This window comes from Pseudorca crassidens, chromosome 12, assembly GCF_039906515.1.
Source record: "Pseudorca crassidens isolate mPseCra1 chromosome 12, mPseCra1.hap1, whole genome shotgun sequence".
NCBI classification, from domain to species: Eukaryota; Metazoa; Chordata; class Mammalia; order Artiodactyla; family Delphinidae; genus Pseudorca; species Pseudorca crassidens.
In genome coordinates this window covers 79970687-80547402 of record NC_090307.1, presented here as the reverse complement: position 1 = coordinate 80547402, position 576716 = coordinate 79970687, and the positions used below count along the sequence as shown (strand labels likewise).

Sequence of the window (576716 nt, the reverse complement as noted above, 5' to 3'; positions counted from 1 at the left end):
AGGCAGCAGAAGAACCTCAACCTGCCAGGTACCTCCATGCTTGGGAAGCTACAGGGGGGAGCTCTGGGTTCGTGCCAGAGCCATTTCCGGACTAGTCCATGCGTAAAGGCAATGAGCTGGGAGCATATGGATTGAGTCTTACCATATGCAGGGCAGTTGCTACATATTACCTTATTTGATCTTTAGAGTAGCCATAACGTAAGTACAATCAGCTCCATTTTACAGATGAGGAAACAGAGGCTCAGAGAGGTAAAGGGATTCTTAGAGACTCAGTCTTTTGGGAAGCAGCAACCCAGGGTCTCCACCTAAGTCTGAGTCACAGGGGGAGCCATTGGCTCTGGAGCTGGCCGTTGTCTTATGAGCTAAATCAGTTGAAACTGGCAACAGGGCTGCATTCTGAGTCCTACCCCAGACATCAGGACAGGGCTCTGAATGAGCGGGCTGGCGTCCGATATTCCGTATCCAGCTCTCTCATGTCCCTGACCTGTGACCTCTGACTTCAGTTTTCTCATCTCTGAAAGGATATAGGTGGACGAGAGGACCCAGAGGGTCTTCCAGCTCACAAACTCCAGGGCACTCGGCTGCTGACCTGAGACTATGTGCTGGGCTGTGAGATGGTGGAGAGGCCGTCATGTGATGATTTGGCTTCTCGGACTTAAGAAAGGGCTCTCTCTCTGCTCCTAGGCAGGCCAGACCTAAGAGTCTTCCTACCCCTTCCGGGGCCCGGCCCAGCCCACTTGCCGTTCTAGGGCCCCAAGGACATTTCCAGTTCAGCCATATTGGCAGCATCATAGCTGACGTCAAGACAGAGGCTGGCGGGATGAGGTCTGGCTTGGCCAGTTGGGAGCAAAGTCTAGGTCTGTGTTGTTCAACATGGTACCCACTAGTCATGCATGGCTGTTTAAATTTAAACTAATTAGGGCTTCCCTGGTGGCGCAGTGGTGAAGAATCCACCTGCCAATGCAGGGGACACGGGTTCGAGCCCTGGTCCGGGGAGATCTCACATGCCGCGGAGCAACTAAGCCTGTGCACCACAACTACTGAGCCTGTGCTCTAGAGCCCGTGAGCCACAACTACTGAGCCTGCGTGCCACAACTACTGAAGCCTGTGCGCCTAGAGCCTGTGCTCCGCAACAAGAGAAGCCACCGCAATGAGAAGCCCGCGCACTGCAACGAAGAGAAGTCCCCGCTCACCAAAGACCGCACGCAGCAACGAAGACCCAGTGCAGCCAAAAATAAATAAATAAAATAAGTAAATTAAAAAAAAATTAAATGAATTAAAATTAAATATAATTAAAATTTTAATTCCTCAGTCACACTAGCCACGTTTCAATGCTTGCAAGCCACATGTGGTTAGTGGCTGCCATACTGGACAGCACAGGTATAGAGCATTTCCCACCATTGCAGAAAGTTCCACCAGACAGTGCTGGGCTAGGGGCTGATTTCCTCCTGAGCCAGCGAGCTTCACGCAGGGGGAAAATATCCCAGGTCTGTAGCCACAAGTCACACCTGCAAGCCTAACCAGCCGTGAGAGAATATCTGGGAAACGAACGAAGACCCAACCCCACATCTGGACAACGCCCAGATACAACCACCCACTGAGGACAAGCTGATCAAGTCACCTGCCCACACTGCTTTGATCTGGGCTGTGTCCAAAGGGATAGAGTGTGTTTTAAAACTTGCATCATGGAAATTTTTTGGTTAAGTCCAAGCCCGAGGCAGCCTCATACCTGTGGTGTGAGGGCCACTCACCTGGCAGCCAGCAAGGACCATAACGGGAGTCAGTAAGTGCCCCCGAGTCAACAAGGCAACAATTGCCCAGCATTTCCGTAGACTGAGGGTTCCCACCAGCACCCCGAGCCATTGCCACTTCTCTGGAAGGAGGGGAATGGGAAAAAGGCCCTTTGACACCCATGACCCCCCAATTTCTGGAGGGAGGGGCTGGGTCCTTTCCTAGAGCTGTACTACCTGCCACCCAAGACACACACTTAGGGCTATTTTCCCAGTAACTGTTTGCTACTTGTTTATGGGTGAGGGTAGCAGGGGCGGGAAAGAACCTCTTAAGGGAGAACCACGCCTCAAAGCACCACAGCTCTTTTCATCTCCAGAAGACTGCCGGCATCTTTAAACAAGAGACCTGACTCACCAGGGGTGGTCACTGTTCCATCTGCTCCTTTGTCTCTTCCGTCAGAGCCCCAGGGAGGGGCCTTGGCCAAGTTGCAGTGCTCGCCTGCCAGTGGATCTGCATCCGCTCCATGGCAGGTCCCAACACTGTCCTGACCCTCTTTGGGGAATGGGCTAAGGGGTCCTTTGGGGGAAGGCGCTTTAGAACAGCAGTTAAGAGTGTGGGTTCTGGAGCCAGGCTGCTTGGGTTCAAATCCCAGCTCCGTCACTTAACAACTGTGTGATGCTGAACAAACTGCTTGCCGCTCTGTGCCTCTGTTCCCTCGCCTGTACAACGGGGATAATGATAGTACCTACTCTGTAGAATCCTCGAAGGGCTAAGCGTTACCATATATGTACAGAGCTTAGCAGAGCACCTGTCTTGTCAAAGAGCTCAACAAAGGTGAGCTATTTTCGTTATTATTAGATAAACACAGGAATAGCAAATTACCGTGGCTACCAGTGGTAAGTAATCCGGGCCTAACTAGAATTGTGGAAATAAAGATGAAATCCCCACGTACCATGGTATTGGGAGTAAGAATCAAATTAAACTTTGGGGTTAGGTAATTTAGCATTGACTGTCGAAGTTTCAAAGGTACATTCCTTGGACCAGCAAAATCACTTTTAAGAATTTATATACAGAAATGTTTGCAAAGGGCATGGGGATCTGTATGTAAGGATTTCATGGCAACAGTAAAAAATTTGGACTCAACCCAAATGCCCATCAGGAGGGGAGTGTTTGAATACGCTAATATATCTATATAACCAAATACTCAGCCACCCTTAAAAAGAATGGAGTAGCTCTTTGTAAATATCCTGACATGGAAAGATATCCACAATATCTTTTAAGTGGAAAATAAGTGATGTGCAAAGCAACGGGTATAATAACATCCTATTTATTGTAACATGGTTTTATATATTTGTATATGTATGTTTAAATGTGTGTGTGTATATGTATGTTTGTATATGTACACAGATGTCTGCAAGACTTCATGGCAGGTGTTCTAAGAAAAGGAATTTTCTTTTATGCACTTCTGTAATGTATATAAGAGCAAGGAATATGCACCCGTTTTATAATTGAATAATAACAATAAAATGCAATGTCGACAGGGAAAACAAAATAGGACCCTCCAGAAGGGCCGCCAGACCTTCCTTCTGTCTTAGGCAGTTTTCGCAAAATTCCCCCAGGGTGACAGGCATCTGTTCTGTTCATACGAGGCCCTGGTCACCTGTTATACTCTAGACTGTGAGCCTCTGTTGATGGGAAAAGGAGCTTTGGCCCTGGTTGCCTGCCAGATGTTGAGTTTTCTGAAGACTATTCAAGCTAATGCCTAGGCATAAAAATGTCCCTGGCATTGATTGATCTAGAATATTCTTTCTCTAAAACAGGCTGTGCGGTTAATGGTCATTTGGCTCATTTGCTAACCTCAGGGCACCCACGGGCTTGGTGGGATTTGCGATTGTGCTCTGCTGGTCGGCTGGACCTCCTTGTTTTCCGCCACTCCCTTAAGAAGCCTGGTGCTATGTTGGACATGGCACAGTGTAGGATGGAGTCAAGAGGGCTACATTTGGATCCCAGATTTGCCCCTTCCCACCTCTGTGGCCTTGAGTATGGCACTGGCCCCGTTTAGATCTCAGTTTCTCATCTGTAAAGTGGGTCTAACTTGCAGGCTTGTGTGACATTTGATGTGGGAAGGTACATGAAGGGGCTTTGTGAGGGACTATCGTGTGGGTTTTAGAGGCTGGAGTGTTCAAATGCCTTCCTTCTTGGGCGTAATCTAGTGCCATGTTTAGTGTCTGTCTCCTGCCTCAGAACATCAGCTCCATGAGACTAGGAAACTAGTCTGCTTCATCCACCCCTCTGCGCCCAAAGCCCATCACAGTGCCCACTGCTCAAGGCACTGATTAGATGTTTGCTGAATGAGTGAGTGAACGAGTGACTTGAGGCACTGCCCAGAGCTGCAAGTTGTTTTTTTTTTTTTTTCCTTTAAACTGTCTTCTGGCCCTCAGACTGCATTCATCCATTCCGATATCCTTAACGGGTATTTATTAAGCATCTACTACATACCAGGTACTGTACAAGGCACCACGTATGGGGCAAGGCACAAACCAGAAATGCCCTGTAAAAGTTTGCCGTTGCTGCTGTAGCAAATCACCACGAGCTTAGAGGCTTAAAGCAGCAGAAATTTAGTATCTTATGGTTATGGAGGTCAGAAGTCCAAAATCAGTTTCACTGGGCTCAAAATCAAGGAGTTTGCGGAGCTGGTTTCTTTTGGAGGTTCTAGGAAGGAATCCATTTCCTTGCCTTTTCCCGGCTTCTAGAGGCTGCCTGCATTCCTTTGCTCATGGCCTCGCATCACTGCAGCCTCTGCCTCTGTTATCACATCTCCTGTGATTCTCTCTGACTTGGATCCTCCTGCCTCCCTCTCGTAAGGACCCTTGTGATTATGTTTAGGGTTCACTCAGAGAATCCAGGATAATCTCCTCATCTCAAGATCCTTAACTTCTTCACATCTGCAAAGTCCCTTTTGCCATGTAAGGTAACATATTCACGGGTTCCAGTGGCTAGGATATGGCCATCTTAGGGATGGGGGTGGGGGAGAGGGCATCATTCTGCCTGTCACAGTCTCTGTTCTCATGGAGTTTATAGCTTAGTGGGAGAGACAGGTGTTAGCCGAGCAAACATCCACATGAAAATAGGATTATAAGTTGTGATAAGTGCTGTGAAGGGAAAGAACAGTGCTATGAGCAAATTCAAGAAGAGAACAAGTTTAGGTTGAAAGGTCAGAGGCAGCTGAGTTCTGAAGACTGGCCAGAGAGGGCTGGTGGGGAGTTGTCCAGGCAAAGAGAGGGGAACACATGCAAAGCCCCTGCCACGGGAAAGAGCTGGGAAAAAAATGTCCCGGTGGCTGGAGTGCCATAAACAAGGCACCAAGCAAGACTCAGAGCTGCAGGGCTGAGCCTGGCAGGGCCTTGTAGGGCTTGGCAGGAATGTAGATTTTATTTAAGACACAAGGAGAGGCCGTTGCAAGGTTTAGGCAGGGGATATTTTGATCTTTCTTCTTTCCTTCTAGAGCCTTCCTTTCAGATGACCACTCAGGCTGCTCTCTGGGGAGCCCATAGGGAGGGAATGGGGGCTTCAGAGTGGAAGAGCCTTCAAAGTGGCCTGCTTGTCTCTCTGACCTCTGGTCATCTGCAGCCTCCCAGTTCCTGGGTCCTCTTTGATGCCAGAGAGCCAGGAGCCACTCGGGTTCATCTGCTGCCCCTCGGACCTGCTTCTCGCTGGTGTCCGTCATCAGCAAGAAGAACAGGCAGGACTCACAGCGCCCTTTCCCTCCTCCTCTGGCCAAGACTCTCTCCCTTTCGGCCGTCAGGACCGAGCTGTCATCAGGCACTTGAAGGGGTCCAGGCAGAGGTTGGCTCTGAGCGTGGAGGCCTTTGCCAGGTGTCGCATTGCCTGACACCTGTCCCGTCTCAGAGTGGTGCCTTCTCTCCATCACCAGCCCCGCCTCCTTAAAAGAACACTTAACTGCCAGCTAACCTCTTCTGCAGACACTGAATCCTCGGTCCCAGTTGGGGAGGGAAGAGATCAACTAAGTCTCTTGACAATCCCAGGTAGTTTTTCTTCTTTTAATTTTAGCCCCTTGTTGACTAACAAAGTGTCTGCCTGCAATGAAAAAACCTAAGTAATCTAATGGAAGAAAGATCCCTGACATCATGGAGGTTGGATTTCTTTTAAAGCTTTGTTCTGTAACCTTGAATGAGTTGCTTCCCAGCCCAGGCACTTCATCTTCCAGAATCAAAAATGCATCCATGGGCTTCCCTGGTGGCACAGTGGTTGAGAGTCCACCTGCCGATGCAGGGGACACGGGTTCGTGTCCCGGTCCGGGAGGATCCCACATGCCACAGAGCGGCTGGGCCCATGAGCCATGGCCGCTGAGCCTGCGCGTCCGGAGCCTGTGCTCCGCAACGGGAGAGGCCACAGCAGTGAGAGGCCCGCGTACCGAAAAAAAAAAAAAAAAGCATCCATTTCAATTCCAGCTAGCTGAGGTATTTGGGAATTGCTGTGCTAAAAGAGAGTTGAGTAATTGAACAAACGTGAGCAGCTTACCCACGGGGTGCAAGGCACCAAACCAGGTGCTTGGCATCCTGAGATGCCAGGACTTGCTGTCCATCCCAGGGGGAATTTATAAATCAACTGCACCCTCAGGGGCAGCTAATGACTTCGCCCTTTGAAACCATCTGACTGTCTATGAATTATAAAGCATTCTCATCTGTTAGTTAAGAGAGCTTAGAAAGAGATGGGCTTATGCATCGCAGCTGATCCTGATTCTGCACGTTCTATGCCCTCTTATCTCATGTCATGATGAGCTCAGCCCTATGAAGGAGAGATTTTTATTATCCCCATTTTACACATCTGGAAACTGAGACTTGGAGAGAGTTGCTGAAGCTTTTATAAGCATTCAAGGAAGAACAAGAATTCAGCCCGACAGGATCAGCTTCCAGACTCCAGGCTTGGAACCACTACTAATTCTTGGTGAGCCAGCTTGTCGCTGAATGAGTAGAACTGTTTCCGGAAGTATATTCACCAACTCAGACTCATATCTGATCCCATCCCTGCTCACTGCCTTTACTTGAGGATATAAAACTCTGTGTGACCTGTCCCCCACCCCTGACACCGCTTGTACTCCCTGGTCCAGGCCCTCCACCCTACTGGAATAGTGATAACATTGGAAACCTTGGGGATGTCCAGAACAACTGGCCTCCAGTGAACAGACTGGAAGTAAACTGAATTGTAAGAGAACGAGCAGTGAATTTGAGGAAGTTTCTTTTATATGATTTTTCCCTAAATATGGAAATTAATTAATGCCTGTGGTAGGCAGAATAATGGTCCCCCAGAGAGGACCACGCTCTAATCCTGGGTTCTGTGAATATGTTACTTTATACGGATAAAAAGACCTTTGCAGCTGTTACTAAATTAAGGATCTTGAGGTGGAAAGATTACCCTGGATTATCTGGGTGGACTCGAAATGCAATCACGAGGATCCTTATGAGAGCGAGATGAGAAGGTCAAAGACAGTAGAAGGCGATGTCGGGACGGAAGCAGAGATGGGGGTGATGGGACTGTGATCCAAGAAATACAGGCAGGCTCTACAGCTGGAAAAGGCAAGGAGTGATTCTCCTTTGGAGCCTCCAGAAAGAATCAGTCCTGCCAACACCTTCATTTAGCCCCTTACAACTGTTTTTAGACTTCTGACCTCCAGAACTCGAAGAGGATAAGGTTGTACTGTTTTAAGCCATCCAGTTTATGGTAAGTTATTACAGCAGCCATAAGAAAACTAATGCAATGCTCAATGCAGCAAATTGGAAAAACACAAGAAACACATAAAGGACTTTTTCCAGTTTTATTGAGACACAGTTGACATATAACATTGTATAAGTTTAAGGATATAATGATTTGATATATGTATCTGTTGCAAAATAACATCCATCACCTCACATAGTTATCAATTGTTTTTCCTTGTGATGAGAACTTTTAAGATCTACTCTCTTAGCATCCTTCAAATAGACGATACAGTATTGTTAATTACAGTCGCCATGCTGTACATCACATCCCCAGGACTTATTTGTCTTATAACTAGACGTTTGTATCTTTTGACCACCTTCACCCAATTCTCCTATCCCCATTCCCCACTTCTGGCAATCACAGATCTGATCTCTGTTTCCATGAGTTTGTTTTTTTATAGATTCTACATGTAAGTGAGATCATACTGTTTGTCTTTCTCTCTCTGACTTATTTCACTTAGCATAATACCCTCTAGGTCCACCCATGTTGTCACAAATGACAAGATTTCATTCTTTATTATGGCTGAATAGTTTTCAATTGTGTGTATATGTGTGTGTGTGTGTGTGTGTGTGTGTGTGTGTGTGTATTCTTTATCCATTTGTCTGTTGATGGGGACTTAGGTTGTTTCCATGTCTTTGGGATAGTGATGTCTTTTCCTTCGGATATATACCCAGAAGTGGAATCACTGAATCATATGGTAGTTCTAATTTTAATATTTTTAGGAACCCCCATACTGTTTTCTATAGTGGCTCTACCAATTTACATTCCCATCAACAATGCACAAGGGTTTCCTTTCCTTTACATCTTTACCAACACTTGTTATTTCTTGTCTTTTTGATAATAGACATCCCAACAGTTGTGAGGTGATACCTTATTGTGATCATAAAAGATTTTTTTTAAGCCACTGTCATCGCTCTGCCAGAAGGGGAAGATTACTGTGTTAGATTATGGCTTTAGAGACTTTTCTCTCTGTATATGTGTGTCCTCACACATTTAACAGAGATGCTCAGGATGGCTGTCTGAGTTGGGGTGCTCTGTTTTCAGGGAGTGTCAGTGGGAGGGTTGGCTTGGATGTTTCTGGCTTCTTTACACATGTTTTCAGTCCCTTGGAATTTGGGGTGTCTGCAGAAGTCTGGAAACCTCAGGGGCGGGCAGAGAACCACAGGTGGCCGCAGGAGCCCCATTTGTTACCTGAAGGGCCCACCCAGGGCAGCGCTCACTGTGATGTTTTCTTTCTTTCGCAAGCGTCCCACTACTACAAATACAGGCAGCAGTTCATTTTCCCAGGTGAGTTTCATGTGAGCTCAGTTCCTCCCGAGCAAGCTCTCTGAGGCGTGGCAGCTGCTGGAGGGGATGGAGGCGAATGTTGCCGGGGTGAAGGAGCCCCGAGAGGATGGGGTGGAATCCCCAGACCACAGGCTGGCGACTGGCTATGGAGGTGGAGGAGGAAGGGTGCGGGGTCCAAGGGCACAATGGCACCGACGAGGTCCCAGAGCACAGTAGGAAGGCCTGAGTGGGTGGTCTGCAGTGCAAGGATGGGCAAGGGTGAGGAGGGGTCTAGAACCACGTGGCAGGGGAGAGATGGTCAAAGGGGCTTGAATCGGGCACTGGGAGACATGAAACCAAGTAGCCTCATCACCCCAAAGGGGACTCAGGAGTGAGGAGGTTCCAGTGGGTGCTTCAGGCCAGAGGCTTAGGGCCTCCGGCAGCCCCCAGGTGACAGTGGGGAACTTCGTTCAGGATGTCATCTAGACCACTCGTGCACCTAGGCAGGTAAATCCAAGTGGCCAGGGAAGGGAGAGAGGGGATTGTGCAGCCCCAGGGACTCATGGTCTGGTGAGAAGTTCTCAGCTGCCGGCATCTCCTGGGAATCAGGCTTTTGGGGGTGGTTGTGGACCCCGAGTTTGGTTTCTTACTGTCTAATCTTTGACTCTCAGATGTGGTGCCGGTGCCAGAGACGCCGACCCGGGCGCCCCAGGTCATCCTGCATCCGGTGACCTCGAATCCAATGTAAGTGGAACAGAGACCTTTTCCCCTGCCCTGGCCCTTCAGTTTGCTCAGGGTCATGTCTTCTTTCCTCCTTCTCCTGGAAATGATGGGGTGGGAGGTGGGGGAGAAGTATGAGAGGGCCATAGAGACAAGGGAATAACTCAAGCTAAGAGAGAGAGTGTGTGACAGCCCAGGCCAAGAGAGGGACAGTACCCATCCCCTTGAGTCACTTCTGCCTTGTGTCCCTGGCCCTGCCGATCAAGTGTGATTTCCAGGGGCCAGACCACTTCCTTCAGACCCCCAGACCCTCCTATGATCAGAAAGACCACTTCCCCCAGGCAATAGCTGGAGCTTAATGAAAAGGCAATTATTCTACATCATTATCCCCCTTTTAAAAAGGATAATTTAGGTTTATACCAGGGATCAGCAACTTGCAGCCTATGGGACAAATCCAACTTTCAGCATATTTTTATAAATAAAGTTTTATTGGAACACAGCCATGCCCATTTGTTCACAATGTGCTGTCTATGGAGGCTTTCAGACTACAACAGCAGAGATGAGTAGTTGCAACAGACACCATATGGCCTGCAAAGTGTAAAATATCTACTACCTGGCCCTTTGCAGAACAAGTTTGCTGATCCCTGGTTTATAACATTATAAAAATAAAATAAGCTAATTTTGCGAAATTTGGACTATTCTATAAAAAAAAAAGGAAAAGTAATCACTTATAATTGCACCACTCTTAGAAGTGTGCTCTATTCATATTTTACATACTTGTGATCCACAGTATATGCAATTTCCATCCTGCTCTGTTTATCCCTTAATGCTATAACATCACATTTTTTCATATTATTCTGGGCTCTTCATACACATTGATTTTAATGAATGTAAAATATCATATCGATGCAGAATAATTTCCTTAACCATTTCCCTACCGCTGGATCTTACATCTTCCTATACCTCACTGTTGTAAACAACTCTGCAACAAACATCTTTGTGTGTGGTGTCTTTAGCATCCTTAAGATACAGACCCTCTTTCCAGGTGGTCTAGTGAAATCACCTTCCTTAACTTCTTTGGTTGTGACCCAAGTCTGGGGCATGCTAGGGACCTAATTCTGATTTGACTTCTTTCCCAACTCACATTTTTGCCTACTTGGTTTTCCTTCTGACTACCCTAGCTGCTCCATCCTTTCTGACCCATGTTATAGCCTTTATTAAAGACCCAAATGGTACATTTCTGAAATCAAAGGAGGAGCAACTTGTCTAGGGATATTGTGCTGACATCTAGCTCCAGATCATTTCTCTGCTGCACATGAACCAATTCCACAATTCGTGCAAGATGAACTCCAGGCTATTAACTGAGAGTCAGGGAGTGCCAGTGAAAAACGGAGTCCATAAGTGCCTGCGATCTGCTTAAATGTGCGTGGAGTGATGGGAACTGACTCTTTGCAGAAGGGAAATCATTAAGTAGCCCCGGCTGCTGTAATCACGCCTTGATGCAAGCAGAGGCGAGCAGTCCATTTTGTTGGGCATGAGGAAGGACTCCAGCTGCCTTGTTCCACCCAAATCCCCCCCAGTGCGTCAGGTTTCCAGCATGTCAGCTGTTGTGATGTGGTTTCCGCCTTCCCAAGCTGTACTGTAAATTATTGGCTAATAGGATGGCAAACGCTACTTCTTTCTCCTTCTTTGAGTTCTTACAGTCTTCCAGACTCCCCCTCACCACTCCTCCTCCAGCAAGCGGACTGACTCTGTCTGCAGGGTCAGCAGCTTTCTGGGTGAGGTCTGAGGGTCAAGATAGGGGAGGTCCCCCTCAAATGAGGAGGTGGGTCGGGGGAACCTGCTAAGCTTCCACTGCGGAAGTAGGAAGGGGGTGTGGTGGCCATTGTGATCCCTTCCTCCCACCAGTTCCAGCTCACTCCGTAAACACATCCTCTGCTCTAAAAACCCACTCCCCCAAAATCCTTTAACACATATGGTGCCCCACATCTCCATCACATACCATGTGCTCCAACACGCCCACACATCCCCGATACATCACCAGTTACACCGTCAAGAATGGCACGCCCCCTCCCCCAGCATCCCCAGTATGTACACCCAACTCACACGCACACAGAACAACCCCTGCACAGAGCACATTCCATAATAGCCACGCAGTCCTCAGTGGACACTTAACACTCACATTGTGCCCCCAGCACCTATATCCAGCTTGTTCCCGTACTCAGAACACAACTGCAGCTCACAAGCTCATGAATATGCATGAATCACACACACACACACACACACACACACACACGCCTGTGTCTTCCACGCCAGTACGGTCTGGCTTCCTCCTCCCCATTCTCACCCTGCACGTGTCTTCTGAACGTGATTGGCAAGGTGCAACTCAAAACATGGCTAACCGTCAAATATATCCAGTAATCCTCTCTCCTGGGAATGTCCACACCCTCCATTTATTCAATACATACCTAACTTTCAACCCTTGTTACCTGTAGCCTTTCTGCACAACAGCAGTAATATAAATATTCCTTAAAGTCAGGAAGCCGTGTCAGTTTCAACTCTGTATCCCTCTAAAGGTCTGGCACTGTTCCTGGCACATAATTCTAACCAAATGAATGAATGAATAAATGAGCAAAAAACCAAATGAACACTGGGATCCTTCCAAAAGATTCAGAGCTGTAGAGATCTGATTCATTCTCTCCTAGGAAACACCTAGAGCTCTAAGGAGCCTGCCATCCATGGCATTTAGGCCAGTTTATAAGGAAACTGCTAGATTAGTGGAAACCAACAAAGAAAAATGAGCCCTGAGCAGGCCAGAAAATCTATTTAAGACAATGTCCTTGCACACCACTCCTTGGTGGCAAGGTTTTGGATTATTCTAGACACAAGCATTGAAGTGAACTTGCAGAAAAAAGCTTGGTGGTGAGGACTTCTCATTTTAAGACATTTCTTACATGGATCAGGTCAATGCATGGACCCATCTTTTCACCTGAGGGTCACGTTTATTTTTCTTTCTCTAAAGCTTGGAAGGAAATCCATTACTTCAAATTGAAGTGGAGCCAACCTCAGAGGTGAGAACCGGAGAGCAATGAAGCAACTTTTTCCAGGGGCTACCCACTTGGCAAAGCCGACTGATGTCTTTGATGACGCAGAGGGCTTGGGGCGGGCTGGGGGTGCAGTGGCCCTGTTTGATGGCTGTTCTAACTCCGGGACGACTAACGAGCGGGTGGCCCCTCCCGACACTGAGCCTAATGGGCCGTTCTATGGTGTGCATCACGGAAAAGCTAGTTGTGCAGAAGTTGGCAAGTGACTTGCGTTCTTAGTTGAAAATTCAGCTCAGGGCTGGGTGAGTACCAAGGGGGATGTGCCCCGCTGCTTTCTGAAGAACATGTGGTAGGAGGAGACAGGAGCCTCAGGGACACTGGCTTGGCGGGGTGTTGAGAATGTTCTGGGGCTTCTTCCCACCTGCCAGAGCCCCTGGAGGAATAAATGAAGTCTTCGGGTGAGAACCAGAGCCCTGACTCCTCGGCTCTGCTGGTCTGTCCTGAACTGAAGGGAGTGGAGTCAGGGTTTCCAGAGAAAATCCTGTCCTCTTCTGGAACCATTGTGGTAGTTGGAAAATGGCCGTGGAAGAAGGTGTATTTCCTGGGTCATTTCTCCCAGTGTGCCGTTGGAGACAGCTTGCTCGGATTTGGGGTCAGAAAGACCTGTACCCAGCCAAGGGGCCGCCTTCTCCGGCTGCCTTGTCAGACTCCAAGCCCCTGAAAATCCCCCCGGCTCAGGCACCTGCTGCCCCCCATTCCAGCCAAAGAACCCAAGGGGCAGGACCCTGCAGCCCCAGGTGCCCCCAGACACCAGGCTGCGAAGGTAGGTCCCTGGGCCTTGAGTGTCTAACTGTTGCAGTGGTCATGTCTAAGTGTGCCTGAGTCATGTGGGTGTGCAGGGTAAAAATGAAAAGTCCTGGCCCTGGCCTTATGACATTCTGGTTCAGAAAATCTGGGCGGGGCCTAGGAATCTGCATTTTATAAGCCATCCCAGTGGATGTTTCCTACAGGCGGTCAGGTCTGTGCAAAGAACTCAACAGATCTTCACCTTATTGAAAACCTCACACCACCCCCAGGGGCAGATGTCATTAACCCCACTTTATGATGAGGAAAAGAAGGCCCAGAGAAGTGAAGTGACTTGCCCAAGGTCACACAGCAGCCAGATTCCAGCTCATTTGGTCTGAGTGTTAGGCTCATTCTGTCAACCTCTCCCTCTTGTATCTCAGCTGCACAGGAACCCCCAGCCTCTGGCCTGTGCTGAGTAGCTCTGACATCTCTCAGTTTCTGCCTCCTCAATTCCAAATTCCCTGGGGAAGCGAAGGCCCTCCATGTCGAGGGTTGTCATGTTATATGTAGGTGTATGGTGTACCCATATTTCAGCCTGTCATTTTTCTTACTCCCACATAAATAATCAGGCAAGTCAAAACATCATGGTCGAGTAGGAGGGCGTCAGATATTAGGATCTGAGAGGCTTGAATCTTAATCCTAGCCCAGCCTGGCTGCCTGACCAGAGCTAGGCACTTCCCACAGGGACCAACCATCCCCGTTTGCCAGTTTTCCAAGTGTGAGACTTTCAGTGCCGAAACGGGCAATGTCATGGGAAACCGGAATACGTGGTCCTGCTAGCATTTCCCCTCTCTGAGCCTCAGTTTCCCTGTAGCACAAGAGGGATGGATTGCCAGGATCTCCCTTTCAGCTCCTTCATTGCATTGCAGTACAGTGATAGGCAGGAGGTACCTGGGCAAATAGAGAGACACGTGTGCACCAGCCGAAAACACACAGTGGGGCACAATGGGACCTGGCGGGCAGGTGGGGCAGTGGAGGGAACTGACCCCTCTCCCCCTCTGGCCGCAGAACGAGGAGGGTCACGACGAGGCCGAGGAGTCGGAGGATGACTTTGAGGAGATGAACCTGTCCCTGCTCTCGGCCCGGAGCTTCCCGCGCAAGGCCAGCCAGACCAGCATCTTCCTTCAGGAGTGGGACATCCCCTTTGAGCAGCTGGAGATCGGCGAGCTCATCGGGAAGGGCCGCTTCGGGCAGGTGTACCACGGCCGCTGGCACGGGGAGGTGGCCATCCGGCTGATCGACACTGAGAGGGATAATGAAGACCAGCTCAAGGCCTTCAAGCGGGAGGTGATGGCCTACAGGCAGACACGGCACGAGAACGTGGTGCTCTTCATGGGCGCCTGCATGAGCCCGCCCCGCCTGGCCATCATCACCAGGTCAGTCCCACCCGGGCTCCCCGCCCGTACGCTCGTTCCCAAAGCCCTGCTTCCGGCAGCGTTGAGAAATGCGGGTTCTGGTGAATTCAACATTCTGGTAAATAGAGAGTCTCTGGCTTTACCAAATCACAACTTACGTGGTTTGAAGATTTGAGAGTCCAGAAAATACGATTAATGCTAGAACTCTGGCAGAGTGGTGCCCTGGAGCGGGCAACACATGGGGAGTCAGAAAGGCGGATTCTAAACCCGCCTGTGCTCCATATTTGTGAAACAGCGTCTCTGAGACTCACTTTCTCCAAATGTAAATTGAACGGATTAGGCTAAATCAGGGGTCAGCAAACTTTCTCTCTAAAGGACCCAACAGTATTTTTGGCTTTGCGGGCCATACAGTTTCTCTAGTGACTGCTCAGCTCTGCCACTGTAGTGTGAAAGCAGCCTGAGACAAGATGTTAATGGATGTACGTGGCTGTGTGCCAATCAAACATTATTAACACAACCAGGCGATGGGCTGGGTTTGGCCTGCAGACCCTAGTTTGTTGACCCCTGGACTGACATTCTGATGACTTGCTCTGGCTTTCATTAAAATAGCAGAGCACTTTTGTCGAACTCTACCATGGTTGTTCTAAATATCCAGGATCCATGGTCTATAGCTGCACAAAAGGGGTAGTTAACAGAGAACTGACATTAAGAAAATGTCACATGATAGGAACTTTCTTGGACTTGCTCTCTCTAACCTGTAGGCATTGAAAAAAAATAGCTTTGGTTTCAGTTGAACAGTTGTGGAACAATCCTTTGGTGTGTTTTTAAACTCTGGCCTTTGCTCCTCTGTTGCATTAGGACTGGCCACAGCAGCAGTGTTCTTGGTGTGTCCTGTGATGCCAAGTGTCCATGAGGAGCCTTCTCATTCTTATTCTCAACCCAAGCAATAAAATCCCAAATACACAAGCCTCACACTTGGGCAGGTGCCATAGTGGGAGCTGTGGGCTCAGAGAAGAGCTGCTGTGTCTTTGATCTGCTCCCTTGTGATCCATACAAAGCCTTTTTGAGTCCATTTGTAAGACCTGGGTGATCGGTAGAAGGTGTGTTATTGTCCGTCACCATTGATTATGCAGTTGGTGGGTTGACTGGAACCCACGTGTCAAATGGTAAGTGCTTGCAAAGGACTAGAGATCTAAGGATGGCCCTTCAACCCTCCTTAAACCAGGGTAGAAATTGACGGTTCTCAACTCTACACAGGACCAGAAGTGGCTCTCAAATAATCAGCCCAGATCATATTCAAGGGCTGAGCTGTCCTGATTAGGTGAGTGTATCAGTAAGCTTTTGCTGAGTAACAAATACCCCAAAGTCACAGTTTCTTTCTAGTCTGCAAACAGTTCTGGGCTGAGCCAGGCTCAGTAGCTGGGCTCTTAGATGTATCTGTGGTCCGCTGGCTGTTCAGACTGAGGGATGGTCAGTCTCAGACACATTCACTCATGTGTCTGCTGTTGGCAGACTGTCAGCTGGGGTGCCTCGGCTCTTCTCCACACAGCCTCTCATCCCCGCAACAGGCCAGCCTGGGCTCATTCCCATGGGTAGTCTCAGGGTTCCAAATGCAGCAAGACAACAAGAGGTCAAGCCCTGTTGGACAAGTGCCTTTCACATCTCTGTCTGCGTTGCATTGGCCAAGTCACGTGGCCAACCTCCATCCAAGGCATGGAGAACAGAGTCTGCCTTTGGATGGGAGCATTTGCAATGCCATGTTGCAAGAACGTGGATGCAGGGAGAGAGACAGTCTGCAGCCATTCTTACCACCTACCACTGCATGTAAGACCCTTAGCTCCCTCTTCTTTCCCCTTTCTAGTATGTATCATCTATATTAGCAGGCTGTCAACGGTCCTTTACTTGAGGTGCACAAGTCTGGTTGGAAGGTGGTCTTTCCCCCACCACTGGCCTTCTGCCCACTGTTCCCACCAGTCTGTTAACCCAGCTTTCTCTCTGGTCAGCCCCTCACCTTCTGACCTGCTGACCCCTCTTTTTCAAATCCCCAAATTAGAAATTTGAAATCCATCATCTCTTCTCCTTTGCCTAGACCCTCTAAGGACCTCCCGGCCTCTGACTTTTTCAGGGGTATCAGTGGAACCCAGTTACCCAAGCCTCCCTCCCCTCTTTCCCAAGGGCTGGCTAATTGGAAATGGATGGATTCAGTCAGCAGCCATCCTTGAAAAAAGAGTGGTCATTATGAAAATGTGTTGCTCCCCCTGCAAGCCAGCTGCGTTGGCAGCCCCTCTTCTATTACATACAAAATTCTGAGTCCCCCTCCCCAAGCACCGTAACTGCCTGCAGATTTCACAAATAGCGCAGCCTTTTCCTGGCACCATGATAAAGACTCTGCAGCTTTGGGACATATAATTGGTCTCTGGAGTGTTTTGGTATTTTGTTTGAAGAAGCCAGATGAGCCCCAAAGAAGTGACATTTATTGCATATTATTGTGTCGTTATATATTTATCTTAGAGAGCGGCTGAGTGCCCTCCTCTCTCCCGTTCAGCAACGTCCACTTGTTGGCCACCCAGGTTTCTTATCTGAACATTCAGTTTGAAACCAAATATTTGAGTAATTTGATTAATCACTCGCATTCGTGCAGTTGGTTGGCAGAGGTTGATGGTTGGATGATAGCCAACCAACTGGAACAGTTTCTGGACCCTGGATTTATTTTACAGGGAACATAAGACCAGATAATTACCTGGCATATTCTGGATAAATTCACAATGGCATGTTCTAGCCAATTACCTAGTAATTATCGTTGAAGTTAACAAGTATTTCTAAGATTAGCTTCCTTGTAATGCGATGTGTATGGCTCTTGGGGAATGAGTAATAACCAACTAGTTACCCAATTGCTAGATCCACAAATGCAATTAGCAGCAGTATTGCTAAATCGTTTCACGATTGGGTCATTATGAGATGATTGCAAAGCTATCGACAGTCGGCACAATTGCTCATTTTTTAAAACTCCAGATGGAATTTGAATGCCAATAAAGATAGAGTTGAATGAAAGCATCTCTTATCCTTCTACCTTGCTGCAGCGTTTCTTTTTTTTTTTTTCTTTTTAACATATTTATTGGAGTATAATTGCTTTACAATGGTGTGTTAGTTTCTGCTTTACAACAAAGTGAATCGGTTATACATATACATATGTTCCCATATCTCTTCCCTCTTGCGTCTCCCTCCGCCCCACCCTCCCTGTCCCACCCCTTTACGTGGTCACAAACCACCTAGCTGATCTCCCTGTGCCATGCGGCTGCTTCCCACTAGCTATCCACTCTACGTTTGGTAGTGTATATATGTCCATGCCACTCTCTCACTTCGTCACAGCTTACCCTTCCCCCTCCCCATATCCTCAAGTCCATGCTCTAGTACATCTGTGTCTTTATTCCCGTCCTACCCCTAGGCTCTTCATGACATTTTCTTTTTCTTAGATTCCATATATATGTGTTAGCATACGGTATTTGTTTTTCTCCTTCTGACTTACTTCACTCTGTATGACAGACTCCAGGTCCATCCACCTCACTACAAATAACTCAATTTCGTTTCTTTTTATGGCTGAGTAATATTCCATTGTATATATGTGCCACATCTTCTTTATCCATTCATCTGTTGATGGACACTTAGGTTGCTTCCATGTCCTGGCTATTGTAAATAGAGCTGCAATGAACATTTTGGTACATGACTCTTTTTGAATTATGGTTTTCTCAGGGTATATGCCCAGTAGTGGGATTGCTGGGTTGTATGGTAGTTCTATTTGTAGTATTTAAGAAACCTCCACACTGTTCTCCACAGTGGCTGTATCAATTTACATTCCCACCAACAGTGCAAGAGTGTTCCCTTTTCTCCAAACCCTCTCCAGCATTTATTGTTTGTAGATTTTTTGATGATGGCCATTCTGACCAGTGTGAGATGATATCTCATTGCAGTTTTGATTTGCATTTCTCTAATGATTAATGATGTTGAGCATTCTTTCATGTGTTTGTTGGCAATCTGTATATCTTCTTTGGAGAAATGTCTGTTTAGGTCTTCTGCCCATTTTTGGATTGGGTTGTTTGTTTTTTTGTTATTGAGCTGCATGAGCTGCTTGTAAATTTTGGAGATTAATCCTTTGTCAGTTGCTTCATTTGCAAATATTTTCTCCCATTCTGAGGGTTGTCTTTTCATCTTGTTTATGGTTTCCTTTGCTGTGCATAAGCTTTGAAGTTTCATTAGGTCCCATTTGTTTAGTTTTGTTTTTATTTCCATTTCACTAGGAGATGGGGCAAAAAGGATCTTCCTGTGATTTATGTCACAGAGTGTTTTGTCTATGTTTTCCTCTAAGAGTTTTATAGTGTCTGGCCTTACATTTAGGTCTTTAATCCATTTTCAGCTTATTTTTGTGTATGGTGTTAGGGAGTGTTCTAATTTCATACTTTTATATATACCTGTCCAGTTTTCCCAGCACCACTTATTGAAGAGGCTGTCTTTTCTCCAGTGTATGTTCTTGCCTCCTTAGTCAAAGATAAGGTGACCATATGTGCGTGGGTTTATCTCTGGGCTTTCTATCCTGTTCCATTGATCTATCTTTCTGTTTTTGTGCCAGTACCGTACTGTCTTGATTACTGTAGCTTTGTAGTATAGTCTGAAGTCAGGGAGCCTGATTCCTCCAGCTCCATTTTTTGTTCTCAAGATTGCTTTGGCTATTCAGGGTCTTTTGTGTTTCCATACAAATTGTGAAAATTTTTGTTCTAGTTATGTAAAAAATGCCAGTGGTAGTTTGATAGGGATTGCATTGAATCTATAGATTGCTTTGGGTAGTAGAGTCATTTTCACAATGTTGATTCTTCCAATCCAACAACATGGTATATCTCTCCATCTATTTGTATCATCTTTAATTTCTTTCATCAGTGTCTTATAATTTTCTGCATACAGGTCTTTTGTCTCCTTAGGTAGGTTTATTCCTAGATATTTTATTCTTTTTGTTGCAATGGTAAATGGGAGTGTTTTCTTGATTTCACTTTCAGATTTTTCATCATTAGTGTATAGGAATGCCAGAGATTTCTGTGCATTAATTTTGTATCCTGCTACTTTACCAAATTCATTGATTAGCTCTAGTAGTTTTCTGGTAGCATCTTTAGGATTCTCTATGTATAGTATCATGTCATCTGCAAACAGTGACAGCTTTACTTCTTCTTTTGCGATTTGGATTCCTTTTATTTCTTTTTCTTCTCTGATTGCTGTAGCTAGAACTTGCAAAACTATGTTGAATAATAGTGGTGAGAGTGGGCAACCTTGTCTTTTTCCTGATCTTAGTGGAAATGCTTTCAGTTTTTCACCATTGAGGACGATGTTGGCTGTGGGTTTGTCATATATGGTCTTTATTATGTTCAGGAAAGTTCCCTCTATGCCTACCTTCTGCAGGGTTTTTATCATAAATGGGTGTTGAATTTTGTCGAAAGCTTTCTCTGCATCTATTGAGATGATCATATGGTTTTTCTCCTTCAATTTGTTAATATGGTGTATCACGTTGATTGATTTGCGTATGTTGAAGAATCCTTGCATTCCTGGAATAAACCCCACTTGATCATGGTGTATGATCCTTTTAATGTGCTGTTGGATTCTGTTTGCTAGTATTTTGTTGAGGATTTTTGCATCTGTGTTCATCAGTGATATTGGCCTGTAGTTTTCTTTCTTTGTGACATCTTTGTCTGGTTTTGGTATCAGGGTGATGGTGGCCTCGTAGAACGAGTTTGGGAGTGTTCCTCCCTCTGCTATATTTTGGAAGAGTTTGAGAAGGATAGGTGTTAGCTCTTCTCTAAATGTTTGATAGAATTCGCCTGTGAAGCCATCTTGTCCTGGGCTTTTGTTTGTTGGAAGATTTTTAATCACATTTTCAATTTCAGTGCTTGTGATTGGTCTGTTCATATTTTCTATTTCTTCCTGGTTCAGTCTCGGCAGGTTGTGCATTTCTAAGAATTTGTCCATTTCTTCCAGGTTGTCCATTTTATTGGCATACAGTTGCTTGTAGTAATCTCTCATGATCTTTTGTATTTCTGCAGTGTCAGTTGTTACTTCTCCTTTTTCATTTCTAATTCTATTGATTTGAGTCTTCTCCCTTTTTTTTCTTGATGAGTCTGGCTGATGGTTTATCAATTTTGTTTATTTTCTCAAAGAACCAGCTTTTAGTTTTATTGCTCTTTGCTATCGTTTCCTTCATTTCTTTTTCATTTATTTCTGGTCTGATCTTTATGATTTCTTTCCTTCTGCTAAATTTGGGTTTTTTTTGTTCTTCTTTCTCTAACTGCTTTAGGTGCAAGGTTAGGTTGTTTGTTTGAAATGTTTCCTGTTTCTTAAGGTAGGATTATATTGCTATAAACTTCCCTCTTAGAACTGCTTTTGCTGCATCCCATAGGTTTTGGGTCGTCGTGTCTCCATTGTCATTTGTTTCTAGGTATTTTTTGATTTTTTCTTTGATTTCTTCAGTGATCACTTCGTTATTAAGTAGTGTATTGTTTAGCCTCCATGTGTTTGTATTTTTTACAGATCTTTTCCTGTAATTGATATCTTGTCTCATAGCATTGTGGTTGGAAAAGATACTTGATACGATTTCAATTTTCTTAAATTTACCAAGGCTTGATTTGTGACCCAAGATATGATCTATCCTGGAGAATATTCCATGAGCACTTGAGAAAAATGTGTATTCTGTTGTTTTTGGATGGAATGTCCTATAAATATCAATTAAGTCCATCTTGTTTAATGTGTCATTTAAAGCTTGTGTTTCCGTATTTATTTTCATTTTGGATGATCTGTCCATTGGTGAAAGTGGGTGTTAAAGTCCCCTACTATGATTGTGTTACTGTCGATTTCCCCTTTTATGGCTGTTAGTATTTGCCTTATGTACTGAGGTTCTCCTATGTTGGGTGCATAAATATTTACAATTGTTATATCTTCTTCTTGGATTTATCCCTTGATCATTATGTAGTGTCCTTCTTTGTCTCTTCTAATAGTCTTTATTCTAAAGTCTATTTTGTCTGATATGAAAATTGCTACTCCAAGCCGATTTCCATTTGCATGGAATATCTTTTTCCATCCCCTCACTTTCAGTCTGTATGTGTCCCTAGGTCTGAAGTGGGTCTCTTGTAGACAGCATATATACGGGTCTTGTTTTTGTATCCATTCAGCCAGTCTGTGTCTTTTGGTGGGAGCATTTAATCCATTTACATTTAAGGTAGTTATCAATATGTATGTTCCTATTACCATTTTCTTAATTGTTTTGGGTTTGTTATTGTAGGTCTTTTCCTTCTCTTGTGTTTCTTGCCTAGAGAAGTTCCTTTAGCATTTGTTGTAAAGCTGGTTTGGTGGTGCTGCACTCTCTCAGCTTTTGCTTGTCTGTAAAGGTTTTAATTTCTCCATCAAATCTGAATGAGATCCTTGCTGGGTAGAGTAATCTTGGTTGTAGGTTTTTCTCGGTCATCACTTTAAATATGTCCTGCCACTCCCTTCTGGCTTGCAGAGTTTCTGCTGAAAGATCAGCTGTTAACCTTATGGGGAGTCCCTTGTGTGTTATTTGTTGTTTTTCCCTTGCTACTTTTTGTATGTTTTCTTTGTATTTAATTTTTGATAGTTTGATTAATATGTGTCTTGGCATGTTTCTCCTTGGATTTATCCTGTATGGGACTCTGTGCTTCCTGGACTTGATTAACTATTTTCTTTCCCATATTAGGGAAGTTTTCAACTATAATCTCTTCAAATATTTTCTCAGTCCCTTTCTTTTTCTCTTCTTCTTCTGGGACCCCTATAATTCGAATGTTGGTGCGTTTAATGTTGTCCCAGAGGTCTCTGAGACTGTCCTCAGTTCTTTTCATTCTTTCTTCTTTATTCTGCTCTGCAGTAGTTATTTCCACTATTTTATCTTCCAGATCACTTATCCATTCTTCTGCCTCAGTTATTCTGCTATTGATCCCTTCTAGAGTATTTTTAATGTCATTTATTGTGTTGCTCATTGTTGCTTGTTTCCTCTTTAGTTCTTCTAGGTCCTTGTTAAATGTTTCTTGCATTTTCTCTATTCTATTTCCAAGATTTGGGATTATCTTTACTATCATTATTCTGAATTCTTTTTCAGGTAGACTGCCTATTTCCTCTTTATTTGTTAGGTCTGGTGGGTTTTTACCTTGCTCCTTCATCTGCTGTGTGTTTTTCTGTCTTTTCATTTTGCTTATCTTACTGTGTTTGGGGTCTCCTTTTTGCAGGCTGCAGGTTCGTAGTTCCCATTGTTTTTGGTGTCTGTCCCCAGTGGCTAAGGTTGGTTCAGTGGGTTGTGTAGCCTTCCTGGTGGAGGGGACTAGTGCCTGTGTTCTGGTGGATGAGGCTGGATCTTGTCTTTCTGGTGGGCAGGTCCACGTCTGGTGGTGTGTTTTGGGGTGTCTGTGGACTTATTATGATTTTGGGCAGCCTCTCTGCTAATGGGTGGGGTTGTGTTCCTGTCTTGCTAGTTGTTTGGCATAGGATGTCCAGCACTGTAGCTTGCTGGTCGTTGAGTGAAGCTGGGTGCTGGTGTTGAGATGGAGATCTCTGGGAGATTTTTGCCGTTTGATATTACGTGGAGCTGGGAGGTCTCTTGTAGACCAGTGTCCTGAAGTTGGCTCTCCCACCTCAGAGGCACAGCACTAACTCCTGGCTGCAGCACCAAGAGCCTTTCTTCCACACGGCAAATTTCAGGCACCCTTCTTCAGTATGTTTTATAGGCATGTTCAGGAAACACAGCAGTGACTAACACAGATGAGTATAGCCTCTCTCGAGCTTTCGCGCCACCCTAGTCTCGGAGTTCCCGCCCCTGCTCCTCAGGCCGCGTCCCCGTGCGAGGCGGGGCTGTGTGGTGACGCTGCTGCAGCGTTTCTTAGACCACGGTTTCCCCATCTGTAAAATGAGCAGGTAAAAGCAGGTGTTTGTTGCAGGGTCCTTCTTTGGTTCTCTGAGACTGGGCTGTTTCAGAAGCAGACTGGGACTGCTCTGGAGCTGCACTTCCCAAAATACGGTCCACCAGGACTTGCTGCATCAGAGCCAACAAAGGGAGGTGGGTCGCTAAAATGCAGGCTCCTGGGTGCTACCTCTATTAGTTTCCTAGGGCTGTCATGACAAATTGCCACAAACTTGATGGCTTAAAACGCCACACATTCATTCTCTTACGGGTCTGCAGGTCCGAATCCTGGAGTGGGTCTCGCTAGGCTAATATCAAGGCAAGCCTGCTTTCTTTTCTGGAGGCTACAGAGGAGAATCTGTGTCCTTGCCTTTCCCAGCCTTTGGAGCTGCCTTCCTTGCATTTCTTGGCTTGTGGCCCCTTCCTCCATCTTCAAAGCCAGCAGCATGGCGTCTTCCGGCATCACGGATCACATCTCCCTCTTATAAGGACTCTTGTGATTACATGTAGGATCCACCCAGATAACCCAAGATAATCTCCCATTTCAAGATGCTTGACTTAATCACACATGCCAAGTCCCTTTTGCCATATAAAGTAACTGTCACCGTTTCTAGCGATTAGTAGCTGGATAGCGTTGGCAGCCATTTTTCAGTCTGCCACATACCCTCAGTCTGGTGCATCCGATCTATTTGTAGGTGAAGCCTTTTCAACCAAGCTCCCCGGCCCATTCTAATTTGACTAATATTTGGGAACCCTGCCTTAGAGAGTGCTGCCAGGAAGTACTGCTATGTGCCCAGCATTGGTGTCAGATGTGTCCGGCTCGTGCAAAGGGAAATGGAAGCGGGGAAAATTTCCAAGGAAAACAGACCAGACAGAATTACGTAGTATTGGGATCTCGGTGGGAGGTAATTCGTTATTTATCTGGTGACAGGGGTAGGGGTCAACCTACCTTAGCTTGGGGCCATGGAGACAAAGACAAAGCAAATCCCTGAAATTGACCTCTCCGAGAGGGCTTCACTGGGGGATACTGATCCCACTGAACCCATCCCTGCTGTGTTACAGATGTCAACACTGAGACCAGGAGAGGAAAAGTGGAGCCAGGACAGGAGCACAGGTCTCCATCGTCAATACACCTCATCCTCTGACTTGAAAACCCCATCCTTCTCCAATGCTTGTTCATCCATCCATCCATCCCACAGATATTTAGTAAACACTTATTATGCACCAGTCATTTTGCTGAATGTTAGGGGACGATGGTGAGCAAGACAGACGCGGACCCGGTTCACAGAGTGCTGCCATTTTTAGTAGGAGAGACAGACTAGTACTAAAGTGGTAATGAGATAATTCAAGCAGGTCCCAGTCTGTTGAGGGAAACAAACTGGAGAGATGTGCTACAGAGGGACTTGGGTGTCGGGGTTATTTTGCGGGGGTGTGTGGGGGGTCCAGGCAGCCTCTCTGAAGAAGTGGTGTTTGGGCAGGGACCTGGATGCTAGGAGCCAGCTGTGCAGACGCAGGGGCAGGGCATACCCAGCAGAGGGAACAGCAAATGCAAAGGTCCTGGGGTAGGAATAAGCAGGGAGTGTTTGGGGACCAGAAGGAAGACTGTGGTGGCAAAGCATGGTGGCTGAGGGCAAAAGGGTAGAAGATGAGGGTAAAGAAGCTGGCAGGAGCCAGACTGTGGAGGGGAGGGGGCTCTCCAGCCTGGTTGGGGAGCGGGGGGGCTTTAAAACAACCGACAGCTACCCCAGTCTCTCAACCTCGACACTGTGACATTTGGGGCTGGATGATTCATTTATGGGGTCTGTCCCGTGTGCTCTGGGATGTTTAGCAGCGTCCCTGCCTCCTTCCCACTAAATGCCGGTAGTACCAAGTCCCCAGCTGTGATAACCCAGATGTCTTCAAACACTGCCAACGTCCTCTGGGGCAAAGTCGCCCCAGTGAGAACTATTGCCCTGGGGTCTCTAATTTAATTAGCCTGGATGGGGCTGGGACCTCAGTACAAAACCTCCCCAGGTGACTCTATCGGCAGTCAGGAGACGCTCTGAGACCCTCTGTCATAGGACCTAAAAGCTTGGTCTGGATTTTATGCTCCACGCAGCAAGCAGGGACAACATCTGGTGTCTTTGAGGGCAAAAACTGGGAAACTTCCAAAATGAAGGGTGACAGCCCAAGGGAAGTATTTTGGCAGCTGCAGAGGCAACAACAGTTCAACGAAATGTCAGTTTATCTCCCCTAACTTCCCAACATGATCAGAGAGCTGATGGCTTCACCTGCCGCCAGCATGCTCTCCTCCAGCCCATCCCACTGCCCTTGGCCAGCCCAGGAAAGGCTGTGTTATGGAGACCGCCCTATCGTGGTTGCTGTTTTAACAGCGTACGACGGTCTGCACCAGTGTAGAGGAAGCCGAGGGAGGGAGAAACTGCCTCATTCTGCCCAGAAAGGTTTATCACAATGTCTTGTTGTCCTCCTCAGCTTCTGCACCAGCCCTCCCTCAGGACAGGAGGACATGGAGAGCTGTGGGCCAGGCAGAGACAGTGGTTCTGTCACCTGCTTCCTTTTCTTGCAACTGAAGGAGGCACAACTGATCTTCATTGTTGAAACCATTTCGCTGATTGAGGGGCATTTATTTAATGTTAATAAATGCAGAACCCCCAAAATAAACCCCCAAAAGCAACAGATTCCACCAGCCTTCAGCACGGCACAGTGATGGTCTCCCGTTATCACTGTGCCCATTTTACAGGTGGGAAGACTGAGGTCTGAGGTTGGCGAGGTCAAGGGAGCCCTTGCCCAGGTCATAGAACAAATAATTGGCAGAACTTGGATTTGAGCAAATGTACATCTGAATATTAGTCTAGCATGTTCCTTCTTTGCCACCGGGTTGAGGGGGATGGGCTCAGCTCATAAGCAATAACCGGTCGGGGGAGTTTGCCACCTTTGATCATATCCAAATCAGCTGGTGAACTTGGTAACAATACAAGGCCATGCCCCGTCTCACTCCAACGAGCCAAGGCCTCTGACTTTTTTATTAAGTTCCAGAGGATTGGGTACACCACAGTTTGAGAACCACTTTCTTATTAAACTGAGTTTCATTTTTTTGGAGCTTTGATTTTCTGTCTATGTACTTCTGAAATGCCCTGTAATTTCCCATGGAGCCAACACACACACCTCTTCCGTGTACACCCTAAATGACACCCCAGCTCTCTCCTTTCTCTCTCCCATTCTTGTCCTCTCTCCCACACCCCTTCTCTCATTCGTACAAACACATGCTGTGTTATTCTCTTTCCCTGTAAAAGACTCATTTCATTAATATTAGCAACTCACAAAGGTCGGATAGCCCAGAAGTCCCCACCCCCCAAATAATTTTCTAGAATTCCCCAAATTGTTTAAATCTGTGCTTCATAGTGTGCCCCACCCCCACCCCCAACCAGCATCACCTGGCAACTTGTTAGAAATGCAAATTCTTATCCCCTCCCTGCCAATCAGAGGCTTGGGGGTGGGCCCAAGCCCCTCCAGGAGACTCTGATGCATGCTGGAGCTCAGACTCCTGCTTTAAAGAAACCTGTTCCTGCTTCCTGTGCCGGGCGAGCGGACTTTTCTACTGCCTAGAGTTTCCTGCATACTTCAAAACCTCCTTGCCCCCTCACCCAGCGATTCTGCCAGGAGGCACTGAGAGGTGAGCAGCTGAGTTCAAGGTGAGAGAGGGCCTAGAATGTCCCAGTGTGAGAACCAGCAGGGGCCTTAGAGCCGTCTCTTAGCTTCAGTTCACGAATGTACCTTCCACGGTCATTTACTGGACCTGAGAGCCAGGCTGGGGGCTGGATGCTCAGAACATAGTTCCTACATTTTACACAAGGACTTCATGTGCCAGTAGAAGAGACAGATAATAACAAGTTAAACAGATCATTAAGATAATTAAAGCATTTTGTTAAGTGCTATGAAGGCCAGAAACAGTGGGAGGGCTGGGGTCAGAGCCACAGGCTTGCGACTTTGAAGAGGCGCTCGGAAGAGCTGTCCAGGGTGGGGGGGTGACATTTGAGCTGAGACCTAAGGACGAGGAGGAGATGGCTGTGCAGAGAGGCAGAGAAAGCAGTCTGAGCAGCAGTACAGCAGGCGCAAAGCCCCTGAGGTTGTTACAGAACCAAATTTGGGTTTGCTCACCTACGCACAGTAAGGCCAACCTACTGACACCAGGTTGTGGTGAAGGAAGGTGCAGCATTCACTGCAGGGTGTCCAGGAAGGAGTACAGGCTGAACTCCCTAATGGCCCTCAGGGAAGTGTTTTTAAAGACAGAGTGAGGGAGGAGGGTGTGGCGTATGTGATCAGCTCGTGGACATTCTTCTGATTGGTTGGTGGTGGAGTAATCGGGAGTCAACATCATCAATCTTCTGGTTCCAGCCGGTGTGGTCTGGGGTCTACATGCTTGTGGGCAGCACGTAGTTAACTTCTTCCACCTGGTGGGGGATTCAGTATCTGCAAAACAGCTCAGAGGATGTGGCTCAGAATATTATCTACAGCCCTTGAAGAGGAACTAAAGGTCCTTGACTTTGCTTAATGGCTAAACTATTATTGTTTTGTCTTGCTTGACTGTTTTCCTTTGTTTCTGCATTTTCTCACTTCTCTAATTAAATTTGTTCTTTGAAACCCAGGGAAGGCCTGGGAGGCTAAAATTTTTCTATAAACTAGAGGCAAGGGGAGGACATGGCGGGGGGTGTCTATCCCGGGAAGGCCCCATAGGGTTCTGCTCAGTTACAATCCCCCCTTTTCTTCGATACTCCTCAATCTTGAGGGGGAACAGGGGCGGGACGAGAAGAGGAATAAAGTTTTGGGTACAGAGGTGACTCATAAACTCGGCAGTGGAACCCGGTTTTAGGTGGACTGGGTTTCACGGTGGGAATCAGATGGGCACGTCTGAGGACCCCAAGGAAACAAGTGCGAGTAATGGCAGGGTTGGGGGAGGGAAGGAGCTGCGGGGCCTCAGAAGTGCAGCTAAAGCCTTGCCGTTTATCCTAATGCCGGGGAAGCTAGTGACAGACTTTAAACAGGAGCTGCTCCCACCGCTCTGGAAGTCTCCTGGTGGCCTGGCCGCTGCCTCCTTTGACACTCAGCTGCTTGTATCAAATGTGTTGAAACCCATTTGGTCGAGAGCCATGAGGCCATCGACCAAGCCCAGCTTTGAAGGACACAGGCCGGGGTGTCCCGGCCGTCAGCGTGATGTTTCTACCGTGTGAAGCTTCAGGAAAGATACTGAATGATTCGTCTGCATTTGGGGACACAGTGAACTTCGTTAAGATCCTTTTGCAGGGACAGGAGTAGGAGGAAGTGTTACATAAACGTCTGGTCTCGATGGAGGGGTTTGGGCTGTGCACCCCAGGAAAGAGAAGGAAGGAAGGACAGCGTTTCCCCACTGCTGACGGGAAGATTTTATTTCTCACTTAGTGCATGTCATCAGTCCCCTTGCTGGGTGCCCAGAGTCCATGCGCAATTCTGCAGTCATGTCATCTTGACTGTATTGCCCACATGCACACGTCCCCATCTCCCAGGGGTGAGGTAGTACTGAAATCCCACAGGGCCTCATTTGCACAGCATTTTAAATCCAGTAAGTATCGAGAGCTATGTAATAGGTTATTTATTTCCAACTCCAAATCAGTTCCTGTTTTTCATGTTTTCAAATATAATAGTGCCAAGCTGCTATGTTTGACAAATGGAGGACGCTGCCTTCTGCTAAGATGGTAACTCAGTGCCTGAATGAGATCTCGACTTACGTTTTCTGTAACTCTGTACTTGTGGGCTTTCTGATTTTTTTTTCTTCAGGCCAGTTTGACTGTCCTAAATATATCATACAAGAGTTGGGAGGCCTGAGCACATGAAGATTCCTCCCCCCGCCCCCGTCATCTAGTGGAATTGGCTTCCTTTTATGTTCAAAAAGCTGAATTGCTTTCCCTTTTTATAAAGCACAGCTGAAAAGGTTTTTTTTGTCTGTGGCTGTCTTCAATTGTGCTGGAATTTAAAATGCCCCGGCACTTTTGTGAAGGAAGCCTATAAGTGTACTAAATCATCATTATTGTTATTAGCATCATTTCATGTATATTGCACATGCCTGTTGGTAAATGATCATGTGACCAGCAGAGGACTTGCATGGGTGAAGATTATGCCACTGGCCACCACTTTCCTCGAATCTCAAAGATTCTACGCTGGCATGTGTGACATCTGTCATCCCTTGACTTTTGCATCTTATTACACAAGTGATAACTCGTTTGTTGTTGAAAATACAGATCAGCAAAAAGAAGAAGGTGAAATTCACCCAGAATGTCTCCAGCCAGAGAGAATCACATTAACATTTTGCTCTGTATCCTTCCAGGCAGTTTTCTGAGTATATATGCCAACTCACAGTCTGTATTTGTCAGGGTAATAGTAGCTGCTGTAACAAATAAGCCTTGAAACATTAAGTGGCTTAACACAAGAGAAGTGTATTTCTTGCTCATGTAATAGTTCAAGGTGGGTGTTTCTGGATGGCACGTGGCTGTTCTCCGTGTGTAGAGGGATTCACACCCAATCCCATCTTTTGGAGTTGTCCCCAGGGCTCAGAATCCTCTGCTTCTAGTTGGGCGAAGAGGAAGAACATGAAGGGTCATATGGGAGGTTTCCATGAGCCAAGCTGAGAAGTGGTGCACATCATTCCACTCGTGTGCCATAGGCTGTCCCAGCCCCTTGGCCACACCTGACTGCAAGGGAGGCTGAGAAATGACTCACTGTATCCCTGGGAAGAAAACGACGTGGCTTTTGATGAAGAGCCAGCAGTTCTGTGACAAGCACACATTTATGGGTAGATCTCCTTCTCCCATTGAAGGTAGACTCCTCCACCAACCCTGTTCGTGGCCGGCTATTTTCACTATATAACTTCTGCATGGATAATACCTGTTTGGGTTTGAGTCTGTTATTGCCAATGTCGTTACTCCTGTTTGCCTCAGTTTTCTCATCTGTAAAATGGGGATAACAATGATCTCTTTTGCAAGGTAGGGATAAGAATTGGAGATCTTGTATGAAAAGGCTGTAGCTTAATGCCTCCTGTAACTGGAGGTGCTTGATACCTTGTATCTTCCGGTCACTGTGGTAATAATGATGACATTCTAACAGTGATGATGCCAGCAATAATGAAAATGATAGCAGCAATTAGGAGAAGTAGTATATTTTCAGGTGCCAAAGCCTTGGTGCTACAAAGAGAAGATGTTTTATGTTTATTATATCAGATGATATGAATTGATTGCTGTGGTTTGACCTCTTTGGTTGGTGACCTAGCTCTGCTCCAGGCTTGTGCCTTGGCCACGTGGCTTAACCTCTGTAAGCTTTGAGCTGCCCAGGAGATATCAAGTTGGGACTGAATATACTGGTCTAAAGCTCAGATGAAAGGTCGGGGCTGGAAATAAACGCGTGTGAGTCATCTGTGTAGAAGTGGTGATTGAAGCTCTGGGCTTCAGTGGACGCTGAGGTCATCCTCCTCTCTCCCCTAGGTGACCCTGGAGGGTCATCCAAAGGCAGAGCCTGGAGCATCTCCAGCACTGGGTGGCCTGGTCAGGAAGGGCCGCCCTGCACAAGAGACTGAGAAGAAGCAGGCAGGGCAGTAGAAGCAACCAGAAGCACCTGGAGTCAGGAAGCCAATCCAAAGAGGCTCCCGCCGCCCAGCTTCCCTGCCGCCGGTCCCTCCTAACGACATCACTGTGTTTTATTTTCCATAGGGCACTTCTCACCACAAGATAATATTTTGTTCCTCAGTTTCTTTACTGCTTGCCTCCTTTCCCTACATCCCCTCCCCCACACCTTAGAACAGAAGCCCCAGGAACGCAGGACCTCAGCTGTTTGACACACCTCTGTGTCCCCAGCCCCTAAAATATTAGGTCCTCCTTAAATACGTTTTGAATGAATGAATAACAGATTCCAAAACTACGTTCGCACGCGTTATCACAGCCTGCTTCTCTAGGCAAGTATGGTAGCAAACAATGGATGGTACCATTTACTTAGAATCACTGAGGAATGAGTGGGACTTAAGTAAAATATAGTACAAACCAGTCATGGGGTGGCTGTAGGGTGTGGGAGAGTTAGTGGTGATGACAAGAAAAAAGATGCCAATAAGGTGATGTAGATGATAAAAATACAATAAAGAGGCTGAATGGTTTGGGGATATTTGCTTCCAACGCTCATCACGTATAATGTCCTGGCCCTTATGTTGGGAATGAAAAGAGGTGGGCATGGCCTCTGCAGCCGTGCCACTTACAGGCAGACAAGTAACTGGGTGATTCTCAAAGGGTCCTAATGGCTGCCGTAGGATCACAGGGGGCTGGCTGTGGGGCCCCAGAGTGGCCCCCTTATCCAACCAATTGGCCAGATGGACAAGAAGGTATTGGCATTCCCAGTAGAGGGGCCGGCACATGCAAAGGGCTGGAGGTTAGGGGCCAGCAAGGCCAGGGGGATGGCGGCGCGATGGGACGCAAGAGGCAGGAACTGGCATGTAGGATCCATATGGGGAATAACAAGAGACAGGAAGCTGGAGATGGTCTTAAAGGACCTCGAGAGCCAAGCTAAGGACTCGGAACTCTTCTCCTAAAGGCAGGAGGAAGCCACCCAGAGTTGTAACCAGAGGAGTGACAATGTCCGGTTTGCAATTTAGAAAGACCGCTTTGGGGCTATCGCTTTTCTTAGGAGAGCTTGTCTCAGGATTGTTGACGTGCTTCCCCGATTTAAGAAGGGTGTGGACAGTCGGTGTTGATCCTAATCTGACGTCAGTGGGAACCAGCGCAGGTTTTAATGCCCTAGGTCCTAAAAGATCCTCGGCTCGACTCCCTAAGGGGAAAGCAACTGTGCGCTGGCAGCCCTCTGGAGATGAAGGCATCTTCAACAGCTTTATTTACCCCAGTTAAAAATAGCTGCAGTCCCATGTTTTGAAGGCAAATGTGGGCAACAGCAGCTCCCGAAACCAGAGGGATGGTTTCTTCTGCACTTCTGGCAGGCGGTGGTTAAACAAAGATTCAGGAGCACAGGGGCAGCTTCACGGAGGGAGCTGAAATTGTAATTAAAAGCTGGTTCCCTGCAATCTGATCGACCTGCGTGCGCATTCTGGTTTTTCTGTCTTCTAGATCATTTAAACAACCCTCTGAAGTAGGCACCACGCAACTCTGCCATTTATAGACAAGGAAACGGAGAGGAAGCACAGTGCCTAAGGTTATAAAGCTAGGAAGAGGCAGGGTTTAAACCCAAGACTGTGTGTTTCAGACCAAAGTCCGGATTAAACCGTCTTCTTGTCCTCTTTCCCTTAGACATACCTAAGTCTGTCTCCCTTCTCCATGCCTCGTGGGCCTCTTAGAACCCTCCACTGCTGCGTCCTCTCCCCCGCGGAGGGCAACAGTTGCCCCACGTCCTAGTCAGATTCATTGTCCAAGCCACCAAACTTGCTGGCCTTGTGACTTGTTGAGTTGGCCCTGGTATTTGTCCCTTTCCCTCCCTCCCTGTGTGGCAGACTCCAAGGTGGCCAGCCAGAACGGGCAGAGAGTGAGAGATGTCAGATCAGTGGGTTTTCACCACTCTGGGAACTCGCCGGCCCTGGGGTAGGGTTTGATGGTTACCTGGCTAGAGTTGCTTGGGCACTGCTCAACTTCTGCTTTGTCCCTGCCTGATCGTGTTTAAGATAATTAAGCCCATACATCAAATAATAAATAGATATTGACTCTTTGTCATGGAGTATATCAGAATTGATTGACCACTGGGAGTACTGCTTTCCTCAATCGATGGGGAGCTGGGGGGATAAATAAATCTTGATAATGACTGGCAAGAGGAAGATGGATAGGTATATTAATATATGCACTGGGAGCATATATCTTCAAATGTGAAATAAGAGTTTGTTTTGGCAGAAGGGAAGAACAGGAGAGGCAGACAGAGACTGACCATATCCCTAGACCCAAGCAGGGTACCAGGCACTCGCTGATTTTTTTGGTGAACTGCAGAAATCCAAGGAGAGATTTGCCTTAAAGAGAAACTATATTTAGTGTTTACTATTTCTCGTCTCTGGATGTCCAAGCACCCAGAGATCCCCTCTGCCCAGGGGCTGTGTTGTTCTGTTCGTGTTTGGCCTTCCAGTGTCAACTGGAAGGAAAGAGGAGGGAAGGACTGGAAATGGTGGTGGGGTGGGGAGGGCAGGAGAGGGGATACCGGGCTGCATAGTTGCTGACAACATACACTGAGAAAGAGATTGCAGAACCACATCAGGTTCGCGGAGCAAAATCAAGAGTTGGGTTGAGTTTGAGGGGCCACTGAATCTTTCAAGAGGCGATGTTAAGTAAACTTTTAGATAAATCGTTGTTCAGAGATGAGTTCTAGCCTAGAGATATAAAACTGGGAGCCATCTGTGCTGTGAGACAGTAAGAGCCGTGGGCCTGGGGAGCTGGCCCGAGGCAGTGCTCATCAAAGTTGACTGCATATTAGAATCCCCTGGAGGGCTCATGCAGACACAGATTGTTGGGCTCTACCCTCAGCTTCGGATCCAATAGCTCTTGGATGGGGGCCTAAGAAATTGCATTTTTAACATGTTCCCAGGTGACGCCAATGCTGCAGGTGTGGGAACCTCACTTTGAGAACCAGCGGCCCTGGGGGAAAAAAACCAAAGTGAGAACAGAGGGTTCCTGCAAAGACTGCTAAGTAAGGGCCAGAGAGAGAAAAACCAGGAGAGTGTGTTATCATGGAAACCTGGGGCAGATGGTGTTTTAACAAGAGGTCCTTTCAGCAGGTGTTGAAAGGACACACAAGATGCAGCTGGAGACGTGGCCCTCAGAATTCTTGCAGCCTGAAGAGTTTGTTGGCTTGTGGATTTATACCTGCTTGCAGACTTCCCTGTTCACCTGCTCAGTGACCTGTGACACCCCCAGCTGTGATCCTAGGTGCCTGTCATGTGCCTTCCAGGTTAGGACTAGGATTCAGGTTGGAATGGAGCTCTTCACCTTCCAAACCAGAAGGATGATGGGACTGTTTCAGTGATGCTGGTGACAGAGATTGGAGGGGTCTGAGGCACAGCTGGAAGATCCATTCCCAGGAACAGCCCAGCAGGAAAGAGCTGAAATTCATCAGAATGGCTGTGTGGAGTCGCTGAGGCCGGAAATGAATCTACTCGGGGGAGACGTTCTCTCTGGGCGCTGCACTGTATTGTTTTCAAAACGTATCAGTGATGCTCAGCCACCACCATCCTTTTAAAAATAAGGGAAATTGGTTGCTTGGTTGAATCATTGTTGTGAAAAGGCACTGTGAATATTTATTAAGGGGAACATTTATTGAACATCTACTACACGCTGGGTACTGTGCTAAGAACTTTACAGACATTGCTTCATGTAATTGTTGTCCCCGTTTTACAGATGAGGGACTTGGATGAAGTGGGACTGGGACTTGGATGAAGTGACTTGTGTGAGGCTGAGTCAGGATCTAACTTGACCTTTCTGAGCCCAGAGTCTTAGCCTTAACTCCACCAGGCTGTCCTGTCCTGTGTCATCTTAGACTGAATTAATTCTTTGTTTGAATATTTTTTTACTTACTTATTTTTCTTCCAGTTTTATTGAGATATAATTGACATGCAGCACTGTATAAATTTAAAGTGTACTGCATGATGATTTGACTTACATCATGAGATGAGTACTGCAAGTTTAGTGAACATCCATCATCTCATATAGATACAAAATTAAGGAAATAGAAAAAAAAATGTTTTTCCTTGTGATGAGAACTCTTAGGATTTTCTCTCTTAACAACTTTCATATGTAACCTACAGCAGTGTTCTTTCTGGCCGTCCTCCAAGGCCCTCCAGCTCAGTGTCATAGTCTGGCCACTTCTCTCACCCTTGGGAACAGAGTCAAATTTATGGGAATTTCTCCCCGTGTAGAAATTTTAAACTGAAAAGGAAAGTTCTTGCATGTCAGAGTCAAGCTTCTGTGGATCTTCGAGTGCCTGGCCTTCTAGATCATCAGAAAATACCAAGTTGATGGTCACCAAAGGAGCCTGTGGAGAAATGTTTAGTTTACCAGTTGTCCGGATCTGAGTGATTAGATTTTGGTGCAGATCTACCAGCACAGGTTTTTCTTTTGTATTTGTCATGATTTAGCCTTTCTGAGCCTCAAGTTTCTGCATCTGTACGATGGAGATAATAATAGTCTCCACCTCATGGGTTTATTGTGAGGACTAAGTGAGCTCATACATGTAAGACACTGAGAACAGAACCTGGCACACACTGAGTGCTATGTAAGTGTTAGCATTTGTTGTTATTGTTGCAGTTTTTATTACTACTAGCCCTACACCATGGGTACCCAATGGAGGTGAACAGAAATACAACCCATGTCCTGTGCTGCAATACAAAGAACCTCAGATCTGAAGTTAGGAGTTCTGGGTGAATGTTCTAACCTGATTACTTGCTGACTGTGTGACTTTGGACAAATCATATCACCTCTCTGAGCCTCAGTGTTCTCATCTGTAAATCGGGGATAACATATTTCCCTGGGTGGCTAGGAGGAGCATATGAAATGCCGGAACTGAAAACTCTTCATAAAGTGACCAGGACTAGAGAATTGTGGGATAATTTAAAATCACATAATAAGAACAATAGTAACAGTTTATGAAGCACTGACTGTATGTCTGGCAGTGTTCTAAGCACTTCGACTTTTCCCAACTACCACATAAGGTTGATACTTTTGTAAGTGTGGAGCTGGGACTTGAACTTAGGTCTGCTACTGTCAAAGCAAGCACACACAAGTACTTTCTTGGCAAAGAGGACTTTCTAGTTGAATTAGCAGGCAGCAGTGACCCGAGTTTAAAGTTGGGATGGCAACTGAAGGGACCTGCAATCAGTACCCCCTTCTTGGGGCTTATGCCCTCTGGTCTCTGGGGAAGTGACCGTCCTCAGGCTGTGACTGACGAACGAGAGGCAGAGCTCCCCTCTCCTGAGCCCCCTTGTCACCTTCTCTCTTTGATGAAAACAGAGTCTTGTGGCTGAGAAGCTGCTCTTGCCTTTAATCAAAAGGTTTGTCTCTGAGTCCTCTTCAAAAGAGGATTCCGTTTCTTCCAGGTGTTCAAAAGACCCAGAGGAGCACCAAGCAGGGAACAGATCAAGTACTTTCAAAGGCAGGGAAGGAGTCGCAACAGTCTTGAGCATTTTCCCAGCTGAGGCCAGTCCCTCCAACGCAGTTATTAGCACAGCCCGTTGGGATTTGAGGGACATATCAAGGATTCTCAGCGGACTTGTTTGGAAGCGTTTGTAGACCATTGAGAACTGTCGTAGCATCTCAGTCACTGGAATCTGATCTCTCTCTGAGCAACAAGAGCTGCCTGTGACAGTTTCTCAAAATTGGAGGTGCCACACTGCAGCCCAGTGGATTATTATTCTGTCTTGTTAATAAACCACTGTTTCTCTGGCTCAGCTGGCCTTGCGGCCCTTCCTTCTGCAGGACCTCTGGCCCCTCTGGCCTCCCTGCTCTCCTTCTTCCTCTCCTGCTTTCAGCCTTGATGCCGGCACACCCCTGGGGCTGATCTTACCACCCAGATATGGAGTATAGAGATGAAAAACTGGGGCCCAGGACAATGGGCCTCCCGTCAGGTGCCGACTGTGGCAAGGGAAGAGCTCAGAAGGAGGAAGGGGCCAAGAATTCAGGAAGTCCTTCTGCTGTCACCTTAGACAGGCCTTTAACCTTTCAGTTTCCTTGTTGGTGAAATGATTATAACATTACCTGTTTCATCCTCAGTTGGGTCATTTACAACCTTGTCTGGACCTGGTTGGCCTAAGCTGAACACTTAGAAGTGAATGACCCTCATCTGTGTATCCATCTTCTCATCAATTTATCCATTCACCTTATACCCTCTCCCCCTTCATAGACCTATCCACCCACCCTTCCACCCATCCCACATCTACCCACCTGCCTTTCCCATACATTCATCCATACAACATCTGCCTTCTGAACTACCCACCCATCCATCCATCCATCCATCCATCCTCCCACCTATCCATTCAGGCACGCAGCTACCTACTCTTCTAATGATCTAGCCATCAAGCCATTCAGCAGATAGTTGCGGAGAGCTGTTCTCTTAGGCACTGCCATTTACTGGGAATGAGTAAATTCTTCAGGGATGTGATGGGGTCAGTGTGTCGTAATTAAAGCCAATCCTCGAAGCAGCTCAAGATGGCAGGGTCTAGCGGGGAGGCTGTGGTCAGCATCATTCTGGTGTCACTGGGCCGGGGCCAACAACAAATGAGCCTACAGAAGCATCCACGGACGGGAATTTCAGTAGCTGCACATCTGTGGAAAGGAACTGTAGGCCGTATTCCCAGATATGAAGAGAGAACAGACGCCCAAATGAAAAACCAGGCAGCAGGGCTAAAAGACGGAGAATCACCTTTGCCTCCATGTTTCCTTCCCTTCGGTTCAGATTTTTGTGGAACTCTATGCTGAGAAGCGTGGAAACTGAGACCCTGGTGATAAATGGAGGAGGAGAGGTGGTCAGAGGGTGATCTTGGGTGGTGGGAGAGGGGGAGGAAGGCGTCCATTTAGGAGGCTCTGAGGTAGCTTAGCACGTTTTCCGAAGGTTGGTGGTAGGGAGGGGCCTGCGGGGCTGATTGCTGCCTGTGTTACACCCCATTAACTCCCAACTCATGATAATTTATCAGTGGCAGGCTGGAGTTTACTTATTCATTATTTATTGAGAAAGTGTTTGCTAAGCAAATCAGCAGTTCAGACAAGATCACAGGGAGGTAGGTTTAACCCACTCAAGAAATCCAGCCAGAGCACATTCATTGTCTGAAGGCAGATGGAGGTGCTGGTGACAGATGGACATCCACTGGCCTTCATGGTTCCTGCCTCGCAACCTCAGAAATCTTCACTTGCTCTCAGAATGGTCTCTCTCTAAGGAACACATCTCACCCCCTCTCCTGCCCCATCCAGTCCAAATTGGACAGTCAGCTCTATGTTGCCATTTTAGTATCACAGTAAAACCCTTCGGTCAACCCTAGTAAGAATACATTTGGAGTCAAGTGTGCAAACGAGGTCAAGTGTCCAAACCCCTTATCTTTTGTGAGATGAACGGCCATGGCTTTCTTTAGATGTCTTGAAGATCTGGTCCTTTTGTTTGATGAGGCATGTCCCTGGAACCTTTTAGGTTCTGTTAAAGCAAAAAGAGGATCCTCACACCTTTTCTTCTCCAGAGAATCTAGACCTGCATTCCAGTCCGGGCTCCCTCACTTAGTGCCCCAGCAAGATCAGGAAGTCACTTCCCCTCCCTGAGACTCAGTTTCCTCTGCTGTAAAATGGGGGTGATGAGAGCTCACAGGGTTATGTGGAGGGGTGAAGGTGGTGAAGCCTGTTGCAGGCTTAGAACAGCGCCCATGAGGACTACTGGGGAACAGTAGTGATTATTTCAGCACGCACCGTGAGCCAGGCACAGCAGTAAGCCCTTTAGAAGTATTATGAAGTATTAGAAGAAATGAATTTTCAGAAAAGGGTTGTAGGCTCGCTAAGTCCAGCTTACAGATGAAAAAACTGAGGCTCAGAAAGATAAAGCAATGAGCAGTGGTGGAGCCAGGATTCACGCCTGAGCATTTCCTTGACTCTCCGGAGGACGGTTTTATCACCCTTATCTTGCAGGTAAGGAAACTGAGGCCCAGGAAGGTTAAATAATATGTCTGGGTTACTCAACTAGGAAGCACCTGAGACTGTGTGTTACTCTGAAGCCCATGAGCTCTCTCTTGGGTCTCTGTCAGCCTCCACCCTCGGAGTAGAAGATCCAGGGTCTGCTTCTCTCCTGGAAAAGCCCCCAGATTGGATTCCCTCCTCCCACCTCCTGTGTGTGGTTTTTGAAGCTGCACTAGGAAGTGACAGTCAGGCTTGTGGGCAACACAGGGCTGTTCTGATACCAAGAGGATGGTATTTCTGCATCTCTGAAGTGAACAGACCCTCATGTGCACACAGCAAAAAAGAATAAAATCACAAACTGAAACTGACAACTCATGAAAAAAAGTATATCAATGTTTGCTAAGTGGGAAAAGAGGCAATATTGGCTAGGGAGAGAAATGTCATTTTCAGGCTGCCAAAAAGAGTGTTAACATATAACATGGAAAGCCAATAAAATCTATGGTCTAGTTCTTCTGAGCCCCCTGGTTGAAATAATATGTGAAATTTCATCTGAGAGCCTTGCATGTAGCTCCTAATCTTGACAGAGATGACGTTCTGTTGGCCCAATGTGATGGCGTGCGTTGTCAACGCTGAAGGTTCCTTCCCAGTAGTAGATGCTCAAAACCTGTGTTCCCAATCAAAATGTTCAAAAATGGCTTTAATAATTCATGTATCTGTTCACCCACTCGTCCATCCATTCATCCAGCCATCCAACACATGAGAAACTCAGCGATCCTTATACCAGATAGGAAGGGTTGAAACAGATGTGCAAAGGGTGTGATGAGAACTCAAGGAGAGGGGAGGTGAGGTGCTTCCTGAAGAATAAGACATTTGGAAGAAATAGGCAAAGGCAAAGGCAAGAAGGTAGGAGAAACAAGATGCCACATTTGGAAAAGTACCAGTAGTTCAGTTGGCTTGGTACTGGGGGTGTACAGTGGGCACCAAAGTGTGACGTCTCTTGACCTTCAAGGATGAGTAATCATAATAATGGGAGCGGATAGTGATTGAGTTCTACTGAGTGCCAGGCACTGTGCCAAGTGTGTTACTTCATTATTGACTGCTCAGGCCACCCGGAGAAGTGAATGATTATTCATCTCCATTTTACAGAGTAGGCTCTGTCTTGGTCTGTTCAGGCTGCTGTAGCAAAATACCACAGACTAGGTGGCTTATAAACATCAGACATTAACTTTTCACAGTTCTGAAGGCTGAAAAGTCCAAGACCAAGGCTCTGGCAGATTCAGTGTCTGATGAGTGCCCACTTCTGGGTTCATGGATGGCTATCTTATCACTGTAACCTCACATGATGGAGGAGGCGAGGGAGTTGTGGTTCTCTTTTTATTAAGGGCACTGATTCTTTTCATGAGGGCTCCACCCTCATGACCTAATCACTTTCCAAAGGCTCCACTTCCAAATACTATCACATTGGGGGTTAGGTTTCAACATATGAAACCTAACACATTGGGGAGCGGGGACACAAACTTTGTCCATTATTCTGTCCAAGAAGTTTTGTTACTTGTCCAGGGTTCCCTGGGTGTGAACCACAGAAGCACACCTCAGTTTGAGCAGGAGGCTGGGGTGATCTGATGGGAAAAGACAAAGACATGAAAACAATGGTCTGGGTTCTGGTCTTGGGTGGAGGGAGTAGCATCCCCACGTGCTGGCTCCAGGGTTTGGGCTAAACGCTGAAACTCCGTTTCCTTGGTATAAAATAGGGCCAACTATACCCATTCAGGCAGTGTGCATGAAATGACGTAGCACAGAGGACAGTATAGGGACTGACGTGCGGTCAAGATTCTGGTCCTAAGCTAGATAGAGTGAATGGTCTGGCTGGTCCTAACTTCTCTTATATATGTCCTGGCCTCAGGCCTGGGCACCACCTCCCACAAACCTCCCCAGAGCAAACCAAAGCACATGAACCTTGGAGTTCGAGGTTGCTGGGCCTGCGCTTGTCAAGATCTCTGCATCTTTGCCCTCAATGCTTTGTAGATAGAAACTAGAGCGCCTCTGGGATTTAAGGAGGCCTTGGAGGGCACGATTGCCTGGGTGAACATTGGGAAGGATTCTCTTGGTGCCCTGGGGTTAAGAGCTTAAGGGGTGAAAAGAACCCCAGATGAACTGGAGTGATGATTCTCGCCCATCTCCAAGAAATTGGCACATACTTACATTTTGTTCCTGTACCTTCTAAATTGATTTGGGGGAATGACAGGACTTTCAATTGAAACAGATTACCAGGGTAAGGCTTGGGGACTAATGGAAATATTCGTAATAGGATTACATGGCGTTTTCATCTTTCCCATGAAGATGCGACAGTGTCACGTGACAAGCTTTTGGGGCATTTTCTGTTTTTAAATGATTGAGAGCTTAGGTCACATCCCTTGGCTGACTTGCTTTCTGTCTGTGGGAAGCAGGAGAAAGCCATTAACAAAAACGTGAAATTGAATCTCACTGAACTTAGGTTCCCACTTGCCTTTGCTTCTTTTTTTTTTTAACATCTTTATTGGAGTATAATTGCTTTACCATGGCGTGTTAGCTTCTGCTTTATAACAAAGTGAATCAGCTATACATATACATATACATATATCCCCATATCCCTCCCTCTTGCGTCTCCCTCCCACCCTCCCTATCCCACCCCTCTAGATGGTCACAAAGCATTGAGCTGATCTCCCTGTGCTATACGGCTGCTTCCCACTAGCTATCTATTTTACATTTGGTAGTGTATATATGTCCATGCCACTCTCTCACTTCCTCCCAGCTTACCCTTCCCCCCTCCTCGTGTCCTCAAGTCCATTCTCTACGTCTGCGTCTTTATTCCTGTCCTGCCCCTAGGTTCTTCAGAACCTTTTTTTTTTTTTAGATTCCATATATGTGTGTTAGCATACGGTATTTGTTTTTCTCTTTCTGATTTACTTCACTCTGTATGACACTCTTAGGTCCATCCACCTCACTACAAATAACTCAATTTCGTTTCTTTTTATGGCTGAGTAATATTCCATTGTATATATATGTTCCACATCTTCTTTATCCATCCGTCGATGGACACTTAGGTTGCTTCCATGTCCTGGCTATTGTAAATAGTGCTGCAATGAACATTTTGGTACATGACTCTTTTTGAATTATGGTTTTCTCAGGGTAGATGCCCAGTAGTGGGATTGCTGGGTGGTATGGTACTTCTGTTTTTAGTTTTTGAAGGAACCTCTATACTGTCCTCCATAGTGGCTGTATCAATTTACATTCCCACCAACAGTGCAAGAGGGTTTCCTTTTCTCCACACCCTCTCCAGCATTTATTGTTTCTAGATTTTTTGATGACGGCCATTCTGACTGGTGTGAGGTGACACCTCATTGTAGTTTGGATTTGCATTTCTCTAATGATTAGTGATGTTGAGAATCCTTTCATGTGTTTTTTGGCAATCTGTATAACTTCTTTGGAGAAATGTCTGTTTAGGTCTTCTGCCCATCTTTGGATTGGGTTGTTTGTTTGTTTGATATTGAGCTGCATGAGCTGCTTGTAAATTTTGGAGATTAATCCTTTGTCAGTTGCTTCATTTGCAAATATTTTCTCCCATTCTGAGGGTTGTGTTTTCATCTTGTTTATTACTTCTTTAAAACCACCATGCTTCCCAGTTACATACAAATGGAGGTGTCTGTGGGCCATTTGGAAAAGAACCACGATGCTTCAGCACGGAGGAAAATGCAGCTCCCATCGCGGAGACTGGTTTCCCTGGTGATGGTTGCTGTAGAAGCGTGGCCCCAGCCAGAGTATCTTATTTTTATTTTACTAGTTTGTCTATTTCCATTTTCTTAGACCCTCACTCACTTCATCACTATGTGATTCAATGCTGTTTGGGGCTGGTGGTACCCATCCTACCTGCTGGGACACCCCCACACCTGCAGACCTTCCCCTTCTGCCAATTACCTATTAACCAGGTACTATAGTCAGGATAGGATAGACTTGTGCTGCAGTGACAAACAACCCTGAGATCTCTTTGGCTTACTCAAGGTTTCTCGCTCATTGAGTTTACTATAGTTTGGGCGCAGTGCTCCAGGGGAGCTGTCTTCCGTGAAGTTACTCAGGGATCCAGGAAACTCCAGTCTTGTGGCTCTACCCTATCATCATAGGGCCTCCACAGTCACCGTGGCACAAGGCTGCAGATTCGGCGATGGGCTTCTCACTACCCCAACCAGGAAGTGCTAGGGGTCACTTTCCATTGGTCAGAACCAGTCCCGTGGTACTGCATAACCACAAAGAGACCGGGAAGTGTGGTCTCCAGGGGAGCGTCTGGGAGGGAGCAATAGGAAACAGAATTTGGTGAACACAGGACATTGTCTCTTCCATGCAAGAGTTTTCTAATTTAATCCCCCTAGACCTGTAAGGTAGATTTTGCCTCGTCCGCCGGCATTTATCTTCAGCAGCTGGCCCAGAGGCTCATAATGTAAGAGTTCCAGGCCTGGGTCTAGAGCCCAGTTCTGCCCAACTCCAAATTCTCAGCTCCTAACTGCTGGGCACTACTACTTGCCCGATGAGTTCTCTCCTTTCCACTCTCTGTATCTGTTTCTACTTCTAAACGGAATGATTCCTCCCAGCACACTCCCCTGTCTCTGGATTCTTCTCTGTTCCTCTTGGGGTAATGAAATGGTAGTTCAAGTTCATTTCCCTCCCAGCGTTCATCCCAGGAATCCTGCCCATCCAGCCTGCCTTAACCCCCCTGGTGTTCTAGATTTATCTGTTGATACAAAGCTTCAAGTGCAAAAGACACAGTGTTCCTTGCTGTCAGCCTGGCAGAGGCATGGATTCTATAAAGTTGGAGAAATTCCTTCCCTTGTGAAATTTCTTCCCAGGCTGAGAAATCAGATTTTTTTCCCGTTTACCAGACCAAGGTTCCTCTATAAATGCAGTGGGATGAAGTGAGTGGGAATTTTTGTGAACTTCCAGCTTTTGCTTTTTTAAACAACTTTATATATAAATCACAAAATTCACTCATCCACACAGTTCGATGGTTTTTAGTATATTTACAAAATTGTGCAACTATCACCAGATCTAATTTTTTATTGAAGTATAGTTGATTTACAGTATTTTATTAGTTTCAGGTGTACAACATAGTGATTCAATATTTTATAGATTATATTCCATTCAAAGTTATTATATGTTTTGAGAACATCTTATCACCTCAGAAAGAAACCCTGTACCCATTAACAGTCACTGCCGACTCCCAGCCCCATCTACCCGCAGCCCCTGGCAAGCTGAGCCTCCAGTTTTCAGACAAACAATGTTTTCACTGGACCATTTCAGAGACTGGGAGAAATGAAAACACAGAGTGCTTTTTAAGGGGTGAGGGAGGCTGTGGCCAGTTCTGGAGTTGGCATGACACTACCTGCATTACTTTCCACAGAAAACATACCCATAGGTAGACACAGCTGTGCCTATAAATGCAAAGACAGCCACGCGCACACACACACGGATGCACATACATAAATATACGCACATAATACTACATTCTTGCACACGTACACACATGAATTCACCCACGTGTGTACACCCGTGTTCATGTGCATGTAAACATGCGTACAGGCAGAGGTCCTTGCCGTAGAAACAATGCACACATACATATCAGTGTGCACAGATGTGTCCTTTGCTACACTGATCCTCTGGTCGCAGCAGATCGGGTAACATCCGCCTCGTGGCCTGGTCCAAGCCAGTGGTCCGCAAGGAAGGCATTCTAAAGCAATTTGGGATTTACCTCACTGGGGTGAGCATCCGTCCAGCTAATTTCATGCCCAGGGGCTGCCTGGGAAGGCCTCTGGTAGGGTGCGGTGTGGGGATTCAGGCAGGGAATGGCAGAGAGGAAGAGGCAGGAGACTTAGAAACGTGTAAATTGTATGACATGAACTTGGCAAGTGCTTCCGGGTTGGGGTGATGACGTGTCGGGCTTGGGGCCGCCCACGATGGAGCGTCCTTCCCGTCGGGGGTGGCGGCTGGCGGTGCATCCTGTCTCCACCGTTGTGGAACTCAGGCTTGCAGACAAGCTCCTGGCCTGCGTTTGCGCTGGTCCCACATCTCTGGCCTTCTCCCACATCACCCCAACCGAATTCGCAGCAGAGAGCTGTGCCCCTGCATCTGTGGCACTGCCTCACCCACCAGGCTCCGCGTCCCCACGCCTGGCCGGGAGTGTCGGCTCCATGCCCGTATGGATGGATGAATGGTTGAATGAATGAATGAACGAATAAGGGAGTGAATGAATGGAAAACCCACTTGACCTTGACCACGCCCAGTTCTCAGTGCAGAGAAGAATGGCTCAAATTGGTCAAACTCCTAGTTCTAGCAGCCCAATTTGTGTTGAGCCACCCCAGTTTCTTAGAACAAAGGCCAACAAACATTTTCCATAGTGGGCCAGACAGGAAATATGTTCAGCCATGTTCTTTGGTCTCTGTCACGCATACTCAGCTCTTCCGTCGTGGCACGAAAGCGTCCACAGACAGTATGGAAACAGGGTGTGGCAGTGTGCCTACGAAACACTAGTTCACAGAAATTTGAATTTCTTATAATTTTCCCAAGGTCACAAAGGTATCATTCTTCTTATGAACTTTTTAAACTTTTATGTAAAGGTGTTTCAGACTGGCTGTGGGTTTGTCATATATGGCCTTTATTATGTTGAGGTAGGTTCCCTCTATGCCCACGTTCTGAAGAGTTTTTATCATAAATGGATGCTGGATTTTATCAAAAGCTTTTATTGAGATGATCATATGGTTTTTATTCTTCAGTCCGTTAATGTGTATCACACTGATTGATTTGTGGATATTGAAGAATCCTTGCATCCCTGGGGATAAACCCCACTTGATCGTGGCGTGTGATCCTTTCAATGTTTTGTTGCATTTGGTTTGCTAGTATTTTGTTGAGGATTTTTGCGTCTGTGTCCATTGGTGATATTGACCTGTAATTTTCTTTTTTTGTGGTATCTTTGTCTGGTTTTGGTATCAGGGTGTCGGTGACCTCATATACTGAGTTCGGAAGTGTTCCTTTCTATGCAGTTTTTTGGAATAGTTTCAGAAGGATAGGTGTTAACTCTTTAAATGTTTGGTAAAATTCACCTGTGAAGCCATCTTGTCCTGGGCTTTTGTTTGTTGGGAGTTTTTTAATCAGAGATTCAATTTCAGTACTTGGAATTGGTCTATTCGTATTTTCTATTTCTTCCTGGTTCAGTCTTGAGAGACTGTACCTTTCTAAGAACTTGTCCGTTTCTTCTAGGTTGTCCATGTTATTGGCATATAGTTGCTTGTAGTAGTCTCTTATGATCCTTTGTATTTCTGTGCTGTCCATTGTAACTTCTTTTTCATTTCTAATTTTATGGATTTGGGCCCTCTCCCTTTCTTGATGAGTCTGACTAAAGCTTTATCAGTTTTGTTTATCTTTTCAAAGAACCAGCTTTTAGTTTCATTGTCTTTTCTATTGCTTTCTTCGTCTCTGAGTTTTCTGCTCTGATCTTTGATTTCTTCTAACTTTTTTAGCTCATGGGCTCTACAGAAATAGGCAATGGCCTGGATTTGGCCCTCGGGCCGTAGTTTGCAGCCCCTGTTTTAGGAGCTTGGCTCTAGTAGGCCTGCATGTCTACACTCTGTGAAATTCCCTGCAACCCTGACCTACAGCAGTGCAGACAGCGGGCTAGTTGGGTGTGCCCTGCGGTGGCCCAGCGCCAGAGGCCTTCTCGAAGAAGGGGGAGGCACTGGAAAGGCCAGGAGCTTTGGGCAAACGGGACCCAGATTCTGCCTCCACGTTCTGGCCAGAAGGACCCTGGGCCAGGCATTCATTCCCTTGGGCTTTTGCTTCCTTGTTGGAAAAATGGGAAGATGAAAAGCCAGCCCCAGCCCCTGGGACTCTCGTGAGGATGAGATGAACTGCAGGCTTGTCTCGGGAGCTTGAAAACGCTGGTTTCCTCGTCCTTCAGCCTCTGTTCTTTCCATTTCCCAAAGGGGCCAAGTAGCTTAGGGGGTGAGAACAAGATGCAGGTGTCCAATAGACTGAGGGTAGAATGCCAGTTCTGCTTCATGGAGCTGAGCTGCATGAGCTTAGCAAACGACCTCACCTGCCTGAGTCTCAGTTTTCCCATCTGCGAAATAGGACCAGTACCTCCCGAAAAAGGTTGAGGTCAAGAGTACGACTAAATAAGATCATTTGTGTAAAACCTTTAGCAGAATGCTCGTGGGAAGGCTCAGTGAATGGTATTTCGTATTCTTAGGAGGCAGTGTGGCTCTGTGGCTGCAAACCCACGGTTTAGTCTCAGACAGGTCTGGGTTTGAGCCAGGCTGTGCCAGTTGAAGCATGACCTTGGGAAATTCCATCCCCCTTTGTGCGTTTTGGTTTCCCCATCTCTTCCATGAAGGAAGAGGATCCAATGATTTCTAACACTAGTCCACAACTTGAATTCTAGAAACTTCTGTACATGTTTTCTTACACCATGGCCTGGTAGGTTCCAGGCTCAGGTACATTCCCAGTATCCCCTAGGAAGGTACACTTCTCCCCTCCCTCTCCCCCCTCCTCCTCCTTCCCCTCTTCCCCTCCCCCTTCTGTAATAGGTGGAAAGGACACAGCTGTTTTGTGGGGTTACACCCACCATTCTACCCTCTGTCCTTTCTCCTTTGCCAGCCCCACAGTCATTTTAAAATATCAAATAGTCAAATCCATCTTCTTCGTTCAGGATTGAATTTTTTCAAGGTGAGAGAGTTCCATTGGGACTTTCGGGTAAGGGCCAGTCCCTGGCTTTGTGCCCTGACCAGGCTCTAAACCCTGTGCAGAAGACAGAGGAGGAAAAAACTGCTTCCCTCCCTGAGAGTGACAGCCAGAGGGTCTTCCAAGCGAGACGGGGCTACTGGGAGGAGGAATTCGGTTCCGACTCTGCTTTCTCATTTTAGTTTGTCACCCTTTCAATATTTTCCAAACTGTCTATAGAGTGAACATGTGTCTGGTTTCATTTCCGTCTGACTCAAAGGTGCTTTTTTCCTTCTTTCTCATTTTACAAAAGTAATACGTGTTTGTTGGAGAAAAATTAGGAAAGAGAGATAAGCAGTGAGAAAAAAGTTTTTTGTAAAGCTTCTAATCCCATGACCCGGGACTGGCCCTGCTAACACCCTGGAGTCTATCCTCTCCGTGGATTTTAATGCATATAAATTAGGTGGTGTATGTATATGCTTCAAAAACAGTAATTCAGTTGACTGTTTAGCTTAAAAAAAAAATGTGCTCTGGTCAGGGGGCAACAAGAACTGATGTGTTTTGATATCCAGACCCAGAGGGAAGGACCCGGGTCGGTCTGGTCTTTCTGTGCCACAGGGAACCTTGTACAGGAAACCTTGTGCAGGGAAAGGCTGGAAGCATCATTGCTAACTGGACCTGGTTTGGCGTATGGTCTGTTTCATGTGCTGAGCCAGTAGGGAAAGACCTGCCTCGGCACTGAGCGCAGCCCTTCCAGCTCCTGCGGACGATGGGAAGAAGGAAGGTGGTGGCAGTCACTCATTCCTTTGTTCATCCATTCACCCGTTCTAGAAGCATTCCCTGAGCACCTCCCCTGGGCCTGGCCCATGTGTACTGCCCGCTGGGCTTGCACAGGTGCATCCACGAGTTCTCCAGACCCCCTCCGATGGTCTAGCCCTCTGCAGCCTGCCTTGCCTGTCTGTGGGTAGCAGCTGGGAGTTCCCAAACAGAAGCAGCAAAGGGGCAATGAGGCCAAACGAGAGCTGGCCCTGAATTGAAAGGGTGGAAGGAGAGGCCTAGAGTTGGGAAGGGAGGGAGGCGGGTGAGCTCAGTGGATAAACAAGGGTTTCCAAGGTCAGGCCCTCTGAACTGGGTCTGGCCAGTTCCTGCTTTGCTAAACCATCCTTTCCCAAGGGATCTTATGAAATCCTGGAAAGGTGATTTGAGACCTGGACTCAAGTCCTGACCCTGTCACCTACTGGCTGTGGGGACCTGGGTAGGTTACTTAACCTTCCTGCATGTGCATTTTTTCATTTGTAGCATAGAGCCTCCCCTCCTGGGAAGGCTGGTGTGAAAAGGTCTCAGTTCAGCGTCTTGTGGAGAGAGCGCCATCAACTCCAGGCAGTGCTAAGTAGCAGGTATGAAACCTGCACGTAGAGATCACACACATACTCACACGTATAAACAACCCCTCTGCCCGAATCACCCCACCTCAGAGTTCACAAAGCACTATGAGTTCCAAAGATTTCAGGTAACTTGCCCGAGACTGCACAGCCAGGAAGGGATAGCATTTTAGCTCCGGTGATTCTGATTCTGAAGTGTATGCTCCTGTCCAGGCTGACTCATTGCCTTGGTTTCCTCATCTGTACAATGGGAATAACCAGACCCACTTATTCAATGTGATGATGCTTGGGAACCTCTTGGCTCTGTCTTAGTCCCCTGGGAGGCCTCTGGGAGATGGGCATCACCTTAAACAAGGCGATGCCTGCCCTTCTTGGAGAGATTAGATAAGGGGCGTTTGGTTAGATGTTGCCAGAAATCAGTCCAGAGTCTTTGCCGTGAAACAACAGGAAGTGTTGGGAAGGGAGTCCCTCCTGTCCCCTCCTGAGATGCCAACCCTGACTACCTGTTCATGGAGGACCCACCTCCATCCTCTCACTGTGTGCCCAATCCCATGTGCATTTCTCCATGGCCCTCGTTATAAACTGCAGTTATTCTGTTTGCTTACAGTCTGTCTGCCCCACGAGAATGTCAGCTCCATCGCCAAGGAAATGACCCTTTTGTCTTGTCCCTGCACATATCTGACCTGTAGTCCCTGTTAATACATAATTGGCAGGAGGGGAGGTTTGCAGGCCTGGAGATTAATGAGTCTGGATTTCCCAGAAGGTGGGACAGGTACCACTGGCCCCAAATAACATCAAATCACAGAGTGGGGGGCATGATTTTCCTCTTCAATTCTCTCTCCATCCTTCTGGTGAGATGAGAAACTCTTCATTCAGTGCTAGTATTTAACACCTTCCTCACCCTTACTTGCTAAACTTTTTTTTTTTTTAAACAAAAAGAGGAGGCCTTAAGCTCTGACCATTTGTCAGACCATGATGCCAAGCAAGGATTTAATATTGTTTTTTAGTGGGTTTGTTTTCGTTGTATGTATTTTAACATTTATGTGGGGCTAGAAATTCTGGCTTTCCTTCTGGTAATGATAGAAGGTAACAATAAAAGTTTCTTTCTAAAATACACTTCTTTTTCAGAGGCAGTGCATCTAAAGAAAACTGTTAGCAAGTGGTAAATAATGAGTTGGCGGATCTGGCAAAACTCTCAAGGTAGTTTTGGAATGGTTGCAGTGTGAGGGATTCTGAGCGAGACGCACAGTCTGACCCTTAGGAGACGCTGAGAAGAGATGCTGTAGAGTTTGGGAGGAGCATGTCCTGGAATGCCTCTGGACAAGGTCAAGGACAAGGTCAAGAAGAGCGGGTCTTGGATGGTGGCTGGACCACAGAGCGTGATGAGAGGCAGAGGAAGCAGCCAGTTCTTGCAGTGAGCTGGAGCCCACACCTCCCTGGCGGGCTGCCTGTGCCCTTGAAACGCTCCTTCTCTTATAAAGCACAGACCAGGGAGGGCAGAATGTCCCAGTCAGGGCCAGGGGTACCCCCTAAAATGCGCAGAACCCCCATCTCAGTCCTTGAAGGTCCCAGAGCATTCAATGCTTGGCCTCTCTGGATTTAGCAAAATCAGAAGAATCCAGTGAGATCGAGACTGTAAGCTTCCTTTTCCCTCCTTCTCCAAGCGTTGCAGGGATGCATTTGGAAAAAACAAAAAACAAAAAAACCTGAAGCCCTTCTGTCAAGTGCTGCTAGCTCCTGCTTTGCATATTCTGATGCCTGGAGGGCCACCTTTCTTGTCTGGCTGGGACACGAGCCTTCCCTGGCCAACGCCATATTTAATGGAACTCTATAACTCTTCATTTCCTGGACGTACGGCAGGTTAAGCAGGTGGCAAACAGCTGGCATTTCTCACTTGCTTTCTGGCAGTTCCCATTTTTATAGGAAGCTAACCTGGCATTTTTTTTTATTATAAAGCCCCAGAGTCCCAAGGTTTCATATCCTCGGTGTTAGATTCACAAAGGGCTTGGAAGTTAGAGATTGCCTGCGTCTGGAACTGGAGGGAGCAGCAACTTGTCACTTGGCATGTGATTTATGTGCTCCAGGGAGGGGCAAAGAGTGGAAGGGAATTAAGTGGGTTTCGAGTTTTGTGGGGTTGGGGATGCTGAGAAGTGAGTGAGGAGGAGAAGCTGCCAAGGGGTTGTAAATCCCTTCTGACAGAACCGAGTATTTTTAAAATAACAGCTGACTTTGAAGCCGGCTGCCTCGGGACCTAAAATCAGGCAGAGCTGAGACTGTTTCCACCCACCTGTTTCTTTGATTCGGCGGATCAGCACTTGGGGAGGGCAGCCACTGGGAGATGCTCTCTAGAGCCCAGCCATATGGCCTTGGCTGTGCAATCAAGCATGCTGCATTGGTTCTGCCCCAGGGCCTTTGCACTGGCTGATCCCTTAGCCTGGAACGCTTTTTCCCCAGGTTTTCACACAGCTGGCTTCCTTCTTCCTTTTCTCGCAGCACGGCTACCTCTCTGGAGCAACTTTCCCCGAGCCTCCTAACTGAAGAGGCCCCCAGCCCCACCACACTTTGTCCGATAAATCTGTTTATTGTCTTCATAGCACTTGTGCCTCTCTGAACATCTCATCGATTTGCTTACCTGCTTGCTTATCACCTGACTTCTCCTCTGGCCGATCAGCCCCACGTGAAGATGGGCCTGTCTTGCATTCTGTATCTCCTACACCTGGAACACCACCAGGCCTGCGTGGCACTCACTAAAGGGACAGTGATTGTGAACTTCATGATCCCTGGGTCTCAGTAAAATAAGATCGGCTTGAACGACAGTTCTCCAAGTGGGGTCCCCAGACTACCCACATCAGCATTGCCTGGGAACTTACTAGAAAAGCACTTTCTCAGGGCTCACCCCAGACTCCCAGAATCGGAATCTCCTGGGGTGGGAACAGCCATCTTTGTTTTAACGAGCCCTTCCAGGGGATTCTGATGCACACTCAAGTTTGTCAACCATTGCTCCAGTGCTTAAATGCCTAAGAGGTCCAGACAGATGGTGTCAATGCAGGAAGTAGAGCAGGTGTGGCAGAGGAGACCCTACATGCCCTGTCTAGGGACATTGAAATGTAAGACCAAGCCTGCCCGAAAGCCCAACACCCCATCCTTCTCAAATAGGCCAATTGTTACCCTTAGAACTCCCGAAAAAGCACACGAACAAATAAGCCAAGAATGGTGGAAACACAGGCCCCTGAGAAATTGTTTTTCTTTGGTTGGATGTGATACATGATGGTCTGATGGGACTGTCACTCCCTGGAATCCTGGAAGAGGAGGCCTGGCCGTGGGAAGCAGCTGTAGCATTGCATCCATTCGTTCCTTCAGAAGCTTGTGTGTGTTGGGAGTACAGCAGCAACCAGATAGGTTAGGCCCTGCCTTCGCGGTGTGTACCGTCTGGAGGGAGAGACAGCCTCTAAGCAAAGACTCCAGCTGACACGTGTACAATGACAGCCATGACAAGGGCTGCAAGGATGGAGTGCACAGTGCCACGGGGTCTGACGGGAATAGGGACCTAGCTGGGGAGGCTTTTGAGGACAGATGGGGAGAGCGTTGCTGGCTGAGGAGACGACCCGAGCAAAGGCCCTGAGGTAGGCTGGTGTGGCTGGAGCTCTGTGAGTGAAGGGGTGGAGCTGTCTGCAGGGCCCAGACTGTGCAGGGCCTTTGGGCGCTGGAGGAGTTGGGCCTCTATCCAGAGGGCACTGGGGAGTGACTTGGTCACCTTTGCGTTTTGAAGCCACCGCTCGGAGTGCTGGCTGGAGAATGGATTGGGGAAGCCAGAGCAGCCATGAGGGGCAGTGTGGTCATCCAGGCAGGAGAACATTATTATCAGAAATAGTATTAGAATATTACTAGAAATAATAAAATTAGAATATTATTAACCATGATATGATCCATGTTCAAGGAGCACCTGTTCTGGCCAGGTGCTGGGCCAAGCACTGTACTTCTGTGACCCCATTTCACCCTCATGCCCCACTCTGCGACAGTACTTAATGCCCCGCTTTAGTTCCTGACTGCTGCAGTAACAGATTACCACACTCAGTGGCTTGGAACAACAAAAATCTATCTTTCAGCTCTGGAGGTCCAAAGTCCAAAATGGGTCTCACAGGGTTAAAATCAAGGCCTCGAAGAGCTGCCTTCCATTCCTGGGGCTCTAGGGGAGAATCCGCCCCTTGCCTCTTCCAGCTTCCACAGGCTGCCTGCCTTCCTTGGCCCGCAGCCCCTTCCTCTGTCTGCACAGCCAGCAAAGACCGGGTGGTTCTTTCTCACATAACATCCCTCAGCTGCCTCTTCCGTACCCAGATCTCCCTCTGCCTCTCTTCTGCCTCTCGATTCACTCGCCACCTTCCTGTGGCTCTCGCCTCCCTTTTATAAGGTTCCTTGTGATGCCGTGTTGGGCCCACCCTGGTCATCCAGGGTAATCCCTCCACCTCTAGAACCTTAATCTAATCACAGCTGCAGAGTCCCTTTTGCCATGTAAATGTTTACTGTTTCTGTGGATTGGGGTGTGGATATCTTGGGGGGACCGTTATGGAGTTGACCACACCCACAGTTACAGATATGGACACAGAGGAGGCACAGTTAGTCCCCAGGGCCGTGTGGGCTCTCAGGGGGCAGAGCTGGGCTGAGAGCCGGTCTGTCGGTCTTCAGAGGGCGTGGCCCCCAGCTCCCGTTCCATTCACGCTGGCCTGGGTCCCCGGCCTTGATGCTGAGGAGTTTGCGGGAGAGAAAGGAAGCGACCGCCACGGCATCGAGGTTTCTTTCCCAGCCGCTGTTTTGGGAGAATGAGCCAGTTTGGACAGAGGCCCCTGGAGAGAAACCTCTAGATGGTTTTATCTCATTGTTTCTGACAAGCCTCTTTTAGGCTGGTTTACATCAAACGTCTTTCATTTGCCTTGCCATCTGGGCCATAGGTTTGCTGTGTCACCTGAGATATGGGGTCAAAAACAGCATCATTTGAGGTGCCTGGGGCCACGGTCGGAAGAGATGTTGACCTGCAGATAAGGTGGAAAATCCCCAGTTTTGCTCCTCTTCTTGGAAAAACATGATCTTTGTTGCAGAGGGCGATACTGTGTGTACACTAGTGCTTGGGCCTACTGCCCCAGAAGCTAGAGAGGTGCTAAATGTATCCTTAAACCCCTGAAACACCTTCTCTTGACGTCCAGACTGACTCTGCTACTGAGGCCTGCGGACCTCGTTAATCTTCATTGCCATAGGTGATGTTAGTAGTGATGTTGTAGCTACCATTCACTGGGGGCCTGTGATGTGCTGGAGTCTGAGAAAATTGTTAAGAAACAAAAGATGGGGGTTAAGAGCCTGAACTCTAGAGCCAGCCTGCCTGGGTTCACATCAGCTCTACTTAACCTCTCTGAGCCTCAGTTCCCTCATCTGTAGGAATGGGACTGATCCTGAACTTGATTAAATCAAAGATGCCGTCCATTAGAATATGCGCCGTTTCTTTTATGTACTACAAAGAAAGAAGGGCCGAGCCCGTGAAACTGTGACCTGTCATCGAATGCAAAACACATTCTGATTTCAGAGATGTTAGTTACAATGTGAGGAAATGCACATTGGAATCAATGAAATACCTCGAGAGCACCCACCTCCTGCGGCTCTTGTGCTTAGGCTGGTGTCAGGCACATAGAAAGGGCTCAGTCCACGTGAGCTGGTATTGTTTCTGTTGTCCCCATTTTACAGATGAGGAAGCTGAGGTTGAAGTCACTTCCCGAGGTCACCCGACAAGCAGTAAATGGTAGAGTTGGGATTTGGGCTCCCTCGGCTGTGTGTCTCTTTCATGGCCCCCAAATCATGTCCAATAACAGGGTACCCACACCATGGATGAGATGAGAGATCAGGAACAGGCTGGCACCATGGCCGTGTGCCCGTGAGCAGGTCCTCCACCCCTCTGGGTCTCCACATTCTCACCTGTAGGAGGTGGGTGATAACGTGGACCCTGCAGGGATGCTGGGAAGGATGCCTGGATGTGAGAAAGGTCCCACATGTGCTCAGTCAACCTTCATCCTCTCCTCGCTTCCCTTCCCCACCACCCAGGCACAAGCAGCTTTTAGGGCACTGGCGTTAGCCACAGAAATCCCGAGCTCGGAGCAGTTGCCGTGGATAGTTGGACTGACTTGCCTGGACAATTGGAGCCTTGGGCACCCTGGACACCTGCCTAATGCCTGCTCCTGCTTAGAGCTCAGCCCTCACCTTCAACTCAGCCTCCGATAAACACCTGAGCCGGCACAGCCAGGCCTGGAGCCCCTCATTCCACTGTGGATGCTGCCCCTCGGGGCTGTGTGAAGCGTTTAGAAATAGTTACCTGGGGTGTCAATATTGGCTTCGATTTGAAAGCTTAACGCTGTTGGATTAATTGTTCATCCTTTCCTCGCTGATTTTTTTTTTTAAGTAAATTGTTCTTGGAAGGATAACGTACCTGCCAAAGTGTTCAGATCCTAAGAGCACAGCCTGATTAATTTCCACTAAATGCACATCCATATAACCAACGCCCAAATCAAAACGCAGAGCATCACCTGCCCCAGCTCCCCCACCCCCTCTCCATCCTCCCCACCCACCAGGGTCGCTGCTGTGCTGACTTCTAACACATGGGCCAGTTTTGTCTGCTTTTGCACTTTATATAAATGGAGTCATTGAGTGTGTGTGTGGCTTCTTTTGCTCAACATTAGGTTTAGAACTTCATGTCTTTTGCGGTTAGCAGTAATTTGCTTATTAACAGTCCAGTATGAATATATTTTGTTATACGGATATATCATAATTTATCCATTTTTCTGTCTGTGAACATTTGGGTAGGTTCCAGTTTGGGGCTATTATGAATGGGTTGCTATTAACATTCTAGAATATTCTAGTACATTCTGGTACATGTCTATAGGTGAACATGAGTGTGCATGCCTTCTGGATACATACTTAGGAGATGAATTGCTGGTTATGGCTTATTTGTATATTTCACTTAAGTAAAAGTGCCAAGCTGTGGTCGTACCAGTTGATATCTTACCAGCCAGTGTGCGTGCGTGCGTGCGTGCGTGTGTGTGTGTGTGTGTGTGTGTGCAGGGGCTCCAGATGCCATAAGGTAGTGAGAGAAGCAAAGACTTTGCAGCTGCGGCTGGAAAGGAGGATGTGAGCAGGGAAAGGAGACAGGGATGGACGTTTGGAGGCTGCAATTTCTATGCAGTTACACTGAGAGTCTGGGAGGCTTGGAGCCTGTTGGCTTGGCCGTCTGCAGTGGGGACATATTTCTTCTGGGCTCTGGCCTGTCATGAGTGTAGGTGGCTATTCAGAACAGAGTCTCCAGGGGAGGGAATCCACCCACCGTCTCCGCCATCCTAATACTTAAACATCACTGTGGTCTAATTGGCTGTGCAGCCCACTGCCCCCCTCCACCTCACCTCCAGCAGTAGCAAACCCAGTGCCTGAGACAACAAGGCGGGGACGGCCCTGAGTCACCATGGCTGCCCCTCGCCGACGTACTGGGCAACCCTGGACAGGCGGGCGAATCAGGCTCCCTGTGAGTCAGCTACCCTGGGAATCTCACCTCAAGCAGGTGAAGAAACGAATCTCAGTTGAAGATCATGGATGATTATAAGTGGCATGGTGGGTAAGTGGATACGTGGATAGGTGATAGACGGACAGAAGGATGTGATGTGTGTATAAGTACGTAACTAATTAATAACTTGCACACAAGTGTGTGTATGTTCACCATTGTATTGATCAGTCACCACCTCTCACAATAGCCAGAGTTTCACGAATACTTGCTGTGTTGGGCATGGAGAGTTGCCTGCACCTTGACACGCCTGATTCCGTGTGATTCTCCTAAGAAACCTTGTAAAGCAAAAACTGTCGGCCTCGTTTTACAGATAATGAAACTGAGGCTCAGAGAGGTTAGCTCTCCTGCCCAGGGTCACACAGCCACTGACTGACAAACCACGGTTCTAAGACAGTCTGACTCTGGGCCCCTGTTCTAACCAGTGTGCTCCACTCCCCACCTGCTCCTTCTCTCATTCGGTCCTCATACTAACTCTGTGGGTGGGTATCATTAGTTCCCTTTGATAGATGAGGAATCGGAGGCCCAGAGAGGTTAAGTAACCCATCCAGGGACACAACGACACATGGTAAGTAAAGAGCAGAGCTGGGATTCAAACAGATCCCTCTGCTACCTGAGTTCTGGCTATAACCACACAATTTCAGCTAATTCAAGCCCACAGCAGAGCTCGGTAACTACTAAACGAATGAATACAAAGCCAAGAATATTTTAGCAATCAAGTCACAGATTAAAAGAAAAATTCATGCCATCATTTAGACATAGATGGAAAATGAACTTTCCTAATGTCATTCCTTCTTCTTTCAGCCAATATTGGATGTGATGAACGAGACGTGATGCTAGGGGCTGGGGAATGCTATGGTGAATCTAGAACTCATTCATTCACTCGTTGATTCATTCACTCATTCATTTGCGGACTGTTTATCGAGTTCCTGGTCTGTGTGCGCCAGGATTCAGGCTCATTGCAGAGGAAAAGGATGGGTAAACACACTGGCAATTAAATGAGGTGTTACCGTCACTGTATAACATCCTTTTTCATCTTGTCATTCATCTTGAACCACTGGTGCTCGAAATGAGCTCAGTGAGGCTGAAAATAGTTTGAAAACCCTCTATCCAGACAGGCGTCTGCTTTGGGGGAGTGTTACTGGTGTTTACACACCCCTGTCTAAAGGCTTGAATACATTATTCACTGATGGTACTTAGCACACATCAGCGACCGCTTCGCTGGTCTTTCATCACTTTCCCCACACACCAGTGGATCCTGGCAAGTGAGAGCAGCTGGGCCGAGGGGCCGGCAGAGTGCCGTCTGAGTGCTGTCTGAGGACCCCAGAAGTTATCAGTTTACAAGCAGATTTTTGCCTGTGAGAGCCTGTGTTAGACGGTACGTGGCAAAGCCTGCTTCTGGGCTAGGCTAGACTCTGCACGTATCCTTGGATGCTGGGGATAGCTGATAAAGATGTTAAAGAACACCAAAGGAGTTGCTCCCAGAACCAGAACTGAGGTCCAGTGCAAGGCTGTGGTGGCTTAGTATCTCACAGGCATAATAGTGGCACGTAAACACACACCCACTCTCTATGTGTCACTTTTGTGTGTGTGTGCCGCGTGGCTTGCGGGATCCTTTTCCCCCAACCAGGGATCGAACGCGGGTCCCGGCAGTGAAAGCACCGAGTCCTAAGCACTGGACCGCTAGGGAATTCCCTCTATGTGTCACTTTTAATAACCGTTGTGTGTGGCGCTTATCGCAACAACTGCCCACAATTAATTGTGTCCTTCTGCTTTCCAGCCTCTGTAAGGGCCGGACACTCTATTCTGTGGTCAGGGATGCCAAGATCGTCTTGGATGTCAACAAAACGAGGCAGATTGCCCAAGAAATTGTGAAGGTACCGTAGGGTCTGGGGCCTCCTCCCTGAACCTCAGAAAGACCCCTCCTGAGACTCATGGTCTGGCTTCAGATCAACAGTCTGGGCTTAAAAGCGATTAAACTTGACCTGCACGATACCAGGCCAGATACAAGCATGAGGGATGGTCTACTAATGTTTGGTTTCCATCTGGTGCCCCATCATCATGATAATTGGGTGTGTGCAGAGACCCGGGGCGGGGGGAGGGACTCTTCTCATTGATAAACTCCCTTACCCCTTGAAGCCTTGAATTCCCATGAATGTAAGCCATCTCTCTCCACAGCTGCTGGGGAGGCATCAAATTGGTGTTGTTTGGGATTAAAACAAACAGGAACATCCTGTGTTTTCTGGCGGGTGCCTCATTAGTCCATGGTCTTCAGGTTTTTATTTCCCATCGGAAGTGTCAGGACTGAGCTGCAAAAAGAAATAAAAATGTGACTGCTCATTAAGGCAAAAAGAGAAATCTAGACGTTTCACCCTTAAGCTTGACCTCTCACAGCCCCTTCTCCATGTTCTTGATTATCGCCTTGTGATATGTCTCTTGAGGCGCACAGTGAAATTCTGCAGTTGTGTGGGTTAAGTAGATCTAAGGAGCAAGTCTCCTGCAGATAAGTTATTTTGCAGAATGGAAGTGGAGAACATGGCCGATGGGATTCCTTACTCTGGGGGCCTCTTTTCAGGTTTGTCCCCGCCCCTCTCCCTCTGGGGAGACCTTCCTTCGTTTCTTCTTCAGGAAGCAGAAGAGCTTAGATGGAGATGGTTTTGCTATGATGTGAGGGGGGTGGCAGATTTCTGTCTTGGGGACCCTGCCTGTTCCCACTCGCCATGCCTTCTCCACCCCACCTGCAAACCTTGGCATTTGGGTCCCAGATCTGCAGCTGTTCAGTGCGGTTTCAGTGGAAGGGCAGGGCGTGTGAATCGTGACCCCGAGCCAGGCTGGCCGTGAGCGCGTGGGTGTCCTCTGGCAGCTCCCTGTACCCTTGTTTCTTGCAGGGCATGGGCTACCTCCACGCCAAGGGAATCCTGCACAAGGACCTCAAGTCCAAGAACGTCTTCTACGACAACGGCAAAGTGGTGATCACAGACTTTGGGCTCTTCAGCATTTCCGGGGTGCTGCAGGCTGGCAGGTGAGAGGTGGTAGGAGGTCCCAGAGGGGTTCTTGACAGATGACGGTCAGGGGATGAGAAGTCGCCCAGATGGCTTCAGTGACCTAGACGTGATGCTGGACCTGAGGTCGCTTAGCTGCGCGGCTAGGCTGCTGAGCCCATGATGCAGTGCGGATGCCCGGGTCACACTCTGAGTCCCATGGGGCCTGTCTTGGAAATGGCGCCTTTGAATGGGCACAAAGCATGCTTCAATCCTGCAACGCCCTTGCCCTTGAGTTTCACTGGAAGACACTCTCCTTACTCCAAGCACGCACATGGAAGCTGGGCTCCCCCAAGCACCGTTGCTCAAAGTGTTCTTATGAATCCCGTTGGTTTAGCACAGCAGGAGTGTAGTTAAGAGCAAGGGATTGAAAGTCAGACCCACCCGGGGCCCAACTTGACTCTGCCACTTACGAACTGTGCCTTCACTTTCCTGCAAGAAAAATGGTGGGTGTGATGATTTCTGCCTCAGAGGGTCATTACGAGGGTAGAATAAGACAACACACAGCAAGCATCCAGCACAAGGCCTGGAGCACATCAAGCACTACAAAGAATACTGGGTTGGCCAAAAAGTTCGTTCGGGCTTTTCTGTACCATCTTATGGGCAAACCCGAACGAACTTTCTGGCCAAGCCAGTGGCTTCTGTGGAGTTGTTGTAATTAGCATTAATTTGCTTATACCTCCTCAGTATCACCCAGGAGGGTCATTAACTATTGTTAAGTAATAAACTCTCAGCCACCACTCACCCTGGAGCAAGCTACCTTGAGTTGACCATGTGAAAAGCAGCCTGATCCCAATTCAGAAGGTCTGCCCTTTGTGACTTTTAACTTGGAGTGTGTGACACACACACACACACACACACACACACACACACACACACACACACACACACACTTTAAACCCAGCATGTTCTCTCTAATCGTGCCTCTTTCAACAAATGGTACGTCTCTCCAGAAAGGCAGCACCCCCCAAGCCCTGGTTTCTCTCATTGTACTTCCATTTCAGCTGCTTTGGAGAATCCCTGATCCCTTTGAGGTACACCCAGGAGCCCCCCAACAAAGTGAATTTTGTTCATGCTCTGTAATACCTTGAATCTCAGTCAGACCCTCTGAAATGCGGTGGAGCCTGATCTAGCTGTTCCTGTGTGTTGTAGTAACAAACAGAAGCTTAAGGGTTTTTTTTAGAGTTTACTCCACCCAAAGAGATTCATCTCCAAAACTACATCTAGTCCCTAAGATAAGAAAGTAAGTAGACAGGAAATTAACAAACGGATCAGTGGATAGATGGAGAGAGTCATCAAGTCAGAACCCAAGAAGCCAAGAACCCACTTAGGTTCCAGTTTACTGGTTGGGGAATCGCTCCCTCCCTGTTTCCATTGCCCCAGGCCAACGACAGAGGAAGCAGTTGTTGACATCACTATGAGCCCAAGTACTTGTGTCAAGACAAGAGGTTTAGCAGGCGTTGTCTTCAACCTAGCTCAAGGCTCTTAAGAAAAAAAAAAATCAGATTCCTCCCTCCTGGTGGCAGGTCCACACGCTTTCTCCTTGTCAGTGGCTTCTCCCCCAAAAACCAGAGGGCCTCTGATCTTTTCCCTTTATTTATTTATTAAAATTTATTTATTTATTTATTTTTGGCTGCGTTGGGTCTTTGTTGCTGCATGCAGGCTTTCTCTAGTTGTGGCGAGTGGGGTTTACTCTGTTGCAGTGCACAGGCTTTTCATTGTGGTGGCTTCTCTTGTTGTGGAGCACAGGCTCTAGGAGTGTGGGCTTCAGTAGTTGTGGCACGCGGGCTCAGTAGTTGTGGCATGCGGGTTCAGTAGTTGTGGCTTGCGGGCTTAGCTGCTCCGCGGCATGTGGGATCTTCCCGGACCAGGGCTTGAACCCGTGTCCCCTGCATTGGCAGGCGGATTCTTAACCACTGCGCCACCAGGGAAATTCCTGATTTTTTCCCTTTAGATTCACGGTTTTCTGAAGCCACAGGGAGACGAGAAAGCAAAGGGAAAAGGAATGACCTTCAGCTCATTCATGAAGGCCCAGTGTCAACCAGGAAGGGAGTGCAAGTCAAGGGCAAGGTGGCTTCTGGCCTTGTCGCCCAGACGGCACACTGCCCCCGCCCCCACCGTGCCCCAGCCTGGCTGTCAACGCAAACCCAGTTGGTGTTGCAAGAGGCCAGGGAGCCCTCAGCAATCTCTCCCAACCAGAGATCCACAGCGTCTGGCTACCCAGGAGTAGCCATTGGTGGCTTCCTGTGCTTTTTTCCCTGTTGGAGGGAAAATAGGGCTTAGTTCAGAACTTTGCTCCCAAATGGTGTGCTATAGAATTCGTGTGGAATTGTGGTTAGGAGTTTAGTCGCTGGAGTTTTAAAGACTTGCAATCAAACGGATGTTAGTTCTTTCCCTTGTTACCTTCATGGCTTTGGGAGGGTCACTTAAGCTCTTTGAGGCTATTTGCTGACCCATAGAACAGGGGTGATATCCACCTGATTGTGGGCACATAAGAATTAAGTTGGGTGGACAGCCTGACATACAGGAGGTACTCAGCAGGAGTTACTTGCCTTCCTACCCTTCCCTCAGTTAGACCTTGGGGCATTGACAGTGCTGGGTGCCCAGAAAGGGGAGCTCAGCCGAGCCTGGGGCAGGGGTGGGGGTAGCAGTAAAGTGAGCACGTCCTGAACATCCATACAGATGCCAGAGCTTCCCCTGAGCCCGTCCCCGGCATTGCCTTGCCTACAGCTGTTCTACCATCGTCCAGAAAAGGTGTCATTTGAGATGCCAGTGGTATCATGACAGTTGCCCACAGGCTGTTATTGATCATAATAATAACCATAATGAAGATGATTTGGGTTGGTCACCGATGGGTCCATCACCATGGGAACAGGACACCCCAGGGTGTCTGTGCCAGGCCTGGCTTCCAGCCCCCTCTAGGCACATGCTCACGTCCGCCCCAGGATGATGGTTAGCGAGTGGCCAGCACCCTCCTTCCTGGCCCAGCCCTACAATTCCAAACCTCCACTGCCCCAGTGAGTCAGGAGGAGGCGGAAGGGGCTGTTGGATGAGATGGGAACAGGGACGTTTGCCCTTTTGGCAACAGCGTTCCACTCCACCCCACCCCTCAGGGCCTGGTCATGCCAGTGGGGTAGCATGATATGTCCCCACTACACTGATGTTCTTGGGGTTTCTAGAACACCCCAAAGAGGGCCTGCCTTGGGCCTTTGTCCTAACTTCTCTCCTGCCTGGAATACTCTTCTCCTTGTTTGTATGGCTGGATCCTTTATGTCATGAAAATCTTAGGAATACTCTTCTCCTTGCTCGCATGGCTGGATCCTTTATGTCATGACCTTCTGCCTGGCATACGCTTCTCCTTGTTTGCATGGCTGGATCCTTTAGGTCATGATCTCCTGCCTGGAATACGCTTCTCCTTGCTCGCGTGGCTGGATCCTTTATGTCATGAAAATCTGAAAATCTTAGCTCACATTTTACCTAAAGTCAGCTCCCTCTTATCTTTGACACATTCTCCTATTTTAATCTTTCCTATTTAGATAATTCATTTGTCATCACTTTCCCCTACCAAAGTACAAGCTCCAGGAGGGCAGGGACTTTGTCAGTCTTGTTCACTGCTGTGGTCCCAGTGCAGAGAACAGAGCCTAGGCAGAGCGGGTGCTCATAAATACAGTCGGTCCTCATTATTCGCGGATTCCATATCTGCAAATTCACCTACTCGCTAAAATTTATTTGTAACCCCCAAATCAATACTCACAGCACATTCACAGTCATTCGTGGCCATGTACAGGGTGGTGAAAAACTTGAGTCAACTGATGCACATGTTCCCAGCTGAGGTCCAAGGAGAGGACGCTGTGCAGTTTTGTTTCAGCTCTCATCAGCGATGACCAGAGGATGGAGAAGGGATGGTGCAGTGCGGGGCAAGGAGCTCCAGCTCTGGGGCCAGTTGGATGGGTTTTGCAATTCTGCCCCCTGGTAGTGGGGCAGCCTCAGGGCAAATCACGTAATACTTCTGAGCCTCGTTTTCTCTTGTGTAAAATAAAATAGACTAGGATGAATTGTTTTCAGGATTTAAGATTATAATCTTTTTGAGATGTGTGCATGCGTGTGTATATATACATTTCCTCCAGGAGCAAAAACTCAGTTTTCACTAATTCAGTGTTTGCTGAGACTTTATAGAACATAAGCGCCACGAATAACAAGAATCGGCTGTATTTGTTAAATGAAGATGGAGAAGGGGGCGCCTCAGAGGCGAAGGGACACGATGACTGTTTGGGTGTTGGGTGTCTCTCTCCAGATCAGCCTTTCCTGCACCTCCCACTGAGTCTTGGCCTCAAGTACAAGGTCAGGCAGTGCTTGATGGGGGGCTAGGGATGGGGGAGGAACACAAGAAAGCCAGCAGAGATGGTCCAGGGACTTGGGGTCCGTGATGGAGGACTGGTCCTCCCTGGGCTGTGAAACGGGGCTCACTCTGTGCTTTGCTTCTCCAGGCGTGATGACAAGCTGCGTATCCAGAGCGGCTGGCTGTGCCACTTGGCCCCGGAGATCATCCGCCAGCTGTCTCCCGACACAGAGGAAGACAAGCTCCCCTTCTCCAAACACTCGGACGTCTTTGCGCTTGGGTAGGTGGCCCACTCTGGCTTTTGAGAGCCCCAGCCTGGGCAGAGGGGCACTTCCCAAAACATTCCCTTAGTGCTTCTGGAAGGGACAGGGCATCTGTCTGCGGAGGAAGAGGTGGCTGGATTTCTGGGTGAGTTAGGGGGGATCTGAGTGGGCTGTAGTAGAGAGACCCTAGCAAACCTTCGTGCCTGGTTTCTAACTGGTTGTGTGACCATGGCAAGTTACCTCATTCATTCATTCATTCGTGCAATAGCTATTTACTGGGTGCCTGTTCTTAACAAATTGTCAAAAACTTAGTGGCTTAAAACGACCTTTATTATCTCAAGTTTCTGTGGCCAGGAATTTGGGCTTGGTTCTGAACTGGCTCAGGATCTTGCATTAGGCTGCAGTCAAGATGTTGGCCAGGGCTGCGGTCTCATCTGAAGGTTTGACAGGCTGAGGATCCATTTCCAAGGTGGCCTGCTCACATGGCTGTTGGCAGGAGGCCTCAGTTCCTCACCACACAGACCTTTCCAAAGGCTGCTTGAGGGACCTCACAACACGGCGGCAAGAAGCTGCATTGCCTTTATGACCTAGTCGCAGGAATTGTACATCGTCACTTCTACCGTATTCTGTTTGTTAGAAGCAAGTCAGCAAATCACAGGGAGGGGAATTAAGCTCTACTTTTTACAGGAAGGAATATCAAACAATTTGTGGACATTTTAAAACCACCATAGGTCCCTATTCTCTCTTGTCTGGTGGAAGACAGACAAGGAAACAGGTTTTTTTACAAAATTCTGTGATAAGTGCTATGCTGGGGATAAACACAGGACTGTGGGAAGAAAGGAGGAACTAAATCCAACCTGGGAGATCAGAGAGAGCTTCCTGGAGGAGGTGACTCCTGAGCCTGTGTTAAAGATTGAGTGTAAGTAGTCCAGGTGAGGGTAAGGTGAAGTGTTCCAGATAGAAGGAGCATATGAAAAGCAACAAGGGTGAAAAAGAACAAATTGCCCACAATGGAGGAATATGTGGGGAGCAGGAGTGGAGGGAAGAAGATGAAGCTGATGGATGGAGAATCAGGAAAAAATGAGCCTGGGGTGGTGAGATGAGGGACTAGAGAGGAAAGAAGGCATTCTGCAGGGACCTAGAGGCTGAGTTAAGGAGTTTTCATCTTCAGGGCAGTAGGGAGCCACTGATGGTTCTTGAGCAGGAGAGTGACTTTTAAAAGTGTATTGAGCACATAATCACACTCTGAGCTTTAGAACAATCACTACTGTGTTGAAAACGGAAAGGAGAAGGACAAGATTGGGGCCAGTTGACCAACCCAGGGGGGAGATGCTGAGATTCTCTGCTGAATCAGTGCCAGTGGGTGTGAAAGCTGGGATTGGACGTAAGAAGCAGCATTTTGCGGGTGGAAGTGATAGGGCTTGATTGTTGGTTTAAATGTGGGTGATGCCAGATATCTGCCTGAAGCAACTTGGCAGACAGTAGTGTCATTCACCAAAGTAGAGACCCTGGAGGTGGGGCAGGGTTGGGCCACGCCAGAAAGGCAGAGACAGCAGATTTGGACACAGTGAGTGTGAGCCGCCTTGGAGACAGCCGAGGGGAGCAACCAGAAGGCGGCTGAAGCCACACATTTTAAGTTTGGGAAAGAAGAGTTCAGGACTTGGCGGCCAAGAGAGTGACTGCAGCCGTGGGAGGGGATGAGGTGTCTTTGAAAGTACAGAGGAGGGAGAGAGGGTCCAGGGCACAGCCCTGAGATGCAGATCCGGACGCTCTGAGAAGGTGCAGCAGGAAGGCTTCCGCGCGCCTGTCCCTCAGATGGCCATGCTAATCCTCACCTTACCTCGACCGACCGCGAGGGCGGTTACATGGACTGGCAGAGATAAGCTGGGAAAGCTGTTTGGGAAAGTTGGAGGCTTGCAGATGTGTGCAGTTAGATTTAGCGCCACCAAGAGATGTTACAGAGAATATCTTCCCCGGAAAAGCACCCCTGCTGCGTGCTCTCTATAAATCGGGGTGGGGGCAGTGTTTGCGGCCACATCAGGATCCTCGCCATCTGTCACTTGGGCCCCTTAAGAGGCTGTCACTTGCCCTGATTAGTTTATGCCCAAATCTTTATCTAGTTAGATATTGTTATCTGAAACCAAATTGCAATAATTAAGTTGGTATATTTTACTATCAGTTTAGCAAAAGAAAAAAAGAATGTAATTAACAAAATGTACCAAAGTAAGTAATTGGTTTTCCACTGGAGTTTTAATCTTTAGCAATTTTTTTCCCCTTCAAGCGCGTTTCTCTTGAAAGTTAGGTTTGAAAGGAAGTTTTAATGAGGCTTTTATTCCTGACACTGCTGAGTTCCGAGGGGCCTGGTGCTCCCGGTTTCCTGCCAATTAGCTGCATCTTGTTGCCTGGGAACATCATGCTGGGGCACGACTTTGAACAAAAATGGGCCTTAAAAGTGTATTGAGCACCGTGTTAAGTCTGTGATGGGTGCTGCCTCATGGCATCTTCAGAAGCACACTTTGAAGCAGGTACCATTGTTCCCAATTGACAGATGAGGAAACTGAGGTTCCGAGTGGCTTAGTGACTTGCCTTATGGTAATTAGCAGTGGAGCTGGGAGTCAAACTTGGGACATCCTGACCCCAGGGTTGGAGCTTTAAACCGCAGAGCCCCCAGGCTTGAGAGTCATTTCACTACTCAAAGCCCTACTTCCCTCAGCCATAAATCAAAGATAATAAAGCCCATTGAGATGTTCTAAGGATTGAATGAGAAAACACCTGTAAGGCACACAGCACAAGGCCAAGCTCCTGATAGGCTCCCTTCCCCCCTTCACATGAGTGGTGCCTACACTCTGTGTGTGCCTCCTTCACTAGGCCCCAACCATCAACTAGAGGGTTGCCCTCCCAAATAGTTCACTGCCCCAATTACAAAGGACCCTCAAATGGGATGGAGTGTAGGTTTCTCAGTATAGCATAATGGCCAGTGGTGTAATTCTGTAGTCAGATGGCTTCAACTCTGGCTATACCTCTTATTTTGCTGTATGACCCTGGGTAAGGTATGTAACCTTTGTGAGCCTCAGTTTCCCCAGCTGTAAAATGGAGCTGATAATAGCACTTCTTGTTTAAAATGTGGGTTTAATTATTATTCGGGTTTGATGAGGCCAATAGATCAGGAAACAACTACCACTGGATAGTTTGTTATTCACAGTCCCCAGAAGGAGAGGGCACATCATACGACGCAGGGCCACACGGGGAAACACCAGGGTCAGTCAGGAGGCAGAGGGAGCAGGAAGAAAATGTGGGCAAGAGCCGTTATTGTGGTTTTCTCGGGAAGGAAGGGGCGAGGCAGGGTAAGCAGGCTTAGCATTGGCTAGCTTAACTAATTTCAGTGGGCTCTGGGGTATGGGGGCTGTCCTGAGTAGGGAAGGGGAATATTGGCCCTGAGCCTGATAGAGGAGATGGAGGGATGGTGGAGGACTTTGGATTGTTTAGTTTGCATATGAAAAGCACACTTACAGGTCAGTCCTTTACTATCTCTAGGAATTGGCTAGCCCTGGGAGGGGCAGTCCCGCCAGGGTCAGCAAGGCCCCAGATAGCAGAACATCAGAGTAAAAGCCATGCTAATACACCTCCCCCATAATCATAGTAAATACAAAAGGCTAAGATTAGTGTCTAGCGCAGAGTGAAAACTCAATAAGTGTTATTGTTTATGATGAAAAGAACTAGAATCATCCCGCACGTAACTTGAGAACTTCCTGACCACCTAACTCAACATCCCAACACCTGAGCATCACCACCCCTCCTCGCCCCAGAGGGATGAGAAGATGCTGAGAGGCGGAACCCTAGAAATAGCTGGTTTGATACAGTCCTCTATCAGTAAAAAGGGTAACTGAGTGCTTCGTGTTCTTTAAAGCAAATTTACATAAATTATCTTAGGTTAGAAGAAAGATCATTTCTTAGGATGGTTTCAGTTAGTCCCTGAGTTGGGAAGTCTTCTCAGTGAGTTGAGACCTATCCCCACCGTACAGCTCAGTGACACCCCAGCATCCTCTGAACACCCTGACACATGCACCATAGTCCTCACTGCCGCCCACACCTCCCAGCATCACTTAGGCACTGCCCAGCCCATCTCCCCATCCGTCCCCACGTGCCGCTTACTGCAGCAGGCAGTCGTTTCTTCCATCATTACAACGTCGTGATTTATGAAACAGACGATAACATAGTCGATCTCTCTAGAATAATTCCGGCATCGAGTTGTTCTGGCATTCAGCCTCCCAGATAAACATTCTTCCACTGCAATTTTATCATCATTCTCATTTGGCAAGTAGGGAAACCTGCATTCAGAAGGGAAGCAACCTACCCAGTGACATATTACTAGCATAGAATAGAATCAGGACTTGAACCCAAGGCAGTCTGACCCTCAGATTGTTTTTTTTTTTTCTTTCCACTATTTCAAAGGAAGTTTCCTTCTTAGAACACACAAATATAATAGAAAAAAATTCTGTCCTTTCTATCACTGAGAGGGAGCCCTTGTTAACGTTTTGCTGTGTTGCTCTTATTCTCCTGTCCATACATATATAGTGGTATTTAAAAAGCATAACATACCTTATATACAGTTTTGTGTCCTGCTTTTTTCACTTAAAATTATATTTTGAGCATTTTTTATGTCAGCAAAATTTCTTTGAAATGTTATAATAATAATAATAAATATCTTAGTTTATGGATTTACCATAATACATGTAACCAGTTATTTTTTTAATCTTTATTGGAGTCTAATTGCTTTACAATGTGATGTTAGTTTCTGCCGTACAACAAAGTGAATCAGCTTTATGTGTACATATATCCCCATATCCCCTCCCGCTTGAGCCTTCCTCCCAACTCTCCCTATCCCACCCCCCTAGGTGGTCACAAAGCACCGAGCTGATCTCCCTGTGCTGTGCAGCAGCTTCCCATTGCTGTTTTACATTTGGTAGTGTGTATATGTCGATACTGCTCTCTCACTGCGTCCCAGCCTGCCCCTCCCCCCATGACCTCAAGTCCGTTCTCTACATCAGCGTCTTTATTCCTGCCCTCCACTAGGTTCATCAGTACAATTTTTCTAGATTCCATATATATGTGTTAGCATACGGTATTTGTTTTTCTCTTTCTGACTTACTTCACTCTGTATGACAGACTCTAGGTCCATCCACCTCACTACAAGTAACTCACTTTCATTCCTTTTTATGGCTGAGTAATATTTCATTGTGTAGATGTGCCACATCTTCTTTATCCATTCATCTGTCGATGGACACTTAGGTTGCTTCCATGTCCTGGCTATTGTAAATAGTGCTGCAGTGAACATTGTGGTACATGTATCTTTTTGAATTACGGTTTTCTCAGGGTATATGCCCAGTAGGAGGATTGCTGGGTCGTATGGTAGTTCTATTTTTAGTTTTTTAAGGAACCTCCATACTGTTCTCCATAGTGGCTGTATCAATTTGCATTCCCACCAACAGTGCAGGAGGATTCCCTTTTCTCCACACTCTCTCCAGCAGTTATTGTTTGTAGATTTTTTGATGATGGCCATTCTGACTGGTGTGAGATGATACCTCATTGTAGTTTTGATTTGCATTTCTCTAATGATTAGTGATGTTGAGCATTCTTTCATGTGTTTGTTGGCAGTCTGTATGTCTTCTTTGGAGAAATGTCTATTTAGGTCTTCTGCCCATTTTAGGATTGGGTTGTTTGTTTTTTAGTTATTGAGCTGCGTGAGCTGCTTGTATATTTTGGAGATTAATCCTTTGTCAGCTGCTTCATTTGCAAATATTTTCTCCCATTCTGAGGGTTGCCTTTTTGTCTTGTTTATGGTTTCCTTTGTTGTACAAAAGCTTTTAAGTTTCATTAGGTCCCATTTGTTAATTTTTGTTTTTATTTCCATTTCTCTAGCAGGTGGGTCAAAAAGGATCTTGCTGTGATTTATGTCAGAGTGTTCTGCCTATGTTTTCCTCTAAGAGTTTGTTAGTGTCTGGCCTTACATTTAGGTCTTTAATCCATTTTGAGTTTTTTTTGTGTATGGTGTTAGGGAGTGTCAATTCTTGTTATTGAACAATTGTGTTATTGCTACTTTTTTCAGTGTTCTATATAATGGTGTACAGAAGATCCTTGTCATTGAGTTTTTGTCTGTATCCCTTATATTCCCCTTACAATAGTTTCCTAAAATTACAGGCATGGGGTCAGAGATCCTAGCCGCATTATATTAGACTGTTCAGGTTCTAGCTTTTGATTCATTTTAATTCAGGCACCAGAGAAGATATCCTGGGATAAGCATGACTTCTAAGACATTGACAAAGCTTTATGTACATCTTAGGTAGCAGAACACCAGCCCTGTGAGGCAGAAACTAGGGGGCCAGAGTGGTTAGCCAGCAGGCTGACTGGGTGGGCGCGTGTTGGTAAGGGGACACGGAGTTGCGAGGGACGTATCACACCCTTTAACAATGTCTGCCAACAGGACAATCTGGTATGAACTCCATGCCAGAGAGTGGCCTTTCAAGACCCAACCAGCAGAGGCAATAATCTGGCAAATGGGCACAGGCATGAAACCCAACCTCAGCCAGATTGGCATGGGAAAAGAAATCTCGGTAAGTCCCGGGATAGTGCCAGGTCTGGGGGATGAGGGGAGAAGCAGACACAATTCTGGGCCTTCTTTTTCCTGCATGTTAATAAGGTTGCAGACGCTTTCCTGGAGGGTGACAGAAAGCCTGCGCACAGACTCGTCAGGTGATCATGTGGAGCTTAGAAGGCAAAGCTTTTGAACTGTGCCTGCAATTCAGGTTCCTACTATCAGGGCACAGTAACACTTGGCCAGGTTTTTCCCAGCAAGGGATTGCTGAGCCTAGTAGAACCAGTGAATCCCTCTTTTTCTGTTATTTTTTAAAGACATACATTAAGATACCACTGGTAGGGGCTTCCCTGGTGGCGCAGTGGTTGAGAGTCCACCTGCCGATGTAGGGGACACAGGTTCGTGCCCCAGTCCGGGAGGATCCCACATGCCGCAGAGCAGCTGGGCCTGTGAGCCATGGCCACTGAGCCTGCGTGTCCGGAGCCTGTGCTCCGCAACGGGAGAGGCCACAACAGTGAGAGGCTCGCATATCGGAAAAAAAAAAAAAAAAAAGATATCACTGGTATTAATGATTCTAATTTTATTTGGATCTCCATAAAATTTTTAAGGCATTATCCAACTCAGAACAAGACATGTGGAAACAGAGAAGCCTGAGTATAAATTAGTAATCATCCTCTAAAACACATCAGGAAGAATCCTGTTTTGATCAGAAGCTAGATGTGTCAGGGAAGGCATAATTATCCGGTATGTTTTTAAGGATTACCTGTCTCTAGATTTCCTTTCTCAAGTGAGGCAATTACTAAGAGTAATTTTCCTGTCTGTGACTTTAAGGGCGCTTATAATATTAGGATGTGGATAGAAGCTTCAGGATTCCCTTTTCTCCCTCCTTTTTGAGAAAAATGCCAAGAAACTCCTTGGGGAGCATTATTGATTTCAATGTATCCCAGACCTTCTCTAATAGGATTTACCTAGTTTGCTATATAGGCTCAGAAAGTGGATGAGTAAAAGGATGTTGCAATGGATGAGTGATGCATGGCTGGATGGTAGATGAAGGATAAATACATGGACTGAGATGAATAGATAGATGGATGGGTGGGTGGATAGATGCATGGGTGGGTGGATGGATGGATGGGTGATGGAGGAATCTGGCAGTGCAACAAATGGGTAGACAAACAGACAAATCCAATGAGATGTCAAGGAGTAATCAAGAAGGTACTAGTTACGTTAAATCACCATCTTGGTTTCTTTTAGGACATTCTTCTCTTCTGCTGGGCCTTTGAACAAGAAGAGAGACCTACCTTTACCAAGCTTATGGACATGCTGGAGAGACTGCCAAAGCGAAACCGCCGCCTGTCTCACCCTGGACATTTCTGGAAGTCTGCAGAGTAAGTGTTCCCCCTTAGCATCTCTCCCCACTGCCCTGTCCTCTGGCCTTTGTCACCTTTTTGCTCCCCTCCCCAGCTCCTCTGCCAACCGTCTCCTTTCCGTGTACCCACCTCCCTCCCCAGCGTACTACCCTTCCCCACCGTGTTTCTGTTCAGGGGAATCTCCTCTGCAATTTGGGTCCTAGAGGCTGCCGTACAGGGCCTGGATCCCCGCGGTTACCATGGCTGCCTCATTGCCTGTTTCCTCCTGATGAAGGTTGATGCCCCAGTAAGTCTGAGCATCACACAATGAGGTGGTACCCTGAACCCACCAAGCCCTACCTGTCAGCTATTCATCAAAGTAGAAAAGTCCTGGGGTGTACCTATTTCACGGACTATAGACGGGCAAGGTGTCTGTGTCCTATTCCTGTACCCACGGCAGACATGACTAATCTATCACAGTGCATCTGCCATCACTCAGTGGTACTCATCAGCAGTTATTTAGAATCAGTGCATGGATGCCTTTCCTGGCCATTCCAGATTTATCCAGCCTCCTTCTTTTACACATGGAGAAACCGTGGCCCAGAGACATTCAGCAACTCACCCACATCTGCATGGGGTGTTGGTGACAAAGCTGGGGACACAGGTCAGGTCCCAACTCCCTAGTCTAGAGTTTGCTCTCCCCACAACATCAGCCCCTCTAGACTCCTCACTCACACTCATCGGCTTTGAGATGGTCACTCTGCTGCTGTCGTCCTTTCAGAAACCACCTGGGTCGGCAGTGGATTGGGGGAGGGCTTGGCTACGGTAGGCCCAGGATCTGGGTCCTGTCTAGGGCTTTGTAATTTGCACAGGGGACCAACCAAGAGGTCTCAGCTGCAGCTGGCACATTCCCAGGAGGAGAGCCGCTAACTCAAAACTCGCCTCTGGGATCTTGGGTTTGCCCCTCCATGGCTCCATCAGAGGACCTGGCATTTCTAGAATCCCAGTGTGGCTTAACACGTGGTGAGCTGGAGGCAAGGCTGGGGCAAGCCTGTGTTCCAGAGCGGTGCATCTCAAAATTTAATATGCATTCATATCACCTAGGGACTTTGTTAAAATGCGGATTCTCATTCTGTGCGTCTGGGGTGGGGCCCAAGATCTTGCATTTCCAAGGTGACACCGAAACTGCTGGTCCATGGACCACCCTTTGGGCCTGTGTTGTCCCCAAACAGCCACATACCACATGGGGCTATTGAACACTTGAAGGGGGTGGGTCTAGATTGAGATGTGCTTTGAGTATAAAATCTACACTAAATTTCAGACTCAGGAGAAAGGAAATAATGGTTAATCCCTCCTCTCCCTAACCCCTAATCTTCCATCCACGTTCTGTCTGTATGAATTTACCTGTTCTACATGCTCCCTGTAAGTGGCCGCGTACAATATTTATCCTTTTGTGTTTGGCTTCTCTTACTCAGCATGTTTTCAAGCTTCATCCACGGTGTAGCATATGTTATTAGACCATCGTTCCTTTTTACGGCTGAGTGATATTCCGTTGTAAGTCTATACCACGTTTTGTTTGTTCATTAATCTGTTGACGGAGGCTTGGTTTGTTTGCACCTTTTGGCTATTGTGAATAGTGTTGCTGTGAACATTGGTGTATAAGTGTCTGTTCAAGTCCCCGCTTGCAGTTTTTTTCCTCGCCACGACCACCAGCACGACCTCCATCATCTGGGCACCACTCATTAGACACGTGTGTGATAGGTGCTGTGTCAAGCATTCTGTCTGCATTATCTCACTGAACCCTCAGGGCCTCCCTAAGAGGTAGTCTGGTACCCCCAGAGGAGGCACAGAGAGGTTAAGTGCCTATTTACAGCTAGTAAGGAGCAGAGCAAATATTGGAACCCAGATGGGTCTGGACCCTAAATCCATGATCTTGACCCCTCCATTCTGCTGCCTTCTAGGCAAAGACTGCCTGTCTTTCTAGAACCATCCTGGGAGAGTGGGCATAAGTTCTGCCCCTGACAGCCCAGACCCTGGCTCAACGGTAGTCAGCAAAGCCTCCACCCACAGCTGGAGTCTATGGTGTGGGTCTTTTCTCACCTCCGCTTCCTTTATCTCCATCCCTTACTGAGCATTCTCAGCAACTCCACATGGCACACGGGCTGGTGTTCTGGTTCCACGTGGCCTCAACCCAGCTCACAGCTGGGTGACCATCCTAGTCCAGAAGCTACATGCTCCAGTGAGAAGAGCCTGCTGCCTCCTGGCTGTACACCCTTGGGCAAAACACCTAACCTCTCTGAGCCTCATCTGTAAAAACGGTGCAATGTGCCTTTCTTGCAGGCTATCCTCAGGTTTAAACGAGATCAGGTATGTGAGTTGCTTGGCACAGAGCCCAGCGCATAGTAGCCTTTTCTTGTGGAGGGCGGGAAGAGCTCATCTCAGACCACCTGACCTCCGAGAGGGCGCTAATTCACAAAAGATGGCGTTGTCGTACCCATGTGACCTCTTGCCACTCTCTCCCTTCTCTCCGTGCTCCAGGCTGTGACCACTGGACAAAGGGACAGCGCTCAGCTGCCTCAGCTCCCAAGCCACCTCTCCTCCCCTGCTCTGCCCTCTGCCAGCTCAGGAGGCCAGAGGCTCACCATCAGAGGGTACCGACCCCGGCCGGCCTGGGAGCGCTGCACGACTGAGCCCGGCAGCTTCCCCGCACCCCAGACCCACGCCTTCGCTCGGGCAGGGGTAGGGACCCCGAGCCAGGACTTCATGGGACCAGCCAGGGAGATGCGGAGTTGATCAGTGAGGCCCAGGGAACAGTGTAGACGAGAGAACTTTGGGCTGCATGTGGAGCCCCTGGGCCGTGGAGGCTAGGGCAGGGGTCCCACGCGGGCAGGCTCACAGGACCGGTCTGTGTGTGCGTGTGTGTCTACGTGCGCGACACCGTCCGCTCTCGATTGCCCTTCGTGACGGGAGTCAGGCTGCCCCAGGTCCGGGGCTGAGCGCCCATCAGCTGTTTCGGTGTCTGTGTCGTGGGTTCCAGCTGTGCTCTCTGGAAAGACGGGACGGGAATGCAGAGCTGAGCGCGCGCTTAGTGGAGGCTACGGGGCCAAGATCTGGGCGGGAAGCTCAGCTGTTCCTGTGCAAACATCTGTTCTCGGAGGCCCCCCCACCCCAAGCCTGTCAAGGTTTGGGCACCTCTGCGTATCGCTCCGAAGTGCATGTCTTCTGCGCTCTGGGTCTCTCTGGGCTACGCTTCCCCGTTTCCGCTGCCCTCTCCGTTCTGTGACAGCCTCGTCCCCTTTCTTGCTCGCTGCCCCCCACTTCCATTTGGAAAGCACAGTGGCTCCCTGGCCAAGATGACTTCAGGGGGCTCCTTCCAGCTCACCTTCATCCATGACGGCCCCCTGAAGTCTGAGCCTTGGGAACTGGGGTTCTGGGAGGGGGAGGTTCTAGGACATTCTTTTTCCCTCCCTCTGCCCTGGCACTTACACCAGCAAGTTTATCCACCACCATGATGGAGGTGGGTCGTTGGGTTCGGTGTGTGTGTTGGGTTACAGGGCGTGTGCACGGCATCTTGTTTGCAAATGACCCCTCCCGCGCTCCTGCTGCTTCACCCTTAAAAAGTCCAGCTGGGGAGGCGAGGAGGGCAGCTCTTCGTCGGGGTTCTGCATTTTCAGCTCCAGCTGGTACTGAACCGCAGAGAGGCTCCCCGTTTGACGCCTCTGCACGCTCAGCGCCCCTGCCTTCCATCCCTCACCTTCACTCCCCACCTGGCCCAGCTGCTCTTGCTGTAACCACACCAGGGTCCAGTGTTCTGCGCGGAGGTCGCTGGGAGCAGGTCAGGTGCAGAATGACGGGGAGGGCCTCCGTCTTACGTTCCTTACCTGACAAGGGAATGTCTTACGTTCCCCAAACCCTGGACCCCATTCACCTGACCAGGCATCCGAGGGAAATCTGCCCCCCAGCAGGGCGCTAGCAGGACAGCTGGGCATTAGGCAGGAGGCCCAGGCTCTGCCCACAGTCTCGCCGTACTTCTTGGGCACTGCCCAGCCTTGCTTCTGGTTGCCACCTTATCTAGATGTCTCCCTCAAAGAGAGGGGACCTCCGACTTCAAAAACCCACCTGGGCTCAGACTCAACGTCCAACCAGGGATATGGGGATCTTCCCCACTTTGGTTCACGCTCTGGGGGGCCAAGCCTGCTTCCAAACTGGGAAAAATGATGAGACCGGTCATGCTTCCCGAGACCCTGGCTGAGGGAAACCCCAGAAGGCCTTCCTGGTTACTTTCCCAATGCTCCCACCTGCCTGGGACCAGAGGCTCCAGGCCCCCATGTGGGCCATTCCTAAACATTCCTCTTCTGGGGCATCTGTCACTGTGGCCCTCAGCCCATCATTTGCGTGTCTGGAGGCGTTGACACGTGTTTGCACAAGGCCCAGCTGCTTTGCTATCGCTGCGGGCAGCTCTTGTCAGCGGCCGCCGCGCTGTTAAGGCAGGTCACCCAGCGGACCCGCCCCAGGCCTGAGCCGGGGCCTCCTGAGGGTCTCACATCTCTTTAGCCCTATCAGACTTCTTGGGTCCGTGGACCCCAGTCTTTATCATGGACCTCTGTGTGTGCGGGGGGGGGGGGGGGGGGGCGGGAAATAAGCAAGGGGATGAGCAGACAAGGTCAGCTCCCGGAAGCTGCAGCCCACTCCCTCTTGCCTCCGTTGTTTCCAGAATCAACTAACAGGGCCACCCAGAGCCTTTGGCAGGGCCCAGCAGCATCTCCACAGGCTGATTTTTCCATTTGTTCACAAGCACCAGCTTGAGGTTAGGGGCGGAGCCTGAGGGACCCAGGGAGAAACCCCAGCTTCCCCTGCGCCTTTGGAGCTTCTCGGCCTGCAGAACAGGGTCCCACGTCACCTGCTCTCGCCTTGCCGCCTCCCTCTTTTCCCAGGTCTTTACTTTGTTCCCTCCTTCCTCAGTCTCCGCTGTAGCCAGTCCAGCCCACCCCGCACCGCCCTCCAGCTGCACCACCCTGAATTGTTAAGAAGCCAGCTTTTATTTGCAGACATTTTGATCCAGAAGGAACCAAGCCACCGCTTTCCCTGCTGACCTCAGTCCTTATGCACTGAAGCACTGAGAGGAGGTCATGTTCATTCATCTTTTGCAAGGGGAAAAAAAAGGTGGTGTGTATATTTACACCATAGTTGCCAGCCCACCATTGGCTCATTCTGTAGAATCCACAGCACAGACTGTGTGCACACGTCCAAAATCACAGCTGTGTGCAGGTGCCCGGCACCCAGCAGCGAGTTGCCTCTGTCTCCGCCCTGCTTTCAGCAAACCCTTAGGTACACAGGCTTCCCAGATGGACCAGTCCACAGGGTAGAGATTCACTAGGGAGCCTTGACCTGGCCTTCTTTCAAAGGCATGTGGATTTGCACACTGAATTCCCACCAGCTCTTCCTGGTCACAGGTCTTTCTTAAAATGGGGCATCCCCTTGCAGGGGGACCTTATGTGGGAACATCTCCACACGTCACCATCCCCAGAGTGAACTGGAAATCGAAGTCTCCACTTAATTGTTTCAGCATCGTTTTCCCTTTGCTGGTCAAAAAGAAAAACCTTGTCTTGCCATGGAGTCCTCCTTTATTTCTGCCTTGGATTCTGTGTCATTAGAAGCCCTGGATTGATCTCTGGAGACTAGACTCCTGTATCTGGGAAACCCTGGTCTGCCGCCTTTCCACCTTCCAACCCATGTGCACACACCCCGTCCCACTCGTCACCGCCCACAGTTCTTGTCCTCGCCTGTGACTGATCGTCTAAGGAACAGGAAGCAAGTGATACACACTGAGGCCCGATCACTATGTTTAAAAATCTCAACTTAGGGTTGGCACGTTATGCCCCGTGGGCTACATCCAGCCCACCAAGTGGTTTTTACAGTGTTTAATTGGGGAAAAAAACAGAAGAGCTCATGATACGTGAAAACTCTACGAAATTCAAATATCAATGTCAATAAACAAATGTTGGTTCACAGCCACACCCACTCATTTACATACGGGCCTTGGTTTCATTTGTGCTGCAACAGAGTTGGCTACTTGTAACGGAGACAGGGTGACCCTTCAAGCTGAGAATATTTACAGTCTTGCCCTCTACTGAAGACTTTTGCCAACCTCTGATCTAGGCGACTGTCAGAAGGAAGAAAAAACCAGTTTGCACATGGTTCCCAGAGGAGGAACAGGAACCCAGGGGGAGGGAGTTACAGGGGCCAAGAACGAGTTCCAGCAGGGGAAGAACTTTCTAACGGCTTGCCTTGGAAGGTAGAAAGCTCCCCGTCCTGGGAGAGGCGTGAGCCGACATTGAGACCCCTTGGTGTGCAGGACCTGGAGGGAATTCGGGCCTCAGAGGTTGAAAGAGTCTAATCTGCTCAGGCTGCCGTAAAGAAACACCACAGTCTCGGGGCGGCGGGTGGTGGGGCGCAGGGGGGCTTCAACAACAGAAATGAATTGACTCCCAGTTCTAGAGACTGGGAGTCCAAGATCGAGGTGTCAGGGTTGGTTTCTTCTGAGGCCTCTCTCCTTGGCTTGCAGACAGTCAGCCTCTCACTGTGTCTTCACGTGGCCTTTCCTCTGGGTGCACACATGCCCGGTGTGTCTCTTATAAGGACACCAGTGATATCGAATTAGGGTCCTGCCCTTATGACCTAATTTGACCTTAATTACCTCTTTAAGGGCCCATCTCCAAATACAGCCACACCGGAGGTTAGGGCTTCAACGTATGCATGGCGGGGGTCTGGGGTCTGGGGAGGTGCACAGTTCAGTCCATAACAAGGACCCTTGGGATTTCACAGACTTATTTTAGGGGCTTTTGAGGCAAAACTCCCATCCCTGGCTGGCTAGTTCTCAGCCTTGAGTCCCTAAACTTGCCCTCCCTGTCGTCATCCCTTGCCAGCCTTCTTTTGGCCCAGCAATCCCCTGAGGGCTGGTCTGGCTTCAGATATGCCACCCATGCCCTCAAGCCCCCTCCCCCTCTGCACTAGTCGGCTAGGGCTGCTGTAGCAAAGCACCACAAGCAAGAGGAATGGACGCTCTCACGCTTCTGAAGCCCAGAAGTCTAGAATCAGGGTGTGGGCAGGACCAAGTTCCCCCTGGCACCCGTGAGGGAGTCTTTTCTGGCCGCCCGCTGCTTTACTTCCAGAAGTTTCTGGCAATCTCAGGCATTCCTTGGCTTGCGGACGCATCTCTCCAGTCTCTGCCTCTGTCGTCACACAGCCTTCTCCTTCTGTTGTCTGTCTTCTCACGGCCATCTTCTCATTAGGACACCGAGTCATATTGGGTTAGGGGCCCATCCTACTCAAGTTCAACTTTATCTTAACCAGTGCATCTGTAGTGACCCTATTTCCAGATAAGGTGGCATTCTGAGGTACTGTGGGTTAGGATTTGAATGTACCTTTGTTTTGGTGGGAGCAGGGAGCTCAGTCCAACCCTTGACATCCTCTAAGGAGCTTTCTCTTGTGCCTTGGCTGGTCACCTTGGTTCCTCCGTGGCAGATCCCCTGGGAGATAGATTCCCCAGACCCCTGGGCTACGAGGGTCAGCCCATTGCTGCCGCTCTTGTCAAACGTGCGCCCTGACCCACGCCTCCGTCCCTGGGGTCCAGTAGTCCCAGATTTCATCTCCATGGATGAGGGTGGCGGTCCATTGAATGAATGAATGAATGCGCTTCAGCCCAGGGTCTGAAAGGGCTGGTGACACGATGCTTGCCTTTATTTATATTCTCACTCAGCGGCAAAGGAACAGACCTCGGTGAGTCGTGCTTTTCCTGTGTCCTCTTTCGGCTTTGCCTGTGAAGTGAGGAAGGTTTTGAGCAGGCTCAGGACGATGCTCTCCCTGGCCCCCAGCCCCACCTTACGCCCCCCAGCCCAGCCCCCACCTGTAGGTAGTAGTCCTGACCTCGGAGAGGGCTGAGATGCAGCCTATGTCAGCCTGGACCCGGGAATGTGGGAACCCCGTGTCTGGAAGGCTCTTCCTGACTCTCCCGAGGGCATGCCTCGGCGGCCTCATTCCTCTCCTGTCACTGACCACCCTCTCAAGAGCATACTGTCCACGCCCATCCTGTTAACCAGCTGGGGCAGAAGGTTGGTGGGAGACCTTCAGTCTCCCCGACTTCCTCAGTTTACCTACGCGCCAGCACCGAGCGTAGCGCCTGGCACGTAGTAGGCACTCAATAGATGTTTGCAGAATGCCGGGGTGGAGGGTTGCTGGGTCAGAGTGAGGCCCTGGCACAGGGGTCAGACATCCTTCCCTGCAGCCAGGGGCTCCACTGGCAGGGCTGGGCAGTAATGGGATTCCCACAACCGGGTCCTGTGTTGTGGCTCCCATGTCACTCCAAATGAATTTGCCAGATTCAACGGTCATGACTCACAAAGAGGCCCATTGGGACAGGTGTCCCAGGGTACCTAGGCCCTGGGAGGCGGAGTAATGATGCATCTCTAACAGCCACTCTTCAATGAGCACTTACTATGTGCCAGGCCAACTGAATCCCCATGACTGGACGGTCCTGGGAAGTAGGTACCATTATCCGCATTTCACAGGTGAAGAAACTGTGGGAAGGAGCCGTAAACCAGCCTGTGAAGTGGTAGGGCCAACATTTTAAATGTGATTCTTTGGGCTTGTTCGTTCCCAGGAACCCACCTCCATCTTGAGTGGTATATGCCCAGCTGCCCATCGGGATGTTACAGTCCACACCTGTGCTGTTATCTGTAGCTCATAACCAGGAGAGAGGGAAGATGCAGGGGAGGGTGGGGACCCTCGTGGGAGTTTGCACGGAAGCTCCCACTTACGGTCCCAGACTGACAGGCTGCCAGGAGCTGCCCGTTTCCAGGAAATGGGCATCTGGGTTGGTAAAGCCACTCCTGGGTTCCTCCAGCACCCCTGCACCGAGCAGCCTGTACCGTCCGCTGAGCCCTCTCCCTCTCCTGTACTTAACATTTAACTGTGGGCCTCTGTCCCAGGAGGCTCACCAGTGGGTCCTCCTCCCTCTCAGCGGTCACACTGACCGCTGGGATCCTACTGCCCCTTTTCCTAACACCAAGAATATGAAGGATTTCTCGTCTTGGGGTGAGATGGCTGCTGTCCCTCTATTGAGGACCAAACTAGAGGAAATGGGCTTTGCCTGGAGCCTGCCTGATCCAGGTTGACCCCGGATCAACACAGTTTACCAGTTGTGTTGCATAGACCTTTAGTTCCATAGCAGACTAGATGGACGTTGCATTATTGGAAGGGTTCTGGGACAAATAAGCATCGGAAATGCTTAGGCAGAACAAGGTTGAACTTAATTCTCGATTGCAGGACTTACCAGAGCTTTTAAGACACTACCACGTAGTTAAACCTGTCAAAGGCCACCAGCAGGCTGCTCTCTTCCTAAGCTTCCCCAGGCTGGTTTCTGAATCCCCAACAAGATGAACCTCTGTGAATTCAACTCAACATCTTACACTGTATTCTGAGAGCAGGTGCCAGCCCACAGAAGAGAACAGCTGACCCCCAGCATTTACCCACCACCTGCTAGGAGCCAGGACAGGTAGATCGACCCCATCCAGCCCCACCTCCCCTGGAGGCTGGCATGTGAGCAATGAACCTAGAAGCAGAACAAGATGCATTAGGCAGAGAGATGTGGCTGGGGGGTGACCACAGGCTGCTCCTGAGCCCCAGAAAACTTGAACCTTGCCCCTGCCACCTCACATTCCCTACCCAGGCCTGCTGAAGGAAGACCCCGTTCTGTGCAGGAGGACAGTGTGGTTCCATGCACAAGGACACCACAAAGGAAAATTCTGGCTGATCGTGTCTTCCAATGGAGGGGTCAAATGTGCTGTGGGTCAGTGGCTTCCCCAACATACCATGGTTCAGAGACTAACAGAGGACATCATACCCTCATAGGGGCCAGCTAGGTCTTGACCTGAATTTTTATCTTCAGCCAGGTCATTGCAGTGAAGATCTAGAATGATCTATATTTAAAAGATCTAGAAGGATGACCTAGTCCAAGGAGTACAAATATGTGACATTTCTGCTACCACCGCCCCTCCTCTGCTCTTGGCAGACATTGCTAATCAATCACAGCATGCCTTGCCACTTCACGTGGATGCGAGTAGCCAGCCTGATCTCATGCCTCTCCTTTCACAGGAGAAAGAACTCAGGCCCAGAGAAAAGAAGGTAAACTCTTCCAAGCTAGGTCCCTTCTTAGAGGCAGAGGTAGATTTAGAACTAAGGCCTCAGAAACTTCCAGAAGCCTAATCGTTTGACGTCTTGTCTGTAACTGGTAGATGGTGTCGAAGGGCCCCACAGAGCTTTGTTATCAGTCAGGCAACTTGGAAAATTCCGAAAGAAAGATTCTGTCTGTAACACCTTGCGTATGATCCTGTGTGGTAATGTGTTTGCGTGGAGAGAAATCATTTATCCTCCAGGGAACAGCTTCCCCTCAAGGCCTGACTGCCACCCCCAGCCTCGTAGCAGGGGCTGGAAGGCCCGGGGACCTTAAGGAAATACAGTGTGTACGTGAGTGGGAGGGATGTTTCTTCACTTGAGGCAGTTTGTAAAAGTTTCTGTGGTTCAATCTGGACATCTCTGAAGATACGGAATGTTGCCTATAGAGGGGTGGAAAGGAAACCTGACTCCAGTTGTTTTTTGGTTTCTTCCCTGTGTGGAAGGCTCAAAATCGAGTTTTCACCCAGATAAAATTCCCTGGGGTCCTAGTGGACCACCAGCTCTACTCCTGAGCTCTTGAAAGGCTTTTAATAACCAGCTTGGTGGCTGAGAGTACTTTCCATCTGCTACCTCTTCCTTTCCTTCCTCCCTTTATCTTCCACCACCACCGACTCCTACCAGATAACATCTCCCCTGGACCGTGAACAGAGGAGAAAGTTACACAATAGTAGAGATGAAAAATAACCGCCACGTATTTAGCTTAAATTAGCTCAGAAGAACGGCTCCCTCCCTCCACTGACTGGGCGGCCATTGTTTATGCCAACATGCTATTTGCATCCTGCCTTCTTAGATTTGAAAGTCTAATGATTAAAAACAAATCTTAGTTTTTCTTTTCCACCACTTAAGAAAAAAAAGACCAGCTTGGCTAGTTCTTCTAGTTTAAAATTACCCTGACCTCCAGCACTTAGAGTGAGAATTTTGGAAAGACTGGTGCCAGGATAGCAGGGAAAAAAACACAGGCGGACAGGAGGAGGCAGAGAAGCCTGTTCTGAAGTGGTGAGCAATGGGCTGGTCGAGGTGGGAGATGAGCTTTTGACGGATGCCGACGGCTGGGTCAGTTCAGAGTTCTGTGGGGTTATTTCTTCATCCGCCATGTATTCGGTGGGTTATTTATTGAGCATGTACTACATTTGTAGACCCTGGGCATTCAGTGATGAGGGAAACAAAGTCTCCCCGTTCTGAAGCTTAGAGTCCAGTGGAGCAGATAGACAAGAATCTGGCCAACAACAATCTATAAATTACCACTCACAGAGCCCCCGAATGGGGGACCAGTAACATGAGATGTGGGGAGGGGAGACTACTGTGGAGGGAGCAGCTGGCAAAGGTCTTTCCTAGGAGGTGAGATTTCAGATGAGATCTCAAGGACGAGAAGGAGGAAGAGATGAAGTTCTAGGTCAGGGTCTCCCGGCCTCAGCACTGTTGATATTTGGGACCAGATCCTTTGTGTTGAGGGCAGCGCTTCCTGTGCACTGTTGCATGTAGAGCAGCACCCCTGGCCTCCATCCACTAGATGCTGGTAGCACCCCCCTTTCCTGCCACCCCTGAGTTGTGACAACCAAAGATGTCTCGGACATTGCAAATGTCCCCTGGGGGGTAGAATCACCCCCCCGCCCCCCGCCATGTGAAAACACCATTCTAGGCTGGGGCATGGCAGGAGGCCGGAGGGGATGGACAGGGTGGACAGTGGATGAACTGGGCTTGGGGCTGGGTAATAGGAGCATCTCAAAGGTCTCCTAAGGGCAGCGGGAAAGCACTGGGAGCTTTTAAGGGGTACAGTGTCACCATCTGCTTCTCGCTCGTTTGAGCCAAGGCATGAGGTCTTGAGTACACTGTCACCAGCCACATCACTAGGACCCACATCCAGCCTCCTGCCATCTGCAACCTTTCATGAAAGAAAAAAGGAAATCAGACAGAGGTAAACAGGAAGACTCAAGGTGGGGCCTCCTTCAGTAACTGTGGCACAGAAGTGGGTTTTAAAGCAATATTTAGCATCTTCAATGGTTGGAAGGCTGCCTAGGCGAGGAGGAAGTTGACTTGCCTGTCACCATCTGCATGGACAAGGCAAGGTCTACAATCCCAGCTCATGGGCTAGGAAGTGAGCCACAGGTCACCCACCCGGTGCCTAGCTCTCCCTGCCACATCCTCCCCCATTCCTTCTGCGGTCGCCCGCTCCATCCTCTTACTGAAGTAAAGCCTCTTATTGAACAGAAATCTTACCACTTGCATCAGGCAACCCCAGAGCTGCTCTCAGGGGCTACTCAGGGAAGTCCCCTCTGTCTTCCCCAGGAAGGAGAGTCTCCAGATATCCGGGGGCCTCTCCACCCTCCTTCCAATCCCTAGTTAAGTGTGGAGAAGAGAGTTATGAGAGCTGTCTCTTGTGGGGACGAAGCAATAAAACGGACGGTGTGGACAAGAGGTGGCTGTTCAGTCCCATCCCGCGTGGCTGATTTGGGGATGGAGGCAGGCAGTGGGTGTGGACGAGCTCTGTAGGTCCCGCTGCTTCACCCCTACAATCAGATCCTGGGGGTTCCGGCAGTCCCAGGATGGGGGGAATGAGGAAGTCCGGCATCGCAAAGGACTGGGGCTGGGAAAGTTGTTTTGGGAATTGGGGACACTCAGTCCAGCACCTTCCAAGAAGGACGCTGAGTCGACTGGGGTGCCGTTCCCTGGTGGGTCAACCTCTCCCCCCACCCCGAGCCCTGCCCGGGTTGGGGCAGTGGCAGCTTAAGTGCGTCCCGGACAATGAATGCAACGCATTGGTCCTCCAAGATTGTAGCCATTTTCTCTGTTTATTTTCTATCTGTGTTGCTACTACTACTAATAATAAAATGGGTGAATGTAAACTCGTGTAAGTTCACGTAACTGCTGTGTAGCTATAGTGTAGACATCAGGCTGCCCTAATGTACTTGTCCTGCCACGCCAAGGACCTCCCACCCCCGCCCACCTGCCACGGAGTGCCGCCTCAGCGCCCCTGCAAATCCCAGCAGCCAGCTGGGTGCTGGCCCGGCTGGGCCATTAAGGGAGGGGGCGTGGCTAGCATGGGAGCCCTTGGCCAGGCCTGAGCACAGCTGTGAGATGCCTGAATGCTTTTCTCGGTTCCTCCCTACTCTTTCTCATCAGACTTTCCTCCACCGAGGCCCTGGTGCCCCCCCACCCCAGGGAATACCATAGATTGTTGTTTCCCTTCCTCCATGCACACATCCTGGCCTTGCCGTCCAGAGTATAAAGCCCCAGGCCTTGGAGCACAGAGGTTGGATGCCTGAATGGTGTCAGGCATAGTGTCACCCAAGCTTCTCTGACTCCCCTTCCCTAGCTGTCATCCAGTTGGTAGGCTTTATCCCACCATGGGCTCCCCAAATCCCCATGGGCTCCCATATCCCATGGGCATCGCTTCCACATCATGGTCCCCTAGAACCACTGTAGCTCCTACCTTGTGGCCCTTTGGTGGATCTAAAATGCCTCCCACTGGGCAGCTGAAGTAGTCGAAGAAAGTCTCCCCCATATTTTAAAAGCTCATGTCCCCCCTAGAGTCTGTCATACAGAGTGAAGGAAGTCAGAAAGAGAGAAACAAATACCGTATGCTAACGCATATATATGGAATCTAATAAAAAAAAAAAAAAGGTTCTAATGAACCTAGGGGCAGGACAGGAATAAAGAGGTAGCCGTAGAGAATGGACTTGAGGACACGAGTGAGTGGGGAGGGGGAAGCTGGGGCAAGTGAGGGCAGCATCGACATATATACACTACAGAATGTAAACCAGATAGCTGGTGGGAAGCAGCCACAGAGCAGAGGGAGGTGAGCTCCGTGCTTTGTTTTTTGTTGTTTTTTTTAACATCTTTATTGGGGTATAATTGCTTTACAATGGTGTGTTAGTTTCTGCTTTATAACAAAGTGAGTCAGTTATACATATACATATATCCCCATATCTCTTCCCTCTTACATCTCCCTCCCACCCTCCCTATCCCACCCCTCTAGGTGGTCACAAAGCACCGAGCTGATCTCCCTGTGCTATGCGGCTGCTTCCCACTAGCTGTCTACCTTACGTTTGGTAGTGTATATATGTCCATGCCTCTCTCTCGCTTTGTCAAAGCTCACCCTTCCCCCTTCCCGTGTCCTCAAGTCCATTCTCCAGTAGGTCTGTGTCTTTATTCCCATCTTACCCCTAGGTTCTTCATGACATTTTTTTTTCTTAAATTCCATAAATATGTGTTAGCATACGGTATTTGTCTTTCTCTTTCTGACTTACTTCACTCTGTATGACAGATTCTAGGTCTATCCACCTCATTACAAATAGCTCAATTTCGTTTCTTTTTATGGCTGAGTAATATTCCATTGTATATATGTGCCACATCTTCTTTATTCATTCGAGCTCGGTGCTTTGTGTCCACCTAGAGGGGTGGGGTAGGGAGGGTGGGAGGGAGACGCAAGAGGGAAGGGATATGGGGACACGTGTATGCCTATGGCTGATTCGCTTTGTTGTGCAACAGAAACTAACACAGCATTGTGAAGCAATTACACTCCAATAAAGATCTATTAAAAAAAAAAAAAAGCTCATGTCCCCAACCACACCTGCTACACCCCCAGCAGAGCTCAGGCAACATGTATCCCTTCATTCCCCAAGACTTCAGCTCATATACTCATCCAATAAATATTTAGTCAGTTCTTCCTGTGCTTCTGGGAAAAAATGAGGAAGAAAAGTGCCCCCTACCTTCAGGGGGCCTGAGTCCAGTGGATGAGATAGAGAAGTTCTGACAGGTGTCCTGAAGCCCCAGAGGACCACCCATCCCCGACAAGTGCCCTCAGGAGAAGTTTCTCAGAGGAGGGGACTCCAGAACCTTGTCTTGAGATTTGAGTCAAATGGGAGTGAGTGGTAGGGAACAGTGTGCCAAGTGGAAGGAATAGCCCATGTGCAGGCTCAGAGGCAAGGTGATGATATATTGAAAGCCTGCCCCTGGGCACTAGCTCTGCCCTCCCTTGATTTCCCCCAACCCTGATGCGAGACCCTGGGAAATTCCACCCCCAAACAGAAGGTGCCCTGGCTCAGATGTGGAGACCTTGACTTCTCCCCCAACATCATGCCTGGTCCAGCTTATTGGCCTTGTCCTGGGAAAGAAGATGTCTCAGGTGGGTTTGTGCTTGCTGGATCAGGCCAGTACTTAGGCTGCCTCGGACTCTGTCTGCATCTCTCTCTCTCTCTCTCGGGCTCTGTTGCTTCCTGCCTCCACACACTGTCTCTGTTTCTTAGTGCCCTTGCATTGGGTAGGACTCATGGATATCTCTTCTATAGATGGGTTGGCCATCAGCCCTTCTCTTTAAGGCATTTTCCTCCCTGTCTTTGCTTCTGCTTCACTCTCCCTCTACCTCCTCTTGCGACCTGTGTCTCTGCTCTCTGAGGCCCACATGTCTGTCTTGCCACACCAGAAAACCTCCCTCGGCTGTCTCACCATGGCCTCTTTTCTGGAGAGTTTATGTCCCCCTGTTCATAGGCCACTGGACTGTTGAGGTCAAGGACATGCATGAACATGGAAATTTATTGATGGAAAGACCCTGCTCTAAGGGTCTCCAACTAAACATGACAGGTGTGACGGGCAAAATACTGGTTTGTTACCAAGTGGCTTAAGAAGATGTAGAGGTCATAGTGGGCCATGGGCCAAGTCTGCAATGCAGCCTAAAGTGTGGAGAAAATGTATCAACCCTCTTGGTGGGATGGTGTGTGCCATTGTCGCTATAAATATGTGTCAGGGCTTGAAGGATGGGAAACTTAGTATCTTTGCCGACCATAGGACTCCCAGGTGTGTGCGTGTGTGTGTGCGTGTGTGTGTGTGTGTGTGTGTTGCTGTACGTTAGCAGGGCTTGTTCACCTGCTTCATTGTGACTCAACGTGTATTTCATAAGCCACACTCGATCGTGAATAATGACCTCAACATCAATTTCTCAGTGCCAGCGGTTCCCCCAAGCATTCCTTGGATTTTCTTAGCTTCGTGCAGCCCACGAGCGCTTAGTATATCCGTAACCTTCAAGGGTATTGGAGAGTGTACATGAAGTAAGGAATGTCAGTAGCATCACACAATACCTGGCACACTGTAGGTGCTCAGTAAATGTGGTTTCTCTTCTCCATGACCCAACTGTGGCTTTCCCAGGAATTCCACCTCCAGGGGGTTGTTCCTGAAAAGATGAAGGACTGGAATAGAGAGATGGTAGGTGTTACCCATTTTCTTAGATGTTGGTGCCCTGGTGGACATGGGGAGGGATGCCCACATCTCATAAGGGCACACCCCCCCCACCGCTGCTGTGGGGGTTAGCATCCATAGGGCAGAGGCTCAACCTTAGGGAGCTGGAGAGCCTCCGGCAATACCAGCACCCTCCAAGGCCCCAAGACAGAAGCCAAGGGTGTGCACTGGGGCCAGATGAGTCTGGTCACACCAGGTGAGTGCCCTTGCCCATGGCTGGGCCAGGCTGAGAACATCCCACTTGGGCGGTCAAGTCCCACCCTCAGCCTTTCATGTCCATCTCCCTGGGCTTTGATCTTGCACTGGGGTCCACTCCACGCACTTACCGCATGATTCATCTGGTTGACTACTCTCAAAGTTACTGACCTTAGGAAAATTCTCAATTGTAAAAAAAGCTTTCTCTATGTAAATTATGCTGTTACTTTTTCTATACCCAAAGTATATATACCTATAAATATTATACATATATATATATATATATATTATATATATATATAAAGTCTAACTCTTGTACAGACTGACATGGACCGATGGCCCATATTTCTTCATGTTTGTTCTGACTGTCGCAGAATGAGTTCATGTACGAAGTTGGCTTCATGTTTTCCTTTTGGGGCCGCTTCTTTCCTTTCCTTGATCTCTCTGTCTTTTTCTGTCTTAGTCTCTGTCTGTCTGTCTCTCATTGCCAATGTCTCATTGCTGGGAAAGAACAGTCGATTCAGATGCCATCCAAGAAAGGAAGGCCAGCTGGATGGCGGGTCCACTGTGTATATTTGTACAGAATCATTTATAAAGTTTTCTACACTTCTCAAAAAGGTATTTCTAACTTGCGCTTTTGGACAGGTTGTGAGCCTCTGAGCCGGCAAGCCTATTGTTTCCTGTGTTTAGTGCAATGTTTAGTGAGAATCCAATGTCTGAATTATTTATGCCAATAAAGAATTTGAGAATCACTGCATCACACTGCCGCCAAAACAGGTCTGAATTCTGTTGTTGTCTGTTGTATAGAAGGAATCTTGAGATGCGACATCAGCCAGTGTCTCAGTCAGCTATTGACACAGTAATGCTGCATAACAAATTTTCCCCCAAACTCCATGGCTGACAACAACTAGCATTTATTCTCATGCTCCTGGGTCTGCAGGCCTACGCTGGCTTAAATAAGGGTCCTTTTTAGGCTTCAGGTCAAGATCAAGTCTGCTCCACCTGTCTCCCTGTTTCAGGGCGCAGGCTGAAGAAGAAGCTCCCTGGGGCATGCTCTTCCTATGGCAGGTCACCAGAACAGAAGAGCTAAGACAAGCTGCTTGAACACTTTCAAGGCATCTTCTCAAACCACATCCACTAACATTCCAGTGGCCAAAGCAAGTCACGTGACCCAGCCTTTCAGTAGGAAGAGGCTGTAAACTCTACCCAGAGTGGGAGGGGGGAGGAAAGTGAATGTTTGCTGAACAGGAGTGCAAACTATCATAACCTGGTCGAGTATTCTTCCATCTTGCCAGACATCGGTGTTTTCTCCCTAGGGATGAAGATGGTGGGAATGCACAAGTGCATACACAGGTATGCACACACTGTATACACACACACACAAATATGACTCTACACGTTGAGCACCTGCTCTGTGTCTGGCCCAGAAAGTATTAAGCATTGTCATTAATCCCCACAACCACCCAATTCCATGTGACAGAGGAAGCTGCTGCAGAGGGTTGGAGTAACCGGCCCAACCCAAGGTGAAAGGCCAAAGCCCACACTCTCTTGGGCGCATACACAGCGTGAGGGGCTCCTCAGTCACGTGGATTACCAACGCCCACTTTACAAAGTGCTCTTATGAAATAAGATCACGTCTCGTCAGGAAAACCAGCCAACGAGGCAGGGACGCTTCAACTCATTCAAAGCAGGAGGGACTGAGAGCTGGGGAAACAAACTACAGGGTAACTCCGACTCAGATTCCCAGCTCCCTCCCTGGAGACCGTTTTGCAGAAAGATAGAAGAGCTGGCCCTCTCTGTCCCAGTAAGTTCTTCCTAGCACACACTCCAGGAGCAAGGCACGTTGATGGACCTGGAGTCAAATTCTAGCTCTACCACACGCAAGCTGTGTGGCCTTGGGCAAGTCGCCTAGCTTCCCTGAGCCTTCACTTCCATATCTGTAGAATAGGCATAATTACTGTACCTCTAGCACTGAGCTCCCAGTGTCATGAGGCTTATGTGGATTAACGTGGAGCAGTGCCCGCCTCTAGTAAATGCGCTATGGATGTTAGTTGCTAGTGTTAGTATTTGTTACTAGTACAGCTGTGGTGTGGGGCCAGCCTTAGTGAGTAAAGAACAAGCTGCACTCTGAGTTTCTGCACCCCAGAGTTGCCCCATCTCTGCGGGGAGGCGACTCAGGCCCCAGCCCACCGCCATCGTCTGTCTCAGAGAATATCACCTGGATATAATGCTCTAAATTTGCTGACCTACCTTCACGAGCATGATTTCTTCCCTCTTATCACGATCCAATGTGGTGGGTGGTCCAAGCTGCCCCATTTTACAGAGGGGGAAACTAAGGTTCTGAGAAGCGAAAGTCTCCCATAGCGTCTGAATTTCAGTCCTGGACTGTGTTACTTAGACCAGCTATGTGACCTGGCTAGACAGTGATGTCAACGGTCAGAGCCTCAAATTCTTTAACTGTGAAACTGGGATACTAATTGCTCTCACTTCCGAGAGCTGTGATCAGGATTAAAAGCAAGTAAAATACTTAACACATTTCCTGACATAAACAACCAATAAACGTTAGATATTTCAAGCCCAGATCTGCCATTTAGCCCTGGGATAGTGTTGACGTGGGAAGAAAGTGTGAGACAGACCAGAAACTTCCATCCCCACCTCTTCTATTTCAAGCAGAAGAGAAGGGGACAGAGTTTTCCCTGGGGACTGGAACTAACTGACTGTCCCGGTTCTGGCTTGTGGTACTCTGTGGCCGCAGGGCCACCATCAATCAGGCAGAGCAGGTGTTGAGCTGAGTAAGGGAGGCCTTGCAAGTCAACGGAACTGAACAGCTCATTAACCTCCGTGCACAGGCTGCAGGGAAAGTGGCTGGGAGTGAGAAACAACCACAGAGGAGGTCACCCAGCTGCCGCAGTGGCAGGGACAAGGTCTCTCAATCCCTTCTGACCCCTGGGGTCCTCCTCACCTTTGCCCAAACTGAGACCCTTATCTCCCATCTCCCATCAGCCTGTTCCTAGGCACAGTGCCTCTAACAAGCTAAACGAGGGTAAATGCATTCTTAGACACGTAACAGTGGCTTCAGCCAGTGCCCAGAGTTTTCCTGAAATGTGCTCATGGCAGGCTATTGAGTGTGGTCAAAAAGCAAAGGAGCACTGCATGAAACTAAGTTAGGTGTTGTTTCTTTGCTGCAGGACTTGTCATAGCCTTTAATATGCTCATGTACCTCATAAACTCTCCCAGAGTGGGCTGGAGTGTGTAGGTTTCCCAACTTATTTGGCCCCAGAACCCTTTGTTCACTGTTTCTTAGAGGATTCATATTCCACGGGATGCTTTGAGAAACATTGCTCTCAGCCATGGGAAAAATTTGAAATATATTCTTGGACCCCTTACAGACCATGTAGTTTCCGAATCCATGTTTCCCAGACCATCAGATGAAAAGGAAAAAAAAAATTAGGGAAACTGATATATCGTCTTGGCTTTTTATTTTGTTTTGTGCAAAAACAAAGCAAAATCCAAATAAGATCTCTCCAACTTCAGCTGTTAGCCTTGACTGACTGGCGCAGAAGTACCAAACCAAGCAGCCCTTGCCTTGAAGGAAGATGACCTCCAAGGCGTACCTTACACTCCAGAGTCCCCCGCAGGATCAGGCTGAGGCTGGAACCTAGCCTGAAATGGCTCCTTGCCTGCCTTTTCCCCAACCCACCCCCTTACCCATCACATCTTTAATAAGTGAGTTGCGTGTGGCTCCTTCGGGTCTGCTTCTGGGAGAACCCAAACTAAGAGAGTCACCTGTGCCATTGTCTGAGCCTCAGTTTCCTCAGGCATCATATAGGGATGATAATCGCATCCAGGGAGATGATATGTGGAATGATTTGGCACGGAGGCTAGCTCGTAATTCAAGAAAGGCTGATACTTGCCATTGTTGTTAGGTTATTACTGGAACCTCTGTGTCTTCGGGGTTTGCAGCAGCTCTCTCTAGCCCATGAACCCAAGAGATCATTCTCTACAAGAAAGACTGGCTGTTGAGCAGTGGCCCACCTGTGATGTCCTCACCTGGAAGCTGCAGACCCAGCACCTCCCCCCACCCCACCCCCTGTCAGGAGGTACTCCCAGAACACGGGCTGGAGAGTGAAGCTCTGGCATGAGGTCCCCTCTAGCACTGGGCTCCTTCCCCTCAGACTTTTCATCCAGAAAGAACGAAGCTTCAATGCCTCTAACCAGACCTCTGAGGATTTCAATTTTTTGATTGCTTCCTCTTTTTTTTTTAATATCCGACTCCACACCAGCAGCCGTCATGACTATGGGGCAAGGCTTCCGGGGGAGAGGGTAGGGAGCAGGTCTGTGATTTTCTTGTTCAGCGCAGTCTGGATTCCGTGTTCTATGTGACATTTTCCAATCTCAATGAGATTTTTTTTTTTAAAGGAAAATCAGATCCCACTTAAAGAATAATGGCTAGAAGTTCTTCAAGAAACAAGAAATTGCTAATACCACCTTGACACGGAGGCAGATGTGAAACATAGCTAAGTGATGTCCCCTAGACATTGAACTGGGGGAAGAGGTGAATTGGCCAGCATCACTCACTGAGGCCAGATTTGCAATTGTTTTATTACATATTAAATTCAGTCCTCTTAAGGCTGATTTAGTTTTCACTTGCAACATTGCTGCTTTCTCTATCTTGAAGTAAAAATTCAGATCAAAGGATTTAATGTTACTTTCATTACAGCAGGGGATCTGCAACCTCCAGCCCCCAAACCCCATCTGACCAGCCACCTAGTTTTGCACAGCCCACAAGAATGATTCTTATATTTTTAAATGGCTGAAAAAATCAGAAGATTCTGTGACATGAAAATTACATGGAATTCAAATTTCAGTGTCCATAAATAATGTTTTATTGGAACACAGACACACACTGTATGGTCTGTGAGGCTAAAAATATTTACTATCTGGTCCTTTACAGAAATTGTTTGCTGACTTCTGCATTACAGAATTGTCAGCACTCTCTAGGGAAGGAGGAGACAGGTCTGTTTGGAGTAGGACAGTGAGAGGACATCCAGCCACATTGGATTGGGTTTGGGAAGAAGGTTCTTTGCCAAAGGTAAGGGTCCCTCTCTTTTCTGGCTGCCCACCCCTCTCTTCTCCATTTGGATGTATATATCCCAGCAGTCCTTTCTGCTCCATGACTGTATGATTTGGCCCTGCCCACCCATAGCTGATTGGTTTAGGGATAGACACCTGACCTAGACTTGGCCAATCAGATGTCCTTCCCTGGGAATTTAGAATTCTGAACTGGGGCTTGCAGGGAGGAATTGAATAGTATTAGGAGCTAATACTACTACTTATGTGACTCAAAGAAGGTTCAAGAATTTCTACTGCTGACATCCCCAGAGCAGACTTGGTTTTTGCATTTCCTCAGACTCCTTGGTTTCTCCAGGTGCTGTGTATTCTAATCAGTTCTTCCCCCTTCCTCCTCTTCTCCCCAAAGCTCAGTTAGAATTTTTTTTTTTTTTGTTACTTGCAAACCAAACAAACCTGAAGACCTGTTCTCTAGCCCAGATCTCTGCTCATCATTTACGTGATACAATGTCAGGTCTTAATGTTATTTCTTCTTGCAGAGGGGCATTACAAAACATCCAGAGACATGAGGATGAAGACAGTGACCTTCTAAGTAAATTAGAAAGATCTGAGTGAGAAAAGATGATAGGCTTTATTTTTAAATGTAAAAACATTGTATAAACCAATTTCAGAATCAATTTCATTAACAATGTTCTTAACACTAAAATTTTATTAGATAAGTTGTTGAACCTATTGGTGGCCAAGTTTTTTCATCATCACCAAATGGCAGTATGGCATGACCTTATAAAACTAATGTCAAGATTGATGTAAGATTACTGAGAAGCTATGGAAACATAAAGGGAGTTGCACGAGGGAACAGTATCGAGGGAACAGTGGAGAAAAGAGCAAGGGCTTCACAGTCAGCCAGACTTGCGTTGGAATCCTAGCTCTGTTGCTGTGTGATCTTGGGCAGGTTGCTCAACCTCTCTGAGCCTCAGTTTCACCATTCATATAATGGAGACAATACTAGTCTCTGTGCCATAGAGTTATTGTGAGGATTAAAAGATATAATACAGGTTAAGCCATTTAACACTGGGCCAGGCACATAGTTAGCCCTCAATAACTGATAGCTACTATTACCAGTTTTATGATAGATCACCCAGAGAAAGGTCAATGCTATTTCAAGGTAGCAGGCACCCTTCATCCCCATTTCTCACAGTTTAGACAATCCTGTGGGCTCCACCTCCCCCTGCCCCCAACTCAAGTCTGTGGTCTGCCTGGTTCTATCTACCCTTCACTTTCCTTTTCATCTTCCCATCAAAGGTTGACTTTCAAGATGAAAGGCTTTTGCTGGAATGAGTTTGCAGCCTTCCAGCACCTCTGAAAGAGCAGGCTCCTTCTGAGGGTTGAGACTTTCAGGGCCCTCCTCATCCCAGTAAATTGTATCAAGATATTTGCACTTCAAATGGCCCCACCCTAATCCCCTCAGAGGCTTCTTTCCTGAGCCTTGGGGCAGTTTCCTCACACCCACATCAGTACCCTGAATACTCTAGAGGGACCTCCACACACTATCTTTACAGCCCCTCCAGCCTGGTAAATTAGGCACCAGACGGTGTAGGCCTTGCCCCTGGCCGGGAGCTTAGACTTCATGCCCGCAATAACGCTGGGAAGCTGTGCTATCTGATACCGTAGCCGCTAGCCACGTGTGGTTATTTAAATTTAAATTGAGTTAAAATTAAAATTTGAAAATCAATTCCGACATCGGACCTGCCACATTTCACGTGCTTGATAGCCACGTGTGGGTAGCGGTTACCACCTTAGTGCCCACATGGCCATCATGGCAGAAAGTTCCACTGAGCAGTGCTGCACCAGGTGAAACTGTCATCACCCCCACTTTCCAGACAGATGACAAAACTGAGGCTCAGAGTCATGCAGCTGTGTAGTTAAGCCAGGATTTACGCCAGGCCTCTGACTCCAAGCCACCAGACCGCACCACTTCTCCTACCAGTGCCTGGCACTGGGGCTGGGCTCCAAGGACAAAAGACGGATGAACTTGGAGGACAGAGAGATGAGTAATGAAAAACAGTACCATGTGGCAGCCCACAGGATCTGTGGGCCCAGGGATGCCTTACCCACTGAGCTGAGAATATCCATCTCCTGTCTTCATTCCCTCCATCAGCAAAGCTTCCCAGAATGGCGTTGCCCAATACAGAAGCCACAGGCTACGTTTAGTTATTTGAGCCCTTGAAATGGGATGAGTCTGAATGGAGATGTGTGTAAAATACACACTGAATTTCTAAGATGTTCCAACAAACACCGAGAAAGAGTGTAAACTACCTGCTTAATAATTTTGTATCATGATTACATCTTGACATGATCCTTTTCGACTAGACTGAGTTAAACAAAATAATTACTGTAATTAATTTCACCTGTTTCTTTTCACCTTTTTAACGTGGCTATTAGAAAACTTATAATTAGTTCTGTGGCTCTCAGCGTATTTCTCCCAGCTGTTGCTGCTCTCGAAGGCCTACTGGGTGTCAGTCCCTGCGCTCTGCAAATGGCCGCAGGGTGGAACCAGAAGAGAATTCAGCTCCAGGCTGACAGCAGATGCCTGTGGGAGCCCAGACGAGGAACATGCTGCTCTGAGACTGGTCTCCGCAGCCAGTGCCCAAGCTCTGAGTGTCCGCCAGCCCTGCCTTCTGCACAGGGACGCTGAAAACCTGCACACCCAGGGCTGCGTGCGCAGACCTGGGGCCGTAAGCAAGCAACTAACCTTTTCTGTTTCCTCATGTGTAAAATGAAAATAATTACCCCTGCCTCCTGGAGTTATTTTAGAGATGAAGTAAATTAATGAATGCAAAGTGCATGTCCCATAGCAGCTGCTTAATATATGACTGCGGTTAGCAGCTAGGGGTTAGTTCCCTAGTTGTTGTTCCCCCAGGGCATTTGGCGATGTCTGGAAACATTTGGGGTATCACATCTAGAGGGGGGAGGTTGCTATTGGTGTTTAATGGGTAGAGTCCAGACATGTTGCTAAACCTCCAACCGTGCACAGGAGAGCCGTCACCCCCACCCCAGAGAATTACCCAATAGCGGTGAGGTTGAGAAACCCTGGTATATAGCAATGGCTGTCATTGCTATTAATAGAAACACCTGTGAAAATTACCTAATTAAAGGTACAGTCACGAGATGGTAGACTCCATGAAGGCAGGGATATTTTGGTCATCGTTTTATCTCCAGTACCTAGAGCAGTGCCTGGCACATAGTAGGTGCTCAGGAAATAGTTGTTGAATGAAGAATGAATGAAATGGCAGGGCTCCTCATCGTCAAAGGCTCAAATGCTCAAAGTAAGAAAGGGCATTGTAGATGATCATTGCGATCTGTACTTTTATTAATATAAGAAACGTTTGCTGAGCACCTACTGTGTGCCATGCTCTGTGCTTGGGTACTGGGAGTTTAATGGTATGGATGGAACAGAGGAGGTGGAGCTCAGTCTTATGGGCAAGTTGGACAAATGAACAGGTCATTCTGGCACCGAGTGGTAAGTGCTGGGGCAGGGGTGAGCCCCAGGGCTGGGGAGCTCAGAGGAAGCACCTGCCTAGGGTGGAAGAGGGACTCAGAAAAAGCTTCCAAGAGAAGGTGATGTCCAACATTAGGCCTGGAGGAGGAGGAAAAATCAACTAGCTTTTTTAGAACACTCTCCCCATTTGTGGAGTCCCCTTTACAGCATCCTGCTGGAATCCTTTGACTGACGGGGAGCTCATTCCCTCACAAGGCAGCCCACTCTGTGATTTCTCACTGCTTCTTACTAGAATATTCTCACCACCAGGGGCTAGGGTGCAGTCACCTGACCTCAGAGCCCTTCCTTTGTCATCTTGAGGCCCCAGTCTGTACCCCAGGCACCTGTCCCATGTCTGGCTCAGGAGGGCCCCATGGCTGACAGCCCAGCCAGCTGCCTGCTTTCTTCCCAGCCTGACAAGCCAGGCTGGCTGAGTCACGGGCTCAGCTTCTCCCAACCCATGTGGGATCTGGGCCTGGGCCAAGGGGATCAGCTCCCTGCCAGAGTGCCCATAAGTCAGACCAAAATGAGCCCATGAGCCTCACTGAGGATTAGACCTAACATTCTGGAATGGCATGCTCCACCTTGGAGCTCCCTGAGGGGCAGACCCAGAAGACAGGCATGTTATTCTACCAGTGAAGAAACCGAGGCACACAGTGGTCGGGGGCGGTGAACCTGTCCTGCCTGAGAATGGTATTATAATAATTATTATTGCTATGGATTGTCATGGTTAATTATTAGAAATTGTCAGGTCCATGTGGACAGGGACCCGTGTGCACCGTTCACTGCTATATGCTCAGTGCCTGTAACAGTACGTGGCACATAGTAGGTGCTCAATTTCTTTTGTTAAATAAGTGCGTGGACAATAATAACTACTTCTATTTTTGGAGGACGTTCTACAAGGAATTACATATATATTTGTTTTTTAATTTACTGTCTGTGTCCATCACCAGGACACAGACTGACTCTATTTTGTCCACCATTATGTGCCCAGCACGATGACACACACATAGTAGTTGCTCAATAAATGTTATTGAGTAAAGAGGCAGGTGCTGGGCGTTTTCTCATTTAATGTCACTCAGCCCAGGCAGGGAGGCGGTGCTCTTTAGCACATCTTCGAGATGAGAAATTGAGCCCTGGAGCAGGGAAGGGACCTCTGAAGGTCACCCAGTTGGTGAGGAAGAGCCAGGGTTTGAACCCACATCTGTGAGTTGGCAGAGACTGTGTGTGCTCTTAACTGCTAGGTCCTGCTGCCCCTGGCAGTGAGGGGAGAGGGCAGGGGTGGGGGCCTCTGAAGGGGTACTGAGGGGTACTGAGGCAGAATAAGGACCACTTCAGCACTCCCCAATCCTGCCTTGTGTGTCCCAGTCACAAAGCCCTTTCAACATGGCGTCTCATTCGGTGTTCACTGCAGCTTCAGCAAAGCCCAGAGAGGAAGAGTAACTTGCTCAAGGTCACACAGCAAGTTCAGCACAGGTCTTCTGAGTCTATGTCCAATGTTCTTTCCCCTAAACCCCAGATATGGCTCAAACTCAGAGCCCTAATATAAGCAGGGACGCACGCGGTATAGGAGAGAAAGCTTATGTTTCAGCATAAACACAGACTTTGTTTTTCCAGGCAGCCTGGCCCAATACGACTGGTGGCAAATCCAAATTGCACACTTTGCTGTATGACCTTGACATCTGGCTGCCTGTCTCTGAGCCTCAATTTCCCTGTCTAAGAAATGATGCCTTACTTTGCAGGGAGTGGTTAAAATCCCTGACGTGGTGTCTCTCCTGCTGTGTGATCTTAGGAAAGAAACTTAGCTTCTCTGAGCCTCGGTTTTTTCGCCTACTAGGTGGAGTTAATACATATCCATCTCTCAGGGCCCGAGAGAGTTCACAGGGTACCGCGAGGGCACTGTGCAGGGCCTGGCACGTACAAAGTGTTCAATAAAAATGTTTCGGGGGGTGGGGGTCCTTTGGGAGCACAGTGGGTGACCCTCCTCAGGATCCTGCGGACCCAGCCTGGCCACTGCAGACCCAGCACACACACTCCTGGCTGCCCCCGGCCAGCTGGGGGGAAACCTGAGCCACCCTCCTCCTGGAAAGACGCTGTCACTGCTGCTGCCGCCTCTGAAATGAAAGAGAGGTCAGAGCCTAGGGGAGCGGGGCTGGGTGTGCAATGGAGGCGGCCGGCCCGAGAGGAGGGGAGGGGTGGCCGGCGGCTGCCTGACCGCCCCGGTCTCTCCAGGGGAGGCCTGAACCGGCCGGGCCTGGGTGCAGCCCCCCTGCCCTGGCTTCAGCCTCCCAGCCTGCCCCTGGGGAGGGGCCACCTGGTGTCAATTAAGGCCCAGCCACGCGGCTTGCACCACGCCAGGCGGCTGATTAGTGCCGCTGGCCTCTCCAGATGGGGAGCCCGGCCTGAGAGGGGCGCCTGCCACCACGCCAGGGGGAGGCCTCGCCAGAGCTGGTGAGTACCCGGGCGGGGGCTCTGCTCCCCGGGCAGGCGGGCCTGGGGAGCCCGGCGTGGCCGTGGTGGGGAGGGGGCTCGCCGCGGGCCTTGCTCTCTCGCCTCGGTCTGACCTGCCGGGTAGCCCAGGGGACCAAATGCCGGCCTGGTGTCCTTCCTCCCGGGTCATGCAGCTGCAGGGGCCACCCCCGGGCTAAGGCTGAAGGGGACCTGACAGGTGAACGAAGGGCCAGGTGGCCCAGACGGAGACTTTAGGGTCCCAGCGCTCTGCTCGTCACCCCGGAAAAACTGGCTCTCTGTGCCGGCCTGTCTGGGCACCTAAGGCCACCTTCCACCTAACTGCCCGCTCGTGCTCCCGGGAGGCCCCGTTTGCTTGGCGGGCACGAGACCCCTGCAGGAAGCCAGCATGGGGAGCCTGCTGCAGCCAGTGCCGGAGCTCGGGGGGAGCCTCTGGCTTCGGAGTGCCACATGGCCTGGAGCACGGCTGGCGGCAAGCAGGGCCCCGGTCTAGGACCCGTGGATGCCCGTCCAGCGTGCAGGCCGCGCTGCTCTGCAGGGTCTGAGCCACCCCCTGGTTCCCAGTGGGGAGTCAGTCCCAGTAGCGGCAAAGGAGGGGGCAGCTGCCTACCCATGGCACAGACTGGGGGTCAGAGAGAGGCACAGCTCTAGTACCTACAAGCAACGTGGTGACGTGTGACTTGTCTCTGAGCCCACGCTATGAACTGTGGGCCCCAGTTCCTGGCTAAGAGGTGTTCTGTTATCCATGAAAGGGGTCCCTTGTGACAGATGGCGTTATCTCTGGGTGGGACCACTGAGTGGTCTGTGGCAGCCGCGGCTTGGGGCGGAGGCAATGTGTGTTTGAGACAGGATGGCGGGCCCTGGAGGGATAGAGGATGCTGCGTGTGTGTCCACGTGCTTGTGCCACGTGGGGTGCATTTAGGAGACGGGCAGGATCACCTGTGTGAATCACTGGAGCCTGTCTGGACACGGGCTCCAGCACGTAGGCTTGGGAGGAAGGATGAGTTGTGGGCAGAGAGCCCTGTGGTCAGCGGGGCACGGTCACATGTCCCCATCTGTGTCTGCGTGTGTGGTCGTATTGATGTTGCGGCTGTGTAGACGGGGGCTCTTTGGCAGTGTCCCTGGGTCGTTGCAGTCTCTTTTGCCAGCGCAGTCCGTCTTGGGGGAGGTTGGGGATGTTTCCTGAGGGCAGCACCCACGAGCTCCCTGGCGAGCCAGCTAGATGGTCTCCCCTATTGTGCACCCCGGGGAGCTGAACCTGCTGTTTCTCAGACCCCATTCCCACCAAGCTGAGGCCAAGCCAGGCTGGAACGTTGTCTGTGGGTCCGGGGTGAGTGGGGAAGGGGGTGGGGCAACCACAGCCGAAGCTCAGTTGCTTTCTGGGAAATACTGGATCTAGTTCATTTCCTCCATAAATATTTATCACGGGCCTCCTCCAGGCTAGAACCTGAGCTCAGCACCGGGACTGTGAGAGTGACCCTAGAATTCATTCATTCACTCAGATATATTGATTGATAGACACCTATACTAGGTGCTGAAATTTCATGGTAGGTTTCAAATCCATTCCTTCCTTTATTCCTTCACGCATCCCGCACTATTTATGCAGCATCCACTATGTACCCAGCGCCGTGTTAGCGGCTGCAGTTACAGCGGCAAATCTGGGAAATGAGAAATCATCGTCTCTTCCAACTTTCCTTGCTGTCTGTACACAGTGAGCCTGGATGTGGCAGAAAGCCAGATGCCTAGGAAGCAGAAGAACACTGGGGTCCTCCTCTGGTCCCTTTGCAGCAAGGCGTAAGGGCCCCATTTAGCCACGCAGCTGCCGCTTGGAACGTCCCCAGTGTCTACCTGGAATTAGTGACTTTCACTGGAGCCCAGTCACGACAATGACGTGCCCTCTTAGGTCTCTGGGAAATAGCCACACCAGGACAGGATGAGCCTTACACACATCCATGGTTTAGCTTCCTTTTCCAAAGGAAATGGTGATAATGCTGACGATTAATTACCAAGTGTGCCTAAGGCACTTGCTCAAGTCATTAATAAATACTAGAAGGTGCCACTTATTTGCCGTGAGCCAGGCACAGGGCTTAGCATAGACATGATTCATCTTTTGGAATTCCTGCCCCAGTCTGATGGTAGCCCTGTCACGTCCCCATTTTACAGCCACAGAAACTGAGGGTACGAGGGGCTTCATAACCTGCCCAAGGCCTTTCTTTTCTTTTCTTTTCTTTTTTTCTGGCTGCGCCATGCAGCTTCCAGGATCTTAGTTCCCCGACCGGGGATTGAACCCAGGCCCACCAGTGAAAGCGCCGGGTCCTAACTCCTGGACCGCCAGGGAATTCCCTGCACAAGGCCTTTCCGACACCAAAGCCTGAGCTTTCAACCTCTCGGCTAGAGCCCTTAAGGAGTTCCCGTCTAGATGGGGACGTGAGTAGAACGTCTACAAACAAAACTTGAGTGGGTCCGCGTGAGAGAGGATGTGCCCCACTCAAGGGGGCGGGGCAGTTAGAAAATGCCAGACAGCAAAGGGCTTCCTCGTCTTTGTAACCACAGAGCGCTTTTGTCCAAACAAAACCTCATGGAAGTAGCGCAGAGCAGAGCTGTCCCGGGTGAATCAAGGGTGGGGGTCTGACCCAGCACGGCGCAGGCTCCCCTCTGCTCCCCTGCCCTTGAGGGGGGGCCCGTGGTCCCTCAGTGAAACCCTGAGGTGTGCGGGTGGCTGGCAAAGCACTTTGGTATGAGGTAGAAGCCAGCCAGTGTGACCATGGCCCGTGAGGATACCTGGCAGGTGAGGGCTGAGGTGACCTTGAAGGTGGCAAAACCAGACGTCTGGGCAGAGAGAAGATGAGGCAGTCATTCATGATTCATTCATTGATTCACTCACTCAGCAAATACTAAGCTCCTACTCTGGGCCAGGCACTGGTCAAGGTACAAGGATTCGAGTGGGGATGATGATAGATCTCGCTTCTTCCCTTGGCCGAGAGCTGATTCTCTGCACGGCCTGACCGAGGAGGCCCACGGGATCAGCGCAGAGCCTTGGCATGGAGGGCAGGAGAAATGGCTCGTTCCTTCAGTAGCACGGGAAGCTCCCACTGTCCGCCTGGCCTTGGTCTTGGCACTGGGGTTACAACGATTAACAGGTGGAGGGAGTGCTTTCTAGAAAGGGAGAGGGAGGGGCTTAACGAGCCTGGGGGCTCCGCTGACCCCGTGGGAGCCTCTTTATCATGAGTTGCACCGCGAAGTGGATCCCACCTTGAGGTAAGGGGGTGAGCCTTTGGGACCCCCGTGTCAGCCAGTCACTGGTCCCCAGCTGGGGCGAGGGGTGTCGTCATTTCCCCAACAAGCCAGCTTCCCTACGGAAGGCAGTTCTCCGGGAATAAAGGTCAGCAGCTGGGGAGTGCGTGCGATGCCGGACAAAGGACACCCGGACAAGGCCCCAGAATTGCCCCCGACGCTGCCCCTGAGTAGCTCCTGGTCCAGGGGGCGAGGCAGGCAGTGGACAGACGAGGGCAGTCGGGAGGGTGCCTTGCCCCAGTGGAGAAGCGCAGAGGGGTTGGGGAGCCCAGGAGGGGGCGCCAGACCCAGTGCGGGAAGTCAGGGGAAGGTGCCGTCGATCTTGAGGCCTGGGTTCAAATCCTAGCCCTGCCACTTGCCAGGTGTTGGCCTTGGGCCAGTTCCTTCCCTCCTAGAGCCTCTGCTTGGTCAGCTCTAGGCTGTAGGTGCTCCTTGGGGCCCCCTTCTGGAATGGTTGGTAGGATTTCTACGTGATTCGAGTAGCCCCGTCCCTGGCACACGGCAAGTGCTGGGAACTGCACATGGCAGAGTTGGTAGATGGAAGCAGGGTCGGCTTATAGAGCGCCGTGTGCCTGCGGAATCTGGGGCCTTTCCTGCAAACTCCAGAGGGACAAGGGAGCCCCGGGGGGTGAGCCCGAAATGGCTGCCAGTGGCAGGTCCTGGGTGTCATCAGTACTTTGGGTCTGTCATGCGGAGGCAAAGATGGGGTGTGTGTGGACTGGGCAAAGCAGAGTCAGCTCAGGAGGGAGCAGGGCCCTGGAACGGACCGAGAGGGGCCAGGCCCCCCATACTCTCCCCACGCCTCACTCCCAAAGCCCAGGTCTGAGCAGACCCTCTCTTTCCCCAAGTACCATACCTTCATCCATCCGTCCACCCATCCATCCATCCATATAGTTAACAAATATTTCTTGAACTCCAACTACATGCCAGGGTCTGAAGATGCGTTTGTGAGTAAGAAAGGATCCCTAGTTCGTGGTTGGGGGTCATCAAATGCCAAGGACAGAGGACAAAAAGAGGGACGTGGCCGAGGAGTTGAGAAGATGAAAGTTTTGAGCAGTTTCTGGGTGTCGTAGGCCAGAGGCCTGGTGGCGGGGCTGTGAGGCGTGAGCTCAGCAGGGGAGAGGATGGAGGATCTGCTCTACTTTTGATCTGAGTGGGCTCGGCCTGCAGGGCTTGAAGCGGGGTTTCGGTTCCCGGCCAGAGACTGAGGTCGGGCAGTTGTAATGAGAGCACTGATTCCTGGCCACTGGACCAGTGGCCAGTGACAAGGCCCTGGCCCTTTGGCTTTGCAGAAAAGAATTCCCACAGAGCCAGAAAGTAGTGAAACAAAGTGTTTATTAGGAGGAAAAAGAATATGTGGGGATAGACACAGGGGCAGACTCAGAGAGAGTCGCACCCTCCTGGTAGTTTGAATCACTTTTATGGGGCATTTCTTCCGGGTTTCCTTTGGCCAGTCATCTTGCTTTGCCTGGTTCTGAGTCCGTATTTGGTATATCTCAGGTATATCTCTGTACGCGTGCACATCTCTTAGCCAAGATGGATTCTGGAGAAGAGGCCTATGGGTAGGTTGACATGACTTACTATGAGGTGACGGCCCCTCCCTTTTGACCTCTGAGGAGCCTTTCTGCTCACGTGTAGTTGGGAAGGTCTCCTTGGCCTCGAGGAGAAACATGTGTTCTCTTATCTGGGCGGGTCTCCGCTCCTCCCCCTGTTCATCTGGGAGTATCTGTCCGCAGGGGACGAGCTCCAGCTGTGTCGCCTGGGGCCCATCGAGCTCCTGCCTCACTTTCAACCAGACCTCGGCGGGAAGGGGCGGTGGCGTGGAGGCCAGGAATGACTGTCTGACTGAAGAGCACATGCGTGCGTGAGGACGTGCGTACGTACGTGCGTGCGTGAGCGCGTGCGTGCGGACTGCGTGCGTGGCTGTGTATGGAGGATCGCGGGAAGCGGTGGGTGGACACGTGGATGTGAGGGTGTGTATCGGGGTGTCGGGGGCGGCATTTGTGAGGGTGTGGGGTGTATATACATGAGAGGGTTGTGTGGGTCTGTGTGTGTGTGTGAGGGGTTGTGAGAAGCTACGTGCAAGAATGGGGGGCATGACTGTGAGGGCGTGTGTGTGAGGGTATGTATGAGGGTTTGTGAGTGTGAGAGGATGTGTTTTGGAAGTGTGTGTACATGAGGGCGTGTGCATGAGCATGTGTGTGTGTGAGGGTGTGTGTGTGAGGAGTTGAGGGGAGATACACGTGTGAGGGTGTGTGTACTGAATGGTGTGTATATGGGCGTGTGAGGGTGTGTAATGAAGTATATGTGGCCGTGTGAGAACCAATGTGTGAGAGGGTACGGGGGTGTGGAGGTGTGCGTGTGTATCTGTGAGTGTGTGTGCATCTGTCCCTGTGCACAGGTGTGTCTGGGTCTGTACCTACGAGTGTGTATCTGTGTATTTTCATCACATTCTGGATTCGGAGAGCTAGAGAGAGTCTGGAAGCCCCTTCAGTCCACACCCACCCCCGACCCCAATAACAAGCCCACATTACATGTGCACAGCACTCTAGAGCTCACACTTTCCCATTCATCCATTGTTCCCTGGGATGCCCCCCTCCAGCAGCAGCCCTGGGAAGATGGCTCCATCCCATTTGACAGATGTGGCAACTGAGGCCCTGGGCCCGGAGGGAGATGGGGGCAGTGCCTTTAAGTCCTAGGACTTGGTGTCTGGCCAGATCCCGGCTCAGACTCCTCCGCCCTGTATCTCTTCCAGCTCAAGCGCTTACCCTCGTAACAAGATGCCTATTCAAAGCCCACACACATCCATTAGACTATTTCTCTTCTCCTTTGATTCTATTACTTTCTTTTTTTATCCTATTTCTCCCCTGGTTCCACTTCCCTTCCACTTCATTAGCAATGAATGAGCCTGTAACGTTAACACATCCCTCACCCCCTCTGCCAAATACCTTTGACAAAATCACTCTGCAATTAAGAGGAAACTTCTTATTAAAAAAAATGTTTAAATCAAAGTGGAGCTCATTATTCAAGAAAATTCCGCTAGGGAAAAAGATGGGTTTGCAAACGCTCACCAGGATTCCCCCGGAACAATGCCTTATATAGAGACATTCGCTGCTTGGAAAGAAAAACAAACGATCTCAAATAAAGACCAAATATTTTGAAAGACTCAAACCCCAAAGCAGAGAAAACAGATTCAGTCTTCAGGAAGCCGATCGTGCAATTGGCCAGCAATTCCCACAGATTCAGGAAACAAAATGCATTCTTCTGCCCACTGGATCCTGCATATTAGCTAATGACCCCAAAGGACCTTCCTACTCAGCATCGGGGACTCGGGGCCCTCCAGATGCACACAGGAAGATAGAAGAAGAGGTGACGCTATTATATTCTGAGGAACTGAGGGTCAGTGCTAAGCTCCAGACCCCCACACCACAGTGTGGTCTGAGCTCAGTGCAGCCCAGCCTTGGGCATCCCCGCTCCGGGCAGCCAACGCTCCGTCCCCACCAGGTTCCTCTTCCAAGGGGCCTGTGACCTGACCCTCCAGCCTCCTGACTGGGACCTCAGCTGCCAGCAAGGCAGCCCCAGGGAGCCTGTGTGAGCTGAACCCAGCTGAGGGCGGGAGCTGGGAGTGAAATCCCTCCGGACGGTGCCTGCATTAGCCTTGGGGAGGGGACAGACGGTCAAGACAGTGAAGGTACTCTCCTTCTCCGTCTCTCTCTGTCTCTCCCTCCCTCACCGGCTTTCTGAGCATCCCTCTGGCTCTGCCATGTCACCGCCACCCTAGCGATCATAACAGTAGCCTTTCACTGTCACTGCCATCTTCCACATCCCTGCCCTCGCCAACCTCCCACCTGATCTGTGCGGTGAGCAAGCCTGGAATGATCCTTTGTCCTTGTTTGTATGTTGAGAGCCAGACGCTCAGAGAGGTTAGGTAGCTTGTCCAAGGTCATGCAGAGCTGGACCTTCCTCCCAAGACTGTGTTCTCCCGTCCAGAACGTTCTTTCCCACGGCATCATGGAGGCTCCCATGTCTCCTTCCCAGGTGTTTCTCCACTCCAGTTGACACCTTTACCTCGATTTCCCTTGTATTCTCTTGACCAGGTTGTAAGATACAGACAGGAATGTCGGGAGAGGATGTTTTTATACGACTGGATGTCTCTTCCATCAGCCCCATGAGGTAGCAATGATGCTGGTATTCGTAGCGGTTACCATCTGTCAGGTACTGATCAGTGTTTTACATGCTGGTTTCAGCCATTGGCACACCCCACCCTTACCTGCCATGGCTGGAAACTGGCACAGACTAGTGGAAGAATATTAAATCGACCTATTTGGCTGGAGTGAAAGGCCTGTCCATGAGGACTGGCACGGTACAGGGCCACGCTAGGCATTTGGGATAGTAATTCCAAGTGAGCAACAAGTTTTGAGCAGTGGGTGTAGCCTGTGAAATGATGGCATATAATAAAAAAGAATGAAATAATGTCATTTACAGCAACATGGATGGACCTAGAGATTATTATACTAAGTGAAGTTAAGTCACACAGAGAAAGACAAATATCCTATGATTTCACTTATATGTGGAATCTAAAAAATGGATACAAATGAACTTATTAACTAAAGAGAAACAGACTCACAGACATAGAAAACAAGCTTATGGTTCTCAAAGTAGAAAGTGAGGGGGAGGAATAAATCAGGAGTTTGGAATTAACAGATACACATTACTATATATAGAAGAGATAAACAACAAGGACCTGCGGTATAGTACAGGGAACTATGTTCAGTATCTCATAATAACTTACAATGGAAAAGAATCTGAAAAAGAGTATGTGTGTGTGTATAAATATAACCAACCAGGGTTCTTGGCCTCCTTAGTCAGTAGAAATTGATCAGAGGCCAGACAAGAAATTCAGGCAAGGCTTTACTGGGGCCCCTGCTGCAGCAGAGGGCAGCGAGAACAGACGACAGGTTCCCTAGCCCGGTCAGCTCCCTAATGTGGGGCAAGCTTGTTCCTTATATGGGGTGAGGGTAGAGGGTGTCCAGGGGTCGGGACGGAGGGCTGGCTTAGGTGTTTTGCCCACCCCTTAGGTGGTGCTGTGTGCAGGGGGCATGCTCAGCCCCTGCTTTTGCTCCCGACCCCCTGCTTTTGCTCCCGACCCCCTGCTTTTGCTCCAGGCTCTTCAAAAGTGACAGTTGGGTTTTTTGGTCTCTTTGTATCTTTTGTCCAGAATTTGTCCCAACTGCGCATGCACACAGTTATTTTTAGTCCCGTATAGTTTCCTTGTCTGTTTGTTGCTGGAGGAGAGATGTGTCCAGGTGCAAGCACTGCAGCAGAGGGGCCCAGGTCCCAGCCTGTCTGGGACCACTGGCTGAACCACTTCGCTGCACACCTGAAACTAGCACATCATTGTAAGTCAACTAGACTTCAGTAAAAATAAATAAATACACAGAAGTAGAGAACAAACGTATGGACACCAAGGGGGGAAAGCGGCGGGGGGGGGGGGGGGTGGGATGAACTGGGAGATTGGGATGGACATGTATACATGATGTGTATAAAATGGATGACTAATAAGAACCTGCTGTATAAAAAAATAAATAAAATTAAAATGTAAAAATAATAAATAAATGGAAAGGGAAAACTGAAAATAAAAGATGGCATATAGATCAGTGTCTCTCAAACGTGGAACACTTTTAAAGGGCACATGTTCTCACAAATGCGCCCTCTCAGTGTCGTCATAAAATACTTCTATTATGATGCTGCTTAACTGTGTACCAGCAGAAAAGCGGACATGACTTCTTCATGCTTATATCCCTGTAAAACCAAAACAAATCCACACGTTGAACACCGTCCGATTTTCAAAACAAATCAAATTCAAATTCAAACATGGACGTGATGGCTGGAGTGAAGTTCTGTTCGCAATGTGAGTAGATGACACATGGCCCAGAGGGTCCCCTGGGATCCCCCAGCCTCTGCCCCAACGGGCCCCATGAGGACTTGGTTTTCCCTCACGCTCTCCTCACACTGCTTTGAATCCTGTCTGTACAGCGTGGCGTTCCAGCCTTTGGTCTTCACCAGACATGGAAAGGATCATTTCTGTATCACACCCATGGCCTTTTCTTGCTATTGTGCAGTAATTAAAGCAGGACAGCTCAGCCCATTTCCGTCCTCACAGAACAGTCCCTGGACCACGTGGCAATTCTTAATGATAAGACAGTTATCAGCAAATCCAGGAAAGGCTGATGGTAATGTCCTCCAAATAAAAACACAACGATAACACTTCTAACACGATCAGAGTGTCTTATGAACCCCCAAGGAGACCTCAAGTTCAGGAACTCAAGTTCAGAGGCATCTAGCGGTGGCAGGGAATGTACATTCAAGTTAGGGGGTCCAACTAGGAGGTTATGGGGGCATTAAGATTTAATGCCGGGAGGGCTCCAAAGGCCAAAATGGGAAGGAAGGTCTGAGTGATGGGCTAAAGGAAGGTTAGGTAGGATTTGCGTTTTGATGGTGATGCCCAGAGAACTGGCACAGGGTTCCTGGAGCCTCCCAGATCTGTGGGGTGCCAGGAGGAAGGAATTGGCAGTAAGCTGGGCAAGGAAAAAGCCTCAGCTGGTTTTTCCCGAGCACACTGGGATCCTGGACTTGGCTTCACTTGTCCCATCCTCGACTTCTTGGTCGGTTAAACAAGACCTTCCACCATACATGGCAGTATAGACAAGTGAGTCAGGGGACAAGCTGATTAGAGTCTGAATTCTAGCTCTATGACTTACCAGCTGTGGAACCTCAGACTAGCCCCTGAGCACGTCTGCAACTGGGTTTCCTTGCTATAAAAGGGAAGTTGCATTAGTACCCTCCTACGTTTGTTGTCAAGGTCGGACGCAAGGACTGGAAGCTTGTATGCTCAGTAGTTTACAGCTTCTGCCACTGCTGTCGCTGTGATTGTACCACTGTGTGATGGGCGGCATCCCTTCATCAGCGCCCTCGATCTGCCTCTCCATCAACCCGGGTCCCAGGTCCCCTCACATGTACTGATATATCCTGCTCCCCACCTGTGAAGACTGTATCAAAAGCCTTCACACCCAGCTGCTCTCCTCCTTCCTCTAAAGAAGGTTTTCAACCTGTCTCATGCCACACATCCCTTGGCCATCTGGTGAAGCCCACAGACCTCTTTGCAGAAGAATGTTTTTCAATGCGTAAAAAATAACACCCAAGGGCTTCCCTGGTGGCACAGTGGTTGAGAATCTGCCTGGCAATGCAGGGGACACGGGTTCGAGCCCTGGTCTAGGAGGATCCCACATGCTGCGGAGCAGCTAGGCCCGTGAGCCACAGCTACTGAGCCTGCGCGTCTGGAGCCTGTGCTCCGCAACAAGAGAGGCCGTGATAGTGAGAGGCCCGCGCACGGCGATGAAGAGTGGCCCCCGCTCGCCGCAACTAGAGAAAGCCCTCGCACAGAAATGAAGACCCAACACAGCCAAAAATAAATTAATAAATTAATAAACTCCTACCCCCAACATCTTCTTTAAAAAAAAAAAAAAGAAAAACCCAAGTTTGCAAAGGAACCAATTATATCGAGACATAGTTACCAAAAATGTATTTCAAAAAACAAATATTATATGGGAATAGGTGTGTTTTTTTATTTATGCATTAACTAAAAGAGTAGCTGTGAGCCTAACACGCTGTGATTTTGAAGGAGTGAGGAGCATACTTAGTTCGAGATATTTGCAACGGTTGTAAGGTGGTATGAAAATACTTGTGATTTCTATCCGTGATAAAGTCACAGGTCCGATAATACCAGTATGGCCTTCTCTGTATTCGTAAGGAAGGCTAATGCTAAATTTCAGCTAGAGGTTAATAAAATAAAGATGTAATTGTTTTTCCCATCCAAGTTCACGGCCCCTCTGAATTGTATCCAGAGACCCTTTGCTCCAAAGCCAATGGTGTTAACTGCATGCAGCTTTTGCCACTAACTCTAGTAAGCTAAGATTTCTCTCTATTTGAATGTTCAGAATCTCTTATCTAAGAACATACACCTAGTTAAAAAATAATCACGTAAGAGAGAAAGCCTTACAGTGGGAAGCAGTTCCCCATCCCGCCCCTTCCTACTCTTAGCCTGCTTCCCAAGGACTCCTGCTCTTACATTTTCTAGCAGTTTCCTCTGTGGTTATCTCCAAATCTCTAAATACCATATGTATACTTGATATTTATTGATTTCCGGACCTTAGACCTTATCTGTTGACATTTCCTTCCCTGTCCTCCCAATATGTCTATCACTATTTTTAATTCCACATTGGTTACCTTGGCAACTTTAAGAAATGCCTTCCACTTTCATTTCTTATTCCATCAACCACAGGTGGGGTATCTTGACTCCACAACTATTTCAGATGAGGTGTTGATGTTCAACCTTCCTTTCTTCTCCCCCTTTTCTTGCCTGATCGATGCCTATCCCTGATTCTTTCTATGTACAAGTTCTATCTACCAATATAGTGATAAGCTTCTGGAAAGCAGGGACCTGGTTTGGTTTCTCGTGTATCCCAGCACAGTTTTTGGCACATAGCAGGTAGCAGTAAGTCTGTGTCCTGTGCTCTGGGAAAGGAGACGGCAAATTTCAGAAGGAAGAAGTCTTTTTCGTATCCTTCCCAAGTTTGGTGACTTGCTTCCCATGTGCCGTTCCTATTCAAAAAGGGAATCCATTTCCTGTGAGAGAGAACTTTATAAAGCCTCCCCCTTCACTCAAGCCTCTTTACATCCATCCAAGGCTTCCCAGTTTCTTGAGACAAAATCCAAACTCAACCCAAGGCCCTGGACTCTCGCCAACTGTCTCATTCCTCTCAGCTTCACATCCCATAGTCCATCCAGATAGAACCACTTACTGTTCCCCCAAGTTAGCACACTTCCTCCTGCCCTTGCCTTTGCACCTGCTGTTCATTCTGAATGGAAGGCCCATCTCCCCACAAAAGCCCCGCAAAGTATACCCTATCCATCCTTCCTGCCTCGACTTAGACATCACCTCTGCCAGGAAGTCTTGCTGGACCCTCCTAGGTCTTGTGTCCTCCCACAGACTCTTATTATACACACCCCACCATATCCCATATCATGCTGAACTGAGACCACCTATTTACTTGCTCGTCTCTCTCTCTAGAATGTAAATTCCTTGAAGGTAGAATCCATAGGTTATTCAGTGTTAGGTCACAACAATGTTTAACCCAGTGCCTGGAAGCTAGAAAGTGTTCGATAAATACATTTATGATGGGTGCATGGGTTGATAGATGTACTAATAGATGTACAAATGGATGGATGGATAGATGGATGAATGGACGAATAGATGGACAGATGAATGCTTGGATGGATGGATGGATGGATAACTGGAAGGATGGGATGGATACATAAATAGGTAAAAAGGTTCACGGTTGGCAGGATGGAAGGTAGATGACTGTTAAATCCCTGATAAAGGTGTGTATAATAAGAACTATCACAGGGAACAATCTTCATATTTCTTTCATCCTAAAACTCCATCATTGATGGAGACATCAAAACATGTGCCCTGAGATGACTTGATTGGTCCTATTGTACGTAGCCTTGAGGTTAAGTTCATGTCCCTACTTTCCCCAGCTCTCCCCAGTAACCCAGGGTGGATATTTCACTCAAAAATGTCTGTGAAACTTCCTGGAAACTGTACTTTTATGAAGTGCTTTTGGGGCTCTGAATTTTTGATATTAGCTATCAATGGTGGAAGCAGAACTTTCTTTGAATTTATTGTTCAGCACAAACATTTCCTGATGGTATATTGTGCTCCAGCAACTATGGTAGGTGCTAGGGATGCGGAGATAAACAATCATTGCCTCCCTGGAGCTTAAAATGTGGGGAAAGCAGTGGATGTAAACATGTACTCAGCTGATAAGAACACAATAACAGCAGCAGTCAATGTTGCTACCATTTATTGAGTTCATGCTCATAGGAGAATAGGTGGAGATGGAGAAAGGAAAGAGGGTGGCCCTGATAGGAGAAAGTACAAGAAAAATAGAATAGCCTGTCCTGGGAAGCAGGGACTATTAGCTTCATTGTGTGAATGTAGAAAGTGAGGCTCACGGGGATTGGCTGAGTCACTCCAGGTCACACAGCTGATAAGGGGCGGAGCCAGAGTTCTCCCTGCCTCCAGGTCCCAGGCTTCTAACAACTGCTTGGCCGGGTTCTGTAGCACACAGCGGAGCACCAGAGAAGGACCAAGAGTGGGCAAGCCAGGGGCCAGGGGCCAAGGCGGAGAGGGAAGTGAACTCTTTCTTCCTGGAGGGTACATGGAGTCTCCATGGACTTGAGGGCCATTGTCCTGTGGTCTCTGATGCCTCCATGCCTGGTGAGATCCGTGGGGTGGAGCTTGAGCTGAGGCTCTGGCCAAGGGCACTTCCTGGCTGGGGTACCTTGCTGGGTTTCCCCAAGGCAGCACAGTGCCAAGAGCAGGACACAGCTTAGGATCAGGGAGTCCTGCGCTGGAATCCCAGGCCGGTGCCAGCCGTGGGACAGGCGAGCGGCCGAGCCCAGTGCCTGGCTCCCAGATTGAGCTCCCTGAGCCTCTGTTTCCTCATCTGAAAAATGGGAGTGATGGTGCCTACTTTGCCCAGTTGTTGGTATTGGGATAACGTATGTCAGCCTGGCACACAGTAGGGCTCAGTAAGTGGTGGGTCACTTTTGCCGGCCCTTGGGCACAGACAACCTGCTCAGACCATTCTCAGACATGACCCCTTTGTGGACAGGATACCCCTTTGAAAATCTGATAACAGCTGGCACCTCTGAAGGAAAATACACATACACCCTGCACTGCGCATGCCATCTCAGGAGGCTCGTGCACGGCTGTGGGCCCAGAGTCAGACCTCCTGGTCTCAGGGCCAAGGGGTAAGCCCTGCAGTTGCTCCCATTAGCATTTTGGTGATCTCAGATTTTGGAAACCCAAAGAACCATAGATAATCCAGTTTGAGAGCCTCTCTGTGGACAAAGAAGAAAATTCTCTAAAGCATCTGTGAATTGACAAAATCAACCACCACCACCATCGTTTGGACATTTCCCATGTTCTGAGCATGGCATGAAGCCTTTTACATGCATGAGCACTTTTTTGACCAAACAAAGCAATCCCACATATAATAAGCCCCATTTTGCAGATGAAGGCGCTGAGGCACAGAAGTTGCCCAGGATCATTCAGTAAGTGGCAGAGCCAGGATTTGAACGTGGGTCCATTTACTTCTAACAGTCGAGCTCCTAACGTGAGAGGATTTTATTACACACGCCCTTAAATATAGTAAGATGGGGTCTTTGTTGGACCAGAGCTCATGAGGGTAGATCAGCGGCAGAGTGGATGCAGCGGGACGTCCCAGTAAGACCTTGGAGATGTCCGTCACCCTGACTGCAGTGTGCTCTGCTCCCAGCCTTGGGGCACACGGGGCGGGCTGCTTGCTGAGCCCATCCCTCCCGAAGCCCCCTGAAGTTTCCAGGGCAGGATGTGGGCTGCTCTTCTCACAGTGGCACAGAGCAGCAGGGCAGCTCCATTCATGACAGCACATGGGTGTTCTTTCCTGTCATCGGATGGTCAGTGTCATTCCTAGAATTCTGAGACTGTCTAATAAGAGGAGCAACCAGTAGGCCATGGAGTCATCGGAAGCTGGTTGCCCAGCGGCTTTGTCTCCTGGAAGGGATACGGTAGCGGGTTCTTCTCCCCCATGATTTTGATAGACAGGGAAGCACCAGGCTGGCAGCCTGATGGCGATGTCCTCCCCCACAGAGGGCCGCAAGACCCACTCAAGTGGGTAGCTTCAGTCCCGGGCCCCTCCCAGGGGCTTGGCCGCCATCCACAGGGGTTCCCCTGAATGACCAGCTCGTGCCAGTTAGAGCTCTTGCCAGCCGTCATCTCCCTCTGTCGGTCTCCACCCACGGAATGTGGGAGACACATCAAAGCAGAAAGGGGGGAAGAGGCAGCCTGGAAATGTTCCGAGTCCAAACGTTGCTCAGGCCCGGAAGTGCTGGGGGACACCAGGTGCATTATTGACATCTCTGGGCACCCACTTTTGAAATGTGAGGGGGCATGGCAGTCCACTCTGCAGTCGGACAGTGGGGTATTCACCATCTTGAGTAAGAGCCGTGTTAGTTTGCGAGGGCCGCCGTAACAAACGCCCACAGGCTGGATGGCTTCGACGATAGAAATGTATCATCTCACAGTCCTGGAGGCTACAGGTCCAAGACCAAGCTGTCTGCAGCGGGGACTCCTTCTGAGGGCTGCGGACGAGTATCTGTAGCGTGCCTCTCTTAGCTCTGGCTGCCTCAGGGCTCCTCGATGGGTAAGTGGCATTGCCCGGTCTTCACACTGTCTTCCCTCTGTGTCTGTCTGTCTCTTCATGTGGAGTTAGTCTTATAAGGACACCTGTCATATTGAATCCCCGCCCCTACTCCAGTGTAGGACCCCATCTTAACTAATTACATCTGCGACGACCCTATTTCCAAAGAAAGTCACATTCTGGGGTGCCGGGGGTTAGGACGTCAATCTATGAATTGGAGATGGTGGGTTTTGGGGAGCATAATTCAGTCATGACAAGAGGGGGCTTCATAGCAACTCAGGACTGCGTGAGAACGGCTTGGGATCTGCTGTCCCTTCGACGAGTAACCAACAGAGAGATGCACAGATGAGGCGAAAGAAGGGTGGCGGGAGGAGACGGGGGAGAGGTCGTGGTTATCACTGAAGGCACAGGACCTGAGGGTGGAGGGCACAGGCCTGACGCCAGAACCAGGTTGCAGGTCTTCCACTTGCCCCTCCCCCTCCCCCTCCTTCAAATAAGCGAAGCGTGAGGTACTTCGGCATTTGGAGGCTGATTCCTCTTTATGGAAGAAGACCAGGGACAAGGGACTTGAGTGCCGGGGGCCAGGTGGGCAAGGGGAAGCTGTTGGGAGTTTGGAAAAGAAATGGCGTTCGATGTATTTTGCCTTTTTAAATGAGGGGATTGAGACCACTTTTCCTGCTCCCACTTTAGCTTCCCTAGAGCTGCAGCTCTCACACTTCAGCACCCATCCGTCTACCCCGCCCAGGGACCGGGTTAAAAAGAAAAAGGAGATTCCTGGGTCCCACTTCCAGGGATTCTGTTCAGGACAGACTCTACGATTTGCAGGGCCCCATGCCAAATGAAATGCTGGGGCCCCTTGTTCAAAATTTAATAAGAATGCAAACTATTATATAGAGAATGGATAAACAAGGTCCTACTGTACGGCACAGGGAACTATATTCAATATCCTGTAATAAGCCATCACGGAAAAAGAATATATACATATGTAATTGAATCACCTTGCTGCACACCAGAAACTAGCATATGTAAATCAACTATGCTTCAATAAAAAGAAAATAAATCAACTATACTTCAATAAAAAGAAAATAAATCAACTATAATTCAATAAAAAGAAAGAAAAACTAAAAAAGAAAACATTTAATAAGAAATTCAAGGACAGCAGCAGCTCAGGGCCCCTCTGAGTGTGAGTTGGGGGAATACTCTAGAGGGAGTTGGGGGAAGGGGAACCCTTCCTAGGCTTGGCCCTCTGCCTCTCCCACCTCTGGAGAGGACTTTGCAGAGGCCAAAGGACACATGTTTGTGCCCTGGTCTCTAAGCCTCTCATGACAATTTGTGGGTGGCTTTGACCGAGGTTCACCCCAAAAGGATATCAGGAAGTTTGAGCTGGACTTTGCAGTTTTCCTGTGAAAGAAGACAAGTGCTGGCATTCCCCCCGAAGTCAGGTCAGCCAGCGTTCCCAGGTGGCACGTGGCATCCCCAGCACATTTTTAGAGGAACCAGACCAGAGAGCTCCAAGGAGAGAACTCCCTGGGGTTTCAAGAGAGGACATGCCTGAGATGGGGTCTGGCATTGCCCGTCCTCTCTCTGAGCCCGTGGTTGGTGTCAGATCTATCCCAGTGCCTGGCTCACTGAGGGGGATGGTTAATTACTTAACATTAGGGACATGAAAGAATAAAGAAAATGTAAAGACAGACAAGGGACAATTCCCTAGGGTCTTTACCTGCTAAAAGTCACCAGCAGCCCCCCAACTCAGGACCAAAAAAATGAAGAGGCATCAGATCTGGAGGAGGCTTTGGGCAGCGGTGCATCATCTGGCCAGTCTCCTCCCATACGGACTGCTGACCCTGGAAGTGTGCACACGCTGAGTGCTCCCCAGGTGGGAAGGCATGCACCCACACTCCACCCCCCAGCCCCCAGACCTGATCCCAGGAACTTCTCAGTACGTGGCTGCACCCACGGGGGCCAAGCTAGTTCTCCCTGACCTGGTTCTGGACCAAGAGAAGTTCTAGGTGAGAAACCAAATTATTGCAAGGTCCCAGCCGCAGTGCTCCGGGAGCCTGTAGTCCAGCTGGTGTTATTAGATTCTGTAGGGAGTAACTAGAGAACGAGACAGTGCCATAAAGCCCTGAGGGTTCAGGAGGGGGAAGGAAGGTTGGTGCGAGCTGGACCCATTATGAGGGATCCCGGAGAAGGTGGCGTTGGTCTTTTGGGCACCTGCCAGCACCCCACTACAGTAACCACATCAGCGGGATTCAGAATTGAGTTGGATCCTTTAAATTCTCTTTCCTATCCTCACCTCTTGCTGAGAGTTGAACAGTGTCCCCCCAAAAAAGATATGTCTGAGCCCTAACCCCATTACCCCTGACTGTGACCTCATTTGGAAATAGAGTCTTCGCAGATGCAATTAAGTTAAGGATTTCTTGATGAAAGCATCCTAGATTTAGAGTAGGCCCTGACTGGTATCCATTGACTAGTGTCGTTATAAGAGAAACGGGAAGGGAGAGATTTGAGACACAGAGAAGAAGAGGGTGTGAGAATGAAGACAGAGATTAGGGTGGTGCACTTATAAGACAAGGAGCACTAAAGATTGCCGGCAACCACCCAAAGCGTGAAGGGTGCCCACGACCCCTCATGTAATTGATTTGCAACTTCATAAGCATCTATAATATTTCAAAATTAAAATGTTTTTAAAAGAAAAACATTTAATTAAATGTGGTCATTTTAAAAAGACAAAGAGAAAGAGAGAGGCATGGAATTAATTCTCCTCTGGAAACTTCATAGGATGTGGGCCGGGCTGATCAAGGGTTTTGGGGCTTCTGGTCTCCAAAACTCCAGAGAGAATAAATGCTCCAGAGAGAATAAATGCTGCTGCCCTGAACCACCAAGTTTGTAGCAATTAGTTACGGCAGCCCCAAGAAACTCGTGCAGATGTAATGGACACAGGCCCGCCTGGCTGGACCCAGCACACAGTAACTTCTCAATAAACACGTGTTCATTTTAGGAAGTTGCTTTTCGTTACACTGACTTTTAAACAAGGTTATAAGGGCTCTTAAGATCAGAACAATCAGCATTCCTAGGAAATTTAGGACGTAAGAGCGCTTTTGAAAAGAGGAGTTTCGTTGCTAAATTTGAAAAGCACTCTGGAGCACTTTCCTTCCCAAACTGTGGTCAGCGGGACTGGTGAGAAATGTAGGATCTAATGGTTACAGGCAGAGCTCGTTTTATTGTGCTTCACAGATACTGTGTTTTTTTACAAATTGAAGGTTTGTGGCAACCCTGCGTCGAGCAAGTCTACCGGCGACATTTTTCGCTTTTGTGTCTCTGTGTCACATTTTGGTAATTCTCATATTTCAGTCTTTTCCATTATTATTCTATTTGTTATGGTGATCTGTGATCAGTGGTTTCTGTCACTACTATGACTTACTGAAGGCCCAGGTGATGGTTAGCACTGTTTTAGCCATAAGGGATTTTTTTAATTAAGGTACGTACATTGTTTTGATACATAATGCTATTGCCTACTTAATAGGCTACCATATAGTGTAAACGTAACTTTCATATGCGCTGGGAAACCAAAAAAAAATGTGTGTGACTCGCTTTATCTCAATACTCGCTTTATCGTGGAGGTCTGGAACCTGTATAGTAACAACACCATGTTATAAACTTCAAAGTTGCTAAAAGGCTAGATCTTAATTGTTTCTACCACAAAAAAGAAATGATAATTATGTCAAGTGATGAAGGTATTGGCTAATGCACCTGGTGGTAATCATATTATGACATATAAATATATCAAGTCAGTACATACACCGGAAACTCGCATGATGTTACACGAGTTTAAAAATAAATAAATAAGACATAAAAATAAATAAATAAGACAGAAATGCAAACCTTCAGACCCTTCCTCAGACTTGCTGAATGAGCACCTGCATTTTAGCAAGATCCCCAGGGCGCCTGGGGGTACCTGCGATTTTGAGACGCCTCCATCGGGAGCATCTTTGCCCCGCTCCTCTTTTTAAGAAAAAAATTTTTAATGGGATTTCTGACTTTTAACAATAAGCTGTTTGCTGTTTCCTGAGCCTCTGATTCTTCATCTATAACATGGGACCAGGACTGCTTATCCTGGAGGGATGTTCTGAAGGTCAAACGAGACAGGTCCAGGACCGGACGTGCTCTCTCCCGCCTGGCCCTCTCTCTGTCCCTCCTGTGGGCAAGAAGCTCTTTTCTCCCAGCATTTGGCAAATGGAACACTGGCTTTTTCTACTATTCCAGGGCCACTGCAGGGCAGTTCCTGAGGAAGGTCCTTCCAATCAGGCACAGAAGAAATCACTGTCTGAAGATGGGATAGGGTTCAGCCTCCCAGCAGGGACCACCTCGGCTGCCAGTCATGGCTTTCTTCCTCTTTCTCCTCCTTCTGCTCTGCTACGGGTCCACAAGAGCTGTCCCCAGGGTAGAGATTTGGGTGATGCCAACCCCAGGTCAGGGCTACAACTTGATAACAAGGGCCAGACCCTCCCTCCAATGAGAAAAACAGCAGCATCTGTGGGGCAGGGAGAGGCAATAACATGGTCGAGTCTGTGAACTGGGAAAAGGAGGAGGGAAGAGGGTTTTGCCCCACCATCACTGGGACCCTGAGAGTAAGGGCTTGGAGTAGCATTTCTAGGAGTTGGGGGGTTGGAGGGGGCTGAACTGAGCCACCCAAACTCACTCACCCAGTCACCACCCACCTGGCCCAGGAGTTTCATGTTTTACTCTCATTTACCAATCATTAATTGAATATGTACTAGGTGCCAGGACCCGTGACGATGATCATCTCAGCCCAGCTTTCAGACAGCTCCTAACTACAGCGGGATATTACAGTCTAATGTGATCGGGGCTGTGCTTGAGGCATGGGGGACACTGATGTCAGTCTAGGGGAGACCAGGAAAGGGCTTCTTAGAGGAAGAGTTCTCCAAGCTGGGATCTTGCAGGTTGAGTCAGCAGAGGGAGGGAGACGGCAGGAAGTGTGCTCCAGGCAGAGGGAGTGGCATGTGCAAAGACCCTGGGGTGAGGAAGAGGGAGGTCCAACCACAGAACAGAAGGCAGCAGGGTGTGGCTGGGGCGTGGAGGCTGGAGACAAAAAGCAAGTCTGGATCAAGGAGGGCCTAGCAGAGTCTTCAACAGTTTGGCCAATGCACAGGCAAGGAAGGGATCTGAACAAGAGGAAGAAAGCAAATATATTCCGATTTGTACCTCAGGAAGATCACGCTGGCTGGATGGGAATGAAGAGTGGGCAAGACGCCAGACTGGAGATGTTCACAGTAATCCTGGCAAGAGATGCTTGTGGTCTAAGGCTTGCTAATATGACTAAGGAGCTGAGGGCAAACATGGCCCCTGTTCCGCTCTGAACTCCCGAACTTGACCTAGTCTGTAACACCAGCAGAGGTCAGCACCCCAGTTTAAGTCCTGGCCATGGAGGAACTTGCTGTGTGGCCTTGGGCAACACACTTAAGCTCTCTGAGCCTTGGTTTTCCCAGCCATAAAATAAGGATAATTGCCTACCTCACAGGAATAATAGCAGCTTCTAATCATATGTATGGCCACGTGAGGATTAAATGAGAAAATACACATAAAGAACGGTGCCCAACAGAGTAAGGACCTAACACAGACTGGCTGTAATTGTTTCATTTATCAATTGCTAATTCTCCAGTGATCCAGCACCTGCTTCGTGCCAGGTTCTGGGGACGCTATCCCTACCCTCGTGTCACAAACTAGCTGGCGAGGCAGACAGTTACAGAAAAGCCAGAGAAGAGGCAGCCGTGCCTGGTGTCCCTTGCAGGCATGGGCAAGGGACACCAGGGGGATGTTTGGGGGAAGAGGAAAAAGCTATGGGTGTAGACAGGCAATGAGAACAGCCCTTGGGATCCCCAGTCCCAGCTGCCAGCACGAGAACACAGAGCAGAGTAACATGATCGGGGCTGGAAATCTCTCCTTGGCTTGAAGAGACCAAGGGAAGGGGTGTGTGTGTGTGTGTGTGTGTGTGTGTGTGTGTGTGTGTGTGTGTGTGTGTGTGTGTGTGTGTGTGTGTGTGTGTTTGTGTGTGTGTGTGTGTGTGTGTGTGTGTGTGTGTGTGTGTGTGTGTGTGTGTTGGGGGTGGGAGGAGGTTGCCTAAATAGCCCAGATCACAAGGCTCGAGGTTTGTGACGACCACAGGGTCACCGGGATCCACGCAGGAGGTGCCACCTGAGATGAGAAAGGCATCCCGGGCCTCGCCTGGCCCTGGGCCGTCGGGGAAAGGGCAAGAGCAAAAATAGCCCTGGACCATCAGAAGTTGCAGAGGCTGGGACAGCCTTCAGGAGGGCACCTGATAGGGTCTTTTAAACTGAGAGCTCCACTTGCCTCTGACCTTCTCACCTCTAGAGAAACTCTAGCCCAGGGCACATTGTTTATAACAGTAAAAAACTGGAAATAGACTAAAGAAATGTCAGAAGGAACGTGCATGAGTAAAATGCATTCTCTTTAATGGATACGGCGAATTAAAAAAAAGAACTAGTCTAGAAAAGAAAAGCATTCACATGACAAGACCTCAAGCACATCCTGCAGAGTGAGAGAAATTTATAGAACAAGGTACAAAAGGTGATAACATTCCCATATATTTAAATGTGTGTACATATACAAAATCACGTTATTATCGATATGTGTATATGTATGTATAAGTATAAAGCAAGTCTGGAAAAATACACGCGAAACTCACAACAAAGAATTCCTCTAGGAACAAGAACGTTGAGGTTATTTGATACCTAGAGTGGGTCATTTTTTTTAACACTACCCACCTCTACAGGGCAAAATTATTTTCTGTAATAATAAGCATTATCTTCAGGGCTTGTTCTTCCTTTCTTTATTTGTTTAATGATACAATTCATTTATTTATTTATTTTATTTTATTTTGGGCTGCATTGGGTCTTCGCTGCTGTGTGTGGGCTTTCTCTAGTTGCGGCGAGCGAGGGCTACTCTTCGTTGCGGTGCGCGGGCTTCTCATTGCGGTGGCTTCTCGTTACGGAGCACGGGCTCTAGGCGCATGGGTTTCAGTAGTTGTGGCATGTGGGCTCAGTAGTTGTGGCACGTGGGCTCAGTAGTTGTGGCACACGGGCTTAGTCGCTCTGCGGCATGTGGGATCTTCCCGGACCAGGGCTCAAACCTGTGTCCCCTGCATTCCCTGGTGGTGCAGGGAAGCCCTTGTTCTTTAGTTTTTAAACCAAAAATTTTTAAAGAATAAATTTCAATGTAAAAGATATATTCAAATTCAGTAAAATAAATCATGAATATACTAAAAATTTGTCTTTAACAAAAAACCCAAAATTTTACATCTAGAGATTTGTACTCCATTTCACTATTTTACATTTTAAACACAAATTAATTTCAAACACTACTCCACATGGAAGTAAAGAATGACAGAAGTGTCTATAATCACTCTTTATTCTGAATCTACTGTTTAAACATAGGAATGTATATTATCCCAGAGGCTGGAGACACAAATTGGGCCCAAAGTGACTTTGAACAATTCCAAACTGTTGTGAACGTTTGAACTTTCAAAACAGCCCTGTGTAGCTGAGTCTGCCTGTGTCAGGGGCCAGTGTATAATTGGGGGTTCTCTGAATTAGCTTCCATAGAATACTATGCTCATTAAAGGAATAAGTAATAAAAAATGGGCCAATCTGAAGCTTATTATTAAAACTTAAGAGTAATGCAGCAATGGTTTAGAACTTAGAAACACTTTCTCAAAGTTGGTATCTGGTCACCGACTTTGGTTAGAAGACACAGCGCATGGTAATAATAAAAAGCAGACCGACTTAGTTTTATTATATCATAAACTTTCCTACAGACAGCTCAGCTCGTTACTGCCTGCTTTCAAGCTGGGCCAGCCCCTCAGCCCCACCCTTGGTTCCCCATTGCCAGGGAGGGCTGGTAGGGACCAGGGTCAGGGATGGGGCTATCAAAGGGGACTTTAGCTCTACCTATAATATTCTAATTTTTCCAGCATAGTGGCTAAGAACATGAGCCCTGAAGTCAGACTGCTTGGGTTCGAATCTTGGCCCCAAGGTGTGTGACCCTGGGCAAGTTACTTAATCTCTCTGGTCTTGTTTTCCTCATCTGGAGGAAATAGGGAGCCAATAATGCCTACGTCATAGAGTGGCAGTGAGGATGTTACGAGATAATTTGTATAAAATTCTGGCATATGGTACGTGCTCAATAAATGTTGACCATGTTTGTGGAGGACAATGTGTTCGTATATTACCATGTAATTTTTTAAGTGTGTGCCTAAATGTACTCTTACAATAGGATCCAGCAATCACACTCCTTGATATCTACCGCAACGAGTTGAAATCTTAGGTCCACACAAAAACCCGCAAACAGATTTCATAGCAGCTTTATTCATAATTGCCAAAATTTGGAAGCAACCAAAACGCCTTTCAGTAGGTGAGCGGATAAACTGAGATCTATCCAGATTATGGAATATTATTCAGCACTAAGAAGCAATGAGCTATCAAGCCATGAAAAGACAAGGAGGAAACTGAAATGCATGTTGCTAAGGGAAAGAAGCCAATCTGCAAAGGCTGCATACTGTCTGATTCCAGTTGAATGACATTCTGGAAAAGATAAGAATGTAGAGACAGTAAAAAGGTCAGTGGTTTCCAGAGATTAGGGAGGAGGTGGGATGAATAGGTGGGGCACAGGGGATTTTGAGGGCCGTGGAACTGCTCTGTAGGGTACTGTCCTGGTGGATACACGCCATTATACGTTTGTCCAAACCCACAGAATGTCCAACAGCAAGAGTGAACCCTAACGTAAACCGTGGACTCTGGGTGATAATGACGTGTCAGTGTAGGTTCATCGATCTGACGAATATCGCACTCTGGTGGGGGAGACTGTGTGCTGGGGAACAGGGGGTGGCAGGAGGCATATGGGAACTCTGTACTTTCCGTTCAAAGTTAACCTAAAATCAAAGTTTAAAGCGCATGTCTAGAAGAAAGGCCACAATGCTGAAATGTTAACTAAGATTAATGCTGAGTACCATGCGGGATAGTTATTTTATTCTTTGTATTTTTAAAAAATTATTACACCCCCCCCACCTTCAGGCTGGAAGGCCCGGAGGGGGTCTCTCTGAGGCCTCAGGGGCTGAAACAGGGTCCAGCCCCTCAGCACACCCTTCCCCTTTGGGTCTGATGCTTCCAGGTCTGCTCAGAACAGCTCTGGCCTGGCCTATGAAAATTTGTGGCGTGACCCAAGTGGCAGTCTTTCTCTCTGAGTAGATTTTCTTTGTCTTGGGATGGACACAGGGAGAAGCCCAGCTGCTAGGAGTTTAGGAGGGTCTTAGGCCAGGTTGGCAGAGGGATAGGGAGAAACTTCAAGGTTTGGAAGGTCTCCAGATGGAGAGATAGGGATGGAGACTGGGCAGGAGCCTGCCTGGAGCACCGACACTGGTGCCTGTCCATCCTCCTCTCTGTCCCTCTGTCCATCCATCCATCCATTCATTTATTCATCCATCCACCTGCCTTTCTATCTGCCTGTCCGACAGTTCCTCCTCTCAAGCATCCATTTCATTCATTCATTTATTCCACAAATATTTATTGAGCACCGACTGTGTGCCCGGTACTGTGCTAGGCCTGGGACATCGCCATGAATGGGGCAGACACAGTCCCTGCCCTCCCGGGGCTGACATTCTAGTGGGGGACACGGCAATAGCAAGTAAACAAGCAGCCAAATATATAATCACTAGCTGGGTGAAGACTCCGGGGGTCTTGACGCTGCTGCCTGTCTGTCCATGTGGCTGGCCATCCGACTGCCAGGGCTCCCGCCTGGCCTTACACTTCTCCATCGGTCCTGCAAACAGCTTGGGGCTAGCCCCTTGGGGTCCTGCTTCACCAGAGGTTTCCTCCCAGAACTTTCCTTGACTGTTGCCTCAACTTGCCCAATCATGAGAATCGCTGGTGCACCTGTTAAAAATAGAGATTTCTAGAACCCTTCTGGAGATACCCTTGCGGGACCTGGAACCCTGTTTTGATGGCAGACGAGCCGGTGGGTGCTGCCCGGGTGAGTGAGCTGTGTCTCAGCTGCAGCCCCGCAGCCTCCTATGCAGCCCCAGCCTCATGGGAACAGCTGGGCCCCGGCGACGCACCTGGGCTGGTTCTCACAGCGCAGGGCTCTGAGGGGAGGGCTCCCTGAGGCCCGGGGTCAGAGCTGGTCAGCGCCAGGCTGCCAGGAGCCTGCGGAAGCCCGGTGTCTGGGACAGCAAGGACAGAGGTGCCCTCAGGACCCGCCGGCTCCGAGGAGAAGGAGGAAGAGGACAAGGTAGAAAGGAGACTTGGAGGGTCTCAGCGGCCTCAGCAGGTACAAAGCCCGGGCAGGGAGGAGCCTGGCTGGTCTGCCTGGTAGGGGAGCCCTTCTGCCAAGACCCCGCTCCGCCCCCAGTGAGGCTCCGCCCTGGTACCAGCCACCCTTACAGTCCTGGGCCGCGTCCAGGTTCGGTGAAGGAAGTGCCCATTGTGCGCACTGGAGGGGCCGGGGCAGGTTTGAATGGACAGAAAAGAATGAGCAAGGCGTTCCTGGTGGTGGCCACAGCGGGAGGCAGGAACAGGGCGTCTGAGAAGGATCCAGACCACCCTCATTTCCTGAGACTCCCAATGAGGAAATTTCCAAATCGAGATTCAAAACGTCACTGCTGTATTTTTAACGCTTGCAATGAATTTATGAAGCTACAGTTAATACCCACCCACAACAGGGCCATGCAGGTACACTGGTCAGAAGAAGAGGACAGGATTGGTTTTAAATATAAATTCATAGTAGCCCACAGCCTGGGGGGAGTGGTGGGGGAGAAGTTAAAAGTTATTCGCTGAATGTCATCTGCCTGAGATCCTATCGCTGAGTCTTGGTGACTGTATAAACAAGCATATTCAGAGGCCACGTCAGGTGACTGAGTTTGGGGCTCCTGCTCCCTACGGAAAAAAAACTGTGGGTGGGTCATTAGGGAGACATATGGGATTCTGGTGGGGAGACCTGGGTGATGTGGTTGGATGAGGCAGGGCACCATGGGAGGATGGAGGAGGCATCTCGACCAACTGGGGGAAGCCAGGGAGACTTCCTGGAGGAGGTGGCTCTAACCTGGGACCTGAAGGATGAGTAAGCGTGAGTGAGATGAAGAAGGGCAAGAAGTGGGTTACCAGGAGGAAAGAATAGCAGGAACTGGCCAGAGGCGGCTGGAGCCCTTGGTATGAGAACTGAGGATGGAGAGGTGAGTAGGCAGGGGCAGACAAGGAAGCCCTCTCAGGCATATTCAGGAATTGGAACTTTAATTCCTACAGTCAGTTTAGCAGACTTTCTTTACTTGTAGATATTGTCAGTGTGGTTTTTAAAATTTGCATATATCTATGTTCCTTGTAGACAAATCGGTAAGTACAGAAAAGCAAAATGAGCAGGAAGGTTTGTCATCAGGAGTGTGAAAGTACACAGGTGTTGGGATGGGCAACTTGTGGCTTTTTCCTCCCCCCCGCCCCCAAATAATGTTAAAAATCATGGCTGCCATTAATTGAGAGCATCAGGACTGTATATTTTATATATATATATATATATATATATTTTATATATATATATATATATATAAGTTATCTGTTATATAAGTTGTCTACTGCTATATAAATAAGTCACCACAAACTTAGTGGCTTAAAACAATACACAGCTATGATCTCTGTTTCTGTTGGTCAGGAATCTCAGCATAGCTTAGCTGGGTCCTCTGCTTCATGGTCTCTCACAAGACTGCAATTAGGGTGTTGACCAGGTCTGGGGTCTCATCTAAAGGCTCTACTCGGGAAGGATCTATTTCCAGGCTCCTGTGTTTGTTGACAGAAGTGAGTTCCTTGAGGGTTGGCGGACTGAGTGCCTCAATTCCTTGTCATGTGGGATTCTCCAGCTTGGCTGTTGGCTTCATCAAAGTGTGTACGCCGAGAAGGAAGTAGAGTCTGCTAGCAGGATGGAAGTCACACTCTTTTGAAAGCAAATCACAGAACTGGTGGCCCATCACATTTGCTGTATTCTATTAGTTGAAAGCACATCACAGGTCCTGCCCACACTTGAGGGGAATGGATTACACAAGGGTGTGGACACCAGGTGATGGAAACCATCGGAGGCCATCCTAGAGTCTGTCCACCACAAGTTCCCATAACGGTTCCAAGTGGTCTCTCTCCATATCCCCACTTTGCAAAAGAGGAAACTGAGACACAGAGAAGAAGGAGAGGAAGCTGCCAGGATGACTTCCCATGTACATCCAAATCTTATTCCTTATCAATAAGCTCTGAAAATTTATTTAACATCCACCAGTTCAGAGTCTACAATACACGAAGCACAATACTAGGCACTAGGATATATAGGAATAATTAAATCAAGGTGCCTGTGTTTTAGGAGCCTCCAGTGTACTGGAGGGCAAAGAAGGACATAAAAAAAGTTAATTTCACTTCAACTTAGTAGGTGATTAGTCAAAATATGCCCAAGAAGATGGTCTTATAGAGAAGGGAATAATTCATTGTATTGAGGGCAGGGAGGAGATCAAGGAAGGCTTCCTGGAAGGGGTGGCACTTGAGTGAAGTTCTGAGCCATTTTGTAACATTAAGAAGCTGTGGCTTCAGAAGCATGAGATGGTTTGTTCCGCCTGGGTAGGCACCAACATTCTTTCATTCATTGATTCCCTCCTTCATTCATGCAGCGTACATTTATCGAGCACCTGCTGTGTGCCAGGCCCTGGGTAGGTGCTCTTAGATGTCATATGCTGTCAAGTCCCTGCAGCAGCCTTGCTGAGCAAGAAGTACATAGAAAGTGCATACTGTGTGCAGAGGGTTGCACTGAGCAGAGAACATCCCCCACCTGCATGGAGCTTGCACAATTGAGGGTCGCACAGAGCAGGGTCCTACAGAGATCACCCCAACCAGAGGTGACATGGGGTATGTACCCAGTATTAAAATAATAATTGATGTTTGCAGAGTGCCCACCACTATCTTCTCAGCAACTCTTCGTCTCCATAACCCCCTTACTGCCTCCTCGTCCCATCTCCTCCAAATCTCTCACTCTGGACTGTTTCTGAGTGTTTGGGGGCTTCAGTTATTGAAGGAAGGATTCTGACTGGATTTGGAGTGCCAGCCTCCATCACAAGTCCCAGGCTTGCCCGGGGTTTTGGCTGCCCCAGTGTGGGTCCCTGACCGTGTCACATAGAAATGACCCCTTACCTTGGCTTTCTTGACGTGTGATTAGCCACTAGGCCAACCAGCCATACCTGAGGTAGAATACAGTCTCATCCATTCATTCATTCACTCCACACACCTTGGGTGCACGCCTACTATACTGGCAGGCACTATATTGCCCAAGAAATACAGTGTTTCTACCCTCCTGGCGTTGTGTATGGGGAAAACCAAGGGATAGAAATCAAGTAAAGGGCAGATTACAAGCATGGGAGTTATATTCTGTATTCAATGTGATGGGGACTGGCCCAACTCTGCCTCGTGTAAGTCTAGAGAAATTAACACTCGAGTTACCTTTCTTCGAATGAGTAGAAGATAAGCCTGAGGAGAAGGGGTGAGGGAGGGCATTCCAGGCAGGGGAACAGCATATGCAAAGGCACAGAGGTGCAAAATGGCAATGGCACATTCGGGGCAAGCTGGAAAGTTCATCATGTGTACGGTTTTGGTGAAAAGAGGCAGTAGAAGTAGGGAGTAGACAGAAGAGAGAGTAGATGGGGAAAAGAGAGATTTTTTTGTTCTTTCTTTTCTTTTTTTTTTTTTTAAGTTAGGATCCTATAAAGTAGGGCGTACCATCATGGCCTCACCATTTTCACAGCCCTTCTGTCCTCGTCCCTATAAGCCAGTTGTCACCCACGAGCAGCTCTCAGATGGACACGTCCTGTTGACACTGCAGTGTTAGATTTTATTGGGTTTGCTGTTGGAGCTCGGTTGCCAGATGTGACATTTAGGAGATTTAACATTAAAAAAAAAAGATTCCATATTTCCAGCTTCTGGTGAAAGATCAGATAATCTGACCACACTGGGGCTTCCACATCTCACCTGGAACAGTCAGCCGCAGCTGTAGGACAGTGATGGGTGCTCCAGGAGATGGGGCGATGGGTTTTCCAGTTCCATCTGCCCCTCTCTCTCAGCCCACGGCCTCATTTATATACACCCAGCCTGGCTCCAGGAAGCCTCGGTGACTGGGGTCCCTGCTTTGGGACCCTCCATCTCAGAGTTCCAACATAACCCACGAGTCACCCTATCTCCTGCCACCTGGAATGCTCGTCCAGCACCCCTTGGGTGCAACTGGGCATCAAAGGTGATCATCTAGAGGGTCCTAACCTCTCAGCCACCCCTTCTAGCCCCCGTACCTAGAGGGGCTGCTCTGGGCGGCTCTCCACGGGCAAGGCTGGCTGAGTAGGGTTCAAGGCAGTGCTACCTTGGCCAGGCAGAGGGAAGCAGGGAAAGGAGAATGCGGGAGTGGAGAGAAAAGGCTGGGACCCCCACCAAGCCCCAGCACCTCTTTTCTCCTCTTCTGAGGCACTTGTCTCTGATCCACTTACTCATCTGCATCTCTCCCTGTCTTCCCCAGAGTCTAGTACAACTCAGAATTTGGTGTCAGGAAGAGCTGACTTCAAATCCTGCTTCTGGCGCTTAACAGTGGCGTGACTTGGGCAGTCACTTCCCCTTAAGCGAGGACACTCATGGCACCCACATCGTGGGGTTCCTGCGGGGATGAGATGGGGTCAAGTGGCAGGCACAGTACCTGGCACTCTGCTCAGTAAAAGACAACTGTGTCCGCGCATTCTTCTTTCCTCCATCCAGTTCTTTCTCTGAGTGTCTGCAGCGGATGTGCTCCATGCCCCGTGCACATTTATTATTTCTTCACCGTGTTTGGGCCCAGCTACTCTCCATGTACATTCACTCCCAACAACCAGAACCCGCTTTGCCTGGGAGAGAATCTGAGGGCCCAGGGATTGACATCTTCCCGGGGGTGACACCTACCCAGCGATTGACAGGTGTGGCACCCTCACGTCCTAACGGGGGCAACTCTGGGGTATTATCTACACTGTCTGCAGCGCTTCCCTGCAGGACGGAGCCTCTGGGGACTTGACTGATAGCACATCCTCTCTTGGTCACCTTCCCTTCCTGGTCCTCCTTCCCTCTCTCCCCAGCATTCTCCATAGAGACATTTCCCCATAAATCACTGCCACCCAAATCCTCTTCTCAGGGTCTGCTTCTGGGGAACCCAACCAAAGATGGGATCTCTTTTCATCTCAGCCTCCCAGGTGCCCCTCCCTCCCATCCTGTTTCCATTTCTTCCTCACTCTCCCCATTGGTCCTCCCTGTTCTGCCTTCCACTCCTGGACGGCTCACTCAGCCACCTCCACCACCACCTTGGAAGCAGATGGCATCACCTGGGCAAGAGAGCTCCCTTCACAGTGATTTATGATCCTTGATTGGGCAGTTGTTATTTTTAGCTGTCTCCCTCCACCTTCTGCTGTCCTCCAGGATAGAGGAAGTTCAGCCCTGTTTCTTGGGCATCAGAGGGGGGCTATGTCAGTGGTTTTCAGCTGGAGACAATTTTGTCCCCAAGGGACATTTGGCAGTGTCGGGAGACATGTTGGGCTGTCACAACTGGCATCTAGTGGGTAGGGACCAGGGGTGTTGCTAAACATCCTACAACATGCAGGATAGCCCCCCTGCCCGCCACCGCAAAGAATGATCCCAAATGTCAGTAGTGCTGAGGTGGAGAAACCCTGGGCTTTGTGTTTCTCTACTGCTTTTAACTTTTTGTGAGTCTCAGGATATCACATCCTCCTCTTGTAAATACCAGGCAGCCAAGATGCTATGTTGCCTGCTGTCTGGAGCCTGCAATCAGAGAAAGGTCCAGAAGTGATAATAACTAACACATGTTGATGTGTACACTGTGCTAGGTCTGTAGCAAGCTGTTTATGTTATTAGCAATCCTATGAGGTTTTTAAAACTCCCCATTTTACAGGTGAAGAAAATGAGGCTTGGAGAGGGAGAGCAACTGCTGAGTATCCATCCCCTTTGAACCTGGGATTTTCTCCAAAGCCCACGCTCTTAAACACTATGCTAGATGCTGTTGACTAACTGGTGGCTCACAAAATGGTTCCTTCCCATGGGACACAGCTACATATGTTCATTGTGCAAGAGGCATCTGTGTTCCCATCGTTGGGAGTCCCCAAGAGGACAGATCATGAGACAGCATGGATGGAGGCCCTGGCCTCATGAGGGAGTAAGGTCCTATCTCCATGGGTGCTTAAGTCTGACAGATGTCGGGCCAGCGATGGCCCTTTGAAACTGTCTCTCCTTGTATCGGTCAGCTTTGGCTGTGTAACAGTCCACCCCCAAAGCAAACACCTGTTATTTTAAGTCACTATTGAAGTTCACAATTGTGCAAGCCAGCAGTTTGGATCTGTGGTCAGCTGCCAGGTTGGCTGGGGGCTGGCTGATCTAGAAGGCCTTTAGCTGGATGACTCATCTCTGTTACACCCGGTCACTCAACCTCTAGCAGACTAGTCTGAGCTTTTATACGTGGCAGTGGCAGGATTTTAAGTGAGAGGAGCTATGACAACTCTCGGAGCCTTTTCTGGGAACCGGGAAGTGTCAGTTCTGCTGCATTCTGTTGATCAAAGCAAGTTACAGGACCAGCCCAGACCCAAGGGGTGGGGAAGTAGATTCCACCCAAAGTATTATCACCGTGCAGTTTCTTCCATCGGCATTTTCCTCCCAGGCTGAGGTCACCTATTCATGTAGTCTTTATTGTTGGTGGTACCAGCACTTAACCTGGCTCCACAAAACTGTCAATTACTTAGCTATGTGGCCTTGTACAATTACTTAACTTCTCTGGGCCTCAGTTTCTTCATTTATATTATAGGACAAAGTATACTCTTCCTGCCTACCTCACAGGTTGTCATAAAGCTCAAACAAGATAGTGGAGGAAGAAGGGCTATTATTCTATTACCTGTCCTTGAAACAGAAGGAGGCCCGGCTGCTCACACCAGACACGTGCCTCTCCCCTCCCTGAGCCAAGTCCCCTGCAATTTATCAGTAGCCAAAGCCTGACAAGCTCCTGGTGGATTCCCCGTCAATCCTCCTGTCTCTTTTTCCAAGGAAAACCCAAGTGGTTTTGCCAGAAACACTCAGAATTTTTTTCACTCAAGTTCAACTCTTAAGCATTGACCAAGAGCCCCTTTTATGATTGCGTTGTTTGGTCTAAGAGCAAACGTGGAGATTCCTTGGCCTAAACTGCTCTCTGTTAACCCCTCTCACCAGAAAAGGCTCTCTATTATTCAAGAAATAGTCTGTGTGCTCTGAGACATCTCATAGACCTCAGGTTCTGAGATGGCAGAAAAGAACTGTGGCCTCCTGGATGAGGCCAGCTCTGTGGAAGAGTATCAGGCCTGCTCAGTTCATGGTTACCCTCCTGCCAGGGACCCCAGGGATCCGCCACCAAACACCCCACAAGCCTGGGGAAACTGAGACCAGTGGTTTGAAAAGAAGAGTGTGATTAGCCCAGCTGGGATAAAGGGCCTTTGGGTTGTTTGGGGCAGAGGAGAGAATGAACACCGTCATATAGTTATTAACCCAAGTTATTGAATGCTGATTTTGTGACATGTCCCCTGCTGAAGACTGGGGACCATTCCTGTCCCATTCACTGTTATAGCCCCATGCCTGGCGTTGAGCCCAGTCCAGGAGATGCGGGGATTTGTGGCATGATCTCATGTAATACCAAGCAGGTAACATTATTACCATCCCCATTTTGCAGATGAGAAGACTGGGGCCCTGGGCATGGAAAGAATTTGTCCAAGTCACACAGCTAGGAGGTCGCAGAGTCAAGACTCAGACCGATCCTATCTGGCTCTGAAGTGCACACACTCACAGCTACACAGCGGCCCCTTCAACTCTGCTGGCTCCAAAGAGTCTAGACCTGTGGACGGGATGCGGGAGGGGTACAAACAAAAACATGCAAAGCAGACAGATGACCCCGAAGTTTCTTCCTGTAGCGGCCCGGGCCCGGGCCCGAGCCACTGTTCTCTCCACCCTCCCCCAATCAAAAGCACCCTGCCCTTCTCTCCTGGTGCCAGCGTGGCACGTCGCCAAGAGGACCGATTTGGCCTTTTTGTACTGATTTAACACTTTTTACATCCTTACTTGTACCAGGCACTGTTCCATGCACTTCCCCTGCCTTAGTTAATTCCAGCCTCAACACTAGGAAGATTCTGCAACCCTCCAAAGTGATCAAAAAGCGAGTGGTGTCGCTGGGATTCAAAGCCAAGCAGATTTCATCATCATCATCATCAACAGTATCGCATTTACCATTTTGACTTCTCACCATATGCCAAGCAGAGGCTAAGCATTTTATGTGCACAGATCCTCACGTCCACTCTCTGAGGTAGGGTTCTTTATGATCTCCAGTGTGCAGAAGAAACTGAGTTACAGAGAAGTGAAGTCACTTCCCCCAGATCAGGACAGTAAATGGCAGAGCCAGGATTCACCCGGAGCTAAGACTGGAGGCCATGGTCTTACACGTTGGGCTTTAGCACTCCCGCTGTGGGCGTTGAACCTGTTGACTATGCACATTACATAACATTGAGGGAATAGATTAAAGAATGAGCGCATGAATAAAAGGGAGCACTTCCAGGCACACCCGCCCCCAGTGACCAGAGACGGCAGGGAAGGGGGTCTCCGTTAAGTCTTAGCTCTGGAGCAGCTGGTTGCAAAGGTGGAGAATGGGGCAGGACTGCTGGAGAAACCCTGGGAGATGTTCACTGCGAAAGCATCATCTTCTTACAAAGTCCCTGGGGAGGGGTCTCTGCTGACCAGTGTTCCTGAGGCGCTGACACCTCTCCTGGCTGGACAGGGAAGAGAAGGGGACTTTGGAGGAAGGCCATCATCCTCTGCCTGTGGAACGGTCACCACACGCTCTGTTAATGAGAACTTGGCAGTGACCCCTCAGTCCCTGCGAAGGGCAGGATTCCATTTCTACCGGTCGAGTTGCACAGAGCTTGGCAGAAGCCTCAGCCAGAGGAGCACGGCATGCCTTGTCCATCGGGCCTTACAGTCACTGCCCAGCCAGCGCCCTCTGGAAGGAGCACAGTTAGAACAACAAGGGACCAAATGGACATTTAAGGCGCCTCCTCTTTCCCCACAAAAAAGAATCCTGCTTTCTCCTGGGTGCAAGGGGAAGTAGGGTTTTAAAAACATTACTGAGTGGCTGGTGTGCCAAGCTCTGTGTGTGCTCCTGGACCCCAGTAGTCCATCCTATCCTTAAGGTGACCCTATGTTTATTCTCCCACATAGAGGGATTCTATTCAAATATGAGTCAGATGACATCACTCCCCTCCTCGAAGCCTTTCGGAGGCTCCCCAGTCCCTTAGAACGAGGTCTAAATCCTTCACCATGGTCCACAAGGCTTTTCCCCTACCCTGTTATTTCTGGGGTCTCTTTTCCTACTGCCCTCCCCTCTCGCTGACTCCACCCCAGCCATACCGCTATTTCTCCAGCACATCAAGCATGCTTATGCCTCAGGGCCTTTGCACTGGCTGTGCCCTCTGCCTGGAAACCTCTTTCCCAGGTATCCCCACATCCCATTCCTTCATCTTCATCAGGTCCTGATGAAGTGATACCTCATCAAAGAGGGCTTTACTGACCATCCTAGAATCCCCTGTCCCTTTCCATCTCCCTTCCCTGTTGTGGTTTTCTCCAAGGCATCGTTACGCCCCGACACAAGAGAATGTCACCTCCATGTGTATAGGGACCTGGTGTGTTCATTCTGTGTCCCTGGGACCTAGCACAGTGCCTGGTACTTGGTAGATGCTCAAAAAGCATTGGTTGGCTGAATGAATGACCCTTTAGATTAGAATGAATGACCCTGTTTTACAGGTGAAGAATCTGAGGTTCAGAAAGTTTAAGGGACTCACCTGAGGTTTCCTACCCCATAAGTAGACAACTCCAGATGAGGAAGAGAACATCGCTTTATGAACTGCATAACCTTCTGTTATCCAGTCTTCTGTTTTCAAACATTTTTATTGTTTCTTCTCTCTAATCAATAACGTGATGACCCTCCTTGTACATTCATCTTTTTTCCTATATCTATTTGCTTAAGATTTTATTTCTCCCCTTCTCTCCCCTGTTTCTGTTACCATATTCTGGGGGCTTAGAGTCAAATTATTATTATTATAAAATAGTTTTATTGAAAAGGTCTTGCTTTAGATAATTATTTTTCTATAAACCTTTCTAAAAAGCTTTATCTTTTTCTTTTCCTGGTTTTGTCACTAAGTGTCAGTGATTAAAAACCATGATCTCTAAAAAAAAAAACCCCAAAAAACATGATCTCTCCATTGGGGGATTATTTATTTTGATTTCTCATTTGGTCAACTGGGGCTTATATTTGAGTAGGCTTTTTTTATGGACATGTAAGTGGCAAACTTTCTAAGTCTTTGCACGTCTAGGAACGTATTTCTGGCATCTTAGCCCATGAAAGGAGATTTGAAGGGAGTAGAATTCTTGGGCCACAATCCATTAGCCAGGATTGGGTATATAGGGTGTGTGTGTGTGTGTGTGTGTGTGTGTGTGTGTGCGTGCAGAAGTATTTTATTGAGCTATCATAAACATACAGTAACATGCAGAAATTTTTAGTGTGTAGCTCAATAAAATTTTGACAAGAAATTCACCCATACAGCCCTCAACCAGATCAAGATATAAAATATTTCCATCAGCACAGAGTGTTCCCTTGGGCTCCTTTCCATCATTCTTCCACCCACCAGATAATATGTTCTGATAATGCCATAGCTTAGTTTGGTCTGCTCTTGAAGTTCGTATAAATGGAATCCTACTGTATGGACTCACGTCCGGCTTAGTTCACTCAACATAATGTGTTTGCGATTTATCCATATTGTCACGTGTATCATTAGTTCCTTTTTGTTTGTTTTCACCTGAGTGGTATTACATTGAATGAATGTACCATAGTTGGTTTATCCATTTTCCTCTAGATACACAGAGTGGTTTCCAGTTGGGACTATTATTGTCACACAGGTCTTTTTGTGAACATTGCGTTTACTTCCCTTGGGTGTGTATGTAGGAGGGGAATTGCTGGATCATGGAGATGGTGTTTAGCTTTGTAAGAACATATCAAACAATTTTCCAATGTGGTTGGACCATTTTTAATACTTGTTCCACATCCTGAACAGCACTTGAAATTGCCAAGCTTTTAAAAAATTGTTGTGTTGGGCTTTTCTGGTGGTGCAGTGGTTGAGAGTCCACCTGCCGATGCAGGGGACGCGGGTTCGTGCCCCGGTCCGGGAAGATCCCACGTGCCGCCAAGTGACTGGGCCCGTGAGCCATGGCCGCTGAGCCTGCGCATCCGGAGCCTGTGCTCCGCAACGGGAGAGGCCACAGCAGTGAGAGGCCCGCGTACCGCAAAAAAAAAAAAAAAAAAATTGTTATGTCGATGTTTTGCTTTGTTTTAACCACTATGCTGGGTGTGGAGAGAGATCTTGTGGTTTTAACCTGCATTTGTCTGATGACTAGCGGTGAGCACCTTTCCACGCGCTTATTGCGTTTCGATGCCTTCTTTTGCGAAATGCCTGTTCAACTCTGCGGTCCATTGACTTCTTTGACTTTTGGTTTTGATTGTCAGAAATCTGAGGCAACCTGATTTTTTTCCTTTACAAAGATCACCTGGGTTGTTGCTTAGAGTTTTTTTGGTTCATTTTGCTTCACTTTTTCTTAAATACTTGTAGATTTTTTTTCTTATCTCTGAAATGTCCTGACATTGATAACTGCTAGGTTTAGACTTAGCTGAAACTCAGTCCAGCCAATTATACACGGAAAGCTCAAGGCAGTTTTCCATTATTATTATTATTTTTTAAAGGATCCCAGAGGGATCCCCTTCTTTTTTATATAAATTTATTTATTTTATTTATTTATTTGTGGCTGTGTTGGGTCTTCGTTGCTGCATGCTGGCTTTCTTTAGTTGCACAGAGCAGGGGCTACTCTTCGTTGCGGTGCGCGGGCTTCGCATTGCGGTGGCTTCTCTTGTTGTGAAGCATGGGCTCTAGACACGCAGGCTTCAGTAGTTGCAGCACAGGGACTCAGTAGTTGTGGCTCGTGGGCTCTAGATCGCAGGCTCAGTAGTTGTGGGGCATGGGTTTAGTTGCTCTGTGGCATGTGGCATCTTCCCGGACCGGGGCACGAACCCGTGTCCCCTGAATCGGCAGGCAGACTCTCAACCACTGCGCCACCAGGGAAGCCCATTCCACTGCAGTTTTTCATTCGGCAATTATGTTTTCATCTCCTCACGGTCTTCCCTAATCTCAGATATGCCTCTTCTGTGAAAGCTTCCTCTCGTTTCTTAGGTGTAGCATCCGTTAGAACTGTATCAGGAACCTGAACTAGAAATTTGACAAAGTTTCTTCTGATTTATTTTAATCCCTGCCTCCCATGAGGACGCATCGTCCCATGCTCTTGGATGCACGATCTCATGTTTAATATTGTTCCTCTGCTGGTACAATGTAGGGTATTGAGTTGGGCTTTTCTAAGATTAGGCATCCTATTGGTCCTTTCAGGCCCAGTGGAAGTGAGAAGGAGAAAACAGAGGTTGTTACAGAGCAGCATTTCTGGTTTGGAATTCCAGGCACCTAGGAGAGCAGAGTAGAGATTTGCACCATGGCCAACTTCATCAGGAAGCTCAGCTTCGGGTCAAATAGTGTCTTGTCTCTGATAATTGTGGAATCAGGGGAATAGCAAAGGCAATGCCCTTAACTCTCCGCTAAGCCTGGCTTCGCTCAGTGACAGCCAGCCGCGGCAATGCTCTCAGATGACTAGCTCCCCCTTGGGGTTCCCCACAGCATGGCAGCCCATACTACACCCAGGCACCAGCTGGATATAAATGAACTGCTTGTTACTCCCCAACCCTGACAGGTATGCTCTGGGGTCTTTTCCCCAGACTTTCACACATGACCTTCCATGAATCTGTTCAGGTATTCCTCCAATCTAATCCCATCTCCACACTATTTTGCATAATTATCTGAAGTTTGGGGCAATGTGGATGCCAACCGTCCCTAGTTTCTAGATCCAATAAAGGCTTTTCCCTGGTTTTTCTATGCCATTGGTAATTTCAACAGATATCCCAGAGAGAAACACAGAGAGACTTGCCTGCCAAAGGCGTCCTCTGCCCGGAAGTCTTTTCACCATTCCCTGAAGCCATATGAAGCCAGCATCTAATTAAATAGCGATCAGTCAGACCTCACCTGTTAACACACTCCTTGTATTTCATTACACCATCCGAGAACCTTCTTATTAACTGTAAATTGCACACATAGCTAAGTGTGCTGTAGAGGTGTAGTCATGGCCCAGGGCCTGTTTTACTGCTGAAACCAAGGTACTTTCAGGTTTTGAGAAAAGGGAAGAGGAGTTACACAAAAACCCAAAGCCTTGGAAGGGTTTTTGTTTCTAAAGGGGGGGGGGGGTCTGGGGCCGGCCTCTACCTCAGAAATAGTTTCCTTCTTCCCTGAGCACCTCGAAGTGAATGCTGAGTCCCCCCCAGCTACGTGAGCAGCCCAGGCTTTAGCAAAAGCATAGATCACAAGACCAGCCAACACTGATCTCCTTCCAGGCTTTGACAAGTGTTCCCAGCAGCTCCATCAAGTACGTGCATCGAATGTCCCATCCTACAGATGAGGAAACTGAGGCTCAGAATGGTCCAGGGAGGGCCACACAGCTAGTGAGAGGCAGAGCTGGGATTTGAATCCATGTTTATCTCCTTTAATTCTCAGAGCAGACTGATGAGGTAGACATCATTATTTCTACTTGAAGTTAAAACAACTGAGGCCCCAGAGAGTAAAGCTGAGAGGCAGGTTCCCTTCCACCACACTCAGGTACAGTAGAGCCAGGACTCAGCCCAGGCAGGGGTCTAAGGACCTGCTGGGAGCCCAGGATGCAGGTGCGAGCTGATGGGAGACCTTGGGGACGTGACAGCCTGTAGGTGACGGTTGAAGCTTCTGGAGTGGGGAAGAGGCAGCTCAGGATGGAGAAAAGAAGAAGGACTGAGGGAAAACCCTGAGCAAAGAGACATGTGCAGGATGACAACAGAAGAGGCATCCACAGAGGGGATGGGACAGGGCAGTGGGTGAAAACCAAAGGAGGTTCTTCCAAAGGGTGGGGGTCCTCAAAGGCCAAACTTCCTCTGGCAGGGGCTCGACATAGAGTTGCTGGTCCCATATGGTGGGGACCCTATGGAGGTCCCATATGGAGGGGGCGTCAGAATTACCCACAGGGCTTATGAAACTCAGATCCTTGGGCCCCGCTCCCGAGTCTCTGAGTCAGTAGGTCTGGGGCAGGGGACGGGGGGCAGAGGGGGGCAGGAATTTGCATTTCTAACATGTTCCCACTTGACGTCCATTCACCTCGTCCACATTCCAGAGGGCCAGCTTTTGTAAGAGGAGGGAACATTAGCATGGATGGGGTTCAAGGTGCTCAGCCAGGTCCCTGAGCTTTTCTTCTTCTCTCCCCTCGCTCAGTCCTTTCTGCAAACTCCCCCGACCCTCTATTTATCCACAGCTCTCTTTCTGAATGGAAGTATGAGTACACCCAGTAAAGTGCACGCATCTTAAAGGCACACACTGGATGGATATTTACATGGATGTACACCTGTGTGTCCACACCTGGACCGAGATGCAGAACATTTCCAGTGCACCTAGCAGTCTTCCTCACGTGTCCCCATAATCAGTAACCCACACCTAGAGGTATTCTAGGGAGGAACGGGGTCCTTCCTCTTGAACTTCATGAGATGCAATCACACAGTATGCTCTCTTTGTGCCAGAGGCCCCTTCTCGATAGTTGACAGGTTTATTTTTTATTCCTCACTCACTCCAAACATTCAGTCCAGAAAGTGCAAGTGACTACATCCATGAATACTTCCCTGTGCCTCTTCCTCTGTGTAAGGCGCGTTTTCCTCGAGATCCTCCTACTTCTTTTCAGTTCTCAAAACAGCCCTGTAAGGAAGGTGTTTATATTCCTGCCATTTTATGAGGTTCAGAGAGGTTAAGACATTTGCCCCAAATCCCATAGCCTATAAGAAGCAGCCTCAGGTAGTTTGAATCCAGAGCCTGCCTTTAACCATGAGACCATCCTGCCTCCCTCCCAGTGGAGCCTTATGATCCAGCAGACATGCATGTCAGTGTTTGTTGATTGACTGAATGAAGTGATGAAGTGACCTTCCCACCCCCAAAGCAGCTGTTCTGCTGATCTTTGGAGTTGCTACATTAAAAAGCAGCCTAGGATCACTTCCCAGGGCTCAAAGTCAGGCTAGCTTTGCTCGCGGGGTGAACAGTGGATTCACATCCCCAGTGGTCTAGCCTCAGCCTGACTCAAAACTGAGCTGGCCAGTTTGGGAGGCTGAGCCCCGGGACCTGGAGGTTGGGCTCAGTGAGACATGCCCCCCCGGAGCCATCAAACGCCAAAGTCGACTGCACTGCCTCTCTTGAAGCATCCTGGCACCTTTCAGGGTCCCCAGCTGTGGTCCTTGTGTGGCATTTATACCAGCCAGAAGCACGACTGCTCTATTAAACCGCAGAAGGCAACCTCGAGACAGTTGAACAGCCGATAGCCTTTGCGCTAGCAAAAGAGATACAAAAAAGGTGTCACAAATGGATAGCTTTCTTCTTCCCTAATTTTTCAAAGTGGATAAAAAGAAAGAGAGAGAGGAAGAGGGGGGAAATGGGCCTAATTATAAATGAGTGGCGTGAAGTTAATGATGACTCATATTTTAAATTGGTATTTGACAAGAACAAGAAAGAACTGAAGCCAGAACAATTAGGAAGTAATGAAGAGCTTAAAAAACAGAGAGAAAAGCGGGTGAGGGAAGGACCCCTGAAGGCCATGCCTGGAAATGACTAAGTGTGTCTCAGGGCCAGACTGGGGGTGGGTGACCCATAGAGGAGCCACCGGAATGATTCTAAAGAGTTGGTACAGATGAGAGGGGCTCAGAAAGTCCAGCCAGACCACCAGCCTCAAATCTGCCCACTCCTTGTCATGTCCAGTTCCTCCACGCTGATCCAATCCCCTGACCTCTCTCCCTGGAGCCCAGGAATGACCACCTTGCTGGTGCCCTTCCTTCCCTTCTCTGCCTCTCTCCCAATCCATTCATCTCAGGAACCAGAGGAATCTGTCTAGAGAAAAGGTGACTGCCATTCCCTTGTTCCAGATCCTTCTGTAGCTTCTCAGTGCTTATCAGAGAAAATCTCAATGTCTCGCCTTGATCTCCAAGTTCTAATCTAAGTGGTGAGCTGATGTCTACCTGTCCAGCCTCATCTCAAGCCAGGTGGGCCCTCACCCTGTCCACATCAGGATTCTGGCATCCTCAAACATATCACATTTGTTCCAACCTCAGGGCCTTTGCACATACTCTCTCCTTTACTGGAAATACCCCACCTTCACATGAGGCGCAGAGGGACCCATTCAAGTTTAACTTCATGTCAGAATAAATGTTGCAGAATACCTAGCTGAAGGAAGTCTCCCCAGTCATTCTCTTTCACTACACCCTATGGCATTTCTTCATAGCCCTTATCATGGCTTGTAATGATAGCTTTTATTTGCTTGCTTTTATGTTGTCTAGCTCCTCCTCTGGACTATGAAGCCAGGGACTGTGGATGTTTTATTTACCAATGTATAACTCAGAATCGAACACAATGAACTACATGTAGTAAAAGAAATGAGAAAGCCATCTTATGCAATGATTCCAGTTCTGGCTTCAGGCACAGCTGGATCTAGGTGATCATTGTCATCAGGAATCTTTCTCTGTTTACCTAGATCTGCTCTCCTCTGTGCTGTCTTCATTCTCAGGTGAGGTCTCCTTGGGGCAGGCTTTAGCAACTCCAGTGGGAAAGGAGGCTCTCCTTTCAAATCGTTTCAGCCAGAGTTAAGTTACCATTTATTCATTGGACAAGTCTTTCTCTATTGAGTGAGCACTTAACTATGTTTCAGGCACTATTCTAAAAATCAAAGAGTCATCAGTAAACAAATGGAGTCCTTGTCCTCTTGGGGTTTACATTCTAGTGGGGGAGACAGACAATAAACAAGTCAGGATGATGAGCCCCTTCAACCAATGATAACCGGGAGGGGGTTGGAGAGTAACGGGCAGGAGGTGGACAGGTGAGAATTCAGCTGATGTGTGGGACCTCTGACTGCCCCAGCTGCAGGTGCCTGCTCCTCAACCAATCTCATGGCAATGAGAGCAAGGGGAGAATTGTCCCAAAGGAAAATAATGAGATATTTCCAGAAAGGGGTGGGATGGAGACAGTCAGGCAAACCCAGGAGGTGTCCTCCTCAGACCATGGAGGGAATAGACTCAGGGACTCAGGACCCAGGATTGCTGACCCTACACCAAGTCTCATGCTATGTACCCCTCTGTGCCAGGCACTGTGGAAAACACTCTAGGCACTGGTGGAGAGAGGTCATTTCTGGCCTTGTAGCTTCTCACCTCCAGGGTGGGACAGTGGTGTGTCGGGATCAAGCAAGGGACCCTGGAGCACCTGAGCGTGGCAATGTCTGACTCAAATCAGAGCAGACTCTAGGAGGTCCCCGAGAAGCTTTCACAAGCAGGAGAGAAAGATCTGGAGGTACTACAGATGCATGAGGCTCGGCCCCCATTCTCCACCCCATTTGAGCCACACCATGCCTGACACCACGAGCCCCTGACTGGTTGGGGGTCGGTGGTCCTCGTGGTCATTGGCTATTGCACTGCTTTCCTTCTCTGCAAAATGTTTCTCTGGCCTTAAGATCAGGTATGCCCATGAGAGTGCACTGTCTCATCTGTTTTGTGGGTCTCAGAAAGTGAGAGCTGAGAATTGCAATTTAGTGGGACTGGGGTAATATTTTCTCCAGAAAGGGTAACTTCCAGAAACACTTGTGTCTGGGGAGGAGGCCAAGCTTCGGGTTGGGTTTGTTTTCAACAATCTTGGAAGGGTTTTCAGGTTGCCTCCATGTTATTGGGAAGTCATCTGAGGCCCTGAGATTAGTGTCCAAGGGATTAGAAATGTTGCCTTGTCCTCAAGATGACTGTCTCAGGCAGGGGTAACACCTGGCTTTCATCTCAAATGCCATCTCAAAGGGGTCGGTAATGACTGCCTGGACCACCATGTTGAGCACAGATACAGGCTAGGCAGGAAAGTGTGCCATGATCCACTAGTAATGTCTGCCAGGGATATAGGAAGAGTGGGTTGTGCACACATGCCAGATATTTACCACACCTGATCAAATGGACAACATTGTGCTTCCTAGAGAAAAATGTCCCACTAGAAATAGAGGCAGGGTGATAACGGGCATTGTCCCAAGGTCACATGTCACAGTAAAGAGCAGAGTCTGAGGTCAGACCACTCCTGGTTCCACCACTTGTATACTGTGTGACCTCGGGCCAGTTATCTACCTCTCTGAACCTCAGTTTCCTCTTCTCATTATTATAGCAATAACATCACTCCTATCACATAGGAGTTTTTAAAGATAAAATTGGATCACATATGCAATATGATTCAATAATCCCTGTTTCCCTTGTTTCCATCCTCTCCTGCTGTGGCCATCCATACCAAGGAGGTGAGAAGTCAGAAAGGGGAGGCAGAAGACCTTCTGGCATAACCGGCTAAGGAATGTGCAGAGGGGCTAACCTGGAAATGAACTAAAATTGGAATAATTAAGGAGCAATGGGAAGTTTAAAAAACCAACCCCAAAGCTTCCACTAGAGGTACAAGCTTGTCTGGCTGGCCCACTGCTTCCTGGAGAGGCTGTTGGGAGTGGTGGTTTGAGCCCGACCACACGGGTTAAAGCCCAGCTCTTCCTCCTACTGATTGTGTGATATCACCTCTCGTGTCTCAGTTTTCTCATCTGTAGAATGGGAGTGCTGGGAGCCCCTTCCCCCAGGTTGAGATGTCAATTAGGTAAGACCTAAGGAAAGTACTGGCACAGTGCCTAGCACATAGTAAATACTATTCGAATTATTTTTATTATTATTGCCTAGCAAGTAGACAAGGTTCCTCTGGAGCCTGGAAGCCTTATCACTAGGCTTCTTTCTTTCTGTCACATCATGACCACATGATAATGGGGGATGTTGAAGCAATCACCCCAGAGGAGAATTCCTCCAGCTCCGCCCAGGAGATGCACCCTTCCTGCGGTCTGGGGCTGGAGGACGTCCAAGGCCACTGGGTGACCACGCCATGCGGAGGCTTCTGAATCCCATCCGGGCAGATGGTGTCCCCCGGGTCCTTCACTAATTATCCTACAGCAGAACCTTGCTGCTTCCCACTCTAATGCCCAGTAATCGGCCAAGAAACCTCGCAATCCACTATTTGCAAACAATTAGCCCAGTTCACGGCCTCTGCAGCATCAATTAATGTGGACGTGAACATAATTTATGGGGAAGCAGGGACGGACACAGGGGGTTGAGGTCACAGCAACCGTAAACCTCTGGCTCAGATGAGGTTCCCTAGGAAGGGGGCTGACAGTGGGGATCCTTCACCCTTCAATTTTACAGGTGTGGGCCACTCCCCACCGGAGGCCTCCAGGGACCCAGAGTCAGAGGTCTGTGGCCAGGGCCTCAGAGCTCAGGTCCTGGTCATCCAGGACTCAGACAGTCTACCTCGGCCATCCCCCTGCCTCCACGCAGGCTGCCCCGGCACCTCTTCAACCTGAGAGGAAGATGCTGCAAACCCACTGATCTCTCGGTCTCTTGGGAACAGTCTCAGCTTTGGGGAACCCTTGAGGAAGACAACACAGATGCCCTTCACTGACCCCACCTCAGGCTAAGGGCAGTGCTTGGAGGGAGAAGGGGCTCCCCAGGCCCATTTCTCCGAAGGCCCAACCCAAATATGTCGGGAAGCAAAGGCTCAGAGGTGAGGCCAAGTCTGGCTTTAGTCCCAGCTTGGCCACAGATTGGCTGTGTGACCATGTACACGTCTCTTAACCTCTCCAAGCCTCAGTTTTAACATCTGCAAAATGGGGATTTAAAAAATCAAGTGGGCAAATGGGTTCAAGCCCTGTACTTTGGTCACTGGAGGCTTCTGTTGGTAGCTGCTGGAGTAATAGTTAACAGAGAAATAGCAAATCCCTTAGAGGGCTTCAGAGCTTCCAGAACACCTCAAAACCACAGTCCCCACGGATCCCCCTGAAGGGTGGGGAAAGGCAGTAGCCCAGTCATCTCGAGACTCCACCGCGGGAGGATCCACTTCCCAGCAAGTCACTGGCTCTCTGCAGCACGGGTCTCGCTGCCTGTTGCCAGGAGACATCAGCTTCTCACCACGTGGGCCTCTCCACAGTCGACTCCCAGCTTTCTCCCCAGCTTTCCCCAGGGCGAGGGGTCCGAGAGACTGCCAGGGTTAAACACTTTGCAGGCATCATCTTACCTGACCCACACTAAGGCAAGCGCAGGAGAAGGCAAGAAGAGAGAAGCCTCCATCTCTATTGGAACCAAATCTCGGAAGTGACATCCATCACTTGAGCTGTATTCTCTTCGTTAGAAGAAATCACTAGGTCCCAGCCACACTCTTGGGGGGAGGGATACAGGGATGACTCCGGGAGGCAGGGGTCACTGGGGGCACAGTGGAGGCTGCCTACCCCGAAGGGACAGATAGCGTCATTACTGAGTGCCAGGCACTGGATTAAATGCTTTGTGGCCATCACCTATTCAGTCCCCACTATGGCCCCGTGGGCTAAGTGTTACCCGCCCCTCAGCAAGGGCTGAGCAGAACAAATGATCATCCAACAGAGAAAGACAAATTGACCCCTTAAAAGATGCTGGTAGGAAAGGAAAATACATCCTAAGAGGCAAAAAAAGAAGTCTGCCAAATACTGTTACCATCCCTACTTTATGGGTGAGGAAGTTGAGGCTCAGAGGAGTTAGGTAACTTGCCCAGAAATTGGGAGGAGCTACTGGAATTCGAACCATGTTTTTATCGTTGGCCTCTCACTCCACAAAGGTCAGGCCACTATCCTTTGGGATCCAGCCACAGACTGGCTGGGCCACCCTGAACATGGGAAGTTGAATATCTGATTAATGGGGTCAGGAAACTGGCCTACTGGCGGGTCAAGGGAACTTTGCAAATGAACTGTAATCCAGTAATGTTATTTCCTTGCCTGGGGCAGACTGAGTGTTCTGGGCCAGCAGAAGCAAACTCCTTAGCTCATCTGGCTTGGTGCATTGGAGACTTGAAAGCTACTGGAGAATTGTAGCCAGCCAGCACCACTTGCTCAGGTTAAAATTGGGAGAGCAGAGCTGATCCCACTGGAAAGAAACTGCCTTGAACTCCCAAAGGTGGCAAAGCACAGGAGCAGAACCCAGGAGGCCAAGAGAATGGTCTTATCCCTCCCTGACCCCAGCAAGCCAGCAGGCCAGCCTTCCAGAGCTCATACCCAGGAGGGATGGGGACTTGGGCCCCAGCCGGGCCTGGTTCCCTGTCCCAGCTCGGCCACCATCTGACTGTAGGGCCCTGAGCAAGCCACAGACACCTGTAAGCCCCAACTGCCAGGACTGGAAGCGATGGTGATCCAAACTCGCGGGACCACGGAGAGGATGAGAAGGCGTAAGACCTGCAAAACACCCCTCAGAGCGTGGGTGCCGAGCCCACACTGGCTCTTCTCGGCATGTGGGACGTGCCAGACAGAGGCATGTCATCGTTGTGCTTCTCTCCCTCGTGCTGGGCACAGACTTGGCTAATCAGTTAGACCAGCAAGGAAGAATGCAACTTCTGGACAGGGTGAGGGCTCGAAAGATGCAAATCCAGGAATTGGAAACATGCTCAATCATGGAGTCACTACGAAGTGGGTCATGGCGCTATTTCTAAAGAAAGCTTTGGTCCAAAGAGTTATTGATGGCAACTGGGTCTGTCTCGACACCTCAAAAGAACAGAGTGCCCCCGACACCTGGGAGGTAGCCAGGTACAAGGCAGATGGGGAGCAGTGCTTGTCACTCATTGCAGAGGGCTTCCTAAGACCCCACGGGGATGTGGATTGATCTGCGGTCTCTGCCGTATGCCAGCTCTACCCTGGACCCTTCTGCATGATCTGTGGCAATTCTCGACTTACTAGAAAACCGTGAAATGATGTACATGCTCTGTGATCTTGGGAGAGAGACCTAACCCCTCTGAGCTTCAGACAACAGGGTTCATATCAGAGCTGTCCTGAGGACTTGAAGGTGACACATGAATCGCAGTGCCTGGCGCCTGATATAAACCCTCCATCATTGGAGTCCCCACTGCTATTAAGGGATGTCCCTCTTTAGAATGACTCGTCTCAGGACCCAGGAGTCCCAAGGAGTGAAGCTGGTTGTATCTTCCCAGAAACGGATCAAGGGAGCAGAGTGCTGGCTGACAGCTCACAGGAGGGGAGGGGACCTGGCCTCTCTGAAGGCTTAGGGTGGGCCTGGGACAGGTGAGGGACACCGCCCCCTTGCCACTCACGAATGTCCCCCTTGGATGCAACCAGAAATCTTGGTGTTTTCCCTTCAGCTTGGCACAGGGGAAAAAGACCCCCTCCACCATAGCCCAGTGTCCACCAGGGTCCTAAGGAGTGGGGGGGGGGCACGCATGTGACAGAGAGATGCATGGCTTCAGTGCCCAGCAGGGCTCCTGGCACCCGAGGGACAGAAGCTGTGTGTGTGTGTGTGCGCGCGCGCGTGCGTGCACACATGGCGTGTGAGACACTATATCTTCGGTGGTCGGGTCTTCTAGAACCAGCAGTGAAGTCCACAGGGTTGCCGGAAGACACTTCCATCCACCGGGAGGGCTGCCTGCAGAGTTTGGGGGCTGCTGGCTGCAGATGGTCAGATATTAAATTCCACTCGGCCTCCCATCTGGTGGTGGCTCTGGCCGGCCGGGAGAATTCCCTGCGGGCCAGCTCTGCGCTCTGGTAAGCCACTCTGCCCCAAGCCGACCCTCCGGTGACCCTCAGACAGGGCTGTGCTCAGCTAATCAGAGGGGTCCCCCACCTCCAGCCAAGCATCCCCTCATCTCCTGCCAAGGTAGCCGCCTCTGATCTCCCCTCCAAGTCTGCTCCCCCAGAGCTGGGACTGAAAGAACACAGGATGGGGCATCACGTCTACCAGGGGTCACGTCCTGGCTCCTCTGGGCAGTTTCCAGGACCTGAGCCTCCATTGCCTCCTCTGTTTTTCCTGCGTCCCAGGGCCATTGTGCGGATGAAGTAGGAGATCACACAGGTAGAGCAGCGTCTCTTGACCTTGGCTGGCCCTGTTTATATATTGGTCTGGATAATTCTTCGTGGTGGGGGGTTGCCCTGCAGGGCAATAGGCACCGTCCTTGACCTCCACCCACTAGATGCCAGTGGCACCCGTCCCCTAGTTGTGACAACAAAAGTTGCCACGCGTTCCATGGAGGTCCGGCTTCCCCACCACCCCTGCCGAGAATCGCTGGTGTGGAGTGCTCTGCGCCATGCCTGACACGTGGTCAACACTTGACAGACAGAGGCTGCATCAGACCAGTAGCCGCTGTCTGAGCTCAGAGCCGTGGCAGCTCAGAACACGGCAGGATGCGCAGTAAGCACTCAGATGTTCACGGCGCTTGTGGTTGTCTGGCCAAAGGCCCTTCTGACGCCTTGGAAAGGAGGTTGTGAAAACTGTGGTTTGACAGTCACACACCACCCATGTACGGAGAACTATAGGCCAGCTTGCGACAGATACATATGTGGGCCCAGGTCTTTTTTTTCCTTCAATTTGTTTTATTGAAGTCTGGTTGATTTACAATGTTGTGCTAATTTCTGCCGTACAGCAAAGTGATTTGGTTATACAGATACATACATTCCTTTTCATATTCTTTTCCATTATGATTTATTATAGGATATTGAATATAGTTCCCTGTGCTGTACCGTAGGACCTTGTTGTGTATCCATTATATATATAATAGTTTGCATCTGTTAATCCCATACTCCCAATCCATCCCTCCCCTACCCCCCTTCCCCCTTGGCAACCACACGTCTGTTCTCTATGTCTGTGAGTCTGTTTCTGTTTCACAGATAAGTTCATTTGTGTCATATTTTAGATTCCAAATGTAAGTGATATCATATTGTATTTGCCTTTTTCTGACGTACTTCGCTTAGTATGATAATCTCTAGGTCCATCCACATTGCTGCAAATGGCATTATTTCATTCTTTTTTATGGCTGAGTAGTATTCCATTGTATACATGTATCACATCTTCTTTATCCATTCATCTGTTGATGGACATTTAGGTTGTTTCCATGTCTTGGCTGTCATAAGTAGTGCTGCTATGAACATGGGGTGCATGTATCTTTTTGAATTATAGTTTTGTCCAGATATATGCCCAGGAGTGGGACTGCAGGATCATATGGTAACTCTATTTTTAGTTTTCTGAGGAACCTCCATACTGGCTGCACCAATTTACATTCTGTGGGCCCAGTTCTTAAGTAGGTGAGAGAGAGGGACCAGGGGACAATGGGGGATTGTCCTGGTAACCCTAAAAGGTCGCTTCTCTTATGCGCCTGTTGTGTGGACAAGGAGACAGAGGCATCTCAGGAACTTGCCTGTGGGCACCAGCAACACGATGGAGGGATTTCCACGGGGTCCCGGAGGGGTTGTGTGCTGGGAGGGGTTACTGCTGCTCTTCCCAGAGCGCGGCCGCCCAGCCGGCAGGTCAAGAAACGGGCTGAGAGTTGAACTGGTTGTTGAGCCATGAGAAGGATTTCTTTTAAGGAAAGGAGGGGAGGGAGGGAGGTCCAGGCAGAGGGTACAGCCTGAACAGGCCTGCGGCTGGAAAAGTCTCAGCTTTCATTTTATAGGCTGTCTGACATTTGGGGGGAAGTTATGCAAAAAGAGAAACAGCAGCGCCCTCCCCCTGCCGGCCCCCGGGGTGCTGAGAGCTGCTGCTCTGCCCGAGACCAGCAGCGCCAGGTGCGTAGCGTAGCCCATCCTGCGCCTCCAGTAGCCACATCCCGTTCTTTCTCAACCTCATTATCCCGGAAGTGTTATGGTCCTGTCCAGGGGATGTCTGCTGTGCCAGGGTGACCAAAAGTCCCAGGCCAGGTCTTCTGGATAAGCAGAATAATTTCCATTTCTATTTAAAGCCGAATAATGATTTTTTAAAAAAAAACAACTGAGGTTTATCCAGCTCTTCCTACACCCCAGCCCAGCACTGAATACTTGACTGGCCTCACAGCACTGAATGCCCATCCTGAGCCCAAAAGTTAATACTTTTCTTCTCAAAAGAAAAGAGGGGGAAACTGAAGCGCAGAGAAGTTAAATGGCTTGGCCAAGGGCACCGAGCTGGGTCATAGTAGAGTCAAGATTCAATCCCAGGAAGTTGGACACCACAGTCAGGAAGTAACCACTGCACCACACAGCCTCATAGGAACAGCCTCTTACCCAGCACCCAGTGGCAATGCTGCTGACAAGTCTGACTTTGAGACCCTTGCAAAGTACTGGGGTGTGTAATGAACACAGACACACACAGACACACACACGCAGACACACAGACACACACACACACAGACACACACACACATACACACACACACACCTTTCTGGGTCTTTTGTCCCATAGGATGCTCCCCTGACACCAAAAGTGTCACACACTTTTGTGGGGTCTCTACCTGAGGACCCCCGAGAAGGGGGCAATGCTTACATTTGATCGTGACTTGCTCGTGGTGGTGGTTCCTGCTCTGTGGTTGATTAGAGCTGTGGGGACATGGGGTCCCTTCCACAGCCTCTCACTCCCTACCTTGTGGAGGACCATGAACTCTCTCTGTAATTCACAGGGCCCTGAGGGATGGGAGAAGACGGGAAAGGAGAGATGGTATTCATTCAAAAGTCTTTACTGCAATTCCGTTAGGTATCAGAGAGCCAGCCAGTGCTGAACATGACACGGAGACAGAGACAGGCAGGGAGCCAAGAGCAGTGTGCTCTGTGCCGGGTTGGACGTGAGCCCAGGGGACTCAGGAAACACAGACTGGGGGACTTGACCCAGTCTCAGGAGGTAGGAGAGGACTCCTGGGGGTGGGGAGGTCTCAGCTGAGATGTGAAGGAGAAGTAGGATTATAGCCAGGTAAAGAGGGGGGTGGGGGACTTCCCTGGTGGCGCAGTGGTTAAGAATCCACCTGCCCAAGCAGGGGACAAGGGTTCGATTCCTGGTCCAGGAAGATCCCACATGCCGCGGAGCAGCTGAGCCCATGCGCCACGACTGCTGAGCCTGCGCGCTAGAGCCCACGAGCCACAACTACTGAGCCTGTGTGCCACAACTACTGAAGCCCGCCTGCCTAGAGCCCGTGCTCCGCAACAAGAGGAGCCACCGCAATGAGAAGCCTGTGCACCGCAACAAAGAGTAGCCCCTGCTCGCCGCAACTAGAGAAAACCTGCGCACAGCAACGAAGACCCAACGTAGCCATAAATAAATTTATGAAAAAATAAAAGAGGGGGTGGGAAGGTATTCCAGGCATAAAGAAGCACTTGTGCAAAGGCCCTGGGGTGAGCGCATGCTAACAACTGTGAGTCTCTGTGTTCAACTGGAGGCTAGATCATGGGGTGGGGGAGGGGAGAGGCAGGGAAGGAGGAGTGGGCGGGGGCTGCATCGGGTGGGGGCCTGTAGCTCATTCTATTTCGAGGGCAATGGAAGGCCACTGATGGGCTTCTCTTGAGAAGCCAGAAGACCCAGTGATACTGGACTTGCATTCCACGTGGCAAGGATTGGCTGGAACCACGCTGTATCCAACCCTTTAGACAGGACCTGTTCTCTTCGATTCTCCAAGTCCCTATGTGACCCACTTCTTTGAGTCATTAACTGGCTGGTTCCTGCAGGTCCAGTCGGCCCTCCATGTCCGGTTCTGCATCTGTGGATTCAACCAACTGCCAATCCAGGCCCTTCATATCCACCTGTTCCTCATTTTTCCGTCTGTGGTTGGTGGAACCCACGGATGCACAGATACTCAGGGCTGACCGTACTACACCATTTTATATAAGGTTGAGCATCTGCTGATTCTGGTATCACTGGGGAGGTCCTGGAACCAATCCCCCATGGATGCTGAGGGGCGACTGTATTTGCTTTTGCTACCCTTGGGTTAGAGGCCATTGGGTGAAAATGTCAGCTTGCCAAGGGGTTTCTTCCAAGCTGCCTCCCCAGTCTGCCCAGAAGACCTTCCCTATGCAGCAGCCCCTCCCGAACCCCATGGAGAAAAAGACCTATAGCCCAGGGAGAGAGACAAGTGGCCTCAATCAGAGGGAGGTGAAGCCCAGCCTTGCTTTTTCACACTCTGTTTTCACATCCTAGCCCATTAGGTGAAGCTGCTTGAGGGAATAAAAAACAGATACAAGTGGTTTTTATTGCATCAAAGATGAGTGTTTTCCTCGACATGGCATGAAGGCAGTTTTAAGCATCATAAGAATTACCTTCATTCAGGCTTTGAATAGCTTGATTCTCAAGCTTCTCTGAGCTCAGAGAGATTCTTCAATGGGCATAGGAGAGCCAAGCAAGGAGTAGGTAGTTCTTCACCTTGCTGCTGTGGTGGGGAGTTGCGGGGGGGGGGGGGGGTCATTCATCACTTTTGGATGATTTGCGCTCACTGACTTCCAAGAGCTGAGTAGAAATGAAGAAGAAATGACTCACATTCTGATTCAGAGAACGTTTATTGAGGACCTACTATGTACTTCAAACACTGTCTACAAGACAGCAAATCCCAAACTATGTCACCAGCTCAGACCTCTTCTGAATTCTTGTATTTAACTTTCTACTTAACGTCTCCATTCAAATGTGTCCCAGACATTGCAAACATCCTGTTCTAAACTCAACTCTTCACTCCCACAAAAATAGGGAAGGAAGAAAGAAAAAAAGAACTCTCTCCATCTTCCCCAGCTCAGGAAACATCAACTTCATCTCCACAATTGTTCAAGCTAAAACACAACAGTTATTCTTGACCACCTCCTTGCTCATCCACAACAGCCAATCCACCAGCGAGTCCTGTTGGTTCTTTCTTGTAACTGCTGCCCCCAGTGCTTAGTTGAGGTAGTGCTAGCTGCTGTAACAGTTAGACCCTATAACCTCAGTGGCTCAGTAGAACAGAAATGTCTTCTTGGGTCAAATAAAGTCTAATTAGGGATCTAGAGGGTGATTCAGGGACCCAAGGGGCTCCCATCTTATGACTCCACCATGCCATAGGGCAGCGGTCCCCAACCTTTTTTGGGCACCAGGGACCAGTTTCATGGAAGACAATTTTTCCACAGACGGGGCAGGGAGGGGGGATGGTTCAGGCGGTAATGCGAGTGATGGGGAGCGACGGGGAGCAGCAGATGAAGCTTCACTCGCTCACCTGCCGCTCACGTCCTGCTGTGCAGCCCAGTCCCTAACAGGCCGTGTACCAGTACCGGCCGTGGCCTGGTCCTGCCATAGGGCTTTTGCTTCCAAACAATGGAAAGGAAAAGAGAAGGCAGGGAAGACACACCTGCTCTTAACTGCTTCTGCCCAGAAGTGACACCATCACTTCTGCTCTCACTTCATTGGTGAGAACAAGTCACATGACCTCATCCAGCCACAAAGGGCACTGGGAAGTGTAGTCTCTGGTGGGGCAGCTGCTTCCCAGCCACAGCGATACACTGTGGAAGTGGAGCTTTGGTGGACAGCAGGCCATCTCTGCCTCAGTTCATTTCTTCCACCTTCACTGCCACTTCCCCAGTCTGAGCCAGTGTCCCGTCTCACTTGGGCGACTGCAACAGTCCCTTTCTGGTTTCCTTGACTCCATTCCTGGCCCTTCTCTAGTCTGTTCTTCACACAACAGCCAGAGTGGTCCTTCAAACCATAAATCAGACCACCCATGTTCCTTCTCATGCTCAGAATGAAATACAAACCCGTCACTAAGGGATGCAAAGCTCTGATTAGCCTGGCCCCTGCCACCTCTTCCGCCATCGTCTGCTTCCCCCATCACTTGCAGCTCCTCCAATAACTACCTCCATCCCTGATGTGTCCTGTTGTCTTGGCTAACCTTTCAGCTGGTCTACCTCATCCTCCGAGACTCAACTTAAACACTAGCCGTTTCCTCAGAGAAGACTTTTCAATCCAATCAGGGCCCTTCGTAGGAGGGCTTTCACAGTGAATAACTGGATATCTATTTGTATGGTTCCTTGTTTATGTGCCTTTTCCCACATAGGCTGTGAGCTCCTGGAGGGTAAGAAACAGTATCTGTTCTCTTTACTGGTGTCCTGGCAACTGGTGAATGGCACAGTAGGGGCTCAATACATATTTGTTGAGTGAGTGAACGAATGAATGGATGAATAACATGATGTCATGGACTCCCCAGCACAACCCGATGCAGTAGGTTCTGTTATCATTCCCATTTTACAGATGAGAAGATGGGGCTCAGAGACAGGCAGTGGTTTTCCTCAAGATCACGCAGCAGGGGAGTGGTGAACCTACAGCTCTGAGCTCGTTCTAGCTGGGTCTCTTCTGAGCGCTCCCATTTTGGGGGCACTTTAGGAGATTCTCTTTGTCCTGTCCCAGGCCTTCCATCCCCATTGCTGTGCCCATGCTTTCCATTGGCTGAACCCCACTGGAAGCTGGATACAAGGGACTCGGCTAATTGGGTCAGCCTCCGAGGGGCAGGAGGGTCCAAGTGGGCCTGGGGAGACAATAGTCAGCTCACACCCCTTTCAGGCTGAAAGCTGAGAGGTGGTCCCATCCATCAGGGTTTCTTTGGTTTCAAGCACCATAAACTGACTCTGGCAAAACTCCCGCAAAACAAGGGATGTATTGGAGGGATGCAGAGTAGCTCCAAGATTTCAAGGAAAAGCTGAACTACTGAGCCTCACGGAGGAACCAGAGTTCCAAGACTGCGTGTAAAAGGGGGGGCTCCCCAGAGAAAACAGTGGTGCCGTTGCCAGAAGAAGGGATGCAAATGCCGGACCCACAAAAACAAGAGATGTCCTCACAAGACTCACTCCTACCAAAGGGAAATACGGCCTAGTCAGTGGAGAAGCTGATGCCTCACCAGACCTCAGAAGGATCATTCATTGGTGCTCAGTCACCATTTGCGGGTTGGAAGAATTAATGAACCCAGGAATGCTAGAGAATCTGGGCTTCATCCAGAGGGCACTGGAGACTTGGACGCGCGTCAAGCTCCAGAGGTGACGTGGTCAGATTTGCATTTTGGAAAGGTGAGTCTGATTTGGGTGGGAAGACTGAGTTGCAGGGGGCAGGAAGCCTCTTGGGGCTGATGGAGTGTCCCAGGTGAGGAAGATGGCAGCTCAGACTAGAGAGTGGTCGTAGAGAAGGGAAGATAGGGTTACGTCAGGCATTTTGGGGGCTGCGGGCACGGTCAGAACCTTTGAGACTCTATACACGTGACTGTTGGTCAAGCTGCTAAACGTAGCTCACAGCCCCCTCGGAGGGCCTGGGTTGGGGGCTGCAGCCCTGGGTATCAGTAGCAGCACATGCTGACAAACTCATCAGATGCTGTGGTCACGCCTAATCACTCGTCGCAGCTGTGGCCTCCCCAAGCTAACCCCGTGAACCAACACGAATAGCCCTCTACTTGCCGGGATGTTGGAGTCCAGTCACTGACCCCAGAGATCTTCCGTTCTGTTGGCCCAGGGAGATGGGCACAGGGATGACCTTGCCTCCTGAAAGAGGACATCACCCACAGTCACCCCGAAGGTTCCCTCCCCATCCACACAGCATTTCTGGAGAGTACCCGCCAGCCCAGAATTACACTGGCTCCAGAAGTGTGACCTCCATCCAGCTAAACCCCGAGCCACTCAAAATGAGGCAAGGGGTTAATTCCACCTTTGGCAAAATACAACCTCCCGGGGCTTCCTGAATGTGCCCCCACTTCCGGGGCTTTGCATATTTCTGGAAGGCTTTCCTCTCCCTCCTCCATGCCCACCTTTCCCGGACCCTCTCCAACCTTCTCCAGACCTCAACACAGAAATTATACCCAAAGGGATAGGAGTTCCTTTGCCCCAGGCTGGGTAGGCGTGCCTCCTTTGTGCTCCCACCATCCCCGCCCCTATTATCCCCCTTAACGTACTGCATTGTCATTGCGTGTCCTTGAGCAAGTGAAGTATTGATACTTACCCTTCTCTGAGCCTGCGTTTCCTCCCCCTGGAAAATGGGGTTATAATAGTAGCCGCCTCATAGGGTCATTGTGAGCCTTCAGTGGCTGTGGCCCATATAACGCCCTTAGCATGGTGCCCAGCACGGAGGAATCGGGCAGCCACCGCCTGCTTTGCCACGTCTTGGTTTTAGCCACTTCTTGGTCGTGAGACTTACTGCAGAATCTGCTCCAGACCTTGCTTTTCCAGTGCCGTGTGATTTCCCAAGACCTCAGAGACCCCCTCTTTGATTCGGGCCGCACCCCTGTTCGTATTGATCAAATATCAAGGCTGCCCTTCCTCTCAGGGGTGTTGATTGGCCCAAGTACTGTGTGCGTTGGGCACCTAACAGATTTCTGAACGAAGTCGTTGAAATCTTTCCTGTGGCATCGACTCAGACGGGGGTCAGCGGGGTTTGAAGTGCTTGGAAAAGTTTTCTGTGTTGAAGATGCTATTCTCATTGTGGTATTATTCATTGGCTGCAAAGCTAAAGATTTTACTTCCTGCGATCAACAACCGTTTCCTGAACACCAACGGTCTGCACATCCTCCAAGACACTCTCCCTGCCACATTATCTGAAAGTACCCCCTGCCCCAGACTCCTCTCTGCCCCATTGCCCTGCTGTCTTTGTCATTGTGTTTATTGCAGTTCGCTGTTATATTATTTATCTGTTTACTTGTGGATTTTTATATTACGTATGTCTTTACTTGTTTTTGGGTCAGCCTCCCCAACCAGAATGTCAGGACCCTTTTGCTCACTGCTGGCTGTGTCCGCACAGCCTAGAACATACCCTGAGCGCTCATTGAATATTTATTGGGTAAATGAACGCCAAGCACTGGGCTAGGCATTTTGCAGGGGGGAAGAAATGAACAAGAAGATGTGGATTCCGAGGAGTTCCCTGGTGGTTTACTGGTTGGGATTCCCCACTTTCACTGTCCTGGCCGAGGTTTAACCCCTGGTAGGGGAACTGAGATCCCACAAGCTACACGGAGTGGCCAAAAAAAAAAAAGGAATGCGTGGATTCTGGCCTCAAAATGCTTGTGCATTGGGTGATTAAGGAAAGACTTGAGAAAAATAATTGTGATTCTTGGATGTGTTCTAAGAAAGAGGCCTTAACATTCTGGAGGCTCACGCACTGACTGCAGTTAAAGCTTTACAGGCTTCCTTGTTTTCTGTCTGTTTCTCCAGTGGCCTGACCATATGTCCTGTGGTAACAGCAGGGACCCTGTCTGTCCAGTTAATCTAGGCACAGGATGGCATCCGGTGGCTGGCACATAGTAGTTTAGTCACTGTCTCAGTTTAGTTTGAGTTTGAGTTTCCTGGAAGTAGAAACTGAGGTGCTGGAATGCAAGGAATTTCTTCCGGAGGTAATCCCAGGAAACACCTAGAGGAGAGTGTGGGGCTGAGACAGGGAAGGGGAGGGGCCAGAAGAGGGTGCGATATCCAGCAAGTTGCAGCTGAAGCCTGTGGGGATGGCCTGGGAGCCAGTGTAGACCACGCATCTCAAAGTCACCCAACTCAGGGGTCAAGGGAGCTGGGGCCCTCCAGCTCCTGTCAGGCATTGGTTGAAGGTACTTCAAGGGGGAGATGTTAATTTCCTGATATTTCTTCTGCGAAAGAGCTGGAGGTGCTGCCAGCTGGAAGTTGGTTAGGCACGTATGGGCATGATGGGTGCCGGGGTGATACAGCTGCCACACTGCCAGAAGGTACTACGGTCAATATTTGTTGAATGAATGGCATTTGTAGTAGGACATTGGTTGAACGCCTACTACCCGCCAGGTGCCTTGTAGCTGTTTGTTAACGTGATTTTCAAAGCTTTTGGAAGGCAGGTAGTTACTGGGGCTCAGAGACATTAGGTAACTTTCCCAAGGTCACACAGCCAGCAAGAGGCAAAGCCAGGATTTGGCCCAGTCTTGCTTGGCTCCAGTGCCCACGCTCTCTCTCTTTTTCATAATGTCAGCTGGTGGGATACAACAATGACGTGGATTCTCTGGGCTAGAAAGTTTAGGAGGAGCCCAGATTTTCTCATTCACCCTCTTTGTCTCTCTGTCTTCTCTTTGGCTCCAAGGCTGGGTCAGCCCAACCCTGTCCCCAAGTCTAGTCAACACACCGCCTTGCCCTGAGGTCACTCCAACCCTCTAAGGCTTCACTTCAGCCAGAATTTCCCCTTAAGATTAATGGGCTTTGAAGTCCAACAAACCTAGGTTCAAATTCTGGAGCTGCCACTGCTTAGCTGTGTGTCCTTGAGCAAGTAATTCTACCTCTCTGTGACTCGGTTTCCCCAGAAAGTAGGCCAGTATTTGCAGAGTGACTGTGAAGATTAAGGAGGGTTAACATGGCCCATAGGAAGTGCTCTAGAAATGGTAACCATGGTGATCTTGAAGAAGTGATGCTTAGCTTATTTTTCAGTTGCTACCCCATCTTTCTAAGCCCCAAACTGCTGCCTCTCCCCACTTGCTTCTCAGTATCAGCGACCATCATGTTAATTACATAGACCCTGGAGCCAGTCTTCCTGGGTTCAAATCCTGGCTCTGCCACTTACCAAGTGGGTGAGATGTGTGGGTAGGTGATGGGTAGGAGGATGAAAACTTGTAAGGCTGTGCTTTTTTTTTTTTTTTTTTTTTTTTTTTCGGTACGCGGGCCTCTCACTGTTGCGGCCTCTCCTGTTGCGGAGCACAGGCTCAGCGGCCATGGCTCACAGGCCCAGCCGCTCTGCGGCATGTGGGATCTTCCCGGACCGGGGCACGAACCCGCGTCCCCTGCATCAGCAGGCGGGCTCTCAACCACTGCGCCACCAGGGAAGCCCAAGGCTGTGCTTTTTAAACTCTATTTCCAGAAGTCCTAAGTGCTTGGGGGCTCCCAGGAGGAGGACAGGCGGGCAGGGGTCTCGCCCTCACCCCATGATTCCTAAGTAGCTTCTCTTTCATCTATTTTATATCTTGGCTTCTGCATACAATTCCATTTGGAATTTTTGTTTTTAATATTGCTAAGTTTCAAAACAAGTTTGAAAATCATCAGTCTAGAGAAGTGATTCTCAAACTTAAAGGTGCATCAGAATCACTGGAGGCTTGTGGAAACCCAAGTTGCCAGACCACAGCCCCAGAGCTGCTGAGTCAGGAAGTCTGGGGTGGTTCCAGAAAACCTCCATTTCTAACTCCCAGGTGATGCTGATGCTGCTGGTCTGGGGACCAGACTTTGAGAACCACTGTAACAGAATCTATCCTGATTTCTCCATGCAATTAAATCTAGCTACTGAGCACCTGAGATGCGCCAGCCAACTGTAGGCATATTGGAGAACATCGAAACTAGATTCGGACATGGCCCATATCCCTCAAAGAGCTTCTGATCTCAAAACGGAGACGAGGGCTTCCCTGGTGGCACAGTGGTTGAGAGTCCGCCTGCCGATGCAGGGGACACGGGTTCGTGCCCCGGTCCGGGAAGATCCCACGTGCCGCGGAGCGGCTGGGCCCGTGAGCCATGGCCGCTGAGCCTGCACGTCCGGAGTCTGTGCTCCGCAATGGGAGAGGCCACAACAGTGAGAGGCCCGCATACCGCAAAACAAAACAAAACAAAACAAAAAACAGAGACAAGAACCCCACACAATTAATAATAATACCAAAGATAATAATAATTGTAAAAGGAGGAGGAGCTACCATTAATTGAGCATGTACTGTGTGCCAAAGACTGTGCTAAGTAAGGGCTTCACAAGCATGATCTCATTTAATCAGCACAAGCCTGTCAGGTAGGGACCATCATCATACCCAGTTTTAACAGCTAAGAGAGCAGAGGCTCCGAAAGGGTAATTAACCTGCCTCAGGTCACACAACCAGGAAGCAGCGAAACCCAAGACTGACTCTGAAGCTTTGAAATCACACCATAAACTTGCACACTCCTCGTTTCCCCACAATTAGAGAAGAGTATCAGACAGTTTGCTCGAGTGTCAGTTTGAATAAATCAAATGCCAAAACACATGACACTAATGAAACTCTGGGCTGTCAGGCTAGGGAGAAGGAAGTGGGTTCTCTCATTATGGCTTTAAAAGTCAGAGTGAGGCCAGCGGGATCCCTTTCTGGGGTTCGGGGAGGTATAGGCAGCGCAGTGCCAGCACGCCAGCAGGCTGGGTTGTCACCGCTCATGGCCTGGGAGCTTGTCTGATTTCCCCACTGGACTGAGTGTTCCAGGGGCCAGAAATCCTCCCTGGGGGTCTCAGTTGCCCCAGCCCCTGGCCCACCAAAACAGAGGGGGCAGGGAATGTCTATTAAATGGACCATAGAAGATGCCATGGAAAGCGTCCAGACCCATCGCTCACATTTCTTTTTCAAATGAAAGCTAAATAAGGAAGCTAGATACATAGATTAGAAACAGATCAACTGGGAATGGAAGGGGAGTCCACAGCACCCTCCCCCCTCCACCTGCACAACTGGCAGCCCCCAAGACACTGCTGCAGAACCCCAGGGGGGTCAGAGAACAGAGGAGGGAGCTCTGCGCCAGTCCAACCCCTTTAATTTTATGCAAGGGGAAACAGCGCCCCAGAGAGGGGAGGGGCCTTGCCCAAGGTCACACACACAGGGGATGAGGACAGAGTCAGATGAGAGGTCACACACCTTGACCCCAGTTTTGGTAGCTCTCTGGAATACCGAGCTGGAACTGTACCTGCTCCTCTCCCTACCACTTCCCCGTTACCCTCTCCCAGGGACTGCTCTCAGAATTTTCCTTGATTCTTAGAAATAAGCCCAGGTGTGTCATCTTTTCTGTGCATGTCTGCAGTATGGTGCGGAGGGGCAGAATTGTGAGAGAGGGCTGCTTCGGTGGGGGAGGGGCGTCACTGTTGCTGAGATGCTGTGTCATTGAACTCCGAGCATCTGCAGGCTGAGGACGAGGCCCCTACCCAGCTCACCGGAGCGGACGGACAGGCACAGGGTTGCCATCTTGGGACCAGAAGACTGCCTGCCTCAGCTTCCCCCAGGAGCTTGCTAAAAAATTACCACCACCCAAGACCTACAGATTCAAAAGCTGTGGAGGCAGAATCCAGGAAGCAGTAGTCCTCTTCTCAGGCGATTTTAATGTACCTGACAGCTTAAGGAGCTCTGCTTTTTTTGTTCTGATTAAGACCTCCCTTGCGCTGAAACACCTCCACTCAGGTGCTAAAGTTCATATTCTTGGTCAGAGTTCTCACGCTGCTGGCCATAGCAGTTTATTTTGGTGGAAGGTCGCTTTGAAAACATTTGTGTGTGAATGCCTTTAGTTGGGGCACTCACTCCAGTTAGCCCCAGGCCCCACTACTCCCTGCTGCCTGACCCAGCCCGCTTCATCGGTTCCCTGGTAGCATTGGCTTCTCCCTGCCATTGCTTCAAGATGCAGATATTTTAATTGGCCCCTTACACCCCAGGTGTGACAGGCCATCAGACACTCCAGGTTTAGAGGATTCTGAGATATGGTGCCTTGAGTTGGGATGGGGGAAGCACAGGTAGGAGGTCCTATATTGGCAGTGCAGGAGATATGAACAGCAAACTTAAGGTTCCTGCCTATTTTTCAGTTGGTGCCCTCAGGTGCTGGAGACGTCCACCCCTCTGCTCCCCCCACCCCCTAATGCCCCTACCCTCACATCCTTTTAGATGCCTCCTCTGTGGACAGACGCTGCAAGGTAGGGTGGCAACCAGAAGATACAAGCAGTCCCAGGGGTGGCCCAGCGCTCTCATCCCACTCAAGTCAGCCTCACCTACTCACGTATCAGGGACCCAGGCCCCAGGTCCCCAAAGCTGAGTAAACAGAAGCACGGACCTATCTGGCAGGTCTCCGGAAAACAGGAAAGCTACAGTGAAGGTTTAGCGCCATCTGTCGGCTTTTCGGGGAACTGCCGCTTTGCCAAATAGGCTGTGCAGGGCCAAGGCGCCAACAAACTTGCCCGCGGGGTTTCTCAGGCAAGAAGTTGCCTCCTTTTTGGCCACTAAACCGCCCTGAGAGACCATTTGGTTCTGTTGCTCTTAACCTTTTCCAGGTCTCAGCCTTCTTTAAATAGCTACCGAATACTACATATCCTCTACCCCAGAAAAATACACTTGCACTTGATTTTGCATTTAATTCCAGGGAGTTGGCTATCCTTGGGTTTAAGATCACCTTCTGAGACCCAGAGATGCCAGGAGGTTTGCCCAAGCTCACACTGCCCGTTAGTGGCAAAGCCAGGTCTGAGAGGTAGATGTTCCGGTTTCAAATCTAGTGCTTCTTCTGCTCAGGCTACCTCTTTAAGCCTTAAAGGGCTGCTCCTTATTTCTTCCCCGTCAGAATCCTGCAAATGTCTACGAGGTGTTTGACCACTCGGCAGCCATCCCGGGGGCTGTGACACCCCCCATGCCTCCCGGGGGTTCCAGGCTCTCAGATAATCCTGTCTCTGTGCCCTGGCCCTGCTGGCCTGCCATCTCCCAGACACCCCCCCTCCCCAGGGCCGCAATGGTGACTCCTGAACTGGGAGCCATGACAGGGATCTGATGGGCCTCTGACAGGCTGTTGCCCTTGGATGAATTGCCAAACCTCCCTGGACCTTGACCTTCCTATGTGTAAAACGCCAGGGCTGGGGACAGCCATCTCCAAGGGCCCTGCCACAGTGCTTGGCCTCTCTAACTTTTCAAGACTGACCCACGGGCTCAATCCTTCACAAGCACATCTGACTGACTTCCCCAGCCAAGAACCCAGGGGCAGGATCGAAAGCTGAATTCTTTTCCAGAATCAGGAGCCCTGGGTGGGTAGGGTGCGCTAGGGTGGAGAGGGGTGAGGGACTACTTGGGGGAAGGGGAGCCATGTGCAGTGGGAGCAGGGGGGACACAGAAGAGGCACCCCTGGGTCTTCCAGCACCCCTGTGAGCCTTCAACTCAGGATGGAACAGCAGACCAAGGGGCATTGCTTGGGGATGGAGCTGTGTGTGGGATGACAAGGGGTGGACAAGGGCATATGGCCAGGAGGGTTTAATGACATAATGCACAGTTCGGTGTACAGCTGATGGCTAATGAGGGAGTTAAGGTCATCACATAGCTGGACCCCAGTAAGCTCTTCATCCATTTATTCACCAAACATTTTTTGGGTTTGGGGCTGGAGCAGAGGTTCTCACACTTGAGTGTGAATCAGGACCACCTAGAGAGTTTGTGCAAAACACAGATCGCTGGGCCCCAGTCTGAGTGTCTGGCTCAGCAGGTCTGGGGCAGGACCCAAGAAGTGGCACATTGAATACATTCTCAGGGCGATGCTGAGGCCTCTGGTCCAGGGGACACGCTCTGAGAAACACTGGCTTCCAGTGACAAATGAGACAGACCCGCCATGCCTTTGTGGAGCTCTTAACAGTCCAGCTGAAACAGTAAATATTCCGAAGTGTGTTGTGTTATGAAGCGCAACAGGGTGTGTGGGCAGGGTGCTGTGGGAGCTCAGAGCAGGGGCACCTCCAAAGAGGGGATGTTTATGCTAAGACCTGAAGGCAACAGGGTGTGTGGGCGGGGCGCTGTGGGAGCTCAGAGCAGGGGCACCTCCAAAGAGGGGATGTTTACGCTAAGACCTGAAGGCAACAGGGTGTGTGGGCAGGGCGCTGTGGGAGCTCAGAGCAGGGGCACCTCCAAAGAGGGGCTGTTTACGCTAGGACCTGAAGGCTGAGTAGAACTGGCGGGGGAGTGCTGAGGTCTTGTTAAACACTTACTGAGTACGTGCCAGGACCCGTCTCCCATTTCTCATCTATTCCTCCCAGTCAATGGGAGGGAGGCAGTATTAACCCCATTTGACAGATGAGGAAGTTGAGGCTCAGACAGGCAAAGGACCAGCCCAAGTTAATGGCGAGAAAGTAGCCCCAGTCTGTCTGTTCAGAGGACACCTGTCAGCTGCCACACCCCCTCTTCAGCTTCTGCCCCGCACCCCATGCCCCCCTCCCCTGGGGGAGCCCCCACCTTGACACAGATGCAGGGCCCGGCCAGCCGCCTTCTGCCCACTCACCCTGCCCAAGCCCTTCAAGTGTTTTCACTGCTGGGTGAATTCAGCAGATGCCTTTCGATCGCAGCCTATTGAATTAGCCCCTCTCTGCAGCCAAAAGAAGATAATTATGTTTTCATTAGCCCTGGATAATGTATTACCCCCTCGGTGGCAGCACATCGGCCAACCTCCTCCTTCCCTCCCCTCCCCGTGCCTGCGCCAGAGCCCTCTGCTCCCCTGGGCCCACCTCTAAGCTGCTGGGTGGGGACTGGTTAGGGTCCAGGGTGGCAGAGAGCGGGGAGAGGGGACCGCCTCTCTTCAGCTGGGAGAAGCCTTTTACGCACCCGCCGTCCACACAGGGATGGAGGGTGTGGGCCCGAGAGAAGATCCAAGAATGATTGTTATCATGGTGACCGTTTATGGAGCGCTTATTCTGGGCTGACCCCTGGATGGGTCTCGGCTGGTTGAGCTCAACAGCACTTTGTGGGGGGGGGGGGCATTATCAACATCTCCCCTGAACACCAAGGAGGTCCTGGTGGAATCAGGTTAGAGGCAAAGCCCGAGCAGCCTTTAAGCTGGAGAGACTTCAGAGGGTACCACGCCCGAGGAGCTTTCGGGGGACCATCCCTCTGCATAGTCCGAGGGCCACCACACAGCTATGAGGCTCTGGTCTTTTAGCACCGGTTTTTGAAGCCCTCTGGCACAAGCGAGGAGGGCTCCCAAACCCCAGACACTCCCCTACCCTCCCTGAAAGACAGCAACAACATCTTCACTCTTTCTCCACAAGGCAAAAGGGGAGTCGGGAAGAGCCCCACTTTGGGGTCAGTAGGACCGAGTTCTAATAGCTGTTTTTACCACCAATTAACTGGAGCAAGTCACTTTGCCTCTCAGAGCCTCCACTTTCCCGTCTGTAAAATGGGAATAAGTAAAAGCAATCATCCCTTACAATTTCTGTGATGAGTCAGTGCGGTATACCTATAAAATCCTTGGCTCAAGACTGGCAAAATGAAAGGTACTCAATACAAGATAGCCGTTATCCTTTCCGCTGCGACAACTAGTATGGTTACTAGTCCCCTTAATGCTAACGAAAGAACCAGAGTAAGCGAAGGGGAGTCTCTATCTGTCTTTCCCTCTTCCTTTCCCCTCTCTTTCTGCCTCTCTCTTCCTCTTTATCTCTCTCTGCTGATGTCTCTCTCTCTCTCTCTCTCTCTCTGTCTCTCTCTCTCTCTGACACACACACACACACACACACACACACACACACACACACACACACACACACACACACACACACACACACACACACTGGACTCCGGTTGTAACTGGCTCCTTCCCTGGTCTCAGAAGCCCGTCTTCCCAAATCTCTGCCTCTGGAGAGCTGCATTACCGTGCTTTGCCCTCAATGGCGCCAGGACACCTGATGGCGAAGACAGAACTGGGGGAGTGGGGTTTCTGTCCCCCTCTCCCCAAACCCAGGCCAACTCTGCCTTCTGCGGGCACAGTCCAGCCTTGGCCCTGATCCCACCATCCTGTGGCTGCCCACCCCCTACGAGCCACCCTTCTCCCCATTAAGAGCTTTGGGATAGAAGGCACCCTGACCTGGGGCCGCCTCTGGCCCTGAGCCACACATGGGCAGGCACGCACAGGAGCTGTTTGGAGCAGGTGAACGGCCAGCCCAGTGAAAGAGCAGATTCTCTTCTTCTGGCTTCCTGATTTTCCCCAGTTGCCATGGTAATTGAGGGGAGCAGTGCTCTGAGTCTGACTCTGATACCACTGAAGCCCAGCGCTCAACTTTGAAATGTTTCAGGCAGGGGAAGCCGCGCCCAAGCTGGATGCTTCCCTGGGACGCCCCATCCAGCATGTATGTCCCTGTACTTGTTCTCATCATGGTTATTGTTACTTGGGGCTACTGTTTACTGAGCATTTACTATATGCCAGGCACTATGCCAAGAGCTTCACAGCATCACCTCATTGTTGGCATCTTCATAACGATCCCAGGCCCATTTCACTGCTGGGGAAACTGAGGCTCTGAACCTTGCACCGCGTGTCACAGTCAGGAGGTGGCAGAGCCCTGGGGCTGAGAGGGAATTTCTTGCGTCTTCCTTTCAGCGTGTTGAAGACAAACAGACCGCGGCACGCCCACTGCTCCAACAGCGGCTTCATTCTTTCCTCTCCCACCTCATCCCCCCACCCCTCTTCCTGCCCCCGAAGTCACACCCCCTTCTCCCAGTGCTTGGTGTGAAAGACAATTAGAAAAGCATTTATTAGTGACAGGAGGGGGGATTCCTCTTTGCCTCTTCTCTGCACTACTCAGCACCTGAGTGGGCTTGTTGCTGCACTCAGCAGGGCTGGGAGGGGGAAGATCAAGCCACCCAGAGCCAGGTGGGGGGTGTGTGTGTGTGTGTGTGTGTGTGTCTGTGTGTGTGTGTGTGTGTGTGTGTGTGTGTGTGTGAATTCTCCTCTCTTTCCTTGGTTTTCCCCCACTTCCCCAAGAGTGTGTGAGCAGCAGCAACAGTGAAATGCAAAATCCTTTGCAATCTGCCCAGGAAAAGACAGCTTTTGAGCCGGGTTTATATGGTTACCCATATGTTAGGGCCCCTAAGAAAGGAAGGAGATCTTGCTTCCCTGCGTCTTCCCCTCCTCCCAGCCCAGCCCTAGGCCTCTCTCACCTGCGGGTTTATCAGGCCACAGGTGAGCCTGTCCCCTCCATCCTTGCCCCTCTCCAGCTGCCAGGCCTAAGCGCTGCTCCAGGGAAGGACAGAACGAGGCAACATTCCCAGAACCGGCCGCCTCTCTCCCTGTCTGCCCACCCAAGAGCCGGGCTCAGATCTCAGGCTCATTGGGGCTTCCAGCGGCGCCGAGCGTGTCCCACTGTCCCATTAGGGAATGTTATCCCAGCACTGATGTAGAGGCAGAAATAACCACCCCTGCCTCCTGTGGGGCCCTCTCTGCCCAAAGGGAGCTGCCCCCTCCAGGCTCCCAGAAATTGTCACGGGGTGTGTGTGTGTGTGTGTGTGTGTGTGTGTGTGTGTGTGTGTGTGTGTGTGTGTGTGTTTCCTGATAGAAAAAAAATGGAAATTGGGTTACATAAAAGATGTGTGCTTTGGAGCTCAGAGCGGCTCTTTTAATGAGGGTTGCGACGTCTCCCTCCCCACACCCATAAACCAGCCGGGTTGGACGTCACTGCTAATTTGTTTCAGCGATGATAGGATAAAGGAGGGACATTAAGAAATAAATTCCCCCTCGCGACCCTCGCTGAGCTCACGGCTCTGCCCCTACATATTTATGCCGCGTTTCCGGCCGCTGGGCGAGGAGCTACTTAGCCCCGCGGCTCCTCGGGGCAGCCAGGCGGCAAGCGGCTGCCGGGCGGACGGGGTGAGCCAGGGGCGCGCGCAGGGCGCCCGGCACTGCGCCGGGGAAGCCCAGGGCCTCCGTCCCGAACTTGGGTTCGCTGGGGCGGAGGGAGGGGAGGGGACCTGGGAGGGGTGGGGCTCGGGGAGAGGGGGCGGGAAGGGATCAGAGAGGCACAAAGCGGAGGGGAAGGGGGAGGGATGCGCGCGTCTCCTACCCAGAGGTGAGTGGGTGCGACTGGCGCCTTCCAGCCGCGCGGGGCGGCCGACCGGGAGGATCTGGAACCGGGAGCGCGGTGGCTGCGGACGCCCGGGGAAAGGAGGAGGAGGCGGCGGGCGGGCGGGTGCGCAGCGCAAGAGGCAGCCTCGGCGCTGCCCGGCTCGGCAGCAGGTGAGTTCTCGGCCCAGGCGTCCCGCATGCCCTCGCTGGCCGCTAGGGATCCCCCCGTGCTCGCGGGGAGGCGCAGGCTTTGCGCGCGTCCCAACTTGGTCCCGGCGGCCTCGATCTCCTCCCAGCAGGCAGCCCCAGGCCGGGGGCTCCGCTCCCGGCCGTTGTCGCGCCCGCCGCGCTCCAACTTTGCAGGGACCAGTGTCCCTCTTCCGCCGCGCGCTCGGCTCGGAGCTGCGGTAATGGCGGCCCCTTTGGGCACCCCGCGCTACCCCCTGCGGGCAGCCGGAGGCTGGGGGACGCCAGTCCCGGGGGATCGTTGCACCTGCCCAACCTCAACTTTCAGCTTTCCTCCGTGCCCGGCTCTCCTGAGGCACTGCCACCGCGAGCCCGCGGTAATGGCGGACTCTGGCATCGCTCGCCACCCTCGGTGGGGGGCCCGAGGCCGGGAGGGCTCCGCTCCTGGGAAACGTTGCTGCTCGCGCCTGGTTTCCAACTTTGCTAGGGCTCTTACTGCGCTCCCGGTAATGGCGGGACCGCCTGCACCTCTTACTTATTGCGTCCGGGCGGGATTGGGGTGCAAGAGCGCTGGCTCCTAGAACCTAGGAAAGTTGTGCCTGCTGCTCGAAGGAGGCTCTAGAGCTCCCGGACGGGCAAGGGGCACACTCTGCTGGAATTCGGGGCCGGACAGTGCACCACGAGTGGTGGGTTTACCGCCAGGTAGCCAAGGGTCGGAACAGGGTCCCCGTGAGATCCAACTTCCAGAGCCATCCGAGGGGTCCTTGGGCCCGAGAGTCCGGACGGGGTTCTCCGAACTGTGCTCTAGAGACCTCGAGACCCTCGCCTCCATCCCCAGGGCACTGCGGCCGGAGGGCTCCCTCAGACTGCGCCGTCTCGGGAGGCACGCAGAAAGGAGAGGCGCGCGCCCCGAAGGCAGTAGAGCGAGGGAAGGCAGCTCTGGAGTGATACCACTGGGTTCTAATCCTAGATTTACCGTTTACTTGCTATGTGGTCTTAAGTTAGTCCCTTTACTTCTCTAAGCCTCAGTTCTCTTGTCTGTAAAATGGGGGAAACAATACCTTTCTAGTGTGACTGTCATGGGGACCTCAAAAAATCACAAATGTGAAAGTACTCCCATAGCCCAGCTCAAACCCCAACTTCGGGCCCCAGAAGAGCACACGACTGTGAGAGACAGCATCCCTGGGCAGAGATGCGTGTGGCGCTGGGAGGGCACCCAGGACGCATCATCTGGCCTCTGGTGATCCAGAACCTTGGAAGAGAGAAGGAAGCAGCTGCCCCTCAGGCTGGTCCCCCAGAGGAATGAGGGAAAACTTCCCTCTTTCTTCCACGTTTCTCTAATTGGTATTGGGGCAAACATGTTGTGTTCACAAAGGTGCAAGGGAGCATTGATTTTCCTCATTGTTGTTTTATTTTATTAACATCTTTATTGGAGTATAATTGCTTTACAATGGTGTGTTAGTTTCTGCTGTATAACAAAGTGAATCAGCTATACATATACGTATATCCCCATTTCTCCTCCCTCTTGCGTCTCCCTCCCACCCTCCCTATCCCACTCCTCTCCCATTGTTATTTTGAACTTAAGATAAAACAAGGAAGGGGCCTCTTGTGCCCCAGCCCGAAGCAGTCATGTCCATTCTCCTCTGCCCTCAGGATCTCAGATTTGAGAAGCCTTGGCATGTAACCAAAGGGAGTCGTTCTGTCCCACCATTTCCACCACCACCATCCCAGTCCTTTCCACCCCAATCCTTTCCACCAATCCAGTTTCTGGGAGCCCCCGAAAGAGTGCACAACTTCGTGCCACCTCCAAGGTGCTGTTACACACAAGGTGTCCTTGGAACACCCCCAGGAATACTTTCAAACCTCCCCAGGTCACCAGCACAGCAATCTGAATCCCATTTTGCAACTTTGGAAACTGAGGCAGGGCAAGCCAAGCGACCCACTCATAGCCACCTACCTGGTAAGTGGCGCAACTGGAGACCTCAGTCCCAGTTTTTAGTTTCTTAATGTGGAGGGTTTTGCCACATCTGGGCACGGAAGCAGTCTGTGCTCCTGCTTCAGCACCCACAGCCTCATTTCCTGCTACGTCTGCACGGCTGGAGGCCACGCCAACAGTCAGGGACATGACTGTGTCTCCAGAAATTGTGAGTTCCCCCAAAGGCCCAGCCATGTAGGGAAAGAGCAGGCAGCATCATGGTAGAGAGATCTGGTAAGGACCCCTGCTTGAAGCCAAGTTTAGCTCACTCCATTGGCTGTGTGACCCCTGGCTGATCACTTAACCTATCTGAGCTTCAGTTCCATTATCTGCGAAACAATAACTTCCACAAGGGGTTGTTTTGAAGATTTTGTGATAACGTATGTGAAAGGTGGTCTGGGAACAATACTTTTATGCCAAGATTGGTGATCATAGAAGAAAGAGAACCCAGAAGGGAAGTCTTCTGTGGTACCATTTGGGGCCGGTAGTGTGGACGTGGTTTCTAGATCAGCCTGCCGTTTGCTTGCTCTTCCTGCCTCTTTGTTTTCCCCAAATGGCCAAAGCCAGCCCTCCCTACCCACCCCCAGCCCCCGCAAAGGCTCTATCTTCCCTGGGGAAGGACCTCGCCAGAAAGGCTGAGAGGCTAGGGGTGGTATAGTTGGGTAGGCTGCTGTCTGAGGGTCTCTGCAGCTGAGCCACAGGGAGCTGTCCAAGGTACCAACTGGAGAGTTATCCAAAAACTTTCCCACCCACTGGTGGGGGTGTTAATTTCCTAGGATGCAGGAAGACTTGGGGGTCAGTTCATCTGCCTGTTGTGAACACACACAGGTCTGGCTGTGTTGCCTTCTTGGGTGTATGTTCTGGAATGTCTTATGACAAGACTCACTAGGTTGCCTGTCACTCAGGTTCTTCGGTCTGTGCATACCTTGGTGAGCCTTGGAATGTGGTTGAGAGGGGCAGGCAGCAATCATGACCATTAGAACTGGGGCTTTTTCCTGTGAGCAGTCAGAATACTCAGCAGTTGAATCTGGCGTTCCGAGAGCAATTTTCATCGGGTCAGTTTGCGTAAAGGGGCATGCTTCCCACCCCCGGTCAGTGTGGGTTTATGTAGTTAACAACACAAAAGCTGCAACCACCATCAACATGACCACTGCCCTCATTCTAATACAGGATAGCTTTGGGGTATATCTAATCTGGCAGATGCCAAACATCAGCCCAGTGGACCATCAACGTCAGAATCCACAAAGAACTGGTCAAAAGCAGAGACACCAGGTCCTACCCCAGGGCTAATGAATCAGTGTCCCCAGGGGAGACTTGAAGTTTCTGTATTTTTAACAAGACTTCTGCATGAGATTCTAATGCCCTCAGCTCTTGTCCAGTACCCTTAGTTTACAGCAGGAGAACCCAAAGCCCAGAAAAGGTACATGACTTGCAGAAAGTCACGCAGCACGGTATTGTCAATGCTAGGACAGAACCTCAGTGTCCTGGCTCTTTGCCCAGTGCCTGTTTATGATAACGCCACATTTAGTTCAGTGTAAAGAATCCCCATAGATTCTATACTGAAAGGAAATTTAATTCCATCTCTTTCCTGGTTGTTATCATAGGTTGGAGAAACTGTTCAGGAAAGACTGAGCGTGATTCCACCCACCTTCACCTTGCCGCACATTAAGACCCGAGTCCTCATCTAATGTTGGGCATTAGCCCCTTTGATTGATCCGTCTGTCCTTTCAGAGAGGAAATTCCTTTTTAAATTGACCTAATGGGTATAACTTTAGGAACCAGGTAATCACAGGGGCTAATAAACCCTGTCTACTTATCATTGATTTCACCAAAGCCATTGGTTTGGGCTCATTTCAGCAGCCAAGTCAGCCCCCTCCCAACCTTTGCAAGCCCTACGTATGTTTATGCTGCTCTCATGTCCATTCCTAGGGAAGTAGAATGATGAGCAGGACCCTGCAATGCTGGAAAATTGAATCCACGTGAGTCGATCAAACGAAAAGGATCTATCGACAGAAAATGCCCCTGAGTCCGCAATAAAAGTGTAGCTGACAGGGTTCAGCAGACATGGGTCTCGGCATAGTTGTATTTACCAATGAGCGGCCAAAGATGAGCAGCAGTTATGTGTGGCTCTGCAGCAGACGTCAGCGCATTTGTCAAAGGTGTGATGGTGAGTGTTAAATGGCAGACCCAGTGCCGGGCCCCCAGGGCAGGCGCTCGGATTAAAGTGTGAGCCCTGCTCTGAAAAGCCTGCAGCCTGGTCGGGTAGTGGGCGCCAAACAGACCCTATCCCAGGCTTGAAGTCTCGACAAGAGAGGTAGAGGCGAAATGTTGCTGCGGATGGGTGACTGGAGGTATCAGGGAAGACTTCACAGAGGAGGTGGCATCAGAACTGGTAGCCTTCTGATTTGTAGCACCCTCTCAGTGACAAGGTCTCCGATGCTGAACTGGGTCAAGTGCAGCCAGGTTGAAAGGCAGAGCACGCACTGGAAATCAAACGAGGATGTCCTCTGGGGAAGCATCTGACTCCAGGCTCGGGCACTTGTGGATTCTGTGACTCAGGGTGAGTGAGTGAACCTCTCTGAACCTCAGGCATGTCATCCAGTAAACGGAGATTATAACTGCTGCATGGGGTTGCTAGAAGGATTCAGTGAGATAGTGGAAATGTGATTCTGGAAAGGAGACAGACAGCATCAGGCCCGTGTCAGTGATCAGAACAAAGAAAAGAAATGCAAAAAAAGAGAGACCCGTTAGTTAGCCAGCTCATGTGGGCCATGCCCCTTCCCCTCACTCAGCCCTGATTTTCTATCTGTGAAATGAAGGAGCTGGCATTCAAGGGCAACTCCATTCGGAAATGTGCAGGTATGTTCTATCTCGCTGGTACAGGGTTTGCGTTTCAGTTTGGTTTGGTTTGGTTTGGTCGTTCTTCTTGTCTTTAGGTCACAGGCCCCCACCATTAAATACTGTTTGTCACTTGCCTACTTTGAGACATTTCAGTTTACAACCCCTGGACTCGCTTCCCTCCAAGGTTTTTTCCACCTTACATTCTATGCCTCGCCAGAGATAAACATTCGCCCCATTCTTGTCCATCAGCGGCATTCGTGATTTCTGCCGACAGTTCCTAAAGAAAAAAAAAAAAAAAAGTTGCTCTGTTAGGATTGAAAACAGATGCCCTTTGCAGGGGCAAAGTCTCCATTTCCAGCCTGGGCAATGTTTTCTTTCTCCTCACCTCTGGTTTGCATATTCCGTCACCTACCATCATTAGACCACCTCTTCTCAAATGGGATCCCCAGAAAACACAGACCTTCTTTTTGGTCATGCAAGATGCTTCTGGAGTCCTGGGCTAAAGGCACCTGAAAGAAATTCCATAGATTTTCAGGGGTTCCTAAAAAGTGCCTCAGCTTCTGCCAGGAACCTTTGCCCACCAGCATTAAATAACACTCAGGAATTTCTTATTTATTCAAAGCCTGACAGCTAAATTGCTACCGTGGGGATTAAAGAAGTGAGCCTTTCTGGGACCCGTTTGCAGGTTGACATGAGGAAGGGAGCTTGTGAACTCAAAAAGCTTGCCCAACTGCAGATACTATTGAGCAGACAGTGTTTCTCAGCTAAAGGATTTCTTGTCATGAACAAGGGTCAGGGCAGGGCTTCCCTGGTGGCGCAGTGGTTGAGAGTCCGCCTGCCGATGCAGGGGACACGGGTTCGTGTCCCGGTCCGGGAAGATCCCACATGCCGCGGAGCGGCTGGACCCGTGAGCCATGGCCGCTGAGCCTGCGCGTCCGGAGCCTGCGCTCCGCAACAGGAAAGGCCATAACAGTGAGAGGCCTGCGTACCGCAAACAAAAAAAGAGTCAGGGCAGCTGCTTCTTCATCTAACAAGAGCTCCTAGCTCTGGGCCAGAGCCCATAGGACAGGGTGGGGCAGAAAGAAGTGGAAGACACAGTCCTTACCCTCAAGCAGCTCCTGGCGTCCAAGAAAGGGATCAACTTGCCATGAGTAGAATGCAACGGGCAGGTGGTGTGAGCAACCCATCCTATTTGGTCATTGAAACAGCCATGTGGATCGCGTTGTGCTGTATTTCATTCCAGGAATTTTAAGCATAAAAATGTAACCAGGTAAATCAGAATATGGATAAAAGAATCGTACTCTGTAGCCACTGACCTATTTTGGGCAGGTTTTTCTCTTTGATTTTTTTGAAGCAGTCTCTTCGCTCTGGAATATTTGGTAAGGAAAATGAAAAACAATTATATTCATGTACCAAGATTCAGGTAATGAAAAGAGTCAATAACATCTCTGCGCTAGTTTATTAAGTTAAGTCTTAGTCGAAAAGACCTTCATTTGTCATTTCTCCCCGAATATCACGGTGGTCACTGAACTGAAATCCCTTGATTTCTCACAGTGTGTGCTCTTAAAGGATGAGACTGGTTGGATTTTGGGGTCTGATAGTTTTGTTTTTGTTGATTATTTTTAAACAAACATGCAGAACTCCTACGTGCACAAAAATGTTGTTTCTTTAACTGCTGTTTTCAATGCCCAGGGTTTCTTGGGGGTATCTTCTTTAAGACTTGCCTTCAGAGATTATATTTCTTTCTGAATCTCCCTACTGGTGCTATTTCATTGGACTTTTAAGAGTTCATTGGCTTTTCAGAAACAGCAAGAAGGCATTGGGAGCCATATTTTATGGTTAAAACTGGAGGTTACGTTGAATGAAATCACGTGGTGATTTTGTTCGGAGGAGGGCCCCTTTTAAGAACAATATTGTGTAATCAGACTGGATTTCTTGTCTGGTTCTAAACCGGTATCTAAGTCAAGCAGCCCTCTGCATTTCATCTTGGAAGTCTTATGACGGGAACCAGCCACAAAGCCAAAAATCTTCCCGTTCAAGAACCCCCTGACAGCCTGTTTCTGTGCAGTAGATTGAATTTTCTCTCCTGAGCGGTGGGGATTAGATTTACTACTTCAGTTGCCATTGTGCAAAACACAACCTTAGCTGAATAGTTGGTGAAATGTGCAAGAATCTTAGGTGTAATGATGGTGCTGTGAGTTTTGTTTAGGACATGCATGCTTAAGAATTTAGGGCTGAAGCATTATGATGTCTGCAAATTATTTTCAAATGGTTCAGTGCAAAGATGATAGATAGATAGATAGAGTCGTAGAGAGATGAGAGATAACAGAGGTAAATATATAGGTAGGTGGGTAGTTGGATAGATAGATAGGTAGATAGAGTCAAAGAGAGAGATTGTGGATGGATGGATGGATGGATGGATGGATGGATGGATGGATGGATGGAATGATGGATGGGTGGATGGATGGATGGATGGATGGAATGATGGATGGGTGGATGGGTACAACAGACAGGGCAGATATGGCGAATGCTAATAACTGTTGAATATAGTTGGAAGTTTATAGATGTGATTGCATTATTCTGTTAAATTTTCTGTATTTAAATATTTCAAAATAAAAAGTTGGGTGGCAAGGATAGCTTTAGTTAGACTTTCTTCTGTATTAAAATTTCCCACGTTTCTTAAGAGAATAATATTCAGCCTCCCCATCTCTATCCCCCCTCCCCCCACACACATATACACACATGCACACGTACACACCCACCCACACACTCATAAGCACCTCTTTTCCTGGAAGAAATAATCCAGCAGTTTAGCAGAATGTCACTGTTTTCCATGGCAGCCTTTCTTTACATTTTCCCCTCAGCATTTCAATTAGAGCTGTGAGTCACTGTGCTTTATGAAGGCTGGTGACAATGTCATTTACAGCTGTTTAGCATCCCAGTCGAGCCCTCTTCCACGGTGCTCATTACATCAGGGGCAGTGAGCAGTGAGCAGGTGACAGTTCCCTCTGTCAACAGCAGAGCAGGCTCCAGGCCTCTTGAGGAACTGAGAAATGAGCTTGAGGGTTTGTCCCTGGAATATCTTCCAAAGTTGCCTTTTCCACCACTGGCTTTGCAGCCGGGGCACACCTGAAGGTGTCTGAGCTCCGAAGGGTGACTCAGACCTGCAGCTTTGGCATCCTTCTTAGTGTCAGCAAACTTTCCTCCCAGGCACGGGGGTCTGACTTGCCATGACATCAGCTCTTGAACGTATCAGCTGCCTCTGGACGTGAGGGGATGCAAAGGAGGCAGGATGCTGGCCAAGCTGGATTCGAATCCAACCCCTAGCACTCGCCCTGTAACCTTGGGCAAGGTATTTAATCTCTCTCGAAATGTCCTTTTCCTCTTCTGTAAACAGGAGTATGACTCCACTTCACTGGGTTCTTGGAAACATTCAATGCTTGACTCATACTGGGTGCTCTGTACGTTTATTAGTAAGGATGAGGACGGCCAGTAGGGTAATTCACTTTAGACCTGCTATGCCCTTGACCGTAGCATCGCTTCTGATATTCCTCATCCCTAGAGCAGTGGGGATGAAGATTTATCAGACAGGGTAACAGGAAACAGAAGGTACCTGCAGCAGTGATACTTTATTCCAAGAGAATTTAATAAAGGAATTACTGAAGGACATGGTTTTAGGCCCCAAGAAGGGAGGGTGAAGTGTCCAGAAACTAGCAACAAGAGGAGTGAGGACCACCCCAGGCCTGATGAAGTGGGGGGAGGATACAGTGTTCCTGAAGCCCTTTGGACCGTGGGATGGGGTTGCAGACACTGCGGGGGCGAGGGGTGTCCCAGCAGCAGCTGTGCTCACACAGAACTGCAGACCTCTCTGGACCACAGCACTAAGACGGGAGGGAGCAGCCTCCCTCTCCTCCTTCTGTCCCATCTTGCCGGTGCCTCAAATTGGAGGCCTCCAATCGAAAGCCAGAGGGCAAGGAACCTATTGATACCCATAGGGGCCAGCCTCCTCCTGGAGCCCAGATAAGTTTGGAGAAGAATGGAGAATAGATCTGGGGACAAAGGATGGAGAACAAGCAGCACAGACAAGGCAAAGAGGAAGAGCTTGCTGATAATCGTCAATAAAACCCAGCTCAAGGGCTTCCCTGGTGGCGCAGTGGTTGAGAGTCCGCCTGCCGATGCAGTGGACGTGGGTTCGTGCCCTGGTCCGGGAAGATCCCACATGCTGCGGAGCGGCTGGGCCCGTGAGCCATGGCCGCCGAGCCTGCGCGTCCGGAGCCTGTGCTCCGCAACGGGAGAGGCCACAACAGTGAGAGGGCCGCGTACCGCAAAAGGAAAAAAAAAAAAAAAAGCTCAATTCATTAGCTCTGAACAGAAAGATGCTTCTCTGATCTGGGTTGTGCTGGAGTGTCTTCAGTTTTCTGTAGGATCCTTATGAAATCCTCAAAATGAATCAGGCATCTGCTTTCATTTCCAACATTGAAATATATCCCTAGGTACTTTGAGGAAATGGGACTGAGCATTAGAAAATCAAATGAACAGTGCCAGGGCACTGAGACTGAACCAGCAGATTGTAGGGTAGAGTCCTGGCTCAATAAAGCATCCGGTCTATCGAGGAGACTTGTTGAATAAGCTGCTGAAATAGGTTCAGTGTTCAGTCAACAAGTAACTGGTTTAGTGTCTGGTGAACTTTCATTCTGTGTTGTTCTGAGCGCATGTCTGGGGGCAGTGGGCGGCTGTGTCATATCAGCCAGATGTACATATTGTGAAAATAGGAGAAGTTTATGAATACCAAGCAAGGCATTCTAGTGGTGGTACCCCAGGGACCCTGAGATTTTTTTGCACCTTCAAGGACTGTAGTAGATTAAACACGGAGGAAGTTTCTTGGTGAAAGTAATGTGCTGTTGTTGAAAGAGTCCTGGGGTGAGAGCTGGGAGTGTCAGGTCGCTCCAGCAAAGATACTAACCCTGGCCAGCGTTCTTCACACATTTGTTGAGGACCAGGTACTATGTTAAGTGCTGGGGTCACATAAGCACAGATTTTCCAAAACGTGGTAGATACTCCACTGGTGGTACCCATGTATTTATTGAGGTAAAATTTATGTAACATAAAATTCGTCGTTTTAAAATATACAATTCAGTGGCAGTTAGTATGTTCACAATATTTTACAACCATCACCTCTATCTAGTTCCAAAACATTTCATCATCCCAATAGGAAACGCCGTACCCATTAAGAATTGAAAACAATTGTTCAAACAAAGCTTGAACACACATGTTCAAAGCAACGTTGTTCACAGTAGTCAAAAGGTGGAAACCACCCAAATGTCCATCAACGGATGAATGGATAAACAAAATGTGGTCCATGCATACAATGGAATATTATTCAACTGTAAAAAGGAATGAAGTACTGATACCTGCGACCACACAGATGAACCTTGAAAACATTGTGCTAAGTGAAAGAAGCTAGACAAAAAAGGCCACCTATTGTAGGCTTCCATTTATATGGAATGCCTGGAACAGGCAAATCCATAGAGACAGAAAGCAGATAGGGAGTTGCCAGGCACTGAAGAGAGGGGGCGAAAGAGAGAGACCGCTTCACTGGTACCCAGTTTTTTAAACGTTTTATTTGGAAGTAATTTTAGACTTATAGATAGAAAAATTGCAAAATAGTACAATGATTTTCTTTATTATCCCTTATCCAGCATCCCCTAATGTTATCATCATTCGTAGCCATAATGCAGTTATCGAGAGCAGGAAATTGACAATGGAATAAGAGTATTAACTAAACAACAGACGTTATTCGAATTTCACCACTTTTTCCACTAATGACCTTTTTCTGTTCCTGGGCCTTATCCAGGATTCCATGCCGCTTTTAGTGCGTTATTTCTCTTTAGTCTTCTCTGATCTGTGAGAGTTTGTGACTCTCTCCTTTCCTGTCATGCATTTGAGACTAGAAAAGATTACTGGTCAGTTACTTTCTAGAATGTCCCTAAATTGGAGTTTGTTCAGTGTTTTCTCATGATTGGAGCAGAGCGGTATCCATTTTTCAAATTTGCTCATTAAATATTGTCTTGGTAATAGAAAAATGTAGCTGGCACCTTCGTACCATGATTTCATGGGTGCTCTTCCTTTGGGTGAAGCCATGGTATGTACTTAAGGGAAAAATGAGTCAACTTTAAGGAAAAATAGTAAATAAATAATTGCACAGTATGAGACCGGGGTACGGCACAAAGATATGAAGGTGGCAAGACCAGTTGGCGGAACATGATATTATTTCATGGAACCGTCACGAGAGCCCTGCAAGTAGATGCTATTAATATTTGCCATTTTCCATATGAAGAAATAGAGGTGCAGAGATGCTAAATGTCATGCCCAAAGCCACAGTCAATCACTGGCAGAGTCAGGATTTGAACTCAGGACCTACAGTCTTAACCATGACGTTCCCCCATAAGCCTTTCTTCCCACCTCTGTGATGCCAGCTAAGGTGCTGTTCACGGTGACATCCTTCTCTTTTTCTCTGTGATTTTATTTCAGGGGAAAATTTGCAGAGCTCTGTCCAGTAAGGCTGCATCAGGTGGGGTAAGGCTGAAGCAGGTGGGAATGTGTCACTCAGTGCCGAGGAAGGGATGCCTTCTAGGGGCTTACCAGGTGTACTGGGACAACAGGAGATAAAGACCCAGCCAGCTCAGGTAACCGAGGTGGAGTCACTAAGGAAAACCTGTAGGATCTGGGACTGTGTATTCCCTCCAATTGGAGGAAGGAGGCTGGTTTCCACTCAGATCTTGTTGGAATGAGTAGGCACAGACTGGCTTGACATAAAAAGCTCCATTTAGAGAAAAAGGTGTCACTCCAGGAAGGGTTTTTGTAAAAATACCAGGTTAAGAGAAGAAGCAGATACGGAGTTAAGGATGACTGTTGTGTGAAGCTCAGTAGCTTTAACCCGGAGAAATGAAGACAGGGTAAGGGTCAGCCAGAGGGCAAATGCTGGGACAGATGCAGAGAGCTCTCAGGAAGGTGGGCATCCCATCAGACACCTGGACCAACTGGGAGCACCCGTGACAGGACCCAAATCACTGAGCACATCTGCCCCTTCATTGAGCAGGTTCTAAATGTGACCTTCCTTGTCTCTCTTTAAAACTCACTATCTAGCAGGGTCCCACAGGTATTTAGGGTCCCACAAATACCTACAGGGTCCTGGCAAGAAACAAATGAGTGAGGGGGCTGCATGGGGGCTGGGGGGAACTAGAGAGCTCATGCCCTATGGAAAGGGGGCATCACCTCTCACTCCAGCTCTTTGCTGACGTTGAGGAATGCAGACCATGTATGAATGCACCTTCCAATAACCTAAGAAAGCCAGAAATTTGTCTTTCGTGTGAAACTTACAGTCATCTGTATGCCTGTGGGCTGTTGTTTGTAAAATCTGACCAGAGCCTTTTTGAAGCAAGTGATATCCTGGCTCTGAAGTAGACAATCTTGTGCAGAACGGTTTATAGTTGGGTGGAAATTGAAATTTCATTTGAAATTGCCATTTTTGTAGGTCACAGAATGGTTCAATATCTGCAGTTGTGCATGGTCCAACCTGATATTACCGCACTCCCTGGACTGAAGTGTTCTGGTTGAAGCTTCATTCGACTGCAAAAATGTAACACAGGCATTTAGTGGCAAACCGGGCCAGTGTTTCACTCGGAGGTCTTCTTAAAAATGCAGGTTCTGATTTGTAGGTCTGGGGTGGGGACTGAGACTCTGCATTTCTAACCAGCTCTTAGGTGATGTCTGTGGTCCATGACCACACCTTACATAGCAAGCCATTAGACCATGACCGTCATTGGTGATTTTAGAAGCTCCACTGAGATCCCCCCTCTTCAGCTCTCCTTTTCCTAAATCCAAGTGCTGTTACCCAAATATGTGAAGCCTCATTTATTTCTTCTTTCATTTGTAGTGGGCTATTTATCACTTCTCTGCAATAGATAAGAAGTGAACCAATCCCAGCCCTGCCTTTCTTCCTGGCAACCACCAGCTGGAATGGCCCTCTAGATATGGCATGGGCTCTCCAGTTCCCCACCATCTCCACCAGTCCCTCTCACCTCCCGCCTGGGCTACTTCATTCAATAGCTCTAGACTTGGAGATTGAGACTTTGACATATTGAGCACCTACTGTGTGCCCAGCAGTTTGCTGTGCATTGAGGGTCCAACCGTAAACCAGGGAACTGTGATCTCTGTCTTCAAGGTGCGTACATTCTCATAGTTCATTAGAATAACCCTTTCTGAGAACAAAGTTGTTACTCGATAAAAGCTGGGTAAATGAAGGAGTTGTAGCAGGGGTCTCTAGTATGATAGTCTTAAGTTTTATTTTATTTTAAGAACTACATTATCACTTATGGCTGCCTTTAAGCAACACTAAATAAACTAGCTTTTTATCCTAATTATGAAATTGATCTATAATATTTACCTTGACAAGCAACTAGTATGGGGTCTGTGGACCCCTACAGGTCTCTGGGATATCTGAAAATCCTAGAATTATATGCACATTTTTTATGACAATTTGCCCCTAACCCCCACCTATCGGGGTATCCTCAGACCCCCCGTTATCAATCCTGAAGAGGTGAATAGTAATTGGGGACGGTTCACCAGGAGGGGACGGATGAGGAGAGAGTTGACTCCTTGGGCTTATTTTGAATAATCAAGAAACGGTATAGCCAGACAGAAAGGGCATGTACCAAGAAGGCTGCAGCTGACATCCTGAGATTAGCACTGCTGTTGAAAACAGGTCCCTGAGAAACTTTCCTAATTTCACAGGGAAGGCAAGGAAAATGAGCATGTAACCTGAGTTTGAGAAGAAATCATGCAACAGACCTGAATCCTAGCTCTGACTCTAAGAACTTTGGGCAAGTTCTTCCCCATCTATGAGCCTCAAACTCCTCATCTGTAAAATTAAGATTAATCCAGTAACTTCTACTCTTATTGCTTATTGGGTCAAGGAGTGCTTAGAAAATCGTATTAATGCTATGGGCCCCCTCCCCATATAAATTCACATATGCACTAATTGTGTGCACTAAAAGTTTTGCACACAATTCCAGGATTTTCAGGGATTCCTGAGCCCTGTAGGGGGCCCATAGACTCCATATTATGAATCATTGGAATGGAAAACTCCTAGAGTCCCTTTCAACTTCCAATTACTAAAGTTATAGCTGGTGATCAGGCCAGCTGAAATAAAAATACACAGTAGTACCTGGAAAGTGATAAAAGCAAAGACTTTGAGTTGTCGTTATTTGTAGGTGAAGTGATTGCTTAAAAACTCGGAAACTGAACATTCTTGTGGCTAAAATAGAGTTTAATATTTCTTTTAAAGCAAAGATTTTTGAGTTCCCACACACTTGGTTTGAATCCCTGCCATTGACACTAGCTGGATAAACTTCTATGACTTAATTAACATCTTTGAGCCTCAGTTTCAACACCTATAAAATGGGAATAATAATGTCATGTCCTTCATATGGTTGTTGCAAGAATGAACTTAAATAGTTCAATAAAGTTCTTACATATAAAAATGTTCATAATATTAGGTTGAACTCTAGGAAAGTGGAGAATTTGATCATTTACAAAACTGCTAATTCCATATATTTCAACCTAATTAATAAAAATTTAGTAAAAGATATTGCTTTGATAGCTGATCATTTATTCAGTAAATATTTTTTCTGTGTTTACTAGGTGCTAACATATTCTAAGAAGAGAGTCAATTACATCTTTCAATTCAAAGCACACCTATCTGCCTTAGAGTTAAGTGACCAGCAGATGTATACCAAGCTCATACCTCCTTTGGTGAATTGTTTTCCCTCCTGTCCTTGACCCTTGGCCCTATGTCCATGCTAATACAGGGTAACTGCAAATGCATGTAGCCAATCTGAGAGTCTTGATCTTTTACTTAAGTTTAAACCATTTACATTTATTGTTATTACTGATGTATCCAACATATGTGAGTTATTCCTGCTATTGTAAGTTTGTGTTTTCTACTTAATGTATTCTCCCTTTGCTGAAATTCATTTTTAATTGATTCAAGCCTGTGTGGATGCTGTGATCTATTTACAAGGAACTTTTGAGTTAAGGGAGCGGATATTATCACTCCTCCCTTAAAATAATCATTCTTACTTCTTCTTCCTTCCATGAGCACCTTTTGCCCTCCTCTTGACCCAGCTTCCCTGCACCAGAGGCACCCAAGGATGCCAGGCATGAGGAGAAACTTGGTTGAGTGTCCATTACCAGTGAGTTGCTATTTGGAGGATACTGTTCTTGATGTCCTCCTAAAAATAAAGACTCAACATTACCATTGCAGTTGACATTTACAGTTTACAAAGCACTCTTTCCAGCATCCGTCTTATTTAATCTTCACAAAAATCTTGGAAGCAGTTGTTATTACCTTTTCAATTTCACAAAATGAAATTGAGATTCAAAATATTAAAAATGGCCTGCCCCAGATCAAATACCCAGTAAATGGCACAGCTGGGGAAATGAGCCAAGTCAAGTCTATTTGCTGTAATCCCCCTTAATTCTCAGAATTAAGGAAGTAATGGCATCAGGAAATGTTGACTCTTGAAATATACTAAACTAAATTATTTATTACTACTCAAGAAGGACAATTCTATCAAGTGAGTTTCATTCATTCTTATCCTTTCTTTCATCCCATCATGTTCTATCTGCTTGTAGAAACCAGAGCTGGAAAGTCCTTCTGGACTTTTCCTTCTTTCTAACCCCAGACATCAGTCACCAAATTTTGTTGACGCAACCTCCTAAATCTCTCTTAAACCTACCCACTTTCCTCCTTCCTCCCTTTCACTACCCTAATTCTAACCACCATCATCTCTCATCTCTGGCCTGCAGCAGCCTCCTAACTGAGCTGCCAATAGCCAGCCTTGCTTTTCCATCCATTTTCCATCCAGCATCTTAATAAAATCTAAATCTAACCACAGAACTTCTTTTCTCAAATCCCTCCGGCATTTGCCATCGCTATAAGAATAAAGTCCAAAATCTTTAACTTGACTCTCAAGAGACTGTCATGATCTAGCTCCTGAAGATCTCTCCAGCTTTGAAAGATGTTGACTTTCTTCTCCAACCACAGTGGACTTTGCCCAGTGCCTCAAACCTGCTCCCTCCCACCTCTAGTGCCTTCTCTCCTCCACCTTTTGCACCCCTTCATCTGGCCAACTCTGTATCCTAACTCTTCTTCCAGGAAGCCTTCCTTGACCACCACCTCTCAGACTATGTTAAGTGTTCTGTCCATGCTCCCATTAGCACCCTGTATTTCCACTTTGTTCTACTCACTATACTTGTCACTAATATCTCTCTCTACTCCCTGCTTCACCCCTGGCTTGGGAGATCTGAGGGTAGGAATGCTGTCTGTATTGTCTATTCTTACTTCCCAGTGCCAAGCTCCTTGCCGACCCAGCTGGGAGCTATGTAAGGGTTAATGAATGAATAGGTGATGTGAATGAAAAAAAAAAAAGGAAAGAAGAGAGGAAGGGAAGGAGAGAAAAGGGGAAAGAAAAAGAAAGTAAAAGAGGGTAAGTTTTATCAGGGGTAGAATATATGTGCCATCTCCTTGTAATGACTCTTAAGAACTGTTTCAGAGACCGCTGGTAATATGTTTCCTTTTTATAGTAATGAGGCCACCCTCTTGGTCATGATTATGTTCACATATCTGGGCTGAGATACTTCATTTTCCTCGAGGTGTCATCTAAAAGTAATAGGAGCACCATGCACTTTACATGGATTATCCCATCAAATGTTTTCCCATTCACTTAGCCCCTGTAACTTATTGCTTCTGCTTGACAGATAAGGAGTCTGAGGCTAATAAATGGTAGAGGAGGGTCACAAACCCTTGTCTTTCCAGCTTCAATGCACATGCCTTCAGCCCCTACATGACACTTAAGGTGATGTGGTGTGTCTGTCAAGAGTGGGGGCAAAGGTACATCTGCGAGGATTTTTGTGCCACTGAGGGGGTCCGTGGATGGAAAGAACTTAAGAACCTTCACCCCAAACCCTGGAATTTTCTGTCTGTGGGATGGATATAGTGCTGTACAGCTAGCTGAACTAGTTCATAGAAATGAGCTTTGCAAAATGAAGATGAAATGAAGTTTTCATAATTCCCCAGATCTATTCCAACATAGGGATGACAGCCCTGTAGCTCTCTCCTGCTGATGGACTGGACCAATAATACCCCCACCCCACCCTAGTGGTATTGACTCATCACCAACTTGCAGTGTCTGAGTTTCTGGCTGCTTCTGTTGAGTACGTTCCAACACACCAAATTCTGTTCTTTCAGGATTCTGAGGAGGAGCCGGTGACAGGCTCCCATTCCACTGAAAAGCAGGACCGATCTGTGTCCACAGCTCTTACCTGGTCCTTCTGCACAAAGTACTTGAAGCAACATATGTCCATTGGGCACTACAGACGGCCAGTAGGTTAATGGCTGCTTGCGTTTTAATTATTAGTAACAGGAGTGGGGAGAGTACCATTTATTGAGCACTTACCATTGCATATGGTGCATAGTAAGAACTCAGGAAATACTAGTTATTATCTCATTCCATCCTCACACACACACCTGAGGAGATACTATTATCATTCCCACTTTATAGATGCAAAAACTATGACTCAGAGACGCTAAGTGACTTGACCACCATCACAAAGCCACACGGAGAAGCTAGGGTTCAAATCCAAGATAGTCTGACTTCAAAGACCTTGTTCTTTTTTTAAAGGTGATACAAAAACATAGTACAAAATAAATGAACAATATGAAAGAATATGTAATAAAAGTGAGCTTCCTCCTCCAACCCCACCCTTAGCCTCCCAGTCCCCTTTCCCAGAAGCAACTTCTGTTACCAATATCTTGGGTGTTTTTCCAAAGATATTCAGTGGATCTCCAAGCTTCCATGGAAGTATAAACGAATACATACAATGGGTATGCAAATATATTTATATATTGGTGTTCTCCACCTTGCTTTTTAGAATTAACAGTGTGTCTTGAAAGATCATTCCCCACTGGTCCTTTTAGATCTAATCCCCCCCGTTTAATGCCTGCACTGTATTCCATTGCACAGATGTACCATAGTTTATGTAGCAGTTCTCTATTAATGGATACTCAGATTTTCTTAATCTCTTGATATTCTGAACAACCTGCAAGGAAGAGGGGTGTGTGTGTGTGTGTGTGTGTGTGTGTGTGTGTGTGTGTGTGTGTGTAAGAATGTTTTTCCAGTTTCTCTGTAGGGGAAAGTCCTAAAAATTGAATTGCCAGGTCAAAGATCTGTGCAGGGCTTCCCTGGTGGCGCAGTGGTTGAGAGTCCGCCTGCTGATGCAGGGGACACGGGTTCGTGCCCCGGTCCGGGAAGATCCCACATGCCGTGGAGCGGCTGGACCCGTGAGCCATGGCCGCTGAGCCTGCGCGTCCGGAGCCTGTACTCCGCAGCGGGAGAGGCCACAACAGTGAGAGGCCCGCGTACCGGGGGCCTGTGCATTTTCAATTTTGATGTGGATATTGTCAAACTGCCATTCAAAGAGGCTGTACAAAGCAGCGATCGAGGAGAGTGGGGATTTCCCAAAGCCTCCTCTCAGGGTGTGCTTTCAAACGCTGAACAGTCCTTCATCCTCGCCCTCCTGACTCTGATGCTCCTTCCTGCCCCTGAGGTGTGGGCATTATTAGATCTGGGAAGATCACGGACAAACTGTAGCCATGAAACTGGGGGAATTATGTGGCTGGGGAGACCCCCTGGCAGCAGGGCGCCCGTGTCTCTGGGATCCCCAAGACACAGAGCGCCAACTTAACCCCCTGGCTTAGAGAGGTTGGCGGGTTTGTAGCTGTGATTTGCTGGAGTGGGAGAAAGCACGTCAGTTTGATTCCCAGGTGGCGCTCTCTCTGGGGAAAGACTGCAAATTAGCAGTTCCGGGGATGTAAGGAAGTTGGTTGTTTTGCTGTGTTTCGTTGTTTGGTTTTTTTTAAAGAGCACAGTTGGGTTACAGTTTTGGTCTTTTGTTTTTATTGGGGGTGGTGATATTTTGGTTTTTAAGACATGGAGGGCTTGGGATTTGTTTTTAAATGAGATTGGAGGGAGATGGGAAACAGGGTCGTGACTCCATTAGAGATTTTGTGGGTGTTCGAACTGAAAACAGCCGGGAGTTCTTCACAGGCTGGTTGTTGTTTTCTTTAATATTTAGTGGTAATACACATTAAAATGGTAATACCTGTGATTTTAAAATAATAATTTAAATGATATTCAAATAGGGAAAAAAGGTAGTGCAAAGTCTGTCTCCGTCCTACTACTGATGTCCAATATTCCTCCTAAGATGCAGCCAGTGCTACCCGTTCCTTCCAGAATATTCTCTACATTTACATGTGCAGAATGTATGCATTTGCACCTTTCTTTTTTCACCTAATGATATATCTTGGAGCTCATTTCCTACCTGTAAATAGAGATCTGCATCATTTTTTAAATGAAACATTCACTGTACAGATGGGTTAGATTTCAAACGACATTCGAACAGCAAGATGTTAGGTCCTGGACTATTAGCCTAGGTGATCCCCTACTATGACCTCTCTCTTCACATGGTTTGAGGTGGGTCTTCTCTCTCCCCCACTCCTACCCCCATCACACCTAAAATTCCCAGTGGTCAACCTCAAAAAGTGACGAGACGTTTGCTCACTGTCTGTGTCATTTTTCTGGCTTCTTTAGAAAGCAGGAGTATCTTCTGCCTGCCTAGGTTTTAGTAGATGCTCGAGGGGACCTGAGGGACAGTGGGGTGGCAGGGAGGAGCTCTGGTCCAGGAGCCACGACAGTCAGACTCGAGACCTCCATTGCCCAATGGCAGTGCAGTGTGAGCACGTGTGTGGTTTTTAACTGTATAGTAGTTGCATTTAAAAGCAGCAAAAGCAACAGGTGAAATTAATTTTCATAATTGTGCTTAATCCAGTATACCGAAAACATGATCCTTTCAACATGTAGTCAACATTGGAAATTATTGAGATATCTGACATTCTTTTTTTCCTCCTAGTCTTTGAGACCCCATGTAGATTTCACTCTTTTTAAAATTTATTTATTTATTTATTTATTTATTTTTGGCTGTGTTGGGTCTTCGTTGCTGCGTGTGGGCTTTCTCTAGTTGCGGCGAGCGGGGGCTACTCTTCGCTGCAGTGCGCGGGCTTCTCATTGTGGTGGCTTCTCTTGTTGTAGAGCACGGGCTCTAGGCTCACGGGCTTCAGTAGTTGTGGCACGCAGCCTCAGTAGTTGTGGCTCGCGGGCTCTAGAGCTCAGGCTCAGTAGTTGCGGCACATGGGCTTAGTTGCTCCGCGGCATGTGGGATCTTCCCGGACCAGGGTTCAAAGCCGTGTCCCCTGCATCGGCAGGTGGACTCTTAACCACTGCACCACCAGGGAAGTCGAGATTTCACTCTTACGTCACATCTCAAGGAACCAGTCACAATTCAGGGGCTCCATGGCCACATGTGGCTAGTGGCTGCCCTATTGGACAGACAGCTCTAGACACCCCCAGCTCTGGCTGATCCACGTTGAATGAGCACCCTCCCCCTCGCTTCTCCAGGCCTCTGCTTCCTTATTTTTGAGTAGGGGAGCTGGGCGATCTTTTGGATTTTTGTGGCTGCTCATCATCCTAACATGGGCCGACTTTCAGCGCTGAGAATGAAAAGCCACGGGCAAGCCAGGACAAGCGGTTCTCCCTATTGTAGCTCAGTGTCCACGTCTGTAAGACGGGGATGACTGAACGTGATGAGTCAGGGTGAGGATGACACCAGGGCAGCTGATGCGCGTGTCTTTGGGGGGAGGTGTCATCTTAGGGGATTGTCTTTAGGATTAGTATCAACCCTGGTGAGTGCCCAGCACCCACGTGCTTAGAGCCGGGGCTGCCCTCTAGTTTCCTCCTCTGAACCTCAGTCACCTTGTCCTTCTGTAAAGTGGGGATAAAAATGACACATGCTTTACAGAGTCGCTGTCAGGATGAAATAAGACACCCATGCAGAGGGCTCAGCGCTGTGCCTAGCACACGGTAAACTCTCCATCACTAGAAACTGCTGCTGTTACCATCCCTCCAGGTGCAGACACGGACCCAGGATGGGGAGTGCCACACCCAAGGTCACACAGCGAGACGGTAGTAGCAGATGCTGGTCTATTGTGGCTCCCTCCTCCCTGGCGGGCGTCCCCAAAAGTCAGCCGTGAATCTCTTCGCAGCAAGATAAATGAAATAAATACACCTGAAACCGCTGAACTACTCCAGTAAGCCTGGGTCCAAGTACTGTTTCCATGGTATGTGCTGTGGCGCGCACATGCATGTGATGTGTTTAAAATCACGGCTCCAAAGGTCTGAGCTAGGTTGGCGGGATACCCAGTACCCGTCTTCCTGTATCCAGTGCCTCATACCATGACTGGCGTGAGATTCCGCTGTGTGCTTTCAAGCATAGGGCCCCCTTCTACATGGCACATGACGTACATTTGGAGAGGCTGTGACGGAGGAGAACGTGCACTGAATTAACAACCAGGAAACCCGAATCACTACATATTATGTAACGATAACAGGAAGCCATTTCTTCTGAGCATTTGCTCTGTGAAGTTACTGAAAGCCTTGCACTTACTATTTTATTTAATCCTCCCAGTTACCCAGGGAGGGAGGAATTACTTGACCCATTTTACAGATAAGGAAGCAGAGTTTCCGAGAAAATAAAGAACTCCCCCAGAAACACACAGATAGAGCCAGAAAGGACCTTAAAAATCTTCCCTGTGGCAGAAGGGGGGACAACCACCCCGGGCGGCCCAGGATTGAGGCGGCTCCTGGATACTGGACATTTGCAAAGAAGGACAAGAGGCTCTCCTTCCAGCAGCATAGTGTATTCTTTGGGGATATCGAACCTGATCACGGTCAGCATGAGGATGAACACAGGGCAGCAGATGAAGGTGTGTTTGGGGTGGGGGAAGAGGGATAGTGTCGAGGGATTATTATTAAGATTAGGATTTTGCCCCTGGTGAAGGTTCAGAAGCCACTTGCTTAGGCAGAGAGCTTGTTCAGCCCCACCCTGTCTCTCAGCAGACGCTGAATATCACTGCCTCTCCTAAGCCCTGCCTCTCTTCAGTTCCTTCCAAAGATCAAGCTGTCTTTCTAGGGCCAAAGTCTGAGAAACAGCACTTCAGTTTCCCAAGCAGCAGCCAACAGCCTCCTCTGATTTAGAAAGTGGCTGAGAAAGAGAGAGGAAAAGCTGGGCGTGGCCAGGGAGGTTTGTGGGTTGCTTTATTTCTTTTTTCTTTTTTTTTTAAAATTAATTTATTTATTTTTGGCCACACTGGGTCTTTGTTGCTGCGCGCGGGCTTTCTCTAGTTGCGGTGAGCGGGGACTCCTCTTCGTTGCGGTGTGCGGGCTTCTCGTTGCGGTCGCTTCCCTTGTTGTGGAGCACGGGCTCTAAGTGCACACGGGCTCAGTTGTTGTGGTTCATGGGCCTAGTTGCTCCGCAGCGTGTGGGATCTTCCCGGACCAGAGCCGGAACCCGTGTCCCCTACGTTGGCAGGCAGATTCTTAACCACTGCGCCACCAGGGAAGTCCCTATGTCTTTTTTCTTAAGCCAAGTCCTGGCTCTGTCTTTTGGTAAATTCTGGCCAAGCCAGTGTGGGGAAGAAGAGAACTGGGGGGCCCCGCCTCCCCAAGAGCTCACCTTCAAGTCCCTTCTTGAATTAAAGAACGGAGCCCAAATGCCAAACTTGGACACTCAGGAGAGATCTGGAGGTTCCAGCTGTCTCTGCCTGCAACTAAACAATGAGCATCCTGGGTTTGGTACCCAGAAAAATGGGGCTCCGGGAGAGTTAAGGAAGCAACAGCCGGGGCGGGGGCTGGGGCCCAGGTAGGGAGGTGGACCAGTCCTCCCCAGTGAGGAATGACATAGCGGTTCTGGATGGTTTTCTCTGCAAACCAGAACCCCGGCGGCAAGATGCTGAAAGACACTCCGCCTGTCAACACATGGGCCGCACACGCTCACACACACAGCAGAGAAATGACACAGCACGAGGGCGATGCATGAATATACAAAGAGAGAAACACACACACACGGCGACACCAGATGGAGGAGGCAGCCGGGCTGGGTCTGGGTGTTCATGATCTGCTCACCCACAGAGAGGGGCTGGCGGAGTTGCATAACGCAAGCTGCAAAAGGGGCAGGTTGAACTTGCTAACCACCACCCGCCTTGAGGGCGATCCAGGAGGCAGTGCCTCCTTCTCAGGGTGGCATCTGCACCCACCCCCTACTCTCAGAGGCAGCAGGAGTTTATCAGCTGCCCCAGCCCTGGGGCGACCCCGGGAAGTCGCTAAAAGGAAAATAAGGGAGTGTCACTTTGTTATAGTAGCAGGTGGGGGCTCCCTCCTTGTGCGAAGGAGTTTTGAGGATGCTGGCAGCAAGGGCTGCCAGGGTAGAGAGGAGACTGGGGCTCGGGCTGGGGGACAGGAAATGAGATGGAGGGATTCTCTTCCACCCCTACCCCCCAACCCCACCCACAAACCACAGATCACCTGCCCCCCCCCGACATGTAAGACACGCTTCCACAGCTGCCCGCTGTGCACGTGCCACAGGTGCACACACCCCACCTGGGCCACAGCATCTCCAGCTGGCCTCCCTATGGGCCTTTGTTATCCCATTTACTTCTCTGAGCCTGGGGGAGCTAGTGGGAGTTGCAAAAATCACTAGATTATAAACTTTTTTAAACTAGAGTATCAACTTAAAAGCTCCTGCTCAAGAGTGGGGCAGATTTGAGTTCAAATCCTCCCTTCTCCATCATTCTCCACATGACCTTGGACAAGTCACTGAACCTGCCCACGTTTCAGTCTCATCGGTTGAAGGGTTACTGTGAAAATCAAAGGAGAAAAAAAATTAAGAATGTACGTGCTCAGCAAGTGCCCACTGTCTTTAGTCTTTGGGGCTTTTTCTTCTTCATTCCACAAATATTCGCTGAGCACCAGCTGTGTGTTTATCTAACAGTCCACGCTTCCTAATGTTTCTCCGTTAGGGTTTCAGACAGTCTGTGGTACACAAGTGCTCTCCGGAGTTTGGTGTGGACCCCGTCTTTGGTATTTATTATACCAATTTTGGCTTATCACGGTATGGAATGTGGCCACGTCTGTCCTTTTGAACCTGGATTGTCGATCATTACAAAAATGGTCATAAAATCCAGTTGACATCCCTCATCGGTGGTTGCATAGAAGGTGGCGTCATTCCCTGTCCCGTGGGTTTGTTGTGGGCGGGCTTTGGGAGCAGCCAGAATGGAGAGCCCAGTGATCTCTGTCGACCGAGCTCCTGACCTGAGGATGGAAAACGCTGCAAAACTCGGAGAGCCAAAGGCTGCATGACGGGTTGGAGTGGTGACTTCTTGCGGCGGGAAAGAGATAAGAGAGGTCTTCTGGTTCTTGCCATTTGATTTCTGGGGCTGACTGTCAGTGGTTTCCCCCAAGGAGCCCCTCGGTCTCATAGGGCTTCGATCCTGAGGTTGAAACCAGGCAATATGAAGCTACCTGCAAAGGTATGCCCCTCGAGGAAGAAGGATTTCATTTCTAGGTTGGCTTCAGAACTCCAGAGCATCTTATGGCTAGACTTCTCAGTTGGCTGCGTTTCCCATGTTAGTTTTGAAGGCGGTGTTGGACACTCCACATGCATCTCTCTCTTTTAATTCTTTTCTTCCCCTCCCTTTTTCCTCCTCTTGACCTCAGGAAGCCCCAGATTGGATCTGCGTCTGACGGGATGGCGATGCCCAGAGGATAGTGCCCGCTAGCATGCGTCACCTCTAGACACATCCACCAGACACGTTTGCTCCCCGGTCTGCCTGACCTGTTGCTTAGGGACATGTCCCGCTGCTTCCCCTGACGTCTGCCTGATCAACCATCGCTTCCTTGGAGAATAAGGAAGGAGGCAGACACAGGAAATCATGCCACCGACAGCCCAACGACAATGAGTGAGTGACGCTGAGTTGACGTCAAAGGCAGAGAAAACCAAGACCGAGAGCAGCTCGCTCTCCAGACTCGCCTTGGCCCCTGCAGCGCCGGCCCCCAGCTCCTCCTCTCGTCACAGCCAGAAGCCTGGCCGCTCCCGGCAACATAGTCTCGGCTTGACACATTTTGAGGTCTTCCGACCCTTGGACACTAGACACCATGGAGAATCACATGTTCAGCGTTAAGCAGATCCAACCCAATGTCATCTCTGTCCGCCTCTTCAAGCGCAAGGTGGGGGGCCTGGGGTTCCTGGTGAAGGAGAGGGTGAGCAAGCCACCTGTGATCATCTCCGACCTGATTCGAGGGGGTGCCGCGGAGCAGAGCGGCCTCATCCAGGCCGGGGACATCATTCTTGCCGTCAATGGCCAGCCCTTGGTGGACCTGAGCTATGACAGCGCCCTGGAGGTGCTCAGAGGTATCGCCTCCGAGACCCATGTGGTCCTCATTCTGAGGGGTCCCGAGGGCTTTACCACGCACCTGGAGACCACTTTCACTGGGGACGGGACCCCCAAGACCATCCGGGTGACACGGCCCCTGGGTCCGCCAACCACAGCCGTCGATCTGTCCCACCAGTCGTCAGCCAGCAAAGAGCAGACCCTGGCAGTGGACGGGGCCACGGGTCCTGACAATGGGCCGCAGCACGTGCCAGACCAGGGGCAGGAAGCTGGCTTGCTCTCCCACACCAATGGCCTGGCTCCCAGGCCCCCAAGCCAGGACCCTGCCAAGAAAAGTTCTGGGGAGAACAATAAACTGCTCAAAGAGATAGAGCCTGTGCTGAGTCTTCTCACCAGTGGGGGCAAAGGGGTCAATGGAGGGGGACCTGCCAAAGCGGAGACAAAGGACGCAGAAATCCAGGTGGACAGGTAAGCTCCACAGGTGCATGTGTGTGTGCGTGTGTTGTACGCGAGCAGGTACTGCGACTGTCTCACAGCCCAGAAGCTAACCTGAGTGTCTCAGTCTTCTGCACACGTACATCCACTCAACCACGCTTGCCTCTCGCCCTGAAAATTGCTGTTGCAGGAACGCAGTGGGCGTAATGTCTGGCACGTATCTCTTGCCGTGACACCCAGAGTTCATAATCCTGGTAGCTGAGGTCCTGTCTTCCAGCAACCCCACAAGGTGGGGATTTTTGCAATCCACATTTCACGAGTGGGGAGACAGAGGGTCAGAGAGGAGGGGCCTTTCCCGAGGTCACCCGGTGATGACAGGCACGTGTACACGGCAGGCTTGGGCGTGGGTGGATGCCGAGGCTCTGGGGAGAGAGAGGAAGCGCAGAGAGCTGAGAGCTGGGTAACCCTCAACCCAGACTAGCTCTCTCCTGGTAATGGCCGGTCCAGTGCAAGGAAGCTTTGAAAAGGAGGAAATGGAGGCAAAGTAGAGAATTGGCCCTGACGCCCCCCAAACGCTGGACTTGCTCAGGTTATATGGGAGCCAAGGCTAGCACTTGAAGAGCTGGGTACCAGCCCCTCTGTATTTGCCAGATTGCCATTTTCTGAGTCTCTGGGGAAGGAGAGCTGGCAACACAGTGGGTGATTCTAGCTCCTTCTCTGGCGAGGAGTCAGCAGCTGGACCAGGTGGTCGGGAACCAGTCAGGAGAGAGAGAAAAGTTTCTCTCCGCCTTCTTCCACTCCCATCTAAGGTCTAGCGCTGACCCTACAACCTGCGGTGTTACTAGGCGGACCCTTCTTACTTACAGAGGGAGGCTCAGGTCTGAGCCCCCCCCCCCGAGAAATCCAGGTCGAGATTTCTCAGCTCCCTCCTCAAGGACCCCCGAGTGTCCCAAGAGCATGTAGAGGTCACCAGGAAGTCCCTTGGGGGCCTGGATTAAAGCAGCTCCCCAAGCCCCTGAATGTATCCGTTTAACAAATGTTTGTTGAGGACCTACTGTGTGCCACACTGTTCTGGCACTGGGATAGAGCAATGAATAGACAAGTCCTCTGACCTTGAGAGTGAATGAAATTGACAAAACCCCTGACCTTTGGAAGCTTACAGTACAGTGGGGAAGATGAAGATGTAAACTACGTAGACCGTTCGTCATACGTGCTAAGTAGATAAATAGAGCGGGGAAGGGGTTAGGAAGTGTTGGGGAGGGTGACTTTTCAGATCGGAAGCTGGTGGGTCTCACTAGGAAGGCAACACGGGAGGACCCAGAGGAAGGGGGGGAGGGGAGGCTTGCAGCTTCATGGGGGAGGGGTGTTCCAGGCAGAGGGAGCGGCAGGTGCCAAGGTCCTGTGGTCAGGTGTGCCTGACACATTTGAGGAACTGCATGGGATCCAGTCCTCCTTCCTGGTGGGGTGGCCCCCAAACTACCCATTGGTGGGCGCCTCAGTCCGTGGAGCCCACCCCGGCCACCATTGCATCCTGGGGCTTTTCCAGCATCTGATACCAGGGCAAAAACTGAACCAGTGCCAGCGAGACCCCAAGTAGGAAGGTGGAGGCTCTGTCAGAAGGCTTGGGCAGAGGGGAGACAAAGGGCACCTGCTGCCCGCCCAGCCCCCGCCCTCCCAGCCGCCCCTTCTCACTCCTGTGAGTCCCCTGCACACACCCTGGAGCCTTTCCCACACCTTGGGTCCTGTCTCCACAAGAGACAGCGCGTCTTGGGCCCAAAACACAGGCCACGGTGTGGGCAGAGTTGGGCGCCCCCAGTGCCCTGCTGTCCATTTCCAGAGCTGGGGGCCAGGATCAGTCCTCAGGGTTCTCCTGGTGGCAGGGACCTGGTGCCTGATTCTCCCTCAACTAGGGAGGTCCCCCAGGCTAGAATCCAGCCCTCAGAGCAGCCACCTCCCAGGGGGCCCCACAGCAACACACCCAGTGGAGATGACGTGCTGAGCCTTGAGATAGCTTCTGGGCAGCCAGCAGGCCCCCCAGGTCTCGCTCCGTGGACTTAAATTCTAAGGCAGCTGTATGGCCCAGAAGCAATCACTGGCCTTGTTTTCCAGAAGGCATTGGAAGTGTCTGTCCTCAGAGGCTCCTGGGCACGGCCTTGCCCCCCTAATCCTATACATGCCCCCCATCCTCAGCACCACCTCTCCCAGGAGGGGCAGCAGGGCAGTGAATGGGGCCATCGCACCACGTGGGGCAGCTGAGCCCCTGTACCAATGTCCCATGTACTTGCTTCTGATTCTCAGCTGGGCACAGGGTGGGCGTGAGGTGTGAGCCTCAGAAACCCCGGGGGCTCTATTTCCATCCCACCCTGGCCCCGGGGGCCTGAATCGCCAGGTGTGATGTGGAGAAGTCCCTCCTGTCACTGGGAGCTGGGCCCTCCATCCAAGGAGCCAACGTGACCGCCTCTCCCAGCTGACAATCCGAAGACAGGACTGTCGGCTGCAAGAGGCCGGAGACAGGACACCAGACTGAGATGAGATCATCGAGTGTGACGAACTTTAATGGGAGCCCTCTTTGTAGCCAAGCCCCAAGGGGCTTCTCCAAACACCATCTCAGGGAAGCAGCCTTGTGTCCGCAAGAGTGAGGGAGGGACACAGCGGTCTGCTGCGGGGCCCTGCTCCCGCCAGACCTATGTTACCACCTCAGGAGGTTACATCTGAGCTCTCAGCTGCCCTCGTCCATTCAGGGTCCTGCATCCAGGGAGCCCACATCAGTCTCACGTGCAGTGTGATTGACCAAAAGTAGCCGAAAAAACTGCTTTGGGGGAGGTATGATTTGGGAGAAAGTGACCCAGGGCAAGCGTATGTCTCCACGAAACCCACTAAGACAAATGGTTCTAAGGTTGAGTAATACTGTGTAATAGCATGTGTTCCCCCAGTTCAATGGCTAGATGCGAAGCTCCCCCGCCTTTTTTCTAACAAATATTTTTAAATGTCCCCTTCACTAACCAGAAGCTCATTCATGGAGCATAATACCTACCCGCACTTTACATTTTGTAAATCGATATAACGCCCTAACTATAAAACAAAGGAGATAGAGCATCAAAGTCATTTATAATGAAAGAGCCTATAATTTAATATATCAGTGTACAGGCGTGGCTCCACCGGAGTGTCACATGTTTGCACCTAAAGATCGACTTGCTGCAAACACGACGGCGTCAAATGCAGATTGACACAGGTGTGTTGTGCTGGCAACTCAAATGCCACCTACAGCGTCACCTTGGTGATGTGATTTTCCAAAATGGTGAATGATTCCTGATAAAACGATGTCCTGTCTTTCTTTGATTTACCCAACAGTTGCGTGCATGGAAAGTTCAGTGTAATTTAAAGCCAAATTTATACAGAAGCCCAAATTGAGATCTTGGCTGAGAAATTGAAGCATGCTTTTCTATCTTAGTGGGTGTCCAAAGTTTGTGTGGCAGTCTGGATCCTTCTTCCTTGAGTGGGTTTGTCGCTGGTATTGCAGGAGGCCCCTCACCACCCCCCACCATGCCACCTCCCTCCCGCTGATCACCGTAACGACCACAAAAGCGCTCCCACAGGTTGCCACACTGTCTGCTCACGGCTGAAATGTGTCTCGTTACGAATCAGTGTCCCAGTCCTCCCAGGGGCCTCTCCCTCCAGGCTGCTTTTCGGGGTGGGGTCAGACTGGCATCCCAGATGTTAGATGGCAATGAGGCCAGCTGCCTGCCAGGCCCAGAGCCCCACATCCGGGTCACACTCAGTGTCCGCGGCATCTGGGTCCGAGCAGAGGCTGGGCCGTCACTGGTTCTCAGCAGCGACCTTGACTCTTCTGCCCTCTTGGCCTCATTTCCTTCCTCCGTCCTTCTTTCCTCTTGTCTGTGGACTGATTCCCCTGCTCTGTCTAATCCCTTTCCCTCACGGGGCACCCCTAATCCTGTTGTGTGGCGTGCTGGCCCTTATCTGTGGAGAGAAGTGATATTTACTTCAGACACAGTCTCATCCCTTCATCCCAGGGGGGAGGTGGCCCTGGCAGGCGGTGGCAGCAGGTGAGGGATGGTCAGGAAGGAGGGTGGTGATTTGGGGACCTTCTGTGCTTGGGAGCAGTCACTTTAAAATGCTGCATGTCAGAGGATATCCAGGTTGCTCAGCTTGCTGCCCTGAAGGAGGGTTCTAAAGAGGCCAAGGTCTCCGGTCCAGCGTCCATCTGGACTAGCTGGTCAGCCTCGCCCTGTGCTCTGATAACTTCTCATCCACTCACAGGGCCCTTGGTTACTTACAAGAGTACCTTCAGAATAGTCAACTCTTCCGAGCCTGCATGAATTCAGCTCCCTAAGTAGCACCTGTAGTTTTAGCCCCCGTTTATATAAGAAGGAACTAAAGCTCAGAGAGGTGAAGCAGCTTGCCCAGGGTAACACAGCACTGGCCACAGGGTTCTATCCAGGTTCTACCTAGACGTCTTACAGTGAGCGTCTACAGTTAAAGAGAAACCAGACAAGAGAATGTGGCTGGAGGAACGGAAGTCAATTTCAACCCTATAGAATCAGCTTAACTGGGGGAGGTGGCCTCCTTCTATGACAAGCCTGAGTTTTATCATCATCATGTTGGTCAGCCTCTGCTGAGCACTCCAGATGGGGCTGGCCCCAGGCTATGGTCTTTACATCAAGTAATTCACTTTCTCTGCATAGCACCCCGTTTTCCTGATAAGGAAACCAAGACTCAGAGAGGTGCAGTCACTTGTGCCAGGTCACACAGCCAGCCCATGGCAAAGCCAGAACTCGACCCTAAACCCATACTCTTGACCTCTACTAACTTTGTAGATTGCACTGTTGGCCACAGCGCGCTTGACCACTAGCCATCAAATTTCTGAGGACATCAGAATATTTTCTCAGTCTGAAGGGGAAACCGAGGCCCTGAGGTTGTCATCTACTAAAGACAGCCCCCCTGGAGCACTGATCTCAGACCGACCAGTGACAGCATTGATTCCAGGACTGTCTGCATTAGAGAATCTCCTCCTAGGCTGCACTTGACATGCCTCATGGCTTTGAATCACTCTGGTGGCATTTTTCAACTAAGGCATTGACTCTGGTAACTTTGTCATCACGCTGGATCTGGGTTCAACTTTTCATTCTCACCCTGAACATTCGAGTGTGAGTGGCTTCCCCAGTCCATCCTTTCCTGGGCGGGGGACCGAGGTCCTATTTATAGCAGTTATTGCTCTTGTTCTGTGCCCTCCTCCCATCTGTATCCCTGCCACCTGGCCCAGTGGGCACCCAGACCCTCATTCTGGGGCAGAGCTATGGAAACAAGCCCGCCCACCTCAAACTGCATGTAACCAGAGGGCTTCTCTCCATCTTTCAGTTGCTGGATATTTGTGGAGCATCTATTCTGCCTCAGATACTGTCCTAAGAGCTGGGGATCCACTGATGATCCATTATAGAGTCATATCATAGGCAAGAAATGAATAATAAACAAATAGACACATGCAATCATTTCAGATAGTGATACATGATGTGAAGGAAGTAATACATTGACTTCAGGAGAAGTGGCTTGGGGTTGGGTAGCACATTAGATCGGAAGGTCAGGGAAGCCTTCTCTGAAGGCATTTATACCGAGGCCAGAAGGTGTGAACCATGTGAAATCTAGGGAAGTGTGTTCCTGGCAGAGGGTACAGCAGGAGCAAAGGTCCTGAGGCAGGGATGAGGTTGATATGTTCAAGGAACTGAAAGGAGGAGGCCCGTGGGGCTCGAGTTCAGTCAATAGGAGGAGAGTGGGAGGCGGTGAGGTTGGACACCTGGGCAGGGGCCATCAACCATCCCACCACCGGCCACCCCATCCCATCCCCGTCCCTGTCACCCCCCACTCCTTGTATCAGCCATCGTTCCTGTGGCTACTGTAACAAATGACCACAAACCTGGTGCCTTAAAACAACACATCTTTATTCTCTTACATTCTGGGGGTCTTAAGTCTGGAGGCTCTAGAGGAGATGATGTTTCCTGGCCTTTCCCCGGTTCTAGAGCTGTATCCCTTGCATCCCTTGGCTTATGGCCCCTTCCACCATCTTCAAAGCCAGCAGCACACCTACCATTTTGCTCCATGGTCACATGGCCTTCCTCTTCTGTGGTCAAATCTCCCTCTGCTTCCTTCTTTTTTTTTTTTCTTTTCCTTGCGGTACACGGGCCTCTCACCACTGCGGTCTCTCCCACCACGGAGCACAGGCTCCGGACGCGCAGGCCCAGTGGCCATGGCCCACAGGCCCAGCCGCTCCGCGGCATGTGGGATCCTCCCAGACCGGGGCACGAACCCGTGTCCCCTGCATCGGCAGGCGGACTCTCAACCACTGCGCCACCAGGGAAGCCCTCTGCTTCCTTCTTATAAAGATAGTTGTAACAACTTTTAGGACCCAACCAGATAATCCAGGATAATCTTCCTATTTTCAAGATCCTTAATTTAAGCACAGCTGCAAAGATGCTTTGTCCGTGCGAGGTAACATATGGGTTCCAGGGACTAGAACTGGATATCTTTGGAGGCTGTTATTCAGCCTCCCGTGTTCATCCACCAAGCCCCCTCCCCAAGCAGTGCTGTGGCCAGGCCCTGGACTGGCCGATAGCTGTCCCAGCCACCATCACCGTCAAGTCTCACTGGACTGGGTTCAGTGGCCTTGCTCCTAGATCCACCCGCCGCCACTCCCCCCACCCCGCCCCCTTTGCCACTCACCAGCTACATATTTTAGGAAAACCCCTTGACCTCTCTGGGCCTAACTTAGTTCCTCCATCAGTAAAAATGGTACATGCACAAGACGAGCCCTCAGATTCCTTCCAGAACAACCGTTCAGGTTGTTCCTGAAGGTCAACGGTAGCCATGCTTATTGCAGGCCGAGTACCCGACCGGTCCACCTCCTGTACAGCCATACCCGGAAGGTTTACTGCTGCCTTCGACCTCTCTGGAATACCACTCCAAGAGGAGGAACTGCGACATCCCTTTAGGTCAGAGGTCACATACTGGGGGTTGAAGGTCAGGAGTAGATCTCCCATGAGTTTTATCTGGCCTGCAGAGTTTACTGAAAAAGTGAATTTGTGGCAAAATAGATAAATCAAGAGATTTTACATTAAAACCGATTTCGAGCCTCTCAAAAAATAGATCAGAAGAGCTGTTAGCAAGAAGTCCACATCCTGGCGAGCCAATCAGCCATGGGAGCTGGGATCCAAACTCAGCCCCAACCCCCCAGCCTGGAGCCTATAGACACAAGCTGGAGAATCGTGCCCCGCTTTTTTTTTTTTTTTAATAAATTTATTTATTTATTAATTTTGGCTGCGTTGGGTTTTCGTTGCTGTGTGCGGGCTTTCTCTAGTTGCAGCGAGCAGGGGCTACTCTTCATTGCGGTGGCTTCTCTTGCTGCAGAGCACGGGCTCTAGGTGCGCGGGCTTCAGTAGTTGTGGCACGTGGGCTCAGTAGTTGTGGCTCGCGGGCTCTAGAACGCAGGCTCAGTAGTTGTGGCGCTCGGGTTTAGTTGCTCCGCGGCATGTGGGATCTTCCCTGACCAGGGTTCGAACCCGTGTCCCCTGCATTGGCAGGCGGATTCTTAACCACTGCGCCACTGGGGAAGTCCCTGCCCAGCTTTGGTGACGTTAGGAATGAGAGTCATGGTTGTTCCTGAGCTCAGAGGCCCTCGCCTCACTTCTCAGCTACAGCACTTGCCATGGAATTCCCGCTCTGAAGAGCATACCTTTCTCTTTATCAAGAACTTCCCCCCCACCACCCCAGGGCTTCCCTGGTAGCGCAGTGGTTAAGAATCTGCCTGCCAAGGCAGGGGACACGGGTTTGAGCCCTGGTCCGGGAGGATCCCACATGCTGCAGAGCAGCTAAGCCCGTGGGCCACAACTACTGAGCCTACATGCCTATAGCCCGTGCTCCTCAACAAGAGAAGCCACCACAATGAGAAGCCCCCGCTCGCCGCAACTAAGGAAAGCCTGCACGCACCAACAGATACCCAACGCAGCCAAAAATAAAATAATTAAAAAAAAAAAAAAAAGAACTTCTCCCAACTCCAGCCGGATGAAATCTAGCAGGAAAGCTGCAGAGCGACCCCACGCGCTCCCACCGCCCCCAAGTCTTCCAGCTTCAGCTCAGCTCCCATCATCCGCAACCAGGTAGAGGCGGAAGCCAAAGGCCGCTGGAGTGTGGAGGGCGAGAAGGGGGCTGCGGGAGAGCGTGGTGTCTGCCGAGAGATGCAGGCAGGGCTTCCTGCCAGGGCCAGCTGCTCCTTGGCGGCCTCCTCGCCTGCCTGGGCCGGAGCAGGCCGGCCCCACCTCCAGGCTGCACCCCGCACACAGGCCGGGCCCACCTGCTTCCCATCCTGGGTCCTCGGGGCGGGTTAGCGGTCAGCGCTGGGCCGACCAGCATACGTGCAAACTCCCTGTGGAGTCAGGCCCAGGACCCCCATGCCCCCTGCGTGAGAGATCAGGGGAGCCTCGGTTGGAAGGATCTGGCAAAGGTCCTTGGAAGGTTTAGAGATGCTAGACCAACTCTTGGCTTGAGTATGATGATCCAGGTAGTCAAGTGGAAGAAAAGGGCTTTAGCTTAGTCCTTGCCAAAAAGCACAAAAAATACTCACCAGGTAGGAGGGGGGGCATTCTACCTGATCTTAGGGGGGGAGGGTGAGGGGGGGAAGAGAGGAGCTGGGGGGAGGGTGACATTTCTAACCAGGAGGGGACCTTGCTGCTCACTACAAGAGTCTAGCTCAGAGCTCTCCAAGAAAAAAGGGTCTTCAAGGGTATCCCTGGCCGATGTGGGGTCACATCGATGCAGATTTCAGGCTTCCCACTATTCCAGACTCTCCAGGGAGTGGGCTCAGGGGAATTTTAACAAGCCCTTCAATGGATTCTGATGCCCCCTGAAGCTTGAGAACCACCAAACATGACCACGTGATGGCTCTGGCCCCGCTGGTCTACCAGAATGCCAAGTCCACTGCAGGGTGGCCTTGCCAGGGGGATAAGGACGCTGAGAGTACGTGGCAGCCACTTAGTGAAGGCAGGTTCCTCAGTCCCATCTGGAAACAAGGGACAACTAGTAAATAAATCCTCATAGACCCTTGGGTGGGCGTGGAGCAAGGAACTGGGAAGCATGGGATTGGGGTCCTCGCCTGCAGCTAAGCTGTGCTTCTCAACAGGGAGGAGTAAATTTCTCCCCCTGCCCACGGGGACATTGGGCAATGTCTAGACATTTTTGGTTGTCACAACTGGTGGTGGGGTGATGGGGGATGTTACTGGCATCTAGTGGGGAGAGACCAGGGGTGCTGCTAAACGTCCTACAATGCACAGGACAGCCCTCACCACAAAGAATGATCTGACCCCCAATATCAAGAGCTCCGGGCTGAGAAACCCTGATCTAAATCAAGACCCCTCAGGCAGCTGGGCAGGACAGAGCCTCGAGAGTACTGGCAAAGGAGAGTCACCACCCAGGCTTCTCAGAAGTCAAGCCCGGCCCCACCCACTTCCATCTGTGGGCTCCCAGGGTGTTGACTTAAATGAAGCAATGATACATTGGAGTGACCAAAATTGCATTTAGCTGATAAATACATTCACCACCTCCGCCTCATTTTGGGGGGGGATATTTGCTATCTAGATTTGAGGTTCTTCACGAGTGTGAGGTCCAATCAAATGGCTCCCCTTCCCCATAAGCCCTGTTCACAGCGAGTCTCAGCTGGGAGGACAGCGAGACGGAGACATTTGATTTCGAAGCTTCCTCCACTTCTCACTGGTGGTGTGATCTCTACAAGTTAATCTCTCTGGGCTTCAACTGCTTTAGCTGTAAATAAAGATAAATTTAGTTCATGTTTGGTTAGTGCTGACTATGTACTAGGCATTTTACAAGCATGACCTTGTGTAACCCCCAGGAGAGGTGGCATGTGAAACGGCCCTTGAAGGACGAATAGGAGTTGGCTCTCAGCAGAGGGAAATGAAAGGGCATCCTGGGGAGGGCAAGGATAAATGTAGGCGTGGACATAGTGTGCTCGTTGGGAAGAGAGGAGAGTGGAGATCAGGGCTAAGAGTGATGGGAGGTGTGAGTCTAGAAAGGAAGCAGAGAATTCCCAAATTTCTGGGCTCTGTGAACAAGACATGATATGCAATAGCTCAATGGAATATTACTCAGCCATAAAAAAGAATGAAATAGTGCCATTTGCAGCAGCATGGACGGACCTAGAGATTATCATACTAAGTGAAGTTAAATCAGAGAAAGACACATATCATATGATATCACTTATATGTGGAATCTAAAAAAATGATACAAATGAACTTATCTACAAACCAGAAATAGACTCACAGACATAGAAAAAAAACTTATGGCTACCAAAGGACAGTGGGAGAGGGGAGATAAATTAAGAGTTTGGGATTAACATATACACACTACTGTATATAAAATAGGTAAAAACCAAGGTCCTGCTATATAGCACAGGCAACTATACTCAATATCTTGTAACAACCTATAATGGAAAGGAATCCGAAAAAGAATATATGTATGTATAACTGAATCCCTTTGCTGTACACTTGAAACTAACACAACATTGTAAATTAACTATACTTCAGTTAAAAAAAAAGAAATGTCTGAGTACAGACCTGCCTGGGCCCCCATAAGCCCCCGGGGAAGACGCCCCTTTCTCAGGTGGAAGCCTTATATCCCTTCAGTCTTTAGAGACATTAAGCCTTCGGCCAGCACTGCCCAATGCTATGCCGCTAGCTATAAAGTGAAATAAAATTAAAAATGCAACTCCTCAGTGACAGTAGGCTCATTTCAAGTATTCAGTTGCCTCATGTGGGCCGAGGCTAAAATACCGACAACACAGGCAGACACGGAATGTTTCCATTGACTCAGGAAGTTCTCCTAGACCATGCTGGCTTAGAGGAATCTTGACTGTTTTATAAAGAACTAGCATTTTCTTTTCTCTGTTTTCTGTCTGATCAGCCTGTAAGCAAATGAGTAGTCAAAGCAATAGCAGAGGCCACAGGCTAGGCGCCATAAGCTTTACCTCATTTAACCATTGCAGTAACCCCGTGAACTGGGTATTATTACTAACCCTACTTTGGAGATGAGTATACTGAGAATTAGAAAGGTTAAGTATCGAAAATATCCAAATTCACACAGCTTATGACCAGCAAAGCTAAGAGCTGAACCCAGCTCTACCCAATCCACAGCCCATGTCTTAACCAGTAGGCTGAACGGCCCTTACGAACCCAGCAAGCGGATACCTCCCAGGCTGAGCAAATTCATGGCCATAAACCCCATATTCCCCTCAGACCTGGTTATCACGGACAGACTTGGGGTGGGGGTGGGAGCTGAGAATGTACCTAAATCTACTTCTGATTTCGTCCCGGGTGCAGGAAACAAAATGCCTCCATGTCAGACGCTAATGGGTGTTCCCTATGGTCCCATATTAAAGATATTCTTCCCCTGCTCATCCCAGGACTGTCAAATAAGTTTGTGTTGACAGAACACTTGAAATGCGTTATTTCAACAGAGGTGTTAAAGGCTTTTAAAAAAAAAAAAAAGGTTGATAAAAGGAATTCTCCCTGCAGATTCACACAAGACAAGCCATGCGAGCGGTTTCAGAGTTGTCCAGGTAATTTTAACCCTGTAATTTTTGCAGACTGACCTCATTCAGTGAGAGATGTTGGATTCCTTGCTCTTTAGCCCCTGGCTTAGCATAAGCATCCTGACTCCTTTTTCCTGTCTCTGTTTAAAAAAAACAAAAGAAGGATCTGAGTCGAGCATCAGTTAGACCTAGTTTCAAATCCCAGCTCTGCTGTGTGCTTACTGCTGGACCCTGGGAAATTTACATAACCTCTCTGAGCTCAGTTTTTGCATCTGTAAAATAGGGCTTTTAGTATCTGTTGAGATTAAGTGAAATAACGTCTGTGCTGGCACCTGGTACATTACGGACACTCAAACGGTACTAACCTCCTCTCTTCTCTGCTGAATCCCCACTTATGGTCACGTGATATCCTAGGATCAGGAGTTTTAGAGCTGAGAGGGACTGGAGTGACATTTAGAGCAGCCATCTCAGCAGACAATTCCTCTGTTTATCACCATGTAGGTAAACCATTGACTTGGGAAATGTCTGTAATCAAGAACCACTCCTGGTGTGTTTTGGTGACATTTTAAAGAGGGTAAAACAGAACGTTCCCTCTGACGATTGCAGACCTCTCCAAGCAAGGTGAGCAGAAGTGGCTTTGACGTGGGCCACCAGAATGCTGTGAAACAAAGCAAGGAGGGGGTTCTGGTTAGCCCCCCGCTCCTTGTGAGCAGCCAGAGGGGCCACTTACGGCCTTGTACTCAGAGCTTGGGCCCTGGCTTCTGACTCATCCCAAGTGACTGTCAGCACCAGATTGGGGTTTGGAGGAGATTTTGGAGCTAGGACCAGGAGTCCCCAAAGCTGGGAACATGGAACAGAAGGCTGGATACGGCCAGCCTCGACACCTGGGACCCAAACTGAGCTGGACCACAGAGCAAGCCACATCACCCAAAGTTGCGGAACAGACAGATCCCATAGAGTGAAACTGGACGGGAGGGTTAAAAAGAGGCAGATCGTTAGGAAGCCGGAGGGCGGTGCTCAGAGGACAGGAGAACAGAGATGAGGCAGGACTGATTGGGAGGTCTGGGTTTTGATGCAAAGTCGGTCCCATTTCAGCCATGACTTCTCTCCATCTCTGAGGATGTTCAGCCTGTGGAATCTAGCCAAGATAGCCTCTTCTTGAACCTATCAGAGTTCAAGGGCAGAGAGCCAGGAAAGCTTCGTTGTTAAGAAGTCAACCTCCAGAGTCAGGAACAAGCCTGGGTTTGAATCCCAACTCCGTCATCCCTAGCTGTGAGGGTTAAGGCTAGTGATTTAGACTCTCTGAGCCTCAGTTTCCTCATCTGATAATGATTGTAAGGAAGATGATGGTGGTGATGAAGATGATGATGATGGTGATGATGTAAGGGGAGGATGATGATGAAGAAGATTCTGATCTGATGAAGGTGATGATGAGGAGAAGGGTGGGAATGATTTGGGCAATAGCGTTGGTGATAATGAGGCAAATGATACTGGTGCTGATGGGCATGGGGATGGTTGCTATGGTGACCATGGGGGTTATGCTGATAAGGAGAAGTTGGATGGTGATGATTACGATGGTGCAGATCATGACAATCATAAAGCTGATGGTGGATGGTGACGGGGGTGGGAACGATGATGAGAAGTGATGGTATCAGTAAGAGCCTCCACTTCAGAATAAATGTGGAGAGTCGGCTGGATACCGTGACCTCGAGGGACTTAGCTTCTGTCTCACTTCTGCCATCTTTAAAATAGTCATTAACATTCATACCTACCTCCTACGGTTGTCCCAAGGACTAAACTCACTAAGACGTATGAAAAGTGCTTGACACATAGTAAGTACTTAATAAACGCTGTCGTTATTAATAGTAGTATTATTTCTGTTGCTATGTTCCCCTTATTTTCAGAATCATTCCTGTTGATCCTGGGCTGCTATCACTAGTCTTGTGATCAGTGCTCTAGACGGCGCTTGTATGACTCATCACCTTGGCCCGCAGGACTGGTTTCCAACCCTATCCCTCTTGCTTCCTGTGTCTTCTATCATTAAGTTTCGGGGATGTTAAGCTGTCCAGGGGTTCTGCATAGGATTCTGCTAGGAGCAGGGCCCCCTGTGTTCCTAGAGGAGGAAATGAGGGAAGAGGGAGGGAAGAATAAAATCTATGTCGTGGTCATTCTAAAATGATGTCCACAAAATGGGTGTGTGCCAGCCATCAGTGTCAAGCTGGATGAGCTCACCTTCATGCTTGATCCTACGAAGGGGCAGGCTGCAGGTCCAAAGCTCCCCGTCTCCGTGTAGAGTCAGATGGGTGAGCCCTGAAGGTTCTGCACTGACTCAGGACTTTCAGAGCAGGGTGGCCAGCCCGTCACTCCAGACGTCGAGTCTTCCTCACGTCCCCTGCCTTGCCTTTCAGGGATCTGGATGGCAAATCACACAGATCGCTGCCCCTCGGTGTGGAGAACGACCGAGTCTTCAATGACCTATGGGGGAAGGGCAACATGCCAGTCGTCCTCAACAACCCGTATTCAGAGAAGGAGCAGGTAAGTGGTGGTGCCAGCCTGGCACCCACACTCCATGGCTCCCTGAATCCTCTTGGGGAGACAAATCCCAAACCACGTGGGGGAGGAAACCAGCCAGTGTAGCTGGAGAGCTGGGGTGGGAGCTGAGGCCAGGAGTGCATATCCCGGGCTATGGATTTTGGCTTGAGTATGGTTGAGTTTACTTTGCGACCTTGCTAGTTTTCAAATTTTCCTTCTGTTTCTACCAGGAAAGACATTCACATGGTTTTAAATTTAAAAGATATAAAAGATACATGGTAAAACCTTTTGCTCTCTCCCGTCATCCCAGCCACACAGTTTCCCTCCCCAGAGGCGAGCAGTATTCATAAATCATCATTTTAGGGGTCCTTTTAGCAATATTTTATGCATAGACAAACAAATACACAAACATTATTTTCACGTTTTTTTTAACATCTTTATTGGAGTATAATTGCTTTACATTGTTGTGTTAGTTGCTGCTGTATAACAAAGTGAATCAGCTATATGTATACATATATCCCCGTATCCCCTCCCTTTTGTGTCTCCCTCCCACCCTCCCTATCCCACCCCTCTAGGTGGTCACAGAGCACTGAGCTGATCTCCCTGTGCTATGCGGCTGCTTCCCACTAGCTATCTATTTTACATTTGGTAGTGTATATATATCCATGCCACTCTCTCACTTTGTCCCAGCTTACCCTTCCCCCTCCCCATATCCTCAAGTCCATTCTCTAGTAGGTCTGTGTCTTTATTCCTGTCTTACCCTTAGGTTCTTCATGACATTTTTTTTCTTAGATTCCATAAATACGTGTTAGCATACTGTATTTGTCTTTCTCTTTCTGACTTACTTCACTCTGTATGACAGACTCTAGGTCCATCCACCTCACTACAAATAACTGAATTTCGTTTCTTTTTATGGCTGAGTAATATTCCATTGTATATATGTGCCACATCTTCTTTATCCATTCGTCTGTCAATGGACAATTAGGTTGCTTCCATGTCCTGCCTATTGTAAGTAGAGCTGCAATGAACATTTTGGTACATGACTCATTTTGAATTATGGTTTTCTCAGGGTATATGCCCAGTAGTGGGATTGCTGTGTCATGGTAGTGCTATTTTTAGTTTTTTAAGGAACCTCCATACTGTTCTCCATGGTGGCTGTATCAATTTACATTCCCACCAACAGTGCAAGAGGGTTCCCTTTTCTCCATCTAATTGCTTTAGGGGTAAGCTTAGGTTGTTTATTTGAGATTTTTCTTGTTTCTTGAGGTAGGATTGTGTTGCTATAAACTTCCCTCTTAGAACTGCTTTTGCTGCATCCATAGGTTTTGGGTCCTCGTGTCTCCATTGTCATTTGTTTCTAGGTATTTTTTGATTTCCTCTTTGATTTCTTCAGTGACCTCTTGGTTATTTAGTAGCATATTGTTTAGCCTCCATGTGTTTGCATTTTTTACAGTTTTTTTCCTGTAATTGATATCTAGTCTCATAGCGTTGTGGTCAGAAAAGATACTTGATATGATTTCAATTTTCCTAAATTTACCAAGGCTTGATTTGTGACCCAAGATATGATCTATTCTGGAGAATGTTCCATGAGCACTTGAGAAGAAAGTGTAATCTGTTGTTTTTGGATGAACTGTCCTATAAATATCAATTAAGTCCATCTTCTTTAATGTATCATTTAAAGCTTGTGTTTCCTTATTTATTTTCATTTTAGTTGATTAGTCCAGCTTTGGTGAAAATGGGGTGTTAAAGTCCCCTACTATGATTGTGTTACTGTCGATTTCCCCTTTTATGGCTGTTAGTATTTGCCTTATGTACTGAGGTGCTCCTATGTTGGGTGCATAAATATTTACAATTGTCATATCTTCTTCTTGAATTGATCCCTTGATCATTATGTAGTGTCCTTCTCTGTCTCTTGTAATAGTCTTTATTTTAAAGTCTATTTTGTGTGATATGAGAATTGCTACTCTAGCTTTCTTTTGATTTCCATTTGCATGGAATATCTTTTTCCATCCCCTCACTTTCAGTCTGTATGTGTCCCTAGGTCTTAAGTGGGTCTCTTGTAGACAGAATATATACGGGAGGTCTTGTTTTTGTATCCATTAAGCCAGTCTATGTCTTTTGGTGGGAGCATTTAATCCATTTACATTTAAGGTAGTTATCGATATGTATGTTCCTATTACCATTTTCTTAATTGTTTTGGGTTTGTTATTGTACGTCTTTTCCTTCTCTTGTGTTTCCTGCCTAGAGAAGTTCCTTTAGCATTTGTTGTAAAGCTGGTTTGGTGATGCTGAATTCTTTTAGCTTTTGCTTGTCTGTAAAGATTTTAATTTCTCTGTCGAATCTGAATGAGATCCTTGCTGGGGAGAGTAATCTTGGTTGTAGGTTTTTCCCTTTTATCACTTTAAATATGTCCTGCCACTCCCTTCTGGCTTGCAGAGTTTCTGCTGAAAGATCAGCTGTTAACCTTATGGGGATTCCCTTGTATGTTATTTGTTGCTTTCCCCTTGCTGCCTTTTTTTTTTTTTTTTTTTTGCAGTACGCGGGCCTCTCACTGTTGTGGCCTCTCCCGTTGCGGAGCACAGGCTCTGGACGCGCAGGCTCAGCGTCCATGGCTCACAGGCCTAGCCGCTCCGCTGCATGTGGGATCTTCCCAGACCGGGGCACGAACCCGTGTCCTCTGCATCAGCAGATGGACTCTCAACCACTGCGCTACCAGGGAAACCCTCCCCTTGCTGCTTTTAATATTTTTTCTTTGTATTTAATTTTTGATAATTTGATTAATATGTGTCTTGGCGTGTTTCTCCTTGGTTTTATCCTGTATGGGACTCTCTGCACTTCCTGGACTTGATTGACTATTTCCTTTCCCATATTAGGGAAGTTTTCCACTATAATCTCTTCGAATATTTTCTCAGTCCCTTTCTTTTTCTCTTCTTCTTCTGGGACCCCTATAATTTGAATGTTGGTACATTTAATGTTGTCCCAGAGGTCTCTGAGACTGTCCTCAATTCTTTTCATTCTTTCTTCTTTATTCTGCTCTGTGGTAGTTATTTCCACTATTTTATCTTCCAGATCACTTATCTGTTCTTCTGCCTCAGTTATTCTGCTATTGATCCCTTCTAGAGAATTTTTAATTTCATTTATTGTGTTGTTCATCATCGTTCGTTTGCTCTTTAGTTCTTCTAGGTCCTTCTTAAACGTTTCTTGTATTTTCTCCATTCTGTTTCCAAGATTTTGGATCATCTTTACTGTCGTTACTCTGAATTCTTTTTCAGGTAGACTGCCTATTTCCTCTTCATTTGTTTAGTCTGGTGGGTTTTTATCTTGCTCCTTCATCTGCTGGGTATTTCTCTGTCTTCTCATTTTGCTTAACTTACTGTGTTTGGGGTCTCCTTTTCACAGGCTGCAGGTTTATAGTTCCCGTTGTTTTTGGTGTCTGCCCCCTGTGGGTAAGGTTGGTTCAGTGGGTTGTGTAGGCTTCCTGGTGGAGGGGACTGGTGCCTGTGCTCTGGTGGATGAGGCTGGATCTTGTCTTTCTGGTGGGCAGGACCACGTCTGGTGGTGTGTTTTGGGGTGTCTGTGACCTTAGTATGATTTTAGGCAGCCTCTCTGCTAATGGGTGGGGCTGTGTTCCTGTCTTGCTAGTTGTTTGGCATGGGGCGTCGAGCACTGGAGCTTGCTGGTCATTGAGTGGAGCTGGGTCTTAGCATTGAGACAGAGATCTCTGGGAGAGCTCTTGTTGATTGATATTACACGGGGCCAGGTAGTCTCTGGTGGTCCAATGTCCTGAACTCGGCTCTACTACCTCAGAGGCTCAGGCTTGACGCCTGGCCGGAGCACCAAGACCCTGTCAGCCACACGGTTGGAGTGCCTTCAGAGTTGGAGAAGCTGGCCGGCAGTGGCTCTCCTCTGTGCTGCACATTAGAATCACCTGCTTCTTCCTTGTTTTGCCCCAGAGGCAGTGTTCCACAGAGACATACAGTAGCCTTGAAAATAGTCCCAGCGCTGAGATGGCGTTTTTTTTCCTTTGTGCTTAGTCGGGTTTCACTTGCTCACAGGGGGCCACGTGCAGAGGCCTCACACCCATCTCTTCCGACCGGAGTTCCTAGTGCGGAATGGCTTCCGCCAGCACCTCAGCTCAGGCGGGCCGTGTGCGGAAGTGGGTCGGATGACACTGCAATCCAAGATGGCAGCCCAGGGCCATGTGCAGAGAGCTATTTTCACATGTTTTTACACAAATGAGAGCACATCATACAGGCAGACCTTGTTTCATTGCTTTTTTTGTTTGTTTGTTTTTACAAATTGAAGGTTTGTGGCAACCGTGCACTGAGCAAATCTATTGGTGCCATGTTTCCAGTAGCATTATTTTTAATTTAAATTATGTACATTTTTTAAGACACAAGGTTATTGCACACTTAGTTGGCTACGGTATAGTAGTATAGTACATATAGCATTTGTATGCACTGGGAAACCAAAACTTTAGTGTCACGTACTTTATTGTGGTATTTGCTGTATTATTATTGGTCTGGAAATGAACCCACAATATCTCCAACATATGACTGTATTGTTTTGTGCCTTGTCCTTTCACTTATCACCGTATCTTAGAGATTAGTCCTCATTAGTAGGTAAAGAGTCCTGGTTCTTTTTTCATGGCTGCATAATATTCCATTATATTGCTCTGCCATGTTTATTGAGCCAGTCCTCCAAAGTGGATACGTGGTCTATTGCCAATATTTTGCCGTGACATTGCTATAATGCATGACATTGTGCAAATACCTCATTCACAGATGGGTGGGCTTATCAAAAGAATAAATTCCTACTAGCAGAATTGTTGACTCAAAGGTCATATACATTTGTGACTTGGGCAGATATGGCCAAACTGCTCACCACAGGGGTTGCACCATTCCCACCTGCTAAGCAGGTGAATAACTGTTTCCCCACAGCCTCGCCAGCTTGGTGTGTTATTAAGCTCTTCAGTCTCTGCCAATTTTCTGAGAAATGTTTCAACAGCTGAGTCAATATGGTGAGAGTGGCTAGATCTGGCTAGAGATTAGCAGAGCCTTTTTCTCACCTAACAGACCAGACCAGAGCAACCCTGGCATGTGAATTTCCCACCCCTCCACTGTACCGGAGCAAAGTATGGGTGGAATGGCCACTCAGCAGGTCATCCTCTTCCTTCCCTCCACCTGTCCCAAGCCCTGGATGGCACAGGCCAGGTTGCCAAGCTCTTTCATTCATGATTAAATGAATGTTTAATCTATGGACAGCAACTTTCACCACTAGCCCGCATAAGCAATGACTCATAGCCTCTCTAAGTAGCTTCACAGGGGAGGATGAGACATTCCAGAGCCTCAGTGGGAATTGCTTTCTTTAGCTGCTGATGGTTGGGAAGATAAAGACATCAGGGATTCCACAGTAGGTCAGATCCATGATGCCACCGGCCAAGCACGCCCCCGCTTGCAGGGACACCTGGGAATGTTTGGTGGACAAGCACAACTGTAGCCTTCTCTTATGCTGTCCTCAAAAATCCAGGCCATACTGTGAGTGTAAGGACTATTATTATCCATTAATGATTAAATGAACAAATAGAGCTTAAATTTTCTTTACATTTTCTTTCTTAACTGAAAGGAAAGGGTGTTGCCATAATGCAAACCCTCCCAAGACAAAGGACAGAAAGAGGTAGCCTCAGGCCAGATCCAGGCTGTGGACATGATTTGTTAAGTCTGTACTATATTGTCCTAATTGACAATTTATGTTTGTACTTTGAGTTTATTGCCAGTGTTTCAAATTTTCATGTAATTATCACATTTACAACTTATCTTACAAATGTGGACAGTCTAGCTACATTGACCCTATATTCTTACGGGGCAATAATCTGCCTGGACTGAGTAACAGCTGTTCCCACTACACAGGGTGTGTGCTCTCCAGTTGGTCACAATTCCCACCACTCTCTATTGTGCCCCTCTCATTACTGCCAACTGTTCATTGTCATTTATCATAACATTAGTGCTGTTGGTTTTCTTATAATAGGATGAAAGTTAAATCTTTTCATATCCATGTCTTTATTATAAGTGGCAGGTAGAGATTGACCAAGAGGTTCACACATTTCAGGAAAGATGCGAAAGATTTCATGTTTGTGAGAATGAAGAATGTTCTTATGTGTTTAATATGCAACCATGTGTTCTGTCTTGAGATTACCCAGCTGGCTTTACAGATTTGCCTTACCTACCTGCCCCCTCTATGTATCAGAGTTTGGGATTGCTGGTCTGCAGTAACCCCTGAGATCTGGGGTAGAGGGAAGAAGCAGAGGAGGCCTTGACCCCACCAGAAAGACCCTTAAAGTCCTGCTGAAATTTGAGTGATAGCACGATTATGGCTATTTCAGAGGGTCCATATTGGTTAGACAGTGACAGCTTGAAAAACATAAACTTGAACTTCAAGCCAGAGGAGTAGGGTTCAATACTGGGGACAGGACAGGGAGATTAATAGGACCAGAGAGGGACTTCCCTGGTGGTGCAGTGGTTGGGAGTCTGCCTGCCAATGCAGGGGACACGGGTTCGAGCCCTGGTCTGGGAAGATCCCACATGCCGCGGAGCAACTAGGCCCGTGAGCCACAACTACTGAGCCTGCGCGTCTGGAGCCTGTGCTCCCAACAAGAGAGTCCGCGATAGTGAGAGGCCCGTGCACCGTGATGAAGAGTGGCCCCCGCTTGCCGCAACTAGAGAAAGCCCTTACACAGAAACGAAGACCCAACACGGCCAAAAATAAATTAATTAATTAATTTTTTTAAAAAAAAGGACCAGAAACCTTCTTTGCAAGGCATCATGATGAAATGATCAGTATCTTAGTCTATTTGGGCTGCTATAACAGAATACCATAGACTGGGTGGTTATAAACAACAGAAATTTATTTCCCACAGTTTTGGAGGCTGAGAAATCCAAGATCAAGGCACTGGCAGATTCAACGTCTAGTGCAGGCCTGCTTCTTGGTTGATAGACAGCCATCTATGGCTGTGTCCTCACGTGGCGGAAGGGGCAAGGGACCTCTCTGGGGTTTCTTTCATAAGGGCACTAATTCCATTCATGAGGGCTCCACCCTCATGACCTCATCACCTCCCAAAGGCCCCGCCTCCAAAAACATTACACAGAGGTTGGGTTTCAACAGATGAATTTGCAGGGGACATGAACATTCAGTCTATAGGAATCAGGGGGAGGTGCTGAGAACCTGCCTTAAGGCCTCCTCTAAAATGGAAGTTCCATTTCCTTGGAGGAGAAAGGGTGCTGGAGAAAGGGGAAAAGACAGTCTTCCTGAGGTTAAGACAGCCAAACAGTTTTAGACATGGGAGCTCCTGGAAGCATGACATACAGACCAGCAGTGCTTGGATTTACACTCACTCCTTTATCATTATCAAGTCCTCACTGTAGTCCGTGACCCAAAAAAGGTTCAAAATCACTGGCCTGTGAGATTATCCAGGCTCTGCTGTCTAAGACTCAATTTTCCAAATGCCTCTCAGAAATAGAGCTGAAAAGAGCTGGAGACCCAAGCGCTCAGTTATATTGGAGTCCCAGTGCTAAAGAAACAGCCCAGCTACCTCCTGCTAGACACCCTCACAGCCACAGTGCTCAGAAATGTTTCCCAGGCTGAGCAAATTAACAGAAAACCCAATGTGTTTCTTTCTGACCTGAAAGACCAGCTCCTATGCTTAGCCTCTTCTCTACCTGCTCAAAGCCACTTTACCTGGAGATCCTGGAATCAGCTTCCTTCCTCCCAGTTGTAACCCACATTTGCTGCCTTTTTAGGCAACGGTAGAGGGGGTAGCGTTGTTAATAACAAAGAGAGACCCAGCCACTACCTGCCTTCCTGAGTCACAAAGAGACAGGAGCTGGTGGAGAAGCAGCTGGTCTGCCTTTTCCCCAAGGACTGGGCAAAAGGCAACAGAGCCCAGGTGACGCAGGGCAGATGCAGGCTAGACATGAGAAAGAACTTCCTGACTCAGTCGACTGTTAGGTCCCTGAAGGAGTAGTGTGGTCTGTCCTATCCTCTTTGATACTCTTGTTTGTCCAGACTCAAGGAAAATCGAGCCATAGAGGCAACTTCTCTTAAATTAGCCTCAGAAGGCTGAGATGTTAATCTTTACTTAGTGGTTATTTCTCTTGCTAATAGTTTGGGTCAGCAATAGGTAGAGCCAGTGAGACTCAAGTCCCTGGTCACTAGAACACAGTGTGTGAATGACTCTGTGATGCTTATCTTTAACATCCCCTTGCAAATTGTATCTGGCCTGGGCTGGTGGATGGAATGAATCGGTTCACCCATCACACAAAAAATTGTCACCCAATATCTGCCGCCTGCGCAGCTCGGGGTGGAAGCAAAGGTGAGCAAGCATCGCCCTCCCTGCCCTTGAGACCTTCATGGGTGAATGTGGGGAGACAGACACATGGACAGTGCAATTAATCCTAAAATAGAGAGGGACACAAGACACTGTGGGAACATAAATACCTCAGGTGGTATCAGGAAAGGTTTACTGGAAGAGGTGACATTTGATCTGGGTTTTGATGACCATGTAGGAGTTTGCCTAGAAGAAAGGGGGGAAAAGCATTACAGTTTTAAAAGGAACAGCGATGGCTGATAAACTATGTTTCTTTTTCTTGCTAAGGATTATTATTTGATTGCTGAGGTTGTCTTTGATGCTAATACCACCTGAGACACATATTGAGTTTTGACACTTTCTAAAAGCCCCTTACATAATAACCCTCCTAAGTGGAAATGCTACCCTAGATTAAGGACATGAGAAAGTGCTGTTTGTTCATTCCCCCGCAAAACCTTAGGATTTGAAACAAGCCCTTCTCTGCTTCCCTTCTTATTAAGCATCTATTTTTCTTGCCTGTCTGATTTGCTTTCCTAAGGGGTAGGGGTAGAACCGTGCCCTGCTTGGGAGCAGAACGTCTATTTTCAGATACTAATTAAGCATCCATCCAATCCTTAGAGGGTGCAACGGGGGGCCTGGGCCTGGGGGAAGTGGCATTTCCATTTGGGTTTCTTCCTTCTTATTCAGCCCGCTGCCCCTCTCTCCAGCCTCTTACTGACAAAGGCAACAAGGTAGTCAGAGAGATGATTCTTATTTTGAAATCTCCCTCCCCACCCCATCCCCACCACCTCCTCAAGAACCTGGCATTTCCTTACCCCTGGGGACATAGGGCTTGCTAGCTTTCAAAATGTCAGAATCTGCTGAGAAGCTTTTCCCTATTTCCAGGTAAGTGTCAGCATCACCCCAGCCTCTCTGCACAGCTCCAAATTATAAGGCAAAAGGGGAGTGCTTATGGGCTCTCAATCTTCAGAGGTGTCCAGGGCCCCTCTGGGAGTAAACACCCCAACCGGCCAGCTGCTGCTGGCTTTGCTGATGACCAAAAGGGGCCAGCCAGACCCAGCCAGGCTGTGTCTGGATGAAGGCAAACCAGCACAGTCCTCTGCCTCTCAGCGACAGCCCAGCGTGCTGCAGGGAAATCTAAGTCAGCCCTGACTCACTGCATGTAATGATGTCGGGATAAAAATAACAATAACGCTGATAACAATACTACCCTGCAGGGGGTGTGGTCATTCTAGTCCCTGGACTCAAGAGCTCAGCCATGGGGTCAGCCTAGGTTTGGCTTCCTCCTCCTGGTGACCGTGGTCAGACAACTGATTAGCATCTGCGCTGAGGCTCATAGTGGCTTATGGGCTCGTGGAGTAGTGGGGAGGAAGAAATGAGATACTGTATGAAATGATAGCATCTGCTGTCACGATAAAAGCTAACATTTGTTGAGCAGAGGCAGGCACTGTGCCAAGCACTTTAGATCCACAGCCTCATTTCATCCCCAGCCCAACCGAATGGAGTACTGTTATCGTTCCCATTTTACAGATGAATAAACTGAGGCCCAAAGGGTTGAATAGCTTGAAGAAGGTCACTTGACTAGTAAGTGGGCAAGATGGGACTTGAACCCAGGCCATGGAGCCCTAGAGCCACTCTTAACTCTACAAGGCCTGGCACAGAATAAATGCTCCAAAAAAGTTCATTAGTGTCATTATTATTGTTGTTGTTGTGATTTGGCTAATTATTATATTGCTGATCTAGGCATCATATTGCTAATTTAGGTAAAGAGGTATTGCTAATGATTATATTGCTAATGTGAGGCAGATAGGGCAAGAAGCCCTGTCCCCATTTTGCAGATGACACCCTTGTGGCCCAGAAAGGGAATGCGACCACCCACTGAGTCTTGGTGACAAAGCCACGTCTCTTTCCCTTTACAACGACATCGTCATCCCTGTCAGTCGTTCAAATCAATGATGTGTATGGCATTTACCTCCTGGGGCCAAGCTCTAGGAATACACAGAGCAGGGAGCAGTAAGACCTAGATGGAAAAAAAGGAAACTTCGAGGGCCTGGATTCCAGGCCCAGCTCTGCGGCCTATCAGTTGTTAATTTGGGGATAGTCAGTTTACTTCTCAGAGCCTCCATTTCCTCATCTGAAAAATGGGTTACCATGAGGAGTCCATGCACTAGTGGATATGCAGTGGCCTAGCTTGGGTGAGGCACAGAACAGGCATTTACTGAATGTCACTTGAAATGAAATTGAAATGATCACGGCCCTTGAGTTCAGAGCCTAGAAGTCATCTTTTCCTCAAGTATTTGCCTCAACCCCCAGAAACAACCGGTCTAAAGACAAGCTCCAGACACAGACACACACACAGCAGTGATAAGTTATCACACTGTGATAGTTGCGGTTTCGTAGACTCATGAGCAGATGTTCCCCGCAGAGCCCACTTGGCTGGCTCTAGCAGATTCCACTGGCTGCATTCAGGGTACCTTCCTGGGGGGGCCTGTCTCTAAGCACTTGAGAAACCTCTTACGTTTTGAGATTAGTTTCTCTCTGTGGGAAAGTGCCCCCAAATCCCTAATATAAGTTGCAGTTGAACCCATTTCTGCCCCCAACTCTATCGGGCCAGGTACCCTTTGCCCTGATATGGCTCACGACCAAAGTGAGCCACTCAGGTTGGATTTTCCCCAAAGCATTTTCAATACCCCCGTCCCACTTCCTCGAGTTACCAGGGGTTCCTGGATTGCCCTCAAACAGGGCGCAAAGGGTGCTCTCCGGGAATTTATATTGAACAGAGTCCCTCGGAGTTCCCAGTGGCAGCGGAATCCAAATCTTGCTGATGTTTCACATCCCTCCACCCAGACCATCACCTGCTCAGTGACCTCCAGGGTCTTCCTAGGTCACTTAGTCAAGGGACCAGCTTTCTATGACCTGCTGCCGTAGGTGGTCTGAGTCAGGGTGGAACCAGGAAGTGGGGCCTATATTGATGGGTGTTCGGGTTCAGCCCTGCTGGAATTTCCACATTTTTTTAAAAAATAAATTTATTTATTTATTTTTGGCTGCGTTGGGTCTTCGCTGCTGCACGCAGGCTTTCCCTAGTTGCGGCAAGCGGGGGCTACTCTTCATTGCAGTGCGTGGGTTTCTCCTTGCAGTGGCTTCTCTTGTTGCGGAGCACGGGCTCTAGGCACGCGGGCTTCAGTAGTTGTGACTTGAAAGCTCTAGAGCGCAGGCTCAGTAGTTGTGGCGCCCGGGCTTACTTGCTCCACAGCATGCGGGATCTTCCTGGACCAGGGCTCAAACCCGTGTCCCCTGCGTTGGCAGGTGGATTCCCAACCACTGCGCCACCAGGGAAGCCCTGCACGTATTTTGTTAACTGTTTGTTTTAATAGTGAATATATTCAATGCAAGCTGTTTGAGTGTTGTCCGTGTAGGACAATGACATTCTAGCTCAGGAAATCAGTGACTCCAATCTGTATGCTCATTTATGGCATCAAACCGTATTCAGATTCTTTCCCCAGATAGGCCGAGTTGGGTCAGAGTCATTTTTTCCTCCTCTGTTTACAAATGGATATGAGCTGCCAAAGCCACCTTCACATGGAGATTCTCGGAGGTCCACAGGGCCCCACCCCACTTCTATTTTCTGAGGGTCCCAAGATGTTTAAGAGGTAAAAAGTCCAAAACATGATCACCAAGCTTGTTGTGCATTTTAAATATTTACATTTAGCAAGTTAATGCTTTTAATAAACACACACAGTACAATGCAATATAATAGGGATGGGCCACAAGATAATGACAGGGTTTCTCAAAATTAATTCATAGTGTACATTCTGGTCTGGCAATGGGACCAAGTTTAAAGTTGTCTAATATTCTGATCATCTTGTGAGATCATTGTGGCTACAAGCATCACCTCATTTGGAGAAAGCAACAACAAGCTAACTTCAAAACCCCTTGGGACTTCCCTGGCGGTCCGATGGTTAGGACTCCGTGATTCCACTGCAGGAGGTGCGGGTTCAAGCCCTGGTCGGGGAACTAAGATCCCACATGCAGCCCTGCAGGGTCAAAAAAAAAACAAACAAAACCTCACCTCCAGAGGCCCTTGTCTGTGAACCCAAACTGTGATGAGTCTGACTCCCAAGCACCCCCTTCTGTAATCATCCTCCACAGACTATAGAACACGGACCATTGAATCAGGGGGAAAGAGAGAGAGTGGGGAAAGAATAAGCCATTTCAAGCTTCTGTGGAGTTATTATAAAGAATGAATCACTTTAGAAATCATGCTTTGAATACACTACAGGGAAATTATACTCCAAGGTACTTAACGCTGTTGGTTAAGTTTTATAAGTAGCAATTTTTTAATTGCACGGGTGGGTGCGTACTTGCTGGTTTGCGGGCCCGTGGTTCTAGAAACTGAGCTGCCACAGCTCCCAACCGGGTTATACCTGCTGCTCTGAGGGGTGGTACCCACAGATTGGAACAGTGCCGCCTGGGGCTGCAGCTAAGGGGCTGCAGCATGGTGTGTGGTATCCAGGCCCTGGTTTGGATGGCCCGCTGCCCGGCTCAGCCCCAGCGTGCTGCCCTCATTTTACAGCAAGCCAAGCAGGGCAAGTCGCTGAAGGCCTATGAGGGAGGAGCTGGCGCTGACACCAACAGTGAAAGAATGAGAACTTACTTGCTTTGTACAGGTTTGGGCCTCAGCTCCTAGATTCGTTTCCCAGAGCTGTTTTCAGGAGGAAGCACCAGAAACTGGGTGGCTTAAACAACAGGAATTTATTAGCTCAGAATCTGGAAACCAAAAGTCTGAGATCAAGGTGGCTACGGGGTTAGTTCCTTCTGAGGGCTGTGAGGGAAGGAGCTGCTCCAGGCCTCTGTCCTTGGCTTGTAGATGACGGTCTTCGTGTTCACATGGCATTCTCCCTGTATACGTGTCTGCCTCCTAATTTCCCCTTTTTGTAAGGTCACCAGTCATATTGGATTAAGGCCACCTTAATGACCTCATTTTAACTTAATTTCCTCTTTAAAGACTCCAAATAAGGTCACATTTTGAGGTCCTGGGGTTAGGGCATCAAGGTATGAATTGGGAGAACACAGTTTAACTCCTAACAGTTCCTAATATGTCCCAGTTTCACTGTGAGCCTCCTAGCCGTGACAGCCCACAATCGGAGGAGGGCAGGGTGCCTGGCCTCTGTTTCTAGATCTGCCAGATTCTGATGTCTAGCATCTATCTTCCTGCCTCTAAATCCTCCCTCCACGTTCCCCCCACTTCCACTCCTTACTTCCCGACGTCTGCTAAAAGGCTCGCATCCTCCCACTTACCTAGACCAGAAGCCTCCAAGTCATTGTTGACTTTGTTCTTTTCCCTCCCATCCTCTCATGCTACAAGGCTCTTGTCCGGCTTCTGGCACCCCAGCTCCCATCTCCTGCCTTCCTGTCATCTGCTCCTGCAGCTGTATTTTCCACCCTCCAGGCCCCTCCCCTGCACTGGTGCAGCAGCCCCCTCCTGGGTCTCTGAGCCTTCACTCTCTGCCTCCTGTAGTCCCAGCAGTCACATACTTCCTAAAATTCAGCTTCGATAATGCCACCCCCTCCATAAGGCAGCTTCTCCACTGTCTGCTAAATCAAGGCCAAAGTCTTTGGCTTAGCATTTAAGGAACTCCACAGTTTTGAACTGCATTTATTTATTTATTTAAACATCTTTATTGGAGAATAATTGCTTTACAATTTGAAATGCATTTAGACCTTATATTAAATAGCTCAAGCTGCCAAAACAACAGCCACAGATTCAGCCGCGTAAACAACAGAAAGTTGTTTCTCACAGTTCTGGAGGGTGGTGCCAGCATGGTCGCATTTGGTGAGGGCTCTCTTCCTGGCTTGCAGACGGCCACCTTACACAGCCTGTGCACACAGGGAAAGAGAGAGCGCGCGATCTCTCTTCCTCTTCTTATGAGACCACTAATCCTATCAGATTGGGGTCCTGCCCTTATAACCTCATTTAACCTTAAGTACCTTCTAAAAGCCCTATCTCCAAATATGTCACACTGGGAATTAGAGTTTCAACATATGAATTCGAGAGGATACAATTCGGTCCATAGCAGACCTCAAATGAACATGTTGTTGAACACGTAGTGTGTGCTGGGCACCGGTCTAGAGACTGGCAAAAGAGCAAAGTGGATGGTGAGTAGGCAAAAAACTGTATCTATATCTAAACATCTATAAAGATATATGTAAATCTATATAAGATAAAGAGATATAACTACATACATTCATGTGCAAATACATACACACTCATAAACTACAGGCAGTGATAAGTGCTATGAATAAAAATAAAGCATGATAAAGGGGCAGAGAGTAACAAGGATGAGATGCTGTTTTAGAGAATGATCAGGAGTGATCTCTGACTCAGCAATGTTTAAGTGGATGGAGACATAAGTAAGATAGGTTAGCTTTCAGCCACTGGAATTTAATCCTTCAAATCAGGAGTCTGCAAACTTTTTCTGTAAAGGAGAGGATAGGACATATTTTTGGCTTTGTGGGCCATCCCATCTTAGTCTCCATCACAACTTCCCCACTCTGCCCTTGTATTGCAAAAGCAACCATAGACAATATGGAAACAAACAAGGTTGGCTGTGTGCCAATAAAACTTTATTCAGACACTGAAATTCAAAGTTCATGTAACTTTCACCTGTCATGGGGCATTATCCTTCTTTTGACTTTTTTATTCAACAAGTTTAAAGTGGGAAAACCATCCTTAGTCCATGGGCTGTACCAAATTAGATGGTAGACCAAATTTGGCCCATGGGGCCACAGTTTGCAAACCCCTGCTTCAGAGCATGCAGCTAGAAGATGCTTCTCCCAAGAGAATGGGGATCACTGTAGGGCCTAGAACACAAGTCCCTGGCACATAGTACGTATTCAGTGTGTATTTGTTGAAAGAGAGAAAGTAGGGAGGGAAGGAAAGGGGCAAGGAATGAGGGTGCCGGGGCTCCTACAAGCTGAATTCCTGGCTCAGGGCCCCATGCTGACATGACCTCACCTGCTATCTCCTCTTGGGTTGCGAGATCATTTCCTTCCATTTCCTCAGGGCCTCTCTGCAGGCTCCCCAAGCAAAGAGGTGTTGACAAAGCCTTTGGAATGCCCAGGAGCTCAGAGCCTCCTTTGCAAATTTAGGAATAGGCATGGAGGGGCCCTCCCATAGAACCCACTGAAATCGAGTCAGTGTCTCCCGCGATCTGAAAAGCTTCCATTGTCTACCCCAGACACAAATCCAGAAACAAACACACAGCCGCAGCCCAAAGTCCACTTGTGCCCCATCCCCAGCGTAACAACCCACAAGGGCCACTAATCTGAATTTTTAGCTTAGGTCCCCACTCAGAAAAGTCATTTGCATCCCCCATGCAGACCCCTGACTGCTATATTAATCTCCCCATTTGTCCCCTCCTGCGTCATCTAATACTACTGCTGGCTAATTAAAACATCAAAGCCCAAGTACAGCAGCCCTGCCAGAGGCCTCCTAATGCCTGGTTTCAAGTGGGCAGTTCACACAGCCTGGGGTGCGGGATGGCACACCTCGCGCCTGAGCCCCCCGTTACTTGTCTCGTAATGACCACCCCTCACACATCTGGACCCTCAGCACGTGGCCTCTTTTACTGCCTGTTATCTCACTCCCTCCACCCTGCCAATGATGGCTGCCTGCCCACCGGCCACACCCCACCCCTCTCTTCCTCCCTCCTTGTCAGGCTCCCCACCCTCCTGCCCTCCTGTCACCTCCACGGGTCCTGGGCCCGACCCCACCACCAACACCATGTCTGTTATCCCCACTGTGGGATTCCAGCTGCCCCTCAACCTCCAGGGTGTTAAGAGAGAGAGTTTCTAAACGGGCTAAGTGACGCCCTTGCCTAGGGAGGACGGCTGGGGTGCCTCCCACGCGGGAAAGGTAGGATTTTATTTTCTCAAGGTTGCAGGTCATCGGCACAATCAGAGGAATTTGTCACCACAAAGGCCTGCCCAGAGGTGCCCTCCATCACCTGGACATCTGCTGGAAGACGCAGGAGTGGAAATAGAATCCGAAGTAAAGAAGTTTAGGTTGTCTGGACGGGCCTTCCAAGGAAGTGGAGTTTGGGCGTGGCTTCACGTGGGGACATGAGTAAAATAGCTTAAGAGTTTAGCAGGATAGAAGGGCAAGTAGGGAATCTGCCTGTTCCGTGTTAGGGAGTTCATCGACATCATTCTCCTGCTCCCGGGGTGGCACTACAGCAGTAACGCTTATAGCAGTAGTCGTTGTAACAGGACTACGAGTTTTACTAGTAGCAGAACAATGATACCAATAGTGATGAGGAATGGCTACCATATAGGAGGCTGTTGCAATCACCCCAGTGAAAGATGATGGAGGCTTGGACAGGGTGCTGGCCAGTAGATGGAGAGAAAGGGGACCAAATGGATTCTAGAGTTACTTAGAAGGCTAAAATGGATGGGAGTCGGGGATGGATGGGGGGGTGGGAGATAAAGAGGATGATGTCCAGGAAGCTCCTCCCTGTGGCATATGCACAGGTGGTGGATGGGTGGTGGTGCCCAACACTGAGATGGGAGCCACTGGGGATGACTGGGTCTGGCCAGAGCAGGGAGGTGTGGAAGATCCTGAGTCACAGTACCTTCCCGTTGTTCTCTGCCATGGCTCCCTGCACTGTTCTGGCATGATCTCTAACAGTGACATGCTGTCACCTGCCTCCTGTTCCCCAAACTCCAACATGGCAGCATGGACGTTTTAGCACAGAGCTCCTCTTCCTTGGCCGGAAAGGTGGCCATGCCTCTCACCTCTCTGCCAGCAAGACTGTGCTCCCACTTCTTTGTCTGGTGAACACCTACTTATCCTTTGGGTCTTGACTTAGAAGTCAAATACTCTGGGTCAGGCGCCTCTTCTGTGTGCTTCCGCAGCCCCCTACCCGCTGCCAACGTCCCGTGTTATGACACCCAGTTCAGTCAGTTATAGTGGTTCATTAAATCCCCATCCCCATTGGACTGTGAACTCCGTGAGGGCACAGATCCCATCTGTATGTTTGTCACTGTAGCCCTGGCCCTTACTGACTTGCCTGGCACATAGGAGATATTCAATAAACACGTGTTGAATGAATGAATGAGTGAGTTGTGCGTGATCGTCAAGAGGCAGGATAGTCGAACAGTTCAGGGCATGGTTTCAAAGGCCAGACTGCCAGGCTTTGACTCCTGGCTCCAGCTTACTAGCTCTGTGGTCTTAGACAACTTAGTTAACCTCTCTGTGCCTCAGTTTCCTCATCTGTAAAATGGGGATGATGTTGCTTGGAACATAGCAAGTGCACATTGAATGCTGGTTTTCAGTAGTTGTCCTTCAGAGTTCCCTGTGATTTCTGTCCTAGGCTTAACCTGATTTAATCCTAATTCACAGCTCCCTGCCAGCCTGAGCACCTCCAGGCTGATGAGCCGTGGACCCTGCCTCCTTTCTGACTTCATCTCCTTGTACTCATCCTCACTCATCCACTCCAGCCACACTGGCCTCCTTGCTGGTCCTTTGAACTGAGCAAACTCATCCCTACCTCAGGGTCTTTGCACTTGCCTCTTTCCCCTCCACTTTGTCACCATTACCTCCCTCTATATTATATTCTTATCACCACCTGAAATTGTATCATCCACATATTAGTTTACTTATTATTTACCTCTGCTTCTCCCAAAACGATGCTCCAGAAGGACAAGGATCCTGACTGCCTTGTTCACCTCAGTGTCCCCAATGCCTAACGGTGTCTAGCACATAGAAGGGGCTCAGTAAATACAATTTGAATGTGTGAATGCCCTGCCTCAAGGTCACTGCCCACTGCTCTACTCTTTGGCCTGAGTGACGCAACATTGTCTCATCTTCTCCCCTCCGTTGCTCGGCCATTGCACCAGGGTGTGCCTGCTGCCTGTCCCTTAGAGCTGCTGATGCTTGTCTGATGCACGAGCACACCTCTGCCCAGGCAGGTAGACAACCACTCAGAAACCCAAGACAGAATATGATCCTTATCGATGAAGTTCATAATGAATGGGCCAACATTTGTCAGCCCAGGCTTATCCCCGCTCACCTACTGGACAGTTTGCTTACAGAGGTGAAGATAAATGGAGCACTGAAGACATTCAAGATGGAGAGAACAGGGGCTTCCCTGGTGGCGCAGTGGTTGGGAGTCCGCCTGCCGATGCAGGGGACACGGGTTCGTGCCCCGGTCCGGGAGGATCCCACATGCCGCGGAGCGGCTGGGTCCGTGAGCCATGGCCGCTGAGCCTGCGCGTCCGGAGCCTGTGCTCTGCGACGGGAGAGGCCGCAGCGGTGAGAGGCCCGCGTACCGCAAAAAAAAAAAAAAAAAAAGATGGAGAGAACAGTAAGTGCAAAGGCCTGAGGCAGGGACATGTTTGGCCTTTTTGAAAAGCAGAAATCTGAAATCGGGGGAAAGTATTCTATGCTTCAAACCTTTCTCACATAAACTTTTTGTTTTCCCAGTACTTGCCCGGAATGGTGAGTTCAGGCTATGGCAGGAAGGCCCAGATATCCAAGTAACTTGACCCAGCCTCAGGTTTGATTCCTCCGCCCTGAGGGCTGTCATCATTTGAAGACACTGACAGTGTTCTTTCAGTCACTTATTCATTCCACAAACTTTCATTAAGTCCCTGCTAATGTGCCAGACCCCGTGCTAGACTCCAGAGAGACCACCTTTGAGTTCCTGACCCCTCTCCCCAGAACAGAACCTGAACCATTCTTCCACGGTGCCTCCTTCAGCACAGGTAGAGGGACCAAGTTCCCAGCTACCTTGTACGTGTCCATCCCAGAGAGTCACGGACAGTTGGTGACTGGCGACAGATTCCAGGAAGAGCATCACCTCTCCCCATCCCAATGGAAACAATCTTCCAGTGCCCTCAAATGCATAATATCTCATCTTTATTCTCTCCTCCAGCCCCCCGCCTCGGGAAAACAGTCTCCCATAAAGAATGGCAGCCCCTCCAAGTGCCCTCGTTTCCTCAAGGTCAAGAACTGGGAGACCGATGTGGTTCTCTCTGACACCCTCCACCTTAAGAGCACGTTGGTGAGTACCCCAGCAAGGGGGAGACCAGGGTTTCTCAACCCCAGTGATATCCACACATGGGACTGGGTAATTCTTATCGTGGGGACCAACCTGTGCATTATAAGATGTTGAGCATCACCCCTGACCTGTGCCAGCCAGATGCCAGTACCCCCCACACCAAGTTGTGACAACCAAATATGTCTTCAGACATTACCAGATGTCCCCTGGGTGGGAAATTCACCCCCATTTGAGAACCACTGGTGGATACTTACTTGTGCAAATGCTTTTTATTTGTGTCCCCTTGTACTCAAAAGGGGAGTTGCTGGTTCTAAGTACATTCTTTTTCTCTCACACAGTCCGACCACTGATGGAGTTTTGGACAAACCCTTGTTGGTTTTCAGTCTGTCCTCTAAATTTTATATATTTTTCAGTCAATCAACCAATCTGTTGTTTTACATTGTTCTGGAAAATGGGCCTCTTGGAGGAATGTTGTATCAGTTAGCTATCGGAGCGTAACAAACTTCCCCCAAAATTAGTGACCTAAAACAACCACCACTTATTATTTTCCAAAAGCCTACAGATGGGCTGTGTGGTTCTGCTGATCTCATGCTTCTGCGATCATCTGAGGGGTCAGCTCTCGGCAGGCTGGTCTAGGATGGCCCTGGCTGGGATAACTCAGCTCTGCTCCATGCGGCCTCTCATCTTCCAGCAAGCTAGCTTGGTCTCCTTCACATGCTGGTTGCAGTGTCCTGAGAGAATGAGCAGAAATGTGTAAGATCTCTTGAGGTCGAGACTCAGAATGGGCACAGTGTCACTTCTGCCATATTCTATTGGCCCAAACAAGCCCAGATTCAAAAGGAGATTCAAAAGGAGATTGATTCAAAAGGAGAGGGAAGAGATTCAAAAGGAGAGGGAAGAGGCTTTACCTCTTGATGAGAATTGCTGTAAAGTCACATAGCAAAGGCTGTGAATACAGGGAGGGGAAGAATTAGGGCTATGTTCTGCAATCAACATCCCACAGACATATTCTAACAAGTTACTATAATCACTGTACTAGCTCCTTCTTGATCAACATGGGATCAAAACATATTGGGGGATTCAGCACCAATGGTTCTGCTTCCCAGGGAATGACAGTCACAAAGCCCCTCTCCCCCCAGTTAAGTAGAGCAAACACATTCAGGACCTTAAAGTGATGCTTGCCCTTTCCTTACCTGGGCTGATAACCAGGTCCAACAGTGATTAGAAGCTGGTATGTGAGAAATCCGCGTTGGGAATTAAAGCCGGGGAAGCCCCACCATGAATGTCAGATCCAGGTCCACAACACTACACGTGCCACAGTTGGGTGAAATGAAGCAATAGCCCAAATCTCTTCTCCTTCCAGGGAACGGGATGCACTGAGCACATCTGTATGGGGTCCATCATGCTTCCTTCTCAGCAAATACGAAGGCCTGAAGACGTCCGCACAAAAGAACAGCTCTTCCCTCTTGCCAAAGAGTTTATTGATCAGTACTTCTCATCAATTAAAAGGCAAGTTCATGTCTACACTGGGAAGACCGGGTACTGGGTACAAAGACTTCAGGTCCAAATGTGCAGACAGTTGAACCAAGACCTGAGCATAAGGCCTCTGCCTGCCATGCACAGAGGTCAAAAACTGGTGGCCCAAGGGCCAGATCTGGCCCCTAGAAGTGTTTTTGTTTAGCCTGCAAATTGTTGCTTAAATTTGAAACTTTTCAAGCAATTCCACGCCTAGGTATATTCCCTAAAGAAACTCTCACACTTGTTCACAAGAAGGCCTGCCTAAGAATGTTCACTGAAACATTGTTAGAATAGGAAAAAAAATTAAAGAGCCAACTGGAAACAATCTCAACTCCATTGATAGGAGAATGTGTAAGTAAACTGTGGCATTTTCTGTAATGGAATACTATACAGCTGTAAACATGAACAGGTTAAAACTCTGCGTGTTCATGGAAATGAAGCTCCTAAATAACTTTGAGCAAAGGAAGAAGAGGACAGGCTGTAGAAGGATACGTTCAGGACAGCCCCATTTACATAAACTTTCTAAACATGCAGAAAAATACTATACGTGGTTGAGGGGATAGATACACAAGTGGCAAAAATATAAACAAAAGCATGAGAATGCTAAATGCCACATTCAAAACAGCAGGCACTCCTGGAAAGAAAGTGGGCTACGGTGCAGAGTAGTCCCCAAGGAACTATAATATATTTTCTTATTTATTTATCATCTCTTAGGCTTGGGACATGGGTATCCATTACCCATTACCCATTATTCTCTATACCTTTTTGTAAGCCTGAACCTTTTCATAAGAACTTTTTAACTTTCTAAAATTCAGTTTATTGCCACCATTTAAAAATTAGAAGAGTTGCCTTTAAAAATCAGATTTCCAGTTTCTCTTGAAAGAAGATCTGGCAGTACCAGGCCCCCATTCCTATCAGGCAACAGCAGGCTAGAGCAGAGTTGGGGCTGCCCCCTTTGGACCAGGCGTAGGCTCACCTGTTTGCTGCAGTCCCCATCCAGCCAGTTCAGTCCTATGTACACTGCCGGGCCTTTGTAGGCATTTGAGTTTGCCAGTCTCTGCTTTATGTTGAAACTGTTGTGTCCAGATATCAGTCCAGACTCTGTGGCTTCTGGCCTCCTGTAATAGCTCACTCCTTCCACCAACCTCTAATTTAGTAGAGAGGGTGATGCTCCCATGTCTCTTTTCTCTTCCCTCAGATTCGGCTCCAAAGCTCATATGGAGAGGCTGGAAGAGGTGAGCAAAGAGATCGAAACCACCAGCACCTACCAGCTCAAGGACACAGAGCTCATCTACGGGGCCAAGCACGCCTGGAGGAATGCCTCCCGCTGCGTCGGCCGGATCCAGTGGTCCAAGCTGCAGGTGAGCAGTCAGGCTCAGATACTAGGAAGAGCCCTTTGGTGGGGTTGCCGGGGGAGGAATGAGCTTTGAAAAGGGTCAGCTCCTAGCCAGGGCACTTGGTGGCTGTGGTGAACTCTCAGATGGTGATCATGGGGTCCCAAATTCTCAGATCATGACTGTATCTGGCTTATATCTTATTTAGCCCAAACAATCTTTTTGAAAAATTGAATCTGATGTCTCTAGGTAGGGCTTATACTCTCCAGTTTACTGCAGACCCCACTTGCCCCTTTTGTCTCCTCTCTTTCCTTATTTCCATTATCTGCCTACTCCCTAAAAGCATTAGATTCTGCGTCCCCTGGTGTGATTTCTTTTCCTCTAGGGAATAGTTTCATTTTGGAAGTAGATTAGTTATCAGTCTTGGGGTGGGGGGCGTGGGGGTGGGGTGTCTGGTTTTTTTGTGGTTGTTTTATTTATTTTTTATTTTTTATATATTTTTTGTGGTACGCGGGCCTCTTACTGTTGTGGCCTCTCCCGTTGCGGAGCACAGGCTCCGGACGCGCAGGCTCAGTGGCCATGGCTCACGGGCCCAGCCGCTCCGCGGCACGTGGGATCTTCCCGGACCGGGGCACGAACCCGTGTCCCCTGTATCGGCAGGCGGACTCTCAACCACTGCGCCACCAGGGAAGCCCCTGGTTGTTTTATGTTTAAGTCCCTCATCTCTAGGAACCTCATAGGAGGTACAGGCAGCCCATTTAAAGTCCCTCCTTTGCTCAGCATCTCTTTCCTACATTCGCTTACACTCCATGCCTACTTTTAGGGGATTTTTCCTGGTTTGATTGGCCATAGTTATTAGGGTAGAAAAAAAAGATAAAATCCAGCCCGGGGCTCGGTAATGAGATGCTCACTACTCTAGGGGCGCAGCAGCCGGGGTGGGCTCTGGGCGCTCCTCTGTTGGGAGGGCTGCCCTGGGGGTGACGAATGGGGAAGGAGGGGGTGATCACTCCCACGATATACCCCTTGCAGGTGTTCGATGCCCGCGACTGTACCACGGCTCACGGGATGTTCAACTACATCTGTAACCATATCAAGTATGCCACCAACAAAGGGAACCTCAGGTGAGCTGACCCGCTTAGGGGAGCGGAGTCCGATGTACCCCCATTGTTGACCCTTGGGTCTGGCGTTCACCCCCCTGTGAAGGAAATGCTCCCCCTCTTTTCCCGGGGACAGGTGTCAAGCCGAGAGAGGTAGCCTGGCATCCTCGTTCTAACCAGCATGTGCCTTCTCTCCCGGGAGAAACAGATTCCCATGTGGTTTGCAAGACTACAGCGACCAGAATCATGTTTATCCCACAGTTCGGTATCACCCAGGGAGGAAACAGGAAGGGATGTTTCAGATCCCCAGGAACAGGCAAATCCCATTGCCGGTGGTGACCTGCTTTTACCAGCTCCTGCTCTGTTGCCTGGAGCCGCCTCTGAGCCTCCCTGGGTTTAAAAGGCAATTTCTCTCCACGCTGCCGTGGGGACCACCATTTCTGGTTCCACCAAGCCGAGCCGCACCTGGGACTCCTCTTGCCCCCCGTGAAGAACAAAGCCACAGGATACAGGCCAAGGCAGGAAGGCGCCAATGTGAGCTGCTGGCTTCCACACTGGCAAGTCTCAGCTGGGAGAGGAGCAGCTAGAAGGGAACAGCTGGGGCCCCCCCGCAGACAGGCGGTGACAGTTGTTAATCCTCCCTCAGTCCTGCCCCTGCATCTGTTCCCAGCAGCTGAGGACCAGCCCCATCTTGGGGCCATGCAGGACCACTGCAGGGATATTCCCACAAGCCCTCAGGCTACACTGAACTCATCCCCAAAGTGACCTATTGGCATTAAGCATGGGCTTTCTTGGATGAGTCTCTTCCTTGAGAAGGAAATGGTGTTTGCCAGCTGAGCCCACCAATAGGAAAAGACCCTGTAATTTAAGCCCAGGGCCTGCTTGGGAAATTAGTATTCAGATCTTTTTCCTAAAAGACCTCACCCCTCAGAAAACAATAAAGAGGCCTCCTGCATATCCTAACATTAAAGGAGGGCCCAGTCAAGGTCTTGGCCTCAAGGAGTTTATGGGTTATTTTGGTAGTTTTCAAATGGTGCTGTGATGGGGTAATATGGGGCAGGGATCGCCAAAGGGTAGGCAGTGCACCTTTACTTTTTTCAATTCTGTATTGGGAGAGTGGGTCTAAATGAGGTATCCTATTGATGAAATGTTTGGCTAATTTTTTTTTTTTTACAAGTTTGAAACTACACATCTGGACACGATGAGAGGCCATAAGAGAATGAACACCATGTATAGAAACTATCTAAGCATAAAGGAGGAAGGTGGACAAGGGAGATGAAGGGAGGGAGAGAGATGTAATTCAAATAGTACAGGGCAGTAGACTTGCCATTTTGCGACATTATGCTTAGCAGGATTGGGAGATGGGAGGTGTAAACCTGTTCCATGTCTTCCATTGGGCTCATTCCCACACACAGAGTAAGCATCCCACCCCACTGTGTGAGATTCTGGAGTTTCTAAACACACTTTTTAAATATATATAAACAAACACAAACAGGCTTTATCTGCTGCTCAACCAGAGAAACAGCCGTGTGGTTTAATGCTGGAGGGAAATGCTCACAATTTTACTCAGTCTGTGTTCATCTCCAATATGGCACCTTCGCTAAGAGATGTTTAAGAGCATCTTTGGCTCTATATGACTTCCGCCTTCAGCCTGGGTCCTAGACTCACCCCGAGGTGTGACACACCACTCCCTGCAGTATTAAATGCAATATTGTCTTGTGCAGACAGTATGACCTAAATGCTAAAAGGGAGGCCCTGGGAACTAGATAAGACAGGGGATGCTGTGTGGAGAAAGCAAATTTGAATCGGGCCTTGAAATTGGGTACATGACAGCAGAAACAGACTCCAACCAAGGGAGCAGCAGGGCAGGATTCCAGGGGCAGGATGTGAATGGGAGCAGATCTGTGAGCTTTGGGTTGGACCTATGATGTCATCCCCGTGTTGACACAAGCCAGGATGTGGTTTCCATAGCCTAGGATTTGGTCCGTGGATGGAACCAGGATGTTACCTGGGTCCAGGTAACAGGAGCTCCTGGAAGGAGATAATATCAAACCACTTCGTGAAAAAATTACTCTCCTTTCCATTTGTTCCAATCCTTCTGATGGTACCAAAGAGGATAAGGCATCATTATAACACCTCTCCAAAACACCGATTTCCCTTTTTTTTTTTTTTTTTTTCCTTCGGTACACGGGCCTCTCACTGTTGTGGCCTCTCCCGTTGCGGAGCACAGGCTCCGGACGCGCAGGCTCAGCGACCATGGCTCACGGACCCAGCCGCTCCGCAGCATGTGGGGTCTTCCCGGACCGGGGCACGAACCCGTGTCCCCTGCATTGGCAAGCGGACTCTCAACCACTGTGCCACCAGAGAAGCCCTGATTTCCCTTTTAACAGAAAGGGAGCAGGGCTCCAGTGAGGTGCCTTCCGTAGGCAACCACATCTTTCTACAATTTAATAACAGTACACGGTCTCACGGTTGCCTGTTTAGGTGGGCAAGGCCAGGGGTGATCTTCAGTTTTCTTTCAAAGTAAATGAATATGAGTGCAAATGGAAGTTGATTTCTTATTCATTGTACGTCTGTAGACTTTGCTGAGGTACAGGGGGTGAGCAAATGGGACAATAAATAATGATGGTGGTAAAAGAAAGACTAAAACTGGGAATCAGTGGTGAGCTCTTAAAAGGAAACAGGATCTGATGTTTTTTTCCCTGAGGATTACCTGCTGCAAAAGAACTTTCTGGAAAACTGGCGCAAGTCAAGATTGTTTGAAAGTCTCCAGTTAGAGGAGCATTCTCTTTCCTTCAGTGAGCTGACACCAGGCCTCCTATCCTCCACCCTTCCTCACCCAGCGGTCCAGTGGAGAGACAGAGCAAGGTCCCTCCCCTTCCAACAGCTGCACCGTGGGCCCTGAGCCTTATGCACTCATTGGCCTGGGCGACACTTTTTCCAGTATGTCCCCAAAGTGCAAGCCCAGCCCTGGTGCCAAACGTCCCCCTCTCTCCGCCACAGATCTGCCATCACCATATTTCCCCAGAGGACCGACGGCAAGCATGACTTTCGAGTCTGGAACTCCCAGCTCATCCGCTATGCTGGCTACAAGCAGCCTGACGGCTCCATCCTGGGGGATCCAGCCAGCGTGGAGCTCACAGAGGTGCGTGCCCCCACTCCTCCCCCAGCTGGTCTCTCATCCTCCCAAACTGTCTTTATCCACAGACTTTTCTTAGTTTAATATTATCGTAGGGAGAGTGGTCGGTGAGGTACAGCTTACTCATCTCCAGAGCTCCTGCTCTGTTTGCCTCTAGTCTTGCTGGTTCTGCTACAGCTGGTCATTTGGTCATTTTCAGGCCATTACCTTGCCCGACCCTCATGATGGGAACTGTTGCCTCATTTCACAGATGAGTAGACTGAGTCTCGCCAAGGCCAAACACATTATCCAAGGCCACTAAAGGAGCAGAAGAAAAGCTAGGAGTACAGTTCCAATCTCCTGCCTTCCCCTGGGAGGAGAGGAACTGACATGTGGAAGCCATGTCTGGCATCATCTTTTCTGAGTTGGGTAATATGTCAGACTCATACCCTTCATTCATTCATTCATTTCCTTGTACAACATTTCTACCTACCCAACCCCTCTCTGGACAGACTGGACTCTCCAGTATCACCACGGTTGCTGGCAGCCCAAGTCAGTTCATAAAAGCCACTAGGAACACGAATACCACCTTCTCCCCATCCAGGGCTCCTTCCAGGTGGTGATGTGGACAGATAGCACAGGTAAGGCCTGGAAGCTTCCACCGGCTATGCCCACAGGAGACATAATAGGCAGAGCCCACGCCTGGAATATCTCACACACACAGACCTGGTACCTCCTTTATTTGTCACCCACTCAGCCACCATTCTGCTTTATCTTCGTTCTTTCCTCAAACCCCCCTCAAACTCCACCCCACGAGGGAGCTGCTTAGGCCAAGGGCTACCGCACACCCTCATGGCTGCTGACTTCATTTGCAAGTGGCTTTTCTTACTAAAATATTATTATCCTGGGGAGGGGGCTATAACCAGGGCGACCAGGAGTCAGACCTGTGTCTTCTAGCCTCAGCCAGACTCTCTGCTCCACTTGGCTGACCTCTAACTGTATACTTGGCTGACCTTGTCCTCGTGGCCGCCGGAACAGAAACACCATGGCCTCTCCCTCTCCTTCTGTCTCCCGAAACCTCACTGACACAACATGTTCTAAACCCACGCTTCTGTGCTTCCTCTGTCTACTAACTCAGCAGAAAGAGTCACCCCAAACATAACCACAGAATCGTAACTTTCAAAACCCCTCACCCAGTACGGCAGCCACTGGCTGCATGTAGCTAGTGACCACTTGAAATGTGGCGAGTCCAAACTGAGACATGCCCTCAGTGTAGATAACACGGTCTCAGAGACAGAGAACAAAAAAAGAGTGGAAAAGATCTCATTAGTAATTTGTATCTTGATTACCTATTGAAAAATAATATTGTGGATAATATCGGGCTAATCTATTTCTATTTGTTAATAAATTAATACATTTATTGTATTAATAAGTATAGTTAATTTTATGTTAAACATCTTTAAATATATTAATTTTAATAATTTATTATTAAATGGTTGGTGTTTAATTAGGTTATATATTATAAATTTTTATATTTTATTGGATTAATAAATGAATTACATATTTAATTTTAATGTCAAATATACTATTAATATATTAATATTATTACTATTAATATATGCCATATATATTATATATATGCCATATATAATAATATATTAATACATAATGATATTAATATTTGATATAGTAATGCTTTTAGCACAGTATTAATAAATTACTGTTACTATAATTAATTACTATTACTATAATTAATATCGTGCTATAATTCATAATTATTTAATTTTTTTTTTTTTTTTTTTTTGCGGTACGCGGGCCTCTCACTGCTGTGGCCTCTCCCGTTGTGGAGCACAGGCTCCGGACGCGCAGGCTCAGCGGCCATGGCTCACAGGCCCGGCCGCTCCGCGGCATGTGGGATCTTCCCGGACCGGGGCACGAACCCGTGTCCCCTGCATCAGCAGGCAGACTCTCAACCACTGCGCCACCAGGGAAGCCCCATAATTATTTAATCTAATTAAATATTATTGAAAATAAAACTTTTGTAAATGATATATTACTTAAATTATTTTCACTGGGTTTTGCTCTGGGTTTGTTTTTTTTTTAATTTTTAAAATGTGGCTGCTAGAAAATTTTAAATTACTATGTGGCTCGCTTTATATTTCGATAGGATAGCTGCTCTAACAGATGCATTCTATGTGGTCATTCTGAGACATCCGCCCTCATCAAATCTGGTAGATTTTCTTCATGTCTTAGGCACCGGATGCAAACACTTCCGGAGCAAGTGCGTAGGCGTGCCCAGCCCTGTGCGAGGGCACCACAGATGCGAGAGTCAGTTAAGCCCTTGCTCCCGGAGTTCCCAGTTGGCAGGGAAGACCTGGAAAACATAACCAAGTGAGGGGCTGGAGGACACGTTTGCTTTCTGTCCCGTGGGACCACAGACAGTTATACTAGTTACGTGATGATGGCAGGGAGAGCTTCATAAAGAAGGTGGCCGTGACCCAGAGCCTCCAGGGGGGCTGCTGGCAGGCTTGCACTGGGACCTCTACCCCTCCCCCCATTGCTGTTGTGTCTGGAGGGTCTGGGGCATGGTGGCCTGACCTGGCGGGTCTGGTTGCAGATCTGCATCCAGCAGGGCTGGAAACCCCCAAGGAGCCGCTTCGATGTCCTGCCACTCCTGCTCCAGGCCAACGGCAATGACCCTGAGCTCTTCCAGATTCCTCCAGAGCTGGTGCTGGAAGTGCCCATCAGGCACCCCAAGTAAGAGGGACTGGCATGGGGTGGGTGAGGGTGGTTGGATTTACCCAGTGCCCCTCTCTACCCAACCCTGCACCCCCGGCTCTCTCTGCAGCCCAGACAGAGGCTGAAAGGGGGTCTTGGTTCCTACCCTCATCACGGGCCAGGGCAAGGTGGGCTCCCTCAACATCAATAATTCCTCCTTCACCAGCCTAGGGACCACCATCTTTTCTGAATCAAAATCTCCCTCCTTGTAAGTCAGATAGAGAAAGACAAATACTGTATGATATCACTTATATGTAGACTCTAAAAAATACAACAAACTAGTGAATATAACAAAAAAGAAGCAGACTCACAGATATAGAGAATAAACTAGTGGTTTCCGGAGGGGAGAGGGGCAATATAGGGGTAGGGGATTAAGAGGTACAAACTATTATGTATAAAATAAATAAACCTCAAGGAGATATAGTAAAACATAGGGAAGATAACCAGTATTTTATAATAACTATAAATGGAATATAACCTTTAAAAATTGTGAATCACTATATTGTACACCTGTAACTTATATAATATTGTACATCAACTATACTTCAATTAAAAAAAAAAACATCTCCCTCCTTACCCCACTCCTAAGCCATCAACCTGGACCTGCCCTTTTTCCAACCCTAAGGGCTGAAAGAGCAGAAGCCCCTCCTGTGTCGTTGTGGGCACAAATTTTAAATAGAGGGAGCCATTTAAAACTCTATGTGACCTGACGCAGCTCAAGGTCAAAAGCAATTTGGGTCCAGAATGGGGCTGTGAGGGCTGTGGCCAGCAGCACAAATAGAATTTACACTTTTCGAGAGTAAAGAAACTCCACAGTAAGACCCTGGCCTCAGGGGCAAAATTGATGGGGGGAAGCACCAAAAAAAAAAAAAAAAAATCAATCATCAAGATAAATAGTATTTTAATGTAATATTTTTTAAAATAAAAATTAACTTTTTAAATATATCAAAACTTTAAACAAAGACCAGGTTAGGGCTGAAATTAGGGGGAAACAAGTGAGGCGAGTTAGGGCAAGGTGGGAGCTTGTCTTTATTTAAAGTTTTTATTTTTGTGGGTTTTTTTTTTGCGATATGCGGGCCTCTCACTGCTGTGGCCTCTCCCGTTGCGGAGCACAGGCTCCGGACGCACAGGCTCAGCAGCCATGGCTCACGGGCCCAGCCGCTCCGCGGCATGTGGGATCTTCCCAGACCAGGGCACGAACCCGTGTCCCTTGCATTGGCAAGCGGACTCCCAACCACTGCGCCACCAGGGAAGCCCTATTTAAAGTTTTGATATTTTGTTTGTCATGGATTTTTTTTGCATTAATTTTGATTTTTAAAAAAAAATTTGAATTAATTTGGAATATTGTGTAAATAAATTAATAATATTGATATTGATCCCTGGGTTTGTTGGTGCCTCCTTAAATTTTGCACCCAAGGCTAGTGCCTTACTTGCCTCACCCTAGTCCAGGCCCTGGAGAGGGAGCAAGTGTCCTGAAGCTCCTGACACTGCCCAGTATCTGTAAACTTACCCAGTCTCCCTGGTGAAACTTGGCCTTCATTCATTCATTCACTCATTCAATACTATTCATTATTCCCAGTCTGGGCCAGGCATTGTGCTGGGTTTTGTAGGTGACTTGGTCCCTGCCTCCATGGTGCTTTCAGTCTCAAGGAGGAGATCAGTTACCCAAATAACCACTTAATTCCAATAAAGTGCTGCAAAATAAATTTTATGGTACCTAGAGGCATAAAGCTTCCTGACCCAACCCAGATCAGGCATAAGGGAAGGCTTCCCAGAGTCAATAGCATTTTAGCTGAGAATGAAAGGTGGGTAAGAGCTGAACAGGCACAGAAGGAAAAGAGAAGGAAGGAACTGCCGTGCAAAGGTCCTGAGGTCAGAAGGAACTCAGCAATGCTCACTTTCTCCTGGATTCACCTTCAGGGTGGGTTTAGGAGATAAACAGCAGCCCAAGGCAATGGTTCCCAGGCCTGGATGTCCATCCAAATCACCTGGGAAACATGTTAAAGTGCATATTCTCAGGCCCCAGCTGTGGAAGCTGTGATCCCACAGGTCTCACATGAGCCCAGGAATTAGACTCTGGCATAGCAAGTCCCAGTCACTCACTGGCATTTCAGCATCCCCAGACTAAGGATATCCCGCCTGTGTGTCTTCCCATGAGGCTCCTGCCCCGTGGTGAGCTGGGCTGTATTGCTCTCTGCAGGTTGGAGTGGTTCAAGGACCTTGGGCTGAAGTGGTACGGCCTCCCCGCTGTGTCAAACATGCTCCTGGAGATCGGCGGCCTGGAGTTCAGCGCCTGTCCCTTCAGCGGCTGGTACATGGGCACAGAGATTGGCGTCCGCGACTACTGTGACAGCTCCCGATACAACATCCTGGAGGTGAAGTCCCTTCTTGGTCATCATGATGCAGAAGCAGAAGGCAAAGGGGATGGGCTCAGCTGTCCTTTCCCACAGCTGAGCTTTGGGACTTGGAAACTAGAAGAGGTTAAAACAGAATCTGCAATTCTGGGGATCCCCCTGGCCTTTCTGAAGGCTTCCGTGGCATTAAGAGTATGTGTACTACAAAAAGAGAGAAGAGTACGTGTACTATGTGCTCGGCAGCACTCCAAGCACTTTGCGTGTATTAGGTGCTCATTTAATCCTTACCACAACCTCCAGGTGTGATAATTCCCCTTTCACAGATGAAGAAACTGAGGCCTTTGGGAGGGTTAAAATGAGGACGAGCTCAAGATCATACAGCTAGGGAGTGGCAGAGCTGGGATGTGAACCCAGTCTGGCTTTTTTTTCTGCCCCCGCCCCGGCAGTCTGGCTTTATGATCCGAGTTCATACGCATTCTACTGCACTGCCTGTCAGTGTCAAGCCTTGTTAGAAGGTTTTGAGAACGACCCATGAACATGGGACATTTTTGGTCTCTTTTCTTAAAACACAAGGCTTGACAGTGATTCCCCACCATGTACATTTCTGGGTGGAGGTTCTGATTCTCTCCAGGGCTGAGTCATCCTGATCCACAAAAGAGTGCTGAGGCGGACTGCTCCCTGGAGCTCCACTTTGGTGAAAGCGTCAGGATTGCTGTGGTTTTGTCAGCAAATGTTGTCTGGAACCACAGTCTGCTGTGATTGGCCTTGTTTCAAAAGAGGACGCTGAGAAACAGAAGTTAAATGCTGAGCCTACGTCACACAGTAAATAAAGCACAGGGCAAAATTCGAACTCGGAAACGAGCATTAGGTTTATACTGTTAAAATCCATGGGTGTTCGCCTGGGTGGACCTTAAGGGCATTATGCTAAGTGAGATAAGTCAGACAGAGAAAGACAAATACTACGTGATCTCACGTATATGTGGAATCTAAAAAAGCCAAACTCCCCAAAACAGAGAGTAGAGTGGTGATTACCAGGGGCTGGGGAGGCGGGGCAGGAGAACTGGGGAAGATGTTGTGGACGTGTACAAACCTGCAGCTAGCAGATAAATAATTCCTGGAGATTTAATGCACAGTATAGTGATTATGCTCAACAGTGATACTGTTATAAATTTCAGAGTTGCTAAGAGACTAGATCTTAATTGTTCTCACCACAAAAAAGAAATGATAATTATGCGATTGGATGAAGGTGTTAACTAACCCGACAGCAGTAATCATATTGCAATATATAAATGTATCAAACCAATATCTCTCACACCTGAAATACACATAACGTTATATGTCAATTTTATCTCAATTTTTAAAAATTCCATGGGTGCTGGCCTGGAAAACAGAACCAGGGGTCCTCAGCCTCGCCACACACTGGAATTAACCTAGGGAGTTTTATTATGCTGGGGTCCCACTCCCCAGAATTTGGATGAAAGTGCTCCAGGGTGGAGCCTGGGCACCAGTAATTTTCAAAGCTCCCCAGAAGATTCTACTGGGAAGCCAGTGATTTATACAAACTCCTGGCAGGAAAGGAAAAAACATTTCCAGGCAATTTCCAGAACTGTGGCTCAAGTAATATTTGGGAATTTTTAAAGTCATATATATATTTTTTTGCACTTTCTTGCAACTAATTTCTATTCTTTTAACCAAAATAATGCTTTGAAGTAACAATAGCAGCATGACTGGCTGTACACACTCTCTTCTTTTATAAAATAACTCAAGTTTTATATGTATTTGTGTAAAGCAGCGAATTTCTTACTCTCTGTGTTTGTATCATCGCTAAAAGACCCCAAACAGACCCTAACACCTCAGCCTCAAAAGAGTAAATTAATGTCTGCTTTCGTGATCCCTGCTTACATTTCAATTGCAAAGAGTAGTCACTGGGTAACTTAAATGAGACACGCTCCCACCCCAGCCTTCCAGTTCTAACTGCCATTATGTACAAATGTTGACATCTGGGGCTGGGAAGCGATTTACCCAAACTTGAGAAATTGTCACATTCTAACCCCATAATGAGACCTAGGTTCCCACAAGTGACTAGAATTGACAGAGGAAGTGAGAAGCCAGGCTCTAATTAATGGATGTGCTATTGGGTCTTCCCTACTCCTGACATCAGCTTATCTGGAGCTGTAACCTAAATGTCAGGAGTTGTTTTCTCCAAGTAGTTTTGCCAAAGGAATCTTCTGGCTGGGGAGCCGCTCCCAGGTCTTGGGCATTAGGCATCTCCCTGGGCTCCAGCCCCGAGGCCAACTGGCTCTGTGGCCTGTGAGCAAGTCTCTGCAGCTCTCTGAGCCTCAGTTTCCTCATCTGTCAAGTGGAGTAGGCAGGCATCCCCATGAACTCAAAATACCCATGACCTAGATTCCAGGCAGTAGCCACTCTGGAGGTGGAACAGGATGGGTGGAGAGCTTTTCCTACTAGAAAGCAGCTCATGTCACTCCCAGACCCACATCTCTCCTTAAAGTCCCCCAAAGACCCTCCTCATCATATTTGGAATAAAATCCTCACTCCTTAGCACATCTAGCGTAACCAGTCCTGCATCTCTCTCTCACCAACTCCCCCTGGCTCCCTACCCTCCAAATACACTGACCTTCTTTCTGTACCTCAGCGCAAGCCTGATCCCACCCCAGGGTCTTTGCATATGCTGTTCTCTCTGCATAGAACATTCCCTCCCAAGATTTACAAATGTCTTGCTTCTTCTCATCATTTGGGACTCACCTGTATGCCACCTCTGCAGTGGTCCTTCCCTGACTCTCCTGGTTCAATTCATCCTGCCCCCATATCCCTCTTTATCCCATTTCCTCACCTTATTTTCTTCCTAGGAATTAGCACTCATCACAATATTAACTATTTCTCTCCCCCACTAGAAGGTAAGCTCAATAATAAAAGGGCCAGCCAAGTCCCTCTAGTCTCTTGATACTACCAGTGGGTCCTCAATAAAAAAAAAAAAAATTGAGTAAGTGAATTAGTCTGCATATGAGTTGATGAATTAATTAAGAATTTCATTGGTGACACTAGCCCTGTCCCTCTTTAGTCTGAAATCCAGAGGTGCCCCAGCCTATGAGTCTGTGTTTCCTTCCCCTTTCAGGAAGTGGCCAAGAAGATGAACTTGGACATGAGGAAGACATCCTCCCTGTGGAAGGACCAGGCGCTGGTGGAGATCAACATCGCAGTGCTGTACAGCTTCCAGGTAGTGCCAGGGCACACCTCCTGGCTACCAAGCCTCAAAGGGGAACTAAAACCTTTCAGAGTCTCGGGGCAGAAGGTCAAGAGCCCAGCTTCCAGGAACCATCCTTGCAGGGATCTGCCTACCAGTGAGGTGTACTTCCCATCATGCACGCCTTTCTCCCCATGATGCATCTTGGGTGGGGACCATTTGAGAAAGAGGCAAAAAGATAGGGGTTTTGTGACTTGTTGCTTATGATTTATTTTTTTATTTTTATTTTTTTGTGTGTGTGGTACGCGGGCCTCTCACTGTTGTGGCCTCTCCCGTTGCGGAGCACAGGCTCCGGATGTGCAGGCTCAGCAGCCATGGCTCACGGGCCCAGCCGCTCCGCGGCACGCGGGATCCTCCCGGACCGGGGCACGAACCCATGTCCCCTGCATCGGCAGGTGGACTCTCAACCACTGCGCCACCAGAGAAGCCCTGCTTATGATTTTTTAGAATTGAAATGACAAACATCTGGGACTTCCCTGGTGGTCCAGTGGTTAAGACCCCACACTTCCACCGCAGGGGCCATGGGTTCCATCCCTGGTAGGGAAACTAAAATCCTGCAGGATGCGTGGCGCGGCCAAAAAAAAAAAATAGAAATGGCAAGCATCATCTGTGTCTTGCCACTTCTTAGGCATTCAGCCTTTCACCTAACAGAAACAGATACTCGTCATCATCATCAGAAGCATAGGTCCCCCAATGCATGTGGCTCCGTGATAAATGCTATTACATACAGTATGATAGCTTTAAAAATTATCGGCTAGACCATGACACTTTTGAGAGCAAATGGGGGGCACCACTAATCATTGTAACAGTACAAAGACATAATCTGGGATTCTCCTGGGCAAACCAGGAGGCCCACAGAATAGAGGTCACTCTCTGTAGCAGAGACCAGCTCTGTCCTCTGAGGGTGATGGTTTGGGAAGCTAGACCCTCATAGACATACATGGGAGGCCTCCACAGGCAGTAGAATGAACATATCAAATCATGTGTAGACATGAATATAAACCATAGGTCCCCATGTCAGGAATAGGGAGACTGGGTATACTGGGGAATGTATATCCCAGGGAAGAGACCAGTTGAGATGGGATGAGGGAGAAGGAGGCCCCCTCCCTTCCCTCTCTACCTTGGAGGCGTGAAGTTTTAGGAATTGTTGAAAATGAAGGAGGGCTTTGGTGGACTGGTACGAAGATTGGCGAGCCAGAGGCAGCAGAGGTATGCGTGAGATGAATGATTGGGAAAGAGAAGTGCAGGAAGGGGACAGAGTTTTGTGGGCAGAAAGGGAAGACACTGCCTGGGCAAGGTGAGAATCCAAGCCAGCCGACTACAACGGGCCCTGCAGCTGGGTTACGCAGACATTCAGTCCGCCCAGCTTTGCTGTGATTGACTTGTTTTCATTTTAATAAACTCATCCTTATTACTTAAAATTGTTTATTTTAAGAGGATTTTGTGTCACCATCATAAATGGAGAGCCAGTACCATTTGCCATAAATAGAAGAGAATTGTAAATTTAAATAAATATATAAACAAATACACACAGGGAAACAACACAAAGTTGTTGGATTCTAGTTGCCTGAGCTTCCGCTCTCATTAAAAAAAGAGAGAGAGAGAGAAGGAGGGACAGAGGAAGATTGGCAAGAGAGGTGTTTCTCCCGGGTCTAATCAGGATTGAAAGAACAATGCAGAGAATCACCTGCCTAGAATCATCTCCAGGACCAGCCTTTGGGAAACACTGCTCTATGGGCAGGGGAGTCCCAAAATACCCCAGCTGCTCTTTCCTCCTGACTCCTTGTCCCCTCTCCTCCCACAGAGTGACAAAGTGACCATCGTTGACCACCACTCTGCCACCGAGTCCTTCATTAAGCACATGGAGAATGAATACCACTGCCGGGGAGGCTGCCCCGCTGACTGGGTGTGGATCGTGCCCCCCATGTCTGGCAGCATCACCCCCGTCTTCCACCAAGAGATGCTCAACTACCGACTCACCCCCTCCTTCGAATACCAGGTCCTGCCCCTGCCCACCTCTTTCGTGCTAAGTCTTCAATATCCGGTGTGCGTGTTATGATTAGAGCACGTCTCAACTCAGACTTGCATTTCGGATGCTCAAGTGTGGCCCCCATGTTGACCAGCACAGCTCAAGCTGAAAGGCGAATGGAGATGAAATGAGTAGTCCGGGGTCACGAGGAGAGTGTTTGAGAGGGATTCTGAGGGATGAGCGGGAAGGTCTAGCCGGACAGTGCAGGGAGGCTGGACCAGCCACTCTGTGCCAGGACCCCTGGGGTCACCACTGACAGAATCGTTCCCTTCAAGGGCTAAGGGTTGGACGTAGCTGGACAGCCACAAGCCCCCAGGGAGCCCTGAGCAACTCCCAAGAGGAGCCAGGGTCCCTCACTGCAGTGACCATAGTCCTCTCTTCCCAGCCTGACCCTTGGAACACCCACATCTGGAAAGGTACCAACGGGACCCCCACAAAGCGGCGAGCCATTGGCTTCAAGAAGCTGGCAGAGTAAGTCTCCTAAAGTAGGTGGGGATGGGGGATGGATGTGCCCCCGCATTCAGAGAGCCCCAGCAAAGAAGGCTGGAAACATGCTTGCACCCCTGCCCTCTTGTGTGACATGATTTCTCCATTTTCTCCAACCCCCTCGTGCCTCCTTTGCCTCCGAGTCTGGGATGCAAACATCACCATGACTCTTCTCTTTCCCAACCTCACTTTCCTCCCCCCACTTTCCTAAATTCTTGTCCTGGAGACAGAGTTGTGTTGATAAACCAGCTCTCCAATTAGTAAAGTTGGCCATAATAATGATAATAGATTTGTAACCTTTGCCCATTTCCGTGGTGTAAATACTCCCACTGTGGCCAATTTCAGGCTCTCAACAGGAAGTCGCTGAAGCCAGAGTCGGGAGGAGCTAGGACAAGCTGGCTCCAGCCCACCACTGCCTAGAGGCCTCTCGCCCAGGGCTGGGTCTCATTTCACTCGCTCATTCACTCATTCAGCCAACAAATGGATACTAAGTGCCTACTCGGTGCCCGGCACTGTGCTGGGCTCCAGAGATGCCATGATGAGCCAGATAATGTGGTCCCGCCCTCATGAAGCTCACAGCTACCACCAAGGAACGATTCATGGGGCCATAAAATAGACGTCAGCCAGTTTGGGAGGTCAAAAGGGGCTTCCCGCAGGAGATGACAATTGAGCTGAAGAATGAAATGAATAAGACTTCACTGAGAAAAGGAGGGAGGGAAGCGGGTTAGGGACCAAGGCTTTTGAAGAGTAATTGTCCTGAAGAACTCGTGGTCAGCCAGGGGACCGACTGACAAGTGGGGTGGGGTTCACAGATGGTTTAATGGGGATGCCAGCTTTCTGTCTAAAGATAGAGAACTCCCTGATCCACTCAGCAGAGACCCTCTATTTCGAGCTCACTTTTTGGCAGAGGGGCTAGTATGCACCGAGCTGCTTAGTCACTTTCCTCAGCCCCTTGGGTCCAGCTCTCAACAGGTGACTGGTAGATCTTGCAGGGACTGAAACCTGGATCCTGGCTCCACTAATATGGTCCACAGGATCTCTCCCTTCTCTCCCTCCCTCCCCTTTCTTCTTCCACCTAACTTTATCTGCGGCCAGGCGAGAATGCATCAGCAGCCATTCTTTCCCTAACAAGAGCATCACAAATTCTCAGGAACAGCAGCCTTTGGCTTCAGTTCAGTTCAAACTGTTTCTGAGGGAGGGAAAAATCTAAAGAATTAATTGCGCTGTTAAGTTCGGGGTAGAAACAATGGGAGTTAATTATAGATGCTTTTTTACAATCCGATCATTCAAAGGGAACCCTCCAGGCACCTTTTATTCTCTTCTGTTTCTCCCCCTTTAGCTCCGCAGTGTGGGTGGTTTCCCTGATTCTAAAAAATGATGAATTTATCACCGATAATCCCCAGGTGGGGGTAACTAGCAATTTGTCTACTCAGAGATTCCTAGTTAGAACAGGGATGCTTGCTCGGAAGGTGAACCCAGGCATTCATAGATGGGAAGGAAGAAACACTGGTTCTGAATTCTCCATTTAACTAGAAAGAGCCTCGACTTGACATTTAAACTCCCCAGGGCTTTGGTGGTAGCAGTATGTTTAAAATCCATTCCTTCTTTTGATAGATACATATTTAGTGCCTGGTGAGTTTCAGCCTCTGCAGGACCCTGGATGTGCATGGCTGCTTCAACCAGACTTGGTCCTTCCTTTGTGGATTTATGAACCTCTAAAATCCCTTCTAGCTCAATACCTGCTGATTTATTAGTGATTCGTTCCCTCTCTCTCTCTCTCTCTCTCTCTCTCTCTCTCTCTCTCTCTCTCTCTCTCTCTCCCCACCCTCTCCCCCTCTCTCCCTCTCTCTCTCTCTCTCTCTCTCTCTCTCTCTCCCCACCCTCTCCCCCTCTCTCCCTCTCTCTCTCTCTCTCTCTCTCTCTCACACACACACACACACACGCACGCGCTCACACACACACATGCACACACACACGAACGTAAGCCCCATGACAGCCATTTCTCTGTGTTTCCATTCCTATAACAATACCTGGCACATAGCTAGGCACTCAACAAACACTTGATGAATGAACAAATGAGTGAAGGAATGACTCCTCATCTTTTGGGGCAATGCTTGGCAAACCAAGGTTCTCAAGACCGGGATCAATTAATCAAGTAACAAACTAATAAAACTAACCATGTTAGCTCATGACCAGTTGGTCTGGAGTGACTTAAGACAGGGATCAATATGGCACCTAAACTTGCACTTTGAGTATCCCTGAAGGCATCAAAGATTAGGAGAGAAAGTTCATGGATCATGGTTCTTGCCCAAAAGTCCCAGTGTGGCATCCTCCCTCCTTTCTGCATTTCCCATTGTTCTCTCCATCCTCTCCCCTCCAGAGCCGTCAAGTTCTCAGCCAAGCTGATGGGACAAGCCATGGCCAAGAGGGTCAAAGCTACCATCCTGTACGCCACAGAGACGGGCAAATCGCAGGCTTATGCCAAAACCCTGTGTGAGATCTTCAAACATGCCTTTGACGCCAAGGTGGGTAGGGGGCAGTGCCAGCTCTCTGACCCTTCATGGTAAAGTTGGGGAGGGGAGAGAAGGAATTCAGCAAAGAAGAATCCTTCGAGAATGGGTGATAGCACATCTGAAGATGCCCATCAACTCACTCACGCACATTTGCATATATTTCAGCGGACTCTGATGCTCCTCTCCCTGGGAACCCTCCAGGAGTCCGGGAATCATAACCCCCATCCCAAGAGCAAAATACTAGAAAGTTTATGAAAGACAATTCTGGAGTCAGTTTGGGAAGCTCTGCCTTTAATACAATTCAGTGGGTTTCTTTGCTGCAGGAATTCTCAGAGCCTTTAATCTGCACGTACGTGTTATCATTCCCAGAAGAGGAGAGAAGAGAATATAAATGTTTCCCAAAGATCTTTGCTTATGGATCACTTACTTTTTCTTTTTTTTTTTTTTTGCAGTACGTGGGGCTCTCACCGCTGTGGCCTCTCCCGTCGCGGAGCACACGCTCCGGACGCGCAGGCTCAGCAGCCATGGCCCATGGACCCCGCCGCTCCGCGGCATGCGGGATCCTCCCGGACCGGGGCACGAACCCGCATCCCCTGCATCAGCAGGCGGACTCCCAACCACTGCGCCACCAGGGAAGCCCGGATCACTTACTTTTAAAGAGCATCTCAGGAGACTAGCCTTCCCTAGAACCCACTTTGAGAAATGTTGCTCAAGTAATGCTAAGATATAGGGCAAAACAATCTTTCCCTGAGGCGGGGATCTCAGACCTGTTTGGCCCAGGTCCTCCACACTGCTGTACGGAGGATTAGAAAGGAAGCGGAGCAGACAATTGGTCAAATCCAGCTGGGTCGTTCCCAGCCTAAATGTGATCAAGAAGATTCCAGCATCCTTTGGTTGTAAGAAGCCCAGGAGTCTTAATCAAGATCTGTATTTACGGGGACTTCCCTGGTGGTGCAGTGGTTGAGAGTCCGCCTGCCGATGCAGGGGACGTGGGTTCGTGCCCCGGTCCGGGAGGATTCCACATGCCGCGGAGCTGCCGGGCCCATGAGCCGTGGCCGCTGAGCCTGCGCGTCCGGAGCCTGTGCTCTGCAACGGGAGAGGCCACAACAGTGAGAGGCCCGCGTACCGCAAAAAAAAAAAAAAAAAAAAGATCTGTCTTTACTGACAGCCAACCCATTGCCCCAGACTCTCTGTAGTCCTTCAGGCCACAGGTGACCACAGAAAGGTCCCACACTGCCAACAAGCTATTAGTTCTACCCACTTGAGCCCATGGAAATAGTGGCACCCAGAACCTTTGGACCTCCTTCCAGAGGAGATGGCTCAAGATGACTCATCTTCTTCCTCTCTCTCTTCTCTTCCCCCATCACTTTGTTCTCTCCTACCCCTTCTCTCTTCTCATCACCTTCTTCCTTCCTCTCCCCACCCCTCATTCTGCCACGTAGGTGATGTCCATGGAAGAATATGACATTGTGCACCTGGAGCATGAAACTCTGGCCCTGGTGGTTACCAGCACCTTTGGAAATGGAGACCCCCCTGAGAATGGGGAGGTGAGATGAGCTTCTACCTGTTCTGGCACGTGTTTCCATCAGCAGAAAAGAGGGGCATCGGTTACACCTGCTATTCAGTAGCAAATCCTCCAAAGCCTCAAAGCCAGTGACCTCAGTTTGGGTCCAAGTTCTGCCAAGATTGGACAATTCCAAGTCTTCAGTCTATGGGTGTCCACTGACTAGCCGATCCCTAGTGAAAACGCTGTCCCCTGAGTGAGCTCCCTCTTTGGAATGGATGCTGCGATCAAGAGCTTGGTGTCCCCTGCTCCAGATGAAAGAAGCAGGGACAGTATTTTTGTAGAAAGCCACAAAGGGGATTTGTGTGCTGGGGGGAGGTGGGGGGAGGTGAGGGGAGTCCACACCTGCAGCCCTTTATAAACAGCCCTCTTCCACATGCAGCACTGCTGCCCAGCCTGAGCCCCTGACGCCCTGGCCCCCGGACATCAGGCTCCCCTTTTGCCGGTTAGGTCCCCAGAGCCTCTCCCCAACACCGTTCCACGTTTAATCACGCCTGCCTCACATTTTGCTTGTCTCTTTCGGCCTCCAGAAATTTGGCTGTGCCTTGATGGAAATGAGGCACCCCAACTCTGTGCACGAGGAACGGAAGTAAGTGAAAGACCCGTCAGTGTCACATGACACCCCGTGAGGGTAACTGAAAATTGTCTTTTGGCATCTGGGGCTCACATCTGAGTTCTGGGTAGTTTTGTGACCTGAAGTTCATTTGTGACTGATTTTAGCCGATGGGCGTCTATCGTCCTCTGGGGCGGATTGTTTGGTCTTTGGTCACTTCACAGCCCTGTGCCTCAGTTTCTTTTTCCATCACCCTGGGTTTATTCCACCTGCATGAATTTTCTAATCTGTAAGAATCAAATTAGAAAACAGATGTCAGCGTCCTATGAAAAGTTGTGCACTGTGTAAATACCAGTTCTTACCATGGCCGCCCTTTGGAAACGTACATTCAGAATCAGTGAGTTTGTTTCCCTAGAACTTTTCCATCTGATGGAGTTGCATCCACTAACGTGGAGGCTGACCTCAAAAGATAGCTCGAGAATTCCCTGGCTGTCTAGTGGTTAGGACTTGGCGCTTTCACTGCTGAGGGCCTGGGTTCAATTCCTGGTTAGGAACTATAGGATCCCACAAGCTACACAGTGCAGGCAAAAAAAAAAAAAAAAAGGACATCTCATAAGGTGAAACATGCCTGAGGTCAAAAGATGTTCCTGGTAGAACGGCATCTAACATGGGGTTCGGTTCTAAAGATATTTCATAAGGTGACAAACACCCGTAACCAAAATTACCCTTGAAAAACCCTTAAATCCCCCCGAAGTAGAGGACATAAGGCATGTGCATACAGAGCTGCCTTTCTGTGAGAGCATCTCAGTGTTTCCTCCACCACGGAACAGGTCTTAAGTTGAGCATTGGATGCCATGGCTGGCTGGTGGTTAGAGGCTGTGTTCTGCACAGCATCCCTCTTGGTTTTCTTTCAGCCAAGCGCACGTTGCCAAACTTGCCTACATTCCATATCCAGGGGACAGCTGAGTCCCTGGTGGTCAGCCTTCCTTCTGTGCTCAAGGCCAACATCTTAGTCCTCCCTCTCCCTGCCTCTCTCCTTCCCACCCTATCCTGGTGGCCTCCGGTAGGTCCCCCTCACCCCTCCTTCAGGGAGAGATAGGGCACCATCCATTCTCCCCTCTAGGTACCCGAAACCCTTGCGTTTATTTCCCCGTAAAGGGCCTCCCCTCCCCCGAGGTGACACAGAAGTCCACGGTCTGGCTGCAGCCCGTGACAGCCAGCGCAGGCAGAACATGTGTGTGCGCGCACTCGCCTATGCGTGTGCGTGCACACGAATGTGTGCACGTGTATGCCTTGCGTTCACGTGTGTGCATAAGTGGTGTGAGCGCTTGTGTGCATGCCCAATGCTGCAGCATCCGAGGCCACACCCAGGTCTCAAGGAGACCTGAGTTCTAACCCAGGCCGTGACACTAACACGCTGAGTAACCTTGGGCAAGCTGCTTGACCTCTCTGGGCCTCGTCTTTCTCATCTGCCAAATGGGGAGAAACTACCTCTGCCCCAACCACCTCTGGGAGCTGTTGCAAGGATCGAAGGATAATAACAAAGAGGAAAGCATTTGGAAAAACCTCAAGCCTCATACAAACACAAGTGCTGTTATTTTTACCCCACAACCGTCAACCATCCTTCCCACACTAACAACACAGCCACCCCCTGATATGTTACAGGACTTATTTGGAGAAGTGACTCAATGTGAGACTATTTTTAGGGCAGCAAATACACTTACATATATTTAGAACTTTCCTGATGCTGGAGCGAAAACTTTGAAGAACATCCAGCTTAGGAACCCTGCTGCCAGAACGTGCAATTTCTTTTTTTGTCTTTTGCACTCAGATCTGTGTGTTGAGCTTTCGTGTTTGGGGTTTTGATTTGAGAGTTTTATGGGGTTTTTTAGTTTGGGGGTTTATTTTGTTTTGTTGCTCTTGGAGACATTTTTGGTTTGGTTTGGTTAGGTTTGGTCTTTGCCTTATCCGAGAACAAGACTTACCACTTTTAAAGGAAAACTGGAAAACCATTCATGGTTGTTTTTTTTTTTTAAATCTTGAGGCTCCTGAGCCTCTGGTGCTGAGGTCCCAATGACACCTTTCTTCCCCTTTGAAACAACTTCATGAGAAATCCATTCTCTTTTCAGGCTGTGTCAGTGCTGAACATTTTTCGGTTTACTTGAAATGTGAAATGTGAGAGACCCTTGAAATGTCTAAAGACCAAAACTTTATTGAAAGAGAATGTTGTGATGGTTACCAGTGGGGAGAGGGAAGGGGGAGGTGCAAGATAGGGATAGGGGATTAAGAGGTACAAACTATTGTGTATGAAATAAGCTACAATGTTATATTGTACAACACAGGGAATATGGTCAATATTTTATAATAATTATAAATGGAGTATATAACATTTAAAAATGGTGAATCACTATATCACACACCTGTAACTTAATATCGTACATCAGCTATACTTCAATTTTTAAAAATGGAAAAAAATTTTTAAAAAGAAAGAGAATGTTGAATGGGGTAGTCCTGCACCATCCAATAAACCTTTCTACAGGCATATAAATGTTCTGTATCTGTACCATCCTGTACGGCAGCCACTAGCCACTCATGGCCGTTGAGAACTTGACACGAGGCTAGAGCACGTGGGGAACAGAATGGTTCATTGTATTGAATCTGAGTGAATTTAACTTTAAATAGCCACACACAGCCAATGGCTACTGTAGTAGACAGCACGAGTGTAGTTCTTGGCTACTCAGTGTGAGGAGAGGAGACCAGCAGCATCTCCTGTTAGAAATGCAGAATCTGAGGCCCTACCCTGGACCTACTGAATTGGGATGTGCTGCTTAACAAGACCTCAGAATGATTCCTGTACTCATTAAAATTGGGGAAGCAAGGAAACGTGGTCTGATGGGCTAAGGCATGGACTGTTCTTTCTTTCAAGTGTGGTCCGAAACTTTTCTCTTTTTTGTTCAGTTTTAATTTTTTTTTATCGAAGTATAGTTGATTTACAATGTTGTGTTAATTTCTGCTGTACAGCAAAGTGATTCAGTTATACATATATATACATTATTTTTCATATTCTTTTCCATTATGGTTTATCATAGGATATGGAATATAGTTCTCTGTGCTGATACAGTAGGACCTTGTGGTTTATCAATTCCGTATATAAAAGCTTACATCTGCTCCCCCCAACCTCCCACTCCATCCCTCCCCCCACCCCCTCCCCTTGGCAACCACCAACAGGTAGCATCAAATGATGTCTAGGTGTCATTTTTGGCAGGCAAGGGTGAGTTGATACATTCCAGACAAAGCCATAGGTGTGTTATGGTCTCACTCAAGACCCAAAGGAAGGCCCTAGAACCAGGACTGGTGATTTGGAGAGCCGTCGGGTGTTGACCCCAGGAGGGGGCTCCAAGCCAGAGCTCACAGACTCTCTTTCATCTTGGCAGGAGCTACAAGGTTCGTTTCAACAGTGTTTCCTCCTACTCCGACTCCCGCAAATCATCGGGCGATGGGCCGGACCTCAGAGACAACTTTGAGAGCGCGGGACCCCTGGCGAATGTGAGGTGAGCGAGGGGCCCAGGGTGTCAGGGACGACGAAGGCTCTCGTGGAGCTGGACTGAGTTACAAAGTGGGCTCTTTCTTGGAGGCCGGGGGGGGGGGTCTCCCTTCCATGTCTTGTTTATCCCTTGAATAACCAGCTGCACTCTGGCTCTTTGGGGACATCCTGCCCCCGTTAAAGCATACGGCCTGGACCCCTCCTGTGACCTCTTCCTATCACACTACTTCAGAGCCCCTGTCACCCAAGTTTCACCCCATCACACAAATTTCACATCATTTGTGCTGAAGGATGTTAGTGCCCCGCACGTCACTCAGCGAGCTCCCTTAGTAAGTGCTGTTACTGGAGAATGAACTTGCGTTGGTGTCCAGGAGTCTCAGAGTTCAAGTGAAAGTTAACATAGGTTAATATCTACTCCTTTTAAATCTACATTCATGCTTTTCATCTCATTCTCCTCTCTTCTGGGGACACACTACCATGACCCAATGGTTCCCACCCTTGGGTGCTCATCAAAATCACCTGGAGGTGTTTGCAGTATACAGATAACCACGCCCCACTTCCAGAGATTCTGATGTAGTTGGTCTAAAATTGGACCCAAGCATTGCTTTTTCTCTTTTTTTAAATCTCCCTAATTGCCTCCAATGTGCAGTCAGATTCAAAAAAATACTGTCCTGACCCCGTGTCACCCTAAAGCATAGTCACGTCCCATGAGAGCGTTTTAGATGGTACATGGACAGAGGTTTTATATTTCAATGGTTGTGAATATGATTTAATGGGTATTTGGAAAGAAAGAAAACTGGATGTCAAGCCCTTGGTTTGACAGACATTGGTCAAGATGAGGCTTGATGTAAGCAGTGTTGTTCAGGCCCGGCCACGAATCTCTTAGACCTTCACCAACTGAACCTTCTCCACACTGGCTCAGGACAGTGCTTAGCAGACGATAGAGATCACAGGGTTCCTAGATATTCAAGTATTGTTTTCATCAGTACCCTATTTTTTTTTTTTTTTTTTTTTTTTTGCTGAGTCACGCGGCTTTCGGGATCTTAGCTCCCTGACCAGGGATCGAACCCGGGGCCATGGCAGTGAAAGTGCTGAGTCCTAACCACTGGACCACCAGGGAAGTGCCCATCAGTACGCTTGTTAATAAACTTTATTTATTTAAAGTAGTTTTAGCTTCACAGCAAAATTGAGGAGAAGGCACAGATTTCCCATATACTCCCTGCCCCCCCGCACCTCACCCCACCCCCCCCACACACACACACAGCCTCCTCTACCATCAGCATCCCCCACCACGGTGGTGCATTTACACAACTGATGAAGCTACACTGACACACCATTGTCACCCAGGGCCCATAGTTTACATTAGGGTTCACCCTTGGTTCACCCTTGAACTGATGGGTTTCGACATCAGTTCATTTTCTTTAGCTTGACGTTGAAACATCCATGGTTTGACGGTCAGACCTATTTTTCCCTTACTAAATCTATCATGGCTTAGAGCAGGGGTGGGCAAACTACAGCCCATGGGCCAAATTCAGCCTGGCCACTGTATGCTTTTGTACAGACCATGAGCTCAGACTGGTTTTTACAGAAGAACAATTACAATTTATTTGATGATAGAAAACATTACCTTTGAACCCCAATTAAGCAAAATGCTATCCCCCCAAAAGAGAATTCCATTCTTCTCATTAGTAGACATATATAACTAAAAAATTGTACCCTGGGCTTCCCTGGTGGCGCAGTGGTTGAGAGTCCGCCTGCCGATTCAGGGGACGCGGGTTCGTACCCCGGTCTGGGAAGATCCCATATGCCGCGGAGCGGCTAGGCCCGTGACCCATGGCCGCTGAGCCTGCGCATCCGGAGCCTGTGCTCCACAACGGGAGAGGCCACAACAGTGAGAGGCCCGCGTACTGCAAAAAAAAAAAAAAAAAATTGTACCCAGCAACTATTATTATTGTATTTTTAATTTTGTCCAAAATCATGCAGGAATATATTTTCTTTTTTGTCATATGGGTATCTACATAATAGCTTTGATTTTCCTTCTTGTCCTACAAGCCTGAAAATATTTACTGTCTGGCCCCATGTATAATAAGTTTGCCAACTTCTGTTTTGGAAGCTTAAAATAGGAATTTTGAAACCATGAGATGAAGACTGTGATGAAATGTGAACCTAGGAAGTGGCTGTGACACAGGCCTTCAGGTGCATCAGGAAGCTTGTTAATGAGTGAATCACCCAGACCAACTCTTAGTGAACACCAGTGGGTTTGAATAGCCAGTGAGTGCAAATTAAAAGCAAAGTAAACAACACTACTAAGTAAATAATAGTATGGGTGGTAGTCAAGCATGGCGGATGTCTCGAACGTAGTAACTATTGGAGGTTCGGGGAACAACCAATAGTTGCATGGTTGACTAGCAAGGCATGACTAGCGCGAAGAGTTTGCAAATCTGTGTTAGGCTAAGGGATGGCTGGGAGGCAGAAGTGCTGCTTCCTGCATCCTTTAACCAGTCCTCTCCTGGCCACCTGCTCCTTCCACCTGTCAGGCCACTGCCCTGTGGGGAAAAGGTGAGGAATCCAGCTAAAGGAGGATTGTGGGTGAAGGACTCCTGGGGAAACATGCTACCTAATCCCACATCCTTCCCTTGGAAAGGCTCTGGAACCCCGGGGAAATAAGGGCAGGAGAGGAGAGGAGAATGAGATGAAAAGCATAAATGTAGATTTAAAAGGAGTAGATACTAACCTATGTTAACCTTCACTTCACTTCTGAGACTCCTGGACCCCAACTCAAATTCATTCTCCAATAACAGAGGGTCCCTTCCCAACTTGCCCCACCTCCTTCCCTCATCCTCCATCGCAATCTTTCACCACCCTGGCTCCATCATTCTAAAAAAGAGATTCGAGAGCAGAGCCAGACCCTGTAAGGAGTAGGCTTGTCTGAACTGGCAGTCACCACGGAACCCTCCAACATGGGAAAGAAGCAGGTTGGGGTGTTGTTCGTATCCCACTTATAAACCTGTCCATCCAGTCCCAGTGAGGTCAAGACCCACAGCCAGGACCAAGTCCTGGAAATGTGACATCAAGTCTCTGCAGGACTGAGGGGCCACCTGGGACACAGCCCTCCACTGCCCAGACTTCAGAAAAATCTCATTAACTTGACGCCCATTGATTCAAACACCGACACTTTCTTGGTGGTATCTATGCAAAGAGATTTTGTGAAGCAAATCGATTTCACAGATATTGCAAGGGGTGGAGCCAGCACGTTTATAAACCTTTCAATCCCTTTTAGAAGAACCTGTTTACACACCAACACTGGATGAGTTAATGACAAGTCCTGATCTCCCCGTTAACACAGGTCCCCTAGAACTGCGATGCTAGGGTTTTCATTCTCTTTGTACTTAAAACTAACCTGATTGTATCATGTGTAGAGTCAAGTCTTCCTCTAATGTAGACTCATTTCCCCAATTAGTCCAGCTTAGAAGTGGACACACAAGAAACAGCCAATTGTTCTGGGTCACCACTGTCCCCAACTCATCCTCCTTAGGACCAACTGGGACTTTTCTCCTGAGGACAGTAATACCTAACAGAGACCAGAAGGAAGGGAGAGCAGGGCTGGGGGCTCCCAGGCTTAAAGACGGCCTTCCCCAGATGGGCTTGGGGTAGTCTGACCATCACGGGCTAAACACCATCCTTCTGGAGATACCAGAGGTCTTTGTCTGCTTGGGCAGCCATAACAAAATACCATGCACTGGGGGACTTCAACAGTAGAAATTTATTTTCTCACAGTTCTGGAGGCTAAAAGTCCAAGATCAAGGTACCAGTAGGATTGGTTTCTGGTGAGCCATCTCTTCCTGGCTTGCAGACAGCCACCTTCTTGCTGTGTCCTCACATGGCCTTTCCTCTGTGAGCGTGTGGTGGGGGGAGAGACAAAGAGAGAGCTCTCTGGTGCCTCTCCCTCTTCTTAAAGGACACCAGTCCTATTGGATTAGGGCCCCACCCTTATGACCTCATTTGACCTCAGTTACCTCCTTGAAGGCCCCATCTGCAAATATAGTCACATTGAGAGAGAGTGCTTCAACATATGAATTTGGGGGGACATAACAGTCCATAACCCCAGACACCCCCCCACAACGCCGCCCTAGTCCCCTAGCCTGGAACTTCTGTTGTCTTTTTGGCAGGTTCTCCGTGTTTGGCCTTGGCTCGCGGGCGTACCCTCACTTCTGCGCCTTTGGACACGCCGTGGACACCCTCCTGGAAGAGCTGGGTGGGGAGAGGATCCTGAAGATGAGGGAGGGGGATGAGCTCTGTGGGCAGGAAGAGGCTTTCAGGACCTGGGCCAAGAAGGTCTTCAAGGTAACCATCTACCCAGATCTCAGAGACCCAGGGGGAGAAATCATGTCCCCAGTGACCCCCAAGGACAGAGTACCTAAACCATCAGAGATAGAAGAAACTTGAGAAAATCCTTGGTACTTCCCTCACGTATCCAACCAGGAGACAGCTTCAAACAATTCAGATGAGTTTGGGTGGTCCTAAGATACACAATTTCCAACCAGAATCCAACCTCCTGCATTAAGGGTAAAGAGTTGGTCTATAAAAAATTATAGTCTTGGAATTTCAGGGCTGGGAGGAATCCATCCCTCACTCACATTTGGTAGACAAGTAAACAAAAAACCATAGTGTTGGTTAACCAAACCAGGGGGCCATGCCTCGGGCTGGATCTCGGATCTCACTCGTTTGTCTGCTTCGACAATCTTATTCCTCTTGCGCTAGATCTTCAATGACCTATACGGTAGCCACTAGCAACAAGTGATCATTTAAATTTCAATGTAGACTAAGTAACATTAAATATGATGAATGGATACATTAAATGTTGTGTGTCCGTACAATGGAATATTATTTGGACATAACAAGGAATGGAGTGCTGATGCACGCTACAAGGATGAACCTTGAAAACACGCGCTAAGGGAAAGACCCCAGACACAAGGGACACTTACTGTATGATTCCATTTACATGAAATGTCCAGCATAGGCAAATCCATAGAGACAGAAAGTAGATTCGTGGTTGCCAGGGGTTTGGTGGCGGGAGTGGAGAATGGGTGTGGCTGCTAACGGGTACAGGGTTTCTTCTGGGTTGAGGGAAATGTTCTGAAACTGGATAGTGGTGGTGATTGTACAACCTTGTAAATAACATATATACAACTGGATGTACATTAAGTAGAATTTAAAATTCCACTCCTCGGCTGCACAGGCCACATTTCATGTGCTCAACAGCCACTAGTGGCTAGTGGTTACCATATGAGACAATTAGAATGTTTCCATCACGATAGGACATCCTATTGGAGAGCGTTATTCTAGATATGAGGTCGAGAATAAACGAGCAATGGTCTCCATGTGCATGTGGGGCGTGGTGCAATTGGCCATCCTGGGGAAAACAAAAAAGCAATGAATGTGGACCCACCTTTACCTGCTCCTTCTTTGGCCCTGGAATGTCTTGTTATCAGCAGCCCCAGAAGAAAGGGGACTGTGCAACCTTCTGTCAGTCAGTTGACACTTTTCATCCTCACAAAGGAGCAAAAGGGGAAACTGAGGCCCCTGAGCTATAAGGATATGTGAGTGAGGAGGCTGTGTTGATAAACTTGTGCCAGCGTTTCTTCCTAGGCAAAGAGAACCAAGATAACTTGGCTCTGTTTATACCTGGAGATACTTGTGTTGTTCTTGACTTCAATCGGGCGACATTGGGCATCCCAGAAGCAGGGCCTGTTATAAGCTATCATACCCTTTAAGCTATCGCATCCCTCATCCTCCCAGCCAGCTCCCAGCCCTACCAACCACTAAATCTACTTTGTGTCTCTATGAAATTGCCTATTCTGGACACTTGATATGAATGGAATCATAACACGTGGTCTGTTATAACTGACTTCTTTCACTTAGCTTAATGCTTTCCTGGTACATCCACATTATAGCATATATCAGGACTTCATTCCTTTTTACAGCCAAAATAATATTCCATTTTATAGATATACCATATTTTATTTCTCCACTCATCAGCAAATGGACATTTGGATTATTTTAAAATCAACATGAGGCCCAACAATGGTATTAAAAAAACCTACCTTTGAAAACCTTTGGAATTATCCATGGTTTTTAACCTCCAAAAATCTGAATTCTGAACAGTAATTCTTAGAATCAGTAAAGTCGGGGAACTTATGAACTTGGCAAAAAAAGAAAGAGAAAAACTTTATACGCAGGTATCCAAACATGTAATATATTCTGCCTTCACTATAATTTTTAAATCTTTAGAGGAAGATAGGAAATTTCTAAGGTTTTTACTTTCTTGTTTAATGTTAAGCCTCTGCAAAAGTTGGTTTTAGAAATAAATGACATAAGAGAGTTACATATTAAATAGAGGTTAGGTCCCAAAGTCAATAGTAAATGTGGTATGTCCAGCCCATCAAAGGCACTCAAAAAGGGTGGATTGGTTGACGAGTGGATAAATGGATGGAGAGAAGGATGGATGGATGGAGGGAAGGAAGGGAGGAAGAGAGGATGGAGGGAGGATGGGTAGATGGATGGAGGAATGGATGGATGGGTGGATGAATAGAAGGATGGATGGATGGATGGAAGGAGGGAGGGAAGGAAAGGAGGAAGGGAGAAAGGAAGGAAGGGAGGAAAGGAGGATGGATGGATGGATGGATAGGTGGATGAATGGATGGAAGGGAGGAATGGAGGGAGGGAGGGAGGGTGGGTAGATGAGTGGGTGGATGGGTTGATGGGTGGGTGGATGGGTGAATGGGTGGAGGGATGGATGGATAGGAGGATGAACGGAAGGAAGGAAGGAATGGAGGGAGGAGGAGGGTGGGTGGATGAGTCGGTGGATGGGTTGATGGGTGGACGGATGGATGGATGGATACATGCTATGACTTGGAGCTGTTGGGAGGCACGCTGCTGGCTGAAAGAGGTCACTGAAAGCCCCGTGTGTGCCACAGGCAGCCTGTGATGTGTTCTGCGTGGGAGATGACGTCAACATTGAGAAGGCAAACAACTCCCTCATCAGCAATGACCGCAGTTGGAAGAGGAACAAGTTCCGCCTCACCTACGTGGCCGAAGCTCCAGAACTCACACAAGGTACCTCCCACCACGCACCTGGGGAGACGTTCCTGACAGCGGGGGGAAAGGAGGACAGGAGTTCTCACGTCCGAAAGGTCCTTAGCGAAGGTGGGCTTCACTGCTTTGGTCTCCCTTAGTTCAGTCCTCCCGGTGAAGAGAGGGTCAGGAGAAGCTGGAGACCTTTTACTGACAGCTGTTTAACTCCATCACAGGAAGACCGTTGTTCTTCTCCCCCCAGGTCTATCCAGTGTCCACAAAAAGCGGGTCTCAGCCGCTCGACTCCTCAGCCGTCAAAACCTTCAGAGTCCTAAATCCAGGTAGGAACACCTTGGCCCCTTGGGGTTCCCCACCTGTGCCCCAGATACCACCCACAACAAGGAAGGAGGACTCCGAGGACTGGCTTCCTATTACCATTCTAAGGGTCCTCGAGACCCCCTTGCCACCAGCATCTTGGTTTCCTGCTTTCCCTTTGCCAAGCTCCAACCTGCAGGGATGAAAAAAGTAAATGGTGACGATCCTTGTGGAAAGGGGAAAGAGAAAGGTTTTTTGAGGACTTTTTAATAGAGACCACGCCCTTTTCAGACCTCTAGTGTTCATTGTAACGTGCATCTTAGTCAGAAATCACTTAGTGCTGGCATCTCCCCGTGGGTAATTCTTCTCTGCTGTCCTGAGAAATGCCTGCTCAGTCTCTGTTTAAATTCCTCTGGGATGACGGGAGGTTTATTAACCTGTAAAACAGCCCCGTCTGTGTTTTGAGGTCCTGATGGTTAGAAATTATCTTCCTATTCCTTATAACCAAAGCAAATGTTCCTAGCACTTCATTTTGATCCTAAATTGCACTCCCCAGTGACACCCAAAACAGAGTCAGTTCTTCCAAATGAGAGAGCTGCCAATAGCCAAGGACAGTGACCAATCTCTCCCTGGTCCTCATTCCTTCCAACTGTTCTTCCTGAGACCTGGTTTCCCAAACCTTTTGCTTTAGTAAAAAGACACACTCTGGGGCTTCCCTGGTGGCACAGTGGCTGAGAGTCCGCCTGCCGATGCAGGGGACGCGGGTTCGTGCCCCGGTCCGGGAAGATCCCACATGCCGCGGAGTGGCTGGGCCCGTGAGCCACGGCCGCTGAGCCTGCGCGTCCGGAGCCTGTGCTCCGCAACGGGAGAGGCCACAACAGTGAGAGGCCCGCGTACTGCAAAAAAAAAAAAAAAAAAAAAAAAAAAGGACACACTCTGTCCTGCTGGAAATGTCATTCCCAGCCCTGGTCACAGTGCAGTGGAGGTCCTGTGATCACTACCAAGTGCACTAAGGCTATTATTACCATCCCCGATCCGGATAGGATGCTCTAATGCCGCCCAGGATTGCAGGTGTTGTCCTAATAGCCATGCTGCTCTCCCATTAAGCTTACGTCCTTGCTGCTCGTGGACTTGAAGTCTTTTCAGAATGATCAGGCCAGGTCTCTGCATCCCTCTACTTGTATAAGTAAATTTTTTGGCAGTAAAGAAAGTCTTTGCATTGATCCCTGTTGAATGGAATCCTTTTCACTTTGCAGTTTGGGCCCATGAAGATCTTTTGAGATCTTGATTCTTTGCCTGGCACAGTACAAAGGGTGGGCTCTCCAGCTGGACAGCCATGGGTTCTGACCCCAGTGCTGCCACATGTCAGCTGTGTGACCTTGGGCAAGTCCCCTGGGTCTTCTGGACCCCTGTCTCCTTACCTAAAATGAGATCGATGGCTATAAAGATTGCCAGTGTTTATCTAGTACTTTCTGTGTTCCAAGCACTGTTTTGAGTCCTCTCTGTGCAGGATCTCCCAGAGTTCTGACCAGCCCAGAAGTAAGTACTAGTATCATCCACGTTTTAAATATGAAAAATGACAATGAGAAAATGCAAGTGACCTTTCAAGGCCACACAGGCTCAGTTCTCTGACTCCAAGGTCAAAATGCCAAATGGCTATACCTATGGCCTCACCAGCATCACAAGGCTGCTGTGAGTATTAGAAGCAACACACACAAAGCAACTAGCGTATCCCTCATTCCCGTTACTATTCCTTACCCGTCCCAGCTTCATACACCTGCAAATTTAGTATGTGTGCTTTCTACGTGGACTTAAAACCTTTTTTTAAAATTGAAGTATAGTTGATTTACACTGTTGTGTTAATTTCTGCTGTACAGCAAAGTGATTCAGTTATACATACACATACATTCTTTTTTTTAATATTCTTTTCCATTGTGGTTTATCATAGGATATCGAATATAATTCCCTGTGCTATACAGTAGGACCTTATTGTTTATCCATTCTATATATAAAAGCTTACGTCTGCCAAACCCAACCTCCCACTCCATCCCTCCCCCACCCCCCTTCCCCTTGGCAACCACAAGTCTGTTTCTCTGTGCCTGAATGTAAAACTTTTGATAAAGTGGTCAACAGGATGGAGCCCCAGGGCTCTCATGTTCTCTCCCAGATCCTCAAACACTTAAGAAATGGATTGGGAAATTAATCCATTTGAATAATTAGTTAAATGCAATATTCAGAGCATACTGATCTCTGATACAGAAAGGGACTCATTTGAAATACGCATCGTACTCCCCATTTCCATCCTGTGGAAAAGTACAACTTCAGTAGCATTGGAAGAGAAGGGACTAAGAATCTACTGGAAATTTCTTTCAGTGACAAACCGTGAAAGCCTAGATCACAAAAATTACTCCCCAAACCACAGTACATAAAAAGCAAGGTAATTTGCAAATGTTTTGATGCTGAGTTGGACTGAAGTCCCAGAATAACCCCCAATCCACCTCTGGAAAGGACAGTTAACTCTGAGTGACTTACAAGAAGATATTTCAACAAGGTTAAGAACCAGAAGACAGTATTAACATCAGTTATGGATTAGCTCAAAAAGACCAAATGGTGTCTAGACGTTTAACTCTTTAAAAGCGCACTCCATAGCACTGCCTATTTTCAGGCTTACTACCATTTCCAGCTTTATACGGTTGTTGTTTTGTTTTTGTTTTTAAGAATAACTGAGCAAAAAAGCATGACTCTCCTGTTTTCCCCTGCCCAAGGCCAAAGTCGAGCTGTTTGAGCCAGGAGACCATAGCAAGATATCATGTATCACACACCCACCACTCCCACCCCCAACAAGAGACCCTTAATTGCGAGCAAAGTGCTTAAGAGGAAATAAGCCACCTTTTGAAGGTGATCCTTGCAACTCTAAAGAGAAAAGTGACTGCAGTTACTGCCTGGCCAGGAAATAAGTTTTCTACATACGGCAATTAGCAAACAATACAGAAAAGAGTATAATGGAGCACTAATGGGTGGGGTGTGGATCATAGGTCCTAGAAGTCAGAAGGAGGAGGGGAAACGCCTGGTAGGCTTTAGATAGGCTAGTGAATAGAGGGGGGACATCTAGGAAGAGAGAATAGGAGCAAAGATGCTGAAGGGGCCCTGAGAGCTGGGATCTCAGAGAAAGATGGGACATTATAACAGAGAGTTCTTGATGGGAGAACTCTTAATTCCCAGCTACCCTCTGATAAAATTGCTTCTCTCCAGCCTTCACCATCTCAACAGAAGACATCAACATCTGGCTTAAGCCCAAGACTTAAGCATCCTCCCTGCCGCCTCGCTTTCCCTCCCACCATCCATCCAACTCTCAGCTGGTCCTGTGGGTCATGTGTTTCAGCTACATCTCAGATCTGCATCCACCACCTTAAAGCAAGGTCACGATCGTCTGTGATCTGAGGGCCTGCCATAGATCCCTAACTTGTCTCCCTGTTTCTTGACATTTCTCTCAAAGATCCATTTTCCAAATAGCAGGCAGACTGATCTTTTAAGAATGTAAACGGAAGCCTGTCCATCCACAGCTTCACATCCTCCAATAGCTTCCCACTGGACTTAGGAAACCTTCAAACTCCTTTGCCATGACAGGTCATGACAAGACCCTCATGATCTGGCCTCTGCCTAGCTCTCTGATCTCCTCTGTACCACCCACCCCTGTGTTGACCCCTCTTTCAAACACTCCAGGCTTCTTTCCCTTCCTCAAACGTGCCACACTTTTTCCAACCTCAGGGCCTTTGCACATGCTGCTTCCCCTTTCGGGAACACTCTTCCCCCAGATCTTTGCATGTCCGTTCCTTCTCATTCTTCAGATCTCTGCTTAAATGTCAAATCACCAGAGAGGCCTCCTTGACCACACTTATCTGCCAGGCACTTAGCCCACTGCCCCCACGCATCAGCCTCCACCCATCCTCATCCCCAGCCCCATCTGAGATCTTTTTAAGTTACCTCTCAATGAGAATCAGACCCATCCCTCTCTCACCAGTGCCTAGAACAGTGCCTGACACTCAATACAGATTTGTTGAAGGTATGAACCTTATTCACTCAAACTGCTCACAACAGACACTGTTTCCTCTTTTCCTTGAAGAATGAACATGAGCTAATTTTTTTTTTCCATTTAATGCTGGACGTTAGCAGACTGTTCTTTCGTCTGCGAACCTGTCATTGAACCATTGCCAAGTGTGTGTGTGAGTGTGTGTGTGTGTGTGTGTGTGTGTGTGTTATGCTCCTGGAGGTGAATATAAATACATCACAGGCAGGGGATACTCTGGGGGAAAGGGCTCAAATGGCTCTGCCTTCCCAATGTTGCCCTTTTTCCCTCCCCTAAAACTTTTCAATGGTCCATATGTGTCCCAAGCTTTTTTTTTTTTTTTTTTTTTTTAAGGCTTAGAAAATCCTATACTTAGAAACCCCCAGCAGAACTGAGATGTAGGACAATTAGTCTCCAGGCTACCGCTACCCACTGGGGGATCAGCTTCCTACAAAGCTTCAAGGACCAGCCCACTGCCCACCACATGGTCCTAGGGCCATGCAGCCATTCACTGCCGGGATTCTCCACATGCCATGCCTCGGTCAGCGGCTTGCAAAGTGTCCGTGGTCAAATTCCCAGCAGAGCCGGGGCCCACCTTGTGGCCCACCTGCCAGCTCCATTCCCATCCCTGCCTCTTATCCACCAGACCACCTTCGGCCACGGTCAAGAGGACTTCGGGGAAATGGCTGTGCGTGTGAGCCAGCTCAGCGAGTTCGGGTCCTCCGCATTTCTATTTTGTGCTGGCCAAAGGAACAGAGGCAAATATACTTCTGAAAGAAATCATGATGATCTGGGAGAAAGTAGGAACTGATCTGTGGGCCTTTCAAAGGCTTCCCCTGGTAGGCGCCGGAGGCTCCCAAATTAGCAACCCCACAGCGCCCTCTGCTGGTTGTCAGCCTCTGCCGCTCCCCTTCCTGGAGCTGGCAGGGCGTGATGATTGATGCCTTGCTCTCCAGGAACCAAAAAATTGGTATGAGCTCAGAACAGAATCAGTCGCGCAAGCGCATTTAATGGGTAAGATCAGTGCCCCAGAGAGAACAAAATCTTCCCCGGGGAAGGAGAGTGGTACCCCACACCCCACCACCATCATTCACAATTTCAGTTACCAAGTTCCCCCCCCCCATACTAAGGACAGGGGTGCCATGCAAAATATGCCAGCACAACTATTTTTAATAATGGCGGCTATTTGCAGCACAAAAGGGCCCTTGGCTGTGCCAAAAACTCCTTTAAATAGCGGGTCCCATTGGTCTATTCAAGTGCTGATTTACATACCGCGGAGAATGTAGAAACTTCACGTTGAATATCAAGTGTCTCTGTCAACCAAAAACCAGTTGGCAAGGAAGAAAACAGCGGATCTGAAAATGCGAATGTAACTCAAAGAATACAAAAACGATTTGATTTACCAAAGCGCGGTCATCCATCCCAGAGTTTTCAGGTATAAAAACGTGGTATATCTGTACTAAAACTTTAAAGAGGACCCGAATAATCCTAGTCTGAGAATTCATTCTTAGCACAGAGCTCCTGCACTTGAAATCCAAAAATCAAAAGAAACGGCATGACCTGGCAGGCATCAACGAGTTTCTCTCTGGGTTTTCTCCTTAGTTCCGTAAATTTTATAATACCATGGGATTTGTGCACAACGAGAACCTGAGTTTAAGGCCAAGTTCTTTTCCCTTTTCCATGACAAGATGAGGACCCTGGTTGCAAAAGCGGGTGGAGCTTGGGATTTCTAGGAGAGATGGAATTTCACAGAATGGGGACATCATTGCCTGTGGCTCCAATGGGCTAGTGGTTCCTGGCAGAACTCTGATTGGTACAGAGAACAGAGCCTATTCCAGTAGCTGGTTAATCCTGAGGGTCTGAGGTTCCTACAAACAACAAATGTTTTTTGAACACCTACTATGTGCCATGCACTGTCCTAGGTGCCAGAATAGAACAGTGGGGAAAAAAAACAAATTCCTTGCCCTCTAGAGTTTACATTGTCCTGGGGGCCAGGGGGCAGGCAGGGGGGACAGACCACAAAGCATGTAAAGGAGTAAACTCTGCTGGAGGTCAGTTGATGGTAAGTGCTATGGAGGAAAGAAAAGCAGGGGCAGGGAGCCAGGAAAGCAAAGATGTCTGGGAACTGAACCCTGGGGTGCTCCAGTTAGGGGAGATGAGGAGGAACTGGCAAAGGAGACTGAAGAGGAGCAGCCAGAGAGAAGATCAGGAGAGCCTGGGATGCTCAAGAGAAGGGTATTGAGGAGGAGGAAGTGGGCAGCTGCGTCCAGTGCTGGTCGGATATGACCACAGTGAGCGCTGGGAGCTGGCGCTCGGATTTGCCACGAGGAGCCCGTGGGTGACCTTGCTGAAAGCCGCGGCGTGCAGTGATGGGGCCAGGAGTCTGATTGGCCTGAGCCCCAAAGAGAATGGAAGGAGGGGAGTTGCAGCCGCAAGGACAGACAAAGGAGCCGAGGAGGTGGGCAGAAGCTGGTGGCCCTCATCCCTCTGTTCCACTGCTCTACCCTGCAGCCGATCAACCATCTTCGTGCGTCTCCACACCAACGGGAATCAGGAGCTGCAGTACCAGCCTGGGGACCACCTGGGCGTCTTCCCCGGCAACCACGAGGACCTCGTGAATGCCCTGATCGAGCGGCTGGAGGACGCACCCCCGGTCAACCAGCTGGTGAAGGTGGAGCTGCTAGAGGAGCGAAACACGGCTTTGGGTAACTATGGCTGGGCTACACCCAAGGGTGCTTCCCTTCTCCAGGGAGTCCCAAAGGCAGTGGGTATCTGGGGAAGAGGAGACTTGTCTTCTCAATCACCATTCCAGGTAGGAGAGTGGGTCTCTGTCACCCCCAGCTTACGAGACTGAAGACTCCTCCTTTCTCATGGTTAAATAACCTTGGCCCAACTGGCTAAGCAAATGAATGTCCATGAAGCCAGGACGCTGATGGTTCATCTTCGAGCCAAAGGGGCTTCTACCTTCCTTCATCAGCTAGACACTGATCTTAGCAGAGGCTACCCGTCTAACTTCCTTCATCACCCCTGCCTCACTGCCACCAAGTAAAGAGCAACTGGAGTCCGCCCATGCCTCCTCTTAGGATCCAAAGGCACCCTATAAAGCTCAGTGGTCCGTTGGGATTGAACCATATTTCTGACCAAATTAGATCAGGTCCCAACCTGTTTCAGGGACCATCCTTGACATTCCTATTAAATAACTTTCCAAGGTAAATGGGTCTCCGTGCTTCATCTCAGTAGCCGCAGGTGAGCTCAGAACTCAGGTACAAGGAACTGCAGTGACCATACATGGTAGCCCGGGCTACAGTGACACATCCCCTCTGCCAGGGAGCTAGGACACAAAGTCAGGGCAGAATGTGAAAACAGTTTGTAGCCAAAGCCTTATTGAAAATCCCTTAGGAAGGTACCACTTTAGAGAGACAAACCTTCTCTTAATAAATCCAACCCAGACAGTTCTTTCTCCATGTTGGAACAGTATTTTTTATCTTGAAGTAGAGGCTTGTGTGTAGGGGCTGTACTGGAGTAAAGTAAATAGAAGCAGTATTGCATAGTAGTTAAAACATGGTCTGGAGCAATACTGTCTGACTTTATGCATTTGTGCTGTGTGACCTTGGGCAAATTCCTTAACCTTTCTGTGCTTCCATTTTTCTCAACTGCAAAATGGAGATAATAATAGCACCCACCACATAGGATTGTGATGAGGATTAAATGAGTTAATAATATCGATTGATTTTGGACAAGCTCCTTGCATACAGGAGGTGATCACAGGGTCCCCAGGACCCTGGGTATAGATGAGGGACACGGGAGGTGGACAGCCGAGGGGTTACTTGGCTCTGGGGCAGTCCGGCTCTCCAGACCCCATCCTCAGTCCCAGAAGCAGGTCTGGCCTCCCTAACTTGGACCTAAGCCCTCGGAGCCCAGACTCTCCTCCCCGACCCGTCTCTCACCTTCTCTGTGCCTCCACAGGGGTTATCAGTAACTGGACCGATGAGCATCGCCTCCCACCCTGCACCATCTTCCAGGCCTTCAAGTACTACTTGGATATCACCACGCCTCCAACGCCACTGCAGCTGCAGCAGTTTGCCTCTCTGGCCACCAGTGAGAAAGAGAAGCAGCGTCTGCTGGTCCTCAGCAAGGTGGGTCCCTGGCCACATACATACAACCTTACCTCCTCCTCGTTGGAGAATTGTATAGTTATTGCAACAGTTGTCCAGCAGATGGCAGTCCTTGAGCGAGGGCTGCCATAGTCTAGTTTGCAGGTCACCACACTGGCTAGTCCATTTTGGCTAATCTTGCCCATCTCCCTTCCTTCTAACTAAGGTCTAAAAGAACGAGAGAGCGACCCCGTTGAATCTCAGAGTTCTCTGGCAACAGTCGAAATTACTGTTCTAACTCTTTTTCCTCCTGCCTTTGGAACCCTTGAGCCTCCATTAGTTCCATCAGAGCCCATGCTTAGAAGAAAAAGAACTTGAGAGAATCCCCCAGTGCCCTGTTTTAAAAGTCAGCTTTTTCAGTGCTGAAGAGCTATAGGTATGACTTCAAGATAGAAGAGACCTCTGATGGTAAGGTAAACCCAAAAGCACAGCTTCTACCGCCCTCGCTTAGACACAAAGCTGCAAAAACAATCCTAGCTGGGGGGCTTCCCTGGTGGTGCAGTGGTTGAGAGTCCGCCTGCCGATGCAGGGGACATGGGTTCGTGCCCCGGTCCGGGAGGATCCCACATGCCGTGGAGCGGCTGGGCCCGTGAGCCATGGCCGCTGAGCCTGCACGTCCGGAGCCTGTGCTCCGCGGCGGGAGAGGCCACAACAGTGAGAGGCCCGCGTACCGCAAAAAAAAAAAAAAAAAAAAAAAATTCCTAGCTGGGAGGACCACTCAGATTTCTCCCAGTGGGGCTCCTCCCCAGTAAGCAAGCCACCAGAAAATGATGGTTTCGCTTTCTTCTGCTGTGCAGGAGAGGGCATCAAATGGTGGCACAGGAAGTGCTGTTTTTAATTCAGGGAGTGCATCTTACTTAGAAATATGAAAATAAGCACCAGAAAAAAACACTTAAAAGAACTGTACGTGGTTACCTCTAGGGAGTTGGAGAGCATTATCTTTAATCGTAAGTTTTGAAGAGTTATTTAACTTTTTAAACTCTGTACACACATAACTTTGTTTTAAAATGTTAAGTAACGGAAGGGGGATAATCTGAAGAGGGAACAGAGCTTGCGCTCTTTGCACAGGATTATTTAAAGTCAAATTTGATGTAGCTGTATGTATTAATCCGCTTCTTCCAAAAAGCGCAAACTCCATTAAAAGAGCGGGGATATTTTTATTAGGGGAAACACCTGAGTGAGAGAAAATGGAAACAGAGTCAGATAAGACTGAGAGAACCATCAGACCTCAAAACAAGCCTGACCCCAAGTGAAGGAGAGGGCAGAAAGTTTGAGTGGAAGCGTGTAGGATCAGATCCGTGTCAGTTTTCAGGGGATGTCAGTTTCAGTGAGCAGCTGCTGGGGCTTTTGGTCAATTGAGCCCCAGCAGCTCGAAGTCAATGAGGCTGGGGGTCTGGAAAGCACGTTCTCCAGAATGCCATACCCTATCAGTAGAGCAAGGATGGGTTTTAGGAACATGGGGAAAAGCTTGGTTATACAATGCACTGGTAATAGGCTTTACCCCTCCTTAAAATCTGAGCCTCCTATAAGCTAAGGGCAGCTTCTAAGATGTAGGAAAAATAACTCCAGAGCCCCAGAGAGTTCCTGTGCTCCCTAGTAACACCTGGGCTTTGCTGTCAACATGCCCCTGAACATGGTCCTCCACACCCCAACCTGTTCCTTCGGGGCTGTCTTTTACCATCTTGCGTGTGACCCATACGCTCCGAGGATACACCTCCAGCCTTGCAGACCCACAAATCACACGCCTGCAAGTCATGACTCCCTTCACAGCGCATTTCTCTTGACCTTCGCAAATGGCAGGAGAGTCTAATACTAGGACCACAGATTCTGGAGCCAGACTGCCTAGAACAGGGGTCAGCAAACTTTTTCTGTAGAAGTCCAGGTAGTAAATATTTTAGACTCATGCTCTATGTGTCTCTGTTGCAACCATTCAACTCTGCCATTGTAGCACGACAGCATAGACAATCCTTAAATGAGTGGGCGTGGCTGGGTTCCAATCAAACTTTATTTGTGGACACCAAAATTTGAATTTCATGTCATAGCCTAGGGTCATGAAATAGTATTGTTCTTTTGATGCCCCCCTCGTACCCCCAACCATTTAAACATGTAAAAACAACTCTTAGGTCACGGGCCGCACGAGCAGGTGGTGAGCCAGATCTGGTTTTCGGGCTGAAGTCTGCCACCACCTTGTAGCCATTGGACCTCTACATCCCTCAGTTTCCTCATCAATAAAATAGGGATAACAGTCAGACTTATAAGGTCCTTGCAAAAATGAAAACCTGGCCCAGAGTAATTCCTAGGCACGAGTTAACTGTAATTATTTGTTAATTGGCCTTCTTCCCTGGACCTCCTCAAGCGTTCCTTGGAAGTTTGCTCCAGGGTCCGGCTGCGAGTTCTTTTCTGCCCCTCTCCTTGGTGCAGGGTTTGCAGGAGTACGAGGAATGGAAATGGGGCAGGAACCCGAACATCGTGGAGGTGCTGGAGGAGTTCCCATCCATCCAGATGCCCGCCACCCTGCTCCTGACCCAGCTGTCGCTGCTGCAACCTCGCTACTATTCCATCAGCTCCTCCCCGGACATGTACCCCGACGAGGTGCACCTCACCGTGGCCGTTGTCTCCTACCGCACCCGAGGTGGGCAGAGGCGCTGGGAGAGCCCCCGGGTCTGCGTTTCCCCCCACCCTCCAGGGGCCTCTGCACACCTGCCTAAGCTTCTGCCACGTCCCAAATCCTGGGGAGGTGACCCACCCCCCAAGACCAGGAAACTTGGAAAAGAAGTAGAGCAGCAAACCGTCCCCTTAGGCAGAGCCAGCTCTGTGCAGAATTAGGGAGGAAATGAGATGTGCATCTGGAGGCTCTCCGAAAGCCTGAGACCTCCTTCTACTCCCTTCCTCCCCTCATACCCCCAACGCAGCAGCTAGAACAAGCCACCACCACCCCTTCCCTCCGAGGGGGGAGCCCTCTGCTGCCTGATATCCAGCTGGCTGTAGGTCAGCCGGATAACCTGACCTCTGCACCCGTGTTTTCCTCCTTGGTTATAGCAATTAAAATGCACGGTGCCTGGGAATTCCCAGGCGGTCCAGTGGCTAGGACTTGGTGCTCTCACTGCTGGGGCCCGGGTTCAATACCTGATTGGGGAACTAAGATCCTGCAAGCTGTGCAGTGTGGCCAAAAAAAAAACACACAAACAAAGAAACAAACAAAAAACGCATGGTGCCTGAAAGAGCTCTGAGACCACGGTCCTGACAGGCCACCGAGAGCACATCGATCAAGGCCCTTTCAGTGGGCACGATTGGAATACCAGCCACCCCTAACCACCAGTTTCACGGCCATGAGCCCACCCCAGCTTTACCATTTCCTCTTCCCCGTCAGAGGAAGGGATCTACACGGGGAACTCCAAGGCAGAAACTTGGTGTCGGGGCTGTGAGCCTTCTGCACTGGAGGATGGGGGGAAGCTGGGGCCGGGGGGAGCATGAGGGACAGTAAATGAGCCAGATCACCTCGGTTATCCTGTTAGATGGAGAAGGACCAATTCACCACGGCGTGTGCTCCTCCTGGCTCAACCGGATCCAGGCTGACGAAGTGGTACCCTGTTTCGTGAGAGGGTGAGTGGCACGTGAAAAGAAGCAGCATCCCAGATCTGCATCCTCATGTCCTGAGATGGGGCGGGTGGACCAGTCTGAAGGGTTCTAGAGAGATGGCTGAGTCCGATGGGATTGAGATCAACGCTCAGCATCGCTCCAAGCTGTTAAGGAAACAGGATCGTGGGGGCAGAGCAACATAGCAGAAGCTAAGCAAGTCCTCTAGTCAAGTTCAGGTCAGTGCATCAGATATTTATCAAGTGCATGTCCTATGCAAGATGGGGCTACAGTAGACGACCAGGCAAAATGCAGTTTCAGCCTTCATGGAATTTGCAGACTAGTGAAACTTCTATCCACAGTCTGCTGGCCACCCCATGTGTTCCCAGTTTCTTAGAGACTGGGAAGATTTAATTCCCTTCCCTGTCAACCATCTTCCCCTTCCAAACTCAGTTTTAAAGGATATTTCTGCCCATAGCTAACAATACCGTATTGTGCTCTTTAAAGTGTGTTAAGAGGATAGGTTTCACGTTAAACACATTTTTAATCGGAGATGTATTACGGCCAGAGGTGTTAGTTTGTGTAAAAATCCCCTGGTCAATATGTGTTAAGTGTTCCTACCTCAATCAGTCAATCAAATAAAATAATATAGCTTTAAAAACATAAAAATAAAAAAATAAGGGATATGTCTGAGCTTAGGCCCACTGTAGTTACCTTCTTTATCAACTGATAACTTCCCTACCTAAATGGTGGGCTCGGCCAGCCATTTTTCTCAGCTGTTAAGGGTAGAATGGTCATGATACGGTCCACGTACCATCAGCATCAGAATCCCGTGGGGTGCTTCAAAAATGCCGAGTCCTGAGCCTAGACTTACCGCATTGCCCAGGAATCTACACCCTCTTTGAACGTCCCCACATGATTCTTTTGTACATTGAAGTTTGCAACTCCCTGATTTGGGAAGATCTCATGGACGGTTAATTCAGTGGTTCTCAACCTGGGGTGATTTTGCCCCCCAGGGGCCCTTGGCAATGTCTGGGGATATTTTTGGTTGTCACAGCTGGAGGGTGCTCCTGGCATCTAATAGATAGAGGCCTGGGTACTACTCAGCATCCTGCAATGCACAGGACAGCCCTCATCACCGAGAGATATGCTGCCCCCACTGTCAGGAGTGCTGAGGCAGGGAAACTCTGGGTTAAATCAATCCCACACCCTTTGTGGCTTAGCTCAGCAATGGGGATAGTTGGGAAATGGAGTGATAGCCAGACCCTGAGGACCCAGATTAATGGGACCTCCCACCCTGATAAGGGCCACCTGACCCCAGCTGAAGAGCTTTAAGCCCCGTTGTAGGTCTACCCAAGACGGCCATCTGGTTTACCTAAGACCCAATAGTTCTTGATCAGATTTGAGCTCAGCAAGGCTTCTGACTCTCTCTTCCTTGTCCAGAGCGCCCAGCTTCCACCTGCCCCGAAATCCCCAAGTGCCCTGTATCCTGGTCGGCCCGGGCACAGGCATTGCCCCTTTCCGAAGCTTCTGGCAGCAACGGCAATTCGATATCCAGCACAAAGGTGAGTCATGGTCTAGCAGGCACACGGTTTCTACCCCCTGGACCTGGGGAGGCCCACCTGTGTCCCAGCATCCCGGAGGCATGGTGATGTTTTCTCTGCTTTGTGTCACTACCCGGGGACGGAGGGGGAGCATAGTAGTGACCAGACCCATGGGTGAAGTTTACAGTGTAATTCAAAGGACCTGTCCAAACAAATGGTCCACACAGCTTGTTCCAAGGCCCGAATTCCATCCCCAGAAGACATTTCTTGGACTGTTAAGATAAGACCCCCATCTTAAAATGTAAGCAGCCCTAGAAGGGGTAAGCGTTAAGCCTTATCCAACGGCTGTGTGTTCACGGGATGGTTCCAAAGACTGTCATTCAGGAGCAGGGTTTGCTGTGTGAGAAACATAACAGATCAGCTTTGGGAGGAGAGAGAGAAAGAAACCCACATTTCTGACATGCATTTAACAGGGATTTACTGAGCATCTCATGAATGCCAAACACTATTGTAGGCACTAGAGGCGCAGCAATGAACAAGACAGAGAAACAATTTAAAAAAAAAAACTTGCTCCGGTGGAACTGTCATTCTAGTGGAATAGCTAACATTTACAAAGTACAGTTGACCCTTGAACGACATGGGTTTGAACTGCATGGTCCACTTATACGCAAGCTTTTTTCATTAAATACATATGTATAGTACTACACCATCCGAGGCTGGTTGAGAATCCGCAGATGTGGAACCTTGGATACAGAGGACTCGCGGATACAGGGGGCCAACTATAGAGGACTCGAGCATCAGTGGATTTTGGTATCCAGGGCGGGTCCTGGAACTGATGCCCTAGGATACCGAGGGACAAGTGTACTCACTGTGTACCAGGCACAGGTCTAATGTTTTCCATTTTCTTCTTACAATAACCCTATGAGGTTAGACACTATTATTATTTCCATTTTGTACTTGGGGACACGGAGACATAGAAGTTATGTAAGTTCCTCAGCTTCACACAGAAGCTGGAATCTGAATCCAGGCAGTCTAGTTTCAGAGCTTGGGGGTTTAGCAGTACCCAGTGGTGGGGGCTTTCCCAGAGGAAAGACTGAGACCCAGAGAAGAGAGGTCTGCTGAAGTCTGAACACACTTCACCTACTCCCCTCAGCGTGTGCGCATGTGCGTGTGTGTGTGTGCGAGTACCTATACCGCCTGCCCCAGGGTCCGTGCACCTCTACCCCTGTAGCACGTGCTAAGGTTCTGAGCACCCCTGGCACCACCAGCCACCCCCGAAATCAGGCATCAGAGCTGTCGGTGACAGGAGGTCTTCCCGGTCCCCAGGAATGAGTCCCTGCCCCATGGTCCTGGTCTTCGGGTGCCGGCAGTCCAAGATAGACCACATCTACAGGGAGGAGACCCTACAGGCCAAGAGCAAGGGGGTCTTCAGAGAACTGTACACAGCCTACTCCCGGGAGCCAGACAAACCAAAGGTAACCCCCAGCCTGTTCATGGCCCCCCCACCCCAGCCCAGCACACACACGCGCTCGTCCACCCATGCAAATCCCGTTCCCAGAAACCCCTCACCCTTTCTGCATTCCCCTCCGTGACATTGCTCTGAACTTCAGGAAGGCTGGAGCCTAAACATTTGACTTAAAATATTGAACAGCCCACGTTCTATGATGCCACTTCCATGAAATAGCCACAACAGCCAACTCCATAGAGACAGAAGAGCTGATGCGTGGTTGCCAGGGGCTGTGGGAAGGGGGGATGCGGAGGGTACGGGGTTCCTTCTGGGGGTGATGAAAAGGTGCTGGAACCAGGTAGAGGGGATGGTTGCACAGCACCGTGAATGTGCTTGGTGCCCCTGCGCTGTATTATACACTTGAAAACACGCATCTGTTTTATGTTATGTGTGTTTTATCACAATAGAAAGGATTTTAAAAATTAAACAGGGAATTCCCTGGCGGTTCAGTGGTTAGGACTCCGCACTCCCATTGCCGAGGGCCCAGGTTCAATCCCTGGTCGGGGAACTAAGATCCCACAAGGCATGTAGAGCAGCCAAAAAAAAAAAAAAAATTAAACAGCCCATGAGAGGCACTCCAAGTCAGAATGGGCACAGGCCGCAGGACTGGAGCATGCCCCTGCTGGATCTTGGGGTTCTCAACTGGACCCCCAGGGGTGTCCCAGGAAAGGAGCCAGGATAGCAGGGAGGGGGGCACTCAGAGGGTCTGGGCAGCAGCTACGTGACCTCTGGCATGGAAGTTCATCAGTGTTTCGGTAGCAGGTACAGCTGTTGAACGTACCAGCTGAATGTCGGGCTCGCCTGGGGGGAAGCTTCCTGGACAAACCAAATTCCCTGGAGGCTGCATTGTACACTCCTTGTGTCCACCTGACATTCTCTTAGCCCCCCTGTTATTCCAGCAATTCCTGCAGCAGCTGGCTTGGCCCAGGTGTAACCTGACAGCCCCTTCCTGACCCCCATTTCTTGCTGTCTGTCCTGGGGCTTCTCTGGCACCCCGGCATAGTACGCCTGCAGTACCAGCCCCGCACCTAGAAGTGTACGGGAGTTAACACCCCCTGGGTGACCACAGGCCATCGAAGAGAGGAGCGGGGAGACGATGCCCCCCTCTACACCCCTCCAGGGGATGGCTCTGGGGGGCGTGCTGCATGATTCCAAAGAGGGTTCTCAGCAGAGGTGAGCTCCAGAGTGGGGAGCAACTCGTCACACCCTCTGATCGGCTTTCCCTCCTCTCGTGCTTCACTCTTCCCAGTGCCCTGCGTCACTGCACAAAACATAGACCTGCACACGAGCCCCTGTGTCTGACTCGGCTCCTGGGGTAGTGGGGCCCGGGAGGGAGCTACACAGGATTGTCCTGCAGCCCAGCTCCTTCTCACTGGTCCCCCTTCTCCCTGCAGAAGTACGTGCAGGACATCCTACAGGAGCAGCTGGCAGAACCCGTGTACCGAGCCCTGAAGGAGCAAGGGGGCCACATTTACGTCTGCGGGGACGTCACCATGGCGGCCGATGTCCTCAAAGCCATGCAGCGCATCATGACCCAGCAGGGGAAGCTCTCGGTGGAGGACGCCGGCATGTTCATCAGCAGGCTGAGGGTGAGTGATGGGCCAGCTCCTGGGATTCCTCTTCTGGCATCCAGCTTCCTGTCTCCTCTTCCTCACCCTTCCTGTCTCAATGACTAGGGGACCCATGATGACATTCCTGCTCCCATTTTCCCATTTATGACTGGGGGTAGAGGATACAGGTGGTCCCAAACCATAGTTGAGAGAGAAGGAAGGATGGTGGGACATGCAGGTGTGTGTATTAAATATAGTAGGGAGCTATGATGTGTGAAAATAACAAGTGGGTGGACCAGTGGGTAGCTAGATAGAAACCATCCTAACCCAACTTTTCCCGTCCCCAGAAACAAGCTGCAGCACTGCTCTGTGCAGTTGTGCAGGTTGGGCACTGCACAAAAAGGTTTGTCCAAGGTGGGCAAGCGGGGGATGAAAGCAACCCCATGCTTGGCTTCCCAAGCAGTGCACCTTGGGAGGAGGGTTGCCTTTTCCTAATTTGCACAAAGGCTAGTAGCAGCCCAGTAAGCAAAGTCCTAACTGTGGCCAACTGCCCCAAATAGAATAAACTGAGTCCCAGGCCTCCGCAGAGCTCCAGGGGTGATCCCATTCTTCTCCCTGCTTCCCTAAATGAACAGCAATCAAACATGTTTGCAGAAGAAGCCCTTGCTCTAATTCTGATAATAAACCCTACTAGGTTAAAAACAACAACAACAACTTTCTGGTAGAAACGCCAGAGCTCCAAGGAGAGCTGCAGAGCCCTCACCACTCTGTCTCTTTGGTATGAGTCTTGAGAGACGCTTTCATAGATTCTGCAAAACTCTACAGAATGAGGTTGAAAACCACCCCAACTTAAAATGAATCCACTCTACAGATGGGCAACTTTCTTCAAAACCTTTGGGACCAAGGATGCCAGAACTTAACTCTTCTGCATGCGTGTTCCCCAACCACTGCCTCTCCTCAGCAGGGAGGTACCTTTTCCCCTTGTTTAATGCTCAGCGACACTGCCCTCTGGGATAGTCTTAATGCCCATCCCTCAGTCCTGCCTCAGGAGCTCCAATGGCTCCAGAAACTCCCAGATGCCACAAGTTCATCCTCACTCGTGCTGTTTCTTGAGTTGTCTTTTTTGTTTGTCTGTTTCTGGGAAAGGCTGAGCTAAGATGCTCGCCGTCAGAAGAACTCCTCTGTTCAGAGAAGTCTCCACTTTGCCAACCATGGTATTCCCTGAGTGCTAAGTGGGCACTTTGTCTTTTCTCCCATCTCTGCTGGTCTCTACAGGCTGTGATGTTTACACTAAACCCAGCCATGCCCAGATCTGAACTTGCAGGAACAAGGAGGAGGGAGGAAAGGGGGAAATGGAGAAGTTTCCACTGGACCCCCTCAGCTCTTCTATCCTGAGAATCCACAAAGCAGCAGCATGGTTCTGGATGGGAACAAAAGGGTTCTTTGCCAACTGGGCTTAGAGGCCCTGCGCCCTAGAAGGCAGAGGGTCTTGCTGAAACAGAGTCTTGGAGACCAAAGGGGTCTCTGGGGGCCCTGCGTTACACCTCGTTTCTTTTTCCTTTCTTTCTTTTTCTGGCCGCGCCGCAGGGCCTGCAGGATCTCTTAGTCCCCCGACCAGGGATTGAACCCAGGGCTACGGCAGTTAAAGCACCGAGCCCTAACCACTGGGCCGCCAGGGAACTCCCTACACCTCGTTTCTTAAGGAACCGTCTTCTCTAGGAATATTCCATTCCAGGGTATCAACGTGTCTGCCCTTCTCCGTGCCCTGGGCTGGCATTTGAGGTCTGTTTCCTGGTTGTTTCTGTCCCCTAGGATGACAACCGGTACCATGAGGATATTTTCGGGGTCACCCTGCGCACATATGAAGTGACCAACCGCCTTAGATCTGAATCCATTGCCTTCATTGAGGAGAGCAAAAAGGGCACTGATGAGTAAGCTGTCTCCACCCCATGGGCGGGGTGGGCAGAGCCCTGACAAGCAGGGATGTCTGATTTCATTGACCATGGCTTTCCCACAGTGGGGTCCCCAGACCAGCAGCATAAGCACTTCCTGGGAACGTGTTAGAAATGCAGATTCCCAGGCCGCCCCAGCCCTGATGAATCTGAAGCTCTGGGGTCAGGGCACCGAATGGTTTGTGTTTTTATGACCCCTGGAGGGGATTCTGAGTTCCCCTCAAGTGTGGGTACCCCAGCTTTGGATGTTAACTTCCGCCGGGGTGCCCCCAGTTGAGTGATGGCTCTCACCACCGCAACATTTGTATTCCTATTCACCGTTCCTAGCATTTACACCACCTCCCTCACCCACAGAGCGCCGCTAGCATTCTCACTGACACAAATTCCGATTGCTATTAATTTGACAATTCCACTTGTCCTCTAGAAATTGCTGGAAATGGTCTGAGGTACCACAAAACTGGGACTGAGTCTCACTATTTTAACCTTACATTAATGCCATGACATGTCACCCTTGATTGTGATCTCACTCCCCCCATTCTCTGCCACAGAGCATCTCGAAACCACCACCGTGTGCCCCTTAAATTAGGTGGGAATTCAGCTGCTTCGTTTTTGGTAGCCTAGGGCACACACACTCCATTTCTTAAGCATCCCCATTTTTTTTCCCCTTACGACAACACAGCGGTCTCGGAAACATACTTGGTGTCCAGCAGGCTGACATTATTGCCTCGAAGATCACATCTCGTCCTGGTTTGTTGTGTGGGTGAGCAAGCGTTCATTCATCTGTTCATTCATTCACTCAAGATGAGCCAGGTCCTGTCCAAGGCACTGGGGCTGACGAGGAAGTGAAAGAGACAAAGCCCAGAGCTCAGGTGCTTTTCCCTGGGTCTGTGTAAGGAAACAGAGCAGCCTTTGCTCCTCTGGCACTAACTCCCTCCCCACTTCTCCTCCTACAGGGTTTTCAGCTCCTAACTGGACCCTCTTGCCCAGGTGGATGGCAGGGTGACCACACCACTGCACTCGGCCAGGATGGCTGCAGGTTTTGTAAGCACGGACACTGCTGAACCTTTCCTTGGGGCCCGCACATGGCCCCCGCTCTGCCTCTTGTCCTGTCTCACGTCTCAGTGGTTTCCTGGCCCTCTTGGGTTTTCTCCTTGAGTTTTCCTGCTGCAGTGCAATGCCTTCATAATCCGCAGTGGCTCTTACAAAACTGTTTCCCTCTCTCTCTCTTTCTGACAAGGGCAAATCACCGCTGCATGAAACCACTGGAACATGGCTGTGGTTCGTGTTAGGGTGTTTTCTGGGGTTTGCCCTGGAGAGGCTGCAGGGACCAGACGGAGGAGTTTTTTGAGCTGGTCCCTCAGCCGTTCAAATGCCCCTTGTCCTTTTCTATGATGACGTTCTGGTTGTGTATGTGTGAACGTGTGTTGGGCCTGGGTCTCCCTCCGTCCTCTTGCTCATGCAGGCATGTCGCCTGCAGACCCTCCGTGCCAAGAAATGTGCCCCAGCCCCTACTGGGGCCTCACACATCCATAATTAAGGGTCTGTGCTAGCACGCCTGAAACGCTTGGAAGCATCCTAACTGTCCTGGTTATATAGGGTCAGGGCACGGAGATGGGGCGTGATGATCAAGGGGGAAATCTCCAATGAAAGGGGAAATCACTGAATTAGATGCATTTAGATGCTGGCCCCAGTTAGTGGAGCCCTTACTGGGAAATTAACCCATCTGATGGATTGGGCAAACCTGCTCCCCAACCCCACGCACCCCAGGATCCAATCAGGATCGCCTGATTTGGCACTCCCACCCATAAGACCAGAAGTAATGTCGTCCAAGGGAATGAGCTGGAAATAAGAATCTTCCCGTCTTTGCCACTGGCTAACCTTGGACAACATCACTTGTCCTTAGTTTCCACTAATTGTAATGTTATGAAGCCAAAAAGTATGAATGGATCAAACTTTAAAGTTGTGTAGATTGAAAACGGTATCAAGGAAGAATATCACTGTTATTTTTTTATTCCCCCAAATGGGGCTTACTGCTTCACCCCTGGGCATACAGTAATGGAAGCCGCTGAAAGCAGATTAGGTTGGGGAGGGACTCCGTCATGAGGTATCTCACGGCTTCCTCTACAGGACCCCAGCCAGGGTGCGGAGTACCTGCCTTCGTGCATTTTGTCTTCTAAAAGGGATCCCCCCAATTTTTAACCTGATAAGATAATTCTGACAAATAAATTATCCTCAACTCAGATCAAAAACAGGCAGGAAAGTCTTTGGTAGGAATCAGGGCAGGTACAGTTTCTCCCAGGCAGACCTGAGAGAGTTCGTCTTCTCAGAGGCAATGGGGTGGAAGGGTCCCTTTCTACACTTAAGTGCTAAAAATCAATGGTGAGCAGCGCCCAGAGGGAGCAAAGAAGTTCCACTGACCCCCCCAGGAACCGCCTTCCCGGTGTTGAAAGGCAATCAGCCAGTTCTGATCTTCCGTCTTGTTTCGTTTTGTCTTGTCTGATGGAAAGACAGCTTTTTCTTTCTGTACAGCACACGGGCATTTCTTTCTTGATGCTCAGTTTGGAGGCCTGCCAAAGGGAGAGAGCCCTGGCTCTCTCTGGAAGGGCCTTAGATAGGGGGTGCCAAAGAGGTGTCCCCAGGAGGGGACAACCTTAGAGACTCTGAAAGACAAAGGGCAAACTCTATGTCGCCTCTTTCCACCCTTCCCGGCAGCCCCTGCTGGCATCGCATCCCTGGCACTCGGAGTTTGCCTTCATGCCAGTTATGATTTCCCCGCCTGCCTGCCTTTGATCCTGTTTCCTCCATGGAGTCAGGCTTCCATGGCACAGAGACCAAGCCCTTGGCATGCTTGGCCGACCCTCTCTGACCGGGAGGGAAGCCCATTCTAAACCCTTTCTTTCCTGCAAACATGATTCTGGCCAGTAGCTCTCCTCCCAGAGGCTTCCTTTCCAACCCTTTGAGCCTTTTGGACATACCCTCCTCAGATGTCACTAGCTCCCCAGGGACTGAACCACTGTGTCCAACCTCCACCATAGAGGGATTAATCAGTGCTCCGCTTTCCAAATCAAGCTTTATGCATGAATGCTTTTGCATCGCCAAATAAATACTTACGAGCACTTATTCCATGCCAGCCACCTTCTTCATATAGCCCTGCCCTTCTAGTCGCAGGCAGACAGAGAAAAATAGCATCTTCCTTTATCAGGGAGTCTAAAGAAATGATTATATCACCAGGATTCATCTTTCTTCCCGAGAATGATTATTTTGTGTTTTTTAAGTAAACACCTTTCAACCCTCAACAGAAGCTGCTTCATAACTCCTGGCTGGAGGACAGGAGATTGGTCTGATGTGTTTCTCTCATTTGCCAGAATCTCTGATACCAAAAGCCTCGCTGTAATGAACCTATCAAGAGGCAGAGGGAGCGGAGCCCTGATTTCAGGTTCAGCTCTGATCCAGGGTGGCTAAATGCTGCCCTCTTGTGGTGGTTTGTAGTTCAGTCCCAGTAGCCTGCCAATTTTGGTGTAACAGTAGGTGAACAAAAATAGGGTTGCCCGGGCACTTGGGGGGATCGCCTTAGTTGCAGGCCTCTTATTTCTCTTGCGCTCTCTTGAATTGGTCAGCAGTAGCTCCAACTCCGCTTAACAAAGGTGAGTTTGGCCAGGAGGGATGAGACATTCCCTGCCACAGGAAAGCTGGAACAGTCATGTTCTCCTATTGTCACTGTGAATTCTGTTCCTGTACCTTGTGTTGCAAAAGAAGCAGAAGTCGTTAAACTCCCTGAGAGGATACAGGTTTTCCCTTGGTTTCTATGGCGTGAGACAGCCAGGTATCTTTGCTTTGGGGGAATGCTTCAGACCCACCAAAATGGAGTTTTAGAAGCAGACCTGAGTCCAAATGCTTACTCTGCCCCTGTTTCTGTAGACAGCTGTGAGCTGGTGACCTAACCTTTCTGAGCCTACACATCTACCTGTATCACAAGGTGGATTAAATGAGATAATGCCCATAAAATGTCCAGTTACAGTTCCTGGCCCATTATAAACTATCAAATTTTGTTTCACTTAATCTATATCATTTCTTGCCTCTCCAGTATGCAGAAGGCACCGTGGAGTGTACAGAGCAAAACACGTTTCCTCTCTTATAGAAGGTTAGGATCTGGGATGCAGAGCTACAATTCTTAGAATCTACATGCAGGTCTGGGGTTTGAGCAATCGGTGGAATTCCACCAGCAGGTTTGGGGAAAGGAGATTGCCAGGATGTAGGAAGAGAGAGGGGAAAGACACAGACAGGGAGCATGCAGGGTAAATTGGGGCTGGCTTCAGACATGGCCCAGCTTTGGAAGGCTGCGGAAGGTAGGGGTACACTGCGGAGATAGGCAGGGAACAGACAGAATTTTGTCAAGGGATTTTGACTTTATTTGGTAGGCAACACAGAGTCCTTAGGAGTGCTCTTAAAAGGGGAAAATAAGGTGATGTGGGTTATGCTTGGAAAAGAATGTTCTGGCTACAGCACAGAGCCTGGATGGCTGACCTGTTGAACTATTGGTTGGTTATTGCAGAAACCCAAGGCTTGAATGAGGGAAAGGGCAGATGTAGGGATAAAGACATTCCGGGGGTTGAATTACCAGGACCTGGACTCCGACCTGTTGTGGAGGATGAGAACAAAGGGAGAGTCAAGAGTGTTGCCTCTAGGCTGAGAAATGGGTCTCAGGAGAAAAAAAACAGGCTCCAAGTAAAGCTGAGTTTTCAGAACTGACATGATAGCCAGCTTCTCCCCGAGTCAACAGGGTGGGTCCTTCCAAGGTCCAGCCACGCCTAGATGGGCAGAAAGAGAACTGACCCCGGGCCAATAGACATCGGCCTTAGAACACGGGATTTTCTTGCCAAACACACTCTCAGCAGCCCCCTGCTTTGGGCTTCCAAAAGGAGGTCAGGTTTTGCCCTAAGTCAGGTTTGCCACAGGTGAGATTCTCTGACCCAGATCATGGTGCAAACGGCTCCTGCCAGAGTGGGCAAGCTGATGTCTGGACCCCCTTACCACTACAGCACTGGCCCTTTTAATTCATGCCATTAGGGAAAGCATGGACTTAAGATTTTAAGCCGGCCATGTTTCCTTGTATATTTCCATCGCCCCTGCCCCCGATCTCCAGCATGGCACTGTGCCCACCTTACCCTCGAAGTCTTCTGTCTGAATCGGCACGTTAATCTGAGACTGCCTGCCGGTGACAAGGAAAAAGAAATATTAATCTGGGCTTCCCTTGGGACCTGCCCACACTCCCTGTCTTCTCCCAGCCCTCTCCTGCATCCAAATGTGCCATTCGGCTCAAGAATTACAGACCAAGAGCTGGGATGGAGGATAAAGGATCTGAGAGGCTGAGGGAGTGACCGTGCCCCCCAGGGACTCAACACAGATGGTCCCCACACACGTGAATTTGGCCTTTGGGGACTAACGCCAGCCTGGCCTCTCCTCTTCCACAGCCACCCCAACTTTGGTCCACCTGCTGGTCCCCGCCTGGTGGCACAGACACAGTGATATGTCTCAGATGCAAAGACCCACGTAAACTTTCACGCCAGGAAAGCAGGGGCTGTTTGGGGGTGTGGGTGGGGTCTGTTCTCTATTAATACTTGTCAGAGCCGCATGCAGGGGAGGTGATCGGGAGTAAATGCGCCTCGGTGCGTTTCCGAGTTTGTTGTGCCCTAGAACGTCTGAACGGTCTGAGCAAGCGGGGCATGCGTGTCTGGTCCAGAGCAGAGCCCGTTCTTAAAGCAAGTGGCCCTGACAGACAGGAACAGATCTGCCTGAAGATGCATCTTTCCATAGTTTTCTAGAAAGTGACGCCAGGACATCAAAGTGCCCAGACTCGGCTCCTAGGAGACTCTGGTCCAGGGTCCGTCAACCTCAGCACTGTTGGCATTTGGGGCTGGGGAATTCTTTGTGGTGAGGGCTGTCCTGGGCATTGTAGGGTGTTGAGTGGCACCCCTGACCTCCAGCTACTGGATGTCAGTAGCAGTCCCACCCCACCCTCACAAGTCGTGACAACCAACTATGTCTTCGGACGTTGCCAGATGTCCCCTGGGGGCAACAGAATCTCTACCGGTTGCCCCAGGCCTTCTCACCATCCACCTCCTGGAATAGGCAGAGCATTTCTCAGCCCAATGGTTTTCTCTCCATTGTCTGCCGCCAAGAACTTGGAGGATTTCAAAAGGGAATGAAAAAGTGTGGTTCTGCCAACTCCTGCCCAAGACAGAAGGATGACAGCGCCGATTGCATAAGCTACTGTGCCCTTGGCATCCAGTTCTGATGAAGGCCCACGGAGGCCCAGCGCCCTCCCGTGCCCCCCCACCCCATCTCCACCCTGTTTTCCGTGTTGTCGTGTCATCGTTGTGATCGTAAGACCCACTCCGGGCTCAGCAGTGGTTACCTGGGGGGCGCAGGGTGCGGGGAGGGGGTCGCCCTGCGTTGCTGCACCAGTGGTGGTGGGTTTCCGTTCCTTCCGGGGCTGGGGAGCCAGGGAGGTGGGCCAAGCCGGTGTCACCTGTCACTGAACGCGCTGCCAGAAGCTCGGACCTCCCCCTACCTCTGAGCTCTCAATGCTGCTAATCTCCGCCAAGTGTCCCATGCGCTCCAGCACCTTCTCGAAGGACTGACACCCGCCCCATGCTCTCTGCGAGGTTGTCCAGGCTGTGCTCGCCGCATGCTTTTCTGTATAATTCTTATCTTCTAATTTGATGGAATTCAACAAAAGTCTATTTATGCCTGTTTGCATCATGGTCAAAATATTAAAAAGTGGACTTGACTTGACTGACCGTGGTCTTTTGTTTAATTTGCTTGGAATTTCTCTTGTCTTTGCCCACTGCAGTGGGCCGGGTACCAGGAAGCCCAGTCTGAGACAGAGGCAGCAGGAGGCTGAATGGGGGGCAGAGGGGCGCTCTTGGGAAGGCGGGAGGGGAAGCCTGAGCTGCAATGTTGTCTCAACAGAAACTTCAGCCAACGCTGCAGGGAATTCTGAAAATGGCCTTTCAGAGCTGTCCCGATTTGGGACAAGAAGCCCTCGCTCTCTGCAACAGAAGCCAAGCCCCAAGGGCATGAGGGCATTTCCGGCATCCAGAGAAGACCTGTTGACTCCTGACATGGATCTAGAGGGTACTTCTCAGCATCCTGTCCACCCTCCTCCCTGACACCTCTGCCCCCATCACAGCTGCATCCCTAGAAAGGACCCCCAAAGAGACGGAACCACCTTCTCCCTCAGCCCTTCTTCCCTGTACGACAACCCTGAGATCCTGAACCTAGTTCCTGACTGGCTACAGACCCAGTTCCAAAAGGCAGAGACTTCAAAAGCCCTAAAAGGACAGACGAAGAGGAACCGACCCCAAATACCCTGACAGAGTGGCCACTATAAAAGGATCGAGTGGGGCGGTGGGCTTTATCCTGCCCTTCTGGGCGTGGCCATTTAGACGCTGGGGCATTCTGAACTTCACACCTATTTCCTGGTCAGAAAGCACAAAACATTCGATATTCAACCTTTGAAATGACAGAGTTATTTATCCAACAGCAAACACATGGTTCCTGGACACCTCTGCCCCATCCCTGAGCCTCAGGCCCGAGTTCAAACATGAGCTGCAGATCAGAGAGGAAGCAGGGATGCTTCAGCACCTGGACCCACGCTCTCCTACAAAAATGAATGAAAATAATGGCTAACAGGCATCAAACGCCAATCTTTACAAAAATACTTTGACACGTTACCATTGCTCTCCTCAATTTAAAACCTGGGAAACGAAGGCGAAAGCAGGTCAGCACGTCAACATAGCCAGTAAATGTTAGATGTGGAGTTTGAGTCCAGACTGTCCGGCTCTAGAATCTAGAATTTTTAACCACCACCTTGCTGTGGACCCAAAAAAAAAAAAAAATGTCGTCTGCCATTTCAGTAAACAAAGAATGTTCCCTGCCATTCTGGTAAACAACTCATGTTGCCTGCCATCAAGCCATCGGCCTCTGCAGCCCACCCCTCCCCCATGGTATACCTGGAAGGGAAGTCCGGATGGAGAAAAACAAGATGCTGGCCCTGAGAGTTAAGATGTAAATCCAAGGAATAATTTCCATAAGCCCAGACTGTTCCATCTTCCCATACATAGAAAAGCACTAAAACCATTAACTTGAGATAGCTGGGGGTTTTTGTGTGTGTGTGACTAGCAGTAATCTTTTGATATTTGACTACATGTTTGTTTGGGTTTTTTTCAGCAAAAACGCCTATATATCCTGGCTCCTCCCTTACTTCTTTGGAACAGTTCCTCAGAGCTATCCGAGAGGCTGCCTTCCCGGGCTAGAGTGCTCAGTAAGGTTCCACATAAAACATAATTCTCAACTTTTAGGTTGTGCATTTTTCTCCAGTCGACACAGTGCTGCTGCTAAGAGACCGTCACAATTCGAATCCTGGCTCCTCTACTTCCTAGCTGTGCAACTTCGGATAAGTTGCCTAACCTCTCTGTACCTTCACTTCTTCACTGTAAAATAGGCTGTGATCATTTTGACTTCATTGCATTGCGATAGGATTAAATGAGTTAATAGAGGCAACACACATATAACATGATGGAACGGAATGGAATGGAATGGAATAGAATAGGATAGAATCGAAGAGTCCTATACACAAGTAAACTAAGGTTCTAGCTCTGGTTCCTTCCAACTTTCTCAGCCCTTTTCTCTTACTGAAGCTCAAACAGCCCCATCTTGATGCCATTTGTCATTTGATACTTAGGCACTGCGTTTCCCAGACCACCTGCCAACACAGGGGCCACTGGTTTTAAAAGCCAGGTCCTGGCCTCTCCCCACACCTGCTCATTAGCGCTCGCTGGGGATAAGGTCTGACACCGCCCACGTTTTTAACCAGCTCCCTGACGTGATTCATACACACACTGGAGTTTTGACAAGCCCAGCCTCAAAGGTGGCTGGGGACAATTTAACATTTATATGCATCCCGAATGGGGTGGCTTCTGTTGCCTGGCAACCAGGTGAAAAAATCCACGTTTACACCAAAACAGAACCTTCCCAACCACAAATCAAAAGGAGAAGGGGATGGAAAACAAGTAGGGGAGGAGGGAAAAAGGATTTCTGAATCACTGCAGATCATTACAGAATATGGGCTTTGCAGTCAGTTAAATAGTAAAAATGTACGTCTTATTTTTTTCATTGTACCCTTGGCAAAATCGCCAAGGAAGCAAAAACAGGGAAAGTATTTACAATCAATATAGCGCTTAACCCACATCAGTAAAAGGAAATCACTTTCGCAATAGCCTCTTGAGGAAAATAAGATTAAGTTAATCAAATAGCAGAAGATTAAAACCAAAGTAATTAGTAAAGTGATTTTTTTTTAAGTCTCAAATCTTTTGTATTACTAGACCTGGGAACAGGGTGGGAGGACAGGGGTGGGTGGTCTCCTGGCTTCTCGGCATCTTGGTTTTGTCAGCTGGAACTCAGAGTCGAGGTTGGAAGTTGATATCGGGAGCCCCACTCTCTCCTCACTAATTTACTGTTTCCAAGAATTTGGGGATCTTCGAGGGTGATGAGCCCCACAACTCATAAGGATGTGTTGGGGAAAAGAAGCTATTAAATGCGAGAAAGCCTCTGAGACATACTGTCAACTCAAGGTGTAGTGTCTGTGGCATTAATTAAACATTACGCAGTGAGTAATTGAATCACTTTCATTTTGAAGGCTTTAAAGAGTCGCTAATGGAAATGCAGTTATTAGCAGAAAAGCCTCCAGCAAAATCGGCAGGAAGAGAGACACCTGTTTCATGTTCCTCCAAGCTGGTGCTAATAGCATCGCCTTCCTTGAAAAGCACACACTGCCCCCAGATTGCCTTTCCAGAAACATCTCACCTTCGCTCAAAGGCATTCGGGGCCACCAGGGACCAGAGGGGGAAGACCAACCCCTCCGGCCAACACTCAGTGCCCGCTCTGGCCACAAGCAGCCTTTGGGTTTCTGTTTCGGCCACTGCTCCACTCAAAGCTTCACTGATTCGCCCCAAGGTCTCTAAACACAGCTTTTGTTTTCCTTCTGGCTGGCCTTTGCCTCCGGCATACCCCCTACCTAGAAAGCCCACTTTGCCCTCTCACCTCTGCGGATCCCACCTCTGTTGCTGAGAGCCGGACTCAAGCACTGCCCTTTCAGGGAAGCCCTCCTCTACCCACCAACTATACTTCCTGCCTGTACCAATCGCTTGGCATCATGGAGGTACTGCTTTGCAATTGTGTGTGTGTGTGTGTGTGTGTGTGTGTGTGTGTGTGTGTGTGTGTGTGCATTTTACCTGCTTCTATGTAACTGTTAACCTATTGCCACAATAATGCTGAGTGACAAACAGTGACAAAATCTCCCTGGCATACTGCTTTATTGCTGCAGAGGTTGGAGTGATGCTGCTATGAGCCAAGGAATTCAAATAGCCTCTACAAGCTGGGAAAGGCCAAGAACTGATTTTCACCCAGGGCCTCCAGAAGGAACACAGCTCTCCTGATGTCTTGATCTTAGCCTCGTAAGACCCATTTGAGACTTCTGACATCCAGAGCCATAAGATCATACATTTATGTTGTTTTAAGCCCCTAAGTTGTGGTAATCTGTTATGGCAGCAATAGAAAAGTAAAATCTGTGTTTAATCTGTGTTGATTTCTTATTGCTGCTGCTCTAGGGAAGAATCCATTTCCTTATGTTTTCCACCTTTTAGACGCTGCCCACATTTCTTGGCTTATGGCCCAGCATCACTCCAACCTCTGTATCCATCGTCACATCCCCTCTCTCTGACCTTGACTCTCCTGTTTCCCTCTTATAAGGACCCTTGTGATTACACTGAGCCCACAAGATTGTAGAGGATAATCTCTGCATCTCAAGATTTCTAACGTAATTACATCTGCAAAGTCCCTTTTGCCATGTAAGATACCTGTGATATTGTGGTTTATAATAAGAAAGATATATTTGGTCTTGATCCTATTTCTGGCACAGAACTCCTAAAATTCTTGGAATCTCCTGTGATAAGAGTGACAAAGGTGTCTTGTTATTAACAAACCCCTTTCAGCCACGCCTGAGTTTATGTTACTGCAGTGACTTTTGGAAAGCACCTGAGGAAGGGGCTGGTTGCCAGGGGAACCAACCAGGTGATTAGAGGGTTGGAACTTTCAGTCCTATGCCCCTGACCTCCTTGGAGGGGAGAGGGGCTGGAGGTTGAATCGATCGCCAATGCCCAGTGATTTAATCAATCATTCCTATGGAATGAGGCCTCCGTAAAAACCCAAAAGGATGCGGTTTGGAGAGTTTTCAGGTTGGTGAAGATGTGGATATTTAGGGAAAGTGATGGGCTCAGGGAACACAGAAGCTCCACACCCTTTCCCCATACCTTGCCTTGTGCATCTCTTCCATCCAGCTGTTCCTGAGTTATACCTTTTATAGTAAACTGGTGAATCTAGTAAGCAAAACGTTTCTCTGAGTTCCGTGAGCCACTCTAGCAAGTTAATCAAACACAAGGAGGGGCGTCATGGGGAGCTCCGACCTGTAGCCAGACTGGCAGAAGCACAGGTGACAACAGGGACTTGCAATGTGGCTTCTGATGTGGGCGGGGCCGGGGGGGGGAGCAGTCTGGCAGGACTGAACCCTTAACCTGTGGGATCTGTCTCCTGGTCGAGAGTATCAGGTAGATGGTGTCAGCACTGAGTTGAATTGTAGGACACCCAGCTGGTGTCGGAGAATAGCTTGGCAACGTCGGGGGGAAAAAACCCACACATCGTAGTAACCTATTCACAGGTTCTAGCGATTAGAATGTGAACGTCTGTGGGAGCCATTATTCAGCCTACCATAGCCTACTCTCTGGCCCTCAAAGATTCACTTCCACCCCGTATGCAAAATACATCCAGCTCAATTGCTCTGCGCTCACAGGATTAATTCACTCATTCATTAGAAATATAAGGAGGACCTAGTATGTGTCAAGCTCTTTTGTAGACATTGGAGAACAACCAGTAGAGTTCACATTCTACTGGAAGGAGAGAGACATAAGTGGTTTTCTTGAAGAGTATGTTAGATGGTGATAAGAAATTTTAGAGAAAAACGAAGCAGGGCAGAGTGACAGAGGGTTTTAAATGAGGCGGCCAGGCAGGGCTTCCTCAATTAGGTGACTGAGAAGACTTGGGCGGGTGAGGGGAAAAGCCACACACATCCAGGGGTGACCGGGCAGAGCTGTGTCTGTACGATAGCACAAAACCTTCTCATACATCCTAGCAGTACCTTCAGTAAATATTTGAGCAAAATGGGACAGAGGCCCTGCTTTTACGGAGGTTACCTTTTATAGGAAGAAATGTGTTTATCCTCGAATGAATGATAAACTTTGGGTCCCACATCTAAGGCGCCTTCTTTCCTCATTCTACATAAATGCCCTCCTGTTGACTTACAAGTTCATCCTGTGTGTTCCTTTTCTAAAACAGGGCCTCCAGGGAATTCCCTGGCGGTCCAATTGTTAGGACTCCAAATTTGCACTGCCGAGGGCCCAGGTTTGATCCCCGGTTCCCTGCAAGCTGCAGGCATGGCCAAAAAAAATAAAATAAAACAGGGCCTCCAAACAGTAAAGCTTCAGGCCCCTACTGACTGTAAAAAGAAGCACAACCTAAAAGTTTCAAGTCGTGTTTTATTCGGGGACCTTACTGAGGACTCTGGCCTGGGAAGGCAGCCTCTCAGATAGCTCTGGGGAACTGTTCCAAAGTGGAAAGGGAGGAACCAGGATATACAGGAGTTTTTGCTGAAAAAACAAAACATGTAGTCGAACATCAAAAGATTACTGCTAATCACAAAAAAACAGACATCTCAAGTTAATGATTTTAGTGCTTTTCTATATATGAAAATATGCAAGGGTCTGGGCTTATTAAAAATCATTCCTTTGATAAGCATCTTAACTATGTAGGGCCAGTACCCTGTTTTTCTCCATCCTGAATCCCCGTCAGGGTGCACCATCGGGGGCAGCTGATGGCTTGATGGTTCCAGCATTCTTTGTTTACTGAAATGGGAGGCAGCATTCTTTGTCCACACCCCGAAAAATTGGCCCGTGCTGGTGGGTGAATCTGATAATCACACCAAGGTGTGTATTATGACAGTTTGGGAGTGTGTCCTGAATGAATAAAAGGGGTTCTGCAAGGGCAGAGACAGAAGCAGACTTAGTCTGTGGTCAGCAGACGTGTGTTTCTGCAGGCAAGAGCTTGAGTTAGACCTAAAGGATGAGTAGGAGCTGCAGACACTCCAGGAAAGTGGCCCTGGATTAGCAGGTGGGAGGGAGAGTCTAGGGGCTGTATCAGAAGAGAAAGGATGTGTTTGTTTATTTCGAGAACGAGGAAAGCCATAGAAGATGTTGAGGGGGATTGAAATGGTCTCTCTAGTTGGACTGTGGCGATCTCGTGGGAGAGGAACGTCGAAGTCCTCCAGCCAAAGATAACCAGAAATACACCGATGGTCCACAAAGATAGGGTTATTCTTTTGCTACAGCAGGGAGAGGGCACCCAGGAGGAACTCTGGGGAGTCAAGGATTTGGGCTTTTGCTAGGGAATTTTAAACAGGAACTCAGGTAGTGGGGACGAGCTCTGTGTTAAATACAGTCAGCAGTTCAGCGAAAGGGTACATTAAAAACTTAGAATTTTCCCTGTTGCCAAAATGGAAAGAGACACATTCCCTCCTTCCTTTCTTAGAGTATTTCCTTGACAAATTCTGTATGTGTCAATCTTTCCTCTGTCTCTTTGATACAGATGTAAATCTTTTCTGTGGGTGCTATTTTTATTTTTTACTATGGTAAACTGTACATAACAGGAAATTTATGATTTAAATATTTTTAAGTACACAATTCAATGGCATTAAGGGCATTCCTCTTGTGTAACTGTCACCACTATCTCTTTCCAGAACTTTTTCATCACCCTGAACGGAAACTCTGTACCCATTCAGCAATAACCCCCCATTCCCTCCTCCCTCCCAGCCCCTGGTAAACCTCTAATCTACATTCTGTCTCTATGAATTTGCCTATTCTAGATGTTTCACAGAAGTGGGATCATACAATATTTGCCCTTTTGTGTGAGGTTTCTTGTACTTAGCAGCATGTTCTCAAGGTTCATCCATGTTGTAGCACGTGTCAGTGCTTCACTCCTTTTTATGGCTGAATACTACTCCACTGTATGTCTACCGTACATTTTGCAAATCTTTTCAAAGGCTCAATAAGCCTCTTGCCAATGTCACAGCCCAGAAATGTTTCTCTTAAGGGCCTGGGAACCATCTCTTTGAAATGTAAATATCAAGGAAGGTAGTGTCCTTTTCTCCCTGCGATGTGGGAGTCTAAGCACTCCATTTCAGGCTGTAACCACCAGCTTATCACAAAGATGAGCAATTTTATTATTCCTTGAGACAAAGGCAGGTAGTACAATGTGTACCCCATTTGCCAGGTGACCTTAGGATGAACTTGGAAAGAATAAACTAGGGAAAGTGTGATCAGGTCCTCTTACTTTTTAAGTGAATGGTAATTTACAAGCCACCATTAATCTCAGAAGCATGTACACGATGAAATGTTTGGCTGTATACAAAAGGGTGGGATTTCTTTCTGTCTTTGTAATCTCATTAGCAGGTTACCTGCGATGTGCATCACCATCTAGTTTAATGCTTGTTCAACAATAAAACTGTTCTCCTTTCCTAGGGTTTGGAGAGGATTTTCTGGATCGGCAGGAGAGTTTAATTTTAATTTGTCATTGAAAAGAAATCCATAGTCGTTCACAAGAATGTCTTACCAACCACCTGTGCAGCTGTGGGGGTCTGCCTTCCACTTAACGGGCTGCAAACCTTACCGAGGTCTGCGTGTCACCAAGGCTGATATTCACATGGACTGGGACAGTGGCTGAGGAGACAGAGAAGGAGATAGATTTGAGAAATATTAGGAGTGATCTTTTAGAGAAGAGAATTGCTTTCCTGTTCCCACAAAAAAGTTTCTCTGAAGAAACTGAGGCACAGAGAACTTAACCTCTGTTGGGCATTTGAATACAGGTAGTGTTTCCTAGCACACTTTAAGATCTCAACACTTTTTCCAGGCCCTGTGGGATCTTGAAAGCATGCAGTGCTTGAAAGCAGAGACTCTGGAGCTGCCACCTGATTCTAATTCACAGTTGCCCGGCTGAGCCCTTCCCCATTTCCCGACCGACAAAATCAAGAGCACAAAAACAAGGTTCTTTGCAGCTCCTAGGCTTTGGGTTTATTTCTTATGCAGCAACAGGACCTGATGTATATATATTGTTTCATTTAACAGGAAGATCTATTGTTATCCCCATTTTATAGATGTGGAAATGGAGGCTTGGATATGTTATCCTCTATGGGGCATTGGGATACAGAGGGTGAGGAAAAGAGAGGTCGCAAGGATGGCAGCAGGTTCCAGTTTTGCAGGAAGGGAGGGATGGTTGGTCCTTTCCAAGGCAGGAAACTTTGGGAGGGGACAAGGTAAATTACAGGGGGTGGGGATGGGAGAGAGGCGGGGGAGGACTTTGAGCTCCTGGGAGGCAAGGACACTGTCTTATTCACCTCTGTATCCCCAAGGCACACAGCCCAGGGCCTGTCACGAAACTAAACTGAGTTGGAAAAATAAATAAATAGGTGCAGGCACGGAAGTAAGAGAGTGCCCACCCACAGGTGAATGGGAACTCCTGTTTGGAGGATTCAAATCCAGGTTCGACCACTTTTTGTCTCTGTGACTTTCAACTAGTGACTCCCACCTTTATGAGCCAGGTTTTCCTTATCTGTAGAACGTATATAAAATGTGGTACCTATGGCAGAGGGCTCAAGTGAGGCGTCCTTGAAGAACGGATTTAGAGTGCTGGGCAGGGCACCCGCTCATGAATATTAAGTTTGTTATTATTACAGCATACTGTTTAGCATACAGTCAAGCAGAGTCAAGCGGATCTGGATTAGAATCTAGGACAAGGGACTCCCAACAAGTCCATGTATCTCCCTGAACCTCAGTTTCCCCATCTGTAACTTGGGGAGAAGAACAGTTCATAGGGTTATTGGTAAGGGCCGACGAGCTCATTGACAGGAAACGCTCCGCACACATAATAAACATGGATGCCACTATTATTGTCCATTCACAGCTTCCAGGCCCCACCGCGCTGTTATTTTCCAAAACGCATTTCCTTTCCTTGGCCACAGCTCAGCCCTTCGAGAGCAGCTGGGGCCGAGGGGGTGTGGCCACGGGCGTGGGTGGGGCGACCGTGGCGCCCACCCCTCAAGGCGGGTGGGCGGGGCGAAGCGGGGCGCCCTGGCGCGCGCGCGCGCGCGCGGCGACCCCAGGTACGCGGACAAGATGGCGGCGGCAGCGGTCGACAGCGCGATGGAAGTGGTGCCGGCGCTGGCGGAGGAGGCCGCGCCTGAGGCAGCGGGCCTCAGCTGCCTCGTCAACCTGCCCGGCGAGGTGCTGGAGTACATACTGTGCAGCGGCTCGCTGACGGCCGCCGACATCGGCCGCGTCTCCAGCACCTGCCGGCGGCTGCGCGAGCTGTGCCAGAGTAGCGGGAAGGTGTGGAAGGAGCAGTTCCGGGTGAGGTGAGCCCGCCGCCCATGCCTCCCGCGCCCCCTCTCTGCGCCCCCCGGGGCCCGGGCCTGGCCGCCCGGAGCCGCCACCTCCCTGCCCGCGCGCGGACCCCACCTCCGCATCCCACCCCCGGACCCCTTCCCGCGGACAGACAGACAAAGGCCTCCAGGCCGCCGGCCCCTCGGTCCACGCCAGGCGGACCCGCCGGTGTCCAGATTGCGCATTGGGAAGCGCCCAGCAGCCGGCCCCTCCATAAAGGATGACGACCGTGGTATCACGGCTAATCCATCATGCGCGCTTCTTTTGTGCCCGACTCTGTGCTAGAATGTTTACACGGACCGGGTGATGCAGTGCTGCTTACAGCCCTTTGAGGAAGCGGGCGCATCCTCCCCTGGCTGTTGGCTGAGAGCACAGATTTCGGTGTGGGACCCGGGATACAATCTGGCCCTGGCGTACTCGCCGTGCGACCTTAGGGGTAGCGACTTCCCTTTTTTGAGCCTCATTCATCGACTTTAAACGGTGTTGATTAGACCTAGCTTTTACTGTGGTGATTAGATGAGCTGATGTATAGGGAGCACTTACACAGGGCCCGGCTCTTCGGAGGCGCGCAATTAATGTTAACTGTGATTGTCATCACTATGATTGTTGTTGCTCCCACGGTCCGCATTTTATAAACGGGGAGTGGAAACACGGTATTCATACTGCTACGCCAAGGTCACGCCGTAAGCGAGTGCGTGCGTGCCGGGTGGAGATTTGAACTAGGTCCATCGCCAGGGCCCCTCTGACCCCTAAACCCAACCGCTTTCCCTGTTTTCCAAGGCTGCCTTTGATTCGTGTTTGTCTGCCTTTGAGGCTCTCTTAAGCTGAGGGGGTGTTTCTCTCCTTGTAGGTGGCCTTCCCTTATGAAACACTACAGCCCCACCGACTACGTCAATTGGTTGGAGGAGTATAAAGTTCGGCAAAAAGCTGGGTTAGAGGCCCGGAAGATTGTAGCCTCCTTCTCAAAGAGGTTCTTTTCAGAGCACGTAAGGATCTGTTGATGGAGCTCTAAGCATTTGCATGGTAGTGGTGTCTGCGTCTGGGTCTGTAGGCATGAGCTCATCCAGCTCTTTTTGCTATCTCCCTTTTCAGTGCTCTCACAATCCCTTCCTCACTTAGATGGCTGCAAGAGTCATTGTGTCCTTTTCCTGCTATCCAGCAACGTGAAGCCATTTGTCCCTGCCAGCTTTACTTTTCTAAAGCCAGAGAGAATGGGGGGAGAGGGGGAGGGAGAGGGAAGGAGGGACCCGCGGCGCAGTGATCAGCATTGTTTCTCTTTAATTGGGTTAAACATATATTTTGCAGCCTCCACATGATTGGGGGTATTATCCATGATTAAACAGTACAGATTTCACCCAGTTATTTTCCAGAAGCGTTGCCAAAATTAATATGGTTCTTCTCTCTGGCTTTGCAGGTTCTAACCAGTAGTGAACTGCATTATTTGTTAAGGTAACAGAGGATTAAGACATGTCTAAAATCAAGACATCCCTGTAAATCAAGAATTATTACTCCCTCAATTAAATCGTCTTGTATTCATTATCCCTGGAAAGTTATTTTGTTTGTTTGTTTGTTTTTTAATATTGCTGAAGTGCATGGGTTGGTTGGTTGGTTTCCCTTCCACAGAATCTCTCACAGAAGTTTCTGTATCGGGTCCTGATTCTTAACTTTTTGTAAATTCTGGAAAATAGTCCACGCTAATATTTTAAGTTTATTTCTGATCAGAGGTCTAGAAATGGAGCCAGTCTGATTTATTTTACTATCCTGGTTTACTAAAGATTAATTCCTATTTCTGATTTTAATTACTATTGCTTAATGGAGTTCATACGTTTTGAAATGTTTTCAAGGCTTTTCAAGTTTTGAAAGGGAAAATTTGAACTTTGGACAAATTTGAACTTGTTCCCCTATAGAGAATAAAACGAACTATTTCCTAGTGTAATTCATTTCTATAAATGTTTGTTCATGTTAGAATGGTCAGAATTTATGTCCTACTTTGGATAAGCCATACGCTGGCTAAGAGCATTCATCATCACAGGTATTCCATTCTGGTTTCCATGTGTTTGCACATACATATATGTGGGTGCTGGATGTGTTTAATGCACTTGGACATGGGCTGCTAGTTTGCTGTCTCTACTTACAGTCCAGCTGGTTTTGTATGCATACTTAACAGCCTGTGCCTTTGTCTAATAATAATGCATTGTTGTGTTTTTTCCCCAGCTCCCTCTTTCCCTGTACCTCTGCTTGATTAGAAGCGTGTCAAGGACTTTGAACATAACGGGAGTATACTTAGGATTGATCTGTGGGTGGATGATTACTTTGGCTCAGGACCCTTGTATTCCTGTGTTCTCAACATGCACACAGGTTGACAAGAAATTTCCTGGCTACTTTCAAAAAGAAAAGTGGGAGAAGTAATAGAATTTTAAACCAAGGGGAACTTAAAACTCATTGGTACCACCACCTCAATTTACAGAGGAGAAACATGCCCAGTCGGTTAAGAGTTGCCCAAAGCACTGGACTTCTCTCCCTGGCCCTACACTCCTAGTTGAATACAACGTAGACTGCACAGAATAGTTGTTGTGAATTAGGAGATTTTTGTATTTCTAGTCCTCATTTCAGAGCTATTTTTCTTCTCATTTCCGATGTAAGTTATCGCTTTCAGAAATTCCAGTCTTTGAAGATATAATTCATTTACAGCTAACAGTTATGATCTGAACAAATGATTGTTACTCCACATGTTCCTTTGCACCTCTAGTGGGTGGGTGGTGCAAGGTAGTGTGGGAGAGGTGTTAACCACTTCCATAGAAATGAGCAGCTTTGTTTGCAACTCAGATTTGTGTGTGAGAGTGACAACAACATTCTTACTCGTTACTGAGGCCTCTTTGTGTCTCTTCTTCATAGGTCCCTTGTAACGGTTTTAGTGACATTGAGAATCTGGAGGGACCAGAGATATTTTTTGAGGATGAACTGGTGTGTATCCTAAATATGGAAGGGAGGTAAGCTGTAGATTTATCAGGGATTTTGTTTGTTTGTTTGTGTGTTTTAATAATAACCCCAGAATTAATTGCTGTAATTTGTATGTGACTGAACTGTGGTCCATGTATTTCCAAATATTTCATGTTACATTCATGTTGCCATAGTTACATTTTTGAAAAATTCCGTGTATATAAGGTAAATACACCAAGACAATTGATGTTTAAAGAAATGGTGCAAAAATCCTTTTGGGAGAATTAATATTTAGTCCTCCTATGGGTCAAATACTGTGCTCTGGGTACTTGTATCTGTATATCATTTGGGTAGTACAGATTATCTTTTCTTTGTTGTCATCTCTTCATCTACTACCACCAAATTTGCCTGTCATGAGTTGAATTTAAAAAATTTAAAAAATTTCTTACGTATGTCTTAATGTAATGGATAATTTTTTTTTTTTTTTTTTTTTTTTACAATTTCTGAATTCTGGTAAGCAGTAATCTTACTTTGGCGATGAACATTATAGATATTTGGTTGAGCCTTTTTTCTCTCCTGATTAAGAAGAATCCATTCTCTCTTGGTTGTTGCTTAAATTTTTTTATGCCTTATATTTTCTGCTGTGAAGGTTAATTTCCAGTTTACCTGAAAGATGACTTGGCTTCCAGCTTATCTGGAAAAAGTTAAGCTTAACCTACGAAAAAGATTTTCTGCTCTAAAAGTTCTAGAAACTTTACTAGTGATGGAAGATAAGAGTGCTAGTTTAACATATTCCTTAAGAGAGATTATTGTGAAATGTCTCACAAACAGGGAGCAAGACATTTTTCTTGGTGTTTGCAAGGGGGTTTAGGAGAGAGAAATATCTATCAGTGGAACAGCTGTGGGGAGAGGTAAGATGTGTCACTATTCTAGGCCTTGGATGAGTTCTGATGCAGAGGTCATTTTTCTGTTTCTATTTTGGTTTATCTATAAATGAATTGAAGTGGGATCTAATAGTCAGTATTGTGCAGCCTTAAAAATAAAAGTCGACCTGGCTTTTTTACATACATACACATAAACTTTTAGATACATAAATATTATACATACTCAGTTTATTGGTTGTTTTGGGTTTGGTTTGATGTTTAGTGCAGACTTTTATTTTTTTTCTTATTTATGTTGTTTTTTTCCTTCCTTCTCCCTCCGTTTGCACTGCCCTTCCCAGCCCCCACTCCCGTAATTTATGATGACAACCTAGGTTGTTTGCTTCCATGCTAATATGATATACATGCGGATGGAGGGGGATCGTCACTTTACAAAACTGAGATCAAATAATAGGTACTTTTCAATATCTTTTTTTCCTCATTCAACATTGCCCCGTGGAAATCTATCCTAATCAACGGTAAAAATCAAATTCACTTTTGTTAATGGCTGCATACTGTTTTGTAGTGTATACCATAACTTATTTAATCATCCCCCATTAATGGGTGACCACTTTCTTCTCCATTTTGTTACTAGGGAGGGTGGTGTTCCTAGTGCTTTCATTTCTGAGTATTAGATTCCTGGGGATGGGTTTCCCAGGTCAGACTATAGAATGTTGTTTGAAAAGCATAAGAGATAACATGTCCTTGAATAAGAAGACTTACCATCATGAAAATGTTGATTCTTCCAAAATTAATACATAAACTTAGTGCTTTTCCAGTTAGGATCCAACAAGAGTTTTGGGAGGGGAGAGTTCTGTGTGTTTTGAATGGATAGTATTGTCATAAAACATATACAGAATAGTAAATTCACAGGAGCCAGAAAAAACAATTTTTAAATAATCACAATGGGAAACTTGCATCACTAGATATTAGAACATATTATGATACTACCTGTTATCAAACAATACAATATTTGAATAAAAATAGATAGCTACATCAGTGGCAAAGGATAATTCAAATTCATGTCTCAGCATAACAGATAATTTAATATATTTAAACTCAGAGGGGAGAAGATGGGTTATTTAATGAATGGTATTGGATATAACTGAATATCCATCTGGAAGAAAGTAAAACTTGTATCATATACAAAAATTAAATTCCAAGAGATTAAACAACCTAAAATTTAAAACTGTCACAATGAAAATCCTTCAAGAAAATAGGAGACTTCATGTACAATCTGGGGATACCTCCTTAACCAAGACTGGTAATGCAAAAGCAATAAAAAAAAATAATGACAAATGATTTTGCAATTAAACAAATAGACTTGTATGACCAAAGAAACCATAAACAAAGTCAATAGAATCCTTAAAATTTCTAAAAAGAAATTGAAAAATGTACAAAGGTTAAGAGGACAGCATTCTCAGAAGAGCAAGTCCAAGTGGCTGGCAGTCAAGTAAAAAGACTTTTAAGTTCACTCTTCGAAGAAATATTAAATAACAATGAAATATTGCATTTTTCCTTATCAGATTGGTAAAAAAAAAAAAATAGAGACTAAATGTGCACAGCCACTAAAAGTGTGTATCGTTATAGTCTTCTTAGAAATTATCATAAGTATGTTACCCTTTGGCCTGACGAGTATTTTGAACCTAAAACGGGGTTGTTTTTTAATAATAAGGAATACTCTCATGTTTGTAAGTGTTTGGGGATGACGGTTTTCATGAAGGACCCTCTTTGTATTCATTCCTGGCAAATGCTTGTTGTTTGGATATGGAAAGCATAGGAAGGAAGAAGGGTAGTTGGTGCTAAGGCACCTGTCCCTGGGTATTTAAAAACAGTTTACATTTATGGTGTTCTATGTGGTCTTAAAAGAAGAGTACATCCTACAAATAAAGATTTGAAGCAACATATTAAAAGGGCATACACTATATCTGGGAATATTGACCCAGAATGACCAGCACTGAGACATATTTCAGTAAAACTACTAGATTTTAAAGACAGAAAAGTCCTTTGAGGATCCAGGCAAAAAAGACAAAGCCACTTATAAGGGAGAACAAATCAGAAATCATTAAACTTTTCAACAGCAGTACTCTCTGCCAGAGAAAAAAAAGAGTAACACATTTAAGATACCCAAGGATGGAAAATGTCAGCCAAGTATTTTTATATCCAGCCAAACTGACTTCCAAGTGTAAGGGCTGTGGAAAAACTCATCCACTTGAAAGAACTCAGGGACTTCTTAGCCCTACCTGAAAAATATGCTAGAAAATGAGCTTCAGACAACCAAAATAACTAAAGAGACCCTGATGCAAGAACTAGTGGTGAACATTAAATACATATTTACTTGTAGAATTAAATCCAAGTGACAGGTGGTAGGGGAAAAAGTATTGTATGTGATGGCTGTAAGCCCTGACAGTGTAGATACAACACAGCTGTCCAGAAGAAATGAGCAGAGGACGGGGGAGATTGTGAACAAAATACTTAGGTGTTTTCAGGAATCATCAAGGTGATAAGAATATTGGTCTTGTTATTCTGAGGCTGGTGTGTGTGTGTGTATAGAAGAGAGCGAGGTAGAATAAAGCAAATGAGTGATGATGTGGCATTCTAGCTCATCACTGGCATCCTGAAGAAGCAGGATTCTCCTGGAGGAAAAAAAGATACAGACACAAAACAGAAGAATAGTTCTGAATTTGAATTAGATGTGTCAGTATGAATTCATGAGATATTTTATGTTTAAATACGTGTAGGTATATGTGTGTGTGTGTGGGTACACACCCTTATACACTAGACTTCGTATCTGCCCACTGAAAAGGTCTAGAAACAATAACCAACCTAGTAGAAATGATCATCCCTAGCACTCAGATTGTGGTCTTCATACTACTCCCCATCAAAAGCAGCCAGGGTGTTTGGAGAAACGCCTGATTCTAGGTCCAGAGCAGGAAATGTAAAAGATGACCCTGGAAGCATCTGGGAAGCCTAGAACCAGGTAGCGAGAAAAGTAACAATATTTCATGTCAGAAGTATTCAGGGGCCAACGTGAAGAGGCTTCCTTTGGCCAAAGATGTAGCGATTTGAGCATCAGTGTGGACAGTAACTAGAATGGGTGGAAATACAGCAAATATGTTTAGCTCCATGAGTTCATAATAATACTTAACAACAACTAATTGGTCACCTTTGGAGGATAATAACAACCCAAATTATTATTTTGGAAAACGATAAAGGGAAAGAAGTGAATATTTATCCTGCCTTTTCCTACATACTATGCCACTGGGGGACCAAATAGTAGGTGAGGGGAAATTATTCTTTATAGAAGTATTCCAGCTAATAATTAAAAGGGATGGCTGCATTAGAACATCACCACTTCATGGCCTCTAATGAATTAACAGACCTGGGCCTTTGAGTAGCAATGGCTGCTGACATCACAGAAAGAGACAACCAAGGCATGATTGCCTCCTTGTGGAACTCACTACCGCCTATGAAGTCGTCTTGCCAAGTAAATGGAATCTGAATCTGATCAAGCCTCTACGTCCAATTTACAGGAATTTAGAAGACAGAAGAACATGTTATGCTACACCATGTGGATGCAGTCAACAAATTCCAGACTATGGGAAAGTACAGGTCAAACAACCAGGTTTCTTCAACCAATAAAATACAAGGGGAAAGAAGATGAAGGGGGATCCTGTGAATTAAGAGACTTGAAAGCGTGTGAACAGACTAGTCTGGAGTGTTAGGGACACACATTTGCAAACTCTAGAGGAAAGCAAGGTAGTGATGACCACTGAGGTGTGGTTGTGATCATTGTCACGGGGCGGGGAGAGGGCCCATGGGGAGCTTCTGGGTTTTCTGCAGAGTTCTATTTCCTGGCCTAAGTGGTGGGTACAAGGGTGTTTCCCTTATAATAATTCATTAGGCTGTTCGTTTGTTTCATGTGATTTTCTAGATTGGTATACTTTACAGCTCAAAGGTTAAAAAGCTAGTAAAACCTAGGTCTGCTCATTTTCTCTTACTCCCTGAAGATTGGAGAGTCCTTTATTTATGAAGCCAGGCCAATAAGTTAATCATTGATTGTCTCCCTCCTACTTCCCATAATCCCTGTGCATATTTGGGAGATCTGATGAAGAGTTTCACTCATTCAGCAAGTATTTATTGAGCATCTGCTGTGTGTCAGACACCATTCTAGGAGCTGAGGATACAGCAGTGAGCAACGCTTAAAAAAAAAAAAAAAACCTTGCCTTCATGGAGCTCACAGTCTAGTGGAGAAGAGAGATGCTTAACAAAGTTAAGATATTAATTATATTAGAAAATGAGAAGTGCTATAGAGAAATATTAACCAGGGGAGAGGGTAAGGGAACGATGGGGGGGGTACAATTTTAAATAGAATGGTGGGAGAAAGCCTTACTCAAAGCGACATTTCAGTCAAAACCTGCAAGGAGATGAGGGCACAGATTGCAGATCCCCAGGGAAGGAATGTTCTAGTCAGGAGGAATTGAGTGTTAAGGCCTAAGGTGAACTCCAGCCAGGTGTGAGGAAGGAACGGCCAGGAAACCAGCATTGCTGGCGGCTGGACTGGGTGGGGAGGGTGATACAGGAACTGAGGGCAGACAGGTAACGGGGCGAGAGTTTAAAGGACCTTTTAGGTCATCATTAGGACTTGGGCTTTTATATACTTTGATCGAGGTGGAAAACCATTGGAGAATTTGGGGCAGAGGATTTTTGTGCTATGACTTACCATGTCACCTGGCGCCCTCTGGCTGCCATGTCGAATGTAGACTGTGAGGGGCAAGGATCAAAGCAGGAAGCTGCTATGATACAGACAAAAGAGGACGGTGGTTTAGATGAGTTGGACGTGCTCACATTTCTGATATATTTTGACGATAGGACTAAGAGCATAGGTGGATGGATTGAATATGGCTGTGAGAGAAAGCAAGGAGTCAAGGATGGCTCCGAGGGTGTCCTAACTGGATGGTGGAGTTGCCTTTATCTGAGATGGGCATGACTCTAGGAGGGGAAGAAAGTTAAGGTCTCATCAGATACTGAAGTGGGATGTGGTTGTAGCAGTTGGATATACAGGTGTGGAGTTTAGGGGAAAAACCTGTTCTGGAGAATAAATTGGGGGGTGTCAGTATGGATGGTGTCTGAAACCTTGAGACTGGATGAGATGGCAGTGAGTGTAGAAGGAGAAAAGCAGCAGCCCAAGGTCCGAGCGGCCAGAAAGCTTCCAAATGCCTTTCTCCTGTCTCCTGAGACTCACCCAGCTCCCCTGACTTTTCAGGTTTCTCTTTCATTTCCTGTTAGTAAATCTGAAGCCAAATGGATAACTGTTTCTTGAATTTCAGCACAGCTAATTTAGTGTTAAATTACAAATGCCAAACCCTAAATTGTGCTGTCTGCTTCCATGATAAGTACTATATGCTTGTGAGCCAATTATACTTTTCTTGTTAAGTAGACTCTTAACGTGGTATGATTAGTGTGAAGTAAAAAAATGGATAATTGAGAATTTTAATATCTTAATTCTTATTGACTCATTGCTTGTTTGTTTGTTTATTTGTTTTTTCCAGAAAAGCTTTGACCTGGAAATACTACGCCAAAAAAATTCTTTATTACCTACGACAACAGAAAATTTTAAATAATCTTAAGGCTTTTCTTCAGCAGCCTGATGACTATGAATCATATCTTGAAGGTGAGACTTTAACACTGATATTTTGATAGGCAGCTGAGTTGTCCTTAAGAGCAGCAGTGAAAGTGGCCCTGATGGAAAAGCAGTGGAAAAGTAAACTGTGCTACATGGGCCTCTGGAGGTTGGGTTGTATGGTCTGATCAATTAGGTAGGCAGAACGATTAAATTCAGAGCTAAGATCTGGTCAGAATCTTTAGCTTCAGCTAAAGAGACAGTGTTTATAAAGATGCACCATCGGGCTTCCCTGGTGGCGCAGTGGTTAAGAATCCGCCTGCCAGTGCAGGAGACATGGGTTCGAGCCCTGGTCCGGGAAGATCCCACATGCTGCGGAGCAGCTAAGCCCGTGCACCACACCTACTGAGCCTGCGCTCTAGAGCCCGTGAGCCACAACTACTGAAGCCCACGCGCCTACAGCCCGTGCTCTGCAACAAGAGAAGCCACCACAATGAGAAGCCCGCGCACCGCAACGAAGAGTAGTCCCCACTCGCCGCTACTAGAGAAAGCCTGTGCACAGCAACAAAGACCCAACGCAGCCATAAATAAATAAATAAATAAATTTAAAGATGCATCATCGGTTCAAAGCATGAGGCTGACATTTTAACTAATGAGGTTAATTCCCTGTCTCTCTAAGCTTTGAAACCTCACTTCAAATCAGAAATAAATGTGTCCAGTTTTGTCTCCATGTGACCTCGAGCAAATCCCTTAACCTCTCTAGTTGGAGTTTAATGAGGACAAAATGTTCTTGCGTGTCAGTGAGTCTCATTGTCCATAATGAGAACTGAGTGGAAAGAAGTCCAGTGGACAGGCAGGATGAAGGGAAGAACTTTCTGTTCCTACTGAGTTGAGCAAGAACAAAATGTGACTTCATTTTTTAAAAACTATTTTAAATTCCTAGCATATTACACAAACACTCCCACAAATTATGGTTATGAAATACAGATATGACTCTTCCTTCACTTTCATTCCCTACTCCCAGCGACTTACCCAATTCATTGATTCTTCTTCCTTTCCAGCGTTTCTCATAGTCGTGTCTCCGTTCTGTTCTTGGTCTCACGCAGGCTGTTGCCACCTCTCCCAGCAGCAGCTTTCTAAGTGATACTTGCTTTCATGGGCATCACGCCCTCCTGCTCTCAAGTCAGCCGGCGTGCAGTGCCGGCCTAGTCTGAAACCCAGCCTTTTCAGCACTCCATGTGAGCCTGCGACATGGCCAGCTGATTTCCTTTGTAAAATTAAATCTCTGCCTGCTTTCAGTGCCCTCCATAATTCAGTCAGGCCTTTCCCCATCACTCTCTAAAATGTCCCATTTGCTCCAGCCAGGCCACTATCCTCGCTGGCGCCATACACATACACCTGGCTTCACTTCCTCATTCGAGGTATCCCTCTTCCTTAGGATTCCCTCCTAAATCCTACTCACCCTCCGAGTTCATTTCAGGTTTCACTTGCATGAAGTTTCCCTGATACCTGCAACACTTGCAGATTTTACTGCCTCAGACCTGCAGTAGCGGTGGCTAGTAAACCCTGTCCATCCTCTCTGTTTCCTGTGTGTACAGGTTGTTTCTTTAACAGTCACTGTTTCTTGTGTTCCTTGTCCTCCACAGTGTGTAGTGCAGATTCTTATTGATTGATCTTGTTGATTATACCATCCAGAAGGACATGAAGTATCTGCTTCAGTTCATTAAAATAAAATATCCTCACCACCCTGGAATCTTCACATATGCATCCCGGAGTTAAGAGGCATCTTGTGTTTATTCCACAGTCAGGAATAACTTGACAAGCTTTATTTATGAAAACAATGACTTCTCTTTCATCTTTCAAATATTAAGTAATATTATAATTTTCAGCAGCTCGTTCACATCAGTGCTGTGGACATTGGGTAGCTGTTGAAGGTTTTTAACTAGTTGAGTGAATAGAAATTGGCTCCAGGGTTTTGATCCTTGGTGACCAACTAGAACCATCTGATGCCGTTGACGAAGGCTAAGAAGCAGCAGTCAGATAGAACAGGCTGCGGAGCTGTGCAGCATAAAGCCCTTCAGCCGACAGGTGGGGGAACTGAGTCCCGAGGAGACCCAGGAGCTATTCCCTGGCTGGTGGCAGAACTGGGGCTGGTGTCCAGGTCTCTTGATACCCACTGGGGTGTAAGTAGGGGATCCAGGTCCTGAGCTGGTTTGAGACCTTGAATTTAAAGTGACTCTACAGCTTCCCGAGTGAAAACGTCCTATAGCAGATGAGCAGGTTAGCCCACTGGGTCTCGGGTTAAAAAGTAACCTAAGGTGGTGAAGAGTAGTGATTTTTGAGAGACAGTATCTCTGGTGTGCTCTGTACAACTTATTAGCTGTGGGTTTCCTGAGTGTAACTATTTAATTTCAAAGTCCAGTTATCTCCAAAGTCCATTTACTGGCTCACCTTTCAGAGGAATAATTTGTTGAAATGGTATATCTGACATTGAGGGCTTTCAACTATTTTTTTTTAAGTCTCAATGAACTGTCTTATAAGTTTTCAGAGTTGTTGGATTTTGAACTGTAAGAAAATTAGGGACAGAGAAGTAGCTTGAAAAGATCTCCTTTATGGTATTTATTTCTCTTCCTAGTAGACTGTGGAGATACGGCATGTATCACACAGTTCTTTTGAGTCCATGACCTCTGAGAGAGTTTTGGTATATTAAAAAAATAATAACGAAATGTAATCTTCTTTGTTGTAAGAATGTTGCTCCTTCTCAGTGTATTAGCAGCAGCCAGACCTGACATCCGCGATAGGAGCCACATCTGGAGGAGTGGCGTAAAGAGCTGTGGCCCCAGGAGTCTGGGGTGAATGACCACTGATAAGAGAAGGTGGAAGGAGGAATTTATTCAGTAATTCTTGTTCATTTCAGGTGCAGTGTATATTGACCAGTACTGCAATCCTCTCTCCGACATCAGCCTCAGAGACATTCAGGCCCAGATTGACAGCATCGTGGAGCTTGTTTGCAAAACCCTCCGGGGCATAAATAGTCGCCACCCCAGCTTGGCCTTCAAGGCAGGTGTGGAACTGCTTTGAATACAGCTGTATTTGCAAAAGAAAACGTAGAGTAATTGATTAATTTGGGGAATTCTGCAGTGCATTCCCATTATGTCCCAAAAAATCGACTGATGATACAACCACATGTACACCTGGATGATGTAAAAGACCTCAAATACGTATTGTCTTTTCCACCCTGGGTTGGTAACACCTGATGTATAGTCTTAGGACATTGCCAGTGTCTGCATGTTAAAGGTTATTTGGGACACTGGTCACAACGTTATTTGTGCTTGTGTCCTCAGAGTAGGTCTCTGTATTTCAGGTGAATCCTCCATGATAATGGAAATAGAACTCCAGAGCCAAGTGCTGGATGCCATGAACTACGTCCTTTATGACCAACTGAAGTTCAAGGGGAACCGAATGGATTACTATAATGCCCTAAACTTATATATGCACCAGGTAAATATGTGTGTGATAGAAAATATACTAATTATATATATATTAAGCTTATCTCTGATAAACTGTACAGTTACTGAGGGCAAGTAATAGATTTTGTTCATCTCTCAGTGCCCGGTGAAACTCATTTTTGCCTCTACTGTGAGGATATTGCTGTGGCTTTTACCTGCTTCATCACAGAGCATCCTCTGAAAACCCTTGAAGTAAATTCCTGACTAGAAATAGGACTTCTCCGACTCAGTGTGATCAGTTTGCATCTTGTGAACACTAAACTATGAAACTAACCTTTTTGCACTGGCTTCCAGGAAGACTGGAGGAAATACATGACCAGCTACGTCATTGATGCTTGTTTTTTATTTGCTTCCTACTTGTCTCTGTTTTCGTATCTGTTCTGTTGCTCTCTATGAGACTTGTATTTTCTTTTGTCATATCTTACACACGTTATCTGAAATGGCCTTACGTTCTTCCTAGAAGAAGGAGGGCCTAAATCACAGGTCTGCACACTTTTTCTGTGAAGGGCCAGACAGTGATTCTCCTTGGCTCTGCAGGCCACGTACCCTCTGTCCTAACCACTCGGTTCTGCCATGGTCAAGCGAAAGAAGGCACAAACCATACAGAAACAAAGGCATGTGGCTGTGTTCCAGTAGAATGTCGTATGTGGACATGGACATCTGAATTTCATACAGTTCTCATGTTTCATGAAATAGTATTCTTTTGACTTTTTTAAACATAAAGAAATATTAAAACTCTTCTTATGCAAGCCATCCAAAAACAGTTGGTGGGCCCGATTTGGCCCATGGACTGTAGTCCGAGAGCCCTGATCTAAGTAAATGAAATATTCATCCACTTAAGCCTGAAAACCTGTCCTCTCACCTGATGCACAGTAGGTGGCCACTGAGAAGGTGTGGGGAAGGGGTGAGAAGGTGTGATTCATCTCTGTGAAGCTAAAGCCTTCTTTTCTCTGCTAGGTTTTAATCCGCAGAACTGGAATCCCAATCAGCATGTCTCTGCTCTACCTGACCATTGCCCGGCAGTTGGGGGTCCCACTGGAGCCTGTCAACTTCCCCAGTCACTTCTTACTAAGGTGGTGCCAAGGTGCAGAAGGGTGAGCCATCCGTGACACATCGTGATTGCCCTGAGGATTCATTTCCACTGTGCTGAGAGGAGATGTAACAACAGAGGTTAAAAGGGGGCCTAGGGTGGTGATGGAACTGGTTTGCTCTTGACTGTATCCACGTCCGCGATCTGCTCGTGGGAGAAGTGCGCTCTGGATCTTTGTCTTATTTCTCAGAACTGCATGTGAATCTCCAATTACCTCAGAGAAAACATTTAATTTTAAAGAACAGGACTAAGAGTTCAGGATCTTATGTGAATCTCAGAGTCCCTTTGTTCCGAAGCAAATCAGTACAAAGAGTTCTTAAAGAAACTGTTACTTCCCAGTCTTCCGTAAAAATCTCCCCCCAGAAGAGAGGGAAGGAGGGAGGGAGAAGCAAGGGAGAGGGAACTGGGCCCAAGTTCTTCATCCATGTGCAAAAGCAGATATTCAGGTTCTCAGCAGTGGCACTCCTTTTAGGCAAGGTTGGTGACCTGAGGCGCATTTTGCAGACCAGGTTAATGAGTTCTATTTTGTTCTCTTGTTTGGGACCTGGTGTCCTATTGGACATAAAGCTCCTTTTCAGCTATAGTCTAGAGAGACGGGTCTCTTTAAAAGTGCCATCTAGAGGGAAAAGAAACATAGTTATTTAATTACATCCTGTTACTTCAAACTACTTCTTAATGACTGGCTGTGGTACTGTTCGGTGAAGTGATGAGTGGAATGATAGAAAGTAGCTGAGCTTTGAAGTTTGAATTTAGACCTCGGTTTCCTCTGAGCCTCAGTTTCTTCCTGTGTAAAATGGGGCTAATGTTTTTCATAAAGTGGTTTGGAGGGTTAAATGAGAGAACCCAGTGCTTTACACGCCTGGTGGAATTTCTCATGCTGGTCTCTATATTTCCACCTCCGGGTTTAGGAAATAAAACTTGTCTGTAAGTTGGCGGCTCCTCGGTATTCTTCCTTATCCCTTTCCCTCCTCTTCTCTCTAGAGGTAACCGCCAGTTAGTTTGAAAGTATTTGTTATTTCCATGCAAATTTTAATATTTCGTTACATGTGTATGTTTCCTTGAATAGCGAGTACAGGCTTCCCTTGTTTCCCAGATATAATCTGTTCCTTAAAATGTATTGGATGGTTTCTCTTTTGGATAGCAGGCACCCATTTTCCATTATTTTAAATGAGAAAAGTGCTTTTTCAGCTCATTCCCTCTCCCTGAATAACCCAACCAATTTCCCCCAATATCTCTAAAATATTCTTAAATGCTTATATAATGGTCCACCAAGGATTTCTGCGTGATATAAAGCACTTAAAACACCAATTACCGGACTTCCCTGGTGGCACAGTGGTTAAGAGTCTGCCTGCCAATGCAGGGGACACAGGTTCGAGCCCTGGTCCGGGAAGATACCACATGCCGAGAAGCAACACAAGAAGCCACTGCAATGAGTAGCCCGAAGACTGCAACGAAAAGTAGCCCCCACTCTCTGCAACTAGAGAAAGCCAGGGCGCAGCAGTGAAGACCCAACACAGTGAAGAATAAAAAAGTAAATTGATAAAAAATTAAAAAAAATAAAATATCTTTAAAAAAAAAAAAAAAAAAAACACCAATTACCATGTTACTTACCACAGTGACCTATTGCCGGGCACATTTGTGTGTGGTAACAGGATTGTTTTTCCTTCTTTAGGCTACAGTGAGCATACACCACAATGCAGATGAACAGTGAAGTGGTTTGGTAGCACCCCAAGCACCTGGCAGACACAAACACTGAGACCCATAAAGGGCTGGCCCGCTGGGGAGAGGCCGGGAGGTTGGCGGGAGAGTGCACAGCTGCTGGGCTGCAGGCCCTCTGCGTCCTGACTGGACTGCTCCTCGGGCCCGTGGTCTCTGTCTGCACCAAGACCATAGTGTCGCGTTGACTGTGGCATTATCGTTAGTCCTAATGACTGGTGGGGCGAGGCCCCCACGGGGTCCTTTAGAATTGCCCTGGCTCCTCTTAGCCTGGTGTCCATGTGCAGCTTTAGAATCCGTTTGTCAGGCGCCTCGAAGCTCTGGTATGGTAGCTGGGCCCAGAGCTCCTCTGGATTCGTGGATTCACGTGAGGCGTATGGCCTGCTTGCGCTTCCCTGCTCAGTCTGTCTGTCTGTAAACACATCTCCTTGCACGTTTAAGTCATCTTTAATGTCCTTAAAAATATTTTATTGTTTTCTACATCCAGCTCTTTGATATATTGCTAGATTTATTCCTGGGTGCCTTAACTTTTTGTTGCTATTGTAAATGGTAATTGTTTAAATTACGCTGTCTGTGTATTGGTGGTGCACAGGGACATGGTTGATGACTTAGATCTGGGTCTGATTATCAGCACCTCTGTTGGATCAATTATTAGTGCTAATAATTTGCTAGGTCTTTCAGCGTTTCTATGTAGACCGTCATATTGTCTGAACTGCGACAGTTTTATTTCCTCTTTTTTTTTCCAGCTGTTGTATGTTTGTGTCTCTTTTACTTATTCTGCTGGCTGGGTCCTCTTGGACACAGTGAATAGAAACAGTGATAGCAGGCACTCTGCCTTGGGTATGACTTTAAAATTTCATCTCAAACATGATGTTTGGGAGCAGTACCTTCCATTGAGATGATCAAAGCTGCCTTCTGAAGTTGTAATTTGGGACTTCCCTGGCGGTCCAGTGGTTAGGACTCCACGCTTCCACTGCAGGGGGCACGGGTTCCATCCCTGGTCGGGGAACTAAGAGCCTGCATGCCGCATGGTGCGGTTAAAAAAAAAGGAAAAAACAATAATAAAGTCGTAATTTGCTAAGAGTTTTATTAATAACTAGGATTTTTCCCCCCAAATTTCTTTTCTGTGTCTACAGATAGGATGTGGTTTTTCTCCTTTAGTCTGCATGTGGTGAAATGTTTTAGCGTTCAGTCCTCCTTTCATTCTTAAGGAGCATCTGACTTACTCATGTGGATTTTTATACATTCGCTGTGTTTGATTTGCTCATATTTTGTTTAGGATTTTTGCCTGTAAACTTGTGTGCATTTGTGTGGTTCTCCTAGACCCAAAAAAAGGGTTGAAGAGCATTCCTTATTTCTGGAACAATTATATATGTCTTGCTAAAGGCAGGCTATTAATACGACTGAGAAGAAATCTGACTGGGCTTTTAGCTGCCGAAGAGAAAGTCTCTATCAAAGTGAAACAGTTGCTCAAAGAAAAAAAACACAGCTATCCCTGAAACAAAGTCCCACCTCAATCCCTCAGGAGTCCTCGTAGGGTGAATGCAGTATCGTTAGAGGTCCTGAGGTGAGAACCTGCTTATGTGACCGCCTACCAGCCCGGCTCGGCGTGGGCCACCCCTACGTGCGAGAGCTCGGGTCGTGGAGGGCGGTTCCATGGGAGGAGTGGGAGGTGGAGGCCAGGGATGCAGCTCTCCGGGGTCTGGAGCAGGGTCCCAGCCTGAGCCTCCCGAGCGCATCTGCAGAGCTGAGGCCAGAATCCTTGTGGCCCCAGGCCCCATAACTGTCATCACAGCCTCAAGGGGCCCGGGATCCGCAGACGTTAACTGCTGCTACTCTGTGAAATTAATAGACTGGCTCAGGCATTCCAGAAATATTTCTCTCAACCAGACTTCTGATAGATAGGCCTGGCAGTGAGTTTTAGAGTTAATCTCTCTAAAAAACTATATTAAATGGCATAAACCAGTGCTATTTCTCAAGTATCAGTGTACTGCAATCTTAATACAGCAGAGTGTGTATAGAGGTCAGATTTCAGACTTTGGGCAAGGCCTTGATATTTTCAGTAGAAATGCCACTGTGTTAACACTCATTCTCTGATTTGAGCTACTTATTATGGGGTTTTAAATATTGACCTGTTCAGCTCTGATCTGAGATACGACTCACTACGTGTGCTCTTTGGATAGGGCAACCCTGGACATCTTTGACTACATCTACATAGATGCCTTTGGGAAAGGCAAGCAGCTGACAGTGAAAGAATGTGAATACCTGATCGGCCAGCATGTGACTGCAGCGCTGTATGGGGTGGTGAACGTAAAGAAGGTGTTACAGCGAATGGTGGGAAACCTTTTAAGCCTGGGAAAGCGGTAAGGTTTTCTTGGTTTTCCAGTACTTCCGCGGCGTGTGCGTCTTTGGAGGTGCAAATTACTTACAGAGAATTTTATTTAATGAGCCTACCTGTGATACAGAGAAGCAGCGGATGCTTTGTGGCACAGTTGGGACAGCTGCAGCTATCTACCCACCATGGGAAAAAACTAGTTCCCTTGATGTAATGCTATCCAGACTTAGGATGTGCTGAGTGACTTTTCTTTGAGATCTTTGCAGTGGACTTGGGCGAGTTCTCTTTTATAAATGCTGAAAGCATTCTCCAGTAACAAGAATATTTTAGACTGGCAACAATTATTTTTCACCTCCTAGTGCTTTGCTGTCTTGGAATTTATACCTTTCTATCACTTAGGTAAGAGGACAAACAGAAGTATGAAACAGTCTTGCTTCTGAGTCCAAGGAAAATTGTCTTACAGGGAAAATAGAAATTTATAGATTGGAGTATTAGTTTTCTGCCTAATGGCAGAATTTCTTTTTAAATAAACTTTATTTTTTTAAGAACAGTTTTAGGTTCACAGCAAAACTGAGCAGCAAGTACAGAGAGTTCCCGTTTACCCCCTGCCTCTGGACACACACGGCCTCCCTCATTTCAACAACCCCCCTCCCGGGAGGAGGGTGTTCGTTACAGTTGATGAACCTACCTTGGCACGTCATTATCGCTCCAAGTCCATAGTTTACATTGGGTTTGCTGTTGATGGTGTACATTCTGTGGATTTTGACGAGCAGGTAATGACGTGTACCCACCGCTGTAGTGTCATCTAGAAGAGTTTCACTGACCTAATAGTCCTCCACCTATTCAGAGTCCATTTTTAATTTATGTACAGTGTTATCAAGGTGGCTCTGTAAGGAAAACGGTTACGATTTTAACTTAGTGGAGTACGAAATTTCTATTTCTTGTGTATCTTTTTTTGTTAAGAGTGTTGTAACTTTGCTGAAGAGAGGAAGTATCAGAATCAGAGAACGTGTGGGATTTGTGTCCATTACTTTTAAGATCTGGGCCTTGAAAAAGAGGGTCTTAGCTCAGAAGCAAACAGGATAAAACACAGATTTCTTTCCCCACAGGGAAGGCATCGACCAGTCGTACCAGCTCCTGAGGGACTCCCTGGATCTGTACCTGGCGATGTACCCGGACCAGGTGCAGCTCCTCCTTCTCCAAGCCAGGCTCTACTTCCACCTGGGCATCTGGCCAGAGAAGGTAATTATTTTACTTTGATGCTTTGCACCTGCCTTAGAGAGGGAAATCCTAGCTGAGAGGCAGCGCTTACAAGTTTATCCTTGTATTAACCTGGAGGATAAACACAGATTTATTCACAGTCTCCTGGTGTTGACCCATTGATTTAACTTTTTGTCTCCTTTTATTCTACTAAAAATTAGTTATCCTGCCAGGAATTGCCCATTCTCTCTGTGATCAGTGCCTTAAACTCCCAGAACCACAAGGCCTCGGCCCTACCTCTCACCCACTGGTGCCCCAAAGATGTATTTTCCCAAAGCCACCCTTCTCAAGGGGAAGCAGAAGTTTCCATATTCATCCTCCAGCTGTGCTGTTAGCAACTAAATTGACCGCATGTAAATAGCCCTGCATGGCGTAGGAAAGTGAGATCTTAGATGTGTTCAGGTCCAGCTGCTGGATGCTTTTAGGACTGCTTATGCCTTTGGAAACTGTTGGGTTTTACTGTTCCACTTGGCTCTCTCAGGTTTGTGACGCCCCCTTCGGCCAGCAGGAAGCCCTGTCAGAGGCCACCATGTTTGGGGTCGGCACCACTGCTCAAGAGCTGCGGGTGCAGCACATGTATGCTTCCAGCCATGCAGCACAGTGCAGGAGCAGCTGCTCGTCCCCATCATGCCCTTGCTTGGCCATGGGAATATGTTAATAGTCCACTTTGTTTAGACAGCCGGGTGAGAGACTTGAATTCTAAGCTCTCACAGGAACATCACCATAAAATCATCAGCCCTGTCACTAGAGAGTGGTAAAATCTTCCTTGAGAAAGTAAATAACCTCAGTGACTCACCGTTGCTTAGATTTACATTGCCTCATTTATTCACAGTGTCAAAGATCTACCGTAGTTCTAGGAAAGGATGCGTCAGTAGGAAAATCCCTGAGCCCCTGTCTTCAGATGTCATCTACAGCCCAGGCAGTGGCTGTCCTCCCAGTACACCCATGTGATGCGATAGAAGAGTTACTGGAACACTAGGCTCTCTACCAAGGTCACCACCTGCTTCCCACGACCTTGTCCAGAATTGAATAGTTTACTTTTATTTTTTACTTGATTTATTTTTGATACCAGGATATACATAACTAATTCCTTTCACTTTTTACTGTACATTAGTTCAGGAATTTCATGATAATTTGTAAAATGCATGGTTCCTCATAAGTAGATTCTGTACTTAAATTACACATCAGCCTTAGGAGGAGTAGGGTTGACATCGCCTTTGGGAGGAACGTCTGTAGAAGCCCTGGCATCCTTCCCTTTGATGACAGGCTCAGTTTAGGGCTCCTGTGCTATCTCTGGGGGAATTTCCTTGGCATCCTCCTCAGATGGTCAGGATTGCCTTCCTTCCAAGCAGATGTCACTGGAACAAGTTCCAAAATTGTCACACGCAGAACATTTTTCCCCATGATGACCATTCATGGGCTGCTGGGGTCAGGCACCTAGACGCTCCCTGCATCTAAGCTCAGGAAGGGAAAGTGGCTCCTTCCCCACGTGTGGCAACTGTCTCGCCTCCATGAACTGTGCTGTAACTGCAGGAAGGACCCCATGACAGTGGAGGAGAGCTGGGGCCCAAAGCGAGGAAGGCTCCAGGGGATGCGGAAGCAGTTAGAAAAGGGTCCTTTCCGGAGAAAGGGTTTGAGGTGGCCCTAGAAGGCCGGGGAGCGATTTCAGAGCACAGGGAAGTAGGTTCCTCCAGTGGTGGGGACGGCTGGGAGAGCTCAGTGCTGCACACCTCCAGTACCTTCTGCCAGCCCTTTGGGGTGGCTACTTTTGTTTTGTTTTTTGCCCTTTTACAAACAATGAAACCGAGGCACCGAGAAAAGTTAAGTAGTTTGCCAAGGTCTCCCGCACAGAACTTGATGGCATCAGGCGTTCAGATTCACAGCCCACCCACACGCTTCACCCCTGTGGACCAGGGCCAAGGCGAGATTGTTTCTGAAGAAACCAACAGAAGGGCACTTTCTACTCCTGCTGCTAAACCTACATCCTTGTTCCGAACTGTAGTTATCCCTTCCCTCCATTTTCCACATTCAGTGGAAAAGATGTCCCTCAGTCTTCCAAGGCAAAACTCCATGTGCTCTGGATCCAACCTGCTGCCTGTCCTTGGACTACTAAGTTTTCCTTTATTTCTTCTTCTGTATCTGCAGCTCCCTGTCAGCATTAAACATACTCAGGTCTCCCTCATCTTTGAAAAAAGAGAAGGAGAAGCCTCCGACGACAGCCCCCGGCTTTGCCCATGGCTCCATCTTACCTCTCTCTCCCAGCCTGGCCAGGGTCCTTGTGATGGCCTCCCCCTCGCCTCCCCCGCACTGCGCAGAGCATGGGGCTCCATTCCCAGCCCTCCCCCACGTGAACTGGAAGCCCATGATGCCTTCTTGCTAAACCTTTCTCTTTGTTGCCAAATCCAGTGGACACTTGTCTTTCCTTATCTTTCTTGATCGCTTGGAGGTCATCCCCCCACTCAAAACACTGTTCCTTTGATTCTGGTCCCCTCTTCCCAGGCTCTCGCTAGTTGCTGTCCTTTGTCTCTCCCTTTAAGGCTGTACACTGTGGGGTAGTTTCTAGACTTCTTTCTACTGTGCACAGTTCCCCTCAGTGATCTCACCAGCTCTCCTTACCTCAGTTACCATCTGTAGGTCAGCAGCTCCCGAATCTCTGATCTCCTGCCTCTGAAACCCCTCCCTGCCCCTCTGCACCATGACGGCCCTGAGCTCGCCCTTCCACAAAGCTTGTGCGGAGTGTCTCGCAGCTGCTTAACCATCCTTCCGCACGAGACCGTGCTCTTTAAGGTCAGGGACCATGTCTTGTTCTTTACTGTAGCTATTCCCCTTGCTCTCAACACAATTCCTGCCACCCAGTAGGTACAACATTTTATTTGAATGAATGATTAAGAAATGACAGAAATTCGTTAGCTGTGAACAAGGAAGGAGGCTCGAAGAGAATATCCCAGTTTTCCAATAAGGGAGGCCACTTTAAAAGTTGAAGTGTGTGGGGAACTGACCTGTTTCGGGGTAGGAGACAGTGTTCCGTCTGGGATATGCTGAGTTTGATTGGCATGACCTGGAGCCATGGAGTACCGCGCTTGGTGGGCGCTCTTGGCATCAGCATCTAGTAGCTGAAGTCCCAAAAGTAGAAGAGCCCACAGAAGTGGACGTCCAGAGGTTGGAGCCAAGAGCTTCAGAGAGATGTCGGGGGAAACCTGCAGTTAAGAGGACAGAGCAGGGTCCGCAGACTCTGGCCCCTGGGCCCAGAGCCGCCTGGCTTTGTGAATACGTTTTGTCAGCACACGGCTGTGTCCATTTGCGGACTGTCTCTGGCTGCTTTTCAGCCACAGCGGCAGAGGGGAGTAGTTGAGTCAGAGACCGTCCGGCCCACAAAGCCTAAAATATTTACTTTCGGGCCCTTTACAGAGCAAGTTGCCAGTCATGTGCAGTAGTCGCCCCTGTTCCAAGATCTCTACTCTGAAGGTTGTGGGCTCTTGGGATTCTAGGCCTAGGCATTTAGCTGTAGACGTCATGGTGCCCCACCGTCAGCACGGCTTTTGGAAACACACTGGGCACATCTCATGGTGTCTTCTCCGTTTCTGCCCTCTCCCTTCACCCTATCATCCACACACCAAGGGAAAGACGGGAGTAGTCATCCCTGAACCTTATCTCCTCCTCTGATACTCTGAGTTCAAGACTTCCTTTATGCTTTGAAGATTCCGCGTTATGTTTCTTTCACTTATCTGGTGGGAAGGGGCTGCCAGGAACAAAGGGGAAGCTGTGTCTATAGAAAAGTTGTCAGCAGTAACTAGTTGGAACTGCAGAGGGGAACACAAGAAGCTTACTGTGAAATCAGATGCTTTTAGCTACAAGGGACAACTGTTGTTAGTGTCCCCTACATTACAAGGCCACTGGGGGGGGGGTGGCAAGTGGATGGGATTGGCTCCTGGCTGGTACTGGTTGAAGCTGGGTCTGCTACTTGGGGTTATACCACTCTGTCCATTTTTTATGTGTTTGAAAATTTTCCTAACAGTCAATTAAAATACTCCTCTTCCTGCTTTGATGTGAAGGTGACTGAGACCTGGGGTTGCGAGTCAGCCCTGGGTCCACATCCTCACTGCACGTCTTCATAACCTCATGACCTCAGGCAAGTTGCTTAACTAGTGTGGAGGGCTTTAATTGAATAAGGGATGTGGTTTTCAGTAAAATATTTTCTAGTCAGATTAAGTCTAAGAGGGAGGATGCTGATTTTTGGCTTACGATAGGTTTAGGTAGGGAGGTAAACGGTGCATGATAGTGGGGAAGTACCCTAAAAGCATAGAAAACGTGAGGATATTTGAGGGGTAAATAAAGTTTAAGTCTTGTGCGTTAAGGTTAATTGCAAGTGCTAGTACAAAGCCCAGGATGGTCACTGTAAAGGCAGTTAATTTTAGGTATGGGGGCGTGGTTATTAGGGGGACTGTTGTTGGGGGGATGTTGTTGGAGATAATAAATCCTGCAAAAACACAATTAGTAGGAAGTTTGATGGAGTTAATTAGGAGTGGGCTGTTTTCATTGATCGAGGTTAAGGGAGAGAAGTGAGGGGGTCCTAGCAGTGCGCAGAAGGGGATGTGAGCACTTGGGACGGCTGGGAGGGAGGTGGCGACTGGAGTTATTAGCAGGGCTCAGGCAGTGGTATAAGATGTGTTAGCAGCTTCAGTGATCAGGCCTTTAGGAGCCGGTGAGGAAAGGCATTCCTGTCAGTGCTAAACTTCCAATAATAAGGGCTGTTGTGGTGAAAGGTATAGCTTTGAATAGGCCTCCTATTTTTCGAATATCTTGTTCGTTGTTCAGGCTGTGAATAATAGATCCGGAGCATATGAATAGTATGGCCTTAAAAAAGCGTGTGTGAACATGTGCAAGAATGCTATATAGGGTCGGTTGATGCCAATTGTTACCATTATTAGGCCTAATTGTCTGGAAGTGGAGAAGGCGACAATTTTTTTAATGTCGTTTTGGGTGAGGGCACATATTGCCGGGAATAGGGTGGTAAGGGCTCCTAAGCATAGTGCTACTGTTTGAATAAGTTGGTTGTTTTCTGTTAAAGGGTAAAATCGAATAAGCAAGAAGATACCTGCCACGACTACTGTGCTTGAGTGGAGTAAGGCTGAGACAGGAGCAGGGCCTTCTATTGCTGAGGGGGGGTCAGGGTGAAGTCCAGGATGAGCAGATTTTCCGGCTGCAGCTAGTACGAGTCTTTCAAGGGGGAGATTTGAGTGATTTAGGTCGAGTATAAAAATTTGTTGCAGGTCTCATGTGTTCAGGTTGAATAGGAATCATGCTGTTGATGTAAATCCAATGTCCTGATGCGGTTATATAGGTTGGCCTGGAGAGCGGCTCTGTTTGCGTCTGATTCCTCTTGAAATTGGCAGTGATTGGACTGCTGACCTTCAAGTTGGGAGGATTAAATGAAGTAAAAAATGTGACAGGCTTGGCACAGTGACCAGCAGAGAATAAGTATTCAGCAAATATTGAGATCCTGCAAATCTCATTCTGGAAGACAAGATTGGCTTTTAAAATAATACGTTACATTGCATAAAGCTGTGGTTTTCACGACACTTTTATAGGCTCACAATGTATCAGGAAATAGGGCAGTTACTAATCATTATTTGATAAGTGAATAAACTAATTCAAGGGTAAAAACAGCAAGTTTGACTGATCCGGGGCTAGAGTCCGGCTGCTGTGTCTGCTCAGCATCCGTAAGTGGGAGGAGACCCGTGTCACAGACCGGCTGAGCTGTGAGCGAGCGGGGCTTGCTCATTGTTCATGTGTGTTAGCCTTCCTCGAGCTTGTGTTTTTCCGTAGAGGCACTGGGTGCAGTAGAAAGAGCAGAGCCTTGGGGTCAGGCAGTGCTTCTCTGCCAGCTAGTCACATTAGTTGCGGGGAGACGGGGTTTCCCCCTGTCCACCTGAACGCTGAATTCCACTGTGAGTTAAAGTCACTGAAGCGACCTGTAGGATTTCAGAACCCTGCCCCGCACATCTTCATTCTTCACAGATAGCATCATAAATGAACTGTGCTGATTTGCGTCTGTCACTCCAGTGCCCTCCCTGTGACCCCTTCCCCTCTCCTGCAGCACCGAGGCCAGTCTGTCACTCAGCCTCTTGACCTCGATTGAAGCAGTTTCACATTTCTCTTTCCTCTCAATTCATGAGTGGCAGGTTGAAAATGTTTCCTGTCCGTATGTAAGAAATTGAGTCCCCCCACTCACCAAGAATGTTGGAAGCTGTTAGAGTTCAGCTAGTCCGACAGGCCCTCGCGTCCCCATCCTGTGCGGACCCCGGTCCCCGTGTTTCCAAAGAGTTCCTCCCGCTCACGCTGGCTCCATTTGGATGCCGGGGCCAGTCCCCAGCACGTGAAGTGACTCTGGGCGTACAAAGCGCCGACAGGGTGAGAGCCTGTGGAGTAACGGGCCGTCAGCCCACCTCGCCTCGCTGCCCTTCCTCAGGTTACATAGGTCTAAATCCCTTGCCAGGAAAAAGAAAAGGCCTAAATGAAAATATTATCTCCTAGTCTTTCTGTCTTGTCTTGAAGGTGCTTGACATCCTCCAGCACATCCAAACCCTAGACCCCGGGCAGCACGGGGCGGTGGGCTATCTGGTGCAGCACACGCTGGAGCACATTGAGCGGAAGAAGGAGGAGGTGGGCGTGGAGGTGAAGCTCCGCTCCCACGAGAAGCACAGAGACGTCTGCTATGCCATTGGGCTCATTATGAAGCATAAGAGGTGAGTGCCCCGGCGCCCGCCCCCGGCGCGGCTGCAGAGGACACAGCGCCGTGAGCCCCGCTTCTCGGAGCAGCGGGGGTGCACCTGGAGGGGACCTGACCCGATGCAGCAGCGACCGAGGCCCATCGCAGCGAGGACCGAAGGCCGAACCATATCTTTAACCTTTTTGTTTTTTAAGAAGCAACTTGCTTTCCTGACGGCGAGCTCTTCTACTGTGTGTAGTGACCCTTCTCCGTGGGGGATGGAAGCCCTGTCAGCCTCGTTCTTCCTCTCCTCTCTTCGTCGTCCTCACTCTCTCCAGTGGTCTCGCTCTCCTTGGATCTGAGGGTGGTAGGGACTTGCTGGGTCCTGGGGTTTGGACACGGCTGATTGATGAGGCAAAATTAAACTGCCTCCAGAGCAGCTGTACCTACCTATTTACATCCCACCAGCAGGCCAGGACCTGAGAGGTTTGATTCTCGCCAACTTGTGTTAGTGCCAGACCTTTAAAAATGCACTTATGTGGTAACTGGCAAATGGCATTTCATTGTGGTTTTAATTTGCATTTCCTTGGTTACCACCCAGATTGAGGTTCTTTCCCTGCATTTACTAGCCATTCAGGTTCCTCTGATTAAGTGCCTCTTCGGGTATTTTGCTTTTCATTTGAGTTGTTAGTCTTACTGATTTGCAGTTTCTTTATTCTGTGTATTAGTCTCTATATGCAGATAAGTTGCAAATATCTTTTCTTAGTTTTTGGCTAGTGTTTTCCATTCTTTTATTACATTCTTTTTTTTTTTAACTTTGTTGTGGAAGTTTCAAGCATATGTAAGAGTAGAGAGAGGAGTATTACGAACCAGGTGATGTTCCCATGTCCAGCTTCAACAGTTATCATACAGTTTGTTTCACCCCCTCCCCCTCCTCCCTGGAGCAAATACCAGAGGTCCTTTTCCTCTGTAGCTATTTCGGTAGGTAACACTGAACGGTAAGGGCTCACTTTTTAAGAAAGACACCTTTACCATTCTGTTGTCATATCTAAGAAAATCATCAGTTCGTTAACCTCATCAAATATCTGGTGAGAGTTTGTGTTTCCTCAATTGTCCTACCATGGATGGATGGATGGATGGATGGATGGATGGATAGATAGATAATCAGAGGGGTTTATAAAGAGAGGCAGGAGTAAAATTGATTTAGCATGGAGTAAAAGCAGGTGTATCTCTAAGAATGTAAGTTTCAGAGAAGCCAAGCCATTATCTCTATATTTCATAGCTGCCATGACAGGGCCCCAGGGAGCTGATCTGCCACTGCTCTTATGTTAATTAGGTATGGCTATAACTGTGTCATCTATGGCTGGGACCCCACCTGCATGATGGGACATGAGTGGATTCGAAACATGAACGTCCACAGCCTGCCTCACGGCCATCATCAGCCTTTCTATAATGTGCTGGTGGAGGACGGGTCCTGTAGATATGCCGCCCAAGGTAAGTAGCTGGTGCTGTCTGTGCTTGAAGCACACATTTGAGCACTCAGATTCTGCAGGCACAGGCTGTCAGTCTGTTCAGAGTTGACAGGTGTCCCATGGCTGTTAACCTCATCAGAGCTGGTACTCAGCTAAACGTGGGTGGGTATGCATTGGTGCGGCCATACCACGAGTTACCCAGTCACCACCCCAGGGTCTCCCCCTCAGTCACCACCACAGCCAGGACCGTGTTCCACGCTGTTGCCGACCTCTGTTTTGATTGGTCATTGCCTCTGCCAGTCAAAGTCCTGCTTCCCAGGCACTGCCATTGGCTTCCTGCAGGCAAGGAGGGTCAGCTTGTGCCCTGCTCATACTGCCTGTCTGAACTGGAGGGCACCGATTGGCACTGTTGGGGGAGCCACCCGAGCGCTGAGACTGGCAGCCGGTTAGCTGTGCTCCCCCCAGAGACGCCCCCAGTGGCCACTGTGGGAACTGCAGTTCACAGCACTGGCTCTGAGGGCACCTGGGAGAGGCAACAACAGGTAGGTGCTTGGTAGGTGTTTGGGGTCACTGCCAGCCCTGACAGGTGCTCGCCCAGGCTCTCCTCTTCTTTGTCCCTCCATTTAGTGAGGTGAATTTATCGCATGCCTGCCTGTCAAGGCATTCACAGTGTTCATTTTATTAATAAAAATGCTAACATAGTGCTGCTCTGTGACAGCAGCCTTCTAATGTACATTAGCTCCGTTTGAGAACTGTAGTTACCATCATCATCATCATCATCGTGCGCATTTGATACCCAGGGAAACTGAAGCGCATGGAGATGTTTAAATGTTAACTTCCGGAGCGTGCGGCCAGGCGGCTCGGCAAAGAGCCGCCATAGCCACCGTGCTGCCCCTTTGTGCGTGTCACCTGAAGCATCACGTTTGGCCTAAGTTGACATTGTGTTCTGGTAAATCCAGCAATAGAAATGTTGGATGCACAAACATCTCAGAAGTACCGAAAAGACTAGAAAAAGTTTCATATTAATTACTGTTAATTCATTAGAAGCTGGGAGAGGATCGTATACAAGAGAAATTCCCTTTATTGAGACCACAGCTCACCTAACCTCCGTCAGTACAAGGGGAGTTATCAGAGGGGGCGATGTGCACCCCCGTCAGATGAAGGCACTGACAGGGATTTTATTTAACTTAAAAAGCTTTGTCAGATAAAAAAAAATTATACTACAGATTTTAAAAATCAAGTTATTTGGAAATTGCTGAGTGATTCTCGGACTGTTTGCACCCGCCACTGATCACTCAGTGAACATTTCCCACTGCGCGTCACAGGGCAAGTCACGAGCACAGAGGAAATTGTCTTGTTGTCAACACTGGGGTCCGTGTCTACACCTTCACCTTGTACACTCATCGCCCGTTACGTGGAGTTGATATCAAGACTTTGAGTATCTGATATTTGGGTTTCTAGAAACATTTATATTAACTTTAAAATGGGCTTCTTAGAGTAGGTGAAGCTGGGTATTTGGTTTTAAGGTGTTCTGAACTTGTCCAGTGTCTGCGTAGAAGATTCAGGAATTCATCCTAATCTTACCTTAGGTCAACATGAGCTGTAAGGTTTACAGTCAGAATACTGTAATGACTTTGTTTAAAAAAAAAAAAGAAAAATCTGCTTGTCAGTTTCACACTCTAAAACTGATTTGAAAGAATATCGCAGATAACATGACCTAAATACTTAATCATACATCTTCTAAGAATAAGGACATTTCTCTGCATTACCACAGGTACAACATTACACCCAACAAATAAAAATGATTTCATAATATCTAACATTCAATCAATATTCAAATTTCTCAATTCTCACAAGAGTAACTTTATAGGTTCGTGTTTATTCATTTTTAAATCATGATCCAGACAAGATTCACGCACTGTGTTTAGTTATTATGTCTCTGTAGTTTCTTTTAGTAAAGAACCGTTCCTCATTTCTCATCTTTTTTTCCCTTTTTCACAAGACTGACTTTTTGAAGAGTCCGGGCTGGTTGTCCTGTAAATTGTCTAACGTTCTGCATTTGTCTTACTGTTTCTTTGTCTGTGTATTGTCTGTAAACTGGAAGTTAGGCCCGGGTTTGGTTAGATCAGGTTGCTGGTTTTGGCTGGCGCGCTTACTCTCAGGTGCTGTGTGCGTCACGTTGCATCTCGTCCAGAGACCGTGGGGTTCCGTGTCCCACTGTTAGTGAGGCAGAGTGTGGTCATTGGCTAAGATGGTGACTTGCTGTAAGGGACAGTTTTCCCTCTGAAGTTAACAGGAAATCCATGGGGTCAAACTGGGGCATCCTGGGTATACCCTGTTCCCCAGTAACCTTTATCCTTATGTTTGTTTTAGCACCTATTGGCTCTTCTTGCCTAAATCATGATGTGAGAATTGCAAAATGGTGGTTTTCTACTGCGGGTATTCCCTCGAGTTCTGCAAACAAGAGCTTTGCCCTCCTTCCCCCTCTTCCTCCCCCTCTTCCTCTCTCTTTTCTCCTCCCCCACCCTCGCCTCTCTCTCCTCTCCTCCTCTCTCCCTCGCTCTCTCCCCCTCTCTCCTTCCCCTCTCCTCCCATAGATTCCTGGATTTTTTATTTAGTCAATGTGTTACAATCATTTGGAACAATTTTATTCTCAAATTAGCCCACATTTAGCCAGTGAGCGACCTTGAGAGGGTAAATTTTAAAAGCACTAATTTAAATATGTTTTTGAACATTTCTGGGTTAACATATTTGCATTAAGTTATTTTGCTTTTAAACTATTTCGTGATCTAAATTTTCAGCCTCTGGCTCCAGTGATCCTAGTAATCTGGGCAGAGCCCATTGATGAATGCTTTTCTGTTTTTTCGCTCTCCACAGAGAGTTGAAGAGTGAATTATAAACCACACACCTGCATGCCATCCTCAAATACTTTGAGTCTGCACAATTCAGTTTTTCCTCAATATGTGAACGGGCTATACAGCATCTTGCATGTTTGTAATTTTTGTTCCCACTAGGGGGCGTGCTTTAGTATTAATATTTTCTTGGTACCAGAAACTCCTGTCTCAACTTCCCTGCGTACTTCCTAGTACTGAAGAAAACGACTGTCACAGATGCTCTGAATTTAAGCCAGCTGCCCATAGTGGAAGGTCAGGAATTCAGCTGTGGTGTGAAAACCTGGCTTTTACATGTCTTCCGTGTATGATGGTAAAGCACCTGGTTGAACACTTGGGCCGTGGCGTGCCCTCACCCAGTGTCAGTTTCCTTCTCCATAATTGGTCTTCCACTTCCAAACTAAGTTTCCACCATCCCCCCCCTCCCCCCCAGCACGCGCACACACAGTCTGTGGTGGTCTGCACGTGCTGGCAAGGGTGTGAGGACTCCCCGCGTCAGGGTTGCAGTGTAAATTTTCAGCCGTCTCAGAGGGCAGTTTGGCTCCCTCTTAAATTGTCAAAATCTCAAGTGCTCTTTCTCCTCTGACCTGGCACTTCTCCCCTCGGTTCCTCCACTGGAGACGCACTGACACAGGGGGCCTGTGGTCCCTTCATTATGACAGCAAAGCCGTGTCATTCATGGGACTTGTCTGTTAAGTGGGGGTATATGCAAACTTCGGGAAGCTGAGCTGCAACCTAATAAACCAGTTGCAGGTAAATGCTTACGGTATGTTTGATAGGAATAAGCACACGTAAGGCAGCACAGGATTCTCTTTGAGTGCATATAATTATATTTAGCTACTTGTGTGTATGTTCATAAAAGAAGGACTGGAAAAACTCACAGTCATAGTGGCTTCCTCTGGGGAGGGGCCGACAGGCGCCCCCAGAGGACTCATGGGTACTGTTTCCAGACTTCTACAGGAATGTATTCGTGTATTTTGGGGTAGCTGAAATTTTTAGATAAAATAAGCAGACACATTTCTCTGAAAATTTTAGGGGAATCAAATTCTTCCCAAGATTTTTCCAGGACTTTTAAGTAGTCCCTGTTTAATATTTTGCTCTTTATTAAGTTTTGTATCACTTAGATTTCTTATTCCTCTTCAAAATTTTTTTAAACTTATTTAGTGGATTGGGAATTATTTTCCCCTCATAATACTTAGTTGTCAACTAAAGTGTTTTATTTTTTCCTAAAAAAATTTCCTTTATGAGTACATTTTTCTTGTTTTGCTGGGAGTCCAGGTAGATAAACACTGAATTCAGTCCATGTTCCTGGCTAACAGCCAAGAGCGGGGCTGTGAGCTCCCTCATAGACTGTCACTACCCCTTTCCTGGCTTCCCCAGCGTTCTCTCCGTACTCTTCATGCCTCTTTGTTTGGGACCCACGTTCAGAATTCTCTGCAGCAGCTGCCCAGTCGTGCTGTCCTTACAGACACGTGATCATGACCTGAGTGTGACCTTTCTGCCCTCCTGCCAACACTCAGGTGCCAAGCATTAGCTGACACCAAGCTGCTGCTTAAGGATACATAGAGAGAAAAAGAGAGGGAGAGAGGTGATGCGGAAACGTGTGTCTGGCTTTCTTCAGAGCAGGCTCTGGGCACATTTTGGTTCAGACAGCTGTGTGTTGGGGGGTGTCCTGTGCATTGATTTAGAGGCACCCTGGCCCCTGCCCCCACAATGCCGGCAGCAGCCCCCAATCATGACAACCAGAAATGTCTTCAGACGTTGCCGAGCATCCTGTCAGAAGCAGAATGGCCCCCGGATGAGGGCCAAACAGACTTTTATCTCTCGGGGGTAATCCCAGGTTCTTTGCCCTCCGTCGAACATCTCTGGGGCAAGAACAGCCGACGGGAAGGCAGTTGGCCGGGTTCAGGCCCCAGGCCGTGGTTGCATCCCCCTGTGCCTCCCCAAGGCAGGTATGCCCGTGACTCATCGCTCCCTGGGGGAGGGGGCAAGACGGCGGATTTTCTCAGCCAGTGGCATTTTAAAGCATCCAACTTTCTGGTTTTTTTGTTTTTCAACATTTGTTGAAAATAAATGGAAGGAAGGAAGTAGAACCATCCCCAGAGCTCTGGTGGTAACAGTAGGGAGAGGTCAGAGCTCACAGAGCACCGTCCCCACAGCCTGCCTTCTGAGGCAGCCGTGGCCCGCCCCTCTGGTCTATCCCAGCCCCTCCTCCCTGACCTCTGCTGGCGGGACAGTGCACGGGGACGCTTCTCTTCAGCTGCTTCCCTAGCCCTGGAACTGGGCCGTCTGGGTTTGAGCCCCGGCTGAATCCTTGGGCAGGGTCCTCACTCCTACTGCTGTCAGCTCGGCCGCAAGAGGGCGTGTGACCAGAGCTCTTCGTGGAGCCTTGTGAGCTGGAGGCTGTGCACGTCCCGCGGTGCCTGGCGCGCTGTACGTGCCCAGCTTAAGGGAGTTCACGTAAAATGTGTAGCTGTATGTGCATGTCACGTAGCAACGCAGGTATGTGGCCTTCCTGGCTTTTTATAAGTGATAATGTGTTTTTCCTCCCACTTCCCCCATCGCGTCTTGAAAACAGGTTGCTCGTTTTCCTGGCTGTCTAGGATTTTGCTGAATTAATGTGCCGTCATTTATTTACACAGTGACCTGCAGTTGGACATTTAGATTGTTGCTACATTTTTTGCTCTCCTGAGCGATGCTGAGGTAATGTCTGAACGTTCATCTTTGCTCGTGATTGGTATGTGATGTCCATAAAGGTGGTGTTTTCTCAAACTGATACATCCCCAATTGTAGTCTGAATAAACAGCCTAAAGCAGCTACAAGCACAAAAGTTCTTTAAATCCTCCCATCGTGTAGAAAAGTTACAGATTGGATTACAGAGTCTTTCCCCCTCTCTTGAAAGACAAACATCTGTTACAGGCAGGCTTCCGAAAGGCGCTTGTGTTTATCCTGTGTACTCTGGGTGGAGGGCACTGAAGGTCCTGAACAAGCATTTCAGGATGTTTAACGAGCTGTTGAAGAGATAACCTGCTGCACCATTGGTGTTAGTTAGCCCATCAGCTAGGCTCGCGCAGAGACTCCCTGAATTGATTTTGGCAATAGGCGCTAAGTACGGTTCATACGGATCTGGGACACAGTCAGAGCGGGGAGGCCTGCCTGGGCAGCTCCTTTCTGGTCCAGGACATGGAGGGTGGGGGTGGCCTTTCCTGACTGGGGGCCACACGCAATCTAGGACCAGGGCTCTATGGCCAGTGAGGAAGGGCCCACGAGACACTGTCCTTTCCTTGGTCCCATGGAGGAGCCGTTTTTCAAATAGCCTGGGGAGGGAGAGGCCATCTGAGAGGATTTCAGGCTTTAAAATACCTGGTATAATACCAGGTATTATCGCCCCTTTTTTTCTCATTCCGTTTTAAAGGAGTCTTATTTTCTATTGCTTTCTCTAGTGGCAAAACGGGGAACACGGAAGGGAGGTAGTGTGGTTTTCCTAAGAGATGATAGAGGTGCCACAGCCCATATCCCTGTAGGGTCTAGAGGTACGAGCCATTTTTCATTCCTCCTCTCGGACCCCAAGCCAGCCCTGTGAGCCGGGTCCTCGCCCTTGGAAACACTGAAGGGTGCTGGGGTGGTGGGAGGGCGGTTCCCAGTAGCAGACTGGGAGGAGGAGGACGACAGGGAGAGACGTGCGAGCGCTGCTCAGGCGGCTTCAGCAGCTTCACCGCTGGCAAGAACCGAGCAGGCTAGGCCACCCTCGGCCCACACGTGTGGCTTTTTGTCGGATCAGGTCAGAGAAGCCTGCTGAGCCCCTAGGGTGCGGACCCCGAGGGACTGCTGGAGTTTTGCTCTGAGAGAAGGAAAACACTTGTGTTCCTTGCGGAGCTGGAGGAGGACCCCGAGCTCCCTCCCTCCATCCTCCAGTGGCCTCGCCGTGCCGCCTCTTCCTGTTTCCTCCTCCGACTTCTATAAACGTCTGTCTTTTCTTCCCCCCCCTCAAAAATGCACTCAGAACGGGTGATAGGAGGGTCTCTGGATAAAAGATGCTGCAGACATCAGCTTTAATGAGAATATCCGTGTGCCTCTCTGCCAACAGAGAACTTGGAGTACAACGTGGAGCCTCAGGAGATCTCACACCCTGACGTCGGACGCTATTTCTCCGAGTTCACGGGCACTCACTACATCCCGAACGCAGAGCTAGAAATCCGGTACCCAGAGGATCTGGAGTCTGTCTATGAAACGGTGCAGAATATTTACAGTGCAAAGAAAGAGAATGTGGAGTAAAGTCTAGGGGGACATTGTACCTTTGCTGCTGCTGCTATTTTCCAAGAGAACAGGATTCCGGACGGAGATGTCTCCACGGATCCCTCTGGATTCACACCACCGGGAAAGCCACTTAACAAGTAGTGCTGATTGCCTCCTACTAAGTTTAAATCACGTGTGCTCTCCTCCAGCTGCAAAGACAATGTTGCTCTCCGCCTACACTAGTGATTCATTGAAAGGCACTGTGTTCAGTGGCATGGCTTGTATGCTTGTCCTGTGGTGACAGTTCGTGACATGCTGTCTTCATGACGTCTCACAGTCGACACTCTTATAACCGTTCTTTTTCTTCACTTCCCATTGTGTCTGTCTACATCGTCTCAGAACGTTTCATTTGCTGGACAGATGGGGTTGTCCGTTTGCAGTCATTTCTCTCTGATTTCTCTGTGGAATATGTGCACTCCTCAGTCAGGATCATCTGTCTTTTTACCCTGAATTTAGTGCCGATCCAGGGCTGAAGCTCTAGGTGATCTTGGCAGCATCTTAGCTCTGGAGTCGTTAACAAACTAATGGTAATCAGAAGCATTGGAATTTATTTTTTTCTAATTCTTGAAACAGATTTCAGGCATTTATCCTTTTCTTTATTTGAATTGAGAGAATGACACAGTTTTGCCTTCCGGATTCGTCTCTTGGATTTACGCTCATATCTCTACGAATTATTAGTTTTCTATTTTATTACATAAAATTCTTTGAGAAAATGCATAATTAATAATAGCCTTTGTGAATGGGGTTTTCCACATTCATCTGCTCTTCCTCCCTTTAAAATAAGTGGGGTTTTTTAAAAAATCTACTCCAGTATTGTAAGTAGATCTTAAATCAGTGATGAGTTTTCTTTGTAGTAGGAAGTACAATCTGCTGTTAAAATGTCTGCTTTTAGAAACCGTACTCCGTGGTCTCCAAAGGCCTGAAAATGAGGTTTCACTTTTATAACCAGAAAAAAGAAGAGATAATGAAACTTAGAAATTAAAAAGGAAAGGGGAGTTTTCGTGCTCCCTGTCCTTCCTTAGAATCACTTCAGGACCTTTTTGAATGTGGCGGGGTAGAAATAAACGGAATATTTCCAATTTTAAGAGCGTGTGCCCTGTGGGAAAGGAGACGTGAGTGTGGCCCGTGTTCTCGAGTTACCGTTGCTGTGAAAGCACCGGGAGGAAGTCTGTGCTCAAGCCGCTGGGGAGTCCGGCTGCATAGCCAGGCTCTGCTGGCACCTGTCCTTTCCATGTTCGTGGTACCTGAGCGTGAAGGTACCGAGTCTTAACTCGGCTCCGGACTCCCACCGTTCTCGACCTGTCCCTTCTCCAGCGGGCTGACCTTGTAGTTAACCAGTAGCAGCTAACTTCTGGAGTTAGGACCTAGTTACTTTACTCTAAGTTTAAAAGATTCCAGTTGCTCTAGTGAATGAGACTTTCGGGGGCTGTGATCCAGCCACGCCTCGCTGCCTGTCTGACCATTTGCATGCAGTATTGTCACACCATGTTTGATGACTGCCTCTCGTTTACCCTTTGGAAACCCTGGGTTGACCAAGGTTTGGGGAAGCCACCTGAGACCACTTACTAGCAAGTGACAGCTATTGGGCAGTTATGGGAAAGAGATGGGGATTTGGCTAGCCAGCCCCCATCAGCTCCGGTCCAGGACCCGTGTTCCTCATCTGTCCAATCCAAAGTCAGATGATCTGGACTTGCATTTGAAATTGTGACCACTCACAACACCCGGCCCGTCTGAGGCTGGGGGGTTTACACTACTCTCATTTAAAGGTGAAAATTAGATACTGTGGCATTAATATTAATGAGCTGCATTACTAAGAATCTGTGGCATGCTGAGAGTTACAGTTGTTGGTTTTCTGGTTTGATTTCCTTTTTTCTTAGAGTAACATCGAAGCCAAGAAAGACGGTTTTACCTTTACTGACCCCCTGTAAATATGTATCTAGACTGTTTCTAAAAGTGTTTCTTCATGAATGCTTCATTTGGCTCCAGGAAGCCTGTGTCACCTGTGTGAGTTGGTCTTTGGGCACTTTATATTTTTCTAAAAATGTGTTTTGGATCCTGTACTCTAATAAATCATAAGTTTCTTTTTAAAATTTTTCGAAACGTTATCTCCACTTTAAAAACCCCTGTTATAAAAGTAGAACTTTCACAATGTTGAAATATTAAATATTTGGATATAGTAACTTCTTTTCTCTTCAAATGAATGCCAAGATTTTTTTGTACAATGATTAATAAATGGAACTTATCCAGAGAAACCACACAAATGGCCTGCCGGGTTTCGTTCCAGAACAGAAAGCCCAGCCGTGACAGCAGCAGAATCTCTCTCAGTTCTCATTCTGATTGAAATATGCAAAAATTGGCTCTACTGAATTTCTCTTTACATCAGCGAGCGGACAGAGCACCTTTATATTATGATTTCCCTGCCAAACGTTAATTTTTCGAGCTGGCTAGTCATCTTGAGAGTGTCCGGTTGTAACGCAAAGATTGCAGCGTTTTGATTATGTCGAGTTACGTGTTGTAAAGTGAGAGTTGCAGTGAGAGTTGGTGTGTCGTTAATGCTGACCCGATAGCTGCACGCACGCGGCGTTTTCCACAGCGTCCCGCTGAGCGCCGCTCCCCAGCGCTGTCACACGTGTGCTGTCACACACGACACGGAAAGGGATGGTCACAGCTGAGCCGTCACCAGTTTCGTGCACTGCGGTGTTTCTCAGAGCCTTTCACATGCTGTTGTACTTTGTGACTTTCCAGGAGGGGAGTGTAGTGGTGTCTTCCCAACTTCTAAGGCCCTAGAACTTTCCTCCCCCAGCACACCTGCATGTGCACAGCATCCCCGAGGCCCAGGGTTTGCAGAGCTGCTTTGGGAAACACAGTCTCAGCGAGACGTCAGTTATGCCCAAACCTAGTCCGCGTCACCAGCAGACCAGTCTTGCGAAGCGTCTCATTTGAAAACATGATCCATCTAATCGGATTTTGAAAGGCTGGCTTCGTGGTGTCTCTGTCCGAGCCTCGTAATAGCTCTCCGTCAGAAGTGCGTTTACATTGCAAAGTCATGTTATTTCAAAAACCAGCATCAATACTCTTGCTCAATCCGTTTTACATTTTCTAATATCCACTTAAAGTCTCGTTCTACGTTTAAAACGTCTGAGTCTTTCTTAAGGTATTAAACCGAGTCACGCTTTCATGTCCTGGACTCTCATCCGCTACCACCAGGCCCCTTTGCTGTAAAGGGGGGGACATGTCTTTCCCTTCGTTCACGTTCCAAGGGAGTGAAGTTGGATTGCCAGCAGCCTTTTCATGCTAAAGCGTCTTGTGGCCGTGATAATCAAGCTGTAACTCTTCATGGTTTTTGTTTGATTTTTGGAGGGAAGGAGAGACTGTTCACCTAGAAGGAATGCAGAATTTGGCTCTGTGACAGTCTGGTTTTGGAGACATTAACAGCTGTACTGCAGGTATTACCTTGCGTTGCGTGCTCACTTTAAGCCAGGCACCAGCCTCAACTGCTTATAATCCTCACGGCAACCCTGCAAGACGCGGGCCGGGCGGTGAATGTGTTTGCAGGCCGTGTAAGGTCTCTGTCACGTATTCTTCTTCGGTTTGAAAAATGTAAAAAACATTCTTAGCTAGAGGGCTGTGAAGAAACAGTCCACAGGCTGGATGGGGCCGGCTGGCCCGTGGGCTGCAGTCTGCTGACCCCTGCTGAGGTGTAGGCCCGCCTAAGTTCCCTGAGCGGACTGCTCGCAGGTGGGGAGCCTGGCTGTGAACCCAGGGACCTGACCTCTGAGCCCCAGCTCCCCGCACCCAGACTGCCGACAACCTCAGCAACTACCTCGCAAGTGTCTTTACCCTTTGCCTGGCTGCAACCTTAACTTCTCGCGTTTCAGTTCTGAAAATTTATAGAGTCTTGGGAGAAAAGAACATTCCTTTGGTGACTAAAACTTATGTGCAATTACAGAAGAAATGTATTACGGCCATTTAGCAATGATTGTATTAGGGTAATGTTAGTTCTGTAATAAATAGACCCGAAAATGTATGATGTCTTGAACACAGAAGAATTTTCTTGTTCACGTAACACAGGGCAGGGGAGTGGGCTGGCGGGCGGCCCTCATGCAGTCACCTGGAGACCCAGGCCCAGCGGGTGTGGCTTCCCAGAGCACCGTGGGCCACCTGCTGTGCAGCAGGAGGGCGGGAGCGTGGAGGGACATGTCTGGAGGGCTCTGGGGCTGGGGGCAGCGCTCCCCACTCCCCCTCACCTTCCTCCAGGGAGGCCAGGGTGGAGGAGAGGGGGCAGAGGGGGTCAGGCGGTGTGCCTTTCTCCTGCAGGGCACGCTCCCTCCCAGGGAGCCAGCGTCTGAAGTCAGGCTGGCGGGGCTTCCAGGCACCAGGCTGTGGGCAGCTCAGTTCAGAAACGTCTTGCTGGCTCCTGCCACAGCACGACCACCAGCAGCGGGGGTCCCTGCAGGCCACGCTGCCACCGCAACCGGTTCTCCCCGCAACAGATAGCCTTGGCGGGTCGGGGGGGCGTGGAGACCTCACAGGGGTGAGCCGCACCCGTAGGTACTTCTGCCTCAGTAGCCGGAACTGAAGTCACCGGCTCGCACCCTAACTCCAGAGGAGGCTGGGCGGTGGCCTCCTGTGTGCCAGGTGGGGAAAGTGAAAGGTTTGGGGTCCCCACCTTGTCTGTGCCTCTCACCCACTTCCTGCCCAGCTGGGCCGTCCTCCCCATCAGTCCATAATCCCCCTCCCAGTTCCCACTCACTGGTGAGGCAGGGAAATGCAATGAAAACTCCCGCTTGGAAAAAGAACACGACACACAGTAGGCCCTGGGCGCTGGCTGATGAAATACTGCGGGGCAGGTGGGCGTCGTGAAGCCGCCTCCCTGTGGGGCATGGGGGAGGTTGAGTGTGCTCTGTGGGAGGGACTCCCTCGTCCACTGCTCCTCGCACCCCATCCGGCCCTCTAGGGCCCGTTCTGGTCGCCTCACAAGTGGGTGCTGCGGGTGCACCCTCCCTGCAAGCTGTGTAGCTTTCACAGCCCCAATCCAAGACTTTGTTTCGTTTTTCAAGCTTCTGATCCCTCTGGCAACAATTCCCTCAAAAACTTAGCAAGCTACTACCTGCACAGGTAATCATACCCAGAGTTCTTTTCCGGAACTCCCAAGTCCACTTTATTTCCTAGCTTCTCTGCCTGGTGCGTGTCCCTTCCTGACCTAGTGGCGGCCGCCTGACTCTGCAATTAGTCAAAGCCGAGTCTCGCTGTTGAACGGGCAAGTGTCTAAGGGGCCTTCGTTGCTCAAACTGATTTCCATCCTTATCTTTTGCTGTGGTGTCCAGAAGCAGTGCCTTTCCCAACTTAGGAAGCCTGGCATTTCTGACTCTGCTGTTTTAGTTCTAAACCAGCACGTTTTTGTCTGAGCGTCCGTCTCTCAGGTATCTTGTTATCAGCTGCTGCAAAGAGCAGCCGGTACCCTGTATTCTGTATCTTTGACAGCTTCTAGACTCGCTACAGTGCCCGAGGCTCCACCTTGCAAATTATAAGCAGCAATTTAACCAAGTATAACCCCAGACACCCTTCAACCTCCTAGCCACCCGCCTGCTAAGCTGACACCGTAGAGTTTAGGGTTTGTCACAGCAGTTCTTGCAGGGGTGGTTGTTTCGTTTTGGGGGTTTTTTTTGGTTTGGTTTTTAAGTTCAAAGTGGGCTGATTTTTCCATAGGAAGCGCCATTTCCTGTTTCGCTGTGCAAAAAACAAACAAAACAAAAACTGGGGACAGTGATGTCAGTGTCTTCTGGGGAGTAGAAGGAGCTACAGCAGGTTGTTTCCTGAACTTAGGAAAAGAAGTTGTACAGAATAAAGAAAAATGTGGAGGGGAGAACCAGTTCATTCTAGACTCCTTGTGTGGTTAGATCGAATTTCCATCTACTTCTCTTAAAATGACAGAATTCTTTTTTTTTTTTTTTTTTTGAGTAAAGTAGAAAAGAATAGCTTTATTGCTTTGCCAGGCAAAGGGGGCCACAGTGGGCTCCTGCCCCAAAACACTGTGAAAATGACAGAATTCTTAATGGAAATGTTCTTATTGAAGTCGTTGAATCTGGGGAAAATTAAGAGAGCACTTTGAATGAGAGTTTTGAGTTTCTCCTATTTCTAGAACACCATCTTCTCAGGTTTGTGGAAATCTTTCATAATCTACCGTCACAATGTGCTGATGGTCTGTCCTGGCTGTTCCCGTGCAGAAGGCTTTTCCCACAGTATGTTTTACCTGTCTCCACCCCGGTCCTTCTCAGCCTTTTTTCCAGTAACACCCCCCACCACTCCAGGACCCTTTTAAGATAATTTTTTCCTAAGAGCCCTCACCCCATGAAATTGTTTTGATCTTTTTTTTAATTGAGGTGAAATTCATAGAACATAAAATTCATCATTTTAAAGTGTACAGTCAGTGGCATTTAGCGCGTTCACAATATTGGGCAACCACCGCCTTTATCTAGATGAAAACGTTTTACTGTCCCCAAATAACTCTGTCCCCATGAAGCAGGAAGCAGTCGCTCCTCGTTTCAAGCCTCCCCCCACCCCCGTCCCAGTCTGCTTTCTATCTCTATGGGTTTGTCTATTCTAGACATTTCATGTAAAGGGAATCATACAATATATGGCATTTGGGGACTGGCTGCTTTCACTTAGCATCATGTTTTCAAGGTCCATTCACTTCGTAGTATGAATCAGTACCTAATTCCTTTCTATGGCCAAGTAATAATTTATGCATAGACCACATTTCGTTTATCCATTCAGCTATTGATGGACATGTGCGTTGTGTTCACCTTTTAGCACTTGTGAATAGAGGTGCTGCGAACTGCCGTGAAATTTTAATACCTCACTGTATATCCCCTGAGGCATTGTATGTGTATCTGTGCCTTACATATCAAGAGAGTAATCGTTTTTTCACTCCCCCCAACAATTAGTTTTGCCCCACTGAGAATTCAAGCCCCACCTGGGAGGCAGCTTTGGAAAGAGCTGCTGTCTTTTCCTTCCTACTGGTTGACCACTGCTGTCCTATCTTGGAGTGTCTTTTAACGTGCCCACGTTTGTGCCAGGAGCTGTAGTGAATACATAAGTACACTTTTGTCACCTGCAGGTGCTAAAATGTTATTCCAAAGACCTGTTTAGATGGGTGTTGCTTTGTCTTCCCTTAATTGACTTGACCCCAGAATCTCCTAGAACCGGTTCCTTTAAAGAAAAAAAAAAACCTGATTAGAGAGTTACTTACCTCTTATAAAAGTAGGATTTTTTTTAAGTGTGGTTATAAGACTTTCTGGGTAGTGGCTACCTTCGTATGAAACCGTTTCCACAGAGAATTTGAAAGCTAACAGACCCCTTAAGAATCAGCTGCTAGAGCCCTGGTTCCTGTTATTTTACAAAGAGAAATAATGAGGCTCATCGAGGTTAAAGTGACTTGATCTGGCATGGGTCTCAGAGCAGAGACTAGAGCCTGAGCCTTTGGACTTGACCTCAGAAAATATCTTGCCAGTAATATCATCCCTCATTATTTGGGATTTAGAACGTTATTTCTTCACCGACTGTGCTGTGACAACCACCTGACCACCTTCAACCACTCTATTTCACTCACATTGACTTTGTTGAGGGAAAATGAGGACGTGTTATCCCTCCCCATCCCAGCAGTTTGCACTCTTGAAGTTTGGGGAAACCCTATTCCAAGGCTGCAAAGACTCTTTATTTATTTATTTTATTTATTTATTTTTGCCTGTGTTGGGTCTTCGTTGGCACGCGCGGGCTTTTCATAGCTGCAGTGAGCAGGGGCTGCTCTTCATTGAGGTGTGCGGGCTTCTCATTGCGGTGGCTTCTCTTGTTGCGAAGCACGGGCTCTAGGCGCGTGGGCTTCATTAGTTGCAGCATGTGGGCTCAGTAGTTGTGGCTCACAGGCTTAGTTGCTCCACAGCATGTGGGATCTTCCTGGGCCAGGGGTCGAACCCGTGTCGCCTGCATTGGCAGGTGGATTCTTGTGCCACCAGGGAAGCCCGAAGGCTGCAAAGACTTTTTAAAGGAAGTTGCTTTTCCCTCCTCTAGCTTTATTGAGGTATAATCGGTATATATTAAAAACTGCGTATAGGGCTTCCCTGGTGGCGCAGTGGTTAAGAATCCACCTGCCAATGCAGCGGACACGGGTTCAAGCCCTGGCCCGGGAAGGTCCCACATGCCACGGAGCAACTAAGCCCATGCGCCACAACTACTGAGCCTGTGCTCTAGAGCCCATGAGCCACAACTGCTGAGCCTGCGTGCTGCAACTACTGAAACCTGCGTGCCTAGAGCCTGTGCTCCACAACAAGAGAAGACAACGCAATGAGAAGCCCGTGCACCACAATGAAGAGTAGCCCCTGCTCACCGCAACTAGAGAAAGCCCGCGTGCAGCAGTGAAGACCCAGTGCAGCCAAAAGTAAATAAATAAATAAAAACTGCGTATAATTCATGTATACAACTTGGTGAGTTTGGATATATGCATAGACTTGTGTTCCCCTCACCACAGTCCAGGTGATAAACGTGTCCATTTCCAAAAGTTTCCCTGTGTCCCTTTGGGGTTTTAGGTTTTTGTTCCCCAAAACGTCAGCTTTGCTCATACGCATGTTACTGAACCACACTCGGGTCCACTCGCCCGCGCAATAAAGCCCATCTACAGACAGCAGGTTGTGGTGAAGGAAAGTGCAGTGTTTATTTGTAGGTACCAAGCAAGGACTTCAGGACAGCTAATGCCCCCAAACCCCAAACTCTCTGATGGGGTTCAGGAAACTATTTATAAAGGCCAGGTGATGGAGGGGCGACCCAGGGTCTGTGATCAGCTCATGCACAATTCTCTGATTGGGTGATGGTGAGGTAATGGGGCGATGTCACAGGAGTTTTAACTATCAGTCCTTAGGCTCCAGGAGACCTGGGGGCTCTGTGCTCATGGTCATCAAGTAGTTGACATCTTCCATCTGGTGGGAGTTTTAGCATCTGTAAAACAGCTCAGGGAATGTGCATCAGACACTGTTATCCAGGTACTTCCGAGAGGAGCTTCAGCAGAGGAGATGGGGGAGGGGTCTGACCTGGGAAGGCCCCATAGCGTCCTGCTCGGTTACACACATTTGAATCCAGTTGGGCAGGTTGTCTGTTAGCACCTGGGGCTGAGGTGCTCCATCCTGGCGAACCCGTTCACCCTCTGCTTTCAGGACCTGGACCTCATAATATGGAAAACGTAGTCAGCCAAGACTTAGACCCAAACAGGACTGTCCTCTCAAGCCTTGGATAGCCCAGTTCCATGTGTGGGTGATTGACACCCGAGGCGGCCATAGGTGTAATGTCGTGGCTGTTTAGCCCCAGGTGTGAGCAGGAGCTCGTGCACCCCAGGCTGGCTGGCATCTTCCGTTCCGTTGTGCAACAAGGCAGATTTTCCTTCCACTTTCAGGGAGACCTTACGAGGTCAGTGTTCGCACCTGCTCCTTTCTGGGTTCACAGGGGCTGACACAGAAGAGGCAGACAAATGCTTCTAGAATGTTAGATGGAGTCACTGCACCTTCCTGTGATAGGACACGCTCCCCAAAAGCGCAAACATTCCACACTGGGTCAGAGCTCACACTCTGCTGAGCCTTTATTCTCTGCTAGTCCTGGGGGTATTAGGAATATTCCCAGTTTTACACGGGGAAACTAAGGCTCAGAGAAGTTGAGTAGCTTGCCCAAGATGACACAGCTACGAAGGAACAGGGCCCAGATCCCAGCCCATCTCTGCCTGACTCCAAGCTGCTCTTTATAGCCGCTATAGACTGACTGTTGGCATGTCACCCCCCCCACCCCTGCCCCTACAATTCATGTGTTGAAACCTAACCCCCAGGTGATGGTATTAGGAGGTGGGGCCTTTGGGAGGTGATTAGGTCATGAGGGTGGAGCCTTCGTGATAGGATTAGTGCCCTTATAAAAGAGATCTCAGACTGTTCCCTCACCCCCTCCATCATGTGAGGACACAGCAAGACTATTCCCTCACCCCCTCCATCATGTGAGGACACAGCAAGAAGCTGGCTACCTACAAACCAGGACACATGCCCTTCACCAGACACCAGATCTGCCAGCACCAGATCTTGGCCTTCCCAGCCTCCAGAACAGTGAGAAATATGCATTTGTTGTTTAAGCCACCCAGTCTATGGTGTTTTTGCTAAAGCAGCCCAAACTAAGATAACAAGTCTCCTGGTGGAGTTTACCTCCTTATCCTCCTGGAGACAGAATAAGGCACCCCTCCCATTAAAGATGTTGACAGTTTTCAGTGATGTTGCTTGTGAGAAAGTTTCAGTGAGAACACGTGGGTGGAGTTAGTGAAAGTCAGAAGGGTAGACTCAGGGCACACGCTCTATGACCTCCTGGCAAAGCATGATTTCTTTGTGTGCTCATCGTCCTTTTCCCTTTCCAGGGATTAGCAGCTGCCAGCCAGAGATGTTCAGAGGACCACCTGTTGAGTCCTTGGTTTCTCAGGATGGTGACTCGGTCACACGTTTATGTGGGTGTGTTATTTATCAACGGCTCCATTTCCTCCATGTGTGTTAAGTCTTCCACCTAACTTTTCTCTTAATTAGAAAGCGTCCAAGCACCATTTATCATTTGTTGCTTATTCTACTTCGGTTTTGCCCTCTGCTTGGAGCTGGGGGGCGGGGGTGGAAGGGGGGACAGAGGGCTGGTTCCAGGGCTGAGATGCATATTCTGATGTGTGGAGCTGCAGTTCCCCCGCTCTGAGCCCCGTAGGAGGGGAGGCGGAAATCTCCTTCCCAGTAGCATAGACATGTGGTAATAGAGACAAACAGATGGTTCTGGGGTGAGGGGGCTGGGGCAAATGTTCTGTAGTTTCCTCTGGGAGTGACAGACTCTGCTAAGTGTCACTGTCTGGGCAAGGTCCATTCAGCATGTCACCGCCGGTCAGGCTGCACAGCTCCCCAAAACCAGCTGCATCACTAGCCTTAAGAGCTCATTAGGCTCCGGCACCGTGTGACCTGCCAGGAGGCGACGCAGAATGGGCGCACGCAGAGAGCCAGAATAGAGCGGCCGCCGCGCAAGATGGCCCAGGGATCCTGCCAGCTGGCTGCACGCCCCAGGCTCGGCTGTCCCCTCCGAGGAACTCGTGTCCCATTTGGGAAAGAGAGAGAGAGGTAATTTTCCATTTTCCTCCCCCGGGTGACTCAGAAGAAAGCAAAATCCATTCCCAGCTTGTTTTACTACTACTGTCATTTCTCTTGCTGAGCAGCACAGATTGAAGGCTGGGGGAGATTAGTCCACACCCACTGCACCTCCTGATCCGGAGATCTTTCTGCGATCAGCTCTCTCTCCACCTGCAGAAGCCTTGCATCTGCGGGGGACCTGCTTGTTTGCCTGGAGACGCTGCCTCGCTGTCATCGTTTTATTTTAAATGGAAGTGCCCCTCCCCCTCGGTGGCCCAGGGATGGGCGGGGTTCAGACGGCTCGGATTCGGCCATACATTGCTGCCTTGTGGAATGTGCCACAAATCCACCAGAACAGAACAGGCTGGGAAAGTCACAGGAGAGAGGCTGTGTCTTCCGACACCCTCTCTTTGAGATAGTGTTTGCTGAACAAACCTGGTCTTCCTTGGCTCCAGTAAGTGACTCAGAGAACGAGGACATGGTTCCTCGCCCGCACAGACCAGGACAGGCTATGCCTCCCTTGGGCCTAGAACCATCCAGGTCTCGGGAACGCCCTGCCATCTCCCCATCGGTGGCAGTGTCAGGCCAAAGAGGAGACAGTAGACTCACTGGGTGAATCAGAGGGGTCTTAGGAGGGAAATCGGCTGTGTGGCCTCCCACCCTGTGCTGGGGAAGTGTCCGGAGGGAAACGGGGACCCCCCCCTCGGGAGGGGTCTGCTGAATCCCGAAATTGAATGAAGGGCTCATCACCCCTTCTTTTACTCCTCATGTTTCATCCACCACCAGGTCCTGCAGAGGGTACCTGGGTGCATCCCCGCTGCCACCAGCCTGGTGCAGGCCCCTGCTGCCTCCTGCCTTGAAAGTTCAGCCGCATCCAAGGTGATCTTTCTAAAGTACGTATCCCTTCCAGTTAATCCCTTGCTTGATGGGAGTTGCAAGGATAAAGCCCACACTCCTGAGGGCAGCTTTCCGCCCTCTAGCACACAACCTCTGCGTCAGCCCCGGATCACAGGCTCCCTCATTTCTCCACACACGCCCACCTCTGGGCCACCGCATGGGCTGTTCCCTCTGCAGGGACACCCTACCTCCCACATCGCGGCCATGCCCTCGGCAGCTTCAACCTCCTCACTTCGCCAGCCTGACCCCGCTCCCTTAGCATCTTAAGCTTAACCCTATCAGAGCACTTGTCGCTTGGGACGTTCATTTCTTGCCTGTGTCCCCCAGAACACTTCGAGCAACTTAAGGGCAGATTCAGGGGCTGGATCTCCGTGACGTGTGTACTTCCTGCACCTAGCGTGGCGCCTTGGCATTTGCCAAACGCAATGGAAAGTGTCCTCAGGCAGCACTGGGTAGAAGAAATAATTTTAGAAGGAAAAGAGAACTAGCCATCCAGTTCCAGAGCTGACCCCCAAACTTCCACACATACAGACTCTAGTCATGGGTGTATCTATTGTTTTCTCTTTTTTGTGCATGTCATCTTCCCAGCCAGAGTATTGCCAACCTGAGAGCAGACCCCCCTCTGTCTTTTAAATAGTGGGGCTTATCACGGTAAGGACGAGATAGAAAAACTTTTTCTATAAAGAGCCAGATGGTAAATATTTTGGGCTTTGCAGGCCAGTCTCTGTTGCAACTCCTCAGCTCTGCATACTGAATACTATCGAAAGACATTGCAGCCGTGAGGGGAAGGCCCAAAGAATGATAGAAATGCCAGCCCAGACTCCAACTTTGCTGAGCTTCTGTGCCAGCCTTGGAAATGCTCATCTCCAACTTCTGGATGAAAGGGAGAGGACCTGTCTGTGATATTTACAACAAGCACTCTTCACTCACAGTCTAACAGATCCTAAATAACCTAAATAATGCTGTATTATTGCATTATCATATAAATAAATGCTCATTAGCACAAAGAGAAGGCAGCTTAATACGTTTCCTCCTGCTGTGGCTTCCCAGTCTTCCCTGTTCGCTTTCCAACCAACTGTGCAGAATCCTCGAGAAGTTTTGTGGTAAAAACCTAGACTCCAGGGAGCCAGGGGTCTGAGGAACCCCAGCTGGGGAGCGCCATCTGTCTCCTCACATCCATCTTAGAGAAGCCCGTGTGCTGTCTTCTGCATTTTAGACCCAGGAACTAGCTGGACACAGTACAGCATGAGTGAGGGGTGAAATGGCAGAAGCTTCTTGCACAAGAACAGTCAGGGAAGAAAACTCCAGTGTTGCCTTGACATTGGCCCTCTGGCCGGCATGCACACATGGCCCATCTCGTTGCCCCTTGCCGCCTCCCAGTACGGTGGGTCTGATTATCCCCGTCCTGCAGCAGGGGCTTGTGCTCTGAACCCACCAACGGCTGTGCTCTGAATCCTTCATTGCCTTTCAGTTCACTCAAAATTCAACAGAGAGCATCTCACATGCCTACAAGCCACAGCTGCGGGCACCAGGAGCACAGAGCATCTTCAGTTGCCCCACCTTCGTGGAGAAAGCAAACCCCGAGAGCCAGGTGCTTCTTGTGAGGCTGCCTGGAGCAATAACGACCAAGCTTTGGTTGTCCGCAGTAAATGGGGAAGGGGCAGTCCCCGTTGTTGCCATCAGTATTTCTTGAGCACCTACTATGTGCACAGCCCTATGCTGGGAGGATGGAGGCCATAAAAGGCACCCGGGCTATGAGGCCATGTCAGGATTTGAGCAGTATAATACAATCATCTCTCCCACACACTGCGAGCCCACCGTGGGCCAGCCCTGCCTGCACGTCTCTCTGACCCTCACGGCAACCCTGCAGGGTAAGTGCCCTTGTGTTATTCTCGTGCTGGAGCCAGGGGAATTAAGGTCCAAAGGACAGTGATAACTAGCGAAGGCCACACAGCTGACGATGGTAATGCCTGGCCTCTGTTCTAGTGCAGCGGGTGTCAAAGTCTGGTCCCCGGTCCCCCAGCATCAGCATCACCTGGGAACTCATTAGAAATGCAGGATCTTGGGCCCCAGACCCGCTGAATCAGGACCTCTGGGGAGGAGCCCACGATCTGTATTTGAACAAGTCCTCCAGGCTTCAAATTTGGGAACCACTGAGTCGTGAGGTATTTTATGTATAAATGGTTTGAAGGCTGTAAAGCACTTATTTGTCAGCAGGGGGTTTTTTGGTGCCTGAAAGGGCTTTTTGTGTAAGATTATTCAGGGAACTCTGTTGGTTTTTTCCAGTTAATGTTCTATCTATGACAAGTACAGATTTGAAACACCAGTTCTTAAGATTTTGTGTAGAATTTTTGAATCTTACTATTTTGCTTATAAATTGACTATATTTTACAATAACTTTTGTTTTTGTAAAAAACCAGTTAAATTCCCTTAGGTATTTTAAGTGCACCAATGCATTTAATAAATTTGATTTCTCCTTAAGCACTTTTCAAAACCTTCCCAAGTGTACCATAAATTCTCATACATCTACAAAGTTGAACTTTTAAATATGGCAAGTCTTGGGGCTTCCCTGGTGGCACAGTGGTTGAGAGTCCGCCTGCCGATGCAGGGGACACAGGTTCGTGCCCCGGTCTGGGAAGATCCCACATGCCGCGGAGCGGCTGAGCCCATGAGCCATGGCCGCTGAGCCTGCGCGTCCGGGGCCTGTGCTCCGCAACGGGAGAGGCCACAACAGTGAGAGGCCCGCGTACCGCAAAAAAGAAAAAAAAAAAGAAAATATGGCAAGTCTTAACTTCACAGTAGCATACTGTTTGCAGATGCAGTAAAATTCTCTTATAACTTTCAAGGTAAAGATCTATCCAATACAGCAATGTGAATGCACTTGTACTCAACGGTGCATTTGAAACTGGTTAGAGATGGTCAGTTTTAATGTTATGTGTATTTTACCACAATTGGAAAAATAATCTGGCGGTAACTGATTACCCAGTTCATATAAAATGGAATCACGAAGCCTTTCTCTTAGATGATTTCAAATTCTTGCAAACGTTTCAAAGGCTTAAAACACAAACTATATGTGGATTACTTTCCAGTATGATACAGGATCAAAACACATAACTTTGCTTTACTTCATCATCTCTGTACTAAATACTAACTCCTCTGGGGTGAGTATTGTGCCACCCTAGCAAGCCTGTGCTCCCCCACCCCCAAGTGCAGAATGCTGCAAAGTGCTGTCTGGCCAGGAATTGATGTTTCCAGGGACCTCAGCTGAACCCTAGTTGTAGTCACTCTGCTGACAGAAGATTCCAAGTCCCCTTCACCCCCAACACTGGGTAGTGGTCTCAAAGCCCAGATTCCCTGGGTCTGATGACAAATATCCTAATCCGTCCCCAATTTGAATGTCCAGCCCCAGGTTTTCTCAGAGCTGCACACTGAACTGTGTCATCTGTCTGCACTGCTTCCTTCCTGGCTGAATTCTCGCTACCTGCCAGGCTCAAGACTCTTACAGAGAACTTGCAGTGCACCCCACTGGTTCTGCATCCCGGCTCCTGTTACCCTCACTCTGTAGCTTTCCAGAGAGGGAAGTGGGCAGTGCGAGGTGAGGACAGGGAAGGAGGACTTCCCAGAAAGGAGAGTTTAGGACTGGTCGCTGGGTGATGCACCAGCAGGAGATGGGAAAACTTGTGAGGTGAGGGGAATTCATTCTAGTCCAGCAAGTAAGTTAGCAGCTGGGCACACTGTTCCCTCTCCCCCAACCCCCTGAGCAGCTTCAACCCCTATTGGGAGCATCACATTTGAGACGCTCCGCTTCCATCATCTTTGCAGGGTGTGATGAGGCCAGAAATGGAGTGAGGAGCCCCCTTGATAACTGGGAACCGCCAGACTGGAGGGGCCGGGAAGAGGCTGCACCCTGGGGGTCGTGTCTCTGTGCTTTCTCTGGTCCTCACTCCCTCCTGGAGCCAGCAATAGGCACTGGCCCTGCAGTGAGTTCAACCAAGTGTGGTCTCCCCTCGCAGATGTGAAAGAAATGTGGGAAACGCCTGGATCCAGTCCTCAGATGGTGCTTCACCACACTCGGGTTATTCCATAATGTTTATGGGGTTGGGGGCTAGGGGAGTAGGTGGAGGTCAGCGTCATTCTGATTCTCCTGGACACCTCCCCCTGGTGAGGACATCAGCCGAGCCTCAGCGTCCGAGGGAGACGTTCATGCAGCCAAACAACCAGCGTGAGTCCCCAGAGGATCTGTGCCGAAGATGATACCCCAAGAGGTCGGTGGGGAGACCCAGGAAAAGATGTGAGCGTTCCCAGCCTTGGCACATCTTGGACATCACTTGGTCTTGGAGGGGGCTGCCTCATCCAGGGGGCTGAAGGTGGCCCCCCACCCTGGTGGGGCCAGTAGGAGAAGGTGAGGGACCGTGCCTTCAGAAAAGCCATGTCATTTAATCCTCATGCTACTCTTCAAAGTGGATGCCGTTATCATCAACCCGCTTTACAGATGAAGAAACTGAGGCTCAGCGACGGGGCACTCCAGGTCTCAAGGGGGAAAGAAACAGATGGCAGAGGAAGATGGCCATCCCCCCCACCGGGGGGGGATGGAGTGGGCTGATTTTCGTTGGGTCACAGGTTCAGAGAGGCTGGGAGCCCCACGGGCCTGGATGGTGTCTGATTCCACCCCCGCATGCCCTAGGGGGCAGCAGAGCGTCATAAGTGCCCGCGCTTTGCAGTGGACCAGACTCAGGTTCAAGCTAAGCTGCTGTTACTAACCAGCGTGGGCTGGTCATTTAACCTGGAGGCGGGGGCCTCCGTTTCCTGTGGTTGGACGGAGAGACGAGGACGTCCGCGGAGCGTGCCTGCTCATCACTACGTCAGGAGCAGCGCAGACCCTGGAAGGCTCATCTGCGCTGCTCCAAGACCCTGTTTAAGGTCTAGTCACCTTCACAGCAGCGCAGCATCCTCGAATCTGTGGGTATCCTGGTTAGCCAGAGGCAAAGAGAAGCAGAGTGACTTCCTCGTGCTCACGTGACCTGTAAGCGGCAGAGGCAGGATTTGAACCCAGGTCTTTCAGCTGCACTGTGACCACGGCACTGTACCTGCCTCCGAAATCACTCACACACAGCTCGACACACACAATGCACGCCCCTGTTTGCTGTTAGTAGTGAAGGGCTGCGCGCAGGTTCAATCGATGGAAGTGATCATTGCTGATATTACATTATCTACAAGTTTCCCTGGGGCGGAAGGAGCGCCCACCCCAGAGACTCTTCGAACATTCTGCCTACAAGAAAGAAGTATTTAACCAGCGTCCGGCAGGCTGTGAGTTTATAAGTGATTTATAAAAAGCCTGCTGAAGTCTAGAGACTTCTAACAGGCGGAGGTGTGTTCTCCAGACTAAGAATAGCTGCTGAGGCCTGACGGGAGATGCTTTCTGGTGACATAAGAGCAGAGCAGCTTGGGGGGATGTGGGTTTTCTCGAGCTCGGTAACAGCTGCCGGTACAGCGTCACCGCCTTTCCCCCTCAGAGGGATGCACTGAGCCGAAGGAATTCGTTGAAGGTGTAGGAACGGGGCCAGGTGACCCCCAAGGTGGGGTTTCTGATCTGTTACTTCTCCATCGGCTCACCACCCCCAGTTTTCTGGACGCTGGACGCCGGACCAGTAAGATGGGGATAGAGAGCAGGGGTCAGCAGGGGAGAGGGCGGACGGTCCCTGGCCAGCTCTGGATTTAGATGCTCCCGGGCAGTGAGAGGGCACAGGTGCCTCCGTCCTGCTGGCCCCGGCCTCACCGGCACCTGAGGGGCCTCTGACACATGCAGACCCCAGCCCACTGCACCAGTCGCTCTGGGGGACTCTTATACACACCCGAGTGTGGGAACTCCTGCCGTTTAAGGGAAGCAGAACTCCGGTCCAGAACTTGCTCCGAGTCCCGGCAGGTAACTGCTGACTTTTTCTGAAATTAATAAATTCTGGGGAGAGATTAAGTACAAAGATTAGGTCAACCTAAGGTTAAATTATGGTTCCCCACCAGGAGCTGTGAGCTTTTAGTGGAAGTATTGGAGGGATTGGGGCGAGGGGAGGAGAAAGAAAAGGAAAAGGAACAGTTTAAACTTAAAATACTCTTTAAAATGATGTCTTGCCATACTTAGGCGCTCGTGCGCGGTTTCTTACTGGACGTTTGCATCTTTAGATGTTATGCGTATGTCCTGCACAGGGTTGTGTGCATAAACCTGTAAGGACCAGACTTTATGGTCACTAGGGGATTTTTGAGGATGACTGCGGCTGCGCGTGATGTTGACCTTGCACCCTGGCTCCACGAGACAGCCCCCCAAGAGGGGAGGGGCCTGTGCTGTCAGGCAACCCTCAGGCCTCACCACGCACCTCCCGGGGGTCCTGACTCCTCAGCCCTGGAGTGCGCAGCGCAGGAACTGAGCCCGCGCGGCTCCCCGTGGATTTCAGGGCAGCCCCAGTGCTGTCTCACTTGTGCCCTCGCCTTCTGCCCTGGCCTCTCGGGTCCCCTGGGAGGGATGCCTCCTTCTGGAAGCCCCTGCTCCTGAGCCCCGCCCCCAGCACAGACTCTCCTGTCCCCACCTGCCTCCCTCTCCCCAGAAATCCACAGGCCTCCGCTCACCCTGTGACATCTGGTGGCTGGGCTTGAGGTCCAGGGCCCTCTCTATGCTCCTTCCCTCTTTGGGGTTTAGACCTATGTGACCTTGACCCTCCTCCCTGGTGAAAATGAGAGGGTCGAGCCTGCCAATTCCAAGGGGCTCTTTAATCCCCCCCGAGCCCCCCAACTTGGCTCCCGCCCACTGCAATGTGGGGAGGGAGGGGGGCTCCTCTTCCCCAGTTTCTCCCCCCAGCAGTCCCTCTGCCAGATCAAAACACTAAACCCTGTCCAGGATTTTCACCTGCCTCTACATGCAGTGGAGGACCCAGAAGCCCCAAAGCACCTTTCTCTCCCCCCACCCCACGCTGGAGTCTCTTGGGCAGAGGAGATGTTTCCTCTGTGTAAAGAGCCTTGAAAGAGCAGCTGGGAACCTGTCATTCCTTCACATCCACATCTTTCTCCATGAAGGGTAGAGCTGGATCTGGTTCCCATCTCGGCTGTCCACAGCCAGCCCTGGGAGGGTTGCGGAGACAGCTGAGGGTGGACAACTGGGAAGCGTGCCCAGTCAGCGGGAGCGGCCCGGGCACTGCCAAGTCAGCACAGCCTCGGGAGGGGGGCGCGCGGTGGGGCACCTGGGCCCACCTCTTACCTCCGCCCTCACCCCGACCCCGCCCCAGCCTGCCTTTGCCCTCCGTCTGCCCCAGCTGGCCCAGATGGTACGTGCCTGCTGCATCCTGTCACAAATAAGCCCCAAATTATCGGCTGTGCTGACTCTGAACCCCAGCATATATTTATCACCCTGCCTCCCAGGCCCTCAGCCGGGTCCCACTGGTACTTGCAGCCATCTCAGGAGGGAGGGGAGGCAGGGAGGGAGGGAGGAGGTGGCTGTGCCTGCCCCCACTCCCACACCCTGGCTGCGGAGGTGCTAAGATGAACCAGGTGGCAGGATCCCAGCCAGTGGTACTGCCCTGCTGGGTAGTTCATGGTCCTGCAGGTGGCCAGCTCATCATCCAATCCCAGCCCTGTCACCTCCTAGCCATTTCACCCTTGCTGAATCATCTCTGTAAAGATGGGATTATGGACCCATTATACAGATGAGGACATCAAGGTTCAGAGCTTCAAAGGAACCAGCCCAAGGCCACACCACCCGGGGAGTGGCAGAGCTGGGACGCAACTTAGATCTGAATCCGTCTCCTGCAGCACACCATCACCCAAGGTTAGCTTCAAAGATCAGGGTGCCTCGGGTGAGAAAGGATTGTTTAAAAGATAACCAAAAGCAGTATAGAAAACCCAGAGATAAACCCACACACATGTGGTCACCTTATCTTTGATAAAGGAGGCAAGAATATACAATGGAGAAAAGACAGTCTCTTCAATAAGTGGTTCTGGGAAGACTGGACAGCTGCATGTAAAAGAATGAAATTAGAACACTCCTAACACTGTACACAAAAATAAACTCAAAATGGACTAAAGACCTAAATGTAAGGCCAGACACTATCAAACTCTTAGAGGAAAATATAGGCAGAACACTGACATAAATCACAGCAAGATCCTTTCTGCCCCATCTCCTAGAGAAATGGAAATAACAAAAATAAACAAATGGGACCTAATGAAACTTAAAAGCTTTTGCACAGCAAAGGAAACCATAAACAAGACGAAAAGGCAACCCTCAGAATGGGAGAAAATATTTGCAAACGAAGCAGCTGACAAAGGATTAATCTCCAAAATATACAAGTAGCTCATGCAGCTCAATATCAAAAAAACAACCCAATCCAAAAATGGGCAGAAGACCTAAATAGACGTTTCTCCAAAGAAGACATACAGATTGCCAACAAACACATGAAAGGTTGCTCAACATCACTAATCATTAGAGAAATGCAAATCAAAACTACAATGAGGTATCATCTCACCTCAGTCAGAATGGCCATCATCAAAAAAATCTACAAACAATAAATGCTGGAGAGGGTGTGGAGAAAAGGGAACCCTCTTGCACTGTTGGTGGGAATGTAAATTGATACAGCCACTGTGGAGAACAGTATGGAGGTTCCGTAAAAAACTAAAAATAGAACTACCATACGACCCAGCAATCCCACTACTGGGCATATACCCTGAGAAAACCATAATTCAAAAAGAGTCATGTACCACAGTGTGCACTGCAGCTCTATTTACAATAGCCAGGACATGGACGCAACCTAAGTATCCATTGACAGATGAATGGATAAAGAAGATGTGGCACATATATACAATGGAATATTACTCAGCCATAAAAAGAAACAAAACTGAGTTATTTGTAGTGAGGTGGATAGACCTAGAGTCTGTCGTACAGAGTGAAGTAAGTCAGAAAGAGAACAACAAATACTGTATGCTAACATATATATGAAATGTGAAAAAAAATGGTTTTGAAGAACCTAGGGGCAGGGCAGGAATAAAGACACAGACGTAGAGAATGGACTTGACACAGGGAGGGGGAAGGGTAAACTGGGACGAAGTGAGAGAGTGGCATGGACATATATACACTACCAAATGTAAAACAGATAGCTAGTGGGAAGCAGCCACATAGCACAGGGAGGTGCTTTGTGACCGCCTAGAGGGGTGGGATAGGGAGGGTGGGAGGGAGACGCAAGAGGGAGGGGATATGGGGATATATGTATACGTATAGCTGATTCCATTTGTTATACAGCAGAAAGTAACACAACATTGTAAAGCAATTATACTCCAATAAAGATGTTAAAAAATATATTAGCAACAAAAAAATAAATAAAACAAATAAAAGATAACCAAAAGGACACCTTTAATTCAAAATTCAAATTGGGCATGATTCTTCTCTGATTCCATTCACACTGAAACCAAGAGACCAAGACATATGAGACCAGCATAAGGAGCTTAAGTGAGCTTAAGAGAAAAGCTGTTTCAGAGTCAAGACACTGGTGTAGCCATTTCTGGGGCTTCCCTCCTTGGACCTTATTTACAAGAGCAGCACTGATCCTCACCTGTTTGAAGTGGTTAGGTGTGTCTGCTCTAAGTCAAAGGCCAAGCAAGATGGCACTCGGAATCCCTGTAACTTTCATAGGGTCAGTGGTCCCCAAATTAAGAAAAGTGTTTTGTTGCTCCCAGAACATTGCCAACCCTTCGGAGACGCCCCCCCCCGCCCCAAGCTAAGTGATCAGAGGGCCAGGAGAGCAATACGGGTGAACTGCCATTTACACAACTGCATGTGTGTACTCTGATTCTGGTTTACCATCCATTCTGAACACCTTGGTTTTCCCATCAATAAAATGGGCAGGACTTCCCTGGTCCAGGGCACAGTGGTTAGGAGTCCACCTGCCAGTGCGGGTGACACAGGTTCGAACCCTGGTCCTGGAGGATCCCACATGCTGCAAAGCAGCTGGGCCCGTGCGCCACAACTGCTGAGCCTGCGCTCTGGAGCCTGTGAGTCACAACTACTGAAGTCCGCGTGCCCGGAGCCTGTGCTCCGCGGCAGGAGAAGCCACCGCAATGAGAAGCCTGCACACCGCAACGAAGAGTAGCCCCCGCTCACTGCAACTTGAGAAAGCCCACGTGCAGCAACGAAGACCCAACGCAGCCAAAAATAAATAAATAAATTTATTTTAAAAATTAAAAAAATATAAAATGGGCATGTATTGGGTACCCAGTAGTGTACGCACTAATGATGGTCTGTTCCTATCTTTTTCCTTCCAGACTCTGAGGTCAGAGACTACCTCACTGTAGTATCTGAATTCCTGGCACTCAGTAGTGAATGAGTGGACAAATGAACATATGAATCATAATAACAGCCTACTGTGTAGTGGTGTGCTGAATTGTCTCAGACCAGCTTGCAAGAACAAATGATTAAACATTCAGGAATTTTGCAAGCCCATTGTTCAATTATTGGTACCTTGAAATTGACCATGGTGGGAGTATCTACAACAGGGAAATGGGCAACGTTGCAAGGTAGAGCTTTTCCTCTGTTTTCTCAGGGCCTGTTTACCTGCACCCCACTGGATAGCACTTCCTGTGTCAGGCACTGTTTTAAGCCCTTTAGATATATGAATCCACATTTAACCCTCATAAACATCATGAAGAAGGCACCATTGTTATTCCCACTTTACAGACGGGAAACTGAGGCCCAGGGAGGCAAAGCCACTGGCCCAAGTGTGGTTCGGTAGTCTGTTTCCCTTAGACGAATGAAGACCATCCTCACCATCTCTGGGCTCAGCTGCCCTTGGTGGCCTCACAGGTACCAGCCATTCTCACTGCAGCCACTGTTTGTAATCAGCTCCTCTGGGAGAAGAGAGGCAGTTGCCTGGTGACCAAAGTGTTCCCTAGCTCTCCGAAGGTCACACTGAGTGAGGGGGAGAATAAAGATCACCACACAGGGTGCCCCCTCTTCCAGGGCTCCAGACAACAGATCCAATCAGCCCAGCCAGACCCCACGCAGCGCTCCAGACCTCCTTGGTGCTCTGACGCCATTAGCAGGATTGAATTAAAGGCCTGATGTCCTGGAACAGGGGCAGCAGGCTTTGTGTGCAGAGAGCCCTGCCGTGTGTGTGCATCATTGCCAGAGAAGGAGGCAAAGCCCAGGCAGAGGGTGGGTGACCGCAGGGCCCCCAAACCTCACAGGTACTTCTGTCCAGCCAGTAGTTGCCTCTGGCATGTCCCTTTGGGACCACAGTTTGGGACAGTCATGGACTCCCCAAAGCTCAGCTTAGGGGTTAACAGTCTCTCCAGCGGCCATTCCAGCTTGAACATTCCAGATCTCTGCGGGGCCTTGTTTACCCCGCTGCGTTGTCACCTCCTGTGTGTCTGTCTCCCACTCCTCCAGGACTCCCGTAAGAGCAGAAGTGTGGCTCCAGGCCCCAGGCAGGCCCCTGTACACAGCAGACCTTCGATAAATGGGCGATGAATCAATGAATGAACAAGCAAGCCCGCATATTCCTGCTGCCACAAGGAGCTCCCACTTCTTTCTCCAAGCCCTGCCGCCAGGAACAAATTCCCTGTGCTCATCACACCCAGCCTTCCAGCTCCCGCTGGCTGGAGAAGGCGGCCTGTACGGCAGCAGACCCAGGAGAGCGGATGGGGGCCCTGAGAAGGACTCTCCAAGGAGGTGATGTTTATGCTGAGATCTGAGGAGCCCCGATCACGGGAAAATGGAGAGCAGCGGAGTTCCTGGCAGAAGGGACCAGCACAAATGCTAGTCTAGAAACTGACCGTGGCCAGCGGAGCTTGAGATGAAGTTGACTGGGTAGACAGACGATGGAGCAAAGACCACCTCCCTTCACCCCATACACTGGGAGTCTCTCCGCGATCACCCGAGGGGCAGAGCCAGGCCACGTGCCTCCTGCCTGCCCCAGGGCAATGTCCCAGGGCTTTTACCCCTGCCCACCTGTACTGTACCAGCTCTGAGAGCAGCCATGCCAAAGGGGAGGAGATGTAGCCGTGAGAACGTCATTTTCTATCTCCCCAGCAAAAAGCCCCAGCATTTAATCCTTGGATAATTTAATATAATAAAATTCCAGGAACAGATATTTTAAGTCGGAACAAAATTGTGTCCAGCAGTTGTGGGTAATTCCCAACGGGCCCAGGGCCCCATTTCTTGATCCAGAGGCCAGTTTGGGTTTCTAGAGTCCTTCTGACCTGACATGCAGTCTCCCAGGCGGCTTTCCAGTTTGCTTGGACCAGCTGATGCCCCCACAGCCAACATTTCCCCGGCTTGGCTAGGTCTCAGAACCGCCCGCGAGCTTTGCAAAGGCACATTCCAGGTGCCGCCCCAGCTCTGTGAGTGTCCTGACAGAGGGTAAAGGGGAGCTGGATTTTCAACCAGGAGGGGGCTGACTCTGCTGCTCTGGCAGGTTTCAGGAGGCCCCTGGTGACTCTGAACGGCATCCTTGTCCCTGGAAAGGGCTATAACCCTCAGCTTGGACCTGTGGCCTGCAGGTATGGGCACCTGGTTCTCAGCACTCCCTCCCCAGCGCTCTGTGATGCGGATGTAGGTGAGCCGGATCAAGTCTCCATGACCGCCGCCCCCCAGCGCTGTCAGCGGAGCATGGCACCCAGGACAGACCCTGAATACATGCCAATCCTTGATGGCCACGTCACCAGGCACGTGGAGCACAATGGCCTGGGCTTGAGACAGGGAAAGTGTTGACTTTGAATTGATGCCCTGGCTATGTGACCCTTCTGAGAACCAGTTCCTCTGTTGTAAAGTGGACATGCTTCCACAGCGGCTGTCTCGCGCTGTGTCCCAGGCCAGGCCTTTCTGATCTATGTCTCATTAACTATTATTATCCCCATCTTAAGGAGAAGGAATCATGGTTAGATAGGTGGCAGGACTGGCCGGGGTCACCCAACCTGGTTACGGAACCCAACTCCTTCAGTCAGCTTCAGGCAAAACTTCTCCCAGAAGGATGGCATTCTCTGGTAGTTTGAAATGCAGCCTCCTGGGCCCTGCCTGAGTCAGAATCCCTGAACCTGAAGACTGAGAACGTCCCCACCCTAAGCAACTAGGCTGAGTAGCTAGGACAGGCCAGTCTTGTACGTGGGTGTGCCCACTTCATCAGGGTGGGCTTTCCTGGAATAAACCAACGAAAGCCCACCACTTGTGCATTCAGGTTCGATTATGATTATTATATTATCTTTATTGCTGTTCACCATAGAGATAATTAATGCTGTCCTTCTCCATTGTTCCCAGGGAGTTTCCCTCCTGACATCTGGGAGGGTGGCGGAGGGCATGGAACCTCCGTGGGGTCTGATGCCTCCTACCTATACCCCCAACTCTGCTCACACCTTCTTCCCACAGCCGGCAGGGGTGCGGAAGGGGTGAGGCGCGACGAGCACGGCCGCGGTTGTGGGGAATGGGGAACCTGGGTCCCCCTCCTCTCCTCACCCCTCTCCCCGCCGTTTCCGGCCCGGGGCGGGGCGCTCCCCACTCCCGGCAATGCGCGAAGCCGGAGCGCACTAGGACCGTGACGCTCCGCCCGCCGCCGCTATAAGAGGCCGCGCTCGCACCCCACGCGGAACCCGCGGCTCAGACCAGTTCCTGGCGTCCCGACCTGTGTCGGACCCGAGGCCGGACCCGCCGCTGCGCAGCCGACGCCAGCACAGGGCCTGGGAGGGACGAGCGCCCCCGGGCCCCCGCCGCGGGCACCATGGGCGCTACCCACTCCGCGTCCGAGGAGGTGCGGGAGCTCGAGGGCAAGACAGGCTGTGAGTATCCCGCGGGGGACGGTGACGGGGACCGCGACCGCCGGCCGGCTGGCACGGGGGCTCCCAGCCTACGGCCACCCGCTGGGCTTCGGGCCACCGCGCTGTGTGACCTTGGACTAGTAGCTGGCTCTCTCTGCGCCTCAGTCTCCCCCTCCTTCAAATGGGTCCCCGCCGGCCACTTTGCAGGCTGCGGTGATGCTGAGTAAGTGTCGCGGCAGCTCTGCCTCGGTGCTCTCGGAGTTGGCTGGGAACCCCTGAACCTGGGACTGCGGACCCGGGAGGGAGCGGTGTCCGGGCTCCCGGGCCGGGAAAGCTGGCGCCCATGGACGCTCAGCTGTTGTACGCGACCCGCACCTGAAAGTCGTTTGGATTCAGGATTACGCAGGGGGAGGAAAGTTTTTCAGTCGGCGGGAGCTGGGTGGGAGCCCGGCCCCGCGACCTTAGCGCGGGTGAGCGGGTCTCTGAGCCTCCCGTCTGTAAAATGGTTTCAGGCGGGTCCCCCGCTACCCCACCATGGGTAACTGGGAGGATTAAGCGAGGCAGCGCCCGAAGAGCACTTTGCTGGAGCCCGGCGACCTTCGTGGAGCTCGCCCGGACTCCCGGGCCCGCAGAGGCTGTGCGCCCCGTATCCGCCTGGGGCAGGGCGCACCGCACCGGGAGGCCGGGCTGCGGGCCGAGCTGACCGCAGGGAAGTGATGGCGGAAGCGCCTGACCGCCCAAGTCCAGCCGGGCTGGGAACTTGACCCTGGCACCCGGTTCTATTACGGGCTGTGAAGGGGGGTGTGGACTGAAGACCGAGAGAGGCCAGGTGAGTGGGCAGACTGGCTTCGGCAATGGGCAGACCGGGTGTCAACCCCGCCAGCGCTACTTCCTGGCCGTGTGTCCTTGGGCTAGTCACTTTACCTCTCTCTGTCTCTGTTTCCTTCCTTCTAGAATGGGATTTCTGCTAGTATTTTGTAGATAAATGCTCAAGAAAACGGTAGCTGCAGCGGTTATTTCCAGTCAGGAGCTGGCTCCTGGTGCCTGCTTCGAGTTTAGTGCAGACAGTCAGCGGCCATGGTGGATCAGCTGGAGGGAGCGGCCCCGCCATTTGTGCGTGAGCTGAAAAATGACCCCTCCTGACTCCCAATCTAAACACCTGATTCCCAATCTAAACACTTCTTTCCAGGAGAATTGGGTGAAAATTACAGAAAGCCCTTAATAACTGGTGTCTGCGTCTACACATGCATACATACACAGACATGTATGCGGACACCTTCCTGTGTACAAATATAGAGCTATCTTCAACTGGAGAAAAAAAAAGTTGTGGTTCATATATATCATATGGAACCCCTTTTTTTTTTGAAGAGGGGGAGTAAGAGTATATTTTTGTAACTTTTATTTGCATCAAGGAATTAAGAATAATACTTATTGGGGATTTGGTAGAAAAGATGAAGGGGGGTGAGCTTTTCACTGTTAACTTTTTTATGTTTTCATTTTGAACCATGTGTGACTTTCACTTATTCAAAAAGTTTTATAAAGTCTAGTTCAACAAGGCGCACGTGAGAGAGGAGGTAGGATTCCTGTCACCTGAGTTTCTTGGATTTCCCCTGTTTTTATTATTGCTTGAGTGCCCTCTGGCAGCCTTAAATCTGCCTGGTTAGAAATGGGGGTTCTCTGAGGCTGGTATCTCTGCAGGAAGGGTGGGCTGGCCACAGTCTCTCAGGCAGCCCCTCGTGGCAGGCAGTCTGGGGGAATTCCATCTGGTTGTGGGTTTGACAGATGATGGGGCTGCAGAGCATGCTGGGAATCTTGTCAGTTTCCTGGGCCCAGCCTCCGACCCGGATGATAGAAGCTGAGGGTCCCGTGCTTTGTTGCTTTCCTAGAGGTGGCTGATGTGACTTCCCTTTTTGCTGCTCAGAACTCAGATTTCACACCCCAAAGAGGGAGGGGAGACAGAGGAGGTCAGGGAAGGAGTTCTGAGGTCAGACTAGAGTGGAGGATAATGCCTTCCGTTATCTGAACTTCAAGTAAGTGGAAACTTCCCCCTAGCTCTGTGAAAGGGGTTGGCACAGTCTGAGCACTTTTATCCATTCAGACCCAGAGAGGTTGATTTCCCGAGGGGAGATGCACAGCATAAACAGATCAACCCACTGGTGTCAAGTTCCGTGAAGAAGATACAATCCGACGGCATGAGAGTTGGGGGAGGGGCAAGGAAACATTTCTTTCGAGGGGACCAGGAGGGCTTCTCGGGGGAGGTGATAATGGAATAGACCCAAGTAAGAAGGAGCCAGCTGCGTGAAGACCAGTCGGAAGTGCATTTGGAGCAGAGGGCACAGCGAATGCAAAGGTCCTTTGGCAGGAACAAGTTGAGGACAATGAATGAGGTTTGTATGAGATGAGGACGTGGACATGGGGCTCAGGTTGGGATGGGAACCTGATTTAAGGGGTCTTGATAGGTATGCAGCCTTGGGCAAGTCATTTACGCCCTGAGTGCCTCAGTTTCATGCACTATAAAATCGGGATAAAAGTGGTACCTTCTTCTGAGTTGTTGGGAAGGATTAAGTGAGTGAATTCACCTGAAGTATTTAGAACAGGCACAAGTGTTTAGTATTATCAGCCATGCTTTGAATACCTTGAGAGGTCCTGGTTGCTCTGAGCCACAAGTAAGAGTTAAGTCGGTGCCGCTTCTTCACAGCTGCATGACCTTAAGCAAGTCGTTTTACCTCTCTGAGCGTTAGTGCTCCCACCTGGATCGTGGGGTGGCGGTATAGATTCAACAAGAGGGTGTATGTATGTGTGGCAGTGCTTGACTTGGTATGGGAACGTCAGCTCCCAGCATCCTGCGGGCTGGGTGGAGTGTTCCTATAAGAACCCTTGGGAAGCATCCCTGAGAAGGGGGAAGAGCCCTAGGTCCCGGGCAGCCAGAGAACAGGCTGTGCCCACAGGGTTGCTAGGCTTCCCCCGCCTCTCTGAGGACCAGGGTGATCCCTTTGCATGCACTCTCTTGGAAGCCTCATGGTAGTCCTCCAGGGAAGGTGGTACTGTGGCCATTTTACAGAGGCTCAGAGGAGTAAAAGCAACTTGCCTCCCGTCCCGCAGCTCATAAGCGGAGGAGTAGGGATCTCAGGATGCCCAGGCTCACTGTCCTGCTACTGCTGTGCTTTCACTGTGTTTCGTTGCCCCTCAGATTTCTAGGAACCGAGAAGGGGTAGGAACAGCCTGCCCGTATATTTTTCTCACCACCAGGCCTTTGTACAATCGGTTCCCTGTGCCTGGAGCACTCTTCCCATCTCACATAATGCGGCGTTTGCATATGGCCGTACTTCTGTAACCACCACCCAGGTGAAGATTGCGCACGTTTCCTCTTTGCCCCGTCTCTCTCTCTCTTTTTTTTTTTTTTGGGCGGTACGCAGGCCTCTCACTGCTGTGGCCTCTCCCGTTGCAGAGCACAGGCTCCGGACGCGCAGGCCCAGCGGCCATGGCTCATGGGCCCAGCCGCTCCGCGGCATGTGGGATCCTCCCGGACCGGGCACGAACCCGTGTCCCCTGCATCGGCAGGCGGACTCTCAACCACTGCGCCACCAGGGAAGCCCTGCCTCATCTCTTTATGAAACTCATGGTCTTCCTCGTTCAGAGCTCAGCTTAGCTATTGTTTCCTTCCAGAAAGCCATCCCTGGCTACCCTCCTTCCTACCTTTGTGTGTTAAATGCCCATCGTCAGCACTCCTGCAGCCCCTGCATTCCCTCCCGTAATAGCTCACATCACACCCTGTTATAATTGTCAGCTTCGTCGCCTGCCACCCCCTTGAAACTTGGAGCTGCCTGAGAGTGGGGAGTACTCAGTACCTTTGTACTCAGTGAGAACACAAGAGGTTCACGTTGAAGGGGTGAAGGCCCTGGGGACTTTATAACCCAGGGAGTATTGCCCAGGAGCCAGTGTCCGGTATAAAATCTAGTGCCTCACCAGCAGCTGGCCTCGGCCACGTCAGCCCTGCCAAAAATAGGCCTGAGCGCAAGCTCGCTCACGCAGGGCATCCTTGGGTCTGCACGCCCACCTCGCCTTGCCTGTCAGAGTCTCATCGACTGATTTAAAACATAGACAAGTACTCCCAAACATCTTTTCTGCGCCAGGAAAGCTGACTACCTAGACTGTTAAAATTCATATTAGAAACCCGAGCGAAGGCATTCTAGTCGTGTGTCCGAGTGGTGAGCTGGCCTTTCTCCGTGGCAGGCGTGGTGTCCAGCCCAGTGTGTGTCCCAAGGTGTGACGTGGACGCTGGACAGGAAGAAAGGAGTCACTCACTGTAGCGTGTTCCCTGTCCCCACCTTGAGCTGGCCTGGAGGTGGCACCCGCTTCCTGTCCCCCCAACCCCGTGTCTGCTTCTGGAATTGGAAAGGAAAGAATGCGAGGAGGAATCTGGGAAAAGTGGAGGGGTCTATTTTTTCCTTCGGGCTCCAGGGCAGCTCCACAGCTAATGTTTATCGGGCGCCTGTCACCTGCCAAACACTGTGCTGAGCTATGAAGTTTCCCCGCGGTGGCTCATGGAATCCTCCCAGGAACACTGTGGCCTTCCCATTCCAGAGATGGGGAAGTCAAGGTTGAAGAGAGGACGTGACTGCCACAGGCCTCTGGGAAGCAGAGGCGGGATTCAAGTCCTGGTCTGACCCCCGGACCTCATCCTTTGGGGAGGGAACCAGAGATGCGGGAGGCCTGTGTGGCCTGGGCTGCATTTTCCACTGGAATCTCCTGGCTGGGCAGTACTCCTGGGTTATAAAGTCTTCAAGCAGCCCCAGACCACAGCCTCAGCCCCTTCACCACATGCCACATGCCCTGGTGGCATGTCACCTCCCCTGCCTTCCTGAAGCTCGGGGCCTTGAGGGGTAAGGGCGGACCGGCCGGTTCCACTGTGTTCATTCCTGTTGTCACCAAGGCTTGTGAAGCTGAATGGCCAACAAGACCTATTGGCTCCCTTTCCGTTTCCTCTGGGGTGGACTGTGGTTTTAACTTGGGGTCCTTGGGGAGTCTCTGAAACCCATAAAGTGGGGTGCAGAATTGTGTACGTGGGGCCCTGGGAGCTGTAGACCCTCAACTTTCCTGAGATTCTTAAAACAGTGACGATGCATTCCACAGTATGTAAATCAGATCCCAAATAGAAAGTAATAATAAGAGCACTTAAAGCTCTTGAGAAGAATGAATAATGGTGGCTCCCTGCTGAGGGAGGAGCAAACATATCTGGGAGGACTGGTCCCCAAAGGCTGAGCTCTCAGGGGCCCATGACCACAGCAGGGAGGGCCAAGTGACCCCAGCCCTCTGGAACCTTTTCTGCCTTGGTCGGGTGGGTTGTCCAGACCTCTGCCCACTCCCTGGGTGCTCCCAGTGTGGAAACGTGTGGGAAAGGGCTGGGTAGCAAGTGAACTAATTCCTGGGCACCCAGAAGCACCCCCTGCCCTGGCCCGTTTTGCACTCTGTGCACCTGGATCCGGTCGTCCCGTGTTAGCAGTAGCTGCAGAATAGGGCTCGGAGGCCGGCGATCATCGGGCTTGCCCCACGCGGCAGTGCTGGGACGCCTGCTCCAGGCCCAGCCCTCTCTGAGCCGCCGTCTCCACCCCTTTGAAGACGTGGCAGTCAACGAGACCGTCTAGAGCTGTGGATGAGGTAACAGCTGCTCTTTCTTGGGCCTTTTCCATCCATCATCTCATCCTCCTGAGAGCCCAGTGGGACTTCTGTTACTCGTTTACAGATGAGGAAACTGAGGCTCAGACATGCAGGTGACTGCTCAGGGTCACTTAGATGCATACGTGTAACTGAATCACTGCTGTACACCTGCAGCTAACACGATTTTGATGTTATAAATCAATTATACTTCAATAAAAACAAAGAAAATATAATTAAAATAAAGGTCACTTAGATGTGGTGTGTGGAACCCAAATTCAAAACAAGGCCTCTTTAATGGTATAGATGATCTCACTTGCACAGCAGAAGTAGACACGGGTAGAGAACAAATGTATGGATGCCAAGGGGGAAAGGGGTGGGGTGGGAGGAACTCGGAGACTGGGATTGACACATATATATTATTGATACTATGTATAAAATGGACAGCTGATGGGAACGTGCTGTATAGGACGGGGAAGGCACCTAATGCCCTGTGGTAGCCTAAATGGGAGGGAAGTCCAAAAGGGAGGGGGCATCTGTATGTGTATGTATGGCGGATTCATCTTGTTGTGCAGTGGAGGCTAACACAGCATTGTAAAGCAACCATACTCAATAAAAATAAATTTAGGAATACACTGTAAAAAAAAAAAAAAACTCTTTTGGGTGCAAGGAGAAACTGCCTCTCCCATGTGACAACATAGGTGGAGAGTGTGAGTGACCCCAAGTCGTATTATCTGTGAGAGTCAACACTGCTGCCCCATGACCTTGTTAACAGTGTTCCACACACTTGTTTGCCCAGCTGGCAAGGGGAGAATCGGACCTCAAGGCAGATAGGATTAGCTCTGGGTGATGTGGAAAGTTCTAGAAGTGTGGGCTATGCCCCCCAAACCCCCAGGGAGGGCAAGCTTGGTGATGAGCAGTGTGAGGGGTGTGGGGAGGGCTAAGAAGAAGAGACCCCCTCCATTTCCTGGGTCTGACTGTGTGGCTCACGTCTGTTTCAGAAGTTGTGTTTTCTCTGCGTGAAAGCAACCGCAATCCACTCCAAGACTTCTCAGCTCCACGGATTAGTAGTAATTAGATCCCTCATGCATCTTTCTTTCTCGCCTCCCCCATCCCCACGCTGGCAGGGTAATTTTTCTGTGAGTTAATGGTCCCCAGAATGTAGCATGGCATTTAATCACTGCTCAGATATGCCATACGGCCCAATCCTACAGAAAAAACGCCGCGATAAGATGCTTCTACTTTTGCAAAGCACTTTAGTATCTGCTATCTCAAGCCCGGGGAACAAGGCGTTTTTGGCTCAGGAGTGCCCACTGCTTTGGGAAGATAAGGCAGGGCCTCCTTTTTCCAGCCTGGAGAGGCTGGGCAAGGTGACGAGGAGGAGCCTGGCACCCTGGTCCTGCCAGCCATCCTGTCGCCGGCTCCATCTTTATTATTAATTCATAAAACCAGAAGGTCAAGTGGGTGATTTCTGCCAGTGGTGGAAATCACCTTAAGCGTGAGGACAAAAAGGCCCTTTGTTGTCCCAACAGTGTGACCTTTGTGGACGGGCAGGCTGTCAGAAGTGGGCCTTCTGTTCTCAGCACAGCTCCCTGGGAGGTGAAAGGGAGCAGTTAGGTCTCAGGGCCCAGGTACCTCTGGGAGGGAGGGCGGGTGGCCAGGCAGGAGACAGCAGCACGGTTGGTGTGGCTGAGTTATACAACGATGGAAAGAGAAAGCGGGGGGGTGGGGGGTGGGGGGGGGCCCTTCCCAGCTCCTGAGCACCCATGCCAGGGTCTCAGTGATCAGAGAACCCCAGGTGAGCACCCGGCACTTCACAGGCCTTACCCACCTGGTAGTTCTCAGGAGTTCCCTTATCTTGTCCTCTCCTGCATCTCCAAGGCCTCAGCCAGAGTCCCACGTGGACACAGACTAGCCTTCCACCACCTTGACCTTTAGCAGCAGGTAGATGTGGGTTTGAATCACGACGCTGCTGTTTACTGTCTAAGCAAGAAACTTCGCCTCCCTGAGTCTTAGTTTCCTCATCTGTATGATGGGAATGTGTCCCAGGGCTGCTGTGAGGATTGAATGAGAATTTGAGTAAAGCTCTTCACACGTCGTAAGTGTTCAGTAGTTGTTGGCAGGTACAGATCGTTTCGATTGTAAACCTTTCAGAGGCTGGCCATATATCTCCTTTTTAAGGGTATTCTGTAACTTCCTTCAGTAATTCATATCACTTGTGACACACCTGCCATCTTTGACATGCGTCAAGTTTGTCATTTTCTTGATGTTGTGCTAAGGATCAGGGACCTTAGCATGCTTTAATTTGTATCACTCTGTAGTATTTTTTCTTTAATTTAAAAACCTACATATTGGTTTTTGTTTTATGCAGACTCTTAATTTTTGCAACCATTCTTCCTTATAGGTTCAGGGTTTTTTTTAATAGTTATTTATTTTGGCTGTATGAGGTCTTAGTTGTGGCATGCAGGATCTTTGTTGCGGCATGCAGGATCCTTTTTTAGTTGGGGCGTGCGAGCTTCTTAGTTGTTGCATGCAAACTCTTAGTCACAGCATGCATACGGGATCTAGTTCCCCAACCAGGGATCGAACCCGGGCCCCCTGCCTTGGGAGCACAGAGTCCTACCCACTGGACCACCAGGGAAGTCCCCAAATTCAGTTTCTTCTTATGTAACACACCTTTCCATGGAGTTTGCAACAAGTGTCTGTGAGTTGTCAGCTTGGTCTGAAAATGTCTTTATTTTGCCAGGCTGCAGGAATGATCATTTGGCTGGGTATAAAATTCGAGGTTGCTGCATGTTTTCTCTCAGCACTGAGTTTTTGGTCTCTTCTTGCTGTTGAAAAGTCATCTCTTTTGTCTGATTGATGTTTCTTTGTAGAAATCTGCTTTTTCCCCTCTGTTTAAAAATATTTGTTGGTGGTGTTTTTTTTAGGTGCTTTGTGTAGGTGTGGATTTAATTTATCCTGCCTGGGAATGGTTTATGCTGTATTATTATAAATTGACTGATATCTTCCATAATGAAGATATTACCTCTCCCCTTTCTCCTAATCTTTTTCCTCAGTAATTACTTTGGAAGGGGATGAACCGTGTCATCCTGTCCTGAATGCCTCTTTACTTTTCTTGCATATTTCCTATCTTTTTGTTGCTCTGTGCTGAATTTTGATTTGTTTCCTTAGGTCTGTCTTCCAATTCACTAATTCTCTCTTTAGCTATTACAGCTTTGCTGCCTTAACCCAACTTAGTTTTTTAAATTCCATAGACTTAAAAAAAAACATTTTGTAAGTTCTGTAAGGTTTTCAGATTCACTGCTTTTATCACAGGGCACTGTTCTTATATTATTCGTAATAATTTAAAGCTTACTGCATAGTTTCTGCTGTCTCATCTTCTTGGGGGTCCATTCCATTTATTAACTGTGTCTGCTGATTATCCCATATGGTGGTCATTTGCTGTGTAGTTTGGTTTTTCATTCGGAGCTCATCTTTGGGCTGGCTCCCCCCTGGTTTTCAGTCATCTCCAGATTCATGCTGAGGCCACACCAAGTAGAGGTGGGCTTAGCTGAAGTACCTCTCCCATGAGAGTACCCTGTGCCCTGGGCTATAGAAGTACCTCACACAGTGCTTTGCATTTGTTGTTCTGGGTACCTTAGGGCTTTCGCTGGTCTGGAAACACTTTTTACGTTAATTCCTCAATTTGGCTTTCCTGTGCCACAGAGGTTTGGATTTTGCTCTTGTGAATGACACAGGCCTGGAGTTTTGATTCATCATAGAGTCCCCCTCCTCTCCTCTGCACCCTGCCACCTCTTCTGCAGAGTCAGCTTCCTTGTTGATTCTCTGGGCCAGCAGGGAACATTTTTCTGTCCCACCTTATATGGAGAGGCAGTCCTCTGTGCTCTAGCTTTTGATAGGAGTCTCACTTCTAACTCGTATGGACCCAAGGCCACTGCTGTCACTCAGTGGGCTAGAAGCCACACCTTTGCTGTGAGAGCCTGGAAATATTCTGGTACCCCTGGGCCACCTCACTTGCTGGGTCTGAGTCCCCTCCTTGCTTCTGGCACCTGGGGATTTCCCTTTCTTTCAAGCTTAGTGATGTCTTAAATTCTTTTTCTAATTTTGTGCAGTGCTTCACAGGTTCATAGTGGAATGCAAAGTCTGTGTTAGCTCCTTGTAGAAGGAACTGGAGGTTTTTTTTGTTTTTTTAATATTTTTTGGCCATGCTGTGTGGCATGTGGGATCTTAGTTCCCCAGTCAGGGGTCTACCCCACGCCCCCTGCTTTGGAAGCGTGGAGTCTTAACCACTGGACCACCAGGGAAGTCCTGATACTGGAGTTCTTTACCTAAATGTCCTACCATAATAAGCCCTCATGCTTTTGGTAAATCTGGAGCTGAAGATAGTTCCGGAAGAATGTGAAAACCAGTTTCCTAGAGACTCTGAAAAGTGCCCAAATCTCCACTGATTAACTGTTGCTTTTCTCCCTTCCTCATCTTACTCTTTTCATTAAAATGGAGGCGTCTCTCTTTGTTTAGTGATGTAAATGGTATGTATTCATTGTCCCAGTCGCTTCTTAGTTTTGGCAGACAGCACAGCAGATGGTCATGAGAACAGATTCCGGAGTCACAGACCTGGGTTCAAATCCCAGTTCTGCCGCTCATATCCGTGTGACCTTCAGCGAGTCACTTACCCTCTCTGAGAGTCAGTTTCCATATCTGTAAAATGGGTGTGATAACCCCCAGGAGAGGCAGGCACTGTGATGAGGACTAAGTAAGATCATGTGTGTCAAGTGTTTGGCTTAGTTCCTGCCTCTGAGTAAGTGCTGACACTTGGTGGTTATTATTACTGCTCTAAGGCAAATGGGAAAGAACAGAGGCTAGCCGTAGGAAGGTGAGCGCGGATGAGCAGAGCATGGTCTGTGCGATTTTGAGTCATGCTCACCCACTCTGACAGCTTCCTGAGTTGTCTCGTTGCTCATGAGGGGAGAATGTTTTCTAAAATCATGTCCCTCCAGTCTGTCCCAGAGTCCCCTCCAGTCCTCAGATTTGGAGGATTCATTCTGTGCAGCAAACAAAACAAAAGGAAATATCCTAACAAGACCCTCGGTACCTAAAATAAATGCCGTCCTCAGGCTGGCATGGGCCTGGGGCAGCTCTTCCTGGGAACCCCTCAGCTTTTGCACTTACAAAGCGGGTTGACGTTTTCGAGCAAAGGGTTGAAAGCTGCCGGAGGAAGGCCAGCAATTAATCTTCTTGTCGTTGCTTCTGCTTTGGAATAGAATTGAGTTTGATAACTTCATTCTCAAGACCGAGGGCACCCAGGCGCATCTTTGGATTACTTTAAATTCCCAGCAGTGAGGTGTGGTCTGGCATGTGTACACACCCAGCACATGGCTTGCAAGGGGCAGGCAGGTGGAGGAGAGGAACAGGGCATCCGGCACCGTGAAGCATCGTGTGGGTGCCAGGCATGTGGGGGAGGGTCCCTTCCAGGCTGTGGAGGCCGGTCCCTCGCTCTCCCTGCCCAGGCCCCGGCTTAGTCATTGCTTGGGCTGTAATTCCAGGAGGGGCACAAGTTCTCTCTCCCCTGGGATCCTGGAGGCAGCTGAAGAGCCGCATAGGTACCATGAGATTATTGCTTTGGGGACATAATACTAGCAAGCATGGCGGCTCCAGGATCTTACGCTCTTCCGGCCAGGTTCAGTGCTCAGTGTGTATATCATTTTTTTTTCAATGGAGGCAAAATTCACATAACATGAAATTTACCATCGTAACCATTTTATTTTTATTATTTATTTATTTATTTTGGCCGCACCGTGCGGCTTGCAGGATCTTAGTTTCCCAGCCAGGGATTGAACCTGGGCCCCCAACCGTGGAAGCATGGAGTCCTAACCACTGGACCGACAGGGAAGCATACAGTTCAGTGTCATTAAGCACATTCACGATGCTGTGCCGCCGTCGCCACTGTATTTCCCGACCATCTTCATCACCCCACAAAGAAGCTTCAGCAGTCACTCTAATCTCCCAACTCGTAGCCCCTGGCAACCACTAACCTACTTTCTGTCTCTATGGACTTGCTTACTTTGGGAGATTCATATAAAAGGAAGCATACAGTAGTGGCCTTGCGTGTCTGGCTTCTTAATGTCATGTTTTCAAGGTTCATCCAGGTTGTATCAAGCGTCACTGCTTCATTCTGTCTCGTGGTGGAATAATGTTCCATTGGATGGAGATGCCGCATTTTGTTCATCTGTTCACAAGTAGATGGACATTTGGGTTCCCACGTTTTGACGATTATGCATGTTGTTTATGTGATTTGATTGTTTTTCGTGGTATGAACAGCCACGTGTAGGCAGTGCTATTATTATCTCTGAATTACGGAGGAGGAAGTTAACAGTCTTGGGGAGAAGGTTTAGTAAGACGAGAAGCTGGGGGTTGAACCTGCAGCTCTTGGAAGCGATGGGGTTAGCTCACCTTTCCGTCTGGCTGGGCGCATCTCTGTGTTGCAGGACCTCAGCCAATGCCTGGGTTGAGTACTGGCCAGTCTCTCGGGACACAGCCAGCAGGAGAGCTTTGGGGGTCCTGGAAGCCACCAAGCCCTTCCCAGTGATGCCACTTGGAGTCCCAGAGCCTGCATCCAGGCTGGCACTGCAGGGGGAAGCGGAGGGAGGCAGGGTGGCTTTGGGGTGCCCCTGGAGACAGCAGCCAGCATGCTCTCAACCACCCTCGCTTCTCTCAGCTGTGTCTTGAGCGCCCTTCCCTACCTCGACTGCTCCAGCTGCCCGCCTCTCAGTGGGTACCCAGCCCCATCGTCTGCATCAGCCCTCCGTTCGGTTACCGGGCACATGGGATGTGGTTCTGTAGCTTAGCACCCTCCGGAAACTCAGGGTGAAGTCTGAGTGCCTTAGTGTGACGTGTGCGCCCCCCACTCCTGTGCCCCTGTTCCTAGTCTGCCTCCCACCCGTGCTAAAGGGCTTGGAGCTCCCCGAGTTCTTCCCACTCTGCCTGCGCCAGCCCTCAGCCCCTGGGATCCCACTGGGCATCACCTCCCACCCCATCCCCATGGACCGGAAGCCCTACTCCAACCTTGGTGCTCCTTGGCAAGCGGACACTGCACTTAGGACCCTGGATCCCAGCGAGGTGAGGGCTCTGCCTCTTGTGTCTGCATCCTTGGTATCTGGCAGGTGCCCAGCAAACCAGAGGCACTCAGTAAATATCTCTTAATGAGTGGTGGGGGCACCTGTCAGAGGGTTGAGCAGATACAGGTGTGCCACGGAGGAGTCCGTCTGGCCCTCACACCCCTGAGGGCAGCCCAGATTCTGGGAGGAAGAAGCAAGTGGTATTCTATATGCCCCTCGCCACCAGGCTCAAATAGTCCTGACCGCCCCGTAGCGGACATGGGTAAATGGGGATCTTCGGTTTCCTCGCAAGTCATGTGAGGGAGGCTGGACCTCGTGGGAGATTTTGGGTGCCTAGTCTCCTCCCGCCCTCCTTCCTGAGTGTTGTCTCTGACCCCTGGTCCGTACGACTCTCCTTCCCCAGTGACTCCTTGCTTAGCATACCAGGGCGGCAGCCTGACCGTTGGGGCCAGGGCCAGGCAGAGACCCCATATCCATTAGCACCCCACTCACGCACTTTCTGTGTCCGTAGATTTGCCTGTTCTGGGCATTTCACATCAGTGGAATCACACACTATGTGGCCTTCTGTGTCTGGTTTCTTTGCCTCAGCAGAATGTGTTCCAGGTTCATCCACGTCGTAGCAGGTGTCAGTTACTCCATCCTTTTTTATGGCCAAATAATATTCCATTGTATGGATAGAACACTTTTTTATTAAGTCAATTTTTAATCAAATATTGTTCTTTGTTTCCTTAAATATGTAGTTTTTAGTAAACAAGCAAACTGAATATGGGAGGAATAAACTATTTGTGCTGCCGGCCTTTTTTCTTCTTCCAGTTTTACTGAGATATAATTGACATACAGCACTCTATAAGTTTAAGGTGTGCAGCATAATGATTTGACTTACATACATCACGAAGTGATGATCGCAATAAGTTTAGTGAACATCCATCATTTCATATAGATACAAAATTAAAGAAATAGAAAAAAACCTTTTTTTCTTGTGATGAGAACTCTTAGGATTTTCTCTCAGTAACTTTCATATATAACATACGGCAGTGTTAATTATATTTACCATGTACATTACACCCCTAGTACTTATTTTTTAAATTTAATTTTAAATTTCTATTGGAGTATAGTTGATTTACAATGTTGTGTTAGTTTCAGGTGTACAGCAAAGTGATTCAGTTATACATATACTTATATCCATTCTTTTTCAGATTCTTTTCCCATATAGGTTATTACAGAACACTGAGTAGAGTTCCCTGTGCTATACAGTAGGTCCTTGTTGATTATCGGTTTTAGATGTAGTAGTTTGTTTATGTTCATCCCTAACTCCTGATTTATCCCTCCCCTCCATCTTTCCCCTTTGGTAACCATAAGTTTGTTTTTGAAGTCTGTGAGTCTGTTTCTGTTTTGTAAGTAAGTCCATTTGTATCATTTTTTAAAATTCCACTTATAAGTGATATCATATGATACTTATCTTTCTCTTTCTGACTTACTTCACTCAGTATGACAATCTCTAGGTCCATCCATGTTGCTGCAAATGGCATTATTTCATTCTTTTTTATGGCTGAGCAATATTCCATTGTATATATGTACCCCATCTTCTTTATCCATACCTCTTTCGGTGGACATTTACGTTGCTTCCATGTCCTGGCTATTGTAAGAGTGCTTCAGTGAACATTGGGGTGCATGTATCTTTCAAATTAGTTTTCTCCAGATATATGCCCAGTAGTGGGATTGCTGGGTCGTATGGTAGTACTATTTTCAGTTTTTTAAGGAACCTCCATACTGTTCTCCACAGTGGCTGTATGCATTTACATTCCCACCAACAGTGCAAGAGGGTCCCCTTTTCTCCACACCCTCCCCAGCGTTTGTTTGTAGACTTTTTTTTTTGAACATCTTTATTAGAGTATAATTGCTTTACAATGGTGTGTTAGTTTCTGCTTTATAGCAAAGTGAATCAGTTATACATATACATATGTTCCCATATCTCTTCCCTCTTGCGTCTTCCTCCCTCCCACCCTCCCTATCCCACCCCTCTAGGTGGTCACAAAGCACCTAGAGGGGTGGGCTTCCCTGGGCTATGCGGCTGCTTCCCACTAGCTATCTGTTTTACGTTTGGTAGTGTGTATATGTCCACGCCACTCTCTTACTTTGTCCCAGCTTACCCTTCCCCCTCCCCATATCCTCAAGTCCATTCTCTAGTGGGTCTGCATCTTTATTCCCATCTTGCCCCTAGGTTCTTCTGACTTTTTTTTCCTTCTTTTTTTAGATTCCATATATATGTGTTAGCATACAGTATTTGTTTTTCTTTTTCTGACTTACTTCACTCTGTATGACAGACTCTAGGTCTATCCACCTCACTACAAATAACTCAGTTTTCGTTCCTTTTTATGGCTGAGTAATATTCCATTGTATATATCTGCCACATCTTCTTTATCCATTCATCTGTTGATGGACACTTAGGTTACTTCCATGTAAGAATGCTCAACATCATTAATCATTAGAGAAATGCAAATCCAAACTGCAATGAGATATCATCTCACACGGTCAGAATGGTCATCATCAAAAAATCTACAAACAGTACTGCTGGAGAGGGTGTGGAGAAAAGGGAACCCTCTTGCACTGTTGGTGGGAATGTAAATTGATACAGCCACTATGGAGAACAGTATGGAAGTTCCTTCAAAAACTAAAAATAGAACTACCATATGACCCAGCAATCCCACTACTGGGCATCTACCCTGAGAAAACCATAATTCAAAAAGAGTCATGTACCAAGATGTTCATTGCAGCTCTGTTTGTCGACTTTTTGATGACGGCCATTCTGACCAGTATGAGGTGATACCTCATTGTAGTTTTGATTTGCATTTCTCTGATAATTAGTGATGTTGAGCGTCTTTTCATGTGCTCTTTGCCCATCTGTGTGTCTTCTTCGGAGAAATGTCTGTTTAGATCTTCCACCCGTTTTTTGACTGGGTTTTTTTTTGATATTGAGCTGCATGAGCTGCTTGCTTAATCCAGTCACCTGTTGATGGACATCTGGGTTGTTTCTACCTTTTGGCTGTTATGCATCGTAGTGCTGTGAACATTCATTTATGGGTTTTTCTGTGGGCGTATGTTTTCATTTATCTTGGTTATATACTTAGGAGCAGAATTTCTGGATTGTGTGGTAAATCTATGTTTAATTTATTGAGGAGTCACCAAACTCTTTTCCACAGCAGCTGCACAATTTTCCATTCCCACCAGCAACGTCTGAGGGGTCCAGTTTCTCCACAGTGTCACCAGCGCTAGGTATTTTCTGTTTTACTTTTCATTATAGCTGTTGAAGTTAAAATTTTTTTAATTTAAATAAGATGACACACGTAATCCCTATTAATTGCAGAAAAGTTAAAGGACAGGTAAGCAAAGATAAGGAGCTAGAGGAGGGAAATGTCCTGTCATTCTACCTTCTGGAACAATTTACTATTTTGTTGTGAACCTTTCCTAATTTTTCTTGCGCACACACTTGTATAACAATATGAACTTGGATGTAAATGAGATCTTTGTTGCCTGTTGGTTTTTCCATGTCATGATATTCCATGAACATTTTCCGATGTCCCGCGATATTTTAAACATATTTTCTCAGGCCGTCTAGGATGCGTCAGGATTTATTTAACCCGTTTCCCGTGGCCCGGCATTGCCCCCATTTTTTACTGTTTGAAACAGGCAACGATGATTACTCTTATCTGTTTATCTTTGTACATATGTCTCGGTTACTCAGGATTCATTCCTAGGGATCAAGTTCCTGCTTCAGAGCGCGTGTACCAAGCACTCTCCAGCACAAATATAATGCAAGGTGGAATAATTCTAAATTTTCAACGAGCAATAGATGGAATGTAATTCCCGATTTTCTAGTAGCCACATTAAAAAAAAAAAAGTAAAGAAACAGGTGAAGTTAGTTTAATAATATATTTAACCCATTGTAACTAAAATATTATTTCAAATATAATTAATATAAAAATTATTAAGACAGTTTATGTTTTTTTCGTACTAGGTCTTTTAAAGCCAGTATTTTTTTTTTACACTTCAGCACATTTCAGTAGCCACATGTGGCTCTGTATTGGACAGTACAGGCGTATACTTTTTTGTTTAAACTTTTGATACAAAATGACAAGTCACTCCGCCCTGCCCCCCCCCCCCCCCCCCCCCCCCCGCAAAATTGGGCAGATTAAACTCCCACCAGCCCCATGGAAGGGTGTATATTTCCCTCAGGTTGAAATCTGATACCCAAAATAATGAGGTGAGATGCCAGGCTCAAGGTGTCTCTGCCTCCCGTTCCCATGGCAGCTGTGACCTCACAGGGGCCTGGAGAGAGGGCTCAGAGCGAGGAGCAGGGAAACTGGAAAAGCTTCCGTCCAGGGAACCCTTGAGGGGACAACAGACAGGGCCTTCCAGGGTGTGACATGGGCACCTGTGTATCAGGCGCTCACGGGACAGACCTTATAGGGGGCCCAGGGTCAGCCTGGGGGGCCAGAGTTGAGGGCAGAGGAGCTTAGCTGAGGGCTGAGCTCTTGGCTCTGAGGATTTGAGTGCCAAAAAGATGGAACCAGAATTGGGGAGTTTGTCCTCCTAATTCCTCTGCTTTCAATCAAGCAGGACAGAGAGGTGCGTGTGTCACGTGTGCATGCACTTTGGATGCAATTAGCTGGAAACTCTTCGAGAAATCTGGTCTGAGATGGTTCCTGGTTTACACAGTGCTTCCCGTCTGTGTGACCTTGGGCAGGTCTCAGTGTTCCCATCTCTAGGTTGGGGAGAAAACTGTGCCTACCTGATAGGATTGATTGAGAGTTATGTGGGCCAAGGCTTGTCGAGAGTAAAGTCGAACACAGTGCCCAGGACACAGCTCGACGAATGCCTATTTTTAATTAATGCCTATTGTTGTCATGATTATGCACTAACTTCTTTCTTAATGTCCTTATTGAGATATAACTCACATCCCCTGCATTTCACCCATTTAAAGTGTCCACAGTTGAGGGCTTCCCTGGTGGCGCAGTGGTTGAGAGTCCGCCCGCCGATGCAGGGGACACGGGTTCGTGACCCGGTCCGGGAGGATCCCACGTGCCGCGGAGTGGCTGGGCCCGTGAGCCATGGCCGCTGAGCCTGCGCGTCCGGAGCCCGTGCTCCGCAACGGGAGAGGCCACAACAGTGAGAGGCTCGTGTACCGCAAAAAATAAAAAAAAATAAAGTGTCCTCAGTTTGTCGTGTAATCACAGGGTTGTGTAACAGTCTAATTTTGGAACATTTTCATCCCCGTCAAAGAAACTCCTTTGCTATTAGCAGTGATTCCCTCTCTCTTTCCACAGCCCCAGGCAACCACTGGTCTACTTTCTGTCTCTATGGCTCTGCCTCTCTGAGTGTTTCGTATAAATGGAAACCCGCCAGGCATGGCTTTGTGACGGGCCCCTCTCACTTGTTTTTCATGGAGGTGGTTTAGGAGCGTGTGGTTGGCGTTAATTTCTGATCATTATTTCGCAACACATCAGTGTGTTTTTTAAAAATTACTGAAATATAATTGATTTACGATGTGTTAGTTTCAGGTATATAGCAAAATGACTCAGTTATACATATATATATTCTTTTTTAGATTCTTTTCCATTATAGGTCATTATAAGATATTGAGTATAGTTCTCTGCTATACAGTAGCACCTTGTTGTTCATCTATTTTATATATAGTAGTGTGTGTATGTTAATCCCAAACGCCTCGTTTATCCCTCCCTCCCCCCTTTCCCCTTTGGTAAACATAAGTTTGTTTTCTATGTCTGTAAGTCTATTTCTGCTTTGTAAATCAGTTCATTTGTATCATTTTTTAAGATTCCACATATAAGCAATATCATATGATAATTTGTCTTTCTCCGACTTACTTCACTTAGTATGGTGATCTCTAGGTCCGTCCATGTTGCTGCAAATGGCATCAGTGTAAGTTTTTATGATTTGTGAGTTAGAGCTGAGAACTCTAATTGACCAGTGTAATCTGATCACCTAAAGCGAGGCAGTGTGGGGTGTCAGTTAGAAAGAAAACCTAAACTAAACCACACATGTTCTGCCAGACAAACTAAGTTAAAATCCTGGGTCTGCCTCTTTGAAGTTTAGTGACCTTGAGCAGGTTACTGATCTGTGTGTCTGTAAAATGGGAATCGTCTGTCTTTTGGTCATTGGGTCACGGAGATGATGAAATAAGCACACACGTGCCCAGGATGCAGTACTTGCCAATGAATGATTCACCACTAACAATATTTTTGAGATCCCTCGGCTGTCTCACATGGGGCCATATTGGGTGCTTAAAATATTCATTACATGACTAATAAATATATAGTCTCTTGTCTCTTGTCTCTTGTATAAGAGACGGTTTGGAAAATATAGATGAATCAAAGCAAAACAAACATAGTCTTTAATCCCAGCCTTGAGAGATAATTGCTATTATTATTTGGGGAAAACAGGTTGATTTTCTTTCCTTACTTATATACATTTGTATATATTTAGATGTTTTCCCAATGGGCGTTCGTGCTGTTTTCATAGCGTTGTTTTTAGACAACATTATGTTGGAATGTATGTTCACATTCAGTACACAACTGTCACTTTTAAACACAGCATCTTTTTTAAAAAATTGGCTGAACCTACCGTAAAGTATTTAACTGATCTGCTCTTGGTGGGCCCTGAGGTTGAGTCGTTTTTACACTGTTGTAGAGAATGTAACGGTGAACAGTTATGTACTCATCTTGTTGTACCCGTTGGATTTATTCTTTCAGGATAAATCCCCGCCGAGTAGAATTGCTGAGCTTCTTAAGTAAATGTTTTATTGCGATATCGTATACAGAAGAGTGCATCACTAGTGAGCATGCAGATCCCCAAACTTTCTGAGAACACATCTGTGTAACCTGCAGCTGGATCAAGAATTAAACGCTTCCAGTTCCCAGAAACCCTCTCAAGCCCCATTCAAATGACTGCCCCATCAAGGGCAACTTCTATCCTAACTTTTTAAAAAATTAAGACGTTATTATGAGCCATTTTAGGTTAACCGCAAAATTCAGGGGAAGGTACAGAGATTACTCATGGCCCCCTGCCCCCCCACACACACACAGCCTCGCCCACTGTCAGCATCCCCCACCAGAGAGGACATTTGTTACAATTGATGGACCTCCATTGATACATCATCACCCAGAGTCCACGGTTTACATGAGGGTTCCCTCTTGGCGTCCTACATCCTGTGGGTTTGGACAAATGTATAATGACGTGTATCCGTAATTATAGTATCATACAGAGTAGGTTCACTGCCTTAAAAATTCTCTGTGCTTCGCCAACTCATCGCTCCCCTGGTAACCACTGACCTCGTTGCCGTCTCGGTAGTTTTGCCTCTTCCAGAATGTCATGTAGTTGGAATCGTACCATATGTAGCCTTCCTATCCTGCCTTAACACTGCAGATGAGTGTTGCCCGTTTTTGAGCTTTATGTAAATGGAGTCATAAAGTAGGTACTCTTCCATGTCTGGCTTCTTCCGCTTGTTGTTATGTTTTGGAACTCACCCAAGTTATTGTCCGTACTGTTTGTTCATTTTCACTGCTGTATCCTATTCCATTCCTTGCATATACCACACACTTTACTCTGCCATTGCAGGGCGTTTGGATAATTTCCAGTTTAGGGCTCTTCAGATCGTACTGCCATGAACTCCTTCTACACATCTTCTGATGTGTGCAAATATGCATTTCTGTTGGGTATGTACTTAATTTAAGAGTGGAATGGCCAGACCATGGAATACACGAATGTCCGTGCTAACACACATATGATGTAAATGGCTGTATTTTCCTCCAGAAAGGTGATAACTGTCCCCAAGGGTTACCTGACCTTTCCGACTGTCAGTTTCTACATCTGTAACATGGGATGCAGCCTCCTGCCAGGGCGTCATGAGGAACAGATGAGCTAATGTGTGGAGATGAGCGCCATTCCCCCAGCACATAGCAGGCCTTCGGGATGGGTTGGTCATTGTAAAGAATATTTTCTAGCCAACAACAGCTTCTAGAAAGGCTTGAGAATTCTGAGTTGCATATTCTTTTTTATTTCGAATATTTATTTATTTATTTACTTTGGCTGCACCGGGTCTTAGTTGCTGCACGCGGGATCTTCATTGCGGTATGCGGGATCTTTTTTTTTTTTTAGTTGCTGGCATGCGGGATCTTTTAGTTGTGGCATGCGGACTTCTTAGTTGCGGCGTACACGCGGGATCTAGGTCCCAGACCAGGGATCGAACCCAGGCCCCCTGCATTCGTAGCGTGGAGTCTTACCCACTGGACCACCAGGGAAGTCCCCTGAGTTGCAGATTCTTGAAGAGATCACAGCTCGAGCCTGAGGCTAAAAAAAAACATGAAGTAAAGTAAGGTGACCAGTTGGCCCCAGAAATTAGCTACCTCTGGAACAGGAAGAGAAAAGATGCTTAAGGGATGAGAAATGCCAAGAGTCTGGTGTGGGGAGAGAGCCCTTCCCCAGCCCAGCCACCATTTCGGAAAGTTTTTTTTAATTTATTTATTTTATGTTAATTTTTTTTTTTTTTTTTTTTGGGTGCGTTGGGTCTTCGTTGCTGCACGCAGACTTTCTCTAGTTGTGGTGAGCGGGGGCTGCTCTGCATTGCAGTGCGCAGGCTTCTCATTGCGGTGGCTTCTCGTTGCGGAGCGTGGGCCTTAGCCATGCGGGCTTCAGTAGTTGTGGCTCGCGGGCTCTAGAGCGCAGGCTCAGTAGTTGTGACGCACGGGCTTAGTTGCTCTGCAGCATGTGTGATCTTCCCCGACCAGGGCTCGAACCTGTGCCCCCTGCATTGGCAGGCGGATTCTTAACCACTGTGCCACCAGGGAAGCCCCATTTCAGAAAGTTTTGCCGGAACTGTCCATAGTCCCCAGGCACCAGGCCTAAGGGCCTCAAACACTAGGATATTCTGGGAAAAGAGGTGATGTTGTGTAGCGGTTAAGGGTGGGCTGTGCAGCTGGGGAGATGTGAGGTTGAATCCCAGTTCCACCAATCACAGTTGTGTGATCATAGCACCCTCTGAGCTGCACTTTTCCAGTGATACAACAGAGGGAAAAAGTATCTATTCACAGGGTTGTTTTGAGGAGGAAGTGAGAAGGTACACATAAGGGTTTAATATTGTGCGTTTCATAAAATAAGCACCGACACGTGGGTGGAAGCCTTCCAAAGCTTGGAACCCACCAGGCCCAGTCTTAGCTGTGGAATAAACAGGGTCTACCCACCAAAAATGGTAATAAAAAAAAAAACTGTATGTAGGTTTTCTAAAACAATTGGGGGTGGGGAGAGGGGGGACTTGGATGACGGCAGTCAGAGGTTACGATCTTGCACTTATAAGATAAATCAGCACTAGGGATGTGATGTACCACATGATAAATAGAACGAACGTTGCCGTATGTTATACATGAAAGTTGTTAGGAAAGTAAATCCTAACAGTTCTCATCACATGGAAAAAAATAGTTTTTTCCTTTTTTTTTTAATTAACTTTTATTGGAGTACAGTTGATTTCCAATGTTGTGTTCATTTCAGGTGTACAGCAAAGAGATTCAGTTATGCATATACATATTTTCATTCGTTTTCAGATCCTTTTCTCATATAGGTTATCACAGAGTATTGAGTAGAGTTCCCTGAGCTGTATAGTACGTCCTTGTTTGTTATCTATCTTATATACAGTAGGGTGTGTGTGTCAATCCCAAACTCCTGATTTAGCCCTCCCCCCAGCTTTTCCCCCTTGGTAACCATAAGTTTGTTTTTGATATCTGTAAGTCTGTTTCCGTTTTGTAAATAAGTTCATTTGTATCATTTTTTAAAATTAGATTCCACATATGAATGATATATTTGTCTTTGTCTGACTTCACTTAGTATAATTTCTAGTTGCATCCACGTTGCTGCAAATGGCATGATTTTCTTCTTTTTTTTGGCTAAGTAATATTCCATTGTATACATGTACCACATCTTTATCCATTCCTCTGTCAGTGGACATTTAGGTTGCTTCCATGTCCTGGCTATTGTAATAGCGCTGCAGTGAACATTGAGGTGCATGTATCTTTTTAAATTATAGTTTTCTCCAGATATGTGCCCAGGAGTAGGATTGCTAGATCATATGGTACTTCTGTTTTTAGCTTTTTAAGGAACCTCCATACTGTTCTCTATAGCGGCTGTACCAATTTACATTCCTACCAACAGTGTAGGAGGGTTCCCTTTTCTCCACACCCTCTGCAGCATTTATTGTTTGTAGACTTTTTGATGATGGCCATTCTGACTGGTGTGAGGTGATACCTCACTGTAGTTTTGATTTGCATTTCTCTGATAATTAGTGATGTCAAGCATGTTTTCATGTGCTTTAGGCTATCTTTATGACTTTTTTGGAGAAATGTCTACTTAGATCTTCTGCCCTTTTTTTGATTGGGTTGTTTGTTTTTTGATATAAGAGCTGCATGAGCTGTTTGTATATTTTGGAGATTAATCAATCCCTTGTTGATTGCTTCGTTTGCAAACATTTTCTGCCATTCTGTGGGTTGTCTTTTTGTTTTGTTTATGGTTTTCTTTGCTGTGCAGAAGCTTTTAAGTTTAATTTGGTCTCATTTGTTTATTTTTGTTTTTATTTTCATTACTCTAGGAGGTGAATCAAAGAAGTTATTGCTGCAATTTATGTCAGAGAGTGTTCTGCCTATGTTTTCCTCTAAGAGTTTTATAGTGTCTGGCCTTACATTTAGGTCATTAATCCATTTTTTTAAACTTATTTATTTGGCTGCATTGGGTCTTCGTTGCTGCGCGCAGGCTTTCTCTAGTTGCGGCGAGCAGGGGCTACTCTTTGTTGTGGGGCACGGGCTTCTCATTGCAGTGGCTTCTCTTGTTGCGGAGCGCGGGCTCTAGGCACACAAGCTCAGTAGTTGTGGCTCGCAGGGTCTAGAGTGCAGGCTCAGTAGTTGTGGCGCACGGGCTTAGTTGCTCCACAGCATGTGGGATCTTCCCAGACCAGGGCTCAAATCCGCATTGGCAGGCAGATTCTTAACCACTGCACCACCAGCGTAGTCCCCATTTAATCCATTTTGTTTATTTTTGTGTATGATGTTAGTGTTCTAATTTCATTCTTCTACATGTAGCTGTCCAGGTTTCCCCAGCACCACTTATTGAAGAGACTGTCTTTTCTCCATTGTATATTCTTGCCTCCTTTGTCATAGATTCATTGACCATAGCTTTGTGGGTTTATTTCTGGGCTTTCTATCCTGTGCCATTGATCTATATTTCTGTTTTTGTGCCAGTACCATACTGCTTCAATTACTGTAGCTTTGTAGTATAGTCTGAAGTCAGGGAGCCTGATTCCTCCAGCTCCATTTTTCTTTCTCAGGATTGCTTTGGCTATTTGGGGTCTTTTGTATTTCCATACAAATTAAAAAAATTTTTTTGTTCTAGTTCTGTGAAAAACGCCATTGGTAACTTGATAGGGATTGCATTGAATCTGTAGATTGCCTTGGGTAGTATAGTCTTTTTGACAGTATTGATTCTTCCAGTTCAATAACGTGGTATATGTCTCTATCTGTTTGTGTCTTTTATTTCTTTCATCATATCTTATAGTTTCCTAAGTACAAGTCTTTTGCCTCCTTAGGTAGGTTTATTCCTAGGTGTTTTATTCTTTTTGCTGCGATGGTAAATAGATTATTTCCTTGATTTCTCTTTCTGATCTTCCGTTGTTAGTGTATAGGAATGAAGAGATTTCTGTGTATTAATTTTGTATCCTACAACTTTACTGAATTCATTGATGAGCTCTAGTAGTCTCCTGGTAGCATCTTTAGGATTTTCTGTGTATAGTGTCATGTCATCTGCAAACAGTGACAGTTTTACTTCTTTTCCAGTTTGGGTTCCTTTTGTTTCTTCTTCTTCTCTGTTTGCCATGACTAGAATTTCCAAAACTGTGTTGCATATAAGTGGTGACATTGGACATCCTTGTCTTGTTCCTGATCTTAGAGGGAATACTTTCAGCTTTTCACCATTGAGAGTGATGTTAGCTGTGGGTTTGTCATATGTGGCCTTTATTATTTTGAGGTAAGTTCTCTCTATACTCACTTTCTGGAGAGTTTTTATCATAGATGGGTGTTGAATTTTGTCAAAAGCTTTTCCTGCATCTGTTGAGATGATTATATGGTTTCTTTTCTTCAGTTTGTTACTGTGGTTTATCACACCGATTGATTTGCAGATACTGAAGAATCCTTGCATCCCTGGGATAAATCCCACTTGATCATGGTGTATGATCCTTTTAATGTGTTGTTGGATTTGGTTTGCTAGTATTTTGTTTAGGATTTTTGCATCTATGTTGATCAGTTTTATTGGTCTGTAATTTTCTTTCTTTGTGTGGTACCTTTGTCTGGTTTTCATATCAGGGTGATGGTGGCCTCATAGAATGAGTTTGAAAGTGTTCCTTCCTCTGCAATTTTTGGAAGAGTTTAAGAAGGATAGGTGTTAATAACTCTTCTCTAAATGTTCGATAGAATTCACCTGTGAAGCCATCTGGTCCTGGACTTTTGTTTGTTGGAAGTTTTTTAATCACTGTTTCAATTTCAGTACTTGTAATTGGTGTTCATATTTTCTATTTCTTCCTGGTTCAGTCTTGGAAGGTTGTACCTTTCTAAGAATTTGTCCATTTCTCCTAGGTTCTCCATTTTATTGACGTATCGTTGTTTGTAGTAGTCTCTTATGATCCTTTATATTTCTGTGGTGTCTGTTTAACTTCTCCTTTTTTCATTTCCAATTTGATTGATTCGAGTCCTCTCCCTTTTTTTCTTGATGAGTCTGGCTAAAGGTTTATTAATTTTGTTTATCTTTACAAAGAACCAGCTTTTAGTTTCATTGATTTTTCCTGTTGTTTTCTTTGTCTCTATTTCATTTTTTTCTGCTCTGATCTTTATGATTTCTTTCATTCTACTAACATTGGGTTCTATTTGTTCTTCTTTCTCTTGTTGCTTTAGGTATAAGGTTAGGTTGTTTATTTGAGATTTTTCTTGTTTCCTGAGGTAAGATTGTATAGCTATAAACTTCCCTCTTAGAACTGCTTTTGCTGCATCCCATAGGTTTTGGATCATTGTGTTTTCATTGTCATTTGCCTCTAGGTAATTTTTTTTGGTTCCTCTTTGATTTCTTCAGTGATTTATTAAATTTTGCATATGAGATGATGGACATTCACTAAACTTACTGTGGTCATCGTTTCATGGTGTATGTGACTCAAATCATTATGCGGTACACCTTAAACTTACACAGTGCTATACATCAATTATATCTCAATCAAACTGGAAGAAAGAAAATGAAACAATTGAGGTTATCTAAATACATTGCCCACAACAGCAATGATCAAAATTCTATTTCTTTTCCTTCCACTTCTCTTGCTTTACCAGATTCTCTGTACATTTCTTACTACGGGTCTCCCAAATCACTTCCGGCACCAGCCTGAACCACTTTCCCCCTTCCCTCCTCCTCTGTCTCTTTTAATGTGACACACGAAGCCCCTTTTTCAGTGGGGAAAATGCCCATCTCCAGGAGTGGGAGGGGAGGAAGTCAGACAAGCAGATACCATCTCTTTAATGAGCTGAGGAAAGAGAGGGTGACCTGGTTCACGTTTGTCCTGTCCCACGAGCTGTTATTAGTAGTAATTGTCTTATTGCTAAAGGGGCAGAGCTAATAATAATAACCCCAGAGCTGTGTTGCCAGGAGGAATGGCAAACCCGTTCTCTGCTTCTTCATCCTGAGCTTCGTTTTGCCTTGGTAGGAGATGGCGAGAGGATGAATGGAACAGGAGGGTGAGGGTGAGACTCCAGCCTGCCTCCCGTAACTCCGAGTTCACAGGTCAATGACGCCTTTCTCACTTCCTTTTTTTCTTTTTTCTCCTACTTCTTAGTCTCGTCTGACCAGATCGAGCAGCTCCACCGGAGATTTAAGCACCTGAGTGGAGACCAGCCCACCATTCGGTAAGATCAGCAGCTGGGTTTGGGTGTCGGACAGGGCCGTGACCTTCAGGGATGTCCCTTTCCATTTATCTCTTCCCCTGAGTGCTGTCTGGCTCTCCCAGAGCCCCTGGGTAGCCCCATTTCCTGAGACAAAGTTGTAGTTGTCGTAATGCTTTTGGTTCCTTCTAGACAAGATGTCCTCAGCCGGGAGGAAAAGAATCTCATCTGTTTCTACTGGGATCAGAAAATTATAACTGGAGTGAAAACAAGGGGTTGGGGACAAAGAGCTGGTCAGCCACCCCTACCTCACCTTGCCTTCCCTGGAGCCCCAGACACACATGACGGGCCTGTTGAGTGCCAGGATCACTCCCAGTGCTGGGCACCCCAAAGATGATCAGTTGTGGTGCGGCTCAGTTCAGGGGCTTGAATGCTGTCACGAGGCCCCGGCTGTTGACCCCGCTTCCTCTGGTTGGTAGTTCCAGCCTCAGATTTCTGTCAGGGAAAATCACCATTTCACATTGCGTTATTTAATGTGAATCTTGTAGAAGCTGGTGGGTTACCTTTCTGTGAGGAGGAACGCCTTGGACTGTTTGCCGCCTTCTTCTATGAGAGTGTGTTCAGTCTTAGGTGGTGGTTGTTATTTAGAGCTAAGTTAGTGAGAAGTCCGAGTCAATGAGTCGAGCACAAAGTTGATGAGGAAGCTTCGAGTTGAACTAAAGCAAGCAGTTTCCAATGTAAAATGAGTACTGTTCTACCACAAACTTTCTAGCAGATGTAGTTTCCTAAAATAGACATTCAGAGTCTCAAGGTTACAGTCTTGGAACTTTAAAATAAACCTTTAAATAGTCCAGGGAAGCATGTTTTTTTCTTAGTAAATGGACTTAAAATTTAACCAAATTTTTATGGAAAGCAACATGTAAAAACTATCCACTTTCTCTCGTCTGTCTAAACAAAGGCATGTTGTTAATCCAGTGCGTTATATTCTCAGAGCATCCGTTTCCAAAGCTCAGAGTCTGGTGGGCTCAAGGTTCTGATGGCCTCTGGTCTCAATTTGATTATATCCAGGGCGGGAGTAAATTAAATCAGGACTGACTTCTTGAATTCTACACATCTCACTCACTCAGCCCAGTGAAGAGCCCAGCAAAAGTTCCTCTGGCTTCTCATTGGCTCTGATGGGGTCACATGCCCAGCGCTGAGCCAGTCACCATAGCCAGGGGTTGGAAATGCAAATTGTTTTTTTCCCAGAGCTGTGAGTGAGCAGGGCTGGGTCTTCTGCCAAGGGCAGGGGTGGAGGGTGGAGTGATTTCCAAGGGCTTCCTTGGACCAGGGGCTGAGGAATGGGTGCAGGTCTCAGGGGAGGTGACACATGTGCACCTGGATTTTGGAACATGGAGGTGTGAAGGGCAGCCTTCATTCCTTTAGAAGTTCATGGGCACATGCTCTGTGCCAGGTGGGCAATATCTGTGCTGGCTGGCGGGACCACCATGCAGCTCACAATTGGGGGGGGATGAAGGCGGGGCCCCGTTCCTCAAGATAATTTTCCACCAAGCTGTGCCCCCAGCCCTATCATAAGCTGCCTTGGGCTTCTCATTATTATGGGTCTGGGGTCCGTGGGTCTTGGCTTGGTGAGAGGTCTCAGGTTCAAATTCCACATGTGTTTTCAGACTTGGGGGAAGCAGAGGCAAAACCCAGACTTGGGAAACATACCATATTTGGATCATCCATATCCCTGGCTGTGTGACTTTGGGTTAATTGTTCTGTTTCTCTGAGCCTGTCTCCTCCGTAAAGTGAATGTGGTCATTTGGGATTTGATTTAAGCATTAAAGATGAGCACATGCAGGATGCTTCTGCTCCGAGCTGGGTTCCTTGGCATTTGGCAAACAGGACTGTCATCATTCGACCGTTGGTGAGGTCGTGAGGACCCACCTTGAGATGTCCGAGCAGTGGCCGTTGATTATCGGGCTGGAGTGGAGGTGGGGAGCACAGGTGCTGTGTGAGCAGGAGGTGGCAGTGCTGGTGGAGGCCCCTCCCACTTTGAGATTCCAGCATCCGAGCCCTGACTGTGTCGCCCAGCGGCCCCTCATGGGCTTTTGCAAGGATGTACTGAAACGTTGAGCTCTACACTGTTTTTTTGTGTTTTTTTTTTAATGTTATTGAAGTATAGCTGATTTACAATGTTCTGTTAATTTCTGCTGTACAGCAAAGTGATTCAGCTGTACATATATATATTCTTTTTCATTATGGTTTATTACAGGGTATTGAATGTAGTTCCCTGTGCTATACAGTAGGACCTTGTTGTTTATCCATTATTTTTTTAATTGAAGTATAGTTGGTTTACAAAGTTGTGTTAATTTCTGCTGTATGGCAAAGTGACCCAATTATACACATATATACAGACTTTTTTTAAGTTATTTTCTGATCTTTTTAAAATTTTATTTTATTATTTGGTTGCACAGGAGGGATCCATAGTTGCGGCCCACGGGCTCCTTAGCTGTGGCATGTGAACTCCTAGTTGCAGCATATATGTGGGACCTAGTTCCCTGACCAGGATCAGACCCGGGCCCCCTGCATTGGGATCGTGGAGTCTTAACCACTGCGCCACCAGGGAAGTCCCTACATTCTTTTTCATATTCTTTTCCATTATGGTTTATCTAGGAGATTGGATATAGTTCCCTGTGCTATACAGTAGGATCTTGTTGTTTATCCATCCTGTATATACTAGTTTGCATCTGCTAACCCCAAACTCCCAATCCTTCCCTCTCCCTCGGCACCCACAAGTCTGTTCTCTATGTCTGTGAGTCAGTTTCTGTTTTGTAGATAGGTTCATTTGTGTCATATTTTAGATTCCACATATAAGTGATATCATATGGTATTTGTCTTTCTCTTTCTGACTGACTTCACTTAGTATGGTAATCTCTAGGTCCATCCATGTTGCTGCAAATGGCATCATTTCATTCTTTTATATGGCTGAGTAATATCCCAGTGTATATATGTACCACATCTTCTTTATCCATTCATCTGTTGATGGACATTTAGGTTGTTTCCATGTCTTGGCTATTGTGAACAGTGCTGCTATGAACATAGGGGTGTATGTATCTTTTTGAATTATAGTTTTGTCCAGGTACATGCCCAGTAGTGGGATTGCTGGATCATATTGTAATTCTGTTTTTAGTTTTCTGAGAAACCTCCATACTGTTTTCCATAGTGGCTGCACCAACGTACATTCCTGCCAACAGTGTAGGAGGGTTCCCTTTTCTCCACACCCTCTCCAGCATTTGTTGTTTGTATATTTTCTGAGGATGCCCATTCTAACTGGTGTGAGGTGATACCTCATTGTACTTTTGATTTGCATTCTCTAATAATTAGTGATGTTGAGCAGCTTTTCATGTAACTACTAGCCATGTGTATGTCTTCTTTGGAGAAATGTCTGTTTAGGTCTTCTGCCCATTTTTGGAGTGGGTTGTTTGGTTTTTTGTTGTTGAGTTGTATGAGCTGTTTGTATATTTTGGAGATTAAGCCCTTGTCGGTCACATCATTTGCAAGTATTTTCTCCCATTCCGTAGGTTGTCTTTTCATTTTTTTTTAAATGATTTTCTTTGCTGTGAAAAAGTTTGTAAGTTTGATTAGTTCCTATTTGTTTATTTTTGTTTTATTTCTATTGCATTGGGAGACTGACCTAAGAAAACATTAGTATGATTTATGTCAGAGAATGTTTTGCCTATGCTCTCTTCTAGTCTTATGGTGTCATGTCTTATGTTTAAGTCTTCAGGCCATTTTTTAGTTTATTTTTGTGCATGGTGTGAGGGTGTATTCTAACTTCATTGATTTACATGCAGCTGTCCAACTTTTCCAGCACCACTTGCTGAAGAGACTTTTTTCCATTTTATATTCTTGCATCCTTTGTTGAAGATTAATTGACCATAGGCGTGTGGGTTTATTTCTGATTCTCTATTCTGTTTTGTTGATCTGTTTGTCTGTTTTTGTATCAATACCAAACCGTTTTGATTACTGTAGCTTTGTAGTATTGTCTGAAGTCTGCGAGAGTTATGCCTCCTGGTTGTTGTTTTTTTTCCCTCAGGATTGCTTTGGCAATTCTGTGTCTTTTATGGTTCCAAGTAAATTTTTGGATTATTCTAGTTCTGTGAAAAATGTCATGGGTAATTTGATAGGGGTTACATTAAACCTGTAGATTGCTTTGGGTAGTATTGGTCTTTTAACAATATTAATTCTTCCACTCCAAGAGCATGGGCTATCTTTCCATTTCTTTGAATCTTCTTTAATTTCTTTTATTAATGTTTTATAGTTCTCAGCGTATAAGTCTTTCCACCTCCTTGGTCAGGTTTATTCCTAGGTTTTTTTTGTTTGTTTGTTGTTTTTGGTGTGATTTTAAAAGGTATTATTTTTTTACATTCCCTTTCTAATGATATTTCATTGTTAGTGTAAAGAAATGCAACTGATTTCTGAATGTTAATCTTGTATCCTGCTAGTTTGCTGAATTCATTTATCAGATCTACTAATTTTTGTGTGGAGTCCTTAGGGTTTTCTATATATAGTATCATGTCATCTGCATATAGTGACAGCTTTACCTCTTCCCTTGCAATCATTCTGTATATAATAGTTTACATCTGCTAATCCCAAACTCCCAATCCCTCCCTCTCCCAACCCCCTCGCCCTTGGCAACCACGAGTCTGTGCTCTATGTCTGTGTGTCTGTTTCTGTTTCATAGATAGGTATATTTGTGTCATGTTTTAGATTCCACGTATAAGTGATATCATATGGTATTTGTCTTTTTCTGACTTACTTCGCTTAATATGATAATCTCTAGGTCCACCCATGTTGCTGCAAATGGCATTATCTCATTCATTTTTATGGTTGAGTAGTATTCATTGTGTATAGACCACATCTTCTTTATCCATTCATCTGTTGATGGACATTTAGGCTGTTTCCATGTCTTGCTATTGTGAATAGTCTACACTGGTTCTTTCCCAGCATGCGTGTACGTGCAAATCACCCGGGTATCTTGCTAAAACACAGGTTTTGATTCACGGGACCGTAGTGGGGCCTGGGACTCTGCATTTTTACCTGTCATGGGCAGTCTTGGTGAGGTGCCTAGAATCTGGGGGTGGCACCCTGTTTGCCCTCCAGGCTTGGCTAGGTGCTGCTGTCCACCCCCAGGTGCTGAGAGGTCCATGTGCAGCCTCCTATTTCCCATGCCTCGTAGGTCAAGCCAGGACTTGGGAAGGTTTGAGCTGGTGACTGTGCCCGCCACCCTGCACCCCACTTACGTATCTCCTGCACACCCACCCCTGGGAGCACCATATGCATTGCCCTTTCCACCCCTGCCCTCAAGCAAGCCCTGATTATATCTACCTGGACCCAGGGAGCAGCCCCTGCTCCTGAGCCCTCGGGGGCTCCCCAGTCAATGTCATGTCCATGCCCTTTAGCTGGGGTCCACCAGGGTCTTCAGCTGCTGGGTTTTGCTTTGCTGAGGTCTCAGTGTGGACACCACCTCCTCCAAGACACCCTCCTGCCTCCTAACCCCCACAGATTCCTCCTGGGGGTGCCCCAGCCCAGAGTTGTAACTGCTCCCCTTCCAGCCACCCATCCCCTGCAACAGACTATCGGCCCCTTGCGGGGCAGGAACTGGGTCTGTTCCCCTGGCTCTAGTGCTGAGTCCAGGGCTTGTAACAGGGTCGATGCTCTGGGAGGAGTTGATTGATTGAACGAATGAATGAATGAGAGAGCAAAGGAGTGAGGAACAAGTGAGTGAGCGTATTGACTAGAGGAGTTCTCTGTAGTCCATCGAGCATGGTATAGATGAGACCTGTTGTTGTTTGTAGTCTTTCCCTCACAGGGTTTATATATTCCGGGTAGAAGAATTTATCTGGGGGCCCGGCACATGGGGACTGTTCACAGGTAGAAGCTATTGTTTCAGCACATTTTATGCTGCACAGCCTGTTACTTCCGCCTTATACAACCCCACAGGTAGTGGTAGGAACACCTGTTCTCCCCGTTGGACACGTGAAGGTGAGGCTCGGGGAGGTCACGTACCTGGCTCCTGGTCACACAGCTCATAAGTGGAGGAGCTGATTTGAAGCCGGTGCTGAGATCCTTCTGTAAGGAAGCTGGGGGCATGGCTTTGACTTGCGAGTGTCCCGTGAGGGCCTCGGTCTCCCTGTTCTGCTCTCTGAGGACCCTCCGCCCTTACTGTCCTGGGATGCGGGGTATCATTCCCAACACCACAGCGCCTGCTGCAGTGGCTGCAGTCTCTGCTGGGCAGGTAGTGTCAGCTATACACAGTGATAGCCTGGCCCAGCGTGCAGGAAGGAGGTAACACCACTCGACTGCAGCGCTTATGCAAACAGGTCTGCAGGAAGGGCCTCTTCCCAGTGCCCTGGAACTGCTTTGCCTAATTCTAGTCCACCCTCCAGGGGCTGGAGAAGGGCGATGGGGCGGTTTTTCCAGTCCTCCTAGGTTTTCCTGCACGTTCTCCCTGGGCAGAAGGGATGAGCGGCCCTGGACTGTGATCTGGTCCCCGTTCTGCAAAGGGTTTCCTGTGTGACCCCAGGCTGGGCCTTCAACCTCTCTGATCCCTGGGCATGTCCAGGGGAACATCCAGGAGTCCCTGGGCCACGCTGTGGTTTTGGAGCATAGAAAAGAGCTTTGTTTCTTTAGTGTCAAGATTTGTGAAAGTCGTTGACTGGGGTCCCCTGAGCAAGGTCCCCAGTACCCCAGTCTGGGAGGGGTGTGGGATGTGGCCCCCTCTGCCCCCCTCCCTCTCAGAGAACAAAGGTGCCCGAGAGGTTACTAGGGTCCCATGGGGGGACTTTGGAATACTTCCAGTGCAGAAAGCCCCTTAAAAGTGACCATTTACACCTGCAGCATTTATACATAGACTAGTAGGACTTGTACGTTGTGTTTAAAAGTTTAATGAAGAATTGGGTTTCTGAATTTATTTATTTTATTTATTTATTTTTGGCTGCACTGGGTCTTCGTTGCTGCGCGTGGGCTTTCTCCAGTTGCGGCGAGCGGGAGCTACTCTTCGTTGTGGCGCGCAGGCTTCTCACTGCAGTTGCCTCTCTTGTTGCAGAGCACGGGCTCTAGGCACACGGGCTTCAGTAGTTGTGGCACGCGGGCTCAGTAGTTGTGGCACGCGGGCTCTAGAGCACAGGCTCAGTAGTTGTGGCGCATGGGCTTAGTTGCTCCACGGCATGTGGGATCTTCCCGGACCAGGGCTCGAACCCGTGTCCCCTTCATTGGCAGGTGGATTCTTAACCACTGCACCACCAGGGAAGCCCAGGTTTCTGAACTTATGACTTCAATAAGTTGAATATAGCTTTTAAAAAAATCCTATGGGGTAAAAATTGCGAAAATTGTTTTTAATTTTAACCCACCACTTCCTACCCATATCTGGTCCTGTCCCCTCTTTTTCTGAAAAATCATGTAAGGACATCCAGGGGTGAGCTTACCCTGAGGCTTTCAAAGCCAGCGCGTCAGGGCCCCACTCTGTATGGGTTCCTTACAAGCACCAGCAACTGACTTTTTGAAGAATTCCTAATGCTGAATTGTTTTTCTTTAAGAGGGTCCCCCAGATTATATGTGTTTCTGGACCCCCCAAACCTGAATCCACCCTGATCACAAAGCACTCTGTTCTGAGGCCTCTTGATGAAAAATGCTTGGATAGAAAATGTTCATCTGACTCATTAATTGAGCACCTAATATGCAGAGACTTCTGTCCTCAAAAGCTTTTCTTCGAACAGGGAAGACCTTCCATAAATAAGCTTGTTAAACGATGCTGATTTTAGGCAGTGAAGAAAATACAGTACTGGTTTCTTGCACTTCTCCTTTCTTTAATGGGGTCCCTTGAGCATCAAATGTTTTAAACAGCAGCCTTTGACTTCCTGATAGTGCCCTGGCAGGCTCTCCAACCCCCAGAAATAGATGCGATGGAATCCTTCAAATCTAGTGATGGGGCCAGGGAGGATGCCTGATTAGATAGAGCTGCATTACAAAAATATTTTTAGCTGCATCGAGCCACCACATGTGGAGTGATTCCCGGGATGAACGCAACCACAGATGTACACGGGGAAGAAAAAGGACGCAGCTGCCCACTGTCCAGCGCCACCAAAGTGCCGAGCAGCATTGTGATGTCAGCAAAAGTCCTGACTCCAGGGCTTGTTTTGCATCCCGCGGCCGTGCCTCTCACGGCTTTATCCAGTGAGAGGTTAGCTGTTAGCTGTGTGGTCTCGAGGGTCTCGGTATGAAGTTCACACCATTACCCCATTTGTCAGATGAAGAAACTGAGGCTAAGAAGGTTAAGGTCCCACAGCAGGGCTGGCTGTTGGAATAGCCAGAGCCCTGAACCACTGTGATCACATCGCTTTTCCCCAAGTGAAGTCACTTTTTAACCCAGTCGCTTTGTTTTTTAACCTGTCAAATAACTGAGGATTTGCTTTTTCTTTTTTTAAGATGTACTCACAACAGTGAAAGAACTGAGGCCCCACCTAGATGGTGAGGCTGTTTCACTGTCAGTATTTAACGTATTCCAGGAGTTCACAAGGACTTCCTTTAAAGCCTCAGCTAGGGTGATACACATTCACTTAAAAAGAAAAACCCGCAGTTACTTGTAAAACTGCCCAGGAAACAGCAGGTGAGAGTGGCCCCGGGGCTCTCACACCTGCTCAGGGGACCGTGTGAGGTCAGATGTGAGACGGGGACCCATGAAGGCATCAGTTTGGTGTGAAAGGGTGCCCAGGTGTCCCCCAGATCAGGAAGAAGCTCCCTAAATGGTCCTAGGTTTAGGGGACTCACATAAAAAAATTTTTTTTAACAGATTCTTTTCCCAGGACTATTAATACTTGACTCAGTCCTTGCTTTACAAAAGCAGGTGTTAAGACCTTCCATGGCAGGTTCTAGTGCCGAGGAGACCGAATGAGAAGTGAGGCTCCCTCTGCCCCTCGGGGGGGGGCTTCTGTTCAGGTGTGTGCGTGTGAGTGTGAGCGAGGTAATTAGCATATAAGCCAGCTTGTTATATACAGTGACGAAGGAAATGGGGCAGAGAGGGTGCATCCCTTGGGACCACCACGTGGAGAAGGACCTTGGGACAGGTGGTCGTGAAGGCCCCCCTGAGGTGGCCGCCCTGAGGCTGAGAGCAGAATGGAAAGAAGGGGCCGGTGTGTGGAGGGAAGAGGGAAGGATGCTCCAGGCGGAGGTGGGACCGAGCTCCATCAGCCCGAGTGATGAGAGGACGGGAGAGTTGGGGGCAGATCACGGAGGCCCGCCTTGGCTGTAGGAAGGACCCGAAATAAAAGACTCAGTGCTGGCTCAACATACCACCTGGATATTAACTGTCTAATTTGTATCTCCGGCCGGGCCATCTCCTCTGAACTCCAGACTCACCTAGCCCCTGCCCGTCCCCTTGATGTCCCAAAGGCATCTCACGCTTAACACATCCCAGGGCAAAGCCCCCGTCGCCCCCCACCCCGGACCTCCCATCCAGGCTGCCATCAGCTCTCACCTGGGTTAGTTATCGTAGCAGCCACACACCCCCAAGACCTCCTGCTCCTGTTCTCCCTGCCCTGCCCTCGTATAGACCCACAGTGATGCATGGTGGGGGGAGACTCCGAAAATGGCAGTCCTCTGCTAAGGCTGCTCCGTCTCGCCGAGGAGAAGAAAGTCAGGGCCGCCTGGTCAGTGCGTGTCCTGCAGAGCCCTGCGCCCACCACCCCTCCGATCTCCTGACCATCTGCCTTTTACTCCTTCTGTTCCAGCCGCGTGGACGTTCTTCCTGTTCCTGCCTCAGGGCTCTAGCACGCACCGTTCCTTCTTTCTAAAATGCTTTTAGAAGCCAGAGTAGGCTTTCCACGGGCGCTTGGAGCTGGGTCACTCTTGTTGGGGTGGGGGGGGGGCCTGTCATGTATGTTGTAGGATGTGGAACCGCATCCCTGGCTGCCTGTAGCACCTTTGCCCAGTGCGACAGCCAGAACTGTCTCCAGACGTTGCCAGGTGTCCCCTGGGGTTGAGCACTCGCCTCCCGCGGGTCTGTGAGGCCGTTCCCAGACCAGCCCACGGAGACTTGCACCAGCTGCCTGCGGTCTCATCCATCCCCGATGTGCTCGATGTGTCTGCGAAGCGCTTCTCACTGCCTGAGATGCTCCGTTTTCTTTTCTTTTTTTTCTTTTTTTTAAAAAGTGTGTTGTTTTCCTTCTTTAGCCAGTGTGACTTTGATACCATTAACTCTTAAGTGTCATTTTCTTTCTTAAGTTTTTGGCCACACCCCACGGCATATGGGATCTGAGTTCCCCAAACAGGGACCGAACCCACGCCTCCTGCACTGGAAGGCAGAGTCTTAACCCCTGGACCACCGGGGAAGTCCCTCCGTTTTCTGTCTCTATCATTTCCCCCACTGGAACCCCAGGAGGGATCATGTCTTTCGCATCGCTGCTGAAGCCAGCACGCAGAACAGGGTCTGCCACCTGGAAGGTGCTGCAGTACCTGTCGCTCCCCCTGTAATGAGTACATGACCGGTATTGGGGTGCGGCCGGGCCGGGCATGGAGCAGCAGTGGGGGGCGGGGCGGGAAGCGCGTGCGGGGAGGAGTCAGGTCGCTGATGCTGCCTCAGCTTTTGGAGGAGGCATTTGTCCGGGGGCGGGGGGACCGCGGCTTTCCTGCCGGAATCTGTCGTGCAAAGGCATGTGGATGAGAGAACCGCCTGGTGCAAGTAGGGAATTCTCAGAGCTTCTCAAACACAGACTTGCGTACAGATCCTGGGGATCGAGGTGAAATGCAGGTTCTGCGTCAGCTGGTTGGGCCCAGCCAAGACCCTCCACTTCTCACAAGCTCCCTGGTGCTGCTGCCACTGCTGTCCAGGCTGCCCTTTGAGCGGCTCGGCACTGCCTGCCAAGACACGGGCTAGATGAGACGCGCTCCTTCCTTCATGAGCCCCTGTGGGCCCCCAGTTGCCCTGCTGTTTAACCATCACAAGCTCAACACTAAGTGCAGGGAGGGGGTCTGGGAGGGTAGGGCATGCGGCCCTCAGAGGAGAGAGCCCCGTGTCTTTCCTTGAGCTGTGCAGCCCTGGGCCAGCAGAGAGCAGGGAGGCCGGGGCTCCAGGCTGAGAATCCTCCCCAGACTTGCAGAGAGAACTTTGCAGTTGAGCTGAGCCTCAAAGCCGCCGGAAACCAACCCACACCGCAAGGCAGGAGGAAGTGCCCGGCCCACCCTCCTTCGTGGTTTTTTCATCTTTCCTTCCTTTGTGGGCTGGACACTTGTCTTGCCCTCTTTCTGGGTCCCCGATGGGGCCTCTCGGGGCTGGGTGGGATCAGATGCCTCATGAAGATCTCTCTCGTTCTCTCTCTTTAAATTAAAAACCACAACTTGAAGGAAATAGCAAGTGTGAGGAAGTGCATGGGGGTGGTGAGAGCCGGATTCAAAGCTCTTCTACTAGCTGTGTGATGATGGCTTAGTCACTTCACCTCTCTGGGCCTCATTTTCTTGCCTGTAAAATGGGGGGTCATTGGCGTCACCCATCATTGGGATGTGAGGGTGATTAAACATGGCTGAGCTCACAGAGTACTCAGCCTGGCACAGGAAACACGAGGGGGACTCAAGGGGGAAAGTTGTAAACCCACAGAAGCTGTGTGCCCCTGGACCCCTCATGGGTAGACCCCTCCCCGCTGGTCACTGGGGCAGCATCGCTGGACCACTGGCCACCGTGTATCAGCTCCGGCCCCGGCCCTGGGCTCAGGGTGAAGCAGAGCTGTTCCCACGGGTGGCAGGGAGGCCTTTGGCTGAGTTGGTTCAACCAGCCCCATGGGCACCTGGGGGTGGGAGGGGAAGAAGGAAAGATGAGACTGAAACTGGCCTTTACAGGACTATTGAATCAGAACCTGCATTATACCACGATCCCCAGGGTTCGTGTGCACGTTCACGTTTGAGAAGCGCCAAGAGTTCCCTGCTTTCTTTTTGTATTTTTTCATTTATTTCTTTATACAGCAGGTTCTTAATAGTTATCCATTTTACACACATCAGTGTATACATGTCAATCCCAATCGCCCAGTTCATCACACCACCATCCCCACCCCACCCCCGCCGCTTTCCCCGCTTTGTGTCCATACGTTTGTTCTCTACATCTGTGTCTCAATTTCTGCCCTGCAGACTGGTTCATCTGTACCATTTTTTAGGTTTCACATATATGCGTTAATATACAATATTTGTTTTTCTCTTTCTGACTTCACTCTGTATGACAGTCTCTAGATCCATCCACGTCTCTACAGATGACCCAATTTCATTCCTTTTATGGCTGAGTAGTATTCCATTGTATATATGTACCACATCTTCTTTATCCATTCATCTGTTGATGGGCATTTAGGTTGCTTCCATGACCTGGTTATTGTAAATAGGGCTGCAATAAATATTGGGGTGCATGTGTCTTTTTTTTTTTTTTTTTTTGCGGTACGTGGGCCTCTCACTGCTGTGGCCTCTCCCGTTGCGGAGCACAGGCTCCGGACACGCAGGCTCAGCGGCCATGGCCCACGGACCCAGCCGCTCCATGGCACGTGGGATCCTCCCAGACCGGGGCACGAACCCGCATCCCCTGCATCATCAGGCAGACTCCCAACCACTGTGCCACCAGGGAAGCCCACATGTCTATTTGAATTATGGTTTTCTCTGGGTATATGCCCAGTCGTGGGATTACTGGGTCATATGGTAGTTCTATTTGTAGTTTTTGGAGTAACCTCCATACTGTTCTCCATAGTGGCTGTATCATTTACATTCCCACCAACAATGCAAGAGGGTTCCCTTTTCTCCACACCCTCTCCAGCATTTGTTGTTTGTAGATTTTTTTGATGACGCCCATTCTAAGTGGTGTGAGGTGATACCTCAGTGTAGTTTTGATTTGTATTTCTCTAATAATTAGTGATGTTGAGCAGCTTTTCATGTGCTTCTCCGCCATCTGTGTGTCTTCTTTGGAGAAATGTCTATTTAGGTCTTCTGCCCATTTTTTGATTGGGTTGTTTTTTTTAATATTGAGCTGAATGAGCTGTTTATATACTTAGGAGATTAATCCTTTGTCCATTGAATTGTTTGCAAATATTTTCTCCCATTCTGAGGATTGTCTTTTCGTCTTGTTTATGGTTTCCTTTGCTGTACAAAAGCTTTTAAGTTTTATTAGGTCCCATTTGTTTACTTTTGTTTTTATTTCCATTGCTCTAGGAGGTGGGTCAGAAAAGATCTTGCTGTGTTTTATGTCAGAGTATTTTTGCTATGTTTTCCTCTAAGAGTTTTATAGTGTCCTGTCCTATTTTTAGGTCTTTAATCCATTTTGAGTTTATTTTTGTGTATGGTGTTAGGGAGTGTACTAATTTCATTCTTTTACGTGTAGCTGTCCAGTTTTCCCAGCACCACTTATTGAAGAGACTGTCTTTTCTCCATTGTATATCCTTGCCTCCTTTGTCATAGATTAGTTGACCATAGATTCGTGGGTTTATCTCTGGGCTTTCTATCTTGTTCCACTGATCTATATTTCTGTTTTTGTGCCAGGACCATGTTGTCTTGATTACTGTAGCTTTGTATTATAGTCTAAAGTCAGGGAGTCTGATTCCTCCAGCTCTGTTTTTTTCCCTCAAGACTGTTTTGGCTATTCTTGGTCTTTTGTGTCTCCATACAAATTTTAAGACTTTTTGTTCTAGCTCTGTAAAAAATGCTATTGGTAATTTGATAGAGATTGTATTGAATCTGTAGATTACTTTGGGTAGTATAGTCATTTTCACAATATTGATTCTTCCAATCCAAGAACATGGTATATCTCTCCATCTGCCATCTGTTGGTATCGATTTTAATTTCTTTCATCAGTGTCTTATAGTTTTCTGCATACAGGTCTTTTGTCTCCCTAGGTAGGTTTATTCCTAGGAAGTTTATTCTTTTTGCTGCAGTGGTAAATGAGAGCGTTTCCTTAATTCCTCTTTCAGATTTTTCATCATTAGTGTATAAGAATGCAAGAGATTTCTGTGCATTAATTTTGTATCTGGCAACTTTTCTGTGCATTAATTTTGTATCCTGCAACTTTACCAGATTCATTGATTAGCTCTAGTAGTTTTCTGGTGGCATCTTTAGGATTCTCTATGTATAGTATCATGTCATCTGCAAACAGTGACAGTTTTACTTCCTGTTTTCCAATTTGTATTCCTTTTATTTTTCTTCTTGATTGCCGTGGCTAGGACTTCCAAAACTATGTTGAGTAATAGTGGCGAGAGTGGACATCCTTGTCTTGTTCCTGATCTTAGAGGAAATGCTTTCAGTTTTTCACCATTTAGCAGGATGTTTGCTGTGGGTTTGTTGTATATGGCCTTTATTATGTTGAGATAGGTTCCCTCTATGCCCACTTTCTGGAGAGTTTTTATCATAAATGGGTGTTGAATTTTGTCAAAAGCTTCTTCTGCATCTATTGAGATGATAATATGGTTTTTCTCCTTCAATTTGTTAATATGGTGTATTACATTGATTGATTTGTGTATATTGAAGAATCCTTGCATTCCTGGGATAAATCCCACTTGATCGTGGCATATGATCCTTTTAATGTGGTGTTGGATTCTGTTTGCTAGGATTTTGTTGAGGATTTTTGCATCTATATTCATCAGTTATATTGGTCTGTAATTTTCTTTTTTTGTAGTATCTGTCTGGTTTTGATATTAGGGTGATGGTGGCCTCATAGAATGAGTTTGGGAGTGTTCCTTCCTCTGCAATTTTTTGGAAGAGTTTGAGAAGGATGGCTGTTAGCTCTTCTCTAAATGTTTGATAGAATTCACCTGTGAAGGCATCTGGTCCTGGACTTTTGTTTCTTGGAAGATTTTTAATCACAGTTTCAATTTCATTACTTGTGATTGGTCTGTTCACATTTTCTATTTCTTCCTGGTTCTGTCTTGGAAGGTTATCCCTTTCTAAGAATTTGTCCATTTCTTCCAGGTTGTCCATTTTATTGGCATAGAGTTGCTTGTAGTAGTCTCTTAGGATGCTTTGTATTTCTGTGGTGTCTGTTGTAACTTCTCCTTTTTCATTTCTAATTTTGTTGATTTGAGTCCTCTCCCTCTTTTTCTTGATGAGTCTGGCTAATGGTTTATCAATTTTGTTTATCTTCTCAAAGAACCGGCTTTTAGTTTTATTGATCTTTGCTATTGTTTTCTTTGTTTCTATTTCATTTATTTCTGCTCTGGTCTTTATGATTTGTTTCCTTCTGCTAACTTTGGGTTTTGTTTGTTCTTCTTTCTCTAGTTCCTTTAGGTGTAAGGTTAGATTGTTTATTTGAGATTTTTCTTGTTTCTTGAGGTAGGCTTGTATAGCTATAAACTGCCCTCTTAGAACTGCTTTTGCTGCATCCCACAGGCTTTGGATCATCGTGTTTTCATTGTCATTTGTCTCTAGGTATCTTTTGATTTCCTCCTTGATTTCTTCAGTGATCTCTTGGTTATTTAGTAACATTGTTTCACCTCCATGTGTTTGTGTTTTGTACATTTTTTCCCCTGTAATTGATTTCTGATCTCATAATGTTGTGGTCAGAAAAGATGCTTGATATGATTTCAATTTTCTTAAATTTACTGAGGCTTGATTTGTGACCCAAGGTGTGATCTATCCTGGAGAATGTTCCATGCGCACTTGAGAAGGAAGTGTTATCTGCTGTTTTCAGATGGAATGTCCTATAAATATCAATTAAATCTATCTGGCCGACCAGGGATTGAACCCAGGCCATGACAGTGAAAGCACTGAGTCCTAACCACTGGACGGCCAGGGAACTCCCAAGAATTCCCTGCTTGGCACCAGGTGGTTCTCCCATCCCCATGCCTTTGCACAAAAAATCCTGGCAGGAAGGTCCTGGTCCCCTCCCCACGCCCCTTAGGAGAAGCTGCTCCCGGGCTAGAGCTTCCAGGTGCCACCTAAGGGGTATTGTTCTTAGCAATAAGACATTTCTTCAGCTCTCTGCCTCGGTTTCCTCATCTGTAAGGTGGAACTATGTTCTTACCTTGTAGGATAATAATGTAGGGCTCTCAGAACAATACCTGACACCTTGGGAGCACATAGAAGGTCAGCTGCTGCTGCTGCTATAATTATCACCATCATCATTTTAAAATGACAATCTCACTGCGTGTCAGGCATTATGCTAAGCACCTTACCTGTGTTTATCTCATTCAATCATTTCATTAACCCCATGGTCCTGCTGGGATATTCCCACAATCCCCATTTTACAGATGAGAAATCAAGGCTCTGGGACATGCAGTGGCTCACCCAGGGCCACATGCCTGGTCAGGAGCAGAGCCTGGACCGGCCCCCAGGTGTACTTGACTTCACTTCCCCTCTGATATTGGGGGGTGCTGCTTGGTCTGTACGCAATTCACAGATGAGGAAACTGAGGCTTGGGGAGTCACTAAGGTGCCCGTGGTGAGGGACAGTGTGGTTCTAGCTTCTGGAGAAAGGCAGCTAGCCTTCAAAGACACCTGCACAGACCTGCCAGGGGCTGTGCGGCCAGGACCCAAAGACACTGTGTCCCCAGTTCGATTCCTGGCACCTGCCTCACCTCTGGGCGGTCAGACCTCTTCTTTGTTGTTAATTTTCTCCTCCAGACACACAGTCAGGCTCTTCGAGGTCCTTCTGCCTCTATCCTCCTCCTGGGACCTTGCTGTCTGCTCTCCCTCCCAAGTCAGCCAGGGTCCCTCTGGCCCTTTGTAGGATGTCATAGTGCCGGGGGGCCCTTCTTACCACCTTCACAGGCATGGGGACCGGATGTCTCCCAGTGCCCCCAGAACCTGCAGCATCCCCATTTTTGGCCTCTCTTCCCTCCTGGGGAATTAATCAGATCTACTTCCCAGGCGTGTCCCCAAATGTGGTCCTTCCAGCAGCCCTGGGACAAAGCTCCTCTGAGAGCCCCATCCAGGACTCGGCGAGGCAGAGCGGGGTTGTGATGCTCTCCAAGGATCTGCAGACTGACTCCTGGGGGCACCAAAGGGTGTGGATGGCTGGGGAAGGAGCAGAGCCTGGGGGCCAGGTGCCCTGCCCACACCCGCCGTCCCTTCTGCTCAGCTGTTCGGTCCACACGCCGTGTTTTGAGCCCCTGCGCAGCCCTCAGCTGTGTGAGGCCTTGAGGCTGTGGTGCTGTGGAGACGAGAGTCCTGTCCCCGTGCTCTCGGATGCCTGAAGGCCTCCATCCATGGAGCCCTTGCTCTTCGCCAGGCACCGTGCTGAGAGTGACAGCCGCACGAGGCTCCTGTGTGTAGAGGAGCGAACGGAGGCTCAGAGAGGCTAAGTCACTTGTCCCAGGTAGCAGAGCTGGTAGAACCCAAGTCTGACTCCAGAGGCTGTGCCCACTTCACAGATGAGGAGACTAAGGCTGAGGAAGAGTTAGCAGTAGCCAAGACCCCTGGCCAGTGAAAGCCAGAGAGGGCTTGGGGGTCTCCTGCCAACTAGCAGCTGCTCGCTTCCTTTCCGTTCTCCCCACATCCCCTCTCAAGCTCCACATGGCCCCTTTAACTTGACCTGTTCCCATCCTGGGGGCTCTGGGTTTTCTGTTTCCTCCTGTGGCTGCTTCCCACTCACAAGGAAGGAGGGGAGGATGGGGGCCTGTGCCAGTGTGGGGCGACTGTCATGTGCATGGGGAAAAGGGACAGGGGCGGTGAGATGATCTTTCACAGACTGAACACACCCGTGACCCCAAACCCAGAGCAAGGGCAGAACATCCTCAGCCCCAAGAGCTCCCTCCTGCTCCCTCCTAGTCAGCATTCCCGGTAGCTGACCGTGAACCTGCACAGGTGAGCACCTCACTTTTTGCTCTTTATATCGATGGAGCGATAGTGCAGTGGTTCTTTGCTTTTTGGTTTTTAAAAATAGCTTAGGGATATTTTAAAACAGCCTCATTGAGATATAATTCACATGCGGCACACTTCGCCCACTTGAAGTCTACAGTCAATTTTAGAATGTTTTCATCACCCCCAAAAGAAACCCTGTGCCTACGAGCCATTAACTATCCCCCGGCCCCTGGCACCCCCCAGTCTGCTCTCTGTCTCTATGGATTTGCTCATTCTGGACATTTCGTATAAATGGAATCATACGCTGTGTGGCCTTTTGTGTGTCTTCTTTCACTGCTAAGTGGGGAAATAAGGTTCATGCTTGTGAGGTTCATCTGGTTGTAGCATGAGTCAGTACTGCATTCCTTTTTTATGGCCAAATAAGTATTCCATTGCTGCAGGCCAGCTGCTCTGTGTCGCCCCCTTTAGAACTGGGCTCTCGGGAATCTAAAATGTTGGCGGCCACTGACGCCGGCTCCTGAGTTTGGCCAAGTGCTGCGAGCAAGCGGAGCTGGGAGCGCTGGGGGATGGGGAGAGGCGGAGACACACAGAGATGGAGAGGACACGGAGGCGTCGGGGCCCCAGGCAGGTCCTGCTTCTCCTCCCTGAGCCTCAGCATCCCCATCTGTAAGATGGGGGCAGGACAGGGGTCAGCTGTGTCATGACAGAAGCTTCCAGCTCTGACGGTGCTGAATTCTCCGTGTACGTGACACTTCCTCCTTCCCAGCATGGGTTGGTTCTAGTTTCAAGTTCTGAATCTGAGGGCTCCTGGACATCCTCGTTTTAAGTGGCTAATATCCTTCCTCCTCTCCCCACTGGGCGTGCCCCCTTGTTCACCGGAATTCCCAGCCTGTGCCCTGGGTCCCTTCCAAGGCCACTGCCCGTTGAAGTCCAGGGAGCTGGAAGCAGATTCCGAGAACAAAGGATGGCCTTATGCGGGAAGGTCAGGTAGATGAGGGACTTGCCTGCCTCCACGCCTGCAAACCCACAGCCTCTAGGACCCAGCAACACCTGTGAGCAGCAACAGTGTCTGTGTTTGAAATTCACCCTCTCCTGCAAGCATCTCTCCTCCCTCTCTCTTTTTTCTGGCCGTGCTACTGTTTGGCATGCAGGATCCTGTTCCCCGAGCAGGGAGACCAGGGATGGAACCCACGGCCCCCTGCGGTGGAAGCGTGGAGTCTTAACCACTGGACGACCAGGGAGGTCCCTCTCTCTCTCTTTTTTTAAACAGCCTTACTGAAATACAGTTCACATATCCTACAATTCACCCACTAAGATGTGCAATGCAGTGGCTTTTAGTATGTTTACAGAGTTATGCATCCACCACCACAGTCAATTTTACAACATTTTCATCATCCCCATACCTGTAGACACCATCCCCATTCCCCATCACTCCCAATCCCCCAGCCCCTGGCAGTCGCTAAGCTACTTTCTGTCTCTATGGATTGATTTATTCTGAACATTTCATATGAATGAAATCATACACTGTGTGGTCTTTTGTGTCTGCCTTCTTTCACTTAGCACTGTGTCTTTAAGGTCCATCCGTGTTGTAGCCTGTATCTGTATTTCATTCCTTTCTATGGCTGAATAATATTCTCTTATATGGATAGACCATATTTATCCAGTTATCTGTGGGTAGACATTTGGGGTGTTTCTACTTTATGGCTGTTAGGAAGAATGCTTCTATGAATATTCATGGGCGAATTTTTATGTGGATAAGTGTTTTCATTTCTCTAGGGAGATACCCAGGTGTATACCTAGGAGTGGAATCCCTGGGTCACATGGTAACTCCATGTTTCTCACTTGTTGAGGACCTGCCACACTGTCTTCCAAAGCTCCAAGCCAGCATCCTGCTTCTCTGATTCCAGAAGGGCCAACTGAGGGTTTCCCTACTTGGGTTCTCTGACCCCTCGGAATGGGGTGCAGATCTTGTGTTGCTGCATCTTCCTGGGGGGGGGGTGTCTAGGACGTTTATCAGATTCACAAGGGCATCTCTGAGCCTCCAGACCCTCTGTCGTCCTGCCAGTCCAGCGGTTAGAGGAGGAGACGGACCAGTGCAGCATATTCCAGTCCTGTCTCATTCTGGACTGTTCGTGTGGAGTCTGCTCAGGATAGAAAAACACAGCTTGAGAAGTGATGAACATGCTCTCTGACATCTGCTTTCTTTTCTCACTCTTTCCCCGGTGCGCCCCCTCCTTGGTACCCAGCAAGGAGAACTTCAACAACATCCCTGACCTGGAGCTCAACCCGATCAGATCCAAAATCGTCCGTGCCTTCTTCGACAACAGGTGGGCCTTTCTCCTGGAGCTGCCGATGGTGGGTGACTTTGGGGGAGCATTTGCCCTTGTAACTTCTTGCATGACTCGTGTGCTCGGAACAGCCCCTTAAACTGACGCAGAGAAGAGGGGGCTTTGTCAGGTAGGAGCTACAAGCCACAGGTCCAGGGTCTGGCAGTCCTGGATTCATGGCTGGGTGACTTGGGACAGCTCACTCAATCTCTCTAGGCCTCTGTATTAGTTAGCTATGGCTGTGAAACAAATTACCCCCAAACTTAGCAGTTTGAAGCAATATATATTTATTGGCTAACCATTTTTGAGAGTCAGGGATCTGGGTTCTCAGGCTCAGAGTGGGTCAGCTGGGGCTACATTCACCTGAAGGCTTGACTGGGGGAGGCTCTGCTTCCAAGCTCACTCTCCTGGCTATTGGCTGGAGGCATCTCATGGACCAGTCACCAGGGCTACCACACCTGGCAGCTGGCTTCCTCCAGAGTAAGCTGTTCCAATGAGAGAGAGAGAGAGATTGGGCGCCTGAGATGGAAAACACCATCTTTTGGTAACTTCATCTTGCAGATAACATGCCATGACTTTTGCTGTATTGTCCTCGTCAGAAGTCACTGGGTCACCTCGCACTTGGAAAGGGGACCACACGGGGCACGAATACCAGGAGGCAGGGTCACTGGGGCTGCCTCGGTTTTCTCACGTATAGAACGGAGGTGATAATAGCACCTGCCTCTCAGGGTTGCTGTGAGGCTGTGCTGAGATGAGGTATGTTAAAGAGCCAGGGTAGCTGTCGTTACGCACAGCACCCTGGCTTACAGACTGAGGCAGAGAGAGGCACCATGGACAGTATCCCAAAGCTGAGGCTGACACCAGAGTTCATGTCCCCAAATGTCTAGTGTCGTCGGAGTTGAAGGACTCACATATCCCCATGGAGATCACTGTGTCTGAGGCTTGGTGGAGAGGTGCAGGGGTGGGGGGGTGAGGGGGTCACGCCCTCTCCAGGCTGCCAGAACCTGTGGACAAACACACCAGGGGCCCAGGCCTGACACCCTGTGTCTGCAGAGATCGCTGAGAAGCAGAGAGAACTGGCAGAACGAGGAAGGAAGGGAATAGGCATGTCCCTTCCTTGAGGTCGTATCATGGGTGGGGACTCCCGGACGGGTTTCAAGTTGTACGAGCCTGAACCGCCCAGCTCTGGTTCTGCCAGGGCTGCAGGGCCCTGAGGAAGACTCCGGGCCTCACCTGTTTATGGGTTGGGGCTACGGGGTCCTCAGGCTGCCCCAGAAAATGCAGAGGCCTTCCTCCCGGACCTGTGGGGTGAGACCTGAGGAGAGAGTGCCCAGGAGTTAACTAGGCAAAGCAGAGAGAGACCAGAACTGCACGTGCAAAGACCCTGTGGCACAGGGAGTGGTGCGAGTGGCAGAGGGGGCCTGGCTGGAGCACAGAAGGCCAAGCATGGTGAGAGGTGTGGGGTGGGCAGGGCCCTCAGCTCCTTTTTAATCCTCGTTCTGCCTGCGGAATCCCAGAGGGAGGCCTGGGTGGGCAGTGAGGCAGAGCAGGATTGGGGGTGGGCTGACAGCTAGTGGAGAGGGGAGGTGGCAGGGGGAGCGGTGATGCGGCCCCCAAACGTGGAGACGACATGGTTTTCAGGGCCTAGAGTTGGAGGCATCACAAGAAGATGGTGCAGGGTGACCAGAGCCTAGTGACACCTAACGTGTCTGTATAGACACACGCCTGCATGTATGTGTCTGTGAGGCTTGTTTCCAAACGGCTGGACGAGACTGGGCCAGTTGTGAAGTTGGCCGGGCCCCGGGGACCCAGCCTTCTGTGGGTTGGAGCTAGAGGGGCTGGTGTCTCCTGGCCCTAGGTGTGCTAAGGTGAAGAGAGGATGACACCCCAGAGGTCCTGGCAAACCCTGCTTCCCCCGAGCCTGTGGAGCCCACCCAGGGCCAAGGGCTTGGTTCTTCCATCCTCACCGCCAGCCCAGGAGGAGACAGGTTGGGCTGGAGAGGGGCCCGAGGGAAACCTCTGGTATCCTGATTGGGGGGTGGGTTTCTCAGGTGCACACATTGGTCCAAATGTAAGATATGTGCCTTTTACTGTATGTAATTATTCCTTAAAACAAATCTGGGGACTTCGCTGGTGGCACAGTGGTTAAGAATCCACCTACCAATGCGGGGGACACGGGTTCGAGCCCTGGTCCGGGAAGATCCCACATGCTGCGGAGCAACTAAGCCTGTGTGCCACAACTACTGAGCCCGTGTGCTGTAACTACTGAAGCCCACATGCCTAGAGCCCGTGCTCCACAACAAGAGAAGCCACCGCAGTGAGAAGCCCGCGCACCGCAACGAAGAGCAGCCCCCCCGCCACAACTAGAGAAAGCCCACGTGCAGCAATGAAGACCCAACGCAACGAAAAATTAAAAAAAAGTAAATTTAAAAATTTATAAAACAAACAAATCTGGCCCGAGGTGGCTTGGTGCTCAGCTGTCCCCTGTGGGAACCAGAACAGATCCAGGAGTTGCGTTTTCAGCTCTTAGAGTGGAATTTAGGCGTTGCCAGGCTTCTGTCCATGAGCACTGCCTCTGCTGAGGGGACAGTGCGTGAGCAGGGGCCAGAGGACAAGAAGGCGTGCCCTGAGTCAACAGTCCATAGTCAGAGGCAGGAGAGACCCGCTACCGTACTTGGGGCATCTGAGGTTAGGACAGAGCTCTTAAGGGCAGCGCAGGTGCAGTGGCACCTAAAGGGTGGAGGAAGGGGCCTTAGTCGATCAGGGAACGTTGAGTGCCCAGAAGGTGGGCATTGAAACAAGCTTTGGGGCCCCTGGGGAGGGGAGTGTGGTGGGAAAGGGTGGTGAGAGCTGGGCGGCTGGGACCAAACCTCTTGGGCCTTGGAGACCAGGTTGGGGGCTTGGGGGTCACCCCAAGAGCTGGAGGAGCTTCCCAGAGGGCATCGAGCAGGGGAGCGACAGAGTCTGATTTGCTTTTTGCAAAGCTCATTCTGTCTGCGTGTGGTGTGCCCGCTGCGATGGTGGAGGCTGGACCAGGCTATCCCAGGAGAGACGAGGAGGGATCCCAGAGAGATCGGAGGAGTGAAACTGGAGATGGACTGGATATGATGGGGACGGAGTCAAGGGATTCTCGGGTCTGCAGGTCTGCAGTGCGGGCAGCTCACGAGGCACCTGCTCTAGGGAATTGCTATCGGAAGATGACGCCTGACAGCAGGAGAGGGAGGGCAGTGGCCAGTAGGGGGTGGTGAGAGCCTCCCCTGTGGGGCCTAGGGCCTCGGCCTGGGGCGGTTGCTTAGAGACACGGTGTGGAGAAGGGGAGGCCCCGGGTGAGTCGGTGGGCAGCCCAGAAGTCACCAAATAAGGGAGGATTAAGGAAAGGCTTCCCTAGCCTGGACCCAGAGCAGCTCTGGGTCCTCCTTCACATCTCGTCCTGTTTCAGCAAGGAGGTGGGGGAGGACTCAAGAGGAGGGGATTTTCCTTTCAAGAAATACCAGCGTCCACCTTGCTTCCTAAGACGTTTTGAACCAAGAAGCTGGTCTTGGAGGGCAGTTTGAGCTGGGTTTGTCCCCACCTCCAAGGGCTCTGATCCTTACAGGGTCATCGGAGAGTTAAGGAAGCGAAAAGACTGCTCTAAATCAGGCCTCCTTGCAGAAAGAATGCTCTCGTGCTGCGTTGCAGATTTGGATGTAGCCCCTGTTCTTCTGTCCCCCGACCCAGGTCTCGGGTGCTCCGTTGTGGAAGTGGACTGGAGTGCACGTGGGTCTGGCTCTAGGTGCTGCGTCTGGGTTTCCTCGGTCTCTGCATTGTGGTCACCTTTAGAGACCATGATGCTGGCCCGTGTGGGCCTCCTGGGGACACTAGGAGGAGAAGGGTTGCCTAGCCCCTGAATCAGGTCCTGATGCTGAAGCAGCCAGGTCTCGACCTTCCCTGAGAAGGACCCGTCCGTGGCCAGCCTGCCCCCGGGGTTGATCACGTGTCCCCCGAGCTCACTGTCATCCCTCTCGCTGCAGCCTGAACCCCTTGAGAGGGACGTGCAACCCAAACACAGTGGAAAGACCTCCGAGGAGCCCAATACATCCTGGGGCTATTTTTACGCCCTGTAAATTTGGACTGTGCCCCTGACAGCAAGAACTCTGAGATGATTAAAAATCTGCCTGGAGTAGCGGTGGAAAAACTTTGTAAGAGAAGATTTCCGGGAAGATTGAGAGTTTTTACTCCAAGACTAGGCTTCCAGAAGATCTCGCCTTACCTCTCAGATTTGTTGTTTCATGATCCACCTTCCCGGTTCCAGGCTTGGGAGCCACCTCTTTCTGGAAGATGTCCTGGCATGGAAGATTGGGAATCGCGAGATCTCTAAACTGTGAAGTGTGGTACTTCAGGGGCAGTATTTGAAAAGGAGTAGATGGGCCCCTAGAGAGAGAACCTCGAATGTATTCCTTTAAACCGAGATATGGTCCTAACCGCAGGTGGGACCCAAATGCATTTGTCAAGCCCTAGCCCTTGACTGTTATCCCGGGCCAGCTGAGAACTGTCTCTTTGAAAGGATGCACAGTGAGGGCAGAGGGACCCTCAGCCCATCAGCCCGATGGCCACCTGCACCAGCGGAAGTCGGTTAGTGATGAGGGTTTGGCAGCAGTGGGTCAGGAGCCCGTGTTTGGTTGGCGTCATCTCCAAGCTGTTTTCTCAACTCTTCTCCTCTGCCAGGACCCTCACCCAGTGGCTTTTCAGTGCACTCACGCATCTGCTGAGTATCCGCCGTGTGCTAGGCACAGGGCAGACCCAGCCTTGGGTTCGCTCCCCGAGCCCCGCCTGGAACACAAGCCCTTTTCTTGCCCCCTGCAGAAAAGCACATCCATAGGGATGTTGGAGTGGTGGGAAAGTGCACAGGGAAGGGAGGTGTGACGCAGGCCCCCCTGGGACTCTGTGCCGTGATCTATCAGAAAACCTGCCGTCATCGGCGAGTTTTGCACTTTGGTAGGAAACGTCAGTCAGAGCTGCCTGTAACTGATCGTTGTGCTGGAGTTTTAAACAGCTGATAGCAGGAATTGGCAAACTTTCTCTAAAAGGCCAGAGAGTAAATATTTTAGGTTTTGCGGGCCACATGGTCGCTGTCACAGCTGCTCAACTCTGCCTCTGTAGCTTGTAAGCAGCCACGGATACTATGCAAATCAGTGGGCCTGGCCGTGTGCCAATAAAACTTTATTTATGGACGCCGAAATTTGAATTTCATGGAGTTTTCACTTGTCATGAGATGCAATTCTTTTTTTCCCCGGCATTTTTTTCAACCATATTAAAACAGAAAAACCCCTCTTAGTTTATGGGCTGTATAAAAATAGGCAGCATGTGGGATTTGGCCCCCAGGCTGCAGTTCGCTGACCCCGATCTAAAGGTAAGGGTCAGGAGATGTACCTGGGGGAATTACTGCCTCGCTTTCCCCGTGTTTAAGTGCCCAGCTCTGTGCACCGCAGCGTGCCCGGGCAGCCCTCCATCCCAGCAGCTGTGCAGTTGCCCGTGTCTCCCCCCAGGTCCTCAGATGGTGATTTCGGGGGGGGGGGCTCCGGGGAGGGGCTGGACTAAACTGCCCTGGGGCCCGGGGCCCCCACGAGCAGGTTGTTGGGAAACAGAACCCAAGGCTGGGACAGCCATCGTAGGTGAAGTGTGTGCGCAGAAGGGCCGGGTTCTCGAGGGCTGTTGGTAGCAGAAGGACAAGATTCTGTTCTTAATGCATTTCCGACACCCCCTCGTGGCTCCCGTAGGAACCTGCGCAAGGGGCCCAGCGGCCTGGCTGACGAGATCAACTTCGAGGACTTTCTGACCATCATGTCCTACTTCCGGCCCATCGACACCACCATGGATGAGGAGCGGGTGCAGCTGTGCCGGAAAGAGAAGCTAAGATGTGGGTGTCCCGGGGCCCCTCCCCGGTGCGCACCTGGCCGCCCCCAAGGGGGGGTTGGGGAGGGTCGGGTCAGGTTGCACCAGCCCAGACCTTGGGGAGGTTGGTCCCGATTTTCACACACAAAGGGTGGTGTTTGCACCTCCCTCTCCTCGGAGGCTGTTGCGTGGCAGCCTCCTTGTTGACACTTCTCAGCAGCTGGTGGTTTTCTGGGAACAGAAAGAGGTGTCAGTGATTGGAAAAGGTTAAGGCCCTTGGTTTGGACAGACCTGGTTCAATCCAGCCCCTTCACTAAGCAGCTGTGTGACCCTGAACCTGACGGTGGGGATGAGGACTGAGCATAAGGGTGATTCTGAGGCTGGGTGGGATCTCGGGTGCTTCCTGAAAGTTCCTTTCTTCCCTCCCCTGGCCCATGACTGGCCACTGTATGCAGTTTCACGGGGCGGCCTCTGTGGGGCTTGTCCGTCCCAGAGGAGCCTCTGCTGGCCCTGGGCTCTGAGCAAGTTTAGCTGGGATCGGCCTTGGTGGGGGATGGCACAGAGTCCCAGGGTGGCTTGCGTCACACCTCCCTTCCCCATGCACTTTCCCACGACTCCAGCATCCCTCTCTATCCCACCCGAGCAGCAGCGTCTGCGCAGCGTCTGCAGGGACATGTAAACACGGGGCTTGGGCTATACTTAGCTCGGGCTGTGTACTGAGGGTTGTTGGGGGCAGGGCGGTGATGCCTGGTGTCCGCCCGGCTTCCACACTGTTCCAAGGACCAGGTCAAGGGGTGTGAGGGCTGTGGGATGGGACCCACTCTGGTTCAAACCCCCGGCTGCCCCTCCCTTAATGGGGTGGCTGCGGGCAAATGCCTTAGCTTCTGTGAGCTTGGCAGCCCAGTCTGTGAAATGGGCTCAGGGCAGCCCTGGCCTCACGGGGTCACGTGAGGATGAGAGGAAGAGATGTTTGCACAGCGTCGGGCTGGATAAATGCCAGGACCGAGGACTTTTATGAGCCTGAGGCTGAGCTAGGAGGCAGAGAGGTCACCTCCCCTTTAGCTCCTGGATCTGTTGGGCTGCGGGATGCTGAGTGATGTCAGTAAAGGGACCACGTGATGTCACTAAGAGTGAAATAACCGGAGCGGGTGTGAACGCCCCTCGTACCATCGGGGCCGGCTCAGATCTGCCAGGGGCAAGATGTAGGCAGCCGGGTCCGTGATCTGCCCCAGGCCTGGGATGACAGCCGCCCTCTGGGTCCGTCAGGAATGACACTTTGAAATAACGCTGAGCTGGCTTCCTGTTAATGAGACTGTCACATCGTCTGCACTCACAGTGTGCCAGGCGGTCGCTGGCCCTGGTCCACCAGCCTTAGCTCACCTGGCAACACCATGAGGCAGATGTGTGCTTACTCCCATTTTACAGATGGGGAAGCTGAGGCTCAGAAAAGTTAGGTCACTTGCCCAAGGTCACCCACCAGGAAGTGGTCGGTCTGGCCCCATGGCCTTTGCCCTTGCCCTCTATGGCTTCGGCAGGTTTCTGTTACTGGGGTCTTTTGCTCAGTTTGAAGTAGGGGAAGGTTGGGGGGCGGGGCGACCCGGGCTCCCCTCCGCCTTGCCTGACTCAGCCGCTCTCTCCCCCTGCCACCCCCCAGTTCTGTTCCACATGTATGACTCAGACAGCGACGGCCGCATCACCCTGGAAGAGTATCGAAATGTAAAGTATGCTCCCGCGCCGGCGGGCCCCAGCGCCTCCCCTGCCGTGCGGCCGGGACGGAGGCCCGAGTTCACGGCGTCTCTGCTCCACCGGCAGGTGGTCGAGGAGCTGCTCTCCGGAAACCCCCACATCGAGAAGGAATCTGCGCGCTCCATCGCCGACGGGGCCATGATGGAGGCGGCCAGCGTCTGCGTGGGGCGGATGGTGAGAGCCGCCGGGGCCGGACCCCCAGATCCCTCCCTGCCCCTGCTGACCCCGCCGTGCCGTGCCCTGGTACTAGTCTGTGTTTGTGGAAGGCCCCAGCGGGCAGAGACTGTGCGTGTCCTGCTCGCCGCTCTAACCGGGCCTGGCGCAGACCACTGCTCACAGGCTTCTCGCTGCTTTCCTGTCCCCCCAGAAGACCGGCCCCATATCCCAACCCCTGGGGGGTCAGGCCAAGCAGGGGAGTCTGGCTTTGGGGGCCGTAGACCCCACTACGTAGCTCCCTCGGGCCCACAGGCAGTGCCTGACACAGTGCCAGGCCCAGTTGGCGCACAGCCCGGCCTTGCTCTCATTTAATTATTAATGAGGGGATTTGTGGCCTGGAGGGCAGGGGTCAGCAGGGAGCTCTCTTGAGGGCCCACAGTCTGGGGTCCAGCGAGGAGCGGGGAGCAGCGGGGGGTGACGTGTAGATGAGACAGGAGAGGGGCTGGGCCATCAGGGCTTGTGTGCTGATGAGGGTGGGAGGCTCCGTGCTGACAGAGGCACTTGCAAGGCTGCTACGGTGGCCCAGGCGGAGGGCCGGGCTCGAGCTCTGATGGGGAGGAAGGCGGGTGGGACCACGTGATCAGGAGCTGGGACACAGCTGAGGCTTGTCGGGGTCCCACTGGTGTAGAAGTGGCTGGATCATTTCTGGAACCGTGCTGTTGGGCCTCCGGTGATGTCGGTGGGTTAGAGCAGGGTTTCTCCGCCCGGCCTTGTTGGCACGTGGGGTTGTCCTGGGGTTGCAGGGGCCTGAGCAGCCTCCCTGGCTTCCACCCACTAGATGCCAGTCACCGTCCAAGTCGTGACAACCAACATGTCTCCAGACACGGCCCACCGTCCCTGGGCCGGGGGACGAAGTCACCCCCAGTGCAGAACCGTTGGCGCAGAGGGGCACAGGAGCAAAACGGTCAGGGCAGTGGTAACTGGCACGTCGTATGAGGGGTCACTGCCGGCTTTTACGTGCTCTGATGGTGCCGTCGTCAGGGTGGGGAGGCACGGACTCTGGCAGGCGCCTCCTGGAGGCTCCAGGCAGCCAGGTGCCCCCAGGGTCACCTGGAGGGTGACCACACAGCGTGTGCGGCACCGTGCTGGCTTCTTCACGTGCATCACTTCATAGATTTGTAACCTTGCTTCACTGGTGGGGACATAAAGAATTTTCTGGACTTTGGGGGCAGCGACCTTTTTGCTGCGCTGGGTGGACTCGCTCTTGCAGGGCCGGGTCCACTCCAGACAGCCCCTGACGCAGGGGCTCGGAGCCCCCCGGGAGCCATGCGGGTAGGCACGTGACCATCTCCATGGATTTTGTTCCCTGAGGGTTTCGGGTGGTCCCCCTGGGGCCGTCCCCTCTGGCTCCTGTGTATTTATAGTGGCTGCAGCCCCAGACACCATCATGGCTTTGGGGTGACCCCAGCCCAGATGGAGGGGTGTTTTCCTGCTGAAACCTGCTGTCTGTGCCCAGGCCTGTCATCAGGAGATGGCGGGCAGGGGGCTGAGGTCACTTTCTCAGCCTGTATTTCATTTGTCTGCTTCGGGGACCCAGGGAGAGGCTTCTGGCTTTGGCGAAGCCACCCCACTCAGACAGTTAACTGCCGCGGAAAAGGCCGGTGACCTCGGTGGGGAGCGCGGGGATTCCCCTGCCGGGTTGCCTGAGCCAGATTCCCACTTGATTTAATGACACTCTCCTTCGTTAAATTGCTCCCCGTCCCGCTCCAGTTTCAATTGGCGACAGTTTTCTTAATTTGCTGTAGTAAAATTGCTGTCAGCTGCTGATCTGCATAAAAGCTGCACAGCCTCAGAAGCCGGGGCTTTCCGGGAGTCCGTGCCGGCTTCCCGGGTGCGCGTCCCGCTCACCGTGTGCATCTCTCTTTATGTACGGATCCTCTGTGTGCTCTTAGAGGGTTTTCTTGTGTGATCGTCGACCAGATACACACAGAGGCTCAGGGTGAGGGGTGGCCGAGTCAGTTCACACCCTGTGACCCCTGAGGACGCTTAACATTTCTGCCCGCACCTCTCACCAAAGACAAATGACGCATCGCCCCGCCGTAACGGACCTCCGAAGCCGGCTGTCGACTGCGGCAGTGAGCTCTTTCCAGGGTGTTTCCCTGGAAACCTTGTTGTGGCTGGAGGCTGGGGCAGCTGTGCTGGGGTCTCAGCCTAGGGCGCTGCCCTGACCCTGCAGCCCCTCCACCCAGTGCCCGCCCTCCAGCCCGGCTCTTGGGCCGGGGGGACCTTATCTGTAATTAGCTCCCCTCGCTGCCCTAGGAATCCGGAGTCTCTGGCAGGGAGTGGGCGGCCACTTCTGTCTGTGCCCCTGGGCAGGAAGAGCCGACAGCCCTAGGGACAGGGCTGGCCCAGGCCTTCTAAAAAATTGGTGTTTTTCATAATATTAAAAAGTATATCCAGGGGACTCAGCCCTGACGGTCCAGTGGTTAAGACTTCGCCTTCCAGTGCAGGGGGTGCAGGTTAGATCCCTGCTCGGGGAGCTAAGATCCCACATGCCTCTCGGCCAAAAAACTAAAACATAAAACAGAAGGAATGTTGTAACAAATTCAATAAAGACTTTAAAAATGGTCCACATCTAAAAAAAAAAAAAAGTATATCCAAAATTAGATTAAGAACAGAACCCACCTCTGGGAGCTGTTGTGAGGTTTGCATCAGTTCGTGGTAATAACGCTTGTAAAGTACACACGGCACGTGCTCAGAGAGCGCCTGCCGACGTTTTCTTAAAGACACGTAGGAACAAATCTCCAAGCGGTACAGAAGGAGAAGTGCGTCTTTCTTGGCCCTCCTCCCCTCGGCCCTGGTCCTTTTCCCTAAAGAGAACTGCCCTTGATGGTGTTATTCCTGACACAGACCGACGTGTACACGTGTGTCTTTCGGTTCTGACTCACACAACGCGGCACTGAACTGCCGCGGCTCGCTCTCCCCCGTGCTGACCCCACAGGTCCGCGGAGCAGGTGACAGCCGTCTGCTTCGTGATGTAGGACAGAATCTGCAGCCATCTTTCTGCTCCTTGTTTGTTTTTTTCCCCCGTGTATGTATCTTGGAGCCTTTTCCATATCAGCAGGTCTAGATCGACCCCTTCTTCGTGGTAACCAATAGCCAGGGCGACCACGATTTATTTGGCTGGTGTTGTATTGACGGGCAGTGGGGTGTCAGCCCAGCTTTCACTGTCACAGAGGGCGCCGTGGGGACGTGGTCTTAGCACCACGGGCAGGAGCCCCATTTATCATCTCGTGTGTGTGCAGAGACTGGCACTGCCAGTGACTTGGCAGGTGGGAGGCTCCTGGGCCAGATGTTATCAGGGTGACTCACTTGGCCCTTTCCCCAGTGTCTGGAGTGCAGGTCGGCCCAGAACTGGTCTTACCAAGGCTGGTTTGAGGAGGCAGGACCTAGAAATGGCAGGAGGTGTCTGCTGGTGGCCGTACTGTTGGGAAGTGGCGGGAGGCGGCTGTGCCGGGTGGAGCGAGCCCTGCCTCTGTGCCCACCCTCTTCCTTTCCCACCCTCGTCTAACCTGTCCTCCCTGGGGGGCGTGGGGGGTGGCCCTGGTGAGCCTGCACCACCTTCCGTCCCACCATCGAGCCAGTGAAGGAGACGCTGGAGTTCAGGGCGACCAGCCTCGAGCTGGAGGCGAACAATCCAGAATGTTCTCCCCATTCTCATGATTCTACCTAAATGGCCCCAGCCTTCTGTGTTGCAGGGTGGGGGGAAGATGGAGAGTCTCCAGGCAGAAGCCCCTCACTGCACCCTGTGCTCTGTCCCCAGGAGCCTGACCAGGTGTACGAGGGCATCACTTTCGATGACTTCCTGAAGGTGGGTACCTGGGGGTGGGGGTGGGCACGGGGGCTGTGCTGGGGGCTTGAGGGGGCCCCTGCTGGTCAGGAGATGGGCGTCTCTGTGGAAAGGGGTCAAGCCTGGGTGTGGCCTTTAAAATAGTTTAAACTGGTTTTACTTATTTTTATTGGAAGGGTGATGATAGGTATACACGGTCAGAACAACTAAGCAAGTGCAAAAGGGCCTGTGAGGAAAACTCCGTTTTTCTCCCCCCCTCCTCAGAAGCACCCTGTTGACAGTTGGAGCCAGGGTTCTGGAATGTTCTGTGCCTGTAGAGACCTGCCCTTCACAGAAGCACACACTGGTGTTGACCGCGTGTGCTTCTGCCCTGGGGCTCGCAGCCCATGCTGCTTGTCTGGCTTCCCACCTTCCACCCTTGTTAGTGGACATTCAGGCCTCCCCCAGCCTTCACTGCTACAAACCTGCTCACAGGCTGGGAACTGGGGCCCCTCGCTGCTCTGACAGGCAGATCCCTGTGGCAAGGAGTCGAGCCCCCCATGCTCTGCCCGTGCTTTGGCCCTGAGCATCCCAACAGCGGTGTCCCCGAGCCCCTTCCAGGAGGCGAGGAAGATGGGAAGTCAGGGGGACGATACCCAGGGTGGCCTCCTGGCCGGCCGCCGACTCTCCGGGCGGCCCCTAGGGAAACGGGCCTGTCCCTGGGTTGGGGCCGGGGACTCTGGTGAGCTGAGGGGCAGCTCGGCTGGGCGCTCCCCCAAAGTCTGCGCCGCCAACCTGGCCAGTCATGGCAAGAGGAAGGGGGCGGGCGGCACAGACCTGGGCCTGAGGGAGAGACCTGAAGGGCCTACTGGGCCAGAGGACAGGCGCCCCATGCCCCCGCCGCCCCCAGGGCTGGGCAGGGCAGGCAGACTGGGAGCGCCTGAGCTGCCGTCGGTGCCACAGGCCACCTTGGCTTGTTCTGAGGTCTGCGCTCCAGAAAAGTGATGACACCCAAGCAAGAACCAGAATAAGGAGTTAGAAGATCAGGGAGGCCGGGGAAGGTTAGGGAGGAGGGATGGCTGCTTTAAGCCAGAAGATAGGATGAAATCCAATTTTGGCCTCAGAAACCAAGCTTCTTCCCCAGAAGGCCGCCCCCGCCGCTGCCCCGCCTCTAGTGTTCCCAAGGCTGCTGCCTCTGCACCGTGGGAGTTTTTCCTGACCAGCCGGCCCATCCCATTCTCTGAGCCCCACCACTAGCCTCTTGACACCTGGCATCACCCGGCCTTTGGCAGAAACCACCCACCCTGGCATCCAGGTATCTTCTCCTGGGAACATCTTGTTCACCTAACAAGGAAAGCACCTGGCGGACCGTAGGCATGTGACAGTGGCAGGAAATGTGCTGAGGCCTCCCTGCCACTTGGGTGCCCACAGGGCTCTGCTTTCCCCAGCCTCAAGGCTGTCCCTGGAGATGTTGAGGGCGACAGCTTGAGAGTTTGAAGTTCTTACATAAGCAGGGAGACAGTGACAAGTCACTGCCCACCACGTCCCTCCGTTCCTGTTTGCATCCTGCCCGCCATCTCTCCATCTGTGGTCCTCCTGGGCCCCGAGTGGCCAAGGAGCTGGCGGGCGCACAGTCCTGCCCGCGCTGGGGCTTCCTAGTGTGGCAGATACAGGGTCTGGTGGCCTGAGTGTCCGCTAGGGCCCTAGCCAGGATGGACCGTGATGGCAGTGCCAGTAGCAGGTATGTGGTGATGGATGTGGGCTTTGGCAGAAATTACCTTTCCTGGGCATGAGCCTTGTCTGTCTGGAACACGGTGACCTCCTATCCCTGGGAAGACCTAACTGTTGTGACCTTTTAATTTATAATGATGGCTTAATGAAACCTTATAATTGCACAGCCCTTAACAGTTTATAAACCGCTTCCGTGCATGATTCCCCTGGAGCCCCCAAAACATTCCGTGAACGGGCAGCACAGGTGGTGGTCTCGACACTTTTCTGGTGGAAAGGAGGTTTAGTGGGCTTAAGGAATTTGCATGAAAATCATAGAGCCTGAAGTGGCGGGTGGGATTCAAGTGACTTCAGCTAAGAGCTTGGATTCAGTACTTAATAATAACTTGCTGTGACAATCCATAAAGAATCCAAATGTCAGCCCAATTAACCAGCAAAAAGGCAGATGGAAGTTTCTCTTCCACGCTTCGCACTGGATTCCACCTGCGGGAGCTTCTCAGTGGGTGGCGGAGGAGGGCGGGTGGGAATGTGGCCGAGGACTCCGGTGGGGATGCCCGCTCACACTGCTCCGTCTGTTCCAGATCTGGCAGGGGATAGACATCGAGACAAAGATGCACGTCCGCTTCCTTAACATGGAAACCATCGCCCTGTGCCACTGACCGCCCCTCCCCCATGGAGAACCCGCACTTGGACCCGGGCAGCGAGGCCCACGGGGGCCCTTTTGCTACAGCTCTTGTAAATAGTCAACATCCCTCGCTCATCTCTTTTTCCCGCAGGGTATGGTACATGGGGCTTTGCTGTTTTTATCTCCAATAAAATAGAAAAAGGGTTTGTTAATGAACCTGGCTCCTGTCTGTTCCCCACGTCCATGCACGTGGCCTGGCCGTTTGGCGGCCCGAGGCTGGCTGACTATATGAGGAGCGAGGGGCAGCAGCAGCAAGTCTTCAGAGACTGGTTTGCAAGCGGATTTATTTTTCCCTTCCTTTCTGGTTTATTGTGGGTTAAATATTTGCTGTTTTCCCCGCATGAGTGCTGGGAATTCACCTGCCTTCGCAAGCCTAGGCAGGAAAGTAAGGAGAAGCAGCTCCTCACTCCATGGGGGCCGGGACTTGGGGGGGGCGGGGGGGGCTTCCTTGGTGCCACGACCGGATATTCAGACCCAAGGAGGAGACAAGTGGAGCTGAGCCTGGGCCAGCTGCAGTGAGGGCCCGAGCTCGCCCCATGGTGCTGGGGCCGCCAGCGGTCCGGGCCTGGCGGGAACAGGCTGGGTGTGCCCTGCGGCCCTTCCTCAGGATGGGGGCCGGCTGCATGGTCTGCACTCCACTGTCCCCAGCGCAGCAGCAGCAGGGGAGGTGACTGCCCCAGGTAGCATCTCCCACAACTCCCATTGTCACCTTCCAGCAGTGGGGTTTGAGGGGAGGAAGAAACAAAGGTCATTCATCTCGGTTGGTGGCAGTAGCCCATGAGTCAGCAGAGGGCTGGCAGTCGGTGGTGCCCTGGTGACCTGCTGACTCACTCGGGAGAGCTGCCATCACCGTGGTCACTGGTCACTGTTTACATTCCAGGCTTGTTGCTTTCATCAACACTCACTGGGAGGCACCTTCCTAGCCTTCCAGAAAAGTTCCCCTGATAATTGTTCCCCTGATAATTAGCTATTGCTATTATTTGCATTCTTGAATTTGTAATTCAGTTTTGATATTAAGTGTGCTTTATCTATCTTATACCCACATGGTGTGGGGTTCAGAATGTAACAGGCGCCCCCTGGAGTCTTCATCCGATGCCCAGCACCTGGTCTTCCCTTCCCTGAGGCAGTCATGATGGTCCTTCCTCTGACATCCGCCCCCACCCCCCAGCTGTGTTGTGCACACGTTGCTTAGGACGGGATTAACGTCAGTTTTTAAAAGCCAGCAGGCGTCCCGAGGGCGGCAGTGGAGCTGAGAAACCCTCATCATTTAGACAGAGCTGGCGCGGGCATCCCTCCCTAGTGAGCCTGCGGTGGACCAGGCTGGGCCTCCGACCCCAGCCATGCCTGAGGAACGCCAGTCTCCATGATGCGCCTGACAGGCGGCCAGGGGCAGCGCGGCCCCATCTCTGGTAAGTAGAGAGCGGTCTGAAGTCACTTCTAGAGCTCTGCTTTTTTTAAAATTTTTATGTTTTAAATCGAAGTACAGTTGATTTACAATGTTGTGCTAATTTCTGCTGTACAGCAAAGTGACTCAGTTATACATATATATATATATATATTCCTTTTTTAATATTTTCCATTATGGTTTATCCCAGGAGATTGGATGTAGTTCCCTGTGCTACACAGTAGAATCTGCTTCTTATTTAGACTTGTGCTTAATTCCACAAATATTTTGACATTTTCAAAGCAGTAGGTCAGGGCCAAGTCTGTGCTGCTTACCCTCCAGGTGCCGGCAATGGGGTGGGAAAGTGGGATGTGATTGCCCTCCCCACTCCCCCCCTTCTCCTGCTGCTGGGATCAGTTGCTCACACCCCTGGGTGCCTGGCTGCCCACAGAAGAAATTTAGAAAGGACTGGTGTGGAGAGATCTGGTCCTGTTTAGGTGCTAGTTAGCTATCGTCCAGGACGGGTCTCCAGTGAGACCCCTGCAGCCTGGCAGAAGCGTGCGTCCCCGTGCCCTCCCCTGCCCCGCACTACTGCCAGGGACCCGTGGAGTTACAGAGCAGCACGGACTGCTGGTGTGGCCACGGTAGGCTGGATTTTCTGGGATTCTCCCAATTTGCTTCCATTTTCTTCTCAACAAAGGCAGTTCATTAATGTAAAGTGTTTTTATAAGTAATAGATCTTCCATCAGCCCCCCTGCAGAGCCTGTGTTTGGGAGACATGGCCACTGTGGGCACAGGCAAGCGTTTGCCCTTGTTCAGACCACCGAGGGCTGGCCTCGTGTCTTTGAAGCTTTGAGCATCCGCTTACCTAAACTAATTAAAATGAGATTTATTCAGCCTGAGCCCAGTCCATACTGCTCAAAACCAAGCTGTTTGTTCACCGTCACTGAGGATGTCATCTAATCGGCAGGGTTGGGGCTCATTTCCACCAGAGGGCGGGCCAGAGTCCGCCTGGGGCTCCCCCGCCGGCTCCCAGGGCACTGTGTGCGTGACGTGTTTTCACTCATTTGGTGGTTCCGGGAGTGATGGGGTCAACTATTAGTTGGTGCGGACCTGCTCCTAGGAAGGGTGGTTATTCCCCCCAGTCTGCTGGCCTTTGATTAGAAAGAACGAGGGTCACTGCTCTGGGTACGCATCTCAGGACGGCTGTCTGGGCAGTGCGGTCTGCAGAGGCTGGAGGCTGGAAGCTCGGAAACAGCCCCTTACCGGCCGGACTGGTGGGCGTGCCCAGGAGGGGCTTTCTGGCTGCAGAGACCCTGAGGGAGTGTAGCACCTTCCCCCCATCTGAAGCAGCCTGAAGCAGGTGATGTTTGTTCTAAAAGTTGAGAAATTAACAAATGCACTTGTTTTACAGCTTTCCTTTTTTTTTTTTTTTTGCGGTACGCGGGCCTCTCACTGTTGCGGCCTCTCCCGTTGCAGAGCACAGGCTCCGGATGCGCGGGCTCAGCGGCCATGGCTCACGGGCCCAGCCGCTCCACGGTATGTGGGATCTTCCCGGACCGGGGCACGAACCCGCGTCCCCTGCATCGGCAGGCGGACTCTCAACCACTGCGCCACCAGGGAAGCCCCGGTTTTCCTTTTATTAGGAATTATATCCCTGTGACTAATCAGTGCTAAGTCAAATATCTGAAGTCAGTGCTTCGAGGGCCTCAGGCTGTGTGTGTGGGTGGAGGACACGGGGAGCAGGGACAGTGCAGCCTGCGGGATGAGGGTGAGGTCACCTCTCTCCATGTTCTCCACCCGTTTCCCAGGAATTGGGTTGAAAGCGTATCACCAAGGGGAAAAGTTACCAGAACTGGGCTTTTGGCCGTTAAAAGAATACGGCAGTTTGACACAAACACGCCAATTTGGTAGGTTTACAAAAGGGCTGTGTAATGGAAATCTACTACGAGCAGCTCAGGGGAGAGCTGCTGCAGCCACGTTAAACATGAATTATGGATAGGGGAACGCAGTAAGATGACAGCAGCTTCCAACTGTGGCCAAGCATCCTCTGAGGGAACGACTTGCTGCTAGACTTTAGCAAAACCATTGCATTTTTTCTGATCCCAGGCACTGGCAAGTTCTCCATGTGCGTCATGTATGGATCGGATCCTTGTCCCTGAGCAGCTGAACCTGTCTCCACTGCCTGTGGTTCACCAGGCCGGAGCTGAACTGCAGGCGGCACAGTGACTGACGCAGGCTGATGGAGAGTTAAAGACACAAGTTGCCTTGGCAAGGGTTCTGCAAACACCTGCTTTGCAAGCTGTCCTCCCACACAGCGACCTTGGGAAGGCCTTGGAGAGTTGCGTGGGAGGGGCCGGGGTTTTCACCATGACTTCCTAGGGCGTCAGTGTTGCCTTTGTCTCCAGGCTCTTCTGGAATCAGTGAACAAGTACCAGCAGGGATTCGGTAGCGGATGAACTTGGCCCCAGCAGGACTGAGGACTCTGACGGGCACACGGCGGCTGCTCTTCCTTCTAATCTGCATGTTGACCAAGTGAGCAAGGGGCTAGGTTTCTGGTCTTTACCCCAGGAGTGGTCCAAGGGGCAGCAGTAAGGCTGGAGGATGTGCCGAGAAGCAGTTTATGGCCGCCTCCATCTTAGAGAAACGAGGCGGCTGCATTAGTGCTAGCACCGGGCGAGGGGACAGGAGATACAGTGGTGGGGCTGGGGGGAGCCTGCCCTCCCTTCCTAGGGGATGAAAAGGTCCCCGGCACAGAGCTTCTGCCTGGAAGCCCTTGCCCACCATCAGAGGCAGAGAGCAGGCTGGCACCCGCATGGCACAGGCCGGAGCCCAGCGAGAGGGGCTGTGCCGTTGCCCATCCCAGGCAGCCTCCGTTCAAATCGCTGCATTGCCCACTGCAGCAGCCAGGGAGCCATCTGGCCTGGCCGCTGGTGAGGTGGGCAGGTCTGCGAGGCTCAGGGCGCTGCAGACGGGCGGCCAGCACCACACGCTCCCGGCTGCCACAGCTGCTGCCCAGAGCAAAGGTCCGAGTCGGGAGAGCCAGCCGGCCCCCGCCTCAGCCACTCTCGTAGACCTGCCCGTCCTGACAGGCCGTGGACGGCCTTAAGGCGAAGGCTGTGCCCCTACCAGGAAACCGTTTCTCTCCGAGCTGAGCGAAGTTGGTTTGCAGTGACCAGCGTTTGTCATTTGAATGCAGAGTGGGACGCGCTATCCCCTCAAACGTGGGCCTCTGGTTCCCAGGAGGGGTATGGAGGACTTCATCCTGCTGTGGTCAGCTCTCCTGCACAGAAAGGACCAAAACTCCACTGTTGGGGACATTCAGTTTTTCCTCGAATCAGCTGAATCTGGGCAGCCTTGGTAGGGGAGGTGTTGCTGGCCCTAGGGTGTCTCTGCAAATGGATTATTGCCTGGGCAGCGGCAGTGGCAGCACACGGCTGAGACTGCAAAGCACAGCCTAGCGGCCGCTTGATGACAGAGCCATACTTCCTCCCAGAAAATGCCCTTATGCACAATTTCACATATGGTTGTGTGGGTTTCTTGGATCCTGGGCTAGGAGGCCCTCTAATAGTGGTTCTGGGAAAAACTATTCAACGTGTCAGGTGAGATTTCCAGGGTGGGGGGAAGCTGGTAAAGTGGTATGCCAGGGGACTGTCACCACACACCTTGCCAGGGTGACAAGTAATATCAGCAATAAATACATTTAAAAAATTTAATACTAGAACCAACATGGACATGTTATAAAGCAGAAAACAAAGTCATACAATGTTTTAAGACAGGGCAGAGATTTCTGGTGTTTGGCCCTCTGGCTCCCCCAGCGGCATATCTGAGTCTCTTCTGTCTTTAGGGGAGACATGGGGCCTGAGTTTGAAAAGCAGAAGAGATACAGAAGAAAAGGAGACGATAAGTCAACTAAGAAGTCAGAACTTGCAAAGAAGCTCCCACAAAATAGCCAACGGAGACCAAGGTAAGATGGGATGAGCAGATGGGGGTGGACATGGGCCAAGATTTTGTTAAGCCACTGGTAAATGTTGGTTCATAAAGGAACTTTGATCCTTTCCCCATCAGGCTATTTCTTCCAGAATGTAAGGTTTAAAGCAAAAAACACTGACTGAACGTGGTGTGCTTGGAGATTATTTGGGTCCAATAAACCTTCACAAAACCCAGGTGGTTTCCGTGAATGGGAGATGTTATCAACAGGCTGGGAGGAAAAACCCCATGCTTGTAACATTTACGCTGGACCAGCAGCTGGCAGTGAATGAAAGTAGTTTAAAGCTGTTTTTACTTTCAGTAAAATTTTTCTGGGTCGAGTTTCTTTTGAACTCTTCCATTACTCTTAATTCCTGCAAAGCTAGGAGGGAGACTGTATCTGCAAAATTAACTGTGAAATGGGACTGGAAGGGGCTACTTCTTGAAAGGAAAAATAAACTTTCCGCAGTGGTCCAGTTGCATGAAGACTGTGAGAGGTGAAAACCGTATAAAGCGAGGTCACTAGGGGGTCAGAGCAGCACAAGGCAGCGAGCGTAAATAAAGTACGTACTCCATTTGCCCACTGCACGTTGGCTTCGTTTATGAAGTAACTGGGTTTTCTGAAAGGAAGCAGAAAACCCTCCTGACACAGCTGCCTTCCGGGGAAGGCAGCCTGAAGGAAAGCAGTGCTCTCGGGACTGAGGGGATGGTTCCCGGTCGCGGCTCTCTATGTGGCTCTGTCTAGTTGGATGTGGATTTTTTTATGACTGAGGATCTTAATTTGAAAAACCTTCCAAAACCCTCACGACTCAAAAAGTTGTAGGACTCTGTGTAATGGTGCATTTCCCAACTGCGTACGCTTGTGAACAACAGGAAAGCTTCACTTCGCTCTTGGGTCGGGGGGAAGTGAGGAAGTGATTCCCATGCTGAAAATACTCGGTTTGTCCCTTGTGCCTTTTTTTTCCTTTATCATCAAGAGTCGTATATTTTGTCTTTCCAAAAACCTGCTTTCCGCTTTGCTTTATGATCAACTTCACTATTTGTTGGTTTTCTAGTTCATTAAAGTATTTTTATCCTTTTTTAACTCCTTTAGAGAAGGATTTAACTCCTTCTTTCTACTTTGTTTTTCTGTCTTATTTTCTATAAAGTCATGACGTCTCCCCGCCCATTCGGGCCTCGTCCCCTGGGTCTTGGTGTTCAGTGCTTCCACTATTACCCTGGTCTGGAGAGTTTCTATTTTCCATTTTTCTTTCCCTGTTTAAAACCAAGTTAATTCAGGAGTGCCTGGGGCTTCCAGGTGTATGTTTTTGTTTAGCTTTTTGTTGATTTCTAATCGTACCACACTGGGACTGGGGGCACCGGATTGGACCTGTCTGGTATTGCTCTTTGTGTAATCTGAGATCTTCCTTGTGGCCTTCATACATGGTCATTTTTTATGCATGTTTTGTGGGTACTTGAAAAGGGACAGAATCCTACCTACATCCATCGTGTCACGCTTATAAATTAAGTAAATCCGCCGCATCACCCAGCATGGGCATGGATTTTGTTTCTCTGAGTAGTTGTCAGTTTTCTGCTTTGCTGTTTTGAAGGTACAGTAGACGGCGGCTGCTGCTCACAACAGTCTAAATCGTGAGTAACGCAAGGCTTTGCCCTCTTAATCCTTGGAAACGGAAGCTAGTTATCACACGGAAGCGGCCTCTCGTGCTGCCCCGTGTTAGCTCGGTGGTTGAACGTAATGGTCCCTCCGCGTTCTCCCCTTCTCAGTCTCTACTCCAGAACCCATCACCTTCCACCCCACGCGGAGGATGGGTGTTTACGGTACATACAAAGTGTCTACTTTGTATCGTGCATTGCAGACACCAAAGTGTCTACTTTGTATCGTGCATTGCAGACACAATAGTCAGCAAAACAGTTATTAATGAAGTAGTTGTATAAATATATAATTATAACCATGTTAAAAATCTACCAGGAAAAAGCACTGCTCTCCCAGGTTGGGTGATGGTGTCAGAGAAGACGACCCAGAGATGGTCTCAGATCCAGATCCAAGGGCTCAGAGACTAGCATGTCCAAAGGCCCCCAAAGAAGCAAGGGTTTGGAGACAGGAAAGAGGATGAGCAGGGGTGCAGAAGGGCCTTTCTCAGAGCTGGAGCAAGGGCTGTGTGTAGTGTACAGAACGATGTGGGGAGGTCCCAGCTTGGGCCCGGGCGACACTCCTGAGACAGGTGGGGAGCAGATGCAGGGCTGCGGTGGAGGAGCGTGGGGGAAGGAGGTACAAATCTGAGCCATCAGTGTGTGGTACTGAAAGCCCTGAGTGAGAGTGAGAACAGAGTAAGATGAAACGAGCCCTGACAAACGCAGCTGGAGAAAAATAAATTGGCAAAGGAGAAAAGCAAAGGCAGTAGAGGAAGATGTGGGGGGGTCACATAAGCGCGCCCTGCAGTTGCTTTTTTCCCCCAACACTTAAAACCTAGTGAGGTGCTCCTCTGTAGTTCTAAAATACACAGAATTGGTTCTTCCCATGTTTCTCCCAGCTCCCAAATGAGACAGTTCTCTAACTGTTGTCACAGGGAAAAGCAAGCACCAGGTCATAGTTGTAACCCGGTATGGTGTCGCAGGACGAACGGCAGATGGGCACAGTGCTCTGAAAGGCCAGCCGGTCCACTGCAAACTCGTAGGCCTGGATCAGCCCCCGGTGTCTAGAGAAAGCACAGAGAGGGCGGCAGGGTCAGTCCTGGTCCCCAGCCCCCCAGTGACTTCTGTCTTTGTAGCAGGGACGTGCTGGAGACAGGAGAGCGAGTCATCGTGACACACGTCTGCTTCGGCCCCACAGTGTGTTATGGACGCTCCAGATCCCGCAACTAGAGACCAACAGGTGGGCAGACAAGTTTGATGGCGGGAACTGAGTGCTGGGAGGCATCTGTCTGAACAGGGAGGCAGGAAGGGTCAGCCTCAGGGAAGGCCTCACACGAGGCTGCTTGGAAGCCAGGCCAGTAGTAATCAGAAAGGGTCCCGGGCTTCCCTGGTGGTGCAGCAGTTGAGAGCCCGCCTGCCGATGCAGGGGACACGGGTTCGTGCCCCGGTCTGCTTTGCCTCTGTCACTGGTATTCAACACCACAGGTCCCTAAGCCTTTTGTCTTGGGCTCTTGGCACGTGTGGCCTCCATCCCACCCCCCTGTAGCGTCCTGCTGAAGTGCCTGAAACGCACCCAGCACGTGTTGTTGGCTGATACCATCCTGCCCGCATGTACATGTATGCTCCTGACTTCTATGAAAAGAGCGGCTAAGCCTGAGGGTACCATCCTGTACGGACCAATGTGGCCTGGGATGTTCTATTAATAAAATCAAGCTAAGAGTGTCTCGTCTGAACTCCTACAAACCTGGACCAACCCAGCCCAAGCACTGACCTCCGGTGGGTGACGAAGTTGTCCAGGTCGGCGTTGCGCACCACCCTCTCGTAGGGCACGTGGGCCGTGATGAGGCTGTGGCAGTTGAAGGAGATGTGCCGCACGGGGTGTCTGGAACAGATGGGAGAGAACGCTTGTCAAGGTTAAGTCCACTGGAACTCAGCACATCCCACCTTTGCTGCTTTGGTCTTGGAAGTCTGGAGCTGCAAAGGACTCTAGAACCACCTAAGCCAGCTTTTTCTTTTACAGAGGAGGCAACCGGGCCCCCAGGGGGGCAGTGTCTGCCTCAGTTCCCAAAGCTAGCTGGAGAAGGCCCCACGCCAAGCCTACTCTGTAAACACGTCTCGACATCCCTGTGCTCACTGGCTGATGCCCTAACACCTTGGTGCGTTGGGACACAGAGGACAAACAACCTGAGACAATTCGGACACACGCAGTGGAGAACAGCGCCATTTCTGCCCCCCCGGCTGGCCGGCCGGCCCTGGGCGAGTCACTCCAGCTCTCTGAGCCAGGTTCCCCAGCGGCAGGCTGTGTTGAGCGGTGCCCTACACAGGCCCGCCAGTCCTGAAGTCAGAGGCTACAAATGATACGTGTACTCTGGGTTGTGAAAGCCATTCAGAAAGTTTTGGAACAAAATGGCTTGAAACCTATGTAGCAAAGGCTTTTGTTCATTCTAAAAACTTTTTTCCAGCGGAGCACTGAGCCAGGAGACACAGGATAAGAAAGATGTCTAATGCAAGCAGATGCCTGCCATCAGAGGGATTCCCAACTGTTAAGAAGGTGAGATCCATTCCCACAAAAAATAACCAGTGTTTCTAGAGCACAAGAGGAGACACAGAATTCAGCACTTGGCAGCAGGAACAGGAGACCGCAGCACGGACTGCAAAGGCAGCCAGGCCGCTGCAGAAGGGCGGAGGGTGGCACGGAGGGGCTGAGGAGGAGTCCCTTCAGGCTGAGCCACGGCTGTGCCAGAGGCAGGGACAGGCGTCTTGGCCACAGCAGAGGATTCTCTCAAGAGGGGTGCCTGAGTCCAGGGTTTGCAGCACCAACTGGAGAAAGTGTGGCTGGAGGACTTCGCTCAGGGCCCAGTGAGGCAGGAGGGATGGAAAACAAAGCCGCGAGGAGGACAGGGAAGGGAGAGCGGGCTGGGGAGGGCAGGAGACCGAGCAACAGCGGGACCAGAGCTTGAGAGGGAATCAGGCCCACCAGCACGCTGTGCCGCGAGGACGCGCGTGAGCACGAGAACCCGGGCGGGAGCCTTGCTTTGGTGGCCGCCTCTGGGACAAGCCACTGAGCACTGGTGAGAACCGCATGTGCACTTACAAATGAGTTAGGAAGGCTGGGACAGGACGACAGTTCTGGGCACGACCTCGCTTAGCCTGGCTTCCCCTGAATGACCCATCCGAGGGAGTGCAGCTTTTCAGGGAGAGAAATGAGATCTGCTGGAGTGCAGGCCTAGTGAACTAAACGGAGCTGCTGGCGGCAGTCCCTGGGGGCCTGGACTGCTGAGGAGGCTGTCCTGGAGGCCAGGTCAAGCCAGCTCTTTAAAACAGAAGGGTGTCCTTAAAGGCAGACGGTTCTGGGCTTCCCAAGCGTGAGTTTTAGTTGCCTTTTGGCACCACCTGGTGGCCACTCAGTGCATCACCACAGCAGGCAGGGAGGGACAGAGCCAACCAAGAAGCGTGGAGGCCACCGTGGTCTGAGAAAGATGCAGGCCCAAGCACCGGTTACGGCCACCCTCCAAGGAAGAAACCAGTTCCTCTTTTGACCTCGTACTTAAGCTAGACTTGTGAGCAGTCTTCATTTTATCACTCTCTGCAGTTAGTGGGGACACGTCTCATCCCAGAGGTGCTGAGGGACAGCCAGGGGAGCTCGGTGCCCGTCTCGCACAGGCATGGGGGCTGGATGGATGTGGGCAACAGGGGAGAGCCTCGGGTCCGCTCCAGCCGACCCCTGCTCCAGGCAAGGCCGCCTCCGCTTTAAAGGTCAGACGCCAGCGCGCAACGTTTAACCGGCTGGGCCACCTTAGTATTCATTTACCTACATCCATCCAGCCCTCGGCTGCGCTTGGGAGAACAGCTCTTGAATTTTAGAGCTAAAGGTTAAAGTTACAAATTCCTCCTTAGTTGAAGCCTGAATACTTTCAGTCTGAAGCGCCCTTGTAAACAGTAAGGAAGATCAAGACTTCCTGGAGTGGAGGGGATGGGGGGGGGCCTGGGCCCGCCCCACCTGGGGGCGGATGGGCTGCCTGCAGTGCCCCCGCCCGCCGTCTGGCCTGCCCCACTGTGGTCTCTACCCGAGCTGGGAGCTGTGGCAGTCTGAACAGTGACCAGCGCCATTTCTGAGCCCATTTCACAGCAGCTGACTTGCAGGGTTCCAGTGAGGACCACGTGGTAACGTGTGGACAGCACTCGCACAGTACCTGGCTCAGTGGCTGACTGATGCCATCATTGCTGCTACTGTGGCTACTGGAAGCACCTGAAGACCCACCTTACCTGGAGTGCACCTCCCACAGCTTCTGGTTCATCCGATAATCCCACACGGAGACCAGGCCCTCCTCGCCCCCGCTGACAATCTTCCAGTCGTCCATCTGGACTGAAGAGACTCCGAGCTGGTGGGCAGAGATGGACAGGGCGATCGTGTCAGTGCGGAGGTCGTGGATCCTCACCCTGCAGGGCCAGAGATGAGCGCAGAGATTAGCATTAGAGCCTGAAATGACGAATTCCTCCTCAGCCATCCTGGTCTGTGTACAGCAACCCTATGAAAACAGAGTATGAAACCCCTCAGTTACGATATCTAAATACTGATACTAAACTTTCACCACCTCCTTAGTGTACTCTCAGAGGAGGCCAAGAGGCACTAGAAATGAACTAGTTTAGAGCACTCCCCACCGTTCAAAGCACAGAATAAGGAGGACTCAGAACAGATACACTGGCTGCCCTGCTGCTCACTTCAGGGGAGACGCCTGCCCTGGGCACAAGCCCATTGCGATGGAGGCTGACCTGACTGCCATGGGGACGTCGGCCTGAGAAGGCTGTCCAGAGGGTAAGTATACTGCCCAGCATGGCAGTTTTGCTGTTCATATAAAAGTCTGTTAAGAGCAAGTTGTAAAACAGCTACATTTGTCTGAAACCTGAACCCTTACCTGGTTGGGAAAATAACACTTTTCGGGTAATTTAACTCAACTTTTAAGTTCATCACCATCTTGTTGGAATTTGGAAAGGCGATGCCTGACTAAGCATAACAGAATCGTGATAAGAGTATGTGGACACTTGGCAGTCACTTATCTAAAGTCTTGAGATAATTACTTACCTTGTAATAATCAGAATTTCTTTAAGAACATCTTTAAAAACTACGTTCTATACAAGTATATGCTGAATTTCCACATAAGGATAAATTAGATGAGACAGAAATCTCTTATCCACTAGAAGTACCAACACAGTTCCTGAAATAAGCCACAAGAGCTAAAACTGAATGTGGCAACATTTCAGTACAGGTAAAATTAACAGCCCCTATGCTGCAAGTCACAAAGGAAAAGACAGTCGCTGCCCTGAAAAGATGCCACTAGCTAGCTAGCAGGGGAGCTGGACAAACATGTCTGACACAAATAATGTGGGGAAAAGGGATCATCTCGAACACGTTCTAGGTCCTAAACTCTTACAGGTACATGAGCACGCACAGACACAAAGTATCTTTGCGTGAGGGGAAATTATTTGAACTGGAAATTCTATACCTAGCTCACCTACCAAGTTTGAGGGCATAATGAAGACTTTTTTTTAAACATAAAAGGACTCAATGTGAGCTACCCATGGATACTCTCTGAAAGAAAGTGATGTAGAAGGGCCATGAGGAGCCGACACACACGCCACGGAGGGATATATGAAACAAACACTGAATGTTAGCAGACAGCTTAGAAAGCCCTATTGTGTCAGCTGGGTGGGCAGACGCACACAGGACAAACCCACCTCTTAAGAGCCTCAAGTCACAAAGCAAAACTCAATATAGGGACTTCCCTGGTGGCACAGTGGTTAAGACTCTAGTCAGGGAACTAGATCCCACATGCATGCCGCAACTAAGGTGCCTGCCTGCCACAACTAAGACGCAGCACAACCAAATAAATAAATAAATAATTTTAAAAAGCAGGTTTGAAAAAGATTTTAAAAAAACCCCTCAATATGTGCTACACACGAAGGGCACATTTGCATGTGACAAGGAAGAGGTGACAATTTTAATACCTGAAAAGGTAGATTTCAGAGCAAAAAAGCATTAGCCTGAGAGTACTTCAAAATGATGAGAAGGATACAGTTTACTAAATGTTTGATAAAACGTGCCAGGAAAGAAACAAAAAACCCCACATGATACCCGAAACTAATATAAAACTGTAAATCAACTATATTTCAATTAAAAAACCACACATGGACCTAATTTCTGTAGGTTGATTTTCCCCCCCTTTTTAGTAATTCAGTTTCTTTCATCATTATAATCTATTTGGGTTTTTTATTTCTTGAGTTCATTTTTTGAATCTCCATATTTGAAGACCTAGATGAATAAATGACATTGTAGGAAAATAAGAATTATCAAAACTAACCCCCAGGAGACAGAAAATCCAAATAGATCAAGGAACACAGAGCAAGCTGGGAAAGCTGTCGAGGAGCAAGCTGTCCCTGCAAAACAAGAACAAGCAAAATGGGTCCAACCTGGAAGGAACAGACCGCCCCCCCGCATTCCCCAAACCCCGGGCTACATCTACTGTTCCACAGCACAGCAAAGGGAGGAAAGCTCTGACTCTTTACATGGAGCCAGCGTTGTTATTACGCAAAACCTGACACCGCAAGCATGACGGAGACGACAGATCTGCACCAGTGCTAAGACCTGAATAAAATATCAACTAACAGAACTCACAGCAACACGTTAACCAGCAAGTGGACTCTGTCTAGAATGTCCATTCCTGTGGCCCACCATGCCTCTCTGACAACAAGAAACCCATAGAGAGAGTCACTTCTGTGGACACTGAAGAGAGGTTTGATGACACAGAACACTTATTCCTAATGAAAAGTCTTTAAAAAATAGTAATCTACGTTTACCAATATTATTTCACATTGTTTTAAAAAAATTAGATACAATTAGATAAAAGAAGAGAAGTGGACAAATTTATCATTAGGGTTGACAATCCAAGGTAATTCAGAATCAAACGTATTTTAATATGTCAAAATCAATAACTATCCTTTGTACAACCACTAGTTTTAAAAATGTAATTGAAGAAAAGATCACACTTAAATTCGCAATTATAAGCAAAATACCCTGTAACAACTTTCTCAACTTGGAGCTCTACCATATGCATTACACCAACATTAATAACAGAGGGCTCAGAGAGTTAAAACAAATATTCAGGATAGGAAGGCCTTTCTAAACATTACAAAAAAAAAAAAAAAAAGTCAAGGCAAATGGTAAACTGGGAAAAATGTTTGCACCAGAGGACTAATTTCTTATAAAAAAAATTCCTTCAAATTTATAGTAAAGACTGATAACCCAGGATTAAACTTTAATAAAGTTTAAGAAAAAAAATAGTTCACAGGAAAAGAAGTACTAATGGCTTTTAAACACTGTAAGACGTTCAAGTTCACTGGTAATGAGAATGCACTAAAACTACAATGCAGTAATACCACTCAACCTGCCTACCCAGCAAAGGTAAAGTCTGGTAGTACTCCGAGACCCCTTCCACGCTGGTGAGCCCTGGATAGAGAGGTACTTCTATACGGCTGATGTGAGCACAAGCCCAAAGAAAGTGACTTGGCAATATCCAACAAAATAAAAAATATACTTCACTTTGACTTAGCAGTTCCGCTTCTAGGGTTTTATATAGGCTATATCTAACATACATGTACATCCACATATATACATACAAGGCCATTAGCCACAGTACTTTTTCAGTAGCAAAGATGAGGCTTTTCTGTTTCAGGCACCCTGTTGACCCTCCCACTGAAAATCACTTCATACTGCTGGATAAGACGTTAACTACATCCTTTCAAGTGCACTGCTGAGCTCACAGAGTAAGCGACCTCCCTAGGGCCCACGCAGAAAACCAGGTTGGAGAGCTCGAGTTGCAATTTTGGTTGCCTCTATGCATGTGCGGTAGGAGTGAGGCTATTGGCAGGTGCCAGTCTCAGGAAGCAACAGGACTGGCTCTTACTGTACCACGGGGGCAAGGCTGTAAGACTGGGGTCCACTCAAAGGGGAGTATTGAGACCTTGCTTTATAAAAAAGCAGTATAGAACTTCTAGACACGAAAACATAATCCCTGCAATTAAACTCATTAGATAGGCTAGAAACAGATTAGACAAAGCATTTGTAAATTAGAAAATAAACCTGAAGTTACCTAGAATGGAGCACAAAGAGAGAAACAGATGAAAAACGTGAATGAAGCGTTAAGAGACAGGAAGGATGGAAGGGGATGATGGTTCCAGCTTACGCCCAAAAGAAATCCCAGAAGGAAAAAAATCTAGTGTGTGGCAAAGAAGCGATATTCAAAGTGTTAATGGCCGATGCTTTTCCAAAATGAAAGATAGGCGTACTCACACTCATGAGCTCTAATCAGAATAAATGAAAAGAAATACGTATTACAGAGTATCATAATAAAGTAGGGGAACCGCAAGAGACACGAGGGGTCTCAAAAGCAACCTGAGACAAAAAGACTTCTGATAATCAGACCAACAGGAAAAATGAGAAACAGTATTTACACTGCCATGAATTTGAGTGACTCAACGGGGAAGGCACATAACCTAGCTCCATCAGCAGATGCCAGGTAAAGCCGTGACGGTACATCCGGTACAGTGGAGACCTGCACGGGCATCAGAGAATGAGGCAGAGCTACACATACTGAGGACAGCCGTCGCCCGAACAGTCACACCCAGCGCACCAGGCCCAGCTGCGTGACGGCAGCTGGGGGGCGGGGGAGGGGGGCGCGCATCTGTGCGCAGGCACCCTCTAGAGAACGCCGCAGCACAGCCTCCGCTGAGGAAAGAGAAGCTCCCAGGAGACAACTTCTCCCTATATATACTTTTTTGTGCTTTTGAATTCAAAAGGTTACCTGCTTAAGTTAAAAAAATTTAAAGATAAAATTCTGGAAGGACATACTGGAGCTGGTAACAAGAGTTACCTTGGGGAAGAGTCTCAATGGAAGAATGAGGGGAATAAATGCGGCTTTTACTTTTTATTCTAGATGCTGCCATGTTGTTTAAGGAACAAGAACTCGTTCATGACGGGGAGGGGCACCCAGAGGCCTTCACAAGTACTGGTCACACTCTGTTTCTTAAGTGGGTGGGTGGGTGGCGGGAATGCTCAGGTGTTCCGTTCTTTAAATTGTACACAGCATACCTTGTATACACTCCCATGAGGATGTTTTGTTTCAAATAAAACAGGGTTTTAGAAATCTATAGTCTTATGACACGGGGGTGAGTGAGGTCCATGGCTTCTTCCCTGCTGGCGGCGAGGCTGACTGAGAGCTCCCTTAGTACAGCAGGCCAATCAACACCCCCCCCACCCCGCCTCCCCTCTTCCCAGGGAGGGGTCTGTGACCAGAGGGATGCCGAGCGAGCAGGAAGCACACAGAAGACAAAGAGCTCCAGAGCTCCCGCAGTCAGCATTTGCAGACACTAATCTTTAGGCATTTGTGGGTTAGAGAAGGGAGAAAAGGTAAAGTTGCCGTGAAAGGAACTCTGCCTGGAGGCTACAGCTGCACTGCTTACTAATGGGAACGTGAAAAGGAAAGGGGAGGGGGGAGAAATTTTTAGCTTGAGTACTTTTCAGTGCGTATTTGGTTAATAAGGGTCTATTTTGCTCTAGTGATTTTCATAAAGAGCTCCTCTGTTGAATATTTATACTCCATAATTTACAGTTTGGCTGTTAAGGAGACAAAGGCAAACACAAATCTGGTCCAGAAGTTCAAAGTTTGCCATCTGTTTTCCTATTGTATTTAGATACCGGCAGGGATGGCTCCAAACGGAATACACAAATACACCAAAAGATACGGCATTAGTGTATTTTATCACTAAGGAAAACAAAAATGGGCCAAAAAACAGACTCGAACTTCTCCCCACAGGGAAAAAGGAGAAGCACTTAGAAGACATCTCCTCAAAAAGGCACTGCTCTGGTTTCTGGCTGACAGAAAGAGATAGCACACAGCGCGGGGTGCGAAGTCCACGCGAACCCTTCGAGTTCACATCATGAAATGCATCTCTGCTTCACACACCTGACGGCGCGGCCCCAGCGTGCACAGCAGCGTTCCCTGGCAGAGCCCATACCCTCAGCGCTCAAATCAAATTCCTGACGTGGGGAAACAGGTAGCACAGCAAATGGGCACAAACATGCCAAGACAACTGATTCCAGGGACAAAAAGAAGCCAACGGTAGACACTGCGAATCCCTATCCAGCGTGTGTTTTTCATCAACTTTGCCCGTTGAAAAGAAAAAAAATAATTGGTCTGAAAGCTGTAATTGTATTATGTTTAATATTCATGGTTGGGTTTGGAGGGCTGTTCCAACACTCCCTCTCTCCAGCCCCTCTCTAATGAAAATCACACCATAGGAGTCAGCTCAAGCCCGCCAATTAAAACAAAAGACACTGGAACCTTCCAAAGACTCCAACAGAGGAGCATCCATCAGATGGGCAAGAAAACGTGCTGGAACTGAGAGGGAGGCACGCGCTGGCTGGTCCTGTGCTGAGAGCTTTGAATAACTTATTACAACACTTGCAGATGGAGCAAATGTAACATTTACGCCCCACTCACTCTCCCTAACGGCCAGCAGCAGCACCTGAAGCCACCACAACTCTGCATTTGTCAAGGCGAGAAGCTCCGACACTCTCTAATTAGGGGTCACAACTCAGAGCTTGCTTCCCATTGGTTTGGATAAAACAGTCCCATAAAATAATAAGGCAAACTGTATTTGATGGCAAAGATGAAGCCTGTTCAGGCTCTGGCTCAGCAGTTTCATTAAGAAGGACCTGACCTTCAGCTATATTTCTATCCAGAAAATAAAGGGAACAAGCAAGACGGCATTAAAACAGTCTCTCTTTTTTTAAATGACCAAATTAATCAAGAAAACTCATTTTTTTTTTTAAGAAATCAATAACGTGATTGTTTTGTCTCATCGAACCTATATTAAGGAGGATTTTTAAAAACAACGTTATATGCCCAAATTAGTAGCTATAACATATATACAGCACCAATGATGGCCTTTGGTGAACGATTCATTTTTAATAGCAACTAGAAAGACATGTATTTTCAGGTAGAACTGCCCAGTTTAATCCAAGCAGGCTATGGTTAGAGCTCTACGTACTGTAAAGCTGTATCTCGGAAGCTTAGAGTTCTTTGCTTATTGCCCATAAAGAGTAATAAGCCCCTTGGACTGATCGCTCGACCTTTCTGGACCTGTTTCCTTAGCTGGGCCAGCTATTAGATGGTCTTAAAGAGCTCTGCTAGACCGAAAATTCTGCAACCCTTACGAGCCAGCCCATACCACCACCAGTGGACAAAAATGATGTATGGAAACACAGAAACATTCAGCTTACTTTAATAAATCCTTTTAAATTTCAATCAGATGAGTGTACCTAGAGTAAGCTCTCTATTTTATGGTCAACTGATTTTCAACAGTGGTGCCAAGACAACTCAATGGGGAAAAAATAGTCTTTTCAACAGATGATGCTAGGACAATATATATCTACATGCAAAAAAGAATAAGGTTGGACTCCCACCTCACACCATATACAAAAATTAACTCCAAATGCATCATAGACCTCAGTGTAGGAGCCAAAATCATAAAAATTCTTTTAAGTAAACATAGGAGTAAATCTTTGTGACTCTGGGCTAGGAAATGGCTTCTTCAATATGATATGATATTGCTATATGATACCAATAGCACAAATGACAAAGAAAAACTGGATAAATGGAATTTCATCAAAATTTAAAACTTCTGTGCTTCAAAGGACATTATCAAGTGTGAAAAGACAACCCATAGAACGGGGAGAAATATTTACAAGTCATATCTGATAAGAGGTTGGTATCCAGACTATACAAAGAACTCTTGCAACTCAATAAATAAAAAGACAACCTAATTAAAAAATGGGCCAAGGATTTGAATAGACATTTATCCAAAGAGGCCAAAAAGCACATGAAAGGATGTTCAACAACATCATACCTTTAGGACAGCTATAATCAGAGACCATAGCAAGTACTGGTAAGGATGTGGAGAAACTGGAACCCCCATACACTGCTGGTGGGAATTGTAAGATGGTACAGTCACTTTGGAAAAGAGTCTAGCAGTTCCTCAAACAGTTAAACATAGGGTTATATAAGCCAGCAATGCCACTCCTAGGTATATATCCAAGAGAACTGAAAATATATGTCTACACAAAAATATGTAGTTGAATGGTAACAGCAGCATTATTCATAATAACCAAAAAATGGAAACAACCCAAATGTTAACTGATGAATGAATAAGTAAATGTGGTATACCCATACAATGGAATATTACTTGGCCATAAAAAGGAATTAAGTGGTGATTCAAGCTACAACACAGGTTTATCTTGGAAACATTATGCTAAGTGGAAGAAGCCAGTCACAAAAAGTCACACGTTCTATGATTCCATTTATATGAAGTATCTAAAACAGATCCGTAGAGGCAGGAAGTGATTAGTGGTTGCCTAGAGCTAGAGAAGTTGGGGGGACATGGAGAGTGACTGCTAATGGGCACAAGGTTTCTATTTGGGGTGATGAAAATGTTCTAAACCTGACCTGGTGATGACTGCACAACCTTGTGAACTTTACACTGGATTGTATAATTTAAATTAGTGAATTGTAGGTATGTGAATTCTATCTCAATAAAGCTAAAAACTTTTTAAATCAATTTAAGATTACAGGAGGAAAAGCAGTGGGATTTGTTGGCTCAGTGCATGTTGCTCTGGCAGCCCACTAACAACCTGATGTACGCCCTTACCACCAACTCTTCTTTTTGGCCCCGCCGTGCCACCTGCAGGATCTTAGTTCCCTGACCAGGGATTGAACCTGGGCCATGGCAGTGAAAGCGCAGAGTCCTAACCACTGGACCGCCAGGGAAGTCCCACCCTTATCACCAACTCTTATTTTGATTCTCCCCAGCAGAGCATTCTCTGGTCTAGATCCCTGATTTCATTCGTTAGAAATGAGCAGATCCCAGATGAGAAGACTAAGAGCAACAGAATGGGAAGGGACCCCCTTTAATACAGCCCTCTACTGCCAACTAAACAGTTTATTTAAATTATTTAAAGAGAGTAGGAGTTCTGCATCTGACCTAAAGTAAGCCCATTACTGCCTCTGTCTTCTGCTGCTACAACCCAAACCTCTGGACAAAACACAAAAAGCAAACACCTGAGGACCCTGGGGAGTTGACTCACTACAGTGGATTGTGGGGGAAGTGGCCAGGGAGGAAGGGGCCGTGGGGAAAGGAGTTTCTCTCTCACAGCCTCACCCCGAGTGTGAGCTCCTGTAGCACAGCTGTGTGGTAGCTAAAACGCTAACAGAAACACCCTCTTTCTGAAGAACCAAGGAGAGAAACCCCTAAGTCCAAAGAACGTGGGTGTGGCATTTTTGGGGATTCCCCCATCTCTTTTCTGTCTGGTTTTGCCCCAAGACAGTCCCTATTCACAGAGCTGCATGGTGGTAGGGATGCCAGCAGGTGAAACCCTGAGAGAAACCCCATCTTCTCGTCAGAGGCCCAGGGGACAAGGGCCCTGAAAGCTAGGAATCACAGGGATGAAGAGAGGGAGGAACTGGAGACGGGGAGCCCGTGATACCGCGTGCGACCCCGCGCGTGGCCCAGGCGCAGACCCAAAGCAGTACAGCAAAGGCTCAGGTAAGATTTCAACCACTGCCAGCTCAGACTAACCTCTGGGTGGCACGTGTGCAGGGCAGTCAGAGAAGCACAGCAAAGGTTTTGGAAATTGAACTGACACTGGAATCACCACCCACAGAAGGGAAGACACAACTTGCAGTCTGAACCTAACCAGGGGGACTGCCTGTTTAAAACAAAAACAAAACTCAACATCCTCCAGAGGATTATGTAACAGGATCGAAAGTGGACACAAAATGTCCAGGATACATCCAAAATTACTTGACATACCCCCACCCCAAAAGCCCCAGGAAAATGTGACCCATTCTCAAGGGAAAATGTCAACCCTAAAATAACCCAGACTTTTGGAATCATCAGTGACTTTAAAGCAGCTATTGTAACTATATTCCATGAGGTTAAGGTACAATGATAAGAATGAATGAAATTCTGAGCAGAGAAACAGAAACAATGGAAATTTTGAACCAAAAAAGTATAAAATCTGAAATAAAAAATTCACTAGATGGGTTCAACAGCAGAATGGAGGTGACAGAGGAAACAGTTCATGAACCCAAAGTTAAATCAGTAGATATGTGCAACTTGAAGAATGTAAGGCTTAGGAAAGAAAATGAATAGAGCTTCAGTGACCTGTGGGATAATATCAAAAAGTCTGTTCTTCACATCACTGAAGTTCCAGAGGAGAGGGGAAAGGGATCAGTGTGGAAAAAAATATCTGAAGAAATAATGGCCAAAAACATCCCAAATTTGGTGGAAGACATACATTTACAGATTCTAAATGTTCAGTGAACCCCAAAGGTTAAACTAAAGAAACAAAACAAAAAAACTCACAGTGGTCTATTTCCTGCAGACTTTATCTTGGTAACCCATTCAAGTTTCTCATAACTGTTCTAATTCCTAAGATTTATTTTTGCCTTCATTGAACAAATACAGACTTTTATTCAATTGAAAACACCATCCAATTCAAGAAGCACCATTACTTTATGTAATATTTTAACATGCTGCCATTTGTAAGATGTTATTATAAAAGACACATCTTGATTTTCATAGATGTGAAAATGTAAAGAAAAAAAAAGTGCATCTCAGAATAAATGCAAAACATACACAGTTAAGCCCTCTCTGAGCACTAGACAGACACTGTGGTAAGACACAAGCGTCCTGTCCTAACACCGGATGCACACCGCTCCCTCCTCTAATGTTACTTACCACTCTTTCTTCTTGGCTTAGCAGGAAGGGACAAAATACGCATTAAAAAAACCTCATTGATCTGTAGTGTTAAAACTCTTGTGCAGAGCCCCACCTATATAACCCCACTTTATAACCCTTCCCTCCCAGCGAGGGAAAAGTACAATCCAACCATAACTCAGTTCCCACCCTGATCATTCTCTTAATCTTTATCAGACTCTCCTTAACCTCTAGTGACAAGCTAGGTGAGCTATTTGTTTCATTTTTAATTTCAGCTTATACCCACCCCCCAAAAAAAAACCAACTCCTTAGAAAATTCCACCCATGTTATTAGCAAAGTTACTCAAGCTGATTTCCTTAAAGAAACTTTATTTTTGTTTTAACCTTGGACAGTTTTATGTACCTTTCGAGTCCATTTCATTCTCAAGTTATTTATAAAGTACTAAGAGAATGCAATAGAAGTTCAGTTTTTTAAATAAAAATGGAGGTTCCAAGGTTTTTAAACTGCATCTGTCATGAAGTGATAGCCACCTAGCTCTCTTCATAGTATTTGCCCCCTCCGTCCCACTTCTGAAATAAAACATAAGCTGTACAAGCCTGGGTGTGCATCTCTGATGAGTTCCTACTCATAGCTATTAAGTCTCTGGGAAAAACCCCACAAGACATACCTCTATCACTTAAAAGTCTAGAGTCCTTATTCCTTCCTTTTTCCAGATGTATAGTGCTTTTAAGCCCCATGTTTGAAATTCATATTGCTAACCCTGTTAATGTGAGTCATAAAGAACAATCTTATATATGATGGCAAGGCTCGGCGGTACCAGTAGCGGTCAAATAGCCGGCACACAGATCTACAAGTGGCCCTGATTAAATGCCATTTTGGATAGCCCCCTCCCCAACTCCAAGTCCCAAGTCTATTCTTTTCATCCAAAAAGACAAAGGGTGTAAAAAAACCCACAAAAAACGTAACTGGTTTACTAATAAAATGGCTTTTAACGTGGTCAGGTCTGGCCTTCAAAATGACCAGAGAGCCCTTTACACTGCACATTCGGCTTCTCCTCTGGCAACGGGGAGCATGGTCAGGCAGCCCTGCTCCAGAGGAAAACGTCAGCTTTACCGAGTATGTACAGGCCTCCTCACTGACAGCAGGACGTGCAGCTGACAATGGTCATGACAATCTGGCTGTAACTGTGCTTCTGGAGCTAATGAGGTTACGTTATATAGAAAGCAGAGGTCTCTTCTCTGGAACACCATTTTGGTTTCCTGGGAGCCTAGCTGTGGTTGAACACCTAAATGGTCATGCTGTCAACAAACTCTGAAGCATAACCTACAATCCCAAACCCTTCCATCTGGATGCCCCACAGAGCCCTCTGCATTTGCTCTCCTGGAAGGCGAAGAGCTGTTAGGTCCCTGTGGGTAGATCCTATCAGATAAGCTTGAAGCCTTTGTACAGCTCAGTCAGAACTGAAAATGGGAGAGTAAAACTATAAACTGATGTGTTTCATTTGCTGTGCCACAAGTGGGGCCACTTATCAAGCCTAGTTTGTTTTCTTTTTTTTCAGAGAGAAAAACTGCCTGGACATACACTGAGGAGTTCAATTCTCAAGCATGAGAAGTATCAGCTGTTTTAGGAGGGCTCGAGGAAAAAAAGATCAGGTATTTTCTTTCAATAAAGCATACTCACATCTTTTTGCTCTCTGGGAGGGAGATAGTAGTAGTGAAGGTCAGAAGTTGAAAATATTATCTGACAAAATAATTATTTTTGCAAGCTGCTGCACTGGTACGACAGAGGTCTGGGATTTGGCACAAAGGAGGACCCGCCTCACGATCTGATACCCCACCAAGTGGCCCGCCACCTGCAGCCCGGGGCTGGCCAGGGGAGGGGGCGCCAGCTGAACCTGGCCTCCAGCCACGCTACCTCTCTTCAGGGCACTGGATCAGACATGACAGATAACCAGTCAAAAAAAGAAGAAAAAAAAAAAAAAAGGAAGAAGAAAGAAAAGGAAAAGACAAGGGGGAGAGGGAAGAGAAAGGAAAAAAGCCTAAAATTTGGACTCAGACAGTCTTTTCAAACACTTTAATCCTTCCATGCTGATGGGTCCTGGAGCGGCCGGAGCTGGCACTGGACCCTGTACCGGGAAAATCCAACTCCCTAAGCCAATACGTTAAAGGGAAGACTGCTAATCAGCTAAATAGAAACTGGAATCTGTTCACATGAAGTCTCTTTTTTTCCCCCATCACCGGAGGGACACCATAGTGGTCTGAAACACACTCTTGACATCATTTGGCAGGCAAACCTATTTTGCTGAACATGATTCATCCCTTAGGTTGTTGTTTTTAATATTAGAAAGTGAGCTTTTAAATGCCAAACAAATTTTACAGCAGGGAGACAAAAGATATTCCAAGTGGTCTCACTGGACCTTCCACCAACTGCGTCCACCAAATGGCCTAAAAGACAACCTTCCCATGGTGTTTCAGAAATGAGGCAGAGACGCAACTCCATCCAACTATTACCTAATACAAGACTTTGTTCTCCAAGTTCACAGGGATGGTATTTATGGGATCAGGGCTGAACTCAGGTGGGCAGAGATGTGAGTGAGAAGTGAGGAGGGTGAGCCGGGGAGGAAATCAGTGAGCTCAGTGGAGGCCGAGCGGCCAGGCCTCAAGAGAAGCTGCCTGTGGCTCTAAGATGCGACTCTACTGACACCTACCTCCTGTCCATGTTGCCACTGACCATGAGATTGGGAGGGCTGTCCCGGAGGTTGACGCAGGTGAAGTCGCCAAGCGCGTTGCCCAGCTTCGAGAGGCAGCGTTCTGCTTCCAGGCTATACACCAGGATCTGGGGAGGAGGAAAAACACGTGGGTGTGCGTTAGGGGCAGCAGGCCTGCACAAACAATTTCCACCCAGCGTCGCCCCGGGGCACGGTCACAGCACCAACTCCCATTAGAGAAGAGGCTCTAATACTCCATTTCCTGACCACTTCCAGATAATGACAGTATAAGGATGGCTCTTAGAACAACAAAAGGAAACACAAGAGAAAAGAAAATCCAAAGAATTCCAGGCCAAGGTGCAAACAAACTCATAGGACACAAAAAAATGCCAAATGGGGAAATTCGGTATCCCAATTTCTTAACACAGAAAAAGAAGCATGGAAACTAAGGGTCACTGACTGCTTCTGATTAGTTAATGGGGGAGGCTAACAAGAAGTCTGTGTACAGGTTCTCTCTCTCTTTTCCCCCTCTGTATTTATACCACAGAAGGTAAAAAGAACAAACAGTATAAGCATCCAGGATGATGAAGCTTGTACAGTTAACCACTAGATGATTCCTTTAGATTAAACTACAAACCAAAACATAGTCTTATTCCCAAACGTTAAAAAAAAATTTTTTTAATTGAGGTATAACTGATATTCCCCAACATCTCTCTTCAGTCACTCTCCACCAGCTAATTATAGTAAGCTCTGTTCCATAAGGTATGGAGGCAAGTAAGAGAGTATCCTTGATCTCTAGACAATGTATTCATTACATTTGAACACTGCCTTTTCTCCAGCAAATGGGGAAACAAGGATGATTCATAAGGAATCTTTCTGAAGATTATTTAAGTCTTTTACTAAAAAGATCTTAGTAATTCAATTAACATTAAGTGCTTGCCATGGGTCAGTAATTGTTGTAAGTACTGAAGACATAGTTAGTCCCTGCACCCAAATTCACTGTTCAAAATCCTCCTCATTTAAACACACACACACATGTGAGCATACGTTATATTCTGTTGATCATGTGGTTAAAATTAATCACTGAACTCAAAAGTTTTAATGTTAATATTTTGTAGAGTCTCCTCTTAGCCCACACATGAAAATGATGTGCTATTTTTTCTTATTAACCTATACATTTATCAATTATCAGTGTACAGATTCCTATTTTAGTACTGAGAGGTTAATAAATTGACTCCACCTTGAAAACCATTGATCTCATTGTTGACACATATTTCTAACAATTGAATCTTTGGAAATTCCTAATAGTCAAAACAACACTATAATATTAAGTAAAACTGCTCACGGTATCTGAAAGGAAAGAGAGCAATTTCAAAATGTAAAATGCCTTTTTTTTTTTTTTTTTTTTTTTGCGTTACGCGGGCCTCTCACCGCTGCGGCCTCTCCCGTTGCGGAGCACAGGCTCCGGACGCGCAGGCTCAGCGGCCATGGCTCACGGGCCCAGCCGCTCCGCGGCATGTGGGATCTTCCCGGACCGGGGCACGAACCCGTGTCCCCTGCATCGGCAGGTGGACTCTCAACCACTGTGCCACCAGGGAAGCCCGTAAAATGCCTTCTTAATCCCTAAAGACCATAGAGAACAAGCTAAATTTATTTTTATTTTCATGCAGTTGAAAATAAAAGTTTCTGAGAAAATTTCAACTGTAAAATATCCAAAATAAGATTCTTCTTCCAAGTATGGACATAGAAATAAATCAAATCTTCCATCTACAGTAAATATCCTAAAAATTACATGAAAATCGGTTCCTGGAGGGAGAAAAAAAAAAAAAACACCAGCAATGTCATGGTCTACCCTGAAAGTAACATTCTGCACTTATGTATCACTATACAGCTTTCAAGAGGGCTTTTGGACTCAATCTCTTCTTCTTTTTAAAATACTTCAACATCTATAGCAGGAAGAAATGTTCCATGATAAATATAAGAATTAAAATCTGATATTGAGTCTGTTCCTATGTCTTTATACTTTTTTTTTAGAAGTTCTTTTTTGACAAGAGGATAGATCATTTCTGAATGAAACAGTGGGATCTAATCCCTCTTCAAAAAGACTGCAAATTCATCGTATAAGTTAGTAGTCAGGAGTCAAGTATTTTCTAAAATGTTTAATAATTCAATGAATCAGAACTATCCAAAGAGTACCTTGACCATTACGTTTAGTTAAAGACCGCAGAGATTAGAAAACACATTACCCATCTCAGAGGCGGTTCTTCCCACGTTACGAGTCCCTCAACAACCTTTAGCATCTCTCTCTCCCCTCCACGCTCTCTCTCTTTTAATAAGGTTGAGCAAATGGGACTTCATTTTATCTGATTGCCACAGACTAGTGAGATTAATTATTCATGCTCACACTCTCCCTCTTGTTAAGACCATGCATTAGACTAATTTTTCTCTTTATTGCCCTAGCTGGGTGAGTCTCAACCCACGGCCACTTGACTCACTCTCAGAAGTGTATGGATATGCTGGAAAGAAGGAAAAAACAACCCATAGCTAAAATCTTGGAGAAAATGTTCTGCACCAATGTGACCGCCAAATCAATAGATGTTGCTGGGGATATTTTTCTTAAGTACCACATGTATATTACAAAAGGGTTTAATCAGTGATAAAGGCGCAAATTTGTATAGAAGTTGGATGTTTCTTTAAGAATTATCTAAACTGACTGAACCATGTTGTGTATTTTACAAAGGTAACTGCAGGAGACGCAGTGTGTAGTCCCGGACGCTGCAGGCTCTACTCCTTTCTCTTTGGCTTCCAGGGAGATCTAGAGGGCACCTGGTGGAAGCAAGCATTGTTTAAAAAGAACTTTCTGTTTTTTCCTTCTTAGAGATGTTAAGGTATTTTCACAAATCCTAGTCTTAGAATCCTAACTTTCATTTTTGTCAATTATTCAGATTTCTCTGAAATTTCTAAAGAATCTGTGTTTTTTTCTGATTTCAAACATAATATATCTTGTGTAACCTTCTGGATAGCCATCTCTCAGGAATAACCACTTTAACAGTTTAGTGTATACAGTTGTCCCTTGGTATCCGTGGGGGTTTACTGCCGGGACCCCCCGGATACCAAAATCTGCCCACGCTCAAGTAAGTCCCTTATATAAAATGGTGTACTATTTGCATATAACCTACATCTTCTCATCTACTTTAAATCATTTCTAGATTACTTACAACACCTAATATGATGTAAATGCTATGTAAATAGTTGCTGGTGCTCAGCAAATTCAAGTTTTGCTTTTTGGAACTTTCTAGAATTTTGGGGGGAATATTTTTGAGCCGAGGTTGGTTGAATCAGTGGATTCGCAACCTGTGGATGTGGAGGGCTATGTACTGCTAGACTTTTTCTATACACGTCTGTCTTGTCTGTGGCGCGCACACCCTCTCTGTGTATAAAATTATTTTTTTCTCTCGATGGGACTGTCGTTCTACAGCTTGTTTTTCCTACTAAATAACATGAGAGTTCTTTCCTCGTCAGTACCTATACATAGATCTTGTTCTTTTTAAAGGCTGCATAGAACTTGTCTATGGATATATGATTCCATATTGATGTATATTTGGGTTGTTTCTAATATTTTAGACAAAATAAATAATGCTGTAATTCTTTCAACAGCCAGTAAACAAATGTTTATGACTCTTCTCTGTGCAGCAGGCACTGGAATGAACAGGGAGGGTGGATGATGTGCAGGAGCCTGGCTGGCTGCCAGCTGAAACAATCCACCTCTTCACCAGCTAGTGCACAGCCACCAACTGTCCTGGTCCGCCATTTGTGGGGCTCGCCTCTCTAAGGAGACCCACCTTACAGCCATGTCCTAGCAGGTGGTGGTGTAACAGTAGGGGCAGCAGTGTAGAGTCAGGATGGAGGTGGTGGCCACAGGCCTGACATCTGGGAAACATCGGCAACGCCCCGGTGCAGGCAGGCCCCGCCCCTCCCAGGTGTGACCCGGACCATTTAGTGTGCCTAGGACTGGCTTTCCAACCAAACCATGAGGAAAGGGATAAGAAATGGCTACTGCCCCTGCAGTGGGGTGAGCTCAAGGCAGGCCAACTTCCTCTTTCACCCATTAAGAACTGGACTTATCAATACAAACATTTCCTAATCTGGGACTGCTATTAGCCTCATAATGAAACAGGAACCACTGTATACAGAAATAGCTATGAAGAGATTACAGAGCCTTGCAGTCCCAGACTTTTGGCTGTGTGCTAATGACTGAAAAAAGGAATTCCATTTGTGTTTTCTTTAAGTTTACCACAATAGTGAGTCTTCCTCACACTCCTATGTGTCATCTGCCAAAGGCATTACACCACCACCAACGTCAACCTGAGCAGCGGGCTCACCGCCTCAGGACCCCAGGCACTGCCTTTCCAAAGGGGTGAGGAGTTGTCAGAAGGCTTCCTTACAAGACTATAGCTTTTCAAAAGGCGTTGTGAATTAAAGATAATTTGTCTGCCACCATCTAAAAAAAAGGGAAGCGACAGAGAGAGAAAAGGTTAGGAGACGCTGTGCTGGATTGCAGCGAAGTAAAAGATTAAAAAAGGCATGGGGAGGAAGATTTGACTGAAATTCCTGGAGATAACAAAGTCTACCTACTTTCTTTTCTGATCTCTAACAACCCACCTCCATCACTACCACATATATTTTGCCCTTCTGAGGGGGTAAAGTCATGATAAGAAGCCAAATTCTAGAGAGTAAAGAAAATAATCCTCATGGTCTCTCCTCTTCCATCCCAATTAAGCTTACTGTGTGTTCTCTTTGAGCCCTTAGCAGAGTTTATTCCCTCTTGTCAGCGCTGAAGGTATTCACCATCTACGCACCCCATCTGGTGTCCCCAGGGGGCCACCTTGAACCGTACATTTGCTTCCTCCAACTTTTCCCCAGACCCATGGTTCTCAAACACTGGAGGGTAGGAGGGTCACCGAGGAGACTGTGATTTTAGCAAGCCAGCTAAGGCACTGTTACCAAGCGCCATGCCACATATTGTAAAACACTGTCCTAGACTCAGACTGTAAGTTCCTTGGGGCAGCAATCCTATCATTCATTCCTGCAGCACTGACCAAGGGCCAGCACGTGCCAGGTACTCAGTAAGTGCTTGTAGATTAACTGACTGGTACACATTTATCAGGCAAACCCAGGGCTTACCATGGTCTGGTACATAGTAAGTACTCAGATAGTCCTTGTTTTGCTTAACACATTCCCCCATTTCTGGATGCCTAATCTTGCTGCTGGCTTGTACAAAGGAACCCCTTTCCTTGTACTCAAAACAGAAGGTTCCACAGATCTCTCTCCACAGTCTCCAGATTCCAGAACTCCCAAACTGTATCCAGGCCCAAGGTTCCACCTCTGACAACACAGCACACTATGAATGTCTAGAATGTCTGGGAAACCATCCTGTTTACAACACTGAAGATTCAGTCTAGTAAACATTCCTGTAAACATTCTGTTTAACTCCTACGAAACCCGAGAAAGTCCGAGGAGGCAAAAATGAAGAGAGCACTACAACCCGAAAGGGAAGTAGCACTCACATCAGGGGCTGCTCTGGGGGCGTCTGCCAGCGTCAGAGCCTGGAAAACTGGGGAAATAGGAGGCAAGGTTTCCAGCCAGTGCCAGGTGGAACCAGAACTGATAAGTCTGCCTAAAGCTGGGCCCCTTGGACAGCTATGTACACTCAGCAAAAAGCAAGATAGGAACAAAAATCTATCCACTGGTGAAGAGAGCCTACATGGCAACTTGCCTGTCTCAGGTTCAGCTCAGGATGGAAAATGTTTGCCCTCGGCCTGCAAGCCTCACGCAGGTTGGGAGTTTGAAGTTATACTACCTGCAAGGCCAAAAGACCCCAGGTCTAGTAATAAAAGTACTTTCATGCTGGTGACATGCTTCCTGGTACCTGGCAGAATCTTCTCAGGAGGAAGATCCTCTCAACCCAGGCCCCACAGGAGATCTACAAATCAAGATCAGCCAAATGTGAGTTCACAATTAAAGTTTTTTCCCAACACAGAAACAGCTCATCACAAGTGAGAGACAGAAAACAGGCTTCCAAGGATATCAGATGTTTATCAGATGAAGAAAAATATGCATGCTGGAAATGTTTACAGAAATAAAAGAGGGTGAGGGGTCAAAAGCAGCAAAACTGATTAAGTAGCTTTGAAAAACAAAACAAATAGAATTTCTAGAAATTAAAAAAAAAAAAATCAGGGGACTTCCCTGGTGGTGCAGTGGATAAGACTCTGCACTCACAATGCAGGGGGCCCTGGTTTGATCCCTGGTCAGGGAACTAGCTCCCACGTGCATGCCGCAACTAAGAAGCCCACGTGCCGCAACTAAGGAGCCTGCGTGCCGCAACTAAGGAGCCCACGTGCTGCAAATAAGACCCAGTGCAACCAAAGGAAAAAAAAAAAATCAATGGATGAGTTAAACGGAGTCCAAGAGAGAATCTGTGAACTGGAAGACAAAGATGAAGAAATTATTGAGGACGCAACACAGAGAGATGGAGATGGAAAAGATGAGTGAGTGAGGAAGAGCACAGAAGGGAGAACAAGTTGGTCTAACACACATCTAACCTGAGTTCTAGATAGAAAGAATAGAGAGAATGAGGGGAAATTTCAACAAGGCAATGGCTGAGACTTTCTGCAACTGAAAGGAAAGAAGTGCAAGAGAACCCCAAACAGGGAAAATAAAACTAAATCCACACCTAGAGACAGCAGAGTGAAACCATAGAAAATTAAAGACAAGGAAAAACCAGCCAAAAGAAGAGAAAAAGTCCTAAATGGGAATGACAGTTAAACAACTTCTCAGTAATAACAGTGGAAGTCAAACCAATCACCTCTTCAAAGGTCTGAGAGAAAACACCTGTCATCCTGGAATGATAAAGGACTAGTAAAACCACCTTTCAAGAATGAGTATGAAATAAAGATGTTCTGGGATAAAAATACCGAGCGCAGAGAGCACTTGTGGCCAAGAGACCCTCACTACACAATATACTTTTGGAAGATATAAAATCATTCCAGAATAAAAGGTCTGAAATGCTGGCAAGAACAGTGAGAGAAGATTCAGGTAGATGTGCACGAATATATGCGAATGTTGACTATACACAACAACAATGCTGATTTGGGGTTAAATAAATAGAATAAACTCTATCTAGTCATTATTATTCCAAACAGTCAAGTGCCATGCATCAGGGCAAAGTACCAGGAGCACAAAGATGACAGGTGCACGGGGGACCTCCAGCATCATGGTTTGGAGTGAACAGATACTTTCTTGGATACCTGTACCGTGTTTGGCACAAAGGAAGGACTCAGTATCTATTTGCTGAAAGAATGAATAAGTGCTGCACACCTCTGCCTGTGTCGATTACAGGTGAACGACACACCAGCCTTACATTAAAGATATCCCCCCCCACAGATGAACACATTAAGTCAATTTGCTTTCCACCAACAGCAGTATATTTAGCTGGTTCATAAGTGGGAAGTACAGTTTTATTCCATACAGAACTCAAAGTACAAGACTAGTAATGCTCAACTTAAAAAAAAAAAAAAAGACAGAAGAAAAAGACCTCTCAGTCTTTGGGGTAGAATTTACTCATGTAAACGACCCAAGCTGCTCTTCTGACCCAACATAAATATGACCCTCAAAAATGTGCTCAAAAATTTTACTACAAAAAATGCAGGGTCTGCATATTGATGTTCACATACAAAGCTAAGTGAACAGTCTCTATAAATTCACAGATGAGCTAAGATTGTAAAAAACGATGAGAAAGACAGTTGGGGAGGGAAGGCGAGCTAGTGAGAAAAGAGTAAATCATACAAAAAACAGCCAATAAAAAAATAAAAAAGCAGTTAATATACATGAATAATGGATGTCTGATTTAAAAGCAGTTTACTCTGATATGATGTAATTTTTGACAATCAGCCAGAGAGACTATTTTGTAAGTCCTTGCCAGAGATAAGTCAGTGCAAGAGGCTTGGTAACGCGGCGTATCTGTGAACATGTGGAAAATGACTTTCACCACCATCCCAAAGGTGACTCTGCTGGCAAACAAAAACTTGCCTCTCAGGTGCTTTTAGCAGCAGCAAACAGCAAGATGCAGAGCCGAAGAAATGGACCCCTGACATGAGCACAGCTCCCTGAAACACAGCAGCCCCTCAACAGTCTCCATGACATGCTTCTGGCACAGTCCACCCTCAAACGCGGCACAAAGGGAGAAGCAGCCTGAACCGCTTTCATGTTTAAGTTTTAATGAGAGTGACAAGCCCACGAGGACAGGATATTTCAGGGATGGGACGGTGTTGCTGAGCCTCGCCAGGCACCGGGTAGGCAGGCCCGTGTGCACTCCCCACCACCACGTGCCAATGCACCTGCAACCCCTGCTGTTCCAGGACTGGACTCTGCCCGGGAAGGCACTGCCAATCACTGCAGACTGTGCCAAACATGGGGCTTTGTGATGTGGGCAGATGCCTACAAAGGACCAGAGCGAGGCCAAACCAACACCTATTGTGACCTAAGCCTGAAAAGAACCCAGAGAGCAGGAGTGCACTTGGGTGAAAATGCAGGCCAATATGACCCAATCTCTCTCTCCCCCTACACCCATAGGTGCTGGAAATAATGAAGGAAGGTAGTGACCAGAATACGGTTCTCTGCTTTGCTTCAGGGACCTCTTTAGACAGTCTCTGTCCTAGTGCTAGAAGAAGGACAAGAGGTACGACTAACAAAGAACGGGTTGATGGGGTACATAAAATGAATAGGAACCGCTCACTGTCAGAGCATTTAGCACAATGAAGAGATTATAATTATTATGCAAATATATAACTCAAAGCTGAAAATCCTCACATACTCCTTTCAGGTTCCCAGCAGGCCTCATCATAATAAAGAGCACAGACAGTTTTGAGCACTTCACAAATATTAACTACATGTAACTAACCAAAGTCCCCACGAGAAAGAAAGTTATCATTAAATCTGTGTTATGTAGGGAGGAAAACTGAGGCTGCAAACTACGAAATGAATTCTTCAAAATTAAAGACAACCTGGACATGATTTTTTTACATGGGAAGATTGCAAGTGAGAGCTGGTCGTGTAACAACACTCGTGAGCCTGTAGACTTCACACTGTATACGCAATTCAGGATATCACGGTGCTTGCGCGTCAGTTTGCAACCGGCCTGGCAACTTCTCATTTGGCCCCAAGTTAGACTGGACAAAGGCTTAGAAGTGGGTAGACAGGCAGAATGTGGCTACAATCAGATCACCGAGACAAATGAGAGCTGATGCAGGAGCATGAAAAATTGCAGTGAACTACTGGCGCCTTTGGTGTAGGGCACACAGTCCACCTGCTAGTCCGGAATAAACATGGCATATTCTGGACGGCACAGGCTCCGTTTGCAGGTGCAGGGTGGAGAGTGGCAGGCCGACTCTCCAGGGTCTGGAAGGCCAGGCAGAAGGTGCGCACCAGCGAGTCACCCACAGTCCTTGGCACGCAGCCACTGCTCCTCCGACAAAATGTGAACGGGACCATGAGGAGGGACACTGACAGGTGGTACAAGAGACCAAAGGTGGGGAAAGGGCAGGGGCAGGTGAAGGAGGGGAGTGCTGGGGAAGAAGTATTCTCATGTCATTTTCAACATATGCTTTAAAACTTATTGTGGAACATGAGATAGGAGTTCACACCCTAAGGAAACTCCGCAGTCCAGAGAGGCCACCCAGGGGAACAGGCAGAGCCTGGGCCAGAGGTCCTAACCTAGAAAGATCCAAAGAAATGTGGGTATTGAATCTGGTCCTGGTCCAGTTGGTCAGTCCCATATCAATGGACCACCTGCAGCAGGAGACGGTCAGAACCCAGGTCACGGCAGAACTGCTTCCCCTACGTGGCACATTCAGACGATTCCTGGCCTCACTGTGACCCACTGAAAACCTCCCGAGTCCCTTAATCTGGAATGTGATTGTTCAAATGTGGACTGAGCTGGGGTTTTCCTTTGACTATCTACAAAACTGGATTTACCCTGTAAATTAATAACACACTGAGAGGATGCTTAAGAGAGTTAACTTTGCGTCCATTAGAAGAACTCATCTGCAACTCAGTAACTGATAAGTTAATTAATTATAAACCCACTCTCTAACACAGTGCCTTATAGACTGAAGTGCCGGGTAAATTAAAAAATCATATTCATCTACATATTGAATAAAAAGCAAAAGCCCTCCACTTTGTAATATTTTTGTTAGTTTAAGCTGCTACGTGTACTTGAAAACAATAAAATGTCTTAAATACTGTGAAATTCAAACTCACTCAGGCCATTTTCTGTGTGCCCTCTTCTCCTATCCTCTATCAAACCAACACCATCTGTCTCAACTGTCTGGATATATACACATGGAAAGCCTGCAGCCTATTCTACAGTGTTACTGTTACTGATTATAGAGCAAAGGTAAACATTTCCAATAGGTCCCAGTGATCTTCATTAACTGAAAAACGAGCTGATTTTTAACCCTAATAAACTAGTTGCTGCTCATCTGGCACAAAGAAGCCAAAGCCACCTATTCAAAGAGTGAAATAAACACCAAGATCAACTCCAAGTTCACACTCTCCCATGGGTATGGAACGGTAAACCTGGATGGAAATCCCACATAAGTAATCAGGAAAGCCATTAGAAAAATTAGGCCCTATATAAAATTCTAAGCTTAATTCAAAAGACAAATGAGGGCTTCCCTGGTGGCACGGTGGTTAAGAATCCACCTGCCAACTCAGGGAAGACGGGTTCAAGCACTGGTCTGGGAAGATCCCACATGCCACGGACCAACTAAGCCCAGGCGCCACAGCTACTGAGCCTGCGCTCTGCAGCCCACGAGCCACAACTACTGAGCCGTCGTGCCACAACTACTGAAGCCCACGCACCTACAGCCCGTGCTCCGCAACGAGAAGCCACCGCAACGAGAAGCCTGCACACTGCAACAAAGAGTAGCCCCTGCTTGCTCCAACTAGAGAAAGCCCGTGTGCAGCAACGAAGACCCAATGCAGCCAAAAATAAATTAATTAAAATTTTTTTAAAAGGCACATGAGAAAAAAGGAAATGATCATCATATATGTCAATGTAATGGTCTTGTAAAAACTTGCTCAGTGCTTCTAGAATTCTGATCAATGTTTTTAGAAATTAGAAAACGATACACGTGTCATGATATACAAAAACTACACCAGTGTGAGCGAAGACAAAAGATACTTTAAGACACAGTGCCGGCCCTCTCCAATGAGGCTCCACATCTCAAAGTGACCATACACGAAGTGACTCAGCATTCACATTAATTTAACTGCATTCATCCTGCAAAAAGTTGAATTCCCCCAGCCCTTCCTATTCTAAATGTATTCTTGTAAAACAACTCTCAGGAAAATGACTCCTAGCAGGTATGGCTTTAGCACAGCTCCCACACCAGCCCACGGCACCTGTGCTCCAGCCCGCCTGGACCACCCCAGCAATACTTCCTGGCCCCCCAGAAACCCTCCTCCAGCCCTGGTGCCTCTGCCTGGGCTGCTCCCTTGCCCAGGATTTCCTGATGAACTCTGACCTGACCCCAAAGCTGGTGGGGATGGGGAGGTGAAGGAGGCGCCTAACAAGTCTTGAGCACCAGCCATAAGCACATTACCTCCTTTCCCCAGGTATTCTCCCATTTCCAAATGGGAAGCCTAAGGCACGTAAGCAGCTTGCCTAGGGCTTATCTGACTCCAAGTCCCCAGTGGTTATACCACCACCCGACTTAGCTGAAAATACTTTTCCCTATATTCACTTTCTGTAACTTCCATCACTCCCTCCCAGGAGTAGCTCAGGATCGCTGGAGATCCTGAAGCACTCTTAACTTCTACAAGAAGTGGCAGCGTTCTAAGAAATAGTTTTTGCAGAATCACCCATCATGGTTGTAGAGAATATCAGAGGTGGTCGGGTCCTCAAAGGTCTCTAAGTCAGAGACATTGTCTTGAGAAGCCCTTGGGGCTCTGTGGAGGCATTTCAGGGTTTTCACAACATGTGAAAACTATTCATTATCAACAATACACTAACAATTATATCAATTATTTTTTTTATACAGCAGGTTCTTATTAGTCATCCATTTTATACACATCAGTGTATACATGTCAATCCCAACCTCCCAAATCATCCCACCACCGCCACCCCTCCACTTTCCCCTTTGGTGTCCGTACGTTTGTTCTCTACATCTGTGTCTCTATTTCTGCCCTGCAAACCGGTTCATCTGTACCATTTTTCCAGATTCCACATATACGCATTAATATATGACATGTGTGTTTCTCTCTCTGACTTACTTCAGTCTGTATGGCAGTCTCTAGGTCCATCCATGTCTCTACAAATGATCCAATTTCGTTCCTTTTAATGGCTGAGTAATATTCCATTGTATATATGTACCACATCTTCTTTATCTATTTGTCTGTCAATGGGCATATAGGTTGCTTCCATGACCTAGCTATTGTAAACACTGCTGCAGTGAACATTGGGGTGCATGTGTCTTTTTGAATTACGGTTTTCTCTGGGTATATGCCCAGTAGTGGGACTGCTGGGTCATATGGTATCTTCTATTTTTACTTTTTTAAGGAACCTCCAGACCGTTCTCCATAGTGGCTGTTATCGATTTACATTCCGACTAACAGTGAAAGAGGGTTCCCTTTTCTCCACACCCTCTCCAGCATTTGTTTGTAGATTTTCTGAAGATGCCCATTCTAACCAGTGTGAGGTGATACCTCATTGCAGTTTTGATTTACATTTCTCTAATAGTTAGCGATGTTGAGCAGTTTTCAATGTGCCTCTTGGCCATCTGTATGTCTTCTTTGGAGAAATGTCTATTTAGGTCTTCTGCCCATTTTTTCACTGGGTTGTTTCTTTTTTTAATATTGAGCTTCATGAGCTGTTTGTATATTTTGGAGATTAGTCCTTTGTCCATTGATTCGTTTGCAAACATTTTCTCCCATTCTGAGGGTTCTCTTTTCATCTTGTTTATAGTTTCCTTTGCTGTGCAAAAGCTTTTAAGTTTCATTAGGTCCCATTTGTTTATTTTTGTTTTTATTTCCATTTCTCTAGCAGGTGGGTCAAAAAGGATCTTGCTGTGATTTATGTCATACAGTGTTCTGCCTATGTTTTCCTCTAAGAGTTTGATAGTGTCTGGCCTTACATTTAGGTCTTTAATCCACTCTGAGTTATTTTTGTGTATGGTGTTAGGGAGTGTTCTAATTTCATTCTTTTACACGTAGCTGTCCAGTTTTCCCAGCACCACTTATTGAAGACACTGTCTTTTCTCCATTGTATATCCTTGCCTCCTTTGTGTCATAGATTAGTTGACTATAGGTGTGTGGGTTTATCTCTGGGCTTTCTATCCTGTTCCACTGATCTATATTTCTGTTTTCGTGCCAAGACAATATTGTCTTCATTACTGTAGCTTTGTAGTACAGTCTAAAGTCAGGGAGTCTGATTCCTCCAGCTCCATTTTTTTCCCTCAAGACTGCTTTGGCTATTTGGGGTCTTTTGTGTCTCCACACAAATTTTAAGATTTTTTTTGCTCTAGTTCTGTAAAAACTGCCATTGGTAATTTGATAGGGATTGCATTGAATCTGTAGATTGCTTTGGGTAGTATAGTCATTTTCACAATATTGATTGTTCCAATCCAAGAACATGGTACATCTGTCCATCTGTTTGTGTCATCTTTGATTTCTTTCATCAGTGTCTTATAGTTTTCTGAGTACAGGTCTTTTACCTCCTTAGGTAGGTTTATTCCTAGGTATTTTATTCTTTTTGTTGCAATGGCGAATGGGATTGTTTCCTTAATTTCTCTTTCTGATCTTTCACGTTAGCATATAGGAATGCAAGAGATTTCTGTGCATTAATTTTGTATCCTACTACTTTACCAAATTCATTGATTAGCTCTCGTAGTTCTCTGGTGGCATCTTTAGGATTCCCTATGTATAGTATCATGTCATCTGCAAACAGTGACAGTTTTACTTCTTCTTTTCCAATTTGTATTCCTCTTATTTCTTTTTCTTCTCTGATTGCCATGGCTAGGACTTCCAAAACTTTGTTGAATAATAGTGGCCAGAGTGCACATCCTTGTCCTATTTCTGATCTTAGAGGAAATGATTTCAGTTTTTCACCATTGAGAAGGATGTTTGCTGTGGGTTTGTCGTATATGGCCTTTATTATGTTGAGGTAGGTTCCCTCTACGCCCACTTTCTGGAGAGTTTTTATCATGAATGAGTGTTGAATTTTGTCAAAAGCTTTTCTGCATCTATTGAGATGATCATATGGTTTTTCTTCTTCAATCTGTTAATGTGGTGTATCACACTGATTTGCGTATGTTGAAGAATCCTTGCATCCCTGGGATCAATCCCACTTGATCATGGTGTATGATCCTTTTAATGTGTTGTTGGATTCTGTTTGCTAGGATTTTGTTGAGGATTTTTGCATCTATATTCATCGGTGGTATCGGTCTGTAATTTTCTCTTTTTGTAGTATCTCTGGTTTTGGTATCAGGGTGATGGTGGCCTCATAGAATGGGTTTGGGAGTGTTCCTTCCTCTGCAATTTTTTGAAAGAGTTTGAGAAGGACGGGTGTTAGTTCTTCTCTAAATGTTTGATAGAATTCACCTGTGAAGCCATCTGGTCCTGGACTTTTGTTTGCTGGAAGATTTTTAATCACAGTTTCAATTTCATTACTTGTGATTGGTCTGTTCATATTTTCTGTTTCTTCCTAGTTTAGTCTTGGAAGGTTATACCTCTCTAAGAATTTGTCCATTTCTTCCAGGTTGTCCATTTTATTGGCATAGACTTGCTTGTAGTAGTCTCTTAGGATGGTTCGTATTTCTGCAGTGTCTGTTGTAACTTTCATTTCTAGTGTTATTGATTTGAGTCCTCTCCCTCTTTTTCTTGATGAGTCTGGCTAATGCTTTATCAATTTTGTTTATCTTCTCAAAGAACCAGCTTTTAGTTTTATTGATCTTTGCTATTGTTTTCTTTGTTTCTATTTCATTTATTTCTGCTCTGATCTTTATGATTTCTTTCCTCCTACTAACTTTGGGTTTTGTTCTTTTTTCTTTCTCTAGTTCCTTTAGGTGTGGGTGGAGATTGTTTGACATTTTTCTTCTTTCGTGAGGTTGTATTGCTGTAAACTGCCCTCTTAGAACTGCTTTTGCTGCATCCCATAGGTTTTGGATCGTTGTGTTTTCGTTGTCATTTGCCTCTCAGTATCTTTTGATTTCCTCTTTGATTTCTTCAGTGACCTCTTGGTTATTTAGTAACATACTGTTCAGCCTCCATGTGTTTGTGTTTTCTACATTTTTTCCCCCTGTAATTGATTTTTAATCTCATAGCATTGTAGTCAGAGAAGATGCTTGATATGATTTCAATTTTCCTAAATTTATCAAGGCTTGATTTGTGACCCAAGATGTGACCTATCCTGGAGAATGTTCCGTGTGCACTTGAGAAGAAAGTGTAATCTGCTGTTTTCTGATGGAATGTCCTATAAATACCAATTAAATCTATCTGGTCTATTGTGTCATTTAAAGCTTGTGTTTCCTTATTAATTTTCTGTCTGGATGATCTGTCCATTGGTGTAAAAGTGAGGTGTTAAAGTCCCCCACTATTATTGTGTTACTGTCAATTTCCTCTTTTATAGCTGTTAGCAGTTGCCTTATGCATTGAGGTGCACCTATGTTGGGTGCATATATATTTATAATTGTTATATCTTCTTGGATTGATCCCTTGATCATTATGTAGTGTCCTTCCTTGTCTCTTGTGACATTCTTTATTTTAAAGTCTATTTTATGTGATATGAGCATTGCTACTCCAGCTTTCTTTTGATTTCCATTTGCATGGAATATGTTTTCCCATCCCCTCACTTTCAGTCTGTATGTGTCCCTAGGTCTGAAGTGGGTCTCTTGTAGACAGCATATATATGGGTCTTGGTTTTGTATCCATTCAGCAAGCCTGTGTCTTTTGGTTGGAGAATTTAATCCATTCACGTTTAAGGTAATTATTGATATGTATGTTCCTATGACCATTTTCTTAATGTTTTGGGTTTGTTTTTGTAGGTCTTTTTCTTCTTGTGTTTCCCACTTAGAGAAGTTCCTTTAGCATTTGCTGTAGAGCTGGTTTGGTGGTGCTGAATTCTCTTAGCTTTTGCTTATCTGTAAAGCTTTTGATTTCTCCCTCGAATCTGAATGAAATCCTTGCCGGGTAGAGTAATCTTGGTTGTAGGTTCTTCCCTTTCATCACTTTAAATATGTCATGCCACTCCCTTCTGGCTTGTAGAGTTTCTGCTGAGAAATCAGCTGTTAACCTTATGGGATCCCTTGTATGTTACTTGTCATTTTTCCCTTGTTGCTTTTAATAATTTTTCTTTGGCTTTTTGTCAATTTGATTACTATGTGTCTTGGCGTGTTTCTCCTTGGGTTTTGCTTCCTGGACTTGGGTGGCTATTTCCTTTCCCATGTTAGGGAAGTTTTCCACTGTAATCTCTTCAAATACTTTCTCGAGTCCTTTCTCTCTCTCTTCTCCTTCCGGAACCCCTATAACACGAACATTGGTGCATTTAATTTTGTCTCAGAGGTCTCTTAGGCTGTCTTTTCATTCTTTTCTCTTTATTCTGTTTCACGGCAGTGAATTTCACCATTCTGTCTTCCAGGTCACTTATCCGTTCTTATGCCTCAGATATTCTGCTACTGATTCCTTCCAGTGTATTTTTCATTTCAATTATTGTATTGTTCATCTCTGTTTGTTTGTTCTTTAATTCTTCTAGGTCTTTGTTAAACATTTCTTGCATCTTCTTGATCTTTGCCTCCATTCTTTTTCTGAGGTCCTGGATCATCTTCACTATCATTATTCTCACTTCTTTTTCTGGAAGGTTGCCCGTCTCCACTTCATTTAGTTGTTTTTCTGGGGTTTTATCTTGTTCCTTCATCTGGTACATAGCCCTCTGCCTTTTCATCTTGTCTATCTTTTTGTGAATGCAGTTTTCGTTCCACAGGCTGCAGGATTGTAGTTCTTCTTGCTTCTGCTGTCTGCCCTCTGGTGGATGAGGCTATCTAAGAGGCTTCTGCCAGCTTCCTGATGGGAGAGAGTGGTGGTGGGTAGAGCTGGGTGTTGCTCTGGTGGGAAGAGCTCAGTAAAACTTTAATTTGATTGTTTGCGGATGGGTGGGGCTGAGTTCCCTCCCTGCTGGTTGTTTGGCCTGAGATGACCCAGCAATGGAGCCTACAGGCTCTTTGGTGGGGTTAATGGCAGACTGCAGGAGGGCTCACGGCAAGGAGTACTTCCCAGAACTTCTGCTGCCAGTGTCCTGTCCCCGTGGTGAGCCACAGCTGCCCCCCAACTCTGCAGGAGACCCTCCAATACCAGCAGGTGGGTCTGGTTCAGTCTCCTATGGGGGTCACTGCTCCTTCCCCCTGGGTCCTGACACACACACTATTTTGTGTGTGCCCTCCAAGAGTGCAGTCTCTGTTTCCCCCAGTCATGTCGAAGTCCTGCAATCAAATCCTGCTAGCCTTCACAGTCTGATTCTCTGGGAATTCCTCCTCCCGCTGCCGGACCCCCAGGTTGGGAAGCCTGACGTGGGCCTCAGAACCTTCACTCCAGTGGGTGGACTTCTGTGGTATAAATGTTCTCCAGTTTGTGAGTCACCCACCCAGCGGTTATGGGACTTGATTTTATTGTGATTGCGCCCCTCCTACCATCTCATTGCGGCTTCTCCTTTGTCTTTGGATGTGGGGTATCTTTTTGGTGAGTTCCAGTGTCTTCCTGTTGATGACTCTTCAGCAGTTAGTTGTGATTCCGGTGCTCTCCCAAGAGGGAGTGAGCGCACGTCCTTCTACTCTGCCACCTTGAACCAATCTCTTACCACTGATACATTTTAATATTAAAACATGTACAAAATGCATAAGAATATTCAATCCTCATCTACGTATTTACCTGTATAACTTTCCAGTACTTTGGAATTCAGCAAATTAACCGTGAAGGTCTCCCTATGACCTCATGTCCATCTCAACATGGAGAAAACCACCTCTGTATCACTAAGTTGCTGTTAAAGCCCACGAGGAGGTAAGCCCCGACATGGATGTCATGTTTGAGACGTCCCTGTTTGCAGCACGGTCAGATATCCAGCAAATAGTGTGTGTTCAGTAAGCAGTCGTTCACAATGACAGCAACGTTAGCAACAAAAGTGGACCCTTTGGTAGTCAACATCACTCAACAACCCAGAAAACTGGTCTCCAAGAGCTATTATTTTCTTAAACTTTTCCAAGCAGAAAGTAAATAAATATGAAAAATGTTAAAGGTTTAAGGTGAAAGTGAAGAGGAAATGAGATACTTATTTACTTTGTGAACTTTCAATTTCAAATTATTCATCCTGCTTGTAAAATACAGTTTTTAGTTCTCCTCTGGAATGCAACCTTGAACAAAAGGAAAGATGGATTTCATATTCTGGTGTAGGTATGGAGAATGGTGCCAGAATCCATGAGCCTTTGATCCCAAAGGCTCTTCCAGACAGGTATTTCAACTTGTGACGAGTGCAATAACCAATCCAGAGTCTTTTCACGTCCGCGTACAGGGAATGATTATCCTAAGAGACGTTAGCAATTATTTTCCAGCGTGATGTAAGCTGAGGCAGCAGCGCCAAGCCAGTGTCCTTGTCAAACACACCCCAGCCTCCTGGATTACTTCACTCACGTCACCCTGATTAGGATGCGTGCCGCGTGCTGCTAAATACAATCTGCCACCGAATGCCAAGCACTTCAGAACTAAATTAGGAAATATGTCCAAATACACAGAATGATGCCGAGAGCTGTAAGTGGGTCTCTCTCTTCCTTTATGAGGCATGAGATTCATCGTCAACATAATGCTCTTAAATGAGGCAATTCTATCTCCTAACCCTCCACCTCTGAGAGCAAAATTTAATTCAGGTAGCAAAAGAATTAATAAAGATGATTAGCATCATAAAAACATTTTCATGGGTGGAAGTATTTTTGACAGATTCAGGAAGTATGAGACTAAAAACAAAATTTAAAGGGCTATTTGGGCACAAAGGGCCACATTAAGAGAGCTGACACTGATATTTGCCCTGCAACATGATGAAGAGATGAGGCCAGATTAACTGCTATTCCATTTGTTTTCTTTTACAATCATGTGCCACTTAGCAACGACTACCTTTAAGATCATTTATGCCACTGAAGTGTGAGAACCCAAGAATGCAACGTCAACACTTAAGAGTCCATTTTCATCTAAAAGTAAAAGACATTCAAGCAGCCCTTCTCACCACATACCCCTTGCCCAGAAAGACACAGGAATTGATGAAAAAGTACCAAACAATTTCCTGCCCAATCATTCCTGCCAGCAATAAGCATGGCCCTTAGGAGATCCCGTTAGAGAAGTAACAGGAGAGCAATGGGTTCCTCAATCCATTTCAGAAACCCTCAGCTCCCAAATAGCCTCCAAGGACAGACCAGCTCAACACGACTCCACAGGTAAAGGAAAAAGTTTAAACCACCTAACTGCTTAAAGAATCAAGGGGGCTTCCCTGGTGGCGCAGTGGTTAAGAATCTGCCTGCCAATGCAAGGGACACCGGTTTGAGCCCTGGCCTGAGGAAGATCCCACATGCCACGGAGCAACTAAGCCCATGCGCCACAACTACTGAGCCTGAGCTCTAGAGCCCGCAAGCCACAACTACTGAGCCCACGTGCCACAACTACTGAAGCCTACGTGCCTAGAGCCCACGCTCCGCAGCAAGAGAAGCCACGACAATGAGAAGCCCGCGCACCACAACAAGGAGTAGCCCCCACTCACCCCAACTAGAGAAAGCCTGCACACAGCAACGAAGACCCAACGCAGCCAATAAATAAATAAATTAATTTTTAAAAAAAAGAATCAAGGAACGTGGATGCTGGACAGGAGACCAAAAGTCCCATGTCCAACCCTCCTCATTTTACAAAAAAGAGGCAGATGAGCCTACTGTCTTTAAAGAACCATGGGTTCTCCCTCAAATGGTAGCAAACAAGGCAAGAAGGGGCACATATCAGTGTGTGCTGTAGCTCTGTCCACCCTAATGGTGGTCTGATAAGGCTGTCAGTCCCACTGCACTGATTCTAGGTAAAGCATGTGATTCTAGATGAGGTCATTCATCCTCAAAGCAGAGAGCTACAAAATAACTTAAATGAAGGCAGGACCAGACAGAGCTCTGTTTATTCCTTCTGGCCTCATTTTGTTGTGACCCTTCTGTAAAGCCTGTGAGAGGAAAGATGTTAAGGAACTGCTAGGAGAATGGGATACACTGCCATCCTCCACTTTCCAAGGAACACCTACTATAGAGGGCAACAGCTATCAAAATCATGAAGGCACAGCACCCTCTGACCCAGCAAGTCTTTACTTTGAGGAACTAATCCTACAAATACATTCATGTGGACCAAGTGTTGGTCACAATAGCAAAAGACTGGGAGCAAGCTAACATCCATCAATAGGGGGTAGGGTCGCAGAATTACTTAAGGTACAACTACAAGGTGCAATATCATAAAATTGCAAAAACTAAAAAAACCTACCAGGAAGTTCTTTATTATGTTATAAGAAATGATGAAATGATCTCTAAGAGATTCTGTTGCACAAAAAAGCAAGAGGCAGGACAAAAATAGAGTATTTTACTATTTATATTTTTTAGAAAGAGGGGATTGAGGGCATGTATGGACAATTTGCTTACATATGCATAAAAAATCTCTGGAAGGATGTGCAAGACACTGGCAACACTGATTTAGCTGCTCCAGGAAGAGAAACTGGGTGGCAGGTTGAAAAGAGTGGGAAGGAGTCATCCCACTGCACACCCTTCCTTTCATGTCTTTTGATTTCTGAATCAGGTGAATGCATTACCTAGTCAAAAAATACTTTTTTTTTTTTAAGATGTTTAAAGATCTGCTCTTTTAAGAAAGAGTGCAAATAGATAATAGCCTTTTTTTTTCCTACAACTTTACGTGGCCAAAGAAAGAACATGCTGGCAAACCCAAGCGTGGCCCCTAATGTTAGAGCACTAACACCTTCTCTGAGCCTTCCTACCAGAGCTGGAAATGACTGAACCAGCTGTATTCACAAGCCTTTTCTTAAGATTAAATGGATAAACTTCTGCTAAGTTACTTGGTTTCATTTCCTTAGAAAACTAAGTATGTTTACTAACAGAGCTAAGTTACTTGACAAATACCCGTCTGCTGAAATCTGTGCACAATGTTGTTTTAATGCTCCGGTGCCAGGACACAACTGGTGCTCTGTAACTCTCTGTGATAAATACATGACAGGCTGGCTAGTAGATATGTGAATGGATGAGTCTGAACCATTATGACTGATACTCAGACAGCTGTGGTGTATATAAAATGCTAATGTGATCATCATATGGTGTAAAGACATTTTCCAAGTAAACAAAAGTAACACTGCTGAAATACTCCTACAGGTCAGGGAAATTTCAGTTCCTGACTAAAATTCTTTTACCAACATTTGAACTTCATGTCTGCTTTTATCACAGTTAATCAACAGTGGACTCTAGCTAACCCCCAGTTCTGTATCAGGTACAAAGGAAGATAAACCAGACTCTGTGTTCTCATAAAGCCTTCATCTGAATCGTAAACATACAGGCCCAGAGGCACAGACACAAACCCTCACATGGACACAGCTCCAGGCAAACTCTACTGCTCCCAGTCTCATACCAACCTAGTAAAACGTGCTGCCAGGCCGGATGGAGAAAGCGTGGAGCTCACAAGCAAGGTGACACAGAGCCTGCACATAAGACTGAAGAATTATGACAGTACATTATGGGGTGGCAGGATGCTACTAAAATCTCACAGAGCCACCCATTACATGGCTTAATTCACACAGAAATGTTGGTTTTTCTGAGGAAGCAGAAAATCCATTAAACATAATCAGACAGAAAGTCCTACCTCTGCAAAAATAAGGGAAGTTTCACAGTTAAAGCTTGGCTTCCCTCACGTTCAAGTGGGTGGCGTTCATGTTGGAAAAGCATCTCAATGCAGTTACCACCAGCGCTACTAACAACAACCCATCCACCCACACAAGTGTTTGAAGGTTTGCTGGTGTACTCAAAATACTTGCATGACTAAATGCTACTGTCAGATTTCAAAGAGGCACTTAAACGCATTCTTGTAGCAAGTTTACTTCCACTCTTAATTTTAAAACACCAATGAAAACTACCCGCTAACAAGTTATTAGAGGGACTATAAACTTTTAATAATGAATTTTTATCAAATTAACATAAGAATCAGCTAATTCTTATAATTAATGCTTTTTAATTGGGTTGAAAATATTGAGAGGCATCCAAAAAAGTGCTTACTTACATCAACACCTAAAGGATGCTCCCAGTCTATTTTTTTTTTTCAATCTAATTTTGTGCTGAGCTATCCCTTTAACTGGTTTCTCAAATATATCCACTGCAACTGTATCACTATAGAAACAGATCCACTCAGGTAAGTCAGAGAAATAGAACCTGTTAGGTGAAAAGTTTATTAAAAATATGAAAAATTTAAACCAGGCTAGGATTAAATAAACTATCACCTCACTACAATGAGAACTCAAGAAATAAGTGAGATAACTGAAACTTGAAAGCATGATGGATGAAAAATTAGAAAGCAAACAGTCTCTCTCCTCTCATCAAATGAGCTCACCAGGGATCAGAAAAGAAAGTGTTTTCGAAGGCCAAGAAAGGAAACTGCCTTAGGAAACCAACTGCTGTCCCTTTCCCCCCACGTCCTGGGAAGACAAAACACAGGAATGACTTCATCACAGACTTTCCAGCTAAGATATGCTGACTATGCTCCAGCGAAGCAGGCTAGCTTGAGCACAAAGGGGTCCCTTCTCACAGTGAGACTGAACTAAGCCACATGTAGTTTCTACGGCTTTATCTAGCTTCCTGGGTGAAGCACATATAATTGGAGTCCATGTTGCAAAACCAGTGAACACCTAGATAGGTGAGATTTGACCTTACAGGTGGCTGCATAGGAGAAACAAGATGTAAAAATCACAACCAGAGGCTAGACTCAAACTATGAGAGCTAGAAAGAACAGGAAGCACACAGTGATCTTTAACTCCAATGCCAGGTACTATGCTTAAAGCTTTACACATATGTTTTCATTTAATCCTACAATTCTGTGAAGTAGGTACCATTATGAACTCCCTTTTACAAATGAGGGAACTGAGGCATAATGAGGGTTAAGCAACCTGTTTAAGGTCACACAGGGTAGCAGGTGGTAGGCCTGCAGCTGGAACGCAGACGGTGTGCATCCAGAGACTGGCTCTTTTCCAGTTCACAACACTGCTACGTGAAAAGGGCCTCCTTCCTTGGGAGAAGGACGTCGTCAGAGGAGCTGCTGGCTCAGAGAAGTTCCTTCCCAGGGTTACACCCACTGCCAGCAGGGTCAAGACCCAGCAAACTGGAGGAAAAGCAAAATAAAACGAACCTTTATCCCTCTCCCCCGATTCCACTGGAAGAGAAAGAGTTCTGCAAGTCAGCTTTAAGACTAAGTACTTGGCCTGCAGTCAGGATGGTAAAATACTAAGCAGTGATAAAATTGAGTCATCATGCAAAGAATTTCAATTAAAAACTTATCTCCTTGTTTCTGGCTGAAAGAGTATCAGAGACACTTTTACAAACTGTGGATAAGAATATAAATTTTGATGCAACCTTTTTAGAAGGCAACTTGGCAATGTCCATCAACCCTCTGACCAAGCAACATAACTGCTAGCAATTTATCGTAGAGATTTACAAGTTGCAACACACACTGTAGCGCTGTCTATAACAGCCCAAACAGAGAAAGCAACCTAAATGCCCACTAGTGAGGAGACTGGTTAAGCAGACTACGGGTTGTAAGCATCGCTGGAATTCTAGGGAGAGGCAGCTCACATGGAATGCTCTCCAGGGTACATTACTGAATAACAACGTTGGGCACAGAACAGTATGTACACTATGATCTCATTTCAACAAAGGTATGTTTTTTAGTGTATAAATGTACCTATATATGCATTAAAATTTTCTAGATGGATACCTAAAAACTGTTAATAGTTTCTTCTGTGAAGTAGGGCTGGGGGAAGGGAAGAGAAAGAAAACAATTACTTATATCATTTTGAACTACCTGAATTTTTTTTAACCAGGCTGATATATATTGCCTGAACACATCTTTTAAAAATATATTAGAGATCTTTAATTTTTAAATTGCCTTTAAAAAAATAAAATCCAAAATCTTTTTTGTTAATTGCACATCTTGCTATTTTTGTACCTTGTTTCCTTCGTACACCCATCCCAGACTCTTCACACCAAAAGCAGCCTGGTTGGAGGAGACATCTAGACATGTGACAGGCTGCCCGTAGACATAATGGAGGGTTCTGGCAGAGTCTTCGGCTTTTAGCAGGTATACCAGATCTCCAGCAGTGGCTACGGCCACAGGATACCTTCCAGTATCTGGAACTATTTCAAGGTAGTCAACCTGTTAAAGAATAAGAGTCATTTTAGTCCTTCAGGTCTCGCCTACAATTCATCCTGACTTGCTCAAAAATACACAATTCCTCCTACACATCAATGAGAAGACCAGCAACCCAACAGAAAAAGACGGGCCAAGGGCCAGTTCACAGGAAGTGAAACACAGCTCCTACACAAATGAAAAGATGCTCATTGTAAAAGAAACACAACACACTCCTAACAAGAGAAATAAAAGGTGAAAATTCACCAAGATAGCATTTTCATCTGTCATATCAGTAAAGGTCAATTAGTCTGATAAGACATTGGGCTGGAAGTGGAGAGGGGACAACCACATTTATGGATCCCACTAAGGTTGGTGGGATGTAATCTGGTCCAAAATCTGGGAACACTTAACACAATGTCAGATGAGCACAGGCTCTGACACAGCAGGTCACTTCTAGGAATTTATTTACAAATAAACGCACATTTATGCAAAACGACTGTGTACAACATTATTTGCTGTAGCACTATTTGGTCATAGCTAAAAACTAGAAAACCCTAAACATGCCTTACTAAGGGACTAATTAAATAACTTACATCCATGTATTGGAATACCATGTGGTCACAGAAAAAAGCAGGAAGACAACCTTTATAAACTCATACAAACGGGGTCACCTCTAAGATAAATTTGGGGGAAAAAAACAAGGTAACAGGATTCACAGTGTGCTACTATGTGTAAAGGTGGGGCAGAGGAAGCCTGTGACACGCTTGTCTTATACGTGCACAAATCTAACTAACAACGGCTGCCTTCAGGGAGGGAAATGAGTTGTGGGACAGAGTGGAAAGGAGATTCTTAACTGTAAACCTTATTGTGTTTTTTAAATTCTGAACCACGAGGCTAGAATAACTATTCAAAAATAAAAGTTTTTATTTTTTTCACAAGAAACTGAATAAATAACATAAAATTCACTCAGTTCCAAATTAGCCAAAATCACATTTTATTTATTTATTTTTGCGGTACGCAGGCCTCTCACTGTCGTGGCCTCTCCCGTTGCGGAGCACAGGCTCCGGACGCGCAGGCTCAGCGGCCATGGCTTACAGGCCTAGCCGCTCAGTGACATGTGGGATCTTCCCAGACCGGGGCACGAACCCGCGTCCCCCGCATCAGCAGGCGGACTCTCAACCACTGCGCCACCAGGGAAGCCCCGAAATCACATTTTAACATTTGTGCAAATAGCAAAAATGTGTTCCTAAAAGGTTAAAAGCACCCGAGTTATCTACTTTCTCCCGGTTTCAGTGCCATCCTAGGGTAGGAAGGCCACTGCAAGCACTTTTATGCCACACAGTCCTCCGGCCGCATCACTGCTACTACTTTCTCTAATCTGCGTAGGTATGAGGAGCTGCCTTTAAGAGTAACTTGCTTTCCTATGTTCGTTAAGTGGCATGCCTCCCCCGAGTGCAGTTTACATCGGGTTTTCACCTCCCTGAGTAAATTCTGAGAGTACAGAAGCAGAAGGTAAGCCACCTATGTGATTATGAAAATCCATGGTCCCTGACAAGAAGCCAAACGAGTTCAAACACCTGAATCCTGAGAGCTGTCCAGAAGCGCTCGAGAGAGTAAACATCTGAGTGGCTCTGCTAGCCCTGAGGACCCACAGTGTGAGTAGTGGCCCCACATCCCCAGCCGAGGGCCCATCGCGAAGGACAGCTGTTCTAGGCCAGTATGACCACCTGGGAACACTGCCACTGTGATTCAGGGAGCCTATCTGAGGAAGACAAAGATGGCCCAGCAGCCCGGGCCAGGGGCTGCCTTTTCCAGAGACAGTACATTCTGTGGCCAGCCCTCATCCAGGGTGAGAAATAACACATGAAGAGCGTTATAACACAGGGCTCCAGCAACGGCTGCTTCATTCCTCTCTCCCCCATCCTAAAAATCACTTCTTGCTTTCCTAAAATCAACATCCTCAGTCTAGCCATTTAATTCACCTTCATGCTGGATGTGTGATAGACCAAGAGGCTCAGACTGACTGCGGTTGTGCCATCTTCTGGGAACTGTAAACAACTTCAGAAAGCTTCCGGTCGATGCCAGGATGCCACCTTATTGCCAAGGCCGGATTTGCACTTTCTGAAGGGACTCACGTCGCAAGTAATTGTCTGAGTTCATATAGCTATTGTTGATCTACAGTGTTCTTTAGGCAGAAACCAAATAACAAGTACTATGTAGTTTTGAGAACAGACAGAAATATGGTACTTTCACATTTTTCTAATAAAACCCCAAGAGAAGAAGACAGCATCAGGCAGTTTTGAGAACACTACACTAGAACCGCAGAGGCTGAGCATTAAAGGCACAAGCAGCTTACAGAGGTGAAGCAGTGATGCCATGGCTTTTTAGTTATTCGTGTCTAACAAGATTTTCACCAGGGGAAAAGGGAGAGGAACAGGATTTGTTCCAGGTCAGGCCATCAATTCATTATTCAGCATTGGCTTTTCTGTTCACTCCCCCACCAGTGCCAAAATCAAGTTTGCTTTAAATTAAATCCAAATTCAGCATAGACAGATTTCAGCTCTTCCTTCTTACCACCAAATCATCTCCCACCATGCAAATGTTGAGGCTCATGTACAAGTGAACTCAGAAACAGGCTCTACGTAATGAACTAGTAAGGTTAACTGAGCTTCACACATGACGTCATGGAACACGGCTACCCGATTAACACCGACTTGAATCTATACTCACTCAAGAGTTACCCTTAATGCCAAGTGAGAAAATCTTCGGATGGAGAAAGTGTAGGATGGAAACTTTCTTTCCCATATAGCCTGCGATGGTACCACTGAACTCATCTTCACTTATGTATCAGGCCAGATCCTGATCTCAGATTTCCAGGGGTGAACGTTCTGTTAATGTGAAGGAGGCTGAGGACCACAGTGATGAGAAACTGCAACCCCGATGTCAGCCTTGAGGTCAGAATCACAACTTCTTATCAGGGGCAAGTCAATTCACTGCTCTAAGATTTTATTGGCTGCTTGGTAAATGAGGAAAATACAACTACTTATTTTGCAAGGCTGTTGTGAGATTTATGGACATGAGGCCCACAGAAAGCCCTGAGTGAATGAGCACTGCCAACATCATTACTATCTGTTTATATCAGACCCAGAGATTCTAAGAATGAAAAATAAAATGACCAGACTAAAAGCTCACCAGTTTCTGAACTTCAAATTCTGCAGCTATTTGCCAATATCCCTCCTCATTGGGGCGTAACATTACGACATCAAAAGCAGAAGCTGTGGCAACAGTTGCATCTTCCTGGCTGAGGGCTAGTGCTTGTATTCTTGCATCATGCTCAAAACGATGAATAGGATACCTTCCAGTCCTTAGATCCCAAATATTAAGAAATCCTATGTAGAAAAAAAATTCAGGTAACAATTTTAAATTCATTTAGTATGCACAATTATAAAATAATCATGCAACATAAAGAAAATATAAAAGATAAATAATAAATTGGTAAAAAAAATCTGCATTACATATAACAAAGAGCCTATTTCCTTAATATATAAAGAGCTTCTAAGATTCAATAAGAAAAAAGCAACTGAAAAGTGAGCAAAGGACATGAGTGTGCTATGGTGTTCATAGAAAAAGAAATGCAGTTGACATATAAACATTTAAAAAATATAAAAATTCACTCACAATTAGAAAAATAAAAACTAAAATAGGATACTATTTTTCACCAATCAAATTGACAAAGACAAAAAATTTCATAAAACGTTTTGTTTTTGAGAATATGGGGAAACAGGCTTTCTCTTAAATTGTTCATAGGAATGTGAACTATTTCAACTAACTCTGGAGGCAATTTGATATCTACCAAATCACAAATGTATATAAGATAGTTACTACGTTTTAAATTATGTCAAAAGATTGGAAGCTACCTAAATGTCCACCAATAGAGAAATACTTAAATAATTGTATCTCCATAGTTTGGAATTTAAATAAAATGAGCAATTAAAAGAGTCAGCCTTATACATGAGCTATATAAAATGATCAACAAAATATACTGTTAAATGAAAAAAGGAAGGACAGAATAGTGGTATAGTATGCTATGTTACTTTTGCATTTTAAAAAATGTACAAGCACACATACACACAAATGTATACACAGAGTATCCTGGAAGGATACTTAAGAAACTTAACAATGAAAAAGCAATTGTTAAGAATTGTTAACGCCTCTAAGGAAAGAAACCAGGGAAAAGGGAAAGAGTAGGAGAGAAATTTACTATAACATCCCCTTGTATATTCTGAAAAATTTCCCCAAAATTATCCTTGCCAAAAAGATAAATTTTTAAAAAATGCTTTTATGAGAGATCTAAGAAGAATGGGAGGACATAATTGTTCAGTAGTTTTAACATATGGAGTTCTTAATTCATTCCCTTATTTGTCTATGCAACAGATAATTTTTTTCTAGTTTTGTTAAAATATAATTGACACAGAACATTATATAAGCTTAAGGTGTACAACAGAATGATTTGATATATGTATATACTGTGAAATGATTACCACAATAAGTTTAGTTAACATCACCTCACATAGTTACAAATGTCCTTTTCCTCATAATGAGAACTTTTAAGATCTATTCTCTCAGCAACTTTCAAATATACAATACAGTATTATTACCTATAGTCATCATGCTGTACATTACATTCCCAGAACTTATTTATTTTATAACTGGAAGTTTGTACCTTTTGACCACCTTCAACCAATTCCTCTACCCCTGGCAACCACAAATCTGATCTCTGTTTCTACGAGGTTCTTCTTTTTTTTTTTAAGATTCCACATATAAATGAGATCATACAGCATTTGTTTTTTTCTCTTATCTCACTTAGCATAATGCCCTCAAGATCCATCTATGTTCCTGCAAATAGCAGGATTTCCTCCTTGGTTATGGCTGAGTAGTGTTCCACTGTATACATACACCACATCTTCTTTATCCACTCATCTGTCAATGGACACTTAGGTTGTTTCCATGTCTTGGCTATTGTGAGTGAACACGAGGGTGCAGATATCTCTTCAACATAATGATTTCATTTCTTTCAGATATATACCCAGAAGTCAAATCGCTGGATCACATGGTAGTTCTTTTGTTAATTCTTTGAGGAAACTCCATACTGTTTTCCACAGTGGCTGCACCAGTTTACATGCCCACTAACACTGCATGAAGGCTCCCTTTTCTCCACACCCTCACCATTTGCTATCTCTTGTCTTTGATGATAGCCATTCTAAGAGGTGAAGTAACATGCAAGGAATTATTATTGAGCACTTTTTATATGCCAGGCACTGACCTAGACACTAGCAACATCTGAAAACAGCCACTAACCCACATTCTAAGAGGTTCTTATAAGTATTTTACATCCCTCCTCACCACCACCTTCTTTTAGCCACAGTTAGCAGAGATGTTTTATTTTGCATAGTCTAAAACACGAGCTTGACTATCCCAGACTTGTTAAAAACCATGATTTAAGGAATTCCCTGGCAGTCCAGTGGTTAGGACTCCACGGTTCCACTGCCGGCGGCCCGGGTTCAATCCCTGGTCGGGGAACTAAGATCCTGCAAGATGCATGGGTGGAGCAGTCAAAAAAAAAAAAAACAAAAAAAAAAAACCACCACGATTTACCCACATACTATACACCCTTCTCCCCAGTCCCCTGAATGCTGCTCCCCAGATGAATTCCTCTCCCACACACTGGCTGTGTCTCCACCCTTCTCAAACTGTCTACAGCAATGATATCCAAGTGTAGACCCTGGACAAGCAGCATCAGCAACACTTGGGGGCTTATTAGAAATGCAGGTTCTCGGGCAGCAAACTCTGGGATATATGCCCAAGTTTGAGAACCAGCTGTCTGCAGGAACTTACACTTTTCTATCAGAAATATAAATTTTTCTGTATTTGGAGGGCCACTTATTCTTTTCTTGCCAAATAATTTCTTTTTACCACTCCCATCCACTAAGCTACCTTTTTACCCACAAAGCTTTATCCAAGAAAATAATTACTTTCTGCATCATGCTGGATAATGTCCTGTTCCAATTCCAACTGATTTTATTTTTCAAAAATCACTGAAAATAATTGTGTGCAGATAACACAGTCTGTGGTTGTTTGAGTTCAAATCCAGCTCCGCTGCTTGCTAGCTGAAGGCCTTGGGCAAGTTACTTAAAGCTGAGAGCCTGTTTTTTCACCTGTAAAACTGAAGGTAACATTACCCATTACACAGGACTGTTGGGCAGATTAAAGGAGATAAACCACACAAAATACTGGAGACAGACCAAGCATTTCTACATTTTTATGTATTCTATAGTGCCTGCCATGTTATAGAACATATTTAATCTATTAATAACACTAATCTCCTCTCTGCCCATCCATAAATCCAGTCCTATTTCCTACAACTTTCTAAAATAAAGCTTTCACTTCTCATCTTTTTGCAATCCCTCTTCCCATTTTTCTTGTCTTGTACTTTGTCCTTAAACAGTAAATGCTTTGAACTTAGGATCTTACCATAAGGTATCATTCATCACTAAATAAATACATCAAGTCAGAAGAAAACAATACTTGTGGGTTGCTTTGCAAGCCTTTCAAACTGTCAGTAGGCTAAGTAGGTGATTACAAACAAAAGCAGAGCTTTCTTCAAGTTAAATGTTGCTTCAGACGTAAAACAGTGCACTCTTCTAAGAATTATGATAAACTTGGGGGATAAGCAGATTGCAGAAGGCTCCACAACACATTCCTCTGGCAAATATTTTAGCTAATTCTTTCCATTTTGACTCAGAAGAAGCAGATACACTGCAAAAAATGCCAATGACTCTACACATTAAATAGGAGACAGGCACATTCCAGGATGTGCCTCTTCCAAATAGGCCTGCACTGCATTTGTTTGCAGGCATTACAATAAAACAGTGAAGCAACCACTATTGCATGAAGCCTCTGACTGTTCAATCACTTGTCTCCTCTCCTTCAGCGCTAACTTCCATCTTGGGAAGAGCATCGTTATCTTCATTTGACAAAACAGAAGAAACAGAAGCTCTGAGTGGTTCAACAACTGGTCCAAAGCCACTTGGTACGTGAAGTGGCTGGGCTGGAAGTTAGCTAGAAAGTGCAGGATGAGGGCTTCCCTGGTGGCACAGTGGTTGAGAGTCCGCCTGCCGATGCAGGGGACACAGGTTCGTGCCCCGGTCCGGGAAGATCCCACGTGCTGCGGAGCGGCTGCGCCCGTGAGCCATGGCCGCTGAGCCTGCGCTCCACAACGGGAGAGGCCACAACAGTGAGAGGCCCGCGTACCGCAAAAAAAAAAAAAAAAAGAAAAGAAAGTGCAGGATGAGCGGCTGCATTTACAAGTGCATGAAGTAACCATGAGTCCATGAGTAACTGACATAAACTTAACCTGTGTTCTGCCAAGTGTGGAAGTTATTCAACCACAGCTCACTCGAAGCACACATGGAGTTTATCTATAAACACATTTTTCATTACTAATCAAGTACTGGTTTTGTTGGCTTCATTTCCCCAACAGAATTGTATGCAACAAAATCCCCTTTACCACAAGGTTGCAGAGCTGTTCTAAGAAGGGTCTTTTTAGAAAATATATTCTGGGTGCCATCTATTTAATGGTCACATCCTTCTCTTCTGAATGCCTGTTGTGTCATGATCTTTGTCTGTTTTCTCTACTGCAGCTATTAAGTGTGTAACTCGGCCAGATCCTCACTTGTCATCAGTGCCACTATCGTTTGCACAGTCCTCCAAGATCACTTTTAGGTGCATTAACACTTAGGATTGTTGTGTCCTCTTGATGAAGTGACCCTGTATTACATGAAATGTCCCTCTTTGTGTTATGTTCTTTGCTCTGAAATCCACTTTGATCTTGATACAGTCACTCCAACTTTCTTTCGGTTAGTGTTAGCATGCTATGTGTTTTTCTGTGCTTTCACTTTGTGTTGTCTTTATATCTAAAGTGGGTTTCTTGTAGATGGCATTTAACTGATCTTGCTTTTAACCGGGGTATTTAGACTACTTATCTTTAATGTGATTATCAGTAAGGATGGGTTTAATCTACCATTTTGCCACTTGTTTTCTATCTGTCCCATTTGTTCTTTGCTTCCTTTCCCCCTTCTTCTGCCTTCTTTTGGACTGAGTATTTGGATTAATTATGTGTTTATTTCATTTTAATTCCTTTGTTGGTTTATTAGCCAAAACTCTTTGTGTTTATTTTAGTTGTTGCTTTAGGTCTTTAGCACGCATCTGTAACTACCAGTCTACCTTCAAGCGATATTACACCACTTCACATACAGTGAAGCAGCGCACTTCCATTTCCTCCCTCCCAGCCTCTCTGCTATTGTTGCCACACTTTTTATTTCTACTGTATGTTATAAACCCCACATACATTGTTATTATTTTTGCATAAGCAGGCAATTGTCTTTTAAAGAGAAATAACAAAAAAAGCCATTTATATTTACCCATGTAATTACCACTTCTACTGCTCTTCCCCTTACCACTTTTAACATTATTAAATCCTGCAGCTTTTGCAAGATGTGCAATTTCACTTTGCAACTGTGTTGTTGGATATTTGACCCCAAGACACATGGGCAAGGTGAGCAGGAACAGACACAGCAGCTAACAGGACGGATGCTTGAGTGAAAGCTAATTTTATAAAAGGTCATTTTATTAGTTAATATAGTTTATATCATGCTACCTTTACAACCTCAAAACTGCAGGGGCTTGAACAGTGAATACTTGACTTATAAGAATGTTTTATGATATTGTAGAGGATTATTATCCATGTTAACCAACATTTAGCCAAAAAGGAGTTAATGCAACAATACATTCAACACGTATTTGAGCCCCTGCCTTTCTAAGCACTGGGGAAACTGCAGTGAACAAGACAAAATAAAACAAAAAAGTCCCTGACCGCATGGAGCTGACATTCTAGTGGCATCACCAAGCATCTTGTTTGGGGGCATACAGGAGGGATATGATCTCTGTTCTCACAAAATTCTCACTGCAGAAAGACGTGTTATAGTCACGAAAATATAACAAAAATATAAAAGATATATATACAAACTGCAATGGGACAATAGCTAAGCTTAAAAATGGATAAGTCCTATTGTCAAACTATTTTAAGATTCCCAAAAAGGAGCAGCTAACTTACGCAGACATTTCAAGTTGAACTGGGTCCACATACATTGCACAATATTAGTCAATACCTATCAGAGCCAAATAAATTTCCTTCCCAAACAGGTGATGATTTTAAAAATTTGATGTAAATTCATTTGAAAGGCCAAGTTTCATCATATTGCAGACACAGCACTAATATGGATTTGGCTCCTAGTATTGGGTGGATTTCTGAAGTGGCAGGACTGTGTCCTTTTTCTGCTACATTTCCTACGGAGTGACTTCACAGTACTGAAAGTGGCTGAACATCAATAAAGGTTTGCTGAATGTTTGTCTTATGTTTTAGCAATGGAACATTTGGTCGTAAGAAACAAATCCACTGAAACTGGTTTAAATACAAAAGGAAACTGGCTGAAAAGGAACAAGGCTATTTCATGGAACCCAAGGGCAGGAAATACAGCTGGACAGTAAAAGGGATCAGAACCGGAAGTAGGAAAACATTCAGATCAAGGTAGTACGTTTCTTGTTGCACCATACATCTTGCCTCTGCTTCTCTCTGTAACTGCATCCCTCCCTCTCTACACAAAGCAGCTTTCTCTATTCCCCACTTCACAAGGTCTTCTACTCCAAGCACACAATTGAGACTGAAAGTCTGCAGCCCAAATGGTTCAGCCAAGAACATGAATCAGCTGCCCCAGGCCTGGGGTCCCCATCCTTGTCTACTCAGCTGACGTCAAAAGACCAACTCAAATTCTATGAATATGTCTACCTCTAGAGGGGCTTCAGAGCAAGGAGACACTCCAAAAGGTATCTACCACCCTTATCCTGTATGCTAGGCCAAGGTGAAACAAGAGAAAACTTCTCGGCAAATGCAAAGGGAGCTTCTGTGTGGCTCCTCAGTAGTGACTTAGTAAACAGGTCATTGCCATCATTCCCTGAACCAGGCATAAATAACCCTCAGAGCTGGAGCTGACACCCACACCGGGAAAGCTGAAAGGAGACCAGGTGTCTGTCTTTCTCCATGACAAAACCTCAATGGCTGCATAAAAGATGCTGACCTCTGAGCTAGTGCTGGGATCACAATACTGTTTCATTCATGAGAAAAATGAAAAGGACACAGGCAAAAAAAAAAAAAAAAAAAAAAAAACAAGGGTCTCTCAAAAACTGTGAAAGACCACAATGAGTGAGGGCCATCAGCCCAATAAAGTAGACAGGAGTAGGGCTTGGCAGTCCCACTGCTCTCTGGGCTCAGGGCCCTCCACCTTGACAAGCAGCACCAGGGCTGCAGGAACTCTGAGTTCACCCTAGCCTAGGAACAGTCATTAAGGGGGAGATGAGTAACGATGGCCAGTCTTTGGAGGAGACATAAAGTCTGCTCAGCAGCTGTGGATGGGCACCCATGCCAGTTTGAGGCATGCCCCTTCCACCTCCCAAAGGAGGCCAGCCAGAGTGTGGTAATGAAACTGCACATAGTGGAAATGGGATCTAAATGAGTTTAAACTGATTTATGTTAGCTTTTGTAAAGATTACTCGATATCAGGAAAGTGCTACCACTGTGAAATAATGTCAACAATCCTTAAGACCTCCACCTAATGGTACTTGCACAGAATATTTATATTCCTCATCATAGGAACAAGGACCATAATGGATACCATTTTTGTTTTATTAGGGATGCATATTTAAATTAATCTGCTATTTGCCTAAACAATTAGCTGCTTCTGTTTGCATGCACAAAGCCAAAACTGCAATTAGGCTTCCATCAAAAAGATAAGTCCCAACTAAAACTGTCCCAGTGGAATCATAAGAGCTCAGGGCAGAACTTCCCAAAATTGCTTTTTAGCATAATGGTAATTATGTTAATTGCTTGAAAGGTAAATAACTGCTGAACCGGTTTTGGAAAAAGACAATTGGTATTATCCCTCCCCTCTGATCTTTTTCATGCACCATTAAATTTAAAACAGGTTAACAGTTTAGAAAGTCATAGACTGGTCACTTATTGTACTGCACAATTTGTCTTGTGGTCTTTCGCGCTTTTTTTCTCTTTTTAAATTAATTATTTATTTTTAGCTGAGTTGGGTCTTCCCTGCTGTGCACGGCTTTCCCTAGTTGTGGCGAGTGGGCGCTACTCTTCCTTGCGGTGCGCAGGCTTCTCATGGCCGTGGCTTCCCTTGTTGCGGAGCTCGGACTCTAGGTGCGCGGGCTTCAGTAGTTGTGGCGCACGGGCTTAGCTGCTCTGCAGCATGTGGGATCTTCCCGGACCAGGGCTCGAACCCATGTCCCCTGCATTGGCAGGCGGATTCTTAACCACTGGCCACCAGGGAAGTCCCATCGCGCTTTCTTGATCGGAACTTATTTTAGCCATGAGCTCCTGTTCACTTGAGCTTGCACAATAAACACCTGACTCTGAGGCTTGGTCTCAGCTTCATAATAACTAAGTAGACAAGATCAACTAACTGCAGTTCAGAGACACTTAGTGACGCTGACTATTCATAAAGCCAGCTGGCAATCTCAATTTCCACCAAGGCAAGTGTAAATAAACACTTGCCTATAAGAAATTAAGGAGGAGTCAAAGGAAATTCTGCAATGAGAAAAAGCATCTTAACAGAAATTTAAAATACACCCATACAGGTCGTAGGTGATCAGTAAATGTTCCTTGCTCTTCCCTGTATGTCAGAGGAGGAGCCATGCAAGAAAGCCAATCCTGCAGATCTCTGGCCGACAGAGAAAAGGCATATTCTTACTACAGTGTAAACCTGGAGCAAACAGGCGCCCAGGGCAGGCCACCTCCCAGCCCTGAGGAGGCTGGCCAAGTGCATCTGTGCGTGTGTGTGCGGGGGGGATGCTTCTGACCCAGGATGGGGTGAGGATGGAGTTGGGCCCCACCCAGTTCAGGGGCCCTGATATTTGTCCTTCAGGCACTGCTCTCAGCCCAAATATTTGGAGGTTTGCCTGCTGAGTTTCTCCTTGGCCCACGGCAGCCATGGGAGTGCCTACTGTGGGGGGCCTGGGGTGTGTGTGTGTGTGTGTGTGTGAGAGAGAGAGTGAGAGAGAGAGAGAGAGAGAGAGAGAGAGAGAGAGAGAGAGAGAGAGAGAGAGAGAGATGCAGTAACCAAAAATAGCTCTGATGAAGCCTGGACCAGGCTGGGAAAGTGGGAAGAGCTGGGAGAGGGGAGAGTCAGGAGGCAGCCAAGCACAGGTCCCAGTAGTAACATTTTTGGTGGGACTGGGGTTCATTGATATAGAAGCTTCTCACCCACAGCTGAAAGACTGCTTTCCCTCTTGCATGTCTCATGTCTAAGCGTAAGGTGCTCCTTGTAACCAGTTGCGTAAAATATCTGCATCATGGGCACGTGTTAAAGAATCTGTGTGTTAAAGAGACATGTGCTGAAGAAACCAGTTGTTAAGAGATTTTCAAGGATGCTTCAAGGGTTATTTCTTTGGGCTTCTTCATGTTTGATTCATGTATTAAATCGGGCATTTAGAATAAATAAATAAATATACCCATAGCACTCACTGAACGTGTACCTCTTCACTCATTAAGTCTACACAACATCACTATGAAATGTAAGCCAGAGATGTAAGTGGCGTAAAGTTTGAGAGGACAAAACAAGTTCTGCTTTCATGGGGGAAGAGGCCAGTAGGACATTAAAATCAGTGTAAACAAGGGACATAAAGAAGGGCTAAATCATGGAGGGTCCTGAAACAGAAAAAACTAAATGAAATTTATCTCTCACCTAGATGCTGCATCCACTGTGCATGTCATCCTCACCATCCCAGCTGAACAGAGCTCTAAAGCTGAACTCTCTTGCTTATGGCAGAAAAACAATACATATGAAGTATTCTGGAAGCTGCATTCCAGACTGACAAGGGAATGTGAATGGGCTTGTGGACCAATGAAGTGACTGGTTAGTGCATAAGCAAAGGAACGACAAGACATAAGATCACCAAAGCAGAAACTGAGTCAAGAAGGAGGAAAGATGAATATATTTAGTGGTCTCAAGTTCAAAGCAGAAAGAAAGAACATTCTAAAAAGAAGAATCAAAAACAAAGAGACAGTAAATTAAAAAGGAGGCAAGTGATATAGTGTAGGAATATGACAATGTGACTAAATAGAAGCATTTACAGTTAGCAAAGTCAAAGGAAAAACAGATCGATGGGGAAGAATTTGGACCAGCTCTTCTATAAGGGGAAGTGCAGAGAAGGCAGACAGTGCAAGGAAGACATCATTGTGCACACAGCCACTAACTCCAGCCAATTTTCTCCTGCACCACAACTAAGTGATGTAAACAATATAGAGTATATCTGGAAAACTATATCAGACGCTGGGACTGGTCAACGTCTCTAGAGAAGAGAGGGGGTGACTGGGGGGAACCAGGACCCCGTAGTGGTAGGGAGAGAAAGAACACTTTTTTACTACATGTTTTTTCTACATGTAATACTACATCAAACAATTTGTTATAATTTGTACACATATATTTATAAATATTAATTTTATCAGTGATGAGATATCTTTATTATTTTTCCCAATCACAATCCACATTTTATAATTAATATTTAACATGGATATACAAAATTAAATTAAAAACTCAAATTCTACTTCCGATTCATTGATGGGTTAAAGTGAATTAAACTCCAAAGGAAAGGGCTTCCCTCGTGGCGCAGCGGTTAGGAGTCCGCCTGCCAATGCAGGGGACATAGGTTCAAGCCCTGGTCCTGGAAGATTTCACATGCCAAGGAGCAACTAAGCCTGTGCGCCACAACTACTGAGCCTGCTCTCTAGAGCCCGCGAGCCTCAACTGCTGAGCCCGCATGCCACAACTACCGAAGCCCGTGTGCCTAGAGCCCGTGTTCTGCAACAGGAGAGCCCACCACAATGAGAAGCCCGCACACCGCCGCAAGGAGTGGCCCCCGCTCACCGCAACTAAAGGGAGCCCACGCGCAGCAGGGAAGACCCAATGCAGCCAAAAATGAATAAATAAAATAAATTTTTTAAAAAACCCAAAAACTCCAAAGGAATCCGTAACATCACCACCACTTCTCCTGGATCAGGCCGGCACAGGGCCTGGGCTAGGACTGGCATTCAGTAAGTCTTAGCCTCCTTGTTCTTTTTCTTTTTAAAACTACTGTTTACTGCTAACAGGAAAATATGTCTGTCTTCAAAAATAGCTCCACTCATATGTTGAGTGATATAACCGTATAATATTTAGAAACCTGTGTAATTTAAAAGCAGTGCTGGTAACTACTGAAGCTGAGGGACAGGGATACGGGGGCTCATCAGACTATTCTTTCCACTTTTGCATGTTTTGAATTTTCCATAATAAAACAGTTTTAAAAAATAATTTGAAAGGCCATCCCTAACAAAAGCAAAAACATACTAACTTGTATCTTACAAATGTTTTCAGTAGCTGCCCTGAAAACTAAGTGACTTCTCAATTAGGATGGAGTTGCAATGAAACTTCTAATGATAACACTGGAGGACTTTTACATCTATGTTCATGAGGACTATCAATCTGCAGTATACTTGTTATCATATATTAGTTACTATTTTTCTTCTTTAGTCTTGATAGGTAACGCTGGCCTCACAAGCTGAGTTGAGAAGTGTTCCTCTTAGTCTATTTTATGGAAGTGTGTAGAATTGGTATTATTTCTTCCTTAAGTGTCTGGTAGAATTCACCAGGAAAGCCATTTGGCTTGCAGTCTTCTTTGTGGAAACTTCTAAATTACAAATTCAATTTCTTTAATGGAAATATAGCTATTCATGTTTTACAGTTCTTATTAAGTGAACTTAGGTAGTTTGTTTTTCAAAAAATCAATTTATCCATTTTATCTAACTGGTTGAATTTACTGGCATAAAGTTGTTCAAAATAGTTCACTGTAACTTTTTAATATCTATAGGATTTGTAGTGATGTCCCCTCTTACATTCCTGATGTTGGTAATTCATTTCTTTTCTTCTCTTTTTGTCCTGATCAATCTGGTTAGGGTTTGTCAATTTGATCAAAATTTTCAAAGGAACAGTTGCCCATTTCATTGATTTTCCTCTATTGTTTTTTTCTCTATTCTATTGTTTTTTTCTCTATTCTATTTCATTGATTTCTGCCCTTATCTTTATTACTTTATTCTTTCCACTTATTTTGTTTAACTTTCTCTTCTTTTTCTAGTTTAAGGTGAAAAGCTATACTGTTAATTTGAGACTTTCTCTTTTCTAATATAAGCGCTTAACGCTATAAATTTCCCTCTAAGCATTGCCTTAGCTACATCCCATATACTGATATACTGTTTCTAATTTTCATTCAGTTCAAAATTTACGCATCGTGCTGTGTCATTAAAAATCAGTGTTCAATATATACGGAATCTAAAAAAATGGTTCTAATGAACCTAGGGGCAGGACAGTAATAAAGACGCAGACGTAGAGAATGGACTTGAGGACACGGAGGGGGAAGGGTAAGCTGGGACGAAGTGAGAGAGTAGCACTGACATATATACAATACCAAATGTAAAATGTATAGCTAGTGGGAAGCAGCTGCAACATACAGGGAGATCAGCTCAGTGCTGTGTGACCACCAAGACGGGTGGGATAAGGAGGGTGGGAGGGAGATGCAAGAGGGAGGGGATATGGGGACATATGTATACATATAGCTGATTCACTTCGTTATACAGCAGAAACACAACATTGTAAAGCGATTATACTCCAGTAAAGATGTTAAAAAAAAATCAGCGTTCAATATACACTATGGAATATTAGCCGTAAAAAGGAACGAAAATGAGTTATTTTTAGTGAGGTGGATGGACCTAGAGTCTGTCATACAGAGTGAAGTAAGTCAGGAAGAGAAAAACAAATACCGTATGCTAATGCATATATATGGAATCTGGAAAACTGGTACTGATGAACCTAGTGGTAGGGCAGGAATAAAGATGCAGACGTTGAGAACGGACTTGAGGATACAGTGGGGGAAGGGGAGGCTGGGACACAACGAGAGAGTAGCACCGACATATATACACTACCAAATGTAAAATAGATACCTAGTGGGAAGCTACTGCATAGCAGAGGGAGATCAGCTCTGTGCTTTGTGATGACCTAGAGGGGTGGGATAGGGAGGGTGGGAGGGAGGCTCAAGAGGGAGGGATATGGGGATATATGTATGCATATAGCTGATTCACTTTCTTGTACAGCAGAAACACAACATTGTAAAGCGATTATACTCCAATAAAGATGTATTTAAAAAAATATATCAATGTTCAGTAAAACCACCCCCCAATTAACCAAAGGATTAACACCAAACCTTGTATCACAAATGCAATGTGCCACTGTTTCCTGCATGATAAAACTATTTCAAATTATTTTCACTAGTAACTTCAAAATTTTGTAGTTATCCTAGAAATTGATCATCTGCTAATGTGTGCCTAGAGCATGAGAACTTCCCTCTCCAGTGTTTCTTAAATTTGAGAGTTTGCAGACCTCTAAGAATTCATCTATGAATCAGTCAGTGTGAAAAACAAAGCATTACAAGGCACACAGGTGATCACTTGGTGCCAACAGCCTATGACTATAAAATGCAAATTCAAATAATGAGATCTCACAGTATGGTTTAGTTACAAGGTCAAAAGATCCAGATTCCTTTTTAAAATTACGATAAAAATACACAGATTTAAAAAAACTTTCTGGGCTTCCCTGGTGGCGCAGTGGTTGAGAATCTGCCTGCCAATGCAGGGGACACGGGTTCGAGCCCTGGTCTGGGAAGATCCCACATGCCGCAGAGCAACTGGGCCCGTGAGCCACAACTGCTGAGCCTGAGCGTCTGGAGCCTGTGCCCCGCAACAAGAGAGGCCGCGACAGTGAAAGGCCCCCACACTGCGATGAAGAGTGGCCCCCACTTGCCACGGCGAAAGCCCTCACACGAAACGAAGACCCAACACAGCCAAAACTAAATAAATAAATAAATAATCAATCCTTCCCTCTACTAAAAAAAAAAAAATTTCCTAGAGATCTCACAACTCCCACCCACGATTTCATCTGTGGAATGCTACTTAAGGAACACTGAACTATTATTTAGTTACAGTGCATATTCAGTCCAAAGTACATATAAGCAAGTGTAAAACAAATATAACTTCAAACTCCCCTCACTGAAGAATAGAAAAACTTTAAAAAAGCATTTTTATTCAGCAACTTCCTCCATCACATAAACATAGTCTCTATGGCTTGTCTATGAAACAAAATCTAACACCCTAGACCATTCCAGGTGGCAGTCAACTTTAAAGTTCAATGCCCTAAGAAATACTTCCTCAGTACTGAAAGAACCACCTCAGTTCAAAACTCTACATTTCAATTTTTAAATCCACTCTGAATATCTTTAAAATGTGAGCACTCTTACTGTTAAGAAAAAAGGACTCCATCTGGTATTTTTTTGGTTTTTATCAGAAAGTTGTTTCATGTTGTTTTATCCACCAAGTGTCTGAATAAGACTCCTAAGACCTAAGGGTAGGCAACGGTTTCAGGCAAGAATTACTTATTGAAACTTTTAAGAGAAAAATGACCAGAAAAGGCAGGCCTTGAAAAAGCACAAAATTCTCCACAATCCACAGTCAGGTGTCCTAGCCATCTCCCAAGCAATGCATTAGTATGTTAATAATCCACTTCTGAAACACCAGGGGAGAGGAGGAGATTGAATATTACATTCAAAGGTTATGTTATTAAATTGAAATGTCATCATCAACATACAAATGAGAGACATAAACAAAACTATTGAAGAACTGATTTTTTATTAAACATAAAGTTACAAATAAAACTTTAGAAGCACCTAGTCTCTACAGCCATCTAAAATATGGTCCTACTGTTCACTGCTAAAAAGAAGCTTGGAGAGACCCACTCCCATCCATTGTGTGCACGAGAGTAAATGAGAAATCATAGTCACTTCGGCCCAGGTCAGGCACAGCCCTGGACAATGGAGCATGCGTGCATTCAGACAACTGCACTAGGAGTGCTGCAGGAGTGGATAAGCCACTCTGCCTTGCTTGACAGCGCCACAGAAAGACGACTGTTGGCTGTCCTATCTAGGCTTCCACGTGCTAATGTGCACTGGGTCTTGTTTCTCCTCTCTCCACTGAGGGGGACAAATAAGAACTTCTTTGCACCTAAGAAGTGTGTAATCTCATTTCTCACCGAAGAGTGAGTTTTCGTGACAAACTCTGAACAGGGAGCGGGTTTCGAGTATGCTGCCATTCCCCAATGCTGTGGCTCCAGGCCAAAGGCAGGCAAGCATGGAGCAGATGGAGTCCTGGCAAGGTCTGCACTGTCCCTGCATTAGTAGCATCTGCTCATTACTCAGAACCTTCGCCTGCTTTATCTAATGCTCCAGGAAAAGCATTTTGATTTGATTCATTTCGGTACGGTAACGTGCAACACAATTAGTGGTAAAATCAAACTGGAGGACGGCCAGTGCTGACAATCGGAAACAAGGCAGAAGAAATATGAGGCCAGTGGGTTGGAATTCAAAAAATCACAACTGTGGATCATCTTGCCAAATCTCAACACCCCAGGTGGGTGGTACAGTGTTCCTGCAGGGCCAGGAGGCTAAGAAGGACGTGGGGATGACTAACTTTTTCCCAAAGCAGTTTCCATCTCCCGCTCTGGACCTGACTCCTTCTGCGGAGAAAATGTGTACAGACAGACCATCAAGGGGGTGTCAATGGCTACAGAGCTTCCCTTTGGCACAAACAGGGAGCTGAAGTTCACTGGCTCATTTTATTATCTTATTCTTCTTTTCTGTGGGGCACAGTCCCGAATTTCAGACCTCAGGAGGTGAATTTCCTTTGTGCTAGTATGGCACTGCCTAAGAAGCGCGTGTTCCCCGCTCCTAGAAAGAAGCAATACAAAATGTGTGTTTGATTATTTCAACCTGTCTTTGGCCAGAAGTAGTTACTCAGGAGTATGTTGGTACAAATAGCACAATGACAATCTGTTAAACTGAAGTTAAGACCAAAGACAATGCTACCTGAGGTCTGGGGTGAGGTTGGAGGGGGGAATGAGAAGCTGTTGCTTATCTCAGAAAGTAACAATTCCCATCAGACGGGTAAAACAAGCTGAGTGAGAGAGGAGCAAGAAAACACAAGAGCTTTTATCAAAGAAACAATCCTAATACCAAAAGGAATTCAAGACAAAGCAAAGATTTCAGTGTAAACGATGCAGCCAAGGAAGTACTATAGATTTTACCCACAGAAGGGCAAAATGAAACCCAAAATAATAAGACAGACAAACGTGATGATGTAAGTGTAAACAACCAGACAGATCAACTGAACAGAATGTAACATCCAGAAACAGACCGAAATACTAAAAGAGTTTCATGTGCAAAAACTTGTACAGGCAGCACCTCAAACCAGTGAGGTGGAGATGGGCTTTCTAATAAGAGATGCTGCAAAGATATAATCAGATTCATATACTATTATTCTAGGATGAACTCTATACTGGTCAAGATTCAAATATAAAGATAAGCCATAACACTATCATCCAAAAGAACACAAATAACAAATGTTGGCGAGGATGTGGAGAAAAGGGAACCATTATACACTGCTGGTGGGAATGTAAATTGGTGCAGCCACTGTGGAAAACAGTATGGAGGTTCCTCAAAAAACTAAAATTATAACTACCATATGACTAAGCAATTCCACTGCTGGGTATATATTTGAAAAAAATGAAAACGCTAATTTGAAAAGATACATGCATTCCAATCTTCATAGCAGCATTATTTACAATAGCCAAGATATGGAAGCAACCTAATTGCCCATCAACAGATGAATGGGTAAAGAAGATGTGGTGTGTACACACACACACACACACACACACACACACACACACACACACTGGAATACTTCTCAGCCATAAAAAAGAATGGAATTTTGCCATTTGCAACAACACGGATGGACTTAGAGGGCATTATGGTAAGTGAAATAAGTCAGACAGAGAAAGACAGATACTGTATGATCTCACTTATACGTGGAATCTTAAAAATACAACAAACTAGCAAATACAACAAAAAAGAAGCAGACTCACAGATACAGAGAATAAACTAGTGGTTACTACCGGGAGTAGGGGTTTAAGAGGCACAAACTCCTATGTACAAAATAAATAAGCTACCAGGAGATATTGTACAGCACAGGGAATATAGTCAATATTTTATAATAACTATAAATGGAGTACAACCTTTAAAAATTGTGAATCACTATGTTGTACACCTGAAATTTATATAGTATCATCTCAATAAAAAAAAATTTTTTATTAAAGCCCAAACAGTAACAGAAGAAAAAAGAATTACAAGTAGCAGGTACATATGTGAAAAAATTCAACCTCTCTCACACTAAGAGAAATGTAAGTTGAAACATTTGGATACCATTTCTTATCTATCAAAGTGACAAATACTGAACAGTTTGAAACATACTTTGCTGAGAAAATGGGCTCAACTTCATACCCTGCTGGTTCGAGTGCAAAATAATATAAGCCCATGCGCATCCACCTTTTGACCCAGACATTTCTGTAGGAAATAATCCTTCCTGCATTCACATGAAATGTCATACGTACAAGGCTTTTCACTATCACACTGTAATAGCAAAAGCATAACACAACTGTTCCTCAATAAAGGACTGTGTAAATAAACCACAGTGCGTGTACACAATGGAATACCATGAAAAAGGAGCATCTTCTCCATACACTGACGTGGACAACGTTTCAAGCTGTGTCATTAACGAGATGTAAGCATTCCCAGGTTTATTACAGCATTATTTACAATAGCCAAGATATGGATACAAGCCAAATGCCCATCAGTGGATGAATGGATAAAAAAGACGTGGTATACAGACACAATAAAACATTACTCAGCCATGAGAAAGAAGGAAGTCCTGCCATTTTCGACAACGTGGATGGACTTTGAGCATATTATACTAAGTGAGATAAGTCAGACAGAGAAAGACAAGAACTGTATGGTATCACCTACATGTGAAATCTAAAAAAGTCAAACCTGTTTAAAAAAAACTGAGTAAAACGGTGGTTATGGGGTGGGGCGGGGGAGGAACAGGCGGGATAAGACTGATGGTGTTTAAAGGTACAAACTTGTAACAAGTGGTGAATAAACCACAGGGTTCTAATGTATAGTATAATGAATACAGATACCAATATTGTACTATAATTATGTAATGTGATAAATATCACTACAATGGCAGTCATATTACAGTATATAAATGTATCAAAGTAACACAGTGTACACCTTAAACTTACACAATGTTACATGTCAAATTTATCCAATTAAAAAAAAGATACGCCATTAAGTGAAAAAAACCAAGGTATGGAATGATATAAAGTAGTACGCTATCTTTTGTTTAAAAAGGGGGGGGAGGGACTTCCCTGGTGGCGAAGTGGTTAAGAATCCGCCTGCCAATGCGGGGGACACAGGTTCGTTCCCTGGTCCAGGAAGATCCCACGTGCTGCGGAGCAACTAAGCCCGTGCACCACAACTACTGAAGCCCACGCGCCTAGAGCCCGTGCTCTGCAACAAGAGAAACCACCGCAATGACAAGCCTGCACACCACAACGAAGAGTAGCCCCCATTCACCAAAACTAGAGAAAGCCCACGCGCAGCAAAGATGACCCAAAGCAGCCAAAAAAAGAAAAAAAGAAAAAAAGTAATACTTACTTGTATTTACAATAAAGAAATACTAGAAGGATAGAAAACAAACTAAAAAATATGGTTGCTTTAGAATGGAGTGGACAAAAATGGGTAGAAGCAAGACTTTGCAATGCATAACTTTATATATTAGCTTGACCTTACATCCCTTAAAATGTATTACTTAGTCACATGCATTAAATTACAAAATAAAACCCACTCATTTATGGATTAAAAAATTAAAATCACATATTCACATACATACATAACTACTGTCTAGAAAAATAAACCATAAACAAAGTCCATTGAAGAATAAGGGACAAATTGAAAAAATATTTAAAATCAATGACAAGGGTTATTTCCTTAGCCCTTTATTTTCAACTGCAGAAGATAACAACCCAAAGAAAATGGGGAAACAATTTGCAGAGAAAGAAATACAAACACCTAAAAACACAATGAAAAGATGTTCATATATACTTATATAAAGAAAGGTAAACAAAAACAACAGTGAAATACCATGTCCACCTATCAGACAAGCATGAGGAAGCAGTCATTCTCATATACTTTTAGTGAGACTATAAACTAGTGAAACCTTTTTGGAGGGCAATCTGGCAGCATTTATCAAAACGTAAAGCATCTGTAGCCTCCAATCCGGGATTACTGGTAATTTACTCTGTGACTATACTTGCATAAGTCCATCACGATACTTGTTCAAGGATATTGTTTTGCAGCACTGCTTTTAATAACAACAACAACAAAAACCAATCCAAATGTGCATCGTTAAGGGCCCTAATAAATAAATTATAGTACAGCCACATAATGCAATACTACACAAGCTGAAAAAGAACAGGGTTTACCTATAAGTGCTGATATGGAAAGATCCCAAGATGTGTCATTAGGTGAAAAATCAACATGCAGAAGAGTACACAGAGTGGGACATACGTGTGAAACGTGAGAGGAACTAGGAGTAGGGGAGCAGGGAGGAACACTTCAACTTCTTTTTGTATGCATTTTCTTTTTCTATATATTATCCTTTTGTGCTTTGAATTTTAACTACGAAATTTTTTTAAACCAAGTATTTAAAATACATTATGACAATTATTTGCCAAGTATTTACTGAAAAAAGAAGTTTCCCTAGCCTATCTACAAGGTTTCCTATTATTTCTGTGCAACAACAGGGATAAGGGTGACAACTACAATTCTAACCAACAAACTAAAACCGGCAGCACACTTGCACATCACCAAAAACTCTATTTTCAAGCTCACAAGATATGAGATGTGAGGGTGCAAAAAATTGAGATGCACCTCTTTCTAAGTGTCTCTGTGGAGTTATTACATAAACAGCACTACATCCCTGGCATGGCCCAGAAGACACACCAAAGTTCTCAATTTGCGACTGATGAATGATTCAACCTCAAGGAAATAACTTAGTCGGCTTCTCTGGACCTCAGTTTCCCGATCTGAAGAAGAATGTGTGTGTGGCAGGAAGAGGCTACTGGATGGTTCTAAAACTGTATATGATTCTAACTTAAAAGTATTACAACTTCTGCATAGTTGTTTGAAAAAAACCTCATTGATAATTCGGCACATAGGAATCACACTCAAGCTGCTCTTATGTTATCTATTCAGGATGTTAACAAACATACACGAACTATGACATACCCCAGAGACAGCTTAGCTGAATTTCTAGAGGCTGAAAGGAAAATCCATCAATGGTGCCCAATTAATGTCAAACCAAAAAAACAGAGTTCATGTTAAAGTAATAAAATGAAAATATTTAATATTTCAGCTCTAATTTTTATTTCTTAAATGGCATATGGATATAAAATTCCCCATTAGGTCCTTTACTACAGTCTTGTCCCTCTGAGCTACCTCTGAAGATTTGCAACCACGCCATGACAGGAACGCTAACATTCTGCAATATCTTGTGATCCAACTTTCAGGCAAGTGGGGAGACAAAGCTTTTGGAGACTCAAACTTTACAACATATTGGAAGTTAGGAGCATGAGAGGTAGTATACAATATCACAGCCATCAAAATTATTAGACTCTTCTTACCTAGTTCTGTAAATCCACAGCTGCCCACACACAAAAAGAATTCTGTTGATCCCAGAGAGACAACGTATTACCATAAATTATCTCGTATGGTATGTAAGTGCCAGGAAAAGGTAGGCCCTGCCTACCTTTATTTTTCTATTTCCATATTTGTCAATAGATTATCTATGTCTATCCTCTTTTCACTCTTTCCTTTGGATCAAGCAGAGACGAAAGGAAAAGTAGGGCAAGTATATTTAACACCAAACAAGTTATTTGCTTAAGATGGCTTGGCCAGCCTTGTCTGGCTCTAAAACCTAGCCCTACAGTTCCAGTAGGAATTAAACACCAGTTTGAAAGGGCGCTGTGTTCCAATGCCTACTAATGCATTGAGGGTTATTGGCCAACTTCTTCACATAAAGGCAAGAATAAGGGTGTGTGTGTGAACATGTGTGTGCCCACATGTATGTACGGAGGGATTATGGGTGGAGCCGGCCACAGCTGCTTAATTTTTGTCAAGCTTTTTTTTTTCCTTAACAGGGAGGAGGCTTGTGGTTACTTACCATCCTCATAAGCCGCTACCGCCAGCGAGCTGTTTATCCTCACAAAGGAGACATATGGCTGCATTCCAGGCTCATCCTCCTCGTAGTCCGATTCCAGGAAGGGGGCTGTGTAGTCCCAGGTGCGGGTGTCCCACACCCTCACGTCCCCTGATGTATATCTGGAAAAGAAGGACACGCTTGGTTCCAAATGGGGAGTGAAGAGCAGGGCCACCGTGGAGAGAATGGGGAAGCCTTAAAACGACAGAGGAGTCAGATCTGGCCGGTGTGGAGCCACTGCTGCAACACTGTTTACACGAGTCACTCCAACAAGAGGAAATGGCAACTCTGTAACAGAAAGGCCAAGAGCACGTTTCCTGTTCTGGTAGCACAATGGGGACAATTTCAAGTGAGAATACTGTAATGAAAAATTGGGTAGCAAGATCTCCTTGTTTTTCCTTTTTGACTATTATAACCAACCTGCTACCTTAAGTCCTCCCAGTAAAGGGATCACTAGCAGAAATGTGTAGAAGCCACGCTATTTATACACAGACGCGCACACGCGAAGACAGAGCGGGAACTGCTAAGCACTAATGGTCTTACAGGCACAAGCTTTCTAGTACTTCATCCATGCATCAGATTTGACTGATTAAAGTCCCTAAAGACTAATTGATTTGCTGAAACAATTAAATCTTGCCTTTAGCAGCCAGACAGTGCTGCCTTCTCATGAAAAGCTCTTGCCAACATGTATGACACACCCCGGTTTCGCCCGCTTAGAGGACAGGAGCGCTCACTCTCTCCGATTACACCTGCCACTGCAGCAAATGCCTCACTCCATCAACGCCAAGGCAGGGCCAGAACCTGCGCAGACACCGGGCCCCGAAGATAATGGAACGGCCAGATGATGAGGTGGTGCGCTGGCTGCCACTGAGGTGTGTACGCTAAGTTCTTCACATCTGCTACAGGGGGTTTGATTCAACATGTAAAGCAACGGTGGGAAAGCACGTTAGAAACGGGGTAATGTATGTATATCGATGCTCCTCTCACTTCACCCCAGCTTCCACCTCCCCCCTCCGGCCCCGTGTCCTCAAGTCCATTCTCTATGTCTACGTCTTTATTCCCGCCCTGCCACTAGGTTCATCAGTACCATTTTTTTTTTTTTTTTTTTTAGATTTCATATACATGCGTTAGCGTACGGTATTTGTTTTTCTCTTTCTCATTTCACTCTGCATGACAGACTCTAGGTCCACCCACCTCACTACAAATAGCTCAATTTTCTTTCTTTTGATGGCTGAGTACAGGGAGATCAGCTCGGTGCTTTGTGACGACCTAGAGGGAGGCTCAAGAGGGAGGGGATATGGGGATATATGTATGCATATGGCTGATTCACTCTGTTGTACAACAGAAACTAACATAGCACTGTGAAGCAATTATACTCCAATAAAGATTAAAAAAAAAAAAGAAACGGGGTAAGAGTCTCATGATGAACCCACACAAACACAGAGAAAGGCAGACAACTGTAAAGGTGTTCAGTCTTCCTGAGGCCAAGCCATAGTTCCTTCTTTGATCTCATATTACAAGTGTAGAATCGAACAAGATAACTCCAAGATTTATTTAATTACTTAAGTCTATGACATGATGCATCTATGAAGTGGTTATAGATGAATTTCTCATGTGAGGTTTCTTAATAAAGAAACTGGGAATATTCTGATTCAGGAATGCTTCATTTACTAAATGTAGCAGTGTTTCCCTCAAATTATTAGTTGACAGCAAATACGTACATTATGAATTCAAAGGCCATCCTGTCACACACATTCTCTAGGTTGGAGCACTGGACTCTCTCCCTGTAGGACAGTGACTGGAGAGTGTATGCGTAGTGTAAAGAGGCAAATAGGAGAGACGTGCTTTCTAAAACTGGACTGATGGGCCTCTGTTTGACCACTGATCCTCCAGTAAAGAGAAACGCTCACTCCATGAGTGTCATTACACCTGGCGATGCACAAGCAAAGGCAGCTATTGATATCGCCACGGCCGCTGGCTCCCAGACCCTCCAGGCAGAGCTCCATATCACCTTCAATGAGGAAACCTCCATAAGAACACACACTGCACTGCACCAAAGCTACCAGGCTCACCCTGACACCCTGAAAATGACTCCAGCATTCCCTGCAATAAGGCCACATGCTTAGCAACAGAGACACTCAACAGAGATAACGTGGCTGAATTTCTAGTCTGTGTATGATTATTAGATTCTTAAGGTTAAATTCTATGTGAAAGGAACCGGCCAATTCAGAAAAGAAGGGTAAGAAGGATGGCAACATCTTTCAGAAATACAGAGAAGGTAAGTGAAAGACAGAGGGAACTCAGGAGATCAGAGGACTCAGGAACTTTGAGAGAAAGAAGTACACAAACCAGGAAAACGTATGTACTTTCCATCAGTCTTGGTCACTCTGTTTCTTATGACCTGCATATGGGACCACACCAGCCGTCTTCACGTGGTCCTCTGAGGTGCCCCCTTAGTGGATACAGAGGACAGGATTTGGGTGGCCTGAGAGCCACCATCCGCAAGCTCCCTTTACACAAGGGGTTCCAAGGTAAAGCAACAACCACCAAACCAAAACTTGAAAAACTGCTGAACCACACAACCGTGAGCTATGAAATACAATGTGTCTCTCTCTTTTGGGGAAGAGGAGAGACGGAGGGCAGAGGTCACCCAGAGAGGAGCATCTTTTAACATCGAAAAGGCTCCTGACCAGCCTCTTCTTCCATGCGGCTGTCCCCTTCCCACTGCCATTCCACCCACCTAAAATTAAACACGTGCTCTCCTCAAAAAGCCTCAGCCCACAACCAGACTGGCCTGTTGCAAGTTCCTGATTCTGTCGGTGACAGCATCCATCCCAGGTCACTGGTACAAAACCGAGGGGCTCCTCCATACCTCCTTCCCTGGCCACCCACACTGCTACACATGCGGTCAGCACGCCCTTCCTGCCCTTCTCGTTCCCCGTCTGCCAGCAGGTCCCACTCCCGCATCAGCTCCCGGCCGCCCCACGGCAGCCTCCTCACTCCTGAGCCTCGCCCACCTGCAGCCAGCCCCGCACCAGCCAAGCCCTCAAAAATACCTGACTACGCGGATCTCTCTCCCTCTCTCTCCACACTAGACCCTGAGCCTTATCATCTACCATGACAGCGGCCTAGACTTTCCTCGAGTGGCAACTGTGTGAGTACGTGTGTAGTCATCTGACTGTTCGTCTCCCCTACGAACCCACAAGCTTCTAAGGTCAGGGGTTGGGTCTTGCTCACTGATGTTGATCCAGTGACCAGAACAGTAGAACTACGATAGTACTTGACACCTAGGAAGCCCTCTGTAATCCTGAGGCCTCAACACCACACTGAATGAAGCTTTAACTACCGGCCAGGCACTGAGAACTCTCCACAAACTGGCCTCCACCCCTCTTCCAGCCTCACTTTCTCCTCTTCCTTAGCATGAGCTGGCCTCTAGCCAGGCCTGCCGTTCACTGGCTTCCACACCATAGGTGTCTCTGCACCTTGGCTCCACCTTTCTGGAGCCCCTTCCCTCCCCATGAACCAGCTGGGTGGGTCAACCTTGGCTACACATTAGAGTTACCTGGGATGCTTTTAAAACTCCCAATACCCAAGGGCACACCAGATCAATGAAATCTGACTCTCTGGGGGTGGAACCAGACAACAGTGTTTCCCAACGTGCCACCAAGATTGAGAACAACCTACCTCACTCAAGCCCACCAACGTCTCAAGGCCTAGCCCAGGCCCTCCTCCTCCATGAAGCCTCTCTGACTCAACTACTGCGCCCTTGGACCTGAAGAAATGGCGTTCACTGCTACATCCCACGTCTCCTCACCCTGACCGTGAAGTCCTCGTGAACGCCCTACCTCAATGCCACAGCCTCCATCACAGTGCCTTACACACAGCTGAAAGAAGGGGGTCCCCAGCTGCTTTGAGTGGCATCTCCTTTTCTTTCTGCTGCCCACCTTCTAGTGCTAATGATCAGTGAAACACCGGAATGCGTGCATCGAGATGCGTCAGACTTCTTGCATTTACTTCCAAACTGATTAAAACCTCTCTATAAAACACGGAATAAGCTAAATTATTTTGGTAAACATGAAATTTTCCATATATATCCGTTTAAATCAACTCCATTCTTCATGGCTAAAAAGCATGATAATAGCATAAATGCTGCAAAGCAACTCACAAGGCAAATATAAAAGACTCGGTGTCTCCTTTATGATGGGAAAAGAGAATAAATATCCCATTTCAGCAGGTACTACACGATGACTCAGCAATAGGCTCTAAAATCTAACACATGAAAGCAACCATAGCAGTGGTGCTCAGACTGTGTTAATGAACTCGTGCTAAAGAAACAGACATTTTCATGAGGTTAAAACACTGGTTGGGGCAGAGGGACCTGGACCAAACTCTAAATGTGATCTAAAAGCGCTTAATAACGTTGGCCAGGAGAAGCAAGAACAGATAGGAAAGGGAGGTAGGGAAAAGGGCTGATTCTTCTCCAGAGCTCCAGATGTCTTTATGGCTGCCTAATGACAATTACACTCAACCAATTAAGACACCACTATGACAGTTGCATTGTCAGTAAGCCTTTGGACCCCAATGTTGATGGCTCTCTAATTAGTGTCTGTGCAAAGTACAACTAAGACTAACATATTAGCTGATGTAAGAACGCTAAAGAAAAACTAAGGAAGAAAGAAGCCTTTTCCAAACGAGTAAGGACGTCCCGGCCCACGGCACGGACCAGTGAAGCTGTATGCTTTTCCCAGTCTTTTTTTATGCTTGGCAACGTTGAGTTTACCTCCAAATAAATAGGTCAGAGACCACAGCTGATTTTTTGCTGAAAGAATGGGAATAGAGCCTCTTTCAAGCTCGGCACACCAGAGCAACTGCCAATTTAAAATGATTTACCGTGGAAGAGCTTTCATTAACTAGTACATTTCCAATAAGCAGACTACTTATTTGGACTAGGAGACCTGAAGAAAATGGAAGAAGTGCTGTACAGCTGCAAACCACCTTGAACCTTTCTCCTCCTCTAAGGAGCCAAGCAGGTGGGAGCTGTGGGGGGATGGTTCCATTTTGCTTCCAGCTGCCAGTGATTTGCTAAAAAAATTTTTTTCAAGGCTCTTCACAACAACCTGGGGCACTGTTTTAAGAATCTGGTAGTCAGGTTAAGTGACTTACCCAAGGTCACAAGAAACATTTTAATGACACAGCTGGGGTCAAACCGGGTCCCCAGGCTTTTCTCTAACTGCTGCTCTAGCCAACAAGTCACTCTGCCTCCTCCGATGAGTGTCTGTAAACACATACGGCTTTTAAGAACCATCCCCATTTAAGTGCAATATAAGGAATTTACTGTTTTCAATACTGTGACTCAGGCTTGCCGGACATAGCCCCTGACCCTAACTCATCAATTCTACCACTACAGCTCAACTGGAAGGCAAGAAGCCAACAACAAAAAAGCTCAGTATGCTGGCAAGGGGCGTGGGACTGGGCAGATGCAAAGGTGCCGCCTACACATGCTTCACAGGTGATGTGGGAGCACATGTGGGATGGCTGGTAAAACTTCACCCTCTACAGGACCACAGTCACAGAGCCACCCCCAAAGTCACAAGTCTATTCTGATCAAGTACTCACAGCAGCCAAAAGGAGCCTTGTTATGAGGCCTCAGGCCAGGAACAGCAAATGGTTTCATTTGTGTGTCAAATCCAATAAATCAGTAGTGGCTGCCTACAGCCCTGTGTTGAGAAGGATTCTGAAGCTGTATTCCATCCAACTCACCAGAAAAATAAATGCTGTAATGGATTTTTCATGCCCACCGTTGGTTTGGGAGTGAGGAGCCATGGAATCTATGCAAGTTACTTGCGTCCTTACTCCATACAAAACTCTGCCTGGGGACTTCCCTGGTGGCCCAGTGGGTAAGACTCCACGCTCCCAACGCAGGGGGCCCGGGTTCGATCCCTGGTCAGGGAACTAGGTGCCGAATGCCACAACTAAAGGAGCCTGCGTGCCGCAACTAAGACCTGGTGCAGCCAAATAAATAAATAAAAACTCTGCCTGGCCAACTCCTAGTCATCCCTTCCAGACTCAACTGAGAAGTCACTTCTCAGGAGAAACCCTGCCTGACTTGGAGCCTACACTAGGTGCCTCTCCCCAGTGTGTTAGGGTGCCCGCTCTTCCCCTACCCTAACCTCTCTCACACTGTCCTGTAACCACCTGTAACTGTATCCCTTTGGCCTATGAGCAAGGGATGTGTACCCCTCCCCTCAGCAAGGAAAGCAAGAGATGTGTACCCCTCCCGTCAGCAAGGAATGTGTCTGCAGTATTCATCTGTGCTTAGTACATACTGAATGAACGATTCTGACTTAAACTCAGAAGATGGAAGTGGTTTAAAGCCTACAAAGCAATTAGGCAGAGGCCCCTACAAGTGCAGTGCCCACATTTCAAGAAATGTTCATTATGCCCTTAACATGCAGAGGTTTTAGGAGCTAGTCACACATACTCCATACTTTCTTTAGTAATACCAAAGATTACAAATCAATGAAAGCAAGAGTATTTACTGTTTTCTATGAAACATGACTGTGTTGTATTATGCAATTAACAAAATGAACTCAATCCCACGGTGCAGTCTTTCTGTGGAAATGCACTACTACAAACATCAAGTGCAGCTTAAGATGCATCAATTGAAAAATAATGAACATCTTAATGGACCTTACGAGATCCATGCACTACACACTTAAAACTGTTTTCCATACATCTTGGTTAATCACAATCAATAGAGTCAGAGCCAATGATGATTATGCAGAGTAACTGTAGCTGTGGCCCTTCCCATTATTCCTTGGAGAACCAGAGATGGATAAATGCAGTCATGAGTTCACCAGTATTTATTAAGGATATTCTGGAGCTCCTTCATTAAGGATATAATAAATGTAAAGCTCTCCTCTGGTCTCTTATCAATATCTTACCTCAGACTTACTTACCAGAAAAGCATATATACCTCACAGCAGAAAATAAAAGTATTTATAAAAAGAGGTCCCTAATGGGTAATGATCGAATTCCTTATGGGAAACAATCCAATGTCATAATAAGCAGCAGCACAAAGTCTATATAACGCAAGGTTGAAAGGAACTGCCAAGAGAAACAGTTTTTTAAAAAGGAGAAAGACAGAAAGCAAGTCCTTAGTAAGTATAAATATGGGGTGACATTTATCTAATGCAATTTTTATCACCAATCTGTATTTACAAAGCATCTGTTATCATCTCAAGAGCCTCAAACTAATCCTATGTATTATCCATTTTTATACATTCACATGAAGCTAGAGTATTACAAACACCATCCTTGAGGTCCTCAGCTCCTGAATAGCAAGTGTTGTAAAATTCAGGGCAAATACACACTATTTCAGATCAAAGCCATATTTTGGCATGGTACATGGTCAATACAAAGGCACATTTTTAATTACTGGGAAAAGTGGAGAAAAAATGGCTAAAAGCAAGATATTTCAAGTTATCTTAGACACGTGCCTGTGTCTGAACTATTATTTTCCAACAGTTCTTAATTATAAACAATGATAACATTCCAATAAAGTGTCAATAGGCAAAGTGAACCAACCAGAGATTCAGACACCAAATTTTACATATATAAACTGGAAGCTCAAAATGTTGCTTCATGTCTACATAAGACTGGCAACCCTCTCGACTCTGTCCAGGTTGTGACAGACAGAGCTCTAGGAAGGATAAAAGCCAGAACGACAGCCAGAGGTCACTTGGCTGCTAGAGACGTGTGTGTGGTTTTGCTTGGTGTCACTTGCCTCAGAGGGAATGGAGATGGAGGAAGTGCAGGAGACCAAACAGGACAACTGAGTACTTTTCAGGGAAAGAAGACACCTAGCACTTGGTGACATCAGACGATCCAGTTTTCCCTCCAACCACACTTGACAGAGAAGAAACATGGATACACAGTCACTGTTCCTTCCAGTCAAGGCAGGAGTTGCACCCTAAAAAGGCAGATCACCACAGCAGAAAACGGAAGGAGAGGCATTTAGGAGTGCTGAGAAAAACCTTGACACAAAGAGGGGGCTTGATGTTTTTTAAAACCAAAACGGGGGGGGGCGGGGAATGGTCCTCTAATGTGAATAGTATGCTTTCTTACGCAAACTGAAGCGCTTCAGACTTATGAATCTTAAGTGACAGTGAGGAGGGACTTCACTGCAAAACACCAGCATACTCCTGGGCATCTGATAAAAGCTTCTCGTGAGCTAATAGCTTAATGGTTAGCAGAGCTGGCACAAGGCTCCCAGTGAGCCCCTCCGCTTGACTTTCTCCGGCAAGTTTTACCCGAGATGCTCTCCTTCACTAGATGGCAGTAAAGCGAATATATTCCTGGCAAATTATACCTAGACCTACATCTCAGGTTATAATGTGACCCTTCTGAACTCATGATGTCATCTGTTTTCAACACCCTTAACTCCCAGAGTGCAACTGTGGAGAAAGAGGACGGTCTAGGCCTCACAAAACAGGACTGGGATGCCGTCATAGCCTCGTCCCTTCTAGTCTTTTCCCTCAATGATAAACGTATAATTTGAGAGACATTCTAAAATTCTCGGAGCTCTCACCACAAACAAACAAAAACAAAGAAACAAACACCATGCTTCCTAATCACTTATTATCAACCAACTTTCTAGATAACATCTCTTCTTCTAAATCCAAGGAAGACACACGCTAAACCTCACCGCATTTCAGGAACGCTACCAGACCACAAAGAAAACACAGACACAGGCTGAGCTCTGAGAGAAAGAGACAGGTGGCTTATCGCAGAGATTGGTGGCTTCTCAGCACAAATTATTCTCAGGTTAAAGAAATGGGAAATTTTAGCCAGAAAAAATCAAAGTAAAGGTTGTATTTGAATTACATACTTAGTCACCGTTGAAGGAACTTCCACTTACCTGACCAGCAAAGAAAACCACTGTTTCTGGTATTTTCTGGGATGCTGCATATCACTGCTAGGTGGCCACATGACACCACAGAGAGGCACGAGCAAGGGCCAGAGTTAAGAGCTTGGTAAGTCAAAGATGCGGTAAGGAGGCTCAGAGAGTACAGGGTCTCAGAAGTGCAAGAAGTTTTCCTTCTATACATACCTTCCCCAAAGTTTCCTCGGTGCTGGGACTGGTGTTAGGCTCTGAGGTTACAAACATGCTTTATACATGGCCCCCACCATTTGAAAACGGTACAGGCAACAAGATAAAACTCTTGATCTTTATCTTTATTTATGGCACTGACCAAAAAAAAGGAAGGTGCACTCAGGAGACCGGGTTTGAGGGATGGTTTAGAGACTTCAAGGCAAAAAGTTATATGGGAAAGAAGTTGAGGATTATGAAGGCATTTTAAAATAATTTCTTTTTTAAAATTTTTTGGCTGTGCCACACGGCATTCAGGATCCTAGTTCCCCACCCATGGATTGAACCCGTGCCCCCCGCAGTGGAAGTGCAGAGTCTTAACCACTGGACTGCCAGGGAAGTCCCTAAAATAATTTCTTAATCTGGAAAAAATAAAAATCCATCCACCTAAATCCAGTAATATTAAAAAACAGGCAGAAAACTAAACGGTACACACCAAAAGCCACAACGGGAATTGTGGCAGCATGCTGGGGTTTAGGTGGATTTCTCGTCTCCACTTTCTAATAGTTTTGCAAAGACAATGTGGTTTTACTACTGTTTTCATTTTTAACAGAAAGGAAAGGTCCACACATGCCATGAAAGAAACCAAAGTGACGCTATAATAGCCAAGCCATCAGAGTGGCGAGCGAGGGCTGCAGAAGGCAGCGCTGGGGCCCGGCTCTCCACACGCCCCCCGCAGAAGCACAGCGAGGCAGGCAGGGCACGGCTGCCAGCTCACTCCCCGGACCTTGCTGAGCCTCAGCTACCTCACCCAGAATGAGTGTTTCGGAAGAGAATCTCTAAGTTCCTTCCGGGTTTCAAGCTGTATGATTCTAAGTTGAAAAAAACTAAGAAATCGGAGAACAGACAAAAGAAATTAGGAATTCCTCCAGCTTCCCACGTAACATGGAGTATACAGGTGGGGGGAAGGGAGTCTATCAAATGTTAATCCTTTTTTTCAGACTAAAAAAAAGTATTAGTACTACAGAGCATTTAATGAAATATTATATATCACCTCTAGTTTTAAAAGACGCTTACAAATTAACTGAAAAAAAATACATGGCTGTAAGGTTAAGACAAAAATGCTTAGGCGAAGCCTCAAGGCCACGTGATTAGCTGCCCTATAAGCTGCAGATAATCACCCCTCCGGAGGTGTGAGGAGGGTAGACGCTGGGGCAGAGCGGCAGTGGGGCGCTAACAGGCTAGCACCCCATGGAACCTGTGGGAGGAGGCAAGGCTTGAGCTGGGCGCGAAAAAACGGGGACTGGGTTTCTTTCGGGGGTAATGAAAACGTTCTAGAATTAGATAACGGTGGGCAGTTACACAACCTTGTGAATATACTAAAAATCACTGACTTACACAATTTAAAAGGGTGGATTTTATGGTATGGAAACAGCATCTCAAGTTAAAAAAAAGACATGGTCAGAGGTGACTAGGACAGTGTGGCAGGGCGGGGGGAGGGAACCAAAGGTGCCCTGGGAAGAGTAATGAGGAAAAAGGGAGGTTGGAAACAAATTTCAAAGGCTCCAAACATCAGGAAAAGGTAACTGGAAAACTATCACCCATGAGACAGGAAAGGAAGCAAACACTCATGGACAAGAGTGAAAGACCAAAGCTTTGAGAATAACGTCTGTTTCCTCTGCTGGAAAAACAAGCCTCAGGTAAGAGGCGTCCCGGTCCTTTCACTGGACAGGGACTTGAGTGTCTCCACGTTTCCGAGTGAATGCGCATCTGAAGGGTGCCCTGGTTCTGCGCGCAAAGAAGAGTAAGGCAGAGCCGAGACTGGGTTCGCTCTAAGCTTAAGTGTGACACAAATTAGTCTAAGCCTAAGCAATGCAGTTCCAATCCAGGAACATTTACACAAAAGGACTGAAAAGCTGGGAAGAAGCTGGGGCAAGATTCTGCAACATAATCTTCATCAATTATATAAAATAATTTTACAGGTTTAAATGCAAAAATGTCACATCGGTTAGCTGCAGATATAAAAAAACTAAGCGTCTGAACAGATTCTACTTGTGTAAAAAAATAGAGAAGAAGGAAGGGAAGAAGAAAAATAGGAGAAATGCAAGAGAAGTAAAAGAGAAGGAAATGGTGAGATGGCCACTGTCTCTTTAAGAAGCTCCTTGGAGATACATAACTGCAGAAAGCCTGGTGAATACAACATTGATTGGGAATGAGGTAACCACAAACACCGCTGTCTCAAATGAAAAGGGATTCAAGATCTGACCCAGAAAACAAGCATCGTAACCACCAGATAAAATTTTAATGATAAACACAAAATGCTCTATATACAAGCAAGATTGAAGTATCTGATGCTAGGCCATAAACTAAGGTTCTCTTAGAAAGAGGGGCCATGAGGAGCCTCTCTGACCCACAGATCAAGTTTCATCTTATCGATCCACTAAACTCTGCCATCGCTTTGCTTTGTGCTGGCATAATCTGTAATGTTGAGCAGGCCTCGAGGGAACGGAGAGGCAGGAAAAGAAGGACTGGCATATGGACTAGTGTCCAGATAAGAAATTCATAATTGGCTTTCGAGAATCGTCTCATTTCTAATTCCTTTTATGACTCTTTCAGTTCAATCTCAATAGTCTGTCCTCAAAGGCCCCTGACACACCAGGAGACTTCTCTAAGCTAGAATGATCCCAGTCCCTTTGGGAGTTATTGAGGAATCTCAGAATTAGCAGGTGAAAAGGATCTTACCTAGCATGAGCTCTCAGGCCCATACTTGAGCAATGAGGGGCAGAAGCCTAGAGCCACACTGATAACTGAAGGGATAAAATTCTAGATTTCTGGTCCATTAGTTTTTCTAAAAGTAATAGTTCTATAGCACTCCCAATAAGGGTATTTACTGGCCTCGAAATCATGGCCAGTAAAACACAAGGTAATGGAAAGTGTTCCTCCTAAGGCTTATCTTGTTTGAAGCAAAATACTTTTACATAGGTACTACGGACCACAAAATATTAAAATAATCTGACTCTTGGAAATTTCAGTTAAGGAATGCTTCTGAAGGAAAGAGTTTTCTTTAAAGAAAAAGGCTCTCCTACTACTAAGCTGTTAAGTCCAAGGTTTGTTTTTGTTTGCTCCTCCAGGTAGAAAGCTCTTTTGGGTGTCTCACTGCGAAGTCAATCCAGACTCAGAAGTTTAAGTGTCCTGGTCTCTATGGCATTAAGTACACAATGTGAGACTCTAGTTCAAGACATCTTGTTAATCCAAGAAGAAAGTCATCTTCTTATTATACATTAAAGAAACACATAAAAACATCTCTGTAATAAAATATGCAGAATTCATGAAAGTGGTTTTTGGAACAGAAGCCAAAGGAATTCACACAGAAGTTAGAATTAAATTTCTCGGCAATGGAGACAAACAAAAAGCCTATTTCAGGACAAGTTAACTGCAAATACGAACTGTGTGGTGGGGAAGGAAGATTACCTGTGGCCACAGCCCTTCCTCATAATAAAGGCTTCAGAACAAGAGATCAAGAATAGCACCTGGGGCTTCCCTGGTGGCGCAGTGGTTGAGAGTCCGCCTGCCGATGCAGGGGACACGGGTTCGTGCCCTGGTCTGGGAAGATCCCACATGCCGCGGGGCGGCTGGGCCTGTGAGCCATGGCCGTTGAGCCTGCGCGTCCGGAACCTGTGTTCCACAACGGGAGAGGCCACAGCAGTGAGAGGCCCGCATACCGCAAAAAAAAAAAAAAAAAAGAATAGCACCTGTTTCTGCCAACACTTATTATTATTGCTTGACTTTTTTATGTCTTCATAAAATACAAACTGTTTGCCTTAATGAAAATCTAACAGAACATGCCATAAGAGTGATTTAAAAGCTCAAAAGATGCATGGACACAAATGGATTACAGAGCCGCTCCACACCACTAGCTTCAGAGCTCTCAACTACTGGAGGATACAGAGTCATGGAGACGGCCCATCTCCACGAGGGCTATAAGTGGGAAGGCACGCACTCCCAAGGGAGAATAAGGTGGCTGGGACGCAGAGGGTGGTCCATGAAAAGTGAAAGACCTTAGGATGAAGAATATTAACTGAAAAACTGTTTTCGCTTACCCAGCAATGACAACACCATCGTGAGAATGCACATCACATAAAACCGCGTCAGGAATGTGTTCCAGCTCACTCACGGCGCCTTTGCGATTCTGCATAAGAAAAGGGGGTGCAGTTTATACTACTCTCTGGATAGCCAGGAGACAAAGCATTTCGCTCTCAACTACATTCATGGCAGTTTTTTACAGCATGGGCTGTGTCCATAGTTATCAAGACATTCGAAAGGACAGAGACAACTAATATGTTAAGCTATGTATTTATGAGTTACAAACACACTGAATGAAACTACTGGGCACGGGATGCGCGAGACGAGGGCCCTGTCCTTGAGGGGATTACAGGATGTTAACCACTCCACTCCGCAGTGGGCTGCTAGTAAAGAAATGTATAAAGTGTATTTAAAAAGTCCAGTTCAGATGAGAGAAAGTAGTTAATGGTATTTTACCTGTTAACACCCCTTATTAATGCTCTCAGAATAAAATGAAAAAGTATATACAAGATAAAAATCAGGATGGGGAAAAGAAAAGACATTGTTTCTGACTGAGAGGTCAGAGGTTCATGGAAAGGGTATTTAAAGGAAACCCTAAAACCCATAACACAGCTGCTCCTGAGGAGGGAACTAGGTGGTAGGTGGAGAGAGGTGAGAAAGAGATGTATTTTCCAGTATATGCCCTTTTATGACTTTTGATTTACTGCATCACGATTGTTTATTTACTGATTCAAAATATGTATAAATAAAATAATTATTTTTAAAATAAAGGGAATCTTGAAGAATAGAAAGTATTTACATGTGGGATGTTGGAAAGGGCAGGGCAGGACAGTTAAGCCAAAAAGCAAGTGTGAATAAAAGGTATTCAAGAATACCAAGCCATCAAAAAATACATACACATAACGGAATTGCTTTGCTGTACACCTGAAACAATATTGCAAGTCAACTATATACTTCAATTAAAAAAAATACCAAGCCATCCATAATTTCAACTTTGCTGTACCAGCACAAGGATTAGAAATAGTGTGTGTAAGTGGCAAGCACAGTTCTTAGCACACAGCAGGTTTTCAATAAATGGTAGTTACTATTTATATTATTAGGAGACAGATGATGACATCCGTTCCATTAAAACCAATGTTTATTAAGCAGCTGTACTCCAGGCACTGTGCAAGACGATCTACATGGTGATCTCACTGAACTCGAGGACCAAGTCCAAGGCTGAGGGACACAACTGGACACATCCAAGTGGGGCTGTCCTGCTAGTGGAGACATGGGGATGGAAGGACTTGAGAATCATCTGTTCGAGGGCCACAGCCAAAATGACAAGAACAGCAAAGCTCTTTTGAGGGACAAGCTATTGAAAGAAAAGGAGAGGGCCTGTGTGCTCACGTCCTCCACTAAGTTTCATCACATGGCTTCCTCCCCATCAAGGGCTCCAACCCCACACTGGTATTCTGGATTAGAGAGATCCTAGAATGCTACAGTGAAATGAGTGTATGCAAACACCAGGGAAAGGAACATCATTTGCATGCGGGCTCTGAACTGCAGGTCCAGGTAAGTTCCTGCAGGTCCAGGTAAGTTCCTGCATTCACAGGTCATCCCCTGTGTGGAAGTACTGAGAACCCTGGGGTCCCTTCTCAGCCTCCTCCAACACCAACCTAGGAGATGCCAAACCAAATCACCTTCCCAACCCATCCTGAGGTTGACCATGAATAGCACCAAACCACAGCATCTGCGTGCCAAGGCCGATGCTAACTGAGCAGCAGACACAGGCCACGCGCTGTGGGAGGAGTGTTAGATATATCATTAGACAGTCATCCTCACGACGGCGCAAAGAGCGCAGCTACTCTCAGCTCCACATTAGAGATGAGAAATCAGAGGCACACAAAGGGAAAGCATCTTGCTCTGCACTACCTTTCATGTTTTCATAAGAATTCCTTTCATTCTAGAATCACAAGAATCCCATCACTACAGTTAATGCAAGAGTCATCATCTGACATTTTACTTCTGTAGTCCTCACAGGTATAACAGTGCAGGAAATGGGCCCGAGACACTCCACAGAGAAGCCTCCCTCCAGTCTCCCTGCAGTTTGACTCCAGGTCATTCAAGCAACGACCTCTTATTGAGCACTTAACAAACACATGGCTTTGGGTTTGTTGGAGAAGAACAACAGAACAGACGTTCAGTTGGATTGTACGTAATCTGTATACTGGCATTAAGTGCTGGATGCTATGCGGCGGGTCTTTAAACCCCTTCACTTCGGCCCCCTCCAGCCTGGATGAGGAGGGGGCACCTGCTTCCCTCCCTAGCTTTCTAATACCAAAGAGGAAACAAAGAACTCAGCTGCTGCTTTCTCTCTTAGAATCTGACATTTATGAATTCAAGCCAGGGTACATGGAATATCTCCAGCTCTCATGCTCACGAATCTCAAAAGTATCCCTCCTTCCCAGACAGAAAGGCCCTAGTAAACGCCTCACTCTCAAGCTTTCCTTAAATTATGGCTCCTCCTGCCAGGGTCAGACCCTCTGCTTTCCGGCCCCCAGCCTGTCTAAGCAGCTTTGGCAAACCCAATGCCTGCTCTCACTTATGTCCTTCACACAGACATAACCAAGCCAATGGGCAAGAGGGCGAGGGGGCCCTCACGCGAGTTTATTACCTGCAGTGGACACACAGAGCGGGGGCCAGAGGGATCTGTACTTAGTGGTGGGTCTTCATGGCCAAGCATGGCTATGCTAATCCTCTTTAGAAGGATGGTTCTCACCCAGGGCTGATTTTGCCCTCAGGGGACATCGGACTGGTCTGAAGACTTTTTGGTTGTCAGAGCTGAGGGGAGGAAGAGAATGCTTCTGGCATATACTGGGGAGAGGGTGGACATGCTGCGGAAGATCCTGCAATGCCCAGGACAGGCCTCACCGCAAAGTATTGGTCCCAAATGGCACTAGTGCTGGGGTTGAGAAACCCGAGTTAGAGGAACACTACGTCTTATTAGCTTTGCTAGGAACTGTGACGCTGCCCAGATCAAGAGTATCGGTCACTAATCAGGTTATGAGGTGACTGGGGACAGACATGCACATAGGCAATATGTCACTATCAGTAATGAGCAAAAGCTTGTTAATCTCAAAGTCTATTAGGATTGACCTTTACAGGAGGGGAAAGAATACAGTTCTGTCCCTTCCTTCCAACTGAATATCCAGCTACCCAGGTGGGAAGAAACGGGCACCACACTGCTGTCTTGTCATGCCTTAAACAGCTTTATGTAACACTGTTCTTGACAGTTATTTTCTACAGAAACACTGTTCTGTGCAAATTCATAGCTGTGATCTAATATTTCTGTAGAAATTTTGAAGTGATAAATGTTATGGAAGCAAGCCAATAGGTTATGTGAGGGAAGAGAAGACAGTACTCAGAGAAGCTTAATGATCTCCCTCTTAGAATTTACTGGAGATAGCATTTTTCAGCCCCTCTTTTGTATTCAGGTGGTGCTTTCTTGGTCCATCCAGGGAGACGGTGGCAGTGAAAAGGGGCTGCACTGAGCACTAGCCTAAAGACCCCGACCACCAGAGGCGAGGGGACCGGATCCTCAGTCTCGCCCCTCCTCTCCTAGAGGACAACAGGACGCTCCCAAAGAGTGTGCTTGAAAACAAGGGCAGATACTCTAATGGGCAACAAAAGGGGCAACAAATCACCAACAGCTGAAGGGACGCTCACCATCCTCCTCCTCTCCTTGTTTTTGGCAGTTAATCTCAGGATGAAATTGGAAGGACTCGGGTGTTTAATCCCAGGCTTGGATTCCTGTGTCCTTGCAGGCTATTCCCCTACAGGTAATGATATTGGCCACTGCCTACCTTCCAGTTGGTTCTTAACATGTGTTCCTTGGCTCGGCACTCTTGGAAGATGAGCTTCCAGCAAGAATAATCGGAGATGCTGCTCTCGGGAAGGTGCCCTTCCTGCTGGCACAGCCGGTACCAGAGTACTTCATCTTCTGCAATCACCTTCCACGTCTTGCTCACCTAAAACAGCAGAAGTGACACAAATGTCAAATTCTGCAATTAGAGAAGTCCCTTGTCATCCAAAAATCAATCAACACCTTTATTACTGCCCTGGGTTTATGGCAGTATAAAATGTCTCATTAACAAAACACTCTGAGGCAAAAAAAAATACAAGCAAATGTTTCCTGTTTTATCTTTCAAGATTTCAAAATTGTTGTACTACCATCTCATATCACATTTTAAACTACTTGGTTAAATTATTATATATATATATGTATAAAATATAAAGAGAAAAAATACACGAATACATAAAAGGCATAAAACACACACTGTAACACGTTAACAGATATAAAATCATACACAGCTTTTCAGAACAGAATCTCTTTACTTTTCACCAATAAGCACTTGTCTTTCCATCTTATAGAGCTACAGACCAACGACCTCTGAAGTAAAGAGCTGTAATAAAATATCCATAACCCAAAACTTCTGGTCATATGAGAAATTCAGATTTATACTATGTGCAAAAACTTAGATTTTAAATGTGTAGATTAAAAAAATTATTTAACAGAAAACTCAAGCAATTATCTAGGATGGTAAGATCTGATATAGAGAAATTAATATTATGACTGGACTGAATTTCAAATCCCAACAGTATCCAGAGGAAATGGCCATTTTAGCTATTAGTGTGTGTTTGTTTGTTTTACCACCAATGTCTTTTTTTTTTACATCTTTTTTGGAGTATAATTGCTTTACATTGTTGTGTTAGTTGCTGCTGTATAACAAAGTGAATCAGCTATATGTATACATATATCCCCATACCCCTCCCTCTTGCGTCTCCCTCCCACCCTCCCTATCCCACCCCTCTAGGTGGTCACAAAGCACCGAGCTGATCTCCCTGTGCTATGCGGCTGCTTCCCACTAGCTACCTATTTTACATTTTGTAGTATATATATGTCCATGCCACTCTCTCACTTTGTCCCAGCTTACCCTTCCCCCTCATATCCTCAAGTCCATTCTCTAGTAGGTCTGTGTCTTTATTCCTGTCTTACCCCTAGGTTCTTCATGACATTTTTTTTCTTAGATTCCATAAATATGTGTTAGCATACTGTATTTGTCTTTCTCTTTCTGACTTACTTCACTCTGTATGACAGACTCTAGGTCCATCCACCTCACTACAAATAACTCAATTTCGTTTCTTTTTATGGCTGAGTAATATTCCATTGTATATATGTGCCACATCTTCTTTATCCATTCATCCAATGATGGACACTTAGGTTGTTTCCATCTCCTGGCTATTGTAAATAGAGCTGCAATGAACATTGTGGTACATGACTCTTTTTGAATTATGGTTTTCTCAGGGTATATGCCCAGTAGTGGGATTGCTGGGTCATATGATACTTCTATTTGTAGTTTTTTGAGGAACCTCCATACTGTTCTCCGTAGTGGCTGTACCAATTCACATTCCCACCAGCAGTGCAACAGTGTTCCCTTTTCTCCACACCCTAGCTATTAGTGCTTTGTCTTCCAACCCTAACTTTGGGGAAGGATGGATTTACTTCATCATGGGATAATGTACAAAGCTGGGCAGACTGCAAAGATGGACTCTGCTCGCAAAATGAGAAACTGATCCGGCAGATCAACATGATCTGGGGTCTGCAACACGTTCTGCTTGCTGTCCACCCAAAGGCTGAGCCTCACTTCTAAGAAAGTAAGAGTCATGACCAGTGGTTCATGGTAACTTGTGCTCCTTAACACTCCCTTGGGGCCACTTCAAGACATCAAGTACTCAGACAAGAAGAGAGAACATGAGACAAAGAGAGAGCACACAGCATGTGCACGGCAGACTCTCGTTACACAAGGGTGCCTCATCTGAGAAATACCAATAGGGAGTTAGCTTCCAGGACTACAGAGTTGAAGATCTCAGAAAATCTGCTCCTCCACAAAACCAACAAGAATACTGCCAAAAATTGTCAAAATCAACTTTTTCAGAACTCTAGAAATTAACTAAAGGCTTGCAACGTTCTGAGAAGCATCTATTCAAGAAAAATGGCTGAATCTTGGTAAGAATAGCAACCTTTGTATTGTTTTCACTTGCATTAATCCCATCCTCATCCTCTAGCTCCATGGTAGCCTTGAAAACCAACAGCCTCCAACTATAGCAGCTGTAAAAACCAGCAGTCTAGCAGCTCCCAGAGAGGCCAAATGGGTTTATAGCTCTCCAAAAGTACCATCCCCAGAGAACCGTCACTATTTGGCCTGTCTGGCAGCTTGCTAGAAAGCTCTGTTCTTGAGGCTTGTCTTTATCTAATCTGACTTAGATCTAACTGTCCTATATCCAGGGCATTTGTCAGAAAAAAATAAGGGACAACTGTTTAACGGTGCAGCTGCCTGACATGGCACTACCAAGTAGGGCTAAAAGGAGGCTAATCGAAAGCCTTAAAAGGAAAACCTGGGGAATGGGACACCCCATTATAAATATATTCAAAATACTAAAGGAAAGCATATCTAAAGAAATAAACTTATGAGCACAATGTCTCACAAAGTAGAGAATATTGACAAAGAAACAATATTTTATTTTTTTTTTAAAAGAACCAAACAGGGCTTCCCTGATGGCACAGTGTTGTTAAGAATCCACCTGCCAATGCAGAGAACACGGGTTTGAGCCTGGTCCGGGAAGATCCCACATGCCACGGAGCAACTAAGCCCATGTGCCACAACTACTGAGCCTGCGCTCTAGAGCCCACGAGCCACAACTACTGAAGCCCACACACCTAGAGCCCGTGCTCCACAAGAGAAGCCACCACAATGAGAAGCCCGTGCACCACAACAAAGAGTAGCCCCCGCTCGCCACAACTAGAGAAAGCCTGCATGCAGCAACGAAGACCCAACATACTTAAATAAATAAACTTCTTTAAAAAAAAAAAAAAAGAAGATAGTAATATAGGAAAAGAGGAACAAAAAAAACATACTGACAGCTCCTTAAATGGCTGAAGGCAGCCATCACATTTCCCCTTAGTCACTTCTTCACTGGTCTAAACACACCCATTTTCTCCAACTAATTGTCATAGGACTAGCTCCCCTACCCATTATCTCTGAAATGTACCCTAGTATTTATGCACCTCTGGTGTCCCTCTTCAAAAGTGATACTCAGGACTAAACAATACCCCAGATATAGACTGTCAAGTGCCATGAACAGAAGGATTTTATCAGATACTAATTTGCTACTTCACTTGAAGATACATCCTCATGGTTACAGAACGTATGGTCCAGAGCTTCTGGAGTCTGTTTATTTTATTAAATATTTAAGGCAGACAAATAGGTATATATTACAAACACCCATGGATACACCACCCTGCTTAAGAAATATTACCAATAAGCTTAAAACTCCTGTGCATCTCCCAGTGTCCACATCCTTTTCTCACCAACAGTAACCTCAGTTTGGTATTTATCAATCTTCAGAGTCTTTTTAAATACAAGTTGCAATTAAAGAAAAATAAATTCCCCATTTCTTACTCACACTACTATGTCTTAAACTTAAATTCTTAACTTTCTAAACTTTCTATCCATTTTAAATCCCAGCTCATCACACATACCCACCCCCAGCATTTTATATCATTTTTGCATCTCAATTCTGTCATCCACTGTAGGTATGCTACTTTTCCTTTACATAAGTCATCAGCAAAATACAGTCTGTGGGGCTTCATGTCTTAATTATTTTAAAAAATTAAGCAGGATAGGGCTGAGGACGGAGCCCGTGGCAAACCACTAGAGCCCTCCCCCAAGGCTGCCATGGATCCATTAAGCAGCCCACCCCAGGCACGGCCACAGCATCAGTTACAAATCCACTTAACCACACTGTCATCCCACACTTCTCCATCTTAGCCATAAGGGCATCGGGGAAACAAACCCTCATCTGATCACAAGTGGTCAGGAAATAAAGAATGGGATAATGACTCGGTAACACTGGAGTTCCAGTTTCGACTAGACAGAACACCATGGTTTTATTTTTGGCATGTTTGGTCCACAGCTGAGCCTGTCCATGACACTGGGTGGTGTCTGTCCATCTGTCTGTGCCAAAGTGAGTCTCAGCACTAGGCAATCATGAAGCACAGACAGGGACAGACCAACATCAGCTGTGATGGAGCCAGGCTACAGCTCAAATAGCTCCAGAGCAGAGTATTTCTGCCACAGGCCCCTGCAATTCAGGGTTAAATAAAGTATAAGGGTGAACACACAGACACCCTCATGGCTTCTCAAAGGCACAAAGTGCTAGCTAACCACACGGCAGTTTACTCTGATCCCTGGGATACATCAGCCCTTTTTTGTAAAAATTATAAAATGTAAAATTTTGTAGAATTTATGAAATGTAACTACTAGATGAAAGACCCAGACTCATTATTTCACTACACAGACCAGCACTTCCTAAAGCATATTCAATAGAATAGCAGCTCCTTAGGGTATTAATAAGTTATTTTAAAAAAGGATTCCACGGTCACACGAGTTTGGAGAACACTGGTTTAAACAAAACTAAGCAGGACTCTTCACTGCAGAACTTCTCAGAGCTTTTAGCAGACTGACACGTGTTGCATATCTCTAAGAAGGAAATATAAGAGGCTGCATTCCTCGAACTTATCTGGCTCCTGAACTCTTCTTACAAGGAGTGTCTCAAAAGCCCAGTGTCCTCCAGAAGACACCTTACAGAACATTGATATGAGTATCAGTCAGTTAATTAAAACATATGTTGGGCACCAACTGTATGCGGGCACTAAGGCCAGCAATTCTTATCTACATTCCACCTCAACCTGCCAAACTGACACCTTTGCAGGTGGGTGACACCCCACGGACATGACCAGATTGGGGCCGCCTGCCCATGGCTGGGGAAGCTAGAGGGAAAAGTTCTGGTCTCTGCCCTTACAGTCGAGTTGGATCACAAGACTGGCCCCCAACAGCGGGTAATCTTTGTAATTCTGCAGTCCAAAAATTAGCTACAAGGCTGCACTTTGTTAGATGAAGCCAGTGAATCATCATCATTTCAGGAGAATCCAAATTCAACGCTCAGTGACTACAAACTAGAATATCCCAATTAAACATTCTGGATGAGTTTTAATGAGTACTAAACTGTACAAATTCCAGCCACTTTAAAATAGAGAAACTTTTCAGAGACTTTCAAGAACTCTCAAATACATGTCAGACCTTAAAAATCTTGGAAGCCGAAAACATTTTTTTATATCAGCTTCGAAGAAAATGTCAAATTGTCTTAAATAACACAGTCTGAAATTTGTACAACAGGGTTATGGGATAAAAACCTGAGAACAAAACATTGATGTTTCGGTGCATCATCCCCACCACTGACCCCTAGACCACAGGGCCTCTTCTGTAGAAAATAATATTCAGGATAAAGTTTAATCCTGGAAAACAAACAATAAAGCTCTTTGAGGGATTTATAAAAGCTAGAAGTGAGAATTACTTCCAAAAAGGGATCAGGATTGTATCTACGATCAGGTATTGAACACAGAAATGTGCCAACAATTTCTTTAGCAAATGATAAAGAGAGGGTTGTCTTTTTATTCTTCTTGTAAAGGAGAACAAAAATGATAGGCTTTAAGAATTTCTTTCAATCCTGAAGGGGGAAAAAAATCAACAAGAAAAACACCTAGTCAAACTTTCACAAGTAAATTTTAAAGAATCTCACCAAAAGGAAATCTAATTGTTTTGATTTCTTAAATTACATTAAATCTAGAAAGTTTACGAGCCTGAATTTTCCAAAGGCCTAATGGTCTTTCTTTAACACACCAGGATTGGACTGGCCCTGCCCAGTAAGAGCCCCACTGAGTGAGCCTCAGCTGCAAGAATTTGCTAATAAAAGTGTCTCCAGCATTTTGCTTTATAGCACCACTATGAATTGCAGCATTAAAAGAAAAAAAATTAAAAAGCCCTTGACTCAAAAACTAGCTTTATTAACTCTGCCTGGATTAAGGTTACCAGTGAGGCCCACAACAGGGGAAAAAGTGTCACTGTTCCAGTCACACAATGACATAATGAAGTCTACCTGGGGAGGACACACCACTGACCTCCCATTGCTAAACCCAGCAGTCTCTTCTTAGTCCTCCTCTCACTTGACCGCTTATTACCTTTGATCACTTTCACCTCCTTGAAAATTGCCCTCCCTTGGTTCAGAGGACTGTGCACGCTAGGTTTCTTCCCAGCTCACAGGTACCGCCTTCTCAGTCTGCTTATCGTCTACTCACTGTCTGTGCCAGGGACCAACCCCTAATCTCCTCCTCTATCTACACTCACTTTCCTGATGATCTCGTTCAGTTTCCTGGCTTTAAATACCATTCATGTGCTGACTGCTTCCAAATTGACATCTTCAACCCTGAGTTCAACCCAGAACTCATCTGCAGCCTCACATTCAAGTACTGATCTTCCCCCCAAACTTGCTCATCCCACCATTTTCCCCTCATTAGTAATGGTAACCTCATCCACCCAGTTGCTCAGGCCAAACACCCTGGAGTCCTGTTGACTCTTCCTCCTCTCCCCACACCCAACCCATCAGCAACCCTGACTCCACCCACTTCTACCAGCACAGTCCTGGTCCAAACCACCATGTAGCCTTCCAACTGGTCTCCTTGCTGCCGGCCTTGTTCCCCGGCATATTCTTCACATGGCAGGGAAAATGATCCCTTTTAACATATAAGTCAGACCTTGTCATTCCTCTGATTAAAACACTTCAATGGCTTCCCATCTCATTCAGAATAAAAGTTCAAGTTCTATTAACAGATTAAGTGCCTTCTGAATTTGGACCATCTCTCCTTCTCTTAGTCCTGTCTGCTCACTACATCCCTGTGTTAGTTTCCTATTGATATTCTAACAACTTATCACAAACTTATGGCTTTAAATGACCCACATTTATTCTCTTACAGTTCTGGGGGCCAGAAGTCTAAAATCAAGGTGTTGGGGGAACTCCGTGGTGGTCCACGTTTCCACTGCAGGAGGCACGGGTTCAATCCCAGGTCAGGGAACTAAGACCCCATAAGCTGCACAGCGTGGCCAAAAAATAAAATAAAATCAAGGTGTTGGCAACAGGGTTGCATTCCTCCTGGAGGCTTCAGGGGACGATCTGTTTCTTTACCTTTTCCAGCTTTGAGGGGCCACGTACATTCCTTCGCTTGCAGCCCCTTCCTCCATTTTCAAAGCCAGCAACATAGCATCTCCTCTCCTCTCTGACCTCCTGCCTCCCTCTAAGGAGCTCTGTAGTCACAATGAACCCACCTGGATAATCCAAGATCACTCCATGTGAAGATCCTTAACTTACATCTGCAAAGGTCTTTTTACCATAAAAGATAACGTAGTCACAGGCCTGAGGATTAGGGCATGAACATCTCAGGGAGGCCATTACTCAGTTGCCACAGCCTAGCCAGTCTGACCTTCCTGCTGTTCCTCACACAACAGGTACACTCACCTCAAAGCCTCTGCACCTGCTATTCCCCTCTGCCAGAGACCAGCCCAGCTTCCTTCTTCCTTCCTTCAGGTCTCTGCTGAAAGGTCACCTTCTCTATGAAGTCTTCCCTGGCCACCCCAGATGATGCAACCCCCAACATCATCTCTGCGTCTCATTTTTCTCCATAGCACTTACCACCATCAGATATATTCTATATTTAATGATATTATTTACTGCACATAATGTAAAGCTTTCCAAAAGGCAGGGGTTTTTATGTTTTGTTCACCGTCTAGAATGGTACATGGCACATAGTAGGCCCTCTGTAAATAACCGAATGAGAAGAATAAGTCAAATTTTTTTTTTTTAAGTTCAACACCTAAAAAAACTGGATTGCTGGGCATATACCCAGAGAAAACCATAATTCAAGAAGACACACGCACCCCAATGTTCACTGCAGCACTATTTACAATAGCCAGGTCATGCATGGATGCAACCTAAATGCCCATCGACAGACAAATGGATAAAGAAGATGTGGTACATATATACAATGGAATGTTACTCAGCCATAAAAAGGAATGAAATTGGATCATTTGTAGAGACATGGATGGATCTAGAGACTGTCATACAGAGTGAAGTAAGTCAGAAATAGAAAAACAAATATCGCATATTAACGCATATATGTGGAACCTAGAAAAATGGTACAGATGAACCAGTCTGCAAGGCACAAACAGAGACACAGATGTAGAGAACAAATGTATGGACACCAAGGGGGGAAAGCGGTGACGGGGGGTGGTGGTGGTGTGATGAATTGGGAGGTTGGGATTGACATGTATACACTAATATATATAAAATAGATAACTAATAAGAACCTGCTGTATAAAAAATAAAATAAAATTCAAAAATTACAAAAAAACTGGATTGCTTTTATTTTCAAAGGTCAGCTCCTGGCATGTGCTGCTCTCAGAAGGCTTTGACTTTCTTATTCAAATATAATCTCTTGCTTTCTGATTTTTTTCTCTTTTAAGTTTTAATATGAAAAATTTCAACCACACAAAAGTAAAGTGAACAGCGTAATAAACTCCCAAGTCACCCCCACTCTGTTCAAATGACTATCAATATTTTGCCATTCTTGTTTCATCTAGTTCCCCATCTTTTTTTCTGGAGTTGCTTTGGTTCTCCCTAACCCCTTTTAGAGGGAGCAGCCACTGCAACCTGGGGAATTAAAAGGAAACTCCTGTGGATGCCTGGGTGTCAGGCATGCACATATCTCCCTGAGAGAAGTCTGGGGGCAAAGGTGGAAATTAAGAACTAAGGGAATCCTGCCAGCAACTACAGGTCCTCAGAATAATTTCTGCTCTGAAAATCAACCAGGCACACTTGGCTCTAAATTTCCAACCTTTAAAAATGTCATTAAGATCTGTAGCTAGAAAAACTCAAATTTTAGTTTCTCCTATTTGGACATATGGGAAGATCATAAGATCACATTTGCCTTGAAACTTGAAATATCATAATCTAATACACTGGGCTTTAGTTCCAGAGCTACTTATTTATTTTGGTAATACCTACTTCTTGCTTGCCAATTTTAACATAAATCTTAAGTTTTTAACCTCTCCCATCTTCCTTCTTTTTCTGTATTACATTCTTCAAGGACGTTTTTCTACCTTTTACTTGAAAATCATGGCCCTGTTGCCTTTGCAACTCTATTTCTAAACTTACACATTAGGAAATACACATAACTAAAATATATGCTAAAATTGAACATGAAAAAATAAAGTTATAGAGATGGAGAACAAATTCGAGGTTGCCAGGGGTTAGGGAAGGGCATGGCTATAAAAGAGTAGCAGGACTCTTGTGATGAAAATTCTGTATCTTGACCGTGTGGTCACTCAAATCTACACACGTGATAAAACTGCGTAGACTTAAATACACACAAATAAGAGTGTATTAAACTGATGAAATCTGAGTAAGCTCCATGGACTTTGCAAATGTCAATTCCTGGTTTTGATACTGGGCTACAGTCTGCAAGACATTACCAATGGAGGAAACTGGGGGAAGGGTACACAGAACTTCTCTGCACTATTTTTTGCAACTTATGAATTTCTAATTACTTTTAAAGTTTTTTAAATGAACATTGGTAAATACTTAAAAACCTTTACTCCTTAGAATTACTCATGTTGTAATATAACAGCACACTCACTTTTCTCAAAAACCAAACAATTTTGTCATTTCGAAATCGACAATTTTGTCATTGTTGTCCATTTTAAAATATTACCCTTTAAAGTGTTTGGAAATCCTGTGGACACACACACACAAAAGAACAAAAAATTCTAAGTAGCGAAATGATAAACTGCTCAATGAACCGCCCCAAGCATAACTGCTTACTAAAACCCACACTGTTTGAGACATCCCAGCATGATACTCTCCCACAGAGATACTAAGTCCCTCGAGGGACAAGTATGGATACCAAGGAGCTAGAGGTCAGCATTCAGGGTACACAGGACCACAAACTAACGTAAGAGGGCTTTAGTTTTGAAGCGTAAAGCCTCACAAAGCAGAAAAGAGAGGGGATGCAGAAAGGAGACAAAGTCAAGAGCCAAATCGATTCCCCAGTACAGTCTGTGGCATAATGAAATCTCAGAAGTCCGCCCCAATCAGGGTTCCTTACTGTTAGTCAGTTACCAATTTGGCATAAGGATCTAAGCAAACAGGTTTTCTCCAAGGGCACACATATAGTTTATGGTGCCAATTCCACATAACTGGCCCAACCACTTTCACTGAAATCCCAAGGCGGCTAGATTAAAAGAGAACCAGAGAGAAAGAGCGAGACGGAGAGAGCGAGCCCCCTCTAAAATAAAATCATAAAGCAGCAGGACACTCCATTCAACAGAAGGCCCTTTTCCTGTTTCAAAAATAAAAACACCACGAGAAACAAATGAAAATGCTACTTATTTTTATTACTTTGTGGTTTTCTTTTAATGCTTGAAAAAAACAAAGCCAAGTCACAAACTACTGGCCATCCATCGTCATCTTTGTGCAAAAGCTCTACGAAAAAAATCCTGGCTTAGAAGATCAGAGCCACCTCAGGGGTTCTGTTTAAGTATATTTTCTAATCTTATACATGTGCTCTAAAAATTAGGTTCAACCACAAAAACCCAAATCCAACTGGCCCAAGAGGGCAGAATTCTGGTGCACAATTGGACTACTGTGTTGCAAATTAAACTGTTCACACCTGCAGAATAATCTCACCAGCATAACCAATCTACCCTGGAATGCAGCCCCACGGTACCAAAAGGGGGATTTCTTCTTCCACCAGATCCTATCTTTCACTGATAAACTCTTTGGATGAGAAAACCAGCAGCAGATGTGAAAGCCACATGGCCCTCTACAAAGCAGGAGAGCAAAAGCAACGTAAGAAGAAATGATTCCTTAAACAGCAGCTCCCTATCAAGAATGAAGATTTTATCATCTAAGGCTGACTTTGTGGAAAGCTAGCTATTAGATAGACCCTGTTCCAAGACTTTGGCTAACAGCATCAGGCTGAAATCCAGGAGCTGGACTCGTTTAGCTACACCCTTGTTTTCAACTCTTGGGAACAGGGCCAATGTGTAAAGTTAGAATATAACAAATCCAACTTCCAAGGCAAAGAAGAAGACAATGTAGGTACTCTTACTTCATGCGGTCGATAGGCTCTGAGCATGGTTTACACTTCAAACATTTTTATTTTGTGAATTTTAGCCTCTGCATAGTTTCTTCCGAAAGATTTCCACACCCTGCATCAAAAAATATTTGCCAATACCCCCCCTTAACTGATGCTGTGGCAATCAAAAATACTGAACACTTTCTCAAATTCATATTTAAGTAGAAAAATAGTTTTGATTAAGCAAAATGCTTCACAATAGGGTAAAACCATAATAGGGGAATAAAGTAAAACCAGAAACTCTCTAAATTGTCCTGTATTTTGTGTCATTTCACTGAACTGCCATGGAGTTAGACAGCTCTAGAGTCTGTCTAGTTTTCACCACCCTCAAACTGCCTTAATATTTTTATCTGCATATTCATGGTGGTGTTTCAGATTTTTATTGTATAGTTCTCCTACCCCTCAATTTCACCAAACTCTTTCTCCTGAAGGTACAGAAACTTGTATCAAATGCATTATAGGATTCAGGGATGGGAAACAGTAACCACTAAACAAATTACTTCTTTGGCAATGGATACTCCAGTGCCTTCTGGGAACACAGCTGTCCGTGAAAAGCCAAATGGTCAATCACATACACATTTAACTTATGAGAAATTAGACATTCTTCACCAAAAGGAAGAGAATAACAGACTAACTTTAATGATATAAATGCTTGCCTCTTAAAGCACGGCCAAAGCCACACTTGGCATCACCTGGTAGAAATGCAGATAATTGGGCCACACCCCAGACCTCCTGAATCCGAATTAGCATTTTATCAAGATCCCCTGTGATTCATGCACACAATAAAGTCCCGCCTAGACTGTATCTCCCACCATTCCACGCCATGGGCACGTGCCCCAGAGTACGCATGAGATGGGTGACGCCGATCTGCAGTTCCCTTGGTGGATCTCAGCTCTCACATGCCTCTCGCCTCACTGAGTGGAATTCTGATGTTTGAAGGGTAATTTGGATCATACAGTGGAACATGACTTCACTGTTTTGTCCCCAGGCTGACCCTCAGCTCCCAACCTAACGACTGGCGTGACTGAACCAAGGCCTTGCATCTTTGCATTAGAAATGGTGAGGACATTAACAGGTCTGGCGATCTCAGTAAAGGCAAGTACAACCTTGTCAGCCTTGAGCACGCTGCCACAGGTCAGCCATAACTCAGACTGCAGGAGGAACACAGCTCTGGGACAGACGGTCACAAAAAGATAAACATGACATGGTGATATGGAACATAATCGTTTATGTTCAAGGTTGCTTTCCTTCAAGTAAAGCTGCTATCCAACTCATTATTCCTTTAAAGTTTGTCATCCTGTAAATTTCTGCTATGGAAGAGCTTGCCATACTCGAATTACACATGTAGGTAAATCCTGACCATCCATTAATGACAGCTTACCTGCGCACACCTTCCTAGTTCTTTTCTGTCCAGATACTGAAATATATTGATTGCCAACTCGTACGGCAGTTGGATATCAAAGAAGGGCACGTCATCCATTTCATTCTGAGGAGGAAAAAAGAAAAGGAACAAGCTTAAGGTTCTGAGATATGAAAATGTTCATATTTACAGGCCCTTTAAATGACCAGCAATAGCCTTAAGTGGTGACAAGAGAGACGATGCTGATTCCCAGGAGAAGCAAAGCGTTCTCACGATTCTGCAGAGCCGAGTCATGGAACTAATTCAGAGCTTGACAGCTACTCTCAATTCTCCGACCCCCACAAGCTTACTCTCCTTACATTCACTTATAAACTCCACAAGACCATTTCCCGTAATGCTTCAGAAAGGAGAAGCAGGGGTACCATCTCACAACCTGGCGTGTGCCACAGGAATCAGTGCAAAGGTTTGTGGAAAACCTCTCAGCTTCTAAGGAAAGGTGAGTGGTAGGCAGTCAAAAAAGAGCCTTGGAATCAGGGAGGCCACTGGTCCTTCCAGGACAACTGCTACTAGCCCCCAACTTGGAGGGGGGTGAATGCCCACAGCGAAGAAATGCTGACCTAGGTCACTGCAGTGTTTTCATCAGGAAGAGGGGGATAGGGCTGTGAATGTGAGCAAAAAGTAAACAAATGAAGTGCTGCTCTTGAGTAAGGTGAGTCCGTCTCCCCGTGGCCACAGGAGAAGCACAAGGTTTCCTAATGCACCCGGGGGCTTGTGCTGCTTAACCTGAGTGAGCCAGTGCAAACAGAGCAGTTCTTCTTCGGTGTCATTTATTAATGTGGAGAAATTAGAGCTTGCCTGCCTTTGGATAAGCAATTAGGGATGAGGTAACAGGCTTTATTTGAGAGATAAGGCTGTCATGACGATCCTGGTAGCACAAAGAAATACGAGGGTGAAACAGAAAAAAGGCCAAGTGTGCACATGGATCCCTCTGCCTGTTCCCGACTCCACCTGCCAAAGCTCACTTTGGTGTGTGCTCCTGTAAAGCTGGGGAAAGCAGAGCTCTGCATCCCAACAAAACTCGCTTAATAAAATTCATGTTTAATAAGCTTTGGCTGACGTCGGTGACTTACTGGTTGCAAGCAAATTATTAATCCACCACTCAAACACAACAGTTGTATATTGCAAGGCTGCATGAAAAGAATCTCAGCATTTTTAAGGGAGTGTGAGCACCGACTCAAACCCTACCACAATTCAGGGTGAAGATTCTTCTGGAATCATGTTTCCATTCATCTAGGAGTCTCAGGGCTAAAAGATAATCCAGGGCATAAGGAGGTAATGTATTCAACTGCAAAAACAGCGCAAGGCTAAGCACGAAGGCCAAGAAGGATCTCTAGAGGAAAAAAGAGGAAGAGTTGACAGTTCTCGGCGGGTAAAGAAGGAACGGCATGTTAAATCAGGACAGAAGTGTTGGCTTTACAGAAAACAACAGAAAAAAATCTGCAAGTGTAATTGGAAGACAAAGGGGTCCTTGCCTAAAAAAATAATGGAAAGTCATTTGTCTAATGTCATGCTAGGTCCCCTCCTACAGCTAATCAAGCTTTACTCATCGAGAGAGAGGCATCACTTTCTCTATGCCCAGATCCAACTTGAGACTCCTTACCGTAACTATGGAGGGAATGGAGGAAAGGTGCACACAGTACAAGACTATCCTTCACAGCCCTGGACCTCCTTCTGCTTTCTCTTTTGGATTTTTTGACTATGGTGAGGTGGAGAAGTCTACCTTACCCACTCAGTAAAGAAACAAGAGAAAAATGTTCCCTATCCTCATACAAGCAGAATAAAGGCAAAGAAAAGTCTGCACTCATGCAAACTAAACTCATAATTAGCTTTTTTTTTTTCCTCCCCCCTGCCAGAGGCATTGCTTTCTTCAATTGGTCCCTTCGGGACTCCCTATAAACTGATGTCTGTACTTGACACTACTGCGATGAAGCATGAGAAGTCATCTCTGTTTTTAGTTTTGCTTGCGCAGAAAAGTCATAATTCTGGTGGCAGGTGCCTTCTCCCTTTTGCCTGTTCAGTTGGCTAGTTCTCTATTCTCATCCTAGAAAATACCGCCTCTGCCTTAGCATACTCCAAACTCTGCCACCATCCTCCTTCATGCCAGCCCCCATGACCTCTGGGATGCAGCAGAGCATGGAGGGTTAGAGCACAGATTCCAACCGATCATCCTAGTTCTGCATCTGACTAGCCACGAGACCAGGCTAAATGCATCTGATTCTTAGCTTCCTCATCTATGAAACAGATATTAACACACCTAATACGTTATTCATGGGGCAGTTATGAGAATAAAATGAAATAATGCATGGAAAGGGCCTGGCACAAGTACCCAGGCTCAGCATGCAATAACTGATTGCTAATAGTACTATTTTCTTTCCTTGAGTGGCATTCCAGGTCCCTTTTTTTCCTTCAACACATACTTTTGATTAGGTCCACATTCCACGTAGCCCCCACGTCAGCTTGTTGTTTACACAGAAAGTTGTCTCCCCTTGTCACGAGATAAGCACATGATAGTCGATGACAGTGGAAAGGGGATGGTACAGCAGAAGCTGTCATTCACAAGTATGAATACTGAAAGTATCCACACAACAAGGGCTTTTCCAAGAGGGCTTTAAAAAAAGAATCATCAATTTAAAAAGGTTATACCACAGTAATAACTACAGGCGGATCTGCTCTAGTGCACAGAGGATGAGAAGGAGGTAGCCAGCAGGGTGTGAATGACCAGTCCGGGGTATTAGGGCTCCCACACCAACAGTCAGAGACTCCATGCTGGTCTCACTGCTAACACACGGTGTTATGGTTCTTGATCATTTATAAGTTCTGGAGAGCAACAACTGCTTCAAAGCATTGAATTATAATTATATAAACACCAACGTCACAAAGCCAAACTTTTTTTTTAAATCACTGTGCTCTTAGAAAAGGGAACTCTCCTACACTGTTGGTGGGAATGTAAATGGATATCGCCACTATGCAGAACAGTATGGTGGTTCCTTCAAAAACTAAAAAAAAACTACCATATGACCCAGCAATCCCACTACTGGGCATATACCCTGAGAAAACTATAATTCAAAGAGTCATGTACCACAATGTTCACTGCAGCACTATTTACAATAGCCAGGACATGGAAGCAACCTAAACGTCCACTGACAGATGAATGGATAAAGAAGATGTGGCACATATATACAATGGAATATCACTCAGCCATAAAAAGAAACGAATTTGAGTTATTTGTAGTGAGGTGGATGGACCTAGAATCTGTCATACAGAGTGAAGTAAGAGAAAGAGAAAAACAAATACCGTATGCTAACACATATACATGGAATCTAAAAAAAAAAAAAGGTTCTGAAGAACTTAGGGGCAGGATAGGAATAAAGAAGCAGACGTAGAGAGTGGACTTAAGGACACGGGGAGGGGGAAGGGTAAGCTGGGACGAAGTGAGAGAGTGGCATGGACATATATACACTACCAAATGTAAAACAGATAGCTAGTGGGAAGCAGCCGCATAGCACAGGGAGATCAGCTCAGTGCTCTGTGACCACCTAGAGGGGTGGGATAGGGAGGGTGGGAGGGAGACACAAAAGGGAGGGGATACGGGGATATATGTATACATATAGCTGATTCACTTTGTTATACAGCAGCAACTAACACAACAATGTAAAGCAATTATACTCCAATAAATGTTTAAAATAATAATAAAATAAAAGGTGTGAAGAGTGGGAAAAAAAAATCACTGTGCTCTTAGAATTGCATCTAAACTGCAAAATGATGGTCAATCCCAAACAGATCAAGTCCCAGATTCTTATGTAAATGACCTTCCCTGTTGCTACCACTGGCTGGGAATGGCAGGAAAAAAAAAAGAAACCAACATACTAAAGGAAGGTCCACATCTCCACATCTTAAGAAATATGTAGACCCACAAGGTCAGGAGACCAAATGCTGAAGTTTCATGTTGCACCCTTAGCATCCTTCTGGCAAGACATTCTATCATTGGCTCTTGTAGTGGAGGCTGTGGTGGGTCACTCAGATTCCCCCTCTGGATCCATGACACCTTCCCCCCAGATGCCCAGAATGCTGCCTGCCACTGGCTCATAGCTGTGTCCCTTCCCAGGCACTGCCCTTGGCCAAAAAGCTGCCTCATTCCAGGTTACACTCCCTCCTCAAGGGCAGTGTGCATCCAATGACTACTCAACAGCTGAATATAAAGACCTCTATGTGGGACCCCTGAGAAAGGCCAACCCATGAAACCACCTGCATGCAAATCTCTATCTCAGAGTCTGTTTCACGGAAATTCTAATCTTTATTCCCAAATAGTCCTGTGTTCAGCACATTCACAAGGGCTCTTATGCACAACTCCAGAGACATTAGGTAACCTACTTCCCTTTCTACTAAGGAGGCAACAGTGGAATGCAGGTAAGTTAGAGTGATGTTATTATACCGAAAAACAAAAAACTAGAGCAGCTTCAGGGATAAGTAAATCACTCATAAACTTCTCTCTCTTATTATTAGTAACATATCACTTGGGGAACACCTTACAAAAGATTGAGAGTTACGAGCATGCTTGATCCTGTGGTTAAAAATCCAATTCTTTTACAGGTACAGCATAATTTGACAAGGATGTGGAGCCGCATCCTGGACAGAGGCTGCAGCCCAGTAACCACATATACCTTAATAGTAGCAGCAAGAAGGTCCTAAGCACTCTCATTTGGTACTACCCTGAGTTCACAAAGTAAAAAAAAAAAAAAAAACAAAAAACTACTACTTGCTACTAGTGTGCAGAGAAGTACCCTGCCATCTAAAAGGTGCTATCAGTGCTCGCTTCAGCAGCACATATACTAAAATTGGAACGATACAGAGAAGATTAGCATGGCCCCTGCACAAGGATGACACGCAAATTCGTGAAGCGTCCCCTATTTTTAGCAATTATACTCCAATAAAGATGTTAAAAAAAAGAATTTAGCTGCAGTCTCTAAATAGAAAAAAAATTAAAAATAATAAAAGGTGCTATCAGACTTCAATCTAGGCTATTTTGAAGCATACAGCCACCCTAAAAGTTATGGGCCACATTAACCAACTATATCTATAGTAACTTAAATATGGAAATGGACAAGTTGGCAGTTCAGAAACTAAGATATTCCAAGAAAAGAGACACTTGAAATATAGGAAACGTGGTCGTACTATAAAAAAGTCAGTATGACTACAATGTTTAGAGAATAATTTAGAATGGACAAATTTATGCTACAGAAGACCATACAGAAGACCAGTAAATTTAAAGTATTAACATTCCTTCAAATTTAAAGAAGGACACCCTTTGGACAACATACAACTTGGGTTTTAATTTTTTTTTTTAATGGTTGAGATATTGATTCTCTCTCCAATATTGGTGACTCTTGTCCTATATTATACATCAAAATCATCTGTGGAGTTGTGTGTGTTTTAAACCAAAAGCCCAGGGTCTCACTCAGACCTAATGTCCCAAATTCCCAGGGATGGGGCTCAAGCAACTCTTCCTCAGGAATCCTCATACAAACCAAAAGTTGAGAACCACAACCCTAACTTACCAAAAGACTTAAGAATCAATCCTTTCCCAATCAAGCCAAAAGAAAAAAAAAAAAGCCACCACAAAGGGGTCATGTTACTTTGTTAATTCAAAGTCAGTGAATACTAGATTTTCCCAAAGTCTACTGGACTTACTCCAAAAAACGCTAAGAGAAATTGCAAATAGATCCATCCCCAGGGAGGCTGATTTGTACTCTTATGTGCTAATGTAAGACTAAGTCTGTAAATGGACTGGTTTTGTGCCTTACTGTTAGAAATTTAATCTGTCTTCTCTTGTTTAGTAGAAGGAGGGATAATTACTAAGAGCCAAATCAGTAAAAAGTGAAGAAATTGACTTAAAGCTTGTTCCCAGTGTAATCTCCAGGGCAAACAACAGGAAAGATCTCTCTAGATGGTGTTTTAAGAAACTAAGAAAAGCACCTGAGTTCAAACAATAGATACATAGCATTTCTGCTAAATCTGTCACTGAAAGGAGACTGTTTTCTACATGAATTTATCTCAACTTTCTACATACTGCTAAGGAGTAGACGCACACAATCTCAATCAGAAGGAACAGATGAGTTCCAGTTTCACCCGCATTTTCTCTAAGAAAAATAAAATTAGTTGATTAGGGGAAAAAAAGGTCTGAAACACTGTCAAGATAAACAGCCATTCATTTACATTCCCAAATGTGTCTCAAAACACGTTCTTATTTATACAAAAGAAAAAAAATGACAAAAGTCCACCAAAATGTTAACAGCTGTAGCCACTGAGCAATAACATTACAAGAGATTTTTGTTTTTGTCTATTCTTCTGAATTTCCTCAATATTTTTACAATAACCATGTTTCACAAAGAAAAACAATACATTTGTAAGATAAGGTGTTTTATGTTCAAAACACTATCTGAATTCAGGTCCATGCCAGGTGCTGGGGGGAGGGAGGTACTGTTAGCAAATGTATAAGAAATGATATCAACACCCAAAGAGCTAAAATCTTTTATAGAGCTAAATCACTGTCACATAAAATGGAATAAAAACTGGAGTCTACAAAAGGCAGTAGAGATAGCCCCTCAAGGTATTCCCAAGTTCATCAGGAAGCCAGCTATTTAGAACCTGGAAATCACTTCTCCGAAGCAACAATACTGTAAAGAGTGGTTAAGCTCCCAAGCAGTCCACAAAAAGCCAACTTATCTTTTAACATTTAACCTAATCCCTTGCCTCGCTATGAGAAAGAGCAAAAGGTATTCAATAAATTTTTGTTGACAGCATACGTGGATGATATAGCTGAACTTTAACACTACAACATCTAACAGGTACATTGCACTGCATACAGTAGATGCACATTAAACGTCCATGGGATTTGATTTTTTTTAATGGGCTCCCCAACTTCAAGAGCCATTATCATTCACCACCTACTGGTATGATTCCCCTGGGCACTCTGGCAAGGGGTGGACACAGAGAGCAATCTAAACGATTGGGCAGTGAGGGCTGGGGCAACCCCAGGAGGCTGGGCAGTGGAGAAAGCTAGGGAGGCAGAGGACGCACGACCTCTGCTTTCAAAGCCCCCTTTTAGTCGGATACAGTTTTTCTCTCCAGAAAGAAGTCAGCAGAGGAGGGGGAGGGGGAGCTCCCTTATCAAAAGCTTCCGGTCCCAGAGGGGCCTGTGTGGGTATAGTTTGTTTGTGGAAAGAGTTTCACGTCAAGGGTCCCAAATACTCCAAACACATTCGTACCATCAAAATTGGCTATATAATTTGTAGAGCCCAGTGGAAAATGGAAATGCGGGGCCCCTTGTTCAATATTAAGAATGTCAAGATGGCAACAACAGAGCATTAAACCGAGCACAGGGTGCTTCTAAGCCTGGGGCCCTATGTGACCACACAGGTCACACGGGCCCACGAGGCCAGCTGGCCCTGGCCACCACAGAACCTTTGCACTTGCCATTCTCTGCCTAGAATGCCCCCCCCCCAATCTCTGCACACTTGCTCCCTCACCTCTTCCATAAGCATGACCTTCCTAGGAAGGCCTCTTGGCTAGCACTATCCCCAACACATACACACTCTGTCCCTTCCACCTGCTTTCTTCTTCTCCAGGGCATCTATTACCTAACAATTATTTGTTCATTGTCCATCTCCCTCTTGCCCAGAATGTGGGCTTTATAAGAGCATGAATTTTTTCTGACTTGTTCACTGCTGTAGCCTCAGTGCCTAGAAGAGTACCTGGTACCAAGAAGCCACCTAATGAGTACTTGAGGAGTGAATGAATGGAGCCCAGGCTGCTTCAAGCAGCAGAACCTTTCAACAAACAGACGTCCTAACTTACAAGTTGTTCCAGTGTACACAGAGACCATTACAAAACATGTCCAAGTAGACATGTGCTCACTCGTAACAGGAAAAAAATACATGGCACTGACAAGAAAACGTTTTAGTTGGAGTAAAGGAGAAGGCAGAGAACCTTGGGCTGGAGGGATCAGGGGAGAGTTAACATAGGAACAAGAATCAAGTTAAGCCTTAAAAGGAAGGAAGGCAAAGGACAGAAAGAGGAAGGAAAGTCACTCCAGGTAAGCCAGTGCATGAGCTCACATTTGACTCGGTTGCCTTCTCATTTTGTGTTAGTCAGTTCCCCTACTTGTTTCTAACTTTAAAAAAAGAGGAACGTCAAGTCATCAAATTGACCTGCTGACAACATAGATGTAGGCTCTGACAAATTAAATATTGACAAAGTGAGCAATAAATACTGGCCAACAGTATTAAAACTTTCATCAGGCCTGAAAACCCAAATCGTAACGCTCCGAATGTTCGCAGGGGTTCTAACCATCACAGAGCCTCCTTATGAGGCTGTTGCTGGAAGCAGCAGCTCTGCCCATGCTATTTCAATTCCACACGTGCCGACGGGGCCCCCACTGCACTGAGTACCATAGGCGGGGTTACAAGAGGAAGACAAGAGACGCCGCCCTCCAGGGATTCCAGGGGGCGGCCTGAAGCAAGAGGCTCACCAGGGATAAGCTTTAGCAAAGAGGAAGTGAGATAGTATAATGAACTTTTCTGCAATACTAATGATAATAATAGCACCAGCTTTAATTTACTGTCTACTTATTGTAAGCCAGCTTGGTGCACTAAGAATGTCCCAGCCTCTACACAAGATCATACTAGCCTGGTCCTCATCTGATAAGTAAGGCAGGGTAAGTGACCTGCCCAAGGTCAGACAACAAGTCAGCAGCAGAGACCGCACCTGAACTCAGGTCCACCCGATTCTGAGCCTGGACTTGTAACCAAAGCCATCCTGCTCCATTAATGTTACACTTTCATTTAAAAGAAGCAACACTAGGCTTCTGAGGTCAGGGACTGTGTCCATTCTGCTTTCTACTGATTCCCCGGCACCCAGCTGATCCATAAATGTGTTGGATGAACAGAAAACACCTACATTGCTACAGTTAGTGCCGCTTCAAACAGTTACCCACTTAAAGTGGTCATCTGTCGTTTCTGCCCAACATCCATCCCCTCTTTTCTTTTAGGAAACCACCCCACTCTCGGTCAACATGGCTTAGGTGGGGCTGACCGCACTCTTACCTTCAGGAGTGGGCAGTGGATATGAGTCTGGCCAGTTTGCGTCAGTGACTGGTTTGAGGATGGCTCCATGACCCAGTCTGGATCAATGGGAATTTAAGTTCATAACTTCTGCTGCATAAAACAGATGCTCTCTTTCCCCCGGGTTGATAAGCTGACAGAATATAAGACTGGAGTTGCTGGCAGCCATTTTATCCCAAATTGGGATAAAGCCAATTCTATGAATAAAGCCAAGGCTGTGAATAAAGCCAACAAAAGGAAAGCAGGACTGAGAGATGGAGAGATTTCTACAGAGAAAAACAATTTTGTAACTACTGAGGTAACTGATGTTAACTAAACTTACTGTGGTAATCATCTTGTAACATATACATATGTCAAGTTACCGTGCTGTACCTGTTAGTGCTCTATGTCAATTATATCTCAGGAAAACTGGGGTGGGGGGAGGACAAATAAAAGAGAGATGGAGAGACTGCTAGTTACATCATAAAACCACCCAGAACAAGGACCACACCTGGAATTTTCAGTTACATGAATCAACAGATTCCAGTTTGGTTTTTTTTAAGCCAGTTTGAGTTGGGTGCTGACTGCCTGCAGCCCAGAGTCCTGACACATCATCTAAGTAGAGACGGGACCGAGCAACTGGATTTCATAACCATCACAGTGAAGAGAGCAGCAGCATACTTGCAGTTATACTCCACTATCTGTGAGAAGTCCGAACTTACTGAGAAAGGGAAAAAAGACAAAAAAGACAAAGTGCCTACTGCCTCTAAAATTCTATGCAGGGCTGTATCATTTCTTTCACTAACTCAACCATATACCAAGAAGACAATTTAGGTGTCCCTAACTCACCACCTGAAACAGATGGTTTCTAAGCACTATTACTAAAAGCTTCACAAGAGAAGATGAGGCTCAATGGGAGTCGTTTCTAAGTTTTCGTTTCAGCTGGGCTTGTCCATCAAAGGTCTTGCCTGTACCCAGCCATGTGACACTGTAAGGTGATGCTGTTCATGTGCCCATCAAGAGGCAATTTCACGCCTGACTGCTAACGTACTAGTTGTTCTTGCTCTAGTGATGATACTGAAAACTGTAGTGAAAGAGACTGCACCAAAAGTACAACAGGATGTGCTGGTATAACAGAGTGCTCCAAAGGTGGGGAAAAAAGGGGAGAGGGGCTGTCAGGAGGTGGTACCGGCTTTTTATTTCCCTTTCATGTCAACTGGATGAGCCTGTCAGAGTTTCTGGGGAGTCCCAAATGAACTAAATTTTCCTTTTCAGGAGTCACCCACAGATCAAAGGATTCTTGGGAAGACAAAAAGCAAAGATCACAAACTCATGGCCCAAGGCAAATCTAGTCAAAGGAAAGGCGTCGTTTTCTATCGTGTACATATGTTAACAAAAACTAAAAGTGGGAAGAGTTTTTGTGGTAGATAGTTATATTAACTAGTCCCCTAATTTGTTCACGCTTCTCTGTGTTCAAGCATTTGGGTATCTGACTCTGGGTGAGGCCATATGAATTGCATTGGTCAATGAGACAATAACAAACATGACCTAGGCAGAGACTTCAAAAGCACTTGGACATTGGGACTTGCCTTTTTGCTGCTCTCATAACTCTGGTAAGGTCCACCCAGGGCTAACGTGCTGGAAGATGAGACACATAATCCAGACACACACACACACACACACACGGAGCTGCCTCGCTGACAGGAGTTAACCTCAGACAGGTACACGAGCCCACTCACGCCCAGCTCAACTGTCACTCTGCAAGATGGTGAGCTAAATAAATCTTGGTTGTCTTAAACCAAAGTTTTGGGGGTTTTTTGGTAGCAAAAACTGATAGAGCCCACATAAAAATACATAATCGCAATTTGGGGGGAAAAATCCCTAAAGACTCTGCAACACCAGGACCACATTCCTACACGGCAACAAGCAGCTGACCTGGGCAGAGGCTCTCGCTTTTAGCCCAGCCACAGCTTAACATTTTCCAATTCGTCACTATCATCTCATCCATGCTAGGGTCACGTTCAGTTGCCATATGTCGTCTCAGTTGGGTGGTGGTATATTTATGGCAAAGAAGAAAGTGAAATACTATATTCCACATACTCCAGTTACTATGAAAAGTGAAAAAAAAAAGTACAACCACTTTGGAAAATGGTCATTATCTACTAAGGCTGAACATACACATATCTTGTAACCCAGCAATTCCACTCCTAAGCAAATACCCAAGAAGAGTGTGTACATATGTTCCAAAAGATGTACAAAATGTTCACAGCAGCACTATTCCTGACAGCCCCAAACTGGCTATTAACAAACTAGTTATCAGTAATGCCCATCAGGGCTTCCCTGGTGGCGCAGTGGTTGAGAGTCTGCCTGCGGATGCAGGGGACGCGGGTTCGTGCCCCAGTCCGGGAAGATCCCACATGCCGTGGAGCGGCTGGGCCTGTGAGCCATGGCCGCTGAGCTTGTGCGTCCGGAGCCTGTGCTCCACAACGGGAGAGGCCACAACAGTGAGAGGCCCTCGTACAGCAAAAATAAATAAATAAATAATAATGCCCATCAACAGAATTAGTAAGATGTGGCATATTCATAGGGATAAATCTCATACATAATGCTGTGCACAAGAACCCAAAAGTATGTGTTGTACGATTCTACTTATATAGTTCAAAATCAGATAAAATTAAAATAAGACGTTATAAGTCAGGTGAGTGGTTACCCTTGGGCGGAATGGCACACATACGGGTTCTGAAAAGCTGGTAATGCTGTTCTGTAACCTGGGTGCTGTTTACATTGATGTGTACACTCTTGGAAATACATCAAGATGTACATTTACGGTTGGTACACTTCAATAGAGAGGTTGCCTTTTTGTTTTAGTTTTTAAAAAGTGGGGAAACAAGACCAAGAGGAGGGCTGTGCTTCAAGAAAAAATGGTTGAGTATTTTTCTTTAGGGGTATTGTGAAGACAATCTCTACACCGTTAATGTTTACTACTTAATGTGACAAAAAGAACGGTAGCCGTTATGAAACAAATTATTACAAAAGTATGGCTGGAATCTGAAGACACAACACCTGATGAACTAGGGAAAAAAGGATCAAATGAGTAACATGTAGCCTACTTCACTCATTTGCATTTCCTCCCTGCCCTCTGTGGGCTTTGGGACTTACAACCCCTGAAATACCTTTTCTATAAAGGCTGCCATCATTTCTCAGACTGAAGATACTGGGTGGGTCCCTTAAAACAATTACTTTCCTAAACCTCATCTGTCATATGGGGCTAATGCTGTCCACTGGTGAGGGCCATTGGGAGAACTGAAGAAGACAACGTCTCTAAACCCTGACAAGACAATACCCAGGAGACAAACAAGTAAGCACGCAATGAATTATGATTACTTTATTTTTTATTTATAGCAGTGTTACTGATGATTGCTAAGTACAAAAAACAAAAAAACAAAACCACTAGCGGTGCCCCAAAGTGTGGATGCTCCTCACGGTAGCCTAGAGCCTAGCAGAGCCTAATGTGGTGATTCCAAAGGGAGCAGAAGGGATCAAGGGCATATACTCCAGGGCAGGCTTTTTCTAACTATAAATGAAACAGATTCTGAAGTCCCTTGGATCCTCCAGCAGGCAGGCCGCTTCCATTTTTAGGATACTTCAGTTAGGGCTCCACTATTTTTGGTATCAATGCCTGTGCCTCAGGAATGTTAGGACTAGAAAGACTAGGGAATCCAGACTTCAAACCAAAATAAGCTGTACAGCTGAGAACAATGTCTCAAACTCACCTGATCATCCCAATCACCAGGTTTCTGGGCCCCTCCTCTGGAAACTGATGCAGCAGGGCTGGGAAGGGCCAGAACCTATATTTTAATAAGGCTTAATGTGACTGTTACAGCAAGTCAAGTTTAGGGAACTCCTACCTGGTGAAATTTAAAGTCCAACAGATCTGAATCCAAATTCAATCCCAAGAACTTGCAGCTGGGTAACCCTGGGCAAATTACAGAAAACCTGTATTTCCTCGTTTGTAAAATGAGACTGACAATACCTACCTCCCAGGATTGTTGTGACTCCTGAATACAATGCCACATTCAGTGCGGAGGATTTGCGAGGCCCCAAATGTGCCTTTGTCCTAATAATCCACATTCCTGTTTCTCTTTACCCCCAAAGCTGGTCTTGCCTCAGCCTACAAGTTTACTTTTATGGGGATAACTTGTATGTAGATCTGGACTAGCCTGAATGACTTATCAGGTGCTAAGTCACCTTCCCAAGGCATTGACAAATTTAATTTTTACATGTCAGACTTCTTCAGTGATGACCATGACGCCAATATGAATTTTCATATATAAGAATTAACACATTAAATGAGAACGCTTATAACACACACACACACAAAGTTGACATCTAACCTTAGAGATAGGCAGAGCACAGAACCAGAAACTCTGTGAAATCTTATAGCTACTAATGTTATTTGAATATAACTACATATTATGTTGAATAAGCCATTTCTTCTGGAAACAGCTTAGCAATTACTCCCTATTGAGAAACCATAGACGCTGCCTTTGAGCCCAATTTAAGTCACTAAAACCTGCTGCCTTTTTCCAACTCTTAAACATGAATGTGTTTCAGGTGATCTTGATTGTGACAACTTCGTGAAAGGGGCTTTTTTTTTTTTTTTTTTTTAAAGAGAGAGGGTTCCTAGCTTACTCCAGATTCTGGAAGGGATTCATGCCCCACAAAATGTGCACTATGATTAGCATGGAGGTTCTTATCAAAAGTTTTTTTCCTGCTTTAACTGAAGTAATACATGAACAGTTAGAAAAACTTGAACTGTACAAACACTATATAGAGAAAAGTTAAAATTCCTTCCTATCCACGTCGTGAGTTCTCCTCCACAAAGGCAACCTTGTTAAAAGTTTCGGAACCCTTCTAGATCAGGATTTCTCGGTCTCATACTTGCTGACATTTTAGACCAGATAATTTTTTGTGGGTGCTGTCCCGTGCACTGTAGAATGTTCATGAGCATTCCTGGCCTCTACCCACTAGACGCCTGCAGCGAACACACCCCCGCCCCAATTGTGGCATCTAAAAATGTCTGCAGACACTGCCAAAACGGGGGACAAAATCGCCCCCAGCTGGGAACCACACCGTCCAGAGATACTCAATGCACGCACAAACACAGCGGTGTGTACCTCTACTCATTTCCCCACCCCCACACTGGTGGCACACAGTTACTTTCCAACTCATTAGGCCATTTGTACCGGGGCGACGGCCAGCCCGTGCCTCGGCGGGAGGCGACGGCCACTCACCAGGTCCCGGATGAGCTGATCCACCAGCTGCTCCCCGCCGCCGGCAGCCTCGCGGGCCGGAGGGGAGCGGGAACGGCTCGCCGCCTCCTGCCTCTCGGCCCGGGTCGCCCGCGCTGCCGGGGGCCGCCCCGCGCCCTCCAAAAGGCCCTGGGCCAGCGCCAGGTACCCCGAGGCCTGCTGCTCGCCGCGCCCAGGGACCACCTCAGGCCGCCACGGCCGTCGCTCGGCAGCCTCGGGCCGCCGCCGCTTCCTCAGCGCCTGGGCCTGCGCCAGCTCCTCCTGCCAGTGCCGGCGGAACTCGTCCAGACTGTGGTCGGCCATCGCCGCCGCTCCCGGCCAGCCGCGTCCCCGTCGGCCCACCAGGTGCCACGGGACGGTCCCTCCGCGGGAAATGTCCGCCGCCACCGGAAACCGCCGCCGCTGCCGCGCTCGGGTTCCGGGTGGCCTGCCCGGCCCCGCCCCGCCCCCAGTGCTCCCTTCCGGCTGTCCCTGGCGCTGTGGCTTGCGGCAACCCAGGCCGAGGTCTGTGCCCTGCCCCCGCCCCCAGCTTCTCAACTTTACGCTTGTGGCTTTTGCCAAGCGCAGACTGTGCGCCAAGCCCTGTTTTTTCATTCAAACATGCATTGAGCAACTACTATGTCAGATGCTGAGAATTCAGTATTTGAATCTGCAGCAACAAAAATAATCTCTTCCCTCTTGGGGTTTGCATTCAAGTGAGGGGGTGGGAAGGAGGAGGCGTTCAACAAAAGAATATGAACGTTTGAATCCGTGGGAGGCGTTATGAAGAAGCTAAAACAAGGTAAGGTAATAAAACAAGGCGAGGGACGGGGATGGGAGAATTACTTTTAGAAGGATGGTCAGAGAATGGACTGTCTGATATGTCATGTGAACTAAAAGCTAAATGAGGAGAGAAACCAGCCATGGGAAGATCAGATCTCAGAAGAGATCTTTCCAGAAGGAACTGCAAGTGAGAGGGCTATGAGATTGGAAAGAAAGAGGCATACAATAGCATACCAACTTCTAAGGGCTTTGTATCTGTTGTTCGCTCCTCAGGGACTTTTATCCCCACCTTGACCTGGTTAACTCTTACACATCTTTCATATCTCAGTTCTCCTCCCAAACCCCGCCCCCGCAAATCAGGTCTCCCTGATATTCATTCTTAACAGCATCCCATACTTATAGCACAGAACACAATTTGTAATTTTATATCTGTGTGATGTCTTACTAACATCTCCCTTCCCTACTGGACTGTCAGTTCTTAGCTTGGAGGCCAGTGATTAATAGGAGCTCAATAAATATTTACTTAATAACAACCCTTAAAGTGAGAACTACTGTCTCCACTTTACAGATAAATAGCCACAAATCACGCAGCTGGCAATTTGCAGACCCAGGATTCTAATCCTCTTTCCTACTACATACCTGACCTATTAATTATCAGAATCATAGAGCCCACACATCTAAACCAGCTAGGGAGCACTTGGCGGCACCTCTGGTTACCGTGCGTGTGTGTGTGTGTGTGTGTGTGTGTGTGTGTGTCTATTTTCAAATTCAGTGATATCACCAGCATGGTTGTTGACAGCCTGGGTGCCAGAGTTGGATCTAGGTGGGAATCCCAGCACCTTCATTTACTCACATCCTCTTTCTTCCAGCAATTCCACTTCTAGGAATTTATCCAAGAGAAGAAAATTGAGGAGTTCAAAGAATACCTTCAAGGAGGTTCACGGAAGCGTTGTTTATAGTGCTAAATATCAGAAGCAATCTAAGTAGTTGACAATAGGGCGTTGGTTAATTAAGTTATGCTCCATTAGAATGTAAGAAAGATCCTAACTGGCTTGTCGCTTCATGAGAGCAGAGACCTGACCTATTTGTTCTTTGCTATGTCTTCAGTGCTCAAAACAGTGTCTGGCACATAGTACTGCAAATAATGAATGAGTAAATGAAAAACTGTGCAACTATTAAACTACATTGGAGAAGAAAACTTAACTATGTGAAAGTTATTCACAATATAGCAAAGTCAGGGTACATAACTGTAGGTATGGCATGATCCCAGTGGTGTCTCTTAAAGAGAATGTATGCATTAAGAAGAATATACACCCAAATCTTACCAAAAGAGGTCTCTAGAGAGAACAGAATTATGGGTGTTTTAGTGTTCTTTTTCTTTATCTGTATATTATAATTTGCTACAATAAATGTTGTCCTAGCCTGAGTTCCTCCAGAAAGCAGAGCCCGAGACCTAGGCTTGCAGGCAGCTAGTTATTTGTAGCAGTGATTCCAGAGAAGAAGCGTGGGGGACTGAGAAGACTGAAACAGGGAAGGAGGGACAGCTAATCCAAAGAGCATTCTTGAGTTGGTCCTGTTCTGGGCAACTTACACTCAATCTCACTGGGACCTTCTAAGGAGCCTTGAAGATTGTCCTCCCAAGAAGTAAGAGCTGGAAGGCAACATTTATCCACTGGCTCATCCTCCGTTAGAGAAAGGTTAAACCATGGGTTTTACATAATCTTTCACTTCCAGATTGAATATAAGTAAACAGATTCCCATGGATGTCCCACACCAAGGCAGTGAAGAGACGCTGGGGCAAAAAGCAAGAGATACTCTACACAGCTAACAGGAGGGACTGTCAGGCACAAGTCAGTTGCTACAGCCAGGGCTAAAGTAAATGGCAAATCAAGAGGATGCAGTGTAGGGCATTAGAAGTGCCCAATAAGTATTTTTAGTTATAAAGATAAAATGAGCTATTTTCCCCCAAAACACTCAGCTAACATCCCACTTCATTCTAGATGCTTTCCATATGAATTCCAAAGATCAAACTTGTTTTTATTTATCTGCTTGTGGGTCAGAAGGCAAATAAGCCTCTTTTTATATCTCTAGGACTTATGGAGCATCTAATACTTGAAAAGCAAACTAGAAAAAGTTTTAAATGCCTAATTTTGATGGTCAAAAAGTCAGTTTCCTCTTGCCCCTTTAAAATAATTTTAAGGGGCAGAGGGGGCAGGCTAATGGGGCAATTAGTCACCCAGGGAAAATGAAGAAAGAGGGGAGAAAAATGCTAAGAGGAAGGGAAATACTGTCCTTTTCTCAGTATTACCTACCATTCACTAAGAATATCATGTTGAGTTTATATCTTGCCAATAAAATAGCAAATTCCTGGGCCTCCATATCCTCAAATGAAAAATAAAGGTAAAGGGCTTCCCTGGTGACGCAGTGGTTAAGAATCCTCCTGCCAATGCAGGGGACACGGGTTCGAGCCCCGGTCCGGGGAGATCCCACATGCTGCGGAGCCACTAAGCCCATGCGCCACAACTACTGAGCCTGCGCTCTAGAGCCCGTGACCCACAACTACTGAGCCCACGTGCCAGAACTACTGAAGCCCGCGCGCCTAGAGCCCGCGCTCTGCAACAAGAAAAGGCACCGCAATGAGAAGCCCACGCACCGCAACGAAGAGTAGCCCCCGCTCACCGCAACTGGAGAAAGACCACACGCAGCAACGAAGACCCAACGCAGCCAAAAGTAAATAAGTAAAATAAATAAATTTATTAAAAAAACAATAAAGGTAAAGATATCTTCCCTTCAGAGTAAGGCTGGTAAGATGCCATAAGATGTGCCATATGCTAGCATCCATGAGGCACAGAGCAGGCGTTCTGTGAATAACCGTTATGATCCACATTAATACGGTCCTGGCAGTTAGATTATGTCTAACCTATCCTCTGTACGTCTAGTGTTCCATGAGCCCCACCGTTTCCCCTATCAAGAGTGTTCCTTGCAAGTCCAATCCATTAGAGATCTTTGGTTGCAAGCAACAGATATCAAATCTCGATACCTGAAGCGTAAAGTAATCGAACTCGGAGAAATAAAGGAAAAGAGGAATGCCTAGGCCCTTGGAATGCCCAGAACCAGCTCAGATTCAGAGATGTCATTATAGGAAATCCTGAACCATCCATTTTGGTTACATTCACCACCTGTCTTCCACATTCTGGGATTCAAAATCCCAGAGCAGGAGCTCTCAGAGTGTGGCCCTTGGACCAGCATCACCTGGGGACTCCTTAGGAATGCAATCCCTCAGGCCAGACTACTGAATAAGATACTCTGATGCAACCCTAGCAACCCGTGCTTTAACAGTCCCTCCAGGTGACTCTGATGCACAATCCAGTTTGAGAACCACCATCCCAGAGGATCACTGGAATGGCCTAGTTTGGGTCACATTCCAGGCCCTGACTAAGGAGCGGGGTCTACAGTGGGGTGGATTTCCAGGACCGTATGAAGTGAGGCAGCAGAGTTCCCCAAAACAGCAGAAGGGGGAAGGGATACTGGACCAGGCTAAAACATCTGCAAGGCTGTCATAGGAAGGAGGCTTTGGGAAGTCAGTCTTAGTGCTTCCCATGCCTGCACACCTCCTCTGCCCATGGTCGAGATGTTGTACGCTCCCCTCCAAACCCCAGCTCTGCCAGAGCCCCAGAAAGATGGCTGAAAAATGGCCATCACCCTTCCCCAAGTACCTCCTGCCTCACACCTCCTCCTCAGACCACTCATATGCTGGACTACAAGGGTTCAAGAACTTCTTCACTGCAGAGTCAGGGAGGTCTCAAAAAAGTAGTTACAGCGGGAGACAGGAGCAAAGATGCTCTCATGTACAAGGTAAGAGGGTTTATCAGTTTCCATGGCCGCTGTAAAAAATTCCTAACACACAAACAAACTAAGTGACTTAAAAACAACACGCAATTATTCTTTTACAGTTCTAGAAGCGAGACGTCCAAGATCCATTGCGTGGGGCTGAAATCAAGGTGCTGGCAGGGCCCTGCTTCCTCAGCGCCTTGAGAGGAGAATCTGTTTTCTTACCTTTTCCAGCTTCTAGAACGTGCACTCCTTGCGTTCCTTGGCTCGTGGCTCCATCTTCAAAGCCGGCAGGGTAGCGTCTTCCTTCCGCCGTCACACTGCCTTCCGTCTCTGTGTTCAGATCTCCCTCTGCCTCCGTCTTATAAGGATTCCTGTGATTACATAAGGCCCACCTGGGGAATCCAGCCTCCTCCTCTCCCCATCTCAAGATCCTTAATTTACTCTTTTTTTTTTGGCCACTGCGCAGCATGCAGGATCTTAGTTCCCCAACCAGGGATGGAACCTGTGCTCCTGCAGTGGAAGCGAAGAGTCTTAACCACTGGCCCCCCAGGGAAGTCCCTCAAGACCCTTAATTTAGTCACATCAGCAAAACCCTTTTTGCCATCTAAGGTGGCATTCCAAGGTGCCAGAGATTAGGACCTGGCTATCTTTGGGGGCCATTGTTGGGCCTACCACAGAAGGCCTTCAGCGACCACAGAGCCAAATGCCTTCAGGTGACTCCACGAAATCAAAATGAGGCAAGTAGAGCAGGTGTGGACAGCGGCAAATGGAGTGTGGACGCCCATCTAGAGGGGAAACCGAAACTCGGCTCCAGCCGCCGTTGGATCTTAATCGGAATCTTCTAAATCCCAGTATCTTGATTTTTAATGACTAGCAACAAATTTTGATTTTTAAAGAATAAAGATTTCTATTAAAAGTGTAAATTGCATTCAGTAGCCTCCAAACCCCAAAGGTAGTTCATTCTTGAGCCATCCATCAATTAGGACAAAGCTCCCTCCCACTTACCATTAAGATACCTCTTTAGCTCTTGTGAGCAGGATTGAGAAACGACACCTCATTTGGGGCCACTAATGAATGAAGGACACCAGGAGACTAACATGAAACTAATAGAAAGAAATCATTGTGACTTCAAAGTATAGTGTTTAGAAACATTACCAAAAACATCAGAATTTTACAAGCAGCCATTTCGCATATCAACATGACCCTGGTGTATTCGTTGCTATAGGCATTATTGCCCTTTGTTGCTGTTTTATGCCTTCATAAATAGCAAAATATAAAATTCCTTGGGGAACAACTCTGGTCTTAAAGAAAAACTATCTATAGCAAGAAATAATTTGCTTGTTCTTGAGAATTCTCCCATCAATAATTCCATTTTTAAAAATGTTGCACAGACGGAATTCAGTGTCAGCTGCCAGTTACAGACTTAATCACTTAAAAGGAGGTTGTCCCATATGGACACCAGTCCCCATATCTGTTTCTCTCTCCTCAGTCTCCTCTTGTTTTTATTGAAGCCCTCACCCCTTTCATCTCCCCAGCCTGGTTCCAAAACCACCCCCTCCGTAGGTGTTACTCTCCCCAGGGTTCTATCTCTGGGTCCCTGTTATTTGTCTTGAAAATTCAGCTCCACCTGAGGCTCATCAGAGACGCTCTGTTAATGGAGGTGGCCATGGTTTGGGGGCTCTCACTCCTGCTTAGACTCTGAGACTCCAGGAGCTGATTTCCTTGCCTGCCTACTTAAGAAGCAACACAACAAGGCAAGCTTGGGTTTTTCCTGGAGCCGTCCCCGTCTGGGTTCACAGGAACAGATTCTTGTTAGCATGACTTTGACCCTGACTCCGTTAAGACAGGAACGCTGACATCGTTTCTTCAATTCCAAATCCTCCCTCCCAACTTGTTTCTCTGCAACCCCGACCAAGTGTTTCCTATCTCAGCAAATGACGCCGCTGCCCTGACGTTGCAGCCAAGAAGCTGGTTGTCCCTCTCCCCTTCCTCTCACATCAGCAAGTCCTGACAGTTCTACCTTCACAATATATCTTGAATCTGTCTGCTTCTCTCCACCTCCCCTGCCACCATCCTGGTCCAAGTAGGGTTGCCAGATAAAATACTGATGCCCAGTTAAATTGGAATTTCAGATAGACAATGATTTATTTTTTTTTTAGTGTAAGCATGCCTAAGCAAAATTTGAATTTCAGATAAGCAAAGAATAAATTTTTAGTATAAATATGTCCTATGCAATCTGTGGGACATACTTATATTTAAAAAAAAATTATTTGCTTATCTGAAATTCCAATTTAACTAGGTGCCCTTTGTGTTTATTTGTTAAATCTGACAGCCCGAAGTCCAAGGCATCATCATCACACCTGGAGTATCTCCTCACTGGTCTCCCTACCTCCACTCTGGCTCCTGGCAATGAATAAAAACTACACAACTACACAACTACACACACACACACACACACACACAACGTAAGAGAAAGATGAATTCACTCCTTTAAGAAAGAAGTGAGGGATGTCATTGAAAGTCATAAATCTCAACATGAGTGCTCATATAGGAGATAGAAAGGGTTGCTTGGTCTATTCCACTTTGCAATCTGCTGAAGACATGCATCTCCTCTCCTCTCTGTTTTATAGAAAAATCACTCTGAGCACTTTGGTGCACTGAGCACTTTGGAACTCTAATTACATGTGACACACAAATGGAAAGAAAAATAGGAAATCAAACAATTGAGCCAATAAGTTGCAATTTATATGGGCACTTAATAGCAGAAAAATGCCCTAAGCCACTCAGAATTTCCTCAAAGCACTTTGCAGATGGACATCACAGGAGCTGTCGTGAGAATGAAGTCGAGAATGTCTAAAATGTGCCTGAGTTCCTTGGTGACATGTCAGTGCTGTGAATCTTAATGTCCATTTTCACAATATTTCTCCAAGGTCAATGCCACGTAAGACTTTCTGAAGTCTGTCTCTAGCTCACCTCTGTAGTCTGATTTCTCAACACTGTCCCTCAGTCTCTAAGCTCTAATCATCTCAATCTCTTAGAGCTTTCCGCCCCATCGTGCTCCTATCCCCTCTCACCTGCATCTGCCTAACTCCTACCAGGTTTCATTTTAGAGGTCACCTCCTCCAAGAAACCTTCCTTTCCTTTTTCCTTCTCCAGGCTGGGTTAGATTCTGTATTAGTTAAGATTCTCAGGTTGACTTCTGATTCTGCATGTAAAAAGCTTTGAAGTCTCCACTCTGTCCTATCAACAAGTGAAAAGCTGAACAGACTGAAAAATCATCAACTCTTCTCGGATCCATAAGACAGGTGAAGATAGAGCAAACCACTGCCCCCAAGATTGGTGAAACAGGTGAATACAGGGAGTCCAGCTTACTGAAGCAGAGGCTCACAAGCAGAACGGTGCTGGGGAAGGGAAATCGGAGCTGTAGTTGATGAATTGCCTGAGGTTCAGTGTGCACAAGTCTGAGAGTTAAAAGCTCCAGGGGATCCAGTCACGGTGGGGCTCCACACTTTTCTGAGGTTTTCCTACAGAAGCTGCACCAAGGTGTCACAGTAAATATCAGAGAAAAGTCCCCTCATAGTTCCAGCAGGGAGGCAGGAAATGAACCATTTTGAAATACACCAGAGTATTCTGTTCTTCTTAACCAGGCCTGCCCTTAGGAGAAACTAGTTAACCAGAGGGTAACCTGCTAGGGTATTTTCAGAACCTAACTGACTTGGAGGAAGGGAAATGTCCAAATCCAGCAGCTCCAGCCTCCACATGGGAGAAGGGAAAAAAAGAGAAAGGATGTAAATTACTAATATCAGAAATGAAAGAGGGGATAGCACTACAGATCCCATGGACATTAAAAGGATAATAAAAGAATATTATAAACAACTCTATGCCCACAAATTTGATAACTTGGATGAGAACCCACACAAGAAGAAATAGATGATCTGAATAGGCTTACATCTACTGAAGAAATTGAATCAGTAGTTAATAACCTTCTAAAACAGAAAGCACCAGGCCCAGATGGGTTCACTAGTGACTTCTATCAAGCATTTAAGGAATAAATTATACAAATTCTCCACAATCTATTTCAGAGGATAGAAGCAGAGGGAATACTTCCTAACTCATTCTATGAGGCCTGCATTACCCTAGTACCCTAACAAAGACATGATCAGAAAACTACAGACTAATATCTCTCATGAAGATAGATGAACATAGATGCAAATAGTCTTAGCAAAACATTAGCAAATCAAATCCGCCAATGAATAAAAAGAATTACATACCATGACTGTGATATTGTGACTTTTAAGAAGGACATATCAATATAACTGGTCATTCGGATGACCAAATATATTTCTCACACGTACTTGGTTTTCCTCTTTGGTTCGTGGCTCACAGCTCCTGAAACCTTTGGAATTTCCTAAGTTTAGAGAATGGACAAGTTACCTTTTGTTATGCTAATGAGGTGACTTTTGGAAGGCACCTGAGGATGGGCTGGTTGCCCATAGAACCAACCATGTGATTAGAGGGTTGGAACTTTCAGTCCTACCCCCCTGACCTCTAGGTTAGGGAGACGGTCTGGATATTTGATTCGATCACCAATGGCCAATGATTTCACCAATCATGACTATGCAATTAAGCCTCCATAAAAATCCAAAAGGATGGGGTTTGGAGAGCTTCTGGATTGGTGAACATGTGGAGATGTGGGGAGAGTGATGAGCCTGGAGAGGGCACACTCTCTCCCCTCGTACCTTGCCCTATGCATCTCTTCCATCTGGCTGGTCCTGAGTTATATCCTTTCGTAATAAACCAGTAACATGTTTCTGAGTTCTGTGAGCCACTCTAGCAAATTAATCAAACCTGAGGAGGAGGTCGTGGGAACCTCTGATTTAAAGCCCAGTGGGTCAGAAGTACAGGCTTTCGACTGGCATCTGAACTAAGGTGGGGGGCAGCCTTGTAGGACTGAACCCTTAACCTGTAGACTCTGATGCTTTCTCCAGGTAGAGAGCATGAGAGTTGACTTGAATCGCAGGACACCCTGCTGGTGTCTGGATAATTGCTTGTTGGTGGGGGGAACCCTCCCCACCAATGTTAGAACTGGATCCAGGAACCCAAAAGAATGACCAAGTAGGATTTAGCCCAGCTATGCAAGGCTGGTTCAATACTCAAAAGTCAATTAAGGCAATTCATCACATCAGCAGGCTAAGAAAAAAAAATCTAATGATTATGTCAATAGATGCAGAAAAGGCATTCGACAAAATCCAGCACCCATTCATGATAAAACCTCTCAGTAAAATAAGAAAAGAGGGGAACTTCCTCAAGTTGATAAAGAATATCTACCAAAAGAACCTATAGCTAACATCATACTTAATGGTGAGAAACTAGAAGCTTTCCAACTAAGATTAGGAACAAGGCAAAGATATCCCCTCTTATCACTCCTTTTCATCATACTGGAAGATTCTTAGGTTGACAGAAACAGAAACCCAACTTAAAATGACTTTAGCTAAAAAGAGAATCTATTTTTGCTCTGGGAAGTTCAAGGGTAAAGTAAACTCAGGCTTCTGATCTCTCTTACTCCCCCGCCTTCCTCCCCCACCTTCCTCCTTCTCTCTCTCTTTCTTCCTCCTTCTCTCTCCCTCTTTTTCTCTGTTGGGCTCACTTTCTTCTACTGCAGTTGGGGATAAGCATTCCTGGAACATCAGGTGGCATAAAGGAAAGAGAATTAACTTAACACATGTACTACAATCCCTGACTCCATCTAGTATGGAATCTGGGGACAACTGGTAGGCAGAGTGTTGACGAAAGAAGAAGCCCAAAGACGTTGGCTGCTGTTCTAACACATCCAGGAGCTAGCTCTGTGATCTTGGGCAAGTCACCTGACCTCTATCATTCCCACTTTCCTCATCAGCAAAATATAAAAAATAACCTAGGCCATCAGTTTTCACACTTTAACGAGCATCAGAAACACAGGGGGTGGGACCCTACGCCACAGTGCCTGACTGACTGGTCTAGTTAAACCTGGAGAATTTGCACTGCCAGTAAATTTTCAGACGATCCTATTGCTGCTGGTCCAGGGACACACACTTCGAGATGATTTCTGGGAACTTTCCAAATCTGAGATTCTATGGATCTAAAAGCCGTGGGGATAAGCAAAGGAAAAGATTAAGAACGATAAAAGGTTTTTAGATTTGGAATCATGATTGTATGAGGGTGTTTTGTTGCTGTTGATTTGATTTTTTTTTTTACTGTGCTAAAATATATATAACATTGGGACTTCCCTGGTGGCGCAGCGGTTAAGAATCCGCCTGCCATTGTAGGGGACACAGGTTCGATCCCTGGTCCGGGAAGATCCCACAGGCCGAGGAACATCTAAGCCTGGGCGCCACAACTACTGAGCCTGCATGCTGCAACTACTGAAGTCCGTGCGCCTAGAGCCCATGCTCCACAACAAGAGAAGCCACCGCAATGAGAAGCCCACGCACCGCAACGAAGAGTAGCCCCCGCTCGCCGCAAGTAGATAAAGCCTGCGCGCAGCAACGAAGACCCAAAACAGGCAAAAAAAATATATATATATATATGAGACATAAAATTTACCATCTTAACCATTTTTTTTTGGCTGAGCCACATGGCTTGCAGGATCTTAATTTCCTGACTGGGGACCTCAGACCCCAGCAGTGAGAGTGCCGAGTCCTAACCACTGGACCGCCAGGGAATTCCCCCATCTTAACCATTTTTAAGTGTACAATTTAGTGGCATTAAGTACATTCACACTGTTGTAACCATGACCACCATGCATCTTCAGAACTTTTTCATCATCCCCAAATGAAACTCTGTATCCATGAAACACTAAATACCCATCTCCCCTCCCCCCAGCCCCTGGCAACCACCATTCTACTGTCTGCCTCTGTGGGTCTGACTACTCTAGAAACCTCATATAAGTGGAATCATACAGTACTTGTCCTTTTGTGTCTGGCTTATTTCACTTAGCATGTTTTCAAGACTCATTCACTTTGCAGCATGTATCAGAATTTCCTTCCTCTTCAAGGCTGAATAATAGTTCTTTGTATGGATAGAGCACATTTTGTTTACCCATTCAGCCATCCATCCATAGTATAGCTGTCTTTACTATGTGTCAGGGCTTTCATTTCAACAAAGGTGGAAGATTTAACATGGTTATTGTAGGGTTTCCCAGGAAGCCAATCTGAGATGGAGATTAGCATACAGGGGGTTGTTAAGGACACCCTTGGGATTGCCACCTAGGGAAGGGAGGAGAAAGAAGCAGGACTGGGCACAGGGAGAAGTTGAACTATGATGTGGTCCGCATGACAGACAGCTCTGTACCTTAGTCATTTTCCCTCTGTTTATGTCTGTGTCCAAATTTTCCTCCTCTTACGAGGACATCAGTCATTGGATTTGGACACACCCTAATCCTGTATGACCTTGTCTTAACTTGTTTACATGTGCAAAGACTCTATCTTCAAATAAGGTCACATTCACAGCTTCCAGATGGAGACAAACTTTGGAGGACACTATTCAACCCAGTACACATGTGATATCTGGAGATGTGGCAGCCATCTTGCAGCCATGAGGCAATAAGCCTGAGGACCAAAACCAAAATACTGAGGACTGTGGAGCAGAAGCAAAGACATAGCCTGATTCTTAATGAAATAATTGTACCACAAACCTAACCCTGAGCTTGTCTTCCTCCACACCAGGGGTTGACATACATTTTCTATAAAGGGCAAGATAATAATATTTTACCATTTGCAGGCCATATGATTTCTGTTGCAACTATTCAGCTCTGCTGTTGCAGCAGAAATGCAGCCAGAAATAATATGTAAATGAATGAGCATGACTGTATTCCAATAAAATTATTACAAAAACAGGCAGCAGACCGATTGGCTCACATACCATAGTTTGCCAATTTCTGCTCTGGACTCATTGTCAAGTAAATAGTAAAAACTCTTATGATTTAAGCCTCTACCAAATGTATACCACCTGCTATATCTAGGACAGGGTTTCCCACACTTGGCACTATTGACGTTTCGGGCTAAATAATTCTTTGCTGTCTGTGCATTGTAGGCTGTTAAGTAGAATCCCAAGCTTCTACCCATTAGATGCTAGTAGCACCCTTCAGTTTTGACAACCAGAAAACATCTCCAGACTTTGCCAAATATCTCCTGGGGAGCAAAACTGTCCTTAGTTGAGAACCACTGATCTAGAGTAAATAGCTAGAAATGTAATCAGCAGGTCATAGGGCATGTGAATTTCCAATTTTTCCAGGTCTGCCAAATTGTTCTCTAGTATTTATCCTCTCATCAGTATAATTTCAAGTCTAGTGATTCACTTGTTTAAAGTAAGCTCAGTTGCCTACAATAAAGTGATTATTGCCTGAGCAAAGGACGATATGTCTGAATTTTCACAGCAGGAGTACAAGTTTAAATTTATATTTTATTTGTTTTTTGCCTGCGTTGGGTCTTCGTTGCTGCGTGTGGGCTTTCTCTAGTTGAGGCGAGCGGGGGCTACTCTTTGTTGCGGTGCACGGGCTTCTCATTGCGGTGGCTTCTCTTTGTTGCGGAGCACAGGTTCTAGGCATGTGGGCTTCAGTAGCTGTGGCCCGCGGGCTCAATAGTTGTGGCTCATGGGCTCTAGAGCGCAGGCTCAGCAGTCGTGGCACACGGACTTAGTTGCTCTGCCGCATGTGGGATCTTCCTGGACCAGGGCTCGAGCCCATGTCCCCTGCATTGGCAGGCAGATTCTTAACTACTGCACCACTAGGGAAGCCCCATGGGAGTACGAGTTTAATCAGCCCTATCTCCTGTGACTCCAGTAATCAAGGAATTAGGTTTTATTTAAGTGAGCTTTACCCTTTACACTTAAAGTATTGATGAGACTATAATCATGGGCTGGTTAATCTTTTCTCTCCTGCTGTGGACATTCGTCTGCTGTTTTCTCTTTACTTACAACAAAAATATCCTTAAGGGAGAAGTAGCAAATGAATAATTAGGAGAGCCCTAGAGGAATTACCCCATCTTTCCAGGTATCAGAGGGTTAAATAGGATAAATGTGAGAGATGAGCACCGTGCTGCTCTGGCTCTATTGAATGCAAGGGACTTTCCTAGGAATAACTGTGATGTAATTGAATATTGGACTCACTGAAATATTAATCCTCTTGTTTTCCCAGTGGGTTTGGGTCATGGTCCCTGTTCTGTTTCTTAAGTGGATGCTTAATAATCCTGATACATCAGCAAGGGCCATAACACATATTTATTGAGTGCCAAGCACTACGCTGAACGCTTGATAACATTCTTTCTTTTAATCCTCACAACAACCCAGTGAGGTAGGTGTTTTGATTATTATTCCCATTTTACAGATGGGAAAGTGGGGGCTCAGAGAGATGAAAATTATGCCCAAGGCAGGGCCCAACATTGCATGATGGGGCTAGAGTTCAAACCCAGGTTTCTCTGGCACAGAGTGTCAAACCACTGTGCTATAACTCTGATTTAGATTCAAGAACTCTGTTGTTCACCAGGCTAACACCTGGCATCAAATCTGGCCCTGGCATTAATACATGGCTTCAGGAAACACAGCTGTTTGGAGGAGGCAACAGCTGTTCATTCATTTATCACTTCACGAAGCCACATGAATTAAAACACCGTAAGGTAAGGCTCAGTTGGTCTCCAACACCAGGATAGGTTATTATTGATTTAATTAAAGAAAAGAAATACTACCCACCCCCCCAATACACATACACTTCCTGCTAGAAACACTTGAGTTTTGATTTCTGTAGAGGTAAAGGAATGATTTGCGGCAAAATTTTTTTTAATGTTATTGATAATAACAATTCTATGTACGTCACCATGCATGTCTGAAAGTGGGAAAGACAAATCAGGATGCTTACCATTCACTCATTCTTTCCTTCTTTTCTTCCCTCCCTTTCTTTCTTCCTCCCTTCCTTTCTTCCTTGCTTTCTTTCTTTCTTCCTTTTGACAAACGTTTACCGAACACTTGCCGTGGGTTAAGCCCAGTTTTAAGCACTGGGGTACCACAGGAAGTCTTCATGGACTAGAAAAATCTATCTCATTTCTTTATAAGAGAGAGGCTGCACATCCTTGCAATTGGTATGGAAAGTTTTCTCTGAATAAATGTATCAACTGGATTTCATGAACTATTTCTCAAAATAATCCCCTTCAACTCCTCCTCCCTTAAAGATCTCCAACAGGACATGAAGGAGGAGGAAGGGAAACGGATGAACAGTCCTAGAAAAATAGCCAGGCACGTGCTCGGCAGTAAAAGTGGCCATAGGCCTTTCTCACCTTCTGAGATGGCCCACACTCTGCCTGGGGAGTGTGTTTCTCTCTAAATAAATCCACTTCTTACCTATCACTTTGTTTCTCACTGAATTCTTTCTGCGATGAGACATCAAGAACATGAGCTTCATTAAGTCCTGAAACCAGGTGTGTGATCTCAGTTGGAAAACCGTGGGTTTTGGCCGGGTTTGAGTCCTGGCACGTGGGTTCAAGTCCCAATCTGAGGTGCACAGTTTCAGAATCAGTAAGGCCTAAAAGCAAATAAAGCAACCTAAAAGAGAAAAAATAATGGGGGATGGCGAGGAAAAAGAAAAGAAAAAAAAAGTGGCCATAGTCTGGTGAATATCTGCTTCTAGCTTCCCTTTTAGGGCATTTTTTCCCTCTCACTCCCTCTGTATTAGGGCTGCCATAACAAAGCACTACAGACTGGGGGGCCTAAACATCAAAAGTTATTTTCTCACAGCTCTGAAGGCCAGAAGTCCAAGATCAAGGTGTCAGCAGGGTGGGTTTTATCTGAGGCCTCTCTTCTTGGCTTGCACATCGCCATGTACCCGTGGTGTCTCTCCCTCTTCTTATAAGAAGACCAGTCATATTGGATTGGGGCCCAGCTCTAATGACCTCATTTTAACTTAATTACCTCTTTAAAGGCCTTGTCTCCAAATACAGTCACATTCTGAGGTCCTGGGGCTTAGGACTTCTGCACAGGAATTTTAGGGGGACGCAGTTCAGCCCATAACAGCTGCCCTCCCTCCCTCTTCCTAAGTGCCCAGTGGTGACATAATACCAAAGAGCATTAACTCTGGGGCCAGACAGCTGTATGACCTTTGGTCAAATTATTTAAATGCTGGGATAGGGAGGGTGGGAGGGAGACGCAAGAGGGAAGAGACATGGGAACATAGGTATATGTGTAACTGATTCACTTTGTTATAAAGCAGAAACTAACACACCATTGTAAAGCAATTATACTCCAATAAAGATGTTTAAAAAATTATTTAAATGTTCTGCCTCAGTTTGCTCATCCAAAATAAAGGACTAATAATCACACGTGTCCTATTACATAGGGTCGTTAAATGAGTTGATACATCTAAGGCACTTAGAACAGTGCCTGGCACAGAGTGAGCACCGTGTAAGCGTTTATTAAACGTGAAAATCAAAAATGCATTTTTACTAAAGCGTTAGGAGACTGTTACATGTCACTCTCCCAAAAAATTTGCTTTTTCTAGACAATACTCAACATCAGTGACAGAATCGCCACTTCACAATAGGGGAACCATATATATTTGAGGGTGTGGGCCTTCCAACATTCTTCAAAACGTACTGCTTAGCAAGCACATGATCTACTATAAAATAGTAACTGTAGCCAACATTTATTAAATGCTCACGGGTGTGCTGGGCACCGTGCTCAGGGCTTCCTGGTATGATCTTATTTATGAGGTAGGTACTATTGAAGTAGGTACTATTATTCCCAATTTACAGTTGAGGAAATGGAGGCTCCAAAAAGCCTCATCTCAAGGCCAAGTTCCCCAGTTAGTGAATGAGGAACTTGGTGGGCCCACTCTAAGGTGAGCCAATTTAGGGAATGACTGTCACCTGCAGAGTATTGGCGGGAGAGAAGGAGGTCTTATCTTCTCCCCCACTTTTCCATCACCCCCTGTTCTTCCTCTGCTGAAGGACACGTCCCCAGTGCCCACGGCCAAGGCTGTACCCTCTCTGCTACAGAAAACATCCAAGCTGCCGGGACCCGACCCAGCGGCACCTCACGAGCCCAGCATTTTGAGGGGCAGGCTTCCAAACAGGGTAATAATCGTCCCATTAAAATTAATGTCCATGAAGTGAGCCGTTAAAAGCGTGCAGATTAAAACGGGGGTGGGGGAGAGGGAACTGTTCAATTTAAATCCAAAGGGCTTTTTAAATAGACACTGTATCTTCATTCTTGGAACACTACCCTGGGCAACGGATCAGGTCCCCTCTGCAAAGACTAGGGGGGATTAAGGAGGTGAGTCCCAGGAGAATGGGGAAGTGGTTTCTGGCCAGAAGCAAAGGGAACCAAGGTTTATCCAGGGCCCGCTGCATGCCAGGTGCTTGGCATACATTTCTCTCATTTAATCTCTGCCCCTTTCCTGGGAGGGAGGTATTATTATTCCCAGATTACAGGGGGCAGTATAAAACCACGGTTAAGAGTTTAAAGCCTGCGGCAGACTACCCTAATTTAGATCCAGGTTTATTCCTCATTAACTCTGTGATCTCCTGGCAAGAGACCTTGCCTCCCTGTGCCTCAGTTTCCTCATCTGTAAAACAGGATAGTAACAGCACACTCTTACCACCCTAGAACGTGGAAACTCACTTTAGGCAGTGTAGACAGGGGCCTTAGCCCAGTAACCTACACAGAAGGCACTCAGTAAGTGTTGACCATTATTAAATAGGAGAATTGGGGTTGGGTGGATCTGAAGAACCACCAAGATCACAGAGCACAGCTGGGGTCTGAGCCCTGACCGTGCTGCAGGTCAAGGGGAAATCTCTCCATGATAAATCCAGACCCAAACTAAGTTCATAGTCTTGAAGAATCTTTTCCAAGTGACCAAAGGACTCCTCAGGCCTTGGCAACACCCTGCTGGTGGGAAGAAGAGGATCCGAGCTGCCTCATCAGGACCTAGAAGGCTGGCCTGGAGCCACCTCCAGGCTCCCCCAGTTTCCTGAATCCCCATGGATTCAAGATGGGTGAAGGTCTCATTCTCCTCCAAAGAATCCTGAGAGTCCCTTCACTCATCTGCACCGTCACCAGCATGGACAGTTCCAGATTTCCTAGTCTGGAGGGTCATAGGGGCAGTTCTCGGATTGGAAAAAAAAAAAAAGGAGCTAAAATTCCCTGCCGGCGGCCCCCATCCCCGACCCCGCCGACCCCTTAGCGTCGCCATTGCGCGTTAAATCGGGATCACTGCTAGAAACTAACCCCTGTAGGAAAGTAATCTTGACAAAGGAAGCAGACAAAAATAAGTTTCCTTCTGGAAAACCCCTTGTGAGGGTCTTTCGGGCGGAGGCGCGGTGTGCCGGGAACAGCCGAGACTAAGGGCCGACCCCCTAATCCTCTCCCCGCCTCCATCAAGGTTTCTAGCGGCGCTGTGGGCGTTTAAGGGTCTGGAGGCCTATCTCAGATGGGGGTGGGGTTGTGCGTCGGGTGTGCTCATATCCGCAGCCTACAGGTGCGGAGTCAGACCTGAAAGTAGGCAAGTTGGGTTGAATCCGGCCCTCTCATGAGATTTTGAATCGACGCACCTCCCCCAAACCAAACAATAGCTTCGGAACATTTTTTGAATAATGCAGCCGAATTCGATATCGGCTTCATCCAAAACGGCAAATAAGCCTGCCCCCCTCGCCAAATCGGAATTGGAGCTGAATTCAGGAAAAAGAGACGGAGAAAACCTCCCCTGGCGCTCCACGCCTCCGCGAGGGTCTCCCGCGACCCCTGAAGCCAGAGACCCAAGCGGCCGGTCGCTTTCAGGCGTCCCAGCGCCCCGCGCTCCTCTTCTCCCAACCCGCGCGCCCCCTCACTGCCGGCGCCGCTAGGGTTAAAAGTTACCTCTCGGTTTCTTCTGCCTGCACCCCCCCCCCGGGGCCGGATGATGTAACCCCCCTCCCCGCGCCCTCCCCGCCCCCTCCACCATGTGACACTTTAATTAATAATAGCGCCGTCAGCACAACAAACGCACAACACAAGGAGAAACTTGGTGTCCAGGGGAGGCCCCCGGCGACTGGAGCGCGGCGGAGGCAGGCGCAGAGGCCGAGGCAGAGGAGGCGAGGGGCGGCCCGACGCGGGGAGGGAGAGAGGCGAGCGGTCATGTGCCCGTGCCCCCTGCACCGCGGCCGCGGCCCGCCGGCGGTGTGCGCCTGCAGCGCGGGCCGCCTGGGTCTGCGCTCGTCCGCCGCGCAGCTCACGGCCGCCCGGCTCAAGGCGCTCGGCGACGAGCTGCACCAGCGCACCATGTGGCGGCGCCGCGCGCGGAGCCGGAGGGCGCCGGCGCCCAGCGCGCTCCCCACCTACTGGCCCTGGCTGTGCGCGGCCGCGCAGGTGGCGGCGCTGGCGGCCTGGCTGCTCGGCAGGCGGAACTTGTAGGAACGCGGGGCTTCTTGGTGGGGCCGAAGCCGAGACCCAGCCGGAGCGAGCAACAGGTACGCTAGCGAGCGAGCGCCAGCGCGCGGTGTCTGGGGACTGGAGACTTGCGGCTGGCTTGGGAGCGGGAGAGCCTCAAGTTTGGCGTTCTTCTCTTCCCATCTCCTTCTTCCTCCGCAAGGATCTCGGTCCCCCTCCTAGGCAGTCCCCATCTCTCCTTCCAAGTACCGGCTCCACCGTTTCTGCCCCTTCTCTCCGAGTCCTTAAGCGCATCTTGCCACTCTCTCCATCGGGGTGGCTTTGGGAGGACTTTAGCCTCCGTAAGCCCCACCAGCGGCTCAAGCAAACACACAGTGCAAGTAAAAACTGGGCTTGCTCTGAGAACAGTTATAGGCCAAGCCAAAGAATTATAATCTATCGCGGTTTCAAGACGAGCCCTCAGTCCTCTTTCAGACGCCTGCCACTCCAGAGTCGCCACCGTTTCCATCACCGCCGCTCCAGACCCCCTTCTCCTTAAGTGTCACTTCTCCAGTTTCTGTTGCCCGTCTCCCGGCGCCCCGAGCACTTCTCGCGACTTCCTCCCCCTCCTGGTTCCTGGCCGGCTCCGTCTTTCTCCCTACCTAAAACTTTGCAGTTTTCCTCCGCTCTGGCAACTTCTTCTCCCCTCCAGCGAGGTGTCCCGTTTGAGGAGCTTGGCCTCCTCTTCACCAAACGGAGGAACTGAGATGAAGGAGATGCCCCCAAGTGAGCTGGGATCGGAGGCTCTCAGGGAAACTCCAAGGGGAAGCCTTAATGAAAGAGCATCAGCTGAGCTCTATCTGGGTGCTAGGCCTTGTTGAGGGGAGGAGGTGTTTGAGAGCCTGCAGTATGCTAGGCACTGCACGGCGGGGGTGGGGAGTGAGTATGGAGCTAGTGTGTCTGGTACCAGTAGGAGAAAGGTACTGAGCACCTACTGTGCGCTAGGCCCTTGGGATTGGGGAATTACTGAGCACCAGCTGTGCGCCTGGCACTGTGCTAGGCGCTTTAGGGGAGCAAACGTGTAAGGATCGTCTTTTCAGATTCTGGAATAGAGAGGAGAGCTGCAGTGAGTGCGAGTGGAGAGAATCAGGCTGAGCTTACCAAAGGTGGGTCTAGGGCCGGAAGGTGAAGGTCGAAGGTGAGAAAGCCAGCCTCGGGATGCCATGGCCCACAGAAACCGAGCTCTCGGGTCGCGGCTGAGCCCCGCGGTGCGCCAACACCCTGGGAAGCTGGCGCGGCGCCCGCAGGGAGAGGCGGCAGCCGGAGCGTGGGGGGTGGCAGCGCCCGGGGAGATGCGGGGGTGCGCGGGGTGTGAGCCGGGAGCGCGGGCGACAGATGTCTCGTGGGCCGGCGCAGCCCGGGCGCTGGCGAAGAGAGATGCGCGCTTCGGGACGCTCTCTGCCCGGCTTGGAGGTCACATCCGATTCTCCTCCTCCCGGAGGAGAGGCCCGGGGCTGCCCTCGACCGCAGAAGCCCAGGCTGGGGCCGCCGAATCCTAGAGGCAGGAACAGAATTTTGGATGGGGCACGGGGAGGTGGGGCAGAAAAAGGGAGCCAAGCAAGAGACGCGAAGCCCAAAGTGTGTAATTTAGGGAAAGGCGGAATGAAGGTGGGAAAGGAGGCAAGGAAAAAACGGGCGGCGAGACGAGGAAAGAAAGGCGGGGGAGCTGGAGAAAGAGAGAGTTCCTGGAGAACAAGATAGTGGGAACGTGGATTAGAAAGATGGGAAGCGAGGGGAATCCAGTAGAAATGGGGAGGAGGGCTAGGACACCGCTTCCTCCAGTCTTGGAGACCAGGCGAGGCTGGGGAGGCGCTGCCTTCTCGGGACTAGACGGTGCAGGATGCTGGGCGTCCCACCTAGGGGGCGGAGAGCGCCCACCAGAGCCCGACTGGCGCGCGTCGGGGCCGGGGGTGCTCCCGGGGCCCTCAGGAGTAGGCTGCCGCCCTGGAGGTGGCCCGAAACCTCCGCGAGGGCGCGCGGGGCGAACGCAGCGCGTCTCTCTGAGCTCGGGCGCGAGGAAGGACCCACGCGACAAGGAAGGGGGACGGGAAGGAGTTTTCGCCGGTGCGGCGTCAGCGGATAATTGTCGTCGCAGAGTTTATTTCCCCTTCCTGACTCTGCTTCAGCCCCAGAGCCCCGTGCTACGTCCCGACTCCTCAGCCTACCCCTGGGTTCTCCTCCATCCTGCTGTGTCCTGTCCGGGCGTCCCCAGCAGGCACACCCTCTAGGGTCCTCCCGCCTCGGGTGCCCTGACCCCAGGATGCCCGGCACGGCTTTCCTGCCGCGCTGCACCTCACTCCCTCGGATCGCCGGTAGAATGGTATTGAATAGAATGTGTACCACTACCATCCCGGGGTTCGCCTGGCTGGGTCTCCCAGGCTCGGCCCCTATCACAAGGACTTGGCTTCTCTCGCTGCTACCTCCACCTTGGGGCTTTCTTGTGCTTTGGGCTTAACCGGGGGAAACCCATCTTTCCCCAGCCTTCGGTAAGTTAGCAAGACGTGAAAGGAAATCCCCTGGAGAAAGACAGTTTGTTGAGCTGTGTGTGGTCCTCTCCACATTTCCTACCCCAGAAGAGAAATGGGAATGCTCACAGGGTGCCTTATTGGTTTCAGGGAGGCCTGAATCAGCCATCTAGAGCAGACCATTCTCTTAGGTTAAAGGTGAGCTTAGCTATATGCATGACAGCAGTTTCAACAAGCTTGTTTTGAGCCTCTACTGTGAGCCAGCAATAGTTTTCTTAGAAGTCATCATTAAACAAACAAACAAAAATCCAGCCTCTCCTCTGAGACTCAGTTTTCCCATATGTAAAATGGGGACAATAATAGTACTTAAATGCACAGCTATTGTCAAGAGGGTAAAATGAAGTCATTTACAGAGAGCTCTAGAACAGTGCCTGGCACATAAGAAGTGAATATAAATGTGAGCTATCATGACTATGATTGTGCATTTAATATCTTTCTTTCCGAAAGCAGACAACACTTTGCCATTGTCATTGCTGGTGATTCCACACTATTCTTACTTGCCATTTTGGGGAATCAAGGCCACCTGGGCCAGGATAGTATAGGGGTTAAGAGCATGGGTTTAGGGATCAGATGAAACTGGATTTAAGTCCCAGCCCAAGAACTTTCTGGCAGTGTGACTTTGGGTAATAACCGTAACCTCTCTGAGCCTTTATCTGTAAACCGGAGCTGTATCTCTATCAGGATTGTTGGGAGGTTGATAGGAGAGCATCTATTTCACGTGCCCAGTGCAGTGCCTGGCACTTAGTTCAGTTGTCAGAGGATGCTATGAAATGGTTAATGCCATTCAAAGGGGAAACTGAGGCAGAGAGAGTCCACCTGAGTTGTCCCAATGGATCGATCAATGGCAAAGTCAGAACTGGCATTGGAGTCTCTGCCTTTGAAGGCCTGCAGCACACAGCCCGTCGGATGACTTGAGGGATGCGGGGGAGGAGATGATACCAGGGCGGCAAGCAGAAGGGGTGGTGAGCCTCGAATTCCTGCACTAGAGAGATTCCCTTTCTGAGGGAGCCTCGGGGGAAGCTCCTTGGAGGCTGGGGAGGCCTGGCGGAGAATGAGTGTGATTTAACCAGTCACTGCTCCAAGATACAGGAGAGGGAACAAAAGATGCTTTATGGTGAGCTCTGGCTGGTGGAAGCGTGGGAGGGAGAAGTGTCACTTGCCTTGGGTGGGGGTGGGGGGGAGGGAAAGAGAAGGAGGAGGATTCGGGCTGGGGTGGGCAGAACCTTGCCTTAGGACTAAGGAGAGGGGAGAAAGGGGTACTCTGCGCACCCAAGAGGCAACGTAGTCAGTAGCAAGGAAGATAATGGGCCAGCAGGAGCCTGCTTTAATGAGTTAATGACGGTCTGGCCTGCCCGCCAGACATGCTAACTGGTTCTTGGAAGGTATTTGGGGGATTAAGTGGTTAAACCTGGAGGCGCATCCCTCAGGCCTCCCTCCCAGACTGCTGCACCCCTGCCAGGATTACTTTTAGAGCTTGAAAGCCTAGGCAAGGAAGGAAAGGAGTGAGCGGAGGAAGAGACAGCTGTTGGGGAGGAAACCCCCACCGCTGCCCCCCCAGGAAGCGGCCAGATGTGCAGGACGGTGGCAGCCTTCCTGCCACGTGGTCGCTGTCTGGAGTCACACTCTTGCCTACTGAGAGGCCAGGACTCAAGTGACTGAGCTGTGGATGTAAAAACAGCCCCACCTGGGAAGAATTAAATACACCCGCAGATACGGGCTGGGTGGATTTGGTAACCGCACCTCTGGGTTTTGAAGAGTCAGCTTTTCAGACCTCCATTGGGGGTGGGAGGAGTGGAGTGGGGGCTTCTGTCGCCCTTCTGGTCATCACTGTGTGTGACAGGATTTCATGGTAACAGTGAGCTGCCCCCACACTGTCCCTAGCCCATGGCAACTTGCTTGTCACATAGTAGATACAAAATAACTATGATGAATACATGAATCATTCAGAAACTGTGCACGGTGAGCGTTAGTGTTTCCTAAATTCGGCTTCTTTCACTTTTTCTCCTATTAATTATTGAGTTCCTACTGTGTTCAGGGCATGGTGGACACAGGAAGGACCAAGACATAGAAGCCCCTGCTCTCATGGAGCCTACATTTTAGTGGGAAGAGACAGATGATAAATCAGTAAAGATTGTTCTGGTTACAGCTGCTGTGTAACCAATTACTCCAAAACTTAGTGGCTTAAAACAACTATTCAATTAGGCTCATACATTCTGTGGGTTAGAAATTCAGACAAAGCATAGCAGGGTGACTTGTCTCAGTTCCAGGCTGACTGGGGGCTGGAGTCACGGTGATGGGATCTTCATTTATAGGCCTGGCTGTTGATGCTGGGTGCCAGCTGGGACTGCCAGTCAGAGCATCTACACTCAGTCTCCTCTTGTGGCTTGGGCTTCCCCACAGCATGGCAGCCTCACAGTAGATGGATTCTGACCTGGTATCTTAGAGCTCCGAAGGCAAGTGTCTCGGAGGGTCAGATGGAAGCTGCTTTGCCTTTTTTGACCCAGCTTCAGAAATCACTTTGGTTCAGCCCAGATTTAAGGGGAGTGGAATTAGACACTACCCCATGGGGGAGTGGCAAGGTTCTAGAATAGCCAATGGGAGAGAAGATATTGTCGTGGCCATCTTTGGATTATGCAGTCTAACACAGAATTTCAGAAAGTGTTCAGGGCTCTAAAGGTAACACACGAAGATAACGTCCAGGCACACCTCGGAGACACTGTGGGTTTGGTTCAGACCACTGCAATATGGTGAGTCACAAATGTTTTGGTTTCCCAGTGCATATAAAAGTTATGTTTACATGATACTGTAGTCTATTAAGTGTGCAGTAGTATTACGTCTTTAAAAACAATGTACACACCTCCATTAAAAAATACTTTATTGCTAAAAAATGCTAACCATCATCTAAACCTTCCATAAGTCATAATCTTTTTGCAACAATCACATCAAAGATCACAGATCACCGTAACAAATATAATAATGACGAAAGATTTGAAATATTGTGAGAATTATCCCAATGTGACACAGAGACACGAAGTGAGCAAATGCTGTTGGAAAGAAAGATGGCATCAATAGACTTGCTCGACACAGGGTTGCCACAAACCTTCGATTTGTAAAAAATGCAAACATCTCCGAGGTCTGCCTTTCATAGCGAGAGCCTGGAGCGCTCCTTACCTGCACTGGTTGGAGATGGTCACTTAGAGGAGGAACCAAGGAACCAATGCTGTGAGTGACGAAAAGGAGCCAACCACGTGAGTACCTGGAAGAAAGGTGTTCTGGGGAGGTGAGACTTTGCACCGTGTGCTTGAGGAGGAGGAAAACGAGCAGTGGGCTAAGACCACGTGAACTTGGGGGAGAGGAAGACAGAGGGCAGGCAGGGGCCAGATCAGGCCATGGTAGGGACGTTGAGTTTTGTTGTCAAGGGATTCACAAGTGCTGACAGTACATGAAGAGGTGCTTTATAAGAGGAGAATTAGATGTGATGCAATGAACTACTCATCCTCATGCATTTGCAAATATGAATTGAGCACCAGCTCAGGGCTAGGCACCAGGATGCAGGGATGCAGAGATGAGTAAGTCCCAGAACCTGGCCTCAGATGCTCCTAGACCTCAGGAGCGGGAGACCCCAGCTCTGACCCCCACTCCAGCCTACTCTCACTGGAGGAGACCTCCCACCAAGGTCTGAGAGATTCTGGCCCCTGTGCCAGCTCTGCCCAGCCCTCAGTGCCCTCAGAAGTTTGTGGATACTGGCTGGATTTCCATTCAATTCTGTATTGTCTCCCCTCCCTCCTTCCTGCTTTAAACTGGTGCCCTGCAGTTGGGTGAGGGATCTCTGTTTTAGGCCACATCAGTGAGATGTGTCCTTTTAGTACTGCTGGATACCCAGGAAGAGAGAAAGCTCCTTTCCCTGCCCTGTGGAGAGAAAATTGGCTGCCCCACAGGGTGTTGCCATCTTTGAACTTTTGCCCCACAGGCCATGGACTTGGGCAAGATGGAATTAAATTGTTTTGGGAAACTTAATAATAATAATAAAATAATAATGTAATATTCCTTTTTTTAAGAAAAAATAGCTTTTTCTTGATTACAAAAAATATTACAAGCACGTTATCAAATACTTGGAAAATACTGAAAAAAAGAAAGATTTAATCGATTGTTTTTATCTCACTACCCATTGTTAACATTTTGAGAGGTTTCTTTCCATTTAAAAAAAAATGCACTGAGAGGTACTTTAACAAGTAGAATCCCTCTAAATGCATTCTCTGTAATTTGACTTTGTCATTATATCATGGACATTTCTCCATGCTTTATAGTATTTTCTATGACACGCTTCTTTTTTTTTTTTTTTTTTTTGGCGGTATGCGGGCCTCTCACTGTTGTGGCCTCTCCCGTTGCAGAGCACAGGCTCACGGGCCCAGCCGCTCCGGGCATGTGGGATCTTCCTGGACTGGGGCACGAACCCGTGTCCCCTGCATCAGCAGGCGGACTCTCAACCACTGCGCCACCAGGGGAGCCCTACAACATGCTTCTTAGAGGTTGCTTAGTATTTCTGTTTAGGTCTTCCACGATTTACCTTCTCAGGCAGCTATTATTGGACATTTAGACAGTTTCCAGTGTGATGCAGAACATCCTTGGGTGTAACTCTGGATACACCACAGGTGATTTTCTTAAGAATGCCCACAAGTGGAACTTTGATATCAAAAGTGTAGGTAAACATTCTTTTATTATAAAGGTTGTCTAAAAGAGTACAAGATCTTGTAGTTTCTAGATAAACTCTGCTGCTTGTTCCCTTTTCTCATTTACGTCCCTGGCCACCATCCATAATGTGGTTATTGGCTTGTCTGTGGAGCAGGCTGTTACCATCCCCAGCTAAATCTGTGTTATCTTTTTCTGGAATATCCTTCATGGACCGCATCTCTAGCCATTGTTGGAGTGCATGAGTGAGATGACTGCTGACATGCCCATTCCAACTTCAGGGAAAGGCTGCAAGTCATAGCAGTGTCACTAAGAGTTTGAAGAGCTTCTCTGCCTGCCTGGCTGTACTTGGATCTGGTGCATGGTACTTAATAAATACTGTAGGATGCTAACATATTGATGGTGGGGAAACTTAGACAAAGTGAGTTTGGAGGGGTCTTCAGAGGGTGGGAATGTGTCAAGGGCCACGGGATAGATTTAAGAAGAGGTAGCGTTTTCAAAGACACCCCAGATTTATAATGTTTCAGCCTGTTGGCACACCATGGGGCCTCATTCTTGACTCAGAAGATTTAACTGCTGGTAACTGTTTATCTAATTCACCCAGATTTTATGCCGAGGTAGGACAGCTTGATGGACGGTGACATGAACTTTGGAGTCAGGCTGACTTTCAGATCCGGTCCTGATCGGCCATTTCCCAGTTATGTGACCTTAGGCATGTCCCTCTACCTTCTGAGCAGTATAAGGCATATCACTGCCGTTCAGAAAAGGGTAAATGATAGTGCAGGATATGTGTTGTTCTTATTTGGTGTAAATTTCAGTCCACGGGCCCATATTCAGAGTATGGTGGCAACTCTTAGGGGACTTTTCTGAGCTTTTTGTACAAAGCAGTTGCTAATCCTGCCCCCGCCCCCAACAGCCTTCTTAAGCCACTGCGCCGGGGCTGGGGGAACCTCCAGGACAGGACTCCCCAACCTGGGGGACACTAGCCTCCAGGTCCCGTGAGGGCCCCAGTCCTGGCTTTTTGTCCATCACTGTATCCCAGCACCTGGCATGGTGACCAGTGCAGAATGGGCATTCACTAACTACTGAATGAATGGATGGATGAATGAGTAAATGAATGAATGAATTTGGGAGAGGCTCAGGGAATTGGGGACACCCCCCCAGAAATGAGACATAAAATTGGCTGACTTCATACCCCTCTATTCGTCGCCCCCCCCCCCGACTTCAGAGAGAAATCATTGCTTTGATCTCAAAAGTATGACCCAGAGAGATCACTGTTCTAAAAACACAGCCAGAAATAGGCAGGACTTTAGAAACCACCTGACGCAACTCCCTCACCTTATAGATGGGGAAACCAAGGCACAGAGATGGCTTCTGAAGGTGAAAATGAGGTGGGCTTACATGCCAGCTGTCTCTGTCGAAGAATGTCTTAGCGTCTAGGCAGAAGTTGAAACCTGGTAGTTTCCTGGCTGTAATTGGCCTGCCATTTAGCTTTATTTGACTTGCATGTCTTCCGCCACACGCTTAAAAATCAGGCACTTTGGGCTTCCCTGGTGGCGCAGTGGTTGAGCGTCCGCCTGCTGATGCAGGGGACGCGGGTTCGTGCCCCGGTCCGGGAGGATCCCACATACTGCTGAGCGGCTGGGCCCGTGAGCCATGGCCGCTGGGCCTGTGCATCCAGAGCCTGTGCTCCGCAACGGGAGAGGCCACAACAGTGAGAGGCCCGCGTACCGCAAACAAACAAACAAAAATTAGGCACTTTCATATTGAAGTCCAGGTTTCCAGTTTTTATTGAAAAAACTGGAAAGAAAAAGAAAGATCTGACAATACCAAGTCCCATGTGGCAGCAAAAAGCTGGAGATGAGTGTCAGAAACCTCTTTAGATGGGACACAAACTCTTCAGTGACCCTGGCCCCTCCTGGGCACATGTTACTGGGGCCAATGCATTTAAGTTTATGACCTCTGGTTTTGGAGACCACCCTGCCAGACTTCCCTTGATGCATAGACACACCCACACTTGTATGCTATTTTAAATAAATGAGATCATACTGTTTATGCTATTTTGTAATCTGTTTCTTCCCCAATAAAAATAGGTTGCTGAGATGTTCCCATGTCAACAGAGGTTTTCATCATCTTTTTTTATGGCTGCATGGTGTTCCGTTGCTTGGATGGACCACGATTTCCTTATTTGGTCACATCCCCAGGGATATTTACGCTGTTCCCCATTTTCTGATAGTTCGTAAGTGAGGTTTAGTGAACATTCTTGTTTGGACAACTTTGCAAAAAAAAAACACAAAAAACTGAAGTTCCGGGCTTCCCTGGTGGCACAGTGGTTGAGAGTCCGCCTGCCAATGCAGGGGACGCGGGTTCGTGCCCCGGTCCGGGAGGATCCCACATGCCGCGGAGCGGCTGGGCCCGTGAGCTATGGCCGCTGGGCCTGCGCGTCCAGAGCCTGTGCTCCGTGGCGGGAGAGGCCACATCAGTGAGAGGCCCGCGTACCGCAAAAAAAAACAAAAACAAAACAAAAAAAACTGAAGTTCCTAGAGGTGAACTTGTTGGGTGAAAGAATATGTGTGTTGTAACATGTGATACATAAGGCGAGATTGCTTTAAGAAGGGTCTGTCCATTTGGTTTGGTGTCGATTGTGTGCTGTGCTACCCCCAACTTCTTAGTGCTTATTCTTTTGGACATCGAGTTAGTTTGGCATTCAAGGCCCACCTGCCAGAACTTCATAGTGGGCAGAGTTCTGAGGTCTCTGGGCTGTCTCCACAGACTTCATATAATCAATAACTCTTCACTGATAGCATTGATAACTATTCACAGATAACAGGGGCAATAGATAGATAGGCAGAGAGAAGGAAGCACATCTTCCAGGAGCTGCCAATGGCCTCTTCCTTTCTCATACACCCCACACCTAGCCTTCTGCTCTTTTAGTCCCCTCAGCCACCGTCTCCTCAGAGCCCAGTGTCCTAACTGGCCAGCATGAGCTACATGGACAGAGATTTAAATGCTAACATGGACCAGAGCATCTTCCCTCTAGGAGGATTCCACATGGAGAGCTTTGTACCCATGATTCTTAGACATCAGGACCGACCACTGGTACCATTTGAACTCCATGGTCAAAATCAACCCGCTGAAACCAAAGATGGAAGAGTGGGTAATAAGAACCTACTGTCTAGCACAGGAAACTCTACTCAATACTCTGTAATGACCTATATGGGAATAGAATAAAAAAGAGTGGATATATGTACATGTGTAACTGATTCACTTTGCTGTACAGTAGAAACTAACACAACATTGTAAATCAACTATACTCCAATAAAAATTAATTTAAAAAAAAAAAGATGGAAGCGTGGGGAAGTTCCCACCATTATTCACGTGCTCACTTAGCCATTGTCACTCAACAGGTTGAACTGAACACCTGCTCTGTGCAGGGCATGGTGCTGAGCCCTGAGGATGAAATGGTGGGTCAAGGGGAGAGACAAGTGTGTGTAAATGCACAGAAAGTATTCTGGGGGGCTTAGGGGTGGAGTGAAGGCGGCTTTCCTTTTATTTCTATATCCTTCTCTGCTATTTGAACTTCTAACTTATCACATATGCAAACGGCAAGAGCAAAAAAGATATTTTTTTCAACTAAAAATTGGGACCTCTTAGGAGGGAACCCAAGAGTCCTAACTCTTCTCAGATGTAGGGAAAAGGGGGTGAGGCTCCTGCTCTAACGCTGCAGCGGGATTCACAGCTCACAGCTCTCCACCTGCAGCGCCCCAGCCCAGGCAGCGGTCTCTCGAGGCTTCTTCCCCCTCTGTCCCCCGCCCCTCCACTCTGTGGGCGCAAAGTGGAAATAGGGACATTTAAGAACAGGCATTTCATGAATCTCTTCAGTTGTGAGCTTTGGTTGTGAGTCAGCATTTGAGAAAGTGCTTTATGAGCCAAGTTGGAGGAAAAACATCCCAGGGGCAGTTCAAGTGGTTCATAGGGAGCTGTGGACTTTATGTTTTTAAACTAGTTTAAAATTGTACAATGACTCCTTACTCCTTTCAAAAAAAGAAAAGAAAAAAATAACATAAACAATACAGAAGTAAAGTATACCAAGTAGAGCGCTGTAATTGTTCTTTTACTCCACCCCCAAAGCCACTCCCCTGGGGTAACTTTCAGTCTGGAGTATATAACAACAATAACAATAATAATAACAACAAATGCAGACCTTATTATGTGCTGGACTTCTAAGTCCTCACATATGTTAACACTTTCAGTCCTTACATCAACACAGTAAGATTGGATATACTCCCCCACCTTTTTCGTATAAGGAAACTGAGACCCAGAGAGGTTAATAACTGGCCTAAGGTCACACAGCTTTTAAGTGTCTGAATCAGGATTCCAACCCAGGTGTCGAGCTCCAGAGTCTAGGCTCTTAACCATTATACGATTTTGCCTCTCTGCCATACTTTTTATATGGATATATAGATAGAGACAGCTATCTGTGTACGCACACACACATATTCATTAAAGGAAAAAAATCTGGGGCATTTGCTCTTTTCAATTAAAAATCATAGCCATCTTTCTGTCTCAGTACATTTAGATTTACCTCTTTCTGATAGGCAGGTGGCTTAATTTGTTAATCCAGTCTCCTGTCAATAAACACATGGGTTGTTTCCAAACTACAGATTTGTAATAAATTCCAAATTTATTACAAATAAAGCTGGAGGGAACATCCTTGAGCACGTTTATCTGACTGCTTCTGTGGGCTAGTGGAGGGTGTCCAACTTAAAGTCCCCCAGAAGAAACAAACAAAAAAAAGAGTTATACTTACTGACATAACATATCCTGAAGTGAAAAAAAATGCCAACTAAAAAACGAACAAACAAATCCTCCAGAAGTGTATACATAGGCCCACCCTCTGTGGAGCGTGCTGTCGTGGTGTTGATGCCGTGCAGAGGTGTGCTTCTAATATTCATCCTTCACTGTGGACGCCAACCGGTAACCAGTACACAAACGGGCACAGGAATTTGTCCATTTAGCAGCCCTGGGAAACCCTTAGAAAGACTCATTATATGCTCAATGATTTACAGGTAGGAAAAGTGAAAATCAGTTGCTGGTCCTAGTTTTGCAAGGAAACAATACAGTTTCTCGCCTGATGCCACTGTTATTTTCCCTTCGTCATCTCCATTCAACTCAGGTATCAACACAGCCTCAATTGTCACAACTTTCAGATGCAGTTCCCTGCTCGTCAGGGTCCCCTGTTTGAGCCATACTTGTCACTGCCCTTGCGCCTTGCTTAGGCCCTTTCCCCACCTAAACGATCCTGCCTTCTTCCAAATATGGCAAAAACATTGTCTGGGGCTTCCCTGGTGGCGCAGTGGTTGAGAATCTGCCTGCCAATGCAGGGGACACGGGTTCGAGCCCTGGTCTGGGAAGATCCCACATGCCGCGGAGCAACTAGGCCCGTGAGCCACAACTACTGAGCCTGCGCGTCTGGAGCTTGTGCTCCACAACAAGAGAGCCCACGACAGTGAGAGGCCCACGAACTGCGATGAAGAGTGGCCCCCGCTCGCTGCAACTAGAGAAAGCCCACGCACAGAAACGAAGACCCAACACAGCCAAAAATAAATAAATAAATAAAATTAAATAAACAAACAAACCATTTAATTAAAAAAAAAATTGTCTGTGTATCTTCAAGGCCCAGTTCAAATCCCGCTTCCTCTCTGAAGCTTTCCTGGTGAGTGTAACCGCATATCGACTTCTGGGCTCTAAACACACCCAGACCAATGTGTCTGCACACTCATTGTCTGCAGACAATGGTCTTTTACAGTCCTGGCCTCTGGCATTTCATGTCTTCCCCAGTAAGACTGGAGGCCAATTGAGGGCAGGCACTGAGCTTTATCTTGTGCAGAGAACAATGCTTAGCATGAAGTCAGCACACTCCATAGCACACAGTAGGTGCTTAATAAACGTGGTTTCTTTCTCACCCTCCATCGTTCCTTTTTTGTACCCATGCTTAAGGCAGCATAATCACCTCAGGCTAATGCTGCAGGGTTCCACTGACTTTGACTCTATAGGTCAGTATGACTAGACACCAACAAAGTGAGATTTTTAGGGGTTACAGAAGCTGGTTTCCATGAACTAAATTGAGTGTGCTTCTCAGTTGAGTTGACGGTGACTCTGAGTCAGTACTCCATGAAAACATCTAGCAGCTACACAGTAAAGCAGAATGCCTTCTTCGCTTGTGCCCTGATGGGACAGGAGGGGAACGGGGTGGGGGTTGGTGGTTGGCGGGCTGCAGGGGTCTTCTCCCTCCACCTGAGCAGGTCAAAAGCAAAAGGTTTGAAGTTGCTGATTCAGATCCTTGTGACCAGCAGCTAAGGTCGATTGTGGGGTCCATGTGATTATGGACGCAGTTGTATGTATCGGTCAGGTCCAAGTAAGAGGCAGAGAGCACCTCCAAACTGAGTAATCAGAGGAGAATTTAGTAAAGGTTCGATGGCAAAGTGTGCGCAGGGTTTAGGAAATCAGTGAGGGATCCTGCAGCCCCACTCCCAGGTTGGCAGCCCCCCTGGCCTAAAGGCAAGGCGAGGGGACAGGACCCAGAGCCTGGAGAGGGGCCTGGAGCTGCACCAGAGAGCTTCCTGGCAGGTACTCCAGCCGACCTGTGGCCCTGTCTCGCCGTGCCATTGCCACCTTCTGTGAACCAGACCCCAGAGGAGGCCAGAGGCCAAGGGAGGCTGTTGGTGCAGTTCATACAAGTCAATATCCCGGACTTTTGTCCACTTGAAGGTCATAAAGTCATCTCTCTCCTACACCATGTGGTTTGTATCACGCACATGGCAGTTTTCCCACCACCTGCTTTAGAGTAATGTACGAATTGTGTTTATCTCCTCTGCTGACTCTCCAACCTCATCTCCCCCCTGGCCCCAGGGCCCAGCCTTTGCTTGCGGCTCATTGAGCTCCCTGACCTAGTCATGGTCTGTCCTTCCTCTGTGTCCTGTTTCTTCTCCCTTCCTCCCCGCCTCTCTTCATCCCCTTCCTGTACTCCCTCCCTCTCCTCCTCTCCCTCTTCCTCTCCTCCTCCTGATATACTTCACATCCTTTTCCATTATCTTCGTGTGTTACCTTTAGAGCCCTGAACACTTTCTGAAATTCTGTGTTAGACTGCATAATCCAAAGATGGCCACGACAATATCTTCTCTCCCATTGGCTGTTCTAGAACCTGGCCACTCCCCCATGGGGTAGTGTCTAATTCCACGCCCCTTAAATCTGGGCTGGCTTGTGATCTGCTCTGAACCAAAGTGATTTCTGAAGCTGGGTCAAAAAAGGCAAAGCAGCTTCCATCTGACCCTCCGAGACACTTGCCTTCGGAGCTCTAAGATGCCAGGTCAGACTCCATCTACCGTGAGGCTGCCATGTTGTGGAGAAGCCCAAGCACAAGTCAGTGGTGTTTATTATATTTCCAGAGTTGTGCAGCCGTCCCCGCAATCAATTTTAGAGCATTTTCAGTTCCCCAACAGAAGCCTCGTGCCCATTAGCATTTAGTCCCCAATTGCTTACATTCCTCCCCAGCCCTGGGCAACCACAAATCTGCTTGCTTGCTTTATAGATTTGTTTATTCTAGACATTTCCTGTAAATGGAATCATACATTTGTCCCTTTCGCGTCTGGCTTCTTTCATTTAGCAGCATGTCTTCAGGGTTCATCCGTGTTGTAGCACGTGTCAGCGATTCATTCCATTTTATGGTCAAATAATGTTCCATTGTATGGAAATACCCTACTTATTTATGCATTCATCAGGTGATGGGCATTTGGGTTGTTGCCACTTTGGAGCCATTATAGATAATGCTGCTCTGAACATTTGTGTACAAGCTTTTGCATGGATATATAGTTTCCATTCTCTTGGGTATGCACTGTTTTTCTCTGCCGTGCCGGAATACCTCCCCTTATCCTGGCTAATTCACTGGCATCGTTCAGTACTCAGCAGGGGTCTTCCTCTTTCTCTGACTTCCCCTCCTCCCTCATGAGCTGCCTCTCCTGTGGGCTCCCATAGCCCATGTCTACCCAGATTGCAGGCTCTTCCCATGACACTGTCATTATTGATTTCATCTCATCTCCCTTTGTTGGCTTTTGAGCCCCTTAAGGGTAAGAACTGTGTCATTGGATCTGTAACACCTAGTATGGTGCTTGGCATGTTCGTCAATGAATGAGTGAATGGATGGGTGGGTGGGTGGATGGATGACAGCAGAGACTGTCCTACAAGTCTGCCTTGAATATGGATCTATGAAATGAATAGATGATGGTCCCGTTCCTGACACGGAGGAGCAAAAAATGTAATGTGTCTCCACATCGTCTTTTTAAATCACAGAAGATGCCTATGTAGACGTGTAGGTCTGAAAACAAGAGGGGTGTGTGTGTGTGTGTGTGTGTGTGTGTGTGTGTGTGCGTGCACATGCACATATATGTTTAAGGAAGGCTGCTATATGGACAGAGCTTTGGCGGGAGGGGCAGCACCAAGACTAGCTTTGGGGGAACCTTTCCTTCCAAATCAGAGCTTTGGTATCTAGCAGCTCTCGCCTATCCCCCTCCCCCTCCCGACAAGCGGAGCTGGCTGTGCAGCGGCCCAAGGCGCTGACGTCATCCCCAGTGGCTGTCTGCACGTGCCTACTGACTGAAATACAAATCTTTATTTCTGCAGGTTGGTGAAAACCCTGTGTCCTTGGAGAAAGCCGGTTCCCATTTTCCTGAGGGGGGAGCCCAGAGCTTGAAAGGCCGCAGTTGGCACTTCGAGAAGGAAGTGGAGAATAAAGACGGCGCCTGGAGCAATAGTAGCAACGCGGAATGGGACTGGGGAAGCCCTCTTTGATATCCAGCTGCAGAAACAGACACCCCAACGCTATTTACATACAGCTCTATATATATAGAAAAAGAAAATATGAATATTATTCTTCAGTGCATGCCTTGTCGAGGATGTGGTCCCCTCCCTTTTCTGCACCTTCCGATGTGAACTTTGATGCTCTTTCATGTCTGGGGCACTGGAAGAGAGATGCTTACTGTGTACCTAGAAATTTTGCAAAGACTGGTGGGAATTAGCCTCAGAGGCGACCAACTGCCTGGGAAGGGATGCCGGTGGAGGAGGAGGTGAAAGTGCAAAAAGCAAAATAGAAAACAAAAAGTGAGGACTCAGGGCCAATTTTGTAGGGGCAGTCTGGGACACCTCCATTTCTAAGTCTTGACAAGTCCTAGCCTCTCTCTACCTACCTAGATAGATGGCTAGTCCCACTGTCATCAAGACAAATGGCATTCCCCACCCCCCCTACCAATCTGGTGTCTCTGGTGCTTCGCTTAAATTTTGCTGGTGCTACATGTGTTCTTGCTGGTGCTGTCATGGTATGCTGTTGCCAGACCTGCAAGGCCAGGGGACGAGAGAGGTTTCTATTTTGCTGTTTCAGATTCTTATTTTAAAGGAATCAGTCACAAAAGTGCCACTTGAGAGTCTTTTCTCTTTCTCTATGTGGGGATGAATACACGGAGGTGTTTTGGAGCAAACCTTGGGCTCTGGGAGGGAGGAAGGGTGGGTGATGGCACTGAGTGGCTTGCTGGTTACGGGGTGGAAAACTGACCTCACGTGTGACTTGTTTGCTGCCTCCTCCGCCCGCAAGTACCCTGTGAGTTCAGACCACAGCCTCCCCGACTCCCCAAGGGGATTTCAGGGCTTAGGTTTTATGGATTGAAGAGCCAAGAAATGGCTACCTTCTGGTCAAGGGTGAATTATAAGCTAGGGACGTTGGGGGAGGGAGAGGGTCATTTCAATGAAATGCACCAGCATCTCACTTTCTGAGGGTCTGATTTTTTTTCTTTTTCCCCAGGATAAGCTACTATTTTCAGAAGTTTCTAGAAGGGCTAAAAAAAGATGTGTGCTGGACTGAGACTTGGCTGCAAAGACTCTTCAGGGAGTGATGATTATGTTTTGCTTTCATTAAAAAAAATATCCAACAACAGGTATTATTCCTCTGTGCAGGGCTCACACTGCCCTTTTCAAAGCTGAGATGGTGAGGCACGAGGCTGCAGGTTCAGCCATTCTACAAGGCTGGATTTGCAGGTCACCACGCGGTACCTGTGGAGAGGGGGTCTGCTGGTCTGGTCTGCAGACACTCTTCCAGTCCTAAGAAACCAGCAGAGGGACCAGCCGTTTTCAGGTTGACATGGGTCTGAAACGGCAATTCTTTCTCATGGGCATTGCTGAAAATTACCAGGTCCTTTAGAATGCAGGGGCTTTCAGGGCTGCTGCAAGCTGAGAGCTGTCTTTGTTTAAAAAGAAAAATAAATCCATGCCTTATGTTTTCCTAAGTAGCCCTTTAAAGAAAAATGCAACCCAGAACTGCTGAATGTGAGGGCAGCTTCCCACCCACCCCCTCCCCACGGCCGCCCCCCGACAGCTTGGAACTCGGCAAAGCCAAAAAGAAAGCTTGTTTATAGAGAATTTGTTTCCCTTCATGGCTGGAGCCCTTCCTGCAGTTATGTTTACAGGGGATGAGTGTGTAGGCAAGGTCGTCAGGGAGCAGCAGGTGACATCCCCGCCAAGCCGTGAACTCAGAGAAGGCAAATTCATTAGAATGATATGAAATACAGTCTCTGCTTTTATTTAGTCACTTTCCTAGCCAGACGCTAGACTTTCCAGCTGACCCCATTTTCTGGGGAGGGGGTTTTCATTACTGTAGTTGTACGCGATCGTAGCTCTCTGCTGCTTTAAGGCTGAACCTTCAAGACCACAGTGGGGACGTGCTGACTACCTAGACACAGGTTAAAGGTCAGAGGATCCTTTTTTTCGACCCTGACTAGCTTATGACATTCCCGCTGGAGGATCCAAACTCCAAATGCTGGGGTTTCAGGCAATTTTGATTTCAATGAAGCCACATCGCTTGAGAGAACCGGGCACCCAGGACCCTCCTCATGGAGCTTTACAGCCAAGTCCCTTGTACATATTCTCTTATATTATTAGAAACTGTGTATTTATCTAACCCTCGCTTTTTCTTGCACATCATTAATTTGAGTGCATTTCTCAAATGCCCCGATTTTTGACAAGGGGTTGTTTTTAATGCTTGTTTTTATATGAGATTTGACTTCTTGATGGACATTTGTATTAGGAAATTGAAGCATGATATATATGTATATATTGTCTCCACCGTCTCTCCTGTTGCATTACTTGGATTGCATGAGATAGTGGGGTGGTGGTTTTTTTTAAAAAAAATATTTCCACAGTGTGCAAAGTGCTGGCACCATTCCCCCCCCTCCCTGGCTTTTCTCTGGCTGCCAAGGAGTCATTGATTTTGATTAGCTTCACTGCAGAGCGTCTGTGAAGAGAGAGAGAGAGAGAGGGAGGGAGGGAGGCTTTGAAATAAATTTTAAAAAAGACCTCATATCAGGTTTCAGCAGACAGCAGTGTGTGTGTGTGTGTGTGTGTGTGTGTGTGTGTGTGTGTGCAAAGCAGAGGGGGGCTTCTGAGATCATCGTTTAGGTAGCTTGCTGCATAATGAGGTGAGAAGCAAACAGAAGGGCCTCCTCCTTTCTGGTTGCTCTCAGAGGGTGAGGGTACGGGAGCCACAGGGATTGGAAGCTCTTGGGACCTCAACATTCCAAATTAGATCCATTCCCTTCTGGAAGGTTCTCTCCCTTACCCCAATGCCCACGAGCAAGTAAGATCTCTTTTCCCCTTTTCAGTTTTGGGTTCCATTTCATAGTCCCTTGAGCATAGCTCGATTAACGGTTTCTTTGGAGGAGCCCTGCACCTCTCTGGCTGCTGTCCATGGTCCTAGGCTGTACGTCTCCTAGAACCCAATTCCCATTTTGCTCCTCTTTCATTGGGATCCTGGAGACGTTTTTTCCACTTCTTCCAGTGATCTCGTTTTTAAATTCTTTTCTATTTTGATGAGGGGAAAAGGGTGATTTAAACAATACGGTCACAGTACAATGGAGCTGTGACTTTGGTTTCACAATTTATATGTCTGATCTCACGTACTCCTAGCTTTATTATCATGTTTCTGACAGTGACAAAATACCACTTCCCCTTGCTTGGGAAATTGAGGGAGTCCTCCTCTGATGCTACCCAAGTGTCTTTTGGGGACACTGGCTTGCCATTGTGGACTTATTGAGTGTCCACCTGGTATTAGAAGTTGCAGTGACCAGAATACAGGTTTTGTTCTTCCGTGTGGATACCATTTCCTTTTCTGAATGTCCCCTTAAGTCCACCTGGGCCCATCACAGGGTCAGACGCTGGTTTGGGGGGGTGAGGGGGCGGGCCTAGTCCCACGGGAGCTGATGGAGGAAGTTGATATCAAAAGTGTCATTTTGAAGTATAAATCGTAAGCTTATTTTTAAAAGTTTAATTAATTCATTCAGCACCTACTTATCGAGCACCTACCATGTTCCAGGTTGTAGACTCTCCTCTGGGAAGAGACTTACGTATTGATCATGGAGGGGTAGACCTGCTTGCCACCAGATGATGCTCAAATGTCCCTTTCCATTATGGTTCACAGATTTGTCGGGTCATCACTGTGACCCCAAGCCTTGCTGGCAGATCGTTCTATAGAATTTGCATGTACTGAGCTCTACACTATCGTGAAGGCAATTCAGAAGCCGACGACCTCAACTCATCCCCAGCACGAAAAGGCTGGTTCTTGCTACTTCACACAGTAAAGCAGCACTGTGCTAAGAGCTTTACGTGTTTCCCCCTTAGCTATTCCTCACGCCCACTCTGGAAGACAGTGCTGTGATTATTCCCATTTTACAGTTGAGGAAGCTGAGGCTCAGCGAGGTTATGCAACTTGGCCAAAGTTGCACGCGAAGAGGGAAGTGGCTGAGCCGAGATGTGGACTCAGGTGTGCGTGGACCCCACCCCCACCCTGGCCCCACTTCCCTCCAAGCCCCCCAGCTAAGCTTCCTGCTCCACCGGGTTCCTTCCTGAGCTGGTCCCACTGGCATTGCTAGTTCAAGGGCAAGCATGTGCCTGGGGCCCAGCAAGGAGCAGGGGAGCCTAACTTAGGTTGCATTCGGGGACACTCCAGCACAGCCTGGATGGTTCAGTTGGAGATTTTATGTATTTGTTCCCTGCCCTTTGTGTTCCTGACTTCTGTAAGGTCCCTGGGACAAGCATCTCATTTGCAAACGAGGCCTGTTTGACCTACTTCCTAGGACACGGGAAATCTTTCTCATCTCCTTCCTGTCCCCTCCCCCACCCAAACCCCCATTTCCTCCCCTCAAGGTCTTCTGCACTCTAAGCGCCCAGGAACGCCTGTGCGCGGTGGAGATGGCTGTGGGGCTGTCTGGAACCTCAGTGAGCCTTCTGACTCAGCTGGAGAGGCGATATGCTTGGGGACATCCCGTTCTGGTTTCTACCCTTGCTGGCTCGCTGTGCTCTTTTGTAAGAGGAATTTCATACCTTGGAGACGCTTTGTACATATTTGTAATGACTTTATTAAAAAAAAAACAAAACAAAACTGGTTGTGTGCTTCCAGCCAAAGGCCTCTGCGTTTTCATTTCCTTTTGGAAGGTTGGTCTCCAAAGACTACGGGAGGATCTGGCTACACACGCCAACCTTCCCTGGGACAGAAGGGCACACACTCATCTCCTGTCCCTGTTGTGTTCCTGGGAACACCCCAAGGGGAGGGTTGGCCTAAGCAGTACCCTTGGGTTGAGCAACACGTTGGGGGAACTGGTCCAACAGTTCAAGGTCAGTGCACAAAAGCATCGTTTATGCATGACATGACGCAGATAAGCAAGTGAGCCTGCAGGCTGATGTCTCCAACTATGGGTGAATGGACCGCTCAGGGTGGGGTACTTTCACCTGCATTTACCTGGTCTGAGTTGTACCAAGAGACCAAGTTCTAGTTTATTCCTAAGAATGGTAGGTTGAGGACAGGTGGTTTTTCTAGATAATAGATCCTTTTTTCTTCTTTGGGGACCCACCCCTTTCCCACTCTCAGTCCATGCGACTTGGAGGGATGGACTTCATTTCCCACCCACCTCTGTTCCCACGTCCAGAGCTCAACAGCCGACCGAAGCTTGTCCAGTGCTCTGAGTCCCCAAGGCTAAAGTGATTGGTTTGGGGGCAAACTAATGAGAATCAACCTCAAAACTCCAGCTGGAGCTTTGGGGAAGCAGGGGCTCTCTTTGCTGGGGTTGTGAAGCTGGTAGAACATAAGCTCTCTGGAGGCTCTCTTCCCACCACGTGGGATCCGACTGCCTGAAGACTAAACCACCATCTCAAAGGAAAACACTTGAGGGATGGAAAGACATGATTCTACTATCATCCCTGGAGCCCCTGAATCCAGCTGTACCTAAAGCCCATACTGTTACATGAACCAAATAAAGTCCTTCTTTTACTTAAGCTGTATTTGGCTTGGTTCACAAATAATTTCAACCAAAAAGTTCTGCTTGATGATGCTTTTGTGTCTGGCTTCATAACGTTGCCCTGAGAGGCACCAATTGTCACCTAATGCTGTTTACGTTTTAAATATCCATCGTCATCTGAGAAAACCCTTCTTGAATCAGCCCATGCACCTGGGGTCCAATCAACCTATAGTTAATGGCCACAGTGGGCTCTGTAGCTGCCACCCCAAGATCCCTTCTACCAGTTCTGGGTGCCATCCTGCACCTTTGTGTGCTTTGTGGCACCCGACACCTTCAGAGGCCTGGGCCTCCTCAGTGGAGTGCCTGAGAGGTCTCCCACCCGCCACATTGGCTCACAGCTGGGAGCACAGAAACCTCAGGGTGGGACAAACTCTGAGATGCAGCTGATGCTCCGGAACTCCCGGCAGGACCAAGCTGAGCTGGGACTTCTCTGAGAGTCGCCCTCTTGCTGGGCTTCATCCCCTCCCTCTTCTGTTTCACTCATTCCCTTACTAGTTTCTCCTCGGAGCACTTCCTTAATAAATCAAGCGCCAACTCAACGGGATCTACTTTGGGGAAA

General features: G+C 47.6%; 6 protein-coding genes, 1 long non-coding RNA gene and 1 other non-coding gene across 17 annotated transcripts in view; 7 read left to right on the top strand and 1 right to left on the bottom strand.

The window, feature by feature from the left end:
• The window catches only part of KSR2 (kinase suppressor of ras 2), a 400467-nt gene extending 327818 nt beyond the window's left edge, over positions 1 to 72649 (top strand). Inside the window, exons 10-19 of the mRNA XM_067700755.1 lie at positions 1 to 28; positions 8755 to 8796; positions 9447 to 9519; positions 12518 to 12566; positions 14394 to 14761; positions 58806 to 58902; positions 59914 to 60047; positions 64554 to 64685; positions 71150 to 71279; positions 72512 to 72649. The exon at positions 1 to 28 is cut by the window's left edge and continues 141 nt beyond it. Of these exons, the coding sequence (XP_067556856.1) occupies positions 1 to 28; positions 8755 to 8796; positions 9447 to 9519; positions 12518 to 12566; positions 14394 to 14761; positions 58806 to 58902; positions 59914 to 60047; positions 64554 to 64685; positions 71150 to 71279; positions 72512 to 72649 (1191 nt within the window). The remainder of the gene's footprint in view (positions 29 to 8754; positions 8797 to 9446; positions 9520 to 12517; positions 12567 to 14393; positions 14762 to 58805; positions 58903 to 59913; positions 60048 to 64553; positions 64686 to 71149; positions 71280 to 72511) is intronic.
• Positions 72650 to 100026: 27377 nt separating this feature from the next.
• Positions 100027 to 281325, top strand: NOS1 (nitric oxide synthase 1). 2 transcript variants are annotated; one of them, XM_067700753.1, is made up of 30 exons: positions 100027 to 100324; positions 193317 to 194458; positions 208439 to 208565; positions 227859 to 227987; positions 229348 to 229493; positions 230701 to 230863; positions 231866 to 231957; positions 234937 to 235078; positions 237669 to 237808; positions 240030 to 240204; positions 243317 to 243418; positions 245250 to 245444; positions 245860 to 245945; positions 248341 to 248485; positions 249916 to 250020; positions 250568 to 250626; positions 251714 to 251815; positions 254025 to 254141; positions 258304 to 258478; positions 261112 to 261250; positions 261471 to 261549; positions 268101 to 268294; positions 269556 to 269725; positions 272165 to 272375; positions 273259 to 273346; positions 274763 to 274884; positions 276190 to 276338; positions 277765 to 277959; positions 279733 to 279851; positions 280826 to 281325. In XM_067700753.1, the coding sequence occupies exons 2-30, from the start codon at positions 193755 to 193757 to the stop codon at positions 280839 to 280841; spliced, it is 4386 nt and encodes a 1461-aa protein (XP_067556854.1). In that variant the 5' UTR covers positions 100027 to 100324; positions 193317 to 193754; the 3' UTR covers positions 280842 to 281325. The 2 variants fall into 2 exon arrangements, with proteins under 2 accessions (XP_067556854.1, XP_067556855.1); XM_067700754.1 differs by lacking the exon at positions 251714 to 251815.
• Positions 281326 to 296173: 14848 nt separating this feature from the next.
• On the top strand, positions 296174 to 349286 carry FBXO21 (F-box protein 21). 7 transcript variants are annotated; one of them, XR_010933332.1, is made up of 15 exons: positions 296174 to 296448; positions 297327 to 297462; positions 299372 to 299466; positions 305889 to 306010; positions 308877 to 309023; positions 309324 to 309460; positions 310426 to 310562; positions 314458 to 314637; positions 315719 to 315851; positions 322404 to 322615; positions 323915 to 324072; positions 341673 to 342402; positions 342498 to 343304; positions 344780 to 345179; positions 346712 to 349286. XR_010933332.1 is itself a non-coding variant. In XM_067700747.1 (13 exons), exons 1-13 carry the CDS (start codon positions 296210 to 296212, stop codon positions 331214 to 331216), a joined length of 1953 nt encoding a protein of 650 aa, XP_067556848.1. In that variant the 5' UTR covers positions 296174 to 296209; the 3' UTR covers positions 331217 to 335264. The 7 variants fall into 7 exon arrangements, 5 of the variants coding, with proteins under 5 accessions (XP_067556848.1, XP_067556847.1, XP_067556851.1 ...); XR_010933333.1 differs by lacking the exons at positions 344780 to 345179; positions 346712 to 349286 and adding an exon at positions 344025 to 344320; XM_067700747.1 differs by lacking the exons at positions 341673 to 342402; positions 342498 to 343304; positions 344780 to 345179; positions 346712 to 349286 and adding exons at positions 330385 to 330474; positions 331029 to 335264 and having other exon boundaries at positions 322425 to 322615.
• Positions 349287 to 356887: 7601 nt separating this feature from the next.
• TESC (tescalcin) lies at positions 356888 to 418114 on the top strand. Its single transcript, XM_067700751.1, has 8 exons — positions 356888 to 357105; positions 383776 to 383845; positions 403863 to 403943; positions 409700 to 409839; positions 411469 to 411530; positions 411627 to 411734; positions 415540 to 415587; positions 417855 to 418114. The coding sequence occupies exons 1-8, from the start codon at positions 357048 to 357050 to the stop codon at positions 417930 to 417932; spliced, it is 645 nt and encodes a 214-aa protein (XP_067556852.1). The 5' UTR covers positions 356888 to 357047; the 3' UTR covers positions 417933 to 418114.
• A 410-nt stretch (positions 418115 to 418524) lies between these two features.
• On the top strand, positions 418525 to 435827 carry LOC137203844 (uncharacterized). 3 transcript variants are annotated; one of them, XR_010933330.1, is made up of 7 exons: positions 418534 to 419367; positions 420822 to 420881; positions 421452 to 426183; positions 427406 to 427494; positions 429087 to 429759; positions 433934 to 434002; positions 434813 to 435827. It is a non-coding gene; the product is annotated as an uncharacterized lncRNA (long non-coding RNA). The 3 variants fall into 3 exon arrangements; XR_010933329.1 differs by having other exon boundaries at positions 418525 to 419367; positions 420822 to 426183; XR_010933331.1 differs by lacking the exon at positions 420822 to 420881 and having other exon boundaries at positions 418537 to 419367.
• On the bottom strand, positions 423041 to 535926 carry FBXW8 (F-box and WD repeat domain containing 8). The gene is made up of 11 exons (XM_067700744.1): positions 535516 to 535926; positions 521085 to 521189; positions 508422 to 508586; positions 504594 to 504682; positions 491367 to 491524; positions 470180 to 470376; positions 466805 to 467011; positions 442484 to 442611; positions 429210 to 429383; positions 426715 to 426825; positions 423041 to 426007 (listed from the first exon to the last, which is right to left on the bottom strand). Exons 1-11 carry the CDS (start codon positions 535834 to 535836, stop codon positions 425863 to 425865), a joined length of 1800 nt encoding a protein of 599 aa, XP_067556845.1. The 5' UTR covers positions 535837 to 535926; the 3' UTR covers positions 423041 to 425862.
• LOC137204234 (U6 spliceosomal RNA) lies at positions 525929 to 526035 on the top strand. Its single transcript, XR_010933472.1, has one exon. It is a non-coding gene; the product is annotated as a U6 spliceosomal RNA (small nuclear RNA).
• Positions 535927 to 554164: 18238 nt separating the features above from the next.
• On the top strand, positions 554165 to 575242 carry HRK (harakiri, BCL2 interacting protein). Its single transcript, XM_067700743.1, has 2 exons — positions 554165 to 554594; positions 570447 to 575242. Exon 1 carries the CDS (start codon positions 554263 to 554265, stop codon positions 554536 to 554538), a length of 276 nt encoding a protein of 91 aa, XP_067556844.1. The 5' UTR covers positions 554165 to 554262; the 3' UTR covers positions 554539 to 554594; positions 570447 to 575242.
• The last annotated feature ends 1474 nt before the right edge of the window (positions 575243 to 576716 follow it).

Coding starts and splice junctions, on each gene's coding strand:
- NOS1 (XM_067700753.1), top strand. CDS start 193,755: ATGGAGAATCACATGTTCAGCGTTAAGCAGATCCAACCCAATGTCATC. Junction 250,021..250,567: donor ACCCCCCTGAGAATGGGGAG/GTGAGATGAGCT, acceptor TTCGGCCTCCAG/AAATTTGGCTGTGCCTTGAT. Junction 258,479..261,111: donor GGGCCAAGAAGGTCTTCAAG/GTAACCATCTAC, acceptor TGTGTGCCACAG/GCAGCCTGTGATGTGTTCTG.
- FBXO21 (XM_067700746.1), top strand. CDS start 296,210: ATGGCGGCGGCAGCGGTCGACAGCGCGATGGAAGTGGTGCCGGCGCTG. Junction 296,449..297,326: donor AAGGAGCAGTTCCGGGTGAG/GTGAGCCCGCCG, acceptor CTCTCCTTGTAG/GTGGCCTTCCCTTATGAAAC. Junction 324,073..330,384: donor CTGTAGATATGCCGCCCAAG/GTAAGTAGCTGG, acceptor TGCTTTCTCTAG/TGGCAAAACGGGGAACACGG.
- TESC (XM_067700751.1), top strand. CDS start 357,048: ATGGGCGCTACCCACTCCGCGTCCGAGGAGGTGCGGGAGCTCGAGGGC. Junction 403,944..409,699: donor CGTGCCTTCTTCGACAACAG/GTGGGCCTTTCT, acceptor TGGCTCCCGTAG/GAACCTGCGCAAGGGGCCCA. Junction 409,840..411,468: donor CCGGAAAGAGAAGCTAAGAT/GTGGGTGTCCCG, acceptor GCCACCCCCCAG/TTCTGTTCCACATGTATGAC.
- FBXW8 (XM_067700744.1), bottom strand. CDS start 535,836: ATGGCCGACCACAGTCTGGACGAGTTCCGCCGGCACTGGCAGGAGGAG. Junction 470,377..491,366: donor GGTAGCGGCTTATGAGGATG/GTAAGTAACCAC, acceptor TTTTCTACATAG/GATTTCTTAATATTTGGGAT. Junction 467,012..470,179: donor AATTTGAAGTTCAGAAACTG/GTGAGCTTTTAG, acceptor ATTCTTTAACAG/GTTGACTACCTTGAAATAGT.
- HRK (XM_067700743.1), top strand. CDS start 554,263: ATGTGCCCGTGCCCCCTGCACCGCGGCCGCGGCCCGCCGGCGGTGTGC.